This window comes from Martes martes, assembly GCF_963455335.1.
Source record: "Martes martes genome assembly, chromosome: 16".
Lineage (NCBI taxonomy): Eukaryota > Metazoa > Chordata > Mammalia > Carnivora > Mustelidae > Martes > Martes martes.
In genome coordinates, this window is record NC_137904.1 from 11,777,228 (window position 1) to 12,353,943 (window position 576,716).

The 576,716-nt window shown below is 45.8% G+C and overlaps 10 protein-coding genes, 1 long non-coding RNA gene and 2 pseudogenes across 41 annotated transcripts; 7 read left to right on the forward strand and 6 right to left on the reverse strand.

Annotated features, from left to right (window-relative positions):
- The first annotated feature begins 7,850 nt into the window (after nt 1-7,850).
- ADORA2B (adenosine A2b receptor) lies at nt 7,851-31,900 on the forward strand. Of its 2 annotated transcripts, XM_080826479.1 has the most exons (3): nt 7,851-8,297; nt 27,657-28,238; nt 30,828-31,900. In XM_080826479.1, exons 1-3 carry the CDS (start codon nt 7,963-7,965, stop codon nt 31,150-31,152), a joined length of 1,242 nt encoding a protein of 413 aa, XP_080682605.1. In that variant the 5' UTR covers nt 7,851-7,962; the 3' UTR covers nt 31,153-31,900. The 2 variants fall into 2 exon arrangements, with proteins under 2 accessions (XP_080682605.1, XP_080682606.1); XM_080826480.1 differs by lacking the exon at nt 30,828-31,900 and having other exon boundaries at nt 27,657-29,075.
- On the reverse strand, nt 29,062-44,133 carry ZSWIM7 (zinc finger SWIM-type containing 7). Its single transcript, XM_080826481.1, has 5 exons — nt 43,963-44,133; nt 41,412-41,433; nt 36,505-36,607; nt 32,231-32,335; nt 29,062-30,547 (listed from the first exon to the last, which is right to left on the reverse strand). The coding sequence occupies exons 1-5, from the start codon at nt 44,051-44,053 to the stop codon at nt 30,422-30,424; spliced, it is 447 nt and encodes a 148-aa protein (XP_080682607.1). The 5' UTR covers nt 44,054-44,133; the 3' UTR covers nt 29,062-30,421.
- Nucleotides 44,134-44,259: 126 nt separating this feature from the next.
- On the forward strand, nt 44,260-75,794 carry TTC19 (tetratricopeptide repeat domain 19). The gene is made up of 10 exons (XM_080827520.1): nt 44,260-44,491; nt 44,577-44,707; nt 46,565-46,675; nt 47,158-47,196; nt 48,135-48,191; nt 48,506-48,567; nt 50,774-50,868; nt 72,402-72,556; nt 73,976-74,138; nt 74,461-75,794. Exons 1-10 carry the CDS (start codon nt 44,308-44,310, stop codon nt 74,592-74,594), a joined length of 1,131 nt encoding a protein of 376 aa, XP_080683646.1. The 5' UTR covers nt 44,260-44,307; the 3' UTR covers nt 74,595-75,794.
- Nucleotides 75,795-78,490: 2,696 nt separating this feature from the next.
- Nucleotides 78,491-229,418, reverse strand: NCOR1 (nuclear receptor corepressor 1; the record flags this gene model as incomplete). 25 transcript variants are annotated; one of them, XM_080825869.1, is made up of 49 exons in its annotated part: nt 228,542-229,418; nt 207,438-207,615; nt 197,016-197,149; nt 186,962-187,154; nt 180,762-180,944; nt 174,111-174,224; nt 167,508-167,564; nt 166,877-166,929; nt 166,512-166,538; nt 164,370-164,436; nt 161,814-161,986; nt 160,581-160,671; nt 158,714-158,892; nt 157,915-157,969; nt 157,135-157,236; nt 147,941-148,068; nt 143,645-143,862; nt 139,717-139,779; nt 137,700-137,839; nt 131,365-131,491; nt 130,157-130,219; nt 128,295-128,847; nt 126,051-126,180; nt 123,571-123,766; nt 118,241-118,414; nt 117,340-117,500; nt 112,839-112,959; nt 112,640-112,741; nt 112,206-112,306; nt 109,651-109,819; nt 107,468-107,608; nt 106,156-106,239; nt 105,226-105,482; nt 104,512-104,872; nt 102,075-102,302; nt 99,475-99,684; nt 98,901-99,050; nt 98,226-98,336; nt 95,438-95,603; nt 94,742-95,235; nt 92,009-92,137; nt 91,177-91,334; nt 90,802-91,025; nt 89,671-89,811; nt 87,857-87,999; nt 83,899-83,952; nt 83,022-83,243; nt 80,594-80,773; nt 78,491-79,043 (listed from the first exon to the last, which is right to left on the reverse strand). In XM_080825869.1, exons 2-49 carry the CDS (start codon nt 207,543-207,545, stop codon nt 78,856-78,858), a joined length of 7,623 nt encoding a protein of 2,540 aa, XP_080681995.1. In that variant the 5' UTR covers nt 207,546-207,615; nt 228,542-229,418. The 25 variants fall into 25 exon arrangements, with proteins under 25 accessions (XP_080681995.1, XP_080682003.1, XP_080682007.1 ...); XM_080825877.1 differs by lacking the exon at nt 228,542-229,418 and adding an exon at nt 227,905-228,185 and having other exon boundaries at nt 147,941-148,065; XM_080825881.1 differs by lacking the exon at nt 228,542-229,418 and adding an exon at nt 227,905-228,185 and having other exon boundaries at nt 128,295-128,799.
- On the forward strand, nt 174,572-178,477 carry LOC308356527 (nucleophosmin-like; annotated as a pseudogene). Its single transcript has 2 exons — nt 174,572-174,578; nt 177,824-178,477. The product of its transcript is annotated as a nucleophosmin-like (transcript).
- PIGL (phosphatidylinositol glycan anchor biosynthesis class L) lies at nt 229,195-290,947 on the forward strand. 2 transcript variants are annotated; one of them, XM_080825883.1, is made up of 7 exons: nt 229,195-229,448; nt 234,559-234,658; nt 273,922-274,012; nt 279,134-279,201; nt 281,998-282,029; nt 283,523-283,656; nt 288,399-290,947. In XM_080825883.1, exons 1-7 carry the CDS (start codon nt 229,214-229,216, stop codon nt 288,495-288,497), a joined length of 759 nt encoding a protein of 252 aa, XP_080682009.1. In that variant the 5' UTR covers nt 229,195-229,213; the 3' UTR covers nt 288,498-290,947. The 2 variants fall into 2 exon arrangements, with proteins under 2 accessions (XP_080682009.1, XP_080682010.1); XM_080825884.1 differs by lacking the exon at nt 281,998-282,029 and having other exon boundaries at nt 229,203-229,448; nt 288,399-289,329.
- Nucleotides 290,948-306,895: 15,948 nt separating this feature from the next.
- Nucleotides 306,896-317,592, reverse strand: CENPV (centromere protein V). Its single transcript, XM_080826810.1, has 5 exons — nt 317,152-317,592; nt 314,604-314,702; nt 313,312-313,381; nt 308,829-308,943; nt 306,896-307,294 (listed from the first exon to the last, which is right to left on the reverse strand). Exons 1-5 carry the CDS (start codon nt 317,550-317,552, stop codon nt 307,170-307,172), a joined length of 810 nt encoding a protein of 269 aa, XP_080682936.1. The 5' UTR covers nt 317,553-317,592; the 3' UTR covers nt 306,896-307,169.
- Nucleotides 317,593-340,343: 22,751 nt separating this feature from the next.
- Nucleotides 340,344-340,602, reverse strand: LOC308357118 (dolichyl-diphosphooligosaccharide--protein glycosyltransferase subunit TMEM258-like; annotated as a pseudogene). Its single transcript has one exon. The product of its transcript is annotated as a dolichyl-diphosphooligosaccharide--protein glycosyltransferase subunit TMEM258-like (transcript).
- Nucleotides 340,603-350,797: 10,195 nt separating this feature from the next.
- UBB (ubiquitin B) lies at nt 350,798-353,195 on the forward strand. Its single transcript, XM_080825969.1, has 2 exons — nt 350,798-351,195; nt 352,106-353,195. Exon 2 carries the CDS (start codon nt 352,112-352,114, stop codon nt 353,027-353,029), a length of 918 nt encoding a protein of 305 aa, XP_080682095.1. The 5' UTR covers nt 350,798-351,195; nt 352,106-352,111; the 3' UTR covers nt 353,030-353,195.
- A 24,909-nt stretch (nt 353,196-378,104) lies between these two features.
- TRPV2 (transient receptor potential cation channel subfamily V member 2) lies at nt 378,105-395,222 on the forward strand. Its single transcript, XM_080827394.1, has 15 exons — nt 378,105-378,453; nt 379,964-380,270; nt 381,733-381,866; nt 383,452-383,745; nt 384,890-385,188; nt 386,874-387,047; nt 387,446-387,601; nt 388,218-388,313; nt 389,184-389,254; nt 389,613-389,778; nt 390,619-390,685; nt 390,793-391,133; nt 392,035-392,162; nt 393,303-393,382; nt 395,019-395,222. Exons 2-15 carry the CDS (start codon nt 380,071-380,073, stop codon nt 395,111-395,113), a joined length of 2,301 nt encoding a protein of 766 aa, XP_080683520.1. The 5' UTR covers nt 378,105-378,453; nt 379,964-380,070; the 3' UTR covers nt 395,114-395,222.
- A 1,193-nt stretch (nt 395,223-396,415) lies between these two features.
- On the forward strand, nt 396,416-399,184 carry LOC308357287. 2 transcript variants are annotated; one of them, XR_013968180.1, is made up of 6 exons: nt 396,416-396,744; nt 396,967-397,074; nt 397,283-397,334; nt 397,822-397,913; nt 398,404-398,507; nt 398,743-399,184. It is a non-coding gene; the product is annotated as an uncharacterized lncRNA (long non-coding RNA). The 2 variants fall into 2 exon arrangements; XR_013968181.1 differs by having other exon boundaries at nt 396,656-396,744; nt 397,283-397,913.
- A 2-nt stretch (nt 399,185-399,186) lies between these two features.
- Nucleotides 399,187-442,298, reverse strand: LRRC75A (leucine rich repeat containing 75A; the record flags this gene model as incomplete). 2 transcript variants are annotated; one of them, XM_080826780.1, is made up of 4 exons in its annotated part: nt 399,187-401,170; nt 403,747-403,862; nt 414,044-414,172; nt 442,047-442,298. In XM_080826780.1, the coding sequence occupies 4 exons, from the start codon at nt 442,296-442,298 to the stop codon at nt 400,630-400,632; spliced, it is 1,038 nt and encodes a 345-aa protein (XP_080682906.1). The 2 variants fall into 2 exon arrangements, with proteins under 2 accessions (XP_080682906.1, XP_080682907.1); XM_080826781.1 differs by lacking the exon at nt 403,747-403,862 and having other exon boundaries at nt 401,012-401,170.
- A 41,002-nt stretch (nt 442,299-483,300) lies between these two features.
- Nucleotides 483,301-498,612, reverse strand: ZNF287 (zinc finger protein 287). The gene is made up of 6 exons (XM_080827457.1): nt 498,359-498,612; nt 496,782-497,382; nt 496,043-496,140; nt 493,626-493,752; nt 493,050-493,136; nt 483,301-485,648 (listed from the first exon to the last, which is right to left on the reverse strand). The coding sequence occupies exons 2-6, from the start codon at nt 497,182-497,184 to the stop codon at nt 484,081-484,083; spliced, it is 2,283 nt and encodes a 760-aa protein (XP_080683583.1). The 5' UTR covers nt 497,185-497,382; nt 498,359-498,612; the 3' UTR covers nt 483,301-484,080.
- Nucleotides 498,613-576,716: the final 78,104 nt, after the last annotated feature.

Here is a 576,716-nt window from a genome sequence, read left to right on the forward strand (position 1 = left end):
GGGGTCAGTGTGGATGTTCAAAGAGGTGTTCGGGGACCCACGCTGTTTCATCCATCTTTCTCCCATCACCTTCATTGTGTTGGTTTTCACATCGTATCTGTTACCTCATGTTTGCAAGACAGCTGCCAAAGCTCAAGAAACACATTGGTGTCCAAAGCAGGAAGGGAAGGAGGCGGTGCAAAGGGCACGGCCTATTCCCCTTGCACCCTATTGGCTAGAGTTGGTCATGTGACCACTCCTTAGGCCAATCGCTGGCAGAAGGGAAAGGGATCGTCTGATTCGCTTAGACCGGTCACGGCTCATCCTCTGAGGCGTGGCTGATTCTGCCAGACTGGGGATCTGCCGGCGACCCACGAAGGGGGATTATCGGGGCGGAGTTACTGAGCAGCGCCACAGCCCGCTCTTAATTCTGGGTAGTGACGGTACTGAGCGCTTGGCTTGAGGTAATGCCCACCCTTCTCCTGGGAGCAGTGAAGTAACTAACGGTTATAAATGGAGAATGAATAGCTCAAATACGCGGCGAAGAGCCGATTAATGGATTCTAAAATTTCCTGAGCACTTTCAGCCTCCTCCCACCATGTGCTTCGCAAACCGCACTGGTGAAAAATGACATTTTCCACCTGAGGTCTCTGAAGTCGGCTACAGACACAAGTGCCTCATTTCAGATAAAGGAGCTGCAGAAATCCCCAGAGACGGGATACAGGCTTGCAGCTTAAGCATTCGGTGGAAAATAGAACAAGCTTCCCAGAAGAGAGATTGAAGAGGCAGGAGGCTCACAGGTGATAGGAGAGAGACGCGGTCAGCCTGCCTGGGGCCAGGATGGTGACTGTCAGCCTCATTCCTGGTCCTCCATCCACTGAAGGAAAGGTGATTAGGCTGGAAGGGTACCCAGTGCCCTGGTGCTGCACCCAGAGGAGAATGAGCAGAATCCTGCACAATTTGGGGGCCACGCAGGCAGGAAAGAAAAGACGAGGGAAGTAGGGTATCCAGATTCAATTTCCATGTTATCTCACCAGGCATCTTACCGCTGGAGCCCAGTGCTTCAACCGCCCAGCTTTCCTAAGGGCCTGAGCCAGAAGTCACCCCAGGGGCAGCGCTTCATCCTGTTCCAGAAGTCCTCCCCAGCACCCTTTCTGTGTAACCGGAGATCTGATCTCCTTAAAGTCCCCTGATACCAGAAAGAAACCACAGGTCTAAGAAAACCTTCAGCGGCCTTTTCCTTACTGAGGATCTGCAGGGAGATCGGTCTCTGCGTGGGGGAGATGTGGGCATTGCCAGGACGGCAGCCAGAACGCACACGGACCTGGTTTAAGAGACAGCTCTGCCACTCACCCGCTATGTGTGGTGGCTCTGGGCAAGGCACCGGGTCACTCAGCCTCAGCCACTCTCCTGTCTGCGTCGCAGCAAGTTACAAGCTATGGGACTTGTTTTTGTGTATCTTCTTTGGAGAAGTGTCCATTCAAATTCTTTGCCCGTTTTAAAAAATTGGATTATTTGTCATTCTGTCGTTGAGTCGGCAAAGTCCTAGACTCTTGCAAATCAGATACATGATTTGCAAATATTTTCTCCCAGTTTGAGGACTGTCTTTCCACTGTCTTCATGATGCCCTTTGATGTACAAAAGTTTTAAATTTTGATGAAGTCCTGTTTATCTATTTTTTATTTGGTTACTTGGGCTTTTGGTGTCATATCTAAGAAATTATTGCCTAATCCAAGGTCACCAGATAGATTTCTGTGTTTTCTTCTAAATATTTTTATAGGTTTTGCTCTTATGTTTAGCCTTTTGATCCATTCCTTTATGTAAGGTATGAAATAAGGGTCCAACTTCATTCTTTTGCATGTGGCTATCCAGTTGTCCCAGCACTATTTGTTAAAAAGGCCTTTCTTTCCCCCGTTTAATTGCCATGGGACCTTTGCTGAATATCAACTGACCATAAATGTAAGGGCTTATTTCTGGACTCTCAATTCTATTCCAGCAATCTATATGTCTGCCTTTGTGCCAGAACCACATAGTCTTGATTACTGTGGGTTTGCAGTAAGATCTGAAATCAGAAAATATCAGTTCTCCAACTTTGCCTTTTTTCCCCCCAAAGATTGTTTTGGCTATTCCAGGTCCCTTGCATTTCCATATAAATTTTAGGACTAGCCTGTCATTTTTTTGCAAGGAAATCAGCAAGTATTTTGAAAGAGATTGTATTGAACATATAGATCAATTTGAGTAGTATTGCCATCTTAATCAGATTTTTTAAGTCTTCAGATCCATGAACATGGGATGTCTTTCCATTTACTTAGGTGTTCATCAGTTTCTTTCAGTGATGTTTTATAGTTTTCATTGTATAAGTCTTACACTTCTTTAAATTTATTCCTATGAATTTTATTCTTTTTTATGCTATTATAAATGGAATTGTGTTCTTTTTCTTAAGATTTATCTATTTATTTTTAGAGAGAGAGAACAGGAGTAGGGGGTGGGTGACAGAGGGAGAGAATCTTTCAAGCAGACTCCCTGCTGAGTTGGGAGCCTGACTCAGGGCTTGATCCCACAACCCAGGAGATCATGACCTGAGCCAAATCTAAGAGTCAGACACTTAACCGACTGAACCACCTAGACACCCCAGTGGAATTGTGTTCTTAATTTCATTTTTGGAATTGTTCATTGCTATCAAATGAAAATACAGTTGGTTTTATATTTTGAACAAGATATCAACCTTGTATACTACAATGTTGCTAAACTCATTTATTAGTTCCAATAGTTTTTTGTTTGTTTGTTTGTTTGTTTTTGTGGATCCCTTATAGTTTCTATATTCAAGATAATGGCATTTGTGAATTGAGATATTTTTACTTCTTTCTTTTCAGTCTGGGTGCCTCTTATTTCTATTTATTTATTTTTTAAGTAAGTCACCCAAGTCACCCAAGATCAAGAGACATGATCTACTGACTGGGCCAGCTAGGTGCTCCCCCCTCCCTCATTACTCTTTTTTATTTTTCTTTTTGCTTCACTGTCCTGCCTAGAACCACCAATGCAATGCTGAATTGAAGTGGCAGGAATGAACATCCTGGTCTTGCTCCTGATCTTAGAGGGAAATCTTTCAATCTTTTACCATTAAATATGCTATTGGCTATGAGTTTTCCAGAGATGGCTTTTATTATTTTGTTTATTTATTTATTGAAAGAGAGGGCATGGGAGCGTGTGTGGAGAGTGGGGGCATAGGAGAGGGAGAGAGAGAATCTCAAGCATACTCCCTGCTGAGTACAGAGCCAACAGAGGGCTCAGTCTCACAACTCTGAGATAACAACCTGAGCCAATACCAAGAATTGGCCACTCAACTGACTGAGCCACTGGGCACCTCTAGATGGCTTTTGGTAGATGGAAGAAATTTCCTTCTATTTTTGTTTTTTCATTTTGTTGATTGTTTCTTATCATGAAAGGTGTTAGGGGGCACCTGGGTGGCTCAGTGGGTTGAGGCCTCTGCCTTCAGCTCAGGTCATGATCCCAGGGTCCTGGGATCGAGACCCGCATCGGGCTCTCTGCTCAGCAAGGAGCCTGCTTCCTTTCCTCTCTCTCTGCCTGCCTCTCTGCCTGCTTGTGATCTCTGCCTGTCAAATAAATGAATAAAATCTTAAAAAAAAAAGAAAGGTGTTAGATTTGCTTTTTCTGTATTTATCAATATGATCATGTGATTTTTGTCCTTTATTTTATTAGTAAGGTGTATTACACAGATTGATTTACTATGTTAAGCCAACCTTGCATTCCTTGGATAAATCCACTTGTTCATGATGTATAATCCTTGCTACGTTGCTGGATTCCACTGTGACCTGAGAATTTTTGTATCTATATCCATAAGGCCAATTGGTTTGTAGTTTTCTTGTTATCCCTTTCTCTGGGGTAGTATCATCTCATAGAATGAGATGGGGTGAATTTTGTGAAACTCCTTTATAAAAGTTTGTCAGGATTTGTATCACTCCTCTTTAAATGTTTCATAGCATTTGCTAATGAAGCCATCTGTGCCTGGACTTTTCTTTGTGGAAAGTTTTTTTCGTTACCAATTCAATCTCTTTACTTGTTATAGATTTAGTCATATTTTTAATTTCTTCTTGAGTTGATTTTGGTGGTTTGCATTTTTCTAGGGATTTGTCTATTTCATGTTGGTTATCTTTTTTTTTTTTAAGATTTTATTTATTTGTTTGACAGACAGAGATCACAAGTAGAGAGGCAGGCAGAGAGAGAGAGAAGGAAGCAGGCTCCCCGCTGAGCAGAAAGCCCGATGCGGGGCTCCATCCCAGGACTCTGGGATTGTGACCTGAGCCGAAGGCAGAGGCTCTAACCCACTGAGCCACCAAGGCGCCCCTCATGTAGGTTATCTTATTTGTTCATATACAATTGTTTACAGTATTACTGCATACTCCTCTTTATTTTTGTATAGTTGGTAGTAATGTCTTTTTTTCATTCCTAACATTAGCAAATTTATCTCTCCACACACCCCTCCATGGATTTCCTGTGCTCATGAGAGTTTTAGAGTAGTTTGTGATCCAAGACTTTGCCCCGTGATAAATGATAGGTCCCTTATGGTTTTCGGTGTCATTGTGTGAGCAAGCGATGCTTATAGTAGTGGCAGCCTTTTTGTGACCATGAGGCAATAAACCAAAGATGAAACATGGCAAAAGGTAGAGAGAGTCTGGGTCTTTGACAACATCTCTAGGTACTGCACCTACTCTGGGGCCTTCCAGATAGCACCTGATTCTCTTCTGGCATCTTGGGCAAGATGGAGTAGGAGTGGGAGATAAGAGAATGGCTGTCGACCTCAGTTCACATAGGGTCACTTGGTTCACAAAATGTACCCTTCCACTTTGACCAATTAAAGACATATTTGGGTATCTAGGACTCTACTCCTAATTTATCCAAATGCTCCCATCACTGAAGTAGTTTCCAAGGAGTCTAGAAGCTACAGGTGGTCACCTGGCAGATGGTTCCTCCTGCCCCCTTTATAGCCCAACCCCTGTGAGGTAGGTATTATTATCACATCTTACACCTTAGACACTGTGGCTTAGATTAATTAACTTGCCCAAGGTCAACCTCAGAGTTGGAAATCAAACCTGGGTTCTCTGCTGCTGAGACATGGGCTCTGTTCACCCTGGTTGCCTTAGAATTTAAACCTCGCAACTCCCTCAGACTCCACCTTTTCTCTTGTTTTCTCAACAATTGACTTTGCCATTACTGCAACCCTCAAGGACCAGTCCCCGAGTGAGTTCCAGACTGGGGTTAATGGAGTCAGGATAATTCAATACATTTCCTGTGAACTGGGTGAAGAGAAGGGGGTGGAGTGAAAGGCTCTGTACTGGGTGGGGGCTGGGTAGGGAGAAAACAGAGAAGAGGGAGGCTCCGCTGCCAGGTGTCTGTAGGTGGACACTAGTCACATGGAACGCAGCAGGTTGCAACGCAGGTGGGGCTGGGACACAGCCATGCACGGCGTGGGCACCCTTCCTGCTCGGGTGATTTGGGGAAAGTTTCCTGAAGGATGTTGGGCTCTAAAAAAGGGAACTGGGGATTCCAGGCACAGAAAATGCTGGAGCTGAGCCCGGGGCCTGGAGGCAGCGTGGACGGGAAGCACTCAGAGCGACTGGCTGGCGTCTGTCCTGCTGTCTCCTCTCCCTTTGCCAGCTCTCCAGCTACTGCGGCCAGATAACGTTCCGATCCATCATCCCTCTGCTCAGAGGCCGCCCCCCACTCCCAGCCGGGGGCTAGTGCCCCATACCTCCAGGAAAACAACCCAGCATTCCTTCCTCCCTGCTGAAGCTTTTCCTGCTCAGTTCGTCTTCCTTTCTCCACTCTCCTGAGAGTGGCTGTCCCCGAGCCAGCCCCTCACCCCCACCCCTGACTCCTTCACCCTCCCCCACCCCCACTTGGATAAATAAGTCCCTTGATCTCTCCAAGGTTCCGGTTCACCATCTATGCAGTAACAGTAGTTTGTGTCAAGTGCTACGGGAATGGGGGTGGTGGAGAAGGTGGTATCAGATTTCCTACAGCCAGGGTATGGCATTTGCGTGTTATGTAATATTTTAACATAAAGTCAATGTTTTTGTGCTTTTGTTTTTGTTTTGTTTTTTTTTTTCATTATAGAAGTAATAAAACCCCCTGGAAAACAGAGGGGGGAAAATCCCTTATAATAACCTCGCCCATCCAAGACATCTGCTGTGAATACTTTGGGGAAATGCGTTGCCCAATACAGAGACGGACAGCACTGGTCATGGCTGTTGGAGGCTGAAGGCGGCTGTTGGAGGCTGAAGGCCTTTGCTGTTGTTCCTATAGCTATGCTGAGATATAATTCATATGCCACACAGTCCACCCACTTAAAGTGCACAGCTCAATGGTTTTTCAGTATATTCACAGAGCTGTGCCGCCATCACCACATTTAGAATATTTTCATCACCCCCAAAAGAATTCCTCCTCCCTTTAGCAATCACCTCCATGAAGTGACTTATGGAGGTGACTTGCTTATAATTATTTTGCAAGTGTCTTTTCTGTTTCCTGACAATCTTTTTAAACTACCTTGTCTGGTGACTGCTGGCAAAGGGTTTGGGGTCAGGCAATGGCAAGGCCAGGTGTATTCTAGAATGATGGTGTTGGTGGGACCCGGGGCAGAGGTGAGGGAGGGATGATGGGAACCACCTGTGAGGAGAAACCAGCTGGAGACAGGGCTTTGGGGAGAGGAGAAGGAAAGCTCTCAAAGCAGAATTGGTAACACGACTGATTTGGATGCAGGGAAGGATGGAGGAGGGTGTGGGCACCCTTCCTAGAGTGGGTGAAGGTGGGTGGTGAGGACAATAACTGAGTCCCAGAGGCAGAGGGCACAGGTTTGGGGCAGAGAGGAAGAGGAGCTTGATTTTGGACTTGCTGGATTTGGGGAGTTCAATATTCTGCAGTGGGGTGCTCAGGCCTGGCACTCAGGTGGGACTTGGGGCCGGGGTAGGCTTGGGAGGTAAGGGTGTAAGGACCATGGGCGACACCTTGGGAGCCTGAGTTCAGCCACGGTGGGCGTGAAGGGCAAAGAGAGGGCCTGGGGAACCCTGGCATGGGGGTGGGGTGGACGAAGGACGCGGAGCATGCCGCAAGGTAGAAGGCAGAGCTGTCGCGGCCTGTATAGAGGCCGAGAGCGCAGAGGAACAGGTGAAGCTGGGGAGCCTGGCGGGTGCAGGGGAGGGGCGGCGCAGAGCTGCACTGGTCCAGAGCCATCCTTGCCGTCGGGGTTTCGCGACCCGAAGGGACGGGTCAGGTGGGAACGTCCGAGTTCAGGCTCCTCGTCCCGCCCCCCCCACCCCCCCCACCCCCCTCGCTGTGGCATGTAGTCCACTTTGCAAGGCGAGCTCTGCCTGACCGGTGGGGTGCCCAGGGTTCGGGAGCGGTATGCCCAAAAGCTTCAGGTCCTCAACTCGCCGAGCTGTTGGTGGAATGGCTGGGGCGTGGTTGGGGGGACTGGCGGGTGCCTGGGGCAGAGTCGGGTCCCAGTCTCCTGGGCGATCCGGGCTCCGCTGGCGCCGCGCCGGTTGGCAGACAGTGCAACTGTTGAGGACACACCCACGGAGTTGGAGCCCAAGGGAAAGTTGGGGAACTTGACTTTGCCGGAGAGCGCCACCACACGACGCTTTGGGGACCACGGCCCTCGCCCCCGCGGGCGCAGCCGAGCCCCGTGTGGCCCCGCGCGGGCGCAGAGGGGTCCACGGCCAGGGAGAAGGGGCGGTGCTCCGCCGAGGGGTCCGAGACGGGCGGGGGCGCCGGCCAATGGGCGTCGCCGCCTCCCCCGCGGTCCCGCCCCCGGAATCCCGGGTCCGGGCGCGCTAGCCTGGCAGGTCAGACGCGAGTGGCGGCCGCGTGGTGCGGGCGCTCCGGCCGTGCCCGGCGGGGCCCACGCGGCTGCCCCGCGCCCAGCGAGGCCCGGGTAGGCGACACTGGGGCTGGGTCGGCCCGGCCATGCCGCTGGAGGCGGAGGACGCGCTGTACGTGGCGCTGGAGCTGGCCATCGCCGCGCTGTCCGTGGCTGGCAACGTGCTGGTGTGCGCCGCGGTGGGCACGTCGAGCGCGCTGCAGACGCCCACCAACTACTTCCTGGTGTCGCTGGCCGCGGCCGACGTGGCCGTGGGGCTCTTCGCCATCCCCTTTGCCATCACCATCAGCCTGGGCTTCTGCACCGACTTCCACAGCTGCCTCTTCCTCGCCTGCTTCGTGCTCGTGCTCACGCAGAGTTCCATCTTCAGCCTCTTGGCCGTGGCCGTCGACAGGTACCTGGCCATCCGCGTCCCGCTCAGGTGAGGCGCGCGGCGTCCCCGACCCCGGGGCTCCGTCGAAGCCCCGCAGAGGAGCGCCAGCTCCAGGCCCAGGTTGCTGGGCGGTGCGCGCGGGGCGCTCCGAGCTCCGGTTCCCAGTGTGGAGGACGCCGGCCATTCCCAGAGACACGTGCGCCCGGGCTGCCCAGATCCTCTCGGTGCCCGGGGCCGGCTCCCCCGGACGCTCCCCCGGACGCGCACGTGTTTTTAAGGGGCTCTGCGTAGGGACGGCTCTAGGAGTTCTGCGGAGTGCGGTCTCCGGTCGCCGGCCCGCGGAGGAAACTTTGGGGAAAGCGCCACCCCCAGCGGGCGGGCGGGGGCCAGGGCGCAGGAGGTTCGGTGATGCTGTATCCTCTTCTGTGGCGAAAACGGTTTCCTCCCCGCCGCCGCCCGCGACCGAGGCTAGGATCCAGAGCAGCGGCGGAACGCGCTCCCTGAATGCTGGGGGTCGGGAGGCCGGGGAGGTCCCAGGACGCTGGGACTTCCCATTGTCACAATGGACACTACTCAAGACCCAACTTCAGAATGTACCTGCCACAAAACGAGGGACAGGCCGACCCGGGAGTAGGGTGGGGTAGGGAGGAGGACCCAGCTAACGCTAGGGAACGTTAGAAACATCCGTGCCTTCGTGCTGAAGGGTGACCCAAATCACCTCCGGATACTTTTTTTTTTTTTTTTTTAAGATTTTATTTATTTATTTGACAGACAGAGATCACAGGTAGGCAGAGAGGCAGGCAGAGAGAGGAAGGGAAACAGGCTCCCCGCTGAGCAGAGCGCCGGATGCGGGCGCGATCCCAGGACTCTGGGATCGTGACCTGAGCCGAAGGCAGAAGCTTTAACCCACTGAGCCACCCAGGCGCCCTTGGATACTCTTTTTTAAAGAGTCAGAGTGCTGCCGGGTTGGCCAGTACGCACAGCCTGCGAGCCCCATGCCCGTTGTGTACCCTTGTTTACCCTCCACCGCCCTGTCCCATCAGGCTGGGGAAGTGCCAGCAGGATTTCAGAAAACCTGAGGATTTATGGGTGGTCTCTTCCTCCCAGTGAGAAGATGTAGATTGGGGGGGGGAAGCCAGTCAGCGAGGGGTGGGGGTGTCGGAGGGGAGGGTGAGAAGCGCCCCCCCCCCCGCCCCGTTGTAGCTGATGTTGGAATTCAAAGTCAAGCGCTTGAGAGCAGGAGTATCCGGGAACTGATATTATTTACTGCCTACCCTGCGGGGCCCTTTTGGCATTTCTGAGTTGGGTGAGCTTTGGGTCTCTTTGGTTTTGGAGCTGGGAAGGGAAACTGAGTCACGGGAGCAGGACGGAAGGGAATGAATTTTTGGGTACCAACTGTGTGCGGTTTATATTATCTTTTTATTCTTTCATTCTTTAAAAAAATGTTCTTTTTTAAAGATTTTATTTTTGACAGAGAAAGGGAGTGAGAGACGGAACACAAGCAGGGGGAGTGGGAGAGGGAGAAGCAGGCTCCCTGCCAAGCAGGGAGCCTGATGTGGGGCTCGATCCCAGGACTCTGGGATCATGACCTGAGCCGAAGGCAGACACTTAATGACTGAACCACCCAGGCGCCTTTATCCTTTCGTTCATGCTGTAATTCAGAGGGTAGGTACTGGTACCTGCGTCTTATAGATAAGAGGGGTGGTGGCTCTGGGAGATTAGTCTTGCTCAGGGTGATGCGTCTGGAATGAGTGTCGGAGCCAGGACTGGCGTTCAGAGTTGGCACCACATTCCCGCTGTGCCATCAGGCTGTCTTACAGGGCTGTGTGTAGCATCCGTGTTTGGGATGCGGCTAGAAAGCACATTGCCATTTCCGGAAGCAGGATCTGTCTGCAGTCATTTGGTGGTTGTAAGGGAAATGTGTTTGAGGGCATTGGCCGCGAGAAGGCTTCTAGAAGCGGGCAGACATGTTGAACCTGGTAGTTGTGGGTTGTGTCCTGGGTCTCATTGGGAACAGGAACCTCCTGCTCAGCTGGACTGTGGGCCCGATCTGTGTTTCTGGGCCTTTCCATCTGCTGCTGCCCTTGGCATTGGGCTAGGAGGCCTCATGCATCCCATTAGATGACAAAACCCTGAGATTTCCAAGGCTTGGGGCAGCATGGCACAGCCTCTTAGGGGTCCCCTTTCTGCCTCTTGGTCTTCATGTTGGTGACTTGATGGCCTTTGGGCCTGTTTGTATCCCGCAGGCAGTCGGTCACGGGCTCCCAGCCCGAGCCGCCCGTTTAACAGAAGCCCCTTGGCTTTGCTCCAGGCTGAGGCCCAGAGAGACCCCAGCTCACCAGGAGCTACTGGTAGAATCCCTTGTGCCCCGCGGAGCAGGAAGTTCCATAAAAGTTGAAATCTGTTAGTTCTTGTCCTGGTTTGTGTTGGGCGGGGACCTGAAAAAAAAATGGGTGTGGGTGTGTTAAGGGGGAAGAAATATGAACCACAGGCCCCTAACTTCTCCTTTGCATTTGCCAAGGGCAGGAGGGGAGATGCAGGTGTAGGATGGAAGGAATGGTCAGTTGGGAGGAGAGCTCATCCCCTTCCTGCCCTCCTGGTAGGTCCACGAGAGATCAGAGGTCTGGAAGAAGTGTGTGCCAGCAGCCTCATCTCCCGCCCCGGGAAGGTTCTGGCATCTGACCTGTCCCTGGCACCAGCCCCCACCCTGGTGGGGTGGAGCGCATGCAGGTTCGCAGGGCTCCTCAGCTGTTAGCACTTCCTGCTTCTGGAGAATAAGGCCCCTGTGAGCAGGCCCAAAGGGATTACAGGGCCCTACTGGGCCCTACTGAGTCAGAATCTCTGGGGTGCGGTGTAGGGGGGCAGATTCCAGTGGCAGGATCTTTAACTGGGGAACTGGCAAGTCCTCGGACTTGCCCTTGGTTCCACCCAGGTCATGGGTGTGGCGGGCACCACCAGCATCCCTGCCCCAGGGCTCTGAGCCCGAGGCCTGAGCGGTGAGCCCTAAGCACAGCCCAGGGCCGCAGAGACCCCAGGTCCCACCTGCCACCCGGTTGCCAAGGTGTTGAGTGACATCGCGGAGATCACAGTGCAGAGGGAAAGGGCAGCCCCAAGATGATGCTGGGCACAAAGGTGACAACTTTGGTGGGACTTGAAAAGGAAGAGGTCTGCGCACACCAGGCACTGTTCCGGGCCCTCAGAGTGAAGGGTGTCCACATGCAGAAGAAAGGCCACTTCCTCTAGTTCAAGTTCACGCAGTTCTGAGGCTGGCCCCGGCAGAGCCAACCTGGTGCAGTCATGGGGGGCAGCACACAGCCGAGCTGGGAGTGCAGGCTCCCCTGCCCGGGTGTGGCGGGCCCTCAGCTGCTCCCCCCACCCCCACACTTCATCCTCTGGCCATTCCTGGCAGGAGCATTTCCTCCTCCCTCATCTAATCCTGTTCCCCTTGGGGCCACACCCCCTGCTGAGCTGTGGGGGTGGGGGAGGTGACTGTGATTCACCTCTGTCTGGGGGCCTTCCTGACCCTGCTCCAGCGGTGTTGAGTCTCGGCCAGTGGTTTTCCCAGTGGAACTGAAGGAGGGTGTTCTCCTGCGTGCTCAGGGAAGGGGGCGTGGTGTGTCTGTCTGTTCTGACCCTGGACCCTGACCCTGGGGTCAGCCTCTGTTCCCTTTGCCACCTGGAGGCCTTTTCTCGGTGCCACCCATGGCCGGTCTGGGAGGTAGCTGTTGAAGATGTCTTAGCAAGACTGTGCCTTGGGTGACAATGTGGCTGGCACTGAGCCTCCCTTAGCTGACCGAGCTGTAGGGTAGGGGCTGGCAGAGGATTCTGAGTGTTTTTGCAAAACTTTTTTTTTTTTTAATGGACCTACAAATCCCATGGGAGAAAATTCACCTTTAGTGTCGCTTTGAAATAAAGCTGGGGGAGAATTCCAGCTCTGGGTCGTACCCCTCCAGCCTTCCCAGGGACACTCCTCCGCCCGTCCTCCGTTCTTTCGCTTCTAGACCATTCCCATTGCCGTGGGTTGAGCGGTGGCCCCCTGAAAGGTGTCCCAGAACCCGTGAACGTTACCTGATGTGGGAAAGGAATGAATATTACTTTCCCCGGATCTTGAGAGGAAGACTTTGTCCTGGATTATCTCTCTGGTGGTCCCTAAACGCCGTCGCATCCTTAGAAGACCCGCAGACCTACGGAGAGGGAGGACGAGGCCGTGAATGTGGAGGCGGGGCCCGGAGGGACGCAGCCTCCGAGGAGGGATGCTGGGAGCAGCCAGCAGAAGCCGGAGAAGCCTGGGGTGGCTTGGAGCCCCTGGCGGGGAGGGAAGCCATCTGTAAGGGGCGGATGCCCTGAAATCCACTCTCTGCTCCCGTGTAGCCGTTCTCCAGAACGCTCCCAGACGGGGGAATTGGAGCCTTAAGTCGGATCGCCTCAGCCCCCTGCCTGATGCCCTGCCGTGGCGCCTCGGAGTAAGATGCCAGCGTGGCCCCCGGGCTTCAGGGCGCTGCATGATCTGGCTTCTGGCCACCCCGCTTGTCCCCTCCCCGCCTCGCCCACCACAGCCCCAAGGGGCCGGCTCGTTTCCCCGCCCAGCGTGAAGAGGCTTCTTGTGGCCACTGGCTGCGTTTATCACGGACTCTCAAGCCCTAAAGTAGGTCTTTACCCGGTCACGGGTGATGGTCTCTTTCTGCCCTGAGCATGAGCTCTTTGACTCCCAGGAGGGGCTTGTTCTTAAATTCCAGGCCACAGTACTGGGCCCGGTGCCCAGCCTGGGGGAGGGTCGCAGGCAGCAGATGCCGCTAGTGGGCAGAGCTGTCTGGTGAAATGATGTCAGAAAAAAGATGGTCCTATAAGTTTTAGTGGAGAAAAGGGGGGAAGCCATCCTCCGAAGGGCTCTCATGGGCCTGAGGGAGAACGGGAGGGGAGGCGCTCAGAAAGGCGGCAGGTGCCGTGGGCGAGGGCCCCTCCCGGGGCAGCAGCACGCATAGTCCTGTGACCAGCCTCTTACCTACAGAACGGAACACGGCTCTCAGGACTGGCAGACAAGTCACCCAGGACTGGGGCAGAAGGACTTGGGTGCTCCTCTGCCATTGTGAACCCTCCACTGCCCGTGTGTACCCCTCGGCCCCGAGCTGTGACTTTAAACCAGCAGCAGGTACAACATTTGTCCGAGTCTGAGCCCATGTCCCCAGTTTGGCTATTGTGGACGTTTGCTGCTATAAGCATTCGGGTGCACGTGTCCCTTCGGATCACTACATTTGTATCTTTGGGGTAAATACCCAGTAGTGCGATTGCTGGGTCGTAGGGTAGCTCTATTTTCAACTTTTTGAGGAACCTCCATACTGTTTTCCAGAGCGGCCGCACCAGCTTGAATTCCCATCAACAGTGTGGGAGGGTCCCCCTTTCTCCGCATCTTCACCAACTTCTGTCATTTCCTGACTTGTTAATTTTAGCCTTTCTGACTGGCGTGAGGTGGTATCTCACTGTGGTTTTGATTTGTATTTCCCTGAAGCCGAGTGATGTGGAGCACTTTTTCACGTGTCTGTTGGCCATCTGGATGTCTTCTTTGCAGAAATGTCTGTTCATGTCCTCTGCCCATTTCTTGATTGGATTATTTGTTCTTTGGGTGTTGAGTTTGGTAAGTTCTTTATAGGTTTTGGACACTAGTCTTTTATCTGATTTGTCCTTTGCAAGTATCTTCTCCCATTGTGCTGGTTGTTATTTGGTTTTTATCAACTGTTTCCTTTGCTGTGCAAAAGCTTTTGATCTGGATGAAGTCCCCAAAGTTCATTTTTGCCCTTGCTGCCCTTGCCATTGGAGACATGTCTAGCAAGAAGTTGCTGTGGCTGAGGTCACAGAGGTTGCTCCTGTGTTCTGCTCCAGGATTTGGATGGATTCCTGTCTCCCATTTAGGTCTTTCATCCACTTTGAGTCTATTTTTGTGTGTGGTGTAAGGAAATGGTCCAGTTTCATTCTTCTGCCTGTGGCTGTCCAGTTTTCCCAACACCATTTTATTGAAGAGACTTTTTTCCATTGGACATTCTTTCCTGCTTTGTGGAAGATTAGTTGACCGTAGAGTTGAGGGTCCATTTCTTGGCTCTGTATTCTGTTCCGTTGATCTCTGTGTCTCTTTTTGTGCCGGCAGCATACTGTCTTGATGCTTACAGCTTTGTCGTAGAGCTTGAAGTCTGGAGTTGTGATGCCCTCCCCTTTGGTTTTCTTTTTCAACATAGCTGTGGCTATCCAGGGTCTTTTCTGGTTCCATACAAATTGTAGGATTATTGGTTCCAGCTCTGTGAAAAAAGGTGATGGTATTTTGATAGGGATTTCACTGAATGTGTAGATTGCTCTAGGTAGTGTAGACATTTTCACAATATTTTTTTCTTCCAATCCATGAGCATGGAACGTTTTTCCTTTTCTTTGTGTCTTCCTCAATAAACCAACCAAAGAATCAGAGGATCTGTACTCAGTCTCTCTGTTCTTTCCTTCTGGGAGTTGTAACCCACGGCTTCTTCCCATTCCCCTGGACTTCCCCTCTTTGACTCATCTTTGTCTCTTAAAAATTCTCTTACGTATGAGTTTTCAACACTATAGCTTTTTATTCTCCTCTGCCAGAATTCCTTGACTTTCCCTCCCTAGTTTCCTATTTTTTTTTAAATTTAGCATTCATATTTTTACTTTTGATTTGAGGTTGACAATTTTTGAGTTGGCTTTGAAAAACCTTTTTTCAAAAGGTTTTGGAGTCACGTAGTTCAGACTCCTTCACGTGGCACAAAGTATATGTCGTCAGAACCTCCTCCCACCCCCCTCCTCTGTTGCGAGGTCTCATGCTGCAGCTTGGGGAGAGGGTGGAGGCCAAAGGGGGTCCTCACTCCATGGGGGATGTGGGGACAGTGACAGGAAGTGAGTGCAAGAGCCCCCAAAGCTGGTCCCCAGGCAGTTTTCCCCTTGATTTCCGTTCCTCTCGTAAATCCCACTCTGGTACCTGCAGGCTGCGGGATTGGAGCCTCTCTTCCTGGCCCTCCCTGTTTCTGATGTAGGGCCCTGCCCCATCCTGATGATCCTGCCTGCCTTCTGCTTTCCAGAAACTCCTTAAAATCTCTGGTTTGCGGATATCACCCTCCACTTCTACTTTCAGGATTGTTACGAATTAGTTTCCTTCTGTGTTTCCCTACTGTCTCGTAAATGGAATTTTCTGAGAAGTGAAAATTAAGTGGAGCCTGGAAGGCCAGTTTGATTATGGTCAGGTTTGCATCATAGAACAGGCTCTCTGGGGGACAGCGCGGGGGAAGGCTGGGGGGGCGACAGGATTGTGCAGGGTTGCCCTCTGTCCTGTAGGTGCGAAGGAAGAAGGCATGACCAGGGCGGAGGCCGTGGAGACGGAGGCAGAGTCTAGAGATATTTGAGATGTGTAAACGCTGACCTTCTGCACCGGGGAAGGTTGCCGAGAGGTCTGGCAGAGTTTGAGGCAGAGGGGTCACAGGTGAAGCCACATCACCAAGAGACCAGGACAGAAAAGAATCCTAAGAACCAGATATGGGCCCTGGGACCCTAGTCCGAGAACAAGGATCAGAGATGGGGAGGGTGGGGGCCGGGCGGGCTGGGACTCAGGGTCAGCCTGCAGGATTGCCGGTGGAGCTGTTGACCGCACACACTGAGATGCTTGGGGCGAGGAGACACGGTCTTGGGAAACAGGTTCCAGGGGTCTTGCTGTCTTGGTTGGATGTTGGGCATGAGGAGAAGGGAGGAGTCCGGGGTGACCCCGAGGTTCCTGGGCAGCTGGGTGGCCCTGTCCCCCCACACGCGAGGGCCTCGGAAAAGCGCACACGTTATGGTCGAGCGGTACAGGAGGCGGCTGAGCGTGGAGCCTGGGGAGTCTGGGCCGCGTGGCCCTTCCGCCTGGCTCTGGACCCGGCTCCTCCAGCTTTGTGTGGGGTTCCGCCCGGTGCGGTCCCCCAGCCTCTGGCGGGGCAGCTGCCTCTGCAGGCTCTCTCCCTCGTTAAACGAATTCACGCTCCTTGCCCCGCTGAACCTCACCTTCTCTGGTTTAGTAACTGTTTTGCTCCAGTCCTCGTCCTGCCACCCACAGACTTCCCGGAGCAGCTTTCTACAGATGACATCTCGATTCCCAGTGCTCATTTCAATACCGCTGTCAAATCTGCTCTTTTCTTCTAATTAAAAAATTGGGGGGAGGGACACCTGGGTGGCTCAGTCAGTTGGGCGACTGCCTTCGGCTTGGGTCATGATCCCGGAGTCCTGGGATCGAGCTCCGCATCGGGCTCCCTGCTCAGTGAAGAGTCTGCTTCTCTGTCCCTCCCCCCTGTTCATGCCCTCTCTCTCTCTCTCAGATAAATAAAATCTTTAGAAAAACTAAAGGAAAAGGTTTCCTATAAAATTTAAGTCAATTGGGGCACCTGAGTGGCTCAGTGGGTTAAGCCTCTGCCTTCGGCTCAGGTCATGATCCCGGGGTCCTGGGATTGAGCCCCGCATCGGGCTCTCTCTCAGCGGGGAGCCTGCTTCCCCTCCCCTCTCTGCCTGCCTCTCTGCCTACTTGTGATCTCTGTCTCTCAGATAAATAAATAAAAAAATCTTAAAAAAAATTTAAGTCAATAGTTTTTTTTTAAAGATTTTATTTATTTATTTGACAGACAGAGATTACAAGTAGGCAGAGAGGCAGGCAGAGAGAGAGGAGGAAGCAGGCTCCCCGCTGAGCAGAGAGCCTGATGCGGGGCTCGATTCCAGGACCTTGGAATCATGACCTGAGCCACCCAGGCACCCTAAGTCAATAAATTTTTACTCAAGGAATTTTATATGTGACTCTTCCACTGCCAATCACCTAAATTCCTCCAAAGTCAGAATCATGATCTTCAAAATAGCCCTTTTAGAAAGAACTTTTGGGGCACCTGAGTGGCTCAGTCGGTTACGTGTCCAACTTGATTTTGGCTCAGGCCATGATCTCGGGGTCGTGGGATTGAGCCCCATGTTGGGCTCTGTCCTGAGCGTGGAGCCTTCTTGAGGTTCTTTCTCTTTCCCTCTGTGCCTCCCCTGCTTGTGCATGCATGCTCGCTTGCTCTCATAAATGAATGAATGAATGAATGAATGAATGAATCTTTTGTTTAGTCCATGGTCGTCACATCAGCCCACACAATTCTTTCACTTGGGCTGCTTTGATCTCCACTTGGATGTGGACGTACTTCAGAAATTCCCCAGCTGTAACCTTTGGGACCCACTTTCTTGACTTCAGGGTCACGTTTAGGGTCAGAGTAGATGGCTCTGCCTGGTTCTCTACGTCAGACACCCCCTAGACTGTCACACCCTAGAACTGCACAGATTGTAGGGATCCGCCAGTGCCTGGGGTTTAAACAGTGTGACTGTTTGGTCTTTCATGGTTTTAGGCGATCGAAGTCCTGTAGTTCTTTCCCACAGATCTAACACGTAGTTCTGCGAATAGCGGAGACCACACGTATTCTGTACGAGGCCTTCCCAGCGATGCAGGTCTCGAGAGAAAGCCCCATCAGGATAGACATTAGCTGCTTGCTTTCTTTCTTTATTTGTTATTTAACATAAAGAACTTTAAAGCTTTATTGAAAGATGTTACGGAACAGGTCCTGTCAGTTGCATTTTGCAACCCCGCCCCCCACTTGGGTTTCTTAAATCCTTCCCCGGTCACTTCTCTTTGGTGCTATCAAGTCTACCATCTACTTTCCTGTCTGGTCTCTCTGCTTCCAGGCTTGCCCTCCTGGCCCTGCTAGGGGTCTTTCTAAAACGAAAACCTGACCGCCCCTCCTTCCTTTACCTAATTCTCCCAGTGCCTTACGATAAGTCCCAGTGCTCTCACCGGGCGAATACTGTCTACCTGATGTTATGTCCGTTTAGATCTGTCACGTGAGAAGGCGGGCCATCTCCATGTGTCCCACTGTTGGCGTGTCAGCTCTGATCACTTGGTTACAGCTGTGTCTGCCAGCGCTTGTCACTGTAAGCGTTATGTTTTCCCCAGCGATGACTCTTGCCGGAGTCCATTATTACCATGTAAAATGGCAGTTTTCTTTCTCTTCATGCCATCTGTATCGGTTGGCATTCTTCATTTAAAAAAAAAAAAAAGAGTTCTACCTTCTCTCTGCTCTCCTTAAAAACTATTTTTTAAAATATCAGAATGGACCTTTCTATTTTTTTTTATTTTTTTTTTTAAGATTTTATTTATTTATTTGACACACGGAGAGAGAGATCACAAGTAGGCAGAGGCAGAGACAGAGGGGGAAGCAGGCTCCCCGCTGAGCAGAGAGTCCGATGCGGGGCTCGATCCCAGGATCCTGAGATCGTGACCTGAGCCGAAGGCAGAGGCTTAACCCACTGAGCCACCCAGGTGCCCCCAGAGTGGACCTTTTTAATGGGATCTTATTTTCATTCACTGTGTTCTAATCCTTTTGTGTTTTTCATTTTGATATCCAAAATGAGCCAGTGGGAGCCCACTCAAGTTCACTTCTAGAAGTGTTCCCCTCAATTTTTTTGAGCACTTCCGTACTTTCTGTCACAGAAAGGTTTTTCAAGCTCACATTGTATTTTCTGGCTTTGGAATCAGGCATTTCTCCATGGAGCCCTGTTTCCTTTCAGTGGCGAATGGTATTTAGAAACCAAGATGTGGGTGGGTGTGCTCACTGCCACCAGAGCGTCCTTTTTTCTAGGACCTCACAGTGAAAGAAGTAGGAGATTTTCCCTTTTTTGAATAATGAGCTGGAAGAACTCTTGCTTACGGGAGAATGCCATCTAATTAATGAGTAGGAATGCTTGCGTTAAGCAAATCACTTGGCAGCTATCGTAGTAATAACTCGTTCAGGCAAGAATCATCGATAGCTGCTCAAACTCATTGGTGAAAGTCTGATGAGGAGCGAGATACGTAGTCTCGAAGTATCTGTTCCAAGATAGCTGCTAATTACAAAGGGACACATGGTTACAGTGGAGAAATCTGGCAGACGCCACTGTAACGAGGTGATCCAAGCTAAGATCACCAGTAATGGGACGCACCTACTTTACATGCCTCCTGATGTCCATATAGAGGCTGATGCTTTTGACAATTAATGTGGTATCTGTAGCAGTGTGTTTTAACCGTACCCATGGGAGGATACTTTAAGGGGGTCCTTTTTTAATTCTTTGGTTTGGTTTCAGGCAGGGACCCCTTCTCTTGGGGGGCTCTTATTTCATTTGAAAATCAGAGTCTGGAGCCCAGCAACCGTGGGCTGTCCCTGAGTCCTCCCTGATACGTGAAAACCAAAATGTGAGAGTCACTAAAAACACAGCCTCCAAGGTGACCTCTGGGAGACCCAGTCCTGGTCCCTATCTTTAATCTCAGTGGGTTTGAGTCACCGTCAGACCACGGTAGACTGTCTTCTGGCCATAGGAAGCTGGTGGGGAGTGCTGACAGCTCTCTTTTTGGCCACCTGCGTTCTTCCTCCATTGTTCTTGGGTGACTGCGAAGGACAGCTGGGGCTCTGTCCAGCCACCTGTACATTCGGCAGTGGGCATCTCCACCCCTGGGTTCAGACATGTCGGAACCTGTTAGAGTAGATGACAGAGCTGCTTCCCACCCCGCCCCCTGCCCCAAGAGCCAGAGTAGCTGAGGGTCCTGGCCTCCTCGGGAGGGAAGGCTCTGGGGACCACAGCTGTCACCTGGCGGGTGGCCAGGCACTGTCCTTACATCGGGCTGCCCCCCAGATTAGAGCTAGGACCGTCGCAGATGGTGGGGACAAGGCAGATAACCCTTCATACATTTACTGCAAATGGGCACCGAGGGACCTTCCTGCTCATAGACCCGAAGTTCACGTACACAGAACCAAATGGTGTCTACCCTTTTCGTGTAAGAATGGTTTTAGGTGTTTCTCAGATGTTTGATAGAATTCGTAGGTGGAGTCATCTGGGTTTTCAGTGTTCTCCGTGGGAAGCTTTAATGGCCATGGATTCTACTTCTTTAATAGAGACAGCGCCGTTCGAATTCTCTGGTTTTCTGTCCATGACTTTTCACAAACCCTTTTCGTGTGGTTCCGTGAGGAACCCGAAGCAGCCCTCGGCACGGAGATGGCCCTCTCTGCAGGTGGCCTCTCGTGAACCGGGGGCTGAAGCTGAAGCAGGGCACGTTCCTGTGCTCCCTGCCCTGTTTCGCTTAGGGCTACCACGTGGCTGTTAGACAGGTCTGCGTGAGCAAGACCAGAGTCCGGGTCTCTCCTCCAAGTTCAGGCTCCTGCTGAGCACTCGCGTGCCCAGCCCGCGGGGGGCGCTGTGGCTTCGGCCGTGCACGAGGCAGAGGTGCCCTTAAGGAGTGTGTGCTTTGGTGGAAGGAGACGCACATTACGGTGATGTGGGAGGTTTGGGGAAGGGGCGCCGTGGGGATCGTGGGGTCCCGGGGAGCACAGCGCTGTCCTGCAGGACAGACGGGTCTGCTTCCGTGTGAGCCTCCGTGATGGGAGCTGGTGCACATGTCATGGGTGAAGAGGGGGAGATGCTGGTCCACGTGCGGACGGCTTGGGTTCATCTGTGGTTTGGCCCTGGTGAAAGGGCTTGGGGTCATGGGATACCCTTACAATTTTCAGCAGGAAAGGAAAGCTGTGTCGTAGGAACCCAAAGGGGAACGAGGAGGAGGGAGAAAACCAGCAGCGTCTAGATCTGGGCCCGCTTCCTCCGAAAGCCGCCCCCCAGCATGTGGGGCCGGGCTGGGGCCCCCCTGCGCACCGCGCCCAGCTTTATAACAGCTCCGACCTGCTCTCCCAGCCTCGTTCTGGCACTTCGCGGCCTCGCTCTAATTCAGGTTTTGCCAGAATCTCTACTAGATTTATTGGGTGCGTTTTTAATATTCATTGTGGCGGCCTCCAGCCCCGCCAGGCTGCCTGCCCCGGCGCTCGCAGATGTTAGTGTTCTAGTTATATCTTGTAGGTTTTGAGCGGTCTGCCCTAACCCGACTTTGATACACGTCCTGTTACTATGCATGGGCACTTTTAGAGAATACGAAGTTTTCCTAATAACGTATATACGTATACATGCTTGAAGGCAGAAATGTCTCTATTACAGAGGAATACAATTTGCGAGCTGGACAGAATATAAAGAAAAAAGTCCCTAAACAAACAGTAAACAATTTTAAGAACCAATGACAACTGCACGCGCATCTCCCTAGAGCTGTGGGTCCATAAAGTGCTCTGAACACCTTCTCCCTGTGCTCAGAGCCCGGCAGCGTGGGGGATGGGTTCTGCGGTCACTTCTGTCCCCATTTCTCAGATGCCAGAGCGCAGACTCCGTACAGCCCTCAGCCAGTGCCCAGGGCAGTCGCTCGAGGGCATCGGCTGATCTCCTCCCCCCGGAGCCGGGAATCCTGATTTCCAAGGCCGAGAAGGCAGTGGCCTGGTCTGAGCCGAGGGCAGCCCAGCTCAGAGGGAGGAGACCCTGCCCCAGAAATAGGCCAGCCCTTGTTCTGCGGAACTTGGCCATTCTGCCTTGCATTATGTAACCTCAGTGGCCACACTGTTCCCTTTGTTGGGTCCCTCCGTGTGACCGATTTTCTGTCAATCTCCTTAGCTAATGAGCCCCTTCGAGCGAGAATGGGTGGGTCACGGCCCAGCCTCACTCCCAGCAGAGCAGCACAGCCGCTTTCCAGAGCGTGGCCTTTCCCAGAACACCCCTTTTGTGTGGGAGAGAATCGCTCCTGCTCGTTCGGAATAATAAAGCTGCTCGTGCTTCCTGCAGTTGTCGCTGCATTTTACTGACCCCTCCCACTTTGGGGGCCGATGTCCATCTTCCCTGGCCTTCCTCTTGTGCTCGGTGCCCCCCACAGCCGGGCAGAGACTGGCATAGGGGCAGATGGAGGCAAACACTTGACCCCTGCCTTTCGGGAATGTTTTGGGGACACACACACGCGTGCACGAGCACACGTTGGAGGATGTTGCGGGAGACCCTGGTGCAGAGGGAGGAAAGCATGGAATCCGCAGGCCGGAGGAGGGGCCAGGGAACAGGCAGACATTCTGGAAAATGACGGGGCCGCAACAGCTGACATAGGAGGTGAGAGGACAGGGGAGGAGATGCCAGGGAGCCCGGGGGTCATCCCTGGGAACATCCTGCTCAGGGCGGGGACACCTGTCGGCTCTCTCCAGCATCCACGACTGTCTCCCCCCGGGGCCTGCACCCAGGCATGGGTCTCGTGGATACCATGTGCCATGATGGGGCTGGAGCGCCTGTGCTAAACGTGCTTTTGTCTTCGGAGCCCGTGCTTCTCGTGGGTCTGGCTGTTCCTACGGCAGAGTGAAGGAAGTCTCCGTGCTGCCGTGGGCCTCTAGAGAGGCCCCCTGGAGCCATGCGGCAGCTCAGGCGAGAGCAGACGTGTCCAGGGAAGAAAGAGAAGCCACTGACCCGTGGCTGGCTGCCCCTGAGGTGAGCCTGGGGCTGAGTGACTGGCAGAGGCGGGAGCCGGGACTGGTGAGACGAGCCATCTGGTCCCGAACCGGAAAATGACTACTTTTGGCAAAACTGGAGTCAGGTGAGATAGAGTTTGTGTCCTGACTGCAGTTCAGGGCAGCAGGCCAGTAACAAACTCTCTGAGCCTCAGTTGCCACATTAGTAAACTGGAGAGAGCCCAGCTGTGACCTGAGAGCCACGGTCTGAGCGTGACGGGTAGGCTGCCTGGAGGAGGTGTCGGCAGCACAGGCTCGGTGTCACGGCTGAGGGAGCGGGTCTGCAGGTGGGGGGCTCCAGAACGTTGCGCATGGGGTTCGAAGGCCGCCAGAGAGGGAAATGATCTACCAGTTGGGGGAAATGAGGGAGGAAACCTTGTTTTAGATGAAGAAAGTTTTAAAGTTTTAAGTACTCGGGGCACCCAGGTGGCCCAGGCGGTGGGCATCGGGCCTCTGCTTGCAGCTCAGGTCATGATCCTAGGGTCCTGGGATCGAGCCCCGCATCGGGCTCCCTGCTCAGCGGGGAGCCTGCTTCTCCCTCTCCCTCTGCCGGTCCCCCTGCTTGTGCTCTATCAAGTAAATAAAAAATAAAATCTTCAGAAAAAAAATTTCAAGTACTCTTGGCATATTAAAGATGAAAACGGAGATGTGGCTGTACTCTCCGCTTTAGCCGAGTATTTTAGAGCCTCAGAATAATTCCGCAAATTCTCAGCCCCGCGGTGTTCTGTACATTCCCTGACTGACTGGACCCAGTCCCGCCTCGCCTTCCTAAGCTCTCCGTTCCCCGGGTCACCACCAGATCCCTGGGTCTTCTCTGACCTCTTCTCTGGACGTTCCCTCGGTCACCTGGCCTTGACCAAGGCGGCCCCCCAAGGACATGGTTTCCCTTATTTCTGCTTAGACCTGGGACCTTGGGTGGGGACTTGGGCTCGAGTGCTTTCTCTTGGGTCTCTCCACTGCCCTTTCCAGAAGAGCATCCTGTTCCCTCCTGCAAAAGACAGGAATCTTTGATGTTCCCCCTGTCCAGACACCCTGCCCCGCGCCCCTGCTGCCCAGCCCGGGAGTCTGCACCCTGGTCTACCTTCCTGTGCGTCTTGCTCACTCCCCCTCGGCCTCGCACTTGCACGGGTCAGCCTGCACCTCGTCCTCAACGGAGGCTGTTGCCCTGTCAAAACCACAGAGGCCGTCATCCCACCACACATTTCTAGCAAGCTCCTTTCTACTCGGTGAGACACCTCCAGGGCCCCAGCTCCCCGCCCCCGCAGGGGACAGCTTTTCTTCTGTGGCCGAGTAACCGCAGCTCTTAAAGGTCTTCTAGCCGCCCAGCTCTGCCCCTCCCACCCTGGCCCTGTTCTCCTTCCCTCTGCCACAGCGGCGTGTCCCTCCGCACGCGCCCTGGGCCACATCCTCCAACCTCCCCAGATTCTCAGCCGCTTTAATAGTTTTGCCTTTTTTCTACATCTTCTCTGTCTCTCGGGATCGTTGTCATCAGGATACTGACATCCACCATTGTCTTGCTCTTAATCCCCTTGATACTGTTCCAGTATAACGAATGCGTGCACGGGATGGGAAAAATCCTAGGAATCACCCTCAGTTCTTTGTCTTCCTACATCCAGTCCGTTTGCAGGACCAGCTGGTTCTCCCTCCAAGGGGCAGCTCTGTCGGCACCGTCTTTGCTGTCACCCTGGTCCACGTCACCATTTTCTCTCGAATGAACCACCAAGAGAGTTTCCTAACTGATCTGCGTTTCTTCTTGGTTCCCTAAAATTCAGTCTCCATACGGCGAGCTTTACAGAACCCAAGTCAGCACCATTCCGTGGCTTAAAATAAAACTTCTACAGTTTCCCGCTGCACTTGGAGTATCAGAATCTAGATTCCTTCCCATGGCCTATGAGCCGGCCTCTGCCTCGTCTTAGGGGCCTTCCTTTTCCTTCTTTAGGAAAGTAAAATCCTTCCCTGTCTGCAAGCGTCACCACGCTGCTCGGCCTAGAATGCTCTCGTCCCCACCCTTCAGATGTTTTCCTCCTTTTGCACCTCGTTCTGCCCAAGAGGCCTTCCCCAGCATCCTCTGTCCCAAGCCTTCCTGTTTTCCCTCTGATCTACTCCCTATTCATTTTGGTTTGGCCAAACTCCCCCTGATTTGTAATGACACGTTTGTGTGTCTACTTGTTGACTTTCTCTTTCGCTCGCTTTATAACCCGGGAGGGCTGTGATTATGTTTCCCGTGACTAGCGGAGCGCCCGGGCCGAAGGAGTGGGATGGTGAGCCAGGAGGGCAGAGAAGTTGTGTTTGGGGGCGCTCACAAAGGGGCGACCGGCTGCTCCCCAGATGGAATCATCTGCTTTATCTAAGTCCGTGGAGCATAAAAGTGGTTTTTCACATGTGCAGGATCCAGCGGTTCTGAGTTCAGATATAGGTGGATCCCAGCTGTTGTGCTGAACTCTGGTGGGAAGCCCGTCCCTGTCACCCCTCCATGTCCAGCGTCCAATGTTGCTTTAAAAAAAAAAAAAAAAGTTCACGTAAAATAAGCCTCAGCATAGTGTGGTGCAGGGAACACTGGTGTGGGACTCCCGACCCAGCTTGGGTCTCTGGGTCTTACATTGCTTTGGTTACACAAAGGCTTTGTATCTCTGTGTCCTCATTTGTAAAATAAGGGAGTTTTGATTAGAAGAGAGAAAAGTCCCTTCCAAGTTGTATGCTTTTGGCTCCGGGATGAACAGTGGCTTAAGCAATCAAGACATTTAATGATCTCTTGAACTTGAACGTGGAGCCATGATGGTTCTAGAGTTGGTGCAGGGTTCAGAAAGGTGGTCAACGACCCGGGCCCTTTCCTTCCTTCTGCTTGGCTGTTGCTTTGTCTCCAGGCCAGCCCCTCATGGTCACGAGATGGTTGCCGCAGCTCTGGGCATCCGGGCCTCCCACAGGAGCATCAAAAGCAGAAGGGGATGGGTTGGGAGAAGAGCCCTCCCCATGGGTTCTCTCTCATTTTATCAAGAAGGAAAATCTTTCCTGGAAGTACCCTAGCACGCTTCCTTTCGTCTCATTGGCCGGAACCACCACCTGTATCCACACCAGAGAACTTGCTTATGCCAAATATGGTTCGCCCGGCCCCGCACTGGCCGGTGTTCAAGTGCACACAATTAAATACAGCTGAATCCTGTGAATGACAGAAGAGAAAGGGCAGGCTGTTTAGGAAGTGGCCTCCTAGATTGGATTCCTGTGACTCTGAGTGCCTTAGGGAGGCTGCCTGGGCCTCCCGCGGGCACTGACGCGTTCTCCGACGGAGTGATGGGCGGCAGGAACTTTTTTTTTTTAAAGGAATGGCTGTGAGTTCCCGAATGAGGGGGGAAGCAGAAAGGATTTAGAAATAGATGGATTTAGCGGCCGAGGGAAATTTAGCGAGCAGTGGAGCCCGGCGGGCCGTTCGTAGTAAAGGCCCCACGACCGTGCTGCCCGTTGTGGAGAGCGGCCCGCACAGGGGGAGAAAGGACCAGGGGCGGCTGTCACGAGGCAAGATCTCTGTGAGCTTCTGCAGCAAACTGGGCCCGTTCTCCTGCCAGTCCAGGCCCGTGGCCTTAGGTGTTCCTATTAAGTACTCTTCTTTTAAAGCCGTTGGGTAACAAATCAGATAACAAATAAGGAATGCATTCATAATGGCCGTATCATTAAGAACCTACCAGATACGCGCCAGGTCCTGGGGTACCAGTGCCAAAGGGACAAAGTGCCCAGTCCTTGAGTTTGACATTCTAGCGGAGGGGAAACCACCGGCATAGATAAATAAGCTCTGTGCCAGGTGTGTGTCTGGGGCCAGAGAGAGGGAGTGGCCACCTCAGCCTCGGAGGTGATCCGGAAATGCGGTGACCCTTGAAACGAACAGGTGTTTATCCCGAGTGGAGAGCGGCGGGAGCCCACGGGGAGCCCCAGCAGGCCCTGGCAGGGTGGGGCTGGGGCCTCGGGGTGCTGTGGGCTGGGCCAAGTCCGGGCTTTCTACCTCAGGCTCGGGAAACTGGACACTGGAGAGGCAGGTGTTCAGGTAACATGTATCAAATTATTTCCCCGGTACATGACATTGAATACATATTATGATAGCTTTGCTATAAACCGTATATGGACTAGTTTATGGCAAAACGTCTAAAGTGTGTGTTGATTTCTCGCAATTTTAAAAAAGATTCCAAGTTTTAAAACTACTAGAGTTATTTAATATTTGCTACAGTATTTTCCCGTTTTTATCGGCTTCACTGCTAGCAGAGAGGGGGACGTTGCCTTGTTCTCCGGCAGTTTCCAGAGCTGACTGTTGGCACAGTCGGAGACAGACCTCTCTGTGTGCGTGGGAGGCCGGGATTCTTCCCCGGGGCGGCCCGGTAGTGCTGCTGGGCCCCTGGGGGCTCCGATGCTCACCTCCTCAGGCTTTTGTTCAAGTCTCACCAGATCGGTGAAACCTCCTTTGACTGACTCCTTGAAAATTCCAGCCCCTGCCAGTCCTGGTCTTCCTTACTCTGCTTTTTCTTTTTTCATTCTACCCCTCTCCTGCTAGCGCGCTGTATAATTTACTAGCAGGTTTGTTGTTTGGGATCACGGTCTCCCCCTACTAGAATGTAAGTGCTTTCTAAGCAGGGATCTTGTGTGTTCTGTTCGCTGGTGCTGCTCAGCACCTAGAACAGCGCCTTACAGAAGCCCTAGACCCACGGCTCTGGATGTGGGTCGTTAGAAAGCGCCCCCGAAGACTTCTCCCCTTGTTCTCACTGACCAGGATCCGTCACTCAGCAGAGCTGAGCTAGGAGGTCAAGGATGAAGCTCTGAGCTTGTTAGAGTGAGGTTGTTCATACCTATTTGCAGGTCTTCATGTTGGGGGCAAAACGCTGCTACCCTCTGAGGGCGGCCCTAAAGGTTGCTGGGATGAGGACCATGGAACAAAGCAGAGGTGGGGTCTCGGGCTCTGGCAACACTTTTGTACACGGACGATAACGGGTGCCGTTCTTTTGAGCAGATATAAGAGTCTGGTCACCGGGACTCGAGCAAGAAGAGTCATCGCTGTCCTCTGGGTCCTCGCCTTTGGCATCGGGCTGACCCCGTTCCTGGGGTGGAACAGCAAGGCCACCGCCGCCAACTGCACGGAGCCCTGGGACGGAGCCGCAAACGCAAGCTGTTGCCTCGTGAGGTGTCTGTTTGAGAATGTGGTCCCCATGAGCTACATGGTGTACTTCAACTTCTTCGGGTGCGTCCTGCCCCCGCTGCTCATTATGCTGGTCATCTACATCAGGATCTTCCTGGAGGCTTGCAGGCAGCTGCAGCGCACGGAGCTGATGGACCACTCCCGGACCGTCATCCAGCGGGAGATCCACGCCGCCAAGTCCCTGGCCATGATCGTTGGGATCTTCGCTCTCTGCTGGCTGCCAGTACATGCCATCAACTGTGTCACCTTCTTTCAGCCAGCCAAGTCTAAGGCTAAGCCCAAGTGGGTAATGAACACGGCCATTCTCCTGTCACATGCCAACTCGGTGGTCAATCCCGTTGTCTATGCCTATCGGAACCGAGACTTCCGCTACACGTTTCACAAAATCATCTCCAGGTACGTTCTCTGCCAGACGGATGTCCTCAAGAGCGGGAATGGGCAGGCAGGGGCACAGCCTGCCCTTGATGTGGGCCTATGACCTAGGGCCCGGCCTCTTCAAGAAGGCACACGTTCTCAATAAACAAAGGGATGGGACCTGACTGGCTGATTCCTGTTTTTAAAGACAGCGACACTGTGTATGTGCACGGGCCACCTCTCTTTCGAGTGACCACATACCTAGCTAATATGCACATGTTATTAGTTGGCTGCAAAGGTTCACAAATGTATTTCTGGTTCGTTCTGGCTGCTGTGTGGATGATGCCAATGGCCTGGATTGTAAAAGAATTTCATTTTTAAGAGTCTGCCTCTTTTCATGGTAGAACATGAAACTATTTTACTGTAAAACACTGTGAACTATTATAATACAAAATTTTTTTTTAATGTAGACGCAGTGAAAGAATAAGGGTTGAACATACTAAAAATAGATACTTGTTCCTAGGAGGGTGACCAGGAAAATTAAAAGTGTAATTCTTCAGTTAACAGACTTCTATATTTATTTGGGGAAATGCTACTCTTGTAAATTCGTAAGTGGACTGTCAGTCTTTGGGAACATTCTTCTCCAGGTACTGCAAACGACCCTGGAGGAAGAACTGGGGTCATGCGATCCCTCCCCTCCCAGACGGCACCTGCCCCTTCTGCCCTTAGGTAGTCACGCGTATCCCCACCAGGCTGCGGTCTGGCCACGTCCCTGGAGCCCAAGTGTGAAAATGTGAATAAGTAAAAATCATACATCCGTGTACACCTATTACGTGAGATAAAAATAAAACTTCACAACAAGCTTAGCGTGCTGCACCCACATCCTTTCCTTTATTGTGAAGACTGCTTAAAAGGAGAAGTTCATACCCAGCTCAAGTTTCCCAAGGAGTCGAGTCTTGACAGGTTTTATCTGCAGCAACAAAGGGCTCTGCCCCCCACCCCACGGTGCCACCAGCGCCTTTTTCCTGCCGTGTGCCCGCCGGGCGCCGCATGTCTCTGGGGCCGGGTGTTTCCCGGGCTGTAAGATGTTTCTTCTGTTTGTTCGCGGCTGCATTTCCTTCTGCAGTAAACCCGGGAGGAGGAGGACACTGCAGATTTATGAGCCCCCGCGGAGCCAGAGTGTTCGTGGCCCTCCAGGCTCCTACTCCGGCTGGGAACAGCTTTACTAAGTCTCCTGGCTGCACGCGGTCTCATTTTCACGGTCACCGTCACAGCTCCTTCACCCTGTCCGGGTCCGACCGAGTCCCATCTCTCTCCCTCCTAAAAACACGTCTCTTGGTAGCTCTCGGGCATTTTTCCTCTGGAGACTGGAAACCCCTAGTAGTTTCTGGGCTTCCTTCAGGGCGGGACGTTTAGCCCCTTTCTTCCTTCGGCCTGGCGCAGGGCTCTGCGGTGCGGGCAGAGCAAACCACTCCTTCCCTTGCCGACGGCACCGCTGTCTAACGCTACAGCCGGTGGGCGCTCCGGCCCCGGCTCTGCGGACTGGCTGCAGCTCGAGGAAACGAGCGCCGCCGAGGCTTCTGGTGCGGCTGCTCTTCTCCACGTGTCTGCTCTGCTCCACTCTGCTTTGCTGCAGACAAACTTCCGGGTCCCGGGAAAGGGAGGAACGCCCATCTAAACTCCATCCGACCACTGTCGTCTACTATTCTAGCCTCTTAAAAATTACTAATACTTCAGGGACTTAAGAATCTAACTGGGCGCCCGGGTTGCTCAGACGGTGAAGCGTCTGCCTTCAGCTCAGGTCATAATCCCGGGGTCCTGGGATCGAGTCCCGAGTTGGGCTGCCTGCTCAGTGGGGTGCCGGCTTCTCCCTCTGCCTGCACCCCCCAGCTTGTGCTGTCTCTTTCAAATAAATTTTTAAAAAAATCTTAAAACATCTAACTGCAGATAGGACATGGTATTCGGCTTTGTTTGGGTCAGAGGCTTGCTTCAGCTAGGAAACTGACCCACGAGGCTCAGATTTTTCAGGAGAAATTGTAGAGCTTCAAAGCACACGCACATCCTGGCTGGCACCTCATAGTCTCTTGGCCGTGAGGGAACAGAGGCAGTGACAAGAAGTCTGCAGATCTATTTCACCTCTCTTCCGTGCGAAGCTTGGTAGGTTAAATGTGTTTCTGGGTGGGACTCCTGTTTGAAAGATAAGCATGTCTACAAGATAACAGCATTTATACCTTCTGTGCTGCTTGTTTCTTCTTCACGAATAATATGTCAGTCAGTTGCTTGTCAGAGACCTTTAGCTGTCGACAGGTTCCCATCACCTGACTAAGGTAAACCGCCAGGAGATGCTTGCACTGGAACACAAGACACAAACCTGTTAGACACGGGCAGGGCTGACGCTGACCAGGACCGCTCGCCGCTCTTACTGGGGAGGGAGTGGGGCCCACACGTTACAGACTCACTGCCTAAAAAGTGCAGCTGAGGATGACACGGTGTGTTCCTTCTAGAAATCTGAGGGGATAAAGGAAGTCTTACTTTGCCCTTTGTTTTGGGACTGGCACAGGGTTTATAACCCACAGTGAGAACCAAGACAGGCCCCTCATTTTCATCTTCCGCCCTGCTGTCTTCTTCCAGCCTTCAGAACGCCCTTCACGGCGATGCCAAACATTCCCTGACCTGCTGCGTCGCTCAGTGCTTCTCGCAGACGAGCTCATTGAAATCTGTCCGCCAGCCCACGAGGACAGGCCTCAGCCCCGTTCTACCTGCGCGCCCAGTCTGTGGTCTGCTCCCTTCACTGCGTGCTGTCCTGCGGGGGACGTGCTGGTGGGTGGTGGAACCCTCCCCTGTAGCAGCCTGGACCTTCTGTCATAGAACACGCTCAGCTTTAGATACCGAAGGGGCCCGAAGTTTGATCCTGTCCCTTCACGGGCAGAGCACACCTGGGACACACCAGCTGTGAAGATGGTCTTTTAATCAGGAGATGCGCAACCAGCCGCCCCCGTTCCCAGGATGTTTACCAGCTTAACAGTGAGACAGAAAGGGGAAGCGTGGAGCAGGTACTGTAATTTTCCCTGGCAGGTCTTACAAAATAGCTACCTGCTCTCGGGTGGGTAGTGCTTTCTCCTCGGAAATAAGGAGTTACGGGAGTATGTCTTGCTCCTGCTTGATGTTCTGGGCGCCTGTGAAGTGGGCGAAAGTCTCCACGTGCTCTCCTGCCTCGCGTGCGAGGCCGGCGTGGCGAACCGCCAGGCCGTGCGACAAGCAGTGGGAAGGAACACCTCATAGCTGTAGCAGGGGACACGCAGACTCGCCAACGACCAGTTTAGCTCCTATTTTTATTGGGCTAATTCCCCAGAGCCAGCTTTTGAGATTACCTTGTTGCCCTCCCCAAAGCTTCATCTGTGACCTTTTAAATAAAAAATTGGGTAATGGATATAGATCTAAAAATGACCCTGCATTGGGGGGGGCGGTAATCCCAAAAGAGATGACTATCTGCAAGCAAGGACAGTCAACCATTTGTTTCGATACATGGTAAAAATTCCTGGGGTGCCTGGGTGGCTCAGTGGGTTGAGGCCTCTGCTTTCGGCTCGGGTCGTGATTCCGGAGTCCTGCGATCGGGCCCCGCATTGGGCTCTCTGCTCACCGGGGAGCCTGCTTCCTCCTCTCACTCTGCCTGTCTCTCTGCCTACTTGTGATCTTTGTCTGTCAAATAAATAAAAATAAAATCTTTAAAAAAAAAAAATTCCTGTTTGGGGGGTACCTGGGTGGCTCAGTGGGTTGAGCGTCTGCCTTCGGCTCAGGTCATGATCTTGGGGTCCTGGGATCGAGCCCCACATCGGGCTCTCTGCTCAGCGGGGAGCCTGCTTCCCCCTCTGCCCTTCAACCTGGCATGTGCGTGCGCACGCGCTCTCTCTCTCCAATAAGTAAATAAAATCTTAAATAAAAAAAATTCCTCTTTTGTACAACTCTTAAGCTACATGGTAAGGGCCAAGAATTTGCTTATCTGCCCAGAGAGGGAAGAGCCTTCCCCTCCTCACCAGCAGGCTGTCACTCTTCCGAAGCACTGAGAAGGCAAAGGCAGGACACGAGCAGTAATGACAAGAAGCCAGACACGTGTATGTTTTACCAGAGCTTCCAAGTACCTAGAAGGAAAAGGACAGATGAAATCAGACTCGGAGAGGTGTGCTGGGCAACGGCTCCCTTCCCTTAAGTGTATCCATCTGAGGACTCCGGGTTGCCCTGCAAATCGCGCTGGGAACTGCAGTAACGTCTGACTCAAAAGGGGAGACCCCACTTTCCTGTGTGCAGACTCGGGGCTCTGCTGTATGAAGATACAGCAAAACTGGAGTTTCAGACCAGCTAAACCTCCTGTACAAACGGCCTTAGTCCTCTCCCTAGCGGTTTAGAGAGCCCGCTCCATGGGCTGCCTGGAGAGAGGCGGAGGGACCGGTCCCCTCCGAACACTTTGCTGTTTCTTCACCTTTCGTATCTCACGGTAGGTGCGAGTGTTTCTAAAGCTTCCGCCACACACCCAAACCAAGTGTGAAAACCGGTAAGCAGTGCGGCAGGAAGACGGGTGTTCAGAAGGAAAGGGCTCTTACAAGACATTTGAGAGCAGGGAGAACAAAGCAAAGAAACTTGCAAAAGGGATGACTCAGCGGCCAGGGTGGAGGTCTCCAAACGAGGCAAGCCTGGAACTGCCTATTCACCCGGCAGGATGGCAGGAGGATGCAGATACTTGAGGGGCTGGTAAGAGGCCTAGTCCAGGAACAGACTACCTTGTTGGTAGTCGGGGGACAGAAGGCAGACAGGCATACAGGGAAATTATGATGTGTCTGTGGCATGAATGGACAAACCTTCTGGAGAAATCGCTCGTGGACATCTCTCCACCTCCAAGCAGCCCAAACCAAAAATGTCCGGGGCCTGAAGTGTAAAATCAGTATCCAAGGAAGTAGAAACATCCTGAGGAGTATTTTACCATGACCTGCCACTTAGGAATTTGCCCCACGGCTTTCGAATTAGTTTTAGGCTCTGAGATGGGGAGATTGAAATGAAAAGGCCAGGACTCCAAAAAAAAAAAAAAGCCAGCACTACTGAAAATCTCCCCTCTTCCTCCCCAGCAAAGAAAAAAAGCCGCTGGGAAGGCCACGAGAGAAGACCAGAGTTCCAGCGTTGTGTTTGTCAAAGTGACGACAGTCTGAAAGCGGACTGTTTTCCACTTCCTCCTGGGAAAAACCCAATATCCAGCAGTGATGTGAACAATTCTTGGGTCTCCGAACCATTACCAATGGATAAAATGTCAGATTCCTTCCTTTCCTCTACCTCTTCTCTCTAGGTGTAAATTTAAGCAGGCATAAGCCTCTGGAATTCTATAATGACTTGAATCGTTCTCTGGCTTCTTGCGGGTCTCCAATCCTTCAGAATACTCTGGACTGTGCCGAACCGATGCCAGGCGACTTAGGGAGGGGGAGAGAGTCTACAGACGCTCCCTTGCCTGATCCTGTCAGGGGCTGGCTAAGACTAAAAGTACAATGTTCAACTGCCTGAGGCAGTAAACACTGTCCAGAGATAGTAAACTGTGAATTTGCTTCTTCCTTATCTAGCCATCGGATGACTAACGAACCCAGTAATCAGCCAAAAATCTGAGTTAGAAATGATTACAACTGGAAATTGACCTCAGGGATCATCTAACTCGGTGTCTTCAGCCTTCAATGGAAAAATGACCTCCCCTCCCAGAACTGCCCCCACTTCTCCCACTCACAGTCTGCAAGGTTTATCCCCAGAAGGAGAAGGCTTTTAAAAAAGAAACATCTGGGTAATAGGAAACGGAGGCCGTGAGTAGACTCGTAGGAGCCTCCCTTGGGGGAAGTCGGCTGTGGTTCCGGCGGCTTCTAAGGAGTAAGACCCACCTGGACGGTCGTCCGCTCGCAAGCACGGTCTGTTTTACGGCTGCTGCCGGCCTCTCAGGAGCCGTCACAGTGCTCAGCTGTATGATCTGTTGCGCCCTGTGCTCGGTGCCTCTGAGAGATCATACATTGCTGCCCTATTAAATACCGGCTGGCTGTGTGACCCGCTTTAGCCAGGAAAATGGGCGTAGCCACGCGGAAACGACAGACTGGCACTGACCACATCCTCTTCCTCTCTGCTGTGAGACCCACAATACTCCCGAGAAGGGCTGCTGCACCGACGCAGATCCCTGAGTGAAGACGTTCTGGAGTGGATGACAGTCAACTCGGAACTGATGGGAAGCATGACTGAGACATACAGCTTTGTTTCTGGAAGCCTTTGGCATGTGGGAGTCATGGTTGCCCCCTCCTGACTTAGCCTCTCCTGACTGATGCATCCCTCTCTCTAGGTGACCCCAGAAAGTCTAGAGACAAGCAACTCAGGTGACAACAGCACAGTGACGACTTTGGAATAATTACTGCTGTATCTGGAAGACATAACAGTCCCATAGTGTGACCTATGGGAAGATGACCGGGGGGGAGTCAGACAGTGTCTGACTCAACTTTTATCATCTCAGAGAACCTCCTACTTAAGCCAAATTCGGACTATCTTAGTGTACGATGAGACCATTAAGATTAATTTGAGAGTGTACATAAGAGTTCTACAGCCTCATTTAATTCAAAGTCCAAGCTGAAAGTCACAGTACTAGGAAGTTTGCGTTTTAATGATGAAGAAAGCAATGTAATAGAATACAGGACGGGAATGATGGAAGTTAAACAAGTGGCGATCTTGGGAGCAACAAAAAGTCAACAAGAATTGAAATATTTCAAACAAAACCTTTTAAGATTTTAACTAATGACTAGATCTTAGAACCGGAGGGCAGTTAGAAGTCTGTTTGCACAGGTCAAATGTTATGCTAATACTGGAACGAAGACCAAAAAAATCTGAAACTAAAAGATGTGGGAAAAACTCAAGGGCCCTTCTTGTTTCGGGTATTTTAGCTCCCTAGAAACGCCAAATAAAAACACTAAGAAGTAAAACGGAAACACCTCGTCAGGTACAGTATCATTTAATAGCTTTGACTATTAATCTGTTGAGTTCGCCCTGACAAAATTCTAACAGGTAGCTTCTTTTACGTAAATGCAGTGTTAACTCCGGCACTCAACATTAACTACCCCATTTTCCTTAATGAAGAAACGGATGAAGATTTTGCCAGATGGGTTAAGTTACGCTACAGTGTGAAACAGCCAGCTAATTCACTAAGCAAAGGCACCTATTTGCCCAAGGAGGCTTTGCCCCCTCTCTAGGAATTAATGGACATGGTCTCAGCTCTGAGAAGTTCATCATAAATAAACCAGAATCCAAATGCTGAAAAACTTCCTACTTCCTCGTTTTCAGCAAGACCAAGATGACATACTAGAGCTGATGGCTTCTTTACTCCTTCCAAGCCAGATACACACATACACAATTTTTTTAATACTTTATTTTCAAGTAATCTCTATACCCAACGTGGGCCTTGAACCTACAACCCTGAGATCAAGAGTCATGCCCTCTACCCACTGAGCCAGCCAGGTGCCCCCAGACTCAAAATTTTGGGAGAACACTGCCCGTATTTTTATTTCATTCACAAGATTCCCCTCCCTCAATCCCACGACACTTACCCTTGTCTCATATAACTAGGCTGGGGTGTAGGGGAGTGGGAATGGGTTGGGGTGTGGCCCACTGTTTATAGATAGGCAGTGTGGGACAGCAGTTACAAACCCCAGAGGCCAGATGTGAGTTTACTTTTTTGCATCTGTTTCCTGCAAGATAAATACCTACTTGGGCTTGGAGGGTTGGGGGGGGTTATCAACAACACATGGAAATCTGAGTCTCTCAGAGTCTGATAAGAGGCTATTACTTTACAGATCTACGCATATTAAATTCTAGAGGACAAAACTAAAGTCTGGGTAGACAACCTGCCTTGAGCATAGTCTGAAAGAACACTTCTGGTAGATGGAATGTGAGCATGCAAAAGGACCTCGTGCATTCTGGCTTTTACTTGTAGGCAAGAGGTAAGGAACAAGGTGGAAGTGTCAACACAGTTTTTGGGAGAAAAGTGCCTGTTACCAAACACAAGGAAGCAAAAATCAACTCCCTGCTATTAGACTTGAGAAAACAGCTTCTCCACGTTATTGCCGGTTCCATACACTGCTACCAGGTAGGGTTAAGAGGTCTTAGTTAGCTTATCTTCGTTACTAATACACTGATTTTCTGAAGTTGGGTCATTTGCTTTTCAATAGCCAGGATATACTGGGATTCCTGAAAACATTTGGTTGTCAGGGGTGTTTCCTTGTTGACCTGATCCCCACTTCTAGATTTCTACCTGGTAAACACGCCTCCCACTGGGTGATGAGATTAAGGTGACGGACTGTCGGTCCACGAGGTCCAAGGCCTGGACTGCCGAGGAGCCGAAGATGAACTTCAGCCTGGGAAACAGAGAGGTTTTCACGTTAGACGCCCACTCTCACAGTCACCATAGGAACTTAACCCAAGAGATCACCTTTGGCATTTTTTTTAAAAAACTCATTTTAATTTGGGAAAAAAAGAATACAGCAAAAACCCATGTAATGTTGGGCGCCTGGGTGGCTCAGTGGGTTAAGCCTCTGTCTTCGGCTCAGGTCATGATCCCAGAGTCCTGGGATTGAGCCCCGAATCGGGCTCTCTGCTCAGCAGGGAGCCTGCTTCCTCCTCTCTCTCTGCCTGCCTCTCTGCCTACTTGTGATCTCTGTCTGTCAAATAAATAAATAGAATCTTTAAAAAAAAAACAAAACAAACCCATGTAATGTTAACCCCCCTAGAATGTTAACACGTTTATGGAAAAAGCCGTTTACACATCATACTGCTTCCTGTTCTTCCCAATTAACTTTCACCCAAGGCGACTGCATGCACTGGTTTCCTTCCTGTTAATGTTTTTCTATTGTATTTGACAAAGTACACTGAATATGTATACACTGCACTGGCACATACATGCACCTGCGTGTGATCTTGTTTCCTAAGTTTTAGAACACAAAAAGATATATTGTAGGCTTTTTTTGGCAACTTGGTTTTTCCTATTCAGTGTGCTTTTGAAAATGATGCATGTTGACATACGTATTTTTTAATTTAATTTCTGAATAACATTCCACTGTGTGTACATATATTTTATTTTTTAAGTACGCTGATAGGCATTCCGTTTCTGTTCTACATTATAAACAATATTCAGTTATCCCTGTACATGTCCCTAATGCAATTAGGTGGGACTTTTTCCTGCTTGTATTAGACTTGCAGAGCCCTAGGATGTGTGCATTTTTCATCTTTTTTTAAAAAATATTTTATTTATTTATTTGACAGAGATCACAAATAGGCAGAGAGACAGAGAGAGAGAGAGGAGGAAGCAGGCTCCCTGCTGAGCAGAGAGCCTGATGCAGGGCTCAAACCCAGGACCCTGGGATCATGACCTGAGCGGAAAGCAGAGGCTTTAACCCACTGAGCCAGCCAGGCGCCCCCATTTTTCAGCTTTCATAGGTGTTGCCAATAGCTTTCTACAGTGGGAACCGCAGTCCCACCAGCACTTCATGAGTTCGAATTTCCCCACATCCTAACCAATACAAGTATTATCAGACTTTCATGTTGAGCACCTGATGGGTAGTCATTTGTACTTTTTGTATTATAATAAAGGCTATCCACCTTTAAATGACAGATCAGAAAAAATCCCTCCAAAATGTGGGAAAATTGTTATGATAGGTGAGAAAGATTGGGTACAAAATTAGGTATTCAGAAACTCTCAATCGTGTTTAAAGAAATTTTCTTAAAGATTATTTATGTGACAGAGAGACAGACAGCAAGAGAGGGAGAAGCAGGCCTCCCGCTGAGCAGGGAGCCCCCCACGGGGCTCGATCCCAGGACCCTGAGATTACGACCTGAGCCGAAGGCAGACACTTAAGGACTGAGCCACCCAGGCGCCCCATGTTAAAAATTTTTTTAAGAAAATCCATGATCTCAAAATAAAACATTTTAAAAAAAAAGGCAAACACAAACTGTAACAATGATTATCACTGGGTGGTATGATTGTTGATGCTTTTCATGTTTTCTTTATCTTCCAAGAACATTTTTTTTTTTTTTAGTATTTTATTTGAGAGAAAAAGCATGAGTGAGAGGCAGAGGGAGAAGCAGGCTCCCTGCTGAGGAGGGAGCCTAATGCAGGACTCAATCCCAGGATCCTGAGATCCTGACCCAAGCCGAAGGCAGATTTTTAACCGACTGAGCCAGCAGGTGCCCCAACCAAGAACATTTTTTTTTTTATGAGCAGGAGTTATTTTTATAAACTGGAAAATAAAATGGATGAGTTGAACTAAAATAGAAGTTAATGGTTTAAACAACTCATGTGATCTGACACAAAACATGAAGATAGAGCTACTATCTTCAAGATTAAAATGTTCAAATTCTTCAGTTTCCAACAATCTAGTCTCTTGATACAACAAACTAGTAGAATGGGAAGAATTTTAAATTTTTTCATTAAAACATGAAGATTATCTATGGGCAAAGAAAAATAAAATTTGGTCCTAACTTTATCAATTAATCACAGTTAACTTTAAAAATGAATCTAGTGGGGTGCCTGGGTGGCTCAGTGGGTTAAAGCCTCTGCTTTTGGCTCAGGTCATGATCCCAGGGTCCTGGGATTGAGCCCTGCATCGGGCTCTCTGCTTAGCGGGGAGCCTGCTTCCCCCTCTCTCTCTGCCTGCCTCTCTGCCTACTTGTGATCTCTCTCTGTCAAATAAATAAAAAAAAAATCTTTAAAAAAAAATGAATCTAGTAAGAATTTTTATACCTGTCTTTCTAACTTTATAATTTATGGTGAACACCCTTCCTGTGTATTTTTTTATTCACTCTTAATGGTTACAAAGAGTTCCACTGTAGAGATGAATTATCTTGCTTTTCTCCAAACTCTATGTTTAGATAATTAGGGTTTCTTAAATCTAATGTGAATCACTAGACTGTTTCCAGGTGGGTCTGTTTTCGTTTTTGCTACCAGAAGCAATACTGGATGAATATGCTCACTGTAAAATCTCGATGAACATGCATGAGCACTTCCTTGGGATACACTCTTATAAATGGAATTTGTGAACTGAAGAACATGTGCATGTTTTAAAGCTCCTATGACCTGTGGCCAGATTAGTTTGCAGTTGACACTTCTACCAGGAGGGTATCAATTACCCTTTTCTCCATGTTCTTGGCAACATCTGGGACATTCTTTTTTTTAAAAAAGATTTTATTTATTTGAGAGAATGAGAGAGAGAGAGTGAGAGAGTGCATCCGCAGGAGGGAGGGGCAGAGGGAGAAGCAGGCTCCCTGCTCAGCAGAGAGCCCAATGTAGGACTCCATCCCAGGAGACTGGGATCATGACCTGAGCCAAAGACAGACGCTTAACCCACTGAGCCACCCAGGCACCCCCATCTGGGACATTCTTACCAACATCTTTTTTGTGGTAGCCAGTGTTAAAGATGGGGAGTTGTGTCATTATTTTAATTTGTATATTTATGGTCACTAGGAAGATTTACCCTTTTCCCCAAAGCTTTTGCTAATTTACATTTTTATTATTTGCCTATTTTGTTTTAAAAGCAATTTATTTTCTAATAATAATCGCTATAAAAAAATTTAGTAGAGAAATGTTAAAACCTTTTGTAAACCTAAATTCTACCTCTTTTCTTTCCTCTAAAATCATCACTGGCATAGTGATCACTGGTGTATATCTTTCTAAACTATTAAATATTAAGTGTACATATGCATATACAATTAAATTCATTCCTAGGTAGCTTTCACTTTGTTGTTGTAGCTATATTTTTGAAATTTGTGTATGAGGGAAAATAATTTTTAATCTCTGCAATAAAAAACCTTTATTCTCTTGGTTTTTCAACATTTCTATCATCTACAAATAATGGTAACTGTCTTTCCTTACAGATAGGCACGCTTCTAATTTCTTTTTCATGTGTCAGTATAATAACTACAACTACTAGGACAATGTTTTGTTGTTGTTGTTTTTGTTTTTTAAGATTTTATTTATTTATTTGACAGAGATCACAAGTAGGCAGAGAGGCAGGCAGAAAGAGAGGAGAAAGCAGGCTCCCCGCGGAGCAGAGAGCCCGATGTGGGGCTCGATCCCAGGACCCCGGGATCACGACCTGAGCTGAAGGCAGAGGCTTTAACCCACTGAGCCACCCAGGCGCCCCTTTTTGTTGTTTTTTAAAGACTTATTTATTTATGAGAGAGAGTGCTTGCAAGCAGACTCCCCACCAAGTGGGGAGCCCAATGTGGGGCTCAATCCCAGGATCCCAGGATCATGATCCAATCTAAAATCAAGAGTCAGATGCTGGGCCAGGCACCCCTACTTCAACAATGTTAAAAAAAAGGGGCAAATAGGACAACACAAAAATACCTTGTATTGTCAAGAATGGTATTGGCTTTGGACAGATTTTTAACAATGTCAAGAAAACATTGTTCTTGGTTAGTAAGAGTACTTTTAAAAATAAAGAGTTGGTAGGGCGCCTGGGTGGCTCAGTGGGTTGAGCCTCTGCCTCCGGTTCGGGTTGGGATCTCAGGGTCCTGGGATCGAGCCCCGCATCGGGCTCTCTGCTCAGCGGGGAGCCTGCTTCCCCTTCTCTCTGCCTGCCTCTCTATCTACTTGTGATCTCTGTCAAGTAAATAAATAAAATCTTTAAAAAAAAAAGATTCTTAAAAATAAAGAGTTGGTGTTGAAAGGATCTGGCTTTTAAAACACATTAATGGTGGGTGCCTGGGTGGCTCAGTTGGTTGGGCATCTGCCTTTGGCTCAGGTCATGATCCCAGGGTCCCGGGACAGAGTCTCTCATCAGGCTCCTTGCTCATCAAGGAGCCTGCTTGTCCCCGTGCCTGACTCTCCCCCAACTTGTGCATGATCTCTCTGATAAATAAATAAAATCTTAAGAACAAAATAAAACACATTAATGGTTGGGGCATCTGGGTGGCTCAGTCGGTTAAGCATTTGACTCCTGATTTTGGCTCAGGTCATGATCTCAGGGCGGTGGGAGCCAGCCCTGTGTCAGACTCTGTACCCAGTAAGGAGTCCGCTTGGGATTCTCTTTCTCTTTCTCTCTCTCTCTGCCCCTCCCCCAGCTTTCTAAATAAGTAAATAAATAAATAAAAATCTTTTAAAAAAATAAAAAGAACATGTTAATGGTTAAAAAAAAACCCAATTACAACAGGATATATACTTACGATAATAGATGCTCGTCAGGAACTGTAAAACATGAATGGGAAGAAAGTTAATCATGTTAAACCAGTAGCTATAGATACAAAAATCATTAAAAGTCTATAACCAAAAAGATTTTTGTGTAAGATGGTGAATTAAGTCTACACATCTAATTTTACTCCTTCCAAATACCCCACTAAACAATAATAAAAGGATTTTTTTTTTTTAAAGCATAAACTCCCCAGGATGAAAGCAGGCAGAAACAGCTAAGATACACTGGAAAATAATTTACAAGACCCGAGGAAACTGAATCCTAAGCTAGCAATGGAGAGAGCCAAACAACAATAAGCTCATTTATGCTCCAAAATCTATTACCTTCTTTCCCCTAAAACCCTCAGAAATTGGTGACACCAGATAGCTTTGGAGGTGGAAATGAAGCTGGGGGCTGGGGGGTGTGGCTAAAATAACACAAACTTTTAAAGTAAGTTTAAGGAGATAGAAGGTAGTGATATAATGCTTTCAGATGTCTGAAGAAATATTATTTCCAACATACAATCCAATAGCTAGTCAAGCTATCATTTAAGGGTGAGGTTGGAAAAAATGTTTTAGACATGTAAAGCTTCAAAAAGTATACCTCATGTACTCTTCTTCAGGAAGGTACTAGAGAATGTGCTCTATAAAATAAGACAGTAAACCCAGAAAAAGAAAACTGTAGGTATACTAAACATACCGCTCAACACAGGCAAAGGGAATTCCTAGGATAATAAGGGTGAAGGAAGATCACAGGAAATTAGCTAGGAAGGCAGTCAGTCCGTATTAGAACAAGTCTAGGTTCGAGGAGAGATTTCCACAGGAGAATGAAACTCATACAGAACATCTCAGTCATCTGAACATATGCAATAGAGATTTATCATTTTTTTTAAAAGATTTTATCTATTTATTTGACACAGATAGAGAGATCACAAGTAGGTGAGGGGGTGGGGGGAGCAGGCTCCCTGCGGAGCAGAGAGCCCGATGCGGGCCAATCCCAGGATCCCGAGATCACGACCCGAGCCGAAGGCAGAGGCTTAACCCACTGAGCCACCAAGGCACCCCTGCAGTAGAGATTTAGAATACGGGTAAAGAATTTGAGATTGAATTAGGGATACATACACAGACGACTAAAAAAACGGGGCAGGGGTTGGAAGGAGAGGCATAGGGTGGCTGGATGATGGACACTAGGGAGGGTATATGCTATAGTGAGTGCTGTGAATTGCATTAAGACTGATGATTCACAGTCCTGTACCCCTGAAGCAAATAATACATTATATGTATATTTAAAAAAAAAAAAAACTAAAACACATACACAACCACAACAGTTGTAATTCTTGGGAAAACAAAAAGTTAGGCAGGAAAGGAAAAGTTACCATAGCTTCCCACGTGGCCCAGCTGTGATTTGCTATCACATCATCATATAAGCCTAAACTCAGAATCTCAATCTAAAAATATCATCACCGAAGGATAGGGATCAGGAATGGTGTATCACTATGTACAACAAATATTTTAAAATAACAGGAGACGGTTCTGCTGGAAATAAACACGAATCAATGGCAGTGGTCCCTCTGCCTGAGCCATGAGCTAAGAGTGTCCCTCCCAGTGTATGGATTAACCCATCCAGACAGAGCCCACTTTTGTCAACCACTGTTTCAGCTAACAAGACTGTTTTCTTCCCCATCCTTTTTGGGGATCTGAACATATTTGAATACGTGGCTGGCCTAATCTTTTAAACATACATATACGATGCTTGTGTCAGTATGGATTACTTTTCCCAATCCTTTAAACACGGGAACTCAAGATAAACCCTTTCAAAGTGCAGTCCTTTTAAAACAAAAGCCATCCGAGTGAAAAAGCGGCAGTTTTGAGGTCTGCACTGCTATTAAGTGGCCGTTTTCTTACAGTGATTGAGTATTTCTAACTGGTCGATGCGTTTTGATTAGAATTATCATCTAAAATCACCTGGGTGATTTTCGTAAGCAACAGTCACAGAGCATCCTCTGCTGGTCAGAGAAAAAAAAAACAGGTACTCTCACGATATCCCTATTTACTCCAGTCTTTGCGTATGCGTTTGCGTTTCGTGCTTCTGAAATATTTATCTGGCGCACACGGTGTACGCGAGGATTAATGTTAAAAGATTTTGAGGGGGGGAGAAAAAGACCGCAGGCAAGCTTAAAAATTCAAAACTTCGCCTCCCCTCCCGTCCCTTGAGCCCTCCTGGTCCGAGGCACCTTCTCACGGGTCTCGCGGCAGCGCCCAGCCCTTCTCTCCCTGGGGCCCCGCCCGCCTTCTGGGACCACTGCCTGCTCCCTACACAAATCTGGCTTTCCTTTCCTTTTTTTTTTTTTTTTTTTTTTTACGAATTGGGGTTTGGGAATAGAGCCACAGGGGAAAAACGGTCGGAGAAGCCGGGACGAAGAGAGCGGGGTCAGCGCCCCCAACCCGGAGCCCTGCAGGCCCAGCGAACTCCGCCCCTCGCCTCCCCGCCGGGCCTAGCCAGGTCCACCGCCCACAGCGCAGCAACGCACGCCCTCCTCCCCGTACTTCGCGCTTTGCCCTGCACCGCCGCGGCCATTTCGCTCAGGAGCTCCTCGACGACAGCGGGCAACGTGGCTCCCTGCAAGGCGACGGCCATGGCGTCCCAGGTACTTAGCCTCCCGGGAATGCCCAGCAGGTGCGAGGCTCCGACGGCTCTGGGGAGAATTCCCGCCGTCGGCCGGGGGCGGGGCGAGGCGCAGGGACGTCGGCGCGCGTCATGCGCATGCGGGCAGGCACGACGCCGCCTCCTCCCATCCCGCGGCCCGACCAATCCGGCGGGCGCTCGGCGCTGGGGGCGGGCCGTCCTGGGACACTGCCGGGCCTGCAGTGCGCCGAGGACGCCGAGCGAGCATGTACCGGCTCCTGAGCCCGAGCCTGGGCCGAGGCCTCCTGCGGGCCGCGGGGCGGCGGTGCCGGACCTGCTCGGCGCGCCTGCTCCCGGGGCCCGCGAGGGGCCGGGCGCCCGAGGTGGCGGTGCCGGCATTCCGAGTCGCGCCGCGCGGCGGAGGCCCGGGCCTGCTGCCGCTGTTGGCAGGTGAGGGGCGCGGGCCGGGCGGGGCCGGCCGGGAGGGGACCGGGGCGCAGGCCGGACCCGGTGACCTCAGAGCCCCTTCCCGCAGCGCTCGCCTGGTTCTCGAGGCCCGCTGCGGCAGACGAGCAGGAGGAGCGGCAGGGAGCGGGCGGGGCCGCCGCCGAGGGCGCGGCGGACGAGACCGAGGCCGAGATCATCCAGCTGCTGAAGAGAGCCAAGGTGAGGCGGTCTTTGCGAGCGGGGCCCGTTCGTTGGCCCTGCGGGTACGCAGCGCTCGCTCCAGCTTCCCGAACGCTGGATGGGGGGCTCCGGGGGTAGAATTGCCCGGAATTCGATGGGTCATGGTTGGGGGTGGGGGGGCGGTGTTGGCATCCATCCAGGCTTGTCAGACTCCAGAGCCTGCAGTCAGACCGCTGCAGTCCCCAGTGCAGATGGAGGGGGCACCACGGGCATCGCTTTTTTATCCAAGCAAAATGAGCGGAAATGTAGTTGCTTTTGTCAGGGAGCCAGCCGGACCGAAGGGACTGGCGTCGAGAATTAGGCACGTATGTGGCGTCCAGAAAATGCACCTGAGTGTTGCTTGTGCACGGTTTGCTTCTGTTCTTTCTCTAAAGCCTTCCTCTTCTCCACGTTCTTTTCTATTTTGTCGTCCTCAGGTTATCTCCTGTCTGCCATCGGGCTCGCTACCGCCTCGGTGCTAACGACATCCAAATTTATATTCCCCTGCTGCAGGGTGCTACTGACATGCCCTCCCTAGTTCGAGGCCTCACCAGCCTCTCACACCTGACTGTTGATCTCAAAAGCCTCCCCAGCACGTTCCTTCACCATCTTCTCCTTGCTACCGTCTACCCAATTTTTTCCTCTGGAAACCTCCTACTCAGTCTTAAAACTTGCGGGTACCTTACCACTGCCTCTCAGTACCGTTCCAGCCCAGCAACAGTTCCTCTTGCCACCAAATCCAGAGTATTTCTGGAATCCATCTGCCCTTTTCTCTGTGTCCTCTGCTGTCATCCTGGCCACATTGCCACAGCCTGCCACCTGGTAGTCTTGCCTGCCCTGTTGCCCCACTCTCCATGCAGCAGCGAGAAACGTAAACTGGGGGCCTCCTGGGTGGCTCTGTCGGTTAAGCCTGGCACTCCTGGTTTCAGCTCAGGTCATGATCTCAGGATTGTGAGTTCGAACCCCATTTCCAGCTCCCTACTTCACGGGGAGTCTGCTTGAGGACCCCCCCCCAGCTACATGCACACTGTCTAAAAATAAATAAATCTTCAAAAAATTTTTAAGTTAGAAAAACAAAAATGTAAATTGGATCATATCACTTCTTCGCCTAAACACTTTTGAGTGGTTTCCCACTGTATTTATGATAAAATCCAAACTCCATACAGTGGCCTGCACGACCCTGCCTGACCTACCCTACCCCTGCATTGCCCACCCATTTAGCAATAATTCTCTGGCTCACCGGGTCTGCCCTTCACATGTGTTTCCCTTCATCTCTTGAATGGTTCTGGAAAATCATTCTCTTCAGCCTGCTGGGCCTTTGTTCATCCCCTGCTCTCTGGGTCATTTTCCCCCATAATTCTTGGTTGACTCTCATCCTTCCTGCCTCAGTGTAACTGTCACTTCCTCGGAGCGCTTCTCTGTCTCGCATTTAGAGGGGGCCCCTTATTGTTATTCCCATTGTTTTTCTTCGTAGTTTATATTATTAGTTATAATTAAGTTTATTTGTCCTGTAGGATTACCTTCAGTCTGTAGGAGGGGAAAAAAGATGCCAGACAAGCAACTTCCTTAGAAAATAGGCCGCAGTAAATCGCTCACATTCCTGTTGTCTGCATTTGTTGGCCAGAACCTTGTCGTGTGGCTGCAGATACATAGCTGCAAAGGAAGAGGACCTCCCTGTCACCGTTATAGACATAAAGCCTGGTGCACAGCTGGAATTCAGTACATATTTGACAAATGAGCGGATAGCTGTCTTCTGTGTGTTGGGATGTATGGCAGTACCCACTTCTGTCTGGTAGCACAGACATCTGCTTTCTTTACATTTCGTTTTCTATTCCTTTCTTTGTTTTCTCTTTTCAGTTGAGCATGATGAAAGATGAGCCAGAAGAGGCTGAGCTGATTTTACACGACGCTCTTCGTCTTGCCTATCAGAGTGATAACAAGAAGGCCATCACTTACACTTACGATTTGGTAACTCTTCTAACCAGTCTGAGCCACTGATGGTGAAGGGTGGATGTAAGAGAAGGGTTGTTCGCTCTCCTGATTTACCCTCCTGACCTTCAGGGTGTTGTGAAGCTCTTTGGTTTTTGTTTTTACTACGTTTTCTTTTGGTTTCGATTTTTATTATATGATCCTTGGGTACTAACATTTTATTACCCTTCACTTACATGAAATTTAAATCTCAGACCCAAAATAAATGTCATTAGCATTTGTTTTTTCCAGTGATGAATGGATCCAGATTTGGTTTATCATCTGCAAAGATTGTGCAGTTATTTACACTCACACTATTGCTGTACTTTGATTTTCACAAATGAGTTAAATACCTTTTTCTTTGAACTTTTTTTTTCTTTTGGTATTCAGAGGGTAAAAGCAAAAGGGAGTCATTAGCTTAAAAGTTTTGAAATAAGAATGCAGTGCTCTGAACTGAAAAACAATTTGTAATTTGCTTTCAGATGGCCAACTTAGCATTTATACGGGGTCAGCTTGAAAATGTAAGTAAATCACTTTGTGGTATTTTGAATTTGTGAAGGACTAGCTTCAAGGGAACTCTTATTAGGAAGGATATAAGCTCAGCCGCTGTAACAAGGAGACCCCAAAATAGAGTGACTCCAACAAGAGGGTGTATTTCTTTTAATGCATTATTCCAGAGGTAGCGGTGCACTGAAGAATGGTAGGTAGCTCTGTTCCATGAAGTGGTCCACAAGCTTGACTTCCTTTTAAGCTGTGTTCTTGTCCGCATAGATGAGCTGGCTCACCCCTAGCCTCAAGGAAGGGGCAGGCAGGCAGCTTCCTTATAAGATAGGATTTAAAAATCGTTCACGTTCCTTCTACCTGCACCCCTTGGCCAAGACTTCATCATATGACCGTACCAATTGCAAAGGAGGCTGACCTGGAAAAAAAAAAAAGGCTGAACAGATGTTGTAACTAAAAGGATGGGAGAGTGAATAATTAGGGGATAGCTTGCAGCTTCTGCCACAGTAGTTTTAGATGAAAAGTTAATTTCTTTCTTCCTTTTTTTTTTTTTAAAGATTTTATTTATTTATTTGACAGAGATCACAAGTAGGCAGAGAGGCAGGCAGAGAGGAAGAGGAGCAGGCTCCCTGCCGAGTAGAGAGCCTGATGTAGGGCTCGATCCCAGGACCCTGGGATCACGACCCAAGCCGAAGGCAGAGGCCTTAACCCACTGAGCCACCCAGGCGCCCCTAAATGAAAAGTTAATTTCTGCAGTTGGTTTCTACTTCTCACAGAGTAGTTTTTACGGTTCCCAGAGGAGGTGGAGTCGTGGTATTTTTTTTTGTCTGTTTTCTCATCATAAGGATATTTTTCTCTGCATATGAGCATGTATGTTCTACAAGGGGATGTGGCATCAGACTAGTACTTAGAATCCAGGGTCCCAAGTAAAAGAAAAATCTTTTCCTTATGCTTTTAGGCGGAAAAACTTTTTAAAGCAACAATGAGTTACCTGCTTGGAGGGGGCATGAAACAGGTAAGGACGTTGCCTAGGACTGGGCCCTAGCGGAAGAGGTTTTCAAAATAGTTTTGCTTCCTGAAAACTGCACTCAGCCCCCAACCTGTGCTTTGGTGAAAAAAGGTGGATTTTTCCCCCCTCTTGGCCCTGTATAAAACTACCAGTCTTTCATTCATGCAAAAACGCGGTTGCTGAGAAGTTCAGTAGCCTAATTCTTCCAGAAGGATAAAGACTAAAGCTATTAGGCTAAAGTCGGTCCAGACGCTGATCAGAAATTATCCATGTGGAAATTGAGCCTCTGTGAATTTTCTTCATTTCCTTTTTCCCAACAGGAAGACAATGCAATAATTGAAATTTCTCTAAAGCTGGCCAGTATCTATGCTGCTCAAAATAGGTAAGTAGAGTCAGAATCTAGGTGTGGCGGCCACCAGGGAGTTGGGCTATGGGCAGAGAACTTTCTAGGATATTGTATCATTTTCATTTAGCTTCCAATTATCTGGGTCTCAAAAAAACTGGGTGTCGCACTCAAAGTGTTCCCCCCACCCCATCCTTGAAGTCTTTAGTCTTCTAGTTTTGCCCTGCTGTTTCCAGTAGCCTGCTGAGTGGGGCAGACAGCCCTCACTCCTCTGGCCACACCGTGACAAAGCGAATCAACTTTTCTGTTCCTGCTTGAACTGGAAAGGGAGGTTATAGTTAGAACTAGTTTAGCTCTTCCTAGAGGAGGAGGGAGCAGTGTAAAAGCCGTTGGGGTAATGTACTTTGAAGGAACCATTTTTTGGATATAAGTATCAACAAACCAGGAGGGTAGATACATAGTTGGGTGATGAGGGACTTGGTGTGGGAGTGTCTCAGTGGCTAGTCCAGCAGGCAGTGTTTTTAAAGCATGTAAAGGCGATCAGGTGATGAGTTTTAAGAAGGGAAAATACCTCAGAGTAGAGGCGTGAGCTCTGGATATGTAAGACAGGAAATTGGTCTTAATTTAAAAGTATTAGATGAATCTAAATTCTTGTAAAGAAGAATCTTCTGCTACACGGAAAAACGCTTTAGAAAAGAATTTGGATGTGCTCATGGTCCCGGGAACACCGACGCATGAGGCCTGGTGCCTTTCATTCTCTTAAGGTGGAATTCAAAGAAGAAATACCTAGAGTGTAAGTGAAGAATTTCTAGAGAGTTATGTATCTTGGAGGGCATTTATGGGAGGACCTAAGAGTAGCTTTTAGGTTTTCAGTGCTGTGGTGGTTGTGTACCAGAGGTTTGGAATGATAATCAGAACTGATGCTGTAACAGGAGTGCTCGTTGAGGCCAGGGTTCCTGGCTGTGGTCCCTGCTGCCCTGGTCACCAGCTCCTTCTCTGTCAGCGGAACCTGCTTGTTGCCTGCATGTGCGTGGACACTAGATGGGCTAGGACTTCGGAGGGCCTTCGATTTCAAGTCTCTTGAGGAGCTTTGAGGTTGGCCCGTGCCGGGGAGCGTCGCAGCTGGGATCAGTCTCTCTTGGAGGAGTCCTAGAACTGGAGGTCGATGGGTTATGAACTGGAATAAAAAGAAGCCTGAAGCTAATCACAGTGGAGAGTAAGACGAATTCATGGTCTCAGACAAGTGGAAGTAGTGGCCCCTGATAATTAGTCTGTTGGTTACTCTGTACTCTTGTCGAAAATATTTTTTCATTTACAGACTGGAATATGTGTAACTCGACTTGGGGCTTAGGAAGGCTGATATTAGTAAAGGAATTATTTCAAGACATTTTGCTCTGACTAGAAACATCTAGTGGGCAGCCTCCCCTAGCTCTGAGTCCTGGCTGGATAGGGTCCCTCCTGCCGAAGTTTGGTCTTGAAGAAGCTTCTGTTCTAGGAACAGAGTACAGCAGTGGGGTCATCGGTTCTCCCTGGCAAAGCACTAGAGGAGAAGGGGTGAGCTTTGGAGTGCCCGTCTGTTAAGAAACCAGAGCCGCCACCGAAGATAAGAACCGGGGCTGAGTTTCTGGGTGCAGAAGGAATTTCTGTTGTGTCCGTGCATCTCTTTCTAGAAACCGGTGGCCGATGCTTGTTCTCTCCAGAGTCCATTTGCCTAATGTTTAGGTGTCCTCTCCATTTGATTGAGGGTCCCGGGTTGGATTCAGGCTCAGTGCCTTCTAGTGCCATAGTCAGGAATTCCATGTATATAAAAGAAGCTTCCAGTAAAGATCTAACAGGTTGGAAGCTGATACACAAAGCTAATAAACCTGTTCAGAACTTGCACGAGATCAGTAGTTAGCATCCTTAGGGCAGGTGGCCTGAGCCTCTGTTCATATTCGCATTGCTTTGAGTGGGTGTAAGGCCTTCCCAAATGGAGAGACAAACTCACGGTGGAAGCTACTGGTTCTGTCATTTATTAAGATGACAGCAGCGTTCTTAGCTTTTTAGGTCTTAAGCCAGGTTACATGGGTGACTAAAAACTTCTACAAAATGGCAGGCTCAGACTCCTTGGAAACTTCAAGCAGCATTCCCCTTCCCTATCTCACATTTCCTGTATTGCTAATGCCCACACCCAAGCCTGGAAAATGCGAATGAAAGAGGAGTTTGTGAGAAGGTGAACAGCCGACTGCTGATCTTTGCTTTACAGACAGGAATTTGCTCTTGCTGGCTATGAATTCTGCATTTCAACTCTAGAGGAAAAAATTGAAAGACAAAAGGAATTAGCGGAAGACGTTTTGTCAGGTAGGGAAACCTGACTGTTTTCTGGACATTGCTTTTTGCTTCGGAGCTTTAATGCTGTAATAGAGGGACGTGTACCTGCATCGGGGGAGGGCGAGTTACCCATTTGGGGAATTAAGTGGCTGTTTTTAAGATCTCAGCAGAAGGTTTGGAATGAGATGTTTTATTTAAATAACTTGACCACTGATTGCTTTTTTAACCCTTTGGTGACATGTTCATAATTTACTTGTTGACTCGTATATAAACTCTGGAAAATTGGGGAGCAGAAAGGGAACGTCTGTTTTCTTTTCTCTTGGTTCAGCTATCAGTCACAATGCTACTTAATTACGTTTTAGTCCTGGAAAGGTGAAGAGAAACTCAGGGGTTTGGGGTTTTTTGTGTTTTGTTTTGTTTTGTTTTTTTTGTGTTTTTTTTGGACACCTGAGTGGCTCAGTCAGTTAAGCGTCTGCTTTTGGCTTAGGTCCTGATCCCAGGGTCCTGGGGTCGAGTCCCACATCTGGCTTCTTGCTCAGTGGGGAGCCTACTTCTCCCTCTGCCTGCCGGTCCCTCTGCTTGTGCGTTTGTGCTCTCTTGCTCGCTCTCTGACAAATAAATAAAATCTTTGAAAAAAATCATTAAAAAAAAAAGATTTTATTTATTCATTTGAGAGACAGTGAGAGAGCGAGGTAGAGTACAAGCAGGGAGGAGCAGGAGAAGCAGACCCCTGCTGAGCGGGGAACCTGATTCGGGGCTCGATCCCGGGACCTTGGGACCATGACCCGAGCCAAAAGCAGACGTTTAACTAACTGAGCCACCTGGGTGCCCTGAGAAACTCAGGTTTTGTAGTTCATCCTCATGATGAAGGGAAGAGCCTACAGAATGATGTTAGGAACAGAATGGGATGGGCAGGATGCTATCAGGTTTCTTTCTTTCTTTTTTTTTTTAATATGACTTTATTTGTTTATTTGACAAAGATCACAAGTAGGTAGAGAGGCAGGCAGAGAGAGAGGAAAGGAAGCAGGCTTCCTGCTGAGCAGAGAGCCCGATGTGGGGCTTGATCCCAGGACCCTGGGATCATGACCTGAGCCAAAGGCAGAGGCTTAACCCACTGAGCCACCCAGGCACCCCTCTATCACGTTTCTTAATATGGTGTGAAATATTGGCAATTGTCAGATTCAAAGTTCTTTTGGTAATGCTTACTTCCCATGTACTCTGTTCCGAGAACTAGCGAGATGCTAGAGAAACAGTGGTCAGCCCTTGTCCCAAAAGCAATACATATGACTTGAAAGAGGTATCTGTACTCTCTTGTCTTCAGTTCTCTCTCTCTCCCTTTTTTTTTTTTAGGATTTTTTTTTCTTTTTTTTAATTTTAGAAAGAGCGCGCCAGAGTGGGGAGTAGAGGGAAAGGGAGAGAGAGTCTCAAGTAGCTCAAGTAGACTCCATGCTGAGCCCAGAGCCTGATGCTGGGCTCAATCTCCTGACCCTGAGATCATGACCTGAGCTGAAACCAAGGTTCAGATGCTTAACCACCTGTGCTGCCCAGGCTCCCCTTTTCCAATCCTCTCTTGAGCATAAACGGGCTTTCTCTTCCATCACTCTGCTTAGGCTGCCTTTATCAAGGTCACGAGTTCTCAGTCCTTATCTTACCTGCTCTGCTTACTAGCAGCTCTGACTTTGGTATTGGAAACACTTTATTCACTCGGCTTCTGGGACCTCTCACTAGGCACTCACCTTCCCCTTTGCTACCTCTAAAGTTAGCAGATCTTGAGACTCACACCCTAGGAGATAAATTTAGTCCTCTACCTTTATTTATTTTTATTTTCTTTTAAGGATTTTATTTATTTATCAGAGAGAGGACACAAGCAGGGGGAATAGCAGGCAGAGGCAGAGGGAGAAGCAGGCCCCCTGCTGAGCAATGAGCCCCGGACCCTGGGATCATGACCTAAGCTGAAGGCAGCTGCTTAATTGACTGAGCCACCCAGGAGTCTAGTCCCGTACCTTTAAGTATCAGTTACACGTCATCATCCCCAACTTACCCATGGACTACAGACGTGAACTGGGTAAAATTGTCTCCTCGACATCTTGACCCAAATGGCTTGTGGTCATTTCACAGTTAACATGTCTGAAATGGGTCTCTTGATTTTTTTTTTTTTGGAAGATTTTATTTATTTTGGAGAAAGAGAGAGAATGTAGGGGCAGGGGCCGAGAGAGAGAGAATCTCAAGCAGACTCCAAGCTGAGCATGGAGCCCAATGCGGGACTCGATCTCACGACCCTGACTGAGATTGTGACCTGAGCTGAAACCAAGAGTCAGACGCTGAACTGAGCCACCCGGCCCCCCGGGTCTCTTGATACCTGCCACTTACAAACTTGCTTCTCTGCTGGTTAGCCCTGGCAGTAAATGGCACCACCATTCACTCAGTTACTCTAGCCAAGAACCTACGAATCACCTATGATTCCTTCCTCATTCCTGATGGTGAGTCATCAAGTTCTGTTGGGTCATCCATCAAGGTGTATACATGTCAGACCACATCTTGTCCTCTCACCCTATGACTCTGGTCCAGGCCATGATTGTTTCTTGCCTGAACAGCTGTAAAGTCTCCCCAGAGGTTTTCTTGCCTCCTTGCATTCCCTCACACAGTCCGTTATCCATGTAGCACACAGTGATCTTTATTTTATTTTATTTTATTTATTTATTTGACAGAGATCACAAGTAGGCAGAGAGGCAGGCAGAGAGAGAGGGGGGGGGAAGCAGGCTCCCTGCTGAGCAGAGAGCCCGATGTGGGGCTCGATCCTGGGACCCCGGGATCATGACCTGAGCCGAAGGTAGAGGCTTTAAGCCACTGAGCCACCCAGCTGCCCCCACACAGTGATCTTTTAAACCCCAGTGCCTTTGAATCACCTTTGGGACTCCCTGTGGTCCTGTAGGGCCCTACATGGTCTGATCCCTACCTCCTTGTACATCATCTACTGCTCTCCCGCTTGCTTATTCCACTTTGCACTGGTCTTTTCCCGGCTGTTCTGTACAAGCTTGTACATCTCAGGACCTTTTCACTTGCTCCCTCTCCCTAGCTTGCTCTCCCATATCTTTGCACGGCCACCTCTCCTCATTCAGTTCGGGGCTCCCTCCTCGGGAGGCCTACTCTGACTAAAACAATGCTCTCTTCCCACCTATCCTTAAGTTTTCTTCCTCACACTTGGAAGGAGTGTATGTGTGGCTGTTGTGTGCTCATGTTTGTGCGGCCACTAAAAGTGTATTTTTGTTCCGAGTGTTTTTGTATTTGTCTTCCCTGGCAAATTTCATCTGTTTTGTTCACTGTTGAGCCTTTAGTACTAGAACAGTGCCTGGCACGCAGTGGAGGCTCAGTAATTGTTGACTGTAAGAACAGAAGACCAGATAGGCACCAAGGAGAGTTTCAGTGTGGTACGGAATTGCTTCAGGGAAACTCACGAAAGATGTAAAAACAGATTTAGCTATCAAATAAGTCACTTTTGAACTATGTACATCCTTGCTGTCTTTCATTTGCAGCATTAATTCTAGACCGTTTCTTAAAAGTGACTCCAGAAGTAATACCAGTGCAGTTAAGGAAATGTAAAAAAGCATTGGGAAGAAAATAATAAAAATGATCCATAATAGTCCTAAGAAAGAACTACTGTTGATTCTTTTATTGTGTGACTTTGCAGGCTTGTTTTCCCCTATGCTGTTTACATTTTAAGAAATAAATTAGGGATCATCCTGTATATGCTTTTATTTTAAATTAGTAATATATTGTGAAAACATTTTTTTCCAGGCAGAGGGACTCTTTTTGGAGAAAGCAAACTAATTTCAATTGTAAACATTGTTGTTACATTTTACTAGTTAGACGGTATAGAAAATGTGTTACATTATCTTTAATCTTATTTTTTCTAAAGAAATATATTCCCACTCAGTTTTATTTATTTAGTTTTTCAAGATTGGTTTATTTATTTGAGAGAGAGAGTATACACATGCACGTGAGCAGGGGCATGGGGCAGAGGGAGAGAATCTCAAGCAGACTCCAAGCTGAGTGTAGAGCCGGGCACGGGGCCTGATCCCATGACCCTGAGATCACCACCTGAGCTAAAACTAAGAGTCAGTCACTTAACCAACTGCACCATCCAGTGACTCCCCCCATTCTATTTTAACCAAGGTAAATCCATTATTGAATTCATATGCATTTTATTTTATTTTATTTTATTTTATTTATTTATTTGACAGAGATCACAAGTAGGCAGAGAGGCAGGCAGAGAGAGGAAGGGAAGCAGGTCCCTGCTGAGCAGAGAGCCTGATGTGGGGCTCAATCCCAGGACTCTGGGATCATGGCCTGAGCCGAAGGCAAAGGCTTTAACCCACTGAGCCACCCAGGCGCCCCGAATTCATATGCTTTTAGCTGACATGACTAACTCTATCCCAAAAGTGTTTAGTTCAGCTCGCATAAAAACTTGGTCTAGGGTACTCATTTTGTTCCTCATGTTGTAAATATATATGTAATTACTGAGGAAATGCCCACAAAAAATTAAATGAAAACAACAGATTACTAAACAGTATAATTAAGAGAAGCCTAATTTTCTCTTCTTTCTTTCTTTTTTTTTAAATATTTTACCCATTTATTTGACACAGAGAGAGAGAGAGCGCGAGAAGAGGGAACACAAGTGGGGGAGGGGGTAGGAGAGGGAGGAAGCAGGCTCCCCGCTGAGCAGGGAGCCCGATGTGGGGCTTGATCCCAGGATCCTGGGATCATGACCCAAGCTGAAGGCAGATGCCTAACGACTGAGCCACCCAGGCGCTCCAAGGAGCCTAATTTTCTAGAATATGTAGATTAAATATAGGTATAGAGCAGGGCTGCATGATACCAAAATGTAAACAGCTTGGTAGATGGATAGGGGATTTATATCTTACTTGTGTTTTTCTGAATATTCTGTATTTCTTGGAACAAATTATTTTTTAAACTACTTTCTTACATTACCTGTATAAGAAGTCAAGGAATGTTAGAAGGATTAATTAAAAAATATGATTTCCTTGCCACATGTCTTCCTGGCATCATTTTCAACTCTTAACCAATTTCTTCTGGTATTTTCCTTCGTATTTCTAAATAACATAAAATTAGTTGTTGACTTGTTAGGTTTTTAGAATCTGTTAACTTACAGAAGAGTGAAGAGTTTAGTGCGGTTTCGGTCGTGTCTTCATTTCGCGAATATATCAGTACTGTTAGTTGTTGAGCCAACTAATGTCACGTGATCGCATTTGCTGTTGTGTGTGACTTTGTTTCCTCCAGAAGTCCGCGGTGTTTTTGTTGCTTGTTTTTTTAATGTGTGTGACTGATTGTTCTGTTAACCGGAGTACTTGCACTTCTTCGTTCCTAAGCTGTTCTGGGGCTCTGGGCTGCCTGTCAGCTGTCTGCAGCGTTCGGTCACCTTCCTGTTGTGGGCTTTGTCACTCGCCGCCCTTTTTCCGCTGCTTGTCATCTCCCACAGCTTTGGAGCTTTGTCCTCTCCCTTGATTCTTCTCTCTCTTTTTTTTCCTTGTGACTTTATATCTTTTTCATCCTTTAACTTTGATTTAGCGATGTTTTGGGAGAGAGTAGAGACACACGTGTGTGTTCAGTCCAGAACGGTGTATCTGTGTGGAAGTGAAGGGTTCTGTGATGACATGGGTGGTGTCCAGGTCTGTTCCTTAGGATGACGTCTCAGCACTGAGATTCCCGGTCAAAAGCGGCACATTTTAAGGTTGTTGATGAATGTCGCAGAACTGCCCTCGAAAGGACTGTATTAATTTACGTTTTCTGATCTGTGAATTTATTTGCTTTGTGACTTCCGTCAAATTGAGTAATCCTTGTGTGCTTTTGATCTCAGAATGGGAATAAGAGTAATCCTCTTGTAGGACTGGTAGGAAGATTGAATGAGTTCATATCGACGAAGCGCTGAGAAAATGCCTGGTACAGAGTAGCTGCTTGAGGGTTAACTGGTGTTAGTTCACATTACTGTGGTAAGGCCGTGTGCCCCTTCTCCCCAAAACTCACTGATTTTTATAACCTTCCCCGGATTGGTGATGTGGCAGTGATGCATTAACTAGCATTTCTTGGATAAGCAATGAGGTTGATTATTTATCGGTGCTGTTTGATAAGAATATTAACTCTATCCTGTCAGGTTTTTTCTTTTCCCTTGCTCGTGTCTGTAGAGTTCAGAGTTTTGGGATTTTTTGTTTGTTTTAATTAAAAAGTGAAACTGACGTTCGTACAGGTGAGGGACTCATGAGAAGAACAGGCGGTGACCCAACACCAGCAATACTTTCGAGGCCTCTGTGTGTCTGACCCCAGTCCCATTCCCCTTCCCACCCGAGATACTGGTCTGCTGAAGCTTGGGTAGTTTGTGCAGGTCTCTTTTCAAAATTCATATAAATGGGGCCCCTGGGTGGCTCAGGTGGTTAAGCGTCTGACTCTTGGTTTCAGCTCAGGTCATGATCTTAGGGTCCTGGGGTCAGTCCCAGGGCGGGCTCCTGGCCCAGCCGGGAGTCTGCTGGAGGTTCTCTCTCCCTATCCCTCTGCCCATGCCCAGCCACGCACGCACGCTCACTCTCTAAAACCAGTCCGTCTTAAAAAAAAAAATTATATAAGTGAATCACACAGTATGACTTGCATTTGCCTTTGATCTTTTTGGAGTTAGATCTGAATTCATTTTTGTCTATTTTCTTTGCTTTTATTAATTTTAAATGACTACCTGGAGTTATTTACTTATTTTTTAAAAGATTTAATTTGTTTATTTGACAGAGAGAGTGCACAAGACGGGGATCAGTAGGCAGAGGGAGATGCAGGCTCCCCAGTGAGCAGGGAGCCCAACGCAGGACTCGATCCCAGGACCCCGGGATCACAACCTAAGTCAAAGGCAGTTGCTTAACCGACTGAGCCACCCAGGTGCCCCTGCCTACAGTTATTTAGAATAGCTAATCTAGGCAAGGTGTTCTAGAAGTCGAAGAGAGGCAAGTGAGGCAGAAGTCCTGCTCTTCTGGAGCTTAATGCTTAGAAAGATATTTTTCAGTGTTGAAATGAGAGAAATATTCAGCCATCTTTCCTTTTAGTTTTTTTTTTTTCTTTATTCCTAAACTGTGTTGACATAATATTGTAACACGTCCGCAGTTAATCTTGGTATGATGTTGGTAACTACTTTCTTAAAGATGGTGATCTGTCAGCGTTATGTTTATATTGTAAATTAGTATACGCTTGCGTTTCTTTTGGGGCTTTCCATTTGATTCATTCATCTGATGGTTCTTATAACAGTGTGCGATGTTTGAATTCTATGGTAGCATACGTTTGAGTTATATAGCAAACAGGTTTCACACATTTCCTCCCATTTTATTTTCGCTTAGTCTTTAGCTGAATTTTTTTTAGGTAAAAAATCCCTGAAGTGTTTTGGATTACTAGATTTTCATTATCTTGTTGTTGTTTTTAAAGACTTTATTTGACACAGAGAGAGAGCATAAGTAGGCAGAGAGGCAGACAGAGGGAGAGGGAGAGGGAAAAGCAGACTCCCTGCTGAGCAAAGAGCCCACATAGAGCTCTGTCCCAGGACCCTGGGATCATGACATGAGCCAAAGGCAGATGCTTCACTGACTGAACCACCCAGGCGCCCCCCCCAAGTTTGTTTTTTTTTTTTTTTTAATTTTATTTATTTATTTTTTACAGACAGAGATTACAAGGAGGCAGAGAGAGAGGAAGGGAAGCAGGCTCCCCACCAAGCAGAGAGCCCGATGCAGGGCTCGATCCCAGGACCCTGAGACCATGACCCGAGCCGAAGGCAGAGGACTCAACCCACTGAGCCACCCAGGCGCCCCCCCTAAGATTTTTTTTAAAGAAGTATTAATTTATTTGAGAGAGAATGAGAGTGTGTGTGTACGCATGTGGGGAGGGGCAGAGGAAGAGACTCTCAGGCAGACTCCAGACTGAGTGTGGAGCCTGACGAGGGGCTTGATCTCATGATCCCAAGATCACGACCTAAGTCAGGGGCAAGAGTCGGAGGCTTAACTGACTGAGCCACCCACGCATCCCTTGAGCTCCGCTTCTGCTTCTAGTTCTCTCGCTGTTCCCACCACATCTGCCGGTACTTCCTCTGCTGGAGTCCTAAACCCCTCAAGGTCATCCGTAGGTTGGAATCCACTTCTCCCTCTGATGTCTTCCCGTGAATGACGAGTGTTCTTAACGGCATCTAGAATGGTGAATCCTTTTCAGAAGGTCTTCAGTTTACTTTGCACAGACCCGTCAGAGGAATCACTGTCTGTGCAGCTGGGGCCTTCTGAAGTCTGCTTCTTAAATAAAAAGACTTGAAAGTTGAAATGAGCCCTTGCTGCCCAGGCCGCAGAGCAGGTGCTGTGTTAGCAGACCTGAACAGAGCGGAAGTCTCACCATCCATCGCCATCAGAGCTCTTGGGTGACCCGGTGCCTTGTCAAGAAGCAGTAATATTTTTTTTTAAAGATTTTATTTATTTATGTGAGAGAGAGAAAGAGACAGCATGAGAGGGGAGAGGGTCAGAGGGAAAAGCGGACTCCCTGCTGAACAGAGAGCCTGATGTGGGAGGATCCTGGGACTCCAGGATCATGACCTGAGCTGAAGGCAGTCGTTCAACCCACTGAGCCACCCAGGCGCCCAAGAAGCAGTAATATTTTGAAAGGAATCTTTTTTTCTGAGCAGTAGGTCTCAACAGTGGACATAAAATATCCAATAAATTGGGGAACCTGGGTGGCTCAGTGGGTTAAGCCTCTGCCTTCAGCACAGGTCATGATTTCAGGGTCCTCGGATCCAGCCCCGCATCGGGCTCTCTGCTCAGCGGGGAGCATGCTTCCTCCTCTCTCTCTCTGCCTGCCTCTCTGCCTACTTGTGATCTCTATCAAATAAATAAATAAGATCTTTTTAAAAAATTTTAAAATCCAATAAATTGTGTTGTAAACAGACGTGCTGTCATCCAGGCTTTGTTCCCTTTCTAGAGCGCGGGCAGAGTAGACTCAGCGTAACTCTTAAGGGTGGTGGGGCTCTGGGAATGGCCAGCAGCGTCGGCTTCACTTGAAGTCACCCGCTGCATCAGCCCCGGGCAGGAGAGTCCGCCTGACCTCTGACGCTCGGAAGCCGGGCGTTGGCTGCTTTCCAGCCGTGACAGTCCTGGGTGGCGTCTCCACCGACAGAAAGTGGTTTCGTCTATATTCAGAGTCTGTTACTTAGTGTGGTTGTTTAGTGTAGCGTATTAGCTTAATGAAGCTCTAGAATCTTCTGGAGAACTTGCCGCAGCCTCTCCGTCAGCGCGTGCTGCTTCAGCCTGCCCATCTGTGTTACGCAGACGATGCCTGTTCCTCAGTCCTCCTGAACCAGCCTCCGCCAGCTTCAGCCTCTCCCGCCGCTTCCTCACCTCCCAGCCTTCCCCGAGCTGAAGGGAGTCACAGCCTTGCTCTGGGTTAGGCTCGGGCTGAAGAGGGTGTCGGGACTGGGTTGGCCTTGTCTCTAGGCCACATCAGAGCCCGCTTTGTTATCATCCGTCTGTTCCCTGTAAGGCCCTTCTCATGTCCTTCTAGAACTTTCCCTCTGTGTTCACGGCTTGGCTCAGGTGCAGGAGGCCTAGCGGTCAGCCTGTCTCAGCTTCTGAGATGCTCAGTCATGTATACCTTCTTATTTAAAATGAGGCATGTGACTCTTCCTTTCACTTGAACACGTAGGGACTGTGGTAGGATTATTAATCAGTCTGATTTCAATATTGTTGTGTCTCAGGGAAGAGGGAGGCCCAAGGAGAGGGAGAGATGGAAAAACCATATGGGCCAGATCTCTTTTAGAGATGATTCTCTGGCAACTTTTTTTCTTTTTTTCTTGATCATTACTCATACATTTAAATTTCTTCTATTTTTCTTGACTTGATTTCAGTATGTCGGACAGTATCAAGAACACTGCATTAATACATATATGTTTATTTATTTATTTAACAGAGAGAGGGAGAAAGAGAGAGAGACATTGAGAGTGGGAATACAAGCAGGGGGAGCGGCAGGCAGAGGCAGAGGGAGAAGCACGCTCCCCACTGAGCAGGGAGCCTGATGCGGGGCTCGATCTTAGGACCCCAGGATCATGACCTGAGCTGAAGGCAGACATTCAACGACTGAGCCACCCAGGCACCCACCATTAATAAATAGCTTGAATAGGGGTATCTGGCTGGCTCAGTCGAGAGGGCATGCGACTCTTGATCTTGGGGTCGAGTTCAAGCCCCGTGTTGGGTGTGGAGCCTACTTTAAAAAAATAAACAAATAGGGGCGCCTGGGTGGCTCAGTGGGTTAAAGGCTCTGCCTTCGGCTCAGGTCATGATCCCAGGGTCCTGGGATCAAGCCCCGCATCGGGCTCTCTGCTCAGCAGGGAGCCTGCTTCCTCCTCTCTCTCTGCCTGCCTCTCTGCCTACTTGTGATCTCTCTCTGTCAAATAAATAAAATATTTTAAAAAAAAAATAAACAAATATCCTGAATAAGTGAATGTGTGGGTGACAAATGTTTGGAGATCTATATTTTATTTTAAGAAACTTTATGGAATTATGTTTTTAAAGCATAACTGACAGCCGTCTGTTAGGAAATCATACTTCTTTCCCAATTCCTGATTTCATGGATTTATTTTATCTCTTCAAGAGATTTTTTTTTATTAGCATATAATGTATTATTAGCCCCAGGGGTACAGGTCTGTGAATCACCAGGTTTGCACACTTCACAGCACTCACCATAGCACATACCCTCCCCAGTGTCCATAACCCCACCAGCCTCTCCCTACTCCCCTCCCCCTGGCAACCCTCAGTTTGTTTTGTGAGATTAAGAGTCTCTTATGGTTTGTCTCCCTCCTGATCCCATCTTGTGTCATTTTTTCTTTCCTACCCCCAAACCCCCAACGTTGCATCTCCACTTCCTCATATCAGGGAGATCATATCAGGGAGATCACACGTCTTTCTCTGATTGACTTATTTCGCTAAGCACGATACCCTCTAGTTCCATCCACGTCGTCACAAATGGCAAGATTTTATTTCTTTTGATGGCTGCATAGTATTCCATTGTATATATATACGCCACATCTTCTTTATCCATTCATCTGTTGATGGACATCTAGGTTCTTTCCACACTTTGGCTATTGTGGACATTGCTGCTATAAACATTCGGGTGCACGTGTCCCTTTGGATCACTACATTTGTATCTTTAGGGTAAATACCCAGTAGTGCAATTGCTGGGTCATAGGGTAGCTCTATTTTCAACTTTTTGAGGAACCTCCATGCTGTTTTCCAGAGTGGTTGCACCAGCTTGCATTCCCAGAGATTTTTTTTCTTTTCACTGACTCCTTTCTCCTCCTTTCCTTGAGCTGAAAGTTTCATTCATTTTCATATCTTAAATAATCAAAACACCTCTGGAAAGTGGAACTATTTTTGGTCTATATATACTTGGCGTCACGAATGCTTGAAGTCTGGAGCCCGAGTTTGAATTCTGGATTTTCCGTTTCTTCACAGTTTGACTGCAGACAAGTTACATAACTTCTGTCTTCTTGGTTTCCTCATCCACAGAGCAGATTTAAGAGCAGAACCTATGTCGGTCTTGTAGAGTTGTCAGGGGAGTTCAGTGCCGCAGGACAGCGGCCGGCACTCATTGAGTACTCTGTGTACTTGGCTGGAATGTGGTGCCTTCATTAGTTATCGTATGCCTTGGCTTTTCATGTGTGTTTACCTCTCTCAATTCATATAGGACCTTCCTGACTGTTTGGTTTTCCCTTGGTTTCTTTCTCCTGCTTGGTTTGGGTTTGTTTTTGCTCCTTTTCTAGTTTCTTAGGTGGAAGATCTGGTTGTTGGTTCAAATCTTTCTTTTCTGATAACGGGCATTTACAGCTATAAATTTCCCTCCACTGCTTTAGCTGCATCCTCTAAATTTTGGTATGTTGTGTTTTCGTTTTCATTTATCTCAGTGTATTTTCTAATTTTTCATGTGATTTCTTCTTTGATTCTTAGGATATTTTGGAGTGTGTTGGTTAATTTTCACATATTTATGAATTACCAATATTCCCTAACCCTAAGTTCATGCCATTGTGATCCGAAAGCATGGTTTATATGATTTCAATCCTTTTTATTTATTTTTTTAAGATTTGAAAATTTATTTGAAAGAGAGTTCATGAGTGGGGGCGAGGGGAAGGTGGGCCGAGGGAGAGGAGGAAGCAGGCTCCCAACTGATCAGGAACCCGGATGCAGGGCGTATCCCAGGGTCCTAGGATCATGACCTGAGCCGAAGGCAGACACCCAACTGACTGAGCCACCCAGGTGCCCTGATTTCAGTCCCTTTAAAATTTACTGGGACTTGTTTTATGGTATAGTGTATGCAGACTGTTGCATGGGCGTTAGAGAGAAAGGTGTATTCCTTTGTTGTTGGGTGGAATGTTCTATATATGTCAGATAGATGTATTTGGCTTACAGTATTGTTCAAGTCCTAGATCCTTGCTGATTTTGTCTAGTTCTAGACAAGATAATTTGGTTTTGTGAATTTTTTTCTTCCTAAATGTTTTTATGCTGTTTAAATAGTCCTAGATATGTATCTTCATTGTGAGTTATCCCTTCATTAGAAAAATGATTTTAAGTCATTTTGTTCTCAGCGTGTCTTTTGTAGAAGTCTGTGTTGGGATTTTTAAAAACCTAGTCTGAATATCATTGTCTTGTTACACAAAATCTCAAAGCCTATTTAAAATTAGTATTGAGAGGGATATTTGTCTATTTTTTTGCACTGAAAATAATGCTTTCCAGGAGCGCCTGGGTGGCTGAGTTGGTTAAGCGTCTGCCTTTGGCTCAGGTCATGATCCCAGGGTCCTGGAATCAAGCCCCATGTGGGGCTCCCTGCTCAGTGGGGACTCTGCTTCTCCCTCTGCCTGCTTCTCCCTACTTGTGTTCTCTCTCAAAAAAAAAAAAAAAAAGCTTTCCGTTTTTGTTACTTTTTTTGTTCTTAGTTCCGTCTTTTTTTTTTTTTAAGATTTTATTTATTTATTTGACAGCGAGAGAGAAACACAAGCAGGAAGAAGCAGGCAGAGGAAGAGGGAGAGGCACACTCCCCACTGAGCAGGAAGCCCCACATGGGGCTTGATTCCAGGACCCAGAGATCATGGCCTGAGCCGAAGGCAGATGCTTAACTGAGCCACCAGGCACCCCTCTCAGTTCCCTCCTAAAGGGACTTTTTCGTCACTAAACTTCCACTTAACAACTTGGAGGGAAGGCATACATAGTGCTTTCCGTTGCTTCTGTAAGATGAGATGAGGACAATGAAGCATTCTGGTGCCTTTCCCTGCTTGGTTTTTCTCTCCGATCTGGAACTCTGGGCTCCCTTGGGTTTATTGGAGAGAACCTTGCAGCGGGTCATTTGCTTTCTTCTGGAGACAGCTGCTTTCTCGCGCCGGGTTGCTTTGTAGAGTTGGAGGCTTTGTTTCCATGAGGATAGGGGGCTTAGTCTCTTCTAAGATCCAGTTCAGTGCGCTTCCGCATACATGTTTGTGAGCCGGGGGTGCTCTTTTATTCGGCCGCGTCCGTCACTGGAACAGCCTCCTCTCCTCTCTGACCCTCGTGCTCATCCTCTCCCTCTGTTTTTGGGGCTGTATTTTGGGAATTTCTCCAGTGTATAATCATTCTACTGTCTCACCTTCAGAAAAGTTAGTTCTGTGCCTTCTGATTTTTTTTTTTTTTTTTTTTTTTTTTTACGATTTCAAGCAAAACTGAAGTGTAGCGACTCGCAGTTACTTGTGTACCTTCCCCTCGGCTTTGTCAAGTCTAAGTGTACCGTCTGTGCTTCGGAGCTCTTTTTTCTAGCCGTAAACCCTGGTGTACTCCCACTCAGTGTAAATACTGTGCTGAATTTGGTGTGTGTTTGTTTTTGTTTTTGATCTTTATCATTCTTAGGCCTGTTTATTATGCTTGTATATATCAGTAAACAGCATGCAGTGGGGTAGTATGTTTTTAAGCTTTTTTAAAAATACATTTTATTTACTTATTTGAGAGAGAGCGAGCAAGCATGCATGAGTATGGCAGGCGGCAGAGGGAGAGGGAGAAGCGGACTCCCTGCTGAGCAGGGAGCGCGACGTGGGGCTCGATCCCAGGACCCTAAGATCATGACCTGAGCCGAAGGCAGATACTTCACCCAGTGAGCCACCCAGGTGCCCCAGTGTGTTGTTAAACTTTATGCAAATGGTATCATATTATGCACTTGTTTCTCCAGTTTCTCACACGACATTATTTTGTTGAGATTTAACCATGGTGACACTTGAAGCGTCAATTTTCCTTCACAAGAGCCTGTTTCCTTGCCCAACCACGTCTGCTGGGTTGCGTCTGTCTAGAAGGGTGACTCCCTCTAACTGGTCCACTGAGCTGGGGGTGAGGGGTAAGGAGTGATACAGGCTCCTGGTGGCCCTGGTGGCTCCATTCCCTGCAGCTGTGGTCTGGGATCCCACCGGATGCATGTCCTGTGGATCTCCTGTAGACAGACATGAAGGTTCTTCCCATGTTACTCTGGAAAATAATAGCTCCTGGAACCTTCTCAGCCCCGTATCTCTGTGCAGACATGTGAGCTCCTCCCTAGGGAATGTACCTGAGCGGGCGCTTGCCGGCGTGCATACACTAGGTATTTCCAAGTTGCTTCTCCATGTGGTTTTACCCGGTAACATTTTTACTAGCGGTGGGTTCGTGTTGTTGCTCTGGGTCTTTGTTGTTGTCAGACTTTATTTTTTGATGATCTGGTGGGTGTGACGTGGAATTTCATTGGGGTTTCAGTGTTTTTTGGTTTTTTGTGTGTTTTTTTTTCATTTATTTGTTTGACAGAGAGAGAGATCACAAGTAGGCAGAGCAGCAAGCTCCCCGCTGAGCAGAGAGCCCTATGCGGGGCTCGATCCCAGGACCCTGAAATCATGACCTGAGCCGAAGGCAGAGGCTTAACCCTCTGAGCCCCCCAGGCGCCCCTTCAGTGTTTTTTCTGATTGCTAGTGAGATACAGAACATCTGTTCGTACATTTATTGACCGCGCAGATCTCCTGCTCTGAAAATTGTTTTATATCCTTCACGTATTTTCTTTTGAAGGGTTGTCTTTTTCTTAATGTATTTGAACAAAATATAGACACTTCTATTTTGTAGGTTATGTATCTCTTTGTGTCCTTGTCTTTTCGCTTGAGGTCAGTTCATATACAGAGATTAAACTTTGAATGTTAATAGAATCTTTTAATATTTTCCTTTGTATTATAGTTTGTGCTTTTTGTGTCTTGTTGAATAAAATACATCTTTCTCTTAGGTTATAAAGATAGTCTCTTCTAAATATTGGGCTTTTGTACACTTGGTCTTTTTTTTTTTAAGATTTTATTTATTTACTTGACAGAGAGAGACAGATCACAAGTCAGATCACAAGTAGGCTGAGAGGCAGGCAGAGGGAGAAGAAGCAGGCTCCCTGCCGAGCAGAGAGCCTGATGTGGGGCTCGATCCCAGGACCCTGAGACCATGACCTGAGCTGAAAGCAGAGGCTTAACCCACTGAGCCACCCAGGCGCCCCTGCACTTAGTCTTTTTTTTTTTTTTTTAAAGATTTTATTTATTTATTTGACAGACAGATCACAAGTAGGCAGAGAGGCAGGCAGAGAGAGAAGGGAGGAAGCAGGCTCCCTGCTGAGCAGAGAGCCCGATGCGGGGCTCGATCCCAGGACGCTGGGATCATGACCTGAGCCGAAGGCAGCAGCTTTAACCCACTGAGCCACCCAGGCGCCCCTACACTTAGTCTTTATGTAGAATTTTTATTAACGTGTAATGTATTATTTGTCCCAGGGGTACAGGTCTGTGAATCAGCAGTCTCACTCAATTCACAGCGCTCACCACAGCACATCCTCCCCAGTGTCCATCCCCAGCACCCCCATCCCTCCCTCCCCCCTCTACTCCAGCAACCCTCAGTTTGTTTCCTTAGATTAAGAGTCTGTTATAGTCTGTCTTTACCTGGAGTTTTTAATATGATGTGAAGTGGTAAGAGGATCCTTCATGGACAGGGTTATAGCTCAGGACTGTCTTATCAGTCATCCTCTTCTCACGGCTCTGGGATGACATCTGTGTGTTTTCATAGATTCATGGAGGGCCAGTGTTGTTGAATTCTATAGTTAAAGTTAAGTTTTGGTTTTTATTTTTTCTTTTTAATTTTTTTAAGATTTTATTTTATTTTATTTGACAGAGAGAGAGATCACAAGTAGGCAGAGAGGCAGGCAGAGAGGGGGGGGAAACAGGCTCCCCGTTGAGCAGAGAGCCCGATGCAGGGCTCTATCCCAGGACCCTGAGATCATGACCTGAGCCGAAGGCAGAGGCTTTAGCCCACTGAGCCACCCAGGCGCCCCAATTTTTTCTTTTCTATCTTTAGTTCAGTACCTTTATGTTTTTAATTTCCTTTTGATTTGTTCGTCCATTCATCCATCCAAAAATAAGTATTTGTAAGTGCCTGAGACGTGCTGTCCATGTTCCTGGCCTTGGTGAGACAGCTGTAAGTGAAAGGAAGTCGCTGCCTCACGGAGCTGAGTTTCTGGTGCAGGAGAAACGTACCGTAAACTCTCCTGCAAGCCTTAGCCTGTCCAAAGTGCGTGCCACGGAGACAGCATGTGTGTGTGGGGACGTGTGTGCAGGGAGCTTGTAGGGCCGCACGCTGTTGTCTGGTGGGCTCAGCCAAGGCCTTGGTGGTGAGAGACATGAAGGATGGGAGGGCATCAGCCAAGTGGCGGTCTCTACAGGAAGAAAATTCTAGACAAAGGAGGAACACATGCGGGGCTCCGCGGCGGATCATACTGGCCATGTAAGTAATTACTGAAAACCTACTTCGTTTACCTTCTCGGATTAGTCGATTATTTACAATTCTTGAGGGTGAGGCTCCTCTTTTATCGCCTGCTGGTTCTCATTTGTTGTAACTTTGCACGCTTACCACGTTTGGATGATAAATTCATCTGCGGCGGGTTTTAGCTGGAAGGTGAGACTCTCGAATGGTTTTGTTTATTCCAGGCTCACAGGTCTGAGCCGAAATGGACGCTTGGAGGTAGACATCAAGCTCCGTGTGGCTCAGGCCTGTGACTAGAGATTTCCATGGTTGTGCTTTTCCCTCGAGATCCCAGGCTGGCCCCGGGCAAGTTCCTTGTGGTCCCCGGCGGGACGGGGTGGGGCAGGGTGTGGGGAGGGCGCACGATGCCTGATGCCTACGTCGGTCATGACGATCATTCTGGTTTTATGCAAGGGGCTTCAGATCTGATTCTCTGGTCGAAGTTGAAGATCTCAGTTCTGGATGACAGAGATGCTCAGGCCACCCCCACAAAACCGGCGCCGATGGGGCTTTTGTGGTGTCAAGGCCTCGCACTTCCTACTCTGGGTTTTAGTTTACTCCTAGTCTTTGGCCCTTGGGAATTCCTTCTCTTGGGAGCTGAGCTGTGCGTGTAAAAGGATAGAATCGATCGTGCTTTTGAAGCAGAACGGTTTTCAGATCATCAGTCGTTATTACCGGAACAAAAAGCCTCTGTTCGGAACCAGTATCTTAGCTTATTCCTTTTTGGTCTGTGTTTATATAAGTCTGTATTTGATATATTGATAAATTAAAAACACTGATCGAGTCTCATATTCCTGGAGTAAGTGCTGCTCGGTCATTTCCTTTGTGCATGTGACAATGGCAGTTGCTAATATTTTGAGTAAAAATTTCTGTGCTGAATATTGTTTGTTTCATGGACAGGTTTGAGGTAGCTTCTCTTTTTTTCTCTGGTTAGAAATAATTTGGGGAAAAGAATTACTTATATAAGTTTGAGGAAATAAATACGACTGCCCTCTCAGATTCAGGTAATCTTTGGGGGAGGCTCTGTCTGAACATCCCCAGTGTCCTTCTCAGCTGTTACTATCTGATTTGTTCTTGACTAATTCTAGCAGTTTTTATAGTAGTAGTTCAAGAAACTGTATTTTAAATGTTACTGTTTAGAAAAAGAACTTTTTATTTTTTTTTTATTAAAGCTGGGAAGTTTTCTCTTAATTTGGCAGCATGCTAAAGGTTTTCTGTGGAGCCTTTTTATTTCTTCCTTGTTTTTAGAGAAGTAGATTCTCCAAAAATTGTTTTCATTTTTCATATTATAGTGTGATATGAATTTGAAATGCATTTTTCTTAACAATGAAAAAATACTACAGCTAAAATCTGACCTCATTAATTATTTCTAAAAATCTACTATCTTTTTTCCATTCTGGTTAATTTCCATTGCTGATAACAGTAGTGATGATTTTCCACTGGAATTACCTGTCACTTTATCATGCTTTTTTTTTTAAAGATTTTATCCATTTATTAAACAGAGAGAGAAAGATCACAAGTAGGCAGAGAGGCAGGCAGAGAGAGAGGGGGAAGCAGGTTCCCCACTGAGCAGAGATCCTGATGCGGGGCTCGATCCCAGGACCCTGAGATCATGACCTGAGCTGAAGGCAGAGGCTTAACCCACTGAGCCACCCAGGCGCCCCTATCATACTTTCTAATTACAAAATACAAACAGGACTTTCAAAAAATATTGAAATATTGAAAGAGAATTAATAGAAATCCCAGAAAAGGAGTTGGCAGTCATTTTTGAAGCCTAGAATTTCCAGAATTGGAATAATTATACATTGTTTTGTGATATTTTGGGGGTATGGCAAAAGGTTTGTCTTTAAATGTTCTCGAAGAACGTGTGTTTCTGTTCTGAGTCTTCTGTTACAGATTACTTGCTTCTTGGACCTTTGTACTTGAAGGGAACACAGAGATTTGTCTCATTCCTCTCATTTTCAGCCGCCTTCTTTTGTTAGATTATTTTGCAGTATTGTTAATGTTAAACTGCCCCTTGATTATATAAGCTTTTGCTCAGCATTTTTGCTCATAGTTAGATCTTGGTTTCAGTGTTCCTCCTGGTGGAGAAATATGGGATCTTTCCACACGGTAGCTGGTGCCATCTTCTGTCTGCTTTTCTGTATTTATCCATACATTTGTGTGTACTTCTGATATTTACGCAATTATCTTTTCTCTTTTTTGCACGTTTATTTGTAAGGCAATCTATTTAAAACTATCCCTAGTTTGATTTTAAGAAGATGAATTAAGGGGCACTTGGGTGGCTCAGTGGCTTAATGCCTCTGCCTTCAGCTCAGGTCATGATCCCAGGGTGCTGGGATCGAGCCCCGCATTGGGCTCTCTGCTCAGCAGGGAGCCTGCTTCCCTTCCTCTCTCTCTGCCTGCCTCTCTGCCTACTTGTGATTTCTGCCTGTCAAACAAATAAATAAAATCTTTAAAAAAAAAAAAAAGAATATATTCCTTTCGTACATAATTAAGTCAGAGCAAGTAACTTCAGATTTCTGCTCTGTGTTGTTTCTTAACTTTTACCCTGTGACAACGTGTCAGCAGCTGTCTTCATCCACCCCAGTGAAACCAGCCTATTTAAACTCTCTCTGAAATCACTGGCCATCCTGTTAGACCTGGTTCCCTGCTCATCTTTAAATTCTGTCTCCCTTTTGCACGTTTTCTGAAGCTTTGGGCCGGGGGGTGGGGGGAAACGGGGTTGCATGTGAATTTGCTGGGAAGTGAAGCCGGCTGACCATCATTAGTTGGGTGTGTCACAGCTTCCAGAGTTTATCTGCAGGGACCCTTTCTGTGGCGTTTCCCTGCCGTCCAGGTGATCACATGTCCACGTCCGCCAGCTCTCCTGGGTCTTCACTTGTGCGCCTTGTCGCGGCCGGAGTCTGTGCTCAAGGTCTGTCGGGCTCCGTTCGTGCGGCTTAGGCGTTTGACACTTGTTGCCTGTAAGACGTTGTGTTGTCAATTCTGTAATTTTCCAGAGCCGCCGTCTGATTGCCGTCTTTCTTCTTCAAAAGATGGATTCACTGTTCTTTTGGTTGCCTTGTGACTTTCTAGTTCAGGATTCTGAGTGTTTTCCGGTCTCTTACCAAGCATTGCCTTTTTCGCACCTGAAAACGCTTTCATTTGCCCTATACTTTCTTTGTTGTTCACTAAGTCTTGGGATTTATCTTTACCTGTTTCTACTAAATACAGTTTTGACCTAAAAATAATGTTCTGTACCTTGTCTTACTTAAAATGCGGGGGTGCGGGGGGGGCCTGACCGGCTCCATCACAGGAGCGCGGTTCCTGATCTGGGGCTTGTGAGCTCGTGGTGGGTGTAGTGGTTACCTTAAAAAAAAAAAAAAATCTTTAAAAGAAAAATGTGAGGAAAAATTTGTCAGTTAATTGGATATTGCAGTATTGTGATTTGATAACGGTCATTCAGATGACCAAATCTATTTCCCTTTTTCTTTTTTTTTTTTAGATTTTATTTATTTATTTGACAGACGGAGATCACAAGTAGGCAGAGAGGCAGGCAGAGAGAGAGGGGGAAGCAGGCTCCCTGCAGGGAGCCTGATGCAGGGCTTGATCCCAGGACCCTGGGATCATGACCTGAGCCGAAGGCAGAGGCTTTAACCCACTGAGCCATCCAGGCACCCCAAACCAAATCTATTTCTTACCTATACTTGGTCTTTGTCTGCAGTTCTTGGCTCAGAGCTCCCCAGACCCCTGGAATTTCTGGGGCTGAGAGTGATTAAGGCGTCTTTTGTTATGTTAACGAGGAGACTTTGGGCCATCTCCGAAGGACAGCTGTCAAGAGATCGGGTCCTGTAAATTAGAGGGTTGCTGGTCAGTCCCACCCTGGCCTGGGCGGAGGGGGATGGGGAGGGTCGGAGCTGTAGTCAGTCACGGATGGCTAGTCACTGAATCAGTCACGCCCACATAATGGAGCCTCGAAAACCCAGACACTCAGAGATCCTGGGACCGTTGGTGCTCTTGGAGAGGGCATAGAAGCTTCGTGCCCCTTCCCACACACCTTGTGCTGCGCGTCCCTTCCATCTGGCTGTTGCGAGTTACATCCTTTTATAATAAACAGTAACCCAGGAAACAGAATGTTCTGAGTTCTGTGAGCTGATCTAGCAAATGAACGTAACCGAAGGAGGGAGGCCCGGGCAGCTCTGCCATTCGGTCCGTCGGCCGGGACCAGGACTCACAGTTGGCATCCTGGTTCGGAGGGGTTGTACCGGAAGCTCCACTGTGTGGGCGGCTGCTGGCAGAAGCACGGGGCTTGTGATTGGTGTCTGATGGGGGAAGGGGGGCCATCCGGTGGGACTGAACCCTCCGCCTGTGGCATCCGATGCGATCTGGGTAACACTGTCCCCAATCGGTGAATTCTTACACTCCGTGCTGTGTCGGAAAGTGTCGGAAAGTGGCTTCTCCGTGTGGGGACGCCCCGCCCCCCACCACACACACTGAAATTGGTTCCGGGAACCTGTTCAGATGTTCATCCCCCTGTGTAACAAAGGGGAAGGTCAGAGGTACTTCTTAAATGACAGGACACATTCCATGGGTCCTGTACCGTGAAAATACTCGTGGGCCTCGGTAGCAAGCAGGCGGCGGAAGCAGCTCGGCCGCGCGTCTGCCTCCCTTTCTCTGTCGTGCTCGTGTCATATGCCGGCACTGCTCTTCTCCCCTCCTCAGTGGAAGAGAAGGCCAGCACCCACCTCCTCCTCGGCATGTGCTTGGACACCTATGCGCGCTACCTTCTGTTCTCCAAGCAGCCGTCACAGGCACAGAGGATGTATGAAAAGGCTTTGCAGATTTCCGAAGAAATGCTAGGAGAAAGACACCCACAGGTAAGGGAGGAGAGCGGGGAGAGGAGCATAGAACAGAGCTGTCAGAGCGTCCTGGTGTGAGATGCCACGGTGGGGACGGATCCTCACTGGGTGGTCCTGGCGGTTTCCCGTGCACGTGCCCCGGGCCCTCCCTCTTCCCACCCCCCGCTGCCTGCTTCAGGAGGACCCGAGGGCTGCCGACAGGCTCAGTGGAGCGTGCACCTGACTCTTGATCTTGAGGTAGAGTTTGAGTCCCAGGTTGGACGCACAGACGACTTTCAAAAAAAAAAAACAAAAAACCCCAAAAATTAAAAAGAGAAAGCATCTGAGACCTTGCATCATCTACTGGGTCTGTCCAGAGCCTTCTGTGTGTGTATCCGTTTACGCAGCAGAGCAGCCTGTCCCCACAGTAGGTTAACCAGGCACCCCGGGCTTCCAGGCCCTCAGGGCACCCAGCATCTCAGTGGGAATCTTAGCAGCAGGTTGACACATGGAGGTTCTTGCCTCCCTCACCCCACAGGTAAGCTGCCAGGGGACGTGGGGGGAGAAGGGGGAGGCGGACCGCATTAAAACGTCAAAGCCACTGACACAGACTATAGCCACACCATGCAGAGCTCTCGGTTAGAACCGAGACCTCGCTGAACTGAAATGTGTGTTTCTCCTCCATCAGACTGAGCTCTTAGAAGTGAGAACTGCATCGCTTATCTGAGATGCTCGGTAGCCCCCGGAAGCACACACATTTTAACCCACCTGAACGTGTCCCAGGCTGGGGGCGGCAGGCGAGTCAAGGTATTGGGCTCTGACTTGTGCTCAGGAAGGGGACTTAGGTGACAGGGTGCCCTTCATGGAACAGCACCGCGGAGGAAGAAGACAGATCCGGAATTCAGATCGCAAGTGCTAGAACTGAGGCTTAAAGCACGGCTTCAGGGGCTGAGGTGGGTCTGCGGCTCCTACCGTCAGAATTCGTAAATGTTGGCTGAAGAGTTTTAAGATTCAAAACCCTTAAAGGAGATCTTCCTAAAACCCATAATCTGTGTATTTCTTCTTCTCGATGAGTCTCAGAATCACCCGCAGGAATGACATTGTAAGACGGCGCCGGAGGCTGGCTTCTCAGGACAGCGGAACCTTATATGAGATTGTTTATAGCTGCTGCTTGCGGTTTTAGTTTTGTGTGTGTGCTTCTAATTTGGACATCAGATTAATAAGTAATATTCGTCCTGTTCCCAAGTTTCTAGACTTCCGTCATTTTCCGGAGTAGAACGGATGCTGTGTGCCGTACGGTGTGAACAGTGAGCGGACGCGGCTTGTTCAAGGCCGATGCCCTTCACCTGCGGGACGCTAGGAACACGGAATCTTAAGCGTAGATTGTTTACCAAACTCCAGATTGTTCAATCTGTGTAGCTGCTTGTTTTAACTGGCCCCGTTTTGTGTTGCGCACAGACCATCGTACTGTTGAGTGACCTGGCGACCACCCTGGACGCGCAGGGCCGCTTCGACGAGGCCTGCGCGTACGTGCAGAGGGCGTCCGACCTGGCCCGGCAGATCGAGCACCCTGAGCTGCACATGCTGCTCAGTAACCTGGCCGCCATCCTCATGCACCGAGGTAGGGCGCCCGGCGTGAGGGCAGGGGGGTCCCCGGAGGTAGGACTCTGCGAGAGGGCTTCAGGGAGGACAGGGGCGGTCCGGAAGCTCCGGAACGAGGGGGCTGGCCGGAGGTCCCAGGGAGGACGTGTTTGCTTCCAGTGGCGCCGTGTGCGGCCGCCTGCACTCCCGGCGAGCGGCGGGAGGGGGGCCCCAGCAGGAGAGGAGGCCGTGCCCACCCGGGGCTCCATGTGTGGCCACTGGTGCCCACCCTGCGGAGCCTCGCAGAATCACTCTGAAAACCTGCATCTCTCTCTCTCCTCCCTTCTCTCTGGGTCATTTAGAGCGATATGCACAAGCAAGAGAGATCTACCAGGAGGCGCTGAAGCAGGCGGAGCTGAAGAGAGACGAGGTTTCTATACAGCACATCAGGGAAGAGCTGGCCGAGCTGTCGAGAAAAAGTAGACCTTTAACTTAATTTTACGAAGCGCGAGATCCCTTTTTGTTGTAGGGAATTTTCAGTAACAGCGATTATTCCGGTCTCAGTGATACCCAAATCAGTGGCTTAGATCCTTTCTCCTTGATATTCAAGTTTTGTCAGTGTGGCTGTGGTGAAGGACAAGTTGTATACGCCGCCACTTTGTGTTTTTAAAGGAAAAACAACTCTCACCCCTGGCTGGTTTTGCCTCTAAGGACAGATGTCAAGTGATGCTTTCAGTCGCGACCTCGGAGAGGGGCCGGGCGCGCAGGGGCCGGGCCGCCGTCGGCTGGGCGTGCGGGGGGTCAGCCGGGTGCCCGCGTCCTGGGATTCTGACCCATTGATTCCCTCCCCTCTCTTTCGTTTCATCGCTGTCGGGCAGATCAGAGCGACCTGTCTCGTGGCGAAGGGGGATTGTGGTGAGTTATTTTCCTTCTCTCTTTCATGAAGCCCAGTGTGGGGTGTAACGTGTAGTGGAGCAAAAGTCTCGTCTTGGTTTGCACCGGCGTCCAGCATGACGTTTGGAAGTAGGAGTTTTAGGCCCTTGAAAGTATACCCATTTAATGATAAATAAAAGTGAACTGTGTGTTTTTATATCTGGTTACGTACGACCGTGAGGAAGGGGAACAAGGAATGACGCGGACTCTTCTTGATGCTGGTGGAGCACTCCACTGCCTGTGCAGCCTCGGGCCCTGCGCACGGTCCTCTGCACCTGCCCAGGCTGCAGCCCCCAGCCTTCGGCCTCAGGGTAGGGCCTTACACGTGTGACCTGTAAACCCCACCCCGCGATTCCGACAGGCACTGCTGGTGCGGTAGCAGGATCACTGACCTGGTCCTGGCCTTTGGTATCCGCGTCTGTAAAGCAGGGGACCGAGGAGATTCTCCTGTGGCCGTGGGAGAACATACCTGGTCAGAGGACCATAGGTGGACAGACTACTGTGTGGAAAGAGCCTTACCCCGCTGCCACAGAGCGCGCACAGTCGAAACCCGTGGGCTAGGGAGCCGGGTGTGCTCACCGCCGAAGGCTCGCAGGGAGCCCTTTGCCCAGGGGAAAGGCGATTTTTGTAGGTGCCGTGAAGGAGCACTGTTGTTGGTAAGCCTCTGCGGGTGGGGGTGTGAGTGGGAATGATAAACAGATATTTTTGTTTCCTGTGTACATATTGGAAGAATCCTTTCATAATAAACTAGAGACTCTACAACAACGCTCTATGTATTCCGTAATCTTTGAATTTCTCACAAGAACGAACTTACTAGAGTCAGGAAAACAGAAACTAGAAACCTTGAGGTCCAAATCCTCGGGGATTAGACTAGAACTAGAATTTTACATTTTTTTTATATTTATAGTTTTATTATATTTGCTGATGTCAATTTCTTCCTGCTTTCTGTTAAGCTCATCTCTTACCACCCAGCTAGCTCCTTTATTCAGGTCTAATGAGAAACAGAATATAAATCAGATTGTCAGTGCAACCCAGTCTTAATTTATTGGTTGGTTGAGTTTTGAAAAATTAGTATCACCTACTCACTGTCTGCACTGAGAATGTTTTTTACCTTTTCACAATTGCAGGGGGTTACTGAAAGTTAGGTTTGTCATTCCAGGTTTTATTTAATAATTTTTGATCCTCCACAAGGAGTCAGCTCATGGTCCCGTCCCAGTACCGGAAAGACTGTAGGTGTCCCCCAGACAGTCTCGTCATGTGGGTATTTCCAAGGAAGTTCATTTGCACTGTTGTAAAACAGGGTAGCGAAGCAGGAGGACTGACCCCTTGGCCGACGGGTCTGCATTCAAAAGTGAGTTGTTAAAAATAGTGTAGTTTAAGCGTCTGAACTATGTCGCCGGAGTTTTCAGGGCATAAATATTTTAAAATGGAACCAGCGTACCAAAATTAAAGCACTGCAAACCTCCCGGTCACACGCGTGCGCTGGAAGCGCGGCCGTCGGGACACGGACACCGCTCTGCACGGCACCCGGAAGACCTCCGTGGCTGCGGGGCGCTGCCTGCTCACGCGGAAGGAGGCAGCTTCGGACCACTGAGCTCCCAGCCCGCAGAGTGTCCTGCCTGGGTTCACAGCTGACATCCGCCAGTCCTTGGTCCCTCTCGGGGCCGTCCCGGTCCTGCCGCGGTGGACGGCCACCCTCCCAGAGGGTTTGCTCCGTAGGTAAGCCGCGTGCGAGTTCTGTCCTTTCCGCGTTCTGCCCTAAGAAATGGTCCCTCCTCCGCGCCGTGGCCGCTGGAGTGGTAACACGCGTGCACTGAGCAGGGGGGCGTGAGGGGTCCTCGAATGCGACTGCGGAAGTAAAAAGTCAGGCTCTCGGGCATCATGTTCGCAAAAGCCATTCTGATTTGGAGTAGCTCAGGACCTTCAGGGTCCTGGAAAAATATTCATCACCATCATGTCTTTCGGGTGTGCCGGCACTATAAATGAACGATACCTAAAATAGGAACTGGTACGGAGAACGTTTACTGTTTTCCATTCACATGAACATTACGTGTTTGTGTAACAGAGCAGTACCAACTTTCCAAGTGGAAGGAGCAGGATCACTGACCCTGCTCTCAAGTTTAGCGTGAGACCCGAAGTCTCCGGGAGTAGAACAGCAACAGGAGTGAAGGCTGGAACTTCAGACACACATGGACTCGTGGCCTCTGTTGCTTAATTAACCGTGTGGGCAAGGTCCTGAGCCAGTGCCCGCGTTACCCAATTAGGGACCAGACCCCAGTGCTAAGGGCCCTGCGAGAGTCTCGGGCAGGCCGGGAGGCACTCCGTCAGTGGTTATCGTACACCTGCTTTTTCTAGAGTCTCGAGTACTTCTGTTAAAAAGTTTAGATCTATTTAGTCCATAAAGTGCTAATCTGTATCCTCTGCAGATACCTCAGTCTCCCCTTTCATCTTCAGTGGCGTCCCTCCAGAACGGTCCCTTCCCTCCTGCTCCAGAAGGATGCCTCAATGCTCTGCTTAAGTTGGATGGAGAAAAAAATCTCACAATTCAATAAGCAATTATTAAGGATGGAACTGACCCTCTAGTACCATAATTAGTTTAAAATTCACTCTTTTTAAAGTATTCACTCCTTGAGATTCAGTGAAATGAAAAGATTCAACAATAAACTCTTGCCCACGAGGACTCAAAGGGAGCACTGGCACGTGGCAAATGGGAAGGGACCAAACCGCACGTTCACCGTGAGGCCTTGGGACCAGAACACAGTGCACCTAACAGACGAACATTCGACACGGGTCGTTACCTTCCGACTCAGCCGATACCGAGCAACCTAAAGACAAGATACTAGTTTTTCCTTTGAAACCTGAGACATCAAGAGCCTTAAATCACACATGATCTGTGTAGCTATGGACAGGGTAGTCAGATTTATTTCAAAACAAAAGCTCTGTTGGGCTGCATCAGATGCAGAAGGAAAAGGATACTTAGGGGTGTGGCTACGTCACCAGTGTGCATAACAGTGAAGGATGCCTCAAATAAGCCTTTTTTTTTTTTAAACTTTAAAAACTGAACTATAACATACCCATGCAGTAATATTTTTTCAGTGCTACTAATTAAAAAAAAATTAAAGCCTGCACTGGAAATTTACAGTATGGCAGAATTTTGTTTCTCTTACCTTTGACCCTAATAACGTAATGTACAGATTCATGACAGGGTCTGTGTTAAAAATCTAAACATTTCCACAAGCTCTGAAACATCACCGGAAATCTGAATTTGGAGGAAACAAAATTGGATAAAAGTACAATGCCCGTGACAGCCAACGTTATGTAACTGGGCTGTATGAGGTCGTTTAGAAGGCAAGGGTTAAAAAGATAGGTGCGGAGTCTTGTTTTTTAAAATCCCCCCCCCCACCCCAAAGTTGATGCGCTGATTGGAACATAAGTACACCAGATACTACAGCAAGGGGAAACACTGCAAAAAAGGTCATCTATTTACAGAAGAGTGATTTAAAGACATTATGGTTTTCTTTACAAACAGATGTAGGAACAGGAATTGTCCACTTCTTAAAAACTCTACATCTCAGCCCTCCACTATTCGAATCCACCGAAGCGCCTGTATCCAAGGCAGCCCCCCGCCCCTCCCCCGTCTGACTCTCCACACACATTTCCATCATTTCTTCATCGTCCGTGGTCCAGGCTCTCCTGAAAAGTCTCTGGGCACGAGTCAGAGGAGGACAGGTTTGTGACCCGCCATTAAAAACAAAACCAGCCCAACGAGAGCCCCCCGCCCCACCCCCCGCCCCGGCGCCACCGAGCCCGCCGTCCCCGCGCGCTCAGTCGTCGCTGTCGGACAGCGTCTCGTACTGCGCGGACAGCAGCGGCGCCGGCTCCCGCTCCCAGAGCCGGTTCTGCGGGTGCGGGGCCGCCTGGGCCGCCGACGCGGGGGCGCACGCGATGGGCGTGGGCGGGGTGCTGCTGAGCATCCGCATGGTCAGGGGGTTGTACGGGAACTGAGTTGAGCCTGACGAGAGAGAGAGAGAGAGAGAGACGGAGTTTTCAGTGTCATGAGCACAGCCGCTGTCCCACACCGCGTCACAGGCTGGAGGAGACACAACCATCCTACCGAAAGGGTCTCGTGACACCGAGCGCACTGGAACGACGTGGAAGGGCCGGGGTTCCGCGGCACAGAGCGTAGCCCGTGACGAGGCCCCCTCAGGGAGAATCTAGAAAGGACACGTGGCCCGAGGCCCAGCAGCAGCTCAGCACTGTGGAGCCCAGGCACGGAAGCCCAGGCCGGAGTTCTGAGGGAAGTCTCGGTTCGGGGCGTTTCTGTGGAGAATCCCCAGTAGAACTACCGCATTTTAAGGCTCAGCGTCTCCACGGAGAACGTGCAGACTCTTAGAGGTAAAGGCAGGAGTGCAGTGCTCTGAGGACGAAGGTCCCGGGGCGGCCGGCAGGTGCCACCTGCTGGCGCTCACTGGGCGGATTTAGCAGGTCCGAGACCTGGAAGAGGGGCATGTGGGCCCAGCAAGAGCACTGCTGCCTTCTGCCACCACCTAGATTGTTCCACTGTCCCCGGAAAGCCTTTTACAACAGCTTAAGAAGCTGTAGAAATGGAAAACCTACCATTTTTTTATCAAGTCATTAGTTTCATGACTTAATTCCTTCTCTGAGAGAGATGGGACACCGATCACTGGTTTAGCGGAGACGTTTTCAAACCAGTACACACTCTGCGTGCGATGTGAGAAGTTCATCAAGCAAAGGCCTTTAATTATGTGGCTATAGTATCCACATGAAATTTATATACTAATAAATTAAGGGGGAGCACATTTCAGATTTTTTTCCCCATAGGTATGTATTTAACATCTAAAAAAAGATGGGTTAAATCTACACCAAATACCCCAGTTTTGCCTGTTCCCTTTCAGGACTACCATTACTGTGGTTATCAGGTTTGGGAAAAAAAGCTTCAAGCAAGCAAGTACAAAATGGAAAACAGTAAATATCCTAGATGATTGTTTTTCATCAGTCTGTATAAACATGTGAGCCTACGAGAGAGAGGATGGCTTTTTCCATTATTCCCCTTTCTTAATTTTGGTTTCTCAGTGTTTCCCTAAGACCCTGCCCTAAGAATGTCTACACAGAGGCTCCAGGTGACGAGTGGGAGCGGCCCGTCGCGCTCAGGTTGGTTCCGGGAGGAACTGAAATCCCAGACGTCCCCAACCCGCCCAGAGCAGCTGCCGGCTGTGACATGCGACATGCTGAGGTGTGCGACATGCTGAGGTGTGCGACGTGCGACGTGCGACGTGCGACGTGCGACAGCCACGGCATGCGGCATGTCATGCGACAGCCACGAGGGGAACTGGCTAGTCCTCACAGCTCTTCCTTGTTTCTGGTAATCAGACCTTGCATTCTTTCAATTCTTAAGATTCTATGCGTTCAGTTTCTGTTCTGGAAAGTGGAACCTACTCGTAAGGTAACAAGGTTACCGAAGTTTCTGATTTTACAAGAGGTACTAGCTAAGGCTCGGATAAGGTCACCTGAGGCCGCCTTTGCCAGCAGCGAGTTCCTCACCTGTTGAAGAGGGCCTGTCTTCCCAGGCCCACCCTGGCGTCTGCCTGTGGTAATCCCCTTCTGAGTGTACAGATGAGACGGAGGAGGGCCTCTCAGTTCCTAAGTAGCCTTGCCCAGGGATGGGAGACTTAGATTTCCTGCTGTTTGACTTGCTGATCAGCTTTGGTTTGCAAACTCCTCCTAAAAGTGAAATAAATTAACTATTGACACAGAGTAATTATGTTCTCAACTTCAAAACATACGAAAATGCTGATGGTTACATAATGCTAAGAGAAAGAAGCAAGATGGTAGGTAGAACGAAGAATCTCGATCCTAGGACCCCGTGAAGTTAAAAACTGATTATTTAAAAGCCAGCATTTACCTTGTAGCAACTAAGGCAAAAGGGGTATGTCCTTGTGCCATCAACTTAAAAACATGTAGCCAAGGAAACAAAATTCCCGGGATGTCATTTCTTTCCTGGCCTTGGAGCACAGAAACAGGAAATTAGAGCAGCCGACAAAAACCTGAAATCCTCACAGCCTCGCTGCCTACCAATTTAGAGAGAAGCAGAGGAGTTCATGCAAAACCAAGGAAATCTTGCGCCAAGAGAAAAAAAGTCAAACAGAAGCCCCTTCGTGGCACTGTTGGACCCCAGCAGCAGCTTGCCGGCCCCTCCTGTCCCAGGCTGTTTCTAGAAGTTCACAGGAGTAGGACGGCCTCTCTAGAACAAGACGTTAAAAAGCTCTCTGAAGAGATTGGAGTCCAGGTAATGACCCGGCAGAACGACTTCACCCCGCACCCTGCAGCGCACAGGAAAAGGTGGGCAGAACGCCCTCCAGAACTATCTGCAGAGAGGACGCGCAGGTCCGCCCGGTAAGGAAGAGAACATCCCAGGACGAGGGGAAAAGGTGCTGCGGACACGGGAGAGACACTGCAGCCTGTGTGGAGCCAGTTTCCGAACGGAGCTCAGCGCATCTGCAGGAACCCAAAAGGGTGAGGTGAAAAGCTCAGGCGACAACACACAGCGAGGACGAGAACAGACACGACGCAGAGGGTCACCGTACAAAGGGAAAGCGAAACACGGTAAAGCAACAGAAGGAGATCGAGATGATGAAAAGTCATTAGAAGGTACCAGACGGGACGAAGACGAGCCGGCAAACATGTTAGCTGTTTTTGAACTGCGAAGCCCAAAAAGAGAAAACAGCAGAACGTTCCCGTGAGCAGAGAACTCAGCCCGCAGCCGCAGACAGCCTCGCTGTGCGCAGGAAAACCTGACCCAGAACGACCGCTAACACATCGGTTAACATCGGGACTGAGGAAGAGAGGATTCTTCGGGCAGATAAACCATCACCGGCTCCAAAGGAGGGCACCCGAACCTTCCTTCTCACACAACTGACGCCAGGAGAGAAAAAGGTCGTCATGTCCACGGATGGTCTGAGGAACGTGCGGTGCTGCTATTTCAAATGCAGCGGCAGCAAGAAGGCGTGTTTGAGTGGGAGCAGCCTGGGAGCGCGGCCCCCTCTGTGAGGAAGAGGGGTGCGACAGCCATACGACACGCCACCAAGGAGGATCACACAACCACAATCACAACGTCACAACCTTCAAGTACACGCGCACATCAGTCAGTACAAATCCGCAGCTAAGACCAGAAGGACCACGCTCCTCTTTCAGAGCAGGAAACGAGTCCACGACGTCCCCAAATTAATATATGTAGGTTAAACAAACAAACAAACAAAAACCTCTGATCTCTTTGATCTTCTTAACCTTAGTGAGAGCTTTCACTTGATGTAACAAGAAAAAAACCTCTAAACTAAACTGGAAATACCTGCAGGTAAATTTTTAAGCACAGGAGAAATCAGTTCTCAGTTGAGAAAAAGGGGTTTAAAGGAAGGTCACAATCAGGTTTTCTGTGTGCGCGCTTCTACCAGGATGTGTGAATGATCTCATTCTAATGTCTGTCTGTCCTTTTATTATGTGTCTATACAGAGACACTTCTAGAATGATGCTTCTCAGAAAAGAACACTAGCATTTTCTGGGTGATGTGATCTGAAGTTTTTTTTTTTTTCCTTTTTTCTTACTCTTTATTCTGTGGCTTAAAATTCTTTTATGCTGAACCTATCACTGTTTTTTTTTTTAATTCAAAAGCAAAATATGAAACTGCATTTGTATCATAATTAAAATGTGTCGATCCGGATAAGAATTAGATGCAAACAAAAATAATACCCAACACTGAATGGTGACGTTTTGCGTAAAAATTTCCATCCTTTGAAAGTTTCTGTACGTTACTAAAATGAGCGGATAAACAAACCTTTCTGTAAGGAACTAAAACCCTGAGAGGTGACTCGGAAAGCACATAAAACGACGTCTCTTGGTGAAGCATTACAACCTGGAAATCAATGGGCTTTTTCTTGGGAAAGGCAGCAGAAGAGCCCAAGAGTGAAAACTTTACCTGAATGAGGTGACGGGTCCCCTTCCTCTCTCCGCGTCTCACCGCTGGTCACCACGGAGGTGTTGGCCCCGCCAGGCACCACACCCACGGGCTGGGACAGGACAACCCCGTGCTCCTCCGCCTTGTCGTCAAAGCTTCCCATGAGCGCCTTCCTGATAATGTCTTCCAGGCCCAGATTACTGGCAGGATCAGCGAAAGAGTGACCTCTAGAGCTAACGGAGCCTGGAGAGAGACAAGCACAACATTCCTGCTGGGTTCTGACCGGCGGAGCAAGAAGCGAAGGCCTCCGGAGGGGACACAGCGCGTGGCCTGCAGCTCCACTGAGGGCCACGCGCAGGCTTGTCCACCCCCCGTAGAAGGGCCCCGGGGAATTTATTTCTCTGAGCTGAACGCATCAGTCACTCGCTTTCATCACTCCACCGTTTTCTCTTTTCAGCTCTCTAGTTTCTACGCTCTTCTTTAATGGTTTTGGTTCTCTTTGTCCATTTCTCTTTCCAGCAAGTGTCTACTGAATCTCAATCCCTTTTTTTTTTTTTAAAGATTTTATTTATTTATTTGACAGACAGAGATCACAAGGAGGCAGAGAGAGAGAGGAGGAAGCAGGCCCCCTGCCGAGCAGAGAGCCCAATGTGGGGCTCGATCCCAGGACCCTGGGATCATGACCTGAGCCGAAGGCAGAGGCTTAACCCACTGAGCCACCCAGGCATTCCTCAATCCCTTTTTATTGCTACTATCTCTGTCTCCTCCCTGACTAAATGACACGATTTCATTCACTCTTGTATCCTGGAGTGCCCCCCCCCCCCGCCCCCGTGTGCAGTCGGTTGGCGACATGGTCTGCCGAGGCCCGCCCGGGCGGCAACCCCGCCGCGCCGCTTACCTGACGAGGTGACCGCCGGCAGGTTGAAGATCTCTGTCCCCGGCTGGGCGGCCGCTGTATGTGAACAAACGTTTGAGTTAGTGGAGGCGCAGCGACCGTACGCGCCGAGAGAGTGAGTCTCACACCCTCTGATAAAATTCACCTTTTTATTCTCCACGATCTCAACCTTATTTTTCACCAATTAAGTGAAAATGAAGGGAAAGAAATAATTTTTTTTTTTTTTAAAGAAACTCTGGTAAAAAAAAAACTGGAGGAGGCAGGGAGATGGCAAGAGGAGCAGCAGATCCAGAGGCAGAAAGAGACGCTGCGCTGCTGCGGAAACACGAGGCGAGGAGGCCAGCATGCTGGGAGGACACCTGGACCTGAGGTGACCCCAGCCAAGGCCAGCCGGTCTGAGGCGGCCTGACCTCAGACCCCGCGGGGAAGAGCGCGGAAGTGACTGTGGGTTTCCCAACGGTGGGTCACCACGCACTACTGTCACGTTCCCGGGATGAGCCCGTGATCTGTCGCTGGCGCAGTCTGACAACAGGCAGGCGGCCTGGGAACGACACAGAAAGCAGAGACACAGGAGGAATCTGGGAACACAAATGGTGTTTTCATCCCAACCTCTGACTTGATGCTGAGAACTGGGGGGAGAGAGAAGCCTGCGGGGAGCAGGTGGGTGCCCAAGCAAGCGGTCCCAGGGAAGGATGTGGCGTTGGGGACACGTCTGCAGCAGGGCGGATCCTGCCCTGGAGAGGAGACCGGGCTCTGGAGACGGGGGTATGTGTGCCTCGAGACTAACTTTCTTAGTCAACTTTAAACTTTAACTTTAAACTGGCAATGGGAGGAGGAGAGAAATCTCCAGGAAGAGCTTACAAAATCAGGACCGTCTCCCTACTATGGGTCAGGTGACACTTAGGCGAAGAAAACGAACCTGAAAAAATACAAAGTGACAGACACAGCCTCACAGTCCTCACGGAAGTTTGTGAAATAGGGCTTGTTCATTCGTCGGACAGGTATTTAGTGAACAATTATCTGGTTGAATCATAATAAAATCACCTTCTTACTGATCAAAATGGTCAGATAAAGACAATTTCACATTTTCAGCCAATGAGGATACAAAGATCCTGTGCTTAAAATGCTAAAATCCTTGACCTCTGGAGCTCACGGTTCAGTGTGGTTCCCCTGAGGCCATCACAACAGAATCCCCTTGGTGCCTCAGTAACGATGCTAGGGTCCTGGGGCCTGCAGTCCAGGGGCCTGTGAGAGTATCAAAGTGTGGGGACCCCTGTTTAAAGAGATGGGCGAGCTCGTGAGGGAATAGGACACCTCAGAAATGAGCAAGGGAGAGTGGCATGTGTGAGCTGTTTGGGAGGCAGACTCGACGAGGTACGGGGGGACGATGCCCAGAGAGCGACAGTGGAGCCACCGCAGGGGGGCGGGGCGACAGACTTCTCCACGTGGAGAGGTGGACTGTTACAGTGCCAGACGTTTCAGAAGCCAGATACTCGGGACGACATGAAGTCTGCAAAGGTACGTAAGTAAAACTCAGTAGAAAATGCCGAAGTCCAGATACAAGTTCGGAGTTCTCAGCACACGGTTGAAACTCCCAGAGTGATGACATAGTTCAGGGATTTTATCGCGTGAGCAGAACGCTGGGAAGCCAGCATCCGAGGGCCAGGCAAAGCAAGACTGAGCGGCTGAAGAGACGTAACACATGGCCAGAGAAGTAGAGAAAAAAAACACGGGACAACGCAGTATCTGAAAGGCAAGAGAAGAGAATATTTCCGGAAGAGGAAAGGGGTCAAGCGTAGGGTTTTTGAAGAATAAAGTCACCAGGCACACTGAACTGAGACAGACTTGAAACAAAGTGGTCCCGGCTGCTGAGAGCTTGGATCTCTCCGTTCTGTTTCCCCAGGACGACTGAATGTGCCCTGGGGACCCATCGGCCCACTGGACCCTACATACAATTCCTTAACTGTCCCGTTCCATGCTGGAAAACATTTCTGGCAGGCAAAACAGTAATTCTGTTCCTACTTGCTTTAAGACACTCATACGTTTATCGCGTGTTAAAATGAGGTACTGGTTTCATTACACATTTCCAGGGTAGAGACCTTCTGTCATTCTGCACGCGCCCGGCATAGGACCCGGCTCGGTGACCGACTGCCGGATGACCCAGCGGGAGAGCTACTGCCTGAGGACATGGGAAACAGGTGACAGAAGTATAAAGGAGGCTGCTTCAAGTCATGTGGCATCTTCCTGTCAAGAATCTTTTTCCCACTAAAATGGCCAGGCCCGGACTAGGGAGGCGGAGTGCAGGCCGCGAGGCGGAAACAGTTCGAAACTGTGCTCGGGCAGGCTCCTGGGATCCGACGGCGAGCATGCCACGTGTTTGTTGGTGACATCTGAGCCACTGTAAGTAACAGATGAAACCAGTGATGAGATGGGAAAATGCTGTAATGATTTGTTTTAAAAGGAAAGGACACCAGCAAGCCCGACAGCAACGCCGGCCGGTATTTGAAAATGTTTTCTTTGAGACAGTTTGCTGCCCCTTCAAGAGAGAACGTTCACAAACAACAGCCGACACTGGGCTCGTCCTTTCTTCTCTTGGATCCACCTTTATTGATCACAAAGGGTCAGATCCAGACGCACAGCCACCCGGCAGTTTGGGGCCCCCAGCCCACACTGTCCTGTGACGGGGGCAGGAGGCGAGCCGGCGCAGAGCACAGAAACAGAGCAGACGGGGGACGACCCAGATCCAGCAACTGTCGCTGCCATCCCTGATGCGCTTAAAAAAATGGAGAAGCGGGCCCGAGCGAGCGAGTGCCGAGGAACAGGGCGCGGATTAGCGTCCGGGGCACGTGTGATGCTGCCCCAGAGGGAAGGTCTGCGTGCGACAGAGCTGCGTCCTACTGAGGAGTGCCCAGCACGCGGGCGGTGACGCCGTGAGCAGAGAGCCGTGAGCACAGAGCCGCCGGCACGCCGCCGGCACGCCTGGAGCGGGGCCACAGCCCGAGACTCACTCGCCAGGCGACCTGCCCCGCTTCCTAGACACCTACGTTTCCTCATCTGCGCACCGGGCACCACTACACTGCAGGGTGTAGGGCTGTTGTGAGGACAAAAGGAGCTTATGCGTGCTTACAAGTCCCTAGCGCGCGCGCTCTCTCTAGGACTCGAGCTGTTTGCCACCGTTATGACCGTTACTCTGTCCCTGCGTGGACTGATCACGGCTGCAGATGAGGGCCGGATGACTCAACCGAGATCCAGAAAGGCTGTGCCAGGGCAGCAAAGGTGACTGCACAGCACAAGCACAGACTGCCTCGGCCTGTACGTGGGCTGGGAACGACAAAGGTACAGCAAGGGAACGGTCTGGCTCAAGGGCAGCAGATTAGAAGAGACCTTGATATTTATTCTGGTACTAAGCACACCGTAGCCTGTGTACTGGCTACCAGAACCCCTCATACAGTCTTAGAGTCCCTTAATACTAAGGGATACACTTGGGGGAGATCACACCACCCTACGCACAATCTGCTGAAAGGCGGAGCTAAATCAGGTGGTTTTCTGTGGAGAGCACGAGATGGGGACAAGCACGGGATGAACCGCGGACGAAACGGGATGTTTCCAGAGAGAAGACGTGAAGGACATGACTTGTCTTCAAACGGCGGAGGAGAGGTTATGTAGAGGAGGCCCGAATGGATAAAACTAAGACCAGTGGTAAAAAAAAAAGTAACTGTGGAGAGCTGATCCGCCCCCCAGAAAAGTTTCCCAGGCCCCACACATGTTCAGAGAGAAAATGGACAGCTTCAGCAAGAGCGCGTTCCTGCTGTCTAGCAGACAATCCACGAATGGGCGATCGAAGAAATTAAGATCAAATGTGGCAGGAGCCTGCAAACTCAAGGATGCACGAGAGGCAACACCGGAGAAAGCATTATCAATGCAGGTTTTATTTGGGACTCATGAAAGAAATCCCACTTACCCATATCAGAGTCACCTCCACCAGAGGAGTTCAACTTACGAAAAATCTCCTGCTTCTTTGATTTAACCATGGGAGACGTGTTTTCAAGCTTGGTGAAGAAGGAAGGCAAGTAGCTTATACTCCCTGGTGAGCGGGAATCGTTCCTGTGGGGACACAGTCGTGTCTATCGTTAGATCTGTTTTGTCATGTGCCCCTAACCCTGGGGACTTCCACAGTGTTTGGGAAAACGACCACTTCCCCATCTCGTGTGTGTGGTGACAGCCCCACATCGTATTTCAGGACACAAACACACACATGAGCACTTGCATAAAAACGGGACAGGAATGGAGATAATGTAGGACAGAGATTCTTACCAAAGGCGGAATAAGCAGCAAATGATGTTAAAAGGAAAACTTAGAAACAGCCCACCCGCCGCCATCTGCCTAACAGCATGGACACTGGCCTATAGGCAAGCGCCACTGGCCTATAGAACGGCGAGCCCGTACCTAAGTAATCAAAACTTGTGGATGTGGACAGAAGAGCTACAACACTGAAATAAAACCGCCTCCATTACAATCACTTCAAGCCTCCCACCAGAGGAGCCGTTTCATGTAGAAGATTTCACAATCCATTCGCGACTTCCTACACTAAGACATTTTAAGCAAGCTTTTCCTTTAACAGCTCGAGACCACCAGTGGCCTAGCTAGAGCCGGAGATGACAGCCGAGAATAGGCAGAAGGCTGCTGATGACCTAATCTGGTCCTGGGGATTCATTCAAATTCAGGGATTCCTACTGCACATCAGGAGAGACAAATAGGCGACAGAAAAATAAGGAAGATGTGGCCCTGTCCTCAAAAAACTCACAGACTTCAGGAAAAACATGTAAACGTATAATTAAATGTAACATCATATTAAACATATAATTAAATGAAAACACATCCAATAATGTGTTTTCTTCATTTCATCGAGAGGTACCAACATCTATCTGCCTGCCCGTGAATACATACACTGCGGAAACAGCCCAGAACCCACGGGAAGAAATGCACCAACTGCGCAGTGAGACCCTCCCTCTTTATCTGACCACAGGCAAATCCTGTATTGACCTCTCCGAACATCGCGGGTGCCAGACGCCAAGGAAACCATATACACGGGACTGAAAGGCATTACAGGGACAGCAAGCAGCTGGTGGTAGACAGAGAGAGACTAGTACGGGTGAAATGGCAGAAACGAGGCGTGGCAAGAAGCTGCTCCCAGAGGAACTCAGATGCCAATGACCTGGAGCTTGAGTCCACGAGTTTTGGATAAAGTGCTCTAGGGGAAGTGGACCAGGTCAGGGCAAGTCAAAGGCTGCTAATCCAGAGAGGAATAAAAATCGAAGAATTCACAGGGGTCAGGTTAGGAACAGGTAAGAAAAAATATGGGAAGCAGTTACTTCCTTTCCACGTACAGTCCACAAGTCTTGGTACATGCCAAGCACTCGGACTGTGGTTGGACCACATGGACAAAAAAGGTTTTTTTAAAAAAACAGATCTACAAAGGCTTAAATTTCAAGAAGAATAATGACCAATTTTTTCCCCACAACCTATTTAAATATCAGTTTTTCATTAAAATCCAGTAGCATCAGATTACCAGGAAAACAGAGACTAGAGGATCCTTCAGTAACTCCTATCCTGACACACAAGCGTAAGGGAGAAGAGGCACTGACTTAAGGAAAACCAAATGCACATAACACGCGTGTGCGCGCGCACGTGCACGCGCGCACACACACACACACACACACACACACACACACACACGAGCTGTGCTTCCAGCCGGAAGCACAGCGGGCCTCTCACCTCTGTTCCGCGGGCTCGGCTCCTCTCTGAGACAGTAGCAGCATGCTGTCCTGTTTCTCATGCACAACTGGAACCTGGGGCGGGGAGATGGGCTCGTAGGACTCGGAAGGGACGTGACTCCTCTCCGGGGATTTTCCAGGCCTAATATTGTACCACAGAAAGTATTAGATTGTGCTCCTACGGCCCATCTACGAATTACCCGAAACAGAAACGAATTCACTCATTATTTCATTCAGGAGAAGGAATAAAAGTTGCTACTTTATATCAGAAAAAAGTTGCCTGAGGTTTTCACTATATACGCCCAGTTACCAGAAAGTCTGCTGCCTCCGCTTTACCGCCAAACCAGGCCAGCCAGTGCTCCGCCGGGAGGTCAGGACCACTGCGTGGCTTTGGCACCACACCCTGCCATCCCGCCCTTGGCCGCTACTCCGGTGAGCCCTCCAGCCTTTCACTTCTCACCGGGTCTTTCCCCCATTAAGGGAGAAAGGACTGGAGTACCAGATTGAACCCTGAATGCTTGTCAGGGGGTCCAGACAGGCTCGAGTTATCCCCTTGTAGGGCTGAGCGGCTCTTTGCAGGTTAATGGTCTTCCTCTGGCTACCATGTTGGTAAGAACAATGTGAGAGAGACGCAGTATTCAGACCAAAAAAGGTTTTGGCTCAGTGATTATACACTTAAGAGGCACCCGTGACCTCTGAATATAATCATATATGGGTACATGCCCTGCCAACTCCTTTCCCGATCAACCCCATCCAGTTTTTACAGGTGCCCATTTCTGACCATTTTTCTTCAAGTTCTTTGGTGGTGACCTCTAAAATTCTAAAAAATCTCATACTTTTCTTGATTTACCAAACTTCAAATTGTATTTATCACCTCCCTCCATGGAAAGATGAAGAACTTGACTTCTGTTGAATGGACATTAAAACGATATAATATCAATTGCCCAGACAGTGAACATTCCAAGAATATACAGAGGGAAAACCCTCATTTGTATTTCCCAAGGAATGAAGGTACATCAATCTTAGGTGTGAGTAATGAATCCCTTATCTTATAGGGGATCTACAGAGAGTAACAGTTAAACATTGTTTTACTCTTGGGAAATATACATAAAGTTTGAAATAAAAACCATACCTTCCCCTGGCTTTGTCCACAAGATTTTCTGGAGAGACCCTTGACCCTGGTCTTTGATGGTGGACAGACTGAGACTGGGATTCTGGGCTATAACGGTTTGATGTTTTAGTCCGCACAGGTGTGGAGACCAGAGCAGATGGCGAATTTTGGAATGTAGAAGTGGGAGGCTGCTGGGGAGGCTGTGAGGAAACTTGATTTCTAGCAAAATCTTGTGTGATAATTTGCTGTGAATGAAAAAAGAAGGAGTTGGTTAAATCCGTTGAGGACGTGCCAAATCATGTAGCATAAAAAAACCTGGACATCTTTTTTATGATTCCCTCTGTGAAATGTGCCTTCTGCATTGACCAAAAAAGGAAAAATTAACGAACAACTTACACAGATGTGATCAGCAAGTGTGATCAGGCGGTGGGTCCTGGGCACCTGGCCCACCCCGTCGGCCTGTGAGGAGGCGGGCAGCTGCTGTTGTGGGGACAGCGGTTCCTGCTGGGGGCGATAGTGATGTAATGGTCCTTCGTACTGTCTGGTGGCTTCACCTAACGGAGGACAGACAGATGTCTTACTCGGGGATGCCCCGGCCTTTCACTCATCAAAGACGGAACATGACTCAGAGGAGCACATGCGAGGGGTGTGATACCCATCTCTACCCAGAATTCCTGATCGTAATCTCAAAAGGAAAACCACGGACTGACTGACAGAGATCAGAACTAGTACAGAATGCCCTGTGAACGTGTTAAGAGGGGAAACAAAATATCAACTATTTCCTGTATCATTAGATGTAAACAAAGGAGTAATCAGTCAAAGCTTAAAACCAACTTTCCAGGGGCGCCTGGGTGGCTCAGTGGTGTAAAGCCTCTGCCTTCGGCTCAGGTCATGATCCCGGAGTCCTGGGATCAAGCCCCCCATCGGGCTCTCTGCTCAGCAGGGAGCCTGCTTCCTCCTCTCTCTCTGCCTGCCTCTCTGCCTACTTGTGATCTCTATCTGTCAAATAGATAAATAAAATCTTTAAAAAATAAACAATAATTAAAAAATAAAACCAACTTTCCATTAGTGCAGTTTTGCACAGCTCTAAAGCAGACTCCTATAACGATTACTCTAAACCAAAACAAACAAAACCACGTCTTCGGTCACATGGTCCAGACAGATCATCAGAAGCAAACACCAGGTGCAGATACGAAAACAGATCAGCCGGTGGCTAAAAACTACAGACCTTCCGCTTGATTTGCCTTGGCCACATCTGGCTGATAGGCCTGCAGCTTTTCCTGGGGCGGCGCCGGGGAGCTAGCAGGGCTGATCACCTCAATAGCATCGCCGGCGGCTTCATACCGATGAGAAGATACTTTAAGAAAAGTAAAGAATCTCATTTTAAAATGAATCCTGTGAAAAGCTGCAAAAATCCAAACTCTTCAAACCTATTCACGTATTTTTGGTTTTTGTTCTCCGAAACGTTCAGCGGTAAAAACCAAGCACCGCTCAAAGGCACTGGTATCAGCGGTCTGCGAGTCTTCCTCAGGCTCCTAGTCTCTGTAGGGAACAGGGTTTTCTGGAACTGTGTGGCCTCTAGGACCTTGAGGTGAGGCAGGCTGGGGAACAGGCCTGCAGCATTCTCCGGGGAGCTGGAGAGCACTGCCACCAGGACACTCCTCAGAGGAGGCTGAATGAATCAGAGTGGATCTCCACAGCTCACCGTTTCCAATGACTAAAATTCTGGGGGACACTCAGCTGTCAGAAAAACTGTCAGGGCAACCCGGCTGCTTCATTATGATGATTTTAAAGCTAGAGATGAAGTAACATTATATAATAATTTTCAGAGATCACCGGATTACTGCAGACAAAAAGAATTACTCCAGATGATTTCTCAGCACTGTTACACTGTGGAAAAACACAGAAATGGCAGGGCATGTCCGAAAAGAAGTAAATTCACTCCCCTGGCAGAAAGGATGCCCACGTCGGGGAAGGCTCCTCTAAGCAGAAGTTCCCAGGAAAACCGACCGCAGGCCGATGCAGCGGAGAGCAGGCCCATGCAACCTCCTGACTTTAGAGTATACTCGGCTTCTACAGGCTGCGGAGTCTAGGGAGACCGCCAGCGGCCCAAAGGGTCCCTGTACGACTGGCCGGATCAGCAAGTGTCATCGATCAGTGGATCCTGCATGCAGTTCTAGAAGCCTGGAATGAGCTCTGTGACCAGGCTCCCACCCAGATCCTCCAGGACCCAAATGAACAGCCCTGTCTTCCCACCCTTTCAGCAGGCCATGCAAGTTGTAATTCGCTGGGGTCTAGGATACTCAGGAGGACAGGAACCCAGTGACTGGGACAGAAATGATCTCTCGGGAACTAAAATAAATATTTTCAAAGTAATTTAGACCACTTCCGACTGTGGTATCCACTGGCATTCATCACCATTTATGTCCCCAGCACCCTAAACCTCAGCACAACCAACATACAGTCACTAGGAAGTCTGAGGCTAACCTGTGTTCACCTTCAGGGGGAGGGAGGCCCTAAAGGCAAAAACTGGAAACCACACTGAGTAACGGTGAACAGCTGTGGACTTCGTGCATGTCACTTAGCCAGTGGTAAAAACGATAGCCCCAGTCAGAACAGACGACAAAAATATTTTCAGACCTTCAGACTCCTAGAGTTGGTCCGGTCTGCGATGCCAGCTGAAAGTGGCCGCTAGTCAGACTATAGCCGTGTGCCCCGGCATCCAGTAGCCACAGGCTGGGTGGGTCACCAGGTGTGCTGGTGACCTCCCTTCAGGCCTGCTCCCGCAACGAGATCCTCCCCAGCTAGCACAGTCTGCACCTGTAGTATCTGTTTTGCAGATGTTCACGCTCCCAGACGAACAGAAGTTTACTGTCTATACAGCAGACTACCCATCTGCACCCTTCTTTCCCAAAAACACAGCCATGGGGTAGATATTTACCCAAATAAGTTACAAGTAGGTATGGGGGTAAAAAGAATTACACGTTGCATGCTAATGCGTAAGAAATCTCCAACTTTCCTCAATTTCATTAATAAACACAACAGAGAGATGCCCACATACGGTTAAATCACTTCAAGGATTAGCAGATACTTGCTTAAATACCCGATTCTTCCTTCAGGAATTCCACACAGAATTTAGGCAGTTGTTAATTCTGAAGGGACTCTTCCAGCGTTTTACTGTAGATTTGTGAACTCTTACGGACTCAAAGGGCAGACGTCAAAATGACTAACCAACTTGCAATGGTAGAGGGCAAACTGGTGGTCACCAGAGGGGAACTGGGGGAAATCGGGGACGGAGTGGAGGGTACACTTATGACAATGTGTACCAAGTCACGTACCGAAGTGCCTAATGACTACATTACACACCTGAAGCTAATACAACACTCTATGTTAACTATACTGGAATTAAAATAAAATTTTAAAACAGTTAAAAAAAAAAAAGAAATGCATGAAAACAGTTTTAGAAAGAGCACAGAATAGGACATATGCATAAAGAAGGAATAAAAAGGACCGATACATGTACGGAAAAAAAATTTTTAAAGATCCAACTTGCAGAAAAGGTGTACCGTAAATACCAGTGACCAGTAATACAGTGGTCTTGCTTTTTAAAAAATCTGTGTCTTAGAAAATGCTTAAGAGGCCTTGGTAGCCTCTCTGACCTTCCAGATGCCCAAAATTGACCACAAGCTCTGCCCTGTCTACTTTGCAATTTTACCTCCATAAAGGACACAGAGTGTTCACGGGAAATACTTCGACAGGCATACTTAAGAAACTCTGAAGTTTAAACAGTCGCGACAAAGAGCAGAAGAGACATTTTTGCACTACGAATCCACAAAACCTTTCCATTACATTTACCCGCAGATCAGGATTTTCTTTACGTCATATTGTTCTGCTTTACCTACGGAATAAAGTGATTCTTTACTCAGACAGCACATTGCAAAACTCCGATGGAGATACATACAGCTACTAGAAGAGTCTGAACTTTGAGAGCCACGTTCCCTCGCATCCTTGTCCGAGGCAATCTGCCGGGTGATGATCACGTCTATGAAGTTAGCTGCGGTAATGGTAGTCTTCCCTCGGGTCCTTAGCTCTTCCTCATATCTGGACTTTGGAGGCGGCCCTTTCTCGTTCCCAGCCTCAGAGTAAACTACTGAGGAATGGGGCTGGGGCTTGCCACTTGGAAAGGCTGCAGGAGTGTACAGACACTGAACGGGTCTCTTCTCCGCCTCCAGGGTTTTCTGCTCTAGCTGCTGCTGCTCACTAACTGCTGCTGACCTGCTCCTCAAATTTTCTTCTAACCTGGAAGCTTCATGCTTACTCTCTTTAGTTTTGGAAACCTCCATCTGGGGGGCAGAGGCTGCGGCGTCCACAAGGGCAGCCAGGGCATCTGCAGCGGTGCTGTAGCGGGAGGCCGGCAGGCCTTGGCTTATTGACGGGCCCCCGGCGGGCAGCGGCCTGCAAACAGAAGCAAACCACACACAAGTCCGTGGAGGGCAGGCTCTATGGGGGCGCGCCGGGGCAGCGGAAGGACCAGCTGCAATGACAGAACGCGTCGGGCGGGCAGTGGGTGACCAAACCGTCGCGGTCACGCACTTACGGGTGTGCGGCAGATGCCGGAGACCGCTCTCCTCAGCCAAAACGCGCACGGGGCACTTACATGATTCGGAGCTGAGCGCTTGGATCCAAAGGCGTGATGACACTGGTTCCATTGGTTCCCTGGAACACGCTGGGTCTTTGCTGCAACATGGTCTCCTGGGCTCTCACCGAAGGGGACGGGGAGCGGACATATCCATGACTGCCGGGTCGGCCCGGCTGTTCTGAGCCTGTGAAGGCCCAAGAAAGAATAAGAAGGAGAAGAGAAAGAAGAAAAGACAAGCCATAAGGAAGAAGCTAGAGACAGCGACGTCCAGGGGCTATTCATTTCCTAATATTCCTAAACAGGAAAATGGTAAGAAACCTGATACGCTTTTTGGTCTTTCGACAAATATGTTCCCTAAGAGTTTCTTAATGAAGATGTAATAAAACCATACCCTTAACTCGAAACAGAAACACCAACTATCATTTACTGTCACTTCCATTTCTGTGACAAGCGTCCACCTTGAATCCTGAAACAAAGTAACGCCAGCACCCAGCAGCCACACAGAGCGGCTCCTCCCACAGCAGGGGGCAGGGGCGGGGCTGAGTGCAGGCTCCGCCCACACGTGGACGTCTGTTTTGAAAACCAGAGCGCAGTACAGTCCACGGATTTCCCTGACCCTTTTCTCCTCTCTCGCGCCCTTTACTGGAACAACGCAGCACACAACACACAGAACGCAGGAAACCCGGATCAGCGCTTCCCATTCCCGGTAAGGCTTCCAGTCAACAGGGGGCTGTCAGCAGTTACTTTCTGGTCGGATGTTCCAGCGGGGGGAATGGGGGCAGGTCAGCACCCCGAACCCCTGAGCTGTGCAAGGGTCAGCTGCCCTCACGCCAATCAGACAAACTCGACTCTCAGATTCTTCCTTAGACCTGGGTGTGCTGATCATTTCCAGAATCCCAATCGGTGCAGCCATCTGAGCAGCTGCATCCCACTGCACCTCTCCCTGCTCCGCTCTGCCTCTGCCCTGCCCCGAGAAGGGTCTCTCTCCGCAAGCGGTGGAGGCTCAGCTCTGCTCAGCTCTGCGAGCTACACTCGCCAACAGCTGACACGGTTTTGTCCACTGGCCTCAGCTGCCCCACAGCAAAGCCACAGCTCGGACTTGGTCAGCACTGCTCACTGGGAAGATCTCACACTCCTTCTCTGCCCCCTCTGTCCCGTGTCCTCAGAAGAGCTGGCCGCTTGTGCACTCGCCCCTACTCCCCCAGCCCGGACCACCTACCGCAAGCTTCTCAGCCATTTTCTCCCTCCCAAGCACACAACCGCTGATAGAAACATTTCTGTGTTTCTAGAAGAGGAGATGCTATCTACGTTTCGTACCTTCGCAACGACTGTCCCTACTTACACTGCCACTGACGACGCTGAGAGCCGTGTTTCTTCAGACACAGCAACATAGAATGTTTGTCAACTTTTTTAAAATGTCTGATGGAGAAAACGGTATCTTATCATCTGGAATCTGCGTGTTTCATTAGTGGGATCACGAGCATTTTCAAAATACAGTTCCTACCAAAGTTAGGCTTTCTTTAATTACATCAGTGTCCGTGTTTTTACACGCTAACATATAAGCATTAAGACGCCCCCTCACAATTCACTGAAGCCTTTCCTGTGGTCACTTAGCAGTATTTCTAACTATACACAGACACTACGTTACAGCTCAGTGTCTCCAGGCTTTGCAACCACTGATTTATTTAACATAAATCCTCGGGAATGACGTTTCTGGGTCAAACACGAAGACCAGCTCTGGGCCCCTGCTCTGTACTGCCACCACTTTGATGTTAAGGTTTGTCCTCCGTGAGTGTGAGCGTGAGCGTGACAGCCTGCTGCCCCGTGGCCTTCAGTTCCACACGCACCTCTCTGGCCGAGTCTCTGGTCCCCTGCCTGCCCCTCTGGCGCCCCTGCAGTACCGCCCACAGACTGACCCACCCTCTCCCACTCTTTGTAGGCTGCGGCCTACAAATCTCAGCCAAGCCAGAGCCGCGACCCTTGCAGGGGACTCCTAGGTCACCGTGTCCGGCCTGTCTTTCCTCCTAAGGGCCAGATCTGTCTGTCCGGCAACAGACACAGCAAGTGCTCTGCTTTCACTGAAGGAACAGAATGCAAAAGACAAATCTACCACATATCAGAACAAATGTTCCAGAGGCACGTCCAAGTATGTCCCACAGGGAAACTCCTTCCCTAATGTGCAGACCCGGCTTGCGTCTCGGCCCATCCGACCCCCTCAACCTCGAGCTACCGCATTACCATCACTTCCCTCCAGCCCTGCCCAGCAGCAAACATCTCCACCAGCAACTGCAAACATGGCCTCCCTTTCCCCCTGGTGCCAGTCCACGCCCCTCCAGGGCTCCAACCCACCTCCAGCCCCTCTTGTGTAAATGCCCCTCGGCACGGCACCAGCCTCCTTGCCAAGTGGCAGCACGTGTAATTCCCAGTGTCACCCGACCTTCTCTCTGTACAGCATCTTCCTCAGACTCTAGCCCCACAACACATCGTGTGTTTGTGGCTGGGAGCCCCTGCTCAGGCTGCTTTCAGCTTTACTGAGCTCTGCGCCCGGTATCTTCAGGCCCAATTGTAACCAACGGCCGAGGCCAAATCAAAACACCGCCTCCCTCAGGAAAACCTCAGTTTCCTGTTCAAAATTCACGTGCTGCACTTTCACCTGTACGTCTCTTAAGGTGTGAGATTACTTTCTATCTCCCGATTCCTGCGTCTAGGATCAGCTCGCCGCCCCGCCCCGCAACAGGAAGCCCGACACCGGGTCCCACCGATGACCAAGGGGTGTCTGCAGCACGAGCAATGGCACGCCGCTCACCTGACCGAAGGTAGAGGTCCGAGGACGCGGCCGCGGCGATCCGCTCCCGCTCCTTCTCCCGCTCCCGCTCCCGCTCAGCACTCGCAGCTGCTGCGAGGTGCGTCGAGTGTCCTGTAAAACACAGAAATCTTCGACTTAAAGACAAGAACACTGACCTGTCAGGTACAAACAGCTATTAGACTTTTAGCGTCTGGAGACGTTTCAAAATGCTCCAAACTTGAGACGGAGCTTGAGACGTTTGTTAAAGAGTCTCGGATGGCAACTGACACCTAACACAAGCTTTTGGGATATTTCTGGTGTATCTGGTGAGGGTTGGCATGTGAGAACTACACGAAACATTAAGTGGAAAACAGCAGAGCAGGGGCGCCTGGGTGGCTCAGTCGGCCACTCCTGATTTCAGCTCAGGTCGTGATCTCAGGACGGTGGGCTCGAGCCCCGTGTCAGGCTCTAACCTGAAGCCAAGTGTGCTGGAGGTCCTCTTTCTCCCTCTGCTCCTCCCCCCGTGCACTCTCTCACGCTCGCTCTAAAATAAATGAATCTTAAAAACAAAAGACAACAACAACAAAAAAAACCTCAGCAGACCAAATGGGGGGAAAGTGCCCCAAACTTCAAGACAATGCTGTCAGCACTCAGGGACACTGGTCATACCAGAGAGGGCCGTGACCAGTCTGTTACCTGGAGACATAGACGCAGAGTTGTACGGCCTGGGCGGGAAGGTAATCTGTGTTCCAGGAATATAAGTGATTCTGTCCATGGGAGGAGTGCTTGTTCCCCCTGGATGAGGCACTAAAATCGCTGGAGGCATGTTGGTCAGGTCGATGATTCCTGCTCAGGAGACGAACCCAATAAAAGATGTTAAATGTCAGTTTCCCTCAAGACACAGAACTATACATGGCTTTTTAAAATTGTTTCTCTACAACCCAGTGATACTCTGTGTACAGTGTAAATAAAAATGGTTAAGATGATCATAACTTTGTAAGACCTTCTTTAACTACAGAAGGCTATGACACCCTACGAGTCACCTAAAAGCACAGATTACTAAGAGAGACAGCAAACGGCGGACAGTTTGGTTATGTCAGTGCTCACCAAAATGCCCTGCCTTGACGTACTGCTTTGCCTCCAGGGGCTAAGAGCTACAGAGGCAAGGATATGGCTGCCTTTCCTTTTGTTCCATCATTCACTCAGCAAATACTCACTGATACTCGGCAGACCTAACACCATCTAAGAAGCCCGACCGCAAAGAACGCACCCCTTGTTGCCGGGTACGGGAGGCCCAGCTGCTGCTCCCGTGGGGAGAGGCCTCTGGCCACATCCGGGCGCAGGTTCACTTGCATCTGCTGTGAGGTAATGTAGTCGTTGAGGATTGTCTGTCTGGTGTTCTCCATTGCATAAAGCTGGTACTGACTGGGGTAAGCTGGGGTTGGGGAGAGCTGTCTCTGAAACAGGTAAGCAGCGGCTGCTGGTGGAGAGAACGAAAGGCATTTAGTTCGGTCCAGGGGAAAGTCATTCGCTAAGTATCACCCGCAGAAAAAGCTGGGGCCCCCGCTGCCAGGCTAATATGCAGGTATAGCTTTAGCGTGGGTGGGGGTTACAGGGAGTGAGGGCGACTCATGTCAGACCCTGACACATCAGGTATGAGTACAGGCGCTCTAACGTCAGACTTAACAGCAAAGGGGAGAGAAACCAGATACTGTACGAATGTGAACATCTTCACTGGTAGGAGAGGAGCTAAGGAACTTTTCAAGCAGCTGCACTTTCGGTCTTTGCCACATAACTTAATTATCATTTCACCTATGTCTCCAAAAGCGGCCTCTGAAAATCACATTATTTGTGCAGTACTGATCATTAAACACAACCAAATGGAAATACATGTGAACATACTTTGTGACAAATAATGGCTTCCCTGGGAGCTGAAAATGATTAGTCTATAAGCACTTCATCAATGCATGTTTTTAGAGCAGAGATTAGCAAACTTATTCCGTAAAAGGCCAGATAGTAAATATCTTACGCTTTGTGGACGATATGGTCGCTTCGCCTACTCAACTCTGCCACTGTAGCATGAAAGCCGCCACAGACAAAACCCCCACAAACATGTGCCTGTGTTCTAACAAAACTTTATTTACACAAATAGGCAGCAGCAGGATTTGGCCCCCTGGCCATAGTTTGACAACCTGGGTGAGAGCATGACACGAGCTTCTAGGAAGGGGTAGGTATGTCTGTTAAAAAGGAGAAGTTAATGTCTCTCTGCTCAAAACATTAAAATTCACCTCAAGCTCAAAAATAACAATAAAGCTGCTATAAAATGAAGGACTAGAATAAGCACTATGTTAAAATCACATATTCAAACTCAGATGAAAAAATATATATATTCATTCCCCTAGAAAAACAAGTTTTCGAGAATGTTTGCTTCCCCTTTCTTCATCCAGAACTCCCAGCAGAGTAAGTCTGTCAGTGGACTCTGTGGGAACTTCTGCCTCAGTTTTGGGAGACAGTCCCTGAAAAACTACATGCAGACCCCTCTGAAACCTAACGTGCTCAAGCGACAGACAATTTGATGCCATTGATATAACCTCCAACAGATTAAAGGTTTTCCACAGGTCCTCGCTTCTATAAACTGCGAACAACTCTTCGAAATCTGGGCATACTGCTAATGAAAACCTCCTCCCTGAGGACCAAGGTAAAACACGGGTGTTCTGTGTCCCAATTTCAAGTTGGAGGATGTAACAAACAAGCAGGTTAGGACAGGGAAGAGGTACGAGCAGAAAACACGCGTCTGAGTAGGGCTCAGCGGGCAAGAGGAACAGGGACGAAGACGGGAGGACAGGGACAGCTGGCACACAGCTGGGTCAAGTCGGCCAGCAACGTGCAGACGGGGCTCCTTTCTCTGTGTGGAGCCCGCCGCCCCATGCCCAGCAGACTGCTCTCGAGAAAACCTACAGACTCCTGCACCTCCAACAAGCACGTCTACCTACAGTCGGAGGGGTGTGTCTACCCAAAAGTTCCTTCCAGCTCTACCTGCTACCGTGATTACATAACTTAACGAAGTAATCTGGAGGTTGTTGAGAAAAGAATGAAAAGAATGGTTTCTCTGGAAACTAAATCGACTGCTTTGGAAAGACAGTATGTAGCTCAATCAGGTATGGATGAGACGGTTTTGAAAAGACAGAAAAAAAAAATCTGCAGGGATTCTGTATTTAAACTACTTTGAAGTGGCTTTAAAGTCTAGCTTCACAGGGTGCCTGGGTAGCTCAGTCATTGTCTGCTTTCTGCTAGGTCATGAACCCAGGGTCCTGGGATCGAGTCCCACATCCGGCTCCCTGCTCGGTGGGGAGCCTGCTTCTCCCTCTTCCATCCCCCTGCTTGTGTTTCCTCTCTCGCTGTCTCTGTCAAATAAATAAATAAAATCATAAAAAAAAAAATTCTAGCTTCACTTAAAAAAAGGAAACCTGAAAGGAAATGGATCACTTATATAACAAAGACAAGGAGAGATTTCCTCAGTAGACCCTGACCTTACATCAGAACACTGGGAAATCAATATCTACATGGCAAATTTAATGTTTAAGATATGTCTGTGTTATTTAAAAATAATTCTCCACACTGACCCACTTTTGCAATCAGCTTAACCGAATGCCACACTTACTTTTTTTCTCAGTTCTCTAATGGGTGCTAGTAATATTCTGTTTCTTGATTTGGACCTGGTAGCATGGGGGCGTGTAGTGTGTGACACAGTTCAGTGGGCTGCACAGTAATGATATATGTAACAGTCTGCATGTTATACTTTAATAAACAGAGTCTGAAACACAGGAACATTCCTTCTTTCCCATGATCATCACCCCATCCTGTGCTTACCAGGATCCAGAGCCCTGTGAAACGGCATGGCGGGATCCAAGTGTGTGGGCAGATGGCTCCGATAAACCTCGCCTGTGGCGCTGCCCCTGTGATGGGGATCAAACGGGCTGTGGCTGACGACGGGGTCCACGCCAGGTACCGGAGACTTCGCTGGTATACTTTCCCTCTGGGTGGGGGTCAGGGTCGATTTTCTTTCATGATTGGTAGTCTTGCTAGAGGAAATCGTAACTGGAAAAAAAAAAAAAAGCCAACACCACAACTTCTTAAGAAACTTGGGAAGGAAGATTTTACAGCTGACCCTTGAACAGCGCAGGGGTCAGGGGCATCGACTCTCCACACAGTCAAAAACTCCACGCGTTATCTTTCACTCACCCGAAACAGCCTACTATTGGCCGGGAAGACTTCCCAAGAACAGAAACAGTCAATTAGCACCTGTTTTATATGTTATATATATTATATCCTCTATTCTTATAATAAAGTAAGCCAGAGGAAAGAAAATGTTACAAAAACCACAAGAGAGGGGTGCCTGGGTGTCTCAGCAGGTTGGGCATCCGACTTTTGGTTTTAGATCAGGTCATGATCTTAGAGTTGTGAGATCAAGCCCAGCATTGGGCTCTGCTTTTCTCTCTCTCTCTCTCTCTCTCTCTCTCTCTCCCCTGCTCTGTCCCTTCCCCTGCTCATGTGTGCTCTAAAAATAAATAAATAAATCTTTAAAAAAAAAAAAAGAAAAAAAAATTGTAAGAGAAAACGACATCTACAGCATGGTACTATATTTATAAAATACAGCAACAACAAAAATTCACCTCAAGTGGACCTGTGTAGTTCCAACAAGTGTTGGTCAAGGGTCCACTGTATTCATCCACTTCTCACCCAACCAAGTACAGACTGTATTTATACATCAAACATTTAATGCTCAATCTTGTAAAACACGCAACTGGGAAGAACTAGCAGAAACTTCTGAGACTTAAAGATTACCACCTTGCGATCACAGTACCAACATCTTATCACCTAACGTTAAGATTAAAAATGAAGTTCAACACTCCTCTTTAAATCCCGTTATAAAAGATTCTGTTTTCTGTAGGACTTGAACATTCCAAATTCTTCCTCACCCCCATGTACCAAGTCACAGTTCCCTCTCTGTGCCTGTGCTGCCCCCTCCCTGCCGCTCGCCAGTCACCATGTGATGCTGGGTTTCCTTGCCCAGGACTTCCATAAAGCCTATCTCGTGAGCTCACCAGTTATCAACCACCTCCCTACCTCAGCCTCTTTTTAAACGTTGTGGTTCGGAAGTTATCAGATCACCCCCCAGAGAACAGCATATCCCCACATGTACTGGCCATCCTCCTCCACGGCCATAACAACTGCAGTACAACACACAGAACATCAGCGTTACCATTTTAAAGGGCACGGCTCGGGGGCATTAACGTACTCAGGGCGGTGCAGTCACCACCAGCACTCGTTATTGATATTTGGGTGACATCAGCTTGGCCACGATTACACACATCTGCTGGACAAAACCAAGCAATCATGCGGGTCTACGACACCCCCTTCCGAGGCCCAGGGTGCTCAAACACGGGGGCCTCCTCTCTCGGCAGGGCAATTCTCCTTCAGAACCTGAGTCCGGGCCTCTGCGTTCACCACTCCACCTCCCGGCCGACACTTCGCTTTGCTCGTCCCCCTGCCTGCTGTCACGGCGTCCAGCCAGGACCCTGCCGTGAGCCCGCAATCAGTACAGACTGCTGTAACACTGGAGAGGAGGAGTGGGGACGCTGTCAAGGGCCGCGGGCGGCTTTGGGGACCACCTGGTAAAACTCAACGCCTCTTCCCTGACTCCCGGACCTGCCAGCAGCAGGAAGGCCGGGGCCGCAGGGCGCGACAGTGACAACAGCAACAGCAGTAATGACAGTTCACGTGTACGGTGCCAGGCACCACCCATACCCTCCGAGTCCTTCAAACACCTGACCTCATGTGACCGTCCCAATGGTCCGGTGAGGTAAGCCTTCATACTGCGTTCCCATTTTACAGATGAGCAAACTAAGGCCTAGGACAGTGAAGTAATTCGTCCAAGGTCCTGCAGCAGAAGAACCTTAACACGAGTCCGTGGCCTACGCTTCCAACCGCCACAGCAGACTGAGGCCACACAACGGTCAACGCCGGCTTCCAGAACGGCCTGTAGGGTTAGCTGAAAGGGCACTCTCAGCATGCACTTACTCTAGAGCATTTCTGGATGCCAGCACCTCGGCACTTGTCAAAACAGCGGGTATTTTACCTATAGTCCTCCCTGCTTTCCGTGCAGCAGCCTGCCCTGCAGGCCTCATCTCAAGCACAGCCTACAGACCTCGCGGCAAACCAAAGCAAACAATCTGACACCGACTTTTTGCCAGAGCTGGGGAAGTGCAATGAGAATGAGCAAAGGAGGACAGAAGAGTTACCGTACCATCAGACGTTCTGCTCATCATAGGCGAGCCTCTGGACATGGTGTTCTGGTAACTCACGGGGGTCCGCCGGGCGCTGCTGTCCTCGTAAAGCCCCGGGCTCAGCTGTGCCTTGGGAGCCTCATGAAGCGCTGACCGGAGGACGGAGGGGCCAGAGCTCACCACCGACGTGTGTCGGGAACGCACCGGCTCGCCTGCTTTCACGTCCTCGTATTTTCCCCGCTCTACCACCTTTATGTTCTCCGGCACGATTTCCAGAGGTGGCATTCCACGGGGGAGTTTGTTGGGCCCCGTGATCAAGGATTTGACATTGTGTTTGATGGCAGATTGCCCTGAGTTGCTGTCGAACTTTATCGGTGTACCCTAGAAAAAAAGAAACAAACATGATCGGGAGCTCGAGGCATCTGCGGAGTCTGCCATCTCTGGTCCGCTCGGCCCACGGCAGTGATAATTTGCTTCCGTAATCTCTACTCTCTGCGTGATGTCTCAGCCACATGCTCACAAATCCAGAGCTGCGCACTTTCTCACAATACACATTCCATGATATGGACGCAAGAAAACGAGTCATGAACCACACATACAACCTTCACAATCACTTCCAAAAGCTCTGACATCATAAGAACTTATAATTATCAAGTCATGCTTTTTCTAAAATGCTCCATGAGTATCACAGTCTGAGGGGGAATGGCTGACGAAAAGCAGCCTGACACGGTTACCTGGGAGATGGAACCCTCGATTATTGGCCTTGTGCTCTGGACCACTTCTGGAGTTTTTCGGCTTTCCTGAGTTAAAATATCTTGCCTTGGAATCTCATGAATGGAACGCCCCATTTCTTTGATGGTGGTAATGCCGTCATATGGTTTTCCTTTGGTAATGGCGCCTTCGAATGCTCGTATGGGAGGACTCTCCCTTTTAATCTGTTTGGGATATTTAAGACCGTCTTCAAAGCTGTCCGTTGTCGCTCTTGGTGTGCCTTCAAGAAAGAATTCAAGAAACATGCTTATTAAAACAATGCCAATGGTTGCATAACAATGTGACTGAGCTGTACACGTGGAAATTGTTAAAAGAGGGGCGCCTGGGTGGCTCAGTGGGTTAAGCCTCTGCCTTCCACTCAGGTCATGATCTCAAGGTCCCGGGATCGAGCCCCGCATCAGGCTCTCTGCTCAGCAGGGAGCCTGCTTCCCCCTCTCTCTCTGCCTACTTGTGATCTCTTTCTCTGTGTCAAATAAATAAATAAAATCTTTAAAAAAATCGTTAAAACAGTAAATGCTGATATATATTTTTCCTCTATTTAAAAAAATTAATACCTTCTCATCTTGCAGTTTCTAATTAATTTTCTGTTTACAACACATCCTTAAATATTCATAAGTCGTCATTTTTTTCAGGTGGTTCAAGATTTGATACACTGTTCATCACAATCAGAGAATGGTTCTTACATAATGAAGATGTCTCTATATTCAAAGATTAGGCAACCATCATCTTCAAATTATATAGCTCAGAAACAGAAGAGTTAAAATCAAGATTTAAATATCTAATATTTCAAAATCGAAAATACTTGAAAAGCAGGTTTCATACTGCAAATTAATGTCAAACTACTCGGCAATGAGGCAGTCATGAAAAAAAGCCAAAACAAGCAAAAAGTTTACCCTGCATTATGGAACCAGACAGCACAGTCCTTTCTTTGAGGTCAGAATGAGGGCTCCCCCTGGGTAATGCTCGGCATATCAGCCCTTTCAAGACAAGAAAGCAATTTAAATATTAAACACAATGTCAATGTCAATTCACATGTACTTTATACTGACCTTAGAGTATATACTTTTTGATAAAAGCTCTATGGAGAAAGAAATATCATCTTAAATTTGTGAACTATTCAGAAGAATATCATGGAAAAAATAAAAGTTGGAAGTACCCAATATGACATAATTGTTCCTTTTTAAACATTTTCCTAAAGAGAAAATAGCCACAGAAGATATCTATTATAAATCAATCAGGAAAGACACTTAAAACTACATCTAAAATCCAATGCTTCTTTCTCAAGGTAAGAGGACACATAGAAGGGTTGAGAATCACTGTCGGGCTCTGAAACTGACCTCTGAGAAAGGGAAAACACAAAGGATGGGTACCTCAAAAACAGGTAAAATACATAAATGAAAATATGCAAGTCATACGCAATTACCCTAAAGTAAAGGGAAGTGGGTTTTTTGTTTTTTTTTAACTGGAGAAAATCCAGCTCTTAGAAAATTACGTAGGACTTCTGAGACTGAAGAACCCTTACCCTGTTTTTAGTATTTCACCTAGATTGACATTAAACAGTTGAAGTAGGTTAAGATTTAAAGAAAGTGAGTCATTAACAAAATAAAACTATGGGTATGATGTAGTGAATGCTTATCACGCGGTCAGCACAAGTTGGGACACCTGTCTCTCGAGTCCTCACACCATAACTATGGTCCCTGCATTTACACTTGCCCAGTGAACTTCACCAGGAAACAGTGCGGCCAGAGTTCAAATACAGGTCTTTGTTCTGTTACACCGCTTTGACTGCTTCACAACAAAAGCAAAGTTCTCAGAATGACTTTTACATTTTTGAACTCACTTAACCCTAGCAGAATAGTCTACAAAGTATACGAGCATTCTATTAGCTACCTACAATATGACCAATGATGTTTAAATTTTTACTTCCTACCACTGTCATGTACTTGCTTTATATGTAGATACGAATATAAACATAATAAGCTCATATTACTACAGTGTTAAAAATATATTTCATCATATTATATATTATTAATATAATGATATATTGATACAGGTTTCATTTATATAGTAATATGAATACAAATTTGTAATACTAATATGAATACAAATTTCATGACAGAGATTGAATACAACCTAACCCAACCATGCAAATTTGCTGTACAAAATTAAAGGTATCTAAATAAAGCACTGGAAACAACACTTTACCTTCCAGCGGGGCTGACACAGGAGACTCCCTCATTGACAACCCTTGCTTTATATTTCCTTCCACTGATTCATAGCTTCTTTTTAAACTGATTTCATGAGCTGTTCTTGGACTCCTTGTGCCTTCTCGGGCATTCTTAATATCTGCAGAACATAGAAATAAGAATTACTCAGACAAAACCCAAAGCCCACTCCACAATAAATCAGTTATCTCAGTTTCATAGTCTCCTCTTATAAAAAACAATATAAAAGCCAGCCAACCTACAACATAGTACTGTACAGATGATATTTATGGAGTTTTTTTTCATTAATTAAAATGTAACTGAGTGCCAGGAGTAAGTAAGCTAGGCTTGCAGATAAGGTTAACAAATTAAGTCCCTTCCTTCATGAAACTTACCCAGTCGCAATGGATACCAATAAAGTACTAGGGAACCGATGTATAGCATAGTCAGTACTATGAAAAGAGAGGTACGATGTGCTATGAGAACGCTAGAAGGGGAACCTAACACTTAGAGGCCCCGATAAGGGGCCTTTTAAACAGTTCAGTAAACAGAACTGAAGGGTAAGGCGGAGATACTTAAGTCAGAGGTAAGGGAGGAAGAGGGGGTACGGGCACACAGACGCCAAGGTGAGACAAAGTGTGGGACATTCAAAGAACTTGGGCTCGGTGCCTGGTCAGCGTGTAGAGTGGCGCTGGAGGCAGACTGCATGGGAAGGCAGTGCCAGGGGCCGAGGGAAAGGTGGGAAGGGGAACACTCGGGGAGAGGAGCGGGTAGCAGATCACGGATGGGGGATCAAGCCAAGGCAAGGGGCTTACACTGATCTTAAAGCAATGAAGGGTCAAGCAGGAAGTGACAAGATACAATTCTGAATACGGGTTATGACCAAAGGTGGGGAGATCAGGGGGAGCTGCCCAGTTATCCAGATGAAGGATGATGGGAGCAGTGGGGAATACAGAGAAATGGATGGATGGCAGAGAACTCAGAAAAGAGAACAGGAACAGCTTAGTGACTGACTAGATGTGGAAAGAGAACGAAGTGTCGACGATGACATCTACATTTCTGGCTTCTGCAATGTACGTTACTTTCTTCCTCCAGAAGCAAAATGTAAATCAGCATATGCCAGAAATGTTAAAACAAGAAAGGAGGAAGGAAATAAGAAAGTTACCATGTGTTTTGCATCAGGCACTCTGTGCTCACATACCTTACGTCTTTGTATTCAAAGAAAAAGATAAACCATGACTAATGACTCCGCAGATCACAAAAACAGTTGCAAACAGGAACTCAAATCCAGTCCCTCACTTGGCTTTTTTTTTTTTTTTAACCATAACTGAGTCATTCTTGTAACATCAGTGAGAAAATATAACCTAAGAATATATCTAAAGAAAATGCTCACACACACAGACATTAAAATAATTTAAATTAAAAATTTAAATTCGGGGCGCCTGGGTGGCTCAGTTGTTAAGCATCTGCCTTCGGCTCCCGTCGTGATCCCAGGGTCCTGGGATCGAGCCCCGCATCAGGCTCCTTGCTCAGCGGGAAGCCTGCTTCTCCCTCTTCCACTCCCGTTCTCCCTCTCCCACTCCCCCTACTTGTGTTCCCTCTCTTGCTGTGTCTCTGCCAAATAAATAAATAGAATCTTAAAAGAAAAAAAAAGAATTTAAATTCAATACTCTTTCCAGGATTATTAGATTATTATCTACTTCCTAATTCTTGGGGAGGCCTGGGTGGCTCAGTGGTTAAGCATCTGCCTTTGGCTCAGGTCATGATCCCAGGGTCCTGGGATCGAGCCCCGCATCGGGCTCCCTGCTCAGAGAGGAGCCTGCTTCTCTTTCTGCCTTTGCCTCTCCCTGACTCATGCTTGCTCTCTTGCACGCCCTCTCTCTCACAAATAATAAATAAAATCTTAAAAATAAAGAAAGAAAAGAAAAGTGATTCTACTGAAGTTAAAGATTCTTTTCTTAGGCTAAATCCACTGGCCACAGTTGATGTTAGCTATCACTCACAGAACCATGTACTACGGGCTCTGCACTGTTTATCATTTTCACTGACCATCTCAGTTAAATTTTCACAAAATTTCCACAAGAAGGGAGAATGAACTTCCCCAAACAAGTATGCGGGGAACCAGAGCCCATGTTTCCAATCCCTAACACAGTACTGGCTTCCGAGTACAGACATCATACTTACTGTCGTAGGATAAGATGTGTCCACTTTTGCCTTCATAAATAACATGACCTTTTGATGCGGCCTCCTCTCTGCCTTTCTCCGGACTGCTCTCCTCAATGGGCATTCTAGAAATGGATCCCTTCACCAACGTCTCAGTTGGTATGCCAGCCTGCGACAGCGCTGGGGTACCCTGCCATCAAATCAAACACAAACATTCAGGTTTAGAGACACGAGATGCTCAGAAAACTTAACCTACCGCACTGAGAGTCATATCCACCCATATCTTCAAAGAAGAAAGGACAAAGACATGAGAAGAACCCGGACATTAAGGTTTTACAAACATAAAAAGAAATATTGTAACTTCATCCTTGAGCCCTGCCCCACAAAACTTAAAATGGGGACAGGTGTAGGAGTCAAACGAACTTTCTTCCCCACCTTGAAGTCAAGCCTCTTAGCTCTCAGGAAAAAAAAAAAAAAATCTTGTCTTAAAAGGCCGAGAATCATTTAAGTGTAATATGTTTTTTCAAAACGTCTAATAAAAATAAGACAATAAATTAACTTCTAAATTTAGAATACTGCAACCTTCTCTCCCATTGTGATAAGAGGAAAAAAGAACTTGCAGTTCCTAAACTGTCTACTGGGTTTGACCTCTGGTGATCCGGGGCGGGGAAGGGGAAGTACGAAGGACAAAACTCAAGACTCCCCCACCCTGTGCTATGGATTCAGTTTAGATCACATCGTCAGAATCTTCACCACCACTGATCAGTCCTCTTTTGGGTTACCTACGGGCACAGTTCTTTCCGAGCCCTCCTTTAAGCAGTAAACCCTTCCTTCCACAGAAATCATTCATGGAACCTACTGGGCGCGAACTTTGTACAAGTGAGCTGCTGGGGTTGGGATGGGAGTGGCAGGCCCAGACACAGCCCACTCACACAACTGGTGTCTCCAAAACTCTCGTGAGGACAATCTGAAACCACACGCTCAGTGCAGGAAGCATGACAAGAACAGAACATTTACTTGTCCAGCCATTCAGTGGGCTCGGCAGTAAATATCTGGAAATCTTTAACACCCACTGCAGAAGGGCTCACTTGGTGTGGACAGACTGGACTGGAAATGAACAGAGGAAAGCCTAGCCTCCCTCCATTCACTTCATTCTGCCTTCCTGCCCACAGCCTGGTTACTAGAGTGAAAACGAACGAGAAAAGGGAATATGCATAAAGCATTTATTTCCCCTCTGCCTCTACTATTAAAGTGTTTGCTTGTTTTGAAAACTAGTTTCAGGATGTATACTTTGGTGAAATGTAGAAGGAGAGATGTGTAGAGTTCACATTAACTTCCGAGGTCACTAGGCCATATACTCCGTAAACCAGGTCTTGTTAAAATGGAGACCCTGATTCATAGGTCGGAAGTGGGAACTAAAATTTCTGCATTAACCTAACAAGCTCCCAAGCAACGCTGATCTCTAGGATACAGACTACACTTGACCAGCAAGGCTCCAGGGCACAGTTCTCAGATGTGCCCACAGCAGAACCACTAGAGGGTGGGAAACACAGTCTGCCCCCCCAGATTGAGACTTCAGGAAGTCTGGGCTGGGGCCTGACCATTTACAGGCCTAACGGTGCTGGCCCGGGAGCCACAACTTTAGCCACTGGCCTAGGGAACAAGGTTCAACATGCAAAAACCACAGGATTCTGTTTACAATGACTTCCCAAAAGAGAATTTTCCTTTCCCAGATCTACAGTAATAAGGAGGCTATGGACTGTTACACTTCCAACTGAAATTAACGTCAAACGGAGGACAAGGAGGAACTTTTCTTAATCAAAAGTGGCAATTTATTGAGCTTGAAACTGGAAGAAGATATCTGACTTTCGGTGCTTCTATCAATGTCGCCCGTATCTTCGAGTTTAGCATGAGACCCTAGCCAGGTGGCTTACACGCTGGGACCGCAGACCTTCTTTTTCACAAGAGGCAAAAGCGAGCAAGTAATTTATAATGATTTTTTTTTTCCATTTCTATTTGAGCTGCACACATGGTAAAAGCTTTTGCAGGGGGTGGGGGAGGGTGTGTGTGTGTGTCTGGGTGGCTCAGTCATTAAGCATCTGCCTTTGGCTCAGGTCATGATCTTGGGGTCCTGGGATGGAGCCTGGCATTAGGTCCCCGGCTTGGCAGGGAGCCTGCTTCTCCCTCTCCCACTCCTCCTGCTTGTGTTCCCTGTCATGCTCTCTCTCTCTCTGTCAAATAAATAAATAAAATCTTTAAAAAAAAAAAAAAAAAGCCTTGCCAGGAAGACAGAGCTGCATCAACTTGTTTCTTCTGCCAATTTGCAAATCACTGACCCTTTCAAATGACCCACAGAACAGATAATATAGCTGGTGGTCAAAATGATCACATTAATGCCCTTCTGCAGACAATTTACGGATCTGGGTTTATTACCACTGAGACCCAATTCTGCAATCCAGAACAAGGAGCAACTTAACCACAGAGCCATACTGCTGGAACAGCCAGAGCTCTTGAGACCCGACTTCTAGTTTTCTCATTAGCTACTGTCTAGCGCATCAGGAATGATCACAACTAACCTGAGTGATGGAGCCCCGCAGGGACGGGATGCCTTCCATGGAAATTTTGCTGGTTGGCGTTCCCCGAGTTATACTTCCTTCCTGAATGGCTCCCGTGGTACCTGAATGAAAGCAAAATGATGGGTAAGTTACACCTTCTACCACTGCAAACAAACAAAACTCACCCCCTACTTGGAAGAGGGGTAAGAGAAGGAAACAGCTGTATAAGAAGAATAGCTGTGTTTTACTGAAATGCACTTTCAAAATATTACAATTATTAAAAAGGATTGCTAAAACGCGGAATTTCAAAATCTTGAATTATTTTCATACAGAAGGAATAAATTTAGAACGCAAAGGCTCTAATTTAAGAACCCAACATTATAAAACGTATTAATGACTTTAATACATTTATTGGAAACAAAAGTTTAATATTTCTGCCAAACAGCGTATTTTACCTCTGACCACTCCTTCGTGTTGTGCCCTGACCAAGAGACCTTCAGGCTGCGAGTTTTGGCTTCGGGGAGAAAATTCTTCCTGCTTGATGTAGGGCACGGTAGCTATGGACCAAAGCGAGAGAAAAAGTGGAGATCAAGTGTTGAGTTACCGCCCGTGATGCCGCAAGTGCAGGAACCTTTCGAGTATTTACCCACTGACCTGATTTGGCAGATTCCTGCTGCCGCGGCAGTCCAAGAGAGATAGAGCCCACTGAGGGCTTAGCTGCTTCTGGAGTGTAGGAAGTCTGATTATGAGACGTCAAATAAGTGCCAGGTGTGCCCTAAAAATAATTTTAGAAGACTAAAATAACACTGTCTGTTCACAAGGTCAACAATAAACATATGTTCATGTTTCTGTTTATAAGAATTTATACCCCCATTGCCCAAAATTAAGGACAAGTATTGGAAAAGCAAGAAAATCCTAATAGATTGATTAAAAATATTTTTAAAGCAAGAGGTCTTCTGAAATAGCCATAAATTTCACATAACTAATATTAGGTAACAGATTACATAAACAAAGCACTTAACAGTACACTCAAAATGTAAGCTACTATTCTTAACAATATTTATTCTTCAAAAAACTGCTATAGGACAGTGACAGTAAAAACAGCAGAGTAGGGACTTCTGAAAACTCTCCTCAATAAAAGCAACCAGAAAACCAGCAAAAATGGTAAGAATCAACCTTTTAATTTGGAAATTAACTGAAGGCTTATGGAAATCTGTGTGCGTTTGTTCAAGAAGACTAACAAAATCTAGGTTAAGAAGAGTGAGTTTTGTGGCATCTGAACTTGTTCTATCTCCTCTCCCATATGCTCCCACCAAGCTCACTGGTAGCCCTGAAAATCAACAGTCCTCAATTATGCTGAAAACCATCAGCCTGGCAGCCACCAGAGGGCAAAGAAGAGGGTTTGGAGCTCCTTAAAAGCATCACTCCCAAGTAACTGTCATTATTTGACTTGTCTGATGGTTCCCTGGAAGACCCATCTGCAAGGCTGTCCTTTTCGGACCTGTGGGGAAGAAGGTGCATGCTTGTCAAAAACAATCAGCGTCAAATGCTTTAACTTCTTCACTGCCTGAGGCAACACTGAGGCAACAAGGTAAGCAAAAACCTTAAAAGGAAAAGCTAAGAAATGAGATGTTCAAAGAGGTCTGAACATGTTCCTAGCAATCCGAAGGCCACGGGAATATGCGAGGCTGTACAGATGCCTAGGAGAGACCAGAGAAGGCCTGAAGTGCTCAACTCTGGTGGGCCGTAAAGCTCTGTGAAAGCAGGAAGTGAAGACTAAGACAGAGTTGCCAGCTGCCTGGCTGAAGGCTGAAGGTGTGCCCCAACACACACAGAGAGCCACTCGGCAAAGACCGGGACACGTAAGCATTCCAGCCACGAAGTCTGTCAAGCCTTAGCTGGCCAGCAGGTAGAGACAGCAACGACTGCACATGTCACAGAACACAGACTTCACAGTTAGTTCAGAAAAGCCAGAAAGCAAGCATCGACAAAACAAAAGCAACAACAGCAGACCCTCCGGAGAGAGGAGAATCTGATTGCCTCAGCTGCCACCTTATGCAGAATGTCCAGTTTTTAACCAAAAATTGAAACAAAGAAGAAAGCATGACCCACACATGGGGGGAAAATGCACTGAATAAAAACTGTCCCTGGGCTTTAGACTTGCCAGAAAAAGACCATTATATCATTAATCAGCTATCATAAATATGTTCAAACTACAGGGAATCATGTCTAAAGCATTAAATGAAAGTATGAAAATGATGTTTCCCTATACAAAGAATATCAACAAAAAGAAATCATAAAAAAAAGAACCATGCAGAAATTCTGAAGTTAAAAAAAAAACACAAAAAAACTCTCAGCAAAAAAAGAAAATAAGGAAGCTTCTTCGATCTGATGGAAAGCACCTATGAAAAGTCTACAGTTAACATACCTACCAGGAAGATACTGAATGCCTCCCTCCTAAAACGGGCAACAAGGAAAGCATATCCTCTTTCCCACTTCTTTTGAAGATTGTACTATGGGGCACCTGGGTGGCTCAGTTGGTTAAACATCTGACTCTTGATTTCAGCTCAGGTCATGATTTCAGGGTTGTGGGATCAAGCCCCACACTGGGCTGATGGAGCCCCACATCAGGCTCCTAGCTCTTTGCTTGGCCAGGAGCCTACTTAAGATTTGCTCTCTCCCTCTCCCCCCTCCCTCCCTGTTCTCTCTCTCAAATAAATATCTTTATCTCAAATAAATCTTTAAAAAGAAAATAAACACAGTACTAAAAGTTCTACCTTAGCCAGTTCAATAAAGAAAGAGGTAAAACTATCTTGATTTGCAGATGACATGCTCACATAGAAAATCCTAAGAAATCTATTCTCCTTCCAAAAAAAACAAAAACAAAACAAGAAGCAAAGAAGTAAACACTGCAGGAGAAAAAGTGAAGATTAAAAGAGTCAACTTTTTTTTATATACCTGTAAGAACTGGAAAATGAAATTTTAAAAAATAATATTTATAAAAACATAAAATACATCTAACAAAACATCTACGGTGAAAACTATGAGATATTGTTGAGACAAATTAAAGACCTAAATTAATGGAAATATAAACATGTTCATGGATTACAGAAGACTCAATATTCTTAAGATCATTTCTAGGATGCCTGGGTGGCTCAGTTGGTTAAGCAACTGCTTTCGGCTCAGGTCACGGTCCCAGAGTCTCAGGACAGAGTCCCGAATCGGGCTCCCAGCTCCAGGGGGGGGCCGGAGGGGTACTTCCCCCGCACCCGACCTTCTCCCCTCTCATGCTCTCTCTCAAATAAATAAATAAAAAAAGACCTTCCTTTCTAACCCAAAATAATCTATAGATTTAATGCAATCTTTTACCATAATCCCAGCAGAATTTTTGTTAGAAGCTGACATTTATAATTTATATGGAAACGCCAAAGTCATAGAAGAGCCAAACTGATCTTAAAATATAAAAGCCCTTACAGGACTCCTACCACATGATTTCAAGACTTACCATAAAGCTACAATAATCACAATTGTGGTGCTGACAAAACTATGGGCAAGTAGATCAACTGAACAGAACAGATAGTCCAGAGAGAGACCAAACACAGAGCCAAATCATTTTTGACGATGGCACCGAACTGATCAAATGGAGAAAGAAAAGACTTTTTAACTGGTGTTACTGGAACTGCAAACCCAAAAGGATAAATGAACGCTGATCCTCACCTCAGGCTGCACACAAAACTTAATTTCACGTGACCACCAAACTACACGTAAAAGCCCAAACTATAAACCTTTCAGAAGAAAACACAAGAATATCCCCACAACCATGAAGCAAAGGTTTCTTAGAGAATAAGAGAAAAAATTTACATAAACATTTCATCAAAATTTAAAATTTCTGTTCATCAAAACACACCAGTAACGAAACACACAAGCCACAGAAAAGAGAAAATATTTTAATATCTGAGCCCTTTCATCCACAATATGTAAAGAACTTCTGCAATCTAATAACCAAAAAAAAAAAACCAATAAAAGCAGATAATGACAGTCACTTCACCATCAGACATATAAATGACCAATAAGCATACAAAACAGTGTTCAACCTCATTTGCTGCCAGGGAAATGCAAACTAAATGCCACATTGAAATATGACGAAAATAAAAAAGACTGCCAAGAGCAAATGAAGCAACATGAAGGCTTACTTTTCGGGCAGCAGTGGACCCACTGTGGGAAATCAAGAAGTAAAACACACATATTATCGAGCAAGTGCTCTCTCCGGGGGTTGATTACGCAAGAGAAATCAAATCAAATGTCTATAAGGAGCCAGTACAAGAACGTTCGTGTCTGCTTTGTTCACTACAGCCAAGAGCCAGAAACAGCTCTGGCTTCCACTAATGAGAACTCGGGTTAACAAACCGGCATGTGTCCCCACAGCGCAGCAGTATTCAGCAATAAAAAAGAAGAAACTACTGATTACACAAAACCTGTATGAATCCCTACAGCCATTACATTAAGTTCAAGAGGACGGACACGGAAGAGTACACACTGTTGGAGATCATCTATATGAAAGGCAAAACTGATCTGTGCCAACAGGAAGCGAACCAGTGGCTGCTTCGGGCAGAAGGCGCTAAGAGAAGCTTCGGAAGTGATGTGATGGTTCATTACCCGACAGGAGAGCGCTCCCTGCTGGTCGCATGCATCAGTCAAAACTTCTCAACCATTAAGATAAGGCCGTATTTAGATATATGTTATGGATGTAGACAGCAATGCACCAGAGGGGAAAAAAGAAAGCTATAACGGCCAAAGTCAGAACCAACTGGGGCTTATCAGTCAACCACAATTTAATATTTAGAGCCTTTCAACAGTCAACACATACTCTAGGACTTGAAAAAACTCCTCTTCCATCTAGGCTAACTGAACCTCAGGGCACAGAAGTGCCAGTCAAGCCAGATGGTGTGCCGCGGGCACTCACTTTGGGCACCCAACTCACACAAACTTCCTGTGTGCGGCACGGAAGATGATGACTGCCATATTTTCTGGTCATCATCTTTTCACACACAGATGGATTTTTATTTACTAATTCTGACACATTAGTGACCAAAAGGGAGAACTTTTACCAAAGCAAAACTCAACAGAAATTTCCTGGGCAGGGAAGGCATTTTACCTGTGAGATGGAGCCTCCCAGGATAAAAGATGGTTTCTCTGAAGCCACTGTGGTTTTGGATGATGGGATGAGAGGCGGAGGTGGCCTGGTGGGTCTAGTTGTGGGAAGCCGAACCGCTTCAGGGAGGTTCGTTATCACTTGATGTGGAGCAGGCTGCAGGACTTTTAAGGGGAGGGGAAAAAAATGATTTAAAATCGTCAGTTTCGTAGTTTGCAACACTCTATCTCAGTCATTCCTGAATTTTTATATCACACATTGAATTTTAAGTTGCAAGATGAGGCTGAGGAGGAACACTTCTATTTTGAATTTTTCTTTCAACTTGAATTAAACCCATATACATATTCAGGTCACACATGGTATTTGTGAGGTTGAAATATTCAACTCCCTGTCAAACCAGAGCTTGCAAGCTGATGTTCATTTCAAACGATCTCTGCTGAGCACAGGCAAGTGACTGTCTTTCATAGTCTCTCTCTCGCTGTCCCTCGCTGGACCTGCTTCTTAGGGGCAGCTCAAAGTACCACTGGGGAGAACGCGCACACACGGCCGACCGCCAGCTGCACGCCTCTCTACATCGTGCATACTTAGAGAGACATTTACGACTCTGGCTCTCAAAGATCGGAATTTCTTGTGTCAGGGAGGGGAATCTAAAGATTTTCTCGAAGTATATGGACTCTTGAAAGCCAGTCAGTGTCACAGTATGCATGTGGGAACAAAATTCCCCAGGGGCCCAGTGAATCTCAACTGAATAGAACGGACGATGGGATGCAGAGAAACAAGAAAATAATTCTGAAACAGGAAGGACGTGTCCGGGAAAGGCAGTTCATTCACGAGATCACACCCCCCATGTCTCGCATCTGCAGGGAGATGGCCAGCAGCCACTGCGCAGAGGAACGATATTTACCTGGAGGGACACTAGAGCGGGCTGCACTCATACCAGGCTGCGGAGCGGCTTTACTGGCTTCTCTCGGAGAGAGCCTACACGGTGAGGCTGACCTTGCTGCGGTATTGTGCATCTGTGCTTCCTGCTCTAGGGCACGTCTGACCTCAGCATAAGGCATATAGGCGACTGATTTTCCTATGAAAGTTAAAGTTATCAAAGTAAGGGAAGAACCCCAAATTAAAATAGTAAGTGTGAAAGGACCAAGCCCACACCATCCAGGGGCAGATCCGACTATATACTAATATTAAAATCTAAAATTCCTTGGCGGGGGAGGGGGGGAACCCACCCACAGAGAGGTTTAAAAACCCTATACATCTAAATCTTCTGTGTACGCACCATCACTATGACCTAATAAAACCCTCAAATATTCAATTACGATTTTTCCCTTTAAAGGACAAAGAACTTCTCTTTCTTCTTCTTAGGAAAACCAGGTGTTTTCACATCCAATAAAGGTCACAACAGGTAAACATCAGATTATCCAGCCATTTGGTGAATTCAAGTCTTTCTTGAATCAGTCATAGCTCTGAGATTTTCAGCTCTTCAATTTAGCCTGCTGAAACCCACCACTTAATATTCAGAGAAATTAAAATTAAATTTAATTAAAATTAAAATTTAGTTAAAATTAAATTTTTGACACAGATCAAACTAATCCAAAAAATCTACACAAGCTTATAAACTGGGAATTTTACTACCATAATGCTAATAAAAATTACTTCATATAATTTACCTCCACATAAAGCATAAAACAACTTTGAGCATTTAAAGAGTTTATCAAATATGCAGTCACATTAAGACTTAAAAATACATACAATTACATACATTATATAATTTTTTTCCTTTTTAAAATGAAATTGACATTGTAATTTTGGAAAATCAGAAAAGCACAAAGGAAAATGAAAATCATCCATAACCCAAACCACTTAGATGTGGGCTATTTTAATGTCCGCCGAAACAAATTCCCACTCATTTTATTATTCTTTTGCTTACCTAGTCTTACATTTATTCTTCCAGATAAATCGAAATTTAAAATCATTCTCCCAACAAAATGTCACTGGAATTTTCATTAGACTTGCATTAAATTTATGAATACAGGAGACCTGATGCTCTATTCATAATGAGCTTTCTGGGGAATCTAGTCTTTTTCATATAGGTCTTATTTACACATTCCCTGCTAAAAATTATTTGTAGGTACTTTACATTTTCTTGCTAGGAAAGCCATCTTTTTCAATGCATGAGTTTACTTGTACAAATGATTACTGCAGAGCTACAGGAAAGAAAGATGTGGATTTCTGTAGACCATTTTTTCCTGAGAAACTTAATGAGCCTTCCTTTTTGTTCTACTCACTTTTCAGTTGATTCTTATAGGCTTTCTAGGTAGATTATCTAATCCTGTGAACAATGATTTGTCTTCTCCCTTCAAATAGCTACTTCTATCTTTGTTTCTTTTTTTCTTTACTGCACTACAGTAAGTAGTAGTTGGAGAGTTTCTATCCCAAGAGAAGATCTCTAGCATTTCCCTATTAAGTGGAAGATGGCATAAAGAGTTCTCCAGCTCACTGAGGTATTTTTTAAAACCAGAAACAAAAAAATTAAATTAAATTAAAAATTTAAAATTAAAAAAATAAAAACCAGAAACAATTCTAGTAATACTAGCTAACACTGTACTCTGTGCAGAGCACTGTGAATTACATGAATTATCTCACTGAGCCCTCATGACCAATGAGATTATTAACACCATTTCACAGATGAGGAAACTGACCCTTAAAAGAATCACAGTCTTGCCTCCAAGGTATGCTATCAGCAGCGTAAGCCTGACTCTGATCTCAAAACCACACGGCAAAATAAAACAAAACAAAACAAAAAACAAACCCCCCCCAAAAAAGTAAATAGAAAAAAAATTTTTTAAACCCCACATGGCAATAATGTCTCCCTGAAGCACTGAGGGTTGAATTTCAGATGCTTGTGGGGTATCCATCAAGATGATGGTACTCCACGGGGTGCCTGGGTGGCTCAGTGGGTTAAGCATCTGCCTTTGGCTCAGGTTATGATCTCAGGGTCCTGTGACTGAGCCCCACATTGGGCTCTCTGCTCAGCAGGGAGTCTGCTCCTGCCCCCACCCCTGCTCTCTCTGCATGCCTCTCTGCATGCTTGTGATCTCTATCAAATAAATAAATAAAATCTTTAGCAAAGAAAAAAAGAAAAGATGATGGTACTCTTCCCTTCTTAGACATTAATATATTGAATTAGATTAAGTGTTCCAATGCTGTGCAGATTTATAAAAGAAACCAACTTAAAAAAGAAAATGTCTTCCTTTCTAGATAATTTAACATGGTAAAATTATTATTATAAATTCTGTGTTTTACCATTTCCAGTAAGTTTCTAATAATGTAGAAACTATCTTGTCAAGGTAGTATTAAAGAAAAAGCAGAAAAAAAAAAAGAAAAAGCAGAAATTTAGATGGTTCTAAATACAGGTATTTAAATCATCATGTACTCAGGCTGAAAAAAACAAACAAGAAAATAAACAGATTAAATTAGGTGCAGAGAAGAATTAACTCCTAATTGGACTGAACTGATTCTGTTAAACCTGAACTGGAATTTCAATTCTAACTCTCTCTATGTGTGTACATTTGAGTTCCCTCACTCCAGGGAAAAGGCTTCACGCTGAAGTAGGGGTTACCTTGTGTAAATGCTCCTGGAAAGTGAAAACAACTGTTCTCTCAGGTTTTTCCTAGATGTTTCTACAGATGGAAAGGCTTATGCCACTTAGAAAGGGTACACCTACAGTAACTGTGCCACTCGCTAGCATTACGATGCAATCAAACAGATGCTGCCTGTTACTTTCTAAATGAGACCATGAAGGGAAAAGTCAAAACCATGTCCTAATTCAAGTGAACTATGCCAGTCTGGCGATGGTTTACAGGTAAATAAACATTCCCACTGTATTTAACATTCTATAAACTGTTCTATGATGTTGCATTGGAAACATCTGTATCAAACATTATGCATACAAGCAATATAAGTAAAAATATATACTTATACAAGGGAGATGTGTAAGTATAAGGGAAATAATCCTTTCCACTGAACTATGGATAGCTATAAATTCAGGAGAGTCTTTGGGCACTTGGTTAAGTAACTACACAAACATACTACATGAGCTAAAACAAAACTTAACCTTGAGATAAAATGTAAACCACCCTAGTTTCTACAGTCACCTTGAACCAAACTGATGTCATATTAATAAACATCTCAGTATGACTGTAACGAAAAATATAATTACAGTATTACACTGCATTATGATTAAAAATTAGGATACCACTCTGATCTCAACCACATGGATTAATGCGACTGACCACAGAGAAATGCAGTTCATTGTTTAGAGTCCCAGAATTTGGGATTTAGCCTGATTTAGTCTCTCCAGCTTCCAAATACAACCCAACTCGTAAAGCAGATTAAGAAAAGATACTGAGGTCTTAAAATAACCATATGATATGCATATTATAGAATGGTCCAGATATTATTAACTAAATAATGTTCAGCTTTAGCATGACTCTGACAAATACCATTTGAATGTCACTTTTTTCTAGGTTTTAGTTCTTCTCCCAACACTTATGCTAAATCATTTATGTAAGGAATGCATCAATAGACTTTTAAATTACTCTATAATTTATCATTCTCATCATGACAGATTTTCTCATAATTGGACTGCTCAAAAGACAAACACTTCTGCTAAGTCCATTTATACTCCATTTAATTTATTCCTTCAACATGTAATTACTGAGTACACACTGCGTCAATTACCGAGTTAGCAACTGAGAATTCTCCACGTGCAATATACTAAAAGCTCCCAAACCATCAGTGTTTTTACCTTCATTCAGGAAATATTCATTTGGCACCTATGATACACCCAGCCTTGCTGGGTATTACTACTCTGGTTCACGTTTTTACTAGCACAAGATTTATACTTAAAACACCAGCAATTTTATATTTAAAACTCTAACATAAGAGGTTCAGGGTGCCATATAACTCATAACTCATTACTGTGAAACGGGGTTGGGGGTTTGAGAAGGTCGTGGTGGTCAAGATCCGTTAAGTACCACAGTTCTGATTTTATATTAAATAGCCCTTGAAATGCATGACATTCTACAGCTAATTGTTCTTACTTATCTGTGTAAGGTACTGCAAAGAGTCTTTTGAATCATTACCAAAAAACCTAAACCATAGTAACGAAGACCTTAATAGTCTTATATTCTAGGCATATTATAGCATAAGTCAACTATCAACCAGAACACGTGTTCCATTTCTTAACCATGCCAGAAGAATGTATTACAATTGAGAAATCATCCCCCGCCCCACAACCTTTTTAAAGAAACTGAGCTTATCATGCACAACTAGAAAGAAAATGCATATGGGTGCCTGGCTGGCTCAGCGGGTGGAGCACGGGAATCTTGACCTCAGGGCTGTGGGTTCAAGGCCCATGTTGGGTATAGAGATTACTTAAAAACAAAAAAAGCTTTAAAAAAAAAAAAAAGCATGCACAACTCGAATCTGTCACTTGAAATAACAACAGTGACATAACAATGATAACTGTACCTTTGTGTTATCTATTATACTATGTATGCACTGTACACTATTATTATAAATTGCATATGTATTACATATACTATTATGTAAAGAATAATGCTGAGCCATGTGTTACAAAACAATACTGAATGCTGATTCTTTCTTATGGGTCGTAATCTCAGTAAGATGGAAAAACAGAGACAGATAAATAGATCTGTAACTTACACTCTACAGGTGAGAGAACTAAAAGTCAGAAAGTTTCGGGACTTGTCCTTGGCCACACAAGTGGTGAAGGCCAGGGTGAGGGGTGAGTCAGGGTACAACCGGCACGACATACAAAGTTGTCTCCCATCACATCAATGAGAATGAGTATTACCCTGTTGTTACATGTGATTTACTGGGAGGACAGGATAACAATTCTCACTTACTCTGAAAACTCAGATGAATGGAGCACAAACCATGGCTTTTACTGTCTTTCAGCAGAGAAATAAATACCAGAAAACTTGTATCAACAAAAACCATTACAATGTTGCTGCTGCCTGTGAGTAGTCAATAATACTAACATTCCTCGAAAGTTTAACCGAGGTCAGTTTAAAGGAGTTCTGTGCTGGGGACAAGAGGAATTAATCAACTGACATGCAGATAAACTACAAAGCACAAAGGACACTACTTTGGAGTATAGCTTTGTTTCCCTTCAGAGAAATGCTTTGCGGGGATAGTTCTACCCACCTTCCCACTCTCTGTTTGGACTCTTGGCGGCGCCACAGGGACTGGTGGAACTCCTGCATTCCAGATCTATCTGCTCTTGCCTCTGCCGCTGTTCTTCCAGGAGTGCGGATTCGTGCATTGCTTTAATGTGTCGCTGGTAGAGGGCATAGCCGCTCACTGGGGTTCCAATCGGTATGTTACATGGGGTACAGGAAACCTACAGGAAGAAAAAAAAATCTAAATACGCCAATGACAGACATAACATTGAAACCCTCTGTTGCAAATAACGCTTATTTCTGCAACATACTGGTTGATGGGATTTTGCCATTTTTTGGTCAAACTAATCTTCAAGTATGAAATACTTCAAGTGCTGAACATTTACTTTCAGAACACAATATAAATCACAGAAGTTGTGATAAGAGATCTAAATCAGAAATTGAAACACGGTGGTCTGCTTTTAACTTCCGATGGTTTAACCCCTGGTAGCAGGGCCCTGACGCCTAGGCCTCCCCTCTAGGTTCTCTAGGTATGCACACCACTTCTGCGCACTGAAATGTCATCTATATGTTAATGGCTCATCAATTTCTATTTGTAAGACCTTTGCTCCAAGTCCCATACTCACAGCACGGCTACCTAACACCTCCAGGCGGGTATCTGAAAGCATCTCTTAACAGAACTGTTCATTTCCTACATTCAATGCTTCTTCCGTTACCTCCGTCTTAGGAAACGGAACTTCAACAGCTGAGACCAGAAACCCGGCAGACAACCTTGACTGATTCGCCTCACCTCCCACAACCAACTCACTAACACAACAGGACGGGTGTTGAATGTTACCTCTTCGGACAGGCCATCCCTAACCGTCCCTCCCCGTTCTCCTCCTTACGGCAGCCCTGTTTCTTTCTTTCAGGGAACACAGACAGCGCTTACAATAGCACAATTCACAATAATATGGCTGTTTTGTTTATTTTCTGTCTCTCTCATTTCAGGAAGGAAAGAACCCAACCTGTTTGGTTCAATACTAAATAAACAGCCTCTAACACAGTCCATTACTTCATGAATACAAAAAATTCTGGGGAAGAGTAGAGATCTGAGTTTTTCAGAACCTATTATCTAAATAAAGACTTCCACAGTGTTTTTCACACTCTAAGTAGAATTTTTCACTGAGCCCAAAACATACACAGAATTTTCTTGCCTTTGTGCTTTGGCTTGTATGTAAACATGGCTCTTCCTCCTTTTTCTATAAAGCCAAATGAATTGTTTTGGTCCAACCAAAATATTATTTCTTATGCAGAGTCTTCTTTAGTTGTCTCATTAAGAAGGAAGCTCTCCTTCCTCTGAAATGACCATACTACATTTTTAAACTTAACAGAGCATCACATTTTGATAATCCATTTTAAGTTTTATTATAATATTTTTCTATGTCTATCAAGAGCAATCTCTATGTTTTTTGAAGTTAGAGATTACAACATATAAATATTCCATACAGCATTAACAATGTTGTCTTGAACTGGGCAGACACTTAATAAAAGTCCATTCGAGTAAATCAATGAATGAACAAATGTTTAATGATTTTTTTTTGGAGTCTATCATAAGCACACACTTAACTTTTATCAATTATCATGTGAGACAGAACAAATTTTTATCCCCTCTAGTGAAGCAAGAGCGAAAACATTACTAAGTAAAGGAGCAACACCCTAGTTTGGAATTCAGTGTCAAAAGAGAGTCAAACTTGTAGAGATTACTAAAGTAAAATGTAAATAAAACTAAATTTGGAATTGTATACTGAAGTTAGCTGTAATCTCTAGAATTCATTCTAAAGGTTCAAAATTTATTTATGTATTTATTCTGCTACTGTCTTATAGGAAAACAAAACAAAAACAAAGCTTACAGATATTTATGGCTAAAGGATTATATACTTCTTTGATGGTTTTTTTTTCCCCTGAAATGGAAATCAACACTTCAGTCAACCATCACAATGAACCCATTTGAAAAAGCAAACAACTGAATGGCTGAATGGCTAAACAAAATGTGGCATATACATACAATGGGATGTTCTCAGTCCTCGAAAGGAAAGGAAGGAGATTATGACGTGTGCTACCACCTGGATGAACCCTGAGGACTTTATGCTGAAACAAGCCAGTCACAAAAGACAAATACCCTGTGATTCCACTTATATGAGGTATCTAGCCAAATTCACAGAGACAGAAAGTAGAATGGTGGTTGTCCGGAGCTGGGGAGAGGGGAAAGAGAGCCTTGTGCTTTAATGGGAAGAGAGTTTCACTTCTGGAAGATGAGAAAGTTCTGGAGATCTATTTCACAACAACATGAATATACTTAGCACTACTGAACCATATTAAAAATAGGTAAGATGATAAATTTTATGCTGTGTGTTTTGCACCATAATTTTTTAAAGAAATCAAGTACTGATTAAAGAGGAGAAGAAACGTCTCTGAAGGTCTTTGTTTCTCATCTTTACTTCTCTACTCACTTTGAAAACTTACCATTGGCGGGATAACGGCAGCTCTGTGCTGAAGCTGCGGCAGGTCCAGTGGATTTGGTTTTATTGGGGATGAGACCAACAGAGATCCAGGGGGGTTCAACAATGAAGGCTTTGAGTCCATAGGAAACATTCTGCAATTGGCAATAAAAAAAGATAAAGTATTCATACTTAAGACTTTAAATGTAAAATCATAATTCCCCCCCCTTTTTTTTAAGATTTATTTATTTTAGAGAATGAGAGAGGAAAAAAGGAAGGGGAATGGAAGGGGCAGAGGAAGAGAAAATCTCAAGCTGACTCTGCACTAGGCACAGAGCCCGATGCAGGGCTCGCTCACACAACCCTGAGGTCACATCATGAGCCCAAATGGAGTCCATCACTTAATAGACTGCACCACCCAGGCACCCCTAATCATAATTCCTTCTAAGTTAATATGTATGTGCACACACAACACATCAACCTTAGAAGGTATCTGAACAGTAAGGAAAAGGGGAATCTATAATGCTAATTTCCCCGGTAAAGATTATATTGATTTATAGTTTGAAATTTATCTGCATCTAACCATCCAGTCTGAATAAATTCCATTATACAATACCAGGTCCTAATCTACCACTAACATGGATTACGAACTAATTACCTGATACAGGATGTTTTGCCAGGATCATAGACTATTTTTTCAAACATCTGCCCACCACCATTCTAAAATTGAGAATTTCACCCCAAATTCCAGACTCCTGGTTTCTCACCAAGAATGGAAAGAAATGGCCACACAGAAGCGGCATGGCCACGCGGCATCCGCATGCTGAACGTGCAGCAGCTGCCCTTTCCAACGGCACGTGCTGCTCTGTCCCCCGGAGCCCCCACCATCCTACACTCCGCCTGCTTCACTCAGTTTCAGCACCTCCACTAGAGTTTGTGACACCCAGTATGTGAACTGGGGGGATTATGCGCTAATGCCATACCTTTCAGGCTGGATCAGACTTTCCAATGTTATTGGGGGAAGATGAACATTTTAAAAAATACAACTGATAAGAAAATTAGAATGTATAAAAGAATACAACATTTAACGTGAAGAATAAAGACGGTATTAAAGATGTAGAAAAGTGAAAGTGTTATTTTAACAGTTTGGATGTGATGTAGACACACAGCATTACTCAAAGACCACCATGTATTTATAAGGAATTTCTAAATTTTAGGACTACTATCATGTTCAGCTCTTAGGATGTTCCTCCTTGAAGATTACCATCATCCTAATTTTTCCTTCATTTATAAATAGAGTTACTAAAACCAATAGTGGAAAACACAGACAATCCTCATCTTAGATGAAGAGAATCTGGCTCTCCGCTGAGTGGCTTATTTGCCTCTTTCTTATTAAAAAGTGGGCGGTCAGGGTTCGGGGGGGAGAAAAAAAGAGTTGAACTGAGTTTCTGATTAAATGGTATTTTAGTCAAATTCATTTCTAGAAAGTGTGCCAATCAAATGTTCTACTGTGATCCTAGGTGATTCTATTTCTTTCATGGAGAAGGAAATCCCAAGGCAAGTACATATATTAAATAAAGCAGTATCTCTTCCTATAATTTTATTGTCATTGTTACTGTAATTTTTATAAAAACCATAAAGGTAGGACAGATTTTTATATTATGAATTTAATGACTGAAAGTAGTTCCATATTAATCTGTATTATATATATTTTAAATTAGTAATCTAAAATTTTAACTGCTATACAAACTGATCATATGATTACCACAATCTTGTATTTAAATTATACTTCCTAAAATATTTTCAGAACACATAAGATGTTTCTCCTGTCAACATTTTCTATCATCTAATACACAGGTACAGCAGGCCTGGCTCTGAGGCCGTATGGTCTTGACGCAAACAAGCCAAGGCCTCTTGCCTCTGCCTTCACCACCACATCCTACCACTTCTGACACCAGGAATGGCAGTCATCCAGGGCTCAGATCACAAACTTTGTTAGATGAAATCCCCTTCTTCGCTACATATGAAATGCATGTAACAACCGATGTAGAAAAGCATCCTTATCTTTTTCATTGGAAACAAACGATCGCACAATTGTTCTCGGTTACTGAAACAGACGAACGGCTTCATGACCCAGTATGAAAAGCATGGGGACCACCTCTAAGCGGCTGCTATTCATACGGGAATAACCCCCGCAGCCAGCACCCTGTGACTCGGTCAGCCTCCGCCAGAGCAAAGCACAGGGTAATCGCAGAGGAGCGAGTCTCACCTCTGCCTCTCGGGCTCTCCATCCACATCTTCGTCCGCACTGCAGGTGGCGCTAGAGTCATTGTCCGACTGGGGCTCCGGCCTCTGGGCGCCTATCTGCTGGGCCACCACCAAGTCCTCATCTCTAGGTTCCGTCTTCTCGCTGGCTCTCTCTAGGTCTCTTTCTTTGGTATCACCTTCGACTTTAGATGGGTTGTTTTCCGGCGCCCTCATCTCGACGTCTCCAGAGTCTGATTTGGTCGTCGTGGGGAGATCGAGAACGGAAGGCACTTCAGCGCTGTGCTCCTGACGCTCAACGTCCATCGGCTCTGCTGCCTCCGCGGGGATGCTGTCGCTCGCCTGCGTCTCCACACTTTCACTTTCCACGGGTTTTGCACTCTGAACTGCGGAGGAGGGAGATGCACTGGGTGCAGGTTCCGTGGTGGACTCGAGCTCGGCCCCAGGTTCGGTGTTTCCTCGAGAAGTCGCATTGTCAGTGCTATCCTCGCTGGGCTTGACAGCTTCAACTGGTGAAGGAGAAGGAGCACTTTCTGTATCAGAACTATTTTCAGCACCTTAAAGATAATGATACAGCATAAAAATCTGATAATGAACATGTTTCAGGTGGTGACAGAAGCCATGCTTGAAAGTAGTTGTTTGGGACGAATGATACTCCTTAGATGGCCTCAGTGAAGTCTTAAGGCCATTGGGAAGCTAGAGTGTTTGTTCACAGAGCATGAAAGGGAGAGGTCAAATGGTGCTCACCTTCTGAAACTGAAAGCATAAGAGCTTTTAATATCTAAAAATAATTTATATGAGGGGCACCTGGCTGGCTCCATCACTGGCACGTACAACTCTTGATCTCAGGGTCGTGAGTTCAAGCCTCACGCTGGGTGTAGAGATTACTTGAATAAATAAGAACTCTTAAAAATATTTTTTAAGTAAATAAATATAAATGAATGAATGAATGAATGAATGAATGAAATTTATATTACTTTATATTAAAATTGAAAAATGAAGACAGATGCAAAACCAAAACTAAATAAGAAGCCATTCCCATAAAATGGTATTTGGTTTATTTCTACCAGCCTGTGGCTGTGCTTTTCCTTTGACCCAAGAGGTCTGACAGTCTAAAACAGCACCATCCAACAGGAACATAATATGAGCTACATCTGCCTAAAATTTTCATTTTTCCAGTGGCCACATTAAAAAAATAAAAAGAGATAAATTAGGTTTAACAACGTATTTTATTTCACCCAATAGGACTGAAATACTATCTTTTTAACATGTAATCATGTAGAAATATAGTAATATAGAAAACTAGTAATAACATTTTTATTTTTGGTACTACATCTCCAAAATCTGATTACATTTTACATTTTCAGCCCATCTCAATTTGGACTGGCCACATTTCAAGAGCTCAATAGCCACATATGTCTAGTGGGTACTGCACTAGACAGGAAAATTCCAGAGTAACATTACATGGACTTTTAACTTAACATTGTAACCCTGACCTTTCCCCACATCCTTGGTTTCACTTGATATAAAATACAGTTTTAATCTTTGACATCTTTACTCAGGTATTTCAAAGGAATCACAAATTCGGTATTTCCTACACTAGACTAAGTCCGTGGACTTTTCTGTTTTTTACTAATTAAACCAGAAACCTCTAAGGGATAATCTTTTACTTCTCCTCTCTTTAATCCCCATATCCTATGCAGACAAGCATCACAGATTTTCTCTCTAGAAACATCCCCTGAGTCCAACCACTTGTGTTCAACTGCTCGACTGCCCCTGTAGTCCAGAAGCAACTCTCCCTATCTTCCACCTCAGACCAGTCTCTACAACGACGCCAGAGGGAGCTTTTTAAAAGCCAAATCTTACCAAAACTCTGCTGCTCCAGTATTGTCTTCATTCCTGCCACACGGGCCTCATTTTCCACAAAACCTCACAGAAAAAAAGCTACTTAATGTTCAAAGCCAAAACCCATTCAAAACAAAATTTAAGTTTCAAAAGCCAACAACAACTTGCAGAAAAAAATAAAACGAAATCTACTGTTTCTGAAACTCCTGGAAGGTACAGAACTTCCTCAGCTTAAAATAGAAGTGTCTTCAAAGGAACATATTTAAGCAGCTCTAATTACATACGAAATTTAAACTCTGGTAATTTAAAATAAAACAAAAAGCGAATGAGATGGAGAAAATATTTGTGTATACAAAGTATGAACATGTGTAAGATATTATATATAAAGAGCTACTAAAATCACTGAAAATTCCCACTTCGAAGCACTCAATTCACAAAAGAAATCTACAGAAACTTTAACAGTAATGCAAATTGAAATGAATTAGGAACTTTTAATTAGCAAAAACTCAAGAAAATATTTACTTTTTCGGGAAGTGGTCATTAACTTGTTCAAGCGACAAAAAGTATTTTATTTCTGTCTTATGTTTCTTGGGTTGACATTCTTTTCTACCGGGGCTTCTAGCAACATTAATTCTTTTTACACAAAAGCATAAATATGACATATGTGAGTCAAACTCATTGCAATAAAGAGAAATGGAATCAATGATACTAACCAGACACATACAGGTGGCAGTGACATTGATGCACAGACAGTGTACTGATGCCGGGCTGCCATTTTATTTTATTTTTAAAATTTTATTTTTATTTATCTATTTTTTATTTGTTTTTTTGAGAGAGAGCGAGCGTGAATGGGGGGGAGGGGCAGAGGGAGAGAGAGAATCTCAAGCAGGCTCCATGCTCAGTTCAGAGCTCGTTGTGGGGCTCAATCTCACAACTCTGAGACCACCACCTGAGGCAAAATCAAGAGCCAGCCGCTTAACTGACTGAGCCACCCAGGCACCCCGGAACTGCCATTTTAAAGATCTTCTGCTTGTAGCAACAGGACCATCACAGGTGCTACATACATATTTGTTGACTGAATGAATAAATACATTGTGCTCAAGCATAAGGTCTCTATGAAAACACTGAATATACCCTTTCCTTAATGAAGCAATTCTTAAATGACTAAGCTAATAATTAGATAATTTGAACTAGTAGAAGTCGCAACTAAATTTAAGATTTTAAGATACCTTCACTGTCTTCTGGATTTTCTTCTTCATTAGAAGCTTCGATATCTTCATCCTCCTGAGCAGAAACAGTGGAAGCTACACTTTCGCACTGGGACACGTCTCGTTCTTCCCGGGGCTTTCGTGAAGTCTGAAGGAGCAAAAGAGCGTTGAATTATTTATGATTTAAATAGCTGAAAGGAAACAAAAGAAAACTCTCACATCTGAAGTAACACAGAACACAGATACACACACACTGAACGAGAAGGCTGCCTGTCTGACAACTGTTCTGGTGGATATTCGGTTGCCTCTACGGAACCACTAACTGGCCTTCTGTGTGGACAGATCGGTCTCATCAAACTGACCAAAAGTTACATTTGAACCTTTTTCCAAACTACTTGCCACCATACATGTACCAAGAGCCAAAATTCACAAAATTCTTGCTATTTTTCCCTCTCCAAATAATGTATTTTTCTAATAAAAATAACATGCACTTGTTTTCTACTAAAAATAAGATATTCATTGGAATGTGGAGGACACAGAAAATTGTTAAGAAAAATAAAACAGGGACGCCTGCGTGGCTCAGTGGGTTAAAGCCTCTGCCTTCGGCTCAGGTCATGATCTCAGGGTCCTGGGATGGAGCCCCGCATTGGGCTCTCTGCTCAGCAGGGAGACTGCTTCCTCCTCTCTCTCTGCCTGCCTCTCTGCCTACTTGTGATCCCCCTCTGTCAAATAAATAAATAAAATCTTCAAAAAAAAAAAAAAAGAAAGAAAAACAAAACAATAATGGCTCATAATTGCACCAGCCAGAGATTCTGACTATACTGATACACTTCCTTTCAGTCTTTTATCTGCGTGTATGCATATATGTTTATGTATAGTACATGTAAATAAAACTAGGATTGCCCAATGTAGTTACCTATCCCACTCATTATAAATTCTTCAAAAATGTTATATTTATTGATGATTCCATAAAAACACTCTGTACCAACAGATATTTAAAATTCTCCTATATTAAGGTATTTAGGCAATTGTAAAGTTTTGCGCTATTAATAATGCTGCAATAACCATCCTTCTCTAACAGGAAGAATTATGTGCTCTCATAAGCAACAATGGATCATCAGTGTCACCAATCATCACTGATGTTACTGAACTGCCTTTGCTATTATGAGGACAAATTCCCTTTTTCTTTAACAGGATCTTCCCTTCTGCAAACAATGTGTGTACATAGAATTGCTCATTCTTCTACTGGGATCACAGATCTGTAAGAGCATACGTGTACGTATTTAAGTGTAAGACATCAGCTATTTATTATATTTTTAATCTCATGTTGCTAACTATGAAACTTAAGGTCTCCTGTCTTTGCAGACCTGAGGATCCCAGCCCTGACACTGCTCTGTTCTCTGCCTCTTACTGAGCCTATACTATACTCACCGGACTTTAGCTACAGGCCCCCCGCCCCAGAGACACTACTCACAGAGGAAAATAAATTATTGCTAAACCAATTGTTAAAATTCTATGCTAGGATCCAACCTAAAAGCAGTAACTAAGTCAAGAGAAAAAAAGCACATCCCAGTGTCCACCGTAGAACTAGATCTAATTCTGAGGCTAAAAAAAAATAATCACTACGTTCCTCACAAGAACGCAAGGAGAGGGGCGCCTGGGTGGCTCAATGGGTTAGAGCCTCTGCCTTCAGCTCAGGTCATGATCTGAGGGTCCTGGAATCGAGCCCCACGTCGGGCTCTCGGCTCAGCAGGGAGCCTGCTTCCCTTCCTCTCTCTCTGCCTGCTTGAGATCTCTGTCGGTCAAATGAATAAATAAAATCTTAAAAAAAAAAAAAAAAAGAACGCAAGGGGCAAATCCTCTGGCCATGCTCTTTAAAAACCTTTAGAAAGACTACGAAGACTGCAATACTTTTAGGCATTAGATAGTCGCTCTTACAGGGATTTTTCCAGTGTCAAAGCTATACCCCTTCTTTGCCAATATCTACCCATGCTGTTTGGCATTTCCACTGATGAATATAGAAGAGACAGTGTTTCACCACCACCATGTGACATTCCTCTGTTCACATGCAATCATCTTCTATTTCTCCAAGTATTTCCTTCACTATATGATAGTACTCACTAATTTTTATTTTTTTTAAAGATTTTATTTATTTGTTTGACAGAGATCACAAGTAGGCAGAGAGGCAGGCAGAGAGAGAGAGAAGGGGAAGCAGGCTCCCTGCTGAGCAGAGAGCCCGATGCGGGCTCGATCCCAGGACCCTGGGATCATGACCTGAGCCGAAGGCAGAGGCTTAACCCTCTGAGCCACCCAGGTGCCCTAGTACTCACTAATTTTTAATGTAATAATTCAAACCTATGGAAATGTAACACCTATATATCTTGCACTGCATTTTAATAGATATTAGACATTTTGTCATGTTTTCTTGAAACCTTTTTGAAAATGACATAACACTCTAGGGGCACCTGGGAGGATCAGTCATTAAGCGTCTGCCTTCAGCTCAGGTAATGATCCCAGGATCCTGGGATCGAGCCTGGCATGGGGCTCCCTGCTTGGCAGGAAGCCTGCTTCTCCTTCCCCCACTCCCCCTGCTTCTGTTCCCTCTCTCGCTGTGTCTCTCTCTGCCAAATAAAATTTAAAAAAAGAAAAGAAAGCAAATGATAAAACACTCTAAAAAAAAATGGAAGCCTACCATCCCTGTTATTTCCATTGTAATTAAAATGATTAGAACAAGAAGTTTTAAAGACATTTGTGATGGGTAATTTTACGTGTCAACTTGGCTGGGCTACAGCACTCAGACATTTGGCCAAACATTATCTGGGTATTTCTGTGCAGGTGTTTTTTAGATGAGATGAACAAGCAGATGACCCTCCAGAATGTTGGGGGGGGGGGTGCTTCACCTAATCAACTGATGGCTTTAATAGAACTAAGACTCATGGCTCCCTGCTCTCCCTCCTCCATCCCCACCCCCAGCAAGAAGATAACCTGTCAGCAGATCACCTCTGGACTTCAGGTGCAACTCTTTCCTGAGTCTCCAGCCTGCCACCCTTCACCATCGGATCCAAGCACTCACAATCACAGGAGCCAATTTCTTTTTTTTTTTTTTTAAAGATTTTATTTATTTATTTGACAGACAGAGTTCACAAGTAGGCAGAGAAGCAGGCAGAGAGGAGGAAGCAGGCTCCCCGCCGAGCAGAGAGTCCGATGTGGGGGTCGATCCCAGGACCCTGGGACCATGACCCAGCCAAAGGCAGAGGCTTTAACCCACAGACCCACCCAGGCACCCCAGGAGCCAATTTCTTAAAATAAATAAATAAATAAATAAATAAATAAATAAATAAATAAGGGGAATTGATGAATAAATAAATAAATAAATAATAAAATAAATAATGAATGAATAAATAAATTAAATTAAATTAAATTAAATTAAATTAATTTTCTCTCTCTCTCTCCACACACACACACTGTTGGTTTTGTTTCTCCGGAGAACCCTGACTAAAAACATGTCTGATTTATTCTTTACTTGATTTTCTCCCCAAACATCTTAAATAGTATTTGATAAAGTCAAGTCTCTTGTCAGCAGACCTTTTGTTATGTTTGTTTTCTTCCCTTTTAATTGCTACAACACATTTTTAACCTTTACTTCATTTTTTTTTTAAGATTTTATTAATTTATTTGACAGAGACACAGCGAGAGAGGGAACACAAGCAGGGGGAGTGGGAGAGGGGGAAGCAGGTTTCCCGCCGAGCAGGGAGCCTGATGTGGGGATCAATCCCAGGACCCTGGGATCATGATCTGAGCAGAAGACAGACGCTTAACAACTGAGCCACCCAGGTGCCCCTACATCTTCATTTTTAATGTTAAAAGGTCTTTTGTATATAACTTTTTAAATCAATGTCAAACTTCATACACTCTTATTTACTAAAAGTGCAAACCCTAACAAATTTAAATATCTACCCTTTTATTACCCATTCTATCCTTCTTCAGTGAGTCTCAAAATGTTCTGGTCTAAGGATATAGCACTCTTAAAAAGCATTCAAGACCCTAAGCAGGTTCTATTCATGAGACAGATATAATGATACTTATCATATTTGAATTAAAGCAAAAACATTTAAAATATAAAAATAACAATACACCTGTTACATGTCGACATAAAAAGATTAATACAAAATAACTATATTCCAAAACAAAAGTTTGATAATTTAGTGAAAAGTAGCTTTTTCAATGTTTGTAGAAATTTCTTTTAAAGTTTATCTTCACAGAAAACAGCACAATTTTCAAATGTGCTTCTACATATAATCTAATCTGCAGACACAGTATTATTTTGGCTGAAGTATACATATTAAAAAAAAAGTCTGGGGGGCCCCTGGCTGGCTCAGTCGGTAGGGCATGTGACTCTTGATCTCAGGGTTGTGAGTTCAAGCCCCACCCATGTTAGGTGTGGAACCTACTACCAAAAAAAAAGTCTGGCCTCACAGAGATATGTAGTTGAAAAGGGAAGCATATTTTAACAATCTTTTCAAATGACCATGGTTATTATTCTTTGGTATTGTACCAAAATTCAGCAAGTAGTCATCTCTTAAAGGGTAACTGCAATATGAAATCTGAAACCATATCAATAAATGTTTTGTACTCTATTAAAATCCATTTATCTATCTTAAACTTTGATGTATTAAAAAGTATTTTGTACATCCTCTATCCATACATAACATCCATTGTGACATCACAAATTGGTCATCTGGAAATTATGGAGTTACACGGATTTTTCAAATCTGCATATAATTTTACTGTTTTCAAAATATCATATTAGGGGGCGCCTGGGTGGCTTAGTGGGTTAAGCCTCTGCCTTCAGCTCATGTCATGATCTCAGGGTCCTGGGATCAAGCCCCGCATCGGGCTCTCTGCTCAGCAGGGAACCTGCTTCCCCCTACCCACTGCCTGCCTCTCTGCCTACTTGTGATATCTATCTGTCAAATAAATAAATAAAATCTTAAAAATAAATATCATATTAGTTATTATTACCACTGATCTCATCAAAAAAGTCTTTGGGTGTGAGGAAGATGTTAAGCTCACAGTGAGGAAGACAAATTTTCCAAAATTCTAATTTTTGCTTAAAAGCTTGAAGTTTAAAAGTGGCAACAATACTTCTGCTTGCTTTCTTTGAAAGACAGTCTCACTCATTTTCAAGAAAATGTCTGCCAAGAATCCAAGTCTGAAAAACCATAATTTTTCTGTCATTTTTCCAATTAAAACTGAAACTCCATAAAAAAGGGAATCTAGTTCAGCTTGAAACTCAAACAACTGCAAAAGTACTTTCCCTCGACAGAACCAGCATATTCTGGTACGGAACAGAAGAGCTTTATGCACACTTCTCATTTCATCACACACAGGTACTCAAGGGTCAAGATTTAATAAAGCTAATTTGTACTGCTTTGCCAAGGACAAGTGAAATTGGCATATTTGTTTTTAAACTGCAAATGCCCAAGATGATGAATACACTGAGTATTTAGCACAGCGGTGCCCTGCCATGACTCATGCTAAGGCACCAGCATTTTCTCTCATAACTCCTTTGACACCATCCATGCAAATCTAACACAGTGCAAAAAGTTAAGTAACATCTTAATATTTTTACAAAAACAGTTTTGGCCTCATGGAATCCTCAAAGAGCTCTGTAGACTCTGAGAGCACTAGAACTTCCTCGTTAAAGAATTTTCAATAAATTTATACTTTCTGAGGGGCGCCTGGGTGGCTCAGTGGGTTAAAGCCTCTGCCTTCGGCTCGGGTCATGATCCCAGGGTCCTGGGATCGAGCCCCACATCGGGTTCTCTACTCAGTGGGAGCCTGCTTCCTCCTGTCTCTCTCTGCCTGCCTCTCTGCCTACTTGTGATCTCTATCTGTCAAATAAATAAATAAAATCTTTAAAAAAAAATTTATACTTTCTGGTTTTATTATTTATCTCAGGATCTTTTTCTGAGAAAATGGTTTTAATACGCCCTATCAATTCATTCAACAAGGTTCACAGAACTCCAACTAAAGTTTTCAATTCAAACCCCCAAATATTTGTATTTTTCAAATCCCATCTATGGTAATTCAAAAGTACTGAACTGCCATTACTAGTAACATGATTTTTGTTCCTTGGGCAGTAATCAGAGAAAAAGGCAACTTGTGCCAAGAAACTAGCACATCCTTCACAGGTAAATATAATAAATAAAAATACAAGATACAAAGAACTCTCCCTCAAAACCAGTATTTGAAGCTCAAAAACACAGTGAAACAAAGTAACTATCAGTTAAAAACTAAATCAGTTAAAAAATAATAATAATAAATAAATGATTCACTACCTCCGATATACTCACTTTCTGTTTATGCTGCTGCAAAAGGTTGTCAAGATTGTGTCGCCTTTTATAGTTAAAATAGAAGTTTTTGCACTGCGCTTCACTTTTAGTTCCCACCATTTTGGCAATTGCTGCCCAGTTACGACCATGTTCTACAAGACCTGTATTTGATAAACGACCAAAGATTAATGAACAATCACCTGATAAAGCAAACAAGAATAAAAATCAACTTAATTACAGTATTCAAAATCATTAACACTAAAAATGTGTTTTCGATTATTTATCTATTTTAATACTTATTTAAATATGTATTGACATGAAATTCACTGACAGCTCTATTTTGCCACTCAAATTTAAAACATGCTCATTAACCGAAGGACTCAACTTTATCCCTGTTCTGTATCTCCCAGAGAGCTAGGACAACATCGGACACACAGTAAGAACTCAAACACTTGTAAACTGAGTGATTAGACACTTCTAAGTCTTTGTAAACAGTATATCAATAAAAAATTAATAAGGTACTCTTATAAAATAAGATATAACACAAAATAAATATACGGCTACATTTATAATCAGCATGTCTTCAATCCACTCACAATCAAGAAATGCCCTCAAAAAAATAAACTAGTTTTAAAAACAGCAACATCAACAAACCTGTGGTAAGACAACTCATCACAGGAAACTATGCAACCTGATACTTTTTAACCAAATAATATATATACATACGCATACCCATTTGCAAGGAATATGGGTATATAAAAACACGTACAACAGAGCTATACAGACAGCTATATACTTTAGATACAGGTGTATCCAAGCATGAATTTACAGTACAAATTTAACAATTTATAGAAAACAGTTTTCCAAGGCTGATGAAGGTAGCTTCCTTAATGACAACTGGAAGATCATTTCCAAATCCTTCTGACACATGAACAGAACTGAGAAGAGCAGAGACTAAAAACAGTCCTATGGACGTATATCTACCTGAAAAAAATCACTCTATGATGTAGCTACTATCGACTTACTCCACTATAACATTCTGATAATCAGATGAGAATAAATGTGAATCTTTTTTCTTAATGTGACTCTTTTAAAAAGTTATACCTGTAACCATGACAAGTCACATATTTCCTAATCATGGCAAATAAACATCAAATAAAAATATTTTGAACACAGAACACATTAAACTGCTGTATTTTTGGTAACCTTGGTTTATACAACTCTTAAATGTATCATTCATTATCTATTAAATAGAAAATAAATCGGAAATGTGTCATTAGGAGGTCAACTTATTTACAATAATTTCTCTTTAGAATTATAAGGTAAATACTTAACTCCAAAAAGAGTTGGCTAATCTTTCTCAAAATTATTTTATTTAAAGCACAAACTACTGTTTATTTATAAACCAACTACTTATCCTACCAGAAGTTTTACTTCAATTTCAAATCTATCTATGTTAACAAGCAACAACAGAAAAAGATTTGTAATGTTCCAGAATAAGATCAGAGCCACACAGCCATGAGTAGGAAAGACAAAATTCAAACCCTTTTCTGGCTCCAAAGTTCATGCCTTCTCCTCTGAATTGCAGTGCAATTCTTACTAATTTATAACCAAATGCCTTATAAAATACAAACTGAGGAGATAGGAACCATGCTATCAAATCCAACTTTTAAATAATAGAAAATATAGACTCTCTATATTTAAATACCCTATAAAACACTGAATCACAGCTATTCTGGAAGAGTGAAAATAGTTGACTTGCTCTCTAACAAAATGACATTCAAAATAAAACCGTGCAGAGAATCTTAAATTCCTCAAAAGTGGGCCTTTTAGCAAGGCACAGCATGATTACCTGAGAGGGCACCACCCCATCATAAAGAACTCAATTCTACCTCTAAATTCTGTTGACTACCGCAGAAGAACTTTCTTCTTTTTCCAATTAAAAAATACTCACTCCATCTGACTTATTACTAATAACCCTGAAAAGCCCATCCCAACCCAACCAAAACCCTGAAGAACCTGAAGAAGTCTAACTTACCTTTTTTAGCGACTTCCATTTCTTCTTCCGTCCATCGAGAGGTTTCTACGGGCTCTGTGGAAACTGAAATAAAGAGAGAGAACCCAGTAAGGCAGAGAAAACATTTTTCTTTTTTTTTTTTTTTAAGATTTTATTAATTTATTTGTCAGAGAGAGAGAGAGAGCACAGGCAGGCAAAGGCAAAGGAAGAAGCAGGCTCCCTGCCGAGCAAGGAGTCTGATGCGGGACTCGATCCCAGGACGTTGGGATCATGACCCGAGCCAAGGCAGCCAGTTAACCGACTGAGCCACCCAGGCATCCCAGGCAGAGAAAACTTAAGTTCATTCACAGCTTAGACAGCACCGACCTGTTCGTCGGACATAAAGCCTGTCTGAAGCATTAGGTAAAAGAAACTATGGACACAGGACGGTGGCAGGCTCTCCCCACCAACTGAAGAGAAATATTCAAGGCTTTCAAGTAAGGCTTTTTCTCAATGTTCTCTGAAGCTCCAACCACATCTACATGTTTGACCATCACTTGCTTATTTTCTGTGAAGTCCCACCTCACCATACTCAAGCTCCACCCTCCTCTCCTAAAGTGTCAAAGGAAGAAACAACAGCCCCCCTCCCTGTCCAGGCACAGTTCTCTCCTGCTCTCTGAGTCCCCCATCTCATCCTCACTCCCGGGGGCCCTATGACACAGGGGACTGGAAACACAGATGGATCACAAACTGCACACACTCTCTCTTCTACATTAGAAAGGAAATTGAGACCATCAGGCATGAAATGAGCTCCTGCTGTATTCCCCTTCTCAATTAATAGTACCACCATCCGCCCAGTCATCTGAATTATTAATAGCCTCCTCAGACCAATTTTTTAATCCTTCCTCCCATTTGCTCCCACAGCCAATGATGTGTGTCAGTTCTAATCTCCCAAACCCATCCTCTTCTTGCCTGGGCCACTGCTTGCATAGTGACACTCTTCTGGCTGGTCCCTCCGCCTCCAGCCTTCACTCTCTCCAACCTGACCTCCAACTGTCACCACTTCACCTTCTACAACACCAGTCTATTCACAGCACTCCTCTGTTTAAAAACCTCTGTGAGCTCCCACTCTGTAAGCAAAGCAGGACATCGCTCAAACAAGGCCCATCAGGATCTACCCCCATGTGCTTATCTAGTTATTTTCCTTGTATCCTCCTTGCCACCCCCAGAACCTGGTTTCTTTATGCTTCATGTTACGGTAAAATTGGTACCACTGAACCAATGATGGTAAACATCATTAACATGATCCCTTTATAAACTAATGAGACAATACTTAGTAGAAGAGAGAAAAATGCTTGGACCCAAGAATTCATTCTTATAAAAAATAATTTAACAAAAAGAAAATGTTATGTTAATCAGGATGCTTTTTCCTTACACTACTATCTATATTAGTTTAAAGAGGAGGGGGCAGGGGACAGCCTAATCATTCAGCAACAGGGAATGATTCAAGAAATGGGACCTCAGAGAACAGGAGGCCAACATGTCACAGTCATTAAAAAGCAAAAATGAAGATCACTTAGAAACTATATAATATTTATAATATACACCAATGTAAAATATCAGAAAAAATAGCATACACACTAAAATTACAACTAAGTAAAAAGAAAAACAGCTGTATTAAGATAGCAAGATTGGGGAAGATCTTTTTCAAAAGACACCGACATTAAAGTTTAAAAAATGTAAAGGCCATGGAGAAGTAAAACTTTTACTACTTGAAGATGACATGATAGTACATACAGAAAACCTAAAAAGACTGCTAGAACTGATAAACTAAATCAATGTAAGGAAATCTGCTGCATCTCTATGCACCAATAACGAAGCAGCAGAAAGAGAAAGTAAGAATACAATCTCATTTACAATTGCACCAGAAATAATAAAATACCTAGGAATAAACCTACCCAAAGAAGTGAAAGACCTGTACTCTGAAAACTATAAAACAGTCATAAAAGAAATTCAAGACAACACAAAGAAATGGAGAAACATTCCATGCTCATGGATTGGAAAAACAAATGTTGTTAAAATGGCTACACCACCCGAAGCAACCCACCCATTCAATGCAATCCCTATCAAAATACCAGCAGCAGTTTTCATAGAAGTAGAACAAATAATCCTAAAATTTATATGGAATCATAAAAGACCCCAAATTGCCAAAGCAATCTTGAAAAGGAAAAGCAAAGCTGGAGGCATCACAATTCCGGACTTCAAGTTATATTACAAAGCTGTGGTCATCAAAACATGGTACTGGCAGAAATACAGACACATAGATCAATGGACCAGAACAGAAAACTTCAGAGACAAACCCATAATTGTATGATCAACTACTCGTTCAACAAAGCAGGGAAGAATACCCAACGGGAGAAAGTCTCTTCCACAAATGGTGTTGGGAAAACCAGACAGCAACATACAAAAGAATTAAACTTGACCACTTTCTTACACCATACACAAAAATAAATTCAAAAATGGATTAAAGACCTAAATGTGAGACCTGAAACCATAGAAATCCTAGAAAAGAGCACAGGCAGTAATTTCTCTGACACTGGCCATAGCAAGATTTTTCTAGCTAGGTCCCCTGAGGCAAGGGAAACAAAAGCAAAGATAAACTATTGGGACTACATCAAAATAAAAGGCTTCCGGGGCACCTGTGTGGCTCAGTCAGTTAAGTGTCCGACTCTTGATTTTGGCTCACTCATGATCTCAGGGTTGTGAGATAGAGACCCGTGTCAGGTTCTGTGCTGGGTGTGGAGCCTGCTTGGGATTCTTTTTCTTTCCCTCCATCCCTCTTGAAAAAAGTAAATTAAATAAAATTTAAAAATAAAAAAATACCAAAAAAAGCTTCTGCACAGCAAAGGAAACAACAAAACTAAAAGGCAACCTACAAATGGGAGAGAATATTTCCAAATGACGTATCTGATAAAAGGTTAGTATCCAAACTATATAAAGAACTTATAAAACTCTCAACACCCACAGAACAAATAATCCAATTAACAAAAGGGCAGAAGACATGAACAGACCTTTCTCCAAAGACATTCAGATGGCCAAAAGACCCATGAAAAGATGCTCAGCATCATTCATCATCACCTCACACCTGTCACAATAGCTAACATCAACAATACAAGAAACAACAGGTGCTGGCGAGGATGTGGAGAAAAGGGAACCCTCTTGCGCTGCCGGTGGGAATGCAAACTGATGTAGCCACTGTGGAAAACAGTGTGGAGCTTCCTCAAAATTAAAAATACAACTCTGTATGTATGATCCAGCTACTGCATATTTACCCACAGAATACAGAAACACTAATTCAAAGTGACACATGCATCCCTATGTTTATAGGAGCATTAGTCACAACAGCCAAGGTGTGGAAGCAGCCCAACTATCAAGCGATGAATGGATAAAGACGACGTAGTACATATACATCTCTATAACACACACACACACACACACACACACACACACACACATACACACCATGGAGTATTATTCAGCCATTAAAGAAGAAGGAAATCTTGCCCTTTGCAATGACATGGACAGAGCTAGAAATCATAATACTAAGAACAGTCAGACAAAGACAAATACTGTATGATCTCACTCGCATGTGGAATTTCACAAACAAAGCAAATAAGCAAAGGGGGAAAGACAAACAATGCAAGAAACAGACTCTGAACTATAGAGAACGAACTGGAGGTCACCAGAGGGGAGGGATATGAGTGAAAAAGGTGATGGGGATTAAGGAGTGTACTTGTCATGATGAACACTAGGTGATTAAAATAAAACCTTTAAAAAAAATTTTTTAAAGGCCAGACTTTCAGATTATTTCTAGGTCATCCGTATCCGAGGACCTTCCTGCTCTACCCTGGCAGTGCAAGAAAATCCTGCACAAAATCACGGCCTGTTCACTCCCATCTCGCGCACTCACCGGGTTCTGGTGGCGGTGGCAGAGGTGGTGGGGGCTCCTCGGTGGCTGCGGCGGCCGCAGCACTGGCCGCCGCCGCTTCGTTGGTCATGGACCTGGTGATGCGGCCCTTTCTGCGGCCCTGACTGTTGGCGGTCTTTCGTCCCCGGGGGGTGGCCTGCTCTCTCTCCTCCGTTTCTTCTGCTGTACCTTCCGTCTTGTCCTTTTCCTTAGTATTTTCTCTGGAAACAGAAGCCAATGAAAAGCTTGTGTGATTTAGAAGGATACATGCATCTAAGAAGGTTGTGGCTTGGAATTTTTGTAATATAAATTAAATAAGACTATCCAGTCTCTCAGTTACTAAAAACAAAATTTATGAAAGATGCTGTCATGCCCCAATTTTGAAGGGTTCTGACTGGCTCAAATTAAGATATTTCACAAAGGTCTGTTTTATTCATTAATGGACTCAAATTTTAAACACATTCAAGTCACCTTATTATGTATGACAACACCCTGTGAGGAAGTAATGGATGGCAGCGGGACAGCCCCTAGACCCGCAACCCCAGGCAGTGGGGTATACCAAAAAAGCAGGAGTCCTGGAGTTCTTGCTTTGGCTTTAAGGTAAGTTTTCTTCCCTGTGAAACGAAGAGGCTGAGACAGACACCTTTTCTGCAGGAACAGTCTACAGTACTGCTTCATTAAACCAGCCTCAGTATTCTCAACCATCTCCCAACACTAATTATGTGCAAACAGGCCAGTGTGGCCCAGGGGTTGTAACGGAGAACGGTCTGGAGCCAGGCTGCCCAGGTTGGTACCAGAGCTGTGTGATCTACCAGCCATGTGACCTTGGACAAGCGACCTCCCCTCCACAGGCCTTTTTCTCATCTTTAAGTGAGGATGACAACCATACGTTTCATAGAGCTATTGCAACGATTAAAGGAGTTCATTTATATAAACTGCTCAGTTTTATACAAAATGCTCAGAACTGCGCCTAGAACACAGTAAGCACCATATGTGTCTACTGGTATTTGGGCTGAACCTCCCTCAGCCACTTAGGAGAAACTCGATCAATAAATAAAGGGTTCTCACTATTAGCAGCAGCAGCACCACACGTGACACTGTACTACGTATGTACCTCCCAGGGGTTGTAAGATTTAAAAACAAGGTCCCTAGCATACATTTCGGCAAATGAATGGATAGGTGGCAATACTCAGAGGCTCAACGGCTCTTGCTTAATGGGAGGTGTTGATTTTTTTTTCAAATTTTATGTACTTCAAAGATCTGTTGTAGCTTACCGAGCTTACCCCAATAAAAAAAATTCTTCCAGAATTTTCCCCCTTCGTCCTGAACTGCCCTCGAAGTTACCCTGCAACCCTCCTTCTCCACTTCTTTATTCCCTTAGCAATCTGGCTACTACTACAGACTCATCTTAGAGACATTTTGTCAAGAGTCACCAGTGACTTACTAACTGCAAATTCAGATGACCTTTTCTCATTTCTTGTTGCACTGATATTCCTGCTGCAACTGACCCTAAGGACAATTCTTCTTACAGCCTTCCCAGCTTAACTTTTAGGACTTCATGCCTCCTGATATCCCTACTGCTATTCTGGCTCTCCCTCTACGGGCTGCCTTCTTCCTCTCTCCTTTCACATTCGCATTTCCCAAGGCTCACCTTGGCCTTAAAACTCTGTGAAGTTACCCCATTCGCATCCATTCCACTGGGATGACTCCCCATCTGTATCTTTAGACTCACACCTCAAGTCTACTAAATCTCCTAAGATCCAGACTTGTCTTCCCAAATACCTGCTGGGAATCCCTATCAATATACCTGGATTCCCCATCAATACAAACTCAACATGCCCAAAAACATGCTTGTCACCGCTCTGCCTCTTGCTGCCCCCCATGCTCTAATCACTCATTGTTCACAGTACCACTGTGATCACATTCATTCACGGTTACAGATCTGGCATCATCTTCAGCTTCTTCTCTTTTTCTTTGCCTCCTATATGCGATCTCATGTCAAGGTTTGGTTATTTCATCTCAGTAACAGTGCTCCCACTAATTCCACCATCTTGATTTCTACTATCACTGTTTTTTTTTTTTTTTTAAGATTTTATTTATTTATTTGACCGAGAGAGATCACAAGTAGACAGAAAGGCAGACAGAGGGGGAGCGGGGAGCAGGCTCCCTGCCGAGCAGAGAGCCCGATGCGGGGCTCGATCCCAGGACCCTGGGATCATGACCTGAGCCGAAGGCAGAGGCTTAACCCACTGAGCCGCCCAGGCGCCCCTGCTATCATTGTTCTTTTTCAGTGCCTTGATACTCCACTCCCTGACTTACATCTCCAGTCCATCCATTTTCTGCTACTTGTGGTCAGTATTCTCCCAGAAACCATTCCATCCAAGGGCGCGTGGGTGGTTCAGTCGGTTAAGCCTCTGACTCTTGATTTCAGCTCAGGTCATGATCTCGGGGTTCTGACATCAAGCCCCACACATCAGGCTCCGTGCTCAGCACAGTCTGCTTGAGATTCTCACCCTCTCTCTGCCCCTCCCCCTACTCACGCATGCTTGCGCAGGCTCTCTAAAAATCAATCAATCAATCTTGAAAGAAAGAGAAAGAAACCATTCCGTCCATTCAAACAACGCACAGCACGGACTATTTTAGCTTCATTGAGGTTTTACTTAATCTAACCCAATCCACCTTCCATTGTTCTTCCTCGGCCACCCTCTGTCCCAGTCTAGTAAGACCACTATCTGCCATTTCTCATGGCAGCACATCTCTTCATGCTGCTCCTTTTATTCTCTCCACATTAACCACTAGCTCCCGCATAAAGTCCTCTAAACCATTCAGACAGAAGTAACCCTGAACCTCTTTTCAGTCTACCAACATCCTGTCCTGGTTCTGCTCATGTCTTCTAGGCTTTCTTCTGTATTGTGAATAGTATTTGTGTCTTGCCTAGCTTTCCTCTGCTAGACGATAAACTACCTGGGAACAGTACATATCATGTATGTCCTTTTGCAACCTCCGTAAGAGCTGGCTCACGTCACTAATAAATGAATGCTTGTTAATAGAGATTTTAAGGAAAAAGTGAAAACCAAGATAGGGCAGTTCCATATGAGCAGATCCAATGACCATGCGGGAATATAAATGTTTTCCCTAAAAAACTTTTTTAAAAAATTGTTTTCAACAGTTCTCTCCCTAAAGCGTAAGATTAGAATGGCAATGGTAGGGTATCCAAGTCTTTAACAACCATACCAAGTGATTCAGGCTATAGTTGCCACAAAACCAAATAAACCTTCAGTATTTCCAAGGGGATTCCAGAAATAACACTATAAATATTAAAAAGAATGAACTACCGATACATGCGACAACTTGCATGGATGTCAACATCATTACGCTAAGTGCAAGGAGCCACGCACAGACTACATACCGCAGAAATCCATTTATGCGAAATTCTAGAAAAGGCAAAACAGATGAGCAGTCTCCAGACGGGGACAGGGATGGCAGGGGAGTTGGTGGGGGGGGGGGGGGGGAAGCTATCGCAAAGGAGCATGTGGGAACTTTCTGGAGTGATGGAAACACTATGTCACAACTGTGTCAAGAGTCACAGCAGTGCATATATTTGTCCAAATACACTCAATACACACCTAAAATTGGTGAATTTTACTCTGGGTAAATAATGCCTCAAAAGCACCGATCTTTGGCAAAAAAACCACCAACTGAGCCACTAAGCCCTCCACGCCACTGTACCCAAATATGTGCACAAAGGCATCAACAAGAGCTGTCTCTGAGCGGCAGAATCCCAGGCTGATTTTGTTAAGTATTTTGCTGTCTTTTCCTTATTTTCTATAGTAAATAAGAATTACTTTTATAACCAGGCAAACAACAAAAGAACCACAAACAAACCAGGAACCCCACTTTATACAATAAATAAAACCCGTGAAACTGTAATATAAGGTATTATAGAAAAGAAAACCACTTATCAGCATTTTCACATGAGTGTTAAGTATCAAAGGTGAAAAAAAAAAGATCCTGAGGTACCTTCCAAGTCAAAAATTAAATTATATTCAATATATCTCAGTGATGAGTGTACATTACTATAGCTCATCCCTTCTGAAAAGTATGTCTCATGTCTGGCAAATAAGTCCATTAAGCCAAAAGTTGTGTTTACCAGAATATCCTGTTCTTTAATTACATCAAAGCACATTAGATGATCAAAGCGCACATCTAATTCATTTGTTTATCTAAAATTTTTACCTTCAAGATAGTCAATAGGTCCATGATTTTAAAATAAAACTAATATCTAATCATTTAACTCACTTGGAGTCCTCCTTTTCATCTTTTTCTTCTTCATCTTTCTTTTCCTCTTCTTTTTTTTCTGTTTTTTCTGCTTTATCTTCTTCTTTTTCCTCTACTTTTTCTTCTTGTGAGGGTCGGGCAATTTGCTGCTAGAATGAATCATCATTTGTCAAATTCAACATTAAAAGAAACAACTCAAATTGTGATGACAAATTACAATAAATATCTTTGTACAAAAATTTATAAGCAATTAATTTACTGATCACTTACAATGTAATTAGGAGTAACATATTAAACATCAGTCTAACACTCTTTAATATATTCCATAGGTACTGCTTAAAAGTACATACACACACACACACACACACACACACACACACACACACAGATGTTCCTAGTGTCTGGACCCATCAGAGAGGCGAGAGTGTTAAGATTCCACTTAGAAACCTGAAGTCTGAGGTTGGTTCTCTCTGTTTCTGTAAACTCCCACATCTAATCTGTCACTCAAGCATTTCAATTCTACCTTAAAATTTGATAACCTATAATTTACCAAACCATTCCCCGAGTATTAGACACCTAATTTACTTCCAATCTTTTCATCACTGTAGATGATACTGCAAGAACACCTTTATGCTTTTAGTCTTCTGCGCATTCACTTGACGGAATAGTAGAATGGCTACGGTCATCATCAAGACTAAAGTAATTTGCAAAAACAGTAAGGAGATAACAGAGTGAGAAGAAGTGAAACACTCAAATATTTCTAAGCTAGAATTACAACTCTATAATTAAAAATATGAACAAAGACAAGAAGAGAATACGATTATGGGACCCTTATTATCTTTGCTAAAATTGGGATTCTATAGGAAAACAAGTGAAATCAAGTCTGTGCCAGTATCATGTTTATTCAACGCAGAAATCAAGACCATCTAAGCCCCCCATCCGTGTGTACGTCTTCCAAACCCCCACCTTTCCCACACTGGTTGCTGCTCTGGACTCACCTACACACACCCAGCATTTCACGTCTTTGCCTGGAACACTCTTTCCACCCCTCCTTGCCTAGTAAACTCCTACACAGCCTCTGAAATTCAGTTCAAAAGGCTTCATCCTGTGAGGCATTTCTTGATTTCCACAGAGAAGCTCCAGGCCCTATCTCCCTACCTTGCCACCTGCATGGCCCACACCTGCCTGCGGCACTTACACAGGGTGGTGCGTCCCTGGGTTACCAGGGTCTGTCTGGCTCCCCGAGTTACGATCTCCTGAAGGACAAGGACCCAGTCTTCCTCCTCTAAGTATCCCAAGTTCCTAGGAGACAACTGGACCACAGATGCCTCTGCGTGTGCTGGATACAGCCAGAACCAAGTTCCTTTATCCCGCTTCTCTGAAAAGTTTTGCCCCCCCCCCATCTCAATCTTTCATTCTGACCCAACCAATGTCAATCTTGCCTCCTAATAAATGCCTGTCCTCTTACCTGTTCTGTCACCAGACAACACAAAAGTACTCATTAATTCGAGGTAAAATTTCCCTTAATTCTTAATACCATCTCAAAGTCCTTCACCTACTGGCTAAATCTGGGTTTTTTCTTAAGATAAGAAAGACCTTAAACTGGCCTCTCCAAGAGGTCCCGTATCATGCCTTCTTCATATCCACAAGGATATAAATAAGAATCTGTATCCTTCTTGCTCCCAACTGCCACTTCCAGAACATTGTTGAACTACAGTATTTTTAAAAATACCTCCTTTTTAAAAATTTCACAGAATCTACCTATGATGACTCTTTTTCCCGTTTTGGTATTATGGATTGACTTCTCAGATACTCCTAAGAACACACAGATGATTTTATCACGTGGCTCATTATGCCTTGCCATTATTCTTCCAACTTCATTTTTTTAAAAGATTTTTTATTTATTCATTTGACAGAGATCATAAGCAGGCAGAGAGGCAGGCAGAGAGAGACAAAGAGAGAGAGAGAGGAGGAAGCAGGACCCCCGCCAAGCAGAGAGCCCGATGTGGGACTCAATCCCAGGACCCTGGGATCATGACCTGAGCCGAAGGCAGAGGCTTTAACCCACTGAGCCACCCAGGCGCCCCTATTCTTCCAACTTTAAAATGTACCTCAATGCTTTTTCTAGCAATGTAATATCCTACAACTGAAATACTCTTGAGGTCATGCTCATTAAACTCTCCTAAGGTGAAGTCACAATTGCCATCACTGGTGGGCACTGCTCTACCTCCAAGATCTGGAAATCAGAAAATCTCTACAACAACCACTCATGCCCCACCTACCCCACATTTTCATTGTTGCTGATCTTGCTATTTGTCCCCATCATGACCCCTGGTCCCTTTATTCTATGAAATTTCACAGTCCATGAGGAAGAACTCTATCTTCCCCTCTGACCCCTCACTAAACTGTCTCAATACCATGGTTCCCTCACTTGCTTGATATGACTTCCCCAATTTCTCACTCTGGTAATTGCCAGTTCCCTTTTCCTTTGAGTATTTGCTATTATTAGACAAAATTTTAAAAATCAGGAAAACTTTCAAACATATACTTTCCAACCATGACTAGGTCTGCTTTACAAATGGGACTGTTTTTCTCACCTTTGACTGACTCCCTAGGACACAATAGTGGTCACAAGGCTAGTTTCAAATGCTAATAATCCCCAACCACTCACCTGCTACAAAAGTAGCATCCATTAGTCATTCTGAGCAAACTAGATGGCACACTAGCGATAAACTCTGCCCTTTGCCTGGCGAGTAGGCTCTTAACCCAGAAAGTGGTTTATAGCCCTCAGAAATGACAGGAAGGTATCAACTCAGCAGAAGAGGAGTAAAGAGCTTCACTGTTCTCTTAGACTTGGATGATACATATAACTTGCTTCCTTAATACGTTTCTATTTCTAATGCCAACCAGGGTTCTGAAGAAACTAAGCGATCCCACACGTTCCCTGCTGTCTGAAATGCAGCCAGTAGCTGACTTTACTCCCCCTTCCCTAGTGTTAGGAACTGAGAAGCAAGGTAGCACCTGTTTCAACCAAGCAATGGGAAGATGGGGGCAGGATGTTTTCTGAAGCACAACCCCCAATTCTGCAGAAGGTGTGGACACGATCCCAAGAAACCGGCGGAGTTGCTGGATAGTCTCTGCAAGTGTGTGACAGCTGCAGAGCACAACCCCCGTCAAAGCAGAATCCATCCACACTGACTAGGCAGCAGTAGGTGGAGAGGGAGAGCCAGGCGGGCCGGAGTGTGCAACCGGCATCTGACTCCCTTCGGCTGACGGGCACTGAGAGCCACTGCCATGCCTGCTCCGGGCGGTGAAGAGCCCAAGGAGTAACCTCCGATGTTCACAGGAAGTGATCGCGACTACTTCTGTTTCATGCAAATCTGTAAAGGGAAGTGCCAAACCCTATGCTCTGGGATAGAGGTTACAAGACACAGCCCTCACGCCCTTTAGTAGGGGGTCTGGAGGACAAGTCCACAGTGTCAAAAGCTAAGTCATCCGAAGGGCCCCTGACAGACAGAGGCATCCCAACAGCTTCCTGTCCAGGTTTCTCCCTCGTTAAGCCTAGTACTTTTTGGTCAATTAAAAAAGGTTTTATTTTGTTAGGGAGGATCCCGCAACACCAAACCTGTCTGCCACACAACAAACTGTGCGCTGTAAATGTGAGAGGACATTAGAAAACAAAATCAAAATCCAAATGAAAAAAAAAACTAAACAAAAAGTTTTATGTATTTTTTTAAAGAAATCTTTTTAAAAATCTTTTAAGAAATCTTTTCATTTATTTATTTGACAGAGAGAATGCACAAGCAAGGGGAGAGGGAGAAGCAGACTCCCAGCTAAGCAAGAAGCCGGAGGCTCCATCCAGACTCCATCCCAGGGCCCTGGGATCATGACCCCAGCTGAAGGCAGATGCCCAACTGACTTAGCTACCCAGGTGCCCTGTTTTATGTACTTTATAACGATAAATGAAGAACAAGGAAATTTCAACAGACTCCTCTACAGCAAGATCAAGAGACAGTTTATGCTGAGATTTATTCTACTATATCTGACTGAATACCTAACACTGATATATACCCTATGTGTGTTTATTAACATGCCCGAGTCTTCAGAAAACAGATAAACGAATTCCCACTCAGTAGATGATGAAGTTGCCAAGAAATGAAATAACTAAATTTAAGAGCAAGCATCGAGAGAACATTCAAGAGACAGAAAGAATGAGGTCCTCCTTTAGCCACTTAAGTCTTTTTCTTAACATTTTATTTATTTATCTGACAGAGACAGACAGAGAGCGAGCACGAGCAAGGTAAACAGAGGGAGAGGGAGAAGTAGGCTTCCCGCCGAGCAGAGAGCCCGATGCGGGGCTCAATCCCAGGACCCTGGGATCACAACCTGAGCCGAAGACAGACACTTAACTGACTGAGCCACCCACGGGCCCCTAACCATTGAGTTTTTTAAGTGTCTCAGTCAGTAAACAGAAAATATCTTAACAAAATATACTTAAGGGCGCCTGGGTGGCTCAGTGGGTTAAGCCTCTGCCTTTGGCTCAGGTCATGATCTCAGGGTCCTGGGATCGAGACTGGCATCGGGCTCTCTGCTCGGAAGGGAGCCTGCTTCCTCCTCTCTCTCTCTGCCTACTTGTGATCTCTCTCTCTGTCAAATAAATAAACAAAATCTAAAAAAAAAGCTATATATATATATATATATATAAAATATATATATATATAAAAATATATATATATATATATTTTTAAACTAATGCCTTTAAACCAACCGAATTTGAAACTAGTTTCCTGAAGAGTAAAAGCTGTCAATCACAACGCACCATCGTGAAGGCAACAAAGGCTACAGTCGCTGCCATTTATTGGGAACTCCCGTTGTCCCCGATAGCACACTCTAGGGACGTCACACCCACAACTAGTTCTTATGTGAACCCTGCAAGGTAAGTATTACTGCTTCCGTGCTCACAGATGTGGAAGCCAAGGCTCAAAAAGTGAAGGGACACATCTAGGGTTACATGGATACAGAGAGGCAAGGCTTTTTTCGGTCTAAAGCTCTTTCTCTTAATCCAACTTTTTCAACCTGCCTAAAACAGTCTAACTATTGTCTAACAATTCAGTCAGAAACTTTCCTAACTTCAAACATTACTACATTTACATAAGTATATGCTTTCTCAATGTCTTTGGGGAATAAAAACCTGCTGACATATTTAAAGAGGAAGATGTTGTCAGAATGAAGGAACAGTACAAATTCTTGTGAAAGGTAATCAAGTATTTGGAAACGAAGAATGTGGCTTCTAAACAATGACTTGCTTTGCTGCAGGTCACCAGCAGGTACCACAGTAATTCTAGCTACACAGTGACAGACTTATTAGATGGGAGTTTCTGCTGGAAGGTAAGAAGAAATTCTTACCTCCAACAAAAATGTTACGCACAGAATCAAATTACTACTTGGCATGTTACTTATAATTCTAGATCCCACAGAGTAACACTGAGGACTGGCTTCTGGCTTCTGATCTTTGATATATATTCACAGCTTCAACTAAAACTTAATAAAGAACCACACTCACTCCCATCATGGCATGCTAGTAAGTTGAACTGTGAAATGGTTTCAACAGTACCTAACAGAATTCTGAGTTAAAACTTTTGCCAACAATAATGTCTGAACACAAGTCTAACAAAAATATGATAATCTGTCTTGTTCCCCTATGACTCTCAGATTAAACTCCTTTTCAGAGGAAATAATATGCAAGGTTCCCTATAGCAATACCAGGTTAAAAATCCAACCTCTCAAGCTTGGAATCTCTCTGGGCAAACAGCACACAACACATTTATGTGCTGAGTAACAATGATTTCCTATGGGTAAGAGGTCAGGAGGGGAGGACGGGTGAAGCAATCAAATAAACACAGAAAGGATAAACTTCAGCAGAACTCTACAGAGTCTTAAAATAAATTTGCCCTAATCGTTCTGGGATTACCTAAGGTAATTCCTACTGATTCAAACTTGATTGGATAATAGAGCAGTAAAGTGACTTTCAAATTAGTTGAATCTCTATTATATACCAGGGTAAAATGAAGACACACCAATTTAAAAGTTCTTAACTTGTAACTAGATTCTTTAAAAAAAAAAAAAAAAGATATCTTTTTAAACTTTTTTCTATACAGCAAATTCTACATTCCCAACCCAGATCTGTTTCCTGAACTCCAGACTTCTACTTCCAACTGCCCCCTTTACATCCCCACTTGGACATATGTATCTAAAATTCAGCATGTCCCAACTTTGCCCCCCAAATCTGCCACCCCTTCAGTCATGCCTACACAGTAAATGGCAACCCCACAAGCCAAAACTCAGGTTATCTTGGATAATTGTCCTTGAATCCCCCACCATCAAACCATCAGCAAAAAACCTCTTTACCTTACGTCCAAATATACATCAAAAATGGACAGGTTCTCCACACCTCCCCCCTCTAGAGTCCAGTCCAAGCCACTGGGAGGATAAACGTAACCTCCTAACTGGTCTCCCTTACAATCTAGTCTCAACAGAGCAGGCAGAATGACCCTGTCACAACTACAATCTGATATTATTCTGCTCTAAAGTCCAGTGGCTCCTCCTCTCATATGGTATCAGCTCTAATGTCATTCAGCCATATATTAGCAAGCCCTTAAACTAATACCACCTAATTTCAGAAAACCTGTCCACCTATTTTGACACAAACAGAATGAACTACACAAGCAACTAAGAAACAGGTAAGATTATTCCAGTCTAAGACTGTGCTGTATTTCCATCATTCAATCCCTTCCTCTCCCAAATTCCCAGTGAAACAATCAAAGAAATATACAACTAGAGAAACAATGTTCACGGTAATAACGTAAAAGTTAATGTGGGAAGGACTAGACTGATGGAAAGGCTGACCAACCCCAACCTGAGCCAACTTGGGGGTGGACATACTAAGGTTCAGGTCAAGATGAGAGCACATATGGACAATCTCAGTTCTGTTAAATGCACTCTGGGATGTGACACAGATGTGAGCACACAGAACCAGAATGTGCAGAAGAAAACTCTAATATGGCTGGAACTTAACAAGAACGAGTGTGCCCAGGGCACCTGGGTGGCTCAGTGGGTTAAGCCTCTGCCTTTGGCTCGGGTCATGATCCCAGGGTCCTGGGACTGAGCCCCACATCCGGCTCTCTGCTCTCCGGGGAGTCTGCTTTCTCTTCTTTCTCTGCCTGCCTCTCTGCCTACTTGTGATCTCTGCCTGTCAAATAAATAAATAAAATCTTTAAAAAAAAAAAAAAAAAAAAGGAACGAGTGTGCCCCAGAGAACAGCGAGATGGTGTCCCAGGTAACTTTAGGAGAGAAAACCAATGTTTCAGAGTAACAGAGGCATTTTCCCACACACAGAATTTCCTGATACAGTTTTCTCCTCTATCATCACAAGCAACAGACTGCTAATCCTGCAAATGTAAGATATAGTATCAAATTATTCCCTTCCATTATCGGGGACTGAAAAAATTTAAGCAATTTATAAATACAAAATACGTAACTTCTAAAAACTAAGTTCAATTAAAGTTATAAATACTAGCTGGTAATAAGGAACAAAGCTGTTGTTAAAAATCTGTAGCTGAAACTTGTTTAAAACACAGATGAGGGGCGCCTGGGTGGCTCAGTGGGTTAAAGCCTCTGCCTTCGGCTCAGGTCATGATCCCAGGGTCCTGGGATTGAGCCCCGCATCGGGCTCTCTGCTCAGCAGGGAGCCTACTTCCCCCCCCCCCCCCGCCTGCCTCTCTGCCTACTTGTGATCTCGGTCTGTCAAATAAATAAAATCTTTTTAAATAAATAAATAAATAAAACACAGATGGGCTCTGGCATCTCTAGCTAGAAGAGCCTGGTTCCACCTTCTCTGTGGGAAGTCCCAGCACCTTTGACGGAACAGTGTTTCCCGCCCCACCGACAACATTTGATTTGCACCCCACTGGGCAGGAACGCTTCACGGAGCTTCACAAGCATCCACAACATCAGTCCCATCAGCATCCAGGCACGCTCTTTTCCTCCCTCCCCATCCCCGTCAGCCCCCCCGCCCATCTCTCTATTCCCCTTTGTAAGCAAATCTTACAGACAAGGGCACACCTGTACTACTACCACTCGCTCGCCTTCCACACCCCCTTCCGCTCACTGCAGTCTTATTTCTGGACCCCTCACCAATCCACTGAAAATGCACACCCAGGGCACCTCAGCTTACTCAACCTCTAGCAGCACTTCACGTAGCTGACTCATGAAACGCTCCCTGCACTTTGACCAGAAATACCATTTCCAAAGAATATGTAATCACATCCTGTGAGGTAGCAGTATCCTGCAGGAAACAATGACCCTGGAAACACAAACAGGTCATGGCTACCAATAATGAGAGCACTGGGTCAGCCTGTATCTGGTGAGCGGGGTGGCTAAGCAAAGAAAGGGTGGCTGTGCAGGGAAACCAGGAGGATTTACAAAGGTGGGTCAGCAGTCAGCAGCGGTGCAAGTTCACGCGCACAATTCCAAGTACCAAGATGAACCTGGACAGGGAGAGCAGTGGCCATCATGTCACCCCAGCAGCCGCACCGGTAGAGCATGCGGGAGCTGTGACAGCTGCTGATCAGTTATTTGGGGGGAAACAGTTTTTAAAGTACTGAACTGCAACTGTGAAAATGTACGCTGCACTGCATTAAACACGGTCTTTTAGGATCAAGTGTTTTTCCAGAGTAGAAACTTTCTAAACTCCAGAAATGAAATTACTCTGAAACAAAATGAGGCCCCCAGTATTTGGGTAAACTAGCCTCTACACTCGTTACCACACTACATTTCTCTGTCCTTCTCACGGGTTCTACCTGCCCCCCTCCTCGGACAAAAGGACTGGTAAAGACGGCGTATAAAATGCAGTGTCATGGGTCCCATTCTTACATTATTGCTACTCACGGTGACAGGCACAATTTAGATAACATGGAAGTACAGAACGTCTCTCATTGGTTTTGTCATACTAGAAACTTACAGCACATTCACAATAGATGATGTCACACATTAAATATATATTAATTTCAAAATAATAACATGTTCATAACATCCGCATTATTTAATGAAATGTCAATCCCTAAAATACACATGATTAAATACAAGGCCCTGGTTATACCATTTTTGTTCTCCCTGTCTCCGCCCTGAAACACCTTCCACACAGTAATGAAACCCACCTGGTTTCTTCCTCTGCGTTTTCCGTAATTCCTTCTTACTAGGGCTTTATAATTCTCATTTTTCTTGGTTAAGTAGTAATATAAAACACAATCAGGAACACTCTATAAGGAAAATAAATTATTTCTGAGGAGCCAAAGAAGTAACATTTTTTTTTTAAATCAAGCAACACTTTCAAGGGAAACCTCTGGTATTCTCAAGGTCTAAATTAAAGAGCAACACATGGCCAGCATTTTAAGGGATATCTAGGCTCTAAAAAAATATATATAAAATCTATTATTTTAATGGACAATTTCAGTGGTCTTAATCCAAATTATGTAAAAGATACCAGGAACTATCAGAGACATTCAAGCACCTCCTTATTAGGCAGTAACTAAATTCTCTTTCTTGTTGCATATATGCAAATATTCAAAATGTCTCTTTTTTAAGTATGTTGCTCAGAAACACTACATCCAATCCACTGTGGAAAAAAATCAGGGAAAATCAGGGCTCTGATATTTTAATCAGAAATTCAATGAAAGTTCAAAGGGCATTGTAATCTATGTGTTTTTAGGGAACTACAGTATCAAGTAGTTTTTTGTTAACCGTGAAAATTGGACTGTGCTTATGATTTGTTACGTAATTATAAATATCACTATATTAGACACCTGAGCATCTTTTCTGTATCAAGCCCTCTATAAAAATCAGTTCTCTGTAACTACGTCTGTGTATTAGAGCACAAAAAGTTTAAAGAAGCGAACATCACAAACCTATAAACATTCTCAATGTAAACCACTTCTTACCTTCCTTTCCAAGTACGATGCAATTAGTCCAAAGTTTTTTGGATGCTGGATAAACCTGAGTTTAAAAAAAGGAAAAAACAACAACAACAACAACACATACACACAAACATTTTAACAACTTAAAAAGGGGTGGGCGTTGCTCAGGAACAGAACTTAAGTACAGACCACTTCCCAAAGACCCCTAACTGCCAGCCTGAGGAGCACCAGCAGAATCACTGGAGTCTTTCAAGGGCACAGATTCCTGGGCACGATCCACCAGGAACCAAGAAGACTGGTCTGTAGTAGAGCACAGAAATCTGTACTTTTAAAATGCACCCCCAGGTGACTGAGACACAACCCAAATTTGGATACCACGCTTAACATGACTCCATAACCCCAGTTCTCATCTGTGACTGATGCTCCCATGTATAAACTTATGGGAAGGTCACAGCAAATCTATTTTCTTCTACCTTCCACAGTATCCATTCAGATGCCAAAAAGGGGCCAAAGTTTTGGGGAAATGGTTCAATTTACTAGTGAATGCCAGGGTGCCTGGGTGACTCAGTGGATTAAAGCCTCTGCCTTCGGATCAGGTCATGATCCCAGGGTCCTGGGATCAAGCCCCGCATCGCGCTTCTCTGCTCGGCAGGGAGCCTGCTTCCCCCTCTCTCTCTGCCTGCCTCTCTGTCTACTTGTGATCTCTGTCTGTCAAGTAAAAAATTAAAAAATCTTAAAAAAAAAAATTTGCTAGTCAATGCCAAATAAATTCTCAAGAATTTATGTAAACTTGTATTAGAAAACGATTTAAAGTTTAAATTACTTGTCCTTAAAGATCTCCTTCTCGTGGTCAGTCCAAACATTCATAAACTGCCTATCTTTATAAACTTTCATAGGGTCTTCCATGAGGCCATTCATGTTAATGAACTTGACCCGTCTCTGTTCTGCATCAAACATCATGGGCGGGATCACAGAGAGCTGCCGCATTTGTTTCTCATTATTCTGTGAAAGAAAGTAAACATAATTTACAAAGAATAAAATTTAAAGAGGGCTACAGCTATCCTAATATACACCAGAAAAACCACATGTGTAGTTCCATGTGTCAACAGCAGCGTGTACCGTAACATCTAACGTGCTAATTACTCACATATCTAATAAATACTCATTAAATGAATCATACAGGCAGAGGATATACATGTTATGTTTTTATATCCCACTACTACAATTTGAGAAGAGTTCTTTACTTAAAAGAAGTAGATACTTCAGACAGTAACATTTTAGACCTAAAGGACACAAAGAAATGCCAAGTTCACTGAAGTAAGGATCTTATGAAACATTTAATTACATTAACACAGTGTCATTTTTAAAAGTCTAACATCATTTCAGAGAATAAATCTTAATGTCATTTTGGAGACCAATGAATAGAAAAAAAAATAAGCAGGCGCCCAAATCTTAAGGACAGTGATTTTAAATTAAACTCAACATGTTAAATACCTCTTGCTAATCTTACGTAATCTTTTCACTGAAAATTGAAGACTATTATCCTTAAAATTTCAACTAAAGCTTTGTTACATCTCTATAGTCAGTTTTTCCCGGAAGTGTAATTTAATAAGTTCACAAGCACACATTCCTATGAAAAAACTCACCAAAAATACAGGTATTGACCTCAATACAAAGCAAGGTTTTTTCCTAAAACTTTTCCTCACAGAAGTGGATACTGCCTTACAGTCAAGTCCTTACGAAGTGTCAAATTTAAGGGGTACTCTCAGTCAGTCTGAACACCAAAGCATGATTTGGGGCAGACACCTGAGCCTGAGTCACCTCAACTTGTCCTAGTTTTGGGTGCTTACAGATCTGCCCTAATGGAACCAGTGAAAAAGCAAACAAAAAAATTTAACACAGATTTAGTCATCACTGCAGGGATTATGACCCCAAGTTTTTTGTTTTTTGTTTGTCTGTTTGTTTATGACCACAAGTTTTAAAATATACGGCAATTTAATAATTGTCTTTGATCAGTACTTAAGGAGACCACCACATTCAAATAAGCAAGACCTTCCGAATTCAGAGATGAGGTTTTCTGGGGTCGTGTTATCTATTTTTTTTTTTTTTTAACTGAAGTATAGTTGACACCAGAGATGAGGCTTTTAAAAAACCAGTATATAAAATCAAAACCAGAACAACTAATTAAACAGGAGGTGGCTTTTGGACCAACCTTAAGAGACTGTTTGAACACAGCTCAAAAGACTCATGGCAGGGACTGAAATTTATCCTTACTCAGCACGGATTTATCAATGCCTTATCATCTCTGTCTCCCAGGCTTCTGTGGCTGGAGGGCACACTTTGGGGAACCCAGCAGCACCTCATGTCCACTTCAGATGAATCTCTCTGGGCAGTCTGCTCCTACACATCCCTGCCACTGACACCTGATCCAGGTCTTCTTTTCATGTTAACAGTCCCCTCACCTCTCCTCCAGGCCTCCCTGCTGCCAAAGCCATCTATGTAAGATGCCAATCTGATCACAGGACTGCCTGGTGTAAAACTTTCAGTGGTTGGCCGGTCTCTGGAACAGTCCAAACTCTTATAAATGTTCCCTCATTTACGTACAAATAAGCCCTTAGTTCCTGGGGTCTGAGGCTAAAATGCCTGAATAATCAATGAGTTAAAAAAACTAAGTCAATTAATTTCCTTACCTCCTGCTCAGAGAGCCCGTCAATAATTTCAGAAATCTCATGCTCACTCCTAGCAATGGTGGCTGAAAGACCAGCTCCCCTCTGCCCAACTCTAAATATAAGAAAGAAATTAAAAATACATTTAAAGGCCATTTATAAAGAAGACACCAATTAAGTTACTTTTATACGCATTACTCCTCTGAATGGGACTTTTTTAACCAACTAGAAGTCAGACAACTAATGCCACTGAGACACCACTTTTAAGTAATATGCCTGAAGTTAGGATTCTATAGAAGAATGATTAAAATATTGAGATTAAGGGGAGCCTGGGTGGCTCAGTGGGTTAAAGCCTCTGCCTTCGGCTCAGGTCATGATCCCAGGGTCCTGGGATTGAGCCCTGCGCATCAGGCTCTCTGCTCAGCAGGGAGCCTGCTTCCTCCCACCCCTGCCTGCCTTTCTGCCTGCTTGTGATCTCTGTCAGTCAAATAAATAAATAAAAATCTTTTAAAAAAATATTGAGATTAAAATTTAAAGGTTACATGTCCAAGTTCAAATGGTAGAACAACTTATGGGAAACTTCCGGAAAACCACAGGTATTGGTGACATTTCCATTTCAAATAGCAGTCTTTGCCTTCCAGAGTAGAGGAGCAGACTTAGAAAAATACATCAAGTATTTTTTACAGGGGGGGAAAAGAAAACTACCATCATCCCTCATAAAAACTTAATCGTGATTCAAGAATTAAAGCTTATATATACTCTTACAAGAAATAGCGGAGAAGAAATCTAAAGCTTTTAGTTTTACAAAATACTTGCTCTCTAAAGTAGAAACAAATCAGAAACTATCAACCAATATCAAAGAATTTCTTAATTAGCCATCTACATAATGCTCTTCGGTCATGTTGGCAGGTAATGAAGAACTAAGAAATATTCAAGTCTATTCTTTTTAACTGTCATTTCGAAAGGAATAGGTATTTTCAAGAACAGAAGAATTACTTTCAAAATATTCACTTAAATTTAGATTGAACAGCATTATTAAGAATAAAAAACTAATATTAAATTCACCAAGATGTAATCTTTGCTAGCTGATAATGAAATTTTATATTCAAAATGAGAGGTTCTTTATGAACTTTCTTAAGATCAGATTCAGGTAACCATTAACACCGTGAGAGAGCAGGAATGGGACTCCGTCGGCGAGGAAAGAGCATAGCCATTAGCCAGGAGAAGAGCACAGCCATTAAACACCAAACTACTTACCGCTGGAATCTTTCTTGTTGTTCTCTCTGTTTTCGAATTTCTGGAAACTGCTTTTCATAGTACTCCCTTGTTTTGCTTTCTTTAGCTTTCCTCCGGGGGTTATTTTCTATTCTGTCCACTTTTTTCTCCCATGCCTCCATGAGCTGATCATAACGCTGGCAGATTTTTTGTTCCTATTAAATACCCGTAGCAAATTAATAATTAAACTAAACTCTGTCATTCTGACAAACCTAATACTTTACAGTAAATCCTACTTCTTAAGGCTAAGTCAGAAGTACATTTGATCTAGGACTCAACTGTGAATGAAACATCCTTGATCTGAAAGACGAGAGAGAAAAGAGCCCTGTTTCCTACAAAGATCAGCATACAGAGCATATTTTGGCTAGATTTTTTTAAGTTAATGTTAAGACTAACATAAATTATTTAATTAATAAGCCACTACTAGTAGCTGCCCAGCTACTTTTATTATTTTCCTGATAACAATATATGTCTTCATTGTCAAAAAAATGCAAAATAAGTGATAGAAACATGTGAATAGTTCATAATCCCAAACACCCAACGGCAATCATATTAACCTTGTTGTGTTTTCCTTCCCATGTGTCAGAGAAAACACTCATGCTTTAACCGTTCCTCTACTGCTGGAGACTTGGATTACTTGAAGGTTTTTGCTATTATAAATAATGTTATCTAATAAACATTTCTGACACTCTGGAAAAAGCAGAAATTGGTTGTGCTTTATGATAAAAAGAAATGCAGTGAACTACATGAAACCAAGAGTTAATCCTTTGAGAGAAATGAGTCATGTATGATCTTGTCTTTTTCAATGGAGAGGCGAGAAGCCTCCTGTATGAGCACAGAACTGTGAACGTGTCAACAACACATGGAGAGAAAAAGGTGTAGGACTCATGAAAAACCTTTAACATCGGTCCCCTCCAGAGAGTGGCTCTTGAGAGGAGAGTATTATCCTCCTCACGATCCGTGCCACCCCCAGACACTTGCCAATCATTCTTCTCAACTCCCAGGTATCTTCTCTGTGTCCTTCACTTTCTCCGTCTCTAGCTAGCCCCTCAGTCCAGGCCAACACCATCCCTTACCTACATCAAAGTAAGAACCTCCAAACTGGCTGCCAGGCCGCCATTTTTCTCTCCCGGGCCTTCTTAATGGTAGAGCCAGAAGCAAACTCTTAAAATACAAACCTGCACGTTTCACTTCTCAGTTCAAACACTTAAAAGATGCCCTCGGGATCTAACCCGAAGTCTGGTAGGTGGACCTCCTGCGGGCGAACCAGCCCTCTTCCCCCAGCAACCTGCCACACTCCGTCCACCTCCCAAACTTTCACTTCAGCGGCTCCCTGTGCCTGCGCAGATTTCCAGAGTTTCTCGTTGTCCTGCAAACTTCCCTCTACGATTCATACATGGAGCATTAGCTGTCCCTCCTGTATGCTCCCACAGCCATCCGTATGTCCCTTCCCACAGTGTGGGTACGATACTGTAACTGCCTATGACTCGTCTGCCCCCAGTCACACTGTATGCTTTAAGAGTTAAAACCACATGGCTATCTTGCTCACCTTTGCAGAACAATACAGGGACAGAGTAAACAGCCAATAAATATTTATTAAACAAATCAGTAAACACATAAACGTTGTAACTAAAGACTCTGTGAAGCATGAAAACAAAGTCTATGCTCCTATGTTTGCATCACCAGACAGTAAATTACCGCAATTATAACAAAATTACTGGATAGGGGAAAAAATGCTTTAGTAGTTTCTTTTTTAATTTTTGTATGTTTCTTGCAAAAACAAAAACACACTAATTTAAGGACAGTATCTGAAGGACCAGATTGGCAGATTACATTAGAAGTTATGTGTCAAGTAAAAGCCGCTGACTCTTGAGCTTTACAATTCATTAGACTGTCACGTCATTAACTATAAGGCACACGGCTCATTTTCCATGTGAATTAAGGAACATTATTTATTTGGTAAGCAACTGAATTTAAACGAATTAGCAGTCTGTCTCAACTTAGCAGAAACATATTGTGAAAAGAAACATACTGGCATTATATTTTCTGTAACTTCATTTCCATGAACATTAGAACCACAAAACTTCTGGACTACAAGTCATATAATAAATGTGGAAAAGTATCTGAAGTTCAAAAAGGTGAACTTTAGCTGACCCAGGTCCTAATAAGAAAAAACAGTAATGTCCACTCAGCATGACTGTAACTTACCCACATTGGTCTGAGGGTTTAAGAGACTAAATGTTGATCATCCTACTTCTCTTTCATGTTCCCTTTTAACTACTCACCATTTTCTTTATTTTGGCTAGATGAAAATGTTATACACAGATGACCAAAGAAATTAATTGGATAATGATATTAAATGTCAATTGCTGCTAGAATTAGATTTATATTTAAGTCATCTCTATAGTTACTTCCTAAATCGGCAACCTTTTCTCAAACAGAATCAAGAACCATTCTCACTAACAAAGGGAAAGCGAATGCCTAAATGAGCATGAATGGGAAAGTTGTACAAATTTCAGTTAAAGGATAGGACCTCACCCTTTGTTTTCTTGCATGATTTCTTCTTTTAAAAAATAAAATGAGTTTTTTCCTCATCACCTGGTTTCTAGAAGAGAAAAATATGGTTGTATGACATTAAGAAAAAGCATAATTTAATAATGCATTCACTTTTTTTTTTTTTCAGAGACACTGAAAAACAAGCAAAGATCACTTAGGAATATCTGATGTGATCAAAGTTAATCTTATTTTTTTCACCCTGCAAAATAAGACTTTTGCAATAATTAGGACTAAGATTCCTCTCACTCTACAGCAAGATTTTATACAAATAGTTCACTTTCAATTATTACATCCAAGTATAAGGCAAATATTTTCAAGTTATAATTACAGTCAATGATTCTTCTTAAGAACTCTGGTGATATAAACATCTCTGTGCACTCTTGGAGGAGAGGAGGTAGACAAGAAGGAAAGGCTTTTAAAGTTACCTCCCCACCTCAGGTAAGGTGCTGCCCTCCCTTCTATAAGAAGGTGCACCCACAAAGAAGAGAGTGGACTTCTGTTTTTACACAGATTTCCTTCCATCACAGAAATGACACAAACCACTCTAAGAAGTCATGGAGAGCAATGTGACAAGACAGGAAGACTTCTCTTATATCTTAATGAAACAGTTACACTTTTTAAATTTGAAGCACTGTGACCTTCAAAAACAATGACATGCAGGTTCAAATATAAATATTTATACCCCACCTACTTCCAGAAAGGATTTCAAGCTGATTATTCAAATATAAATACAAAGCCAAGGCAAGTAGAAGTAATTTTTTGGATTATCTGCCACTCAGGACTAACAGTGACACTGGTTCCACTCAAATTAGCGTGGACAGTCAGGAGCTGGCTATATGGAAAAGTAGCCAAGACATGAAAAGAATTATTAAAAGGTATATTTGCTATTTCATACAAAGCAAATGACGGTGATGAGAAAAGAGCTACTACACGATTCATACGGATGCATGCAGCTGAGTAAATGGTTATTTCACAAGGTGACGTACAGTGGAAGCATTACCACATATTCGGTTTGCTCTAGCTTTAATTACGTGCTACTCAAAAGCAAATGATAATCAATAAATATCATTTAAAACGTTTCCTAGGATTTAAGAAGTCAGCCAGTCAGTAGTAACCCATCCCAGGACAGTGTGCTAAGCACCGTAGTCGGGCAGTGTAGACAGCATGAAATAAATCAGACAGAGCTGCTCTCCGGCTAATATTAGGGGGAAAAGACAGAACACAAACATAACTGAAGCTTTGTGGGGGGAAAAAATCATTAAAAGTAGCCAACTAGATTTTATCTGCTATTCTCCCTTTAAAAAATGCTAAAACAGCTAAACAGTTCCAGAACAAGGTATATTTTTTATGAATTTTGCCTAAGCCTACTTCTAAGGGTTTTCAAGACCACAGTAGCATCTCACAGAAAAATTCTAAGTATATATGACTTTTATCATAAACCACTTATTTAACAAAAGTTAAACTTATTCCAATTTCAATTTTGTTCATGCATACTACCATGCAAATTATATTTGCCACCAGTTCTGCAAAGTAGTCAACTATTGCACATACTCTCAGTAAGAAATTTTTTCAAAGAAAAAAAAATATGATATATAAATAGCAATCTGCTCATTAGTAACTATACTAGTCAATAATTTAAATGTGCTGATTATTCTTAATAAAACATAAAGTAGAAATATCACATTTTTGTTACAAACTAAGAATAATTCACCTAAATTCTCTCCAAGTATGATAATTAAAAAAAAAAAAAAGATACCTATCTAGCTTCCTCTCTTACTTCAATCAGATCAAGAAATTAGATTTTCTTTTCACTTATTTTCTTATTCCAAACTCTGCATCCATAAAGGCCTGGTATCTAGGATGAGTAAGGCTAAGCGAACTACATTCTGAACAGTCTCCTCACCCATGTGAGGTGACCGAGCGCTTCCAAGGCACCAGGACATTAAATGGCAGAAGGGTCTACAAATACCGTCATTAGCAAGAGTCATGGAAGGGATTTCCCTAGAATAGGATTTTGAATAATGATAAAATGATCCGTGGCACTTCTACTTTGCAATGGCAGATGTGGCTTGGTGGGGGACGGTGTCATCACTAGTCTTAAATGAAAAAGCTTCATTATCTTACTTCATCATGCGCCTTGCAGGTACTCCACTGAAAAAAAGACAAAACAGGAGGCAAAAAATTCAAGCCTCAAGGTAAGCCATTTCAATGTTAAGTATTCACCTTTTTTACTAGCAGATCATAAAACCAGCTAGTTTTATGCAATAATTTATTTCATTTTTTTTTTTTTTGGCCTCGGAAAATCAAAGCTGTTACCCCAACCCCCAAGAAGCCAGAGGAAGATAACATATAGTAAAACGACAGCAAATTACACAAATCTAAAACACACCTATACTATATTATAAAAATGTCAGCAGATAACATAAAACAATCTCTTTATAGAATATATGGTCTTTAACTGAAGAACTCCAAAGATGATAAATACTTACGTCTTGATGTTCTCATGATACACCTTGGTATCCGATGGCTGGTTATAGAGTGGCTATAAAATAAATCAAATATTTAAGTATACCACATTGTACACATGTCTATGAAAATACAAAGAAACAGTTCATATTTTCATGTAAACCTAGTACTCCTAGATCATCACAATACCTGCCCTCCCAAAATCTCCAGACTTCCAGGTTCCCTGAATAATTCTCCTTACCCCATCTCCTATTAATGGCACTCTCATAAAAATGTTTATAAATCCACAGTATCCCATAAGAAATACATTTATTCAGGTTTTTAATTGCAAAAGCAAAGGAAGAACATATGGTCCAAAGAGCTATTTCTGTCTTACTTGTCCTGCTTCTACCTCGTATGATTAAATGGCCCGCTCAGGCAAAAACACACTCAGGACAATACTTCTGCAAAGGTAGCCAAGTTTGTGCAACACTATTTTAAAGTTTAGCACAAACGTACTGCCCAAATCTCATTCCAAAGTAGACAGGTTGTATTCCATCTTATCCAAAGAAAAAGGACTAAAAAAACAAAAACTAAAACAAAAAAAAAACAAAAAACAACAACAACAACAAAAAAACGCACCACTAGACATGAAAAAAGAAATTTCTTACTTACCAGTTCAACTTTTGGGCCAAGACCTTCAAATATTTTATGAGCCTCTTCTGCTTTTTTCTACAGATAAAGACAGTTTTATATTGTGTAATTAAAAATTGTATTACCTAAGTGTAAAACCACTACCAATTTAATAACATTTACCTAAAAACCACTCTATAGTTGAACTTCCCTTATTTCCAAATACTCTTCATATGATAAGTTGAAATACTCAGTCTTCTGTTTTCATAGCTTCCTTACCAAATTAAGTCAAAACTTCGCATATGTACTGAAAGTAGTAACGGGGGCGCCTGGGTGGCTCAGTTGGTTAAGCGACTACCTTTGGCTCAGGGCATGATCCCGGAGTCCTGGGACCAAGCCCCGCCTCATGCTCCCTGCTCAGCAGGGAGTCTGCTTCTGCCTTTGCCCCTCACCATAATCTTGTGCTCTCTCACTCTTGCTCTCAAAGAAGCAAATAAAATCTTTAAAGAAAAAAAGTAATAACTAAAAAGTTCTGAAGTTCTTAACAGCAAATAGATGTCAAGATTCTAGGGAGAGGAAACACAGATTCACTATTAAAAATGAATCCCTCAATACTTCAAGTCAAGTCTTTAATAAAAATTTAAGGGGCGCCTGGGCAGCTCAGCCGTTAAACATCTGCCTTCTGCTCAGGTCATGATCTTAGGGTCCTGGGATCGAGCCCCGCATCAGGCTCCCTGCTCAGCAGTGAACCTGCTTTTCCCTCTCCCACTTCCCCTGCTTGTGTTCCCTCTCTCACTGTGTCTCTCTCTGTCAATAAATAAAATTAAAAAAAAAATTTTTAAACATTAAACACTATAAAGTTGCCAGTCTTTACCGTTGTAAGCCAAACTGATCTCTTGGAAAAAAAGCTTATAATGAGCTCATATTCTAGTTACAAGAAAACTTGGGTAATAACTGATTAAAGGAAACAACTAGTTTGAATTTCTCCAGTGTTCAATAGTAAATAAATGCTGAATTTAATATTTTTTACTGTCCATTTTCAAAAGTAAATTAATCTAAACCAATATGCTAACAGAAACCGTCCTTTCATAGACAAAATATAACAAATCAGAAGTTAAAGATGTTTAAACTGGAATTACAGGACTACCAAATTTGTCAGTGGTTCTTTTTTTTTTTTTAAGATTTTATTTATTTATTTGACAGAGAGAAATCACAAGTAGGCAAAGAGGCAGGCAGAGACAGAGAGGAGGAAGCAGGCTCCCTGCCAAGCAAAGAGCCCGATGCAGGACTCAACCCCAGGACCCTGAGATCATGACCTGAGCCGGAGGCAGAGGCTTAACCCACTGAGCCACCCAGGCGCCCCTGTGTCAGTGGTTCTTACGTTCCTCTTCCTCCCAACGTATTCCCGTTAGTAACAATGGCTTCCTATCTGCCGTGCAGACGAGCATCTCAATGCACTTGCTGCTGGGAAACTCTCCAGGGCTTCTGATGTGACACACAATTGGGAATGGATATTAATCAGTATTCCCCAAGTGTAAAGAAAGATGTTCCCTTAAAATAAATAGTCTCCTTTTCATCTCATTTATCAACCAAAATCAATCCATCCAATATTTACTTAGTATATACTGTGTGGAAAGAACTAGGAAGCGTTAAAGAAGCACAAAATACTGTAAAGCACTTTCCAAACTCCAAGAAACTAAAAAGGTTATTAAGATGAGAAATAAATATAGCAAAAAAGTCAAATATAAAACTAAAAATCCATTAAGTTTGCAGAGCAGATCCTATTTCTATAGATCATTTAAAGGCAGGATTTGTCAACCCCGGCACTATTACCATTTTGGGCCTGATACGTGTTCTAGGGGCTGTCCCATGCACTGGGGGATATTTAGCTGTATCCCACTAGATGCCAGTAGCACTCCACCTCTCCTCCAAGTTACAACAATCAAAGAAAGTCTCCAGTTGAGAACAACGAACTCAAAAAGTCAAAACGGAATGATCATAAAATTCAAATTGATTAGCTACAGACATATATTAAATAACACATAAATAACATCATCATACCTAATAAATTTGGGAATATCTAGCACCTACAATTAACTTCCTCCAGACCCAACATGTACCAGTTTTTACGTTTGTTTTCCACTTTTTTTTAGTTTGTTTCTTTTTAGTGATCTCCACATACAACCCCGCGATCAAGACCCACACGCTCCACAGACTGAGCCGCCGAGCACCCCTTAAATTTGCTTTCTCAAGGCACTCTGTATTAGCATCTATACCAAGTACAGGCAGGCTAAGCGGAACTGCCCACAAATAACACTGAGAGACAAGGGAGTAAAATTATATTATGTCAAATACTTACGAATATCCTAATACGTAAAGGCACTTGTCTTTTCAGGGCTAATTTTAAAGGCTGGCTTTTAAGATGCTTGCAGACCCCAAGATTTTGGTTATGCAAACTTTTATTAAACATCTGACTTCGTGTTGGCTTAACTGCTAAGAACACTATTAACCTATCAAGTTTGGCAGGCAAAAAATTTTAATTTAAAACCCTCATATTTCCATATTAAAATTTTTATCTTAAGTCTATAGACAGAAGTACTTGATTCCTCAAACATGTCAGTATGTTCTATGTGCCAGGCACTGACTAGACACTAAGAAAACAATGATAAGTAGGAGGAAGAGGGGTCTTGAAAAGCTTCATAGGGAAAATGACACGTGAGCAGGGTTGAAGTATGAGTGCACTCGTAAGACAGGACACGACAAGACACTGGAATACCTGAAGGCCGGGGGAACATCTAGGGGTAAAGGTACGAGCAGCTTCAGGGGAACATTCAAACCTAGCCTGGTAGGATAGCCTTCAAAAGGAGTACTGGGCCAATGGAGAAAAAGTTTAGGCTATTCTGCAGAAAGTAGAAAACAATCAAAACAATCAAAAGGTGTCTCGTTTGTTTTTTTTTTAAGATTTTATTTATTTATTTGATAGAGATCACAAGTAGGCAGAGAGGCAGGCAGAGAGAGAGAGAGAGGAGGAAGCAGGCTCCCCACTGAGCAGAGAGCCTGATGCGGGGCTCGATCCCAGGACCCTGAGATCATGACCTGAGCCGAAGGCAGAGGCTTTAACCCACTGAGCCACCCAAGCGCCCCAACAATCAAAAGGTTTTATTTGGAGAATGACATAAGGGGGCTCAAACATGAAGGGCTGGTTAGAAAGAAAGAAGAAGGAAGGACACTCACTATTTATGTGAGCAATGAGGGCTCACATCAGCTACTGCCAAAAGAGGAAGAGGGAAGCCACTGACCAGACCACTACTTCGGAGGAAGGACTGATGCTCTTCACTGATGAACTAACTCTACAGTGTGGCGGAGAGGGAAACAGAGACCGCCCGGGACACTGGCCTAGGTGACCAGCGCTTGATCACAAAGCATACTTTCTACCATAAATCCCTTTCCTTCTTCTGTTGTCGCTTTAACTTGCAAATCATGCGATCAAAAAATAAACGAGATATCTTTGAAAACCACACTCCATGCACACCCTTTTCTATATGTATTAGAATTCTGAAATTAGAGCATTTATAAATATTTCTGGAACCGACAACGGGGAAGGGTAACAGCAAACTGAACTGTTAAAAATAGTCCGGGAGAAGAGTCTGTTTAGAGACGAAGTGAATCTCAGTGTAAGGTTTAAATATGATGCAAGACAATTTTTCTCTCAGGAAGCCAACTTTAAAATTAACAGTCACTTCTGAGTAGCTTTCCTCCTCCCACTAACTTTCTAAAGAAACGAACGATGCCTAATACAAGATAACGGCCCCTATCTCCCAAGCCACATCTGGCTTCATCCCAACGTGTAGACGGCTGCCAAACAGGGAACGAGAGAAACGTCCTCTTGCCCTCACCCATCTCTCCTTTCCTCTGGTGTTGAAGCAGATAAGGTCATTTGTTAAAGAAAGCTAAGAAGGCCGTGAAGCCCTGACAGAAGGCAGCGCGATGAGGCCGTAGTGAGACAGCCCAGGCCCCAGGCCCAGCTCCGCTCCCTTGGCCTCCCCACCAGGAGCCTCTGTGCAGCTCTTCAGAGCAGCAGACTCAGAGCACAGCAAAGAAGAGGAGGAGATGTGCAAAAAGATTTCTACGGCTACTCCCAGTTAAAAAGTCTTCACTATAAGAATAATACTATGAGAGGGGCTCCTGGGTGGCTCAGTGGGTTAAAGCCTCTGCCTTCGGCTCGGGTCATGATCTCAGGGTCCTGGGATTGAGCCCCACATCGGGCTCTCTGCTCAGCAGGGAGCCTGCTTCCTCCTCTCTCTCTCTCTGCCTGCCTCTCTGCCTCCTTGTGATCTCTCTCTCTCTCTCTCTGTCAAATAAATAAATCTTTAAAAAAAAAAAAAAAGAAGAAGAAGAATACTAAGAGAGATTTCAAGTTCATGGGGCGCCTGGATGGCTCAGTGGGTTAAAGCCTCTACCTTCAGCTCAGGTCATGATCCCAGGGTCCTGGGATTGAGCCCCGCATCGGGCTCTCTGTTCAGCGGGGAGCCTGCTTCCCCGCCCCCTCTCTGCCTACTTGCAATCTCTGTCTGTCAAATAAATAAAGTCTTTAAAAAAAAAAAAAAGGAAGAGAGATTTCAAGTTCAGATGCTGTTCTATTCTTCACAGAACACAACACAAAACGGAACACACATACACACACTCACACACTAAAGTGGAAAGAAGAGGTCTGAGAGAACTGCTTTGTTTTGTTGCTGGGCCCCAAGAATTGTTTACTACACTAATTAATGAAAACATAGATATACAAAAGTTGAACACAAATTAATCTCTCCATCAGATCTTGTTCAATAGTTTTTAGTCCTCACATCTTAGTCGATCACAATTTCACAACAAATGACAAGACTAATTAAGAAATTCAATCAATTAATAAATATCGCTAAATTCAATTTCTTTAAAAACTGACTCACACTAAGAAGTCAAAATTTTACTCTATACAATTCTTTTCCACTATTAGCTCTAATCCCTGCTTATTTTATCTCTGAGGTCCTAAACTGGCCATGAAACCCATCAGTCCACAAAAGGATTTTATTGCTCTAAAGAGTATATTTTTTTAAGATTTTATTTATTTATTTGACACAGAGAGAGAGAGAGAGATCACAGGTAGGGAGAGCAGCAGGCGGGGGGGAGGGGTGCGGTTTGAGCAGGCTCCCAGCTGAACAGAGAGCCCGATGCAGGGCTCGATCCCAGGACCTTGAGATCATGACCTGAGTCGAAGGCAGACGCTTAACCCACTGAGCCACCCAGGCCCCCAAGAGTACTTTTTTAAAAGCAGGAGATTCAACATAAAATGCCATGCTCCTGGCTTTCCTGAAACAGGGAGCAGCTGTCAACCTTGGAACCTTGGGCCACATTCCTGCTTGACCAGAGTCACTGACCCTCCAGGAAAGCCACAAGGCTATCCCTGTCACTTGCTTTATGTACAGTTCATTCTCACTGGATACATCTTCAAACAGATCTTCAAGGAGATTGCTCTGTCCATTCAATAAATTGGACTAATTTTGAACCCAGCCAAAAATAACATTAATTGCCCATATTTTTACCTGCCTCTGACAAGTAAAATATCTTATTATCTCCTATTATATATCTGATGACTTTCAGTTACCTATCTATATACATACACATATATCTGGTCTAAGATCATTCCTATAAATGTGTATGTAATAATTAATTGACAGTTGCCTTTCTTAAGGTCAATTTCCTTTGGGAACTGGGCTATTGTAAAGTTATAGGTTGCCTGTGTAAGATGTACTGATTCTGATGACTCCACTCACTACAAAGAAAACCAGTTAAAGCAACAATCTCAACCTCTACCTTATGACCATCTTTAGCTAAGAGACCTATTCTCTCCCATAGTACTTAAAGCATATTCTTTTTTAGACTGGGAACTTCTAGAAGCCAAATGTTAAGGAACTCTGTGGGAAAGTTTTCTTTATATTAAGATGAAATCCATTTCCCTTTAACTGCTAGTTCCTGGTCTGGATTCCAGCCAAAAACTAACTTGACATCACAAAATTATTCACAGAACTGAGGTCTGGCTTTCCTAAATCGATGAGTACTTTTAATTACAAGTACGAAAGAAGAAATTGTCTTAACAAAACAAAAAAGCAAAGTCTACCTAAAGGTCAATGGCCTCACATTTTATAACTAAAATTCAAACTACAGCCCAGCTATCAATTCTAAAGCTAACAACGCAAGTCATTTCCACATCCGATGACCCATCTCTCATAGGAAGACATCAGTATTTGGCATCAAATGTCCTTTATAAAGTGAAAAACTACAGAATGGCTTGTTTTGTATTATGTGCTACAAACTTACTTGCCAATTTTGTATGACAGGAGAGAGATTCAGCTGATAAAATTATATTCTCATTAAATAATATTTATGAAATATACTATATAAAATATTAATTTAAGATACACCTATCAACTTTTCTTCAATCTCTAAGAAAAAAAAAAACAAGCTTTAAAGTTTAAGAACATTAAAAAGTATGACAGAAAACAGGTCTTAATACAACTAACATTTCCACAAGACATACTGATAACTAAAAAAGGCACAGCCAAGTGCTTTTACAGGCCTGTGCTGTAAGAAATGGCGTGAGCTTACCCGATTCTCATCATAAATAATTTGGACGATACTGCGGTGTTTCTGCTCCACGGGAGGAGGGGACACAGGCTTCTCAGGCTCAGGAGGTTTAGCTGCTTCTTCTTCCAGCTGTTGCTAAGAGACCCAGAAAGAAAGAATCAGGCATCTGATGCAGTCACCCCTCCCCGTAATTAATCGCCAGAGATAACACATGCTGCTGAGCAATTCTATGGGGTGATCTTCTAATCTGCTAGGGTCTAAAGAACCCAAGGTTTCTAACAAATTCAATCCGATTTATTTTGACTAAGAACTAAATAACATAATTATTAGAGAAATCCTTTTGTATTTTAATTCGATCCATTTAAAAGCAAAATCATAAGAGAAGCTAAAACATACGAAACTACCCCATAGACCTCCATCACAATGACCTTTCTGTAGCACAAGAAAACACTTTTCTATGTTACAGATAAGAGTATGCGCTAATGTCTGGTAGGAAGAGCCCCGTGGCGCGTTTACAGACTCATCCTTAACTCGGAACAGCACCATGTGCAGCTCCCCCAGCCAACCTTTATATTTTGCAATCAAGAGGCACTGGCAAAACTACAACTTTGTGTACAGCTGCAAAACAAAAAGTGATCAGCTTTACTCTGCCTGGGGTTGAGCCTCAGGGTCACCCCTTTGAAGTGGTAACATCCTGGGATCCTTTTTAAGTCTTACTACAATCCTGAACAAGTATATAAACCAATCATGTAAGGCAGGAATATGAATTAATCCTTTCTACCACAAAGATTTCTGAGAAGATTAAATAACTCGATATGTATCAAGCACATTACAACTATAAAAGTTCGGTAAATATTACCTAAAATTATTACTGAACCAAGAAGGGTCTTTGCTTGGTTCACTGCTTTTTATTTTTCAGCACTTAAGCCAGGGCCTGATACCTAGTAAATGCTCAACACAGAGCCTTCTGAGTTTACTGCCTAAGATGACAGCAAAGACACTGGATAAAGATGTTACATCTACTAAAACCTAGAGGAAAATTTATCTGCACTATTCAGCTGATAGTCAAGACTCCTAGTCACGTTAAGTCGGACCACAGCCAACCTAAGGATAAAATGCCTCCAAGAGACAAGCTTCAAGGACCACCTTGGAATTTAAAGTACTTTTGAAGGCTGCTATCTAAGTAAGCAAAAGACAGGTATTTGGAGCTACGAAGTCTTTTTTATGGAATTGAGTTCTTCAACCATTCGCTTCCTTTTCTTTGCTCAGAGGGCCTTCTTTTAGGATCCCTGTTAAACAGGTATGGAGAAAGGAATAAACAAGCTTCCAGAAATCACACTTTGTTCTTAGTCTGGACAAAACTATTGTAACAGAAAGACTAAAAACAAGAACAAAACAAAAAACAAACTTTCCTCACTTATTTGTTCTTTTACATGACCTTTACAATAATTTTGCAAATCTAAAAATACTAAGAATTTTTACCAAAATTGTATAAAACATATACAATTATGTAAATTAATGATGTTCACATTCTTTCAATTATTAATACTGTGTTTCTATGCATTTGTGGTATATTTCTTTGTTTACTCAAGTTGCCCTTTATATTCCTCAATAAAATTTGTAGCCCATAAATATACATGTATATATCATAAAGGTCATACAACATATTTCATTATTTTTAATTATTATAGTGGGTTACACTTACTGAGCATTTACTATATGCCACATATCATACAACCATCACATCATTTTGAAGGTATTGTTAGCAGTATTACTACTATTTCACAAATGGAGAAACTAATGACCAACTCAGAAGAATCAGGCCCACTGATACTTAAAAGAACTGTCAGGCATATTAATATAAATTTATTAACAAGACTCAAATAAGAGATGCCTGAACATTTTTTTAAAGCAAGGTAATATTTTTTTACATGATGAGATTTTAAAAATTAGCCTAAGAGAAATTAAAGCAATAAAAACATAACTGAAATTGAAGATGTGTTGCACAGATTAGATGTAACTGAAAAGAGAAATGCAAATGGAAAAACAGAAACGAAGAAACTGCCCATAATGAGCCCCAAGAAGCAACAAGTGGGAAAGAAAAAACAACAAAGGAACACAGAAGACAAGAGTGTAAGATGTTACACCTAACAGGAATTTCAGGAGATAACAATGAAACCATAGAAAAAGATTTTCTGGAGAAAAAAAAAGATAAACAGCTTAGAATTTTCCAGAACTGATTAAAAACTCCAAACACATTCAAGAAGCCCTATATGTTGTAATGAGCACTGGGTATTACGTAAGGCTAATGAATCACATACCTATATACCCCTGAAACAAATAATGCATTATATGTTAATTAACGGAATTTAAATTTTTTTTAAAAAGCAGCAGATCAATGAATCTTAAGCTGGACAGATTTAAAAACAAAAACCCATCCCTAATACATCAGACTATCCACAAAACAATACAAATTAGAATAAGGGTTGGTGTCTTAAGAGTGGAAGCCAGAAGACAGTGTGCTGGGACAAAAGTAACACCAAACGAGTAAAAATATCTTTCAAAAAACACGCATAAATGAAAGACATTTAAGTCACAACAACCGAATACTTAATCTGCCAATGAACGGAATCTCACTAAAGGAAATTCTGAAGGATATTCTTCAAGCAGAAGCATGTACCCCCAAACAGGAGATCTGTGCTGTGAGAAGGAACGATGAGCAAATATGAATGACAAACACATGGGTAAAGCTAAATGAGCACTGACTGTATAAAATAAAGTCTTTGGTGGTTGAAATAAAACAAGGAAGAACTAAATATATGACGAAAGTAGCACAAAAGCTAGGAGAAAAGAGAAAGAAATCAAGAAGTTCTATGCCCTCAATACTTCTCAAGAAGAGAGTTAAGGTACTAATTAGTTTTAGGCTTCAAGTTAAACTGGCAGGGGTGGGGAGGAGCCACAATAAACAAACAAACAAAAAAAAATAGTGGATAAAATCCAAAGCAGTGGGGTAGAAAAATATGTAGTGAAACAAATAATCAATCCAAGAGAAGGATTAGAAAAAACAAACAAGAATACCGAATTCAAGCATAAAAAAGGACAAATAGTATAAAACAGTTAAAAATAATTGAGGTATTACCAATTGCCATAGTCAGGTTAAAAGACCTAAATCATCCTGTGGAAAGACAGGTTGTCAAACCAGGTAAAAAAACAAAATCCAGCTATTTACCTATATAAGAGATATACCTTAAATATAAAAGCACAGAAAATAAAGCCCCCCCCTTTTTTTTTTAAAGATCCACTATGAAGCTTTTAAAAGGACAATATAGTTAACTGATCCCAGGGTAGTCTTACATAAGATCTAAACAAATTCTGTTCACCAAAACACACAATTAGGCTCAAAGACCTAAATCTAAGAGTTGAAACAATAAAATTTACAGTTGAAAAAAATAAAATTTACAGAAAACACAGGAATCAATCCTTGCGGCTTTTAGATTATCCAACGGTTTCCTGGATAGGAGACCAAAATCTCAAGTAATGAAAGAAAAAATAAACGGGGCTTCAACACAAGTAAAAACTTTTGGCCCTGGTGTGATTCAGTCCTACACGGCTGTTCCCTGTAACGGGAGTCTTTATTTCCAGCTGCCCTCTCTCCCATACAAGATTCCCACTCCAAAGGAGATTCAGTAGACAAAGACATGAGCCCCCGTGTGGCCCCAGAAATATCTTCTCAGTTGTGAGGCCAACGAGGGCCAAAGAATATCATTTTAAAGTGGATATTGATGAAAATGAGCACGAGTTACCTTTAAGAATGGTCGGTTTGGGGGCTGATACAAAAGTTGAATTGCACACTGTTAAAGCAGAGGCAATGAATTATGAAGGCAGTCCAACTAAAGAACACTGGCAACTTTGAGAACATCTGTACAGCCAATGGTTTCCCCTGGGGGCTCTGAAATAACACCACCTGTGATCTAAATGTGGTCCAGGGCCTGTACGTGTGGACAGCACCTAGCAGCTGTGGAGGAAGACGAAGAGTCAGAAGATGAAGGTGTGAAACTCCACAGCGTATCTGGAAAGTGATCTGCCCCTGTAACTGACAGCAAGTTTCCAAAGAAAAAAAAGTGAAACTGACTGATGAGAATGAGGAAGATGAGGAAAAAGCTCCAGTGAAGAAATCTATACTTGATTCTCCAGTCAAAAAGGCATTTAAAAAAAAAAAAAAAAAACAAGCCAGAATGGAAAAGACTCAAAACCATTAACTCCAAGATCAAAAGGTCACAAATCCTTTAAAAAAGGAGGAAGAAAAACGTCCTAAAACAGCGAAAGGATCTATTTCTGTAGAAGACATTAAAGCAAAAATGCAAGCAAGTCTAGAAAAAGCACGCTGAACGGTCCTGGTAAATTAAGCCCAAAGGATGGGGAGAGGAAAAAGAGAGACAAATATAGTCCATACTGAAAATCAACAATCTAGACGAAAGTCTTCTATTTTAATTTCAATCCCTGTTCCTGGTTTGCCACCCACCCACACCCCCTTCCAGGCTGGAAGCAATCTCCCTCCTGACTTCCCAAAGCACTTTCATCTGACTGCTCTGATCCAAGGAACCTTATACTTTGCTCTCTGTTACTTGTGCATTTGACTCACCTCTTGGACCATGTTTTATCACCTTTGTATCTCCCTAGCTGCTCAATGAATACTTACATGAGTCAAGTAAGAGGGGGGAAAAAAAACCCTTTTGTACACCAATGGATACTATCAGGAAAGTGAAAAGACAACTCACAGAATGAGAGAAAATATCCGCAAATCACATGTCTGAGTGTCCAGAATATATAAAGAACTCTTACAACTCAACCATAAAAAGACAAATAACCCAACGAAAAAATGGGACCAGAATCTGGATAGTTCGCTAAAAAAAATATACAAAAGGCCAACAAGCACATGAAAAGCCATTCATCTTTAATCATGAAGGAAATTAAAATCAGAACCACAATGAGATTCCACTTCACACTGAGCAGGATAGCTATCAAACAAACAAACACACACGTTGACAAAGAAGTAGAGAAAATTGAGCCCTCCCTCATACACTGCTGGTGGGAGCGTAAAATGGTGCAGTCACTGTGGTAAACATTCTCAGGGTTCCTCAAAAATTGAAACACAGATTTACCATATGACCCAGCAATTTCACTCCTAGATATACATCCAAGAGAACTGAAAAAAATAATGGTCACACAAAAACTAGTACATGAATGTCATAACAGCATGATTCGTAACTGCAAAAAACATCCAAAAAGTGAACACAGGGGTGCCTGGGTGGCTCAGTGGGCTAAGCCTCTGCCTTCAGCTCAGGTCATGATCTCAGGGTCCTGCGATCGAGCCCCACATCGGGCTCTCCGCTCGGCGGGGAGCCTGCTTCGCCCCCTCTCTCTGCCTGCTTCTCTGCCTACTTGTGATCTCTGTTAAATAAATAAATAAAATCTTTAAAAAAAATTAAAATTAAAAAAAGTGAACACAACCCAAATGTCTATCACCTGCTGAATGAAAGAACAATACACTGCATATCCATGAAGTGTGATTTTATTCAGCCATAAAAAGGAATGATGAAATACTGATACAAAATATAACATGGGTGAATCCTGAAAACATGCTAAATGAACGAACATACAAAAAGTCACATATTATATGATTCTATGAACCTGAAATGTCCATATAAAAATCTATATAGACACAACAGATTAGTGGTTGCCAGGGGCCAGGGGGAGGGAGAGTAGAGAGTAACTGCTAACAGATATATGGTTTCTCTTTTTTATTTTTTGGTTTCTTTTTGAAGTGATAAAAATGTTCTAGAATTACATAGTGGTGATAGTGGCACAACTTTATGAATACGTTAAAAGTCACTAAAATTGTATACTTTAAAAGGATTAACATTATGGTATATGAATTTATTTCAATTAAAAAAAAAAAACCTTCCTCATCCCATCCCCAGAAAAAGCAAAATGACAAGCCACAAATGAGGAGATAGCTGCCATACACGTAAGTGACAAGAGACTTTGGGAAATACTAAAATTAAGAAAATGACAAAATAACAATCCACATAAGGAACACCAATAACTCATAAACACAAAAATAAGCTCTCATTCCTAAAATGGAAAGGTAACGTAAAACCTCAGTGAGAGCTATTTCACATCCAGCTGAAACAAATGACCAGGTGAAAACAAGCATATGTGCAAATGAACTTGTAAGGCTGTGGTGGGAATGCAGAATCGAGCTGCCATTTTAGCAAGTTTGGTATCATCTAATACATTCAAAGATGCACGTACACTCGAGCCAAGCAATGCCATTCTTGTGCCAGTGCCCTAGAAAATTGCTTTAAACGTGAACCAAAAACACAGCACCACTGTATCAAATAGCAGCAAACCAGGAACAACCCCTCCAGTAAGATCAAAAACAGAACGGACAAGATTTGCTCTCTGTAATCAGAAAACACAGCAGGGAAAACGAGTGGATACCACTAAGGAAACTAATAGCAAAAAAAAAAAAAGTAAGTCACAATACACGAGACATGATTCCATGTACATAAAGTTGAAAGCTATGTAAAACTCAACAGCAGCTTCTTTAGAAAGACAAACATACATCCTTAGAATATCAATAAAAGACCAGTAAAATCAAACACTTACTTGTTTCTTTTTCAGTTTAAGGATCTGTTGTTCTACTTTTGCAATTTCTCGATCTACACGATCCATACTCTGTATTAACTCTTCCTTTGAAAGTTTTGAAGGTGAAGCATTTTGATCATCTCCACAGGGTTGCCCAGAGATTGGAGAGGATGGAGCTTCATGTTTGCCTCCAAATGCTGGATCCTTTAGAGGAGAAAATCGATAATTAATTCCTCGCTAATAGCCAGTATCAGTGTGAAGATTCGCTTAACTGAGAAAGTCCATTTAAAAACACAGCAGAGCCGTGTATGCTAGTACACGGCTGGTGTCCGGAAGGAGCAATTTCCACACACGCACACGGGCAACACACCCTACTGACATCTATACCACTTTCATAGTGTAGATGTATCATTCACTATTCTGAATATCTTAAAAGCTACATAGATTGAGGTGGCTAAGAGGCCAAACAGCCTTTAGTTAACAACAGTGAGATTATAGAGAATATCTGGGGAAATAATAATGCAAATGTAACAAAGGAAGATACCAATTTCTTAATCATTTCCTTACAATGGTTCTTCAAAAGGTCTGAACTTATAGGCTAGGAAAACTACAAACGCCATGTGAAATCTTGTGCCCACCCAACTTAGAAGCTATGATATGGCCAAGAGTTCCTAACAAAAAGTTTTCAGACTTTCCAGTGGCCAAGAATCAGATACAGAAATGACCTAGGAACTTCTGTTGCTACTAACCCCTAGACCCACCCTCATAAAGGGCAACCAAGCCTGCCCACGCTACAGCACACATAAGATCTCTTAACCCAAATATGTCAGCCATTCTACCTCCAAATCAGGAGAGAATTATAGCACAAGGAAAACCCCTCCACCCAAAACCTACCACCCTGTCCACACACACACACAAAAACACACAGAGTTTATTAATTTCCAGTCTAGGGTGAAGATATAAGCAATACTATAAAGCAGATGAATTTTAGATTAAGGTACTAGTTTTCTCCAAGCTAGAAGCAGCCTAGGATGAGCATAGTTCATAGGACTATGGAGCCCTAAATGTATTAAATAATGATTAAGTGACTGGGAAATCAGCAGTTCTAACCAAGAATGCACATAACTATACTGGGATGGTTGTTCAAAAAAACCCTGGAACAGAGATTTCAGCTAAAATATGTGTGTTCCTGAAAAATCTCATATTCTGCAATAATAATATGCTAAATCTAAGATTTCTGGGGGAAACGGAATTATGGCTATTATTTAAAACCCGTACAACTTTGTCAGCAGAGCACTAACAAAAGTATAAGCAATTCTGATAGAGGTAATAATACAACTGAGCTCCAGAATCAGCTGCGATCAGCCTACAGTCAATCTTTGCTAGCTTTACACCGAGTGGTCCGTGCTTCTGTTGTAAAGATGTAAATCCTTGAGGTCATTTGCTTCCAACAGAAAACAGTATGTTTCATCAAAATAAAAAATCCAATTCAGGGTATCTTTATCAACCTTTATCAACCTTTAAAAACAAAAAATACAGGAGATAATATCGTTATGGTTTTTTTTCAACACCTGAATCTGCACTAGGTTAGCTTAAAGTGAAACCCAGAGCAGTTCTTGAATGCACTAATTTTCAAATCTTCTTAAGGTCTTCAGACATCATGAAGGCTACTTCTTATAATTATGAGACAGCTTGATCCTGAGAGCTTTGAAACATTAACGTGCAGAAAAAAAACCATTCAGGAACCACCAAGGCTTCATGTTATATTACAACATTCTCCTATCACATGCATATGAGTTCATTTGTGTTACAAAACACGTATATAGCATAGCAGATTATATTTCAATTCTGCACATTTTCGAAATGTTCCTCAGGTGATCTGATACATGCCCTAAGAACTATTACAAAGCAGTATTATCCACTGATTTTCGTTCTATTAAATATCTAACCCAAAAAACAATTCCTTGAGTGCCTACTATATTATATGATAGGCACTAGGTAGAAGGGTGAACAAAACAGACACGAGGCTCACCCTCACGGAGTTTATAATCTTGTGCTGGAACATACTGCTAGCTATTTTGGGAAAGGAGTTAGACTCCTACCTCACATCTTGTATCACAATAAAAGCCAAATAGTAGCAAACATTTAATGAAATTTATTCGCAAATTTCAGGGAGCCCCAAACAAACAAAAAAGGGTATTCATGTTATCTTGGGTTTAGAAAAGCCAACAGCAAAAGATATATAAAAAAAGAGAGACTGATGGATTAAATAAACACGATCTTCTATTTACCAAGATAGTAATAACACATTTAAAAACCAAATGAGAAAAATCAATTCCAAAATGTGAACTCTACAGCTCAATATAAAATCAAAACAATACTGCCAGAAAAATGAACAGATATGAAAAAACTCATAAATCAGGAAAAATGAATAACCAATAAACAAATGAAAAACATAAATTTTACTAAAAAGCAAATAAATACAGTTAAAAATTTATCAATGATTTTTTTTTAAAGCAACAACTATGTGGCATCAACAAGGCTCCACAAGAATTGGGCACCATGGGGCGCCTGGGTGGCTCCGTTGGTTAAATCACTGCCTTCAGCTCAGGTCATGATCCTGGAGTCCTGGGATGGAGTCCCATATTGGGCTTCCCCTACTTTGCAAGGAACCTGCTTCTCCTCTCCCTCTGCCTCTCCCCCTGCTTGTACACGCACTCTCTCTCTCTTATCAAATAAATAAATAAAATCTTAAAAAAAAAGAAAAGAGTTGGGCAACCTATGCTCTGCTGTCAGGAATACAAATTGGTCCCACTCTTTGGCAGGGCAATCTAGAAATAACCATGAAAGCCTGAAAAATATGTTGACTCTGATCCGAAATCGATCCTACTAATACGAATTTACCTTGAGGGAAGAAGTAAGAATAAACACCAAAAACTCAGCCTGAAGTACATATATCATTGCTCTAATGAACAAACAGGTAACCTGCATTTATGACAAATTACTTTATATCCATATATGGAATACTAAGTAACCCCTCAAAATATAGCTACAAACTTAACTGACACAAAAAGCTCATGACATACTTAAGCAAAAATAAAATTACATACAATGTACAAAGTGAGCACATTAAGGTACCCACCAAAAGACAGAAGAAAGGACCAGAAAGTTAACAACTACCTCTAACTGGTAAGGCTGTAAATTATTTTCTCCTTCAGGCTTATCTAATTCTTCTATAAAAGATACACCTGGGCTTAACAACATTTAAAAAAAACCTAAACAAAAGCTAATTCTTTCAAAATCCCTACTTCTTAATAAAAAAAAAACCTAAACTAACAAAAGCTAATTCTTTCAAAATCCCTACTTCTTAATAAAATAAAAAGTCTAAATAAATAAAATCTTTAAAAAAGGCGGGGTGGGGGGGTACCTGGGTGGCTCAGTAGATTAAGTCTCTGCCTTTGGCTCAGGTCATGATCTCAAGGTCCTGGGATCGAGCCCCACATCGGGCTCTCTGCTCAGTAGGGAGCCTGCTTCCCCCTCTCTTGTCTCTGCCTGCCTCTCTGCCTACTTGTGATCTCTGTCTGTCAAATAAATAAATAAAATCTTAAAAAATAAATAAATAAATAAAATAGAATAGAATAAAAAGTCACAGTTTACAACTCAGCGGAGGGGAAAAGTAGGACCACGAGGCAGGGATCATGGGTTTTCATTCCAACTCAGGAGGCATCACCTATGGCACTTACTTTTTCTCAACATATGTTTTCTCTACTATCAAATGGAAAACAGAATATACTATGATCCAACATGTCACATTTTAATGAATGAGACTTTAAGATCCCTTTCTGCTAAAACATTCAACAGCTATAAATAACATCCGTAGTAATTTATTCAGCCATGGAAGAAGACTTTTATTCACTGTATCTTTTTTTAATGCTATAAAACATTTCTTATAAACCCACAGACTATAATACATACATTTCACACGGTGACGCAAGCCTCAAAAATCCCAGAAGTTGAGCTCATTTCTAGCTTATCACAAGAGCTTTTCCCCTACCTAACCTATTATTTTGCAAATTTTCAAATTTATGTAAAACTTGAAAGAATAGTAGAATGGATAAGCATCTATCCTTTATCCTTCACTGGTTAACCTTTTGCTATTTTTGCATTCTCTCTATATGCACATACCTACCTTCTCTTTTTGGGGGGCAGAACTATTTGAAAATAAAGACATTATTCACTATCTTTTTTTTATTTTTTAAGGTAGGCTCCATGTCCAGTGTAGAGCCCAACGTGAAGCATGAACTCCCACCCTGAGATCAAGACCTGAGCTAAGATTAAGAGTCCGACACTTAACTGACTGAGCCATCCAAGCACCCCCTTACTGACTGACTGACTGACTGATTGAGAGAGGGAGGGAGGCAGAGAAGGGAGAAAGAGAATCTTAAGCAGGCTCCACACTCAGTGTGGAGCCCAACTTGGGGCTGGATCTCACAACCCTGAGATCATGGCCTGAGCCAAAATCAGGAGTTGGATGCTCAACTAACTGAGTTACTCAGGTGCCCCCATATTCACTATCTTTTAAATCACTTTTCACTGCATAAAAACTCAACAAAAATGTGTGGGTACTTATTTATCTGATCTCAAGTTGAAAAGGGCCATTAGCCATGAAGGTAAATAAACATTATGGGAGAAAGATCTGCTAACAAAAAGGGGGGGGGGGCAGGGACAGCAAAAGGGTTAACACTACACTGTTAAAAGAGTATCAAAGAATTAGCTGATGATTTCTAAAACAAATACTTATTTAGTACCTACTAAGTGCCAGGTACTTCCTAATCTGAAGACTTAATGATAAGCAAAATACACAGTTAAAAAAAAGATAAACTCAGCAACAAAATAAGGGCACAATGCACAAACATGCATTTCACAAAAGGCAAGTAACAATAAACACAAGAAAAGGTTTGATCTTAATCTTCTCATAAATTCACAATATATACTGTGTGAAATATCACAAAATACAGTTACATAATAAAAGTAGTTCTCTCCAACATTATAAAATTACAGGTCAAACTATGGAGAGAAACCAAATGTCCATCAACTGATGAATTAATAAAGAAGTAGCACAGCGTGCCTCGGTGGCTTAGTCAGTTAAGCACTGCATTCGGCTCAGGTCATGATCCTGGGGTCCTGGAATCAAGCCCTGAGTCAGGGTCCCTGCTCAGTGGGGAGTCTGCTCCTCCCATTCCCTCTAACCCTCCCACCTGCTCTGCTCTGGCTGATGCTCTCTCTCTAATGAATAAATTTAAAAAAAAAAAAAAAAAACCAGGTGTGGCATGTATACACAATGGAATATTACTCAACCATCAAAAATGAAATCTTGCCATTTTCGACCACGTGGATGAAGCTAGCTGGTATTATGCTGAATGAGTAAGTACAAAAAAAGACAAATAACAGATGATCTCACTCATATGTGGAATTTAAGAACAAAACCAGATGAACATATGGGAAGGGGGGAAAGGAAAAAAGGAGAGAGGGAAACAAATCATAAGTGACTCTTAAGGACAGAGAACAAACTGAGGGTTGATGCAGGGAGGTGGGTGGGGGATGGGCTAGGTGGATGAGGGGGTTAAGGAGGGCACTTGTGATAAGCACCAGGTGTTATATATAAGTGATGAATCAGTGAATTCTGCAGAAACCAATATTATACCTTATGTTAACTAAAATTTAAATTTAAAAAAAAAAGTGCAGGTAATGTTTTTCCTCTGTATTTTCAAGTTTTCCAATGAAACTATTTTTTACATAAATTAGAAAAATAATTTATTTTCTTTACAAAAATTACAAGCATGGCAATTGCAACTGAATTTAAGGGGATTATTTTAAATTTAATTTAAATTTAACAAAACTGTGGTCATCTTGAGAACCACTGACCACACTTTACAGCCCAACGAGCCGGTACAAAGTGCCTGAGATTCATTCAATAGCAATTTTTCTTTACAGCAGTCCTCAGATTGTTTTCATTTACCAAAAGTCAAAAGTACTGACTTTAAAAGTCTGGAGCACTAAGTGTGTGGTTTTCAGTTTTGTTTAACAAAATTTTTACTTTCCCATAGCACTAACCTTTAGAGACTGGCATAATCAGACTTTCTTTCGGGTGCTGCGCCTGGCTATGGCTAAATCAACATTACAGACCGACAACTCCACAGGGGAAGAGAACAAATATTTACCTTCTTAGCATCCGCAGAAGACCTCAACCCTTCTGGCAGCGTGTGCACTACAGGTAAGACCGCAGCGCTGACGCGCTGGAAATGGGGATCGGAAACCTGCTCCAGACGTGGTCGCTTGGATTCCAGTGAATCATGATCCACGGGGGACGGCCCCGGGTGAAACTGTTCATAGCCAGTTCTCCTTTCTTGAGGCCTAACACATAAAAACGAAAGAAATGCTTGAAAATTGTAAAATTGTAAAACGATGCACAACTTCCTGATAACATCCCTGGCTGGACTTTGAAATAAATGAGAAAACTATGCTTTCTTTTAAAGTGAACCCCTGCCCCCTCTTCCCCCAACCCAGAAGAAGAATATACATAAAGTGCTATTAAATTTCTAACTCTAATAGAAAGAAGATTCTTCAGGGGAGATGGGAGTGGCAGCAGGAAAGTGAAAGACCTAACAAAAGATTTCAATTTGCAGAAAATTTAGAGTTGCTGAGGAATAACCCTAAAATATTTTTTAAAACCTATGCCATAATAATTGAATTTAGTACGATTTTAACTAGAATAGCCACCATTTTGAACCAATGATAAAAACAAGCAGGAAAAAACAAATCTCCCAGCAACTGTACGTGGAAACATAAATGACTTGAGTTGTGATACTAGGACTTAAAGATGAGTCTCTTGAGTGGAAATGTAACATTGCTTTGAAATCCTGACCCCCAAAATATGTATTCTGTCTAGCTTCTGCAAGCATGTAAGTGTCTTGAGAAAGTCAGGAATCTGTCTCTGATCCTTTACATGAAGTACTGTACCGGGTACCATGTGTGGGTGTTCATTAATTTCACTTTCCCTTTCCTACCGAAGTATTTACAGAAGCAACATTTTACTTTGTGGCCAAGCTTTAAACAATGTCTCACAAAACATTTCTCAATGAAAAGGATTATCACTGCGTTTCCTTTTTATTTTTTTAAACTTCTTTCTTTTTTTTTTTAAAGATTTTATTTATTTATTTGACAGACAGAGATCACAATTAGGCAGAGAGGCAGGCAGAGAGAGAGGAAGGGAAGTAGGCTCTCTACTGAGCAGAGAGGCCGATGCGGGGCTCGATCCCAGGACCCTGGGATTATGACCTGAGATGAAGGCAGAGGCTTTAACCCACTGAGCCACCCAGGAGCCCCAAGTTATTTCTTTTTTTAAGAGAGGAGGTGGGGGGGGTGCAGAGAGAGAGGGAGAGAGAATCCCAAGCAGGCTCCACACCCAGCACAGAGTCCAACCCAAGACCGTGACCTGGGAAGAAATCGATAGTCGGCTGCCCAGCCACCCAGCCACCCCATCACTGGGTTTCCTTTTTAGAAGAGATGATGAAATGAACCCTGATGTCTATAAAATTATATTTCAAAATCTGGGGGCGCCAGTTTGGCTCAGTTGGTTAAGTGTCTGCCTTCAGCTCAGGTCATGATCTCAGGGTCCTGGGATCAAGCCCCACATCAGGCTCCCTGCTCAGCATGCAGTCTGCTTCCCCGTCTCCCTCTGCCCCCTTCCCTGCTTGAGTGTGTGCGCGCGTGCGCTCGCTCTCAGTCTCTCAAAAAAGTATTTAAAAATCTGAAATTTCGTTTAAGACATAAATCCCATTATCTTCTTAAAATCCACAATGATGTCGCAAAATATAGTGCAGTAGAAAGCCTCAAGAAGACAAGGATGGCTGCTTTTGCCATTTGTCTTCAATATAGTACTGGGTGTTCTTGTCAGAACATTTCAGCTAGAAAAAGAAATAAAAGGCCTCCAAATCTGAAAGGAAGACATAAAGTATTTCTATTCAGATGACATAGTCTCATATGTAGAAAAATATCAAGAATCCACCCAAAGTTAGAGCTCATAAATAAATAAAAGCAAAACTACAGGATACAAATTCAACATGCAAAAATTAGTTGTATTTCTATATAACAGCAATGAACAATGTGAAAATGAAATTAAGAAAATAATTCCGGGGTGGCTCAGTCAATTAAACGTCTGCCTTTGGCTCAGGTCATGATCCCAGGGTCCTGGGACCGAGCCCCACATTGGGGTCCATCCTTGCTCCATGGGGAGCCTGCTTCTCCTTCTGCCTGCCACTCCCCCTGCTTGTGCTCACACACTCTCTTTCCCCTGTCAAATAAGTAAATAAAATTAAAAAAAAAAAGATTTTATTTATTTATTTGAGAGAGAGAGCGCACACACAAGCAGGGGGGAACAGAAGGAGAGGAAGGGGCAGACTCCCTACTGAGCAGGGAGCTCACTCAACTCGGGGCTCGATCCCAGAATCCTGGAATCATGATGTGACCTGAAGGCCGACACTTAACCAACTGAGCCACCCAGGCGCCCCAGAAAAGCTTTTAATATCCAGAATATATACGGGGCACCTGGGTGGCTCAGTGGGTTAAAGCCTCTGCTTTCAGCTCAGGTCATGATCTCAGGGTCCTGGGATCAAGCCCCGTATCGGGCTCTCTGCTCAGCAGGGAGCCTGCTTCCTCCTCTCTTTCTGCCTGCCTCTCTGCCTGCTTGTGATCTCTCTCTGTCAAATAAATAAATAAAATATTTAAAAAAAAAAAATATCCAGAATATATAGAAATCCTTCCCACAAATGAAGAATAAAAAGACATCCCCCTCCAAAAAAAAAAAAAAAAAAAGGGAAGGAAGAAAGAAAGAAAAAAAAAAAGAAAAATGGGCAAAGTATTTGACAGACATTTCTCCAAAGATATACAAACGGCCAACTAACACATGAAAAGATGGTCAACATCATTCATCATTATGGGAACACAAATCAAAACCACAATGAGGTACCATTTAATACCCAGTAGAGTGGCTTAACTTGTTTTTAAAAAGGGAGGGGAGATAATAAGTGTTTATGAAGATGTGCAAAAATTGGAACCTGGTGCAGTACCGCTGGGCATGTAAAACTATATAGCCACTGTGGGAAAATTCTGCAGTTCTTCAAAAAACTGAACACAGAATTACCATATGACACAGCCATCCCACCTGGTGTATGAGGTATATATCCAAAAGGACTGAAAACAGGGACTCTGACACAACGATACTAAAAATGGACTCAAACAGACACTTGTACACCAGAGTTCAAGCATCCTTCACAACAGCCAAAAGAAAACAACCCTTTTCCACTGACAGAGAAACGGGTAAACAAAATGTGGTATACGCTGCACCCAGTGGACTATTCTGCCACAAAAAGGAATAAAGGTCTGACACATGCCACAACATGGGTGAACCTTAAAAACATTATGCTAAGTGAAACAAGCCAGACACAAAAGGACAATTATTATAAGACTCCACTGATATGGCAAATTCATTGAGAAAGAAAGTGGATTAGAGGTTACCAGGGACTGGGAGAGGGGGAGGGGGAGTTATTGCCTAATGGGAACAGAGTTTCTCTCTGGGGTAATGAAAACGTTCTGGAAATAGTGGTGATGGTTGCACAACATGGATGTTTTTAATGCCACTAAACTGGAACATTTAAAAATGGTTAAAATGGTAAATTTATGTTACATACATTTTACCACAATAAAAAAGTTCACACACAAATTAATCCTTAGAATCATGATTAATAAAGACCCACCTAAGAACTAAAGAGAGATCTGAAAGGCTACCACAAAAATTTTATATTAGAAGGTTGCTACTACTTGAAAGGATGATTTACACTCTCTTTCACCAGTCAGTCTTTTCCATTCACTCAATTCAGTGGACTCTAACTTAATCCCCCATCATTTCATCGTATTACAAGAGGTCACCACTCACTAAAAGTCAGCAACGACCTCCTGATACTGAAAGCAAGGGATTATTTTTAGACATATGCTGACCCGTCTGCTACGTCTTATCCTTTACTCACTCCCTCCTTCCTGAAACTCTTCCACCTCTCGGTTTCCAGGACACTGTCTGCCCTGCTTGTCATGGTCTAACATAACAATCTTCTGTTGGCACACACAGCGGTTCTCCACGGGGAAGCACAGATCATTTTAAAACAGTCAATTTCCAGATATTCCGAGCTTCCTGATCCACTCTTTACCTACACTGACCTGCTGCATAACAGACCTGAAGCTCTCCCCCTCTCTGCTTCTCCCACAACTGCCCTTCTCTCGCGTGCACACCCAAAAAGCTTCCGGCTCAGCCTTCTTGGACCTGTCACTGGAGCACTGACCCCCAAGTGTAAATACCACCAGGGCTGCAAAGAAACAAATCCTTTCTGCAAGCCAACAGTTCCCAAATGTGTGCTTTCAACGAACTTGAAGAAGTTGAGGTGCTAACGAACATTTTTGCCTTAGATAAATATGTAATTTAGGGTATACCCTTCACAAGAAATTGTTTTTATGAATAAGGTTTCGTGGTACCTTCATAAGAATAAAACAGAAGAACAGAGTTCATTCTGCCTTTATTCTATCAATAAGTAACATTTTGAAAACAGCCCCATCTATCTCATTAATGCATGGATGCATTTCCACGAAATTTTACTTATATTTGATAAATTTCTCATTTTCTTTTTCTTTAAGATCTTATTTATTTGTCAGAGAGAGAGACAGAGAGAGCGAGAGCGCACAAGCAGGGAGAGCAGGAGGCAGAGGGAGAAGCAGGCTCCCTGCTGAGCAGGGAGCCCGATGCAGGACTCAATCCCAGGACCCGGAGATCAAGACCCAAGCCAAAGGCAGATGCTTAACCGACTGAGCCACCCAGGCATCCCATGTTTCTCCTTTTCTTAAATGATTGCTGTTCTGATCAATCTTGTAATAATAACTATATCTCAATCCAGAAGTTTTTTATCTTCTTTTAGAAACAGATCCTTCTACATTTTTTTTTTTTTTTTTTTTTTTTTTTGGTAAAACAGGAGACAGGCTGATCAATAAATGACTCTCAACAATCAAAATGAATCACATTAGGATACATTTTGTGAAGAAAAAAAAAATCAACAAATGAGTTCCAAGGAAAAAAGGAACAATATAAGAAGTTCTGCCAGGGATAAGTTTGTTCATATATAGTATCACTTTAAGCAGATGAGGCCATCAAATCACTACGGTAGTTAGATTCCATCAGATAAGCTTAAAATGTACTGCAGCAGTTTTGCTTTAAAACATCAATATACTTTCCATTATGACAAATTATATTCACCTTTTCATTTGTATGAAAAACTTCTGATGTCGACTTAAAAATGTGTAATATATCTTTTGAGAAATATGCAAATAGCCAGTTTGAAGACCACTATTTCAAAATCATCCTCCCTTCTTTCTTTCTCCTTCAGAGGTTTCTGCCTCATCGTATCTTTAGATGTTGGGGACCCTCTGGGTTCATCTTTAAACTCTGGCTCTTCTCATTTTCTGCCCTCCCTGGATCACACGTACCAATCTGGGTCCTCCCCTGAGCATGATGGATACATCTCCACCTGGAAGTTTCACAGGAACCTCAAACTTAACTCTTACCAAACTCAAGCTGTCTTTCCCCAGTCTCTAGCCCAGTGTCACGGCAATGGAACCAACAGCCATCCAACAAGCCAGAAACCTAACATTCATCCAGGTCTCCTCCGCTGCCTTTGCCAATGGCCAGGACTTGGCGGCCTCACCTCCTGACTCCAGCCTGTCTTGTCTCAAACTCCATTTCACCCCCATACCTTATGCCCGCACTCGTTCTCTTTCGGGTCTCTCATACGTTCTCTCTGCTTCTAGTCTATCCACCTCAAATTCATCCCCCACAGAGCAGCCAGAGGTCATCTATCAGAAACAAGGATCCAGCATTAGACTAAAGCCCCAGCCCAGCCCCTCAACACAGCACTCAGAATCAGGACCACTGGTGGCCTGCAAGAAAACTGTGTGTGAAATGTCTATAAGCAAATGCAATCCTCTGGTACATAGGGCCTGGCCAACTGCCCAAGAGGGATTTCAGCCCTCAGTTGTCCCCTCAACCTACAAAAGTTAACTTCCAAGTATCACATTTCACCTCTAGTGAATCTGCCCATTAGATTTACCCAAGCCAGAAGGTAGAATACACCCAGTGCGGAAGAACATAAGGCTAAAACAACACGGGACAATTAAGACAAACACTGAGTACAGAAAAGTTCTCTTTCCATCAAGAAATCAGGCTAGGGACGCCTGGGTGGCTCAGTCAGTTAAGTTATGTCTTCGGCTCAGGTCATGGTCTTGAGGTCCTGGGATCGAGCCCCACGTTAGGCTCCCCACTCAGCAGGGAGTCCGCCTGTCCCTCTCCCTCTGCCCTATCCCTCACTAGTGCTCGTTCTCTCTCTCTCTCTCTCTCAAATAAATAAAATCTTTAAAAAAGAAAAAAGAAATCAGGCTATTTCCCATTTCAGCTTGCCCATCCTTTTTAGAAGAACAAAACTACTCATGGATAAATAAATGTATAATTTAACATTTAAAATCTCAAAAACAAATGCAATTTTATATTGGAATCCTGGGGGAGTTAAGCATGAAATCTGCATTTTAAATGAACATACTGCCTTTTAAAAACTAACACCAGTGGAAAGGTACTGCCACTTTGGAAAACAGTCTAGTCATTTCTCAAATGGCAAACAGAGAACTATCATATGATAAAGCAATTCTACTCCTAGGCATATTCCCAAGAGAAGGAAAATCCATGGCCACATAAAAATGTGCACATGAATGTTCCTACCAGCATTATTCTTAACAGTCAAAAAATGAAAACTCAAATATCCATCAACTGATGAATTGATAAATGAGGTATAAAAACATCAGATTTTCGTACCAAAAAATCTCTGTAGACTTTAAACTTCAAAGTTCTTATATTTTACTGACATCCATGACCTTTTAATACAACCTTTAAATATCTTTAAAATGAATTAAAGTTATTAGTTGGGTTTTTTACTTTAATATACCTATTCCTTATCATTTTAATTTTAAAGAAGAGATAACCCTCATTTAGGGGGACTATGTGATAAGGTTCACAGCTATTCAAAAACAGTGGTCCACAAACAGCATCTACAATTACATCAACCGGTTTTATTTATGCCTAGCTATGGAAGGCTAGTGTCTGAAACTAAATTTAATTCACCTAAATTTTCAAATTTACAAGCATGATTTGGCTTCTCTTGTTGCTCAAAGGAAAACCAATTATCTGAGTATTTCAGTGAGTTGTTTATAGTATCTGAAACGACCTCAACTATTCTGCATCTTTTCTTTTCTTTTTTTTTTTTTTTTAAGATTTTTATTTATTTGACACAGAGAGAGACAGCAAAAGAGGGAACACAAGCAGGGGAAGTGGAAGAGGGAGAAGATGTGGGGCTCGATCCCAGGACCCTGGGATCATGACCCAAGCCAAAGGCAGACACCTAACAACTGATCCACCCACGTACCCCAAATAAATAAATAAAATCTTAAAAAAAAAAAAGATGCGAATTTTTTTATTAACCTAACAATTCAAGTCACCCCTGAAGCAAAAAATACATTGTGTGTTAATAAAATACAAAAATAAAATAAAACAAAAGGCAAAAAAAAAAAAAAGTAGTAGTATCAAGTCACTCCAGGCGCACTCTTCAAGTGCATATCTTTAAACGGTCTCCCAGTATCTACATTACCTCTAGGTCCTGTAGTTTTATCATTTTTCACTATCAAGGTTTGCTACTGACGTTCAGTGATGAAACCATAATTCATCTAGGTGCCTCACATAGACTTTTCACCTAAGGAGGTATGTGGCTTTACTAGTCTTTTCACCATGGCTTCCATTTATTGGAGGAATTCCATCACCTAGAAATTCTTCAAGAAGTTTTAGATGATCAATGCTTTCATGTCTAAAACTATGTGCCTGTTGCTTCTGTTCTTAAAATTAAGTGGCATATAATATTCTTAAGATCTCAATGTCTTTTTCTAGCTACTGCTCTACTATCTTCTATCACTGTAGTAGCTTGAAGCCAGACTCTTTTTCCTCCCTGTCAAGGATTTTTTTTTTTGCTTCCTGGATTTCTGATTCTTTCACTTACCCTTGAACTTTAACAACTGAACCAGGATCTGTCTTAGTGTCGATAATTCTGTGTAAGTGATCCCTGGAGCAAGATAAGCCCCATTAGTCTACAGAGCTCTTCCTTCACTTTGCCCAAAAAAAAAAAAAAAAAAGCTTTCTTCTTAAATTATGAATATTATTTCCTTTCCTTTACAGGTTCTCCACCTCAGAAACACATGGTCTTATGATATGTTGGATGATTTTAACTTACCCTCCATATTTACCAACTTCTTTCTAATGGCATTCATTTTTATGCTTCTGCACCACTCTGATTATCTCCAGACTTTCTTGCAAGACAAAAGTCTAAATTTTAGCCACGCCTGTTTCATTCCTTTATTTTATTTTATATATTCAATTTATGGTGGTGAGCTTGGGAGCACTGGAATGTCCAATCTTTCATTTTATCTAACTGGGTTGCCTTGTACCTTTTAAAGACCCTATTATTAATTTTACTTCTCCTGTAGCACGTAGCACTGAGGGGGGCAAGTTCTTCAGTTTTCATCTTCTTACCCAATGGGGTCTTTGTTTTTGACACTCTGTATCGCTTTCTTTAATTTTCTTTTCCAGGCCTGTCTTTGCCCCATTCCTGGCATCGTTACTGTACTGCTCGGGTACACCATGTGCAGCCCTACTCAGATTTTCTCTTTGGTGTAGAATGGGGGGTTTTCCTTTGTGGGGCATTTGTCTATAGAGAGAGGACTGGGTTTGGCTTTCTATATTTTTCTATACCCTGAGGGAACAGGGATATGGGGCAAAGGAGAGGGAAACTTGGCTGGGGCTATGATAGCCTTTGTTGAGGATCCTGGTTTCCTCTACAAGCTAGACACGTAACCAGTCATGAGGGCTCTGGCTCATCACTTTGGAAAAAAGCACACCACGTCCGCCCTTCCTGCAGGATGGCACAACAAGATTCCCAAGCAAACAACTCATCACCACTATACCCTCACAATGTATGTTTTTCTCAAATCCAGGAGTATTTATGAGAATCCCTAGGATTTTAATGACCCTCTTTCTTCCTTCAATACTACTTCTTTGAGAGCAGAATTAGAAACTAGGAGGCCAAGTCATGCAAGATTCTTCTAAGTCCTTTCTTGAGTGCCACTTTTCCAAGTTTATAGCAGTGTGGCTGTATGCCTTTCCTTCTCTATACAGGATGATTTTTGGTCATTTTTTGAAGAGTTATTTTTGTATGTTTGCTAGATATTATGGAGAAGAGTGATCTCAATTTTCTCCACAACATTCACCAAAAAAATGTATTTTATAATAATTTTAAACACAGCCAAATAATTTCAATCCTTTTATCATCTTCAAACCTGAAGAGTAAACGTATTTTTAAAATAGAAAATCAGATTCTTTATAAAAGTGCTAAAACAAGAAACCCAAAAAGGCCATTTAATAAAAGGAGCTATCATATTTCAAAATACTTTAAGAGCAAGGATGGGGTAAGAGAGAGCAGAGATGTAAGGACACTGGCGAAAATGAATGTCTACCATGAACAGGGCCAACAAATCCTCTCCTTCGAGGACACTGCCATTACTATTCTCAAAAGTACAAGTGAGAAAACTAAGGTTTGAAGAGTCTGCATCAGTAATTTGCAACCCTAGCTGCCAATGAGAATGACCTGGGAAACTCCAGACAGACAGCGGACGCCTGGGCCCAATCCCAGGAACTGATTTAATTCTTCTGAGATGGGGTTTGGGCATCAAGTTTAAAAACCAAGGTGGTTCTATCATGCAGCCTAAATTAAGAGTGCATTTATACACACGACCAAGATTACAAACTGACCAGGATCGCAACCTAGGTCTACTGACTTCGCACTACACAGCAGAACTATGAACTCTGGAAACAAGTTCTAAGAGTTTTTTTTTTAACTATTATGGTAACTACTCCAAAAGAGCAACAAACATAAAAGAGCTCAAAATGTAAACGATAAATGACCCGTCATGGCTTGGTTATACAATTTTAAAAAATAAAAACCACGTTAAATCCAATGGCACACCTATGAAGTACACACACACTTGAGAAGTTCCCTCCCAGACGGAAACACAAAAGAGCGCCATTACCTGTCAGATCCCGGGTGAAATTCTGAGAGCAGGGAGGGTCGTCTGCGAAGCTGCTGCTGCTGCTGCTGCTGCAGGAGCTGTGATGCCTGGCTGACTTCAAGATGAGAAGAACGATAGTCAGGGACTGCAAATTCCTAGTATTAAAACAATCATAAATTACTTATTAGCCAAAAAGTGAAAAGCGTCATGAAATTAAACCACGTGTAAATGCATAGAGGCAGTTATGGGCCACTAAGTATGGAAGGAAACACCAATGATGATTTCCACCTTTCACTGGTCTGATTCTTCCCCATCAACCTAAAACAATCAACATTTTAACTGAGTATCGTTCAAAAGAATTCGAAATGAAATTTGGTGTTCAGTCTGTAGTTGACTCATTCTCCTAAGAAACATGCATTACAGTAACTTCCAATCTATGTTATTCAAGCAGTAAGATCTCAAACTCATGTGTTCAATATGAAATCCTAAAAAGCGCTCCAACCTTAAATTCAAAATGGGTTAGCAGGAAGGGCCACAGAAGCCACTGAGTTAAATCCATGTATATCGGGGGCGCCTGGGTGGCTCAGTGGGTTAAGCCTCTCTGCCTTCAGCTCAGGTCATGATCTCAGCGTCCTGGGATCAGGCCCCGCATAGGACTCTCTGTTCGGCAGGGGGCCTGCTTCCCCCTCTCTGTGCCTGCCTCTCTGCCTACTTGTGATCTCTGTCTGTCAAATAAATAAATAAAATCTTAAAAAAAAAAAAAAAAAACCATGTATATCTACAAATGAAGAGAAAGAAGTCCAGAGACTCAACCTGCTAGTTCAATGTAATAGTTTCTCCACCATTCCAGGTGGGCATTTTTAATGTTTGTTCTCCTACTTTTGACTTTCTGTTGAAAAGACAAAAGCTTCTTTTCAAAAGAAACCTATTAACGTTAACAATCATAAACAGATACTTATACCTAGAACCGCCAAATAACCCAGGAATTCTCCTACGTACACACACGAGGTAATTAAAAGCATATGTTCACACACAAAACTTGGGATACAAATTTTCAAAGCAGTGTTTGTTATTCACAATAGCCGAAAAGTAGGAAGAATCCAAATGCCCAGTGACTCACAATGGATAAACAAAATGTAGTATATCTATACAGTGGGATGTTAGTCAATCCTAACAAGGAATGAAGTATGGGAGAACCCAGATGAACCTAGAAAACATAATGCTAACTAAGTAGAGAAATAAAAGACCACATATCTTTTGATTCCAGTTATACACCATGTCTATAAGAAACAAATCGACAGAGACAGAAAGTAGATTAGCGTTTGCCAGGGAATGGAGGGAAGATGGGAATTGGGATTAACTAGTATGAGGTATGGGTTTTATTTTGGATAATAGAAAAATTCTGGAAGGGGTGCCTGGGTGGCTCAGTCAATAAAGTGTCTGCCTTCGGCTCAGGTCATAATCCCAGGGTCCTGGGACTAAGCCCCGGCGTCAGGCTCCCTGCTCAGCAGGGGAGTGTGCTTCTCCCTCACCCTGTGCCCCTCCCTCTCCATATGCGCTCCTCTCACTCACTCACTCAATAAAATCCTTAAAAAAAAAAAAAAGTTTTGGAATTAGATAATGGTAATGGATGCCCAACACCGTGAATATACTAGAAGCTATTATATTATGTACTTTAAAATGGTGAGGGATTTTTTTTTTTAAGGATTTTATTTATTCATTTGACAGAGGGACAGACAGCAAGAAAAGAAACATAAGCAGGGGGAAAGAGAGGGGAAACAGGCTTCCCGCCAAGCAGGGAGCCAGTTGTGGGGCTCAATCCCAGGACCCTGGGATCATGACCTAAGCTGAAGGCAGATGCTTAATCAAATGAGCCACCCAGCCGCCCCAAAATGGTGAGTTTTATATGAACAGTATGTCAACAAAAAAATTTTTTAATCATAAACAGGATAAAACTGAGCAATACAGACTGAAACAAGGAACAGATTAAGAGGTAGAGAGCCCAGATAACAGTAAAACATAATTTTACATAGTCTAAGAAAAAATATCAGATACAAAGTTGGAAACATAATCAAGAAACACTAAACACTAAAGAAAACTCAGAACCACTTTTTTAAAAAATATTTTATTTATTTGAGAGAGAGAGCACGAGCACCAGGAAGGGCAGAGGGATAAGTAGACTGCCCCCTAAGCAGGGAACCCGACAAGGGGCTCAATCCCAGGGCCCCAAGATGACATGAGCTGAAGGCAGACGCTTAACCGACTGAGCGGCCCAGATGCCCCAAATCAGAACCACTTTTTAAAAAGCACCATAGGGGCGCCTGGGTGGCTCAGTGGGTTAAGACTCTGCCTTCGGCTCAGGTCGTGATCCCAGGGTCCTGGGATTGAGCCCCACATCGGGCTGTCTGCTCGCCAGGGAGCCTGCTTCCTCCCTTCTCTCTCTGCCTGCCTCTCTGCCTACTTGTGATCTCTGTCAAATAAATAAATAAAGATTTAAAAAAATAAAAATAAAAAATAAAAAAGCACCATAACTCACTCAAAAAAGAATTCACATCCAAAGAAATAGATAAAAGACTAAGTAAAAAAGACACAAGTATAAATTATATTCCCCAAAAAGGGACCAAATAACATTCTAAGAAATAAAAAGTTGATCGATAAAATTAAGCAACAGTAGAACAGAACAGGTGAAGAGCAAGTGAAAACAAAGATGGAACAGAGGCCTTCTCTTGTAACACAGCGAAGCAGAGAGCAACAGAAATTAGAGAAGAAACGTTAAAAATGGGGCTAGATTAAAACGTTCCGACCTCCCATACCCACAGGTGAGAGATAATATTCTAAGAAATAACAGAACAGCATTTCTCAGAAGTTAGAAAAGACAAAGTCCTTGCATTTAAAAGGGCATAACAGAAAAGACGGGGATAATTTAAAAATTAATTCATCACACTGGATGGACACAACAAAAATTTCAGACAAGCAGGATAAAGAGAAAATTTGACTAGGTGTCATAAGAAATAAGAAACAGGTTGCCTACAAAGTACCAAGGATCATAATAAACAGTCTTTTCACCCACAACATTATATAGAAGGAAACAGACTGGAGAAAAACAACTTCAGAGAGACACAACTTTGAACCCACAAATTCAATAACCAAACCATCTCAAATTTTAGGACTACAAACTTTTCAGAATTCAAGGCCTCCGAAAATGTACCAACCACAGACTCTTTGAAAGAATCTCTAAATGAAGGACTATCCGGAAAGACAGATTGAGAGTAAGCAGTGAAATGAAACAAACACCAGGGCATGCAGGTTCCAGCTGTGAGTATGTAACTGTCCAGAATGACATTCCCACAGCCAAAAAAGTGGACAAAATGTAGTTAACTATCTTCAGACACTGGAAAACAGGCTGCACAGGTCTCAGTCTCTGAGAAAAATCACACAAACAGGGGTGAGTCCTGCTACACTGCAAGCTTTCTGCCTGGAGGCAATTTACACACTGCATCCCTGGGAAGGGAATCCGAACAGCGCCCTGTACTCTTGTTTGCTCAAGAAGCAACCACAGTAGTTTGATAAAGCCACATGGAGAGCATTTCTGGAGACCTTCTGAGAAGAGGGAATCACATACAGAAAGATCTCCGGAAATGTGAACTGGGGCTCTCCTAGGTCATTGGCTGAATTCCAATCTGCAATTGCATAGGAGAGAACGGCTCAGTCCTAAACATCTCTAGTTGTTCTTAGAAAAGAACACTTTGGAAGAACTATAAAACAATTCCCAGAGCTTACACAGGGCCAGAACTCATTCACATTTCCTCCAGCCAGCAGGAAGAAACCTCAGTGAATACGTAAGATAATCACTAAATACCCCGGAAGAGAAAAGTTTAGATGTGGAGGACAAATAAGACTTAGAATAAAGACTTCTCTAGACTGGCCCTAAAGTTTAAAGCTAAACCTCAAAAGTTAACTGCCTACCAGAAGGAATCCAACTTTCTTTAAAGGAATACAACAAAACGCAGTACCCAAATGTATAAAATTCACAATATTCCTATTCCATTCAAAAAGTTTAAAAATCCAATGTCTGTAATAAAAATTTCCCTAGATAAAATTAAAAACAGGTTGGAAACTGCAGAAGAAAAAAAAAAAAAACGGAAAAAATAAAATGAATAGAGGTCCGGTGACCTGTAGGATTAATATTAAATAGCAGTCACTGGTGTTTCAGGGGGGGGAAAAAAACCCCTAGTGGGAGAGGAGACAGAAAAACATATCTAAAGAAATAAAGGCTGAAAATTGCCCAAATTTTATGAAAATTCTAAATCTACAGAAGCATGAAGTTCAGTAAATGTCAAAGACAATAACATATACATTCAAAAGGTACAACAGGGGCGCCTGGGTGGCTCAGTGGGTTAAAGCCTCTGCCTTCGGCTCAGATCATGATCCCAGGGTCCTGGGATCAAGCCCCACATCGGGCTCTCTGCTCAGCGGGGAGCCTGCCCCCCCCCCGCCCCCACCTGCCTCTCTGCCTACTTGTGATCTCTGGCTGTCAAATTAAAAAAAAAAAAAAAAATCTTAAAAAAAAAAAAAGGCACAACAAAGGCACATCATAATCAGATTGCTGAAAACAAGTGATAAAGAGAAAATCTTAAAAGTAACCAAAGAGGGGAAAAGATACTTACATATAAATAAAGATAAAAATGACCAAAGACTACTGGTTAGAAACCATACACGCCAGAATACAACAAATGGAATCTTTTACGGTGCTGAGCCATAACTTAGAATTCTGTATCAAGTAAAAATATTCTTTAAAAATCAAGCTGAAGGGGCACCTGGGTGGCTCAGTGGGTTAAAGCCTCTGCCTTCAGCTCAGGTCATGGTCGCAGGGTCCTGGGATCGAGCCCCGCATCGGGCTCTCTGCTCAGCAGGGAGCCTGCTTCCCTCTCTCTCTCTGCCTACTTGTGATCTGTCAAAAAAAAAAAAAAAGATTCTCTCTCTCTCCCTCTTCATCTGCCCCAACCCCCGCTGCTCCTGCACACGTCTCTCTCACTCTCTCAAAAAAAAAAAAGGGGGGGGATCAAGCTGAAAAAATAAAATTAAATTAAAAAACAAGCTGAGGGTGTGTAAACCTGGCAATTCACAGACCTGTACCCCTGGGGCTAATAATACACTATATGTTTATTAAAAAAATTTAAAAATTATTAAAAAAAAAAAACAAAACAAAACAAGCTGAGGGGCCTCTGGGTGGCTGCTGGTTAAGCACCTGCCTTCAGCTCAGGTCGTGATCCCCTCCGTCCTGGGATCGACCCCCACCATCAGGTCCCTTGCTCAGCAGGGAGTCGTCTTCTCCCTCTGCCCCTCCCCCTGCTTGTGTGCTCTCTCTCTCTCTCAAATAAATAAATAAAATCTTTAAAAAAAAAATCAAGCTGAAAGGGCACCTGGATGGCTCAGTTGGTTAAGCCTCTGGCTCAGGTGGTGATCCTGGAGTCATCGGGTCCCTGCCCAGCGGTGAGTCTGCTTCTTCCTCTGGCCCTTCCCCCTCTCATGCTCTCTCTCTCATTCTCTCTCAAATAGATAAATAAAATCTTTAAGAAAAAAATCAAGCTGAAATAAACTATTTCAGATAAATAAAACATGACAGTACACTGCCAAAAGACCTGCACTAAGAGAAATGATGTTTTTCAGGCAAAAAGAAAGTAGTATCAAAAGGAAATTTGAATAGGGCACCTAGGTGGCTCAATGGGTTAAACCGCTGCCTTCGGCTCAGGTCATGATCTCAGGGTCCTGGGATCGACTCCCACATCGGGCTCTCTGCCCAGGGAGCCTGCTTCCCTCTCTCTCTCTGCCTGCCTCTCTGCCTACTTGTGATCTCTGTCTGTCAAATAAATAAATCTTTTTTTTTTTTTAAATAAATAAATAAATAAATAATTTAAGAAAAATAAAAGGAAACTTGAATATACACACAGTAGTGAAAGATTCCAGAAATGTTATATATGTGGGCACTTACAGAAGAACAAATAATACAGAGCAGAAATCAATAAAATAGAAAAGAAATGGTGAAAATGGGTGAAACCAAAGTTATTCTCAGAATAGAATCAATTAAACTGATGAACCCCTAGGCTAGACTAGTAAGGAAAAAAAGGAAGGGAAAAACACTATCAACCTTAGGAATGGTATCACAACAGATCTCAAAGACACTTACAAGATAAAGGGAATAGTATGACAACTTACATAATTTAATATATTGAACAAAACTTCCCCAAACTGACTCAAGAAAAAAAATAATCTGAATTATAGCTATTAAAGAAACTGAATTCATAATTTAAATTCTTCACACAAAGAAAATTCTAGGCCCTGATGACTTCACTGAAAAATTTTATCAAACTTCTAAGGAAGAAAAAATACTAATCCTACACAAACTCTTTAAGAAAATATAGGAGGAAGAAACACTTCCCAAGCTAACAACATTCTTTTTTTTTACTGAAGCATAATCAGCATACAATGTTGTATTAGTTTCAGATGTACAACATATTGATTTGACAATTCTAGACATTACTCAATGCTTCCCATGACAAGTGTGGTCATCGGCTGCTAACATTCCTAATGGTCAAAGACTGCCTTCCTCTTAAGATGAGAAATAAGTCAAGAATGTCAACTCTCACCTCTTCAACACTTTTACTAGCAATGAAAGCGAGTACAATAAGGAAGAAAAGAGAAAAGACATCCAGTTTGGAAAGGTACAGGCAAAACTCTTTATTCTCAGATTAGAGGATCATCTACATAGAAAATCTTATGAAGGGGCACCTGGGTGGCTCAGTGGGTTAAGCCTCTGACTTAACGGCCTCTGCTCAGGTCATGACCCCAAGGTCCTAGGATCAAGCCCCACCCACACTGGGCTCTCTGCTAGGCAGAGAGCCTACTTCCCGCTCCCCTCTCTCTGCCTGCCTCTCTGCCTACTTGTGATCTCTGTCAGATAAATAAAATCTTAAAAAAAAAAAAAAATCTCAGGGCACCTGGGTGGCTCAGTGTTGGTTAAGCCTCTGCCTTCGGCTCAGGTCATGATCCCGGGGTCCTGGGATCGAGCCCTCCATCGGGCTCTCTGCTGGGCAGGGAACCTGCTTCCCCCTCTCTCTCTGCCTGCCTCTCTGCCTACTTGTGATCTCTTTCTCTCTGTCAAACAAATTAAAAAATTAAAAAAAAAAAAAATCTTATGGAATCTATAAAAAAGCAACTAAAAGTAACAAGTAACAAGTAAGGTTGCAGGACACAAGATGAACAGATATAGTAGCAATGAAATGCAAATTAAAATTCCAAAATCAATACATTTATAATACATTTTTGCATCAAAAATATGAAATATTGGGACACCTGTGTGGCTCAGTCAGTTAAGCATCTGCCTTCGGCTCAGGTCATGATCTTGGGGTCCTGGGATGGAGCCCAACATCAGGCTCCCTGCTCAGGAGGAAGTCTGCTTCTCTTACTCCCTCTTCCTTTGCCCCTCCCCCCTCTTGCTCTCAAATAAAATCTTTTAAAAAAATATGAAACATTTAGGAACAAATCCAACAAAAGATGTACATGACCTGCACACTAAAAACTACAAAACATTATTGAGAAAAATTAATGAAGACCAAAATAAATGCACTTATACCACTTACCTGGACCAGAAAAATTAAAGTTGTTATGCTGTCAATTCTCTCCCCAATTTATCTCTAGACTCAATACAAAGCCAATCAAAATCCCAGCAAGGGGCACCTGGGTGGCACAGTCAGTTAAGCATCGACTCCTGCTTTGAGCTCAAGTTGTGATCTCAGGGTCAGGAGCAGAGTCTGCTTCTGACTCTCTGTCTCCCTCTGCCCCCCTCCCCAAAACAAACAGATCTTTAAAAAAAAATAAAATAAGCCTTTTTGTAGAAACTGACAAGCTGATTCTAAAGTGTAGAGAGAAATGTTAAGAACTCAAATGTTCAAAACAGCAATTCAGAAAAGAATCACACTACTCAATTTCAATTTATTCTAAAGCTATAATAAACAAGACAGCGTGAAGTGCTTTATTAAAGGACTACAGGGGCACCTGGGTGGCTCAGTGGGCTAAAACCTCTGCCTTCAGCTCAGTCATGATCCCAGGGTCCTGGGATCGAGCCCCACATCAGGCTCTCTGCTCAGCGGGGAGCTTGCTTTCCCTCCCCACCCCTCTCTGCCTGCCTCTCTGCCTACTTGTTATCTCTGTCAAATAAATAAATAAATCCTTTTTTTAAAAAAATAAAAATAAATAAAGGACTACATGTTTGTTTACATGGAAAATCACACAGATGAGGTAAAGATACACAAATTACATCAACAGTATAGAGGAAAATGTATAAAGAAACAGACTTGCACATATATGGTCAACTGATTTTCAGTAAAAATCCGCAAAAAGGAGTTCAGTGAGGAAAGAAGAATCTTTTTAGGGGCGCCTGGGTTGATAAGCATCTGCCTTCAGCTCAGGTCATGATCCCAGGGTCCTGGGATCAAGCCCCACATGGGGTTCCCTGCTCAGCGGGAAGCCTGCTTCTCCTTCTCCCACTTCCCCTGCTTGTGTTCCCTGTCTTGACGGGTCTCTCTCTCTGTGTCAAATAAATAAATAAAATCTTTAAAAGAAAAAAAAGAAGAAGAAGAAAAATCTTTTTAACAAATGGTTTCTAGAACTATTGGAAAGCTGTATGCAAAACAATAACCTCAATTATCCCATCACATCATGAACAAAATTTAATTCAAAATAGGTGATAGATGTAAATAAATGTAAGACCTAGAATTATAAAACTTAGACAAGAAAACACAGGAGAAAGTCTTAGGGACCTGGAGTTTAGCAAAAACTTCTTAAATATGCACGAAAAGCAAGAAACATAAAAGACAAAAATTAATAAAGCAGACTTCATAAAAATTAAAAATGCATGCTCTCCAATAATACAATTAAGAAAATACGGCAATACTTCTTTATATAATCAGATAAAACAGAGATACATGTTAATTAAATAATTTTATTTATAATAGCTGAAAACTGGAATAGGGAACTAGATAAGTTGTGGTATGTCCATATCCAGCAATAAAAATAAATTAATTACTAAGATACACCAGAACATGAATAAATCTCAAAGATAGGGGAAGCAAAAGAAGCCACAAATAAAAAGTTCATATAAAACTCAAAACAAAGGGGATGCCTGGGTGGCTCAGTGGGTTAAAGCCTCTGCCTTCGGCTCAGGTCATGATCCCAGGGTCCTGGGATCGAGCCCCACATCGGGCTCTCTGCTCAGCGGAAGAGGCTACTTCCCTTCCTCTCTCTCTGCCTGCCTCTCTGTCTACTTGTGACCTCTGTCTGTTAAATAAATAAATAAAATCTTTAAAAAAATAAAACTCAAAATAAGAATAATCTGGTATGACAAAAAGCAGAGCAGTTGGTTTCCTGAGAGCTGAGGTTTGTGCAAAGTAGAGGAGGAGGACTGACCTAGATGGAGTACAAGGGATGGGGTGACAGAAATACTCTACATCTTCATTTTGGTGCTGGTTTTATGGTGTATGAACTGTCAAAATGTACACATATAATAAAATTTTATTATATATAAACTAAAACAGTCAATTTTAAAAAGGCAAAAACGAAGAAGGAACAATGATCTAAGAAATTAGTATTCAGACAGAACAGGGGTGGACAGAGGACAACACAACCAAAATCCAACACCCAATCATGATAAAAATTCTCAATCCAGCAATAGAAAGCAACTTCTTTAAGCAGAAAAGGGCAGCTACAAAAATATGCAAACTAACATGCTTAACGTTGAAAAGTGAATTTTTCCCAAAATAGGAACAAGATAGCAATGTCCATTCTCACTCCATAATCATGACCACACTCATAGGAGTCTCTGAACAATATTTTATTGCTAAATTAGCTTTCTTTTTCTGAGATGACCATTTTATCTTCCCCTTCCCTTTTTTCTTCAAACCTCTCACACTCCTGTCCCTAGCCCACTCTGAGCTAATAATTTCACCTATTTTATTTTTCACAAGGTAAATTAGCATGAAAACTCTTCCATCTTCCTGCCATCGACCTCTCAAGAAGGTATAGGCCCTATCCTGGCCATCACTCAAGAGACACCAAGTTATCTGGCCAGCTTAATTCTCAACCAGAACTTGGAGCAATAAACGTAGGTCTTAACCTGGAAACCCGAGACAACTGCTATTTTTCTATCAACAACTACTACAAACAAAAACAGACACGTTCACCCCCTGAAATCTGGCATAAAACCATACAAGACAAAAGATAATTAATCCCTACCCTTTGGCTCCCAACCTTTGAGAACGGTTCTTGACATTTAAAATACATAGATGTACCAATTATATTTGGTTTCTGACCAACGAATGTATTAAACAGAAAAAGTATAACACACACAAACACAACTTACACAACTGCATAGTGTTTGCTCCTTACCTGCTGGTGACGCGTGCTGGGAAAGGTGTACTGAACAGAGTGGGGAGGATAACGACTTTGTTCTGTGCTGAATGCTCCTTGGTTGGGAGGATAACCTGAACTTGACATTATCAGTAAAGAAGTCCTCACCAGGCTGTGAGATCAAGTCCAACAAACAATCATGTTTCTAGGAAACCACCTAAACAGGATGGGAAAAAATAGAATTGATAAGAACTAAAGCACCAGGTGTACTTCTAATAAATTATAACTTTAGCTACATAAATAAAACCACAATTAGCAGTAAAAGCTTTCTCTCATGTATTTACTTAATACAAATTACTGGAGTTTGAAAAACATTAATGGGTCGTTCCTGGTAGACTTATAAAACATTCTTTAATATATCACAAACAACAACATCGGTAGTTATAGAAAGTAAAAAAGGTGTATAGACAATCTCAGCATGGTACCTGGCACATAGCAAATGCTCAACAAATATCCTTTTTGTGGATAAATGTCTGAGAATCAAATGTGATCTATTACAGAAACAAAAATCTACGGTTTTAAGTTTTGGGGTTGTAAAAAGTCAACTGTTAAAAAGATTCAAGAGTGGGGTGCCTGGCTGGCTCAGCTGATAAAGTATGTGACTCCTGAGTTTAGGTCATGAGTTCAAGCCCCACGCTGGGCATAAAGTCAACATTAAAATAAAAATTTAGGAAAAAAAAAAAAAAGATTCCAGAGTATCTATAAGGCAAGCATTTACGCAGAGGAAATATTATCTTCATTAAATAATTCCGCCCCCAAAATAATAGCCTAAGAAGACATTCGGGATAAGAAAGTGTTCAAGGAAGAACAAAGTGAGCTTATCACTTCAAGAAAAACAACTGCCAGTATTCGTGAAAATTAGAATTTTGGAAAAACTTTTATCTGCTTCCATGAGCTTGACAGCTTCCCCACATTTAAAGGCTTTTCTGGCAAGACTGATGGTGATACTAACAAGTGTGAGTTTTTGATATTACATGATGAAATATGTCAACATTTGAAATATCTGCATAATTCAATGAATAAGTATTTTCCAAATGACCAATACAGAATGTTATAAAATTATTCATGAATATAATATTTACTTAAAGTTCAATACATTTTACTACAAATAAAGTACAATACAACCCAATAAATGTTTAATGTGATGGAATATTAAAAGTTCACTGATACAGTTTCAGATCCTACACAACAATTAACCTTTAAAAATTGCCACTTGTCTGGGGTGCCTGGGTGGCTCACTGGCTTAAAGCCTCTGCCTTTGGCTCATGTCATGATCCCAGGGTCCTGGTATCGAGCCCTGCATCAGGCTCTCTGCTCGGCATGGAGCCTGCTTCCCACCCCCGCCCTTTCTCTCTGCCTGCCTCTCTGCCTACTTGTGATCTCTGTCAAATAAATAAATAAAATCTTTTTTTAAAAAAATTGCCACTTGTCCAGTTAGGGTGTGGTATCAAAGAATATCTACAATTATCTAAAAAGGCTATTAAAATATCCCTCTCTTTTCCAAATACATATCTGTATGAGATGATCATTTCTTCATAAACTTCAATCAAACAATATATTGTAAGACTGAATGCAGGAACAGATTTGAGAATAAAGCTATCTTTTTTTAAGCCAGATACCAAAGAGGTTTGTAAAAATGCAAAACAATGCCACTCTTCTCAAGTTTTGTTTTATTCCAGAAAACAGCTACTTAACATAAACAATGTTTTTTATAGTAGCATATGGTACATTCATATTATTTTTACATAAATTAATAATATCTTTAAAATGTCCACTGTAATATCTAATATGGTAAATATCAACATATAGAACCCACATAAGCAAACACTCTTTGGAGTCCTAAATAATTTTAAGAGTATAAAGGATTCTTTTTCTTTTTAAGTTTTTTTTTTTTGGAAGATTTTATTCATTTATTTGACAGAGAGAGATAACGAGAGAGCGAACACAAGCTGGGGGAGTGGAAGAGGGAGAAGCAGGCCTCCTGCCGAGCAGGGAGCCCGATGTGGGGCTCGATCCCAGGACCCTGGGATCATGACCTGAGCCAAATGGAGACACTTAACAACTGAGTCACCCAGGAGCCCCAAGAGTATAAAGGATTCTTGAGACCAAAAAGTTTGATGACCACTGGCCTAGAGAACTAAGTCATCTTCAGACTGACTAGCATTAGTGACCTAGAAAGGCCAGTCATACCAGGTCCATGCACACACTCCTTCTGGAGAATCTGCCCCTAGTTAAGGTGAAGCTCTGACACCATGTTTCTATCAAACGAACTCCCCTAGTGTACAAGGGATGTACCACTTAGGTCCCTCACCAGGAATGTGGAATTGAGAACCACAGCTACAGGGAACAGAGTTGCCAAGTTAGCTAGAGTAGGAGTCACAGTGAGGTTGCAGAGGGAGGGTTGCCAGAGAGGTTGCAGAGGCAGCAGAGAATGCCAGTCTAGACATAGACTAGAGCAGACATGCAGAGACAAAGGGAGCCAAGAGACCTTGCTGGCCCAGGAGACACAAAAGCAACTGCCTTGGCTCCTGAGTCTTTGCTCCAGGGTCAGTCCCATGAGAAGCTACTGAACTCCTTTCCTTGACCTTGGATACCTGTTAAACTACCTACACAGTCTTACAGTGAGTCCTCCTTCACCTAATAGAGATGGAGGCTTTTACTTCTTAGAATTGTCAGAGCTCAAGTTAAATCCTAAAATAACTACACAAACTTGGGAAAAAACCCAAACGTCATGTAATAAATAGATAAATAAAATCAGATATATCCACACAAGAGAACATTATCCCACCAAAAAAGAATGAAGTACTGATACACACTGTAACTTGGACAAACCCTGAAAATATTACGCAAAACTACAAGAAGCCAATCATAAAAGTCCACGCTTCGTGTGATTCCTTTCATCTGAAAGTACAGGAGATGCAAATCTACACGACAGAAAGTAGATTAATGGCTGCTTAGGAACCACAGGAGGGGAATGGAGGAACAGCAACTACTGTGGTAGAATATACATAAAATGTATCATTTTAGCCATTTTTAAGTGTATAATTGTGTAGCACCACATACCTCCGTGTTGTACAACTACCACCACCATCCATCTTCAGAACTTGTTCATCTCCCCCAACTAAAATTCTGTATCCATTGAACACTACCTCCCAGTCCCTCTCGCCTCAGTCCCTGCTAACCACCATTCTAGTTTCTGTCTCCATGAACCAGACTACCCCAAGGACCTCACAGAAGTGCAATCAAACGGTATGTTCTCTGACTGGATAACTGCACTTTGCACAGTATCTCCAAGACTTATCCATGTGGTAGCAGATATCAAATTACCTACCCTTTTAGGGCTGAATAATATTCCACTATATTGGAGCTTCTTTCTGAGGTGACAAAAAGGTTCTAAAATTGACTGTAGTCGGGCGCCTGGGTGACTCAGTCACTAAGCGTCTGCCTTCGGCTCAGGTCATGATCCCAGGGTCCTGAGATCAAGCCCTGTGTTGGGCTCTCTGCTCAATGGGTAGTCTGCTTCTAACATTTACAGTACTTTCAAAAAGCCTAAAAGAAATACACATATAGGGGCGCCTGGGTGACTCAGTCGGTTAAGCATCTACCTTCCCCTCAGTTCATGATCCCAGGGTCCTGAAACCGAGCCTGCTTCCAGCTCCTTGTTCGGTGGGGAGCCTGCTTCTTCCTCTGTGGGCCACTCCCCCTGCTTGTTCCCTCTCTATCTCTCTGATGAATAAATAAATAAAATCTTTAAAAGGAAAATAAAGGAAATACATATATAAACTAAGGAGAGGACATCCTCAGCACAACCCCAAAAACAGAAACAGTAAGACTCATATCTTAATCTTATCAAATAAATTATATATATATATATTATATATATAATATTATATAATATATATAGTTTCCGAACAGCAAAGACACCTCAAAACAGCAAACTACAAACTAGAAAAAGTAGGGGTGCCTGGGTGGCTAGTCGATACAGCATGCGACTCTTGATCTCAGGGTCATGAGTTCAAGCCCCACACTGGGTGCAGAGCTTACTTAAAAAAAAAAAAAAAATTCATTTAAGAAATAAAGAAAACTAGGAAAAAGTAAAATAGCGAAATTTTGATGTAACAAATGTATTTATTTCTTACAAATCAATAAGGAAAAAAAATGAGCATAACAGAAATTTAAGACATGACAGAAATACAGGATTAGCAAAGGAAATAAAATTAATGACACCAATTTCATCAATAATCACAATAAATAAATAAATAATTTTTCCCAAATTGGCAAAACATTAAAAATAATACCTAGTAATGGTGACAGTTTGGAGAAAAAAGCACTCCTTCACAGACTACTGATGTATATGTAAAATGGGTACTAATCACTCTCTAAATAAGAATGGCAATACACGCGGGCGCCTGGGTGGCTCAGTGGGTTGGGCCGCTGCCTTCGGCTCAGGTCATGATCTCAGGGTCCTGGGATCGAGTCCCGCATCGGGCTCTCTGCTCGGCAGGGAGCCTGCTTCCCTCTCTCTCCGCCTGCCTCTCTGTCTACTTGTGATCTCTGTCTGTCAAATAAATAAATAAAATCTTTAAAAAAAAAAAAAAAAAAAGAATGGCAATACACGCTGTGAGCCTTGAAAATACACATATCCTCTACCATAGCGATTTCACTTCTAGGAATTCATTTGATTATTCAATACAAAGATACCTAAAGATGAATGCCTGTGATGTTCCTCAAGGAACTGTCCTAAACATCCAATACATCAGCTCAGAAAATTGTTCCTTATTTTTTTTTAAGATTTTATTTATTTTAGAGAGAGGGGGAGAGCACCAAAGGAGTGAGAAAGGAAGAAGCAGACTCCTGCTGAGCAGAGAGCTCAACAGGGAACTCGATCCCAGGACCTGAGATCATGACCCGAGCCAAAGGCAGATGCTTAACTGACTGAGCCACCCAGGCGCCCCTAGAAATTGTTTTTTAAATGTTTGGGTAATGGGAAATTTTATGTAGAGTATGCCACAAAATGTCCACAAACGTGACATTTTGTTTCATAAAAGTATGATTTGTATATAACATTTCTATCTAATTTTTCAATACGTCTATCATATCTTCTCAAGATTTTAAGACCAAAGGCAGAAATGTCACATATCCAACAAGTATCTATTGAGGAGTATACTACTACATACCAACCTGGTTCTAAACACTGGCACAGAATGGCAACTGCGACATGCCCTCTTATTGTGAGGTGACACAGACAATAATCAAGACATAACATGACGAACTGAAGGGCTGTAAATAAAACAGGATGGAAGAGAAGGGATACGGGGGCCATTTCTGATGGGGTGATCACAGAAAGCCAATCTCAGCCAGGCTGACCCTTTGCCCTGATTTCCTGAAACAGACCCAATTTACAGCTATTGTCCCAGTGCAGTTATTAATTATGCTCCATTTCCTTCTCAAAACTGTCCCAGTTTGGATAACAAATTATATTCTAAGATGACTTTTGAGCCAAAGCTTGAAAGACGAGAACAAGAGACAAGTGCAATCCTTGGAGAGGAACCACAGCGGCCCTAAGGCAAAGCAAGGAGCCCTGAGGAGAACGAGGGGGTGGGAGGGGTAGAGGCCAGAGAAGAGGCAGAGGGAAATCAGCCTGTGGTTTTGCTGGTACATGTCTTGAAACCGAAATATCTCCCTCTGAATATTCTGAATATGAATCCCCTTTCTATCTTTATGTTACAAATATTTTCATCCAGAGTTCACGATTTCTTTCACATTTCTGAAGACCTTTTCTACTCCAAAGTAAAAAAATATTCTCTACCTTCCCCTCTGTGCTCCTTTAAGGTGGGCGTATGTGTGTATGTACGTGTGTGTGTGTACACACACATACAACTAGTCCATAATCACCTAATTTTTTTTTCCAAAAAATGGTAAGGTAGGGATCTAGTTGTATTTTCTTCACTAATGGACAGCTAATCATCCCAACAAAACCCTTACTGAACACATCTGTCTTTCCACGCTGATCTGAAATGCCATCCTTTTACAATCCAGCAATTTTGGTACACACGCTAAGGAGACACACACTGTACAAAAGGTCTTTACTGCAGCAGTGCAACCGGCCGCACACTCAAACTACACAACACTCCCCTCCTGTGCACCTGCATGTGCTCCAGGGGGAGGGGAAGAGCCAACACATGAGGTTCTTGGTGGGGTTGGCATTTGTTTTGTCTTGGGAAATAGGTATTGTTGTGTGTATGATTTTAGAGTTTGTAAAAGTACCCACAGAAGGCAAAAAGGAAAATCTTCTCACCCTGGTCGCCCAGCTCCATTGTCCTTCCAGAAGGCAACCACAGGTACTAGTTTCTAAAGTATCCTTTAGAAATATCCTACACACACACACGCACACACACACATGCGCGCACACACACACTTCCCTCCCTACATAAATGGCAGCATGGTAGATACATACTGTTCTACAGCCTGCTTTAATCACTGAATGTATCTTTTTCAATATAGCAATCATTGTCATGAGGCTACAAAGAGCTTCTTCATTCTTTCTATTGCTACAGAGTATTTCACAACGTGAGTGTTCAGAAATATTTCATAAATGTTTTCCATGTAATTGGGCTCTGCACCCCTAAGAAATGTCTCCATGATCTGGGGCGCCTGGCTGGCTCAGTCAGTGGAGCTTGGGACCCATCTGATCTCAGGATTCTAAGTCTGAGCCCCACACTGGATGTGGAGATTACTTAAAAATAAAATCTTAAGGAAAAGAAAAAAAAGAAATGCTTACATGATCTATCTCTGAGCTCTCCTCCCAACACAGACATCTTAAGTAAATAAAGCTATAAATGGAATGGAGAGGCAAAAGGAAAGATCTTAGCTCAAGGTCATCCAAATTTTTTCCAACAGTGGTCTACATGATGACACACCCACGTCATACTGGTGTCGTTTGTGTCTGTGTTCTCCTGGTTTTCAGCAATGATGAATCCGGAGTTCAACACCTGATCCAGTGTCACTCAAGTACAATTTGTCCATGTTTCCCTTTTGTCAGGAATCCTTCATGATATCCTAGTTTTGTGATGTGATTTTAGTGAAGTTTAACTTGAATTTCTCAAAAAATAAAACAGAGTCAGGTACTGTCAGCCCAACACAGCTGGCAAGAAAACATCAGCAAAATCAGAGATTAGCCCCTCTGGCACCCATGGGTCAAAGCAGGCCCTACTCGCGGCCCCAAGAGGGGCAGCCTGGAGACGACTATGTCTTCCCTCCTCAAAACTTACCCATAAGACACAAAGCAATAGTTGAGAGCAATAGTTGCTTTGGGGTTTTTTAAGATTTTATTTATTTGTCAGAGAGAGAGAAAGACAGCGCACAAGCAGGCAGAATGGCAGACAGAGGGACAGAGAGGCAGAGAGAGAAGCAGGCTCCCCGCTGAGCAAGGAGCCTGATGAGGGACTTGATTCCAGGACCCTCAGATCATGACCTGAGCCAAAGGCAGCCGCTTAACTGACTGAGCCATCCAGGCATCCCTTGTTTTTGTTTTTTAACCAGACTCTTTCCTTAAATATCTTACACGGGAGCCAAATGTATAAAACCCACGGAGGAGAAATACTCCCATTCAATGAAAATGGGGACCTTCACAAGCTACCTCTTTGGTCCCCCCAAACAAGTCCTGCCTTCTGCCCTCACTCCAGTCAGGGCTCACCAAGATACCTCTTTTACAAGAATTCAGTTTAACGTTAAGGCTGAAGGGGAAAAGGAGACCTTAAGTGGCAGTTTCAAATTTTAAGTTCAGTCCTTAGCACCAAAACTCATCACCTTGGGGTTAGTTACGTTCCTGATTGGTGAATTTTTACCAAAACTCATTACCTTGGGGTTAGTTACATTACTGAGTCGTGAATTTTTACCAAAACTCATTACCTTGGGGTTAGTTACATTCCTGAGTCATGAATTTTTACGAAACCTAGTCAAAGTTTTATGCACAATCCCCTCATAACATTAACTATATAATATTATAGGATGAGAATATACTAAAACTAGATGCATTGTAAGTGAGAAGAGCACATTCCATATCTGAATTTTTTTAAGGGGGGGAGACGAGGGGGACAGTGAATCTTAAACAGCCTCCATGTTCAGCTCAGGGTCTGACACAGGGGGGCTCAATTCCACGACCCAGAGATCATGACCTGAGCCAAAATCAAGAGTCATATGCTTAACCGACTAAGCCACCCAGGCACCCCATATTTCATCTGAATTTCATGAATAAACCCCAAACTAGTCTCGTTTGTTTTGTAAACAGGCAATAAAACATAGTAAAATGAAACTGGTCTACTTAAATTCCTTTCTTAATCTTCCCCTACAAAAGTAAAAAAGACAGACATCAATTTACTCAACAGGAAACTTCTCTCACATCAACAAAATTTCAAATATAATCCCTCCCCACCCCAAAAATAAAAGTCCAATTCCCTCTCACCAGGAACTCCTGGCTTTTGGCCTACAATCTTTGCATAACCAAAATGTACTTGGACAGGTTTTCAAGGTGGCCTAAGCTATCTCGGAAAAAATAGCTAAAAATATACTTCACTGTGGCGGGACTGCAAATGCCTCTCCAGATAAGCAAGAATGAATCCACCCAGGGTCACAACAGAGGAGAAGCCCATGTTTTACCAAAGCAAAAAAAAGGACCCTACAAAATACACAATTCAATTTTCTTTTAAATGACCAAAGAATAAAACCTTTTGATACAAAAGTATGGGATAGGAGAATGGCTTCTGTGATACCGCAGGTGACAAAATATTAGTTATTAACCTGAGACAAATCAGGTCACACTAATTCTCATAAAGCAGCCCAGCTCTAGTCCAAACCCAAAAGTATTTTAAGCAAGGAGAGGCTAAGGGTCACCCCCTGGGATAGCCCAGCTACCTAAGGCTCTCCAGACTGGCCATGACTTAAAGAAAGTGGGCCTCCTGGGGCACCTGGGTGGTTCTGTCAGTTAAACATCTGCCTTCAGCTCAGGTCATGATCCTGGGTCCTGGGATGGAGCCCCATATTGGGCTCCTGGCTCAATCGGGGAGCCTACTTCTCCCTCTCCCTTTGCCCCCCAACCCCCCCCCACACTCTTTCCCTTTCTCTCCCGCTCTCTGTCTCAATTAAATAAAATCTTTTTGAAAAAGAAAGCAGACCTCCTGAGCCCATTTCAGAGGCCAGTCTTGAGCAGAAACCCTAGAAATCAAGTGGATTCTGTAATTTGTATGAGGTTGGAGAGGTGCTGAATTCACGACTAAAATTTCTCCTGTAAAATAAACTAAGGCATTCGTCCCTCAAACAAACAAACAAAGGACCTACTCTGCGGGAAGGCCATTAACAAAGTATTTATTTTACTTGTAGGCTCTTTTGAACACCTCACTTAGAAGACAGATGAATGAGAGCTAAAGAAAAAAAGGCCTTTCGGGTTCAACTATCTGACCCCAATCAAGTATGATATTAAAAGAAACATTAGTAAGGGCATAATTATTTGATTACTCTAATACAGGCATTCAACAAATAACTCCTGAACTTGCTGCTTTCACCCTACATAAAGTGAGAAAAGAAAAATTTCCCAAAACAGCAGTAGTAGACAACAACGCAACTGAGAACTGTGTGGTACAGCTGCACTATACTGAACCAATTCTCTGAGCAACATTCACTCCCGCAACTATAAGAAATGAATATACTGGGGTGCCCACGTGGCTCAGTCATTAAGCGTCTGCCTTTGGCTCAGGTCATGATTCCAGGATCCTGGGATCAAGCCCCGAAATGGGTTCCCTGCTCAACTGGAAGCCTGCTTCTCCTTCTCCCACTCCCCCTGCTTGTTTCCCCTCTCTCGCTGTGTCTCTGTCAAATAAATAAATAAAATCTCTTAAAAAAAAAAAAAGGAAAGAAATGAATATACTGCAGAATTAATAGGCAAGATGATAACCACGAAGAATTTTTAAAGTTACCATTTACTGAGTCTTTGTTAGGTACTAGGCAGTATATTAAGAGCTTGGCCTGCAAGGAGCTCACCTAAAACACTAGTTCCATTATTATCCCTAATTACGGCTTTTGAGAGCCTGAGTAACTTCCCCAAGGTTGGTTGGTTGGTTGGTTGGTTTTTAACTCAGAAACAGATCTCTTAAAGATCCTATGGTGCTGTCTCCCCCTTGACCCACTAACAGAGACTGCTACAGGTTATGAAGCAAAATCAAACAAGGCTACTGAACAGACTATTTCTAAGGCATACACCACAATAACGTAGAAAAAAAAGCAACTGACTTAAAATTTATTGAAATTCTATACAAAAAACAAAGCTACCAGATGCATGTGAGGGCAGGGACCAACTCTGTTTTGCTCACATGGACTCCCCAGCATCTAACAGCACTTAGCTCTCAGTAACATCCATTCCAATAGCAAGCCCTGTTCTTCCTTCCATAGACCAACCCCAAGCCCCCCACACTTCTCCATCTCCACTACCCTCACCCTCACTACAAAAAAACCCCTAACTGGACTTCCCACGTTAATACTTCTCTCCACTCAAAAAGCTGTATGATCTCTTTAAAACATAAATCAGAACATGTCACTCTTCTGCTTAAGACTCTCCAGGGGGCCACCACACACTTTAAATAAAATCCCAACTTCTCACTCTGGCCCACAAGGCCCCACCTGATCTGGCCTGCTTCCTCTCCAGATTGCTCAGTAGGTCCCAGCAACATGAGCTTCCTTCCAGTCCCTTCATCCTGCGCCAGGACCTGACTTGCCTCAGGACTTTGTCCTTCTTTACTCTCTGCCTGGAATGCTCTTCCTGGCTCATTCAAGTGGCTGACTCCTTTTTTTTATCAAACTCAGCATTTCAGTTCCAATGTCATCTCCTCCAAAAGGCCTTTCCCAACCACTTATAAAGTGGGTTCCCATCAGGTATTCTCAACCACATAAGCCATTTTTTTCTCCTTTATAAATTAATCTCAACCTGAAATGGATTTGTCTGTTTTATTTCATTATACTCTGTCCTCCCCCACTAGAATATAAACTGTTTGATTCCCTACCATATTTTTTGAACAAAAGTAAGAGGGGCGTGCGGGTGGCTCAGCTGGTTAAGCGTCTGCCTTCACCTCAGGTCATGATCCCAGGGTCCTGGGACTGACCCCACATTAGGCTCCCTGCTCAATGGAGGGCCTGTTTTCCCTCTCCCTCTACTTATCCCCCTGCTTATGCGCTCGCACGTTCTCTCTCTCTGTTAAATAAATAAATAAAATCTTTAAAAAGAAGAAGAAGAAATGGATAGAACTTACTTGAAAAGTTTGAAAACCTACTGAAGAACATAAAAAAGTCTGTTTGAACAAAAGAAGAGGAAATACATAAAGTCAATCTTCCAAAATTAACCTATAAATTTTTGGTATTTCTAGTCAATATGCAGTATTCCCCATAAAAATCTCAGCAAGACGTCTTATTGAGCATCACAGAATTCGAAAGTTCATCTGGGAGAATACATGGACCAGAATTATCAAAGTTTAGGGGAAAAAACCAGAGTAATGAAGAGGAGACCTATCAGCTTTAAAATTATAAATCTGGGACACCTGGGTGGCGTAGTCAGTCAGTTAAGCAACCAACTCTTGGTTCCACCTCAGGTCATTGTGAGATAAAGCCCCACGATAGGCTCCACGTTCAGCAGGAACTCGGCTTGAAGTTCTCTCTCCCTCTTCCTCTGCCCACTCCCCCACTCCCCAAATGCACCCTCCACACTCTCTCTCTTACTGAAATAACTTTTTAAAAAGTAAGTAAATAAATAATAAAATTATAAAACAGCAATTTAAAGGATATGAGATCAAGAACATAATAAATTAGAAACAGTTCCGAACATATTTAGTAAACGACGAAAGTTGTGAATCTAATCAGTGGGCCAAAGGCTGACTAAACAGTGCTCACACAACTGGCTAACTATCTGGAGGAGCAAACATACACACATATATTCCCCAAATATCTCTACCTCATTTCCTACCCTAGAAAGAAATTCCAGATGGATCAAAAAAATAAGAAGTGAAAAAATAGGAAAGAAAAAAAAATGAAAGTTCAATTAAAATCTGGGGACTTCTTTGTCTGAAAAATACAAAAAGGCATATGGTCAAAAGTCTTCCTCTCGTCTACATGCTTCAGTCACTCAGTTCTTAAAACAACCAACATTACCAGTTTCTTGGGTTTCATTTCAGAAATACCCTCTAACATACAAGTAAATATGTATACATTATTTTTCCTCTTTAAAACAATCAGTAGCATACTGTGCAATAATATTCTTGACGTTACTTTTTTAGTTTGATAGATGGGTGAATATTTTAAATTTTAGTGTAAGGATGTCTTTCTAAATAGAGCATGAAACCCAGAAGCCATATATGGACTACTAATGAACACAGCTAACATTTATTATTTACTTACTATGTGTCAGCCTCTGTGCTAAATGTTATCTTACATTATCTCCAATCTAAAAATAAACAAACTAGGAGCGCCTGGGTGGCTCAGTCAGTTAAGGGTCTGCCTTCTGCCCAGGTCATGATCCCAGGGTCCTGGGATTGAGTTCCACATGGGGCTCTTTGCTCAGCGGGGAGCCTGGTTCTCCCTCTGCCTGTCACTCCCCCTGCTTGGGCTCTCTCTGACCAAAAATAAAAAAAAAAAAAAAAACCTTTAAAAAATAATAATAACTTAAAAAATAAGGAAACTAAGGCTTAGAGAGGTTAGGTAATGTGCCCAAGGTCACACAGTCAGCAAAGAGTAGGACTGGGTATATCAGACTACATAATAACACAAAATACATAATAACACTAAAGGAGGGGCACCTGGGTGGCTCAGTCTGTTGAGTGTCCTGACTCTTGATTTTGGCTAGGGCATGGAGCCTGCTTCAGATTCTCTGTCCCTCTGCCCCTCCCCCTGCCTCTCTGTCTCTTTCCCTCTCTTTCAAAAACAAACACACAAAAGAATAGCTGGGGAGGGATGGGGGAGAGACTGTGCACATGTCTGAAAGAAGTGAATGCCTTAATACATAAAGAGCTCTTCAGATCAATCTGAAAAGGACCAAACTCTCCACCAAAAAATAACCAAAAGCAGGCAATTTATAAAAGAAATACAACTCCCCTCATAAAAAAATTCCAACCTCAGTAGTAATTGATAAAAAACCAATTATAATCATTCCCCCCCACACACACTTTAAATTTTCAAAATGTTTTCATTGTAACATCCACTACTGGCCAGGGTTTGGGGCACACCCGTACACTTGTATCAGTATCTTTCCAAACCTATACTATGGAGGTAACTGCAACTCTACTTGCAGAATCTATCCTACAAAGTTGCTTGCACCAGTACACAAAATAAATACACACAAATAATTCACCTCCGCTTTGTTTTTCTGAAAAACAAAACAGAACAAAACAAAACAACACCAGTAGCCATAAATAGATTAAACAAATCATGGTATTTTCATGAACAATACTATGCAGCCATTAACGACAGCAGTAGCTCTAAATATTCCAACACTTAACAGGAATACATGAAAGAACAATATATTATGATCCTGTAACACAGGAAATTACACACACCAAAAAAAAAAAAAATCTGAAAGAATATGCAACACTTAAAAGATTATATCTAGGAAGTGGTACTTTCAACTTCTTTATATACTTCTGTATCATACTTCTGTAAAACAACATATTACTCATAATAGATGAAACACAAAGATTCTAAAATAACACAACCTCCTTCACTCATTAAAATGGCTCTATGTGAATATACAGCAACTTCTTCCACCCTTCCCCTCCTGCTCTGTTTCGTTCCCTCCTTCCCTCTTCTTCCCTCTCCCTCCCTCTTCCCCCAACACATACACACCCACACACACAGAGTTAATGGACTATATACTCCCTACATCTGGTATATTTACACTGTGTATATTTTAGGCTGTAACTCCTAGAAAGCACAAGTTTTGGTTTCATTCCAAATACATAAAAGTTATTGTAATTCAAAACTGAATTAAAAGGACCTAATCAAAAGTAATACAGTTCAAAGACATGATGGTTGCAATTTAAAACAAATATTTCAAAGTTATACAAATCTGCACGCTATGCCAAAAGAAATGAACTGCCTAAAACAAATACTCTGACTTTGAACGGTCCGTGACAACAAAAATGTCAAGTAGAGTCTGTCAGTTAAATAGAAAGAGGCAAACTGTAACCAGAACGGTGACCCTCACAGCAAAACTAAGTGTCAAATTTTCCTAGAAAAATGTAACCTCAACTTATTCTGGTTTGATATCAGGTTATTCATATATAACCAAACAAAAACAAAAATGAAAACAAAAAGCCCAGCCCAAATTTTATTCCTCAAGTAGACGGTGGGGTGAGTCAAAATAACTTGGTCATCTTGACTTTTCCTCTGCTCTTGACTAGTCTACTTAAAGATTTAAATTTTTTTTAAGATTTTATTTATTTGACAGAGATCACAAGTAGGCAGAGAGGCAGACAGAGAGAGAGGGAGGGAAGCAGGCTCTCTGTTGAGCAGAGAGCCCAATGCGGGGCTCGATCCCAAGACCCTGGGACCATGACCTGAGCCGAAGACAGAGGCTTAACCCACTGAGCCACCCAGGTGCCCCTAAAGATTTAATTTTTGATATAAAACTAATCAGCACTATTCTTTCAAAGGGAACCCTCCAAAGGTATTCTTCAATAACGCTACTTCACTAATTCACAATTTTTTCCAACCACTGAAACTACTCCAAAATTCCCTGTGTGTGTGTGTGTGTGTGTGTGTGTGTGTATATATATATATAAAAACATATGCTTGTTCTAACATTATCTGCAAATACAGTCAGATGAACCAATCCCATCCTTTCTCTTTCTCCCCAAAATCCCAGTAAACTGACAAAAATATTTTTTAAATGATTTGATAATTCACAGATTATACTTTTTTTTTTTCTCTCGCTGATGCTGGTAAATTTCTATCTGTTTTTAAGTTTACATAAACTGGGAAGCCTGAGTGGCTCAGTTGGTTAAGTGGCTGCCTTGGGCTCAGGTCATGATTCCAGGATCAAGTCTGGAATCAGGGAGCCTGCTTCTCCCTCTCACTCTGCCTGCTGTAAATTTTTTTAAAAACTTTAAATTTACATGAACTATTCACCAAGTTCCCACATGTGTATCAGTCAGCTTCTTCAACAACCTAGCACTTAGGTTTTTTATGCATTTAACAAATTTCTATTACACACTTCCTGGGTACAATGTTATTCTGGAAGCTGGGCTAGACATGAGCTACAGACATGCCCACAACGGGCTTATGGTCTAGCAGGGACTAAATGGACATGTACCTAAATAACTACGATATTATAATAGAGGCATAAGTAAAGCACTAAGAACTTCCAAAAAGAGAAATACACATCTTTGGAGAAGAGGGAGTAGGAGGGAGACTTCCTGGCTAAAGTAATATGTGATTAAACCCTCAAAAAATAGGCAGAATTTAAAAAAAAAAAAAAAAAGGCAGAATTTAGATGTGGTAGATTTCAGAAGTAAAGCACATTAGGCTAAACAGGCGTATTATCTAACAGCCCGAATGGAATATATATGACATGCTTCAGTACTCGTGTGAGGATATCAGTTGAAAAAGAACAATATGCTTCTTCCTTTAAATTTTGCAGCCTAAGTACCTATAGAAAACTAATACTACACGTGCTCTTTTCAACACAGTATTAAGAATACACTTCATGGGGCGCCTGGGTGGCTCGGTGGGTTAAGCCTCTGCCTTTGGCTCAGGTCATGATCTCAGGGTCCTGGGATCAAGCCCCGAATCAGGCTCTCTGCTCAGCAGGGAGCCTGCTTCCCCCTCTCTCTCTGCCTGCCTGTCTGCCTACTTGTGATCTCTGTCTGTCAAATAAATAAGAAATTTAAAAAAAAAGAATACACTTCATATTCATGCTATTTATCAAAGCTTTTATTTAACAACTGAAGTCCCTCTTATAAAAAAAAAAAAAAAAAAAGTCCAGAAGTTTGAAAGTAATGAAGCAAGGGAGTGTCTAGGTGGCTCAATTGGTTAAGTGTCTACCTTCAGCTCAGGTCATGATCTCTGGGTTCTGGGTTCCAGCCCCTGCATCGGGCTCCCTGCTGGGTGGGGAGCCTGCTTCTCCCTCTCCCTCTGCCCCTCCGCCCTCCTGCTTGTGCTCTCTTCTCTCTATCCCAAATAAATAAAATCTTAAAAAAAAAAAAAAAAAAGTAAAAGAAGCAACAGCTAATTTATAAAGTAATTTAACCTGTTTGGGTCTCAGAAGTTCCTAACCACCGACCTAATACAATTTCTATTACTGTAAAACTTAAATTCCATGAAATATCACTAGGTCCAGATAACCTCAGACATTTTTGTTTAGGAAGATATTCATCATAGATTAAAAATTAAGTAAACCAAATAATTCCCGGTGATCATATTACTGATGTAGATCAATACTAATTTTTTTCAAACTATATTTTCATTGAGGACATTTAAAGTTAAGATAAACTCAATGGGGGCGCCTGGGTGGCTCAGTGGGTTAAAGCCTCTGCCTTCGGCTCAGGTCATGATCCCAGGGTCCTGGGATCAAGTCCCGCATCGGGCTCTCTGCTCAGTGGGGAGCCTGCTTCCTCCTCTCTCTCTCTCTGCCTGCCTCTCTGCCTGCTTGTGATCTCTGTCTGTCAAATAAATACATAAAATCTTAAAAAAAAAAAATACTCCTTTAAAAAAAAAAAAGATAAACTCATTGCCTAAGCTGAGTAAGTTATCTCCCATTCCCCATTCACTCTGATTTTTGTTCTAATTATCAATCATAACATTGAATCATCCTATGCATGAGATGGTGGAATGGATGAGTCCTACACTGGATGTCAAAAGACTGGATCCTACCACTGGCCAATTGCAACATTTTAGGCAAAACACTTCGGGGTCTTCAGTTTATCCACAAGTAAAATAAGACTAGATTATCTAGTCTATTATTACCTAGTCTTACTATCTATTATTGTCATCTAAATCCTACAATTCTATAAATTATTAGCATTTAATTTTAACCAATGTAGGTGGGGTTTGGGGGGGTGGGGTCTTGTGGGTTTGGGGGGGTCTGCGATCACTTTTAAGTAAAAGTAACAGCACACACAGTGGGGAGTCCAACTGAAGAACTCCACAAGAACATTAACATGGCTTTGTATGGTCTCACTCTCAAATGCAAAGAGAACAAACGAACGAAAACAGAAAAAAAGAAGTATGTTGGATCTGAAGACTATCCAACTAATATTTTGACCACACAAGCTTCTGGGGTAGAAAAAATGGTAGAAGAACAGTAAAAATGTTCAAGGGAAACCACCATCACAAGAATACTAAATAAAAAACAGATGCCCTACATACACTTATTGCTACATGACAGAAGCTTTTCATGGCTTTTCAATACTCCTAAATCCCGACAGGAGAAAAAAAAAAAATGTTTTCTTAACCATCAATCTAAATGTACTTCTTGCCTCCCCAAACCTGAAAAAGGCAAAATATCAGGCAATCCTGACTTATTTGTGCACATAACTGATCTGCTCAACTTTATACCTTTACAGCATTTAGTAATGTACCCTGAACATAAAAGGCACGTCACACCAGTTGAACAAGTGAATGAACTACATATGAATCTCTAACCCACAAATGTATCCATAGAAAATAAATCTGGTCAAGCTTTACTACTTCTTTGGAAGGTATTCTAGTAAAACGCAACATCTGAAGAGGAGAAACAGAAGTAACTAAATACACCAGATTTCCACAGTTCCAGGCATCAGTAAGAATTTAAACTTGCAATTAAGACATCACGAAATACAATTAAAACTGAATAACAAAAGGCACTCAAAAAAACAAAAACAAAACCTGAGTAACAAATAGCCTGAAATTTACCTACATCAATGCCTGCCCTATTCAAAAGCCTTTGCTTCCTACTGCAGTAATGGCAAGAAAATCTTTCCACTCTACAAATTTAAAAAAAAAAGCTTACAAAAACTTGACTACATTTACCTAGCTTTGGAACCAACTTTTACTGAGTTAAATTCAAAGAAACATAAGTTATTTTCAAGCAATTTCTTCCAAAAAAAAAAATATGTGAGCACACGGAATACTGAAGTTTTACTGTCTGATTAAATCCAACAAGACATTCAGTTTAAAACAGATCTTCCTAAAAGGCCATGGAGGGAGGGGCGCCTGGGTGGCTCAGTGGGTTAAAGCCTCTGCCTTCGGCTCAGGTCATGATCTCAGGGTCCTGGGATCAAGCCCCACATCGGGCTCTCTGCTCAGCAGGGAGCCTGCTTCCTCCTCTCTCTCTGCCTGCCTCTCTGCCTACTTGTGATCTTTCTGTGTCAAATAAATAAATAAAATTTATTTATTTAAAAAAAAAAAAAAGGCCATGGAGGGAATCACAGCTATACAGATATTTCATAGTAGGTAACAGGCCTATTTAGGTTAAGGTGTAATGTGAACACATTTTTCTAATTAGAATACAATGTTTGTTTATTCATTCAACAAACATTTGCAGTGCCAATATCCTACGGAGAAAATAAAATCCTACATAGTGCCTCAAACAAAGATAAAATCGGAGGAGGGCCTATCCTGATCTCAAGAGGAGATAAAACTGGTTCGGAAATACCTAAATACAAGGTAGAAAGTGTGAACGCCATGGGAGATGTGCAGATAAGCATTTCAGAGGAGTGCAAAGGAAGTTGTTACTACCTCACAGAAACATAACCCTTTCTGTTTAAAGCAATTTCATAACTATTAACTCTCTTAAGATCACAGCAGCCAACCCTAGGAGAGTGGATGCTTTCCTACTATCATAGACCAAGAAATGGAAGCAAAGAAAGGTTGATCGTGTTCCAAAATGTCAAATAGTAAAAGGAAGAATCAGGACTCTTTGTATTGTATTTTCACTGGGGGAGTAGTTCAACATATGGCAAGGCTTTTGCAAAAGGAAAGAGTATTTTGGTATTGCAAGTAATCCCACCCTTATGTATGTATGTAAGCATGTGCATATTATTTATATATACACGTGTTAACCTTGATTTCCACTGACAGGTGTGCTTAAAGCAAGGCAAGGCCACTGTGTACTATAAATCTTAAATAAATAAGCTTCCACCGGATCTAACAGAATAAGCGAATACAAACACTGTTTCTTCCTCCAACAACTTGTGTTTATTTCTTCGGTAATTTTTACCCATTTCTAAATAAGATAATAAAATTGTTCTATCTGCTCCTGAGCCCAGGCCACTTGGTTCATCCAATTAGTGTCTTTATGAAAGGGTATGTTAAGACATTTTTTTAAAACTATTAAAAATTAAAAATGCCAACGGACCTTCAGTTATGGAAAAGGACAATCCCATGGGATCTACCGGCAAGAGCTATGGATCAAGACATGTTGAACGAAAGAGAATGAGTGTTTGTAGGCATTTTTAAATCCAAGGCCTGTTGCTCTTGGCTCAGGGTTCCGTCTCTCTTCATTGCCTCACCAAAATGCACACAAGGAACGCAAATTTCAATGTTAATTAGGACAAGACCAGGGAAGCAAATCTAATACAGGTGAGTACACTAATCCCAAAGATTAGAACTACCTATACCACTGCTCTCCAAGGTTAACTCTGCTGAAGTGGCGCCATAGCATGCAACATCAGTAAAAGAAAACTGACGCTTCCCGAGCAAACACTTTTCATAAACATCACTTATTCGCACGTCCACCTCTAATAACGACTACACCTAACCCAGTCCAATCGAAGAATTCAGTCCGCTCTCCCAGAAGACCGGTTTCTCAATTAGTTTCTCAAATCCCTCTTCCTCTATAAATGAGAATTCACCGACTTCACCCAGTAAAACACCAATAATAAAAGGCAGAAGGCAGAGGGTTCCGATCTTTGCCATCTCCACCACTACCCACCCTTCGCCATTACACCCCGAAGGGGTTTGCTTAGAAGGTGAACTACTTTGCTCTCCACGCACTTGTCCATCGCTGTCACCCTCCCGAAGCCCTTCCACACTCCCGAGACGGCCACCAACTCCGCCTCGGAGCGAGCCCAGGCCCGCCACCTGTGCCGGCCCCACCTGGGCTCCCCCGGCCCTCCCCGGCTCCCTCGGCCCGGCCCGCAGGACTCCGCACGCCCCCTCCCCACAGGACACCCGGCCGGCCGCAGCCCATTCTTCCTCCAAACTCCATAAGCCTCTTCCACTCGCCCAGCCCCAGCTCCCCGCCGCGCCCGACTCGCCCCGGGCAGCCGAGGGGAAGAGCCCGGGCGTCCGCGGCGGGACCCGACCTACCGGGCCCGCGACGCCCCTCGCTGGACCGAGAAGCCGCTCCCGCGGCCGGCGCCCTGGGAGCCCTCGGAAGCCCCGGAGCGAGCTGGGGGCCCGGAGGCCGGGGCTGCGGGCGCCGGGGCCTACTCACCAGGAGCTGGCGGAGCGTGGTAGCCGGCGCGCCCCCGGGCCTGAGGAGCAGGACGCGGCCCCGGCGCGCGTCCCTACCCCGGGACCTCGCTTGGCGCGGCGAGCTGGGAGCTCACTCCAGCCGCCGCCGCCGCCGCCGCTGCTGCTTCGCCACCTTGGCCGCCATCTTGACTCAACCCCTCTCCCTCCCCCCTGGCTCCGGCGGCCGCCGCTGAGGCGGCTCCGGCGCCGGCTCCTCCTCCTTCCGGAGGGCTGGGAGACCGACTCCCTCCGCTGGCCGAGCGCGGCTCCTACCTCGGCCGAGCTTCCTGGGCCGCCCCGCGCCCGGTCCCCTCGGCTCTGCCCTCGGCCTGGCGGCGGCGGTCCCCTCGAGCGAAGACGGGGCCGGGGCCGCGGCGTGCCCGGCCGGACCCAGCGCGCTGCCATCTCGCCCTCGGGCCGGGGCGCTCGCCGCGAGCCGGCCGGCTGCCGCGCGCTCGGGGCCTCCCTCGGGCCGTGGGAAAAGGAAGGATCCGAGGCCATGCCTCGGGCCCTGCGAGCCCTCCGCGGCGCAGCGGCCGCCGCCTCCTCGGCCCCGGCTGCGGGGAGGAAAGTCAGGTCCTCAGGGCTGGGAGCCGGAGGGCTGCACAGCGACCTACCCAAGGGTCTGCGGCTGTAATTCGCAGCGGGACTTCACAGCACGTCAGGCGATGCTGATTTGTCCGTGATGTCGTTCCTTAATCTAAAGTCACCCGTCGGAGGAGCCCGTGGCTCTCGGCGACCGCGAAGTGCGCTCTCTCGGTCTTACTCTTCTAGGGAAACCACTGGACGGTTCCTCGTCACCGCGTGCGTTTCTCTCCGAGGAGCCACGGCTCCCCATGCCAAAATGAAGAAGGAAAAACTAAGTCGGTTCATCCGGAGAAGGGGCCGACCAAATAATTAGGGGGAAGTCAAGGGTTTTAATAAATGAGTCACAAAAGGGTGAATTGAGAGGAGGGAATTCAAGAGAGGGAGGGCGGGTGTTTTCAAACAATTCTTTTTAAACCCAGGGCACTGTAAGGACAGGGGCGAAAAGCCGGACGGCAAGGGGCTCGTCTCCGAAACCCAGAAGGCAAAAACGTCGTAGATGCTCCATAAAGTAGAGAGAACTAGATAAAGAACAGTTGGGAGGTGTCCTTGCAAAAGCCACAACAGGAGCCCAGCGTTGAAAGGCGCTGGCCGGCGAAACGGAGTTAAACTCGGAACGCAATTTCCGCGGGTGCAGTTTTCCCGCCGGAGGCTCGGTGTGCTGCAGCCTTCCTCCCGCGCAGGCGCAGTGCCACCCAGAGAGGATGGAAGCCGTGGGTTTTCAGTGTTTGGCCGCTGCGGTCGTAGCGTGGGGCTTCCTCTGGGTTTGGGACTCCTGGGAAAGAATGAAAAGTCAGGAGCCGGCTGGCGTCCCGGGTGCTGGAAGCAGGACCCTCCTGGTGATCGCGCACCCCGACGATGAAGCCATGTTCTTTGCTCCCACTTTGCTAGGCGTGGCCCGCCTGAGGCACCGGCTGTCTTTGCTCTGCTTCTCTGCAGGTAGGAGGCTGTAGGCGGGTCGCTGGGAGCGGGGCCTATGATGCGTATTCAGGTGCCAACCTATCTCAGTGGGTTTCTCCCCGAAGGGAAGCTAAGTTGAGGGAGCTAAGTGAGGACAACGAATCTCCCTTCTCTGGGCACTTCACGGAGGAGGGTGGTCCCAGCCTGTGGACTGCAGCGGCCAACTTCCCAGGTGGGTTGGGGGACGTCCCCAGTTGAGGTACTTACCTGCCAGCAGGATTGAGGAGCACAAGACAACTGCTCACATCTCTTGCATCTAATACCTACGTTTCCGCTGGGAACTGCGACTCTCTACTCGTTATTCTGTGGAACTTCTTTATATGCTAAAGGACCGAGAATAATAATCTTCCTGTGGGACACCAAACAATCTAGGCTGTAGCGTGCCTGCTCGACCCTTGCCATTTTACTCCGAAAGGTAGCACAGGACCTTCCTGCGGCTTTTAAAATCCACTTTGTGCTAGAGCGTTGCATATGTCAGATTGAAGGGAGAGATTCAGATCATTAGACTAGAAAATAATTTTATAGTAATTTTAAAGTTCATTTCCACCAACTTCGAGCAGTGAGGCGTCTCCAAGAGTAAGTCCTGCTTTATCATACAGAAAAGATGGACTGAGATAACAAAAACTGACCATGATACTGGTGATATTTGCCCAACTGTATAAATGACATTGAACTGTACATAGACAGTGGGTATGTGAAATTAAACCTCAATAAAGTTATTTTTAACAAATACCCATGACCTCTTTTCCCACTTAGTTGTGTGTCATTACAGTTCTGTTTCTTTACACTGTTTTTTTACAGATATTCCATTTTATATAATTTGATATTTTTCACTGAACATTAGTTTTCGCTTATTTACCAAATATTTATTTTTTTACTGTTTTTTAAGAGATTTTATTTATTCGAGAGAGAGAGAGCACAGTGGGGATGAACAGAGGGCAAGAGAGAAGCAGACTCCCCACTAAGCAGAGAGCCCTACTGGGGGCTCGATCCTAGGACCCCAAGATCATGACCCCAGCAGAAGGCAGCCTCTTACAGATTGAGCCATCCAGGTGCCCCTACCAAATATTTATTAAAAATGTATATGCATATGTTAATTAATTGGATTTAAATAAATTAAAAAGAAATTATAGGTTAAAAAAAGCCATTTTTAAAAGAAAAAAAAATCTGTGCACTGCACACTATTAGAAGGTCAAAGCCACAGCATTGACAACACCAAATGCGTAGGATGTGAAGAAACAAGAACTCTTACTCGTTGGTAGTGGGAATGCAAAATGCTTCACCCACTTTGGGAGACTTAGTTTGGCAGTTTCTTATAAAAACTAAACATGCTCTTACCAAACCTTCCAGCAGTCACCCTCCCTGGTGTTTATCCAAAGGAGTTGAAAATATGTCCACGCAAAAACCTTCCCACAGATGTTTATCGCAACTTTATTCATAATTGCCAGAACTTGAGCGCAACCAAAACACCCTTCGGTTAGGCAATAGACAAGTAAGTTGGGACATCCAGGCGATAGAATATTATTCAATGCTAAAAAGAAATGAGCTATGAATCCCTGAAAAAACATGGAGGAACCTTAACGGCATATCACTAAGTGAAGGAAGCCACTCTGAAAAGGCTACATACTGTATGATTCCAACCATATGACATTCTGGAGAAGGCAAAACGATAAAGACAGTAAAAAGATCAGTGGTTGCCCGGGGTTGGGGCGAAAGGTGGGTGAATTGGAGAAGCACAGAGGATTCTTCTTCGGCAGTGAAAATACTGTATGATGTTATAATAAGGGATACATGTCTTTGTACATTTTTGTCCAAACCCTCATCCTGTACACCACCAAGAGGGAACCCTAATGTAAACTATTGACTTTGGGTGATTATGATGTATCAATGTAGGTTCACCCATTGTAACATATCGCACTGTCATAGGGGATGTTGATAATGAGAAAGGCTATGCATGTGTAGGGACGAGGGTTAAAATGAAATCTCCATACCTTCCCCTCAATTTTTCTGTGAACCTAGAACTGCTCTAAAAAGCATAGTTTTAATTAAAAAAAAAAAAAAGAAAACAACTTTGTACTTAAAAGAAATTATATACTAGTCCTTATTCTATACCCTAGGAATAAAACAGTGAAAACAAGCTAGATTAGGATCACATCCTTGTGAAACATAATATAAACATTTACCCATGTTAATAAGAACTAGATAATAATAGCCTTTGTTTCAAGTTTTTATTTAAATTCTAGTTAATGAACATATAGTGTAACATTGGTTTCAGGGTAATAGCCTTTTAAATAGTTTCATAGAGATAAACCTTAATAGAGTCATCCCTTTACTATATGTATATTTAGAGGGATTTTTTTTCCCAGTTTATCACTATTAACAGAAAACAGTGAACATCTTTATGTGTTTCTTATTATTTCATTAGGACTGATTTCTGAATTTGGCTGTTTTTAAGGCTTTGCATGCAAATCAGATTCTCCAAAACATACCAATATATATCCTCACCGACAGGTAGTGACAGTATCTGCCTAAATATTTATAGCACCCTCTCTAGCACTGACTAATATGTTTTTATATTACTTCTTGGCATAACACTTTTTCCCCTCAAATCTTTTGTTGCCGGTGAGTTTAACCCATTTTTCATGTATTGAGAATACGGGTCTAAGCACTTTCCTACTCAGTTTGTGCTATTAAGGATATTAACTGTAAACAGATACAGGTAATGGCCTCATTGTTTGCTTTTAATGGTATTTGTGTTTTACATTACAGCTGTGGGAGTCAAATTATAACATATTTGGTTCAAGATCTAGGAGAGAAACCTGGATATTATTTACCAAGTATTATAGGTGCAGTGACTTCTGTAAATTTCTCCTTGTTTTTCAGGAGGTTGAAACCAGAAATTAAAACTTTTTCAAATGAAAAAATATATAGCATCCCCTTGGTAAATATTAAGCACACAGTAGCTTTGTCTTGCAAGTGTTTCCTCTGACTTGAACTTGGCATTTAAATTGCTCTCTTTTAATTAAAAAAAAAAAAAACTCTGTAATGTTACATTTCTACTTATAGTTTAAGAATTTTATTTCCCACACAACTTTTTGTAAAGTGTCCTGCTCCTGTTTTAAATCTTTCGAAACATGCTAAATATTCTTTCCTAATTATTTTATCAATTATATTGCCTCTTTTTTTATAGCTTCAATTAAATAAATAAATAAATAAATTGCTCTCTTTTGGGGCACCTGGGTGGCTCAGTCGTTAAGCGTCTGACTTCGACTCAGGTCATGATCCCAGGGTCCTGGGATCAAGCCTGGAATTGGGCTCCCTGCTCAGCAGGAAGTCTGCTTCTCCCTCTCCCACTTCCATTCCTTGTATTCCCTCTCTTGATGTCTGTGTCTCTGTCAAATAAATAAATAAAATCTTTAAAATAAATAAATAAATAGTTCTCTCTTGTAATGTTTTTAGAAAGATTAATTTATTTATAAGAGAGAGCATGGGGGTGGGGGGTACAGTGAGAGGAGGAGAGAGAATCTTAAGCAGGCACCACGCCCAGCATGGAGCCCATGGCTCGGGGCTCCATCTCAAGAGCCTGAGATCCTGGCCTGAGCCGAAATCAAGAATTGGATGCTCAACCGACCGAGCCACCCAGCCACCCCTCTTAGAAATTTTTAATTACTTCTATTTTTTTAATTACTTTTAAAATCCCCAACTCACTCAGAAAGGTACAGATTAAACATTACCCTAATTTATTTTTTTTTAAAAGTAACTAAAATACAGTGATGAGGACATACAAAACTAAGTTATCATCTGGAGTCTTAGGGTTAGTCCCTACGTTGGATACCGTGTAATGACTGTCTCCTTTCTGAGTGCAAACAGTTCACAAGTAGCACTAAAGTAACTCCGGCCAAAGTCGAAAGGTCTGGTGGGGCTGTTTTCCTCCGGGTTATCTGGCCAGTAAAGGAAGCCCCTCTTGGTTCAGTGCTTCCTGAGAGCCTGAAGTGTTCTGGACACCAGGATGACACAAAGTTGAATGAGACTGTGACATTTAAGGTCAATGACATTTAGGAATTAATAATCTGATCATGGAGAAAAGTTCATATGTCTGAGCAGAATACTGGAAATTATTCCTTGGGGGGGGGGAGGGGAATGGGAGACTTACCAGAGGGGATGTCATTTGGTCAGAATGATGAAAATGGATTGTCATTTAGGAAGAAATGAAACGGGGTGGGGGGGGGGCGTGGAGTGTAAAGCTAAAGAAGTTGAGGAAGGAGAAAACACTGCATACTGAACTGGGTGGCTATATATTGTCTCATGGAATTCTCAGGAAAGCCGTAGGAGATGGTCATCTCCACTTCATAGGTGGAGACCCTGCGCCTCAGGAAAGTTAAGTAACTAGCACACATTACACATGCGATTATCTGCTGGACAGTTGAATTAAGGGGTGCATTAGCTAGACAATTGCTCGTAAGTGCAGTTTAAGTGGTACTAAACCTTCACTGTATATTATTGTAAGGATACAGAGAAGCCGTACTTAGCAGAACGATTCATAGGAAACAATATATGTGTTGGGAAAAGAAAGGATATATAAGCTATTTGGGGCACCGATGTGGTCAAGATCCCCCAGGGACACGTTTTCCTGTAATACTCAGGAATAAGAGCCTCTTCTTTAAATAAATGTTCAGGAGATATTTAAGGACTATCAATTTAAAGGTTCCCAAATTAATAGCATGCCCAGGTACCTGACTTACTCTGGGCAGTTAGGGAAGAGGCAGTTTTAAATCTGCTGAACTCCAAAGCCAGTGGTTTTGGCAATGTGCAGTACTGCCTGTAGCATGCAGCTGAGATGCAGGCAGACAGACAGAGGGACAGACAGGTAGATCCAGAGATGGGGAAGGATTAAATGGTGATGATTCTAAATACTGGGCTGCTGTCAGTCATCTCACAGGAGTGAATAGTATTTCCTTCAGCTTTTTATCATAACCACAAATTTTTCAGGTGGCTTACGTCCCCTAGGGAACAAGATGAGATAAGAATGAATAAACTGATAGATTTCCACTATCAAAGAAATCTGCCACTGTATATTTGTTATCTTCAGGAAATTACTACAATCAAGGGGAGATTCGTAAGAAAGAACTTTTGCAGAGCTGTGATGTTTTGGGGATTCCACGTTCCAGTATAAGGATTATTGACAACAGGTAATCTATCCTTCAAAAATGTAGAAATTCATTGGCCATAAATAGGGAGCGGTACGCTCAAAAGACACAAAAAAACTAATGTGGGTGGGTAAGAACATCTTATTTGAGAAGTCTACTTAAAATAGTTTCACATTTGTTTTTAAATGACAGCGTAATGCAAATAAATGTTTTCAACTTCTGTTCAGATTCTGTCTCTAAAAATAGCTACTTCTCTTTTAATCTTTAAAAAATATTGTTAAAAAATTTTCAAAAATACGCAGAAGGCTAAAGAACCGTGTCATGAACCACCATATGTCTATTACTGAAGCCCAGTAATTATCAAGCCTTTTTTATACTTGCTTCGTCTACCCCCATTTCACATCTGTTGTGTGTGCAAAGCCTTTCTAAAGAAAATCTAGCCGTCAGGTTGTTTCACCCGTGCATAGTTAAATATACATCTCTTAAGAAGATAGTGAGATATACATCTTTTGAGAAGATAGACATTCTTTCCTATGGTCACAATGCCATTATCATCACATCCAACAAAGTTAATAATTAATGTTGTATGTCCTCCCAGTACCCAGTCCATACTGACATTTCTCCAAGGAGCTCAAAGTGTTTTCGGTTGCGTTTGTTCAAGTCAGGGCCTAAACGAGTCCACACGGGATATAGTTGGTTGATACTCTCCAATTCATTGTCCTTTCCTCCCTCCCCCACCTTGTCTTTGTTGAAAACACTTAGTTGTCATATAGAATGTCTGCCTTCTGGATTTGTCTGCCTGTCTTCTCAGGGTGTTAAGTTGTTCTTCTATCATTCATATTTCTTGCAAACTAGAACTTAGCTATAACTTTCAGGAGCGAGAATACTGCTCTAAACTACTGTGTACGTCACATTGAATCATTTCAGGAGACCGCGTGCTATCCGATCATCTCGCTTATGATTCTACCACTGATCAGTGAATTCACGTGGCAACGGCTGCTCCTTTCATTTCAAAGACCCACACCCACCTTTCATGTAATGCTTTCATGATTGCCTGAATCATTGGTTAACTAGAAATAGCCAAATGCTGAGTGTCTGAATGTCTTCTGCATTCTAAATGTATTAGCTGTAATTCTTCGGCAAAGCAAAACTTTATCAGCTGGGCCTATGTAGTTACCCTAGTATATAATTTGATCTGAAAAGACAGGGTAAAGCTTAATTCTAATTCTTTTTCTTTTTAATTTTATTTATTTATTTGAGAGAGAGAGGGAGAGGGAGCAGGAGCAGGGAGAGTGGCAGAGGGAGAAGCAGACTCCCCGCTGCTGAGCAGGGAGCCCTACTGAGAGCTCGATCCCAGGTCCCAGGATCGTTACCTGAGCCAAAGATAGACGCTTAACTGACTGAGCCACCTTGGCACCCCTAAATGCTTAATTCTTTAATTGCCATTTTCAGAATAAGGAGTCGATGCCTTGTGTACCTCCAGTGGTAACCCATTGTTTTGTGGCTTGGATGGGGGAGGGCACTTTTTTATTTCATCAGGTACCTATGTGTTTTTATGTATTCAGGGTTTCTGTTTTGGTTGTGTTCTTTGTTTCTCCAGTTGTCTCATCTTTGGCTCTTGATCCTCTTAATGTTAGCTCCTGTGTCCTTTGTCATGGTCTCTTTAGTTTTGTAGGATTTGCTTGCTGTCAGGAAGGATGAGATTTCCCAGCACCTTCTTATATGTGTTCCTGCCCAGTCCTGGCATCAGCCCTCCCTCCAAGGAGCTTTGGTTTCTCTTGGGAGGGTGTGGTGTTTAGAGACCATAACCAGAGTTACTAGGAGTGTTTACTGCTATAGTGTTACGGTGGACAGAACTGGTAAATATGTATTTTTTTTTAAGGAAAAAGAAATCAGAAATACTAATGTTTACAATGTAGAGTTAATATTTCAGGGGTTTTGTTTAATACCTTTGATTTTTACATTGAATCTCTTTTCTCTCACAGTATAAGTCTTGCTTTCTAACAACATGAACATAATTATTCTCCTTTTAAATCTTGTTTAAGGATTTTATAAAACATGAATGAAAAAAAATACTTGAAAAGCAGATATTAAAAACCAAGGCTAAATATAATATGACTGACCATAATGTTTGCAATTTACTTTAGAATAATGCAGAAAAAAAAAAAGCATACCTATATAGATTAAGCCAAAATAGTAAAATATTAACAGTTTGAACCCTGGTGAAAGATACACGAGAGTAGATTATACTAACCTTTTAACTTTTTTGTTTGCTCGTAAATTTTTATAATAGAAAAAATTCCGAGTACCATACCACGTGCCTTTTCTCTGATTATTTTCTGGCATGTATAAATATATGTTAATGTATTGTTATTGACCTGCCTCTTCAATTAAAAAAATTCAGGGGCACCAGGGTGCCTCAGTCAGTTAAGCATTTGCCTTCAGCTCAGGTCATGATCCTAGGGTTCTGGAATCAAGCCCCCCATAGGGAATCCCTGCTCAGCAGGGAGCCTTCTTCTCCCTCTTCTGATCCCCCAGCTTGTACTCTCTCTCTGTCTGTCAAATAAGTAAATAAAAATGTTTTTAAAAAGACCACTTTGTTGAGAAAAATCTGATGCATTGCTAGGCTTTGATTGTCCCCATGCATTGTCCATGAGCTGAGTCACTCTCCCTGGGTTTCCTTTTTCATTTCAGCACCTGCTTTAATTAGCTGCTTCCTCCCACAGTGGAAGAGGTTGGTGGTGGGGGATGGAGTTTAGATGAGCGTCAAATAAATTAGTCCTGGCAGACATGTATCTCTTACTCTTTGAACCTTCATGACATCACAATAGAAACAGAAACAGTCGTGGAGACCAATGATTAGTTGTTTGCTTTAGAATGATCACTCCGGGGGTGCCTGGGTAGCTCAGTCGGTTGACCAAGGGACGCCTTTTTTTTAAGATTTTATTTGTTTATTTGACAGAGTGAATGAGAGAGACAGAGAGCAAGCACGGGGAATGGCAGGCAGGGGAGAAGTAGGCTCCCTGCTGAGCAAGGAGCCTGATGTGGAGCTCGATCCCAGGACCTTGGGATCATGACCTGAGCCAAAGGCAGATGTTTAACAACTGAGCCACCCAGGAGCCCCACCAAGGGACTCTTGATTTCAGCCCAGGTCGTGATCCTCAGGGTCGTGAGATCAAGCCCAGGTTGGGCTCCGCACTGAGCATGGAGCCTGCTTAGGATTCACTCTCCCTTCCTCTGCCCCTCTACCCCCTCCCACTTGTGATCTCTCTCTTAATTAATTAACTAATTAACTGAAGTTTTAGAATGATCACTCTGATGATATAGAATGGCTTGAAAAGCTTAGGACCACAGACTAATCAGTCTCATGCGTGTGTCCTGGCAAAAGGAGAAGGTGTCAATTTAGAGTCCAGCAGGTAAGATGGAGATGAGGGGATGATCTGAGACTTATTGAAGATGGTTCAAGAACAGAAGAAATCTGGGATAATGGAAATTGCAGGCATAGAGAGCTAGGTGGATAAAGATCAGCTCTCATAGTTTACGGGTGAGAATTGGGTTATGGGAAAGAACAGATTAGACCTCCTTAGCATATGGAAGAATCAAAACCATTGGAGTGGCTGCAGTCCCCCTTGCTTGGATCGGTGGGGTGATAAGAGAGTATGGAGATCAGGCAAGGCAAGAAGAGAAAACCACAAATGAGGAGGAGGAGAATTACACATTTGGTATCATGTAACCCAAGGAGTGGGCATGGGGATGGTTCAGGAAATTGTGAAGCAAATAAGAATTCCCTGCTCAGAGAAAAACCCCAATATTAAGCAAAATTAGCATCAGATGCTATAAAAAATTCTGTATCCTCCCTTTTTTCATGAGAGAGCATTTTTAGCATTTCCCCAAGTCACTAAATAGTCCTTAGAATGGTCTTAAAGATTTCATCACAAGGATGTATTATGACCTGATTAATGTTCTCCTACTATTGAATATTCAAATTTTCCCAATATTAAAGTATTTTAAAATCTGATAATAAATCTTTGAAGTTCTGACCCTTTCCTTGGGTAGATTCCTAGATGATGAATTACCAAGACAAAGGACAGGACTTCTAGTTTCTTTCATCTGGGTACCAAAAACATTCTTACTAAGGTTATTGTGGCTTATCTTACTTTTTGATGTTGTTATGAATAAGACTTCTTCTGATATACTATTTTTAAGACTTCACTGCTGGTATGGAGAATATTTACTGACTTTTATGTGTATTTCTTTTATATCCATCCACTTACAAAACGTCTTTAAAGAACCTAACAACATTTCACTTGATTTTCTTAGCGTTATGGGTTATCCCTGCAAATAATGCTAATACAGTCTTTCATTTTCCTATTTACGTCTCTTACTTGTGTTCTACTTCTTATTATAACTTTGGGTGGAATTTCTTAAACTATGTTCAGCAATTGTGGTAAGAGCAGGTAACTTGATCTACATTGATGAATTGACTGAGAACACATCTAGTGTTTTACCATTAACTGTGTTGGCTGCCGATTACGAAGGATATTCTTGGGATGCCTGGGTGGCTCAGTCGGTTAAGCGCCAGGCTCTTGGTTTCAGCTCAGGTCATGATCTCAGGGTGGTGAGATCAAGCCCTGCATAGAGTTCCTCACTCAGCACAGTCTGGTTGAGATTCTCACCCTCTCTCTTTCTTCCCTTTCTGCCCCTCCCCCATTCTTGCTCTTTCTCTCTCTCAAATAAGTAAATAAATTAAAATCTTTTTTAAAAAGATATTCTTCGTTGTGTTAGGCATTTTTGTTGGGAACTGACCTTCATTGTGCTGGATTTGGGGGCTCCTGTCATTTCAATGCCCTACAAAGAGAGAAGAAAAAACTCTCAAGGGTGCCTGGCTGGCTCAGTCAGGAGAGCATGCGATTCTTGATCTTGGGTCTGTGAGTTCAAGCCCGACATTGGGTGTAGAGATAGAGATTACTGATGTAATAAATAAACATTAAAAAAAAGAAAGAAAAAAAAAAAGAAAAAAAGAAAAAAGTTTAATTTATTCTCCATTTTCCTTGGCTCGGGGAAAACTGAGGTCATCATGGGGATTTTTTTCTCTATCTGTGCTAATAGGTTCTGTCATGCTTTCTAGAGCCAGACTTCCCCAACTGCCCCAGCTTTATCGAGTTATTAACTGTCACCTTATTAAGTTACTTAATCTCTGTTCCTAAACTTCCTCCTCTGTAAGCCTTGAAAGATAATACAGTTTTAAGTGAATCTGTGAAAGAAATCGCTTGCTTGTTTGTTTTTCAAAGTGACATACTTCCCTTTTACTCTGTCAGGGTACTTGTGATTTCTTTTCTCACTATTAAGATCAGTAATAATACGAATGGGCTTGTGCCCCGGCACCCTGTTTGCACACACAGACATCCCCCTGTGTGGTGTCTGCTTTGCCCAGCAATGCAGGATATTTAAAGATTTTTTATTTATTTATTTGTCAGAGAGAGTGAGCACAGGCAGACAGAGAGGCAGGCAGAGGCAGAGGGAGAAGCAGGCTCCCTGCTGAGCAAGGAGCCCGATGTGGGACTCAATCCCAGGACGCCGGGACCATGACCTGAGCCGAAGGCAGCCGCCCAACCAACTGAGCCACCCAGGCATCCCGATGCAGGATATTTAATTCAGAGCCAGATCTGTGTGAAAACTGCCCTCAAACCAGAGATCTTAGCTTGGTTATCAAGGTCATCATTCTCACCGTCTGTCTCGATTTATTAATTTTTGTATGTATTCTGAAGATCATGCAGCTTCAGCAACATCCCCTGCTTGTGAAATGCTACAGTAGAGAGGTAGTCAACTTGCCCAAAGTAAACACTTCGAGAAGCCAGTTTGAAGAAGTCAAGGAAGCCATGTGTCTCAGCTCGGGCTGCCATGACCAAATACCGCAGCCAGCACGCCTTAACCAACAGAAATTCATTATCTCCCAGTTCTGGAGGCCGGAAGTTTCTGGAGAGGGTGTGCATCTTGGCTTGCAGATGGCTGATTTCTTCTGTATGCTCACACAGAGAGGAGACAAAGAAATTTCTCATTCTGTACTTACAAGGCCTCCAGTCTTACAGGATTAGGGCTCCACAATTATGACCTCACTTAACCTTAATTACTCCCTAAAAACCCCATCTCCAAATACAGTCACATAGGAGGATAAAGCTTCGACACATGAATTTGGGGAGGATACAATTCAGTCCCTAGCAACATTCCATCTTTATTCATTCTTTCAGCCTCACATTTCATAATCCAGAAAAAGCAGAGCTTTGGAATCTTACTTTAGGTTATTCAGAGGAGCCAAAGGAAAGAATTTGGGGGAGGAAGAAAAAAGGAAAGTTTTATGGAAGACTTACGCTCATAGTGATAATGGTAAATGTGTATTCAGCCATTATTGTCACTGCCAAAAACCATACTAAAGACATGATCTCACTTACTCCTCAAAATAATCCAATTATTTTTCCCATGTTGTGGATAAGAAGCTGTGGTTTGGTGAGAGGCTGAATAATTTGCCTGAGGTCATCCAGCTAGTAAGTGCTAGAGCTGACATTTGAACTGAGACAGTCTGGGTCCAGAGCCTCTGCCTTCACTACTCTGTCTCATATCTGCCCCGTGCCCGACACATACGTTCTCAAAGGCCATCTTGTTTGAGTCTTTGACTGACTGTACAGGTTAGGTTTTATCATCCTTTCTTTATTTCACACAAGGAAGCTGAAGCTCAGAGAGATTAAGAGAATTCTCCGAGGTCATTTAATAAATGGCAGTGGTAGGAACCAAAACGAGCAAGGAAGACAGAATTGATTCCTGCCTTTCTGCAGGAAAGTAGGTCACCCATTTGCGACCAGCGTGTATTGAAGAGTACATCTGGTTGGCGTTGTGTGTGGTCAGTTCTTTCTTCCATTGTTCTAAGCCTCCTTGCTTGATTTCAGAAAAACATGTGGCCAGAGGAGCTCACCCCAGTAAACCACTCACTTACAGAGGCAAGACTATTCAGTTGTCAAGAAAAGAAGGCATAGTCTCCATCATTAGACAACTAGATGGATACTTTTGGTGACTTTACCTGGTTCTTAATGCCTCCATAGGTATTCTGCTAATTTGAGTCATAGGATAGTAAATTATTGTTAACAGATACATACTAAATGCCTGGAATGGGCAGCATACCGTGCTAGATGTGGAAGAAAGAGAAGTTCAAGGTTCGGAGCTTACTAGTAGGTGCTGGCATTAACAGTCATTGCTGCTGTATTTGTGCAGAGCTCTCTCACTGTGCATATGCTGAAGTTCAGGTCGTGCTGTCAGGGTCCTGAGATCCGCGCCCTTCTAGCTCCCTTCTCAGCATGGAGTCTGATTGAGATTCTCTCCCTCTCCCTCTTCCCCTGCCTCTCACGCGCTCTCTCTCTCTCTAAAATAAATGAATAAATCCTTAAAATGAAAAAAAGATATGTACCAGACTTGTTAATAGTACCTGCTACTTAATTGGGGCAGGGAAGAGGGATACTTTCACTTTTTAATTCTACAGAATTCCGTACAGTTTGATTTTTTTTTAGAAAAAAAATATGTAATTTCTAAATTTTATATATATATATTTTTTAAAAGGCTACCCCACATATCTAATAAAATATTCTCCCTTCTCTACTCAGCTTCCATCCATACAAGTGAATGCTGAATTAGAAATAATTCTGTGTACGTTGTGATAAGATTTGATTTGATAAATTCAAAGCATAGAGCAGAGGTCCTTGAAAATATAATGATGCTTTTAAGCCTTTTTGTAAACACTGTGGTCTTCTCATGGGCCTCATTCTGGAGGGTGAGTGGGAAAAAGGTCAGCTACGTGGCTCCAAAGTGCTCTGACTGGAAAAGGTGGGGATTCAAGAGAGGCCTGATCATGATGAAATAAAACAAAGCAGATCCCCCCAATTATAACCCATGCCCATTAAAGTGCTTTGGGGCCCAAGGACCTCTTGTTCAACAAGACTTGCAAGGTCTCAAAGCTTTCCGTGGTCTGATCACTATCTCCCCACTCGGCCACATCGGCCGGCACCTGCTCATAACCACATCACATCTATTCCCACGACAAAAGTAGGTAGGACTGCCCAGTACCCCCATCTAGGTCCAGTGCCGTATTTAGGCAGGGCCTCAAGTGTACCATGCCTTTCTCGTGCATCCACGCCTCTGCATGTGCCAGCCCCTCCTCTGGCAGGCTTCTCCCCTAACCCCTCGCCGGTCCTATTCCGCCTTCAAACCTCAACTCAAGGGTTACCTTAGATGCCGTGACACCATCCCTGATTTGCCTAGATTTTCCTGGGCACTTTTGTTACAGTTTCATTGTCCTGTTATATCCTAGAGTACACCCCAATTTTTTACTCTATACCAAAAGCCCCTCTTGTTTCTGTATCCCCAACGTCCATCATAACCTTCGATACATAGTAGTTGCTCAGTACCTGTTTGTCGAATAAATGAATGACTCCACTCACACCATAAGCTTTCTTCCTGTGGCCAGCATGTAAATGCGTGCTCTCAAAGAACCCGAGTGACCCCTGGGCATCCCGACCCCCTGTCTTCACTTTCTCTTCATTAACCCAGCAATGGGGACTCTGAGACTTCACTGAAACTATTTTCACTTCCTTTAAATAAAACAGTCTAGATCCCTGACCTGTGTAGTTATTTTTAACTTTCTAGAAAGTTCTAAATGAGTCCTTTGGTTTGGGAGGGTTTTTCTACAGCTCCTGATTTTGCCATCCTGTAGATGTGCCTCCATTTTTCCTAAGGTTGCGGCACAATAAAAATCCCATCTCTCCCAGTACTTGTCTTCACATCGGTTTGGCATTAACAAGCCCAAGACTTTTACAGACTAATTTTAGCTGAGCAGGGAGATAGAATCCAGTACCTACTAGGAAACATAAATGAGTCTGACTTGCTAGCAGTTCCTGGAAGTCTTTGTGTTTTCCAATAAATCCATACAAATCGTACAGTGAAAGAGAAACCACAGAGCAAAGTCTGGGACTGTTGGGGTCATGTTGGTAATTAAACCCCCTCTCCTCTTGAGACCCAGTAAGAGCCTTTCCCCTACAAAAAACAAAAGCAAAAAAAGGCCGTACGCTTGGCTGCCAAAGTAGATGTGACCAAGCATCCTCTCGCTGTAAGAGATTAAAATAAAGCCTCCTGTAGTCCTTTTCTCCAGATACACAAAGAAGTGACCGGGCTGAGGCTCAAGGGCACAGTTCCAGGCCCAGTTGGCAAGAGCAAGCCAGGGCTCCCATCCTCCCAGAAGGCGCAAAGGACAACAGTGTTCCCTAGAAAAGAAACCAGGAATGGAGACTGAAGTAGGCCTAGCCGATATGGAGCTATTATTTTCGAAAACCGAAAGCTGTTTCAGTACTGCTTCAAAGGGAGATTATTCTAGGAACCGAAGGGAGGCTGAGCCTTCAAGTCATGGGACTAGGGGAAGCGGTGCGGCAGAAGTAAAGTGGGACCAGGGAGGGGCGGCCTTCCCAAAGCCTGCATTAGTGTCTGGTACTGCTCCTTGGAAGAGGTTACAATATACCATAGAAGTAGGACTCAAGGGGCGCCTGGGTGGCTCAGTTGATTAAGTATCTGTCTTTGGCTCAGGTCATGATCCCAGGGTCCTGGGAGGGAGGCCCGCGTTGGGCTCCCTGCTCACCTGGGAGTCTGCTTCTCCCTCTCCCTCTGCCCCTACCCTCACCCTCCACTCATTCCCATTCTCTCTCTCTCTCTCTCTTTCTCTCTCAGATAAATAAATAAAATCTTTAAGAAATATAGGATTCAAAGTGGGATGTTTGGCCGGCTCATTTGGAGGACCATGAGGTCATGAGTTCAAGCCCCACGTTGGGTATAGAGATTACTTAGTAAATAAGTAAACTTTTTAGAAAATAGGATTCAAGGTTAATCTGTATTGTGATTTTTTTTTTAAGATTTTATTTATTTTTTTGACAGAGATCACAAGTAGGCAGAGAGGCAGGCAGAGAGGGAGGGGGAAGCAGGCTCCCTGCTGAGCAGAGAGCCCAATTCGTGGCTCGATCCCAGGACTCTGGGATCATGACCTGAGCTGAAGACAGAGGCTTTAACCCACTGAGCCACCCAGGTGCCCCGGTATTGTGATATGTATTACAACAGTATTTATAATAGCAATAAATTGGTAGCAACTGGATTGCCTGGGCGGCTTAGTGGGTTAAGCATTTGCCTTCAGCTCAGGTCATGATCGCAGGGTCCTGGGATCAAGCCCCACATCAGGCTCTCTGCTCAGAGAGTAGACTGCTTCTCCCTCTACCTGCCAGTCCCTCTGCTTGTGCACACGCTCTCGCTCGCTCACTCTGACAGATAAATAAATTTTTTTTAAAAAGCAGTGTATACTTTGTTTACACTTTCCTGTATTTTTCCATAGTTTTGATAATGAGCATACATTAGTTATAAACCAAAAATTTCATTAGATTTATTTCAAAATATATAATTTCCAAGTGTATCTTTTTCAGCCTTTATATTTAAAAAAAAAACTTTTTTTAAGATTTTATTTTTGTAGAACAGTTTTGGGCTCACAACAGTACTGGGCAGAAGGTACAAAAATTTCCCACCTTCTCCCTGACCCCACACATACACGGCCTCCCTCATTATCAATGTAATCACTCACCAGAGTGATACATTTGTTACAATTGGGTGAACCTTCACTGACACAGTCCATAGTTTACACTAGGGTTCACTGGCAGTGTTTACGCTTCATATGTTTGGACAAATGTATGACGACATGTACCTATCATCATAATACGGAGTATTTTCACTGCCCTGAAAACCCTCTGTGTCCTACCTATTCATCCTTACCACCCAACCTCTGACAACCACTGATCTTTTTACTGTCTCCATAGTTTTTTTGCCTTTTCCAGAGTGTTACGTAGTTGGAATCATACAGTATGTAACCTTTTCAGACTGGCTTCTTTAACTTAGTCATATGCATGTAAGGTTCTTCCCTATCTTTTCATGGCTTGATAGCTCATTTCTTTTTAGTGCTTAGTAATATTCTATTGTCTAAATGTACCACAATTTATCTATCCACCTCCTGAGGGACATCTTGGTTTCTTCCAAGTTTTGGCAATTACGAATGAAACTATCATAAACAGAGGCACCTGGCTGGCTCAGTTGGTAGAACACATGACTCTTGATCTCAGGGTTGTGGGTTCAAGCCCCACCTTGGGCATAGAGATTGCTTAAAAAGAAAATCTTTAAGGGGTGCCAGGGTGGTACAGTCAGTTAAGCATCCGACTTGGTTTTGGCTGAAGTCATGATCTCCGGGTTCTGGGGTCAATCCCCACAATGGGTTCCATGATCAGCACGGAGTCTGCCTGGTATTCTCTCTCCCTTTCCCTCTGTGTCTCCTTACTCCACCCCTGCTTGCTTGTGTGCTCTCTCTCTCTCTCTTTCTAGGATAGATAAATAAATCTTTAGAAACTGAAAATTAGTAGCACCTGGGTGGCTCAGTCAGTTAAGCATCTGCCTCGGCTCAGGTCATGATCGCAGGGTCTTGGGTTGGAGCCCCGCACTGGACTCCCTGCTCAGTGGGGAGCCTGATTCTCCCTCTCCCTCTGTCCCTCCTCTGGCCCCCCACACCCCGCTCATCCTCTCTCTCAAATAAATAAATAAAATCTTAAAATAAAATTAAAATTAAATATTTTTTAAAAGAGACATTGAACAAAGGAGTAAGATGGTCAGATGTGTGTCCATATGTATTTTTAATGAAGAACTTTTAATAATGCATACTTGTAAAAAATAAAAAGAAAGTAAAAATCAACCAGATGCTCTTAACTTGGAAATAGCCATTGTCAATATACTCAGTGCTAGCCTTCTTTATGTGCATATTTCCTGACAGAAAGATAGATGAATACATATTATAATTTTAGAAAAATGGAAATAATTCCATGGATACCATGAATTTGAATGTTACTTGAAATAAAATAGAAGTAAAATTGAGGAACTTTAACTCGAGGTGAACTTGAGATAAATGTTTCATCTAATCGAATTACAGTGGATTAATTCCTAAAAATATCTGTTCAAAATTAAGAAGAAAAGGTAGTGAAATATTGTGAAGTTTTATCAGTGGTGGTGGTGATGGTGGTGGTGTTTCTAACCCACATTTCAAAGTGTCTACTTCTTCTACTAACCGCCTGGAGGAAGTGAACGTATTTGACTTTTCCCCAGAAACCCTTCTCCCCAAATTCCCATTATATTATTACTTTCACCTTGTCAAGGTTTATGACACATTCTTTTCAAAAACCACTATTTCCATAGTTGTTTCATCTTAATCCTGTGTCAGTCCAATCCATTTGGTTTACCGTGGTTTGTCTGACATGACAGGGGCTCGTCCCCCCCCCAAGTGTTTTACAAGAACACGGCATAGATGCTGTATTTCTGTATGTTTAAGACCATCTGTTTGTTGCCTTTGTACATAAAGGGCCCCTTGGGGGGCTACGGAATTATCAGGTTGTACTTCCTCTTGCTCTGTAGATACCGTTTCACTGTTTTCAGGCAGTGAGTATCTCGGAGATGTCTACTACCAACCTGATTTTTTTTCCCCCATAGACCATTTTCTTCTACCTGAATACCAAGGGATATCAAGGGATTTTCTTTATCCTTGAAGTTCTAGAACTTCACCATGTTATGTTTTCTTAATTTTTTTTTAAAGATTTTATTTATTTGACAGACAGAGAGATCACAAGTAGGCAGAGAGGCAGGCAGAGAGAGGAGGAAGCAGGCGCCCTGCTGAGCAGGGAGCCCAATGCAGGGCTTGATCCCAGGACCCTGAGATCATGACCTGAGCCAAAACCAAGAGTCAGATGCTTAATCAACTGAGCCAGTCAGGTGCCCCACACCATGTTATCTTTTGGTATTGATGGTTCTAAATTAAATTTTCCTAGGCTATGGAAGGACTTTCAATCTGCAGATTTCCATTTTCTCCGTCTGTTCCATTTGCTTTGTCTTTTTCTTCAGAAACACTAATTACGCGTATGTTGGATCTTCTTTGTTCTCCATAACTATCATCCCTGTGATCAGTATGTCAGTATCCCTTCCAATTTTGAGATCTCCTCAACATTCCCATCATGTCTCTCACTTTATTTTGAATAGCTGTATATTTATTTTTTCCTTCTTTCCCAAGCTACACTAACTTCCATTTCTGTTATGTAGAAACCTCTTCTGGAAACCCTTAAATCTCTTCTTTAAGCCTCTCTTCCTCCCCCTCCTCCACTCACCAGTAGCATGCTGCTGGTAATTCTTTGAGACCCTGGAAGATATTTTGGAATTATATAGGTTTTTCAGCTGCTTTTTTGCTTACATTCTTTTCTCCTTCTTTCCTTCTATTGTTTTTAAAGTTGCCATGCATAAAAGATATCCCCCATTGGTTGTTTTGGGGTTTTTTCCTGGGTTTGAACAGGGCCAATACCTACAGAATAGTTTTGGAGAGGCAGAGCAGGATTCAGGCATCAAGGTGGGGCCATCTGAAGCTTCTGCTGCCTCTTACTGTCCACAGTAACTCTTCCAACCTTGTCTTTCTTTACTATGGAGGCACCTTGGTTTTTTTTTGGGGGGGGGGTTGTTTATTTTTTGTTTTTTTGTTTTTTTAATGTATTCTCTTATTAACCTCTTGGTATTCTTCTAGGGCAAACAGGTTCTATGTAAGCACTGGAAACAATTTATCAACATGATTCTCCTTCCAAGTCTGTTTCTCCATGACCATTACTGGTTCAAAGATACTGTCTTCTCACTGGGTCCTCTCACGTCAGAAGGGGCAAAGGAGCTCTTTGGGGTCTCTTTTATAAGGGCACCGATCCCATTCATGAGGGCTGTATCTTCATGACCTGATCACCTCCCAGAGGCCCCATCTCCAAACACCATCATATTGGGCGAATTGGTTTCAATAGAGAGATTTTGGGGGAACCCAAATATTCAGTCTATAGTCTCTACAAAACTGGTCCTAGGAGCCAAAAATTTTGAATATGAGGCAATTAATTCTCTAAGATGAAAGTCTCATAGACAAATAATGTTAATGAACAGAAGAAATGTTATTAGGTCAGACTTCCAGATTATTTCCTCATAGCACCAAGTTCCAAAAAATAATAGTCATTTGTGGGATGTTCTGGAGAGCCCTAGGGAAAGGAAAATTTGCAGCTGCCTATATCTGTTTCAATCTAAGATGATGTGTGCTACATCTTCCAGTTTGGTAAAACTCATAGCTAGTTAGACTTAGTTCCTCAGGCTGAGATACGGATTAACTGGCCATTTCTGTAGTTAAAGAATTTATGGACGTCACTCTTTTCAAATTGTCCTTTTTTCTTTCTTTTTTTTTTTTAATTTTTTATTTTTTTTATTTTTTTTTAAAGATTTTATTTATTTATTTGTCAGAGAGAGAGAGAGAGAGAGAGCACAGGCAGACAGAGTGGCAGAGGGAGAAGCAGGCTCCCTGCAGAGCAAGGAGCCTGATATGGGACTCGATCCCAGCACGCTGGGATCATGACCTGAGCCGAAGGCAGCCGCTTAACCAACTGAGCCACCCAGGCGTCCCTCCTTTTTTCTTTCTTGCTTGCTTGCTTGCTTGCTTTCCAGGAGAGAGAGAGAGAGCATGACCTAGGGTAGGGGGAAGGGGATAGAGGCCAAGGGAGAGGGAGAAGCAGACTCCCCACTGAGCAGGAAGCCCTACATGGGGCTTGATCCCAGGACCCCAGGATCATGACCCAAGCCAAAGGCAGACACTGAACCCATTGAGCCACCCAGGCACCCCCTTTCTTTCTTTCTTTCTTTTTTTTTTTTTTTAAGATTTTATTTATTTATTTGACAGATAGAGATCGCAAGTAGGCAGAGAGAGAGAGAGGAGGAAGCAGGCTCCCCGCTGGGCAGAGAGCCCGATGCGGGGCTCGATCCCAGGACCCTGAGATCATGACCTGAGCCAAAGGCAGAGGCTTTAACCCACTGAGCCACCCAGGCACCCCCCCTTTCTTTCTTTTAATAATATATGCTGCCTTCACATATATAGTCAATTGATTTTTCAACAGTAGAGTCAAGACAATTAAACAGGGAAAGAATACTCCTTTTAACAAATGGTGCTGGGACAACTGGGCATCCACATGCTAAAAAACAAAGTTGGATTCCTTCCTCATACCCCGCACAAAAATTATCTCAAAAAGACATAAGAGGGAGGGATGCCTGGTTGGCTGAGTTGGCTAAGCATCTGCCTTTGGCTCAGGTCATGATTCCAGGGTCCTGGGACTAAGCCCTGCATTGGGCTCCCTGCTCAGCGGCAAGCCTGCTTCTCCTTCTGCCTGTCACTCCCCTTGCTTATGCTCTCTTTCTGTGTCAAATAAATAAATAAATAAAATCTTTAAAATATGTATGTAAGAGTAAATCTTCATGAGCTTTGGTTAGGCACAGCTGTCTTTGATATAACACCGAAAGCACAAGCAGCAAAAGAAAAAATAGACAAATTGAGCTCATCAAAATTAAAACCTTTTGTGCAATAGAGAACACTATCAAGGGGCACCTGGCTGGCTTTTTTGGAAGAACATGTGACTCTCGATCTCAGGATTTTGAGTTCAAGCCCCATGTTGGGTATAGAAATTACTTATAAATAAATAAATAGATTGATATATAAATAAATAAATCACTATCAACAGAGTGAAAAGACAACTTACAGACTGGGAAAAAAAACATTTGTAAATCATATATCTGGTGGAATTAATATCCACATATAGATATGTACACAGGTATAGATATATGATTTATGTCAATACTATATAATGTATAACATATATATAATATATAATACATAATATATATAGAACTCCTACAACTCAACAACAAAAAATAAACAGCCCAATTTAAAAATGGGCAAAAGATTTTTGCTGTTGTTTCAGTTGGAAGAGCATTTGACAATCTCAGGGTTGTGAGTTCAAGCCCCATGTTGGGCATGGAACCTACTTTAAAAAATAAATTAATTCAATTTAATTAAATTACAATGGGCTAAAGACTTACTAGGCAATTCTTTGAAGATATGCAAATGGCCAACAAGCATGGGAAGAGACGTTCAACATCATTAGTCATTATGGGGATGGAGATCAAAACCACTGTGAGATACCACTTCATACCCACTGGATTGACCATAATTTTTTTTTTAAATAAAATAAAAAGAGAAATACCAGTCGTTGACAAGGATGAAGAGAAATTGGAATCCTCATACATGGCTGGTGGGAAAGTGAAATGGTGTAACCACTGTCAAAAACAGTTAGGCAGTTCCTCAGAAAATTAAGCATAGAATTACCATTACTCAGCAATTCTACTCCTACAAAAATGCCTAAAAGAACTGAAAACAGATATTCAAGCAAAAACTTACCATAGAGAAAAGTATACATGAATGTTCATAGCAGCACAATTCACAATAGCCCAAAGGTAGAAACAGCCCAATGTCCATCCACTGGTGAGTGAATAAACAAAATGTGGTGAGTCATACGATGGAATATTATTTAGCCACAAAAAAGGATGAAGTCTTTATTCATGCTATAGCCTAAATGAAACTAGAAAACATGCTTAGTGGGGGGGAAAAGCCAGATAGAAAAAGCCACATAATTGTATGGTTCCATTTATTTTTAATGTCTAGAATTGGCAAATCCACAGAGACAGAAGGCAGATCAGTGGTTGCCAGAGGGCCTGGAAGGAGAAGGAAATGGGGAGCAACTCATAATGGGGTTTATTTTTGAGCTGATGAAAATGTTCATTTCTGTAATGGCAGCACAACTCAGAATATACTAAAAAAAAAAGGAGTTGTATGCAGTGCTAACATAGGAGTAACACTTAGGGAGTACTACTGTGTGGTAAGGTGGCTATGGGTTATCTTAGGGGTGCTCCTTGGGTCATATTCATAAATGGGCTGAGTGATGCAAAAGAACGTGTATCGAACAAATCCTGATCCCGAGGTGGTTGGGACAGATGACCTAGGGCTGGATGTTCCCTCAGATGTCAGCAAGATGACTTGCAGATGCTCTAGACTGCCCACGGTGGTCGTCTGGTCCCTATAAGCTAAATAAGATCAAAAATAAAGAAAGTAGGGGCGCTGGGTGGCTCAGCCAGTTAAGTATCTGCCTTCGGCTCAGGTCATGATCCCAGGGTCCTGGGATTGAGCCCTGCATTGGGCTCCCTGCTCTGTGGGGGGGCCTTCTTCTCCCTCTCCCACTGGTCCTGCTTCTGTTCCCTTCTCTCGCTGTCTCTCTCTGTCAAATAAAGTAAAATCTTTAAAGAAAGAAAGAAAAAGAATCAATTAATTCTTGAGGTGCCTGGCTGTCTCTGTCGGAGCAATGTGCAATTCTTGATCTTGTCATGAGCTCAAGCCCCACTTTGGGTATAGAGATTACTTAAATAAAAACTTAGGAAAAAAAAAAAAAAAGGAACGTATTCTTAGAAACAGCTGGGCTTAATAAGCCCAGCAAGTAAAGATTTTCTGGGCTTGGGCCCCCAAGATTTTGCCCCAGGCCATGAAGAACATCACAGACCATGTACTTCAGGACGAGTAAAATTCCTGACTGTCCTGTTGGGGATCATCCCTACCCTGAACACCGTCTCCTTGGTACTCCCCCTGAGGCATGGGAATGGGATTCCCTTCATATCCTGAAGAAAAGGGATTAGGCATATGTGGAAAATACACCAAGATGAAGAGAGCCCCGATGGTTTAGTTAGAGCCTGGCTGAACATCTCTTTCTAGAAAAAGTCTCACGGCTGTCCTCTGTGACGCTGTTCATCTCCAGGATAAGACCCGAGATCTTCCATTACTTCATTTGTCCTGCCAGGTGCTATTGGACAACTGACAGAAATCATGGCTTTGTAGCTACAAATCGTGGTGGTACTCACCTCACTGGCCTCTTGTGTTGGCGAAACTGGGAACCTGAAGGGCCTAGTGTGGAGACTGGCAAGTGGTTTTTGTTTTGTCTTATTTGAGAGAGAGAGAGCACAAGCAGGGGGAGCAGCAGAAGGCCAGGGAGAAGCAGGCTCCCTGCTCAGGGGCTCCATGAGGGACTGGATCCCAAGACCCCAGGATCATGACCTGAGCCGAAGGCAGACACCTAACCGACTGAGCCACTCAGGCGCTCTTGGCAAGTGTGTTTTTAAGGGGGTGGTAGAAACCAAGTTCATGAATCTTTTTGATCTTTGAATTATTTTTGGAACTAGTCCTATTACAGGAGTTCTTTGGCTTAGGTCTTGGGTCTTAGGAATGAAATTTGTGGTTTCCAGTTTGGCTGTTAGCCTTTCTTTGACCACAGCTCCAGGGGTGCAACTGGGGGCACTAGAAGGCTTGTGTAAGAGCAGCTATGATGAAGAGAATGTCCCGGTCTCTCCCGGTGGAGACAGGTGCTTCTCGACACCAGGCCTGTGCAGAGAGCAGGGGCGTGCCTGGTGGGCACAACAGACTCAGCCCTCACATTCCCAGGCTAGTGAGGAGGTAAGGACATAAATTTTCATCACACTACAGTAAGAGCAGAGATAGAGCATGATGGGGGAGGGCACAGGAAGAGCTCAACAGAGACCCTTGGCCTCACCTGATGCCATCCCCTCCTCCTTCTCACCCTCCAGCCCAATGTCTTCCTTCACTTTGGAAATCACTCTTTTTCAGAGGAAAGGCTTGCATCTATAAGTTAAGGCATAAGTCCTGGCTGAGCTTTTATTGGTACTGGTTGAGCTGAAGAAGATTCAAAATGTCTCTCTCAACTCCTGTTAAGCCCGCTTGAAGAAGCATGTACTGTAGGGAGCACGAACAACGTGACAACGTGGGCATTTTTTTTTTTAAAGATTGTATTTATTTATTTAACAGAGAGAGACAGAGAGAGAGATCACAAGGAGGCAGAGAGGCAGACAGAGAGAGGGAGAAGCAGGCTCCCCGCTGAGCAGAGAGCCCGATGCAGGGCTCGATCCCAGGACCCTGAGATCATGACCTGAGCTGAAGGCAGAGGCTTAATCCACTGAATCACCCAGGCGCCCTGACGTGGGCATTTTTAATTCCTCAGCCTCCAGGTGGGGCTGGAAGGGCATTCCTTAGGAGCAAAAGCCAGGGCAGGGACTATTGGGTGCCAGCGCCAGAGACACCGACCCAGAAACACGCAGGAATCCAAGCTCCCAGTGCTCCAAGGAGTCAGGAAGAGATCAGAGGGGAGGAACCAGGAGATAAGATCTCGGAGTTGATTTCAGGTCACAGTGCAAGCAAGGGAGGGGGTGTTCTGAGTAGGGCCGAAGCTCTTAGTTTGCTCTTCCAGGCCCTCAAGCTATCTTGGTTAGACGGGGTCAAACAAGGATTTGTTTCAAAGCATGAGTCACTGTATCTCTCAAGGATTCAACCAAGATTATCTTCATAATCCTGCATTTCATCAGCCTTGACAAAATTACAGAGCTGAGTCCATGTCCTAATAGAGTTTTCCTCAGTGCTAATCTGTACTCTTAAGATTATAATCGTATGTGTCAAGTATACCTCAATAAAAAAAATATGCAAAAAATAAAGGTAGAAGTATATGGGGAAAAGGATTATGATCAGATGCCAGCCCTGCCATCAGTCTCCATCTTCCCCATCCAGCATTTTTTTTTGTGGTTGGTTTTTTTTTTTTCACTTTTATTTTTTTAACTAGGCTCCACCCCAGCCTGGAGCCCAACGCCAGGCTTGAACTCATGACCCTGAGATCAAGACCTGAGCTGAGCTCAAGAGTTAGACGCTCAAACGACTGAGGCACCCAGACACTGCCCACCCGCCATGCAGCGTATTGAATTCCTACACTAGTTGTCATCATCGTGCCCGTGTTCTTATTTTGCACGTGGTTTCTTGGACTAATCCTCTGTGATCCCACAATTAGTTTCTAATTTAGCTAGATTAGCTAGAACCTGAGATGAATTTCTGTGGCATTTTTTGGCATTGGATGATTGTATCAGTCACCTACCTAAAAAAAAAGCTAGCTTGTACTCTTGAAAACTTAAACGGACATAACCTCTCCCTTGGACTCACGTCCAGTGTAAACTATTATTTCTCAACCTTTTTGTAACTGGGTTATGTTATTCGTGATTGCTCAGTGTCACAAGGCACCTTTTCCCTCAATAGCTCCTAAAGTCATAGAATAGATATCATATTCCTTCTTTTAAATAAAGTGTATATATTTTTAAAGATTTTTTTAAATTTATTTATTTGACAGAGATCACAAGTAGGCAGAGAGACAGGCAGAGAGAGAGAAAGAGAGGGAAGCAGGCTCCCCGCTGAGCAGAGAGCCCGATGTGGGGCTCGTGACCTGAGCGGGAGGCAGAGGCCCAACCCACTGAGCCACCCAGGCGCCCCTAAATAAAGTATATTAAAATTAATTGGATTATAAGGTACCATAGAGAATTTCATGAAGTCTCCTGGAGCTAGACTCAGAAAGAGAATTGGGAATTTCTTTTCTGTGACAGCCCCAGGGGACCGTATGATGTGGCCCCCGGCTCTACCTCCTGACTAGCAAGGTGACAGTGGGCAAGCATATCCATGCTCTGATCCTTGTTCTTCTCTTACTAAAATACAGATGTTGGATTACATTATCTCTCTTTTTCCACAACCAACATTATGTGATTCGGTAAACAGAATAATCGCCCTGCAAAAAGGAACGGACCCTAAACAGGGTGCCAGACGTGGTACAGGAGGCCCAGTGAAATGTGAATTGTAGAAAAACTGTAATGTCTTCATGTAGGCACATCCCACATATCACATGGTACATAATTACATCACAAGATCATTCCTTGTTTGTCTGAAGTTCAAATCCGAGCCGGCGTCTGGTGTTGACCACCAAGCGCCATTCCCTTCCATCCGTGTGTGAAGGCGATTTCACTGCGGCCCTCCTGGGAGCCGACTTGTCTCCTCCTGTCTCTAGCCCTTAGCCTGAAACAAATTCTGAGTATCAAATTGCTGTTTACTCCATTGCCTCACCTGTGAAATCAATTCCCAGAATTTGGAAAGGACAGTTACCAACGATCCATTTCCTAGACCTGGCTGCCAGGATCCTACATGGGCATCTGCTGTGTACCATCCCATGACTGACATTTCACCAGTAATCCTGACCTCTGCCACATGGGTCACTACACCCATAGCACGCTTTAAGGAAAATTTTCTTCTGCCTCTTACTTGTTCTTACTTCATTGTCTTGGGTCAAGATTTCTCTAGGCATCATTCAAACAAACAAACCAAAACACCTCCACGTAGCTCTCCGCTGTCCCATTACCCCTGCCCTACTTCTCTCTCTTTCTTCATAATGCATATTATCTACACTCATCATCATCTCTTACTCATTTCCCAGTGCAGGACAATATGGTTCACCAACCCCCGTCCTGCCTCTGCCATCAAAACTGGTCTTGCAGGGCGCCTGGGTGGCTCAGTGGGTTAAAGCCTCTGCCTTCAACTCAGGTCATGATCCCAGGGTCCTGGGATCGAGCCCCGCATCAGGCTCTCTGCTTAGCAGGGAGCCTGCTTCCTCCTCTCGCTCTCTCTGCCTGCCTCTCTGCCTACTTGTGATCTCTGTCTGTCAAATAAATAAATAAAATCATTAAAAAAAAAAAACTGCTCTTGCTCTGGGTCCCTGGTAACTGCCTAATTGTGACGCCGATGGGATCCTTTTCAGTCCTAACCTAACTGGACCATCAACTCCAGTCAACGCTGATGCCCTCCCCACGTCTGGAAACTGCTTCTGGCTTCTCTAACAGCACTGGTTCCTAACTGTCCTCCTACCTCCTTACTTCCTTGGCCACTTTGTATCAGTCATCCCCAGCCACTGTGTTTCACCTGCCCAGTCCCTAAATGCCAGAGGTCCCATGTTTTCTACGCTCTCCCAAAGCCTACATTCTTGGTGTTTGATACACATTCGGCACTTTCGAGGGAGGTTCTGTACAGAACACCAGTGCCCCATGGAGCTGGCTTCGCATGAAAGTCAGGACGGAACAGGTTTTGAGAGCTCATGAGATGCACCCGGCTTTCGGTTTGCTTGTTTCTTGGTTGATCTTTGGAATGTGTTTATTTAACTGGTTCATTTAGGAATCCTTTTTATTGAGCATAAGGTATTTCTCAAATGCTAGGTCTTAGGAATTCAAAATGAACCGCCAAGTCCTCGCCCCCAGGCAGTTTACAGGCGCCTAGAGAAGGCAGACGGACTTACTAATAACATGAGGGCAGCCGTGGACTCCAAAGCAGGAGTCAGGAAAGATGCCTATGACCGGTTACCTATGATCCGAATCTTGAAGGGATGGGGCTCTCAGCCGCCTGGACTCCATACAGGGTGTGGTCGTCCCCATAGCGGGCTTACACTGTGCCTGGGAGTGAGATGCAAATTGAAGGGACAGCTGGGCAGATGCAGATCACAGAGATCTCGAATTCCGTCAAGATTAAGGAATTTCAGCGATGAAAACTACAAGGACCTTCGAAACATACTAAACTGGGCAATGACTTGATTTGATTTGCACTTGATTTTTTTCTAAAGGTTTTATTTATTTATTTGAGAGAGAAAGAGGGAGAGAGAGAGCATGAATGGTGTCAGGGGCAGAGGGAGAAAGAGAAGCAGACTCTCTGCTGAGTGGGGAGCCTGACTTGGGGCTCCATCTCAGGACCCCAGAACTCCAGGATCATGACCTGAGCCAAAGGCAGATGCTTAACCAACCCAACCACCCCAGGCAACCCTGATTTGCATTTTTAAAAAAAGATTTTTAAGATTTTATTTATTTATTTATTTAGATTTTATCTATTTATTTGACAGAGACACAGCCAGAGAAGGAACACAAGCCGGGGGTGTGGGAGATAGAGAAGCAGGCTTCCCAGTGAGCAGGGAGCCCGATACTGGGCTCAATCCCAGGACTCTGGGATTATGACCTGAGCCAAAGTCATTAGCATAATGACTGAGCCATCCAGGTGCCCCTAAAGATTTTATTTTTAAGTAATCCCTACACCCAACTCAACGTGGGGCTCAAACCCACAACCCCGAGATCAAGAGTCATAGCTCTACCAATGGAGCCACCCAGGCGCCCCTGATTTGCATTTTAGAAAACTCTGGCGACATTTCAGAGATGGCTTGGGGTCGGGAGAGTCCAGACTTGGCGCAGTGGGACCAGTTAGCATAATTGGGTGAAAAACATGAGTCAGAAATAAAGCATCAGCAGAGGAGACAGAGAGGAGAAGACGGTTTCTAGGGCTGCTGTAGAGGTAGCATTTCTAGAACTTGGAAACCAGTTGGCTGCAAAGAATAAGGGGAGACAGGAGGCCAGAGGGGCTCCCAGATGTGTGGACTTAGGTGACTGAGTACATGAATCACCTTCGCTAAATGACTCATCTTTCTACCAGCCCCATTAGAGTGGACCCCAAAAATGTCCCTCTACCTGAAAGGGGGAAGGAATATTTTTTGAAGGCCTGAATTTTCCCTTTGTCCGGCCACAAAATGGAGCCATGGGGGCAGGCATGTCAGAGCTGTGACCAGGGCTCCTAGGTGAGTTGGGAACCAGGGTTCTTGCCAGAAAAACAGTGTCAGGTGTCAGGTCTGAAAGTAAGGACAAGACCAGAAATAGGAAATCAGGAGCAAGGCCAGAAGAGCAGAGGTTGGAACATGGTGTAAGAAATGGGTCAGGACAAGCAGTTCAGACATGGGGCCAAGAAAGGAGGAGGGTGAGAGTTCTCTTCTCTTGCAAGCCTCAGCTGGAGAACCTGACTGTGGGACAGCTGTTCGTAGAAACCCATGTTTAGAAGCTACATTTTGTCACATTTTACATGCCAGTTCTGCTGGTGTTTAGGACCCCTCTGTAAGACATTGCTGGCATCAAAGGACTAGATTTATGCCTGTATGATAAAGAGATCTTTGGCCCAAGAGACCCATGAGACCCACTTAGGGAAGTCCTGGGCCCAGAATCCTCTAACACGTTGATATAGGTCCCTAAGCTTTAAATTTTCAATCGTAAATTCTGCTTTATTTTACTACGCTTCCCAATAAAGGATTTTCTATACATTTTGTTAACTTATTCCTCTTCTGCCTAAATTCGGTCCCCATTCTGCCTCTCTCCCCCTGCAGATTGTCAGGTCTGACAGATCTGTCTACCGCAGGCTTCAATAGCACAGGCCAGTGGGCCGGTTATGAGATTGTAGTAGCTGGAGGTAGGGGGAATGCAGGCATGAACCAGACTAGTGTCTATTTCCAAGGAGACCCAGTTGAGTGGGTAAGACACCGCAGCAAGAGTTTCTAGCTAACAGGGGTGCTCAAAGTCAGGCCAGTGGCCTGGGGGTGATTCTGAGTCGACCTTCTTATTTGGAGCTAGATCATAGACAACATCTGGGACAGGAGGCTGGGGCAAGACGCTAGGCTTTCGCATGTGCTCTCACCAGACCCTCATGGGGTCCTGACCAAGAGGGCTGACTCCACTCTCAGTAGAGAAATATTCAGGCACATGAAGGCAGAGCCCAGCACGTGGACCTCATTGAGGGAAAGACTGGTGCTTGGTGTGCACACAGATGCTTAAGATTCACCTCGGATACTGCGTCTAAAATACGCCTTGATCGGGGTGCCTGGGTGGCTCAGTGGGTTAAAGCCTCTGCCTTCAGCTCAGGTCCTGGGATCGAGCCCCGAATCGGGCTCTTCCCACATCAGGCTCTCTGCTCAGTGGGAAGCCTGCTTCCCTTCCTCTCTCTGCCTGCCTCTCTGCCTAATTGTGATCTCTGTCTGTCAAATAAATAAATAAAATATTTTTTAAAAATAAATAAAATACGCCTTAATGTCGGTGATTCTAGTGCCTACTTTCTCCTGGAATTGGTCCTACCGAGTGATGCACCTGGGTCCCCTGTTAATGCCGCACGTGAGAGGGACCAAGGGTCCTTTAAGGCCAGGAAGAGAGAGGGTTGATTCAGATAGATTATCCATGATTACCCAGAGAACACGGGCTGGTTTTCAACCCCCAATACTTTGGAGCAGGTGTTTGTTAACCTTTGAGTGATGTATGGGTCTTTTTTGGTTTTTTAAGATTTTATTTATTTATTTGACAGAGACACACAGAGAGAGGTAACACAAGCAAGGGGGTGGGAGAGTCACCCATGCGCCCCAAGATTTATTTATTTTAGAGAGAGAGAGCACACAAGCAGGAGGGGCAGAAGGAGAAGGAGAGAGAAACCCAAGCAGATCCCATGCTGAGTGCAGAGCCGGATGCAGGGCTCAATCCCACGACCCCAAGATCACAGCTCGAGCTGAAACCAAGAGTCAGATGCCTAACTGACTGAACCACCCAGGTGCCCCTTGAGTCCTCTTCAAAAGAAAAAAAAAGCTTTAAGAATTCTCACAAATGGAAAAAAAAAAAAAAAAAGAATTGTCACAAGTGTAGGGGTGCCTGGGTGGCTCAGTGGGTTAAAGCCTCTGCCTTCCGCTCAGGTCATGATCTCAGGGTCCTGGGATCGAGCCCCACATCAGGCTCTCTGCCCAGCAGGGAGCCTGCTTCCTCCTTTCTCTCTGCCTGCCTCTCTGCCTGCCTGTGATCTCTCTCTCTCTCAAATAAATTAATAGTATCTTTAAGAAAAAAAAAAAAAAGAATTCTAACACATGTAAGCACATGTGCTAAAATCCTATGAACACCTCTGCTTTGTTGTCAATGGCATAAACACAAAAATTGTTCAGATTATTATCTAAGCAAAAATATACATTTTTTGTAAGAACCCATGGACCCCTGAGAATTTAGCCTCAGACTCCCAAGGATTTATGGACCTCAGCTGGAAAACACTGCGGTAGAACCACGGTTATTTTGAACTCACTTTACAAGCTAAATTTTGACATATTGTAGGTGCTAATTCTAGGAGCATTCCACCTTGCACAAGAAATGTCAGTATTTTTTAATTGCTCTGAAAACATATCAGCTGCATTTATGTTGCCGAGACTGGGTACCGGTGGTTATTAATACATGAATGCCCTCCATCCCTGAGAATGTATATTTCTATCTACCAAGCCAAATAGAATATTTGTAAGAAGACTATCCAAGTGTGTCCTTATATATACTTCCAAGTTACAACAGCAAATAGAATCAACCCAAATGGGAATAATCTTGAAGTGACTTGGATTCTTTCTTGCATGCTTTCCTTATAAATCCTCAGCCTAGTAGCTGTGTATATTTTCTACTGCAGTGTTTAATGTTTAGTTCTTTGCCCAGTGGCTGAGAAATGCTAGCTCTAGAAAGATTTAGATGCTGATATTGCCGAATTTTTGTAAGATTGGCCAAAGGAGAAGGGAGAAGGAAAAGGGAATCCATGATAGAATTTTCAATGGCAAGAGGGAGATAAAGCCTAGGTCAAGTTCAGAAGAAACAGCTGGTGCTTGGGTACACCAATGGTGATGCCCATTGTTACATCTTCTGTGTGATAAGTGAGCAAACCACAGGTGAACCAGAGCCATGAAAACCTTTAGATACTCATTCTCGGAAATGCTGACACTGACCGGAGACTGGAAGAAGGAAGGAACAGGTGTCCACAGGAGCACCCCTAAGATGGGGTGGACCAGTAGGCCGAGACTGTATGGAACTCACTATAAGGATGGGCTGCCCTGATCTGGACACCACCGCTTTTCCAAGAGAATTTGCCCTTGAGAAGCCCTCTGACCACCAGCCGATCAGGTCTTCCTGGGAAATGGCACATACCTCCTATTCCCCTAAGTCTTGCCTGCCCACAGTCCCCGGAAAAGCCTCCTTCATTCTGTGTGTGAGGGGAACTGTAGCGGGTCCCTTGGCTTAGATTCCTCTGAGCCCCCAATCACCAGGCTCCCAAAGAGAGCAGAAAAGAGATAGAATCCATATTATTGTTCTCTACGACTCTAGAAAAGCCCAGGTTTAGGAAGGAGTTGGCAGAGTAGAATGCTGAATTAGAGAAGATAATTGGCCTGGGTTTTATTTCACCAGACAGCTGAAACTATTATGGAAAATACCTATTTCTATGTAGCCTAAATACTCTGACCTAGACAGCTTGAAAACAGAACCATTTTACCTCCCAAACATACTGAATTCGTGTTGGTTTTTTTTAAAAAAGGCCCTAGACTGGCTCCTTTTTAAAAAAATTTTTTTTATTTATTTATTTTAAAGAGAGAGAGAGCACGAGCAGGAGAGGCAGAGGGGGAGAGAGAATCTCACGCAGATTCCACACTGAGCGTGGAGCCCAACTCAGTGTTCGATCTTACAACCCTGGGATCATGACCTAAGCCGAAACCAACTGAACCACCCAGGTGCCCCTAGACTGACTCCTTCTAAGGCTCACAGGACTGCTCATGGGGCTGTTCAGGTCCCTAATTCTTGTGTTCTCTGGTTAATGGATCAACAATACCATTTGGAAGGAAGGTACTCGTCCTCAAATTACCACTCTTACTAAGACCAATCTTAAGGAATCCAGAGTGCTCATTTAGTCGGTGAAAGGGTCAAAGCAAATTGCAGCTTCTGCAGATATCCTGATGTTCGCCCTTAGCAGGAAGCTGAGCGAGTTGCCCACACTGGTCCTGGGACCCAGCGCCATGATGGACCCACCAACGACAGATAGTACAGAATGCCAACCTCCGAAACTATGTGTGAGGAGCAAAATCTCTCTTTCAAGACTTACCATTCTTAGAAGAGATACTACTACTCTATATTAAGTGATTGAATAAGGAGATTTCATAAAAATTATCAACTACCACTGATGCAGAAGATCTTGGGGAACCATTACGAAGGCAGCGATTATTGTTAATACTGTTGAGTTAGAGTAGGAATCTACATGTGTGCCGTCAGAACCCACTGAGGAAGCTTCACGCCTTATGTCACAGGTCACCTCCTGGGCTGTCAGGTGGGCCTCAGGACACCCCCTCAGGTCAGTCACAGCTGTGGAGCCCTTACTTCAGAGACCCTCCACAGTTCAGTTGCTCTCAGTCAGCCATTTAACTCAGCACGGGCTGTATACTGTGCTCCTCAAAAGTGCTAGAATTCCCCACAGAGAGAGGAAAAACACCCTTTATGTGCCTCATCATGAGCCTGGATGGCCACCAGGACATTCCTCATGAAAGGTGCTTTTATGAACTGTCAAGCCCCGTGCTCAGTCACCAACGCCTAGCCTTGTCCTTGGCATGCTGGTGACACTTGGTTCATGTTGATGCACTATGCAGGGCAAGTCAGACAGGCAACCCCTGTCACCTCCTTCTCCATCTCCTCTGCTGGCTCCTGCCCTTTCTGGGTCCTTCTTTATGGATCTTCTTCAGAGTTCTCTCATCTGTGTTGCTGGCACCACCAGCCTCCGCGGAGAAGTCACCATGGTGGGTGCCTGGGGCCCTCTTAGCTGTCCTCCCTCCACCTTTTAGTCATGTAGCCCCCAACTCTGCCTCTCGTCTCATGTTTCTCTCCGTCTTTTTATGCCTACTATCTCAGTTCAGGCCCTCGTCATCTCCTGTCTGGACTTCTGTAGTGACTCTTCCCTCATTTAGCCTGACCCAGAGTATGCCTTCCTAAAACATAGTTTGAATCCCCCCAAAAGCTTTAAAGACCCCTGCTGTGTCTACCAAGAGCCTGATTACTTTGCAGAGGATTCAAGACCCACTGCGGCCTGCTCTGCTCTCATTCCTGTTCTGTGATCTAATTACACAGAGCTGTCTTCTCTTGACAGATCCCTTCTTCATGATGTCTCCTACTCCAGTGCTCATCTCATTCCTCCACACTGAATTATCTTCTAGTCAAGAATCAGCTCAGGCGCTCCTAGCTGGCTCAGTTGGAAAAGCATGAAACTCTTAATCTTGGGCTTGGGGGTTCGAGCCCCACACTGGGTGCAGAGATTGCTAAAAATGAATAAACAAACTTAAAAAAAAATCAGCTGAATCACAAATACTCACTGAACACTTACCGTGTGCCAAAAGCTATTCCAAGTGGTTTTCAAATATTATCTCATTTAATCCTCACAAGCACCTGATAAGGTGTGAACAGCCTAACCCAGTTAAAACCCATAACTTTTGCTCCCCGTTTGATCACTCCCTCTTCTGCAGCCATAAACTGCCCTGTTCTCTTACTCATACCTCCTCTCGTCCTTTCTGTCATTTTGCCCTTCTACCAGCCCTGGTGATTTCTTTGCCTCCATCTTCAAATATCCTCGAGATCGTAAGACACCCTTCCCCAGACTGCCATTCCCCTAGGCTTCCTTTCTCCTGCTCACTGTCTTATCACTCTCAGACTTAATTTAAGAAGTTTCTGGTGCTACTTTCTCACCACCCTCTGTCTTCCCCTTGTAGTTTAGCTTCTCCCCCCCTTCCCCCGGCATCACTAGCCGTGCTTTCAAAGACTCACTAATGAGTTCTCAAGGGATAAAATCCAATGGCCTCTTCTTCAGACTCACCTTCCTCCAGATCTTGGCAGCTTTGGTGCTGTTGGCTGCTCTGCTCCCACACCACCTCTCTCTCCCAACTTCTCTTTTACTCAACTGTCTTCCTTGTCTTCCACCCTGTCCTTCCCACCCCATCCCTCAAGAGTTTTTCAAGCAAGGCCTCTCGCAAATCCCAGGATAGCCCTGGCCGCAACTTTTTAGGAGAATTTTCTTTTTTAATGTGCCCTTCGAATCTTGATGATCTTAAAATAAACCAAACAAGTAAGCATCCCTTGGATGAATCGTTTATAACCGAGTCCCACCAATCTCAAACCCCATCCGGGCACTTTGGATGGTTACCCCAGGTGATCACTAAATGAAGTGACAGCATTTGACTGTAATGCAGTGTTCTGAAAACTGGAGTCCCTCATGTTTGAAACGAGAGTCATCTCTGATGTGACTTTCTTCCTCGTTCGTACCATCTAATTAGCTGCTAAATCGGGCGAAGTCTTCTTTGGTAAAAAGCCGTTCGCTCTTTGCTCTTTTTCATTCCCATGACCACTTCCTAGGGCCTGGACCGAGACTGTAGCCACCTCGCCATCCTCTGCTCCCCCAAGTCATTCCTCAGACTGAATTTCCTAACGCATACCAGATCTGGCCACTTGCTAAGGAAACTTTTCCATAACTCCTTGCTCTATGCCAGTCTTCTATAAGGTGACAGGAACCCGCTAAATGGAACTTCCTAGTCTCGAATCCCAGCCCTGCATTTACCCTACACACCTCAGCTCACATGCTTGTTCTCTATCTGGGATTTGGCTCCATCCCAGGACCCTGAGATCATGACCTGAGCTGAAACCAAGAGTCAGCCGCTCAACGGACTGAGCCACGCAGGTGCCCCTTCGTGAAACTATTCTTTTTTTTTTTTAAGATTTTATTTATTTATTTGTCAGACAGAGATCACAAGTAGGCAGAGAGACAGACAGAGAGAGAGGAGGAAGCAGGCTCCCGGCTGAGCAGAGAGCCCGAGGCGGGGCTTGATCCCAGGACCCTGAGATCATGACCGGAGCGGAAGGCAGAGGCTTAACCCACTGAGCCACCCGGGCGCCCCCATGAAGCTATTCTTGATCCTTACCATAGAGCCTTTTATTTTCCCTCTCGGAGCCCCCACAGCAATTTGTTTGACTTTTCTTATAGCGCTTTTTTGTCTTGGGTTTCATTATTTGAATGCTTATCTGAGCCTTCTGCCTACTTGCCTCCCTTCTGTTATGCTCTGGGTACCGTGCCTGAGGGCTCAGGGTCACCTAAATGGTACTGTGCCATTTCTGCCCTCACAGCTTCCCCAGGGCTCCCCACTTGCCCTCTTTGGGGTTCCAGTGGGTGCCAGCAAGGCCCTGGGCGGCCCAGAGGGGTTCAAGGCTCTGCCTTCTGGCTTTCTGTCTTGTCTTGTTTCCTGGCATATGACAGTATTCGAGAAGCTGGCCAGAATCATGTATGAACCCTTTCTCTGAGGTGACTCTAATTTTGATTCTTTGAAAAACAGCAGTGAGGCAGAAACTTCAGGCGCCAGAAGACTTAACAGGCCAGTCAAAGGTTATGCTACTTCCTCTTTCTTCTCTATTCAAAAACATACCACACAGCCTCTGCTTAGGCAGAGTCCTCCGCCCATACATCCAGGAAGACTTACAGACCCATCCCCACCACCACTCTCCTCCCCGTCGGGGGTTGGGGAAGAGGAAAGGAGGGGTTGGGATACTGGTTTCTGCCTCTTTTTTTTTTTTAGAAGAATTTTTTTTTTTAAGATTTTTACTTATTTATTTGACAGACAGACATCACGAGTAGGCAGAGAGGCAGGCAGAGAAAGAGGAGGAAAGCAGGCTCCCGGCTGAGCAGAGAGCCCAATGCTGGGCACAATCCCAGGACCCTGGGATCATGACATGTGAGCCGAACACAGAGGCTTTAACCCACTGAGCCACCCAGGCGCCCCTGGTATCTGCCTCTTAAACCACTTTGGGGGCGGGAAGGGGCAAGCCGACGTCTGTGACCCCTTTGAAGCGAGTTCAGTGAACAGGTTCGTCTTGGGTTTTCCGTAGCCACATTAGACAACAAATTGGCAATTTCTCGACAGAGATTTCTCCCACGAGCTTGACAAGGTTTGCATACCTTATTTGTGGCGGTAATATGAGGGACATGTGAGCCCAGCGGTGGTCTACCTGCCTTCAGTACAATACCTAACGGTCATGATCTGGGAATCACTCTGTGTCCTCTGAGAAAGAAAAACCCCATGTTGTGGTTTGGATTGGGGCTTTAAGCCTTTTGTGGACAAAGGTCTTTGGGGACATTTGGTCTTTGTCTGGGCTCCAGCCACTTGAGGATGGGGGCCCTTGTCAGCACACACTTAAGAAAAATGGACTGATTTTTTTTTTTTTAACCCCCTTTTCAGTCTCCTTTCTTTTTCTGAGACTTTTTTACTTTCTCCCTGGTCTCATTTCCCCCAGTGTTTTTTTTTCTCTCTGTTTATCTCATTGGTGATCCCGAGACACCCCAGAAGCTGCCTGGCCCAGCTTTTAGAATGTCACCCCTCCAACCGCCCTTCGGCATAGATGCAATTCCTTTGCCCTCCCACTTGGCCTCTCCTGCCTCCAGCAGCCCCGCTCCAGCTTGGCCTCACGACAGGAGACCTCCCCGAATGGCCCATTGGGGGCGGTATTTGCAGCCCGAGGCTTCCCGGGTCCGCGCGACGAGCCCCAGGTAAACTTCCAGGCTCTCCACCCGCCTCGGGACGAGCACTGAACTTGAATGACCTTTGCTCGCTTTGCATGACAAAGGAAGTAATCGCGTTTAGAAAAGTGCCGGAGGTGGGGGGAGGGGAGGGCTGAACCTTCCAGCTCCCGGCCCGTACCAGCCGCAAGACCAAATAAGGGCGTGTGAGGCACCTCCGTCCCCGTTCAAGTTCAGAGTGCAGTGTGCAAACGCGGGGCTCGGTTTTCAGAGAGATAAGCTATTACCCAACCCTGGTGGCGTTCCAGCAGCAGGGCCTCTGGGTAGCGAGACTGAGTCTGGGGGGGAGGAGGAAAGACCTGGGCCGTCGGGTTTTCCCAGCCTGGACCGAGGAGCGAAGGCGGAGGCTGTCCTTGCTAGAGTCTTCTGCCTGCGTGAACTGACAGCCCACAGATTTTCAGAGCCTTTCCGTGACTCTCTTGACAGGGTGAGTCATTAGAATGTGTAGGAAAGGTCGGAGTTTGAGGCTGTTCAGCCAGGAGGAAAACAAACATTATTTTTATGAACCCACCCAGGCCGAGAGGCCGGCTTGTTTACCGAACACTGAGGTCTAGGGCAGCACTAAGTTTGGGGCATTTTCCAGCAGTTGTAATGCCTGTTTGCTAAACACGGAGAGCTGGCTTCGCTGTTGGCACTTCTCCGGGGCCATCCGAGCCCCACAAAGGGCCCTCATCTCCGTGTGGTGCCTCGTGTGCTGCAGCAACCCCTGGCTGACGGCGGCCGGGGCCTGAGCAAGCCACTCCTGCCCTGGCCCTTCCCTCGCCTTCCCCCTGCAAATCCCTTCTCATCCCGCAGCAGCGCAAATTCACCCCTGCTAGGCTCAGCCCTGAAGTGCTGGAGAGTTAGCGCCTTTGGAGAGAAATACTTCTGCCCTTTTTCCTGCTGGATGGACAGTGCAAGGTGCTTTTCCGACGACTTTGCAGACAGCCCTGCGGGATCACACAGCCGAGGTCCATCTGTAAGGCCATCCTTGCGTTGGCTGTGCCTCTGTCACTGCCTCCCTCCCTCTGTCACTCGCTCCTACTCCCTGGGGATCACACTCCCCAGCCAAGTCCCTACTTAGGCCTTCCTCGTAGGCTCTGCTTCCTGGGGACCTAGGCTGGATATCCGGAGGCCCGAACACTTTCAGAGAACACGTACTACAGAGTTTCCCACCGAAACGTTGTCTTTTCAAAATTCAGTTCCTCTAAATACATCTCTATTCCTCTTTCGTAGGAGCCTCATTCTTTGGCCAAAATTAAAGAAACAGAATTTAAGTTTAATAACTTGACGGGTTTTCTTTTCCCCCGTTTTGCGCTAACATTCCGTTCCTTGGGTGTATCTACACTTTCTCTGCTTTTGCTTTGAACCTGCCCCAAAACTGGGTTATCTTTAGCATTTCTTGTGCGCAGGGCACTTCAGGAAGTTGGAGAAACTGCTCCCTGGCGGCGGAACCCCAGAACTGCAGGCTCCATCCCCTGTAATTGCAGTGAAAGTGATCTTTTATGCTTCTTTAATTATTTCCTTAGAAGAATCTCTAGAAAGATAAGGTCGAAGGGCAGAGGTAATCACGTATGGCCCAACTGCCTTCTCATTGAAATGCAGCGACTGAAACTCTTGCCAACAGGGTCGAACAGGACAGAACCGCGTCCCAGTACAGTGTCTGTTCTCCCCCACCCAGACAGCCTGCTTTCATTTCGCATTTCTTGGATTTTTTTTTCTGAAAAAGCAGAAGAATATATGTTGGCAGCTTACATGTCTGGCTTTGTCAAGTGCCTGTTTTCTTCCACCAACCAGAGCGTTTTCCTGTTTCATGCAGTCCTCAGACTTCTCTGTGAATGACCTTGGAAGTTCCATCTTTATTCCCAGATCCCCATTGCTGGCTTCTTAGTGGGGAAACACCACCTGACTGGTGTGGGATGTAGATGGAAAGAGCCGTGCCTAAATTAGAAAGTCTAGGGACAAGGTGTGACTTGTGGGCCACTTCGGTGCCTCAGCTTTACCACTCCTGAGCTGAGAGAGGGCTCGACAGACTGCAGATCTCCCAAAGAGGGGGGGAGAGAGGCACCCCAAAGAAGGGCAGTCCCTGGTTTTCCTCCTCCTCTGTTCTTCGGACTTGTCATCTCAGCTCTACTGGGGCGAACCTTGGCCAGAAACTTGGTTTCAGTTCACCGCATCCCTCTGTTTCTGCCAGAGTCGCTCAGCTTCCCATTCTCTGGAGACTTACCCAAGCGGACCAGCCTCTGAGAGATTTCCAGACTCATTAGGATCTCAGGAAAAACCCCAAAGGACTTCGCTGATAATTAAAGGATGTTCCTGGGAATTCTAAGCTCCATAACTTTATTACCATTCCTGGTGGGCCTGGACAGGTTTGGATTCGGGGGGAAGGAGGCAGCAGAGGAACTACTATTTGGAATAGTGTTTTGGGTACTTGAGTGGCTCAGTCGGTTAATTGTCTGCCTTTGGCTCAGGTCATGATCCCAGAGTCCTGCATCGAGCAGGGAGCCTGCTTCTCCCTCTGCCTGCTGCTTCCTTTCTCTCTCTCTCTGACAAGTAAATAAATAAAATCTTTGGAAAAAAAAAAAGAGAGAGAGAGAGAGAGAGAATACCCGTGTTTTGCCGAAGCGAATCTATCACAGGTTCCCATTCGCGGCCGACTAGGAGAGCATTCCCCAGTGTTCCTTAAGGGTAAAGACTGACTCTTGTTGGAGGCTTGATTTCTTCTGTTTTCATATTGGCCTGGAATTACATAACAGGATTTCCAAGGAGACAGGTTTTTTTTTTTAAGATTTTATTTATTTGCCAGAGAGAGAGAGAGAGAGAGAGAGAGAGAACACACAAGCAGGCAGAGAGGCAGGCAGAGAAGCAGGCTCCCTGCCGAGCAAGGAACCCGATGCGGGACTCGATCCCAGGATGCTGGGATCATGACCTAAGCCGAAGGCAGCGGCTTAACCAACTGAGCCACCCAGGCGTCCCAGGAGACAGGTTGTTAACAAGATGAAACCAGTCTTGATACAGACGTATTCTGTGACATTCCCGGTCAGCCAGTCCCCTGAGCACCTGTGTGTCTGCCTGTGGAACTCAATGGTTCGCTCCTGACCAGCTCTTTCCAGCTGTAAAAGGAAGTAAATGAACCCAAGTTTTGGGGGGCTCACAGGGATAAGAAAGTAGGTATAAAAGCACCTGAAAAAAAGAGAAAGCACTGGAGATTTTTAGGAAGAGTGGAGTTCTTGCTATGAGTTATAGGTATGAGTCTTTAACTTCTGCCTATAAAATGCACAAATCCCTCTGCTTTTTTTTTAAGATTTTATTTATTTATTTGACAGACAGAGATCACAAGTAGACAGAGAGGCAGGCAGAGAGAGAGGGAGAAGCAGGCTCCCCGCTGAGCAGAGAGCCTGATGCGGGGCTTGATCCCAGGACCCTGAGATCATGACCCAGGCGCCCCAATCTCTCCGCTTTGTTTTTTTTTTTTTTTAAGATTTTATTTATTTATTTGACAGAGAGAGGTCACAAGTAGGCAGAGGCAGGCAGAGAGAGGAGGAAGAAGGCTCCCCACTGAGCAGAGAGCCCGATGCGGGGCTCGATCCCACGACCCTGAGACCATGACCTGAGCCGAAGGCAGAGGCTTAACCCACTGAGCCACCCAGGCGCCCCATCTCTCTCCTTTTTAAAAACACTCCCTTGGGGCACCTGGCTGGCTCAGTCGGTGGAGCAGACTGAGACTCTTGATTTCAGAGCTCGAGTCCCCTGCTGGCTGTAGAGATGGCCTAAAAAAAACAAAACAAAATACTCCCTTAATGCTGATTTCTTGTGAGTCAACACACTTTCCACATAGGCTTCATAACAAGGTTCTTAAGAGATCTATACGTGTTCTCTGCACCTTTGACTCAGTAATTACATTTCTTTTTCTTTTTTTAAGATTTTATTTATTTATTTATTTATTTGAGAGAGAGAGAGAGAGAGCGCGCGCACGAGTAGGCAGAGCCGCAGGCAGAGCCGCAGGCAGAGGGAGAGGGAGAGGGAGAAGCGGGCTGTCTGCCAAGCAGGGAGCCCCATGCGGGGCTCAATCCCAGGACCCTGGGATCGTCATGACCTGAGCTGAAGGCAGAGGCTTACCCTACTGAGCCACCCAGGTGCCCCAGTAATTACATTTCTATAATTTTATTTGAAGGGGATATTGAGAGAAGCATACAAAAAGTTATGTATAGGCACACCTGGCTGGTTCAGTCAGTAGAGCGTGAGACTCTTGATCTCGGAGCCATGAGTTCAAGCCCCATGTTGGGTGTGGACCCTACTTAAAAAAAAAAAAAGTTACTTCTGAGGATTATTATCATAATAATAACAATTGGAAACAACCTAAATAATCAGTAAAGTCCAGGCTTTACATATTTTGGCATATCTGAATCAGAATTTGGTTATGTATGCAGCAAATAATAGAAAGTCTACAATAACTGTGACCCAAGGAGTTGTGCCATCTAGGGCTGGTGGGGTGCCTTCGTTCCAAAACTCCTCCAGGTCAGGCCTTCTCCTTTTTGGTTACTCTACTGTGTCTGGCTTTTATACCCAAGATTGCTTCACAGGCCAAGATGGCTCCCAACTCCAGCCCGCCGCAAAGAGGGACGGGACAGAAAGAAATGGGGCAAAGGTCATTCACCAACTGTCTCTTCAAGGAAGGGCCCAACGGTTGACTGACTTCTGTTTACATTCAGCGTGTTTATCTAAGGCGAATTGTTCATCTGTCAGAGAAGAAAGGAACTGCCAATGTTATTACTTGAACTCAAGCCCTGAGTTGATGAGGGTTGAATTTGGGACAAAGAACCACTCCAGTAGTTGGTCTGAAAGAGTCATTTTTGTATCCGTTCGAAGGTTCCCAGAGTCAAATTTTCTATGTCCCTATCTGGAGGGGAGGTGATCCCACCAGGATGCCTCGTTCCCGTACACAGTTCATACTTTGTTGGTGCCTGGCCTGTTTTATAACGTTGCTGTCTTCTAAACGTCTTACTCGTGTGTTCCAACCCCAAAGGCTGGTTGGTATAGCTCCTTCGGCTCAGCCAGAGGCTACTTCCGTCGATCTGCTGGTGCTTATTAAGCCCCTAGACACAGTTCCTTGCCCGTGGCCGAAGCTCATTTACTCATTGTTTATTTAAATAAATTGTTCTTTGACTTGGATTGTACCCAGTTCCACATGAGAAATAGAAGAGCGAGACACAGGTCTGTTCTCATATTTTGGCGTGAGGCTAGGGAGACACACAAAGCAATAGAAAATAAGAGAAATGCTGTAACTAATCAGATGCGAAGAGGGGTGGTCCAGACCACAGCTGATAGAAATGTTCACTACGGGGCGCCGGGGTGGCTCAGTGGTTTAAATCCTCTGCCTTCGGCTCAGGTCATGATCCCGGGGTGCTGGGATCGAGACCCACATCAGGCTCTCTGCTTAGCAGGGAGCCTGCTTCCTCCTCTCTCTCTCTCTGCCTGCCTCTCTGCCTACTTGTGATCTCTGTCTGTCAAATAAATAAATAAAATCTTAAAAAAAAAAAAGAAAGAAATGTTCACTACGATTCCTAAATGTAAGGAAGGTTGATAGTAAAGAATTTGGCTTTGCCCAAAGAGAGATCTGGCCTTTGGCCGGGGCTTTAGGGCCGTGCAGGGTCAGCCCACATGTGGCTGAGGTCGACCACGTGGACCATCAATCGGTCATGCCCAAGTCACGGAACCCCAATAAAAACTCTGAACACCAAAGCAGCAGTGAGCTTCCCTGGTTGGCAGTCCTCCCTGTGTGTTGTCACACATCACTGCCGGCAGAATCACGCGTCCCCCAGGGAGAGGACAACAGATCGTTCACATTCAGAACCCTCTCAGATTCTACACCCTGTGTTCTCTTCCTTCGGCTGATTTAATCTGCATCCTTTCCCTGTTAGTGGCTCAGTCAGTTAAGATCTGCCTTTGGCTCAGCTCATGATAGGGTCCTCAGATCGAGTCCCACATAGGTGGGGGATGGGGGGCGGTTCCTGCTCAGAAAGGAGTCTGCTTCTCCGTCTGCCCCTCACCCTGCCTGTGCTCTCCCTCTCTCTGTCAAATAAAGAAATAAAATATTTTAAAAAGGAAAGAGAGAGGGAGAGGTGGATATCTATTTGTAAGACTACGAATAGGGGCACTTGGCTGGCTCAGTCTGGGGAGTGTGCAGTGGAGCAGGGTCATGTGTTCAAGCCCCACTTTAGGGGCAGAGATACATTTTAAAAATTCAATAAAAAGGGGCACCTGGGTGGCTTAGTGGGTTAAGCCTCTGCCGTCAGCTCAGGTCATCATCTCAGGGTCCTGGGATCAAGCCCCGCATCCGGGCTCTCTGCTCAGCAGGGAGCCTGCTTCCTCCTCTCTCTCTGCCTGCCTGTCTGCCTACTTGTGATCTCTGTCTGTCAAATAAATTAAAAATAAGAAAATTATAAAAAAATAATTCAATTAAAAAATGAACAAATAAAAAGACTACCCAGTATATCCCCAAACTGAGGTCAAATTGAGACCTTGACCTCGTGTTAGATGATGCCATAGATGGATGCACAAAAAAGAGACAGAGGAGGGGGTAGGCTTGTGGCACGGCCGAATGGAAACTCACAGAAGGTGCAGACCTCTGCCCCGGAGACCAGCCCCACTGGGGTGCAGCCCCGTTGGACGGAGTATGCTGCTGGCTCCATAGGGCTAGAACATCTCGGCTCTGCAGTCAGAAAGCCAGGTCCAAATCCACCTCCAACAACCTTGCAAGCGGGCTCCCTCACTTCGTCCGTAAAGGCTCCTTCTCTAGATGTTCATGAGGTTAAATGAAGAAACATAGCTTTGTGCTTTTTCTTAAAGCACTGTTGCTTTTACTCTTGCAAAGATACATATCATTCTGTGGTGTGGCCACATTTGTTCCTAACCCGTACGTCTCCCGAACTTTAGATCAAAGCCTTGTCTCTTCAATGTCTGTCTCCTCCCCTCAGCAGCGAGCACAGGGCTCCAAAAGTGTGTTGTGTGGAGGTGTACGCTGATCTCTAGTTGCATCACGTTTCCAAATCTTACCTCTTTCGCTGAAATCTGGATCCTTAAGGGTGCCCCCCCATCCTCGCCCCATACAGTTCTTATCACAGGACTGGCACATGCCTACCAGAGCTTAAGGAGGAGTTCACACCTGATTAGAAAAGGTGTTTCTTCTTCCCAGGGACTTCCCAGATGACCCAGGTGTGCAGTGGGACACAGAGCGTGTGGCTGGCACCCTCCTCCAGCACATAGAAGCAAACGGCATCAACCTGGTAAGCGGACACCCTCCCTGAATGCAAAGCCATGGGATCCCGGTCACACCTTTACCTGTGGCTGCCCTCCTCTAGAGCTCTCTTTTAAATCTGCAGAGGGGAGCGCCTGGGTGGCTCAGTTGGCTAAGCGTCTGCTTTCAGCTCAGGTCACGGTCCCAGGATCCTGGGTTTGAGCCCCGCATAGGGCTCCCTGGTCAGCGGGGAGCCTGCTTCCTCCTCTCTCTCTCTCTGCCTCTCTGCCTACTTGTGATCTCTCTCTGTGTCAAATAAATAAATAAAATCTTTAAAAAAATAAAATAAAAGGCAAATGTTACCATAGTTTTCATTTGACATTGAGGAAACTCAGGCTTCCAGAAGCTGAGAAGCTTGCCCGAGGTCAGCAAGGGATGAAGCTGGGATTTTTAGCCTCAATTTCTCACTCCAGAACACACAAGGGTACATTCACGCGCACTGCCGGAGAACATTTTAGTCAGAGGTAGAGCAACAGTGCAGATTCACATTTACTGGTCAACAAAGGCGGAAGCCCCCAATCTCAGCTCTGCCGGGGTCCTCTGGACCGGGCCTTGCCAGTGGTCGATGTTATGGCCACTGAGGAGGCTTACTGTCCACCTCTAAAATGACAATGACAGTCCCTCATGGGCTAATGCCTAAAATTTACCACTTAAAGCCCTAAACACCCAGGCAGCCCTTAAGGACTGCACACTGGTGAACAGGATCGGTGCTTGCCAGGGGGCCGGGTTTCTGTTTTAGACCATGTTGCATTTGACCACAGCTCTGAGCATCCAGGGAGGGGTCTTGGGGCACAGACAGCTCTCCGTGCCGTTTTTGCTTTCAGATTTCCCAAGTTTGTGTCCCAGAAAAGTGATTTGTGGTCCAGGCCCCATCTCAAGACCTCCTTCTCCAAGCAGCCTTCTGTGACTTCTTCGGCCCACTTTGGGAATCCTACAGTATTTGGCGTGTGTCCTGCGAGTTGCTGTTAATTCTTTAAAGTACAGACCGTGTCTTACGAACTAGACTGGAGGGTCCGTGAAGGCAAGGACCGCCATGACATTTTTATATCCCCAAGAACGAGAACAGGCCCTAGACCGTGCTTGTCCCCAGACTGCCCAGACGGTTAACTGCCACCTGGCTCTCTTTCCTGTTGTGTGAGGTGCTCGTGTTCATTCCAGTGCATGAGGGCCCTTAATAGTCAGGACAATCCTGAACTGATTTAATTTCCCTACTTAAGGAAACCATTTTATTTTTTTTTAAAGATTTTATTTATTCATTTGAGAGACAGAGATCACAAGCAGGCAGAGAGGCAGGCAGAGAGGCAGGCAGGTGGGGCGGGGGGGGGGGGGAGCAGCAGGCTCTCTGCCGAGCAGAGAGCCCAATGCGGGGCTCGATCCCAGGATCCTGGGATCATGACCCCAGCCAAAGGCAGAGGCTTTAACCCACTGAGCCACCCAGGCGCCCCAAGGAAACCATTTTAAAACAGCTCTTTAACTCACCTTGCTGTTAATAAGGAAACTCCCAAGCTGTCACGGTGCAGTAAGGAATAATTTCCCCGGCCTGCACTTCGTACAACAGTAGGCGTGTAAGACCACGCTAACACCATTGCCAGTGAGGACATAAGTGGCCATAATCGCGCTCAGCCCCCACGAGGCAGTGAAATATGCTTTCCCACAGTCCCCGTAGGCCCTGGTGGGCCAGAGGCGAGGGCTTAGTAGTAGACAGGGGAGAAGTCACTCAGTGGCGGGGTCAGGGGCCCAGGTGCCCCCTCCAGACCAGAAGTATTGGCCGCACGATGAGAGAAGATTAACGGGGAAGCAGAGACAGAATCGAGGAGCACCGAGCTAAGACATGAGAAGACAGATTCCCACCTGGGCTGAGCTGGGATGATCCTAAAAGCTCTCCTCCGCCCCAGCTGAAAGCTGGCTCTGCAGGGGTTAACCCCGGGAGATGGAAGGAAACCAGGTGCCATCTGGTCCCAGCCCCACCATGTTTGCTGAGCTGCCAGGACCTGGCTTTGAAAAGGTTTATGATGCTGCCCTCTACAGAGAGCAGCCAAGGGGTTCAGTAGTGTCTCCGTGGCAAACAAGGCTAGGTCCGGGGTCCGGCCCCTATATGGACCTTTCATTCAACAAATATTTATTGAGCGCCTCATCTGTGATATTCCCTATTTGCTGTGAACTGGCTATATAGAAGTGAAACCAAACACCCAGTCCCTGCTCCCTTAGGGATCCGTGACATGTGGGTCCCCATCATTGTTTGCTGTGGGGGACAGTGCTTACCAGCATCCTGGGCTTTTCCCCACTGACCGCCCCCCTTTCTGCCCCGTGGCAACACCCCTCAGTCATCACAGCAAATCTATCTTCAGACATGGCCAGAGGTGCCTGGGGCGACATAGCCCCCAGCTGAGAACCACCATCTTAGAGAAACCAGAGCAGCCCCTCCATTACCACAGGGGTCTGGGTAAGATTTCATTTGAACAAAGATTTCCCCAGCTTTTGGGGGAGGGAGTGGGTGAGGTGGATGGAGTTCTAGAAAGAGCTACAGGGGTCACCGTTGTCACATTAAATATCTGCAAAAGTCCAGGGAGCTGGATACAATTCCGCTCAGCCCTCCTTGCGACGGAAAAAAAGAGGGAGACTATAGGAAGAAACGGAGACCTAGGAGAATTTCAGAAGCGATTGAGCCAAGCTCCACTGGGCCCCCAGTACCCCCTAACCTAGGAAATGCTCTCCAGCCCACCCAGGGTAATGACTAGCCCCACTGTCACACTCTCCTGATAAAAGCAGGCTTGGAGTTGAGACGCTCTAGCCTGTCCTGTTGTACGTACACATTCCAGAACATTTCCATGTCCGGCTGTTGTGTCTTCACCTCAACCCCGCCAGGAAGGCAGAGCAGGTATTACTTTTCTTACCTGGCAAATGAGACGACCAACAACACATTGAACCTTGAAATAACTTCCAGCGGTCAAGTTCTGTGACCTGCCCAATGGCAGGGGTTAAGTAGGGTCCGAGGTAAGAGTAGACTTGAGTCAACACTGTGTTGGATGGAACACTGGGATCAGAACAGGGTACTTGAGTTAGTTAACATGGTTTTACGTTTTGTTTTCATTTTGTGGGGTTTTTTTTCTTTTTTAAAGTAGGCTCCATCCCCAATGTGGGGCTTGAACTCACGACCCTGAGATTAAGAGTCATATACTCTACCGACAGCCCCAGCCAGGCGCCCCACGGAGTATGTGTTTTAATAGACTGTATTCTTTAGAGCAGTTTTAGGTTCATAGCAAAGTCGAGCGGAAGGTACACAAAAACTCCCCGTCCCCATGATTTTTTACAATCAGCAAACCAACACTGACACATTAGCACCCCCCAGTCCACAGTTTACATGAGGGCCCACTTTTGGTGCTATACATTCCATGGGCTTTGACAAATGTATAATGACACATGTCCACAATTCGCTTTTTATAAGCCTTTAACTCTTTTTGTTCTGTTTTTAAATTTTCCAGAAGGGAGAATTTCAAGCCTGCAACTGTAGAGAGAAGTTTAATGAACTTCCATGTTCCTGTCACTCGGCTCCTGTAATCATTAACTCACAGTCAATATTAGCTTCATTTAAACAGCTGTTCACCTCCCCACCTCCTGTATATTTTCTTTCTTTTTTTTTTTTTAAAGATTTTATTTATTTGACAGAAAGAGATGCAGCGAGAGAGGGAACGCAAGCAGGGGGAGTGGGAGAGGGAGAAGCAGGCTTCCCGCCGAGCAGGGAGCCCAAAGTGGGACTCGATCCCAGAACCCTGGGATCATAACCTGAGCCAAAGGCAGAAGCTTTAACCCACTGAGCCACCCAGGCGCCCCTGACAACAACTCCTTTATTAACATAACTATAATGCCATTGTCACCCCTAAACATTCACAATTCCTTGATACCAGTGTTTTATATTTCCAATAGTCTCATGTCATAAATATGTTTTCATTTTGTGCTTATTTTTACGGCTTGTTTGAATCAGGATACGTTGACAGGACTTTAAATTTTCTTTTCATCTGCAGTCCCCAGCCCCCACCCTGTGCCCAGTAGAGGTTTGCTGCTCTCACTGTAACACAGAGTTCTCTATACCTGAAGTCAGCATTTTATGATTTAAAATAGAAACACCAGTAGGAAAGCCCTTCTCAGCCTATACCAGTCCCCGTCCTGGTCCCTTTAGTCCATGTGGCATGCCGTGCACTTTCCTTGGGGACAGCTTACCTCTTTCCACTTCCCCTAACCAACCACTCCTGTTCCTTTTTCTGAATCCCTGTTCTCTTTCTTAAATTTCTTTTATTATTCAAGGTAACACGATTATTATTCAGACTTACTTGGTCTTTTTCTTAATCCATCTGTACAGAAATGAAATGTTGGAACCCAGCCTAGCTTATCCTTAATAAGTAGAAGATACAGAGGCAGTCCACGAGTGAATAGACTTCTGTGATCTTAACCCCGGGGCATGGTGGGCACCGTCCCTCAAAGCCTTTGTGCCCTCAGTAAGCACAAGGAAGGGGGCCACATAAACATAAATCAGCTAGCATCTACAAGAACAAAGTTCACCCCACAGCCAGCCATGAGAACGAAGCGTGCTAATAAATGGCCAGGCAGATAAGAAACAAAGATCCTCTAAACCAGGTTTGTATCGTAGCCGAATTCCACTCTGCTTCACTGGCCCAGAACAAGAGTAAACAGTAAAACCCCCACAGACCGTCTCCACACAACTGGCCAACGCAATGGGTTTACCCCACCGATCCGCTCCAAAGTGAGTTCGGTTGTACCCAGAATTGGGTACAGAGTTCTGTGTGCTCCTTTTCTGGCCAGGGGAACAGGGACAGCTGCCTTGAAACTGAGGCAGAGAAAGTATTCAATCATGAGTGACCACCCTGGGGCGCCTGGGTGGCTCAGTGGGTTGGGCCTCTGCCTTCAGCTCGGGTCATGATCTTGGGGTCCTGGGATCGAGCCCCGCATCAGGCTCTCTGCTCAGTGGGGAGTCTGCTTCCCCCCTTCTCTCTGCCTGCCTCTCTGCCTACTTGTGATCTCTCTCTGTCAAATAAATAAATAAAATCTTAAAAACAAAAAAACAAAAATGAGTGACCACCCTGTTTCTCTACAGGTGGTGACGTTCGATGCAGGGGGAGTCAGTGGTCACCCCAATCACGTTGCTCTGTATGCAGCTGTGAGGTATGACTCTGCGTGTTGCAGCGGGGAGAGGGTCTGTTCATTTGTTCAGGGCGGATGGCTTCTAAAGGGCTTCCCCCCTCAGTGTGTGAGCCCCGTGGAACTGGCCGCTGAGGTACAGAGAGCCAGCGTTGGCCGCATTGTTCACCGCAGCTCACCACGCCGTCTGTGTGAGAAATCTCTCCGAAGTCATCTTATCATTGTTTTGCCTCCTCAGCTCATGAGGGTTTTTTCCGCACGGAAAAATGGGGTGACCTTTTATTTCTTTCTTTGCTTTGGCCACAGAGAGGTTTTGGGCCAAACTTGCAACCCCATGTAGCACATGTGGGAGATTTGAAGTGCTGAGTTCTGTAAATCAGTGTGCCTCGTGGCTTCATCTTCTTTTTCCTCCTTTTTTATTTTTTTTAATTTTTTTTTTAAAGATTTTATTTATCCATTTGACAGACAGAGATCACAAGTAGGCAGACAGGCAGGCAGACAGAGAGAGGGGGAAGCAGGCTCCCCGCTGAGCAGAGAGCCCGACGCGGGACTCGATCCCAGGACCCTGAGATCATGACCTGAGCCGAAGGCAGAGGCTTAACCCACTGAGCCACCCAGGTGCCCTCCTCCTTTTTTAAAAAAGATTTCATTTATTTCTTTGTCAGAGAGAGAAAGAGAGAGCAAGAGTGAGCACAAGCAGGAGGAGTGACAGGCTGAAGGAGAAGCAGGCTCCCCAGTGAGCGAGGAGCCCAATGGGGGACTTGATCCCAGGACCCTGGGGTCATGACCTGAGCTGAAGGCAGATGCTTAACCAACTGAGCCACCCGGGTGCCCCTTTCCTCCTTTCATTCTAATTTCTTTTGTACGTTTTTTTAAAAAGATTTTATTTATTTATTTGACAGGCAGCGAGAAAGGGAACACAAGCAGGGGGAGTGGGAAACACTGAGCAGGGACTCCAATGCGGGGCTCAATCCCAGGACTCTGGGATCATGACCTGAGCTGAAGGCAGACACTTAATGACTAAGCCACCCAGGCGCCCCTCTTTTGTACATTTTGTACACTGTATCAAATCTTTCTTTGGAGAAGGAAGATATACATACATAATAGGAAAACTTTTGTCCTTCAAAGCCACCCTATTTTACCGATAGGCATCTGTATTTTACTGGTAAAAAACAAACCCAAAAAATGCACCTCAGAGATATTGAGGGACTTATTCAGGGTCATATACACATAAACTGTGTTTCCCACCCTCTAGAGAAGTACTTCTCCCCAGCGCCATGAGTGGGGGAGTGGTGGACCCGGCCTAGGGAAAGGGAAGGGACAACTTGAAGTAAAGGACTTACTTTAGAACTTTCTTCTAAACATGCCCAGCATTCTCAGTCCAGACCAGAGAAATATGTAAAGTTGGAAATGGTTCCCCTATCATTAAGTCCAACCACCTCATTTAACTGAGGAAGTGAAGTGGTTTTCCCAGCACTGCCAGGCTGAACAATGGCAGAAGTAGTAGAACTGAAATCCATTTCGTATGAGTATGTTGTCTGTGTGTTGGTGCTGGAGTTGGACCACTTAGCCCATCTTTCTCTCTCTCTTTGGTTCCAAATAAAAGCAGACAAGAGATCTGGAGTTCATTGCTGCTGGATTGCCTAATGCTGTTGGGAGTGTAGAATGGCCTTCTCTGTGAGAAGGTGGGAGCAGGGGAGGTTGAAAAGGAGAAAGAACTCTTAGGGAAGAAATATCAATTAATATTTTCAAATAGCCTCCTGGCACACTCAAATTCAATTTCAAAAGAGAGAAACTTTGAAAAGTCCATCATAGTTACCTTCGTCTCTTATGGGCAAAGCTTGGACCAAGGCACTTCATAACTATTAGTCGTCCCCCAGATTGGCTAATCTTGGGGACGGTGCCCACACTTGTCCTTTCAGCTATAGCCAGAGGTATGGAATCCCAGAAACCTATATGGTGATTGATGCAAAAAAAAAAAAAAAAAAAAACTACCTAAAAACCTATGGGAGGGGGCACCTGGGTGGCTCAGTGGGTTAAGCTTCTGCCTTCGGCTGATCTGAGGATCCTGGGATCGAGCCCCGCATTAGGCTCTCTGCTCAGCAGGGAGCCTGCTTCCCCCTCTCTCTCTGCCTGCCTCTCTGCCTACTTGTGATCTCTCTCTCTCTGTCAAATAAATAAATAAAATCTTTAAAAATCTTTAAAAACCTTAAAAATCTTAAAATCTTAAAAAAAAAAAAAAACAAACAACCTATGGGGGGATCATAGGGTGTAGCAGGCCTTACCGCTGTTGGGGAGGAGGAAATTTTCTTCTGTCCAAGATTCTTCTAGCTGGACTAAGAATTAAATTTCCACAAGAAATTATTAACAGGAGAAAGTCAAATTTAATTTTGTCCTACAAAATCCATACAAACATGAATCCAAACATGAAATTTCAGAGACTGTCAGGCAACATGAGACTTATATGTCATCCTGAGCTCAGGAGCAGAATGGGAGTCTGGGATACAAGGAGAGGAAGACCATTAGCAGGAAGGTTGAAATGTTTGGAAAACAAAGGTGGCCCTTTTATCCCGATAAGTTTCTTAGATAAAAAGGAATCTCTACGGCTAGTTCTCTTTCTGGTACAGGCCCGTTTCCAGTGTAAGTTCAGGTGGTTGGGGGGCAGGTGCAAAGTGGTTTTCCTGAACTTGATGGGTTTTGATTGCTTTTAATTCAAGGTAACCTACATGCCATTGTAGCCCATACTGGAGAGGCCTGCCCTTGACCCCTGTACTCTGAAGGCTTTTCCTGTTAATTCACTCCTGTCCTTTCCTCCTCCAGGACCCTACACTCAGAAGGGAAGTTACCTAAAGGTAAGTGGTCTGTTTTGCTAAAGTCTAATAATTATTATCCCTCTTAGAAACTTATTGGGTGAAATTTGTAAATATATGGAGAACTGCCCTAGGTCAAGCCAAGGTGGGGCTGGGGAGGCTGGGCCACACTCTTCCTGACCTAGCTCACTGTGTCTGTCCATGTGGGTCCTCAGGCCTTAAAACCAGGTTGTATCCACTGGGAAGTCCTCTACTAGCCAGGCAGCCTCTGGGTGTGAGGGGAGGCCAGAGGTGTTAGGAGCACAAAACCAATAGGAGATACATGTAGAAAAGAGACTTATTGTAAAACTTGACTCATCCAAGTACAGAAGCTGAGAAGTCTCCCAGTCTGCCTCCTGTGAACTGGGGACCCAGGAAAGCTGGTGGTGTCAGTCAGTCTGGGTCCAAAGGCCTAAGAAGTAGGAGAGCCAGTGGTGTAAATCCCAGTCCAAGGGCAGGAGATCACCAGTGTCTCATCTCAAGAGTGAAGCAGAAAAGAACAAATTCTCCCTTCTTCTGCTTATTCTTCTATTCGGGCCCTCAGTCGATGGGACCATACCCACCCACACTGGGGAGGGCTATCTGCTTTCCTGGGTCCACCGATTTAAATGTTAGTCTCATCCAAAATACCCTCCCAGGCACACCCAGAAGTAATCAGCCAAATATCTGGGTAGCCTGTGACCCAGTTGAGTTGACACATGAAATTGACCATGACCCCAGGCCTTGCCCGCTCATCTGTCAAGCTTTCTTCCCAGGTGGGTCTTTTCTCACCTCCAATGTTCTTCCAGTCTGTCCATCTAAACTCCCATCCCAGCCCCCATCACTCAGCCAGGGTGCAAACATGGGTTTTTGATGGGTGTTTGAGGGGTTCACCTGCTTGAAAGGTGTTTGACCCCACTTGGCCATTTACTGTGTGACACTGAGGCTTAACCTCTCTAGGCCAGTTTCTGGTCTGTCGGTGGGAATAGGAGACATCCCTCAGGAGCGACAAGAAGATGACGCAAGTGAGAACACAGCGGGGTGTGCTCTTTGTGAGTGGGCTGATACCAACCCTGTGAGACAGGCTTCCACACTGTCAGTACCACTTTACAGATGAGAAAACTGAGTCTCAGAGAGCGGAAGGCACTTTCCCAAGTCTGTCAGGTCTTGAGCATCAGAGCAGGAGCTATGTCTCTTGCCTCCCAATCCCGAAATTCTGGTCTTCATCGCCTTTCCCTTGGCCTTGAAGGAGCCAGTTTCCAACCTCTAGCAACCAACTTTATCTTGCTGGGGCTTGAGTAGAGGGCAGCCGGCCAGGTGTTCTGTGGTCCTTTCACTCTTCCTGTCTGTGAGAACGTTGGGCAAAGAGCACCTTTGGTGCTACCAAGACATCTGGCAACACCATGGCCATGGTTTTGCCCTGCCCTGAGCCCCAAAGGAGGGCTAGGGTGCTCAGGGGAAATCTGCCTAGAAGCAACAAGACTCTTCACTTCTCCCCTCTCCGCTTAACCTACCAGGGTGCTCGGTGCTCACGCTTCAGTCAGTGAATGTGTTGCGCAAGTACATCTCCCTTCTGGACCTGCCCTTTTCCCTGCTTCATACCCGGGATGTCCTCTTCGTGCTCACCAGCAAAGAAGTGGCACAGGCCAAGGTGAGGATTGTGAATTCCCGAACACCCTCCCTCCAGATCTCTGTCCCAGACCCCCTGGCCGCCCACGACCCCTAAGCGAAGACGTTCCGTAGTGGCTTAGCATCTGAGTGTCAGGACTATCCAGCTAGACCTTGGCAGTCATAGCTTATCAAGGACTTTTGCCCTTTTTTCTGATCATAAACGTTAACACATGCTTTCTTAAAAGTAAAAATACAATGCTCATTGTAGAACATCTAGAAATACTTTATTTAAAAGCATCAAGAAGAAAATAACCAATAAAAATTACCCTGAATGCTACCACTCAGAGATAATCATTGTTAACATAAATTTCTTTTTAATGGGATTACACATTGCCTACTGTTTAAAACCTGTCCTAACAACATTATGACAATTTTCTTCTATGTCATTATACATTAGAATTGTAATGGGTGCCTGCATTCCACTGTAAGGATGTACAGAGAGGAACTCAGACCTGCCAGGAGCCTCTGTAAAGAGCCAATAGGATAGACCACCAGAGGCTTGTTTGCCTGCTGAGGAAATGTCAGGCCCAGTGAAGCCCTCATAGTGAAAACTTTTAGCTGTCCAAGGGGCGGGTGATTCTGAAAACCATGGAGTTAGGGAGTTAAGGAGAATTGCCCCAATCTGCCTCCAGATGTGACTAGAGTACATATATTATATATATAATGTATTATATGTATATATATGTATGTATTATATTGTGTATATGTTATATTATATGTATATGTATAATGTATTATATGTATATATAATGTATTATATGTATATAAATATAATGCATATATAATATATATAAATAAAATATAATATAAAATATAAAATATAATATAATATAAATATAATACATATAATACATTATATGTATCATATATGTATTATTATATATGTATTATTATATATGTATACATATAATGTATTATATGTATATAAATATGTACATATAATACATTATATGTATACATATAACATATTATTACATATAATACAATATATACATATAATACATTATTATTATATGTATATATTGTATATATACTAAAATAGTATTATATGTATATATTGTATATATACTAAAATAGTATATATAGGGGCACCTGAGTGGCTCAGTGGGTTAAAGCCTCTGCTTTCAGCTCAGGTCATGATCCCAGGGTCCTGGGATTGAGCCCCGCATCAGGCTCTCTGCTCAGCGGGAAGCCTGCTTCCCTTCCTCTCTCTCTGCCTGCCTCTCTGCCTACTTGTGATCTCTCTCTGTCAAATAAATAAATAAAAATTTTTAAAAAATAGTAAATATACATATACAATTATATATTTTTATGTATTATATATTATAAATAATATATTATTTATTATTATATTATAATAATATATATAATATAATATATAATATTATATATTATATTTTATATTATATATAATAATATAATATAATAATAAAATATAATAATATAATATAATAATATTATATATTATTATAATATATTATATAATATATTATATAATATATTATATATTATAAATATATATTATATATAATATATTATAAATAATATATAATATATTATATATAACACAATATATACATTATATATAATATAGTATGACTATATAATATTTATATAATATATATTATATATAATATTTATATAATATATATAATTATAGTTAAAGTTTTATTTTTATTATTATTATTATTATTTTGCTTAGCTTTATTTTTTGAACTGTCCGTGATACACATTTATACCTACTACAAGGCATTTTGCTAGATACTGAGAATGCAACACTGACCAGAAACATGAATTCTCCTGTGTTTTATTTGATAGTTCATTACTTTCTCTTCTTTATTTTTGTCCTTCTACTTTATTCAGATTTTACACTATTGGTTTTTTTTTTTAATTTCTTGGACTGAAAAAGTTAGCTTTTTTTCCCCATTTTAATCTTTTTTAAAAAATACACTTTAATAGTATTAATTTCCCTTGAAGTATTTCTTTAGCTGTACCCAACAAGTTTTGATACATACTTCTACTGTCACCCAGTTATAAGTAACTTACAGTTTCCATTGTGAGTTCCTCTTTAATACATGAGGCTTTTAAGGGTGTATTTTCGAGTTTACGAATGCGTGCGTGTGCGTGTGTGTACCATCAATCCTCATTATCCACAGGTTCCATCTTTACAAATGCGCCTACGTGCCAAAATTTACTTGTAACCCCAAAATTAGTGTGGGTTTTGTGGTCACTTGTGGACATGCGTATCTGCAGGGCAGTGAGATTTTAAGTTGCCATGGACACACACACCCAGGTTCCCTGCTGAGGTTGAACGAGGTGACCCTCTGCCTTCCTGTTTTAGCTCTGCAAACAAGTATCCTCTCTTCAGTATATTTGGTGACATATTGTTCTCATTTTTGTGCTTTTTGTTGGTGATTTTACTGTTTTAAATATCTCCTGAGTAAGCCCTTCAAGTGCTGTGTGATGATTCTAAGGTCGGGAAAGCTGTGATACCTCTTATAGAGAAAGGAGGTGAGTTAGATAAGCTTCATTCATGCATGAGTTACAGCCCTGTTGGCTGTGAATTCGGTGAATGAATTAATAACATAATATTAAATAAGGCATCTTTAAACAGAAACCCACATAAAACAAGGCTATGTGGGGCACCTGGGTGGCTCAGTGGGTTGAGGCCTCTGCCTTCTGCTCAAGTCATGGTCCCAGGGTCCTGGGATCGGGCTCTCTGCTCAGCAGGGAACCTGCTTCCTCCTCTCTCTCTCTGACTGCTTCTCTGTCTACTTGTGATCTCTGTCTGTCAAATAAATAAATAAAATCTTTAAAAAAAAAAAACAAGGCTATGTACTTATCAGTTGATGAAAATGTTGAGACCAGAGGCTCTCAGGAACCAAAACCGTTATTTCCCCTAGGAACAATGATACTGTACTAATTCAAGTGTTTGCAGTAACTTTATAGAAGTTAGGGGCCAGAACACGAATTATCCTGTAGCCTTTTTATTGTTGATTTAGATTTGAATTGCTTCCTGGTCACTACATGTGGCTTGTGTAATACTGGTTTTTAAAAACTTATTGAGAATTCCTTAGTGAATGACCTACTTTATGATCAGTTTTTGTAAATGTTAACGTGTTATCTAAAAAGAATGTGTGTGCTCTGTGGTTTTTGTTTCAGATTCTAGATATAACCACCAGAGCTTAGTACATATATCAGTCACAACTTGTGTATTCTAACCGCTTTTTAACTTTTTTTTAACTATTTTTTTAAGATTTTATTTATTTAATAAAGAAAGAGACTGAGAGAGAGCATGAGCAGTGGGAGGGGCAGAGGGAGAAGCAAGCTCCCCACTGAGCAGGGAGCCTGATGCAGGACTTGATCCCAGGACCTGGAGATCATGACCTAAGACGCTTAACTGACTGAGCCACCCAGGGGTGTTCAGAAATTTATGAGCAAGAATGTTCATTCGTATAATTTATGATAGTCAAAAAGGGAACTAATATTCAGCAGATGAATTGATGGTAGTACTGGATAACCTGCAAAATCGTATCTTTGAAGGAAATGTAGTGGAAATGCTCCAAAATGGAGGGGAGGTATAGAAAAAAATGGATATTTTGTATTCCCTTGGAAAAGTGATAGAAAAACAGTTTGTAAGAAAACAAATGGACAGTAAGTGCCTATTGTATTGAATGGGTACCGAAAAGCCGTTGAAAGGTTAGGGGACCCAAAAATTAGACCACTGGGGGCAGGAGGATATGGGAGACTCATGTGACTTGGCAGCTGCTAAAAGCACACAAGTCAAGTGTGTCTGGGCTACAAAGTTCATCCCTTCTCTCAATGTTTTTCTGAAATAAACATTTTGGGGGACACCTGGGTGGTTCGGTTGGTTGGACATTTGCCTTCGGCTTGGGTGGTGATCCCGGGGTCCTGGGATCAAGTCCCACTTCGGGCTCCCTGCTCGGTGGGGAGCCTGCTTCTCCCTCTCCCTCTGCCACTCCCCATGCTTATGTTCTCTCTCTGACAAATAAATAAATAAAATAATAAAAAATAAAATCAAATGAGTTCTTTACATAAAGGTCTTCAATGATAATAGCTCAGAGAGGCAGTTGACTTTTGGTACTTAGAGAAAAGCAGGCAGGAAATATTTATATATGTTATATCTAGTTTCATCAGTTGCTATGATCTGTGGTTTAAAACTGAGCTACGCTAGGTCTGAATAACAAGATAATACACATTTTGGCAAGGAGGACCCCACACCCATGGGTACGCTTTGGTGTGAATGTGTCTCTGTGCCTTCTAGTTTCTTCTCTTCCTCTTCCTCCCAACTTCCGTAATTCAGAGGAGCGTGAGCACAATAATGTAGCTCGCTTCCCATAAAACCTCCTTGTACATTTGATCCATACGACGTAGGGGAGCAAAGAAATTAAGAATGTGGGCTTCAGGGTCATTCACGTGGCTCTGGCTTCAGACGCCAGCCGTGTTGTCTAAACTGAGGTGATGCATGGAGACCGCCCGCGTGCTGTGGCCGCCATTACCATCCTGTGAGTTTATCACCTGGTTGTCGTAGGAGACGGGACAGGGGAGGCAGCGATGGGAGGCCCATCCGGAGAGCTTCGCTCGTCCCAGGGAGAAGCCGGAATAGGCTACAGCACCAGGTGTGCTTGTGGGAAGAAGCAGTTCAGGTGAGGAAAGAGGGAGTGAAACAGTTCCATGACCGGGCCTCTCTGCTTCTCCTAGAAAGCCATGTCCTGCCACCGAAGCCAGCTGCTCTGGTTCCGCCGCCTCTACGTGCTCTTCTCCAGGTACATGAGGATCAACTCCCTGCACTTCCTCTGAAGCCTGGAGGGGTCTCCTGGGCTAAGGAACACAGGGAGAAGCAAAGACCAGAACGCCTGGGCCCGGGCCCTGAGCCGGCGGATCAGCCTGAACTGAAGGAGAGCCCCATGGGGGGGCCTTCCAGAGCTCTGCAGGTCCGCGCTGAGAAGCTCTAACTCGAGGGGGGCAGTGCAGGCCAATGGGTGGTCCCAACGTCAGCTTCTTCCTCTGAGGGGAAAGCCCCACAGCGGCCCAAACGGAACCAACCCCAGGATACCAATAGCTACCCTGATGGCTTCTCAAGTTCTACTGGAAAACATGCTCCATAATGGCACCATGTCGGTCAGGCACCTACCATAGAGCCTGCTGTGATGATAAATGCTCCAAAAAGGTGCTCCCAGATCACTTCTCAGAGGCCATGAGGCGGAATTTTTATGTTGTTTCCAAAGCAGCCTCACCAAGCACACACACGAGCAGCCCCTATAGAGAGTGAGTTCAGCCATTATTACTTGGATTCACGTCGTGGCCTCTGTATCAAGTTTGAGTCCCGAGGAAGCTTCTCTACTTAACCTCACAGTCGTTAAACCGACTGGGGCTCCCGAAGGCCAAAGGCCAACCATGACGCCCAGCATTTGCTGCTGAGACTATTACGATGTGGGCCTGCCCAGAAGGAGTGTCCAGTAAAATAACTCAGCTCCCAGTATTTTGAGGGAAGGACGAACAGGAAGACAAATTAGGAACTCTTGTGTGTTGTTGGGTTTTTTGGGGTTTTTTTTGGGGGGGGGAGAGGCTTAACCCTCAACCAAAACTAAACAAAACAAAAAAGCTGATGTCATAAAATTGTGCTACAGACAAAAGCAGTCTGAGGGGTCTGGCTTGGAAACTACTCCCACGGCCCAGCCAACGGTCGAGGCTGGGAAGCTTAGGGGTCAAGGGCACAGGCTCCGCGTACTGGTGTGAGGCCAGATTTACCAACAGCGTAATCACGGACAAGGTGTTTAACCTTTGTCTGACTCCGTTGTCTCGTGTGCAAAAGGGAGCGTGGTCATGGTACCAACCTCACAGGAGACAAAGCCTGGTGGGCGCCCAGGAAAGGGTCTGGCGCGCAGTCAGGGCCCAGGAAAGGTGAGCCGCTGGTGTTCGGAGATGCATAAGCAGCCCTAACGCAGAGGGACTCGCAGGAGTTGAAGTCCGAACACAAAAAGGACCTTGGTGCACATTGTCCAGGGGTATCCTTTCTGGCCCTTGGCGGAAGGCCTGCACTGCTGTCTCCATAGCAACAGGTTACAGACCTGCTCTCTTGATGCCTCCTACGGGCCAAATGGGACTGAGCCAGAGAACAGGCCCTAAAACAGGAGTCTGAAATGCAAATCTGGTTATGTTATCTGTCTACTTAAAATCTGTCAGTGGCTCCTAATAGCCTCCTTAAAAACTGTGAGAAGAAATCAGCCACTGATGCTAGATGGTGGGGGGGTGGAGGGCACGGGACAAGCTGCCTCCTGTCCTGCTTCTGATAAGACAGGCCCTGGGCCAGCCTCTCCAGACTGCAAGTCTCAGTATGTATTAAGAGCTTATAAAATACCCAAACCCTGGGGTGCCTGGTGGCTCAGTGGGTTAAGGCCTCTGCCTTCAGCTCAGGTCATGATCTCAGGGTCCTGGGATCGAGTCCCGCCTCAGGGAGCCTCCTTCCCCCTCTCTCTCTGCCTGCCTCTTTGCCTACTTGTGATCTCTGTCTGTCAAATAAATAAACCAAACCCTGTGACCTAAGGAAATACTTAAAAAATTAAAATTATATATATAGACATCATCACAGTATTATTTATAATACAATTTGAAAAATCCAGTGATGCAACCATATTTAGTAAGAAACAGAGTGTTTATGATAAATTTTTGAAAGCAGGTTAGGAATGGTACAATCTCATTTTAGTTAAACATACATGCACAAATATGTGTGTATGTATACACCCACATAAAAGTGTATATACATATATAGAGAGAGATATATATCCAAAAGGTAATTACTGGGGTGCCTGGCTGGCTCGGTTGGTAGAGCATGGGACTCTTGACCTTGGGGTGTCTTGAATTTAAGCCCCATGTTGGATGTAGAGCTTGCTTTTTTTAAAAAAAGGTAATTGCTAATTAGTAAAGTCATCTTTCTAAAGTGAACATTTATAATTTTAAAGGATTTTATTGTTCATTAATAGTTTTGATGTGATTATACACTTCTGATATAATGTAAAGCTAAAAAAAACATGTGTATAGCAAGGGGTGCCTGGGTGACTTAGTCAGTTAAGCATCTGACTTCAGCTCAGGTCATGATCTCAGGGTCTTGGGATCGAGTCGCACATGGAGTCCCACATCAGGCTCGCACTGCTCTGGGCTCCCCCTGCTCTGCAGGGAGCCTGCTTCTCCCTCTCCCTCTGCCACTCCCCTGCTTGTGCTCTCTCTCTCTGTCAAATAAATAAAATCTTAAAAAAAAAAAAAAAGGAAATGCAACCCTTTGTGGGGAAAAATACGTACATATCCACACATCCAATTGAGTGTAAATAAATGGGATATTTCTGGTAACAGTGCTTCTCTGGAAAAGGAAATTGAGTGGGAGGAGGGGAAAGGAGACCTTTTTTTGGTTCCTTTTGAATTTTATACCATGCACGTATATTCTGTATTCAAAAATACTCTCAAATATTAGAGGTTAGAAAGCTCTGTAGAATCATTAACAGTGACTGCTTCTGAGTGGTGGGACTAGAGTTATTTTCGGCTTTTGTTTTACTGCCCAGGCCGGGTATTTCTTTGTAAATAAATTGAGGAAAAGTTTAGGTGGAAATGAAAACAAACTAACATCATTATTTCCTGGTGTCTGGGGCTTGATTCTGGTCTCCGTTGTTGGACTGCAAGCTCCCCTTCCCTGGCTCCCTCCATCCTAACACCCTCCCCTTGGGGTTCCCAATGGGAACAGAGCTAGGTTCTCTGTGGTGCCTGGAGAGAGCACCGCACAGCTGAGGGAAGGATGCCCCTCAAAGCCACCCTGGAGTAGGGTCTGCGCTCAGGTTAGGAAAAGGTGCTCTCTGTGGGCAGCGTAGCCCTGGGGACACCTGGCAAGTATGCCTCTGTGCCAGTTGTCAGAAAGCAGCCGTTCATAGGCCCTCACCAGAGCATAACTTGGTGAGAGCAGCAGGGAGTACCAGCTCCGCCCCCTGAGCTGCGTACTTGTATAGTTAACAACCTGCGAAACTGTACAACAGACCCAAAGCCTAGAGTGAAGATCAGATGTGGTTTCTTCAAGGATGGAGACAAGAAAAGAAGGAAGGAAGCGGGGGGGGGGGGAGGAAGAGAGGGAGGCAGAGGAGGAGGGAACGAAGGGGCCAAACACACACACACACACACACACTCTCTTGACTAAAAATTCACCAGGAAGCCGGCTGTCTCTACTTGTCCAGAGTCCTGGGAGGTGACTGGTTCAGAGAGGCCTGGTGGTTTGCTAGTTCTCAGCCTGGGCCCAGAAGAACAGAAACCGCCTGGCCTCCCACCGCTCCTTGCTTTGCCGCAGTTCGAGACCAAAGGTGAGTAGACCCAGTCCCAAAGGGCAACCCTCTTCCAAAGGGGCTCCCAGGGAAAGGAAGTCCCACCTGCCATGGGCAGCTCTCTCCGAAGGAACAGTTAATGGGAGACTTCATCAAAAACAACAATGAGGGGTGCCTGGGTGGCTCAGTGGGTTAAGCCTCTGCCTTGGGCTCAGGTCATGAGCTCAGGGTCCTGGGATGGAGCCCCACATTGGGCTCTCTGCTCAGCGGGGAGCCTGCTTCCTCCTCTCTCTCTGCCTGACTCTCTGCCTACTTGTGATCTCTGTCTGTTAAATTAATAAAAATCTTAAAAAAAAAAACCAACAATGAACGCCCAGGTCCTGGTCCAGACAAAAAAGAATGTTTCTCAGGAGAGGCCAAATCAGAATCTGGACTATCAAGTAGAAGACATATCTCAGGACCCAGAGGGCATTTCGCTCGGAAATGGAAATCGTGATGGAAAAAGGACTTGAAAAATACATCAAAGGAAAAAAAAAAAAAAAAAAGTCCAGGAGATCTAACATGTGAGTAATGCGAGTTCCAGAGGCAGAAATGGTTACAGATGAGAGATAATACAGGGGAATTTACATCATCTGAAAGAGACTAGAGTCAGTGCATCAGAAGGGCTCACCATATTCTAGCCCACTGTGATTTTTTTAAAAAGATACACACGGGGGCGCCTGGGTGGCTCAGTCTGTTGAACTCGGGGTCCTGGACTGGATTCCCTGCCAGAATCCCTGCTCAGCGGGGGGTGGGGGGGGCTCTGCTTCGCCCTCTGCCCCTCCCCCACCCCCGCTGGTGCTCTCTCTCTCTTTCTGTCAAACAAGTAAAATCTTTAAACAATAATAAAATAAAAAGATGCACACGTGTGCTGCAAAATCCTAAATTTCAAGTGGGGGAGAGGATAAAAATACTGCAAAGATTTCTGGGTCCAATGGGACGCTCTGGAGGAGAAGCATCTCGAAGACATAGACAAGTCCAGGGCTCCTGCGGGACAGCAAAGGTCACCACCTGCAGCCCTGAACAGTACAGAATCCCAATTAACGAAGGAGAAAAGAGGAAATGAAGAGAAACTTAAAAGCCTGCGAAACTATTAAAAAAAAAAAAAGGGAAGACAGGAAACAAAGCATAAAATGCAACAAATACAATGAATCAAATCAGGTATCAGTTACTTCAAAAAAAATTTTTTTTTGAATGGGCTAATTTCCGTACCAAAACGGAGTTAGAAAACAAAATCTAGCAGCTAGAAGTGACAAAGAGGCTAAAAATAAAAGGTGAGTCATCTACCAAATACCAGGCAGAGGCACACAAAAACAGTGACAACACACAGCCAAGCATCTAAAAGCGTTAAACCTTGAACAATGGGGGATATTTTAGACCCAGTACCAGATTCACTCCAGGAGAGGATAGGCAGTAAATATCACAGCAGCCAGATACTTGCAACAATCTCCCTCAAAAATCCAAGTTCTTGGGGCGCCTGGGTGGCTCAGTGGGTTAAAGCCTCTGCCTTCGGCTCGGGTCATGATCTCAGGGTCCTGGGATCGAGCCCCACATCGGGCTCTCTGCTTCGCAGGGAGCCTGCTTCCCTTCCTCTCTCTCTGCCTGCCTCTCTGCCTACTTGTGCTCTCTGTCTGTCAAATAAATAAATAAAAAAAATCTTTAAAAAAAAAAAATCCAAGTTCTTTGCTTGATTTTTTAAAAAAAGATTTTATTTAGGGCGCCTGGGTGGCTCAGTCCATTAAGCGTCTGCCTTCCGCTCAGGTCATGATCCCAGGGACCTGGGATGGAGCCCCGCCTCAGGCTCCTTGCTCAGTGGGGAGCCTGCTTCTCCCTCTGCCTGCTGTTCCCCTGCTAGTGCTTGCTCTCTCTGTTAAATAAATAAAATCTTTTAAAAAACAAAAATAAAGATTTTATTTATTTATTTGAGAGAGAGAACACAAGTGCGGGGGGGGAGCAGAGGGAGAGGAAGAAGCAGGCTCCTCACCCAGCAAGAAGCTGGACGTGGGGCTGGATCCCAGGACCCTGCGATCATGACCTGAGCCAAAGGCAGACGCTTAATAACTGAGCCACCCAGGCGCCCCCCACCCCAAGTTCTTTATTTAAAAACAAAACACAGTAATAATGGAAGGTTCATGTTCTCTTGCTTGCGCTCTCTGTCAAATAAACGAATTAAATCTTTAAAAAAAAAACACAAATAGCTTTCAATAAGTTTATAAAATGACCCAAAAAACTCTACTTAGAAACCAAAAACCAAAAAACAACAACAAAAAAGAAACCAAAAAACATCCTCCAAAATAACCTTCAGATCAAAGAGAAAATTACAAATTATCTAGAAGGTAATAAAAATTACACTTTGGGGGCGCCTGGGTGGCTCAGCAGGTTAAAGCCTCTGCCTTCAGCTCAGGTTATGATCTCAGGGTCCTGGGATCAAGCCCCACATTGGGCTCTCTGCTCAGCGGGGAGCCTGCTTCCTCCTCTCTCTCTGCCTGCCTCTCTGCCTGCTGGTGATCTCTGTCTGTCAAATAAATAAAATCTTTTAAAAAAAAAATTACACTTTGTATGGGACATATGTACTCTTGTTTTTAAGAATATTGAAATTAGTGAACTACGAGATTCAATTTAAGGAAATAAACAAGATAAACCAAGCAAAAGTAGCAAGAGGAATTTAATATGGATGAAAGAGAAAAACAAATAAAAAGCTAGTGGAAAGGTAAATAAGTTTTCTTTGAAAAACCAAACAAGCCAACCTCTGCCAAAGCCAATTCAGAAAAAAAAGGAAAATGCAAAAGTGCTATTATTAGGAACAGAATAGATACTGTAGCCACAAAAATGGAAAAGACGGAAAAAATGATAGGAGATGTTAATTCAGGTCCATGGCAACAGAACTGGAAAATCTGCAGGAAATGGATGACTTCCTCGTAAATTTTGGACTACCGCTGAACTCTACCATAATGTCATAAATAGGGTCCAAGCATTTCAATTCCATAAAATGCAGGGTTGCCTCACTGCAAGATTAACGAAAAACAGTACTTTTTAGTCTTTCCAGGACTCCGGATCAGGCCACTCAGCACTACATCATCCGGTTCCTAGGCGGAAGGGAAGGGCACCAGCCTAGCGCCGTAATTGCAAGGCAGGGGTGGGAGGGAGGGGAGATGAGCCAGGCTCTGTGCAGGGTTTGGACTCCAGGACAGACTGATGGTGGCTGTTTCCTTCCACTGGAAAGTCTCACGCTGTCACGCTGTCCCTCGCAGAGTAAAAAAAAAATGCTGTCCGGCTGAGCAAGTCCCTAAGAGGTGGTCACGTCCAAATCTCCTTCCCCGCTCACACTGCAGTACACCTTGGTCGCCCCACAGCTGAGAACAGGGACTAGGCTGGGGACACCAACTGGATCATATCCGGTGACAGGACCCCTTATTCATGGAATGGGATAGGACTAAAATGTACTTAAAAAATAAAAGAGAGGGGGTGCCTGGGTGGCTCAGTGATTTAAAGCCTCTACCTTGGGCTCAGATCATGATCTCAGGGTCCTGGGACAGAGCCCTGCATTGGGTTCTCTGCTCAGCAGGGAGCCTGCTTCCCCCTGGCCCCCACCTGCCTCTCTGCCTACTTGTGCTCTCTCTGTCAAATAAATAAATAAAATCTTTAAAAATAAACAAATAAATAAGTAAAGAGATTTATTTATTTATTTGACAGAGAGTTGGGGGAGGGGTGGAAGGAAAGAAACCTCAAGCCGACTTGGTGTTGAGCATGGAGACTTCCACGGGCCTTGATCCCACAACCCTGAGATCATGACCTGAGCTGAAACCAAGAGTCAGACGCTTAACCAACTGAATCACCCTGGTAACATGATAATAGATTTTTTTTTACAAGATTTCGTTACTGTGGTATTTGTTATGGTGATCTGGAATCAGTGATCTTTGATGTTACCACTGTAATTATTTGGGGACAACCATAAACCGGGCCTGTATAAGATGGTGAACTTAACTGGTCCATGTTGGGTATGTTCTGACTGCTCATTGCCTGGCCATACCTCCATCTCTCACCCTCCCTTTGGCCCTGACACACGGCAATATTATAATGAGGCCAATTAATAATCCTACCACAGCCCCTAAGGGTTCAAGAGAAAGGAAGAGTCGCATGTCTCTCACTTGAAATCAAAAGCTAGAAATGACTGAGCATCTCAGAAGCTGAGACGGGCGGACGGCTAGTCCTCTTGCACCAGTGAGCCAAGCTATGAACTCAAAAGGAAGGTTCTAGAAGGACATGAGAAGGGCCTTACAGGGAACAGACGGATGATAATAAAGCAGGCTCTGATGTGGTCTGGAGACAAGGCCAACCCAGCCCCGACACCCTCTTCAGCCCAAGCCTAACCCAGAGCAAGGCCATGACTCCCTTCAGCTCGGGGAAGGCTGGGAGGTGAGGAAGCAGCGAGAGAGGCTGAAGCTGGCGGAGGCTGGTTCAGGAGGACTGAGGAACGGGCGTCGTCTGCGTAACACAGACGGGCAGGCTGAAGCAGCACACGCTGACGGAGAGGCTGCGGCAAGTTCTCCAGAAGATTCCAGACCCTCATTAAGCTAATACGCTACACTAAACAACCACACTAAGTAACAGACTCTGAACATAGACGAAACCGGTTTCTGTCCATGGAGACGCCACCCAGGACTGTCACGGCTGGAAAGCAGCCAACGCCCGGCTTCAGAGCGTCGGAGGTCAGGCGGACTCTCCCGCCCGGGGCTGACGCAGCGGGTGACTTCAAGTGAAGCCGACGCTGCTGGCCATTCCCAGAGCCCCACCACCCTTAAGAGTTACGCTGAGTCTACTCTGCCCGCGCTCTAGAAAAGGAACAAGGCCTGGATGACAGCACGTCTGTTTACAATTTATTGGATTTTTTATGACCACTGTTGAGACCTGCTGCTCAGAAAAAAGATTCCTTTCAAAATATTACCGCTTCTTGGGCGCCTGGGTGGCTCAGTGGGTTAAGCGACTGCCTTCAGCTCAGGTCATGATCTCGGAGTCCCGGGATCGAGTCCCGCATCAGGCTCCCAGCTCTATGAGGAGTCCGCTTCTCCCTCTGACCTTCTCCCCTCTCACGCTCTCTCTGTCTTTCTCACATAAATAAATAAAATCTTTTAAAAAGATATTACTGCTGCTTGACAAGGCACCGGGTCACCCAAGAGCTCCGATGGCGACGGACGGTGAGACTCCCGCTGTGTTCAGGTCTGCTAACACAGCACCTGCTCTGCGGCCTGTGCAGCAAGGGCTCATTTCAACTTTCAAGTCTTTTTCTTTAAGAAATAGACTTCAGGGCACCTGGGTGGCTCAGTGGGTTAAAGCCTCTGCCTTTGGCTCAGGTCATGATCTCAGGGTCGTGGGGTCGAATCCCGCATCAGGCTCTCTGCTTGGCGGGGAGCCTGATCCCTTCCCCGCCCCCGCTCTCTGCCTACTTGTGATCTCCGTCAAATAAGTAAATATCTTAAAAAAAAAAAAAAAAAAAAAAAACAAAGACTCCGGAAGGCCCTAACTGCCACAGACAGTGATTCCCCTGATAGATCTGTGCAAAGTAAATAGAAGACCTTCTGGAAAGGACTCATCATTCCAGATGCCATTAGGAATATTTGTGATTCGCGGGAAGAGGGCAAAATAGCAACGTGAAACGGAGTTTGGAAGAAGTGGTTTCCAACCCTACGGATGACTGGGAGGGGCTCGAGACTTCAGTGGGGGCAGACACTGCAGATGTGGTGGCAATAGCAAGAGAAGCGGAGCCTGAAGATGGGCTGAGTGGCTGTGAGCCCAGAAAACTTTAACGGATCAGGGGCTGCTGCTTTTTTTTTTTTTTTTAAGGTTTTATTTATTTATTTGGCAGAGAGAGATCACAAGTAGGCAGAGAGGCAGGCAGAGAGAGAAGGGGAAGCAGGCTCCCCGCTGCGGGGCTTGATCCCAGGACCCTGGGATCATGACCTGAGCCGAAGGCAGAGGCTTTAACCCACTGAGCCACCCAGGAGCCCCCAGGGGCTGCTTCTTATGGATGAGCCAAGATCGTGGTTTCTTGATGGGATCTACTCCTAGTGAAGATGCTGTGAAGACTGTTAAAACAACAGTAAAGCATTTAGAATATTGCATAAACTGGGGCACCCGGGTGGCTCCGTCAGCTAAGCCTCCTACTCTTGATTTCGGCTCATGTTGTGATCTCAGGGTCATGGAGTCGAACCCTGCGTCAGGGTGTGGAACCTGCTTAAGATTCTCTCTCCCTCTGTCCCTTGCCCCCTCTAAAAAAAAAAAAGAGAGAGAGAGAGAGACAAGAGAATATTTCATAAATTGAGTTAATAAAGTGGCAGCAGAGTTTGAGAGGACCGATTCTGACTTTGAAAGAAGTTCTGCTGTGGGTAAAATGCCATCCAGAAGCATCGAATGCTATAGAGAAATTGTTCGTGAAAGGTAGAGTCAGCCTACTGATGCGGCAAATTTCACTGTTATCTTAAGAAATTGCCACGGCCACCCCAACCTCCAAAGCCACCAGCGGGATTAGTCAGCAGCCATCAACGTCAAGTTAAGACCCTTCACCAACAAAAAGATGGCAACTCACTGAAAGCTCAGATGATGGTTAGCCTTTTTTAGCAATAAAGAGTTTTTTGAAAGATTTTATTTATTTATTTGAGACAAAACATATGAGAGGGGGGAGGGTCAGAGGGAGAAGCAGACTCCCCGCTGAGCAGGAAGCCCGAGGCCGGACTCGATCCTGGGACTCCCGGATCATGACCTGAACCGAAGGCAGACACCATCCAACTGAGACACCCAAGCTCCTGCAATAAAATATTTTTAATTAAGGTGTGTGCTTCTTTTCAGACATAATGTTACTATATACAATATAGTGTAAACATAATTTTATACACACTAGGAAACCAAAAAATTCATTTGACTTGTTTTATTGTAGTATTCACTTTATTGTGGCCGTCTGGAAACCAGCCACCAGTATCTCTGGGGTATGCCTTTACAGACACAAAAATGTAAAAGAAACTACTGGCCCATTGAATCCAGCAGGACATCAAAAGGAATACTGTTCCATGACGGAGCAGGATATTATTCTAAAATGTCACAATGGTCTCACTTGGGGAAATGCATCAACATAATTCATTACACCAACAAATTAAGAAGAAAAGCCATATTCTTTTATTTATAGGTGCTGTGAGATTAATAAAATTCAGTCACTGTTTCTGTAACAGTTTTTAAGAAAAACAGGAGAAAAGAATGCAACTTAAATAAAGATGATGTACCAAGACCCAGCAGTCTGAAACTAAGTGGACTTCGGGGGAATGAGGCTATCATCATCATCATCACCTAAGTTGTTTTTCATTTTTGTTTTGTTTTGAAAGATTTTATTTCTTTATTTGACAGACAGAGATCACAAGTAGGCAGAGAGGCAGGCAGAGAGAGAGGAGGAAGCAGGCTCCCCACCGAGCAGAGAGCCCGATGCGGGGCTCGATCCCAGGACCCTGAGATCATGACCCGGGCTGAAGGCAGAGACCTAACCCACTGAGCCACCCAGGCGCCCCCATTTTTTTTTTAAGATTTTATTTATTTATTAGAGAGAGTGAGAGAGGGCACGAGAGGGGAGAAGGCCGGAGGGAGAAGAAGACACCCCATGGAGCTGGGAGCCCGATGAGGGACTCCATCTCGGGACTCCGAGATCATGACCTGAGCCAAATGTAGTCACTTAGCAGAGTCACCAGGCACCCTACTTAAGTTGCTTTGAAGGGAGAAGCCGACGAAGTAGAACAGAACACTAAAATAAATAGTGTAAGTGTTAGAAGAGATGGCTCTGTTTAGAAATCCGAGAGATGTCAACAAAATCTACCAAAATAAACAAGGAAATTTGTACGGCAACTGGGCATCTTTGCAAAAATCAAAGGATTTACTTTAATTGGCAAGAATGCAACAGATGTGAAAATAAAAAAAGTCCCAGGGGTGCCTGGCTGGCTCGGTTGGAGGAGTGTTACTCTTGATCTCAGGGTCATGAGTTCAAGCCCCAGGTTGGGTGTAGAAATGACTTAAAATAAGTTAAAAAATAAATTAAAATAAAAAAATAAAAAAAAATTCCATTCTCATCAACATCAGGAACTGCAAAAATGCCTCAAAATGAGTTTAACAAAAAGATATGAGGTCTATCTAAATTTTACAATCACTATTAAAATTCCAGCCATCTCTTTTTGGGCAGAAATTGACAAGTTCATCCTAAAATTCATATGGAATTGCAAGAGACTCGGAAGCCAAAAACAATCTTAGAGCAAAGTTGGAAGACTCACACATCCTGATTTCAAAAATTACTACAAAAAGACCTAAATGTAAGAGTCAAAGCTATTCGACTCTTGGAAGGAAACACAGATGTAAATCTTTGAACTTGAATTATACAAGTTTCTTTTTTTTTTCCTTAAGACTTTATTTATTTATTTATTTGAGAGAGAGAGGGAGTGAGCAGCAGGGAGAGGGAAAGAGAATCTGAAGCAGATTCTAGGCTGAGTGCAGAGCCCCACGCGGGGCCGGATATCACAACCACAAGATCGCCCCCCCAGCAGAAACCAAGAGGGCGATACTTAACCGACTGAGCTACCCAGGCGCCCTGACCACAGTTTCTTAAATATGACAGCAAACGTACAAGCAGAAGAAAAAATAGAAAACTTGTGCTTCAAAGGACACCATCAAGAAAATGAAATGGAAGTTACCCGGGTGGCGTAGTCAGTTAAGCACCAGCCTTCCACTCGGGTCATGATCCAGGGGTTCTGGGATCGAGCCCTGCATTGGCCTCCTTGCTCAGTCGAGAGCCTGCGTCTCCCTCTCCATCTGCCTGCCACTCCCTCTGCTTGTTCTCTCTCTCTCTGTCAAATAAATAAATAAAATCTTAAAAAAAAAAAAGAAAGAAAATTAAATGGGAGAATGTATTTGCAAATCGTTTATTTGATTAGGATCTAGTATCCAAAATATATAAAGAACCCTTACAATTCAACAAAAAGACAACCTAATGAAAAAATAGGCAAAAGATGTGAATATACAGTTCTTCCAGAAGATATACAAATAACAATCACGAGAGCATCATTAGTCTTGAAGGAAATGCAAATAAAAACACAATGAGAGGGATGCCTGTGTGGCTCAGTCGTTAGGTGTCTGCCTTCAGCTCAGGTCATGATCCCACGGTCCTGGGGTCGAGCCCCCCTTTGGGCTCTCTGCTCGGTGGGAAGACTGCTTCCCTCTCTCACACTCCCCCTGCTTGTGTTCCCTCTCTCACTGCCTCTCTATATGTCAAATAAATAAATAAAATATTAAACACACACACACACACACACACTATAAGATACTACTTGGCACCCACTAGGATGGCTATGATTAAAACAAACAGACTAACAAACACTGAATAACAAGACTTGCTGAGCATATGGAGCGATGAGAGCCCTCATGTATTTCTGGTGAGAATGTAAAATGGTGTAGCTACTGTGGAAAACAATTTCACAGTTCCTTAGTAACTTCAAGATTTCCTATAGGACCCAGCAATTGCACTTCTAGGTTTATACCCAAGAGAACTGAAAACATATGTTCATACAAAGACTTGTAAACGAGTGTTCAGAGCAGCCTCATTCATAAAACCCAAATGTCCATCCACTGATGAAAGATAAACAAAATATGGCATTTTGTTTATTACTCCACCATAAAAAGAAATGAAGTCCCAACACACGCTACAATGAGGATGAACTTTGGAAACGTGATGCTGAATGAACACCAGACACAAAGGCCACATATGGTAGATTCCATTTATATGAAATGTCCAGAATAGGCAAATCCATAGAGACAGAAAGAGATCAGTGGTTTCCAGGGCTTGGGGGTTGAGGAAAGGAGTGCCTGCCAATGAACACGAGGAGATGAAAATGTGCTGAAGGTTGGACAACCTTGTGAATAGACGAAAACCCAGACCTCTTGGACTGAAAAGGGTGAATTATGGTATGTGAATTATATCTCAATTCAAGAAATAGTGTGAACATAAGATTACATTGAAATGTTCTAGTTCCCTCTACGATACACTTGGCATCACTCTCGGAAACTGGTGATACTCGTCTGACATGCTAGCTTTGTAAATGCAAAGTAAACACGACAGACTACGAATCTTGTTTGTATTTTATTTTATTTTATTTATTTATTTTTAAAGATTTTAGTTATTTATGTGACAGAGAGAGAGACACAGTGAGAGAGGAAACACAAGCAGGGGCAGTGGGAGAGGGAAAGCAGGCTTCCCGCTGAGCGGGGAGTCCAATGTGGGGCTCGATCCCAGGACTGTGGGATCATGACCTGAGCTGAAGGCAGATGCTTAACCAACTGAGCCACCCAGGCACCCCTGGTTTTTTTTTTTTTTAATTTTTAAAAAAGATTTTATTTATTTATTTGACAGAGAGACAGAGATCACAAGTAGGCAGAGAGACAGGCGGAGAGTGGGGGGGGAAGCCGGCTCCCCGCTGAGCAGAGAGCCCGATGCGGGGCTCGATCCCAGGACCCTGAGATCATGACCTGAGCCAAAGGCAGAGGCTTAACCCACCGAGCCACCCAGGTGCCCCTCTAAACAGTTATTTATGATAAAATAACAGCTTTTAAAAAAATTTTTTTTCTTAAAGATTTTTATTTATTTATTTGACAGACAGAGATCACAAGTAGGTGGGGGGCAGGGGCAGGAAGGTTCCCTGCTGAGCAGAGAGTCCCATGTGGGGTTTGATCCCAGGACTCTGCGATCATGACTGAACCAAAGGTAGAGGCTTAACCCACTAAGCCACCCAGGCGCCCCTCAAAGCAGTTATTTATTTATTTATATAAAGATTTATTTATTTATTTATTTATTTATTTATGTATTTGAGAGAGAGCATGAGAGCTGAGAAGTTCAGAGGGAGAAGCAGACTCCCCATAGAGCTGGGAGCCCGATGCGGGACTCGATCCCGGCACTCCGAGATCATGACCTGAGCTGAAGACAGTCACTTAGCCAACTGAGCCACCCAGGCGCCCAAAAACAGTTATTTAAAAAGAAAAAAAAAAAGATATAAACACAGGAGTAAACCCATGTTGAACAGAAGAGAAGATCTGGGCACAAATCCAAATTATTGAAGAACTACTTTATGATAAAGGTGATACTTTATTTTTTATTTTGTTTTGTTTTGAAAGTAGGCTCCATACCCAGCATGGGACCCAACACGGGGCTTGAACTCACAACCCTGAAATCAAGACTTGAGCTGAGGTCAAGAGTCAGATGCTTAGGGGCACCTGGGTGGCGCAGTCGGTTGCGCCCTCCACTCTTGGTTTATGCTCAGGTCATGATGTCAGGGTTGTGGAACCGAGTCCTGCCTCGGGCTCTGTGTCCAGGCGGAGTCCTCTTGAGTTTCTCTGTCCCTCCCTCCCATGCTCTCTCTCTCTCTCTCTAAAATAAATAAATAAATCTAAAAAACCAAAAAAGAATCAGATGCTTAACTGACTGAGCCAACCAGGCACCCCAATAAAGGTGTCATTTTAATTCAATGAGAAAGCATTTTGTTGTTGTTGTTTTTTGTCAGTTTATTTTATTTTTATTTTCTTTTTTTTCCTTTTTTTATTATGTTCAATTAGTAAGAAAGTATTTAATGAAGGTGTGTGGTTGGTCAGGCATTTGGAAGAAAAAACTCCCTACCTTATACCAAATACAAAAATACATTCTAGAAGAATTATAGATTTTCATGTAGAAATCAAAATATTAAAAATAACACTTAGGAAATTCTGGGGACTAAATGCATATGTACCTTGACGTGGGGCAGACCTTCCCAGCCAGGCTGGAAGCCTATAAGATGTAAAGTAAAAGACAGGTATTTCACAACAAAAATTTTTAAAATGTTATAACACTCAAATCCAAATGCTCAACAATAAACATGAAAAACTCTTCAGCCTAAGTAGTAGCCAGAGCTAGCAAAGGAAAGCAAAAATGAAAATCCATTTTTCAGGGGCTCCTGGCTGTCTCAGTCGGTAGAGCACGGGACTCTGAATATCGGGGCTGTGGGTTTGGGCCCCATGCAGGGTGTAGAATTACTTAAAAATAAAAATTAAAAAAGAAAGACAGAAAATCCATTTTTCACTGAAGGTGGCGATTGGACTAGGGTGGGAGAGGTTTCTAGTAAGGAAATTGAAGACTGCAGAGGACATGAATAGGTATTTCTCTCTCTCACATGCACACACACCATAAATGGGGAAAAGTAAATCACACTACTAACAAAAGAAACACAAAAGAAAATGCCATTTTTCATTTTTCTAATGTGTAAAGATTTCTATAAATAATAATGCCCAGTGTTCTGTGGCTGAGGGTATGGACACATGTATGCTGCTGGAGGAAACACAAGATGGTAGAACCTTCTGGAAATCAGTATATCAAAAAGAATTCAAGATGTATGTATCCCTTGACTCTGCAATTCCACATGCATGCATTTATTCTCAAGAAATAGAAACTAGGGGCGCCTGGGTGGCCCAGTTGTTCAAGTGTCTGCCTTTGGCTCAGGTCACGATCCCGGAGTCTTGGGATTGAGTCCTGCATGGGGCTCCCTGCTCAGCGGGGAGCCTGCTTCTCCTCATGCCCCTTCCCCCGCTCATGCTCTCTTCTCTCTCCCAAAGATAAATAAGTAGTCTTTTTAAAAAAAGGAATAAGGGGCGCCTGGGTGGCTCAAGTGGGTTAAAGCCTCTGCCTTCGGCTCCGGTCGTGATCCCAGGATCCTGGGATCGAGCCCCGCATCGGGCTCTCTGCTCAACGGGGTGCCTGCTTCCTCCTCTTTCTCTGCCTGCCTCTCTGTCTACTTGTGATCTCTGTCTGTCAAATAAAATCTTAAAAAAAAAAAAAAAAGGCAGTCTGCAGAAAAGGTCCAGGATGACGTCACTAAGGTTTCTGAAAGGTCCGCAAAAGTATGTGTTTTCTTTCTTTTTTTTTTTTTTTTAATTTATTTATTTGACAGAGATTGCAAGTACGCAGAGAGAGAGGTGGGGGAAGCAGGCTCCGCTGAGCAGAGAGCCCGATTTGGGGCTCGATCCCAAGACCCTGGGATCATGACCTGAGCCGAAGGCAGAGGCTTAACCCACTGAGCCACCCAGGTGCCCAAAAAGTATGTGTTTTCATGCAATCTTGCAATAGGAAATGTAGATCAGGTACTCGTGTTTTCCCTGTATAATTTCCAACCAGCTCTTTACAGCCTTAAAGTGCCACCAGCTGACTTGGAAGCCGTGGTGACCACACAGAACCCAGTCCCTCTGTTCTTTCCTCTCCCTGTTCCGTCTCCTTGGCTAGTCTACTTTGCAAAGTTGATGCATGATTCATCAGTCTCCCTAAACAAAGAGCAAGTGTTTATTAAGCACGTGCCATTATGTACACACTCAGTGTTTGGGAGCGAAAGGAATGCTCTGGGAAAGTTGACTTAATTATAATAAGCACCAATGGGGAGCAGGGTTTAGGGGGGGCGGCACAGGGGAACCATTCAAAAGACTCCATAACGGGCCAGGTGTTCCTCGTCCTGTTCAAAGCCATTTGGGGCCTCCCCAAAACCTATAAAATAAAGGACAAATTCCTGAGCTTAATATCCAAGACTGTCCACAGTCTGGCTTCCAGCATATTTTTCTGATCTCTTCTACTGCTTCCTCCCATCGGAAGGCTCCTGTCCAGTCTGGCTTTACTCTGGGCCCTGACCTCTGTTCACACAGTTATTTTTCCATTCGACTTTCCCCAATCTTGCCTCATTCGAAAATAGACTCCAGGTTGTTGTTTAATGGGTGTAGAGATTTAGTTCTGGAAGACGGAGAGTTCTGGAAGTTGTCTGCACAAGTGTGAATGTAGTCAACACCGTTCAACTGGACAGTTACAGGTGGTTACGGTGGGGGGTGCCTGGGCAGCTCGGTCCATTGGGCGTCTGCCTTCAGCTCAGGTCCCAGGATCGAGACCCACATTGGGCTCTCTGCTCAGCAGGGAGTCTTCTTCTCCCTTCCGCCCTCCCCCAGCTTGTGTTCACTCACTCTGTCAAATAAATAAGTAAAAATCTTAAAAAAAAAAAAAAAAAAAAAAGACGGTTAAGATGGTCAATTTCATGTTATGGGTATTTGACCCCAATTAAAAAAGAAAAATCAGAAGCCAATTTACCTTAAAAAAAAAGGAAAAAAGAAAAGGCGCCTGGGTGGCTCGGTCATTAAGTATCTGCCTTTGGCTCAGGTCATGATCTCAGGGTCCTGGGATAGAGCCCTGCATCAGGCTCCCTGCTCAGTGGGGAGCCTGCTTCCCCCTCTCCCACTCCCTCTGCTTGTGTTCCCTCTCTCGCTGTATCTCTCTCTGTCAAATAAATAAATAAAATCGTAAAGAAAAAAAAACAAAACACTCCAGTGGTAGTCCCCCAGCTCTTCTTTACCCAGCCCTCTCTCTGCTCTTAACTCCTAGAGCTCTCATCTTTACAACTCTCGTGGCTTTCGACCATGCACAATCTTACAGGTGTTTCGTAACTATTCGTCTTCTCATCTCTCCCCGCCAGTTTGGTCACACACATTTTTTTTAAGGATTTTTTTTTTAATTTATTTATTTGACAGAGAGAGATCACAAGTAGGCAGAGAGACAAACAGAGAGAGGAGGAAGCAAGCTCCCCGCTGAGCAGAGAGCCCGATGCGGGGCTCGATCCCAGCACCCTGGGATCATGACCTGAGCCAAAGGCAGAGGCTTTAACCCACTGAGAGCCACCCAGGCGCCCCTGGTCGCACACACTTTAACAGCGGTCGATAAACATCCAAGACAAAATGCCTGGCCTCAGAATGAAAATCAAAGCAGCAGAGAAAATGACAAACCACAGTGACTGCTTTCATGTTAAAAATATTTATTTTTCTAAAAGATCACACAAAAGTTGAGAAGAGAAAGGATGACTAGCCTACATCAAAATCTGGGCTGGAAGGACGAAGAGCTGCCTAAAGAAGCTGGTGGCTGAGCAAACTGTGGAGATCAGGGTGGCCGCGGCCCGTCGGGATCCGCGACCTGGGTCAGCCACACTCACGGGCACCACCGGCGCGCGGCGGGGCCAGCACGGCCGCTGGCTCCCACGGTTCCTCCTGTTCGGGAAGGGAGAAGCAGAGCTCACTCCTTAGACATGTTCTTGATGGTCTTATGCTCCTTCATGGCCTTTTCCCAATCGGTCCCGTTGAACTCCTCGATGACCACACTCCGCACGGTGCCCTCATCCAGGCAATGGGGAGCGATTCCTGGGGGAGCGGACACAAAGATCCCGGGTGTGAACGAGAGCGGGTACTGGGCTGGCTCGCAGACAAACCCACACCTGCGAGCACCAGTGGCGATCACTGTTAAAGCTTAGGACCCCGCGACGGCAGCCTCCCGGCTCCCTTTCGTTCCTGGCTCGTGGGGGTCAGACTCCCTCAGCCGGGGATGCCAGGGCTGGAGAGCACTCGGTACCACGCTGAGAGCACACAGGACCAAAATCCAAGCCTAGAACAACCTCAGACTGGCAGTGTGAAGAATTCACGGGTCCCGTCCAGGGTTTCGGTAAAACTTTCTAAGTATTACACACCTGCCCGGCTTGAGAGGATTTTCTACTTTGCAAAAGCCTTTCTTGAGTCTTAAGGCAGGCAGGAAGGCCTCTCCACGTGGCGGATGAGGAACCCAGAGGAGCTGCTAAAGAAGTGGGGTGGCTGGGGTGCCTGGGTGGCTCAGTGGGTTAAAGCCTCTGCTTTCGGCTCAGGTCAAGGTCCCAGGGTCCTGGGATCGAGCCCCGCATTGGGCTCTCTGCTCAGCAGGGAGCCTGCTTCCCTCTCTCTCTGCCTGCCTCTCTGCCTACTTGTGATCTCTGTCTGTCAAATAAATAAATAAAATCTTTAATAAAAAAAAAAAAAAAAAAAAGAAGTGGGGTGGGAGGGGGCACTTGGCTGGCTCAGTCCACAGAGCACGCAACTCTTGATCTCAGGGTCGTGAGTTCAAGTCCCATGTTGGTTGTAGAGATTGCTTTAAAAAAATTTATTTTTAGGGACGCCTGGGTGGCTCAGTGGGTTACACATCTGCCTTCAGCTCAGGTCATGATCCCGGGGTCCTGGGATCGAGTCTGGCATCAGGCTCCCTATTCAGCGGGGAGTCTGCTTCTCCCTCTGCCTGCCGCTACCCATGCTTGTGCTCACCTGTGCTCTCTGACAATAAATAAATAAAATCTTAAAAAAAAAGAAAAAAGAAAAAGGAAGCAAGATTTCTTGACTGTCACTTTCCACACCGCAACTGGTGTCATTCTGAACAACCATCTGAGGGTTGTTTACCGGACTCAGATCCAAGTCGGACCTGAGGAGGAGGGGCTTAGGGATTCTCACTGTTTACATTTTAAACAAACTGAAAAAAAAATTTTTTTTTAAATGAAATCTTTTTTAACACCATTATCAGTACTCCTCACTCTCTGAACCATCCTCAGGGTGAAAATCCCCTCCCCTACCACCCCGCCCCTCCCCCCCAACCGGGCCCCTCCCCTCTCCTCCGTCTACCCCTCCGTGTCACCCCCAGTGACCAGCAAATGAAGGCAGGGTCTGGATGGGTGACCAGAGACAATCTTCTAACCCATCCCTGGAAAAGAGCGTTGCTGAACAGCCCTGAGCTTCTGAGACCCCCAGTCCACGGGCCCGGCCAAGCAAGAGGCAAGCGGGATAGGCCAGAGCCCAACCTAGCAACTGGCAAATGAACCCAGGGCAGCCGCAGGTGTCCCCGTGTCCCCCACGGCACGGGCAGCCGGCTTCCTTCACTCACCAAAGCCTCCGGGGTTGGAGCGCGGAGTGTAGAAACTCTGGACGCCGCACCTCTTACAGAAGGTGTGCTGAGCTTTGTGCGTGTTGAACGTGTAAGTGGTTATGCTCTCGGCTCCCTGCGGGGGAACGGGCGAAAGAGATGTTCCCTTTTGCAAAAAGATTCTTTTTCTTTTTTTTTGGTCATAAAAAAATCCAATCTTTTAAAAGGCTCCACGGGGAGGGGACGCCCTTCTGTAGGGCTCTCCGGGTTATGAGGACACGTCCAGTCTCCCACAGAGACAGAGGCATCGCAAGGACAGGGACCCGCCCACGCTGCCCAGAGCCACCTCAGGCCGGAGCACAGAGGCCCGTGGTTTCTCTTAGTCAAGTGCACACAGGACGACTCAGCCTCCAGCTGTCCCAGCTCCGCGGCCAGGCAGTGCGACCTGTGCACGCCAGGGAGTGAAAACTGAAAATGCCTGCCTCCTAGGCCTCAAAGGGGAGACAGGCGACCCTAGCGATGGGCTCTTCATGTCCCCGAACAGCTCTGCCCAGGATCTGAAGACAACTATTGACGATACTTGAATTCACGTACAAAGGACAAACACAGAAAAGAATATTTGCCAGAGGGGCGCCTGGGTGGCTCAGGTCATGATCCCAGGGTCCTGGGATCGGGCCCTGCATCAGGCTCCCTGCTCAGCGGGAAGCCTGCTTCTCCCTCTCCCACCTCCCCTGCTTCTGTTCCCTCTCCCGCTCTCTCTGTCAAACGAATAAATAAAATCTTAAAAAAAAAAAAAAAAAGAATATTTGCCAGACATCACGGTCACAAGGCTCATTTCCTTAATGGAGAAGATAAATGGGAAACTGGGCAAAATGACAGAGAAGGGAAAGAAATCACTCTTTCACCTATGAAATGATAGGCACACTCAGAAACGGCAATGAGGTGGGTTTTTTTTCCACTGTCAGGGGGACACAAATAAAAAACAGTTGGACAAACAGTACACTCTCCAATACTGTAGGAACATAAACTGGTAGAATTTGGCAACATCTACAAACATCTGAAAATGTGCACATCCTTTAACAGGGCAATTCCACTTCTAGGAGTTAATCCTACGATCAAACCTCATATGTGTCCAGTGACATGTATATAGACATTCCAGCACTGTTTAGAACAAGGCTAAAGATTGGAAAAACTGGAAACAGCCGTCAATGGAAGACTGGTCAACACAATGATGGGCACTCACGAAACTGGGACACTCGGAAACTTTTAAAAAGATTGACACAGTTCGGGGCGCCTGGTGGCTGAGTCCGTTGAGCGCCCAACTCTTGGTTTCAGCTCAGGTCATGACTCAGGGTCGTGAGATCAAGCCCCATGTCGGGCTCCACGCTCAGTGCCGAGTCTGCTTGACATTCTCTCTCGCTCTCCTCCCCCGCCCAACTTGCTCTCTCTAAAAATAAATAAATAAAATATTTTCTTTTTCTCAAAGTCCCCCTCCCAGACCTAGAGAATCCAAGCGGGGCCCCTAACACGCGGTCCATGTGATCATGCACTCACTGAAGGTCTAGAGCCACTTCTCTGAAATAAATCTCAAGTATCTATTTTCTTTCCATCTCCACCGTGTCCACCACCCGAGCCCATGTTCCCATCGCCTCTCCCCTGGCCACCCCAGCAACCTCCTAGCCGCCTACCTGTCTCCGTGGCTACCTCCCCACACTGCAGCCAAGCCAGCTTTTAAAACGCTAAAGCAGGGGCCCCTGGGTGGCTCAGTGGGTTAAAGCCTCTGCCTTCGGCTCAGGTCATGATCCCCGGGGGATTGAGTCCCACATCGGGCTCTCTGCTCAGCGGGGAGTCTGCTTCCTCCTCTCTCTCTGCCTGCCTCTCTGCCTACTTGTGATCTCTCTCTGTCAAATAAATAAATAAAATCTTAAAAAATAAATAAATAAAATGGTGAAGCGGGCCTTGTCACCACCCTGCTCGAAACCCTCCAGGGGCTTCGAGAATAAAAGAATAATAAAAAGCTGTTTCGGGGCTCCTGGGTGGCTCAGTCAAGTTAAGCCTCCTGCTCAGGTCATATCCCTGGGTTGTGGGATTGAGTCCAGCATTGGGATCCCTGCTCAGTGGGGCATCAGAGGGAGCCTGCTTCTCCCTCTCCCCCCTGCCCTTACCCCCATGCTCTGTTTTTCACTCTGCTTTCCCTCTAATATATAAACAAAATTTTTTTAAAAAAGTTAAAAAAACAAAAACACATAAAAACACCCCTTCAACAGGCTGGGGCCACGGACGGTGCTGTAGGGCACCAGGAGAATGCACTGATGACAGGCCCAAGGAGGGAAAAATGAGAAAAAAGTACCAATTCCGAGACCAAAGAGCTTTAAGGCTGTACTTGGTGGCACCTTCAGGAACCATCTGTCATGGGCGCTCGGGGCAAAGCTGAACGGGGGCACAGCCTCTGGCACGCTCCTGAGCAGAACACACCGGCATTCTCTGGGTTTATGGGGAATATGGGGAGCAGTGTGCGGCCCAAGGGTCCCCCTCGTCCGCCAGGCACCCACACAAAGGATCAACGGGCAGACAAAGAAAAGGAGACGAGGTGGCCCCAAGTGTCCAGGATTAAATCTCAGTCACTAGGAGAGACTAGGACTTACGCATTCCTTCACTCACTTAGGGGCTGACCTATTCAACGCCAAGCCTGCGAGGCCAGGGGCTGGTCAGACGCGACAGAAGATGGCACTCGGAGACCCCAGTGATTTCACAGAGGAGACAGATATGGAAACACACCATTACAGCAAGGGCATAGCGAAGGGTGTCCCGCCACCGTGGGGGCAAGGGGAACCCAGGATAGAGTGAAAGTCCCAGCCCACCCCATATTAGCGACAGTGTACCAATAGCGTTTTCTTTTTCTTTTTTTGATTTTATTCATTTGTCAGAGACAGCGAGAGCACAAGCAGGGCGAGCAGCAGAGGGAGAAGCAGGCTCCCCGCTGAGTAGGGAGCAGGATGCGTGGCTGGATCCCAGGACCCCAGGATCACAATTCAAGCCAAGGGAAGACGCTTCACCGACTGAGCCACCCAGGTGCCCCAAAAGCTTGTATTCTTTGACCAGCAATTTTATTTCTAAAAAAATTGATCCGAAAGAAATAACTTCTAAATTATCAGAGATTTATGCGCAGGGAGGGTCACCAAAGTGTTGTCTATAATTGGGGAAAAAATGGCACCCGACCTAGAAGTTCAAACATAGCAAACTGCTTCTGGTACATTCATATAAGAAAATATGTTAAAAAAAGAAAAATGCTGCAAGTACAGGAATAAGAGCATAAATAAATTAGGAAATGATTGGGGGGGAGGAAGAGATCTGGGGACTGAGGGAGAATGGAGGGAAGATTTGCTTTTGCACCTTTCAAAATCTGTACCAAGCACAAGAAAACTCTTTGAAATAATAAAGTTACAATTTTTTAAGTCAGCAAGACCCATCAGTATGCTGCCTATGAGAGACTCCCTTCAGACCTAAAGACAGATGCAGATGGAAAGTAAAGGGATGGAAAAACACTGACCGTGCAAATGGAGGCAAAAGGAAAGCGGGGATAGCAATGCTGACATCAGACCAAACAGACCTGAAAACAAATACCATTAAGGAGAGACGAAGGACGCTACGTAACGACAAAGGGCACAATCTGACAAGAGAATGTAACGGGGGCGCCTGGGTGGCTCAGCAGGTTAAGCCTCTGCCTTTGGCTCGGGTCACGATCTCAGGGTCCTGGGATCGAGCCCCGCATCGGGCTCTCTGCTCAGCAGGGAGCCTGCTTCCTCCTCTCTCTCTGCCTGCCTCTCTGCCTACTTGTGATCTCTGTCAAATAAATAAATAAAATCTAAAAAAAAAAAAAAGTCCTCATCAGAAGGAAAAAATTATTTTGTAATTAATTGCATTTGGTGTCAAATGTTAACTAGACTTAACTGTGCTGATCATTTTGTAATATATACAAATATTGAATCATTCTGAAGTACCCCTAAGACTAATACATGTCAGCTGCACCTCAAAAAATGTTGAATTCACCATTTAAAAAATTTTGTCTAAGTCATATATTCGTCATTGGGAAATAATAAAAGTCGGTCATAGAACAGAACGAAAGACAAAATCCTACTTTGATAACGACATACACAATGTCATCATCATTATTATTTAGCTGCATTTACCAGGTAGAGAATAATGCACAAGGATATATACCCAAATAAATCAGTGGTTACTTTTGGTTGATAGGATTTGAGTGATCATATTATTTTTTGATTGTCTTTTAATGTTTCCACAGTACTATCAAATATGCATCGAAAATATAAAGGGGGAAAAATAACACGACCTTGCAGAAATACGCATGAAACCCGGGAGGACAAGGACAATCGAGGAAGAGGTCCTGCTCTGTTCCCTGCCGCCTGCCCGTGCCCCTCCCCCCCCAGCCCCCCCCCCACCTGCCGGAAGCCGGGGGCTCCTCACACCTGCTCTCAGCACTAACCTTCAGGAGCTTGAAGCGAGAAGCCGGGACAATGAAGTGTCTATTCTGTTTCTTCTTGCAAATGCTGCAGCTACAGAAAGATAGAGGAATTCCAAGGCTGTGAACAAGCATCACAAGTTCCAATGGGGCCCCACCCAGCATGTCCGGACACCTGGCCCACTCCGGAGGGGAAGCCCCTTTTGGCGCCATTTGGGGAAGGGGGAGCCCAGGTGGATGGACAGGCCTCTGTTGGGCAGTCAAAGCCACACACCCCTGGGAAAACCAGACCCATCGCAACCACATCCCTACTACCCCCCCCCCACCAAGTTTATTACAGTGAAGGGAACTGTTGGATTCTAGATGATGCTCACAAAACAAGTCTCAGGGGAAACAAAACAAAAAAAACAAAAAACCAAGTCTCAGGCATAGCTACAGTTTGAGACCTCTGGGATACCCACACCAAAACGCACAAGGAAGCTTCCGTTTCCCACTTCCCACCTCTGTAATCACAGAAAGCCTAGCTCTGAGTCACATGGCCCCTCCAAATTATCACCTTTGGGATGAAATCTAAACCCCGTTCTCAGGCCGCCTTGACAAAAATTCCTGATTTCATACAGAATTCTCTAACAGGACTGGATCCTGGCGAACAATGAGTCATATGCTAACTATTGGTTCAGAAGTCACTGTCCTTGTTCTATCACAACGCCTGGGAAGGCGCTCAAAGGCAACCCTCCACAGATCCTGGCAGAACCATCTGCCTCATCGAGAACAGAGCCAGAGGGCCTGGAACACGGTAAGCTTCCCGGGATGCACACACTCTGCTCATTTCCCCTTCACCTGCGCCCAACTCTGGACCCCCTACGAAGACTGTGCCCACCCAAGGCTTCCCGTTCAGTATCCAGACTGACCTATGTCTAGCGACCACCACTCCCCGTCAACCCACCAACGGTATGGTCTGGGGTGACACTGAGTGGCAGGAGCTGGGGGACCCTACTCTGTGTCCCCGGGGGGCTCTGCTGTAGAAATGCTCTCTTACATACACACACACACACACACACACACACACACAGCAGGCCAAGTTATTTTTAGCCCCCCCCCATGTTTTAAAAAATCTTATTACTGAAAACATCTAGCACATACAAAAGGAGAAAAAAAAAAAGAACAATGAACCCTTATGTCCCTGTCACCTGACGCCAATGACAATCAGCTCCCTGATGCTGTTTCATGGGTACCCTGACTCCCCAGATGCTGCTTGAGGCGACCCGTTTTAACTAAGAAGTCCTTCCCAGCAACGTGGGGAGAGAAACACTCACTTGCAGTCGAAGATGTGCAAGTCGGCCGAGGCCCAAACTTCGAAGCGAACAGCTCCACAGTGGCAACCTCCTGTGTGCTTCACCAGGCCCTGGTACTCACTAAATGAAACCCCAGGAAAAAAAAAAAAGTCAGAAAGATAAGGATTTCTGAACATTCGGGCAGGACTTTGGCGCCCGGCTCCTGCTTCGTCTCTCCCTCCTTGTTAGAAGAAGGAAGCAAGATAGGACAAAAGTCTTCTCTACACGACGGCCCCTTCCATGTATTTCTGCTTTAGAAGCTGGACTGGCTGGACCTCTCTTTTCCCTATTTCTCATATTCCGTTAAGTGGCGAGAAACAAAACATTCCAAATATATGGGAAACGGGAGTTGGAGGAAGGACCTAATCCTACCACTTAAACATTGTTGTTTGCATGTCAAAAACCTACCAAGAGTTTTTCGGAGCTAGGCACGGGAGAGAGAGAGCAGTAAACAGGGTACAGCAGACCTCCCTTCCGGCCTTACCAACCTCATGCAGTCATCAAACAAATTACCCAAGCAATCTTTAAGGGACTGTGATAAAGGCAGCACAGGCTGTTATGAAAAAGTAAGACAAGGGGCCCTGAGTCTGGTGGTTTGCAAAAGCCTTCTGAGAAAGGCTCTTGGAATTTTGCTATATTCCCCTCCAGGATTTTGCATAAACAGGGCTCTTTACTATACACACACAGTACACATTATTTTAATCCTCTTAAAACATATAAGCCAGACCCTTAGTGGAACATTATTAATTTTGAAAAATGTCAAACTGACCTCCAAAATGAGAGAACATTTCACCGCACCTGCTCAAGCAATGATTACCAGAAAAATAGCTTGCAGCAGTTTTAATTTGCATTTTTTTGATTATTAAGACTGAATGTTTTTCCCCCGTTTCCTTCCAAGTTGAATCGGTTTCCTTGATGTATTTAAAATCTTTTCTGCATACACAAATAATGTTCGTTGTAAAAAAAAAAATTAGAACATTACAATATTTGATGATGTTAAAAAGGAAAGTCTCTGATAATCTTAACACCCAGAGGGATCCACAGTTAACTACTAGCTATATAATCCTCCAGACTTCTTTCTATACAATAATAACAACAAAAACAGTGCAGAGTTATACATTCTTTTTGCATATAAGTTGAGTGAGTGAGCTCTGGTTGGTTATTTAAGTAAATGTATGCACTCACACCAATCTGATAGGTTAAAAAAAGAAATCTTGTCTTTTATCATGTAAAATGTGTTTTATCATGTAAAAATCTTTTTCTTGACCATTTATCAAGTTTGTTTTAAAGTAAAAATTTACTTCAAATTTGAGTTTTACATTTCTGAGAATCTTTATACCACCTACATTTAGCAACTGGTGGCTCATCACAGGGGCTCAAACATATTTAACGATGAATATAAAGAAATGTTCAGCCCCTAACCCAAGATAAATCAGAAAGTGAAGCACACAGGAAACCAAGTATTTTATCTCCGAGAAGACTCATCCTAACTAAGAGAACTTCTTCCGGATTAAGGACAAAGGAACGTTTTTGTTCAATAAGAGGAGTTACCCTCAGGTTGTTATGCAAGTGTTGGGTTATCCTTGTTTTGTTTTTTTTTCCTGTGGTTTTGATCGCTCTTTGGAATTCACAAAATAATGGGCGCAGAGATAGATTATTGGGGCACTAAAATATTTCTCTGTAGCACAACTGCTCTACAGGGCAGGGATCTAGATGCTATCACATTTGGAGAAAAGAGGGCGGCCCTTGCCAGAGTTAATAGCTCATTTCGAACATCCCAGACACTCTGAAATCCTCCCCTGGCCATCTAAGGACCTGGATGGAGGGTCTTCTCCTGCAGGAGCAAAGCTGGGGGCGAAGGAAAGCGAGCCACCCGGGAGCATCACTCGGCGGAGAACCAAGGCCTCCCCCTCCCCCTTCCCCTGGGTACCGCGCCGCTGCTCAGAATACCGAGCATCTCTTTGCGCGCGCTTCTCCCCGGGATCAATGCCCCCTCCCCCGCACTCCCGCTCCCTCCGAGGGAGCGCCGGGAACAATAACGGGATCTCGCCTCCCGGTGGGTTCAAAACTATTCAAGCTTTTCTCCCCCTCTCGCCACCTCGCCCTCCCACCCACTCTCCAAAAAAACACGTGCGCAAATATAAAAAGCGAGTCAGGTAGGCGCAAAGTCGTGGGGTTTATCTTCCTCTCACTGGGAAAGGCCTCCGCGCTTCGGCGCGCCAAGAGGAGAGACAGCGTCCCAAGCACGATGGCTGTCCCCGGGACAGACCCTTTGTGTCCCAGGACGCGGCGCGGCTCTCCACACGCTCCAGGGGCGCAGCGCCCTGTCCGGTCCAGGGCCGCACGGCCGCACCAAGCCAAGGCACGCGGCCGTGCGAATGAGGGACGCGCCCGGGGCTAACGCGGGGCCACGCGTCGGTCCTGGTGTGGGAAAGAAGCCCAGAGGAAAAGCCGGCCCGGCCCGCGCGACAGCCGCTCCCGCACCGAGGGGGCCCGCGTGGCGCCGGCTCCCGTGCCCGGCCGCACTCACAAGGTGTCCAGCAGCAGCTTGGCGGCGCCCTCGAAGGTGAGCCTCTGTCGCTTCTGGAACGTCTCCCAGCGCTCCCGCTGGTCGCCCAGGTCGGGCAGAGTGGCAGCCGGGGTGGCGGGGGTCGGCGGCGGCGGCGGCGGCGGCGGGAGCGGCGGCAGCTCCGGTGGCGGCTGCCCGGGGCCCGCCTCCTGGGCCCGCGGCGACGACTGTCTCGGCCGCCGCTTCGCCGACGGCTGCCTCGCCGCCGCCCGGCTGTCGCCCCCGGCCTGACCCGTGGAGCGCCGGGCGCGGCTGGCGCTGGGGGCCGAGGGGGCGGCCGCGGGGGCCCCGGAAGCCCCGGAGGCCCCGGGCCGCTTCTGCCCGCGTGGCTTGGCGGCCGCGCTGCTCCTCGCCCGCCGCATGGCTCCCGCAGCCGGGCGCGCAGGCCTCAGCGCCCGCGCGTCCCCGCCGCCCGTCGCGCGCCCCCGAGCCGCCCCGCGCGCGCCCCCGCCCGCCAGCCAACCGGCCCGCCCAGGGGGCGCTGCACCCGCGCCCGCCACCCGGCCCGCTGCACCTGGCTGCCGCCGGGCTGCAAATTACAGACCCAGTTCGCCCCCGCGCGCGCGCGCGTCTCGGGGCCTGCACCTGCCCGCTCCATCCCGCAGGCCTAACGGGACCGCGCCTCCGGCCTCCGCTCCAGACACCCAGAGCCCATGGGCACCTGCGGAGGCGCCTCCGTCGCCTCTGAATCCAGAGCGCTTCTTCCTACCTTCCTGGTCTGCGGAGTCCAGGGTCAGCCCTGATTTCACAGCCGCAACCCGAGCGGCCAGGCTGGGTCAACTTCGTCTCCAAGATGAGGGCAGTACCTACCTTAGGGGAGCCGTCGTGCCCCTGAAGTGTACTAACGTGCGTAAATGGCCAGGCACCTGCTCTCTGCCACGCACATAGCAGCTGAAATCTGCTGCACCTCTTGGTCTCTCTTACCAGATCATAAAACCGTGGCTCGAGGATTTCGATGTCCAGCAGATTCTTTAACATGTAATAAATGAACGAACCGCACCAAGTTCCATTGCTATGGGAACGCAGCACCGAAGTTTCGAGACAAAAATCACAAGAACCGCTGATGGAACCCAGGTATTTTCAAAACCTGTTCGTTGCTCTATGTTATTCTTACCTTCAAAGAAATAACATTTTCTTTTACTTACTTTTCTACTGTTTCATTTTATACTTCCTTACTTCCAACTTTCCTCTATTTAAACGCTATTTTTGCTTATCTTATTGGTTTAATAGTTTATTGGATTAAGTACACTTTCTTTATTTTTAGTTTTTTTTGGTAATCACAGGATTAATGAGTATAGATCTTCCTCTGAGTATGGCTAAAGCTGTGCCCATTAGTGTTTCATATGAATTGCTTTTTTTTCTTAAAAATTTCCAGACGATCTGTAGTTTGTTTTTCCCGTTTTCTTTATTGAAGGTGTAGACAGTTTACATAAAGCAAAACGCACGTTTTTAAAAAAATTTTATTTATTTATTTGACACAGACACAGTGAGAGAGGAGAAACCAGCAGGGGGAGTGGGAGAGGGAGAAGCAGGGTTGCCCCTGAGCGGGGAGCCAGATGTGGGGCTTGATCTCGGGGTCCTGGGATCAGGACCTGAGCTGAAGGCAGACACTTAACGACTGAGCCACCCAGGTGCCCCGAAATGCACATTTTAAAAAATTTGAGAGCGAATGAGAAAGAGCATACGATCAGGGGGGAGGGGCAGCAGGAGAAGCAGACGCCCTGCTGAGCAGAGAGCCCAACTCAGGGCTCTATCCCAGACCCAGAGATCAGGACCGGAGCCCCCCAAACGACCCAAAACACGCATGTTTTGAAAGCAAAGCCTATGTAACCACCACCAGTTCAAACCTAGAACGTTTCCAGGGCTCCAGAGAAAACAGGGGATCACTATCCTGACTTCTATCCTATAGGTTAATTTTACCTATTTTTGAACGTCATTTAAAAACAGCTTGTTGGGCGCCTGGGTGGCTCAGTGGATTAAAGCCTCTGCCTTCCGCTGGGGTCATGATCCCAGGGTTCTGGGATCAAGGCCGCATCTGGCTCTCTGCTCAGCGGAGAGCCTGCTTCCCCCTCTCTCTCTGCCTGCCTCTCAGCCTACTTGTGATCTCTGTCTGTCAAATAAATAAATAAAATCTTTTAAAAAACAAAAATAAAAATTAAAAAAGCTTGTTTGGGTGTGCCTGGGTGACTCAGTTAAGTGGCTGCCTTTGGCTCAGGTCATGATCCCAGGGTTTTGGGATCTCTCTCTTGACTCTCTCAACTTTCTGCTGGGGGGTGGGGAGCCTGCTTCTCCCTCTGCCTCTGTCTCTCATGAATAAATAAAAATAAAATCCTTAAAAAAAAAAAAAAGCTCGTTTCACATCTTTCGCTCGGCATAATGTTCTTGAGACATCCCTGTTGTTCTGTGTGCTGATTGTTTCTTAGTCACTATGTAATATTTGATTTATAAATACAAACAGTTTATTCTCCTGTTGATGGACATTTGGGTTGTTTCCAACTTGGGGACAACTATGAATAAAGCTGCTGTTTACTTTCGTGTAAAAGTCTTTTTGTGAACTCATTCCAGTATACACTCGGGAGTGGAGCTGCTGGGTCACGGATTATATTTGTATAAGGATCGCCAAACAGTTTTGCACAGTGCCTGTACCATTTTATACTCCGCTAGCAATGGGTGTGTGAGTGGCGGTTGCTCCACACCCTTGCAAGACTGGGCATCGTCAGTCTTTTTAAGATGTTACTTATTTATTTTTTTATTTGTGGGAGAGCAAGCAGAAGCAGGAGGAGCGGCAGGCAGAGGGAGAAGCGGCGGGCAGAGGGAGAAGCGGCAGGCAGAGGGAGAAGCGGCGGGCAGAGGGAGAAGCGGCAGGCAGAGGGAGAAGCGGCGGGCAGAGGGAGAAGCGGCAGGCAGAGGGAGAAGCGGCAGGCAGAGGGAGAAGCAGGCTCTCCTCACTAAGCAGGGATCCCGATGTGAGACTCTATTCCAGGATCATGACCGGAGCCAAAGGCAGACACTTAACCAACTGAGCCACCCGTGCACCCCTTGTCAGTCTTTTTAAGTGTAGCCTTTCTGCTATGTGTCTAGTGATATCTCCTTGCAGTATTCTCTGCGTGCCCTTGACCTGTAGAGACGTGAAGCTCCTTATCATGTGCTTTTTGACCATTGGGATAGCTTCTTTTGTAAAGTGCCTATTGACAGACACTCCTCTAAGAATTAGCCCATTTTATAACCTGGGTTGTTTGATATATAGGAATTTATCATGTCTGGATAAGAGTTCTTTGTCATATGTATATATTTAGAACATACACTCCCAGTTGTGGCTTTCCTTTTCCCTTTAAAATCTTTTGATGAGTGGAGATGTTTTTATTTTATGGAGTGTTTTTCGTGTCACATTAAAAGAAAAAATCTCCTACCCCAAAGGTCGTGAAGAATTTCTCTTTTCTTCTAGAAGCTTTTGTACTTAAGTGTATGATCTATCTCAAATTAATTTTTGTACATAGTGTGAGGCAGAGGCCAGATTCATCTTATTTTCATATAGATATCCAGTAGATACCTATTTACCTTTACCTACACTGACCACTCTGTCTTATTTAGCTCACTTAGTCTTGAAATCCCAGTACGCCCTCCAGATTTGTTCTTCTTTGAGATTGTCTTAGATTTTCTAAGTCCTGTGCATTTTCTTTTTTGTTTTTTCCAAACCTTAAGCTTTTTTTTTTTTTTTGAAGATTTTATTTATTTGTTTGTCAGAGAGAGAGCACAAGAGCCCAAGCAGGGAGAGCAGCAGGGAGAGACAAAGGGAGAAACAGACTCCCCGCTAAGGAGGGAGCCCGATGCAGAACTTGATCCTAGAATCCTGGGATCATGACCTGAGCCCAAGGCAGACGCTTAACCAACTGAGCCGCTCAGGCACCCACCACAGTCCCAGTCCTGTGCATTCCCATATAAAGTACAGAACCAGCTGTGAGGGGTGCCTGGGTGGCTCAGCTGAAAGCAGTTGAGCATCTGCCTTCAGCTCAGGTCATGATCCTGGAGTCTGGGGATCGGGGATCGAGCCTCGCATCCAGCTCCCTGCTCAGTGGGGAGTCTGCTTCTCCCTCTGCCACTCACCCAGTCTCATGCGCTCTCTCTCTCTCTCTCTCTCAAATAAATAAATAAAATCTTTAAAAAAAAGAATCAGCTGTTAATTTCTAGGAAAAAAAAATCTGCTTGATACTCTGCTATCAACCATACTCCTATGAAAATCACTCCATTCTTTAAATATTCCTAACTTTGTTCCTTTAACTTTTATTCTCTCACTACTACCCATCTGGAGGGAGACCAACTACCTTTCCTGTTATTTTAATCACTCCTTGATTGAATCAAGTCAACTTCATGCCTAGAGTCAGACTGTTCCAGGCACACATCTTAAAAAAAAAAAAAAAAAAAGATTTTTTTACTTATTTGAGAGAGAGAGAGAGCACGAGGAGGGCCAAAGGGAGAGGGAGAAGCCGACTCCCTGCTGAGCAGGCAGCCTGACGCAGGGCTCAATCCCAGGACCCTAAGACCACGACCTGAGCCTAAACCAAGAGTCTGATGCTCAACCAACTGAGTTACCCAGGCACCCCCAGATATATATCTGCTTATTTTTTTTTAAGGATTTTATGTATTTATTTGAGAGAGAGAACATGAGGTGGACAGCGCAGAGGGAGAGAGAGAAGCAGACTCCCCGCTAAGCAGGGAGTGGGTCATGGGGCTCAATCCCGGGAGATCATGACCTGAGCCAAAGGCAGAGGCTTTAACCCTCTGAGCCACCCAGGTGCCCCTATATATTTTAATATCAAAAAAAGAAAAGGGTCACCTGGGTGGAGGTTAAGACAGTTAAGCGTCTGCCTTTGACTCAGGTCATGATCTCAGCATCCTGGGTTCTAGCCCCCTGTCGGCCTCGCTGCTCATGAGGGAGTCTGCTCCTCCCTCTCCGTCTCCCTCTGCCTGCCACTCCCCTTGCTTGTGCTCTCTCCCTGTCAAAGGGATAAGTAAGGGCACCTGGGTGGCTCAGTTGGTTAAGCATCTGCCTTGGGCTCAGGTCATGATCCTGGGATCGAGCCCTGCATCAGGCTCCCTGCTCAGCAAGGAGTCGGCTTCTCCCTCTCCCTCTGTCCATCCTCCCACTCTTTCAAATAAATAAGAATCTTCTTAAAAAAGAGATAAATAGGGGCACCTGGGTGGCTCAGTGGGTTAAGCCTCTGCCTTCAGCTCAGGTCATGATCTCAGGGTCTTGGGATCGAGCCCCACGTTGGGCTCTCTCCTCAGCAGGGAGCCTGCTTCCCCCCCACCTCTCTCTCTGCCTACTTGTGATATCTCTCTGTCAAATAAATAAATAAAATCTTTTAAAAAAAGAGAGAGATAAATAAAATAAAATCTTACAAAAGAAAAAGTAAGGAAAAAGCCTGCTAGGATTCAGGATTGAAATTGCATTGAATCTACAGACCAACATGGAAAGAACTGACTTCTTAACAACACTGTCTTCCAATCCATAAGTGTATGTCTCCATTTATGAGAGTAAAGATAATTAATTTCTGTCAACAATGTTTTGTAGTAAATTTAATACATCTCTTGCTAAATGTGTTCATAAATATTTTGATACTATTACAAATGGTCTTTGAAATTTTCATTCTCCAATAGTTTGTTGCTAATATATAGAAAACAGTTGGGTTTTGGTATACTGACCTTGCATCCACTGACTTTGCTAAATTCACGTATTTTTCCTAATAATTTTGATTATCTCTTAGATCTGAGAAATTGTTTCTTAATTCCCAAGCAAAATTTTAGAAAACCATTCTGTGGTTAATTTCTGTTTATATTGGGCTATAATTAAAGTTTCTGAGTTACAGAATCTCCTGGGATTTTAAAATTTGTCATCATATTCTTTTTTTTTTAAGATTTTATTTATTTATTTGACAGAGAGAGATCACAAGTAGGCAGAGAGGCAGGCAGAGAGAGAGGGGGAAGCAGGCTCCCCGCCAAGCGGATAGCCCGATGTGGGCCTCGATCACAGGACCGTGAGATCATGACCTGAGCCCGAAGGCAGAGACCCAACCCACTGAGCCACCCAGGTGCCCCTAAAATTTGTCATCATGTTCTTTATGGCCAGGTACATAATTGATTTCTATGGAAATAAAGAGTGTATATTCTTTGTAGATTAGAAAGTGTTCTTGCTTTTAAATCAAGCTTATGAACTGTATTATACGATTCCTCGATGATTAGCTTTTTTGCCAAATTAAATGAAATTCAGTTAAATTGTGAAAATGAATATTATTTATTCATTTATCCGTGTTTGGTACATAAACATCTATGATTCAGGTTGTCATTACAGATTATGGATCATTATTAATTTTACTTACAAGTATGGAAAATATATTATGTTACGTTATACATACATGTACAGTATATCTGTTCTTATTAAATATAGCCTTTTTGAACTTTCTCATGTATCTGGTCTTAATTTCAATTTTATCTGATGATAATATCTCTTTCCTGCTTTCTTTTTGTTTGTATTTTTTTAAAAAGCTTTTATTTATTTGTTTGAGAGAAAGAGCACAGAGGGACAAGCAGACTCCCCACTGAGTACAGAGAGCCTGAGGCAGGGCTCGATCCCAGGACCCGGAGATCAGGACGTGAGCTAAAGTCAGATGCTTAACCAACTGAGCCACCCAGGTACCTCTTCTCACTTGTATTTTTATGATCTATATTTGTCCATGACTTTGTTTTCAAAGAGAGGGAGAACAAGCAGGGGAAGCAGCAGAGGGAGAGAGAGAAGCAGGCTCTCCCCACCCCCAAGCAGGAAGCCCCATGCAGGGCTCAATCCCGGGACCTGGGATCATGATCTGAGCCAAAGGCAGCCGTGTAATTGACTGAGCCATCCAGGCGCCCCCTTTTTAACACTTTTAAATGCAAATCATTAACAGGTGGGTTTGTAACCACTCAATCTGTTGTCTTTGGTTTTCTAAATAGGAGAGTTGGGCTTATTTACACTTACTAACCTGGAATCATTGTGCTTTATTCTATCCATCAATTTGCATTCGTTTTAAACCTTAGCTTTAAACCTTGCATTTGCTTTAAACCTTCAGCTCCCGTGAGTCCATGCTCAGCAGGGAGCCTCCTTTTTCTCTGCCTGACTTTCCCCTTGCTTGTGCTTGTGCTCTCTCTCAATCTAACAACAACCAAAAAAAAACCTTAAAAAAATGAATTATTCACAAGTACTGTACTCATCATCTGCCCAATATTGAGATCTCTTTTCTAATATAATTATCAATTGGCTAGAGAACTTTGAATATTTTCCTTAGCTAGCATCCACGGGCAATATATTGAGCCCTTGAGTATCTAAGATTGTCTTTCTTGAGTCCCAAAAGATGAATGACATTTTGTCCAGGAATAGGACTTTGGGCTCTGAGTTGCAGTTTCCCTTCTGTTTGTAGATATTACTTTCCATTTCCAGTGCAGCAAATGAGACTTCTCATGCTAGTTTCATTTGCTTTCCTTTTTTTTTTTTTTAGACAGAGAGAGAGTGGAGTGGGGAGGGGCAGAGGGAGAGGGAGAAGCAGACTCCCAGCTGAGTGGGGAGACCAATGCGGGGATCCCAGGCTCCAGGACCCTGGGATCATGACCTGAGCTGAAGTCAGGCAGACACTCAACTGAATGAACCAACCAGGCACCCTGGGAGACAGAGAATCCTAAGCAGGCTCCACACCTAGCTTGGAGCCCCACCTGGGACTCTATCTCAGGACCCTGAGATCACCACCCTGAGATCATGATCTGAGCTCAAATCAAGAGTCTGGTGCTCACCAAACTGAGCCACCTAGGCAACCCTGCTTTCCTATTTAAAAATAGCCTCTTCTTTCCGTGTGAAAACTTGTACACTGCTCCTGTCACCCACGAAGTTCAGGAATTTTGCCAGGATGTGTGAACATGTGTATCTTTATTATTATTATTACCGTCTGGGGGGGTGTCAGTAAGATAAACACAATCAAGGCTTATCAAGCCTGATATAGAAAAAAAAAGAAGCAAAGTACACATTTATACATTAGAAATGAAGTACAACTACAGAATCGATTAGCTCAAAGACTTGTCACAGGATCTTATATGCTCTCTTAAGCTCTTTCTTTCTTTCTTTTTTAAAGTAAGTTCAAGGCCCAATGCAGGGTTTGAACTCATGTCCTGGAAATCAAGTCCCATGGTCTACCCACTAAGCCAGACAGGCACCCATCTTAGGCTCTTAATTGGAAAGTATTTTCATCATCTCTGGGAACTGAACCCTTCAGTAGCATCCATCAGGTTGTATAGGCTTTGTTAAGATTTGCTAAATTGAAAAAAAAAGAAGATTTGCTAAATCATAACTTTTATTTAATATTGGTCATCTCCTGAACTAAAGTGTCACATGTGGACAGTGGGAACCCTATCCACTCCTATAGCCAATCTAACATGAGCAACTTTCCCTACCAGAAATGACACTAGGGAGCCTGGCTGGCTCAGTTGGTAGAGCACGTGTGACTCTTGATCTCAGGGTCAAGAGTTCAAGTCCCACGTTGGGCGTAGAGCTTACTTAAAGTAAGAACAGAGCAGAAATGACCTTAAACTTCTTCCTGGATTCAAATTCATAGGAATAGAAAGTAGAATAGAGGTTACCAGGAGCTGGCGGGTGTTGGGGTGGAAGATGGGGACTTATTATTTAATGGAGACAGAATGTCGCCCTCTAGATGATGGAAAACTTCTGGTAATGGACAGTGGACAAAGTTGCGTACTTCTGCCACTGAATTAGGTAAAGAGTTGAAATGCGGACACCTGAGTGCCTCAGTCCGTTAAGTGTCTGCCTTCGGTTCAATCCAAATCCAGGAGTCCTGGAATCAAGCCCCCATCTGGCTCCCTGCTCAGCAGGGAGGCTGCTTCTCTCTCTGTCCCTCCCTCCCCAAGCCTCACTCATGCTCTCTTTCTTGCAAAAGTAAATAAATAAAATATATATTTTTTTAAAGTTAAAATGGGGGTCGCCTGGGTGGCTCAGTGGGTTAAGCCTCTGCCTTCAGCTTGGGTCATGAGCCCAGAGTCCTGGGATCGAGCCCCGCATCGGGCTCTCTGCTCAGCAGGGAGCCTGCTTCCCTCTCTCTGCCTGCTGCTCTGCCTACTTGTCATCTCTCTCCCTCTGTCAAATAAATAAATAAAATCTTTTTTAAAAAGTTAAAATGGTAAGTCTTATGTATATTTTACTGCAATTTTTAAAAAAATCCTTCCTAGATTTTTAAAACACAAGCAAAAAATATAAAGTGAAGAACTCGGAATTTTCCCATGGCGGATATATAATATGACAGCAGATTCACAATACAAAAGCACATCTGCGAAACTCAGAAGTGGGCATTTTTGTGCCTAGAGTAGCCCAATTCACAGAGTCAGAAAGCAGAATAGTGGTTGCTAGGAAATGAGGAGTTTAGTGAGGACAGAGTTTCTTTCTTTAAAAAAAAAAAAAAGATTGTATTTATTTATTTATTTATTTTAGAGAGAGACAATGAGAGAGAGCATGAGAGGGGGGAAGGTCAGAGGGAGAAGCAGACTCCCCATGGAGCATGAAGCCCGATGCGGGACTCGACCCCTGAACTCCTGGCAGCATGACCTGAGCCGAAGGCAGTTGCTCAACCAACTGAGCCGCCCAGGTGCCCAAGGACAGCATTCCGACCGGGGAAGATGGAAGGCGTCCCAGAAGCGGATGACGGTGATGGTGTCACAACAGTGTCAATGTACCTAATGCCACTGAACACTGACACTCAAAAATGGTGACAATGGGGACGCCTGGGTGGCTCAGTGGGTTAAAGCCTCTGCCTTCGGCTCAAGTCATGATCTCAGGGTTCTGGGATCGAGCCCTGCATCGGGCTCTCTGCTCAGCGGGGAGCCTGCTTCCCCCTCTCTCTCTGCCTGCCTCTCTGCCTACTTGTGATCTCTGTCAAATAAATAAATAAAATCTTTTTTAAAAAATGGTGACAATGATAAAAATTTATGTTCTGTACATTTTACCATAACCTTTAAAAGTTGTGTTAAATGGGCATTTGGGGTTCTAGCTTTGACCCTCTAAAACAAACACCATGAAGTCTCCGGTGACTCAGGATGTGGAGAAAGAGATGCGGTACATTTAGGTGCTCATGGAAGGGGGACACACACAACACTCAGCTCCAAGGGGAAAACACAAATAACCAGGGCAAATTTGTATAGAATTAAAAAAAAAAAAAAATCTGGAGGGGCGCCTGGGTGGCTCAGTCAGTTAAGCGCCTGCCTTCAGCTCAGGTCATGATCCCGGGGTCCTGGGATCGAGCCCCGTGTCAGGCTTCCTGCTCAGTGGCAAGTCTGCTTCTCCCTCTCCCTCTGCTCCTACCTCCTGCTAATAAATAAATATAAAAAATAAAAATAAATACATCAACGGAATCTGAAAATGGTATTGTGTGTTTGATTTGCTTTTTTTCTGAAGGGAAATTTCCCATGATTTGGGACAGAATTGCTAGAAGTCTATGGAGGCAGAAGAGAGTAAATAATGGTGCCCTCGTGTGCAAACGTGCTTTTCAGGTATGATCTGTCTGTGACCAGTCCCTGGCCCTGCTCCCCAGCCCAGGGAATTAGGGATCCTTTAGCTCCTGGGAGTGTGCAGAATCCCCTGTCGCCACCAGGGAGCAGGAGACCCTGTGTGGTAGCGATCAGGTAGGAGCTGCCGCAGGGAGTGAATGCTCTTGGGGGCATCATTTTGTACCCTGCAGACTTTCCAGCTCCCCTGAAGCAGGAAAAGCCAGAAATTCGGGTGCACTGCCCATTCTGTCCTCTCAACCCCCAGGAGGAGCACCCAAATTTCTCAGCTCCTATGACAGACCTGATTTCTTTCCCTGGTGATTTTTTTTTTTAAAGATTTTATTTATTTATTTGACAGACAGAGATCACAAGTAGGCAGAGAAGCAGGCAGAGAGAGGAGGAAGCAGGCTCCCTGCCGAGCAGAGAGTCCGATGCGGGGCTCGATCCCAGGACCCTGGGATCATGACCTGAGCCGAAGGCAGAGGCTTTAACCCACTGAGCCACCCAGGCAGCCCTCTTTCCCTGGTGATTTTTATCTCAGTACCGAGATCCCTCCTGCTCAGGTGCCCGTGGTAAATTCTGTTTCCTGAGCATTGTCAGGGGGGACCGCTAGCTTTTGTGCCAGCTAGAAAAAGAAGTCTCTTCTGGGGAGACAGGGCTGGCAGGCAAAGCATTTGGCGAGCCGACTGATGGTTCTCAGTGAGTTCGAAAATCGAAAAACATCCCCTTGGGGCGCCTGGGTGGTGGCTCAGTGGGTTAAGCCTCTGCCTTCAGCTCAGGTCATGATCCCAGGGTCCTGGGATCGAGCCCCACATGGGCTCCCTGCTCAGCTGGGAGCTGGTTTCTCTCTCTCCCTCTGCCGCTCCCCCCTGCTTGTGTTTTGATATCTTGCTGTCAGATAAATAAATAAAACCTTAAAAAAAGAAAGAAAAAAAGAAAAAGATCCGCTCTTCCTGAGCAGCCCTCGGCGGGGGTCCTGAGTGCTTACTGAGTACCAGACACTGCGTACCAGACACTGTGCCGGCGGAGGGTTTCAGCTGCCTCCATTTGGACCTCAGACTTGCTGGTTGGGTGCTCCTTTCCAGCTGGGCTCTTGGCTCGGGTGGAAGACCCCCAGGGCAGATCATCCCCCCATCCCACCTCCCTGCCGTGGGAACCGAAAACTACCCCCTCCAGCAATAAGGACTGTCCTGAGCCAGCAAGACCCCGGCCACGACTGACCCCAAGACAGTGATCCAGAATTTGACTTTCACTTCCTACCCGCACCCCCCATTTTCCTATATGAACCCAGAGGTATTTTCACCACTTTGCAGAGACTGTCTTCGAGGGGCTAGTCTGCTGCCTTTGCGGTGTTGACCTCACTGAAATATATCCTTCTTTCGAATCACCACCACTGGACTCTTTCTTTGCCTTTGGATTTTGTCAGCCTCAAGGGACAGAGCCTGGTCTGTTTGGAACCCCCGGGGTCTTTGCACACACACCTTGTCTAGTCTTGTGTGATAATCCTCACAACAAGGCAGGCACTACTACCGTCCACGTTTTTCTGATAAGAACCTGGGTGTGAGTGCAAGCAGCACACGGCTAGCAGGTAGAGCTCACGCCGAAGGGAGGAGCAATGACCTTGGTTGCCCTAAACTTCTTCCCCCACCCATTGCATTAGGGGGAGTCCCAGCTGTTGCAAAAGCCTGTCACAGGAACTCTCTGCTTCCCCCTCCTCCCCGTCTACCCCCCCAACTATAGTAAGAGTGATTTTTAAAACTCTTTACTGTCATGCTAATGAATGTAATAATGTATATGTAGTGTTTGGGTTATAGTAATAAAAAGGATGTCCAACTAGGCTAAGGAATGAAGCTTTATCAATTTCTCTGCTGTTCCCTCACATCACCCTCCTGGCCCCCTAAGGGGTAACTACCATCCCAACTTTTGCACTGATTTTTTTTTTTTTTTAATCTCTACACCCAACGTGGGGCTCAAACCCACTAATCTTTATCACACGTTCCTGTATATCTAAATAATAAGATATTTAATCTTGGGGTGCCTGAGTGGCTCAGTTAAGTGTCGGGCTCTTGATTTCGACTCAGGTCATGATCTCAGGGTTGTGAGATTGAGCCCCGTGTCAGGCCAGCGGGGACCCTGCTTGATCCCCTCTCCCTCTGCCCCTCTCCCTGCTCACATGCTTTCTCTCTCTAAAAAGAAAAAAATTAAAATTTAAAAATGTATATGATATTTAGTCTTGTCTCATTTTGAACTCTATAGAAATGAAAGGACACAGTATGCATTCTTCCGAGACTATCTTTTCGTGATTTGTCCCCACTGATGTGTATAGTTAGAATTGATGTGTTCATTGTTGCATAGTATTCCATTGTATGAACATCCCACAATGTCCTTTCCTTTTTAAGATTTTATTTATTAATTTATTTGAGAGAGAGCAGAGCGAGCAAGGCAGAAGGAGAGGGACAAGCGGACTCCGGGCTCAGCAGGGAGCCCGATGCGGGGCTCGATCCCACGACCCTGGGATCATGACTTAAGCTGAAGGCAAATGTTTAACCCACTGATCCACCCAAGTCCATTTCCTTGTTGGTAGATATATATGTTTAGTTTTGGCTACCGTAAACAATGCTGATATAAACATTCTTGTTCTTATCTCCTTATAGACGTGCGCAAAGGCTTCTCTAGGATACAAAGCATTTACAAATCTCTTCGGACCATTAAATTATGAGCATGCCCCAAGGTTTTATTATAGTCTTACTGTAACAAGAAAGGCTTCTGACAGAGCAGGTCAAAGATTTCTCTTTTGGTAGAAACACCTAAAGGGAGAAAAATGACTAGGTAATTTAAAGGGAAAAAAAACTTTTCTGTATTTCTTTGTTACTCTCAATATTTGAGTACTTCTGACACCAGGTGGGGAGGGAGGATCCCATACCAAGTAATTCTCTGACTGGGGGTCCTACCGTTCAGCTCAATTCTGACGCCATCTACCTGAGGTTACCCCACAGGTTAAGAGCTCAGCCCACAGCGCGGCACCCCGGGGTGGCTCAGTCCTTAAGCGTCTGCCTGTGGCTCAGGTCATGATTCCAGGGCCCTGGGATGGAACCCTGCAGTGGGCTTCCTGCTCCATGGGGGGCGGAGGGCCGGCTTTTCCCTCTCCCTCTTTCTGCCACTGCCCCTGCTTGCGTTCTCTGTCAAATAAATAAAATCTCAAAGCAAACAAAAAAAAAGAGCTCAGCCCACAAGATAGTCCCCCCTCCATCCCCATGTCAGATGCCAACAGCAGGTCCCAACTGTCACCTGTACTGATCTGCTGGCTATAATCAGAAGTTCCAGGCGCCTGGGTGGCTCAGTGGGTTAAGCCTCTGCCTTCAGCTCAGGTCATGATCTCAGGGTCCCGGGATCGAGTCCCGCACCGGACTCTCTGCTCAGCAGGGAGCCTGCTTCCTCCTCTCTCTCTGCCTGCCTCTCTGCCTACTTGTGATCTCTGTCTGTCAAATAAAATCTTTAAAAAAAAAAAAAAGAAGTTCCCACTAGTGGTTCGATGAACTTCTTAGATAGGCTCTCAGAACTCACAAAAACAGTAGACTTCAAACAAACAAAATAAACGGTATACTTACTAGATTACCAGTTTATTACAAAGGACCTAAGTCAGGAACAGCCAAACGGGAGAGACGCATTGGGCAAGGCAGGTGAAGGTGCAGAGCTTCCATGGTCCCTCTGGGCACACCACTCTCCCACCTCCGTCTGTCCACCAACCAGAAGGTCTGCAAACCCATGACTTTTGGGATTTTTATAGAGGCTTCATTCCATAGGCATGATCGATGAAATCATTGGCCATTGATGATTAATTCAATCTCTAGTCCCTCTCCCCTTCCCCAAGGATGGGGAAGTAGGGCAAACATTTGGAACCTCCCAACATGGTCGGTTTCCATGCAATCAGTGTTTTCCAAAAAATTCACCTTGATGTGGGAAGCAAAGGCAGAAGAAAAATTATTAAATTCCCTTACTACCTAGTGCCCACTGACAGGTCCTTGAAATAGGTAGAGTGACATTCTTCTAGGGACTCAACTGCCTCGATGTCAATACTTTGCTAAGGGCAAAAAGCAATCCTAGTCTGACGCCCCTCCCCCCCCCCCGCCAAGATCCTGTAGTCTACTTTATTTTTTATTTATTTATTCTTTTCTTATTTTTTCTTAAGATTTTTATTTATTTATTTGACAGACAGAGATCACAGGTAGGCAGAGAGGCAGGCAGAGAGAGAGGAGGAAGCAGGCTCCCCACTGAGCAGAGAGCCCGATGCGGGACTTGATCCCAGGACCCTGAGATCATGACCTGAGCCGAAGGCAGATGCTTAACCCACTGAACCACCCAGGCACCCTATTTTTTATTTTTTACTTTATTTTATTTTTTTCTGTAGTCTACTTTAGCATATAAAACTTCCTTTTAGAAATTTCCTTTATCGGGGCGCCTGGGTGGCTCAGTGGGTTGGGGCCTCTGCCTTCGGCTCGGGTCATGATCCCGGGGCCCTGGGATCGAGCCCCGCATCGGGCTCTCTGCTCGGCGGGGAGCCTGCCTCCCCCCCTTCTCTCTGCCTACTTGTGGTCTCTATCATAAATAAATAAAATCTTAAAAAAAAAAAAAGAAATTTCCTTTATCTCTAGGGCGCCTGGGTGGCTCAGTGGGTTAAAGCCACTGCCTTTGGCTCAGGTCATGTTCCCAGTGTCCTGGGATCGAGGCCCGCATCAGGCTCTCTGCCCAGCAGGGAGCCTGCTTCCTCCCTTCTCTCTCTGCCTGCCTCTCTGCCTACTTGTGATCTGTCTGTCAAATAAATAAATAAAATCTTTAAAAAAAAAAAAAAAGAAATTTCCTTTATCTCTAAACCCTCCCCCCCCAAGATACATGTTGGCAATCATCCACCGAGCATTTGGCCCACCGATATACACCCGACGGGTCTCATGACTAAGGTTTTATTAGACGGTAATAAATGACCTTTTTCCAATAATAGCTAGCCCCCTCAAGGTCCTGGAAACCTTGCTTCCAAAATTCCTTGGAGACATATGTTATCCTTAACCTTCTCCAGACTTGAAAGTATATCATGGGCCACTCCTCATGACCCTGGTATCTATGGGTCCTGTCCCCGAGCTTTAATTTTGCACCAGAGGCGTCTCAAGAATTCTTTCTTAGCCATAGGTCTTGAGCCCTAACATTCTTTCCCACAACAACCTCATTAACATAAACTCTGGGGTTGGTTGAAAGGAGCTTGTTACGAATAACAAAAGACATCTTTACCACACTGACACTTAGGAAATTCCAAGGGTTTTAGGAGTTCTGTGATAGGAACTGGGACTAAGATGAATTTTTTTTTAAAGATTTTATTTATTTATTTGACAGACAGAGATCACAAGTAGGCAGAGAGGCAGGCAGAGACGGAGAGAGGGGGAAGCAGGCTCCCTGCTGAGCGGAGAGCCCGATGTGGGGCTTGATCCCAGGACCCTGGGATCATGACCTGAGCCGAAGGCAGAGGCTTTAACCCACTGAGCCACCCAGGCACCCCCTAAGACGAATTTCTTAAGATAAATCACATCGTAGTAATCATCATTAGATTGTATACAAAAGAAATGTCTCATTAAAGATCTTTTGACTCTTGGGGTTGCCTGGCTGGCTCAGGCATAGAACATGTGACTCTTGATCTCAGGGTTGTGAGTTCAAGTCCCACGTTGGGCATGGATCCTACTTTTAAATCAATCAGTCAAGAATCTTTAGACTCTTGACTGATAGCTGGCAGTCAACGTTAGCAGATGGGTATTTAGTTTCTCAGAAGAAATCTTAAAGAAATCTTAATTTCATTATAATCCTCCATAAAATTGCTTAAATATTTTATCAGCAATGCTACTGGCTTCCCAGAGGGGGCTGTGAATTAGCATCACCCTACCTGCCATGTTTAAGACAATTTCTCTTCTCTAATAATTTAAGTGTTAAATAACGAAAATTCGACCCCTTAGATTTGAAAGATCTAATTGGCTTTATTAATCGATTCCTGAATCCGGCAGCATTCCATCTAGTAAGTGGAGAACTCCCAGGAGCTGTATGAAATGGAAGAGACCATTGGCCAAAGAAAAGAAAGGATTATTTCATATGTCTTGCCTTAGGCAGGAAGGCAGGGGTCTTATTAGGTGGGTTACCTTCATCTTCCTTTGTTGGGGTGGGTGGAAAGATTGACATGTGACAAGATTTCCTCATTGGTGCTGACCGGAAAATACCTGACTTCTAGTTAAGACTACATTCTGGGGGGCACCTCAGTGGCTCGGTCGTTAGGTGTTTGCCTCTCGCTCAGGCCTCTTGCTCAGCAGGAAGCCTGCTTCTCCCTTTCCCATGCCCCCTGCTTGTGTTCCCTCTCTCGTTGTGTCTCTGTTGAATAAATAAATAAAATCTTAAAAAAAAAAAAAAAGAAGACTACTTATCTAGTTACTTAACTGCTTACTGTAACTTACAGATACAGTTGAGACTGTATCTGGGTTGGGTATTAAGACCCAAGTTTGGTAATATGGCCTAGCATGAGTGAACCCGTTTGGGATCTTGGTTTTCTTTTTAATAGAAGTGGAGTTGCTGGATCTAGGAAATACACGGCGTTCAATTCTTTTTTTTTTTAAGATTTTATTTATTTGACAGACAGAGATCACAAGTAGGCAGAGAGGCAGGCAGAGAGAGAGGGGGAAGCAGGCTCCCCGCTGAGCGGAGAGTCCAATGCAGGGCTCGATCCCAGAACCCCGGGACCATGACCTGAGCCGAAAGCAGAGGCCCCAACCCACTGAGCCACCCAGGCGCCCCTCGTCATGGTTTTAATTTGCGTATTCCTGATTACCAATCTGATTGAGCGACTGTTTATTCTGTCCTATTTCTTCTTTTCTGTCCTTTATGACTAGATCTGGGCTATCCATTAAGGAAGCCGCTAGTCACAGTGTTACAGGATTTCTTTTCCTTTAGTGCACGTGGTTCTTGATCACACCTCTTTGAAGAATGTAGAGCTAGACCAGATGAAGAGTGGTGGCCAACAAAGCAAAGTTTATGCAATGATAGTACAAAGTTCCTGAAGAGGGAGGGGCCCCATAGGGCTGCCGCAGGAGTTTCTGATCTATGGGTTTTTATCGGATCGTTGGGTGGTTTTAAAATGATTAATACTCCTTGGGCCTATCATCCAATCAGGTTGTCACGTGGGAAAGGGTGGAGGGTTCCTTCCTAGGTGGTGTAAAATCCTTTTAAGGGTGGTTTCCCCTTAGGGCGGGGGACAGCTTTGTCCCTGCCTGCCTTTCTTCCAACTATCCTTCACCAATATGTGATTATAATTAAAACTAAATAGGGGCACCCAGCAGGCTCAATAGGTTAACAGTCTGCGTTTGGCTCAGGTCATGTTCGCGGGGTCCTGGGATGGAGCCCCAAGTCTGGCTCCCTGCTCAGTGGATTCCGCTTCTCCCTCTCTCTCTCTGTCCCTCCCCTGCTCGTGCTCTCTCTCGAGCTCTCTCTCTGACAAGTAAATGGATGAAAAATCTTTTAAAAGCATCTTTCAGACGTGATTTAGAAATAAATCAGTAGGGCGCCTGAGTGGCTCAGTTGGTTGAACGACTGCCTTCAGCTCAGATCATGATCCTGGAGCCCTGGGATCGAGTCCCACATTGGGCTCCCTGCTCGGTGGGGAGTCTGCTTCTCCTGCTGACCTCTCCCCTCTCATGCTCTCTCTCTCTCTCATTCTCTATTTCTCAAATAAATAAATGCATTCTTTTTTTTTAAAATAAATTCTTTTAAGAAAATGAGTGGGGTGGCTGGGTGGCTCAGTGGTTAAAGCCTGTGCCTTCAGCTCAGGTCATGATCCCAGGGTCCTGGGATCGAGCTCCGCATCGGGCTGTCTGCTCAGCAGGGAGCCTGCTTCCCTCTCTCTGCCTGCTTCTCTGCCTGCTTGTGATCTCTGTCAAAAAAAAAAAAAATGAGTAATAAGAGACTCTTAACTATACACAACAAACTGAGGGTTGTTGGCAGGGAGTTGGGTGGGGGGATGGACTAAATGGGTGATGGGTATTAAAGAGGGCGCTTGTTGGGAAGACCACTGCATGTTATATTTAAGTGATGGATCACTAAAATCTACTCCTGAAACCACTGTATGTTAACTAACTTGAATTTAAATAAAATTTTTTTAAAAAGGGGCACCTGTGGCTCAGTGGGTGGCTCAGTGGGATAAGCGTCTGCCTTCAACTCAAGTCATGATCCCAGCGTCCTGGGATCGAGCACCATATGGGCTCCCTGCTTAATGTCTGCTTCTCCCTCTCCAGCTTCCCCTGCTGTGTTCTTTCTCTTGCTATCTCTGTCATAAGTAAATAAAATCTTTAAAATTTTTTAATTAAATTAAAATGATGGGGTGCCTGAGTGGCTCAGTTGGGTAAGTGTCTGACTCTTGGTTTCCACTGGTGTCATGGTCTCAGGGTTCTCAGATCAAGCCCCCTGTAGGGCTCTGAGTTTAGAGCAAAGTCTGATTAAGATTCTCTCTTTCCAGGGCACCTGGGTGGCTCAGTGCATTAAAGACTCTGCCTTCGGCTCAGGTCATGATCCCAGGGTCCTGGGATCGAGTCCCCCATCGGGCTCTCTGCTCGGCAGGGAGCCTGCTTCCCACCCCCCCCACCTCTGTCTGTCTCTCTGCCTACTCGTGATTTCTCTCTCTCTGTCAGATAAAGAAATAAAATCTTTAAAAAAAAAAAAAAAAAGATTCTCTCTTTCCAGGGCACCTGGGTGGCTCAGTGCGTTAAAGACTCTGCCTTCGGCTCAGGTCATGATCCCAGGGTCCTGGGATCAAGCCCCACATCGGGCTCTCTGCTCAGCGGGGAGCCTGCTTCTCCCTCTCTCTTTGCCTGCCTCTCTGCCTACTTGTGTTCCCTCTCTTGACATCTCTCTCTGTCAAATAAATAAATAAAATCTTTAAAAAAAAAAAAAGATTCTCTCTTTCCCTCTGCCTCCTTCCCCACCAATCCTCCCCCAACACACATTCTTTAAATAAATAAATAAGATACATTTTTAAAAATCTTTAATTAAAGAAAAAGAAAGAAAACAGAGGCACCCGGGTGGCTCAGTCTGTTAAGCGTCTGCCTTCAGCTCAGCTCATGACCTGCTTTTAGCTCAGGTCATGATCTCAGGGTCCTAGGATCAAGCCCTGTGTCGGGCTACGTGCTCAGCAGGGTTTGCTTCTCCTCCTGCCTCTGCCCCATCTTGTGCTCCCTCTCAAAATCTTTTTTTTTTTTAAGATTTTATTTATTTATTTGACAGAGAGAGATGTCAAGAGAGGGAACACAAGCAGGAGGAGTGGGAGAGGGAGAAGCAGGCTTCCTGCTGAGCGGGGAGCTCAATGCTGGGCTTGATCCCAGAACCCTAGGATCATGACCAAAGCCAAAGGCAGAAACCCAAATGACTGAGCCACCCAGGCACCCCTCAAGTAAATAAAAACTTAAAACAAAAAAATAAATGAATAAGTGTTAGAAATATTTGGCTAGTGCTTATCCATTTTAATAAAAACTCTATCCAAGTTGTACCAGTCCCTAAAGATTTCCCAAAAATATTTAAGCACCAAATGATTTTTATTTTTTTTATTTTTCCTCTTTCTTTTTTAAAATTTTTATGTTACTTTATTTATTTGAGAGAGCGTGAGTTGGGGGTGGCAGAGGGAAGAGAAGCAGACTCCTTGCTGAGCTAGGAGCCTGATGTGGGGCTCTATCCCAGGACCTTGATATCGTGACCTGAGCTGAAAGCAGCTGCTTAGCCAAATGAGGCGCTCAGGTGCCCCACCCAATGGTTTTAAAGTCTTATTTGCAAATATGTTATCCAAATTTGGATGGGCAGATTGATTTAATTAATTCTGATTCATCAATATCTCATGCATTACATTTGTGGTATTATAAGAAATTTACCTAACCCAGGGTGACAAAAGCTTTTTACTTTCTTCCAGAAGATTTCAAGCTCTCTTTACATTTAGGTCTACGATCTGTCTTGATTTCTGGTGCGAGGCCAAGGTCTGTTTGCTCTCTTATGGATATCTAGTTGCTCCAACACTATTCCTTCAAAATAATCCTTTCTTTAAAAAAACGAAAAGATTTATGGGATGCCTGGGTGGCTCAGTCACTTAAGTGTCTGCCTTTGGCTCAGGTAATGATCTCAGGGTTCTGGGATTGAGCCCCACATCTGGCTCCTTGCTCAGCAGGGAGCCTGCCTCTCCCTCTGCCTGCAGCTCCCCCTGCTTGTGCACTTGCTCTCTCTAATAAGTAAATAATAAAATCTATACAATAAGTAAAGGACATTTATTTATTTGAGAGAGAGCATGAGCTAGGGGAAGGGCAGAGGAACAAGCCAAATCCCTACCGAGTGGGGAGCCCGATGTGGGGCTTGACACAGGGTTCAACCTGAACCGAAGTCAGAGGCATAACCCCCTGAGGCACCCGGGGAGCCCAACAATCCTTTCTGTAGAGTCTGCTTTTAGGCAACAGTCTTGAGCAATGCGAAACGAGGTAGAAGGGCCCACAGGGACTGCCAAGTTGAATGCAAACAGGTTCATTAAGTCATAGGCCCTAACCGACCCGTGGGCTACTTACGACCAGGCCCAGTTACCAATAAAGGGAAAATTCCAGATGATCCCGTATTCCCTCACTCTGCCCTATAACTGGGGCCCCTCGTGACCGCCTCGTGGCAGACAGTCTCTCCTTTGCTGTCCCGTCCAGTGCAGATTATTCAATAAACTTCTATGTCCTTTGTTTGCCCTGAGTGAACTCTTTCAGGGCTCATACCACCAACCTTTGCCAGATCAGGATGCCTCACACTTTCTTCATTAAATTTCCTCGGAGCCTATGGTGAAAATCATTGTTAATAAATGCAAAGATCTGGGGTGCCTGGCCGGCTCAGGACGAAGAGCTTACACTCTTGATCTTGCGGTCGTGAGTTCAAGCCCCATCTTGGGTATAAAGGATTATTGAAAAAAGTACTAAACTATTTTTTTTAATGGAAAGATCTATCTCTGGACTTCATTCTGTTACCTTAATCTATTATTTCTGTCCTTATGCCAACAACACAGTCTTGATTAACTGAGTGTTTATAGTAAGCGTCCAGTCAGGTAAGGACTCCAACTCTGTTCATTTTTGGCTATTCTAGGTCCTTTCAGTTTCCATATAAACTTTATGATCAGCTCACCAATTCCTAACTTTTAAAAGCCTGCTGGGGTCGGGGCCCCTGGGTGGCTCAGTCGGTTAAGCCTTTGCCCTCGGCTCGGGTCATGATCTCGGGGTCCTGGGATTGTGCCCGCATTGGGCTCCCTGCTGAGCAGGAAGTCTGCTTCTCCATCTCGCTCCTGCTTATGCTCCCTTCTCTCTCTCAAATAAATAAATAAAATCTTTTAAAAAAAGGGGGGGGGCACCTGAGTGGCTCAGTGAGTTAAAGCCTCTCCCTTCAGCTCAAGTCATGATCCCAGGGTCCTGGGATCGAGCCCCGCATTGGGCTCTCTGCTCGGCGGGGAGACTGCTTCCTCCTCTCTCTCTGCCTGCCTCTCTGCCTACTTGTGATCTCTGTCTGTCAAATGAATAAATAAAATCTTTAAAAAAAAAATAAAAAAGGTCAGTTTCCTTTTCCTCTGGAATCATTTTCTTGTTTTTTAGTCCTGTGGTTTCTTGGGAGCATCATAGGGCCTGAACCCCTACTGGTCCCCTTAATGACTGGCCTTTTTTATATTCCTTGAGGCTTCCCTCAGAGCCCTAGGGACTCCATATTAATTCATTCAACCAAGGATTTTTATGTCCACAGTACCGTGGACGAATGCTGTGGGCTAAGGGCAGGCCACTCCCAAGATGGGCCACAATGACATGTCCATTGTTTTCAGTTGAAAACAATCAAGGTCCAAAAGACTCAGGAAGAAACTTTGACTTACACCCCCCACCCCCCCACCCCCCACACCCATGAACAGATGCCTAAAAAGAATTTAGATAAAGGGCCTGTACCAGGGAAAGGTATTAAACAGATTTTTTTTTTAAATTTTTCAGAGAGAGAGTACAAGCAGGGGAAGTGGCAGGCAGAGGGAGAAGCAGGCTCCCAGCTGAGCAGGGAGCCTGATGCAGAACTCGATCCCAGGACCCCAGGACCACGACCTGAGCTGAAGGCAGACACCCAACCGACTGAGCCACCCAGGAGCCCCTGAACTGATCTAAGAGACTTATCTGCTTCGGGCAAACTTTCTTTTCCAAGCTTTTCCTTTCACCTTCCTGCTAATGGCCTTCTTCTCCTTTGTACTCCCAGATTCCCACCTCCCTCCTGAGCTCAGGGTGACGGATGGAGATGCCTCATTTTGCCTGATGGTCTTGCCAATTTCATGTCCGTGTGGATTCCCCGTGTGCAAAACTAAATTTTATTTTCTCCTGTTAATCTGTCTTGGTTAAATTTATTTATTTTTATTTTTTGGATGGTCACCCATCTGCCTTTATTGGCAGCAGCGGGTGGGACACTTCCAGTAACAGTAAAAAAACTAATTTATAAAAGCAGGAGTTCAGTGAAGCCGCCTGGTTGGAATCCTTGGGAGCTCATACATAGATGCCAACTTAGAGCAGCAGGAAGAGGACTCCAAGCCCATGAAGACCGAGGCCACCAAGGAGATGAGGAGCTCTTTATAGACTCCCCAGTGTACTTGGTGGAGGTGACCTCATAAAGGAAGAACCAGGCGGTAAAGAACATGCCAATTGCCAACAGCACCAAGGTCAGATGGGGGATGACAGCAGGGTTCCCTGGGCCGGTGTATCTGCTGGTGGCCTCGAGCTCCCTTTTTGCCAGGCACGGGGTCATCCACCGCTCTGCCACCGGAATCTGGATAAATTTAATTCTTAGTCCAGCTGGAGCCTTGGATAGAGGAAAATGTCTTCCTCCCCAGGGAGGTGAGAAAAAGGGAAGGAATAGCACATGCCCTACAATGAGCATGAACTTGGCTGGTCCGCCAGATGGAAGGAAGGTTGTCATGGCAGGATTAATGGGACTGCAGGGGATGTGGAGGCGGTTGAAGTGGAGGGGGTGGTATGTATGCCTTGACCGTGCTGGGCCTGTAGGCCATGGTAAGGAATCTGGAGTGGGTGTCATAGGAAGCAGAGGTGTGACCGGCCGTGAGTGATGTAATTGGAATCCCTGGATTCTCCAACAAAGGACCATGCCCACTCTGATTGTACTGTCCTTGACTTGGGGCTGGGAGGCCTGAATGCAGAAGAGGCATCAGAAAAACCATCTCCCGAGTGGCTCAGTGGGTTGGGCCTCTGCCTTCGGCTCGGGTCAGGATCTCGGGGTCCTGGGATCGAGTCCCGCATTGGGCTCTCGGCTTGGCAGGGAGCCTGCTTCCTTCTCTTTCTCTGCCTGCCTCTCTGCCTAGCTGTGATCTCTGTCTGTCAAATAAATAAAACCTTAAAAAAAATAAATTAAAAAAAAAAAAAAGAAAAACCATCTCCAATATGGCTAGGGAGTCCAATAACGGTGAGATCGTAGACGCCTCCCAATAAACAATGAGACCTCAAAGCCTGTGGCTACCTATATGGGTATCAGCCTGCACTGGGGCTGTGTGTCTGATCTAAGAGGTTTGAACTTGACCTTGACATCCTGGTGAATCCAATTCAAGGGTCTGCCCAAGGAAAACTTTCCCACTCCTACCAGCTGTGGCTGGTATGTCCTTTATGTCACCCCCGTTTCTTATAAGCTCCTCTACTACAGTGTTTCTCATATGGTGTTGGAGTCATTTACAGCTACTTGAGGAAAGACACCAAGTTGTTTAACTGTGCTGTATGCTGGGGTCACAGATGACTGGTTGGGTGAATATCTGTGGGGTTATGATCAAAGACAATCTTAAGTATGAGGAAATTTGGATTGTTTCTGGAGCAATTCTTTGCAGTCCCATCCTTACAAAGACTGCTTTTGACAAAGCATTGACAGTGGATCGAACACAGGGCATATATGGTCCAACTCCATCCGAATATAATTTCCAAGCCACACCATCCGCGATCTTGGACCAACTGGGTTGGACCCTCACAGATCAGCGAGACTCGAGTCTCTCCATCAGGGACCAGCACAGGTAATCACTGTAGTAAAATTCTTTTTTTCTTTCCAGCTGTGATATAATCGACAAATAACATTGCATTAGCTTAAGGCATACAATGTGATGACTTAACAATGATCAAGATGATTTCAGATTTACTCTCATCAACTTTTAAGTGTACAATAGAGTATTGTTAACTTTAGTCAACATGCTCCACATTAGACAGAACCCCAGAACTTCTCCGTCTTAGGGCAGCAGAATTCTGGATTCTCTCCCCCGGAGGGATGCAACAGAGAGCATTATCCATTCGCCACAGATTACACTCTTTGTAGGAACCTATATTAGACATTTGTCTAAGAACATGTTCTGTTTCTCTTGAACAAATCAATCTGTCTGTATTTTAGGGACAGTGTGACATATGCCTAATCATGTTTTCCTCTTTGCTTTGGCCACGTAGGAAGCTTAGCACTGAATCTGTAGCCTTTATCTAGTAACCATAAAGGACCCCCGGAGACCATCAGCACAGAGATTCAGAGGGTTCTAGACTCTGGCAAACCTGGGCTGAAATCTCACTTCTGCCACTCCTAGCCATGTGACTAGAGGCCACTAAACAGTTTTTTTTTCCCCAGGAGTATGTAAAAACAGGCACAATCATCGTATTTACTTTGGGAAGTTATTTTGTTGGTAAGATTAGGACATACAATGATAAGCATAGGGCCTGGCACAACTATCAACAAAATCGTAATCCTTTCACTTGACGGTAACCAGTGGTGTGTGCTCTGAGATGAAGCAACACACATACATTTTCCGCCTCAGAAATGTGTAAATTACTTTGATTTTGATTAGCCATTTAAAAAAATCTGCTATCTATGCCCTTTTCTAGAGGTATAGATAAGAGGCTCGAGAAAACACCATAGTGATAATTAAACCTGCATATGGACAGTTCTCCCTCTCAAGACACACACAGCATAGCAAGGGAGTGTACCTTACACATCTCACAGGATTAAGAAAACATGTGGGGCGCCTGGGTGGCTCAGTGGGTTGGGCCTCTGCCTTCGGCTCCGGTCATGGTCTCAGGGTCCCGGGATCGAACCCTGCATCGGGCTCTCTGCTCAGCGGGGAACCTACTTCCCCCTCTCTCTCTGCCTGCCTCTCTGCCTACTTGTGATCTCTGTCTGTCAAATAAATAAATAAAATCTTTAAATTAAAAAAAGGAAAAAAAAAAAAAGGAAACATGGAAAGGGGCACATCCTGATCAGGCATTCTTTACTTAGGGTGACCCTTGGTCATTTGGTCATCGTAGGCTTGTTACTATTCATGTCTTCTGATATGTCCTCTGACAACAGACCTGTTTGGATTCAAAGGGCAGTTCTTAACTCCACAGTAATTAAGGAACCTGTTCTTTACCTTCCTTTTGGGGTCAAATAAATTCAAAGAGAGAAGATCCATTAGGGTGACACTAATGTCTGAAACATTAACATAGTAAGTCTCAAACCGGGTAAATACATCTTTGTATTTTATAAAAGGAGACTGTAACATTTATCTTTTTTTTTTTTTTAAGATTTTATTTATTTGACAGAGAGAGACACAGTGAGAGAGGGAACACAAGCAGGAGGAGTGGGAGAGGGAGAAGCAGGCTTCCCACCCAGCAGGGAGCCAAACTCAGGCTCCATCCCAGAACCCTGGGATAAGGACCTGAGCCAAAGGCAGATGCTTAACGACTGAGCCACCCAGGCGCCCCTGTAACATTTATCTTTTAAGAACAATTTTTAATCTTTTTTTTATTGCTGGAATCGGTCTCCTTTCACTTCCTGAGACATCTTTGTGCTCTTCAAGGATTTACCTGAGCTATCTCAGGGATTTGCTTTGCCAGATGTTTGCTTAATTTAACTTTTTTTTAAAGATTTTATTTATTTATTTGATAGACAGAGATTACAAGTAGTCAGAGAGGCAGGCAGGGAGAGAGGAGGAAGCAGGCTCCCTGATGAGCAGAGAGCCTGATGCGGGGCTCGATCCCAGGACCCTGAGACCATGACCTGAGCTGAAGGCAGAGGCTTTAACCCACTGAGGCACCCAGGTGCCCCTTAATTTAACTTTTTTATAGCTTTACTGAGGTATAGATGATGCACGATAAATTGCACATATTTAAACTATATAAATTGGTAAGTTTGGATATATGCTTATACCCATGAGACAAGCACCAAAATCAAGATAGTAAACATTTCCCTCACCCTCCCAGAGTTTCTCCTGCCTTTCATAACCCATCCCACCTCACTGCTTCTTCCTGCCTCCATCCCAAAGTGACCACTGATCTGCTTTTCCTCTTGATAGATTAGTTTGCATTTTCCAGAATTATCTTGAGATTCATCCATGTTCTTATGTGTCTACATGGTTCATTTCTTTTTATTTCTGAGTAGAAGTCCATTGTATGGCTATACTATAGTTTTTCTAATCGGATGAATTTACGTAATTGTCTCTATCCATACTGTCTTGGGGGGGAAAACTGTCTGGAAAAACAACTACAGCAAAACACTAAACCTGTGGCCCACCTCTAGCAAAAGGACAGACTTTAATGCCAGCATGTTCTATACTCATCTCACTAATTTAATTTTCTCTTCTTTCTTCTTTTGTTGTAAGTTCCCACATTTTCTTATCTTTTAGTTTTGTCACGTACATTTAAGTCAGTCATCTCGGTTCTTTTCTAAAATAAGGATCAAGTACAACTAAACAATGTCCAGTTTCTTATTTGATTTTATCACTTCCTTCTTCCTGTTTTCTTTAGGGATGCTGGACTTTGTTGACTTGGTCTACTTACTTACAGATGTTCATGATTTCCTGCTTAGACAGCTGCCTGGTCTCTGAGCTCAGCTCCCTTCTGTTCACCTGCTATGATGTCACCAGGCTATCATTCTACAGCAGAAATCTGATCATGTCATTCCCACACAAAACACCTACCCAAAGGATCTAAAGTCCTTGGCATGATAAGGCAACTCATTAGTCACTCATTCTTTCAAAAAATACTTACTGAGCACTGATTATGTATCAGGCTCTATGCTAGCTGGCTACGTTTGGAGGCATGGTGACAAACTGGAGAGATGTGGCCTGTACCCTCATGGAATTTATATTTTAGCAGGGAGACAGAGATTTTTTTAAAAATGTGCGCAATATGATTATAAACTGGGGAAACATGAAATTGTTATTAAGTAACCAGGGTGCTGTGACTGAGTTCTGAGAGCAGGGGTGGATGGCAGAAGTGGCCCCTTTGAGGAGGTGACATTTATAGTGCTTGAATTATGACAAAGAGATGGCCATGGGAAAGGCTCTTGGCCAGGGAAACATCAAGTACAAAGGTCCAGAAGTGGGAAAAGGCTTGGATGGCCAGTATGGCGGAAGGGACAGAGGTTGCTGGACAGTTGAGCCCTGCCTGCTTCTCCAGCCTCATTTCTCAAACCACAGACCCACATGTAGGCACCCTAAATCCCAGACATGCACAGCTACCCCACTCTTTCTTCAACGTGCCATGCCGTCTCATTTTTCACCTGCTCCCTCCTGATGGCCAATCAGGCCCATTGAGGACCAATCACTCCTGGTGATTGGGTTTCTAAATAATACCTCCAACAAAAGCTTTGGGTTCCTCTCCTACCCTCCTCCAGGCACCAGACTGCTCCTTCCTCCTCTGGGCCTTCGTAGAAGTCTGTATGTACTCCCCGTTTTTTTATATAGCTAGCATTTCCTGAGTACTTTCTGTACAGCAGGCACTATTCCAAGCACTTTACCTGTATACTCCACTTTATGAAGCAGGTCCATTTATAATCCTCAAAACATCGATGAGCAAGAAATTATTACTGACTCTACGATACAGATGCAGAAACAGAGGCCCAGAGAAGTTACATCATTCATCCCCAGTTACACAATAAGAAAACAGCAGTCAGGATTCCAATCCAGACAGTCTAGTTTGTATTTTAACCACGAAGGCCTTTTGCCTTTCAAGATTGAGGACAGTAGCTAATGCTCACGAAGCTCTCCTTATGTGCCAGGCTTTCTTCTCAACTCTTGACGTGCATGAACTCATTATACCCTGCAACTCTCTGAGGTAGACACTCTAAGTCCTGGTAACAACCCCCTTACTGGCACTGAGACCAGAACTTTCTTGGGTGGAGCCCAGGTCCTGTCCCAGTCAGCAATCCCAATGTCTCCTACACCCAGAAATTGCTGAACAAATGTCTGTTGGATGGATGAATAAACTAGCAGACCCAGTGTTTTTGTCTTGGCTCACGATTCAAGAGCGTACAGTGCCCAGAAATAGTTGCTTGGAGAAAATTATTATAATGGAATATCAATCTGTTGTAGTAAATATATACCAATGAGAACTGACTAATATACAGGCTAACTTCACATGCATATCTGCTGCATTTTCAAATATGTGGTAGGGTAATTCCTTTTTATTTCAGAGATTATATTATATATTAGAAGAGGTACTAACCGACCAAAATGGGGCAAAGGGCTTCTTCCAAGACAGCTCCCACAATAAATCTAATGTATGTTGAAGTGTTCTCACAGCTCACAAAAACAACACATCAACTTATAAAACCATCTCCATCTTTTGTCTAGCTATTGTTCTTTGACTTGACAGCAAATCGACACAATAAAGAAAAGTTTAAAATGTCATTGAGGGGGGTGCCTGGGTGGCTCAGTGGATAAAGCCTCTGCCTTCGGCTCAGGTCACGATCCTGGGATCGAGCCCCGAATCGGGCTCTCTGCTCCGCAGAGAGCCTGTTTCCTCCTCTCTCTCTGCCTGCCTCTCTGCCTACTTGTGATGTCTGTTTGTCAAATAAATAAATAAAATCTTAAAAAAAATAAAAATAAAAATAAATAAAATGTCATTGAGGGGCGCCTGGGTGGCTCAGTTGTTAAGCATCTGCCTTCAGCTCAGGTCATGATCTTGGGGTCCTGGGATTGAGCCCCACGTGGGCTCCCTGCTCAGCGGGGCATCTGCTTCTCTTCTCTCTCTTACCGCCCCCCCACTCTCGTGCTCTCTCTCAAATAAATAAAATATTTTTAAAAAATAAAAATAATAAATCATTAGGGAAATGCAGGGCGCCTGGGTGGCTCAGTGGGTTGGGCCGCTGCCTTCAGCTCAGGTCATGGTCTCAAGGTCCTGGGATCGAGTCCCGCATCGGCCTTTCTGCTCAGCAGGGAGCCTGCTTCCCTCTCTCTCTCTCTGCCTGCCTCTCTGCCTACCTGTGATCTCTCTCTGTCAGATAAATAAATAAAATCTTAAAAAAATAAAAAATAGGGGCGCCTGGGTGGCTCAGTGGGTTAAAGCCTCTGCTTTCAGGTCAGGTCATGATCCCGGGGTCCTGGAATCGAGCCCCGCATCGGGCTCTCTGCTCAGCCGGAAGCCTGCTTTCCTTCCTCACTCTCTGCCTGCTTCTCTGCCTACTTGTGACCTCTGTCTTTCAAATAAATAAATAAAATCTTAAAAAAAAATAAAAAATTAAAAAATAAAATAAAAAATAAAAAATGAAAAATAAAAATAATAAATCATTAGGGAAATGCAAATCAAAACCACAGTAAGATATCACCTCACACCCATTAGTAACAAGTATTGGTAGGATGTGGAGAAATGGGAACTCTTGTACATGGCTTGTGGTTATGTAAAATGGTGCAACCATTATGGAAAACTTAAAAACAGAATTGCCATAAAAAATTAAAAACAGAATTACCATCTACTCCAGCAATCCCGCTTCTGAGTATATATCCAGAAGAATTGAAAGCAGGATCTCAGAGAGATATTTGCACACCCATATTCATTGCAACATTTTTCACAATAGCCAAGAGGTGGAAGAGACCCAAATATCCACAGATAGATAAGTAGACGCACACAATGTGGCATATACATACAATGGACTATTAGCCTTAAAAAACAAAGAAATTTGTCACATGTATGGGTGAACCCTGAAAACATTATACCAAATGAAATAAGCCAGTTGCCAAGTAAAAACAAACACTATATGAATCCACTTTTATAAGGTATCTAAAGTGGTCAGAATCATTGAAACAGAAGGTAGAAGAGTGGTTACCAGGGCCTGAGGGTGGGGAGAAATGGGGAGTAGTTGTTAAGTGGGTACAGGGTTTCAGCTTCGCAAGATGAAAAAATTCTAGGGGCCCCTGGGTGGCTCAGTCAGTTGAGCGTCTACTTTTTGCTCAGGTCCCGATCCCAGGGATCATGCCTCGCATTGGGTTCCCTGCTTAACAGAAGAGCCTGCTTCTCCCTCTCTCTCTGCTGCTTCCCCTGCTTGTGCTCTCTGTCAATGAATAAAATATTTTTTTAAAAGTTGAAGAAATTCTAGAAATCTACAAGTCACAATAATGTGAAATATAATTAATACTACTTAACTGTACACTTAAAACTGGAAAGAGGATAAGTTTTATAGTATGCTGGTTTTTTTGCCGGGGGGGAAAAAAAAAGCTGAAGCAAATAACAAAATGTTCGGATTTAATAAACTTGGGTGCTGGTTATGTGGTTGGTTATATATATTATCTCCAACTTCCATTTATGTAATATTCCATAGTAAACATTTTTAAAAATATTTTTAATTATTTATTATTTGACAGAGATCACAAGTAGCAGAGAGGCAGACCGAGAGGAGGAAGCAGGCCGGGCTCAATCCCAGGACCCTGAGCCCATGACCTGAGCCAAAGGCAGAGGCTTTAACCCACTGAGCCACCCAGACGCCCCATAGTAAACATTTTAAAGTAGCTATGTTTTATTGGACAGATTTCATAATTTTAAGGCCCAAATGTAAAGACAATACAGACTTTCTCCCTGTGTTCATTTGGACATTCAATATCAAAGTTTCTAACTTGCTGGTAATGAATCAGGAGTTTCATAATTCTATTGAAATAAACAGCCAAACGAGGAAATGACAAACCACTTATTAACTCTGTATTTTAAATATCAGATGATAATGTCAAGAAAACAACTGTGAATTTATCATTGGAAGCACAGTTTTCGCACAGATTTTTATTAAAAGACATCTAGCCAAGTGAAATTACTTAGAATCTTTGTTTTTTTCCAAAGGAACTGCCTACGCAAAAAACATTTTGTCTATGGAAAATTAACTCTGATTTTTTGCTTTGTATTTTGGTGCCTGAGGTTGTCACTAAATTGGGGTGTTTCCCCCCCAGTTGAACAAAGGTAAAACTGCATAACATTCACTGAACATGTATTGAACACAATGCCAAGTATTGTGCTAAATTATCAAATTCCTGGTCTTTGGGATTTTGTCATTCTATTCTCTAATTCGTTTACAAATCATCTTTTACAATTTACTGCCGGAAATGACATTATGACTAAAATGTTCACTTATAAACAGACCATAAAAAAATTCACCTTGTTTTACAAGGACAGCACTTGTCTTCCTCCCGTAAACATTTTTCTTTGTTGAGGTTACCAAATGCCCCACTTTGGGAAAACATTAAACCAGGAAGCTGTATGACTAACTTGGTTCTGGCAATTGCTAGAACCTCCAAATTAAGTCATCCTATCCGTCAGGAGCTCTCCATTCTAGATTATTCTACCACCCAAACTCCATGACTCAGGAGAAGCTGCCAGTTCGTGACACGAACTCAGACTCATTCTAAGTTTAACAAAAAACAAATAAAAAATTTTAAAAATCACACTTTGTGACAAAGAAGCCTTTCATCATTGACCTCCAAGTCCAAAATTAAAGAAACTTATTTTTATCTGTTATTCTAGTAAACAGACCTTACCCAGTTTTAGTTCATTTAGCTTAAGCTGTTGTTAAACTCATCATTTACCTGTCTATACTGTTAACTCACGGACACCGTTTTGGAAATGGACGCTTAGAAACGCTGTATTTCAATGACTGACGACCTTTTCTAGGGGAATGTCGCCGATTTGCATTAACGTGCTCATCTGCAGACTACTCCTCACTTAGAGAGGTTGGTTATTGCGCCACAAACAGCCCTCTGCTTGTTTATTTCCACCCCCGGCTCCATGACTCAGACTCTGGGCCACGTGTCACCCAGAGCCCAACGCCCCTGCCTTAGTGGCGTTCCTCGGATTATCTCCTTGCGGGACATGGGGCCACACCCATGGCATAAGGAGACCAGTTTGAGGGGTCGTAGCTGGGGGACGCCACCTTAGACGGTCACACGTTTAGAGGAGAAACACTGTTTTCTTGTACACGAATTCCTCGTCTCCCGAAGCGGGTTTTCGGCTTCCCGATCCGCAGCTCTCTTTTTCCCCCCAACCAGAGTTCGGGGAAACAGCAAGGAGGTGAAAGAGACTGCAGGTTTCAGCCCACCGTTGTGGTCACCGGGAGCCCGAGCCGAGCCTCTCTGGGCCTCCTTGGTGGGAGGGGGGAGGTGAGGGGGGCGGAGGCCGGCCCCCTACCCCACGTGTCCCGACCCCAGAGTCTAGCGTACGGATTCTCCTCGGGAATTGAGAAGGACAAAAGCATTCTGACTCTTAAAAAAAAACGTCATTAAAGCTCCTTCATCCTGCTATAACCAAGGGCGAAAATGAAAGCAGCCCGTACGGGCTCGCGTTAAGATGGGGGTGGGGAGGTGTGCTGCCACTGCAGACACTGACAAAACACAGCGGCGGGCAACGCCGCTCCTGAGCGCCTCCGAACCCGAACCGGGGTGGCCCTCCCGGGAAAGTCGCTGCGAAAGACCCTTTTCCCCCACCTAACGCCGAAAAAACCTAAGACTTAGCGGGGTTTGGGACTTCGGAGGCGGGAGCAAACTATCCCTCCTCCCCCACCGGCCGGAAGTACCCCTCTCTCTCAATGGCGCGCCTCTGTGGCGCACGCGCACTGAGTTACTTAGCAACGTCGGCGCTAACCCACCCCAGCTTGGAGCCCAGCAACAGCCGAGGCGCCGCGTGTCCCACCAATCAGCGCGGGCCTCGCCTTCACACGCTTCACCAATCAGTGCCGGCGCTGCAAGGAAGTTTCGAGAGCTTTCGAGGAAGGTCCCCTTAACTCAAATCCATCCGCCAGATAATTTTCCTACTTTTTCCTAAGGGAGGAGAAGGATCGCCTGGAAGAGAGGGGAGCTGATTTTTCAGGGTTTTTTCTTCGGCTCTGAGGAACTTGGGGCTCATTGGAACGGCCTAACCGGGCCGCGGGAGGTGGGGCCGCGCGAACTACTTTCAGCAGCGTACGGACACGGCGGCTACGTAGGCAGTGATAAGTGACGCAACAGACGCTGCATAAATTTCAGCCCCGCGGAGCGGCGAGCGTTCAGGAGCGGCTGGCATTGTCGGGTGTGGGTGTCTTGGCGTCTGAGTGACTCGACGTGATTGCGTTCAGTGTCCTTCCACTCGCTAGCAGGTACTGGCCGGGAGCTTTCGAGACCTAGGAGGCGTGGAGAGGGGTTCCAAGTGAGACCAGGCTGACGGATTGGGAGGTGGGGGGGCGCTTCAGGGAAAGGGGTTGGGGGGAGGGGAGGGAGAGGTGACGCGGCGCTGCGGCGCCGGGCCTCTCCGGAAGAGTGGGCCTTGTTTACGTGGAGGGAGCGGGAGCGGGGGCGGTTGGCGCGCGCGCGCCCACAGAGACCAACCGACACTTAACCAATGGAGATTCTATCGCGTCTGTTTCGGAGGGGGAAAGAGGAAAAAAGGTAGTGTAATGGGATTTCTAGAAGTGCCTGAATTTTGAATCCCAGCGCGGCGAAAGGGTCCCACCTCACTTCTTTCTTCAGACGGCAATTTTTATTTACCGAAATTCGTGGGTTTTTGTTTTTTTTTGTTTTCTTTTAAATTCTACGTATTCTCAGGGTTTGGGGAAATTCGGAGGGTGCGGGGAAAGACGATTTAGCGAAGACTTAGAATAATTAGGGTTCTGAATATTAATCTTTGGGGTTTTTTGTTTTTGCTTTTCCATTTAAGTTGAAGCCTTGATTAAATTTTGTTTTCAGCGGCTGATTGAGGAATACTAAAGAGGGGGAGTTGTGAGCGATGTTAACGTGGTTAAAGCACTTTGGAAGATGGAAGTTTATTCGCTTTAGAGAATTGGTTATAGGTGTGGGTAATATAAAGATTTTTAAGATTTACTTAACTTTAGAGGCGGTTGGGTCTCCATGTTTAGCGCAGATCCTGACTCTTAGGGGCTCTCTCCCACGACTCTAATGACCTAAGCGGAAGTCTTGAGTGAAGCACTTAACCCACTGAGTCACCCAGGCACCCTGCTAATATAAAGATCTTGAGAGGGTACAGCTGACGTTATTCTTTTTAAAATCTAGGTCAAAATGCAGATCTTCGTGAAGACCCTGACCGGCAAGACCATCACCTTGGAGGTGGAGCCCAGTGACACCATCGAAAATGTGAAGGCCAAGATCCAAGACAAAGAGGGCATCCCCCCCGACCAGCAGAGGCTTATCTTTGCTGGCAAGCAGCTGGAAGATGGCCGCACTCTTTCTGATTACAACATCCAGAAAGAGTCCACTCTGCACCTGGTCCTGCGCCTGAGAGGTGGCATGCAGATCTTCGTGAAGACCCTGACCGGCAAGACCATCACCCTGGAGGTGGAGCCCAGTGACACCATCGAAAATGTGAAGGCCAAGATCCAAGACAAGGAGGGCATCCCCCCCGACCAGCAGAGGCTTATCTTTGCTGGCAAGCAGCTGGAAGATGGCCGCACTCTTTCTGATTACAACATCCAGAAGGAGTCCACCCTGCATCTGGTCCTGCGCCTGAGGGGTGGCATGCAGATCTTCGTGAAGACCCTGACCGGCAAGACCATCACCCTGGAGGTGGAGCCCAGTGACACCATCGAAAATGTGAAGGCCAAGATCCAAGACAAAGAAGGCATCCCCCCTGACCAGCAGAGGCTTATCTTTGCTGGCAAGCAGCTGGAAGATGGCCGCACTCTTTCTGATTACAACATCCAGAAGGAGTCCACTCTGCACCTGGTCCTGCGCCTGAGGGGTGGCATGCAGATCTTCGTGAAGACCCTGACCGGCAAGACCATCACCCTGGAGGTGGAGCCCAGTGACACCATCGAAAATGTGAAGGCCAAGATCCAAGACAAGGAGGGCATCCCCCCTGACCAGCAGAGGCTTATCTTTGCTGGCAAGCAGCTAGAAGATGGCCGCACTCTTTCTGATTACAACATTCAGAAAGAGTCAACTCTCCACCTGGTTCTCCGTCTGAGGGGTGGCTGTTAATTCTTCAGTTTTGAATTCATAGTGCCCAATGATGGCATTGCTCTGCACTATAGCCATTTTGCCCCAATTTAAGTTTAGAAATTACCAGTTTCAGTAATAACTGAGTCACTGGTTTTCTCAATAGCTGTTCAAAATGTTAATAAAAGTTTTGTTGCATGGTAGCATATCTGGTGTCTGTTGTGAAATTATGTAGTGGTGTGGGGACTATTACCTGATTAAAACCATGTTCAAAGAAGGGACTTAGCGTTCAAAAAGTAAATTTCATCAGCACTAAGTCATTTTGGTTGAGAAAAGGGTGTGTTATGGGGAATTTGTCCTTCATTCAAGGTCTGTCTTAATGATCTTGATGGAAGGGGGAACCATTTCATAAGTATTGCACAATTAAAAGTTACTGAATATGGAGGCTTGCTGAGGGGAAGCAAACTTGTTTACTACCTTCCTCAAATAGTGGTAAACAAAGTTAATGAAGCATTATAGAAATGAAATTTTGGTTGAGGCTGCTAAGTTGTGCCATGGAGTATTTTGATTACTGGTTGACTGCTCTTGGTGCTGTCATTTCCATTGAGGTTCTGACCATAGCTTATGAGACCCTAATTCGCCGCAGTACATGAGCTTCAAACCAAGAATCAAGTGGAGTCCTCGTCAACAGATTTGGAAGAATTCAGGTTTGAGGAATGATCTGATCCAAGGCAACTTGCTGACTTTGGTGTCTTAGGCAGGAAATGAAGGTGGTTCCTAAAAGTAAGCTCTGCCTAATGTGGGGCTTGAATTCTCAAAGCTGTTGATCAAATGGCATGTTCAACCAACTGCTAGGTGCCTCACTGGTCCCTTAATGATAGCTTCACATTTTTGTAAGAACAAGTAAAATAGCAAATGAGCCGAGACTTGACAAAAACCTTCACTTTGGGGTGAGCCAGATGCAAGCAGTTCTTACACATTTGTATCAATAAGCACATAATATTTCCAATAAAACTGAAGGAATAAGAATCTTACTTGGATGGGAGGGGTACCCCTTATTGTTAAGGATACCTTAAGTTCTCTCTATTCATTCACAATACCCTATCGTGGAACTTGAGTAAATAGTGAAAGCGGTTTTCAACTTGGGACAAAATTGGGAGTTGAAGGGAGTGCAATGTAAGGGGGAGAAGTTGGAAGCTCTCTTAGGTTTTCCCAAATAGACACTAGTAGGAAAAAAACTTCTGGTGCAAAAATGTGATTTCAAGTGTGCTGTTTGGAGTAAGAACAAAAACTTTTTTAAAGATAGATCACCATAGCAGGGATGAATGCAGAAGCAGCAGAATGAGAAGTAGGCTTCCTGCTGAGGAGGAGTCCTGTCATGGGACTCAATCCCAGTGCTCTGGCACCATGACCCAAGCCAAAGACACGCCTGACTGAAACACCCAGGCACCCACGGGGGTAAGAACATCTTAAACCACCCAGAGGGGTGTGACAAAAAAGCTGTACATTATGCTGAGAGACAGGCCTCAGTCTGCAGGTATACCTGACAGTGGCTGGCTTGCTGCATAATTTTGGGAACTCTGTTTTAGCTGTAGTTTCTTAATTTCTGTCCTAGAAATTTACTTAAATTTGAGTATGAAATACTAAGTTGGAGTACTGAACCAAGGTTTTCGTTCTAAACTGGACTGTGGAAATACTGTTCAGTGGGCTGTTTTCAGTAAGTATTTCAACACCGTGGAATGGTAATGCTTGAGTTAGAAAGGGCAAAACAGCTACGTTAAACCTTTGGAGGTGGTGATGGAAAATTCCTTTTTAGATTTAAGGAAACAACTCACTTTCAGATGGAAAGGATTTCGATATTGGAAGGTGACATCCTCTCCAACCCCAACATTTTTTTAAAATATTTTTATTTATTTATTTGGCAGACAGAGATCACAAGTAGGCAGAGAGGCAGGCAGAGAGAGAAGGAGGTGAAGCAGGCTCCTTGCTGAGCAGAGAGCCCGATGCGGGGCTCGATCCCAGGACTCTGGGATCATGACCTGAGCCGAAGGCAGAGGCTTAACCCACTGAGCCACCCAGGTGCCCCCAACCCCAACATTTTATGGTTGACTTGCTCAATGCCTATTTTTAGTTCAAGCCAAGAACTCAAATCCAAGTGTCCTGTCAACTAGGAGTTAGATACTTCAAAATTGACAATGTTTTAGGCATATATCCTCAAACTAGTGTTTTTAAGGTGGCGTTCTGCTGAATATTCAGCAGAGTAAGAACAGGCCTTTTTCTAGTGAAGCTGGGTGTCAAAGGTAAGTCTTGATTCTTTGCCAGACTTTCCTTTACACGTAATAAAACCCTTGATTAGAAGACCTGGAGAATAAAAGTATTTCACCGAATAAAAACCTAGTGGTAGGGGCGCCTGGGTGGCTCAGTGGGTTAAAGCCTCAGCCTTCGGCTCAGGTCATGATCCCAGGGTCCTGGGATCGAGCCCCACATCGGGCTCTCTGCTCAGCCGGGAGCCTGCTTCCTCCTCTCTCTGCCTGCCTCTCTGCCTACTTGTGATCTCTGTCTGTCAAATAAATAAATAAAATCTTAAAACAACAACAACAAAACAACCTAGTGGTGGTTTGGGCATTAGGTCTTGAACAGTTGTATCATTTCTCCCAAATCTTCACTGTCTTGACAGTTGGCTGCTCTACATAGTCCTGTTGATCTGGAGAATGAAAGATACCAGCTTACACAGTTGAATTTTCTCAGAGTCTCTTCTGTAGGGGTTCCCTACGAATTCATGGTTTAGCAAATCCTCTCTGCACACCACTTGAAATGTGACCGAGAGAAATGCTCTCCGTGTGTTGGTCTTCAACAACCTGTGCTCTCAGTTGAGTTTGGGAAATGAGTTTATCACTCGTGGCCTCAAAACTTGCTCTACATTGAACAAAATTGAGGCCAGTTGTAGTGTGTGGTTCCTGTTCTTTTCTCTTGACCACTGGTAAGGCACCAGCAATGCCAGGGGGGAAATGTGACTGGGAGTGGGGTTTTGCTTTGGGCATGTTCTAGAAAGGGATGGGAGGGGTGATAAAGATGTGTTCATGTATCTGAATCCAAGATAAGTCATTTTTATCACGTAGTCAACTTAATGGTCTTTGTCCACCTCGAGTTAGTTCCTCATCTAGCTGCGAGAGATACAGCTCTCGATTGCACTGTTAGTCTAGATGCCAAAGAGCCCGTGGGAAGAAAGAGACCTGTATTCTGCTGCGGCCTGTGGTGAAAGTACCACACTGGCCCCTTAAGAAAATGTTTGCCCTCTACTTCGAATCCAGTAAAAGCAGGGTTTCTTTTAATACATTTCTTCCGAAAGAGTGCTCATACCTGTGTGCAAAGATGTGCTAAAAGAGGGGCCCCTGGCTCGTTCAGTCAGTAGAGCATGCAACTCTTGATCTTGGGATTTGGGAGGTGGAGCCTCATGTTGGAGGTAGAGATTACTTAAAAGATTAAAAAAAAAATGGGGTGCCTGGGTGGCTCAGTGGGTTAAAGCCTCTGCCTTCAGTTCAGTTCATGATCTCAGGGTCCTGGGATTGAGCCCTGCATCGGGCCCTGCATCGGGCCCTGCATCGGGCTCTCTGCTCAGCGGGGAGCCTGCTTCCCCTCTCTCTCTGCCTGCCTCTCTGCCTACTTGTGATCTCTGTCTCTCAGATAAATAAATAAAATCTTTAAAAATAAATAATAAAAAAAATTTTTAAGATTTTATTTTATTTGACAGACTGAGATCACAAGTAGGCAGAGATGCAGGCAGAGATAGAGAGAGGGGGAAGCAGGCTCCTTGCTGAGCAGAGAGCCCAATGCGGGGCTCGATCCCAGGACCCTGGAATCATGACCTGAGCCGAAGGCAGAGGCTTTAACCCACTGAGCCACCCAGGCACCCCAATAAAAAATTGTTTAAAAAGTGCTGAATTCTTCCTTGGTATACTGAAGGCAGTTGGTCCCAGGTACTAGTCTATGCTGATTCCACTCCAAGATAGTCTGCCAGTTCTCAGTGAAATGAAAAAACATCAGCACAGTAAATTTCACATAATTTTAAAAGATTATATGCCCTTGGTGTGTAAAAATGTTGCAGTGGGCTGATTCAGAGTATGGCTCTGGAGACAAGACTACTTGAGTTCAAATCGCTCTACCACCTACTGGCTTGTAACCTTGGGCAACTAATTTATCCTGTCAGTACATCAGGTTCCTCATCTATAAAAATAGTATTAATTGGGGCGCCTGGGTGTCTAGTGGATTAAAGCCTCTGCCTTCAGCTCAGGGTCCTGAGATCGAGCCCCGCATTGGGCTCTCTGCTCAGCAGGGATCCTGCTTCCTTCTCTCTCTCTGCCTGCCTCTCTGCCTACCTCTCTGCCTACTTGTGATCTCTGTCTGTCAAATAAATAAATAATTTTTTTAAATCTTTAAAAAAATAATATTAATTACACCTATCTTAGAATAGTTAGGATTACATGTTAAAGTGCTTCAAATAATGCAAAACCTTGCCTAGTGCTTATAATGCTATTTAACGCAATAACAAAATTGAAAATGACCTAATTGCCCATGAAAGGAGAGTGGTTACATCATAATAACGCAATAAAAAATGCAGGAGGTAGGAACTGACATGGAAAAACATTCAAGTAAGTGAAAAATGCTCTAGAGAATAACGTGTATGCGGGCATAAGCATGCGGATAGGTGCACCCCTGATTAACATTGGCTGCTTCAAGAGTGTAAAGGGGGATGTATTTTAATTCCTTCCTAGGTATTTTTAATTCTGCCACCTGTCAGCTTCCAGGAAGACTGAAGTCATTTACAAACACAACAGCGTTGTTCACACACAGCCCCTGTTGAAGAACCAGCGATGTAATTCTGAGGTCAAACTGTGCTCCCGAATGGGATAGAGTAAATTTCTTGCACAAGTCTCTTTCATTCTCTTTGGATCCACCAGGACCTCTAGAAACTACATCTCATGGGACTAACTGAACCTCAACACGTTTCATTTTCGTTCTACTCTGCTCATTCCTCAATGAAACTGTAGGGACAAGCCATGACTCCCCTTTAATCAGGCCCAGCCTACTCTGAATGGAAGCTTTAGACCAATGGGAACTTTTGGGAAAGGATCTTGCACTTAGTGCAACAATATTAACAGAAAAATAAGTGTGGGTTTTGCTTCTTTTTTCATACTTTCTAGATCCCATCACTATCCTTATCCTCCTGTTTTCGGGGGTGGGGGGCATCCTGAGAAGTTGAATGGGAAAGTACACTCTCCAGCCAGTAGGTCTCACCCAACCTCCATAATTTATTCTAGTATCTACTCCTCTGTTCATCCAACACCTATCAGGACTCCTCTTAAGGAATATTTTTACCTTCAGAAAATTCTGGCTTTAGTGTTTCCCAAACTTTGTCCTCCAAACCACTGTGAAAAAGATGCTGTGGTCACAAGAGCTCCGGAGGTCATTGTCTCCCTCCTGGACACTTACAATGTGCCCTAGCATGTTAAAGGTTCCAGGAAGTTTAGCTTTGAAGAACTGGTTTGATGTTTAACACAGGGTTTTTCTATTTCCAGTTTCCCTCGTGCCCTCTCCCCTTCCTCCCTAACCACTGCTGATGGTGCTGGGTCCAGTATTAATGTTGTTTAAGATGTTTATTTATTTATTTGAAATAGAGAAAGAGCGAGAAAGCAGCAGAGGGAGAGGGAGAAGCAGACTCCCCACTGAGCAAGGAGCCCGATGCGGGGCTCGATGCCAGGACCCTAGGATCATGACCCGAACCAAAGGCAGACGCTTAACCAGCTGAGCCACCCAGGCACCCCTAATTTTTCACTATTAAAACAATGCTGCAGTGAACATCCTCGTTAATGCCTTTTATGGCACATGTGCAAATATTTCTTCAGGCTATACCTAGTGGAAGTAGTGGAAATGGAATTGTTGTATCAAAGAATATGGCATTTTAAAGCCCATGATTACTACAAAAGTGCCCTTTAGAAAGGTTATGCCACATGCAACGGAATATTATTCAGTCTTAAAAAGGGAGGAAATTCTGACATGTTACAACATGGATAAAAGTTGGAGACGTTATGCTAGGGGAAATGAGTTGTTCACAAAAGGGCAACTACTGTGTGATTCCCCACATATACAAAGTACCTAGAGTCACCAAATTCATAGATGCAGAGTGGTTGGTGGAATGGTGGTTGCCAGGGGCTTGAGGGGAGGGAAAGAAGAACTAGTTTTTAGTGCATAGGAAGTTTCAGTTTGGGGAGAGGAAAAAGTTCTGCAGATGAGCGTAGTGGCAGTCGCACAACAGTGTGAATGTACGTGATGTCACTGACGCATGCATTTAAAAAGAATTAAAATGGTACATTTTATGTTATTTCTTTATTTTTTATTATCTTTATTTTTTTTAAAGATTTTATTTATTTATTTGACGGAGAGAGATCACAAGTAGTCAGAAAGGCCGGCAGAGAGAGAGGGGGGAAGCAGGCTCCCTCCCGAGCAGAGAGCCCAATGCGGGACGTGATCCCAGGAGCCCAGGATCATGACCTGAGCTAAAGGCAGAGGCTTTTTAAAAGTCATTTTTTTTAAAAGATTTTATTTATTTATTTGACAGACAGAGATCACAAGTAGCCAGAGAGGCAGGCAGAGAGAGAGGGGGAAGCAGGCTCCCCGCTGAGCAGAGAGCCCGATGTGGGGCTCGATCCCAGGACCCTGAGATCATGACCTGAGCTGAAGGCAGAGGCTTAACCCACTGAGCCACCCAGGCGCCCCTTATGTTATTTTTTCTACCACAATAAAAAAAAAAAAAACATACCAATATACATAAGACTACCTTGTCCTCCATCCCCTCATTAATATGCATTATGAATCATTCCAAGTTTGGATACCTTGAAGGGCAAAAGGGGCACTTCATTGTTTTAATTTGCATGTCCTTGATTAAATTTGTGGGACTACAGTAATCCCCTCCCTTATCTGGGGTTTTGCTTTCCCTTGATATCCGTTACCTATGGTCAACCTTAGTCTGGAAGCAGATGATCCTCCTTCTGATGTGTAGACGGAAGATAAGTAGTAGCCTAATTCTCCATCAAAATACCTACCTCTTGACCTCACTTCATCGCATCACACACACATTCTACCTCCTCCCGTCCTCACAAGAAGGCTGGGTACAGTACCATACCACGTTGAAAGAGGGAGAGACCACATTCACATAATTTTTTAAAAAGATTTTATTATTTGACAGAGAGAGAGAGCACAAGTAGGGGGAACAGGAGGCAGAGGGAGTGGGAGAAGCAGCTTCCTCGCTGAGTGGGGAGCCCAGCGCAGGGCTCCATCCCAGAATCATGACCTGAGTCGAAGGCGGACACTTAACCGACTGAGCCACACAGGCTCCCCTCATTCACCTAATTTTTATTACAGGATATTGTTATAATTTTCCTATTTTATTATTATTGCTAAGCACTTACTGTGCTTAGGTATATGCATTTATTATGATATTATTTATCATAGGTATATGCATTTAAGAAAAAACGCAGTTGGGGCGCCTGGGTGGCTCAGTGGGTTAGGCCTCTGCCTTCGGCTCAGGTCATGATCTCTGGGTCCTGGGATCGAGCCCCACATCGGGCTCTCTGCTCAGCAGGGATCCTGCTTCCCCCTCTCTCTCTGCCTGCCTCTCTGCCTACTTGTGATCTCCATCTGTCAAATAAATAAATAAAATCTTAAAAAAAAAGAAACTCCATTATTAAAAAAAAAAGAAAGAAAAAACACAGTGTATGCAGGGTTCATTATTAACTGCATTTCATTATTAACTGCATTTCGGAAATCCATTTGGGGGTCTTGGGATGTATTCCCCACAGATAAGGGGAAGACTTCTCTTAGACACCTTTTACATGTTTTTTTTTACATTATTTTTACTGTGAATTACCTGTCCACATCTTTGTCTGGGCTTACTATTAATGTGTAGGACCTCTTTATATAATCTAAAAAGTAATAATCCAACTATTATAATTGTGGTAAACAGGGTCTTTCAGACTGTTATTTTACCCATTGCTTATGGTGTCTTATAAAAACAGAAGTTTTGAATTTTTTTAAGCTTTTTTTTTTTTATTAAATTTTACTCAGTTAACATATAGCGCAATATTGGTTTCTGGAGTAGAATTCACTGATACATCACTTACATACAACACCCAGTGCTCATCACAAAAAGTGCCTGCTTAAAACCCTTCACCCATCTATCCACACATCCCCTCACTTTTTTTTTTTTTTTAATAGATATCTCTAGGGGCGCCTGGGTGGCTCAGTGGGTTAAAGCTTCTGCCTTTGGCTCAGGTCATGATCCCAGGGTCCTGGGATCGAGCCCTCAATAGGGCTGTCTGCTCAGCAGGGAGCCTGCTTCCCTTCCTCTCTCTCTGCCTGCCTCTCTGTCTACTCGTGATCTCTGTCTGTCAAAAAAAAAAAAAAATCTTAAAAAAAAACATATATCTCTACATGCAATGTGGGGTTTGAACTCACAACCCTGAGATCAAGAGTCCCATGTTCCACCGAGCCCGAGCCCACCAGGTACCCCAGGAAGTTTTGAATTCGAAAAAGAATCTGGTGGGACCCCTGGGTCGTTCAGTTGGTTGAGCAAGCCACTCGTGATTTTGGGTCAGATCATGATCTCACGGTCATGGGACGGAGCCCTCGTGCTCAGTGGGGGTGGGGGGGTGGGGGTGTGTGTCTGCTCCAGATTCTCTTCCTTTGCCCCTCCCCCCGTGTTCTCTAACATAATAAAGAAATCTTAAAAAAAAAAAAAAGAAAAGAAATTGGGCAATCTTTTTCTTTATGACTTCTGGGCCAGAAAAATAACTGAATATGTAAGGCTTTTAATAACTATTTATAACACACATTTTTTAAAAAAGGAGATTACATAATGCTTCTCACTATTCTGGGACAGGAGTGTTTCAGGAAGAGAAAACTACCAAACTCAGGATTTCCAGATCATAATAACATTTTGGCCCCCAAGGATCAACAAATGAGTGACAGACTCTTTGGAGCCATTAAGTATCTACTGATTAATAGCTCCAATGTCAATAGTGACTTTGACATACACTTTATTTTTTTATCTTTATTTTTTAAGATCTTATTTATTTATTTGACAGAGAGTGAGAGATCCCAAGCAGGCAGGCAGAGAGAGAGGCAGAAGCAGGCTCCCCACTGAGCAAAGAGCCCGATGTGGGACTCAATCCCAGGACCCTGAGATCATGACCTGAGCCGAAGGCAGAGGCTTAACCCTCTGAGCCACCCAGGCACCCCAACATACACTTTCTTTTTTTAAAGATCTTATTTATGTTTGTATGTATTTATTCAAGAGCGAGAGCAGAGGGAAGAGCGAAGGGAGAAAGATGGTAGACTCCACACTGAGCACAGAGCCCAGCACCGGGCTCAATCCCACAATCCTGAGATCATGATCTGAGCCAAAATCAGGAGTCAGTGGCTTAACCCACTGAGCTACCCAGGCATTCCTGACATGTGCTTTTTATATTACATAACTATACCTTGCCAAGTATACTGAACACTATTGTAATTGTTTCCTATCGCTCCTGTGATAGCCCCATGCTTCTTTATAGGTTAAAATAAGTATGTTTCAAAAAAGCACAACTTTGGGGTGCCTGGGTGCCTCAGTCAGTTAAGCGTCTGCCTTCAGCTCAGGTCATGATCCCGGGGTCCTGGGATCGAGTCCCGCATGGGGCTCCCTGCCCAGTGGGGAGTCTGCTTCTCCTTATCCCTCTGCCCCTCCTTCCTCCTTGTGTTCTCTCTCTCAAGTAAATAACATAAAATCTTTTTTTTAAATGGCATGACTTTGCTATCTTGTCCTTACTGATGTTTTGGGCTTGAGTTTTTACTTTTTTTTTTTTAATGGAAACAGCCTGATTCATATTTGTTATCTTATCAAGGGACCAACACAACACATATTCATCATTAAAAAAAAACAAACAGAGGGCGCCTGGGTGGCTCAGTGGGTTAAGCTGCTGCCTTCAGCTCAGGTCATGATCTCAGGGTCCTGGGATTGCGCCCCGCATAGGGCTCTCTGCTCAGCAGGGAGCCTGCTTCCTCCTCTCTCTCTCTCTGCCTGCCTCTCTGCCTACTTGTGATCTCTGTCAAATAAATAAATAAAATCTTTAAAATAAAAATAAAAATAAAAGAATTAGATAATCTAGAATGGCAAAAAGAAGAAAACAAAAAGATTTTAATTACCTGAATTCCCACCAACTAGAAGTAGCTATTCATAACAGATTCTTTTATTTTTTTATTTTTATTTTTTTTAAGATTTTATTTATTTATTTATTTGACAGAGATCACAAATAGGCACCCAGTCACCCTCATAACAGATGTTTTTATTTTTATTTTTATTTTTATTTATTTATTTTTTAGTGCTCGCTTCGGCAGCACATATACTAAAATTTATTTATTTTTTAAAGATTTTATTTATTTATTTGACAGAGATCACAAATAGGCAGAGAGGCAGGCAGAGAGGAGGAAGCAGGCTCCCCGCTGAGCAGAGAGCCCGATGCGGGGCTCGATCCCAGGACCCTGGGATCATGACCTGAGCCGAAGGCAGAGGCTTTAACCCACTGAGCCACCCAGGCACCCCATAACAGATTTTTTTCAAGAGACACTGAGCTCTAGCAGTGTGGGGAGGGGCAAAAAAAGAGGGAGAGAAAGGATCTCAGGGGGTCTCCAGCTGAGTGTGGAGCCCAAGGCAGGGCTTAGTCTCACCACCCTGAGATCATGACCTGAGCCCAGAAATCAAGAGTCCCATGCTTAACTGACTGAGCCCCCCAGATGCCCCTAGCTACGAACATTTCAAAAGCACATAACGCTTTACATGCAATTCTACTTCTAGGGATCTGATACTATTACAAATGTAGACAAAGAAACATGAACACAGATGGTCCCTGCTGTATTGTTAATAATAGCAATAAAAACAAAGTAATAATAGCATTAAAAACAAACTACATGTGAATAGAAGTGAGTAAATGTGTTCCCACTTACACGAACAAGGGGATATTTATACTTTAATGATTTTGCTTACACATAATATAATTCTAGAAGGATACATAAGAAATTGCTGATGGTGGTTGGTTCCAAGAAGGGAAGTGGGAAGGGATACATCCCTTCCACTATGTAATATCTTTTAAACTGCTTACATTTTCACCATGGGTAGATATTATCTATTCAAGTAAATAAATACTTAAAAATTCACATTTATTTGATGAGTGAGATTTAGCACCCTTTGTTTTTCCTTCCGTGAACCCTCTGTTCATATCCTCAATTTTTAAAAAAGATATATTTATTTATTCTAGAGAAAGAGAGAGAGAGCTGGTAGGGTAGGTGGGGTGGGGAAGGGTCAAAGGGAGAGAGAGAGAGAGAATCTTTGGCAGACTTCCAGGTGATCGAGGAGCCTGATGCAGGGATTGATCCCACGACCCTGAGATTGCGACCTGAGCTGAAATCAAGAGTCGGATGCTCAACTGACTGAGCCCACCCAGGTACCCCTCATAGACTCAATTTTTAAAAATTTTGTTCTGCTGTCTTATTGGTTTGTAAGAACTCATTGTAGGTTAAAGATATTTACTCTTGGGGGCCTGGGTGGCTCAGTTGGTTGAGCGACTGCCTTCAGCTCAGGTTATGATCCTGGAGTCCAGGATGGAGTCCCACATTGGGCTCCCAGCTCAGCGGGGAGTCTGCTTCAACCTCTGACTCTTCCCCCCTCTCCTGCAATCCGTCTCATTCTCTCTCTCAAATAAATAAATAAAATCTTGAAAAAATATATTTACTCTTTGCTGCAAGTATTGCAATTTTGTTTAGTGGTTGCATTTTAGAATTTCAGGAGTTTCCCCATAATTATAAGGCATTTAAGGCCATTTGCCAGGATCCTAAAGATACCATGTCACCTTTTCACGTGATTTTCCATCCACACCAATGGGTATTTGTATTACTAGGTGTTATTTACCAGGTCCTTGAGTGGTCCCAGAGCTGCACTCTTCCCCCTGCTCTTGGCATTGGGGCAAGGGTCTAGGCTCCATGTCAACAGGTGGCATCCAAAGGATCCTGAAAAAAGGCAAGCTTGGCAGAACCAGGCATCCTTCAGCTGCTGTACGGATGGACGTGAACTTCCTGTTGGAAGACGGTGGGTGCGGGTGAGCGCTGGGACCAAGGCGCTGTGCTGGGAACAGCAGGCAGAGCACGGAGACCCACCCTTCAGAGCCCTCCAATATGTGGCCCAGACCTTCTTGCTCTTTCCCCCGGAATCTGAGTGGGAGAAACCGGAGCATTCAGCAGAGAGAATGTGCAAATCCCTGGGGACGAGAAGGGCCTTTCAGTCTTCTCCGAGGAAGTCTTTACGGCCACAGGAGAACACCGTCTCCCCACCGTACCTAGCAGACCAAGGTCACCACCTCTCAATTTGCAGATTGGCTGGCAGCCTCCAACACCCCCCTGGTTCCCCTTGATCTCCTGGGAAGCAGCCCCTGAGCCTTTCCCACGCCTGTGAAAGTGGTTCTTCCCAGCATCAGACCTGAACGTAATTTCCTTTAAAAGCTGAGGCAGCCTGCTCTCTTCAGCAGCCAAAGCTTTGATTCAGAAGCTCTCCTGGCCTTTTAGGTAAACTTACCCCCTCTCCCTCCTCCCCTGAGCTTTTTCCTGGAAGCAGCTTGGCAAGGTTTACTGGAACAATATGGCTCCAGTCCCCGCACCAGTCATGACCTTGAGAAGGGAGTGGGCATGGAGCCATCCCAGGGCATGACTAGAGGAGCTTGGGAAAAACAGAGACCTCCAGAGATAAGAAGACTGAGGTTGAAGGGGTACCAGTGGGGGGCTGGAAGATTCTGCAGAGTGTGCACATGGTGTGCTGGGCTTGGGCCTTTCCGGAGCTGCTGACACGTCTACCGTCTACTCTTTTCTGCAAGAACATGAACTTGAGGCTGCTCTGGCTTCCGGTAATGTGCTGGTGATTTCCTCTAAGCGGCCGCTGGCCTGCAGAGTGACTGCAGCTGCCAAAAATGACTCATTGGCTTTGCTTCCATCTCTGTCCTCCCAAACTTGTATTTCAGGCCTAAGCAGCCCAGTGAGACTCCAAGCTCCATCCTGGTTCGGACAAGCATGGCCTCTTACAAAGAAAAAAAATTTTTTTTAACATAGAAAACTTTAATGAAATTAAGGGCTTGTGCCTAAAAAAGCATACCACAAAGTAAATAGGACATCTGGCTGGGCTCTCTCGGGTGACCCCAAACCACAGAATGTAAGAGGAGGAGGTAGAGACACAAACCTTCTGTGGGGCTTGGTTTAGGTATGCCCGGAAGCAGATAACTATCATCCCTTGCGTTCTAAAAAGGTGGGGCCAAAGCTCTGTGTGAATCTGGGCCCAGAAACATCTGAGGAAATGAGACTGTTGTTCTAAGACTTACTCTAAAGCCTCATATTTATAGAAATGGGGACCCCCTGGGTGGCTCAGTTGGTTAAGCGATGACCTTCAGCTCAGGTCATGATCTTAGGGTCCTGGGTTCGAGTCCCACCTTGGGCTCCTTGCTTGGTGGGGAGTCTGTTCCTCCCTTTCCTTCTTCCTCTTTCTCTCTGTCTTTCAAATAAATAAATACAGTCTTAAAAAAAGAAAGACAGACTGGGGCACCTGGGTGGCTCAGTGGGTTGGGGCCTCTGCCTTCAGCTCAGGTCATGATCCCGGGGTCCTGGGATCGAGCCCCGCATCCGGCTCTCTGCTCAGCAGGGAGCCTGCCTCCCCCTCTCTCTCTGTCTGCCTCTCTGCCTACTTGTGATCTCTGTCTGTCAAATAAATAAATAAAATCTTTAAAAAAAAAAAAAGGAAGACAGACAGAAAGAAAATTGGTCTTTCTTACCATGTGCAAAGTGCCAGGGCTCCCCAGACAAATCTGCTGTAAGTAAATAGAAACTTGTGACTGGGGATGCCGAATATGGTGTGGGTCCGGGTCAAACTCAGCTGCCGGCTCCTCCCCAGGAGAGGGGAGGAAAAAGTGTGAAAAATCTCTTGGGGTCCTGGGGAGGGATGAGGTGTTCTGGAATGGGTAACCCACAAGGAAGGGTGGAGTTCCGCTCTTGCTCCTTCCCCACCATGGCCTTGGGACCCACAGTCCCTGCCTCCCCCTCCTCCGGGACCCAGATCTCTGCTCCAGGTGTGCCCGGAGTCAAATCAGGGCCGCTCAGGCCGCAGTGTTTGGGAGACGCCAAGAAAACAGGTGCGGACTGACCGACTTCCGGTAGCTGCCTACTCATCCCCCCACTTTACCCATGCAGGGAAAGACATTTTAGGGGTGAGTCCTCATGCTGCTTCTCCCCGGAGAGCAAAGTGTGGAAACGTGTCCTGAAAGTTGTTTTGTGCGGCGAGAAGCGGCTGGCTGTACTTTTCTGGTGACTTCTTCCGGGGATTATCTACTAATACGGAGTATTCCCAGGGACTATAGAAGGGGGGTGGGGACCTTCTCTACTCTCAGTCCTTCACTCCTGTTGCTTCTGGTCACCCAATATCCAGGTTTTTCTTCCCGCACCCCCCAATTCAGAAACACCAGCCTGGTGTCCTACAATTTAAGTCAACTCTGATGCTATCTGACTGGAGTTAGCATCAGGTCCCACAGGCGAAGGGCATCACCACTTTGAGGAGGAAAAACTAGAAACTGTTTTTCTCTTCAGAATAAGACTCTTAGACCAGGGACGCCTGGGTGGCTCAGTCGTTAGGCGTCTGCCTTCAGCTCAGGTCATGATCTCACGGTCCTGGGATCCAGTCCGCATCGGGCTCCCTGCTTGGTAGGGAGCCTGCCTCTCCCTCTGCCCTTCCCCCTGCTTGTGTGCATTCTGTCTGTCTCTCATAAATAAATAAATAAAATCTTAAAAAAAAAAAAAGAATCTTGGACCAATAAACGGTGCAAAGATATAAGGAAAATATTCGAGCTGTAATACAAGAACACAAAAACATCAAAAAGAACCAATCAGAAATACTAGGTTGAACATATAGTCGTTGACTAAAGAACAGTATTCAAATATTCTGTTGAATAAACAGCAGAATGAGGACAGGTGGGGCACCTGGGTGGCTCAGTTGGTTAAGTGTCTGCCTTCAGCTCAGGTCATGATCCTGGAGTCCCAGGATCAAGCCCCACGTAGGGCTCCCTGCTCAGCAGGGGGTCTGCTTCTCCCTCTGTCCCTCACCTTGCTCATGCTTTCTCTTTCTCTCTCACTCTCTCTCTCAAATAAATAAATAAAATCTTCAAAAAATAATAATACTCTGGCAAGGTCAACTCTTTCAGTTCAAGGTAAATGACCTCTACTTCCGCCTTTGGAAATCACCTTTTATCTTTTCCCTTCTCTGAGATTTTTCTGCATTTCTCAGGCTTAGGGAGTTCTGTGCACCAGCTGTCAAGTGGTACCTGGGACGGGTTGGGGGCGGATTTAAAGTAGAGGTTGGGAACTGCACTAACCTTGGGGTATACAGGACCCTGGGAGCTGCTGATCGTCGCTCGCATCTGAAATGGTACCTCTGTGTGGGCAGGGAAGAGATGGTCTGAATCCTCAGTACAGTCCCTCCCTGGGAAATACACTTTCTCCTCTTTCCTGGTCACCTAGAAAAACCCCAGCATGGGTGAATCCCACACTGCCTTCTTCCTGCCTGGACTCAACTGTGGGTATTAAAAAAAAACAAAACAACAACAAAAAAAACACCACACAACAAAGCTGACTGGTTTCATTTTAAATTCATAATCATGAAACCCAAAAACATAAAGCACTGCCCTACAGCTCTATTCCATTTCTCTGAGAGGTGATCGACTCTTTTTTCTTTACACAAAGCCTGCCCCCACCTTGACCCCACATCTCCTTCTTGTTAGTGTCCCACCTCCCTGCTTCCCTAAATAATGAACGGCCTCCAAAGGGTAGACTGCACTTTGGCTCAACTTCAACTTTTTCACTCTTCGGGGGTACGGGAGGAAGATTCCAGAACGTCTTAAAAAAGGAAATAAAATGTCACAGCTATGGTTGGGCTTCCAGTTTAAAAATGCTTTCCTGCACAAACCCCTCTAAAAGGGTCGCAAAGGGGACGCCTGGGTGGCTCAGTCACCTTCAGCTCAGGTCATGATCCCAGGGTCCTGGAATCGAGTCCTGCATTGGGCTCCTTGCTCAGCAGGGAGCCTGCTTGCCTTCCACTCCCTGCCTGCCTCTCTGCCTGCTTGTGCTCTTTCTCTGACAAATAAATAAAATCTCTTAAAAAAAATAAAATAAAATAAAAGGATCACAAAGAAATCAAAACGGTGTGAGCCCACAAGGACAAAGAGGGTGAAAGGAGACCAAGCAGAGACACCATGAACCACTGATACTGACTCAGAACTCCGCAGAGAAGCTGAGACCTTGGTGCCCTGGGGACCCATGCACATATGAGAGCCTGCCTCCCGGGAGGAATGAAGGGGACATCGGCATAGGACACTTGGGGAACCACAACCCCACCCTTGGGGGAAGCTCGGTGAACCCCCAGCCATGCATCTGGCTTTTTGGTAGCTCACATTTGAGGAGAGCTTCTACTGTGAAAGGCAGAAACCTACAAAAACAAACAGGGACAGGGGCACCTGGGTGGCTCAGTGGGTTAGAGCCTCTGCCTTTGGGTCAGGTCATGATTCCAGGGTCCTGGGATTGAGCCCCACATCGGGCTCTCTGCTCAGTGGGGAGCCTGCTTCCTCCTCTCTCTCTGCCTGCCTCTCAGCCTACTTATGATCTCTATGTGTCAAATAAATAAATAAAATATTTTTAAAAACACAGGGACAAAAGGAGACAACACAAAGAAAACAAATGAAACTCTGAGGACTGTTTACCCATCCGCTAACTCTCTGGACCCCAAGTGCTAGTATCCGGCAATGTGTGTCTTTTTCTCCTCACCTAGGCTTTCATAGGGGCACCTGCGTGGCTCAGGAGGTTAAGCATCAGACTCTTGATATCGGCTCTGGTCATGATCTCGGCGTTGTGAGCTTGAGCCCCGCGTTGGGCTCTGTGCTGGGCATGGAGGCTGTTTGGGATTCTCTTTCTGCCCTTCCCTCCCACTCTAAAAGAAAAAAAAAAAAGGAGATTGGGTTTTGCAACAATGGGGCAGCCCTTGGGGTCTCTAGGGCTCTGAGGGAGGGTCTAACACTCAAATCATAACCTCTTGTTCTGAATTCTTGCCCCTGATTCTTTAGTCAACCTCTTATTCCCTTTGCTATGATCAGAACGTTTGTGTCCCCCCCCAACCCCGCAAAATTCCCAACGTCCAATGTGATGGGATTAGGAGGCGGGGTCCTTAGAAGGTGCTTAAATCACAAGGGTGGAGTCCTCATGAGTGACGTTGGTGCCCTTTTTAATAAAAGAGACCCAGAGGAATCTCTTGCCTCTTCAATCAGGTGAGGACGGAGGGAGAAGGTGTTGGATATGAACCAGGACAAGGGCCGTGAGCAGGAGGCAACCATGCTGGGGCCTTGACCTGGACTTTCCATATCCCACAACTAGGATAAGTAAATTTCTGTTGGTAATAAACCAGCCAGCCTGTGGTATTTTGTTACAACAGCTGGAAGGCACTAACACACCTTCAAAAGCCCATTCTGCCTTTTCTAGGTCTGCACCAGCCCCAGGAAGCTGCAGCAAACTTCCCTCAAAGTCTAGGGTTCTGAAAGGGGGCCCGTCACTGCCAAGGGAACCGAAGCAGGAAAAGGAAGCCAGGATATGTACGGTGCAATTCCATTCACCTCACATTCTGGAAATGCTAGAGCTACAGGAACAAAAAAAATCAAATCAGTGCTTATCCGAGCATGGCGGTGGGGGAAGGGAGGACAAAAGGGAGACCAGAACCCATTTTGGAGTGATGAAAATACTCTTGATATCTTGATACCTGTGGTTATCATAAGATTACACACTTTTGTCAACATTCTTTAAACTGTCCACTTAAAAAGGATGTAAATTTTTTAAATTATGAAGTAAAAGTGTTTTGTTTTTTTTTTTAAGATTTTATTTATTTATTTGACAGAGATCACAAGTAGGCAGAGAGGCAGGCAGAGAGAGAGGAGGAAGCAGGCTCTCCAAGGAGCGGAGAGCCCGGCGCGGGGCTCGATCCCAGGACCCCAGGACCATGACCTGAGCCGAAGGCAGAGGCCTCAACCCACTGAGCCACCCAGGCACCCCAGTAAATTAAAAGTTTTAAATTTTTTTTTTTTTTAGATTTTATTTATTTATTTGACAGACAGAGGTCACAAGTAGGCAGAGAGGCAGGCAGAGAGAGAGAGAGAGGGGGAAAGCAGGCCCCCCGCCGAGCAGAGAGCCCGATGCGGGGCTCGATCCCAGGATTCTGGGATCATGACCCGGGCCGAAGGCAGAGGCTCAACCCACTGAGCCACCCAGGTGCCCCTTTTTTTTTTTTTAATTTTTTTTTTTTTAGATTTTATTTATTTATTTAAATTAAAAGTTTTAATGCGTGTAAATTATACCACAACAAAGCTGTTTTTTTTTAAGATTTTATTTATTTATCTGACAGAGATCACAAGTAGGCAGAGAGGCAGGCAGAGAGAAAGGAGGAAGCAGGCTCCCCGCTGAGCAGAGAGCCCGATGCGATGCGGGGCTCGATCCTAGGACCCTGAGATCATGACCTGAGCCGAAGACAGAGGCTTTAACCCACTGAGCCACCCAGACGCCCCCAAAGCTGATTTTTTAAAAAAAGATTTGTTTACTTGACAGAGATTGAAATATCGAGACAGGGAACGCAAGCATGGGGAGTGGGAGAGGGAGAAGCAAGTTTCCAGCGCAGCAGGGACCCCTATGTGGGTCTCGATCCCCAGACGCCGGGATCATGACCTGAGCCGAAGGCAGAGGCTTAACCCACTGAGCCACCCAGGCGTTCATCCAAAAGATGACTTTTTAAAAGAAAAAAAGAGAAGAGATGGGAGGGCAAAGGGTGATCAGACGGTGCAGGTTCAAATCCCACCTGTCACTTGCGAACTGTGCCGGTCTTGAGCAAGCGAGTTACTTCATCTCGGACTCTGTTTCCCCATCTCTCAAATGGAACTATCAACAGATCTGTCTTCCAGGGTGGAGAGAGAAGGATTATGAAAGAAGATCCCCAGGGGCGCCTGGCTGGCTCAGTCTGTGCACTGTCGGACTCCTGACCTCGGGCTGGTGAGTTCCAGCCCCATACTGGGTGTAGATTACTTAAAAATAAAATCTTAGGAAAGGAAAAAAAAAAAAACAAGCACCACCCTTAAAGCGCCTGGTTCACGGCGCAAGCGCAGCCTTCCAGCTTTGAGGCAGCGCCCTCCAAGCTTACTCGCGTTCCCATCTCTAGGGTGCGTCCCTTTAGGACCAGCCCAATTCCTCACGGAGGCAGACGCCACAAGCCCTGACCCCTCACCGTCCCGCTCTGACCCTTGCGGAAAGGAGCGGGGCAGGAGGCGCGCGCCGCCCGTACGCAAGGGGGAAGCTCCGCAGCGCCCCCACGTGGTTATGGGAGACTTAGCTCCGACTGCGGGACCGGGGCTCCGCAGGAGGGGCGTGGCCGGGGCGGGGGCGCGTGCTCTCTTAGGGAAAGGGGGCGGGGCTGCACCTGGGGCCGTCCCCGGAACTGTCGCGGGGACGAGGCTGAGGCGGTGGTGGAGGGGCGGTGCGGGGGCGGAGTCTCCCCTCTGCGTTCCAGGCTCGGTATTCCGACCCGCATCCACCCCTCCGCGACGGACAGCTGAGTTCTAGACTCGGCCTCCCACGCAGCCCGGGTCAGCCTTGATCTCAGTCAGCCTCCCTGATGCATTCTCGGTTCTCGGCCCAGACCGACCCTGCCTGCGTCTGCCCTTTCGCCTCGTCTCTGTCGCGGGTTCTGGCCTGTCCTGCCTCAGGCTGTGTCTCTCTTCTCTGTCCTGTCTCTAAGACCCGCGCTTCCTCTCTCTGCCCCATCTTTATCTTGACTCAGGCTCCACACCCTTATCCCCCCTTTCTCACTTCTGGCCTCTCGGATGACATCCCTTTCTCCTGATCTTTTCATTAGTAAAATCAAAAATCCATTAGCCAGTAGCAGGGCCTTTTGAGAACAGGGCCCAGCTCCAGCCCAAGGTTGGGGAAATTCCCTAGAGCTGACGGGACCTGGGACTGGGCTCCCAGATTTAGCCCCGGGCCTGGATGTGGCTGTTCTGGATCCTGGGGGGAAAGGTCCCACATAGGGGTCTGGCCAAGCAGTGGCCTCTGGGGCTCAGAGGCAGTGTGGGAAGGGGCAGCTCACTTTCCATGAGAGGGAGAATTCTCCCAGGCCAGCAGGCTGTACTCACACTCGCAGGACTTTAGTCCCCTTCTCCGGGAGGAGCTCTTGGCCTTGGTGGCCCTCTAAGGGTCCCTGTCTCGCTGAGGACCAGGGTCACCTCACCCAGCATTTTTTTCTCCCCCTGTTAGCTTGCTAAACTCGTCTCTGTCTGCTTTGTACCAGGAAGCCTGTCCAGGTTCCTAAACGGGCTTATTTCTATGCCTTTTCTGTCAGTTCCAGACACAGAGATGCTCAGGGAGGCTGCATTTATCTGTCCTGTAAACATCGCCCAGCCCAGGTTCTGGACCAAGTTTTGGGGTTGGCATAAGGAGAAGCAAAAGCTTTAGGCATGGCTCCTGGCTTGTTCACCTGGCTCCCCCCAAGTCCCTCTAAGGCCAGAACAATTCCCACCTTCCAGACTCTGAACCCCTCTCACCCACCTCTCTTTTTAGAATTTACATTAATTATGCACAGAGTTTGGCCATATCTTGCATATGTGAATTGGATGGCTTTAACTCAAAAAGAGATTCCTTTTTTTTTTTTTTTTTAAAGAGAAAGACACAGCGAGAGCGGGAACACAAGCAAGAGAAGTGGAAGAGGGAGAAACGGGCTCTGCACTGAGCAGGGAGCCCAACGCAGGACTTGATCCCAGGACCCAGGGATCATTACCCAAGCCGAAGGCAGATGCTTAAAGACTAAGCCACCCAGGTGCCCCGGAGATTCCATATTTTTTTAAAAGTCAATGGAAAAAAAATCAAATAGTATAAAGGATACACATTGAAAAGGAAGTTGCTTTCCCATTCTTGTTCCTTTTTTTTTTTTACGTAAGCTTTACACCCAAACTGGGGCTTGAACTCAGGATCCTGAGTTTACTGACCGAGCCAGCCAGGTGTCCCCCATCCTTGATTCTTAACTCCCTCCTCCAAAAGATACCTTTGTTACACATTTTTGTGACCTTTTTCTTGTTTTTGTTAAAATTGATTATGAAAATAAATTCAAATAAAAGAAACATGCCTTTATAAAAAGTACCTAAGTGTGAAATGAAACACAGAAGTGTAAAGGCTTCTTAGAGGAGATTTTTCCTTACATGGAGACTGGATTGAGGAAGTTTCTTGAAATAGAAGTCCAATAACCTTGGAATTGAGGAAGACTTGCTTCTCTGCCTGATTCATTTTCCGCTAAAAACACAGGCATTCTTTCCTGCTCAGAGGCCTTCTTCTTCTTCTTTTTTTTTAAAAAAAGGTAGAATTCGTGTACAGTTCACCGATTTAAAGTGTACAATTCAATGGTCTTTGGTATATTTACAGGATGTGCCACTGTCATCACAGTCAAGTTGAGGACATTTTCATTTCCTCCAAAAGAAGCCCTGTACATTTTATTTCTATTTTTTATTTTTTTTTAAATTTTATTTAGCAGAGAGAGATCACAGTAGACAGAGAGGCAGGCAGAGAGAGAGAGAGGGAAGCAGGCTCCCCGCTGAGCAGAGAGCCCAATGCGGGACTCGATCCCAGGACCCCGAGATCATGACCTGAGCCGAAGGCAGCGGCTTAACCCACTGAGCCACCCAGGCGCCCCTTATTTCTATTTTTTAAAGATTTTATTTATTTATTTGACAGAGACACAACAAGAGAGGGAACATAAGCAGGGGGAGTGGGAGAGGGAGAAGCAGGATTCCCACTAAGCAGGGATCCCAACTTGGGGCTTGATCCCAGGACCCTGGGATCATGACCTGAGCCAAAGGCAGACGCTTAATGACTGAACCACCCAGGAGCCCCAGCCCTGTACATTTCAGCTCACCATATCCCCCAAGCCCTGTTGCCCTCATCAACCACTAATCTATCTCCTGTCTCCATAGATTTCCCTATTCTAGACGTTTCATATAAATGGAATCAAGCAATATGAGATTTTTTGTGACTGACATCTTTCACTTAGCCTAATTTTTTCAAGGTGTATCCATGTTGTAGCATGTGAAACTCCTTCATTCCTTTTCATGGCTGAATAATATTCCATTGTATGCACAGACCACATGTTATTTACCTATTCATCAGTTGATGGATGTTTGGGTTGTTTCCACTTGGCCATTATGAATAACACTGCTGTAAACATTTGTCTACGAGTGTTTGTGTGGACATATATTTACATTCCTCTGGAAATGAGTGGAATAACTGGGTTGTTTGGTAACTAGAAGTTTATTTATTTCTTTATTCATAATCTCTACACCTAACGTGGGGCTCGAACTCAGGACCCGGAGATCAAGAGTCTCATGCTCTTCTAACTGAGCCATCCAGGTGCCCTATGTGTTTAATTTTTTGCGGCACAGCTAGGCTGTTTTCCAAAGTGGCTGCACCATTTTATGGTCCATCAACAGTGTGTGAGCTTTCCAGTTTCTCCATGTGCTTACCAACACTTGCTATTATCTGTTTTTTGGTGATAGCCATCCCAGTGGGTGTGAAGTGGTATCTATCTCATTGTGGGTTTTTTTTTTTAAGATTTTATTTATTTATTTGACAGAGAGAGAGATCACAAGTAGGTGGAGAGGCAGGCAGAGAGAGAGAGGGGGAAGCAGGCTCCCCGCTGAGCAGAGAGCCCGATGAGGGGCTTGATCCCAGGACCCTGGGATCATGACCTGAGCCGAAGGCAGAGGCTTTAACCCACTGAACCACCCAGGCACCCCTCATTGTGGTTTTTATTTGCCTTTCCCTGATGGCTGATGATCTGAGAACTTTTTATAAACTACATTTGCAACCAGGGTTTTCAACCCAGTTGTCAGGGTCACCTGATCTGGTGATGCCTCCGAAGAACGTGAGTGTACCCACTCACTCCTCAGTTTTCCCCCAACAACACAGTAATGTCCTCTGCATTATGATTAGCCACCCAATCATTCAAAGCCTTCTTGGGGGGGGGGGGAAGGCTTCTTGAGCACAAACAGGCTCCCGGGTCCTGAGGATATGGAGACAAAAAAAAAAAAGGCAAAACCTTGCCCCTTGTAGAGCTTGGTGCATAAGCGTGTGGCCCTGGATTTCAAACCTTGCTTTGTCTTACCCCAGCCCTCTGGCTTTGGACAAGGTGCCTAACCCTGCCCAGCCTCAGTTTGCCAGTCTGTGAAATAAGGTTGCTCTGAGAGTTGCACGTAAAGCACTAGGCACAGTGTCTGGCCCATGCTGAGTGCTTAGTAGGCATCTGTTATTGTTAAAGGTGAAACCAGACAGATGTTAACAATAATGGATAGTGAATTATGATCAGAGAAGTACTAAGTGTCATGAGAGCACATAATGGGGCCCCCCAACCTGGTCCAGGGTCTAGGAAAGGCTACTCAGAGGAACTGATGTTTAAATGGAGAGACAACAGATGAGTAGGAGTTGGCTAGAACAAGGGCAGTGTTTGGGGGGGGGGGAATGGGCAGGGAGGGTTGTTCCTGGCAGGTGCACCAACTTGTGCAAGGCTTGGAGGCAACAGAAGGGGGCATGTCATACTGAAGAGGCTGAAATGCGTTCCAATGTCTAGAGCCACGTGTCCAATGGAATTCTCTGCAATGATGGAGAAGTTCTATGTCTGTGCCATCCAATATGGTAGCCAGTAACCACATGTGACTATTGAGCATTCAAAATGTGGCTGCCGGGGCGCCTGGGTGGCTCAGTGGGTTAGAGCCTCTGCCTTCAGCTCGGGTCATGATCCCAGGATCCTGGGATTGAGCCCCGCATCTCTGCTCAGCGGGGAGCCTGCTTCCTCCTCTCTCTCTGCCTGCTTCTCTGCCTGCTTGTGATCTCTGTCAAATAAATAAATAAAATCTTTTAAAAAAAAATGTGGCTGCCATGACTGAAGAAATAAATGTTTAATTTTGTTTCATTATAATTGATTTACATTTAAGTAGCCCCTGTGGTTAGTGACTACCCAATTGGACAGCGCAGGTCTAGCGTATAACCTGCAAGACAGGGTTGCGATGAGAGGTGATGGTGGAGAAAACATCTAGACTGCACAGGATTATGGTGTAGAGTTTACATTTTATTTGAAGCCCAGGGGAAGCGATGGGTTGGGGGTGGGAGGTGGGATTAAGCAGGGGAGTGGGGGTGATCAAGTCTTCCAAAGATCCTTCCAGTTGCTGTAGGGAGAATGGAGTAGGAGGGTAGGGTTGGTGTGAAGCAGAGAGACCAGTTGGGGGATGGCTGCAGAGTTCCGGGATAGAGATGATAGTTGTTTCGGTCAGACGGAGAAAGAGACAATTTGGTAGGTTTGGGGAGGGGACTGGATTTTAGGGAGCTGGGAAGAGGAAAGTGTCCTAGGTCTCCTTGGAGGATGACTGAGTCCCTAAACCCTAATGTGGAATTCCTCCCTACCAGGGCGTGGCCCGGAGTTATGATTTCGGCATTACCTGGAGGCTTCCCTGTCGCCCCCTGCTGGTTGGTGCTGGAAGCGCCTTTCACGAAAGGAAGTGTGCCACTGACAGGCCCCCACCCCCCACCCCGGCAGGGGGGCTGGGGGAAAGCCCCGGCAGGTGGGAAAATCCCCTCAAACTGCTAGCTGGTTGGGTGGCGTGCATTCCCAGGGTCGTGTGCTGGGCTGCGCCTCTCCTGTCCCCGGGGCCCGTCCGCATTCGTTCTATCCGCCCAGTGATGGGTTCCACCAGTTCCCAGGCTGAGCCACATGGCCCCTGGAAGCCCTGTGGTGGGGCACGGAAGGAGGTAGACGTCAGCACCGTGGGGCAAGAACCCCCCACTCCATGCCGGCTCCCACCTGAGGCAAGGCCCCAGCACCCAAGGGTTGCCTCTGGTTGCCCCACCCCCACCGGGGCCCTCCTTGGCTCGACAGTGGGGGTGGGGAGGCGGGGCGTGTCTCCCGAGAGCAGGGTGTGGCCAGTGGTCCAGATGGTCACTCACTGATGGCCCTCCTGTCCCGACCCGGGAGAGAGGCCCCTACCCCACACCATGCCGGCGGGCCGGGTGGGCTGAGGGTGCGGAGACCCCGAGACCCTGAGACCGCAGCCCGCTGGCGGAGCTCAGAGCAGGCTTGGGGAGGTGCTGCGGCTCCGGGCTGTCAGCGCCCGCCGCCCTCCCGGCTTCACTTCCTCCAGCAGCCCCTGCAGCCCCGGAGGCCCGGGATCCCAGCGGTCCGCGGCCCCGGACGCCGCGCCCTAGCCTCGGCCGCCGCGCCCTAGCCTCGGCCGCCCTGCGGGGTAAGTCGGCGGACGATCCCGGCACATCTGGGGAAGGGGCGGCCTTGACCCGACAGTGACTGATCAGGGCGGCGAAGCCCGAGGGCTCCCTGCTTCTTCAGCCCCGAGCCAGGGTCTTCGAGGGGCTCCGGCTTCCACCTGGACTGCCGGACCCCTTCCTCCCGCCCGGTGAGGGTCAAGCCCCCAGGACGGGGGCGGGGGCTGGACAGGTAGCTGTTGCTGCTGACGCTTGGCAATGGTGGGCTGGGGGGCCTCCGGGGAGGCAGACTGGGGGGCGGGGGAGATGGTTAGGGACACACGCCGGGCTAAAAGGTGTGTGGCTTGGGGAGGATGCCCCAGATTGGACAGAAAGATGGTGGCTCACGTTGAAGTAAAAAACCAAAACCAAACTAATTAACAACAACAACAAAAACCCTGCATGTGGAGGCAGTCAGCCAGATCCCGGCCTCCCCAGCTTCTGTGGGAAAATGCCTCCCCCACCCCCACCTCCAGGTCCCTGAGGGCTGTGGGAGCCTGAAGCTGGACGGGACACAGCCCAAGCCCTGCCACCATCCACCCTCTCTCTACTTCTGGCCCTTCTTTTTCTTTCCCATGCTCTTCTCTGCTCCCTGCCCCCTCCTCCCACCCAGCTGTCCCCCCACCCACGGCTCGGTCTTCTTCCTTCTTCCTGCTCCTACCCACTGGCGGGCACTTAGCCTTCCCCCTAACCACTCCCCGCCACTGGGGCCCCACACCTCGCCATGCGATGGGGGCTATGATTTCCATTCTCCTGTGAAGAGATGTCAGAGCCCCGAGCCCCATCTAGGACCTGAGGTGGGCTTGTCTGTCAGGGGGAGCTTGGGCCTCCAGCGAGGGGTCTCCCTCCCCACTCTGAAGCCCCCACAGACCCAAAAGCACAGAGAGAGGTGGCATTTGATGCCTTCAGAGATGAGTCAGACTGAAAACGGGGATGGGCCCCGAGAGATACCGAGAACTGAAAAAGACCGTCATGGTAGCGTGCTGTCTGTGGTTTTAGACCAGGGTCTGCCAACAGCTGACCACCTTGGGAAAGTCACTTCCCCTTTCCGGGCCTTAGTCGTCCTGGTAGCAAAATAAGAGATTCAGTAGACTGGTTTTCCAACCGTTTCTGTGGCAAGAGGTTGAATGACCCGCCTCTAGCCTACAACGGCACTCTTATCTGCTGTGAGAATTGGCCACTGGACAAGATGTGATGTAGAGAAAGGTTCATGCTGCGAACTCGCAAGTTTGTTTTCCTGGATTAGCGGCTGTGGTCTCTCAGATCCCAGGAAGTCCCGGAGGGACAGTCAGGGACAATCTCAACCCTTCCTGTGGGAGAGCGTCCACAGGCAGCGCCGTTGGGTCCCTGTCCTTCCCATGTTCCAAGCTCACACCAGGGGCCTCCTTCTCTCTCCCCACCCTCTGCCTCCCTCACGGCTCACTCCCTCTCCCTTTGGGCTGACTCGGTAGGTGGGTCTACTTGGACTGAGTTTCTAAACTTCTCTTTTTGCAGGCCTCAGCTGGACCTCCTATCCGCTACCCAGGCTGGGAAGAAGAAGGAGCTTCTGACAGCTCTGTCGCCGGGGTCTGAGCCGGACAGAGCAGCCCCCTCGCCCTAGGATGGCCTTACCCTCCAGCCCTCCACCGTTCAGGCTCCAGACATGGGATGGAGACCAAGAAGATGGCGGTGAGGCGGACAGAGGAAAGCCCGGCCACGGGGATGGGCCACCCCCCATGGAGTCGCCGTTCCAGGGGGAGGACCGAAAGTCCTCCCCTCAGATCAAAGTGAACCTCAAGTACCGCAAACAAGCGGGTGTCAGGTGAGGCAGCAAATGGGGGTGAGACTTGGGGCGGGGGACGCTCCCCTCCAGTGGAAGACCCTGAGTCAGACTTGGTGGCCTGGCCCAGCCCCAGTGCCCCTTCGGTTATGTGTGTGGTTCGCCCGGTCTCCCCCCTCAGTGTGAAGTCCGATGCACGAGGCTGGCAAGGCAGGACTCCGTCAGGAAAGCCCCTTCCTCCATCCTTGTGCCTGAGATGGGGCACCAGCCCTTGGCTGCCCAGCCCGGAGACCCCCCCCTCCCCCGCCGTATCACTGGTGTTGGAAGGCCATGGTCAGATTCAGACCAGGCCAGGAGAGGATGTGCGTGAGGCTTCTGGGAGCCGGGGAGCCTCCCTGACAGGCCCCTCACTGCCCAGTCTGTGCTCTCGCTGGGCTGCCCTACCCCAAGACGGTGATGCCACCCTGTGACAGGAAGTGTTTTGTCCAAATGGCCAATTCCCCCAGCCGGACTGCCCATAGGGCTCCCTAGTCACCCGCACGGCCCTCTCGGTCATGGTGTGGCCACGTGGCCTGCTGGGGAGATGAGGGTGTGTCTGGCCAGGCCAGGCGGACACCCAACTTCCTGCCGTGGAGGAGACAGGGCCTGGCTCTCTCAGTCACACAGCTATAGCTTTAACACATGACTGAGCCCAACAATCCCCCATTCATCAGAATCACCAAAGCCTTCCTTGGTGAAGCCAGGACCTGAGACTCTCCAGGGAATCAAAGAGCCCCCCCCCCCACCTTTGTTTGTCCCTTCATAACTGCTGACCATGGTTCCAGGAGCCCCCAGCGCGAGGGGCATCCCCAGAAGGGGTCCCCCTGCTCCTTCCCCTTCCCTGTCACCAGAAACTTCTAAATGCTAAAGAGTTATAGGGTTTCCCCAAAATGTGGCTTCTCAGTCAAACTCCGGCGAGCATCTGATAGGTTTCAGCGCTGGGCCCCCGTGTCTCTGAGAAACCTCTGTCTGCCTAGCCTAGACTCTGCCTGGAGGTGAGCAGTCAGGGTCTGGAGTTAGTTAGACACCCCTCCCCCGCCATGTGAGCCCCAGTTCTGCACACGTGGTCCCATCCCGACCCGGATTCCAGGTCAAGGGCATGACACGTTCCCGTGCTGAAATCCTCCCCCTGGGATCAGGAGCCTGTTGTGAAATCATCAAGTCAACCAGCAAATGATAAGCACCTGATACTGAGACCAGACTCCATCTGCTCTGCCTGGAGTCATGGGGGTGCAGGGGGCTAGTGCCCCGGACAGACGGACAGGCCCGTGTTTCCCTTTCTCGGGTCTCTCAGCGAGTCCTCGGTCTGCCCTGAGAGGAAGAGGTCCTCCCAGGGGACCTCCCCCGGGGCTCATGAGCCTGCAAGGTGCACACAGGACTCCATGAAAGGGGTCCCCAGGATGGGGGCTTCCCGAGGGGGCCGTGGTTCTTGCACAGCATCAGACACAAGTCACATCCCCCACAGCCAGCCGGACCCAAACCGCTTTGACCGTGATCGGCTCTTCAGCGCGGTTGCCCGCGGTGTCCCCAAGGATCTGGCTGGGTTACCAGAGTACCTGTCCCGGACCAGCAAGTACCTCACCGACCCAGAGTACACAGGTAGGTCTGCCCTGCGGGCCAGAGGCCCTGCGCCCTGACCGCTGTGCTGAGACTTGGCAGACGGGTTGGCCTTGACCTTGGTCAAGAGCCAAGGGGCCGTTCTCAGCAACCCTCCAGCCTGAATGCCTCGTTTTGGTCATGGCTGTGCCTCCCACGTCCACCCACCCCATGGGCTCCTGGCCTACCTCTGCCGTCCTCAGCCCATTTCATTGGCCAAATGGATACTCACAGGCTTCCTTGGTGCATTGTTTTCTTTTTCTTTTCTTTTTGTATAACAGCGTTGTTGAGATGTAATACACATACCATACACTTGACCCATCTCAGAACATTTTTTGCCCCAGATTGAAGTATCTTGATCGTTCGGTCTAGTTAGAAAAACAAGATTTGTGTATTCTAGAAGATTCAGGTAGTAATGGCATGTATAAAGCTGAGGATAAAACAAAAGGACATCCCGGATCCCCGTTAATGATTTGGCGTCTGTCTTTTCAAAGCGTTTAAATATATTAGGTACCTACTTACGTGATGGGTGGTGCCATATGCTACAGCTCCTACTTTCCACTTCAGTACACAGACCTCTAAGTCAGTCACTTTGTCAACCACAGAGGTTTCTGTTGTGTACATTTACCACAGTTCAGTTAATGAATTCCTTAATGATGGCCATTTAAGGTTGTGTGTCGTTTTTGGCCTCCACATACTCTGTGCCAGGCCCTCTGGGTGCTAAAAATTCTGTATATAATTCCATTGGGCCCTTAGAACAACCCTGGAATAGTCCCATTTTACAGTCAGGAAAACTGAGGTTAAGAAAGGCCGTGTGAGGGGCGCCTGGGTGGCTCAGTGGTTTAAGCCGCTGCCTTCGGCTCAGGTCATGGTCTCGGGGTCCTGGAATCGAGTCCCGCGTCGGGCTCTCTGCTCGGCAGGGAGCCTGCTTCCCTCTCACTCTCTCTGCCTGCCTCTCTGCCTACTTGTGATCTCTCTCTGTCAAATAAATAAATAAAATCTTTAAAAAAAAAAAAAAAAAGAAAGGCCATGTGACCTGCCCAAGGAGACAGAGCCATTAAGGGGTAGAGCCACCTAACGTTGCTCTGAATGGTCTTGTGTAGACCGTGTTGCACGTACAACAAATTATGTCTTAGAAACTTATCTTTGAGACAGAAATTACAGTCATATCTGTCGGTATTTTATTTATTTATTTATTTTTAAAGATTTTATTTATTTATTTGACAGACAGAGAAAGACAGTGAGAGAGGGAGCACAAGCGGGGGGGGTGGGAGAGGGAGAGGGAGAAGCAGGTTTCCTGCTGAGCAGGGAGCCCCATGTGGGGCTCCATCCCACCACCTTGGCTAGGATCGTGACCTGAGCAAAAGGCAGACGCTTAACGACTGAGCCACCCAGGCGCCCCCTGTTGGTATTTTAATACCTGATGGCTCAAGACTTACTAACCCTGCAGCATGACTCTGGTTCCACCAGTCATGTGTGACAATCTTTTTTTATCCCTCTGCGTGGGCTCGCTGTGCAGGCTCGTGGGCAGTCCAGCCACTCCCCACCTGAGCACCCTGGTGCCCCTTCCCCTCCCCTTCTCCCACAGAGGGCTCCACGGGCAAGACGTGCCTGATGAAGGCCGTGTTGAACCTTCGGGATGGGGCCAACGCCTGCATCCTGCCGTTGCTCCAGATCGACCGGGACTCTGGCAATCCCCAGCCCCTGGTCAACGCCCAATGCACGGATGAGTACTACCGAGGCCACAGCGCCCTGCACATTGCCATCGAGAAGAGGAGCCTGCAGTGCGTGCAGCTCTTGGTGGAGAATGGGGCCAATGTGCATGCCCGGGCCTGCGGCCACTTCTTCCAGAAAAAGAGCCAGGGGACTTGCTTCTACTTTGGTGAGGAGCCTTTCTTGGATAAATTGAGGGGCAGAGGGGATTAAGGCCGTGTCCAAGGTCACATGGGTATTGGGTGGCAGAGCTGTCTGACCCCAAGGGCTCATGCTTCTAAGCACTGGGCTGCCTGCAAAAGCAGTTTGTCTTAGGAGATGTTTTAGCTTTGTCTGGGCAAGGAAGCTCCCCACACATCCATACCCAGACCGGTGGGAGGGGAAGGGGCTGGCAGAACTGGTGTGTGGGAAACCTAACCAGATAGGGTTATTTTATTTTATTTTTAAAGATTTTATTTATTTTTATTTGAGAGAGACAGTGAGAGAGAGCATGAGAGAGTAGAAGGTAAGAGGGAGAAGCAGACTCCCCACGGAGCTGGGAGCCCCATGGGGGACTCGATCCCGGGACTCCGGGATCATGACCTGAGCAGAAGGCAGCCGCCCAAAAACTGAGCCACCCAGGCGGGCGACCTGTATTTTAATTTCTTTTTTTTTTAAGATTTTATCTATTTATTTGACACAGAGAGAGAGAGATCACACATAGGCAGAGAGGCAGCCAGAGAGAGGAGGGAAGCAGGCTCCCCACTGAGCAGAGAGCCCGATGTGGGGCTCGATCCCAGGACCCTGAGACCAGACCTGGGCTGAAGGCAGAGGCTTAACCCACTGAGCCACCCAGGTGCCCCTGTATTTTATTTTTTTAAGATTTATTCATTTTAGAGAGAGAGAGCAAGCGAGCATGGCAGGGAGCAAAAGGAGAGGGAGAGAGAGTCTTCAGCACACTCTGCACTGAATGTGGATCCCAGCCCGAGGCTCGATCTTACGACCCTGAGATCACCACCTGAGCCAAAAGCTCAGCCAACTGCACCACCTAGGCGCTCCATGTTCTGCTCCTTTAGATGGTGAAGAGCTTTGGTCACCACTCCCTTGGGTCAAGAGGTGGACAGGGCCACCTTCACCAGTGGAAAAGGCACAGCTGCCCTCCACGGTGCCTGGGACCGTCTTCCCTCATAGTATAGAACTGGGAGGGCCCGGGATCCCAAGGCGCATTCCCTCCTCTCCTGAAGGAGGTCTGGCCTTCTGTCCTAGGAGCATGAGGAGCAGGCAGGTGGTAGCTGGGAGGCCTGAGGCTCAAGCTGCCCCCCCTTGGCCCCCAGGCGAGCTGCCACTCTCTCTGGCCGCGTGCACCAACCAGTGGGAAGTGGTGACCTACCTGCTGAATAACGAGCATCAGCCCGCCAGCCTGCAGGCGGCCGACTCCCTCGGCAACACGGTGCTGCATGCCTTGGTGATGATCGCAGACAACTCAGCCGAGAACAGCGCCCTGGTGATCGACATGTATGACAGGCTTCTCCGCGAGGGGGCCCACCTCTGCCCCACAGTGCAGCTCGAGGACATCCCCAACCTGCAAGGACTCACGCCCCTGAAGCTGGCCGCCAAGGAGGGCAAAATCGAGGTGAGTACCTAGCTAGTCCCCATCCCCGCCCCACCTTTCCAGGAAGCAACAGGACTTACTCTGATTTTTCTGCAGAAAGAGCCTGGAGTGGTCTTCTACGTAGATCACCGGTCTCCCCACTTTTTTTTTTTTTTTAAAGATTTGATTGATTGATTTGAGAGAGGGAGACAATGCACACAAGCAGGGGGAGGAGCAGAGGGAGAGGGAGAAGCCGACTCCCTGCTAAGCAGGGAACCCCACACAGGGCTCGATCCCGGGACCCTGAGATCATGACCTGAGCTGAAACCAAAAGCCGGCCGCTTAACCAACTGAGCCACCCAGGGCCCCCATAAAAGCATTTCTTATGGGATTTTTGCCCTGTAGAATTTTTACATTTTCCTATATATACACAACTCTAATTATCTTTTCCTTTAGAATTCCTTGGTTTTGGTACTGTTTAATACCTTCTATAAGGCTGTGTGTGTGTGTGTGTATATATATATATATATAAGAGTTTGTGTGTGTCCGTATACATATATATTCTGTATCCATATTTTCCTCCAGACTTTGCAGTTTTATTTTTAATGCCTAAAACTGATTTGTCTGGAAGTTATTTTGGTACAAAAAGGAAGCATGACTCAGCTCTACTTTTTTCCAAATGACAACCAGTAGGTTGTCTGAGCCTAATTATCAGTGGGTCTTCACAGTGTGCAACCTGTTCATTTTACACAGGGCCCCGTGCTTTGAACACAGGCCTTTTAAAGGGCTAAGATAAAAATAAACACATAAATGGAAGTTTTTCTATTTTATTCCCCAAGTTTCCTGGGGAACCTGGGTTCCAAAGGGAACCTCCCTTTGTTGTCCAGAGGCATGGCTGGGTGGCCTTTCCTTTCCCCATTCCTCATTTGTAAAACCAAATTGCTTTTGTATCTCTTTTTTTTTTTTTAAAGATTTTTATTTATTTATTTGAGAAAGAGAGAATGAGCAAGGGGGAGGGGCAGAGGGAAAGGGAGAAGCAGACTCCTCGTTGAACAGGGAGCCTGATGCGGGACTCAATCCCAGGACCCTGAGATCATCACTTGAGCCAAAGGCAGACGTCCAGCTGACTGAGCCATCGAGGTGCCCGGCTTCTTCTTTTTTGAGTAATCTCTACACCCAACATGGGGCCTTAACTCACGACCCAACGTGGGGCCTTAACTCACGACCCTGAGATCAAAAGCCACATGCTTCACCAACTGAGTCAACCAGGCACACCAAAACCAAATTGCCTCTTAACCTGTTCGACTTAGGGATGCTTTTTAGTATGTTGGAAGCTCTGAGCTCTGACCACAGAAGTGTACACATCTGTGTAGCTCAAATCTCAGGGGGCCTCCATGAGCCCTGGGCTGGTGGTCCCTCGGCCAGTAGGGTGTCCAGGAAAGAGGCCTCGGGACAGGAGTGGGGAAGGAAGAGCCAGGTTCCCTGAGACCTGGACATATGTGAGTGGACGGGAGTGTTTATATCGTGGCTGAGCATGTGGGATGTGTGAGCATTCACATGCACAAGGACCCGTGTGTCCGGGTGTGTGCGTGTGTCTGCGTGCAGCTCTGCAGGTGGTGGGCAGCTCTGCGGGGTGCTGTTTCCCAGCCATCCCTTCTCCCCACCCAAGGTCAGTGCTAGGAGGTAGCCATGCAGGCCAAGCTCATGTGCCCCCACCCTCACTGCAGATTTTCAGGCACATCTTGCAGCGGGAGTTCCCAGAGCCATGCCAGTCACTTTCCCGCAAGTTTACGGAGTGGTGCTACGGGCCAGTCCGGGTGTCGTTGTATGACCTGGCCTCTGTGGACAGCTGGGAGGAGAACTCAGTGCTAGAGATCATCGCCTTTCATTGCAGAAGCCCGGTGAGCCCAGGGTGCAGGGCTGTGCGTAAGGGGACCTGGCCCAGCTCCCTGCAAGGTCCACCCTTCAGGGCTGCCCGCGGGACCAAAGCTGCCCTGGGACTGTGCCAGTGGGGATGTGGCCCCCCCGGGGCCCATGCTCGTTCCACACACCAGTCCCACCTGACCTGGGGAGCAGGCTGGGGGCCTGGGGGCAACCACGGGCGGCCTATTGACTGGCCCCTGCTTGGGGCTGGAGGATGAGGCGCTCTGTCAACCCATAGCCATGAGGGTGGGGTGGAGGTCAGTGGGGAGGGCTCATTTGGGGGTCCCCCCCCGCCTCCATTTCCCTCAGCCCTTGCATTGAGCCTGACCTGAGCCTGACCTGAGCCTGACCCTCGCTCTCACATTCCCATCCCCAGGACCGACACCGAATGGTGATTTTAGAGCCACTGAACAAGCTGCTGCAGGCAAAATGGGATCTGCTAATCCCCAAATTCTTCTTCAACTTCCTGTGTTACTTGATCTATACGATCCTCTTCACCTTGGTTGCCTACCACCAGCCGGCCCTGGAGAAGGCAAGGCCCAGGAGGGGCGCATTCTGGGGGAGGCCTCTTGGGAGCAACGCTGGAGGATGATGGTGGAGGGGGGTGGCCAGCCCCGTTGCAGATCCTCACACCGAGGCTGTGACCGCTTGAGTGATAAGCCCGAGCTCGGCCTCAGCTGGTGAGGGTAGGGAAGCCCACGCCGTGGGGAAAGCAAGGAGACTGGCCCAGTGCTCGCCATACGGGAGACGGTATTCTAAGGAAGTGACTTGCGTTAACTGACTTAATCATTGCTCACAACAACCCTCTGAGGTGACAGCTGTTACCATCTCCAGTTTACAGTTGAGGGAAGGGACGCACAGAGAGGTGAAGTAACTTACCCATGGTCACACAGGCTGTAAGTGCGGAGGTTGGGATTTGAACCTGGGCAGTCTGGCGCCAGACCCCACCCTCAAAACCAAGACAGTGTGTCTCTGTGACAGGCTAGAATCCGGGGTGGGGGTGGAGGCCCTGCCGCTGAGCCCATGCTCCTTGTGCTGCTCTGCGTGGTCTCTCCACAGCTCATGCTCAGATCCAGCCCTCGGCCGAGAGTCTCCCTGTTGGCAGGGGACTCCAGGCCCCAGGTCCTACCAGACTGTCTCCTCCACAGGCCTTCTTCCCCCGGGAAGTGACTGCTGGAGACTCCCTGCTGCTGCTCGGCCACATCCTGATTCTGCTTGGGGGCGTCTACATCCTCGTGGGCCAGGTGAGGGCTCTTCCCATCCCCCCCTCCCCTTGCCCCCTCCCCATGACTCCGCAACTCTATGGGCTCCCAGACCACCCAGAAGCAAATGTAGAATCCCGCCAGGAGGGGCCTTCTAGCGAGTTAACCACAATCCCTTCATTTCCTGGAAAACCACAGAAACAGAATCCTCTACCCAGTCCCGCCTCTACCAGCCTCAGGGCAGCTGAGGGCCTCGGGTTCTGGGGCTGGCACCTCTCTGCTGCGCTTTCTGGGGTGCCTGTGGGGTAGCACGTGGCCTCTGTCATTCCTCGGCCCTGCTGACTCTGCTCCCCAAGGAACGGAGCTGGAAGACCCCACCCCAGGTCCCTTGGCTGGGCCGTTCCTCACGTGGGGACCACAGACAGGATGGGGCAGGCAGGCTCAGGTCGACTCCCCCGGCTGGGCCTTTTGAGGAGAAACTGAGCCTCAGAGTGGGCAGAACTTGGGGACCAGATCCAAGTGGGCTGGTGTCCAGGGGGGTCCTTGCAAGACGGGGGGAGGGGAGGAGAGGGAGCTCTTCCCCTCACCAGGAGTACCAGGAGTAGTGAGCGAGTTCTTCATCAGGATCCACGGGGAGCTCGGAGGCCCCTGGCATTGTCTGGGAGTCTGTGGGGGGCTACAAGTTCTGGAAACAGTCTTCAAAGCTCTCTCAGCTGTCAGCAGGATTCATGAGTTCCATACCCACCAGAGTCCAAGAGGCTGCTTGAGCCCCTGAGGTCACAGAGCCAGGCCCGCAGGCAGGGGGCACAGTGGGAAGCCCAGGCTAAGGCCCCACAGTGGGGCAGCAGGGCTGCTCGGTGCTCGGTGGCCTGGGGAGCAAACTTCACACCCCCTGTGCCCCTTCTCCCACAGCTGTGGTATTTCTGGAGGCGCCGTCTCTTCATCTGGATCTCCTTCGTGGACAGCTACTTTGAGCTGCTGTTGTACGTGGGCCCTCCCTCCCCTCCCCTGTCTCAGGCCGCGGAGAGGCTGGTGTGGCAGAAGGCTCCAGGCTGGCTTGAGAGGAGGGGACCCGGCATCAGGCAGTGCCAGGGGCCCGGGACCAAAGCGCAGGTTGTCTGGCCTGGGGCTCCAGTACCCTCCCGCTCCCGTCCCCGAGAGTTCCCCGTACTGAGTGCTCGCTCTGTACCTGATGGGGTCCGGTCCCAGACAGATGGAGACCTTCCCATTCATCAGGCAGTGGCGGGAGAGGCAGCGGTGGTCAGCGCTGGCCAGTAGGGGTCAGGGGGAGCCTTGCCAGGGGTCAGCCTACAAACTGACCCAGATTCTGTCCCTGCACAGCCTGGTCCAGGCCCTGCTCACGGTGCTGTCCCAGGTGCTGTGCTTCCTGGCCGTGGAGTGGTACCTGCCTCTGCTTGTGTCCTCGCTGGTGCTGGGCTGGCTCAACCTGCTTTACTATACACGTGGCTTGCAACACACGGGCATCTACAGTGTCATGATCCAGAAGGTGAGAGACGGGGGTGGCCCCGGAGTAGCCTGACCAAGCAAAGCTGGGCACCACCCTCCAGCAGGGCTCCTCTGGGCCTCAGCGGACAGGCGCCCTCCTCCACGGCTCACCTGGCCAGGCGCTCTCGGAGTGCAGGCCGGAGCATGGGCGTGCAGGCACCTGCCCTCAGGGGACAGTGCTCTGCACGGGTAAGCAGACACGTGATCCCCGGGGAGGACGTGCATCTTTGCGCAGCCCAGGGGCAGACACGGTGCACAGGAGCTCGTCTGCACGCCTGTGCCCTAGGACATCTGGGCCCGTGGACTTTTCTGCATCCATTTACATTTTCAACAAAAGTTTGGTGTGTGTCCTGTGGGCCAGGCCCTGTTCTAAGCATTGGAATATGCTCCTTTGGTCGCTAACAAAATGGGCAACTCGTCAGCCCTGCTGCAGAGGACATTGTGGTAGGGGAAGTGAAAACACTCAGAGAGACAGATGAGAAGATTACACACTGTTCTATGGGTTTTTGGGTTTTTTGTTTTTTTTTTTTTTTTTGAGAGAGACACTGAGTGGGAGGGGGCAGAGGGAGAGAGAGACTGGGGGCTTGATCTCGTGATCTGAGATCATGATCTGAGATCATGACCTGAGCTGAAATCCAGAGTCAGACACCTAACTGATGGAGCCACCCAGGCACCCCTGATTAGATTTCTTTAAAGACTGGTCCACTCCATGTGGCTCCATGAGACCTCATGTATGCACGCCTTTGTGCGTGTGGGTGGTGAGGGCTGCGGCAGGGGTTGGGGGTCAAGCCCCACGGCCCAGCCACCCGCCCCGGCTCCTGGATGCACATCTGTGTTCTAGGTCATCCTGCGGGACCTGCTCCGCTTCCTGCTCGTCTATTTAGTCTTCCTTTTCGGCTTCGCTGTAGGTAAAGGCGCCCCTCTAGCCCCTGCCCAGCCCTTGCCCAGTCCGTATGCCCTGGCGGCCGCCCCCGGCCTCCACAGGCTGAGGATCCCCCCTTCCTCCCTCCTGCAGCCCTGGTGAGCCTGAGCCGGGAAGCCCAGGACCCCAGGGTCCCCACGGGCCCCAATGTCACGGAGGCAGCATCACAGCCTGGGGCAGGAGGGACGGAGGAGGAGGGCAGCTCCACCCCATACGGCGGCATCCTGGATGCTTCCCTGGAGCTGTTCAAGTTCACCATCGGCATGGGTGAGCTGGCCTTCCAGGACCAGCTGCGCTTCCGCGGGGTCGTGCTCCTGCTGCTGCTGGCCTACGTGCTGCTCACCTACATCCTGCTGCTCAACATGCTCATCGCCCTCATGAGCGAGACCGTCAACAGTGTCGCCTCCGACAGCTGGAGCATCTGGAAGCTGCAGGTGTGCGGGCGGCTCCCCTCCCCCACCGCCTGCGGTCTGGGTCCCCCTCACCCACGCTTTCCTTCCGAGGGCTGTTGTGAGGATGGAGGAAGCTCACAGATCTAGAGCCCTTGGGACGGTGCCTGGCACCTAGTAGGGGCTCCGTGTGTTAATCAGGATCGTGATCTTGATCATGATCGAGGACTTCTCGAGAGCCTACCGTGAGGCGAGGCTCGGTTCTAGGTGCGAACCACATGGCAGAGAACGAGATCGAATCCTTGCCCTCATGCAGCTCACCTTCTGTGTTTCTCATAAGGTCGATGGGGTCGACTTGGTGCGTGAGGCAGGACGTACAGTCCTGCCACGGGCCAGTCTGCGGGAGTCGGGGCGCAGAGGCCCCTGTAGCTGGGGGCTGATGTGACACCCGCCTACCTTGAAAGCAGTAGCTGCTTCTTCACCAGAGAAGGGTGGGGGTGGGGGTGGGCAGTTGGTGCTCCGGGAGCCTTGCTGGGAAGCTGGACTCTTACCGATTCACCGTTGACCTTGGGCAAGCCCCTTAATTCTCTGAGCCAGTGTCCTCACCAGCAAGTTCCGTGCCCCACCTAATTCGCTCCTGTGCCAGGGGACAGACTCCATGTGGGCAGAGCAGATAAGCTCCTGCACCTCGTGGTGTGGAATTCTGGAATCTGTAACTCTCCGAGTCATTGTTGAGCACGCATTATGGGCTGACTTCCCAACACCTGTCCACCTGCAAGTGGGGAAACTGAGATTGGGGGAGGGGGTGCTGAGGGGGCTTCCATCCCTCAGGTAATCAAATGTTTGAGCTGGACTCATATCCACCTGTGTAGCAGACCCTGGGTTATACTGTCAAGTGCTGTGAGGTATCCTCCTGGCTACTGTCTCATGTGTCCTTTGTCTACAGAAAGCCATCTCCGTCCTGGAAATGGAGAATGGCTACTGGTGGTGCAGGAGGAAGAAGCAGCGGGCCGGTGTGAAGCTGACCGTTGGCACCAGGCCGGATGGCAGCCCCGACGAGCGCTGGTGCTTCAGGTGAGGGAGGGAGGCAGGCCTGGGGCCTCGCTGACCCCATGATCCCCGGAGGCTGCTGTGGGGCAGGCCAGCCTCACTCTTTTTTTTTTTTTTTTTTTTTTTTGACAGACACAGATCACAAGTAGGCAGAGAGGCAGGCAGAGAGAGAGGGGGAAGCAGGCTTCCCGTTGAGCAGGGAGCCTGATGCGGGGCTCGATCCCAGGACCCTGAGATCATGACCTGAGCTGAAGGCAGAGGCTTAACCCTCTGAGCCACCCAGGCACCCCCAGCCTTACTCTTTTTTTTTTTTTTTAAATTTATTTATTTGTTAGAGAGAGAGAAAGAGCAAGCACAGGCAGACAGAGTGGTAGGCAGAGGCAGAGGGAGAAGCAGGCTCCCCACCGAGCAAGGAGCCTGATGTGGGACTCGATCCCAGAACGCTGGGATCATGACCTGAGCCGAAGGCAGCCGTTTAACCAACTGAGCCACCCAGGCGTCCCCAGCCTTACTCTTTTTTAAAGATTTTTATTTAGTAATCTCTGTACCCAATATGGGGCTCGAACTCATGACCTGGAGATCAAGAGTCACATGCTCTTCTGACTGGCGCCGCCAGCCTTACTCTCTCTTTTATTTTTCTTCAGCCGTACCCTCTTAAAAGCCAGGGGACAGCTGCCAGGAGTCAGTTCTGGTGGGAGAGGCAGGGCCTAGGAACCCCAGGCACTCTGCCCCAGGCAGGCGAGGTCAGGGATGCTGGATCTCACAGGCCCAGGCCTGTCACTTACCGCCTGTCCCGTCTCTGGCTGTTCCTGACCTACTCCGTGGCCTGAAATGGGGAACAGTTAGGAGGCCAGGAAGCCAGAGGGACCCTCAGGTTACAGCACACTAGCCTTGCCCCGGCTGGTCTGCTCTGCCGACTCCCCCAACTTTACCACAGAGGCGACAACCCTCCCACGGAAAACAAAGTCTTCCACGGGAGAGAGAGCCTGGTGGCAAATGCACAGCGGGATGGTGGGTGGCTCAGTGTCGGGAGAAGGGGTGGCCAAAGCCCATCCTCCTCCCAGTTCCCGTGTCTACCCTGTGTCTCCGCGCGCCCCTCTCCTGGGGCGGAGCGTGTGGCACAGGTGGCTTCCCGGAGCCTCAGAGCTGCTCTGTGGCCCTCAGGGTGGAGGAGGTGAACTGGGCCGCGTGGGAGCAGACACTGCCGTCCCTTTGTGAGGAGCCGTCGGGGCCAGCCGTCCCTGGTGAGTAGCTGCGGTGGCCGGAGTCCTGCCCTGGAGAGAGAGAGAGACGGAGAGAGTCTGCTCGGCCACCCAGCCATGGAGCGTCTAGGCCAGGACCTCTTCCGTGTCCAAGGCTTGCCCACTAAGAAGCACTTCCCACATTTCCTCTCCACTCCCACCTCCTTACTGGCCTGTTTCAGGGAGACACTCTGAAGCTGTTGGTGCTTCCCTCCTCCAGCCCCAAACCTGCCCTCACCTCCTGCCTCTGGGCCTATTCAGCGGGTCCCTCCAGCGCCAGGCCTGGGCTGAGCCTGGGGACCCAGCCGGGGAGCAGGTTAGAGAGGGCCCCCTACCTATCTCGCAGCTTCGGGGGCATCTCCCTGAGCCCCCAATGATAGGCCAGGCTTGTTGATCCCCAGCTTTCCCTGGCTACAGGTGCCCCCAACCCCCACAGCCCTGAGAAGTCACTTCCAATGCTTTTCCCCGCTGTGGTGGGCTGCGTCCTGTCCATTCTAGTGTGGGGACAGCCCCTCCTGTCTCTACCCTGCTGCCTTCCACCGAGATGGGTCTTGGCTCCTTCCTCCCACCGAGAGGCCTGTTCTGAGGCTTAACTTTTTCCACAGCATGACCTTTCTGGAACCTTCAGTAGCTCTCGCTTCAATCCCTCCCCACGACAGCACATGCATCACCTGTGACCCCTGTGTAGGGAGGCTCCTCCAGACTCTGGCTCCAAAGCCTGCTGGTCTCCCAGGCTCCTGGGTCCCTGGTGACCAGGTGACCATGGCCCTCACAAACCCATAGGTTTTCTGCCTGCCCTCTTTTGTCTCCCTTCCCCTGAGTCCTGCCACTCTGTCACTTTAATGCTGAGACTCTGAAAGTCAACCTTGGCCCTCATCTTGCCCCAAGGATTCCACACCCCAATCCCACACCCACTGCCTGCTGGGGCTTCCAACTGGAAATTCCCGATAGGAATGGCCGTGGGGTTACCCTACCAGGTAGTGTGTGTGCAATCCCACACCTCCTCACCCAGGCAGGAGGCCTTGAAGATCTCTGCTCAATGACCCCCTCCCAGGCAGCCACACCCCTCTGCTCCCACCCCTCATTTCTTCCCCTTCTGCACCACTGCTGGGCTCAGGCTGCACCCTCTCCTTTAGACAAGTCTTTCTGCTCCAGGCTTCTGGAACAGAAAGAGGTGAAGATCCGGTGCTATAGTCCCGCCCATTTCTGACACCTCTCTCCATGCGACAGCCGGTCCCTCCAGGGTGCCCCCCGTTCTTTGCTTTCCCTGGCTCTCTGTGGAAGTGTCATTCCCACGCCTCTGGGTGTCCAAATCTGCTGTCTTCCTTACAGCTTGGGTTCCCTCAGAGCTCCCTGAACACCTACTTCTTACTTCCCTCCAGCTCTTCAGCAAGTCTCAGGTGTCCTGGTTTCTACCACAAGGGATGTTGAACTCCTGGGAAGAAGCCCCCGACTGGCACCAAGCCGGGGTTCAGGAAATGCTTATGGAAGGGGGAGGTAGAGAGAGGGATTGCTTGGGACTTAGGGATTACCTGCTGTACACAAAGAATGTGCTTTCATGGCTGTGGCCGCCTCCTGTTTGTTCTCCTGGGGACACAGCGCAAGGGCCAAGCCACAGTACTCTTCATGCTATTTACAGGCACCTTGAAGAATCCTGCCCCATCCTCCCAAGTAGAGGAGGACACTGCCTCGGAGGAAGATCAGCTGCCCCTCCAGCTCTTAAAGTCCCAGTAATGGCCCAGATTCAGGACAGAGTCAGGGGACCTTCCCAGCCCTACCTGGTGGCTCTGGGCCTCCAGGGAACTTCGGTGGCAAATGTAAATAAATATTTTCTCATCACTAACTCTCCTGGAAACATTATTTAAGTGAAGTTCATGGGCTCTTGGGCTGGTTGACAATCTGCACGTCTCCGTGAGCATTTCTCTGTTTGGGGCTGACTCTTGGCCTCACTCAGGCACAGGGGACCCTTCCCTACTGGCCCCCAGCCTCGGGGTGGTCCTTTTCCTGGGTGCTGTGCCCGCTGTCATGACAGATATGCGGCGGTAGACACAGGAAACACAGCCACCACTCCTTCCTCTCCCCATAGCTTCCGGACATCCCTTAAAGCCACCTCCAAGATCTCTCTTAAAGCTTTTGAGCTATATGGCTTCCCTTAGGCCCTGGATTATTAGCTTCTTTCTCTTCTGGGCTGCCTGGTCAGTTCCTACCCCTCCAAGCTGTTCTGCACGGCAGGCAGAGGGGCCTTCCTAAGACAGAAGAAGAGAAACATCTTAGGATGTTTCTGTGCCCTGAAGGCTTAAGAGGCTCCCTCAGTGCTCACAAGACGCCCTAGCTGGCCTCCCCAAGTCCTCCACGGTTTTGACCCCGAATTTCCAGACACCTCTTCCCCGATACCCCTGCTGCCTCCCACGCTCTCCTTAGCACTTTTACCAAATTCTTCAGGCAGACCGAGGAACCCGTTTATTTAACCCCGTGACTTGGCTTTTCCTGGAAGCCCCCGCCCCACCATAAAATCCTTAAAATTCTAAGACCAGAAAGGTGTCTCGCGATAGCCTTTCCAGTTTTCCCATCCAGGCGAATTGCTTTTCCTCGGAGTAATGAGCGTTTATAAAATGGGTATGCACTGAATGGCTTTTAAGTGGCAGAGGCCGGAGCATGTGCAAAGGCTGAAAGGAAAGCATTCGCGGAGTGGGAGAGGTTTCCATCGCCGGTGGGCTGGGGAACGGATGCGGGAGTCCTAAGGAATGAGGAGAGAAGGGGCGGAGAGGATGGAAGCGGTTTCAGCGAAGACACGTCTGCTCGCTCCTTAGAGGTCGTTTCAAGGGGAGGGATGCGAGCTGTCAGCGCGCAGGCGCTCGGAAAGGCTCCGCGGATATTCGGCAATGGCCGTGGGGAGAGAGCAGACAGGCAGCCCGAAGAATGAGAGGCAGCTACTATTTTATGACTGCTTGCTGCCTGCCAAGGCTCCGCAGGGTTTCAAGCGTGGTATGTCATGTGATCCTCAGAACAACCTCTGCGGTGCCGACAGCTTCATTTACCACACGAGCCATCGGAAGCTCACACGGGCTGAGAAACCAACTCCAAACCACGGAGCTAAGGAGCGACGCTCCAACCCCCGCGCGTGCGCCCTGAACACCCCGGGCGCCGCGGGACCCAGAATTCCCGGGGCCGTGGAAGAGACCACAGGCTCTAATGGAGGGGGGTGTCCCCGGGTGGTGAGGCGGAGTCTGCGTCGTGAAATGGGCTGGAGGTTCCCGTGAGTCTCTGCCAGTATTACCCTCCCTTCTGTGAAGAATGGAATATTCCGACTCCTTAAAGGCCCAGGCCGCAAAAGAGACGACCTTTTCCGTACCGTGAAAATGAGGGTGAGCGGCGTGTGTGGTTGGGCCTAGTAGCTGGCGGCGAGGGCGAAGGAGCTAAATCTTCTTAATTCCTGGGAAGAAGTTTTCGGGAGGTTTCTGTGGGGGGCGCAGGGCGGCTCTCTATGGCGCGTCTCCGGGTTTCGGGGCGGGTGTGGCGGTGGGGGAGAGTCAGGCAGGGCTGCCGGGGACCGAGGCTCAAGGCCCGCGCGCGTGTCTCTCGGGCAGGGTCGCCGCCTCCGTCGACTCCGGAACCCGAGGTTCCCGAAGGCCGGTTCCCTGCTCTCCGGACCCGGCGTGATGCACCCCGGAGGTGCGTCAACCCGGGAGGACTGGGTAAGCGCGGCCCGGGGGAGCGTGGGCCTGGGACGTAGAGGAGGGCTTGCCCGACGGTGCTGATGATCCTGGGGTTAGGAAGTGCCGTCAGAAGCGATAACTGACGACTCTGATGCCTGTCTGACCGCGGTCACGGAAGCCTCAGCGGTCGGGTTGAACATCACTGCCACTACGTGCCCTTAACGCTTGTCCCCCTCCCGTGTTCCAGGTGGCACATCCCTTGCAGCGCCTTAAAGCCGGGAGCGGTCTCCCACCCGGAGGTAGGACCCAGTGTGGGCAGGACCTACAACCCCTCACTTCGCTTTTCCGTGTTCGTTAGCGCAAACGCACCGGCATTGGCTGCCCCTTCACGGTTGATGCATTGGGCAGTCATTGTGCCGCGCTGCACTGCACACGTAGCCTGGCGCTTGGAGTGGCAATGACGGGGGGTGGCTGCTGACCCAGAGCTATATCTACCGCAGCTGTCGCCAGAGGTGAACTCCGTTAAAATGCCTGGTTGAAAGCGACCAGTGCCTCAGTGGTTCCTCAAGCCCTGGTTGGGCTCAATTTCAGGTTTCGGGAGCGGTACTGGGGAGCAGGGAAGTGTTGACTGCTCTGATGAAATCACCTATAGGAAGTGCCGTCAGAAGCGATAACTGACGATAACGTTCCTGGCTGACTGCAGTCGACAAGTCCTCCCTGGCTGCTGCCACCCTGGAGTTGGCTGGTCTGGTTTGGACAGTGTCCTTTCCTCGTCTGTTCACCCAGGTTGCACATGAGTGCTGCGGGGTCACCAGTGTGTGATCAGATGGAGACCAGCGGCTGAGTGTTCGAGGGAGGAGCACTGGCCTGCGGTTGAGGTAAGCTTCAGTCTGGGACAGTTTGCGTGGCGGTTAGATGATGTGACCTTCCAGTTAGGTCAGGTAGTGGCACTTTTATCTGGGCAACCTAATAACCTTGTATTACTGTAGCCCTTGACTTTAATCGAGCGTATCCTGGAGATACTGATACGGTTCATGGTGGCAGTGGAGCAGAGGGCAGAGGAAACTCGGGAGTTCCTATTAGCTCACTGCTCTAAAATGCTGTCCCAGTTGCCTATCTGCTGAGATGTAGCTTTCCTCGTCCCTGGAGATGACCGCTTAGGTGTGTGGGGTTAAAATGATGGGATGAAATGAGGTTGTAACACCCAGAAAAGCCAGTTAGGGCTTACAGACCTCACATGGCTTCATGTACCGAAAAACACCTCCAGTAGGTTCTTAAAGGCTGCCGTTAGGATGGGCTGGAATGTGTAGTTGAGGCTCTCATGAGCAAAACTCTTTTCTCTGCCTTTGTTACCTGCTCCCTGTCTAGGGGTGCCTCAGTTCATTCCCCTCCGGGTTTTGTGTGCTGAAGAACGGTGATCGGCGGTGTGCAGTTTGAAAGCTGGTGGCGGCTGCAGCTCAGCCAAAGGAGAGGTAAGCTTCCGTGGACAAGGACCCCTCCCCCGTGGTAGAATGAATAAACGGCTAGTGTTGTTAAAATAGATAACCCAGAAAAAGGATATCAAATGATGAAATCACCCAAAATAGCTGGAATTACCGGCAGATGGTGTAGTGGTGAACTGTATGGTTTCTGAAGATAACCTTTTTTGTACACTGAATAACTGTTGGTTGGAGCAGGAAGTGAGACTGATACTTAGTTTCTTTGCAGGCTGTCTTTGCAGAGAATGGTCAGCCATGCTGCAGCAGGGTCAGGGTCCTGTGGGCACCATCAGTTCGGACCGAAAACCCGGGCTTCAACAGTCGGTGTGGAAACCGTGCTTACCTTGTGCTGAGATGCAGACGCTGTTCTCTTACAAGTGAACCAGCTCTTGTTGGCTCTTAATCTTAAAAGCAGAGCCAACAAGTGTGTTTGGCAAACTGTAGGGTAGGCACTGTCGGTGTCATTGAGTTCTTGAGTTTTCTACTAATGTACTGTAAATATTATATTTTTACCTCTCCTACCCAAAGAGAGCTTCTATACTTCTGAATTTTGTATGAATTTGTTCTGTTGGGTGAGGGTCTGAGTTCTTTAAGATGCAAACATATTTCGTCCCGAAACTGATACCTTCTGTGCAATTACCACAAACTGCAATAAAGGATGGTCTTTAGTACTGGTTTTTAAAAACGTGTATTTGAAGAAAAAAAATGTGGTCACTGCTATTACATTAGCAGTCAGGGTATTAGCACTTGTCACCTTCTCCAAGGTCAGCCTTTTTCCCCTCTAACAACTTCAGACTTGAGGGTAAAAGTTCCAAAGCACGTAAGGCCTCCACATCTTTGAGTAATGTCTGCCTTTGGGCTGCGTCCTTTGCATAGCTGCCTACCTCCTGAAGCTCTGCACTGTGCTTCACCCAAACACCCGGGCAGTGGCAGGCAGGGTCCCCATAGTGTGGCTCTACACCTAGCCCATCTTGGTGCCTTCCTGAGTTGGGATCTCACCTACCTGTCACTGGGCTAGAAGGCCTGACAGGCCATGCTTCTCAACTGTCTGCCATTTGCCTGTGTTCTGGTCACCACCATGGGCATCTGTAAATTTTCTTAGGTTAAAAAAAAGGTTGTCTCCAGTCTCCCTGGACTTCAAGTCTTTTCCTTTGTTTTGGAATGAGCCTAGAAGGGATTTTTAGCTGGTAGTATTAAGGGGGAGATGTGAAAACCATTCAAGGAACCCCCAGTTTATCCCCATCTCCTGGCTGGCTTGCTGGGAGGCACTAGATCTGTCGAGTTGTTAAGTCTGACCTCATTTTCATGGTCTTGGGTTTTTTTATTAGAAGGTTTTTGGGAGTGAGCCTAGTAACCCTGATGACTTTCGGGGGGACTCCACAAGCAACAGGAGAAGGTTTTTAAAATCCTTTTCAAGGGAAGTACTCTGACTTGGAACACTGAAACCTTAGTGAAGGTCTGGTAGTCTGGATTGGGGGGGTTTTGGGTGTATGCCATGTATGTAGGCATCCTGGGATGATCTGTTGGGAGGGTACACAGGGGCTGGTCCCAGGGGGAGGCGTGGGCTTAAGTGGAGGCTGAGACTGAGAAGTGGTTCCTCCGAGAGTTCCCAGGGCTTCACAGGGAGGAGAAAAGCCACCACCTGAGATGGGGACTAGGTTCTTGGAGTCTCTGGGGAGCTGATCAGTGCCCCTACTCCAGACTCCTGACCAGGTGTTAGGGCAGAGAAAAAAGTTTCCGTCAGGAAATACTGGGTTAGATGTAGGGCCGGAATCACACTCCCTGCCTGGGGATACAAGTTCTGGCCCACAGTAGCTCAAGCGTTCACCTCCAAACAAAACCACCCACAAATCTGGGGACTTGAGGGCTGCTCGCTCTCAAGCCATACGTGACTTTTCAGGAGCCAAAAGGCAGAGGAGGTTGACAAGAGAGGGAAGTGAGAGGACTGGAGCAGTATTACACAGCCCCCTTCCCAGATGCTACAGTCTGGCTCTGGTGAGTGGGGTTGCCCAGGCTAGTTTTGGGTGATTGCCTGAGGCTGCTGGTGGGGGGCCCCCTAGCCTGCCTCAGTCCTCCTACCCCACTAGGACTCCTGGTGAGGACCCCCACTTCTGTGTCATGTCTGAACTGTACCTACAGTCTCCCTGCCCTCGTGGTCTTTGGCAGGATCCAGAGGGCCTCCCCCAGGGTCCTCCTGGTCTACTGTCCCATCCCGGGCCTCCTCCCCACTGCAGGGGCCCTCGCCCAGCTCCAGGATGGTGGGGAGGTGGCCCTGCTTCGGGGAGCGCTTGCGCAGGCTGAGCAGGAAGGGCTGGGGCAATGAAAAGATGTCCACGTTGTTGCCCAGGTCGATCCACGTGACGTTGGGGAACTTGCTGGGGTCCTTGAGGGTGTCGGTGAGGTCACGCAGCAGGGCCCGGGTCAGCCGGTTGCCGTTGAGCGCCAGCGTGGTGAGGCGGGGCAGCGTGCTAAGCGCAGGCAGCAGCTGCAGGACCATGTCATCGGTGAGGCCCGTGAAGCCCAGCTCCACGCTGTCCACCTGCTCCCCACAGCGCTGCAGGTAGCTGGTCACCCGCTCCAGGTCCCGGGAGGTCAGCGGGATGCCTGACAGGTCCACGGTGTTGTCTGGAGGGTTCCCAGCCAGGACAGCCTTGAGGCTGCAGGGGAGAAGGGACAAGCCAGGTTCAACCAAGTGGGGCCCAGCGCTGCAGCTCCAGGGATGGGAGAAACCAAAGACCTCTGGTGCCCTGGCGCTACCTCACATCTCAGCCTGGCTGGGCCCAGCTGCCCAGAGCTTGAGGGACCCCAGGGGAAAGGCCTTTCTGCAGTGACTAAGGGTGCATTCTGGGGCCATAATGCCTAGGTTTGCATCTTAACTCTTCCTGCTTGCATGAGCTCTAGTCCCTTAACTTCTCTGTGCCTCAGTCAGGTACCTGAACAACGGAGCCGAGTACCACAGAATTGTTAAGATGCCGAGCATTTAGAACAGTGCTCGAATACGGGAGATAGGAATGAATATTTGCTGCAGTCATTATGAATCACTTAGACTGCGCTTCCTGCTTCCCCAAGAGCAGCGCTTTGAAGACAGTCCCGCCCACCAGGTGGGGAATCCTTAGGGAGAGCCCCCTAGGGCAGCAGGCAGGGGAGGGCGCAGGTTCTCTGAGCCTGGGGGTGGGGGTAGTGCTGACTCCTGGAGGCTCAGGCCTCTGTACCCGCTTCCACTCCTGCCGTCTGCTACTCCTTGCTCTCCTTTCTTCCTGCGCCTTGCTCTGCGGCCAGAGCTCCCCCATTTCCAGGGACCCCAGGCAAGCCCTGGGACCCCAACAGTGGGAAAGAGAGAAAGGTGGGGCGTGCTCACAGCTTGTTTCAAGAGCATATGTCGGGGCTGCCAGGGTGGCTCAGTGGGTTAGGCCTCTGCCTTCGGCTCAGGTCGTGATCTTGGGGTCCTGGGATTGAGCCCTGTGTTGGGCTCTCTGCTCAGCGGGGAGCCTGCTTCCCCCCACCCCCTGCCTGCCTCTCTGCCTACTTGTAATCTCTCTATCTCTCTCTCTCAAATAAATAAAATCTTAAAAAAAAAAAAAAGAGCATATGTCGATATGAGCAGCCCGAGGATCGCGGCTTGGACTTCCTGGCAAAACAGTGTCATATCCTTGAGATCTGAAGCTGGAAGGCGGCTCATCTTGCCTCTCAGGGTGTGACCTCTAAGTGCTTGAAACATTGCCTGCCGTGTTCTGGGTAAAATAGAGCACAGACCCATTATACCTAGGAGATCGGGAGCATGTGGTTAACCTGGGCCTGGGGTTTGGATCCAGCCCTGCCACTTAGCTCGGTGATTGTGGCCAAACGGCGACAGTAATATCCCCTACCCCATTCATTCCTTCAGCAAGTGTTTTGAGCTCCCATTATGTGCCAGTCACTGTCCTAGGCACTGAGGTCCTAGTCGTGGACAAGACAGACACGATCCGTTTTCACTCTACCAGGGACGGGGGAGACAGACAACAAACAAGACTGAAGTGGCTACTCAGGGAAGGCTTCTCCGAGGATGTAATTCAAGCTGACATTTGAAGAAAAAGTGGGCCCTCAGAAGGGTCTGGTAAAAGTTCCAGCAGAGGGAGGGCATGGGCAAAGGCCCTGAGGCATTTGTGAGCCAGCAGGAAGGCCAGCATGGTTGCAGCGAGGGGAAGTGGGAGGCAAGAGACCAGAGAGGGGCCGAGCGCCCATCACAGAGGACCCTGTTTGGATTTCATTCAAGTATGACTTGAAGCCACCCAAGGGGAGTGAGGCTTTTGAAATGAAAGAACAAAGCAAGCGGCTGTGCTGGGGAGACAGAAGAGGAGGCTCCTGGATTCCAGGTCACATTTCGAGCCTTTCAAGCCTAAAGAACTAGGTCACAGACTCCTCATGGCTTCCAGGTCCCACGGGTCCTCCTGCTCTGCTCTGTCCCCATGTACAGCCTCTGACTTCAGCCCAGCTGGAGCCCCCTCCTTGACTCTCTCTTCCTTCACCTGGGAAGGTATTCCAGGATCTGGCTTTGGAGTCCAGAAGAGAAAGAGTCCAGAAGAGAAAGAGGAACCAGACCTCTTGGTCAGTGAGGGAGGGCAGTCCTGGCCCTGCCCAGTCTAGGGGAAGGACACAAGCCACTCTGCCCCATGATCATTGCAAGAAAGGCAGGGGTGCTCCCTCCAGAAAACCTAACTTCCCGGTTCTCCTTTACTTGCTTCCAATGGTGCTAGCTATCTTGCCCAGGGGTTCTGTGTCCATGTGCCCCAAGCCCCCAATCTTCAGGGGGCCATAAAACCCTTGAGGCTTCTCACTGCTACATGGCCCAGGGGCATGGCCAGAGCCTGGGTCCCCGCAGGAGACATCCAGAAGTGGGGGATCCAGTGGGAGTGCCCACGTTCAGCACAGCAGGAATTAGAAACTCCTCATGTCTTCCTCCCCACCCACCCCTTCTGAATGGTGGTGTGCCGGCTCCCATCCCACAGAGCAGGGAGGGCCCTACCGGCAGCTCCTCTCATACCTCATGCCCACCTGGAGTGCCCTCCTGGCCGTTCTCCCCCCGCAACCCTGACTTCTCCTTCAGGCGCCTTCCAGAGCAACCCCTCTGGTTCTAGCCACCCCTCACCCCAAGGAGTACGGTGGAGCCCAGCCTGGCGTGGGTTCGCTCTGGGCTGCCCTTGTGGAAGGAGGCCTGGAGGGGGGGGCAGGTCTGCCCCAGGGGATTGAGACTCACCAGGCCTGCGGCTTCCTCTTCACCAGCCCCCGGTGCCGCCTCCACTGGGAGTGGGGGCTCAGGTGGTAGGTCAGCTGCCGGCATAGCTTCTCCATGGCACCCAGCGCATCGCCTTCCTGCAGAGACAACCACAGGCAGGAGGCCCTGAGTCGCAGGCACAGGCTGAAAAGACCAGGCCCTCCCCTCCGGCTTCCCATCTCCAAGGGATGAGCTGGGGGAGGCTTCCTCCCACTTGGCCTCCAAGCAGAAAGCAGTTGGTTGCCAACTGACCTGCACAATGGGTCTCTCTAGTTGCTGTGAATTAGTTGCTATCCTGGCAAAATGGTGATTTGCATAAAACTACATTCACAATCTGACAATTGACCGGAGCTGAGTGCTTAAGCCAATATTCATCATGGTCCCTGCCTCTCCCCAGTGACCAGGGCCGTTCTGCTCACTCATTTGCTCAACAAAGGTTTACTGAGCACCTACTAGGTGCCAGACAATTGTTCTAGGCAAAAAGAAGAAAGGGAAATATTTTTATGATGGTGCACATGGGAGAATGTCAAAAGTAGGAAAATAAACAAGGAGTGTCCAAGTCCTTTCCAGCCCAATTCATTTGTCTACTGTAATCCGTCTGGCCCATCAGCACTTTTTTTTAAAAAACTAAGTTCTACACCCAATGTGGGGCTTGAACTCACGCCCCTGAGAACAAGAGTCCCATGTTCTACAGACTGATTGAGATGCTGCAGGCCCATCAGCATTTGAGTTTGAAACCTTGGGTATTATTTTCTTTTTCAAGATTTTATTTATTTATTTGACAGACAGAGATCACAAGTAGGCAGAGAGGCAGGCAGAGAGAGAGGGGGAAGCAGGCTTCCCGCTGAGCAGAGAGCTCGATGTGGGGCTCGATCCCAGGACCCTGGGATCATGACCTGAGCTGAAGGCAGAGGCTTATCCCACTGAGCCACCCAGGCGCCCCCAGAAACCCTGGGTATTATGTTCTGAATTGTGTCCCACCAAAGTTCTTAAATTTAAGTCCTAAACCCAGGTATCTCAGACTACAACTGTATGTGGAAATAGGGCCTCACAGAGCAATTCAGTTAAAATGAGGTCATTTGGGGTGGGCCCTAATCCAATGTGACTGTGTCCTCGTGAAAAGGGATTAGGTCACAGACATGCACAGAGGAAAGACCACCTGAGGACCCTGGAGAAGCCGGTCATCTTCAAGCCAAAGAGAGGAATCAGAAGAAACCAACCTTGCCAACACCTTGATCTTGGACTTGTAGCCTTCACAGCTATGAGGAAATAAATTTCTGTTGTTTAAATAGTATTTTGTTATGGCGGCCCTGACAAACTTACATTGGGTTTAGAGAGATGCTAGAGAGACTCTACCTCTGTCCCAAGGGAAGTCAGCTCAATAGACAGCCCTGGGGGAGGGGTGCCAAGGGTGAGTGAGGTTCAACCTTGAGCCCACGTACAGTGCCTGGCACACAGCGGGCACTCAATAAAGGCCAGCGGATGGTTGTTACCATCAACATTCTGCTAATGGAAACGCAGCATATTAAGTACTTAAGAGCATGGACTCAGAGCCAAACCGCGTGGAGGTGAACCCTTGCTTTGCCACCTCCTCTGTGACCTTGGGCAAGTCACTTGACCTTCAGTCCTCCTCTGTGAAGGGATAATAGAACCCAACGCACGGGACATTTTGTGAGGATGAAATGAGTCCCCATTTGCACAGGGCTGTGACTATAGCTCAGGACACAGCTAGCTCTCCAGTTATGCTCACTGTGTCAATAATGTCCCAAATGAGGGGCACCTGGGTGGCTCCGTGGGTTAAGGGTCTGCCTTCGGCTCAGGTCGTGATCTCAGGGTCCTGGGATTGAGCCCCGCATTGGGCTCTCTGCCTGCCTCTCTGCCTACTTGTAATCTGTCAAATAAATAAATAAAATCTTAAAAAAAAAATAATGTCCCAAATGAGAAGAGCAATGTAGACAGGCAGCACCCAGGCAGGGTAGAGGAAGATGAGTCCTCCCCAGGCTCAGACGTGCATTGGGGTTTTCAGGGCGGATGGGTTCGTGATTTTTGCATGGAGAGAGGAAACGAGGCATCCCTGGGTGAGGAGGAAATGTGTGCAAAGGTTTGCGGTTGGGGGGTGTTACAGGCACGGGAGCAGGTGACAATCTAGGGTCTGGTCACATCTCACCACCTCCACGGCTACCACGTTGGTCCAAGCCACTATCATCTGTCACCCGGTTTGCTGCACACGGACCTTACGCTAGGACTTCATGGAATTCCCACGACACCCCAGAGCGGAACTGCTTTCATTAGCCTCATTTTACAGAGGAGGAAACTGAGGCATAGAGAGCAGGGCTGGAGCTGTTGGAAAGGCAAGAAAAGAAGACCCTGAAGGCAAGAGACGAGACAGAAGAGGCAGGAAAGGGGGATGTTGAGTATCCAAAGAGGTAAAGCATCTGAGCAGGGATCCAGGAGACAGAGGCTCAAGACGGAAGAGAATCGGTGTAGACAGCACCTCCGGTCTCTGGTTCTCCAAGAACCTCACTTCCTCCTGCCCCAGCCTGCCTGTCTGACAAACGTCACCTGTCGCTTCAGGCGATTACACTCGCAACGCCTGGGTTGCCGTGTTCTGATTCCAGACTTTGTTTCTTGCTAAGCCTCCTCATTCGGGTGTGTGTGATGGGAAGCAGGAGCGGCAGGCAGCGGCTCGATCAGCGGCTCGATCGGCGGGGAACAGCAGGATCGTGTTTGCATTTTGGGACTGTCCCTCTGACACACAGTGGCTTGGGGCCAGGTCCATCTGCTTTGTGCAGCTTGGGGCCCCCCTGACGGGCCTGCAGAAAGCCCTGAAAGTGATGGAGACTGAACAGTGCCCAGGATGGAGAGGGTGTGGGCAGGGCGGGCATGAGGAAGGATCCAGGTTTTGGGCTTAGGACCTGGGTAGAAGGCAAGGGGCTCCGGGAGAGAAGGGGATGAGAAAGCAAGACGGGGGGAATGAGCGCTCATTCGGCGCCACGTGGAGTCTGAGGGGGTCTGTGGGTCCCTCCTGGGAGATGTAACTGGATTTATGAGACTGGGGCTCCAGACACATTCCTCAGCCTCTGATTTACCCTCCAGCCGTGGAATGAGGTGAAGGGGAAAGCAAGGGGCAGGGGGAGGACACACCAGACTGGAAGGGATGGAGAAGGCACAGTGTAGACATGGGCACCAAGGAGAAGGGTTGGCAGGACTCCGATAAGGAGACCTTGGCCAGAAAAGGCTCACGGAGGGGCAGTCATGGTGGGGGCCCTGGTGAAGGCCAACTCTGGAGGCCAAACGGAGGATGGGAGGCGACAGCAGAGACAGTGCATTGAGAGCGGTGGTTCTTCCCTTGGGGTCCTTGCATCCTGGAATCACCAAGGGGCTTTAAAAAAAACCCTGCCTGGGGGCACCTGAGTGGCTCAGTGGGTTAAAGCCACTGCCTTCGGCTCAGGTCATGATCCCAGGGTCTTGGGACCGAGTCCCGCATCGGGCTCTCTGCTCAGCAGGGACCCTGCTTCCTCCTCTCTCTCTCTCTGCCTGCCTCTCTGCTTGCTTGTGATCTCTGTCTGTCAAATAAATAAATAAATAAAATCTTTAAAAATAAAATAAAATAAAATAAAACCCTGCCTGGCGCGCCTGGGTGGCTCAGTGGGTTAAGCTGCTGCCTTTGGCTCAGGTCATGATCTCAGGGTCCTAGGATCGAGCCCCGCATCGGGCTCTCTGCTCAGCGGGGAGCCTGCTTCCCTTTCTCTCTCTCTGCCTGCCTCTCTGCCTACGTGTGATCTCTTTGCCAAATAAATAAATAAAATCTTTAAAAATATATATATATATATGTGTATCTTAAAAAATAAAAATAAAAAACCCCTGCCTGGGCCACCCCCAGCAGGAGTGGGCAGCTTGCACGCAGAGATTTTTTTTTTTAAAGCTTTATAGATGATTCCTGTGTCGCCAGGGTGGAGAAGCACCGGGGCAACATCTTCAGAGGGGCGGGACTGGGGTGGACTGGGTGGTCGGTCTGGCATCGCTCCTGGGACCACCCCGCTGCCAGAACATTGCCACTCTCTCACGGCACCTGCTCCACAGACGAGCACCGAGTTCCAAAGCTTCGGCTGCTCCTTCAAACACTTCCGTGGGGGGCGGAGGGGTGTCAGCCTCTGGGCCTGAGCCGCTGGGCCGAGAAAGGAAGAAACAAAGAGGAAAAGGCGGCAAAGCAGCCGCCGCAGTGCTCCGGCACTGCCACAAGGGGGCAGCTGTGTGCAAGGCGCCGCAATGGGCTGACCGCGCGTCGCCGTTCCCCGCCCGGGAGACTGAGCAAGCCTGTTTCCTCACCAACAAGGACAACAGATACGGTCACCTCACAGGCGATTTGAGACTCAGCGTGGGCTGGTGTCCTCATAGAAGGGAGAGCTCGCTTCCGTCTGCCTGGGCTACGTAAACAGCAGCTAACATTTACCGCGCGTCTACTAGGTTAGGCGTCGCCTCTGCGCACTGCGCGCACGAGCTCACGACGGTCCTGTAACTCACAAGGATCCTATGAAACAGGCGCTACTATCACCCCCACTTTACAAAGGAGGGAACTGAGGCATAAAGAAGCTGACTAGACAGGCAAGCCCCACAACGTGTAAGATGGAATGAGGACGCAAAGCCTGGCTCCGGGGTTGGCATCCTTCCCAACCTGCCTTCCCGCCCTGCGCTGCCCTCCTGGGGATAAATCATTTGCTTAGGTGGGTTCAAGGTGTTTCTATCATTTGCACCCGCAAAAGCCTTAAGCAAGCCCATCTAGACCCCCCCCCCACCCCCAACTCCAGGTCTCCCTCCCGCGGAGAAGAGGACAAAGCAGGACGGACTCAGAGCTGGAGAAGGAAAGGGTGGGGAAGGCAGGGGCTGGAAGGGGAGGGAGGAGGCAGAGGAGGAGAAAGTGTCGTTCCTGCGTGGTTTCCAGCAACAGCAGCCACGCGCCCCTTGTGCAACCTTGGCCGAGGAGTGTGACCACCGGCCCCACAAGTTACCCGGTCCGTGCGCCCCGCACCCGGCGCTCCGCGGTCGGCAGGCCCCTCTCTGCTCCTTAAAGTGGTGAGGCCCAGCAGCCCCTTTGTGCAACCAGACCCCATCCCAAGCTGCAGCTGATTGGTCCAGAAGCGGGCACTGGCGGAGCTCAGCCAATCAGCTCTTTCCTGGCGACGAGACACACACCCCCGGTCTGCTCCCAGGGCTGGACACCGACCCGCAGATTCGGAGCCCCCGGGAATGGAGAGTGAGGCCCGGGGGAGCCCAGAGGAGGGGTGGAGAGATGTCTGCACTGCGTGTCGTCTGTACTTCTAGCCCCTCTTCCCAAGCTTGGCTGTCTTTGGGCCCCACGAGAGCCCTCGGTATCAGGACAAATTATTCTCCTAGCTTGAGGCGCCAAAAAGCCCTCACCCACACCGGGGGCTCAAAGGCAGTTTGTGGAATTAATTCTGCAGCTCTTCCTGCCACCCACGGAAGGAAGGAGAGGGGCAAGATGCAAGTTGGGCTTCGCAGGGTGGAGCGAGGGTCCCGAAGCACTGGGGCCCCCTATTGCCTCTGACCGGGCTGGGGGGAGGGGCTGGAGAGGACCCTGAGGGACTCTGGCTGACTTGTCAGGAAGGATGCTCAAGGCAGACCGCAGTCCCCTCCAGGAGGGGCCACAGCACGCTACGCTGCTCCACCTGTCACCTGTCTGATGGGGACTCCCATCTGCCATCTTGGCTTCCCCAGGCCCCCAAACAAGCGCAGCCCTCCACTAATGTCTGCCACGGCTTCCCTCACTCATTCATAAACTCATTCTTCAGATATTGACCGTCCTTCCTCCCACAAGCTGGATCCTGCTCCGGATATGGGGAGACTTGCTAGGCTTTGCCTTTACTCTGTCCCCTGAGTCCTTTCTCTGCTCTTCTCAGTGCCTGGAAGGCTGAGCGCTATAGACAGCACTGCAGGGCCTCCTGCCCCGATTTCCAGTTGGTTCAGCTAATGAGAGCGATTGGAGTGAGACCAGAGAGCAGGAGGAAGGATCCTTCCTATTTTCATTCCCTCCCAGCTTCAGCAAGGTAGGCAGCCAGACACCAAGAGCGCCCCACGGACCCTGGCCTCCTGTCTCCACCCCCTCCCGTCGTCTCCTGCTCCGCATCAGGGTTGATCTGGGTGATTGATGCATAGAATGTGGCAAGGTCATAAAAGATACTGTGGTGTCTGCCCTGTTCTTTTCTCGGATCACCTGCTCTGGGCTAAGCCAGCTGCCGTTGAGAGAAAACTCAAGCGGTCCTATGGAAAGACCCACGTGGCAAGAAACTGAAGCCTCCTGCCAGCAGCCAAAGAGTGGGCCAGCCTGGAAGGGGGGCCTGCCTGTCGATGGTTGGAGCCCTGGCCACTGTCTGGAGGGACCCTAAGCTAGAATTACCTAGTCACACAGGAGAGACTGCCCAGGGATAAATGCCGACCGCTTAAAGCACGGAGTTCTGGGGTCGTTTGTTACACAGCAATAGAAAACACGGCACCGTTCTGGGAAAGGAGCTCTCGTGGCTCCGGTCACAGCTTGTACTAAGCCCTGCCTGATGCAAGATGTCACTGCGAACAAGACAGATGCCATCTCCTCCCCCTTCGGCAATACCACTGTTCTCACGGGGGACGGCCAACCGTGTGTCAGGAGACAAAGAGATCAGCCAGATAACTTGGGAGACCAGTGAGAGAAATGAAGCCCTAGACAGGGCACCGGGTGACCGGGGGTGCCATGTCAATGACGGGGCTGGTCACAGAAGGTTCTGGAAAGGCTGAGTCTGAAAGGAGGGGCTGGGGAGCCCAGGCAGAGGTGGAGGCAGGAGAGATCTGGATGCTCCAGGAACCAAGAGGAGGCCCAGGTGGCCCGAGCCGCCGAGTGAGGGGAGTGGAGAGGGTGAGACAGGAGATTCGGGCGGGGGGCCATGGACAGGGTTTGGGTTTTAGTGAAAGTAGGACACCAGCCCACGTGGGAGGTTTCTCAGCAAGGTTCTTGGGGGATCCACATTGCTGTGACCTTGCACATTGCTCCCTGGCTGCTCCCAGAGCACAGAGGGCTGGGAGGCATGACGGGATGTGCGGGGCTGGCACTGGGGCCCAGGGGAGGAAGGGGTCTCTGAACTTGCCTTTGACATGATCTGTGCTGGTGGTGTGATGTTTTGGGTGGGGGAGGGGTGACTCAGGGACACCCAGGCAGAAATGTCCAAGAGGTGGGTGACTTTTGAGCTGGAAACTGGGCTGTGGATAGATCGACACACAGTCATGGGCGAGATGGGGTTTTGCCTGTCCCCTCCCTCTCGGGGCACACACAGACCCACCCCCATCTAGGGCCTAGGCCCATGTCCAGGTGGGACAACAGAGGGGGCTTTGGGTAGGTTGGGACTCATTCGAGGGGGGTCATCTTTGTCATGGGGTTAGTGGTCTGTTAGTTAGTCACCGAGACTGGACAAGGAAGGGCTATTTCCTTTGTCCCACGTCACTGCTGAGGGAGACGGCCCCTTGTGGCTGATGGCCTTGACATCTCTGATCTGAAGTTCTCAGATGAAAGATCTAAGAACCAGAAGTCTTGGCCAGCCCCGAGCCAGCTCACGTTTTGGGGTGAGTGCAATCAGAGGCTGCCCTTATCACCAGCTTCAGGGCCCCAGAGTCAGGACCTTCAGCCCTGGCCTCGACCACAACCAGGAGAGCCCTTCCAAAGGGCCTCTCCGGCCACATGGCTTTGGGTATGGCTAGGGGAACCAGCCAGGCCCCGGAGCCTCCGACCGGGCTGACACCCCTGACTTGCTCTGGAAATCAGGAAATCCCAGGCTGTCCCTTTGTTCTCCAAGACTCTGAGCCCACTCCCTGCCTCAGTGTCCCACCACAGACCTGCTGGGTCCGAGCACCCTGCTTGGCCCGTGATGGGTGCTCACTGACTAGGGACAGCTTAGCTTCTGGGTAGAGGTGCTCAGTCCTGCCAGGCACACTCTGGAGAGAATCAGTTCACTGAACCCCGCCCCCCAGCTACGGCTCTACATGGCCGGTATTGTTATGCGCCTTTGGAATTGAGGAAAACACAGGTCAGCTAAAGAAGTGGCCTGAGAAAGCTACCCCATGCTGGGGAGGGGTGGGAGATGGGGGGGGGGTGGGCGGCAATGTTTGTGTCCCCCACCCCCCAACTCATAGGTTGAACCCCATCCCCGGGTGATGGTGTCTGGAAGTAGGACCTTTAGGAGGGGAAGTGGGATTAGATGAGGTCATGAGGGTTGGAAGAAGAAAACAGCTAGCTGGCTTGCTTTCTGCCAACATGAAGCCACAACAAGAAGGTGGCCGTCTGCAAACCGGGAAGAGGGCTCTCGCCAGAACCGGACCGTGCTGGCATTCTGATCTTGGACTTTCGGCTTCCAGAACTGTGAGCAATACCTTTCTGTTCATTCTAAGCCACCCAGTCAGGGGTAATGTGTTGTAGTAGCCTGAGCTCAGAGCCCCCCAGGTAGCCCCTGTACTCCCCACCCAGACGGAGGGGACAGGTCTCAGCCCAGAACCCCTTGGGGCACCTCCTGTGTCCTATGGTTTGCATGGGCAATTACCCACCCGCAAGCCCTCTTCCTCCGGACCAGATGTAGCCCCACAAGTACCCCCCCCGGCCCCACCCTGAGCACTGGGAGCACTGGGAGCACAGGGGTCCGGTGCCTGAGCACCAGCCTGCTCCCCGCCCGGAACTGCATCCAATCACACCTGCGACATCCCCTGTAGCAGACTTTGGTCTTCCTCAACTCCAAAACGGGCATAAAAATAACATCCCTCCTATTGAGCTATTCCAAGTGCCCTGTGATATGTCACCCCGTCACCCGGGGGCATCTGAATTCACGTTCCAGAAAAGGCAGAGAGGTCTGGCACCTGCGAGGCCTCGGACAGACCCTGCTCGCAGCTTCTCAGGGCCGAGCCAGATAGAATGGGAATGAGAAGGGAAGGTGATTCCAGGCCCAGCTGGTTCCCCTGCGGCTCCAGGTGCCAGCCCCTCTCCCCCAGGCCCCGAGGCTCCCAGCCTGCCAGCCCGCCTTATCCGCTTTTTCTTACGTCCCCTGTTTGAGCCCCGTATCCTTGCCTTCTGCTGCATCCCACCACCAGCACCAACACCCCTCCTCCCCCAACGCCTGCCCCCACCCTTCAGAGCTCCCTCCTCACCTCAGAACCTTGGCCCCAGACAGCCCCAGGAGCCAGAGAAAAGGCCGCAGACAGAGGTCTGGATGGAGGCCCAGCTCCAGAACCATGTTGCCCGTGCTCAAGTCTGCGCTCAGGCCAAGGGAGGGTGGGTTTGACCAGCACGCCCTCCCTCTTCTCCTCAGTCCTACTCTGGAAGCAAAAGCTACCCTCAGGCACTCCTGGGTCCTGCTCTAGGCTTCCTGGCCCTGTCACAGAGGAAGTCCTTCTTTTGGAAGCTGCTGGAAAATGAGGGATGGGAGAGCAGCGCTCCAGAGTGGAGCTGCCCCCACACTGGCCCTCCCCTTCCCTGCCGGGGTCATGCTGGGTAAGCTGGCCCGGCACCCTGTGAGGAGGGGGCAGGCGCTCCCATCCGGAAGTTGGCTAAGCATCACCCGCCCTCGGAGCTCTCCCTTCCCAGCTCAGGAAGCCAGGCAGACGTGGGCATGAGCAAAGTGGGGGGATGTGTGTAAAATGACATTCAGCCTCCGAGAGGAAGGCCATTGGGAGTGCTGGGGACTGAGGCCCTGGAAAGCACCAAGCGGGGTCACTGCTAGATTTACGTGGCGCCTTTGTGCAAACAGGGTGAGGTCCACCACTAGACGGACGCAGGCTTGAGCCAGTGCCTGTGACTTGGTGGCAGAGAGAGGGCTGGAACCGAACTGCCTCCTGCCACCTTGGCGTGTGCCTGTCTTTGTGCAAGATACAACGCACACAACTGTCCGTGGCGGTCCTTGCCCACATCACTGGGGTGGCTACTCAGCTCCAGTCCCATAAAATGAGGGCCCCCTGCTGCTGGAGCGTCCCATTATTCAAGGGCAGCTGAATAGGGAGGAATGTGTGAAATAGTCTGAATTCTAAATGTCGGCGATGAGTCCGGATTTAATACCCCCAGGCGTCAAACAAAACCTGGGCTCGTGGATGCTGGGCCTTTGGACAGGGTGGGCACCCCAGGCCCCGCTGGCTTGTTCTCCTTGGGCCCCGGGCAGTAGTGACCAGCCCTCCCTGGACCTTTATCTGCTCTGGCCAGAAAGGCACCTGCCTCCCACCCCCAAGAGGTGGCCGGCTCAGACCATGGCTGCCCTACCGGCTTGGGGCAGTGGATGTAGCGGGCCAGGCTGATGATGAGGTCGTGTGTGATGGGGTCCACCAGGTTCCTGAAGCTGGCGTAGCGGTACAGAACGTCGTCTAGAGAGGTCGACTCCATGCCCAGGTCCTGCAAGAGGATAGGATGCCCAGAGGTCAGGGGCGGCCCAGTCTTACCCTTGAGTCCCACCCAACACACCCAGAACAGCCCCCTGGAGGTGGCTTAGCGCCCAACCCCCCCACCACACACCCTGGCCAGGGAGGAGACCCCGCCCCCAACCTTCAAGAAGCTTTCCTAGTTGCAAGGAAGCATCTTAGAACCTCCCCCAGAGGGACAGGAAATCTGGAGATGCTCTTCCCCATGCACGCAAGTCTCCCCAGCCCTCCAACCTCGGACGAAGACCACTCCCCCAGCCCGCCCAACTCAGGAGGAAGCCAAAGGTGGGCTGGCCCTGGTACGAGAGGCTGCTTTTCTACATAGGGCAAATCTTGGAAAGGGCATGTGTTGTAAATCCCCCTGCTCTGTAATAGAGTCCCATTTACTGATAATGATTTTTTTTTTTCATGCTTCTGTGGTCATCTTTACTACTCCTTCTCCTTTGCCTTGGGGTTGGGAAGGGCAAGTTTCTGGATTGCGGGATTGCAAGGAAAAGCTGCCGGGGACCCAGAAGGAAACCCCATCAGGGCTCCTTTTGAAAGGATATAAAGTACGAGGGAGGAGAGGGAGCGTGGGGGAAAGGGGCCCTGAGCGGGCTGGGGGCAGAGGTTTTCCAAGCCTGAGGAGGGACAAGGGTTTGGGGGGCACCACACTCTGAGAGCCCCAGCTGGGAGCCCCTTGGAGACACCCCTGCCCACCAGCACGGGAGCCCGCGAACTTGGCCAAGAACAGTCACCAGTGTGGAGTAGGACCCAGGAGCCTCCTCCAGATGTTCTGGCCTAAGACCCCCCAAGATTCTTGCCCCACCACAGGGAAAAAGCAGGCTCCCCAAACACGACTAATGCTTGAATTCCCCACCAGTCAAGTTGAAAGAGCCTTAATCGCTTTAGAGAAGCCGAGAAACATGGTTTTCTACCATAGAGGGCTAGAATAAATTTTATGCCCTGTACGCATGAAAGGACATGGGTAAACACCGTGACTTTCTCAACACCTGTCCCTGGTTTCTGTTGTTGTCAGGTGGGACTGTGGTTTCTGTCCTCAGCTTGGTGCCTTGCCCAGACCAGGCCATGACAGGAATGATGACATTCCTGCCCACAGCCCACCCTGAGGACTAAGGGGACCACTGAGGGTGGGCAGGGAAAGCAAGGATGACCCATTTGTGCTGCCTTCACCCTCTGGGCCCCTAGGCACCCCCACAAGCCACTCATGGAGCTGCCCCAGCACAGCCCGGAGGAGGAAGGCTCCTGGGCTGGGTGGCCAGGATCCAGCACCCTGGGGACATGAAATGTCACCTGATGGGTGAGTCCCAGCAGGGATTTGCTCCCTGTCATGTCAGTGGGGATCCTGAACTTTTCCAAACACCTTCCCCATGTGATTCTTAGAAATCCCAGTAAGGCAAGCAGGTTGGGCATCATGATTCCCAATTTACAGATGGAGAAACTAAGGCCCAGGGTTTCAGGAATGGGATGAACGACATGACGGTTCTAGTTAGCACTGAAGTGCAGATTTGAAACATGTGAAGAGCGTACACATCCTAAAAGTTCTCGTTGGAAAGAAAAAACACGTTTTTTCTCCCCCTTCCCCAAAATGACACGAGGTGAGGATGTTAACTTACTGTGGCCATCGTTTCAGCGTATGTAAGTCAACCATCATTCTGCGCAACTTAAACTTACACGATGCTCTAACGCAGTTATATCCCAATAACAAAGAGAGGGGAAAAAATCACATATAGTAAAGATGCTTTTATTTTTATTTTATTTTTATATTTTTAAGACTTACTTTATTCATTTGACAGAGAGAGAGAACACAAGTGGGGCGACCGAGTGGCAGAGGGAGAGGGGGAAGCAGGCTCCTCGCTGAGCGGGGAGCCTGGGATCACGACCTGAGCCGAAGGCAGATGCAGGTGCCCCTATAAAGATTTTTTAAACAATAATTTCAGGAGTGGTGGGGGTGGGCCTACGCCTCAGCCGGGGACTGCTCTGCCTTATCTTCCACGGGAGTGAGCTGGGCAGGAGGTGGGCTGGAGGGTAGAGATGCCGCCCTGAGGTTTGGTGACTGACATTTCTAAGGGCAAAGAAAGAAATGGTCTTTGCCGGGGGCATCTGGAGGGGCCTGGGCACCATGCCCTCCGCCCTGCTGGGGAAACTTGCTGAACCTGCCCTCTGGCTGGGTCTTACCTGCCACGGAAGAGACACTTTGCTCCCTTCTCCTCGTTAGAAAGGAATGGACACCAAGGGCCAGGCTTGAGGGTCTTGTCTTCCATTCAGCAGGACTGACTCTCGGAGGCTAGGAACCCTCCGTCAGGTTCTCTGGCTGCCGAAATAATTTCCTGGGGACCTAGATGCGGGGCTCGAGGGCTGGTGCGGATGCTGGCAAAGGGAGGCTTTGCCCAGTCCCAGAGCTGAAGGCCTTCATGGAACTAAATAAAACACCATCCTAGGCCTCTGTCCCTACCCTGTCTTGTACCATCCCTCGGCCAGGGCTGTGTCCTGAGCAAGCTACCTCACGTCACTGAGTCTCAGTTTCCTCATCTGTAAAATGGAGCCAGTGACCACCTCCGTCACAGGTAAGTGAAAGGAATAAAACCAGGTAGCACGTAAAGCCTCTAGCAGGGAAGAATATCACCGACACAGCTCTCCCCACCCCACAATCCTTCCCTCCACCCCCGCCCCTCTGCAAGAACCCTCCTCTCCTCACGCAGGGATTTGTGACCTCTTTTTGGACCACAGACCCACTTGAGAAAGTGACAGAAGTCACGACCTCTCTCTCCAGAAAACCTGGGAGTTAGGCCTCATGGTCAGCAGGGCCCGGATCCATGGGATCGCGGAACACAAACTCCTTCTTAGGAATGTGCAGAAGCGCAGCCCACCCTCCCTGCGGCAGGAGGAGGCTGGGAATGTAGGAAATTTGGGGGGGGGGCGTCAAATGGCCTCTGTTCTAGGGTCTTGGAAGGCCCCTGTGTCATAGGGCCAAGGCTTCCCTTTCCTGGGGCAGGGACCCATGGGTGGAAACAGAGGGGTGGTGACTGTCACAGTCAGAGGCTGGATTTGTGGTCACAGGAGGACAGAAGATAGATTTACCTTTCCTTTCCTGCCTGTCCTGCAGGCTGGGCTGCCCCTCTGTGAGTTGTTGCCTGAACACAGCCTCTGCCTCCCCCACCTTGCCCCCATGTACCCCTCTGCTCAGCGTGCACCCCGTCTCATGCTGGTCTCTGCTCCCTGTCCCTGAGGGCCCCTGCAGAAAGCACCACATTCCAGGTCTACCCAGTCCTGACCCACTGACAGTCCTGACCGTCGGTGGGCCGGAGACGTCTTCCCTCTTGGGCTCTGTTGGCCCATCTGTGAAATGGGCTGATGAACCACACTCGTAGTTACCAAACCGTATTTTCAAGATCTTGGGGCTGACTGATGGCAAACACGAGAGAGGCCAGAAGGGTCCTCAAGGCTTGGGACCCATTTCTCGACAGAGCAGCTCTGCTGGCCTCCCTTTGGTTAAAAACAAAACAAAAGAAAAACCTAACAAAACAAAACAACCCCCCAGAGTAGTTCCGTGGCCAAAGCGAAGTTTGAAAACCCTGGCCTGGCTGACTGCTTGGACTCTTGCCCTCCTACCAGCCCTGCCCCGTCTTCCCCTTCCCCTCCTCTCTAAGCCAGTAAAGGCCTTCCATCTGGGGAGGACCAAGAAAAGCCTCCTTGTGAACCCTGGAGGCTGAGGCAGGTCTGGGCAGAATGTTCTTCCCAGAGCCCCCATTCTGTGTCTTTATGCCCTTGTGGTCACTCTGGGCTTCCGACCCGCTGACAATGGTCCCAGCTCCCCGGGCTGCTGTTGTTGGGGTCATTCAGCTGTTGCTTGGGGGGTGGGGGTAGGTGGGGAGCAGGCAGGAGGGGGGTGGGGAGGAGTGTCTGGGTCTCTGCAGGAGGCAGACTTTGCTTGGAGAGTGTCACCTGCAGGGGACCAAGGGGGCCAATGGCCAGCCCATGCCACCTCGCCTAAGTGGGGTCCCCATGTCACTTGAGTGAGAAGAATCAGGTTTAAGGACTTGTTCCAGTGGGAAGAGAGATGATGGGCCTGAGGTTGGGGTACTGGCCTTCTACAAAGCGAGCAGAGACCCACATAGATCACCATTAGAGCAGCATTTCTCAAAGTGTGGTCTCTAGTCCCTTTCAGGGGGCCCTGTGATGTCCTCTTCTCCGATGACCTATCAGCACGACCTAGATTTTCTTTGCAGACTTCAGCCAAAACAACCCACCGCCAGAGACCCAGTGCAGAAGCGGCAGGTGTGAGTGTCCAGCTGTCTTCTTTAAAGCCACACATTAAAGAGATCCACAAAAGTGTGAAACAGTGTCACACTCCTCAGTAAAAGGCTTTTCTTACGGGGAAAAAAGTTTTTCTTTTGGAAAATATAGTTATTTTTGTAAAAGTTCATTTCACATGCAAGATTATTAATTTTAAAAGAATGAATAAATAAATCTTTTTTTTTTTTTAAAGTAAGCTCCATGCCCAATGTGGGGCTTGAACTCATGACCCCGAGATCAAGACTCGCATGCTCTACCGACTGAGCCAGACAGGCACCCCCAAAATGAATACAGACACCTGTAAAATACCTTTGTTTCAATTTCTAATCTAGTGCCTGGCATCCATCCACTAGATTTAACCCACATAAAGAAAATCTCTTTTTGAGGTCCTCCGTGATTTTCAAGGGCACAAAGTTTCCTCAAAACACTAAAAATCAAATAAATAAATAAAATAAAAACACTAAAAATAGAACTACCATGCAATCCAGCAATCCCACTTCTGGATATATATCTAAAGGAAATGGAAAGAGGCCACTGGAGAGCTACATGCACGGCCATGTTCACCACAGCATTATTCCTAATATCCAAGAGACGGAAGCAACCTAAGTGTCTATCCATGGCGGAAGGGACAAGGAAGCTGTGGTATATAAATATATACAGACGACAGAATACTATTCCGCTGTGAGAAAAAAGGAAGTCCTGTCATTTGCAACAACATGGATGGACCTTGACAGCAAGATGCTAAGTGAGATCAGTCAGACAGAGAAAGACAAATACTAGATGATCTCACTTACTTTTTTTTTTTTTAAAGATTTTATTTATATATTTATTTGACAGAGAGAGATCACAAGTAGGCAGAGAGGCAGGCAGAGAGAGAGGAGGAAGCAGGCTCCCCGCTGAGCAGAGAGCCCGATGCGGGGCTCGATCCCAGGACCCTGAGATCATGACCTGAGCCGAAGGCAGAGGCTTTAACCCACTGAGCCACCCAGGCGCCCCTCACTTACTTTTTTGAAAAAGATTTTATTTACTTATTTTGAGAGCTAGAGAACAAGCGAGAACACAAACAGGAGGGGGCAGACGGAGAAGGAGAAGCAGACTCCTCGTGGAGCGGGGAACCTCACAAGGGGCTGGATCCCAGGACCCTGAGATCATGACCTGAACTGAATGCAGAGGCTTAACCCATTGAGCCACCCAGGCGCCCTCCAAAGAGACTAGATCTTAACTGTTCCCACCACTAAAAGAAATGACAACTATGTGATGCCCAGACGTGTTTGCTAACCCAATGGCATATGGCAACATCGGTGTATCAAAGCAAAGCTGTACACCTGAAACATACAATTATTATATAATATTATTGAAATGACATCTCAATTTCATATATTGTATTTCAATGATAAACACAGTAATTATATATTAAATAATACAATATCAATTATATCTCCTTTTTTTTTTTAAGGTTTATTTAATCTCCACACCCAACATGGGGCTCAAACTCATGACCTAGAGATCATGAGTCGCTTGCTTTTCTGACTGAGCCAACCAGGCACCCCTCAGTTTTAAAAAGAGATTAAACAGAGTATGAAGAAATCCTGATACCAAAAGAAATTTGAGAACTTCAGGGTTACAATAATGGGGTGCTCTGGGAGAAAGGGGCTAACCTGAGGGTTGGGGAGCTGGGTTAGGAGCTGGAAGCCTCTGAGAAGGGTTTATCTGCTCCAAGCCTTCCCTTTGGGTCCCAGGGAAAACTCCTACTCTATACGTAGCAAGCTTTCCTTCTTTCTCGAGTTACCCTGACCCCTTGAGTGCTGATCTGAGGGGTCCGGGAGAGGGAAGTTCCCCACACACGCATGGATGGTGTCTGGGAGAAGGAGCGACATCAGTCCAAGAGACTGACTCCAGACTTTCAACTTAGTGACGAATGGCTCTGGAGAACTGGCACCCTGGGGACCAAGTCCATAGGACCTGGACAGGGGCTGGGAGGGAGGGTCACTGGGAATTTCCATGCTTATCAGCCCACCAGCTCTATCCCCTGGTTGGTCTTTGGGGCTACCACTGGAGATCCAATTTCTGCTCTTACTTTTTTTTTTTTTTTTTTTTAATGTTAAAACTACTCTGTTGACAATACGATTTAGCATTCTGCATTCAGGTTTGGACACGGATTTGGGGATTGAGCTGGCGTATTTGCTACCTGTCCTCAGTACTTTCCCACGACTGGACGCATACCTGTCCTTTGCGTTCTCACATGGCTGGAGGAGTTTTCCTCTCTGAAGGAATGCATAGGGGGGTTTGCTTTCTGAGCTCTACCCTATCCAAAAAAATTTTAAAAAATATTTTGCTTATTTATCAGAGAGAGAGAGTGCAAGCAGGGGGTAGGGGGAGAGGGAGAAGGAGACGCCCCACTGAGCAAGAAGCCTGATGGGGGGCTCCATCCCAGGACCCTGGGATCATGACCTGAGCTGAAGGCAGACGCTTAACCAACTGAGCCACCCAGGTGTCCCCAAAACTATTTTGGAATGAAATCACACCTGCAGATGATCTGGCTAGATAATGCCCCAGTCGCTACTCATCACTTGGCTGCCCTTGGCATGGCCGCCCCAGATGACTCTGAGGCCAGCTGAGGCTTGTCTTTAGCTGCTTTTTTCTGCCCCAGGTCCACAGGATGGTTTTGCCACCAACCTCTAGCTGCCTCTCCTGGATAGCCCCAGCACACTGTCCCGTTCCTGGAAACACCAGTTCAGCAAATAGGGGGACCTAAAAACCCATTTCTGTCTTTATAGCAATCTCTCAAAGTCACCAAAGGGGCATCCCTACAGGATAACCCTCAAAACTCCAAAAATCCCTGCCCAGAATCTCTCCCCTGACCCCCAAATGCCCTTCAGCGTCACCTCTCCATGCTGCCAACCCTCTCAGCACCCAGCCTTTCCCTTCCGGATACAAACCAACTTAACATCTCTGGCTGATCCGGATCTTAGATCAACCCCCTCCCCACCTGGAAAATACCAAGTGTTAGTAAAGACGGGAGGAAATTGGACCGCTCCCGCTTGCTGATGAGAATGTAAAAGGATGCAGTCACTGCGCAAAACAGTCTGGCACTTCCTCAAAAAATTAAAAACAGAATTACCATACACTCCCCCAAAGAACCGAGAGCAGGGACTCCAGCCAGTATCTGCACACCTGTGTTCATCGCAGCACTATTCACAGCAGTTGAAAGGTGGAAAGAACCCAGCCGCAGAGGAATGGAGAAATGAATTGTGGTTGACACATACAATGGAATCTTAATCGGTCACAAAAGGGAATTGAAATCCCACAGAAGCCACACCCTGGATGAACCTTGAGACATCATGCTAAGTAAAATAAGTCCCTCGCAATAAGTGGGACTTTTATGAGGTTCCAAGAGCCACCAAATTCACAGAGGCAGAAAGTAGGACGGTGGCTCCCAGGGGCTCGGGGGATAGGGAATGGGGAGTTTGTGTTGACCGGGTACGGAGTTTCAGCTTCGCAACATGACAAAAGTTCTGGAGGTGGATTGTAGAACAATGTGAACACACCCAACATTGACCTGTAAAAATGGTTAAGATGGTACAGTTTTGCGTATTTTGTAACAATTTAAGAAGAGACCCAGGAAGGCAAACCTAGACACCTTCTGGAAGTAAGAGGCAGCATCTGGAGAGGGGGGCATGCGCACCTGGCCAATTTTTTTTTTCTATCACACTCGGTTATTAAAAGTTTTTGCCGCTGTTTGCCCGTCTTCCCATCTCCAAACGCAAAACTTTTTCACAGCCTGTCTTTTCATCAGGAAAACCAACATTGGCTCCCGGAGTCTTCTGATTTTATCATTTATTCTTTTATTTTATTTATTTATTTTAGATTTTATTTATTTATTTGACAGAGATCACAAGTAGACAGAGAGGCAGGCAGAGAGAGAGGAAGGGATAGCAGGCTCCTCGCTGGCAGAGAGCCCGATGCGGGGCTCGATCCCAGGACCCTGGGATCATGACCTGAGCCGAGGTCAGAGGCTTAAACCCACTGAGCCACCCAGGCGTCCCTATTCTTTTATTTTATTTTTAAAAAGATTTTATTTATTTATTTGACAGAGAGATAGAGAGAGAGAGCACAAGTAGTCAGAGCGGCAGGCAGAGGGAGAGGGAGAAGCAGGCTCTCTGCTGAACAGGGAGCCTGATGCGGGCCTCGAACCCAGGACCCTGCCGAAAGCAGCTGTTCAACCAACTGAGCCACCCAGGTGCCCCCGTTTATTTATTTGTTTTAAGGATTCTGTTTCTAAGTAATCTCCACACCCAGCGTGGGGCTTGAACCCACAACCCTGAGATCGAGAGTCGCACGTTCTCCTTCCTTGTCCCTGTTCCGCAGCACGAGGCTCGGCTCCCACTGCCTCCAGTAAGGACCACAAGTGGACCAGCATTTCACTCCCCTGCAATGCGTATTTTTCTCATTAATCTCGCTTTCCATTTCACCCTCTTGTTTTTTCCCATCTCAGCTTGGCCCCTCCTGGTGGCATTTTGTTCTTTTCTCACCAAGTTCACTTCTTCCGGATCCTGCTATAGATCATTGGCAGAGGTCAGGGTTCAGCGTCCATAGAATCCATTTACCCTACACCCAGGGTTCCCGTCCCCCTCACTTGCTCACCCTTGAAGGAGGCTCAGTCTAGCAAGATCCACGTCTATCATCTGCCTCGTGGGAGACACTGTGATTTATAATAAGAAATACATATTTGTCCTTTGTCCCCATTTCTGGCACAGAGAGCTCTTTAAAACCCCTGAAATTTCATAAGTGATGAAAGTGACAGAAGTGTCTTGTCATGTTAATGAGGTGGCTTTTGGAAACCCCCTGGATCACCTAGTGAAGGGGGCTGGTTGCTGCCATTAGAGGGCTGGAAATGTCAGTGCCCCCCCAACCATCCCCTGCCCTATGAGTCCCTTCCACGTAGCCGTTCCTGAGTTACATCCTCTGTAATACATGGTCATCTAGTAAGGAAACTGTCTCCCCGAGTTCTATGAGCGGCGCTAGCAAGTTAATCGAACCCCAGGAGAGGATCGGGGGAACCTCCAACCTACAGCCTGTGGGTCAGAAGCAAAGGCGACAATCTGGACTTTCAGTTGGCATCTGAAGTGGGGGTGGCGGGGGCTGTCTTGTAGGACCCGAGCCCTCACCTTGTGGGATCTGGGGATTCTCTCTCCAGGCGGACAGTGTCAGAATGGGGCTGAGTTACACGGCACCCGGCTCGTGCCGGGTGGTGGTGCCTGTTGGTGGAAAACCGCACACCCGTGCACTGGAGTCGGTAACCGGACTCTTGACCTTGTCCCAGGGCTGCTTCCTGGGTAAGAGTCCACTCCACCTCTTCAGGCTCTGGCTTGCTGAGAAAGCCAGCTCAGAGCCCAGCCTTGGACACTGAGCCAACATGACTCTGACCTTGGGAAGGGATATCTCCCCACCCCCACCTCCACCTCCCCTCCCCCGCCTCCTCCCTGCTCCCTGATGGCTCCTGGACGCAGGGGAGGGCCGAGCCAAGGGAAGGCTGTAAGCCCCACTCTTTCTACCCCCAAATCACCACTTGAGCGGGAAAGGAACATTTGCCTGACTTCCTGATTAATGAAGTCTTCAGACGGAGGAAGAAAGAGGTTTCCCTCCTTCCTTCGGGAGGCCTCAGATCCATCACAGGAAGCCGGGGGCCAGCTCTGTCTGTCTGACACGGAAAGGAGGTTCCTCCCAGACTGTCCACCTGTCTCTGTTTTCAGCATTTTTCATCTTTTTTTTTTTTTTGGCAGGTCTTCTTAGGTATTTTAGGGGAAGGCTGGGGGAAGCCACAGAGGAGGCTGCCAGGCGCTCGCTATTTTAAACCACGGCCACCCCCTTCCCTTTTAAATTGAGGTTCTAAACCCATTCCCAGAAGGAAGGCCCCACGGGAAATTAGCTCGCCTCGGTCTCTCCCCTCCAGGCATGATTCCACAGCGTCTGCAGCAACAGAGCCGGCAAGCAGGAAGGTTGCAAGCGCTGAATATTAACCAGCCAAGGTAGACAGCTTCAATATGGAAACCACCAGAGCCTGCATGTGCAAAGCTGCTTAATGAGGTTGTAATCAAACACAGTCCACCAGAAGGAGATTAATAAGAGTCCAGAGGGCAAGCAGGAAGCAGAACCGGCTCCTCTTCTCCCCACCTCCCACCTGGGCTCCCTAGAACATCAGAGGCGGGTTCTCCTGAGGGAGGGGATGGGCACGGTCATGGGAATACTGGCCTCCTGGGCTGAACCAAACTTGTGTCCCCGCCCCCATGACATTCTGGCTGGCCTTCCAGGGGATTCCCAGGGGAGGGAAGGGAACTATCAGGTGCCCTCCGGGAAAAGCAGCCCCAGGAAGTCTCCAGGAAAAGGAGCCAGAACGTCTCCCCCAGCCAGAGCTGGAGCGAGGGATGGGGGCCTGGTGCAGACTCCAGGCACCTGCTGGCTCAGGGAAGACAAGAGTCAACGAGGAAGCAGGAAGGGGTCTTAAAAGCACCCCCAGGGGGTGGAGGGGGCCCCTGGGGTGGGTGTCCACACCGAGTGTGAGAAAGAGATGGAGGATGGACCAGCGGTGGGTCCCTGAAGACACATTCACATTCCTGGTCCCTGCTGCCCGTGGATGCTCGCTCGGTTGGAAAAAGGGCCTTTGCCGACGAGGTTAAAGTCACGGGTCTCAAGATGAGATCAGCCTGGGTTATCCAGGGTGGCCCCAAATCCAACGACAGGTGTCCTTCTAAGAGTCACAGAGAAGAAGGTGACAGGAAGGCAGAGGCAGAGACGGAGCGAAGCATTCCTAACCGCTCGGGGTTCGAAGAGGCAAACCATGAAATCACGTCTACAGCCTCTGGGGGGAGCCCGGCCCTGCCAACGCCTTGACCAACGTTGGACTTCTGTCTGCCCTTCAGAACTATGAGAGAATCAATCTCTGTTGTTCTAAGCCACCAAGTCGGTGATCCTTTGTTACGGCAGCCCCGGGAAACTAATACACACCCAATCAAAACAGAGGAGGCATTTTTTCCCCAGTAGATGCACCAAGGAGGGCAAGTGAGCTGAGACCCCTCCCCTCATCCAGCCCTGCAGCTGTGCGCAACCCAGGACCACTGTCCTCAGAAATCTACTTCCTGTTTCTACCAGGCCTGGGTCCTCTCTGGGTGCGTGTATCCCCGACACACTCTCCTTCGCCATCTGCTCCCCAAGGTGGGACTGGCTGGTCAGAGATGCTCCCTGTAGGACCACCTAGAGTGGGATGATTCCCTGCTCCATGTGAGAAAGAACTTTTAAAAATAGTGATTTTTTAATTTTTTAAAAAGGATTTTATTTATTTATTTGACAGACAGAGATCACAAGCAGGCAGGGAGAGAGGAGAAAGCAGGCTCCCCGTCGAGCAGAACGCCCGATGTGGGGCTCGATCCCAGGACCTGGGAATCGAGCCAAAAGCAGAGGCTTTAACCCACTGAGCCACCCAGGCGCCCCCAAATAGTGGTTTTTTAAAAGACTTTATTTCTAAGTCATCTCTACATCCAACATGGGGCTCAAACCCACCACCCCAAGGTCAAGAGTTGTATGTTCCACCGACTGAGCGAGCCAGGCACCCTGAAAATGGTGAATTTTACGTTATGTATACTTTACCACAATAATTTTTTTAAAACACAGGTGGTGAGCTCACAGTCACTGGAGGTATGTAAGCAGCAGAGAGATCATCACTCAGCGCTGCTGTAGCAGGATTTCCATGCTAGTAGGGAAGGTAGCCGCTAAGGAATCTTCCCTCTGGCTCCTTGTGATTCTCATCATTAGCGTGACCCGCCCTGGGCGTGAGATCCAGGAGTCACGGAGCCCAGGGTGTGACAGTGTGTCCCATTCCAGAAGATGCCCAGAAGAGCTGCAAGAGGTAGGGCTCCGAGGACAGGAAGAATGGGGGAAAAACTCGGAATCCGAAGCAACAGATAGGATCTACAAAGACAGAATGTGTGAAACAACAGGTAGAATCCAAGAGAGAGGAGAAGGCGGGGTTTGGGGCTGGGCAGTGCTAGGACGCTGGAGAGAGAGGGAAAGGTGTGTGGGGGGGAGGGTCAGACCACCCCCTGCAAGTGGCACTTGAGGCACTTGAGGTGTCTCAGCCCCAGCAAGCAGACCCTGGGCTCCTGGGCTCCCAAGAGGAAAACGGTTCTGCAGCAACAAAGCGTACTTAACCCCGGAAGGGCTGGATTAATCCGGGGGATAGGGAAGCAAGTCAAGTGCAGATAAACTCAGGGACGTACACATCTGGTACACATCTGGAACATTTGTAATGTTCAGGAGGCTTAGACACATTACAGTCCCTAACAGATGAGCCTGGCAATTCCCATTTAGGATGGGTTACTGAGTAATGGACTCTAGGCTTACGATTTCGGAGAGGACCTAAAGGAGTTTGGGACAGTTTCGAAACGTTGATGGGCGCCTCGCTGGCTCAGTCAGGAGAGCATGTGACTCTTGATCTCAGGGTTCCAAGAGTACCGAGTTCAAGCCCCACTTTGGGTCCACAGCCTACTCAAAAAACAAAAACAACCCAAACACAGAAACTCCACCTGTGGGGCACCTGGATGCTCAGTCGGTGGAATGTGTGAGTCTTGATCTCAGGATTGTGAGTTCCAGCCCCACGTTGGGTGAGAAGCCTACTTAAAACAGAATGTTCAAGAGAATTTAATATTCACCCTCTTCATAGGCTTAATCTGTTAAATTTTTTTTTAAAGATTTTATTTATTTATTTGACAGAGATCACAAGTAGGCCGAGAGGCAGGCAGAGAGAGAGGAGGCAGAGAGAGAGGAGGAAGCAGGCTCCCTGCTGAGCAGAGAGCCCGATGCAGGGCTCGATCCCAGGACCCTGAGATCATAACCTGAGCCGAAGGCAGAGGCTTTAACCCACTGAGCCACCCAGGCACCCCTAATCTGTTAAATTTTAAGAACTGTTTAGGAACTTGGGGAAAGTCCTGCTTTTTAGGAAGCCTGTTCATAAACTTAAGAAAGCTGGATGTGTTAAATCAGTAACATCACTAAGATATATCTACATAGATTTAGTTACTAAAGTTCTAAGCCCCCCACCCTTAAATGCAATGGTTTAAATCTGCTAGATTTATCAGCAGAATAATGGTGTTTGTTTGTTTTTTATTTTTAAAAAGATTTTATTTATTTGACAGAGATCACAAGTAGGCAGAGAGTCAGGCAGAGAGAGAGAGAGGGAAGCAGGCTCCCTGCTGAGCAGAGAACCCAATGTGGGGCTCGATCCCAGGACCCTGGGATCATGACCTGAGCCAAAGGCAGCCGCTTAACCAACTGAGCCACCCAGGTGCCCCAGAATAATGGTATTTGTAAGTTAAACATAAAATTGTAGTGAAACGGTAGGCTTTAAGATTACCACTTCAACATATTAAGTAATAGGGGCGCCTGGGTGGCTCAGTGGGTTAAAGCCTCTGCCTTCGGCCCTGGTCATGATCCCAGAGTCCTGGGATTGAGCCCCACATCAGGCTCTCTGCTCAGCGGGGAGGCTGCTTCCCCCCACCCCTCTGCCTGACTCTCTGCTACTTGTGATCTCTGTCAAATAAATAAATAAAATCATATATATATATATATATATATATATATATATGTGGTAGTAATCGAGAAATCCAAGCACCCACAAGTAGTCCGTGTGTGTTTGTATATATGCGTATATGTGTAGATGTACATGCATGTAGAATGTGTGTATACGTTTATAGATGTATGTGTGTCTGTGTGTGCATACATGTGTGTATATGTGGTGTGTACGTGGTGTGTGTGTGTGTGTCAGCATGCACCCTCCTTGCCCAATGTGCCTGCCTAGCTGAGGGGCAAGGGGCACAGAACCCAGGAGTGGGGTTCTCTGGTCTCTCCAGGGGTGGCTGGTGACTTTCCTATTCCTCCTGGGCAGGCCACTTGGCCCCTGCAGGGTTTTGCAGTCCCGCATCCTGACCAGCTGGCCCTCCTCAACCTTGACCGGCACCTCCACTAGGGTGCACGGGCTGGGCGGTCCCTTCGCCTGGCGAGGGGCTTCGCGGTTGTGTGTTGTTTGTATTTGAACTTCGAAGTCTTTCAGAATGACACTCTTTGCATGAAACAGGGCCCTGGAAACAGATGCCCGGCTGTGGCCAAGTGTAATTTAATTAAAATCCAAGAAACAGCAGTAGCAACACATAAATACCAAAAGGATACTTTTTCTGGGGGCTCCTGGGGGGGGGTCCGTGGGTCAAGCATCTGACTCTTGGTTTCAGCTCAGGTCATGATCTTGGGGTCGTGAGATCAAACTCAGTGCTCAGCGGGGAGTCGGCTACCCTCTCTCTCTGTCCCTCTGTCTGTCCCCCAGCTCACATACTCTCTCTAAATAAATATGATCTCCCCCCCAAAAAAGATAATTTTTCTTTAGAAAAATATAGTCAGCTGGGAGGTGTAGCAGGCCTGAGGAGGGTTTGGTCACGTCGGTCACATTGGTCACATCGCCATCTAGATTCTTCTCAGGGTGGGAAAGGAGACACCCCAGATCCCTGTCCTGGGTTAGACCCTAAGTCACTGTGGTTCCAGGCAACTCATCCCCTCCCCCCAGGTAGCAAGTTCACCTGCAAATGAGGATCTCACCAGCTCATTCTTTCTGAAGAGTGAGCAGAAAATAGGAGAGAGTGGAAGGGGGCCTTGGCCCCCAGAGGTTTGGAACACCAGGAATTCAACAAATAACCATTTCCTTTCTCCTGTCCTAGGACGCGTGTGCTACTGTGCTTTATGACTCTCTGAAAGGGGGGCGGCTGTATTTGCACTAATTCCCAAACTTAGTTTCCGAGCCCCTCCCCACTTCCCCACATCTTGTGGGGCTGGGATTCTGCAGGAAGCCTGGGGCCAGAGGGTCCCCGAGGGCCCCTGTCTTTTCTACATTCCAGAATTCTCAGCACTTTCTCATCAGTCCCAGCGGCCTCCTGATCTCTCTGCTTGGGAAACAGTCTGTATGAGTTGTTTATGCTCTCTGGTGAATGCGTTTGTCCCTCTCTGTGGTAAATTTCGTCTGTTTTAGATGAAGGTTCTGGTCCACTGTCAAAGGAACTGTAGGTAATGACAAAGAGGTGGATGGAGGAATGACTCAGACCCTCCTTCTGGCTCCTACCATCCTGCTTTCCAAGTAGGACATACCTCACAGAAACAGCCCATTTCTCGGACTGAGAAGTTGAGGACTGGACAGTTGTCTCATAGTGAGCGAGTAGCAGGGACGGGAGGGCCCTAGAGTCCCCTTCTAACACCTTCTCTTTAGCCACCAACCCGTAGAGGACAAGGGTATTAGTCAGGATTTTCCAGAGAAACAGAACCTGTAGGGGGTGTGTGTGTACGTATGTGAGAGAGAGATAAGGAAAGAGAGATAAGGAATTGCTTCAGGTGATTGTGGGTTCTGGCAAATCTGAAGTCTGTAGGGTAGGCTGGCCCACTGAGGACCCAGAAAACAGCTGGTGTCGGCTGTCTTGAGTCTGAAGGCAATCTGGAGGCAGAATTCCTTCCCGCCTTGTCTTTCAAGGTCTTCAACTGATTGGACAAGGCCCACCCACATTGCGGAGGGCCACCTGCCTTACTCAAAGTCTACTGATTTCAATGTTAATCTCATCTAAAAATCCGTTAGCAGTGACATCCAGACTGGTGTTTGACTAATACTGGGTACCATGGCCCAGCCACGCTGACAGAAAAGCAACCATCACAACCAACTGACGGTCTTTACCACTTTAAATCTCTAGGTCAGAGCCAAGGCCCAGGCAAAGCCTCCAAGAATCCGGGTGAGCAGAGATGAGTCACACTGGAGAAGGGATCCAGCCTGAATCCAGCTCATTCTCAACTCTGAGCAGGAAGTGGTGTAGAGAGAGGAGGAGGAGGAGATCCCCCAGGGCCCAGGGCCCAGTGTGAGGCCTGGTCTGCACCTCCACGATCAGCCAGTTCCCCCGAGAACCTTCCATGCAGAATCAGTGACTTCGATGACCTGTCACTAGGGAGCCTCATGTCATTCTCCCGGCAGAGGGGAGGGCAGATGCTGACCTGGGAAGGGAGTCACAGCTGTGCTCTATAAGGGCCCCCCAGGAGGGACCCCAGCCTGCTAGAATCTTCCCCATTCTCAGGCCCTGCTCCTCAAGGCCTCGTTCTCCCCGTGGATGCAAGGAACAGGGCCACAACCAGCAGCAGCAAGAAGGAATCTGAGGGACTCAGAGGCTGCAAAGGAAGGGGGGGCCTTGGCCTGGTTTCTGGGAGGTCACTGAGTCTGTCCACAGCTTCCTGGGACCGTGAGAGGGAGGGGTGGAGGTAGGGGTGGGAGGGCCAGAGCCGCAGGCCCAGCAAAGGCTTGGAGCTCTCCAGCAAGGAGGGACCGGGCCTCTCTTTCCATCCCGGCATCCCTGCATTCGGCCCACAGGATTTCCCTTGGTGGCCCTCCTCCCTCCAGAGCGTGGCCCATGCAGGACTCCTGGGAGCACTGTGCCCAACCCACCACCCTTGCTCCTCGGGGCATCCTAGCCAGCCTCTTGTTTTTTATTTTATTTCACTTTGTAAAAGATTTTATTTATTTGAGAGAGAGACAAAGAGCATGAGCAGGCAGGAGAGGGAGAAGCAGACTCCCCACATGAGCAGGGAGCTCATGCGGAATCAATCCCAGGACCCTGGGATCACGAACCGAGCAGAAGGCAGATGCTTAACTGACTGAGCCACCCAGGCAACCGCCGCCAGTCCTTGCTAGTTTCTGGAACAGTTTCTCATTTCCATCCCAAGACCCCTCCCCTTTTTGGGCATGGCCCTCTCCTCCTCCTCCCCTTCAGAGTGCCTGCTTCTGGGTCCCTGCTCAGGCACCAGCCTCTCTTTGAGATGCGTCATATACCAAAAACATGTCTGTTCTTCTCGCTCAGCGTGATGAATTCTCTACCAGCAGGTGAATTCTGGAGACATGGGAATTCTTGGAATAGGGACCTTGGAACCATTTTTTTTTTTTTAAAGATTTTATTTATTTATTTGTCAGAGAGAGCATGAGCAGGGGGAAGGGCAGAGGGAAGCAGGGACCCTGATGCAGGTGATCCCAGGATCTCAGGACCCCAGGACAGTGACCTAGCCCAAGGCGGACGCTTAACCGACGGAGCCACTCAGGTGTCCCATAACCTCTTTTGTGTCCAGTTTCTATATCCCAGAACCGCAGCCCTCCACACTCCTGAGGGTCTCTGGGCCACCAGCAGTCTGGAAAACCCCAAGGCAAGGATCTTGCCTCAAAGTGTTTCCACCACAAAACTCCACAACTCCAGAAGGAAGTGGAAAATACAAGTCTGCAGCTGAGAATAATAAAAAGTTCCAAACACTGGCACATCCTAGGAAAACTACATCGGATGGAATTATTTCATGGGGAGATGTGGAGGGTATTTACAGGGGATGGGAAGCATCCAGACCTTATTTCCCCTAGAACTAGTGGAGGCGGGAATGGAAACAGTCTGGGAAACTGGAGGGGAATTCCTGGATTCCGGGGACACAGGAGGGGCCGCAGCCCATGGGAGCCCAGCCAGGAAGGACACCACGGTTCTCCTGCTTCTCCATTGGTGCTCCTGACTGGATCTGGCTCCAGACCCGCTCAGGATGCTTTTGATTCTGTCTGACCCCGTTTGAGAGGCAGGAGTGCTGAGCCAGAACCTTACAGAAGATGCCCAACTGCTCTAACTCTCCAATTTAGGAAGAAGAGACCAAGCATCTGGCTCAGAGTCAGAAATCACGTGGTGGCTGACACATTACCACTCCTTGCCTTAGGTGATTTGGGAAGGCTGTTTTGAGGAGATGAGTGGGCAAGGGATGAGGATCCTGATGGGCCTCAGCTGATAAAGACTGAAATTTTGTGCCCTTTTGCCAAGGCTGCCAAGTACAGCTGTGCAGGGCGTGCACTGCACAAAGGTGTCCGTGTGGAACTGAACTCACCAAGATCTGACTCTGGCTCTGTCGACCAGAGGGTGTCCTCTATCTCTTACAAAGGAACTGTATGGGCAAGGAGATGCCCTACATCTCACTGAAAGAAGCCAAGATGATGAGGCATCCTTGAGTCACCTGGATTCACTGAATGACCTCCACACCAACAAAGTCCTTGGTTTCCCAAGGCTGCCAGGGAACAGAGGAACCCCAGGAACCCCTTTCTCTCTGCCCAGTTCCTCTGGGGAGGAACCAAGGGACAGATCCAATTCCTTTGGTTCCCTAAGGACATTCAACCCTTCCTGTTCTCTGGTGGCTGGGACCCAGGATCACAGCCAGGAGTGAGCCAATGGGACCACAATAGGCAAGACAGTCAAGGTGGCCCATCAGAAGGCCAGGGTGAAGCACCCGTTGCCAGGTGGGCCTAGAGCACCTCCCACACTTCTTCCTCTTTCTTCTTCTGCTTTCTCTTACTCTCTTACCTACCGGGGGAGAAAGTGACAGTCCCACAGGAAGGCCATCAGGAGCCCTAAGTAAGAGATTATAAACGAATCTCAGCAAACACACCAGAGTACTCTAGGGTACTGGAGTTTGAATCTTCAACACCTGGGTCCTGGCAGGTACAAAGGACAGCTCCCAGGGGGGCAGGCCTGAGCAGGGTCTGAGGGTGGGGAGGGGAGCAGAGTTAGGTGGTTAGTGGGTGGTGACACTGTCAGGAAGGACTGGACCGGGCTGGGCGGGGCGAGGCAGTCTGGCGTTCAGCAGAGGGATGCGGGCCCTGGTCCTGTACCTGAGCTACGGGTGCAGGCCTCCAGGACAGTGGGGTGGACAGTTCCAGTCCGACCATTTACCAGGAGTGAAAATCAGAAAGACACGTTCTTTCTCTGGGGCCACCTAGCTGACCACAGACCACTCTCCCCATGGTGCGCACGGCGGAGGAGGGGGTGGCCCTGCCAGGCGTGCCGGGCCCGGCTGGCTGCGGTATGGTGTGTGCTGCCCGACATCCAGGGTGACGTCCAGGGTGGGGTCTCCCTGTCTGAGATTTTCTGGGTCTCTGTCGGTCCCCAGTGCCGTGGGAGGGAATCCTGCCTGACTCCTGCCTCTCTGCGGGGCCTGAGCCGGAAGCGCCAGGAGGCGGTGACAGCATGGACGGTGACAGCATGGACGGAACTCGGAACTCGGAGCAGCAGGGCGATGAAGGAAGGGGGAGGGGGTTGCTCACAGACAGCTGTTTTCCCAGGCTCTGCATCCGGGCTCCCTGCAGGTGGATGGTAGGCCTGCATGGGGAGGGCTTCCCAGGAGGTCCTACCCCTTGCCTGGTGGCCCTCAGTGGGACGGCCTCCCTGGGGAGGTGGGGTGTCTGGAGGGGTGCAGAGAGACCCGGAGACCCGGGAGACCTGGAGACCCGGAGCTCCCTGGTGTGCTCTTGGGGAACCTAGGCTGAGGGCATGGGGGGGCCAGACCTGAGCACCAGGGCTGCTGGGAGGGTTCGCTCAGGGCAGGTGAAGCAAAGCCCCAGCTGGGAAATGGGCAGACGGGGAGGGTGGGCTCTCTGCCACCTCCAGGCTCGGTGCTGGCGTCCACTTAGGAGCCCTGTGGGAGACACGGGCTTTGCACAGCGGCCATCGCGTGCTGTGTGCCTGCCCCTCTGGGTGCCCCCACTGCCATCTCCTGCAGCCACTCCTTGGCTCTCTGCCCAGCCCAGCCTCCCTCCATCTGTGGCCAGAGTCAACGGCAGAGTGAGCCTCTGACCGGCTACGGCCGGCTCTACTCTCACTTGCCACCATCCACGGGACCAATGCTCCTCTGATCCCTCTAAAAAACGAGCACCGTGGCCAACCCAACTTTTCCCACTTCGTCCAGGGGCCATGCACCCCGTCGATGCTGAGGAGGAGGGTCTGCTGGGTGAGACCAACTAGTGGGCCCAGGATGCGGAAGGTGCTGGGCGGGGGTCCTGCCCCGAGGACAAGGCCCCCCAGCTCTGCCTGGGCTGGGAGTCTGGGTCTCAGGGGGCAGCAGAGAGGCACCAAGGAAGGGGCCTACGGGAGGGAGGGAGGAGAGGCCAATGTGAGGGGGGCCCAGGCAGCCTCCTGGGGCAGAGGAGGTGGCGGGGGAGGGGAAGCCTGAATGAGTCTCACAGGCAGCAGGTCCCAGCAGGGCGTGGCCAGGCCTGGGGACGGGCCTTGTTCTCCTTTGTGACACCCTGGGCTCACAGCCCAACACAGGACAACGCAGGCCCCTGTCAACACTGGTCTTCGCTCACACACTGCTGCCTGGCTACGTGAAGGTCTGCAGGTCCCCCCTTCTGGCCTCTGCCCCACCCATGCTGTGTGACTACTCTCTTCTGTCAAAGGAGGGCTGGGTCAGCTACGACTGTCGCGTGCATGACAGGCCAGCCTGTGCAGTAGTCAGGGTGGCAGGGTGGGGGTGGGGGGTGGGGGTGTCGGGTTGACCCCAGAGCCCCAGGGGTCTGTTTCCCTCCAGAAGCCCCTCCCTGTGTCCCAGCTCTCTCCCACGGGTTGGGGACAAGGGAGTGACCCCAGGGCGTGAATGTTCACCTGGCTCTGGGCCTGGAAGAAATAAAGCGACCACAGACGGGGATGAATGGGTCTTTCGGAAACCACGGGTTCCACTGGCTGGAACCTGAGTGGTGGCAGACAGACTTCCCCAAACACCCCTTCCTTCTGTAGATGGGGGTGTTCAGTCCAAAGAAAGGAAGGAGCTGGGCAGGTAAGGTCTGAGCTGGCACCAGAAACACGGGCTCCTGGTTGGCAGGGAAAGCGTCCCCCCACCCCCCACAGAGCCCTTCCTCTGGGCCATGCTAAAGTGACTGCCCTAGGGTCTGCCTCTTGGGTCCTCACTACCCCTCCAAGGGCTGTGGGGAAACATCATGCCTGCGGTTTGGTTGTCTGCTGCCTCTCCCGTGCCTAGAACAGGGTCCGGAGGCACAGGCAAGCGATTGTAGAAGAGATGAATTAATTCTCGCGGTCTTTTTTTTTGCTCATCTGCCTTTTCATCTTTTGCTACAATGATTATTCAGTGCTTTCATAATATTAAAAAAAAAAAGGCCTTTTTTTTCCCCTTACTGTAAGCAATATCCTTCCAACCTGCCAAGACTATTCAAGGAGCAAAATAAACATGGGGAAAATGCTTTATGGACTAGAAAGTGACACACACATAGGCGGGGCATCTCCAACTGCCTGACCTCTGGCTCAAGGGACCGGAGCACCCAGTGGATGACTGGAATGAGCAGGTCCCCTTTCCCGACCTCCACCAGCCCCTTCTGGCCTCCCGCCTTGGAGGCTGGGGGGTTGCGGCAGAAGGAAGCCGACCAGGGCGGGCCCACAAACAAGAGGCAAAGAGCCTGCTTCTCCGTCCTGAGGACACGGAGAGAAACGCGGGAGCACAAAGAGAAACCAAAGCGAGGGACGGACGGCGAGGTCTGAGCAGGGGCAGGGGACAGCCTGGAGGTGACCCCAGACCCCAAGCGAGGCCACCTCTGCAGGCTCCGTGCTCTGACACACCCCCTTACCCTCCCAGCGGGACTCTTGCGTCTACGCTGCTTAAGATAAAGTTAGAAACATCAAAATGCCACATCGCTTTGAGCAGCAGCCGTCAGCAGAACTCCATATGGCTACAGCAGCCAGGAGTTGGAACTAATAAAAGTTAAAAAAAAAAAAAAAAGAAAGAAAGAAAAAAAAAAAAAAGCTGGGAAATGCTCCCGGAGAGCCACGTGGGCACTGCTCAGGGCCGGTGGGCGGGGTGGGGAGGAGAACAGGCATGGTAAGGAGGGGCGCCCCCCCAACCCCTGCGCCCTGTGCCAAGGTCACCGTTCTCATCAGGACAGCCAGCTCTTCTAGTGACAGTGAGCCCAAGACACCGTGACTGAGTCTATTTTGGACAGCTGGGCTCCTCTCCCACCCCTCCAGTTTCTCCTAATGAATGAGGCTCTGGTACAGCCAGCCAGGGCGGGGGCATGGAGCGCGCGGCTGTGTGTGTCATTTTTCTCACGGGTCCCCCACAGCGCTGCTCTTGGAGGGAAAGAGGGGGCAGATGGCTGGCAGAGAGCCCCACTTGAAGGAGGGGATCTCCTCAGCCGATGACCCCACCTCTTGCGTATCCTGGTGGGGAAGCCAGAGAAAGACCCTCATCACCCTGGTGACTCTTTTGCAAGGTGGCCCTCACCTGCAGGAGGAGTGCGCGGCGGGGGTGGGGGGGGGAGGGGGTACAGAGGAGCTGCTGGCAGCTTGGGAATGGGAGGGGGGGCAGTGGCGCTGGCAGCTCTGTGGGCTGCTGGAAGGATAACCTGGCCCCATGCTTGGAGTGGAAACACTCCAGAAGTCTGAGCCAGACCGTGCTGGCTCCCGAGAGAGAGATCCAGGGGCAGCGGTCTGGAGGGGAGTGTGCCTGAAAAGAAGTTTAAAATCCATTCCATGAGGATTTCTTGAAACCCCACCATGCCCAGTAAGGGATCGATGGGATCTGCTCCAGGAAACAGCGCAGGGAGATGAAATGGCATTGGGGAAGGGGCGGGGGGCACCGCGCCCCAAGGAGGGGAGTCCGTGGATGGACCCCAGGGTATTTTGGGAGCCCTGAAGACAAACAGCAAACCAGAGGCTGGTTATCTCTGAGGAGAAGGGCACTTGTTCCAGAAAGAAGGAGCTTTCTTGCCCAGCTCCTCGCCGTGCCGTGGTGGCTGGCCAGACCGAGGCTGCCGCGTCTCTGGGCTGGTAAACCAGCAGCGCCCGCCCCGGATTCCTTCTGCATCTTTATAAACTAGAAATGCCTGCGCCCGGCCCAGTCGGAGAGCAGCGGATTTTAAAAAGGAAGGTTTCTCTTTTGTGGACAAACGGAACATGATTCAGCACAAGCAGCTGATCAGGAACGGGGAGGCCGGGCTCTCCCTGCCGGCTCGGCTGCGTTCCCACAAAACCTCAGCAGAGGCTCCGGACTGCACCTGTAGGACGGGATCCCTGCGGCGCCCACGGAGGCCTGGGCACCGGGCCGCTCCTCTCTCCAAGAACACCACCACCTGGCAGGCTGTCAGGAACAGCCAGGCCCCGAGGACACTGCCCCCAGACATCCAGCCACACGGAAGGCAAACGTGTGGGATCTCAATGACCATACGGATGTGCCTGGTGGATAAGCCCGCAGATGTCCAGCTGTGGCTGGGGATTCGAGAGCTTTTCCAGAACACACGGTGACGGGGGGAGGGGATGGCGATGCATAGCTTCACGCTGCACAGACTGATTAAAGAATGTCACAGGCCTGCGGGTGTTCAATACCATGCCAGGGACAACGGTGATGGCGGGGTCTCCACACTCGGGAAGGATGTGACTTGGTCTGACCAACAAAATCTATGTCAGGTGAAAAACTCTATGCAGATTAACTGCTCCCCAGTGTCGTGGGATCTAAAGGGCGAGTGACTCTCAGAGCCCAGGGCTGACACGGAAGCTGCCCCGGAAAGGCAAGGGGCATTCACTGCAAACGGGGAAAGGCATTCCAGGTCGGGGAAGAGTCAGATCAAGGCCAAGGGTAGGGGGGCCTCCCTGTTTGGTGTCTGGGGGCCTTCCAAGCTGCTCACTGAAAGAGACTTCCTTAGGTGGGGTATCAGAGGAAAAGGGGGACCTTCAAGGCCGTTCTGTTCATCTTTCTGACTCCAGGTAAGAAACACCCATCCAGTGTCCAGGTCCCTAGGGAGCCTCTAAGTGCTTGTCCACTATTCAGCACCCCTGGGAAGCAAGTCATCCTAGGCCCTGGTGGGGGGGGGGGGGTTCTTTTTTTTTTTTTTTTTTTTTTTTGCAGTAGCTGATGTGGCTCATTCCCCCAGGTATAGAGTGAAGCCAGCAGACTGAACCAGGGGTCCAGGCCCAAGCCACATCACTGGGCGGACCTGGACAGACCAACCCCGGAAGAGCTCTGCCCAACAGGGCTGTGCCATACTGAATGGCAATAAACTGACCTAATCAGACCCTCCTTCTGGGAAGCAGGGAGGCAGGTGCACATGAGGAGGTGGGCCATTTCAGCCTGGTATATTCTGGGGAGACTGACCCCTTATTCTAGCGTCCCACGAAGCTAGCCAACAACCTAGTCTGCAATCTATGTGCCTCAGAGAGGCTCATTTTGCCCTCTCTCCATGCCTGAAGGCACTTCTTTCCCGGGGCTCCTTAAAGATGGCAGGCCTGAGCCCAAGGCTTAGGGAGAAGCATCTGGGGGAAGGGTCAGGCCCGCAGGAATGGAGCCCAGGGATGGGGAGAGGAATGGCTTCCTCTACCCACAGCTGGCTTCTTTTGTCTCCATGCGTTCCCCGCGACAGAATATTTCTGAACGTGCCCTGAGCTTTTGATCCAGATGGAGCCCCGGCCAGGTCGACTAGATCCAGAAACTCTCTGGGCCTGGCCGGAGAGAGGGTGCCAAGACCCTGCCCGTAGCCTGGCCGGCCCCAAAGAGGGGCGGGGTCTCTTGTTTCTTATCACTGCCATGAGAATGCATCTGGATTTGCAGAACTAACTCCACTTCACATTCTTGGTACCATCTGCTCTGCTCAGTCCCCCAGCGATTCTTTGGGAAATCAGGAAACAGAACTCAGGAGGTTATCTGCTGGGTCCAAGGTCAAAGCTGACTAAGGACTGGAAGACAAGCCGCCTTGTGCCCCAGCTCTTCTCACGGTTACACAGCTCCTGCAGAAGGAGGGATCGCTCTACTCGTGCAGGGCAGCTTCCTGGCATTCTGCCTGAACCCCTGGGCTCAGGTCAGTTAGCACTAGGTAAAGCCTCCTAATACCTTTCCAGCAAGTGACGAGCCCAGACTGACCCGAGAGTCTCCAAGCAGGGAAACCACCCTCCAGACCTCAGAGGCGAAGGTGGGGGGCATTCAGAAGCGAGTGACGCCAGCGGCCACCACAAACTGCCACACAAGGTCCTGAGGTCCCTGCTTCCATTCCCGAGCCTGTAGCAAGTCACATAGAGGGAGAAACGTGGTACCAGACCAGAGCACATCTTGAACTTGGGGTCTTCGAGCCCTTTGCAATTCTTGCAAGATTGTGCACACATGTTGGTGCACTGGTCTGGGAAGAATGTCCATAGCTCATTCAGGGCTCCAAATGCTAAGGACTTAAAGCTGAGAAGCACAGGGGTCTACGATCCCAAGTCTCCTCCAGCCCTAGAGCTATGGCCTTCCCAAACCCAGCAGCCAAACACACACTTTCAAACACAGGAGAAAGCACTGTGCAAAAAAGCAATGCAGGGCTGTGACCGTCCTGGCTGCTGTTGGGTCCCTACCTGTTCCCGTTCACCTATACTTGCCCTGAGGGGCTGAGCCAAACCCTGGTGACGCCCGGGGTGTCTTTCTGTCTCTCAGTGGCTGCTCATTCCCTTTCTGAACATCACCACCTCCAGACTAGAGGAGCAAACTGGAAAGGAAACACAATTTGGGAGAAAAAGCCACTTCTTTGCACAGATCCAGCGCGACATTCCTCTGTAGAGCCTCAGGGTCCTAGAACGCGGCCTGTGTGTGCCTCTCATAGCCATCTGGACCCCTAGGCTCCCCTCTCACACTGCTCAGGGGCCATGACCATCTCTGGGAGGAGCCCTGATCTGTATGTTCCTGGCAGTAGGGTAGCTCTCCATGCCCCTCGGGGAGGCCCATCACTGATTCCGGAAAGACCCCAGACCTCACCCACAAGCTAGAGGCCAAGGGAGCCCGACACAGGAGCAGGAAGGCAAGTTATTCTGCGCCTTTCACAGAAAAGGGGCAAGTCTGATTAACCCCATCTTGTCCCCCATCAGCCCTCCCAGTCCTGCCACTAAGAAGGGTTGTCAGGCCACAGACAAGACCAACAATTCCCAGGAAATGTTCCCTGTCTCAAGGACCCCGTAAGGCCACAGGAACTCACCTACTCTCCAAAAACCAGGGAGAGGTTCAGCCTCTGGATGTGGAATCACACTCAGTTTCAGAGGGACTGGAGGAGCCCACGGTGTCTGCCAATGCCTGCGGGCCCTATGTGAATGGCCCTGGGGAACGATGGCTTGACTTTGTTCTTTTACCCTTGAACGGGGTTTGTCTTGACCCCCACCTGTCAGCCCTCTCTGCTCCTCTGTACCCCCTGAAGCACGCACCCCAGTGCTGGGGGAAAAGCACATGATCGGTAGTAGAACCTTCTGACTGTCTGTGCTCCATGGGACAGGACGGTCTGGAAAATCCATCATTCTGTCTGAAAGCAACAGAGTTTCCGGAGAAGCCATCCGCTGGTTTCCCATTTTCAAAAGACAGAGAAAAACACGCCTGCTGAAGTTATGTCCTGCATAATGTCATCTTTCTTTAATGATTCAATTCAGGGAAGAAACCTAGGGATCCAGAGGCATCTCAGGCACCACGCTGGATGCTGTTTGGAAAAGCGAAGGCTAGAGTAGCCGCCCCATGTCTTCCCAAGTCCCCAAGCCCCTGCTTCCTTCTCCCTACGCAGCACACACCTTGGGAACACACTCCACGGTAACAGTGCACCAGATACAAAAGGTGTGTGTCTGTGGAGCAGGGGGAGGGGGAAGGGTGCTACAAAACCCCAGAGGGATGTGTGTCTGATTAGATTTTGGAAGCGCCTACAAGGAAGGCAGCTCTCCTGCAGCCTCTTTCATTAGTGATAGAGAAACTTCAGAAAGGCCACCTGAGGTTCCCCCTCCCGGGTCTGCAGTGGACTCCACCATTGTTGGGGTGAAGCGAGGAGGAATATGGGGGCTGGACTCGGCCACCCCCCAAAAGCTGGGCCAAGACAACTTGTTTGGTGATGCAGGAGATGCACCCTCCTGCCTCTCAACAAAATCCATGGACCAGGGGGCCCCCTCCCTCAAAAGAAAGTGAAGGAGGAAAACAAGCCAGGGATGGGGAAGACAGCATCTGCCCAGGGCAGCCCCGCAGCAAAGGGGACTGCCCAGATCGGCCGTCAGTCCGGGACAGGAACAGGCTGAAGGCGGAGTGCCTCAGGTTCCTGCAGCCCGGTACTCACAAAGGAAACCAAGCCAGCTCCCCCCTCCCTTCTCTCCCCAGTTCGGCAGAGGCTCCTGGCTGAGCACCTGTCAAAGTAAGCCAGGGGAGATAAAAGCTGTCTCCCACCTCGACGGCTATGCAGGATGCCTCCCCGGTTGGGCAAATGACCTCGGGACTGGCACTTCACCAGTCCCAGAGCTGTGCCCTTGGACTCCCCCTGGGGAAACTGACGACTGCGCATTCCTTGAGGACCCTTGGTGACTGTCAGCGGATAGAGAGGAAGAAAAGCGCCCTGGCATCCAGACTAGGCATCCCTCCCCGCAACTGCTCCCTCCGACCATCCCTGGGACCTGCCTCCCTCTCTGCCTGTGGAGGAGAGAAGGGGGGACATTATTCCAACAGGTCCCCTTCAGCCGGGCCTCACCGGGCCAGCCTTCCTCCGCCCCGCCCCGAGGCCTCAAATTCAGCGGGAGCGCCGAGGCACCTGCTGCCAGACCCGCTGCATCCCCGCGAGAGGGGGCCCTGGGCGGTGCCCTCGGCGCTCCCGGCCTGCTCGGCAAGGGGCGGGGCGCTCCCAGGCCGGCGCGCCCCCCGCGCCCCGTCCCCGCGCTCACCTGGCGCAGGTGCTGCAGCAGCGTCCCCGCCTCCTCCCGCCGGCCCTGGCGCACCATCCGCAGCAGCTCCTGGACCATGCCGACGCGCCGGTGGTAAGGGGGCAGCCCCGCGCCGGCGCCCGCGCGCCCCGCCTTGTCCCCGGCGCGCAGCAGCAGCGACGCCCAGAAGTCGGGCCGTTCGCGGCGGGGGCCGGTCGCCGCGCCGGGGCTGGCTCTCTCGGCCAGGCTGCCCTTGGTCTGCCGGGTGCCCATGCCGCCGCGGCCCGCCGGCCCTGCCCGCGCCCGGCCGCGACGCCGCGTCCACCGCCCGCTGCCCGCCCCTCGGCCGCCCGGGCGCGCCCGCCTCCCGCGCGGCAACTTTGGGGGAACTGTTGCGCGCGGGCGGCGCGGGGGCGGGGGCGAGCGGCTGCCCGCGCTCCCCTCGCTCCTCCCTCCGCGCTCCCCGGGCGCGCTCCCCGGGCGCTCGCCGCCCGCCCGCCCGCCGGCCCCGCCCCGGCCCGCCCCGGCCCGCCCCGCCCCCGGCTCAGGCTCCAGCTCCCGCCTCCGCCCCTGCGCCGGCGCCCGCGCCCGGCTCCGCGCCGCCGCGCGCCGCCCGCCTCCGTCCCCCTCCCCTGCACTCCCCGCCCCTCTCCCTCCCGCCGCTCGGCTCCGGGCTGGGGCCTCCGGGCCCCCCTCCGGCGTCGTCCGCGGCAGCGCGCCCCCTGCCGGCCGCCGCGCTGCGCCTCCCTGGGGCCGTGGTGCGCTGGCGACGGGAGCGAGCAGGCCCCGGGGGCCCTCGCTCTGGGTCCCCGGCAGGTTTCCCCGATGCTTCCACTACCGCGCGCGAGGGTGAGGCCTGCGGGGGGGAGGGGAGGGGAGGCTGCCGGTGCGCCCGACGAGATGGGGAAACTTTGGAGCTTGGGGGTTGGGTCTCAGCCCCAGAGTCGGGTTTCTCAAAGTGGGGTCCGCTGCGCACCGGCGCGCAAGTCATCTGAGGTGCTGGTTAAAAACGTAGGCTCCTGGGCCTGGCCCCAGACCCCCTAAATGAGAACCTCTGAGGCGGAGCCTGGGAATCTGCATTTTTAACCAGCCTCTGGGCTGATTATGCTGTGCGCTCCTTTGATACCTCGCCTGCCCTGGAGGTCAGGAGGAGGGCCGGGTGCTGGCGGCCGTGGTTGGAGGTGTTCAAAGCCCAAGCTACATGCAAGGTTGTGTGTTACGTGCGTGCTCTTTCATGGAGAGAGTCCGTCTGGTGCTTCCAGCAGTCTCTTAAAGGGTCTGGACCATCAGGGTGTCAGGAACTGCTCTCTCCTCTTGTTCTTCCTCTCACACCTCTGCAGAAAGTTCTTGGTGGTCATCCTGTGCATAAAAGAAGAGGCGTGCCCGTAGGAAGTCCCCACTGCACAGTTCTGCTGGCCCCCTGCCTGTGCCAGGCCTGACCCAGAAGGGATCAGACCCCCTGAGGTCTGATGGTGCTTGGGAAGCCAGCCAGCGCCCTGCCAGAGAGAAAGCTAAGGCACTCGAGGACTTTCCCTGGCACAGAGCACAGAGCATGCTGGGAGGCGGTGGTCGCTGCCCTGGTGTCATCTGGGGTGGGGGGGTGCAGGAGGGCTAGCAGTGGTGCGCGCTTGGCCCTGACCCAGGCGCTGGAGGCTGCTATCGTGGAGAGGGCGGTGTGAGCCACAAGGACGGAAGTCATAGGGAGCTGGAGCCCACACACACTGCGAACAGAGCATCGCGCAAGCCCTCAGCTCCTTCCTCTGCCCTGTCGAGGTGAGAAGGCTATATCAAGAATGGGGAGAGTACAATGAGGGGGTGCAGAAACTCCAAAGAGAGTGCAGGTGTGCTGCAAAAGACAGTTCCTTTCCCTCTGTGAGCATCCCTGGGGCTTCCTGTCGGTGTTGCCTGCGCCAACCCCCAGTACCTGGAAGATGAGTCGCCCTATCTCCAAGAGCAGGCTTCTCTTTCCTTCTGATGCCCCGCTCCCAAATGCCCGTCCTGCCGGCCCAGAGCACTCAATCTTCCCGGAAGCCGGCATCACAGGCCTGGGAGCAGCACCTTCCCAGCTTGCCCGGACCTTTTGTGTGTAGAAGACAGCTGGGGCATCTCCAAAGAGCCCAGGCTGGGAAACCCGTGCATGCGTGCTGGAGTGCCAGGCAAAGGGGGCACCAGGGACGCTTGCTGACCAGGCCCCTCCTTAGGGACCCTGGAGGGTCCACTCACCTGGAGGCAGACCACCGCCTGAGCTGGTAGGTTGGCCTGCTTGAGGGTGTGTGGTTGGGGCAAATGCCATGTCAGCGAAGGAGGGTCCTGGCCAATCCCTCACCTGGGGTCCTCTTTTTCTGAGACCTGGTTCCATCTTTCTTCTCCTTGCTATTAATTAAAAAAAATTTTAAAGGATTGTATTCATTTGAGAGAGAGAGAGCACGAGCAGGGCGAAGGTGTAGAGGGAGAGGGGGAAGCAGGCTCCCCGCTGAGCAGGGAACCCGAATGCGGGGCTTGATCCAGGACCCTGGGATCATGACCTGGGCCGAAGGCAGATGCTTAATGGGCTGAGCCACCCAGGTGCCCCTTGCTCTTAATTTTTTACTCAATTTTTCGCTTTTTCCTGGTTTGTTCTCTTTAGTGTATAGTCTGCTCAAATCTCTTCCATCTGTTTACAGAGAAAACTTTCGTCTGCCCTCCCCCCGTCCCCTTGAGTCACCAATGCCCCACCTTTCTCTTTCCCTTTCAGCTAAGCTTTTCGGAAACATATTTATTTAAGATGTTTACCTAATTTACTCTTCGCCCACTCTGGCCACAGTATGTCACTGAAATCTCTCTGCCAGTGACCTTGTTGCTAAGTTCAGTGGGCACTTTATTTGAGAGAGAGAGAGGGAGAGAGAGCATGAGTGGGGGAAAGGGGCAGAGGGAGGGAGAGAATCTTTTTTTTTTTTTTTTGTAAGATTCTATTCCTTTATTTGAGAGAGAGAAGGAGAACAGGTTGGGGGAGGGGCAGAGGAAATGGTAGAAGCGGACTCCCCGCTGAGCAGAGAGACCGACTGGGGATCATGACCCAAGCTGAAGGCAGATGCCCAACCAACTGAGCCACCCAGGCAGCTGGACGAGAGAATCTTAAAGCAGGCTCCTTGCCTAGCTTGGAGCCCATCGCAGGGCTTGATCCCATGACCCCGAGATCATGACCTGAGCCAATATTAAGAGTCAGATGCTTAACCAACTGAGCCACCCTGGAGCCCCCAGTCTTCATCTTATTTGACTTTTAAGCAGCATCTCTTCCTTTGCCTACTTTGAAACTACACTCCCTTGGCTTATAAGGCATTACTTCCCTCTAAGTTTCTTTCTTAAGGTCCTCTGGGAGTTCCTTTTCTTACCCTCATCCTTTCCCTTTTGCTGTCGCCTAGGGTGTGACCCTGACCCCTTCCCAGGCCATGTTGTTTCTGCTCGTAGCTTTACCTGCCATGCACACACCCCTGGCTCCAGGTTTCTCTTTCCAGCTCAGAAGCTAGTAAGCTCGCCTGTCACTGATTCCCTGATGCTGGCGGAAGACAGGAGACTCTGGGATCAGAGACACAGGACCTTATTACTCAGGCACACACAGCACATGACATGAGCTGCGGCATATTTCCAATGATCCCCTTTGCCTCTGAGTCCCACGGGGGCAGCATGATGGGCCCAGATGGATGCTCTACAAGCATTGCGTTCGCATCACCGGGGGGGGGGGATCACCAAGCCTGGGAACCCATCGCTCCCATAGAGAGGAGTAAGCAAGCCTAGAGGGAGACACCACCTCATCTCTCAAGGGTGCTTGCTACAAAGACAACACTGAGAAGTGGCCCGGGTCCAAAGTGGTCAGGGTCCTGCTGCCTCGGCGCACACAGCAAGATGTGGAGTACAAAAGATGACTGGAGGACTAGCTCTTTCAACTGTGGGGACTTCATACTCAACAAAAAAGGACATCCTCTCCCAGGCCTCCTTCCCCACCTGCCTACTCCGCTCTCTGCTTTCTATTAGTGTGGCCAACCAGAGACGCTGGAGTCACTGTGGTCTCTGGTCTCTCTCAGGATCTGCATCGGGTCAACCGTGTGCAGTTAATGATGCCAAGGACGATGGCTCTCATTTATGCACATTCACTGGGTGCTTGTGTCTATCATATTATGTCACCCTTTCGACAACGGCGAGGTCTGTTTTATTGTCGTCCTGATTTCCCAGGTGAGGCAGCGGAATCTCGGAGAGTTATGGCTTGCTCACAGATAGTGAGGGGCAGGACCGGGATCCACACTTAGGTCTGTCTGACTTGGAAGCCTGTGTTGTTAATATTGCTCTATATCCTTGATCCAGCTGTTTAACTGCCTTGTTGAGGATCTGTCATTCGTCACCCCAGTCAGTGGATCGCAGTAGTCTTCTTTCTAATTTGTCTCCGCACCTCCAGTGTTGCTCTTTCTAACGTGTCTTCCATGCGGCAGTTGGAGCCGTCACTGTAAAAGGAAACTAACTCTGTCTCTCGCTCATCCTCCCTCTCTCCCCTCCTCCGTAATTCCTATCACTTTCAGTCCAAACTGCTAACCATGGCATTCATGTCCCCCAGGTGCTACATTGTCCTCATGCCCGACGCTTCATGAAGCCGTCATCCCATATTACTCACCCCTCTCCCAGCATGGCATATGCTTTGCACCTTGCACATACAGCACAGTCTTCCTGGGACGTCTTCACCTCCTTAACAGATGCCTAGTCATCCCTGAAGATCCAGTTTGAATGCATCTCATGTCCTCCTCTGTATGGGTCTAATTCCTTGAGTACCATAGCCTACCTTGTACCATGTTTCTACTGTTCATTGGCTGGTGCTGTTCTGCCTGGAACATCCTTCTTCATCCCCTCGTTGGTCTTTCCTTTAGACTAAACTTAGATGTCACTTCCTCAGGGATAGCTTCTGAGTTTCTCTTGCCTCCCATCACCTACACTCAGGTGTCCATCTTTCGTGTTCTTCAAGTCCCACTGCCTGAGCCCGATGTCGCTGTAATGACCTAAAAGCACCCTAAGCACAGGTTGTCCACCAGCCTACAGAGCTCAGTGCCTGGCACATTAGAGGAGCTCAGAAAATACTCGTTGAATGAAAAAAAGGCACACGTGGCCGCCTCCAGTGTGTTAGCCTAGCGTCAGGAAGTCTGTACATGGCAGGCTAGCAAGAAAATGATTGAATGAACCACAAAGCGCACTAAAATGCAGGTGGGATTTGATGACACGGAAGCTACTGATGAGCCTCAGGAAATCAGTTTGCAGGGAATCGAGGAGCTTGTTCTTTCAAGAAACTTGTGAATGGCACTGTTATTTGTTGTTGTTTTTTAAGGGAGATAGATCACTTTATTAGGAGAAGATCATGGAATTTATCTTTTTGATCATTCTCTTTTATTTTATTTTTTTTAAAAGATTTTATTTATTTGTTTGAGAGAGACAGAGCACAAGCAGAGGGAGCTGCAGGCAGAGGGAGAAGCAGGCTCCCTGCTGAGCAAGGAGTCCGATGTGGGACTCGATCCCAGGACCCCAGGATCATGACCAGAGCCAAAGGCAGACTCTTAACCAACTGAGCCACCTAGGCGCCCCTTGGTCATTCTCTTTTAAGAAAGTACTTTTTGTTTCTTATTTTTATGTATGTTTATATTTATTTTTAGAGAGAGAGAGTGAGCACATGCACATGGGGGTGGGTGTGGGTGTGGGAGGGAGGGGCACAGGGAGAGCATCTCAACCAGGCTTCATGTCCAGCCTGGAGCCTAACTTGGGGCTGAATGTCACGACCCTGAGATCATGACCTGAGTGGAAATCAAGAGTCAGACCTTTAACCCACTGAGCCACCCAGACGCCCAATGAGCAAGTAATTTTTTTTTTTAACAAAGGAAGCACTGGCCTTTTCTCATCTTCAAACCTGGAATTAAGGAATTCACATCATGATTTCCCTTTGAACATTCATTTCAGTTTCTGCTCGTGTTATAAGAACTTGAAGTAGAAGATGCCCGTGGAATCTGAAAATCATTCGAGTAATATAAATGTTGAAATCAAAATATCTAACACATGGACCGAACAGTAAATACTTTTTTAAAAAAGATTTTATTTATTTATTTGACAGAGAGAGAGAGATCACAAGTAGGCAGAGAGGCAGGCAGAGAGAGAGGGGGGGAAGCAGGCTCCCTGCTGAGCAGAGAGCCCGATGCGGGGCTCGATCCCAGGACCCTGAGACCATGACCTGAGCCAAAGGCAGAGGCTTAACCTACTGAGCCACCCAGGCGCCCCATGATACCCTTATTTATTTATTTATTTATTTATTTATTTATGTAGTTTTGATTTGCATTTTTTTTTCATTTTTTTAAATTAACATATAATGTATTATTAGCCCCAGGGGTACAGGTCTGTGAATCGTCAGGCTTACACATGTCACAGCACTCACCATAGCACATACCTTCCCCAATGTCCATAACCCAACCACCGTCTCCTTACCCCCTCCCCCTGGCAACCCTCAGTTTGTTTTGTGAGATTAAGAGTCTCTTATAGTTTGTCTCCCTCCCGATCCCATCTTGTTTCATTTTTTCCTTCCCTACCCCCCAAACCCTCCACCTTGCCTCTCAAATTCTTCATATCAGGGAGATCCTATGATAATTGTCTTTCTCTGATTTATTTCGCTCAGCATAATACCCTCCAGTTCCATCCACATCGTTGCAAATGGCAAGATTTCGTTTCTTTTGATGGCTGCATAGTATTCCATTGTGTGTGTGTGTATGTGTATATATATATATATCCCATCTTCTTTATCCATTCATCTGTTTGTTTTCTTTTTTTAAAGATTTTGTTTATTTGACAGACAGATCACAGAGAGGCAGGCAGAGAGAGAGGGGGAAGCAGGCTCCGCACTGCCCAGAGAGCCCGATGCGGGGCTTGATCCCAGGACCCCAGGATCATGACCTGAGCTGAAGGCAGAGGCTTTAACCCACTGAACCACCCAGGTGTTCCTATCCATTCATCTGTTGATGGACATCTAGGTTCTTTCCATAGTCTGGCTATTGTGGACGTTTGCTGCTGTCAACATTCGGGTGCACGTGCCCCTTCGGACCAATACATTTGTATCTTTAGGGTAAATACCCAGTAGTGCGATTGCTGGGTCATAGGGTAGCTCTGTTTTCAACTTTCTGAGGAACCTCCATGCTGTTTTCCAGAGCGGCTGCACCAGCTTGCATTCCCACCAACAGCGTAGGAGGGTTCCCCTTTCTCCCCATCCTCGCCAGCATCTGTCGTTTCCTGCCTTGTTAATTTTAGCCATTCTCACTGGCGTGAGGTGGCGTGATACCCCTTTTTAAAAAGAAGGTGAAGTTTAGGAAAAATTAAGAATTTGGCGAGCCTGTCCTTGATAGTAACTGAAGATCCACAATTCAAGCAGATGATGCCGGGAGGCTAGGGATGGGATAAATCAACCATTGATTCTCAACCTTGAGGCTCCATGCGAGAGCCCTGGGGGGCTTGTTAAAAAACAGATCCCCAAGCGCCGCCCTCAGAGTCTCTGATTCAGTAAATCAGGGCCAGTGGCATTTTAAATGAGTTCTCAGGGATACGGATGCTGCCCGTCAGTGTGTGTCTGGGGACCACACTTTGAGAAGAGCTGGAAGAGCTGGAGCATGGGCAGGAAGGAAGTAAAATTTTCTCTCCTGAGGTCTCATTAAGGTTGCAAAGGGGACCTAACCATTTCTGGACTCTGAGGAATTCAGGGCGTCCCTGAAAGGACCCGGGTTGTGTGAACCCGGAAGCGTGCATGCAAGGACGCATGCGCACACTCACGCACGCATGCACGCATGCATGCAGTAACGCGCATGCGCCAAAGGAGGTCGGCCTCTCAGTTCGCTTTCTTTCGAAGGAAGACCCTCGTTCTTCCCAGGGTGCTTCTCTCTCAGCAGCTCTCCAGACACCTGGTGCCTTCTTTCGGCGATCAGGTAAATGCATCAGGGTCCCCGATGATGACATGGGCCGGGGAGGAATGTGAACCCCTACGTGTTAGTCTGAAAGTCCGCCGGTACAAGCGGACCGCTTCTGTGAGAACCCAGACATCCCACCAGCTCTTCTCAGGAGCCTCGAAGCCCTGGGACACCTTGCCCAGGCCTTTTCCAGAAAGGATGCTCTGGGCTGCTCAGGAACGCAGGTGAGAGAAAGGGCCTCTGACGAGGAGGAGGGCGAGGGGCCCGGTCTCCGTGAGTTCCAGGTGCCGCCGTGCAAACAGGACACCAGAGGGACGCATCCGCCAAGGGCCGCTGGACGCCGTGTACAAAGCTGACCTCACGCGTTTCCCCCTCTACGTCTTTAATTATTTCTCCATTGCTGCATGCACGGTTTGCTTTAATCTAGCTTTTTAGTTAGTTACGTGATCAGTGCCCGGGAACCCAAAACAGAGCGAAGCCAAGCCAACCATTCCGTCCTAGGGTTTTCTTCCAGCCCTTCTCCCAACTCCTGATTCCCCGTTCATCATTCCCTGCTTTCCTCTTTATATTAGTTTAAACTTCCTTTGTATAATGGCCCATGTCAGACATACAAAAATGAGGGCGACTAGTGTCATGAACCCAAATGTCTCTATTGTCCGGATTCCCACTTTTTCAGATCATACCCAGTCTTGTTTCGCTCCTGCCTTCTATTCCCGCATCCTGTGGGGAGTTGTACTGCATTTACAGGTGTTCCTAGAGGGCTGTTTCTCATTTCTCTTGTCTTTAATGTTATCAAACGGGATGTTGCCCTGTGTAATTTTTTTCAGAGCTACTATTTTCACTTAATGTTACATTGGTAAGTGTCACCCCTGTTGCGGCCCATCACTGTCTGTCATCCGTTCTGATGGTGTCCATTCATGAGCACACCTCGGTTATTTCTCCACTGTGCTACTACTGATGGCCTTTCTCTTGTCGTACACCTTGTGTAAGTCTGTGAGTGCAACTGCTTAGCTTTAGGATTAATGCTGGATTGTTTCCCACCAAAGTGCTGCCCTGCCCCAGGCACCATAGGAGAGATCCCTTCCCTGATCTGTATCTTCTCTCCCACGCTGGTTATTCATAGGCATATTCATTTTTTTTGCAATTACCTTGCCAATTAAAATGGAATCTCACTGGGGCCTTAGTTTTCATCTCCTTATTAACTGGTATCCTAGTCTGCTTAGGCTGACATCACAAAATACTATAGGTTTTGGACTCGCTTAGGACCTGTCACCCCATCCCTTTTTCCTCTTTCCCCTTTTTGGAATGGGGATGTCTGTTCTGAGCCACCCAGCCCATGGCAACTTGTTATGTCAGCGCGAGGCAGGATATGTTGTTGACTATCTCTTCCTTGGTTTGCCGGCCCATGCCTTTCCTTTTCTGTTAGATGCCTGTTCGTGTGTTTGTGCATTTTATGTTGGTTTGTATTCATTTCCTGTTGTTGCTATAACAAATCACCACAAACTTGGTGGCCTAAAAGAACATAATTTTACTAAATTCCATTTCTGGAGATCAGACGTCTGACGTGGGTCTTCCTGGGCAAAAATCAAGGTGTTGGCAGAGCTGCATTCCTTCGGGAGGCTCACGAAGAGCATCTGTGTCGTTTCCCAGCTTCTAGAGGCTGCCCACATTCCCTCGATCATGCCCCTCCTCCAACAATCACAGCACTTGGACGTCTGTTTCAGTCCTCACAGCGTCTCTCTCTGACCTTCCTACTTCCTTCTTATAATGACCCTCGTGATTACATCGGTCCCACTCACATATTCCAGGATAATCTCCCCATATCAAGATCCTTATCTTAATCCTATCTACAGGGTCTCCAGTCCTGGGAGGACATTCAGCCGTTCAGGGAAACAGGGCGTGGATATCTTTGGAAGACCACGGTTCTGCCTGTGCTCGATCTTTGTTTTTTAGAAGTTTCCTTGCCCTCTCTGTGGGGCACCTGTGGGTGTTTGAGGAGACAAAACAGAAGCAAGCCTCCACCATCCCAGACCCTCTGTGAGCCACGAGCGTGGAGCCAGTCCCAAGTTCTGAGGTGCCGGGAGATACAGGCATGCTCTGTGCACCAGTCTTAAAAATCCAAACAAAAAGCACTTCCCCATCCATAAAGTGTCTTGACTCTCAGTGCTGTCAGAGTCCAAGGGCAGTGGCATGACTGCTCTGGAAACTCCCCAGCTGGTTGGAGACTAGCAGATCCTAGGCTCTTAACCCCCAACCTGGAATTCTTCCCAGCAGCTTGGGGCTGTAGGGAGAGACCCCTGTGACTTGTCACGGAGCCCTGTCCCAGCCTTTCTTCTTAACCTGCAGAGTGGTACAGATGGTGAGGGCTCCAGGGTTACGAGCCGGGGCTTGAATCACGCAGGCCTGGTTGTAGCTTCCTGCTCAACCACTTCCCAGCTGTGTGACCTCCAGTAGGTGGTTTAACCTCTCTGGGCTTTGGTACCTGCCTGACAAGTCCTCAGGTGATGCTGATGCTGTTGGTCTTCGAACCACTTTGAGAATTACGCTCTGTGTAAGTCACGGGTCCTCTCTGAGTCTTTTTCTTCATCTGTAAAATTGCCCTTCTCTCCTGGTTGATGGGATCCTCAGATGAGATCCCGTATGGGAAAGCCCTTTGTAAAAATTTAAAAAGACACAGAGGGAATTATCGACTTAATGATGTTTAATAATCGCAGCTTAGATGTGTGTTTCCTTCACAATTTACAAAGAACGTGCTCAATATAATGCTGGTGGCTGACTGCTTAGGAGTCAGGGCGATTTAATTTCATGGACTCCAGGTCCTTCTGACTCTGACCACGTGAGCGTTTGATAACCACTTACGCTGGAAGGCTGGGTACTGCCTTGCCCTGCCTGGGAGAGACCTTGAGATCCGCCCTGTTGTTCATCCCACAGACAGAGGCTTGATGATGCTTCAAGTGTTTGTGGTTATTTTTGTCAACCGTCATCTCCTCCCACTCCTCCCCAAGAAAGCTCTCCAGTGAGTCATCCGGGAGGCCCAGGAGGCAGTTGACGTTGCTGGGCTGGTATCTGGCCATTGAGGGAAGGAGAAGTGATGTCTCCTTGGGCTCGCTTTGCAGAAAAATTCCATGGGTTCGTAGCCTCCCGGAAAGTTGATCTCTAGAATTTGTGTCTATGATATACATTTGGTGTGTACATTTTTATTTGTATTCCCTCAGAGGTTCAACAAATATCTGTTGAATAACTTATGTAGCAGGCATTGTTTTAGGCTCTGAGGATATAGCAGTGTACCAAACGACAAGGTGCCCCTTTCATGGAGCTCGTGTGTGTATAATATTCTTGGGACATATATTGAGAGCCTATTATGTGTCATGGAATTTATTTTATTTTTTTTAAGATTTTATTTTATTTATTTGAGAGAGCGAGCATGAATGGGGGAGAGGCAGAGAGAGAAACAAATTCCCCACTGAGCAGGGAGCCTGACGTGGGGCTCAATCCCAGCGCCCCAAGATCATGTCCAGAGCAGAAGGCAGCCATTTAACTGACTAAGCCACCCACACACCCCTGTGTCTTGGAATTTATAGTCTGGCAAGGTGGACAGACTTGTGATTAAATACATGAAGTAAACTGTTATAGGGCCTCTGATGGAGGTAAACACAGGGTGGGGTGCAGTGAGTCACAAATCAGGAAGAGGGGCCTGAATGTGTGTTCCAATGAACTGGTTTTTATTTTTAATTTAATTTAATAATTTATTTTTATTTTATTTATTTATTTATTTATTTATTTATTTAAAGATGTTTTTATTTACTTAACAGAGATCACAAGTAGGCAGAGCGGCAGGCAGTGGGGGAGGGGAAGCAGGCTCCCCGCTGAGCAGAGAGCCAGATGCGAGTCTTGTTCCCAGGACCCTGAGATCATGACCTGAGCCGAAGGCAGAGGCTTAACCCACTGAGCCACCGAGGTGCCCCAGTTTAATTTAATTTTTTAGAAGATTTTATTTGAGAGAGAGAGCAGGAGCAGCAGGGGGGAAGGGCAGAGGGAAAGGGAGAAGCAGACTCCCTGCTGGGCAGGCACCCCCCCAAAGTGGGGTTTGATCCCAGGACCCTGAGATCCTGACCTGGACTGAAGGCAGATACTTAACCAACTGAGCTGCCCAGGCGCCCCCCCCCACCCCCCACCTCCAGACACACAGTAAACTGCTTTTTAAAGATGGGTAACAGGCGCCTGGCTGGCTCAGTCCGTGGAGCGTGCAACTCTTCATCTCCGGGTTGTGAGTTCAAGCCCCAGGTTGGGGGCAGAGATTACTTAAAAAGTAAAACTTTAGAGATAGGTGGAATTTTCCAGGTTGGCTAAGGGGAGCATTCTGCAACGAGGAAGCTGCATGGCGTAGCTTGGCACTTTAGTCAACCTGCAGTGGTCCCATAGAGTTGCAATATGGGTGGCAAAGGATGGAAGGGAGGTTGGAGAGGTGGGCAGGGGCCTGGCCATGAAAGGCCCGAGGTGACAGGGATTTAGCGCTTAATCCTGCCCTCAAGGTATTGAAGTGTTGCAAAGTTCAAGCCAGAGAGTGAAATGACAGTGCCGCACCTGTTGAGTTTGGGGTGCATCTTGCAGAAGTGCAGGACCCTGATCTAACTGGACGTGTGCAGCTGAGAACAAACCCATTTAGCAGTAACTGAACACACAGGTAAGTGGATGGGGTGACCTGAGGTGAGAAAAATGGACAAGGACAGGTCAGTGGGACATTGTGTCATTTCACGTGCTGGAAGAGAAAGGGGAAGCTTTGAAGAGAATCTGAAGACGACGTCAAAGAGGAAAACAGCGAAACTGTTAGAGGAGGCAGTTAGTTAGGGTCTAATAGGCTACCAGGAGGCCAACAACAAAGAAATCATGGCTTGCTCTCGGGAAGGTCAGAGGCCTGTAGGGGTAGCACTCCACAAGAAGCCAGATCAAACCAGACAGGCCCAAGATGGCGGCTGCCCTGACAGGAACCCCCGACCAAATAAAGAAGAAAAGGCATGAAACCCTGCATCTACCCCCTAAGTAATGAATATTCTGCCCCCTAGGTAACAACTGTCAATAAAAGATAGAAACCCAATCCCCAGGGTAAATAGCTGACACACTCTCTCTCTTACCTCTCTCTTTCCTCTCTTCCCTCATTCGTCTTAACATCTCAAAAGTGTACTTTTTGCTTTTGTAAACTTTCCCACTTGTGTCACTTGTCTGCCGTGTTGTGCGTCTCTCTCCTTGAATTCTTTCTCATGACTAGACCAAGAACCTTTGGTGACACCTTTGGGATGGGCTGGGTTGAGGCCCCAGGACCCCAGGGTCTCCCCAGTCCACCTGCAACAAATTAGGAAGAAGCAGGGATTAAAACGATTGCTCTGTGGAAGCCAATGATGGAGAAAGTTCCAGATGGGAAAGAGTAGTCACTGGGGGGCAGATGCTGCTGAGACAGGTCAAGATGAGGCCTTGGAACTTTGGGTTTCAGAGAGTGACTTGAGCCCCTTCCCGTAAATAGATATTTATAGAATGTGTGGGAGAAATTTCGGAGGTGAGACTATGAACACCATCTCTGAGAGTGGCCACTGTCCATTAGTTTATGTCTCTCTACTCTTGACTCCTCTGGTTTATCAAGAATCTCCTTCTCCCCATTTATCACTGAAATGATGAAAAGCAGTGGGAAATCACACTGAAATCTGGAGAAAGCTGCTGTTGGTCCCAGAGACTTCAAGGAGCTTCTGCAAGGGTTGATGCAAGCAAGAGTGAATTCAGGGAAGTTTCCACAGAGGCTCAGGTCACCACACGTGGAGAAAAAGTGGAGTGGACCCTCAGTGAAATGCAGCACGCGCCAAGCTTTGGCAAAAGGCACTCTTCTGCACGCACGTTGCAAGCAGGGCTCACACCAGGCACCGTGCTGAATGTGGGGGACAAGGTGGGGACCAAGACAGACAAGATCCCGGCCCTCAGGGAGCTTATATTCTAGTAGGAGAGATGGACGAGAAACAAGTGCGATAAATGACATGAACAAAATAAATTAGGATGAGCCGGTAGAAACTGGAGAGGAATTAATTGAGATACATGGTAGTCGGTTTATCCTCCTGAAAAATTCCCAACTTCAGCACACAGCAGATTTCAGGAACCATCACGTTTAATGATTGATCACATCTTGCAGAGGATTTTCTCCCCTCACGTTTTGGACAACTCTTGCCGCCAATGGTAGGAGTGGTGGGGGAGGGGCTGGGGGAATAGAATTCTGTGAACTGCTCACACCCTGAGGCTACACCCTGATTCCGTGGCTCAGAGGCCCTGGGATCCGAGGCAAGATGGGTCACTGGGAAGATTTCAGTTTAATAGAGTGTGCATATGGCTATGGTTTCCATCAGAGCAACGCCCATTCCTCACTTCTGGTAACGTTCTGCTCCAGCCACGGCAAGAATGCCCACCCAAATCCCTCCCGGCAGGTTTTCCAAGGTAACCAAGGTCACACAGAGCTGGGACCATAATATACAGAGCTGGGATCCTAACACAGTTTATTCCCAGAGTCCGTGCTGCACTGAGCAAAGCAAGGGCACCTCAGCCGTGGGCTTTGACACATGCAGCCCTGCCAGGTAGAAGAGGAGGAACCCCAAGCTAACTCCAGGGGTAGAGATCCCCAGCATGTTTGCCCCATTCAGAGGGCTCAGCTCCCCAAGCATCTAGGGCCAACGTGGTTTTGGGAAATAGCTGTTTATTAGATAGGCCGAGCGAAGCAACCATGACAAAAAGACCCAAAGATACATATTGGGTCAAACATAAGAAACGTTTATTTCTCATTCATATAACAAACTGCAGCATGTGCTCTTAGTTGATGGGTGGGCCTTTCCCGTGTGGCGACTCAGGGACCCAGGATCCAGTATGTGGTTCTAACATAGCCTAGTGGTCTTCTGTGCTTTGCCAACAGAAGGGGAAAGACAATTCTTGGGAGCCTTTAGCTTGGGGTCTCTGCGGGTCACATTCTATTGGTGAGAACTAGTCACATGGTCAAATCGAACTACAAAGGAGGCTGGGAAGTGTAGTCTAACCTTGCACTTTGTTATAAACCCCGCCCCTCCATGACTAGAAAAGAGAAGGATTTTGGTGGGCAGAAAAGTTTGACATTCTGAGAGGACTAAATGCTAGGCACTCCAGTGTTCGATTTCTAATTCTAGACCAAAATTTCCTAATTCTGACGCTTTTAGACTGGATAATTCTTTGGGGGTGGGAGGGAGGCTGCCCTGTGCATTGTAGGATGATTAGCAGCATCTCTGGCCTCTCCCCACCTGATGCCCATAGCACCCCTTCCCCCACTCCTCCCAGCCCTGTCATGATGTCAGAAATGTCTCCAGACATTGCCGAATGCCTCTGGGGCACAAAATCACCCCCAGTTGAGAACCATTCTAGACAACGAGAACAAGTCAGAATCTTCTGTCCAGGGACGAAATGCAACGGAAGAACCTGCCCACACTTTGTCACTTGGAAAACTCATGGAGTTGCTGCTAGTTTTTGCTCACAAAATTGACAGACAGCTTTGCTGAGGTGCTGACTTGAAGTTGCAGGAAAAGCGGGTGATAGAAACGCCAGCCCTCAGACTCTCCAGGCCCCAGATGCGAATCCAGCAAGTGCTTGTCACAGCAGAGCAGCACATACATTAAGTCTTTTCACTTAGTACAAATCTCCAAAACCATACCAGCTTGCGCAAGAACACGCTTTCTGGGTTATTTGGTGCAGAGTTTCTGAAATTTCTGTGAGCAATAAAGATTGTTTATGTTTTTGTTTTTGTTTCGATATCTTGCCTATTATGAGACAATGTGTGTAAGCATCTGGCAAGTTCTTGCTCTGTATGGACGTGGAAACGAGGGAGATGCCTAAGAAGGATATTTGTTTTTAGGAAATGGATTGTCCTGGAAAATTGGTGAGAATTCCTTGAAAACTGGTAAAAACAGGAAGTGCTACCATCCAGCAAAGGATTAAGGATGCCAGTAGTTTGCTTTATCTTCTAGAAACCCAGCAGTGATGTTCTGACTTCTTGGGAAACAGCTTTTTTGGCTACAGCGGATGGGTATTCCTTCTCATTCCATAGGGATCTTTGGGAAGAGCTTCAGGGTTTGGGCAGTAGTCCTGGACAATGAATTGTAGGTTTGTGTTTAGCTGGGAATATGAAGTATTCATTTCCTGGTTCACTGGCAGTGTGCTACGTGCTCGAACCCAAAGTGAAGGTGGTTACGTCTTTCTAATTTTAAAGCTACTTAATTTTAAGATGAGATCAAGTGGGGGCACCTGGGTAGCTCAGTGGGTTAAAGCCTCTGCCTTCGGCTCAGGTCATGATCTCAGGGTCCTGGGATCGAGCCCCGCATTGGGCTCTCTGCTCGGCGGGGAGCCTGCTTCCCCCCTCTATCTGCCTACTTGTGATCTCTGTCTGTCAAATAAATAAATAAAATCTTTAAAAAAAAAGATGAGATACAAGGTCATAATCAATAAAGCTCAATTTGAAACACGGTGAGAAAAGGGAATAGAGAAATGTTCTGTGGTGTTGGCAGGGCACAGAGTAACACATTTCTGTGAGACAGATTTGTGTGCAAATAGCTAAGTACTGCTTCCGATTATGAGCAATTTGGGTCTGAATAAGCATTTGAAGAGTCACAGACCCATGTGTATCATTCTTTCTGGGCAGGCCTGAAAACACTAGACTTTTGGCTATTTACCAGTTACTAGGTAGTCTGGAAACGGCAGTGAACCAATAGCATCACTGATCTCCTGTTGCTGCATAATCGTTCTTATTCCAGTGTGATGGAGCCAGTCCCCTGCTCAGCACCTCTCAGTCACTTCCCATGGCCTGCAAGTGAGAGTCCAAACACCTCGCCAGGCCCAGAAGCCCTCTGTGGCTCCTTTCTGAGCCCTCTCCGGCTCCTTTCTGAGCCCTCTCCGGCTGCTGATGCAGACCTCCTCCGTGCCACCTAGGACCAGCAGAGCCCAGTGCGAGGCCATGAATGCACCAGGACATGTCAGGCCCCCAGCATCGCTCAGACATCTCGTTCCTGAACCCCCAAAGCTTGATGGCTGCCTTTTCGGGGTTTCAGGATTCAGGTCACATGTTACACTTTCTAGAAAGCCTTCCCGACTTTTACTGTGGCCACCCAAGAAGAACTGGCCACTCCCTCCCCTGTGCTCCTCACGTCATCGATAGGCCTTTGTCACTCAGAATCTGTTTGCACTTTATGTCACATATTGTTTAGATGTCTGACTCGCCCCTCTGAGGGCAGGGCCAGTGTCCAACTAGCTGTTTTGGGGAGCAGTAGTGCCTGACGAAGGATGTGGAGAATGTTCAGTGTTCAATACGAATGTTCAGTAGAATGTTCAATACGAATTTATTGAACAGAGAAAAAACGGAAATTTCTGGGGCACCTGGGTGGCTCAGTGGGGTGGGCCTCTGCTTTCAGCTCAGGTCGTAGTCTCAGGGTCCTGGGATCGAGCCCCGCATCAGGCTCTCTGCTCAGCAGGGAGCCTGTCCCCCCTCTCTCTGCCTGCCTCTCTGCCTACTTGTGATCTCTCTCTCTGTGCCAAATTAAAAAAAAAAATCTTAACAGAAATTTCTGTCATGTGGCTTTTCTTTCTTTTTTTTTTTTTTTTAATTGTGGTGAAATACACATAACGTAAAATTCACCATCTTGGTCACCAACCACCTCCAGGACTCTTTTTATCTTATAAAACCCAAGCTCTGTACCTGTTACACACTTCCTCCCCATTCCTCTCCCCTCTCAGCCTCTGACAGCCACCTTTCTACTGCTTTTGTCTCTCTGAATCTGACAGGTCCGTATTCTAGGTACCTCATATAAGTGGGATCCTGTCCTACTGTCTCTTTGTGCTTGGCTTCTTTCACTGAGCATAATGTCACCAAGGCTCATCTGTGTTGTAGCATGTGTCAGAATTTCCTTCCTTTTGAGTGAAGCCTGAATGATACTGCATTGTGTGTGTATACCACATTTTGGTTATCCATTCATACATCGAGGGACACCGGGATTGCTTCCAGCTTTTAGCTATTACGAACATAAGTATACAAATACCCGTTCAAGTCTCCGCTTTTGGTTTTTTGGGGGATAGACCTAGGTGTGGAGTTGCTGGATCCTACGGTAAATCTGTGTTTATTAATTTATTGCCCACAGGCTTTCGCTGAATGCTCATGGTAATTCGAGGAGGGAGAACAATTACCATTCCTTTATAAAGAGATGAGAAAAGTGAAAGCAATTGCCCTGTTTCATAAAGCCAACCGGTGGCCAAGTTGGGATTGTGACTCAGACACTTAGATCCCCAGCCAGGCTTTTGAGTCCTGTCCCCTGGCTGCTTTTCTCCAGGAGGGTGGTCGGCTCCCTCGCTCTGGTGGTTGAAAGCCCTGACTTGGGTTGGGGAAAAGGAACGTCCTAAAGAAGAGACATCCCATTTGTAGGTGGTCATCAAGGCTAGCGATTTGTGACTGGCTTTACCCCAGTCCTTCAGAGGCTTGGATTTTCTGCAGTGAGGCTGTAACATGCGTCTCGATGTTCCGTACCCTAGGACAAGATGACCTAATAAACGCATAATCGAGTTTGGTGATTACAAGATCACTCAAAAACAACTTGGTTGCTGTGCATTCCTCTGAAGTAAGGACTTAATATGGGAGATCATTTATATCTAGTTGAGATGGGGCGCCTGAGTGGCTCAGTGGGCTAAGCCTCTGCCTTCAGCTCAGGTCATGATCTCAGGGTCCTGGGATCGAGCCCCGCATTGGGCTCCCTGCTCAGCAGGTAATCTGCTTCCCCCTCTCTCTCTCTGCCTGCCTCTCTGCCTACTTGTGATCTCTCTCTCTGTCAAATAAATAAATAAATAAAATCTTTGGGTGCCTGGGTGGCCCAGTGGGTTGGACCTCTGCCTTCAGCTCAGATCGTGGTCCTGGGGTCCTGGGATCGAGTCCCTGCTCAGCAGGGAGCCTGCTTCCCCCACTCTCTCCCTCTCTGCCTGCCTCTCTGCCTACTTGAGATCTCTCTCTCTCTGTCAAATAAACAAATAAAATCTTTAAAAATAAATAAATAAAAATCTGGTTGAGATTGTTCCAGTTGTGTTATCCGAGATCTCTTGGTGGTTCCAGGCATGAAGGAGAGAGTCGGTTCGTAAATCTAATAAGTCATTCAGAAATAATCTACCTGTGAGAAGCCATACCTGTCTATCTCGTCAAAGATCCGGCAGCTCATTAAACCACCTGGTAATTGGTGGGTTATCAGCTTACACCTGGATATACCACTGCATCCACAGGACCCAAAGGAGGAGCCCAAACCGCCCCTCCCTGCACAGTCGCCACTAGACGTGAAAACCCAGAGCAGAAAAGCAAGGGAAGGGAGAAGACAGAGACCTGCGCTTTGAGGCACTTTCTCGGCCCCAGACATACAGCAGTGACACATAAACTGTTGAAACAGAAAACCCCAAATACCCAGATAAACCCAGAGACAGCCTGAATGCTTGAGGATGGAAAAGATCAAGCAGGAGAGAGACGAAATACTCCCAAGAGCGGAAATGTAAAGCTGAGAGCAAACGGCAGCCCCGGGTTTGTTGTGTCCCGGTCAGAAGTCAGTGGGGATGACTGGGGGTTTGAATCCTGTGGGATGAAGAGAACTAAAAGTGTTCCACACAGGGCTCACGGCTGGAAGTGAGGGGCAGAGTATGTCATGAAAGGAAGCTGGGAAGAAAGAACTATGGCTGACGGCCACCTGGGGAGGTGGCATTTCCTAAGCTGTGAGACCGGGGATGTAGGACGTGGGAGACAAGCTTCCCAGCCAAGTCGCCCGTTGGCATGTTCCCTGATTGTGCATGACTCTTAAGACCGTGATGTCATGGTAAGACGATGGCTTGGCCAGGGGGCAGATGGAAGCTACTGCAAGACCACTGGGTGCGTGGAGACGGGAGCGCAGAATAAGAGAGAGAGGATGAGAGAGAGAAATAAAAACAAAAACTTCCCAAGAAAATAAAAAGTTGGAATGTGAATCCACTGCAAATCACGTTCTGGAACAGACTGATAAATACTTCCAAATAAATATATGTGGCGTGCTCAGAGAGATACAAAAAGGAATAACTTCCAGGGGCGCCTGGGTGGCTCAGTGGGTTAAGCCTCTGCCTTCAGCTCAGGTCATGATCCCAGGGTCCTGGGATCGAGCCCCACATCGGGCTCTCTGCTCAGCGGGGAGCCTGCTTCCCCCTCTCTCTCTGCCTGCCTCTCTGCCTACTTGTGATCTCTGTCAAATAAATAAATAAAATCTTTAAAAAAAAAAAAAAAAAAAAAAAAAAAAAAAAAAAGGAATAACTTCTGTTTTAAAAAAGAGCAAGAAATTATTTAAAAAGCAATCGGGGGTGCCTGGCTGGCTCAGTCAGTGAAGCTTGTGACTCTTGATCTCGGAGTTGTGGATTCAAGCCCCCAGGTTGGATGTAGAGATTACTTAGAAATAAAATCTTAAAAAAAAAAAGAAGTCTTTAAAAACAAGTAATCAGAAAGGAAGTGGGAACAGGTGATGGTAAAAAGAAACACATTGAAGTCTTCAAATCGTGGAAAGAAAAATAGTCATTGAAATTTTAGAAATTTATGTATGGGGTAAACTTGACACTTGGCAGACAAAGAAGAGTGGTGAATTGAAAAAAAAAATGGACAAGGAGATTAATTGCTTGTATCTTTTGGGAAAAATCAACATGCTCTCATTATCTGGATGTTTACAATCCCTGTCGAGGACTCCCTCTTCCGATCACTATTTATCCCTTGGTTGGGCCATTGCAAGTTCAGGGTCAGCAGCCCTGCTCATTTCTTCATGGGAGTTTCTCAGGGCTTAGGACCCTGTCAGAGCTTAGGATCACCAGCCTTTCTACAGAACAATTTCCCTTGGATTCGTGCCAGTTTCCTGGACAAGTCAAGACCTGCAGGGAGACCTCACGAAACGCAGATACACAATGATGAATGCACTTGGGAGATCTCTGACATCTTTGATCAGATTCATCTCTTTCTCTCTTTTTTTTTTAAGATTTTATTTATTTGACAGAGATCACAAGTAGGCAGAGAGGCAGGCAGAGAGAGAGGAGGAAGCAGGCTCCCCGCTGAGCAGAGAGCCTGATGTGGGGCTCGATCCCAGGACCCTGGGATCACGATCCGAACTGAAGGCAGAGGCTTTAACCCACTGAGCCACCCAGGCGCCCCCATCTCTTTTTTTATTTTAAGACTTATTTATTTATTTTAAGAGTGTGAGCAGAGGGAGGGGCAGAGAGAGATGGGAAGAGAAAATCTCAAGCAGATTCCATGCCCAGTGAGGAGCCTGACGGCATGACTCGATCTCACAACCCTGAGATCATGACCTGAGCCGAAACCAAGAGTCAGACGCTTAACGGACAAGCCACCCAGGCGCCTCCATCAGATTCATCTTCTGTGTGGGTCTGAACACGCTGCTTAACCGCCACTTTTCCCCCCCTTTTTACATCTACACATTATCAAGCTTTGTTGGTCTTTCCCTAAATTTGTTGCTTCAACAGTATATCTAGAGTAACCTACGAAATTTCTGAAATTCATCTCAGTGAGAGAAAACCCTCCAAATATATGTGTGGAAAAATAAGGTTAACTTCCAGGTCCTTCGTGTTTTGGGGCTCTCCCTCTTGTACCCGGAAGGAGGAGCATTGTGCATGTTCTAGATTCCTCCTGAGAGGCAAAGGCTAGAAGCGGGTGTGAGTGCATGAATGTATCATGTAATAGAACCTATATATAATACATATTGAAAACAACTCAGAAGTTATTTTTACTAACAGAAATGTCTGCTCAAAGAAATCATAAGACCACTTCTCTAAACACTGGACTCATGCTGGCAGTGCATTTGCTGGCCGTGTATGAATCATTGCATTCAGTTGGAAGATGCCCTCTTATCCGGGTCTTCTTTGGTTTCTCTTCCTCTAGCGCAGTGTGCAGTGCAAGACTCCGGACAATGAATTCTATTTCCGGGAACAAGTGGAAGCTGCAGGGGGCTTGGGACAGTCATGAGCTACACTTTCAGGTCGTTTGTTCTCCTGTGATGGGCATGTGCAAATCCTATTGTGAAAATATGTCTCTAAGACAGAATAAAGCCTTTAGCTTTATGATGTCATAGAAGTTTAATTCTATCCCCCTTTTTATTTTTTTTTAAGATTTTATTTATTTATTTGACAGACAGAGATCACAAGTAGGCAGAGAGGCAGGCAGAGAGAGGAGGAAGCAGGCTCCCCGCTGAGCAGAGAGCCCGATGCGGGGCTCGATCCCAGGACCCTGGGATCATGACCTGAGCTGAAGGCAGAGGCTTTAACCCACTGAGTCACCCAGGCGCCCCCATGCCCCTTTTTTAAAAAAAGGTTTCATTTATTTATTTGACAAAGAGAGAGAGAACACAAGTAAGCAGAGCAGCAGGCAGAGGGAGAGAGAGAAGCAGGCTCTGTGCTGAGCAGAGAGCCTGATGCCGGGCTGGACCCCAGGACCCTGGAATCATGACCCGAGCAGAAGGCAGCTGCTTAACCCACTGAGCCGCCCAGGCGCCCCTCTATTCACGTTTTTGCCTGCATTCCAACCTCACAAAAGGTTGAATCCAGAGGGCTAAGTTTCTTTAAAATCCCACCCGCTTTATCAGCGCCATCTGTTAACAGCAGAGTTTTGCTGTAACGTTGACGTGAGTTCCCTAAACATCGCGTGGTAGGATGCCTTGGGAGACTTCACTCTGAAACTTGGTTGGTGACATACAGGAGGGCTCAGAATCCAATAACAACAGTAGTGGCACCGTGTTACACATGTTCAGTGGTTAGGAAACACGTAAATATTAATAATTGGTTTATTAATAACACGTACTTAATAAATGGTGCTCTTTACCTTACAGAAGTTTGCTTGTGGAAGTGGGCATCCAAGGGTGCACGCAGCTTTTGATTTTTGGTGAAGTAGTGGAAAGAGGGTGATCTGAACTTGGATGGACAGTTGTCCCATCAAGCATGGGTGAGCAGGCAGTGTTCGAGATGCGTGCACGTGCTTTGCTGGTTTCCCCAACATGGCGTGGTTGTGTGGGGTGAGGTTTTCTGCATTCATCCCTTTTTTTTTTATGGATGAAATCACACACAATCAAAGTTAGTCCTATGTTCAAATTGTTTCTCTTTATAGCAACCGTGTTGGAACAAATTTGTGCTTTCAAAACAAGCATTATAGAAGAACTGACTGTATTTAAAATATTGAAATGTTACCCAATTCCAGAATTTTCCACTAATCTCCCCGCCTCTTCCTCCTCCTCTTTTTTTTCTTTTTCTTACAAGGATGTCATACATCCTGCTTTTCTTTTAAGATTTTATTTACGTGTTTATTTGTCAGAGAGAGAGCGAGCACACAAGCAGGCAGAGTGGCAGGCAGAGGCAGAGAGAGAAGCAGGCTCCCCCCAGCAAGGAGCCTGACATGGGACTCGATTCCAGGACCCTGGGATCATGACCTGAGCCGAAGGCAGAGGCTTTAACCCACTGACCCACCCAGGTCCCCTGTAAATTAATCTCTTATTTAATGTTTTCATTGAATGCACCCAAAAAGATGGTTTCATGAATAATGTATATGATATAATTTGGAGGTTCAGACACTAGAATAAAAAAGTGATTATAGACTTTTAATGGATACCAAAAAAAGAAGTTCTGCATGGGGATCTAGTAATTCTTTATAAACTTGACCCTTATTGGGCATAGAGATTACTTTAAAAAATTATGATTAATTTGATGTTGGAGACAAAGAGGAAATTGGTAAGAATTTAGACTACCATATTTTGGGCCAAACACAACTTCAGAATTTACCATGAAATTAAAAGCTATTTCTTTTTCTTTTCTTTTTTTAAGGTTTTATTTATTAATTTGACAGAGAGCACAAGCACAAGCTGCAGGCAGAGGGAGAAGCAGGTTTCCCGCTGAGCAGGGAGCCCTACGTGGGGCTCGATCCCACGACCCTGAGATCATGACCTGAGCCAAAGGCACTGCTTAACCCAGTGAGCCAGCCAGGTGTCCCTATTTTATTTTATTTAACTATTTTATTTATTTTATTTTTTTTAAAGATTTATTTATTTATTTGAGCGAGTGTGAGCTGGGGAAGGAGCAGAGAGAATCTCAAGCAGACTCCCCACTGAGTGTGGAGCCCCACTCTGGGCTCCATCCCTCAACCCTGAGATCTTGACCTGAGCAGAAATAAAGAGTTGGATGCTTAACCACTTAACCAACTGAACCCCCAGGCACCCCTAAAGATTTTATTTTTAGGTAATCTGTACACCTGGGTGGCTCAGCCAGTTAAGCATCTGCCTTTGGCTCAGGTCATGATCTCAGGGTCCTGGGATCGAGCCCCACGTAGGGCTCCCTGCTCAGCGGGAAACCTGCTTCTCCCTCTGCCTGCAGCTCCTCCCTGCTTGTGCTCTCTGTCAAGTAAATAAATAAAATCTTAAAAAAAAAAAAAACTAAAAATGAAAGTAATCTCTACCCCCAATGTGGGGCTCAAAGTCAGAGCCCTGAGATCAAGCATTGCATGGTCCACTGACTCAGCCAGCCAGGTCCCCTCAATGCCATTTTAAAAGTTCCTTCCACCATATATTATACGATGATAAACCATGGATATCAGTCTTAAGATATGTGGTGATATATGAATCTTGGCTGAAGACTTTTTTTTTTTAAAGATTTTTATTTATTCATTTGACACAGAGAGAGCACAAGTAGGGGGAGTGGCAGAGGGAGAGGAGGAAGCAGGCTCCACGCTGAGGAGGGAGCCAGACCAGGGGCTTGATCCCAGGACCCTGAGATCATGACCAGAGCCGAAGACAGACGCTTAGCCGGCTGAGCCACCCAGGCGCCCCCGGAGATTTATTTTCTTTCTTTACCTGAGAAATTGCTCTGTCTTACCACAAGCAGAATTTCCAAATTATTATTTACCTCTCATCACCTTCAGTTTCTTATCAATTAACTAAAAGCAAAAATCCTTGAAATCATATGAGTAGGTTAGAAAAGGAAGAGTAGGGGGGGAAAATTCCTAAAAATAAATCCTCCTCCTCATCGACTGGGAAGCATAAATATCTCTTGTGAATGGAAACGCTGAAACCAAACAGTTTTCTCCGCAGCGTTTCAAGTCTCTGGAAGCTTCCACGATCAGCAAGAGCACAATTTTATTCCGAGATCAGTTGTAGCCCATTTATTTGATGAAATAATTGGCAGTAACATGAAAATCACATATTCCGGTTCTTTTCTTCAAAAGATTGTGTTTACTTGAGTGTTTGTTGAGTTGGCGGTTACAAGATGCCTGGTGTCTCTGAGTTAGAAACAGACCAGCTGCTCAGGAGGACAGCTTTTCCTGGCTTGAGCTTACCAGAAATGTCTCTCTGGGGAGTCCTAAAGAAGACACCCGTAAACAACACACAGAAAAACATCGTTTCAGTAAAAAACGACAGTCGTTGCCTACGATCGCGGCTTCTTGCCCGCCTGGATGCTTACAGAGGGGACGATGCCAAATGCAGTTCAGGGAAAGCGACCCCACAAGGGGGTCATAGCAATTTGGTCATAGCACGTCCGGGTCAGATACACTGTCAAATATTAGTAAAAATCGGAGAAATGGATGGAATGCCTCTCCTCTTGGCGCTGCTCTCCAAATATTATTTCTGGAGACAAAAATCTATGGTAAGCGTTGGGCAGCTGAGAAGGACGAGGGAGGCAGCTATCAACAGAGTGGAGCGTGTGGGTGGAGCTCACGGCTGGTGTGCGGTCCCGGCTGTGGGTTCTGCTGTCGTTTTGCTGGAGGTGCTGGAGAGGGTGGCAGCTGGGAGTGGGAGGGGGAAAAAAAACCCGAAAGATTTTTCTTTACTATGAATTTCTGATTGTTTAGGAAGGTGTGTACTTTGGTCAAAAGATTTCCCGCGGGGGCGCCTCGGTGACTCAGTGGGTTAAAGCCTCTGCCTTCGGCTCAGGTCATGATCTCAGGGTCCTGGGATGGAGCCCTGTATCGGGCTCTCTGCTCAACGGGAAGCCTGCTTCCCCCTCTCTCTGCTGGCCTCTCTGCCTACTTGTGATCTCTATCAAATAAATAAATAAAATCTTTAAAAAAAAAAAAAAAAGAGTAAGGCTTGGGGTGCCTGGGTGGCTCAGTGGGTTAAGCCTTTGCCTTTGGCTCAGGTCTTGATCTCAGGTCTTGGGATCAAGCCCCACATTGGGTTCTCTGCTCAGCAGGGGACCTGCTTCCCCCTCCCCCTCTGCCTGTTTCTCTGCCTACTTGTGATCTCTTGTTTTCTGTCAAATAAATAAAATCTTAAAAAAAAAAAGATTTCCTGCCAGTTTTGATGTTGGTGAGTTCTTTTTCTAGTGTGATTCTTTGATGGAATGTTACTTTAGTTTCAGGTGTAGGACACAGTGATTGGACTGTCGCCGCCGGTGCTATTACAACACCGTTAAGTCCGCTCCCTATGCTGTGCTTTTCATCCCCATGACTTACTCTTTTTTTTTTTTTTTAAGATTTTATTTATTTGACAGAGAAAGCACAAGCAGGGGGAGCAGCAGACAGAGAGGGAGAAGCAGGCTCCTCGCTGAGCAGGGAGCCCTACGTGGGGCTCGATCCCAGCACCCCAAGATCATTACCTGAGCCAAAGGCAAACGCTTGAAGCCTGGACCACCCAGGCATCCCCATTCCTCTGCTTTTTAGAAAGATTTTATCCTTTCTTTGTTTGAGAGAGAGAGACCGCATGTTTGCAAGTGGGGTCAGGGTGGGGGAGGGGCAGAGGGAGGGAGAGAGAATCTCAAGCAGCTCCGTGCTGAGCAAGGGGTCCAATTCAGGGCTGGATCCCTGAGATCACGACCTGAGCTGAACTCGGGAATCAGATGCTTAGCCAGCTGAGCCACCCAGGGGCCTGTACCCACTCCTCCATGGGCGGACACTCGGGCGGCTTCCCTATCTTGGCTGTTGTAAATAATGCTACAAGACACGTAGGGGTGTGTATAGCTCTTCAGTATTTTCATTTTCGTTCATAAACCCCCAGAAGTGCAATTCCCAGGTCATACGGTATTTCTATTTTTAATTTCTGGTGGACTCCATACTGTTTCTGCAGTGGCTCGATGATCTCCGATCTGGTCTTTAATGAGATGTCTGCTTTGACAACTGTCCTACATTCAGGACGTCTGCGGGCTTGTCCTCCCGTAACAGGACTCCTCTGATGGCAGTAAGGGAAGAGCTATGATTAGGGCTTTTCACAGTTACAACATGTATAAGGTGTCTCTCGGGCATGGGCACTCGAACATAGAATAAATTCAGTGTTCTACGTGAAGGTTGTTTCCCATGTAATGCTTTCAGAAGGTTTCCCCCCTGGTAAATTTCCTAATGTTCAAATGGGATTTTGTAAACATGGAGGGATGTCCTACATTCATGATATTCAGAGCTCTCCCCTAGTTTGGATTCTCTGATGGAAAGTAAGAGATTATCTTTTCTTTTTCTTTTAAATGAACATATAATGCATTATTTGTTCCAGGGGTACAGGTCTGTGATTCGTCAGTCTTACACAATTCATAGCGCTCACCACAGCACATACCCTCCCTGATGTCCATCCCTCAGCGACCTCATCCCTCCCTCCCCCCAACCCCTCCAGCAACCCTCAGTTTGTTTCCTGAGATTAAGAGTCTCTTACGGTTTGTCTCCCTCTCTGGTTTCGTCTTGTTTCATTTTTTCCCTCCATTCCCTTATGATCCTCTGTGTTGTTTCTCAAATTCCTCATATGAGTGAGATCATATGATAATTGTCTTTCTCTGATTGACTTATTTTGCTTAGCACATATACCCTCTAGTTCCCTCCACGTCGTTGCAAGATTTTTTGATGGCTGCATAATATTCCATTGTAGATATACATGCCACACCTTCTTTATCCATTCAAGAGATGATCTTGTAGACCATCCCTCATATTTAGCACACAGATAGCCTCTCTCCATATAAATTCTCCGTGTAAGGGACGACTTAGGGCTGAGGCATTCCCTCGATTCTTTTTTTTTTTTTTTTTAAGATTTTATTTATTTATTTGACACAGGAAGGCAGAGAGGCAGGCAGAGAAAGAGGAGGAAACAGGCTCCCTGCTGAGCAGAGAGCCCAATGCGGGGCTCAATCCCAGGACCCTGGGATCATGACCCGAGCCGAAGGCAGGGGCTTTAACCCACTGAGCCACCCAGGCGCCCCCATTGCCACAATTCTTACACTTGTTTTAGGATCATACATCCCAGTATGATTTGTCTGATAACGCATGAGAGATGAGCTTTGGCTGAAAGCATTCTCTCATCCTTTATACTCAGAAGGATCCTTGCTTGTTTGAATCTTGTGACGCTGAATAAGGTGTGTATTTTGCTTGAAAGATTTCTGCGTATTTTGCACTGAAAAGATTTTTCTGCAGAGCAGATTTTCTGATGTTGAATAAAATAGGAAGACAAGTATTTTCCACATTTATTACAATCATAGGATTTGATAATTTGCTAGAACAGCTCACAGACACTCAGGGAAACCTTTACTTATGTTTACTGGTTTATTTCATTTTTTATTTTTTAAGATTTTATTTATTTGGGGGCACCTGGGTTAGATGATGGGGCAAGGTATGGAGATGGGGTGCAGAGCTTCCGTGCCCTCTCCGGGCGTGCCGCCCTCCCAGCACCTCATTGTTGAGGATCTCTGAACCCCTGTTGTTCAGGGTTTTTATGGAGGCGTCACGGGATTGACTGAGTCATCGGCCATTGGTGATTAAGTCACCTCCCAGTCCCCATCTCCTCCCCAGAGGTCTGGGGGTGAAGCTGAAAATTCCAACCCTCTCATCGCATGACTGGTTCTTCTGGCGACCAGCAGCCCCCTTCCTTAGGGGCTTTCCAAAAATCACGTCATTAACATAAACCCTGGGGTTATTATGAATAACAAAAGACCCTCTTTTCACCTTTATAACTCATAGAATGCAAATATTGTAAACAAAGGATGTGACTATGGCTCTTAACTCTTAGGAAATTACAAGGATTTTAGGAGCTCCAGCCAGGAGCTGGGAGTGAAGCCCAAATATTTCTAATTATCTCCCAGTATACCACAGACCCCATTTGTATTCAACTTCGTATTGTTGCCTCTGGCCAAGAGGCCATCCAGAGCAATGACACTGGACAGACCTGTCACTGGGGCGCTGAGGGCAGGGGAGGGCAGGCCACCATAAGAAGTGTGCAGGTGGGAACCTGGGTGGCTCAGTGGGTTAAAGCCACTGCCTTCGGCTCAGGTCATGATCCCAGGACCCTGGGATCGAGCCCCGCATCGGGCTCTCTGCTCACCGGGGAGCCTGCTTCCCCCCCCCCCCCCACCTGCCTGTCTGCCTACTTGTGATCTCTGTCTGTCAAAAAAAAAAAGAAGTGTGCAGGTGCTCCATTCTGGGGCCGGACCTGTCCAGGGGAAGTGGTAGGCACAAACCTTGGAAATGAGGCTAAATCCAGTTTCCAAATCAACAATCAAATTAACCGTATTCCCTGTTTTCCTTTACAATTTGCCAGCAGCCATCCTTCGAGCCTTCAACTCTCACCCCCTCAGCGTCAGAGACTTGAACATAGCCACTCCTTTTCGGCGCTGCTGGTTTTTATGGCTTTGACTTTTTTTTTTTTTTTTTAAAGATTTTTATTTATTTATTTGACAGAGATCACAAGTAGGCAGAGAGGCAGGCAGAGAGAGAGAGGAGGAAGCAGGCTCCCTGCTGAGCAGAGAACCCAATGCGGGGCTCGATCCCAGGACCCCGGGATCACGACCTGAGCCGAAGGCAGAGGCTTTAACCCTCTGAGCCACCCAGGCGCCCCTTTATGGCTTTGACTTTTTAAAGTTATCAGAGACATTTTCCCAGAATGTTCTGTACTTGGTAAAAAAAAATTTTTTTTACAGACTTTAAGCTACGCTTTCTCTCTTAGGTGAGGAATGATTGGTTAAAAGTGTTTCCACGCCGGGGCACTTGGGTAGCTCGGTAGGTTAAGTGTCAGACTCTTGGTTTGAGCTCAGGTCATGATTTCAGGGTCGTAAGATCGAGCCCCACATAGGGCTCCACACTCTTAAAAAAAAAAAAAAAAAGCAAGAGAGAACATAACTTTTAAAATGTTGGGGAGGAGCGCCTGGGGGGATTAGTTGGTTAAGGGTCAGACTTTGGTTTCCGCTCAGGTCATGATCTCAGGGTCCTGAGACTGAGCCCTGCCTGGGGTTCTGCACTCAGTGGGGAGAATCTGCTTGAGATTCCTTCCCTCTCCCTCTCCCTTCCTCTCTCCCCCAACCCCTGCGTAAGTGCATGCTCTCTCTCAGATAAGTAGATAAATAAATAAAAAAAATTTTAAAATGCTGGGGGATGAGGCACCTGGCTGGCTCAGGTGGTAGAGCCTGTGACTCTTACGGTTCAAGCACCATGTTGGGTGTAGAGATGACTTAAAGATTTTTTTTTTTTTAAATATTGGGGGAAGAAAACGGTAGGTTTTCTCTCTCAGATGAGAACAGTAAAAGCTGGGGGAGCTGAACAGGAGTGAGAAGTTGTGAGATGGGGGGAGGATACTGAATTCCTTATTTCACTGAAAGGAGCTTTAAAAGTTAACGATTTGGGGGGCACCTGGGTGGCTCAGTTGTTAAGCGTCTGCCTTAGGCTCGGGTCATGATCCCAGGGTCCTTGGATCAAGCCCTGCATCAGGCTCTCTGATCAGCGGGGAGCCTGCTTCCCCCTTTCCCTCTGCCTGCCTCTCTGCCTACTTGTGATCTCTTTCTGTCAAATAAATGAGATTTTTTTAAAAAATATTTTTATTTATTTATTTGACAGAGAGAGGTCACAAGTAGGCAGAGAGGCAGGCAGAGAGAGAGGGGGAAGCAGGCTCTCCACTGAGCAGAGAGCCCGATGCGGGGCCCGATCCCAGGACTCTGGGATCATGACCTGAGCCGAAGGCAGAGGCTTAACCCGCTGAGCCACCCAGGCGCCCCTAAATGAGATCTTAAAAAAAAAAAAAAAAGTTAATGATTTTGTACTTTTAAAAAAATATTTTATTTATTTATTTGACAGAGATCACAGGTAGGCAGAGAGGCAGGCAGAGAGAGAGAGAGAGGAGGAAGCAGGCTCCCCACCGAGCAGAGAGCCTGAAGCCGGACTTGATCCCGGAACCCTGGGATCATGACCTGAGCCGAAGGCAGAGGCTTTAACCCACTGAACCACCCAGGCGCCCCTGATTTTGTACTTTTGATAATAGAATAATTTACATGTGTTTGTTCAAAGCTTTTGTTTTTATAAAAGAAATACATTTCTATGGAAAAATCAAACAGCTTACAAGTGTTTAAATGAAACTGCAAATTATACAGTTGTAGGAGTAATATAATCATATTCTTAAATTGCCTATATTATTAGTGATTTTTTATCTGCTTATTTTACTAGCTCCTTAGAGGCATATGTTATGACACATTATGATTGAGAATTTGTTTCTCTTTTGAGTTTTAAGTTTTTGCTTTATGTATCTTGAGGTTATGTTAACCTCATTTCAAATTCAAAACTTTTGTATCTTTCTGGTAAATTAACCCTTATGTTAGTAAGAAATATCACTCTTCATTTCTAGTAGTACTTCCTGCCTTAAAATCTCTTTTGTCTGATATTAATACAGTGACATCAACTTTCTTTTGATTAGTGTTTGCATGGTATATCTTTTTCTGTACTTTTATTTTCAACTTTTTTGTGTCTGTATTTTTTATTTTATTTAATTTATTTTTTATGAAGTGAACTCTGCCCAGTGTGGGGCTTGAACTCAAGACCCCCCACCAAGATCAAGAGTTTCATGCTCTACCAACTGAGCCAGCTAGGCACCCCTGTGCCCTTATTTTAAGTGTTTCTCTTAAAAAAAAAAAAAAGTGTGTCTCTTGAAAATGGAATAATTAAAAAAAATTCCAACCTGATAATCTTTGACTTTAACTTGAAGTAGTTATTCTGTTTATATATATATATATATATTTTTTTAAATATTTTATTTATTTATTTATTTGACAGACAGAGATCACAAGTAGGCAGAGAGGCAGGCAGAGAGAGAGAGAGGGGAAGAAGCAGGCTCCCCGATGAGCGGAGAGCCCAGTGCGGGGCTCGATCCCAGAACCCTGGGATCACGACCTGAGCTGAAGGCAGAGGCTTTAAGCCACTGAGCCACCCAGGCGCCCCATTCTGTTTATATATTGATGTAATTATAGATGTGTTTGGGTTTCAATCTACCTTCTTGGTATTTGTTTTCTACTTGTCTCATCAGATTTGTTTCTTTTTCTCTCCCTGCCCCCTTTTAGAAACAAACCAAATGTCTATCATTAAAGGACTAGTTGAATGCATTATAGTACCTCCAAATGATGGAGTATATGCAAGTGTAGATAGAAGGAAGAACTACCTCTGTGATCACGAGGGGATATCTGTCTGTCTGTCTGTCTATCTGTCTCAGTTGGACACGTAACCGAATGAGCCACCCAGGTGCCCCAGGATATATTTTTATGTGGAAGAAGTGGTGAGACGTGTATATATAGTATCTTACAGTTTGTTGGGAAAAGGGTGGGGGGAATATAAATATATATGCACACATTTCCTTATATTAAAAAGTGGAAGAGTAAATCAAAAACTTTTTAAATGGTTAGCTTTTTGGGAGGAGTTGACACTCCCTAGTACCCACATTGTGTTTTCTAAAAACCAGCTCCCACTAAAAGGAAGCAGGGCTTCTTGAAAAATGGTTAAATCCGGGGCGCCTGGGTGGCTCAGTGGGTTTAAAGCCTTTGCCTTCGGCTCAGGTCATGATCCCAGGGTCCTGGGATCAAGTCCCACATTGGGCTCTGCTCAGCGGGGAGCCTGCTTCCCTTCCTCTCTCTCTACCTGCCTCTCTGCCTGCTTGTGATCTCTGTCCGTCAAATAAATAAATAAAATCTTTAAAAAAATGGTTAAATCCAGGTTTGGGACAGGACGTGTGCAAGATGAACCTGGTATCATTTCAGAAAACAAACAAGTATCAAAGGTAACCAGTTATGTTAAAGCGTTCAGGAACCCAGCTATAAAGACTTCACAGGAACAACCTATAAAGGTCCAAGGTGGGACAATTTGAACATCAACGACCACACTCACTGTAATAAATTTGAAAAACATTAAACAGTTTAAATGCGTGAACTCAATGACACTTAGCAAGCAAACAACTAAATAATCAAAAACCTCATTGGTCACCTTGGGAGTATCCTAGGGAATGAACCACCCCCCAGGGCAGCCCATAGTTGATGGGAAGTTTCTTTTTATAGGGATAATCCAATGTATACATGAAGGAATTACAGATTATAGAATATTACTGTTGTGCAACTCCTAATGAATTAACGGGTCTGGGTAATGACCAATCGGTGCTTACATCATAAGAAAAAAATCCAGACATCTGTGCTTTCTGATAGAACACAAACCCTCTGTGAAGTATTTTTGTGGAAAAAAAAAAATTGAACTTGAATGGGATCAAGCCTCCTGTGTTAGCATTTTTTTTTTGGAAATACATGAAAGCAGAACATTAAAATATCTCCCCAGTTAACAAGCAAAATCAGGATTGTAGGCAACTTTACAGGACAGAAGACCTGGTTTCTCAGAGAAATATATTGAAAGAAATAGAAGAGAAACGTCAGGGGGATTTATAGATTGAAAAAGCGACTTAACTGACATACCAATTAAGTTCAAAGTGTAGAACTTACTTGGGTCCTGACTCAAGCTGTGAAAAAACGCAAAGGAATTTACATCGGGGGGGGGGGGGGAAATCTCAACAATTCACTCGATAATATTAGAACTTTCTATTTGTAGTAGGCTCTAGGACCAAGGTGGGGTTTGGACTTAGGGCCAGATCAAGAGTCCTATTCTCTACCTCTGAGCCAGCCAGGCGCCCCAGGACTTACTTAAAAAAAAAAAAAAAAAAAAGATTTTATTTATTTATTTGACAGACAGAGATCACAAGTAGGCAGAGAGAGAGAGAGAGAAGGGAGCAGGCTCCCTGCTGAGCAGAGATCCCGATGCGGGACTGGATCCCAGGACCCTGGGATCATGACCTGAGCCGAAGGCAGAGGCTTAACCCACTGAGCCAGGTGCCCAGGACTTACTTTTTTTTTTTTTTTTAAGGCAGTACAGATCCGTCGCTGTGTTTAAAAAGAGCCCTCTTTAGAAATGCAAAGTGAAGTGTTCATAGATCGATAATATGATGCTGAGAGGTGCTTCCACGTGATGGGGGTGACTGTGTCGGCGGTGGACATGTGCAGGGTATAGCTCGGAAGGGATAGGGTGACAGCGGAAACTGGTGGACAAGAACGAGGGTTCATGGGGAGACCAGTGAGAAGGCAGCGGCATTCTTGGAGATGATGGTAGCTGCTCTAACGGCAGCCAACGCAGATACTTGAAGAAACCGCGTCAGCAAGTCCCTCTGTCCCTGAAAGCTGAGCTTCCTAAAGCAGCTCACTTGGAGGCGGCCTCGTGTGCCCTTGAAGGGGCTAGCGGACACCTTCCCAGCACGCAGCTCTCCAGGAGAGGGCGCTCAGGTGCGCTCAGCTAGGCAGGAGCGGAGCCACTATGACGGGGAGGTGCGCATGCGCCGCGGAAGCTGCGGACCACATTTCCCAGGAACGCTGGCGTGTCTAGCCCCGCCCAGTGTCCCCAGAGTCCCTTTCAAGCCGGGCCGCGGACTTGTTTCCTGGACCTCCTCTGGGCTCCCGTGGCTTAGCTCAGGGAAAGGGAGCGCTTGCGCCGAAGCCGTTTGGAGCCGTTTGGAGCGAGTTTTCGGTCCGAGCCCCTCCTGGAAGAGGGGAGCTTGGTCCTTTGACTGTCACTTCTCCCTCGGACGGCGGGCCGTCCCTTGGGGCGGGCGAGGAGGACCCTCCCCGCCGCACGGGTGGACTTGCAGCCCCTTGAGGCCCGTTGAGGAAGCTGGACGCCGGGGAGGAATACGGAGTTTCAAAGAAGACTCACTTTCGAGAAGCGACGCTCCCCGCGGTCTTGTTTAATTGAGTGCTCGAGCGCGGTTCGAGGAAGGGATGCCCGAGTTCCGCGGTGGTTGGGAACCAAGCGCGAGCTTGAACTCACGTTCCCTTAAACAAGACTGGAGAAGGGGTACACGAGCACTGGCGACTCCGGAAAGGGAAGACCCCCCCTCTTGGACCCGCATAGGTAAACCTCTCAACTCCCACTCCCCGCCTGCGGGACGCCTGCACGGATTTAGGACGGCGGGGCACAGGCGCACCGGCGTGGCGTGGCCGGCAGGGGGCACCATTGCTCGCCCAGCGCTCTCCCCGCTGGCTGCTTGCTGCTTCTCAACTGGGGTGTTGCCCTTCGTATCCCGGACCCCTGGCGTTGTGCCTCCGTTGCCCTCTCCTTTCACGCTTCGGAGCTCTCCCTAACTGACCGTTGCTTCCCGACACTCCCCTCCCCCACGCCCAGTGAGCGTTGCTCCTCTTATTACTTTGCCTCGTGTTGGGCTTAGCCAGAGGACCGAACCCCCCGCCCCACTGTGTAGATACGTCGTTGGCTACCTCATTCTATAAAGGGGCAGTAAATATTTTAGGCTTTGCGGTGTCTGTAACTTTGCGGTTGTAGCAGGAAAGCCGCCAAAGGGAATACTTAAGTGAATATGGCTGTGTTCTAATAAAACTTCATTAACACTGAAATTTGAATTTCGTGTATTAGAAAATCTTATTTCCCCCAATCATTTAAATATATTGTACTCCAATGAGTGAGAATAGTGTCCCAGGTGTAGTTTTTAATCCGTGTACAGTGGAGTGAGATGATTAGTTTTCAACTCTGGGTATAGGCCTGATTTGTAATGACCCAAGATTTTTTGTTTTCAGGGAAAGATCTACTCTGTAAGCTTGGGATGGGCAACTTCATTTGGGTTTCTGTCTTCTCTACATAGAAGCTGTAAAGACCCCCAAATTCTTGGGAGATTTCCAGTCTTCTACACTGGAAAGGACAATTGGGAGAAGCGATAGGCCAGGGGCTCTGAGCATCCCTACATATTCCTGCTGGGTATGCGGAGAATACAAGGTCTTAGTTGTTACTCACCTGGGCCATTTCTTAGCCCAAACATGCAAGGTGGCGGGTGGTGGGGCGAGACAAAGAGCGCCTTTGCTTACAACTCACTAGAAAAGTAGCGATTCTCCCAGGCTCAGTGTTGCTTTCCTCTAATGCTGCCCACTGTTGGTGCTGGAATTCATCTAGGCCCACGTGGGGTCACCCTCTTGCAACTTGGGGTGGGGGTGCGAGTCGAGTGAGTGGCTCAGGCGTGAAGTCTGGCTGCTTTTGCCATGAGTAATAAAGCTGTGACCCAGGACTCTCCTGTCTTCTCCATCTATGACATAGCGAGAGCCTAGCTTATCATCGTGTAAAAACCCCAGACCCTTGACAGCTCTGGACAAGCAAAACATGTTTTTCTTTCTGAGAACAGAATCTTGATTATTGTGCAAAAGTTCCCACAGGGTTGCCCTAATCAAACTGTGTGCCAGGTGCTGTGTTTGGGAGAGGAGATACGCAAGTGAGTATAATACAGTCTATCCCTTGTTAGGAGCATGTTCTTTAGTAGGAAAGATGGTCACTCTTCTGGTCTTTTTTCAATGTTTATTTTTTTAAAGTAACCTCTTTCCCCAACGTGGGGTTCAAACTCAACTCTGCAATCGAGAGCTGCCCGCTCTACCAGGTGAGCCAGCCTCGTGCCCCTGTTCGTCCCAATCCAGATCCTTAGCGAGCCCTAGAGACTCACCTTCAAAATAGATCGTGTTCGGTCACATCTCATCACCTCTGCTGCCACAACCACCGTTCGTCCTCTGAATCTCGGTGATAGCTTCCCGCTTCTGCTCTTGCTGCACTTTAGGACGCTGGAGTCACCTGGGGCACTGAAACGCTGACGGCCAGTCTCCATCCCACGTAAGGAAATCAGTATCCCTTGAGGTGGTAATTTTAAAAGCTCCCAGGTCATTCCAGTTGCAGCTAAGCGTGAGACCCACTGCTGGTTGACAGTGAGAGGATACTGTAGGGCTTCAAGCCTACTTTACCTGTAGTGCCGTGTGGTGGCCTTAAATGTTTTCACGTGACGTCAGCAAGTGTGGAAGATGCACGGAGAGGGGTGAGATCGGGGTTCGGGTGAACACTTACCTGGTTATGAAATAATCTGAGTAAGAGCGGATCAAAAGCCTGAAATGAGGTCGGGCGGTGCGGATCTAGACGAGATGGAACATTTCTAGAATACTAGGAAAGTAAAACCAGTAGGGCTGTAACTACAGGTGAAGACCAGAGTGGCCTCCAGCCTCCCTGCCAGAGTTACTGTGAGTTGGAAAAAGGGCTTGGGGGTTAAAGTTCTGTTTTACATTAAAGCCCTGAAGGTACTTTTGAGATAGGTGATAGCACGGACTATATGGCTCTGAAAACTGGGAAAGATCTTGGTGGGAGACCCCAGCTGAAGTGGGGGGTAGACGCGGGTGCATTCTTTGTTGGGCTGTTCTCATCTCAAAATTTGAATGTAGGAAGCTATATAGGAAGGGAGACAAAACAAACTTTCAGTGCTCTAATCTCATCAAAATACATAATTTTATAAAGTCATAAAGTACATACTGTTTGTGCTCTGAATTTCCATTAGCGTTGATCTTACAGGAAGAATTCCACTAAGTGCTGGAGCCATGGTTCCAACCCTTACTCTGTCGCTGTAGGACTATAGGACTTCAGGCAAGACACATCAACCTCATGGGCATCACTTTTCCCGGCCACATAGAGGGCTGCCGACTCAGTGCTGCTTGCAAGCTCACACACACATTTATACGTATCACTAGAGCACACATGCTTGCCATTTTTAATGCCTGTAGTGCTCTAAGGGCCTAATAATTGTAGTGAAATAGAGCCATGGTGAGAACAGAAATGAGGACTAGGTACATCTGCAGGCACATGCAAGTGAACTGACACCAGAAGATACGGTTGAAGGATGAAACCCAACACTCTTCAAGCTCTGAAGACCAAGTTTGGCAACAAAAACGAGCACTTAGGTTTGCACCAAACAGACCCTCAGGATTCAAATTTAGATCAGAAACCTGCTTTAAAGAATGTGATGGGGAAGATGGGATTAGCTTATAAATATGTAAATTACCAAGGCATGAAACAGTTACAACATACTAGGTATCCTATATTAAGTTGCTGTCTTACCTGATCTCTAATGAACCCACCTGCCAGATGAACTGACAAGCTCCCTTAAAATCTGCCGGCTTTGGCCCAAGACCTCCTGTAGTTACACTTGCCTTCTAGTGTACATTAACACTTCCATCCTCCCCGGTTTAGCTGTATGCTTACCAAGGCTTAAGTTGTGCTCCCCAGTTTGCCCCAGTACGTAATTACATCTCCCACAGAACTGTGTAACGGATGAAACGAGTGCAAAAGGCTGCCTTTATGAGAACTTCGGTTGAGTGGTTAGAAGACTCAAAGGCTACTCATGAGTGACCCCTCAGCAGCAACAGACGTGCCTTGTGCCCGGATCTTGGTTTCTAAATAGTTGCCTCTTTAGCCGAAGATTCCTGGAGAAATGGCTCATTCTGGAGCTGGAGCACTGACCCTGAGATATGTCAGAAGGAAATAAAGTCCTGAAAGACTAGACAAGAAGGAATGTCCAAGGATGTAAGAGTGACTTGAAGGGTTCCAAGTGGCCAAGTCTGGGACCATGTGAGCAACAGAAACAATGGCCATAACTGATTTTTAATACATGGAATCACCTGTCATCACTGCCAATCACTTACTCTGAAAACTCTTAAGTAAAGGAAAAGAATTTAAGTATGACCTTGCCTCTAGCGCATTCCCAGTTGATGACAGAAAGCTCTGCCTCACGTAAGTATTCAGCAGTCAACGCAGAAAGAAAATGGCCTTTTTGCAAATCTTAATCGTCACTGGATACTAAACCTATCAGGTGAAAGGCTGTTGGCAAACAGGTCTTCACACTGGGAAGATAGGCTGGTTTCCTTGTCAACCGAGCCATCAGGTGTTACCTCGCCAGTAGTCAACCAAATGTTAATAAGACTTTGGATGTGAGGCAACACAAAATACATCTGTTAAACATGTTGAACCTGAAGCCAATCGGGGCTTTCGCCCTAAATGCTAGTCTGCAGAAACCACAGGGGACACTGGAACAAGAGAAACCACATATAAACCAACAGTTAAATCCTGAATTTGAGACATTCTACAGCTGACCTGCTATATTGGGGGGAAAAAAAAAAAAAAGGTCCTGGAGAAAGTCTGAGGTGGGAGAGAGGTTGATAAATGAAACAGATGTAACAAGTAAACATAATGCGTGGAACCTGACAGCATCAACGGAGAATTTAAACTTGGATGAAGCATTAGATATTTGAACATTACTATTCTTTTTTCAAGGTATGTAATGGTATGTGGCCATCTGAAAAGTTGTCATTTTTATGAGAGGCATGCTGAAATATTTCAGGTGAAATGTCATGTCTAACTTTACAATTGTTCAGTAAAAGGTTAAATTTTTAAAGCTAGGCAGTAGGTAAAGACGCTTTATTAACTTTTCTGTATATTTCAACACCTTTGTAAAAAAAAAGTTGTGGAAAATAAGTCTACTAAATCCAAGTGGCTCAGACAACTGTAAAAGTGGGAAAAATACACAAAGATTGATGATTCGCTTCTAATCTGTTTTTTTATAAGGGCATCGGTTGCCTCAGTGTATCAATGGAAGACTTTAGGAATGCGTTATTTACATAAAACTCACAAAGGCAGGAAATACAAATTAAAGCAAAGAAAGGCGCTAGGGACTGGGATATTCCACACATCCATGCCAGGAAGGGGGAGAAGTGTTGTGTAAGGTGTGAAGTGGCATCATAAATAAAAATTGCATCTTAAATACAGCAGTTATTGTCTAACACGGTAACTATGGCATAAGTGTAACTTGACTATGCAACCCGAAGACAGTCTACGCTTCGTGAAGGGAGGATTCCGTGACATCGGGGTTAACTGATGTGAGGACAAGGGAAAGCAGTAACTTCTTGAAGAAAACACTCAACAAGAAAGCCTGGAAGATGCTAGAACCCCAGGTCTTGGCTTCGGCACCTGTTTGCAGGATGTTTCTATCAACAGTAACATCCAAATGGAACCGCGTGCTCTGTATACTGATATTTATGGCACCAGAATGCTGACTTTTCATCCAGCTCAGGAAAACTTCCTGTGCAAAGATGTCCCGCAATTTCTTTAAGAATATTCCCCACATTAAGATGTGGAATTCTGACTCTTCAATTTTCAAGTAGTTCCTAGTACCCAATAAATAACCACTCTTTGTTAGTGGTGGTGGTGTACATTTTGCACACATACAAAAAAGAATTTTAAATTCAACTTTACTCTCAGTCTGTGAATTCTACCTTATTACTCACCTCTAACTTACCTACGTATTCTTTAATTCAACAAACATATACTGACCACTTCCCACGCGCAAGGCACTGAAGAAATGAATTAAGAGCAGGACGCAACCTCAGCTCTCAGAATATGGTCTTACATTCTGACAGCAGAATGCTGTGGAGATTGAATGTAATAGTAATTGTACCTACTTCTGTTTGCATTTCTGCCAGTTTTCCTTTTAGGTTTAGGACCCCACAAACTTAGTTATTACTGTTCAATGATGACTGCCACCAATGATAGTTTCTGCATCAATGCGTTTTCCAATGTTTTCTGACATTTTAAGCGTAATCCCCATTTTTACTTACGAGAAAGTATCGATTCCAATTAGTACTCTAACATCAGTCACTTCATTTTTAGTTCCTTACCAACAGGCTAAATTTTGTCTCATCCAATTAGCCACTCTTACTCAGGCAAACCAAGTCTAACAACAGTTCATGTGCTAAGTCACCTGTGTGTCCTTTCTTCACGGCTAAGTCTTCACCCTTGATTTCTGCCCTGACCCACTTTCTGTAGTGAACTTTACATCTGTTTTCTATCACTGATCTTTTCCTCACACTCTGCAAATACCTGTTTTCACTCCTTGTTTGTCTTGGAATGTGGAGGGGGGGCCATACTTGGCAACCCAGCTTAGTAGGCTTCTTATGCTCATTCTGTGACATGTCCCTTGTCGTCTTTCACTACTTTAGGAAGCTTTCTGTTGCTTAAATTAGCTGTGGTTTTTAGCACAATAAGAAGCCCTGAAAGGATCCAGTTAGGAAGTCTGGGCCTTGAGCACAGTGTCTCAACAGAAACGGGCTTTCTGTGGTAAAAGAGCCACAGGGAACCTTACGTCATGAATTCAGGAGTCAGGTGAAAAAGTGGGACTTTTATTCTTATTTTTTCCTTCAGGCGGACAGATGTCAAAACCTAGTGAAACTAAGGCTGATGTTTCAAAGATGAATTTAGGGTTGGGTGTTTAATTTTTGCCCGTTTAACTAAATTTGTACAAATGCCTAAGGGCTATATATACATTAGTTTATCCTAACAGGTCGTCTTTCCTTAAGCTCTCTTCCTTGAATATTTCCATACTTAAAGAAAAATGTAATTAAATAGTTGTCACATAAAAATTAAGATACTTTCCACTATATGTATTTTGCAAACCTACTGGCTCCACATGGCAGTTATGGCATAACAGGAAAAGGGAAGGGAACCCTTTACATATTTAAGGCTTCAAAGCTGGGAAGCAATAAAGGCCTGAAAGCAGCTTTTTCAGTTATCCCAAGATGACTCACTAGTGTGAAATCCCTACTCGATGGAAGCTTTCCCCAGTTACATTCATAAAGTCTCATTAAGAAGTACTTGAAATACACGAAGAGTCAATGAGTTACAGGTTTTTGAGTACTCTTACTTTTACAGGGTTTCTTTCTGGCATGAATTAAACTGATTTCAAGTAAGGGTGAAGAAGTGAATAAAGTTTTCTTTTTAAATTTCACATTCGATGTAAATAGCTTATATCCACATTACTAATTCTGATACTTCTGCTGAGCCACATCTAACATATATTGCACTTCTTTTGAATAATGTTTTAACAAAGTACAAAATAAAATTTGAATGAACTGTAAGACCTAACTGAAGTCTCCCGTATCCGTTAATTATGGTGTCTGGCACCTGTATGAACACGCTGGTGCTGAATGAGATTTGTACTCTGCGTGAAGGTTTTACCACATATACGGCATGCGTAGGGCTTCTCTCCTGTGTGAATTCTCTGGTGTTGAATAAGGCATGTTCTCTGGCTAAAATCTTTATCACATTCATTGCATTTATAGGGCCTTTCTCCAGTATGAGTTCTCTGATGTTGATTGAGTGAGGAGGAGTAAATAAAGGCTTTCCCACATTCATTACACTTGTACGGCTTCTCTCCGGTGTGGATCCTTTGATGCTGAGTGAGGTTGGCGCCCTGTCTGTATGCTTTCCCGCATATATTGCATTTGAAGGGTTTCTCTCCATTGTGGATCCTTTGATGCTGAGTAAGGTGGACGCTCTGGCTGAACGCTTTCCCACACACGCTGCATTTGTACGGCTTCTCCCCGGTATGAGTCCTGTGGTGTTGAGTAAGGTTCGCGCTCTGGCTGAAGGCTTTTCCACATATTTTACATATATAGGACTTCTCTCCCGTGTGCGTGGTCTGATGTTGAATAAGAGTTGAGGAATGAGCAAAGGCTTTTCCACATTCGTTACATTTGTAACACTTCTCTCCGGAATGAATTCTCTGATGGCGAATGAGGTAAGTACTCTGACTAAACACTTTCCAACACTCATTGCATTTATATGGTTTCTTTCCAGTATGTATTTTTTGATGTTGAAGAAGGTGTGTACTCTGACTGAAAGTCTTCCCACATTCGTTGCATATATAAGGTTTCTCACCAGTATGAACTCTCTGGTGATTAATCAGCGATGAACTGTGGCTGAAAGTTTTACCACATTCCAAGCATCTATATGGTTTCTCTCCAGTATGTGTCCTTTGATGTATAGTGAGGTGTGCGCGCTGACTGAAGTCTTTGCCACAGTCATCACACTTATAGGGCTTCTCTCCAGTGTGAATTCTCTGATGTATGGTAAGGTGAGCACGCTGGCTGAAGGCTTTACCACACTGGTGGCATTCGTATGGTTTTTCTCCAGTGTGCATTCTCTGATGTGCAATAAGGGACGAGATGTGCCTAAACTCTTTCCCACATTCTTCACATTCATGAGATTTTTCTTTGGTATGGGTACTTTGGTGTTTCACAAAGGACGGGTTCTTCCTAAACTTTTTCCCACACACGTTACATTTATAAGGCTTCTCTCCAGGATATATCTTTCTGTGTACAATACCATATGAAACATGATTGAAGGTTGCCCTGCCTTCATCATACATAGTTTTATTATCTGACTGGGTACCAAACTGAATAATTAGGTTTGAATGCTTTTCAAAATTATTTCGATAGATATCATATTTACTGAGACACTCTTCCATAGGGTCATCTTCTTTTGAGAGGACTGACTTCAAAGTAAAATTTCTTTCATTCATGGGAATTTTCCTATAGGTATCTGATGCGTGCCTCTCGAATCTCTCATCGTAGTCATATGGTTCTTCCAATTTGACAGTCTGAGTCCCAGTCTTTACGAGTGTAGAAGTATTTGTAACTGGAGTACACTCTTGGGCTTCTGTTTTCCATTCTGGGATAAAAAGAATATAGAACATAAAAAGTTTTCCCCTATTTGGAGAAGGAAACTGCCAAAACAGAAACAAAATACTGAACATGAATAAAATGCCTTAAAAGACTATGACTCTGACAACCTTTGACATGGTCCTTAAAGCTTGGGAAAAGAGGGGCAGCCTGGGTGGCTCAGTTGGTTAAGCGTCTGCCTTTCAGCTTGGGTCATGATCCAAGTGTCCTGGGATCAAGCCCCACATTGGGCTCCCTGCTCAGCAGGGAGTCTGCTTTTCCCTCTCCCTCTACCCTTCCGCCTCTAATCAAGCTCTGTCTCTCCCTTTCTCTCTCTCAAATAAATAAAATCTTTACCAAAAAAAAAAAAAAAAAAAAAGAAAAGAAAGAAAGAAAAAAAGAAAAAAGCTTGAGAAAAGAGAATATGGGGGAGAAAACCAGAAGACCTAACTGCTGAAAAAGGACAGGCTCCTCACTACTCAACATGGACATAGATTAATAAAACAGGTTAAGTCAGGTGACTGGACTAAGAGATTTGAAAACCAGATTGTGGGATAACATGGGATGACTTCATGGATTGATTTGTATCAAGCAGACACTAACTCTCATTGACTCCTTCCAGCCTACTCTGCACAATCCACATAATACTCCAAAAGCAATTTCAAGGAGTGCTTTCCATGCTTAACTATCTCTAGTAAATCTCTCATAATAATAGTTCTTAAAATATTGTCCCCAGATGAGTGCCATAAACATCACTATCACCTGGGAATGTGTTAAATTATTGGTCCTCATCCAGACAAGCTGAATCGGGAACTTTGGGGGCTATGGAACCAGAAAAGATCCCAAATAGCCAAAGCATGTTGAAAAAGAAAACCAAAGCTGGTGGCATCACGATTCTGGATTTAAGCTCTATAATAAAGCTATAATCACCAAGACAGTATGGTAATGGCACAAAAAAACAGACACACAGGTCAATGGAATAGAACAGAGAACCCAGATACGGACCCTCAACCATGGTTGACTCTACGGTCAACTAATCTTCGACAAAGCAGGAAAGAATATCCAATGGGAAAAAACCAGTCTTTTCAACAAATGGTGCTGGGAAAATTGTTGGACAGCCACATCCAGAATGAAACTGGACCATTTTCTTGTACCACACGCAAAGTCAAAATGGATAAAAGACCTAAGCATGAGACAGGAATCCATCAAAATCCTCTGTGACCTCGGCTGCAGCAACTTCTTGCTAGACATGTCTCCAAAGGCAAGGGAAACAAAAACAAAAATGAACTACTGAAGCTTCATCAAGATAAAAAGCTTTTGCACAGCTAAGAAAACAGTCTACTAAAATCAAGACAACCTACAGAATAGGAAAAGATATTTGGAAATGTCTCATCAGATAAAGGGCGAGTCTTCAAGATCTATAGAAAACATATCAAACTCAACTCCCACAAAACAAATAAACCAATCAAGAAGTGAGCGGAAGACTTGAAAAGACATTTCTCCAAAGACTTATATAAATGCCCAAAAGACACATGAAAAAATGCTCAACATCACTCGGCATCAGGGAAATGCAAATCAAAACCACAGTGAGATACCACCTCACACCAGTCAGAAAGGCTAAAATTAACCAGTCGGGAAAAAAGACCGGTGTTGGCGAGGATGCGGAGAAAGGGGAACCCTCCTACACTGTTGGTGGGAATGCAAACTGGTGTAGCCACTCTGGGAAACAGTATGGAAGTTCCTCAAAAAGTTAAAAATAGAGCTACCCTACCACCCAGTAAATTGCACTACTGGGTATTTTCCCAAAGGATACAAACGCAGTGATCTGAAAGGAGACAGCACTACAATGTTTATAGCAGCAATGTCCACAATAGCCAAACTATGATGGAAAAAACCCAGATGTCCATTGACAGATGAATGGATAAAAAAGATATGTATATTTATAAAGAAGACATATATTTATATATATACACGCAAACATACACAGACAATGGAGTATTACTCAGCCATCAAAAAAGGGAACTCTTACCACTTGCAATGATGTGCAAGGAACTAGAGGGTATTATGCTAAGCAAAATGAGTCAATCAGAGAAAGACAATTACATGGTTTCACTCACATGTGGAATTTAAGAAACAAAACAGAGAATCATAGGGGAAGGGAGGGAAAAATAAAGTAAGGTGAAATCAGAGAGGGAGACAAACCATAAGAGACTCTTAGCTATAGGAAACAAACTGAGGGTTACTGGGATGGGGTAATTGGCTGATGGCCATTAAGGAGGGCACATGATGTAATGAGCACTGGGGGTTACATGCAAGTGATGAATCACTGAACTCTGCCTTTGAAACTTGTAATACACTATATGTTAATTAACTGAATTTAAATAAAATAAAGAAGAAACTTTGGGGGCACCTAGGTGGCTCAGTCAGTTAAGCTTTGGCTCAGGTCATGATCCCAATGTCGGGTTCCCTGCTCAGCAGGGAATCTGCTTCTCCCTCTCCCTCTGGACCCCTATGCCCTGCTCATGCTTGTGCTGTCTCTTAAATAAATAAAATCTTAAAAAAAAAAAAAAAGAAAGAAAAGGAAACTTTGGAGATAGGGCTAAAGCAATCTGTTTTACAAAGCCCTCCAGGTGGTTTTGATGTTCACTGACGTGTGAGCCCCAATGGCTTAAAAGAGAAAAGTTTAAAAAGTTCAGAATATCTCCACTTGACGTATTCAGTACCCAAACAATCCAGCTTTTCCTATTCTACTATATCTTCTGCCAAACTTCATATTCAGCTTAAAAATGTAAAGTTACCCATATAACTTCAAGCTACTCCCTCATAGCCTTCTAGAGGTGCCATACAAATTCCAGGCTTAGGGATTCTCTTTTACAGAGAGAGAGTGTGAGCAGGGAGAGGGAGAAGCAGACTCCCTGCTGAGCTCAGAGGCAGACCTGGGGCTCGATCCAAGGTCACTGAGCCAAAACCAAGAGTTGAATGCTCAAATGACTGAGCCACCCAGGCACCCCCAGATTTAGGCATTCTCTTAAGATAACTTCTCTATCTATTGAAAAAAAAGTGTATAGCCCAGCTCCTGTTTTTCTCTCTTTCTTAGAATCCTCAAGTACAGAGTAGGCTGAATCACATGACCTTGGCTTTGTGTAGTCAATATGGCTGAAGTATCAGCAGTCTCATGTGATTCAACCTAATGTAAAGTTGGGGCCAGGGCAGTACTTGGCCTTATACTATTACTTCACAACTTTGTGTGTTTCTTGTATTTCCAACTTAGATGCAAACTCTGAGAACAGCCTGTGCCTCTTTTACATTTCCTTCAGAAAATGGCCCAAGACTCTGGATATGGTGGCCACTCAAGTGAACTGGTAAAATAAATGACAATAATTTGTTGTAAAGAGGTGAACCAAATGAAAGTACACACATACACATTAAAGCAAAGCAAACAATAAAAAATCCCTGACCTCAAATCTGACTGCAAAGCAATCAAATATGTATTTATTCATGCCTATTCTATTTCCAGTATGATGGTTTAAAACAAATTTAAGGGGCGCCTGGGTGGCTCAGTGGGTTAAAGCCTCTGCCTTCGGCTCAGGTCATGATCCCAGGGTCCTGGGATCGAGCCCCGCATCGGGCTCTCTGCTCTGAGGGGAGCCTGATTCCTCCTCTCTCTCTGCCTGCCTCTCTGCCTAGTTGTGATTTCTGTCTGTCAAATAAATAAAATATTTAAAAATAAATAAATAAAAAATAAAACAAATTTAAATTAGAATATCTTTCTCTCTTGAAATCCGGTTGAAAACCTAGGACTTTCGCATATTATGATTATGTAATGAAATACCAAATATAGAGTTTATAATATAGCAAAAATGGTACCGGATAGTTCAGAAATTTTCTAAGATGCAGATCCAAATATAAATCTTTTTAAATATATCCATTCCACACAATCATATGCAGTGTTTTAAAGTGACAGCTGCCATTCATCAATAAAGTACTAGAGTAAGGGATAATGGAACACTAATAACTGGTAACAATAACTAGGTAGGTTTCTGTATATTGACTTACTATGATTCAGATATAAAATCAGAGCTGACATTAGAAAATGTTTGGGACCAATGTTAAATGAAAAAAGTAATCCCACAGCTAACATGGAAATGCACTGGAACTACACAAATAATATCAAAGAGCTAAGATGATGATAGGTTTTTGTTTTTTTTAAGATTTTATTTATTCACTTGACAAAGACAGCACAAACAGGGAGAACTGTGGTAGAGGGAGAAGCAGGCTCCCCGCCGAGCAGGGAACCCGACTGGGGCTCAATCCTAAGACTCTGAGATCATGACCTGAGCCGAAGGCAGCCGCTTAACCGACTGAGCCACCCAGGTGCCCTGATTATAGGTTTTTAAAAAATTCTTTTTTTCCCTTTCTTATTTACTTATTTATTTGACAGAGAGAGAGAGATCACAAGTAGGCAGAGCAGCAGGCATTGAGAGAGGGGGAAGCAGGCTCCTCGCTGAGCAGGGAGCCCGATGTGGGGCTCGATCCCAGGACCCTGAGATCATGACCTAAGCCGAAGGCAGATGCCCAACCGACTAAGCTACCCACCTGCCCCAAGAATTAGCTTTGCGAGTAGCATTACCCAAGTCTGGGACAACAGAGCATGAAAAACAATCACCAAAACAAACCTGGATTGGTGGACTAATGACACACTGGATTTCGAAAAATCCCAAATGTCCACAGTGACATGTTCACATAAAAAATGAGGTGGGAGGAGGAAGAACTATTCTTTTTTTTTTTTTTAAGAGATTTTATTTATTTAGGAAGAACTATTCTTTTTTTTTTTTTTAAGGTATTATTTATTTATTTGACAGAGAGAGAGAGAGATGTCACAAGTAGGCAGAGAGGCAGGCAGGGAGAGAAGGGGAAGCAGGCTCCCTGCTGAGCAGAGAGCCTGATGTGGGGCTTGATCCCAGGACCCTGGGATCACGACCTGAGCCGAAGGCAGAGGCTTTAACCCACTGAGTCACCCAGGCGCCCCAGGAAGAACTATTCTTTACAGGAGAATGCTATTAATCCTTTAGAAGAGATGACTGATTTAGAGAATCACTCAGCGATATAATAAAGCAAGACTCAAGAATGGATGCTACGAATCCTTAAATAAAATAGTGCCAGGGAGTGGAATAGGCATGTGGCCTTTAAGTATTACTCACGGATTACTTACTGACTATAAAGAAAAAAATGCACCTTTAAAATGGAGAGATCTGGTCAACAGCACCTTAACTAACATGAGTATCACCAGTGAGACAAATGGCAAAGGACAGCACACACTGATGGTGTCTTCTCGGTAAACATACTTCATCTGAATGTAAACATAAGGAAATCATCGGGTGAATCTAGATTGTGGGTCATTCTAAAACACCTGGCCTGGATCCTTCAGAAAATGTCAGAAGGGAAGTGGAAGAGAACAGAAGGGAAGGGAAAAGAAAAACAAAGAGTGTGTGTGTGTGTGTGTGTGTGTGCATGCATGCGCACACGTGCGTGCATACATGTGCGTATAAAGAGATAAGCAAAGGGGCAACTGGGTGGCTCAATCGGTTATGCATCTGACTCCGGATGTCAGCTCTGGCCATCATCTCAGGATCGAGCCCCGTGTCAGGCTCCGCCCTCAGCGGGGAATCTGCTTCAGATTCTCTCTCCCTCTGCCTCTGCCCCCACCCCCTCCTAAAAGGATATAAAGCAAAAGTGGCTAAATGGTGGTAGCTTGTGGTTCCAGGTAAAAATTACACAGGTGTTCAATGTATTGATTCTGCAACTTTTTTATAGGTTTGAAGTTCTTATGGAGGAAGGAAGAAAAGGAAAGGGAACAACCAAAAAGCCCATCGATAAGGAACAGGTTCAATAAATTATGAGACATACAATAAAATGTGATGCAGATCTTAAAAAAAGGGGAACAAGGAAGCTCTTTATATCCTCATTTGGAACACTTCTCAGGATACGCTCTTACATAAACAAAAGCAAAGTAGAAAACTATGTGTATCGTTTGCTACCATTTCTGTTAGGAAATGGAGGAAAACGGGCGCCTGACTGGCTCAAGTCAGTAGAGCGTGTGACTCCTGATCTCAGGGTTAGGAGTTCGAGCCACACAGTGTGGGTAGAGATTACTTGAAAATATAAATAAAAAGTTTGCTAAAAAGGAGGAAAATCATTTTTTCCCCAAATGATATAAAGAAAGCATCCCAAATATAGGATTTTTTTAAAGAAAAAAATTTATATATTTGTATATTAAATGTTTCATTTATTTATTTGAGAGAGTAAGAGAGACCGTAAGCAAGGGGAAGGAGCAGAGGGAGAAGCAGACTCCCTGCCGAACAGGGAGCCGGACACATGGCCCCTGGGATCATGACCTGAGCCAAAGGCAGACACCTAACTGACTGAGCCAAAGTGCTCCCCAAACATTTTTTTTTTTAAAGATTTTATTTATTTATTTGTAAGAGAGAGAAAGCACGAGAGGAGAGAGGTCAGTGGGAGAAGCAGACTCCCTGGTGAGTAGGGAGCCTGATGTGGGACTCAATCCCAGGACTCCAGGATCATGACCTGAGCCAAAGGCAGTCGATTAACCAACTGAGCCACCCAGGCGCCTCCCCCAGATATTTTTATATTGACTTTATATGCAAACAAAACCAAACAAAATACCTGAACAGAAACTACTAGGGGGCGCCTGGGTGGCTCAGTGGGTTAAGGCCTCTGCCTTAGGCTCAGGTCATGGTCTCCGGGTCCTGGGATCAAGCCCCACATCAGGCTCTCTGCTCAGCGGGGAGCCTGCTTCCTCCTCTCTCCCTGCCTGCCTCTCTGACTACTTGTGATCTGTCTGTCAAATAAATAAATAAAATCTTAAAAAAAAAAAAAAAAAAAGAAATAACTAGAAACAAGCTGAGAGATGCAGGAACTGGGTGAATGTACTATACAGTAAGAGAACGTTTTTGAGTGTTTTGAAGATTTTTTTTCAAAATTAGGAAAGAAAATGAGTTAGGGAGGTGGAGGTTGGAAGCTACAGGGATTTGTTGGTAACAGAATAAAAGAAACTTACAAAGAAGAAGGTCTGAAACTTAAAATTTTAGGGACATTCACGCATGCTTATAAAAGAGGGAGGGGACAACAGCACAGTGAAAGAGCCAGACAAAGCTGGGAAAGGGACCCAGGGGTCACAGGGAACGATAAAAGGAGACACCGGGGAAAGGTGGAACAATGATGTTTGGAACTCTGTTCCTGGTGGCCTCTGTAAGGAGGCAATGCCAAACAGTTCAGTGTTCCCGACAGGCCGGGATGTCTGCGGAGCGTGACCTGGCCATATTTAAATACATGTATCTCACTGCGCTTACGCTATTCAATGCAAACAATCTCATGACAGTTATTCTCTCACCTGGACTAGGGCCTTCTAAGATCTCTTTTATCACCATCCATGGTTCTTCCAGTAAGGGAATCACAGTTGGTCGGTACACTGTAAGTCCTGTTTCGGAGGAATATAAGGAGTTTTATGCTGGAGATAAACAGTTGTTCGAATTTTACTGCCTAACTTCTACTTATCTGTGAGGACAGACGTCCATAGGAAAACAATGGTTTCATGTACATGATCTAGTAGGAGAATTAGGTCACTGTGCTTAGCAGTGCTACAATAAAAATGTCCTGCTGCTCAGGAGGGTATGTGCACAGAGCCCTTGGTGGGAGGAGATCACAGGAAAAGCAGGGAGTGGGCAAGGTGCAGTGTTGTGTGGAAGCCCTGGGAAGCCGCGCGTCATAGTTCTCAATGCTCCTTCACTTAGAAACTTTTTATTTGGCAAAAGGGAGAACACAGCGGTATCTATGCCCGAATGGAATGAGCAAACTCAGCTCTAAGCCCAATTCTCAGCAAAGTGCTTCAGAGGCCAACCCATTTTTAACAACAGAGGAAAGAAAGATGGTGGATATGCTGGCAGCAGTGGGCACGGCGGATGCTTACCCAGAGAAACCATGTTCCAGTAGTTCTGTAATGTCACAGTCTTGTACAATTCCTTCTGTACGGGACGCATTATCTCCCAGTCCTCCTGGGTGATGTCCACAGCCACATCTTTGAATGTCATTGATTCCTGAAACATCGAATATAACTTGGCTCAAGAACTGGCAGGAGGAGGATAGTGGTAACACCAGGGACATGAGTGGTGGGGGAATCAGAGAATGTTGACCTTTAGTAAGAGCCTAAAGGTTATCTAGTTAAGTTACAGATAAGCATACGTGAATGGTCCTACAGGGAAGTCTGAAAACATGGAATTTATAATTACTTTTTCAGCTGGCACAAGTGTATGTATGGATGGCTCCGTCTTAAAGGAGGGTTTTACACAGATGACAGCTAAATGGCTCTGCTTTTCAAATTCTGCCTTAAGAATTCGGACTGTCATAATTTGAAATTTTAAGATATATTTGTATGCTTTAGGATGAAATGCAGAGCCCCTCCTTCCTTTTTAAAATAAAATTGGGACCAAAACCCATACTGATGAACTGTTACACTTTTTTTTTTTTTTTTGGAACTGTTACACTTTTAATATATCTCACAATCTGGTAAGGTAAGTATCCCCCTTTGTTCTTTTTCTTCCTTTTGTTAAAAAAAATTGATTCCTTTTATATGTTTTTCAAATAAACTTTCTAAGTTCCTTATAAAAATTGTATTGACTAAAAATAAATAAATAAATAAAAATCTAAAGGGGCGCTTAGGTGTCTCAGTGGGTTAAAGCCTCTGCCTTCGGGGGACGCCTGGGTGGCTCAGTCAGTTAAGCAGCTGCCTTCGACTCAGGTCATGATCCCAGCCTCCTGGGACTCTTGGCGGGGAGGCTGCTTCTCCCTCTGCCTCTGCCTGCCACTCCGTCTGCCTGTGCTCACTCTCTCTGACAAATAAATAAATAAAATCTTAAAAAAAAAAAAAAAAAAGCCTCTGCCTTCGGCTCAGGTCACGATCCCAGGGTCCTGGGATCCAGCCCTGCATCGGGCTCTCCGCTGGGCGGGGAGCCTGATTCCCCCTCTCTCTCTGCCTGCTGCTCTGCCTACTTGTGATCTCTCTCTGTCAAATAAATAAATTAAAAAATAAAAATCTAAAAAAAAATTGTATTGACAATTACACTACTTATAATTTAGGGAGAACAGACAATTTAACAACACTCAAAGCTGCTTTCATGTCTTATGGTATGATACAGGACATGGACGTACTACAAAATTTATGCTACGTTTAGTCCTAGATATTTTAAACTTGGGGGGTGGGGAAAACTGTGCAGGGAACCTTTTATTTCATTTTTATCATCTGTCTGGTTTTAGTGTGTATGTAAGAAAGTTATTAATTTTCTTTGTTTTGTAAAGTAAGCTCTATGTCCCACATGAGGCTCCAACTCATGACCCTGAGATCGAGAGCTGCAAGCTCTACCAAGTGAGCCAGCCACCCCTAAAAGTGATTCATTTTCATATGCCAGTTTCTGTAGTAATCACCTTACTCAAATTTTCTCCTATTGTTTCCCAGTTCTTCCCTTCACTTTCCTAGGGTTTTCAGGTAAAAAATCGTACTACCTATGAATAATAATTTTACTCTACTAATTTCAGATGTGTATATATATATAAATATTTTAAAAGATTTTTAAATTTATTTTATTTGACAGACAGAGATCACAAGTAGGCGGAGAGGCAGGCAGAGAGAGAGAGGAGGAAGCAGGCTCCCTGCTGAGCAGAAAGCCCAACGTGGGGGTTGATCCTAGGACCCTGGGATCATGACCCGAGCCGAAGGCAGAGGCTTTAACCCACTGAGCCACCCAGGCACCCCTCAGATGTATATTTTTACAGCAAAAGTTTCTCTTAAGGTGGCCTGATAGAGCACAGACTCACGATCAATAGTAACACCAGAAAATACATCGCCTTTAATTACTTGTTAATGAGAAAAATAATTTTAGCAACTATTGCTTACCGATGGTTTACTGTAATCCAGGTTAACTACAAGTCTCATACTGTTTAACCTCACAATCTAAGAGCTAAGTTCTATTTATTAGAGTTTAATCACTCTGGCTAAGTGTGGTCAAGTATCTTGCCCCAAATCATAGGTTCTGATTCATCCGGCTGTGGAGGTCAATCCCTTAACCTCTATGCAATATTGCTGCCTTAAAATCAAACCAGTGAGGAAAGGGGTATCAGGGGAAGGCAACAGGAGCTTATTTCTTATAAAGGGCAGTCACTTATCTTAACAGGCCAAGCTGGATTTTTAAAGAGAGGAACAGATGCTTAAGTCCTAGACTGGGCTTTTGGCGGGGGGAGGTGGACAGAAGTTACAGGGCCAGGACATAAAACGTCCTCACACAAACACCTGCAAGAAGCCACTTTAAAATCACAGAAAAAACTAACACTTACTTTGGTCACCAAGTCACTTAACCACCCTGCCTGGAAAGCAGGTCTTCCTTTGGAGTCTTCTGGGGTCTCTTGGGGAAGGGCAGAGTTCTGCGGAACAGCTAGGGAAGGGAGACCATGACGGAGATTAGTCCTGTTTGAACAGTCTGGGAAACTTAACCAAATAGATGCATACTTCCCTAAAGTGAGAAATGAGAAAGAAACAAAAAACAGCACCCCGACTTTAAAGAAACAGAGGGAAGGACCAGTGAGACTTGTCCTAAGACATCAATGCAGGTTTCAAAAACAAGTCTGTTCTGGGACTGCTAAGGATATACACCAAATTCCCAATTTTCTACTAAATCTTCATGCGATGTAAATTGTGTGTGCTGTCTCTTAATAAGGAAATATTCTCTGGACCCTTTCCTACTTTTTTGGAAGCATGTTATTATAAAATCCAATTCACAAAGCAAATGGCTTACTGACAGAATGGTTCAAACCTCTGCAGGTAAAATTACCGACGGCTCACACTGGGGTAAATGAGTTGCATCTGGTCATTGTTTTTAGGACACTAGGTAACATGTGTTTGGTCCCAAGCAGTCTGGAAGGGACACACCATGCAGGATGGGGTTCCATGTTAAAGCCCGTTCTCGACTCACTGCCCTGTGCTCTCCCAAACTTCTTTAAAGGGCTGTTCTGTGATACAATGGTTGACTTCTCTAACCACCCAGGATTCCTCTCCTTTCTGCCTTATGATTCTCACCTTCGTCTTCTAGAATCTGAGTCAAATCCTCCACCAGAGTCACCACCTCTTCACTGCTCTCTGGGTACTGGGACTTCACCCAAGTCCTAACCTCCCCAGGAAGGATGGTCAGGAACTGCTCCAGCACGAGCAGATCCAAGATTTGTTCCTTTGAGTGAATCTCAGGTCTCAGCCATTTAAGGCAGAGCTCTCGGAGTTGATTCAATGCCTTTCGAGGACCAGCTAGGTCTGGATATGGAAAATTCCTAAAATTCTGTCGACAGGTCTCAGTGTCACGCAAGATTCTTGAAGCAAGGGTTTCCTTCGCAATGTTGTGGGGTCCACTCTGAGCCTTGTCTGGCTTCCACATGAGAAGGACTTGGGAGCGTGAAGAACTGGTCATCCTCTTGCACGAGGCCAACATCGCTACAGGTGGGAGAGTCAATCTGGCAATATTCTTTATATCTCCAGTAGTGAGCCAAATGCTTGAAGTCTCATGCTAGAGCCACAAAGACATTATATCAAGGGCTGCTGCAGCCAAGGGCAGAACAGGGTCAAAGTAGAGTTAGCAGCCTTAGTTACAAATTCTGAGCCCAGAACTTGCAGGGATGGTTAAGAGACCCTGAAACACAAGAACAGACCATGAAGTCAAGAATTCTGGTGCTCTCTGCTATCCACATACGCGAACAGAAACAGTCTACTCAAGTGTTCACAGGTAAACACACATAGACTTTACCTGGGTCTTCCTTCCCTACCTCCTCAGACTTGTGAGATTAAATGCAATCTGTTGGGGACAGGGGTCGGGACGGCTATCAAAAAGGGTCACAGAAGCAAAGCCCCGAAGCATGAGCAAAATAACAGATCAAACTTCTAACTTGTTGAAACAGAAATTAAACTTTTCTGGGGGGCGTGGGGGGGAAGCTTCAGTATTTTTCCGATGTCACAGAAGCTGTAAAGGACCGCACTGGCTCTCAACAACAGAGCTTACCTGTAGGTCCTTGGAACAACCTGGGAGGAGAATCCTTCCCAGGTTCCCAAGGAAACTGTCAAGGAAAAAAAGGGCGGACGTGTACTTGCTTTTGATGTTAATGCCAGCACATTCTAGCTTCTCACTATCAGAGGGCTGGAGAGACAAGCCGGTTGGACTGGGAAAAAGTAGAGGAGGCTGGTGTGCCTTGAAGCCCTTTGAAACGCTTCTACAGGAGACAATTCCTCACGAGTAAATTTGAAACCAGGATTCCCGAAGAAAACCTCAGAACAGGCCTGACCCGGCGACCTGACACCACCTGTCCTCGGGCTCCAGCTCTGAGCCCTCCTCAGGCTCAGTCGTGTAACCGAAGCCAACTGTTTACAGGCTCTGCAGAGGATATGCGCCAGCCCCGCCCGCCGCCTCCCCTGCCCGGTCGGGTCTCCCCAACTCCCCTTCAGCCGTACGGTCGCGGGCAGCGGCGGAGCGGGGACCCGGCCCGCCACCGCAGCCAACACCCCGTGCTCGCCTTTCCCGCAGGCCGCGAGCGCGGACGCCGCGCGGGAACCGGCTGGGGCTCCGGCCTGACCGCGCGGACACTGGCCCCCGACGGCGCCCTCGACATCATTACCTGTCGCGGGGGCCGGGCGGACGTGCAGCCGGAGCGGCCGGAGAGGCCCGGGGCAACAATGGCGGCGGGGGCGCGGGCGCCTGCGTGGCGAGCTCAGCCCCGCGCCGCAGAGGGGTCTCTGGCTCCGCCACTTCCCTAACCGGGAAAGCACGACGTGTCTCGGCCAGGAGCCGCACCTTCCAGCCGGGTCCTGAGGAGCCTGGCCCTGCACGAACCGCGCCTCAGCTCCACCGCGACCTCGCCTCAGTCCCACTGCGCATGTGCGCACGGGGAACGCTGCGCGCCCGCTGAGCCAATCGGAAGGCGCGTCCCGGCCCTCCCTCCCGCCCCAGCCTCATTCCTTGGACCTGTCTCCATGGTAACCTCCTCCACCCATCACTGCGACTTGCTTGTTAGCCCGCAAGGTTCTAATGGAACTTTAAAGTTTCCCTGGCCAGAAGCAGGTCTGGAAGATGACTGGGAGGTCGAGGAGCTACTAGCATCTGGGCGAGAGGGATGCGGATGGGCGGCGGTTAAAGCTCCACCCTAATTAATCAGAGAAAACCTGGTGCCATGGGGTGCCTGGGTGGCTCGATCCTTAAGGGTCTGCTTAAGCGTCTGCCTTCCCCTCAGGTCATGATCCCAGGATGATGGGATCGAGCCCCACATCTGGCTTCCGGGAAGCCTGCTTCTCCCTCTCCCACTCCCCCTGCTTGTGTTACTTCTCTTGCTGTGTCTGTCAAATAAAAATATAAAATCTTAAAAAAAAATAGAAAAGAAAAGAAAAGCTGGTGCCAGAGTTCTAGAGGAAGGAGGGGCATGGAAGACGTGGGTCCAAAGGCAGAACAACCCAAAGTGCATTTTTGAGCCTTACTGTGCATACACATCCACTATGAAAGGTTCTGAGTCCCTCCTAGGAATTGGATTCTGACTTGGAAAATGGATAACATCCAACAGCATGCTGTTTACAGAGACACAGCAAACCCACATAAAACGCTTGAAAATAAAAGGATGGAATACATTCTAGGCGTCCCTGTTATTTACTGCCGTGTTGGCAAACCACCCAAGACTTAATAGGTCTTAAAAAACAATCACTGTATTATGCTCATGGATTTTTCGCGTCAGGAATTTGGAAGGGGAACAGCAGGCATGGCTCTTCCCAGCTCCACTGTGCCCAGGGGGCCCAGTTGAGATGACTTAATGGCAGGGAGGGTCCATTTCCAAGATGGCCTCCTCACTCACATGTCTTAATGGGTGAGCTCAGACGGCTCAAGGATGAGTTAAGCTTGGATTTATTCAGAGTGACCTTTTCCACATGAAGGATTCAGGCTGGCTGGACTTCTTACATGGCATCTCTGGGCTCAAGAGCAGATATTCTAGTGAATAAGAAAGAAGCTTCATGGCTGATGGCGACATAGCTTTGGAAGTCAAATAGCATCACAGCATCACACATGATCAAAGAAGTCACAAGTCTGCGCAGAATCAAGTAGAGGCGAAAGTAGACTCCATCGCTTGATAGGAAGAGTGTCAGAGGGACTTAATACTACTACAATAGGCAAATTTGAGCAAAAAGAAGTTGGGCAGCGTGATGGGTTTTGATGTGGCACTTAGCGTGGCTACAGTCTCCTGCCATTCAGTGAAATATGAATTTAGGTATTTTGTAGATGTCATTAACGTGAGCAAACTCAGGGGCGCCGGGTGGCTCAGTGGGTTAAGCCTCTGCCTTCGGCTCAGGTCATGATCTCAGGGCCCTGGGATCAAGCCCCGCATTGGGCTCTCTCCTCATCGGGGAGCCTGCTTCCCCCTCTCTCTCTGCCTGCCTCTGCCTACTTGTGATCTTTCTGTCAAATAAATAAATGAAATCTTAAAAAAAAAAAGGTGAACAAAGTCAGTTGAATTAAGTTGGGAAGATTATCCTAGACAACGATGGGTGGGCTGATTCGATCAGTTGAGAGTCCTGAAAAGCAGAACCAAGGCTCCTCTGATGAAGAAACTCCGTGAACAATGCTTCCCGTTTGCCATTCCTGACAGATTGCCCTATGGATTTGGATCTTGCCCAATCAGCCCCCACAATTAGCCAATTCCTTGTAGAAATCCAGTACCTATGTTCTGCTTCTCTGCCTGCACCCTGACTGATGCAGGTAATAATCCTAATAACTGACAAAAGGGAACTTTAAGCAATCCCGAGGGAATAAATAAGTATGGTAGCCACTTATAAAAAGAAAAATTGACAAAGACTATATATCCACCATCACCCTATGTCCCTAACAATAAGGCCTCCAGGGATACTAAGCAGCAATTGATAACTGCAGGAAGTAAAACATAAACTAACAACGGAAGCTGGAAACTTTAACACATCCCCCAAAGCACTGGAGTGCTGGGCTGCCGGGATCCTCCTTTCAGGGCTGGGGCACCTGTTCCCTCGGGGGCTAGTGTATTTCAAGGCCGACAGCTCGTGACTAACTGTGTCTCTGGGAACTGCGCTGGCTGAAGGGAGCCGCCTCTCACAGATGTCTTCTCTGCAGAGCAGTCCATAGCCAAGGGCGCCACTACAGCGAGTCAAAGACCTTGGATGTCTTGCTTCAACTTGCAACTTCTCTAAAGGGCTGTTCTGGCTTGAGTTCCCTACTGGATCAGATGAGGCCACTACTGCAATCGTGTAGCATTTCAGCTTCCTCCTGGGGCCCTATTTTCCTTACGTCACTCCTCTGCAGGTATTTTTGTAGAGAACACTACCTAACAATACCGCTGTAGCACCCCGAGACTCGGGATGGGACATCTGGATTGATACAGGCAAACGCCTTGAAACACTCACCCTCTGAGTTCTCTGAGTCTGCAAAAGTGGCCCACTCTTTGCAGTCTTGATTGAAGAAGATGCCTTTAGAATTTTCTCCCTTGCAATAAAACCCGTGCCTCTCTGAGGAACTAGCCTTTCCTTCCCTCCTGACCATTAGATCAATTATAGGGTCAAGTCACCACAAAATCCAACAGGAGAAATGCTGGTCCTGATAGGGTAGGATAAGGAATATTCCCTGCATTTGCTGCAGGCCCTCGCCCACCTGTATCTGCAGGAACAGGAGTGCATGGGTCTGGATCCTAAAGATGCTGGACCAAGGAGGACAGAACATACAGCGAGTACTGGAGAACTGCAGGTCTGGTCAATTAATTATCAACAAAAGAGGCAAGAATGTACACTGGAGACAGAACAGTCTCTTAAATAATTGGTGTTGGGACGACGGAATAGCCACATGCAAAAGAATAGAAGTAGACCACTGTCCTACACCATACGCAAAAAACTAACTCAACATGGATTAAAGATATGAACATAAGACCTGAAACCACAAAACTCCTAGGAGAAAACAAAGACGCTTAAATCCTTTGACAGTGGTCTTGGCAATGATTTTTTTTTTTTGATTTGATACCAAAATAAAGGCAAAAAAAGGAAAAACAGACAAATAAAACGACATCAACCTCAGAAGCTTTTTCTGCACTAGCAAAGGAAACCATCGGCAAAATGGAAAGTCAATGTAGTGAATGGAAGAAAACACTGGCAAATCATAGATCCGATAAAGGATTGATATCCAGGGGCACCTGGGTGGCTCAGTTGTTAAGCATCTGCCTTTGGCTCAGGTCATGATCCCGGGGTACCAGGATCGAGCCCCGCATGGGGCTCCCTGCTCGGCAGGAAGCCTGTTTCTTCCTCTCCCACTCCCCTTGCTTGTTTCCCTCTCTCGCTGTGTCTCTGTCAAATAAACAAATAAAGTCTTAAAAAGAAAAAAAATTATTTATTTATTTGAGAGAAAGAGAGCACACAGAGGGGTTGGGAGGGGCAGAAGGAGAGAGAATCTTAAGCAGATGCATCTCAATTAAAAAAAATAAAATGCTGCTTTGTTATTAAAAAAAAGAAAAGAAAAAGAAAAAGCACACTCCTGTGGAACAGGGCTTAAATGCCTTGCACGGATGCAAGGAGATGGCTGGTGTTCACACGTTGCTGGAAGGACTCTTGGAGAGCAGGAGAAGGAGACGGCCCCACACTGAGCAGAAATGCCGGAATCGCTCTGGCAGAAGCGGAGAGAAGGGTTTACGAGAGGCGGGAACATGTACCACTGACTGCTGCACTGGACTGGATGGCCTGGAAGGTCCTCTCTGTTGAGACCAAGACTGTGCCGGTGGAGCGGGGGCAGCTGTTATCACTGAGAAGCTCAGTGGTGGCTGTCTGCGCAGGCTAAGGCCACCACAGGGGATCTGTTACAGAACTGGGCTTCCTGAGGGCAGCACTTGACCTTCAGAAACACGGTGAGCTCAATGACATAATAAGCAGTAACGGCAAAGCGATGGAGGCGGGCGGGGGGGGTGCGGAGAGAGGAGGGTGTGCAATAAGTTATCTTCTGAGAGCTGTGGACACATCAGATGCGGTGTCTCTCCAAGCGAGTAACATATGGGCAGACAAGACGGGCAGGGGCTCAATCCATTCAATCACATGAAGACAAAGGGTGGGTGATCAAGAGGCTTAGCAATGACACTTCCGGCCCTCCTCCCAAAAGGACCAATGGCTCTTTACTCAGGGGCACTGGGAAAAGGGGAGTTCCCACAGATTTCAAGGCTAGATTTAGGGACCCGGGGCATCAGGAGGCGCTCTGTGTCAGAATGGAGGAAACGGAGTCAGCTAAGAGACGGCTCCCCTGCCCCATAGCAGGTCCCCAGGACTCACTGTCCTGTCCAGCAGCAGTTTCTTGAAGCGCTGAGTATGTAACTGGAGTAAATGTACTCTTAGTCGGCAAGTCGACTCAACTCCCTGGCTTGTAGCGTAAGAGCTCTACAAATTGGGAAGACCACGGGGAATGCTCTGAAACGTGCCTCCCTACCCCATCCCTGGCTAAGACAGAAATCAGAAAGAGCATCACTGCCCAGAAGGAATGGCAGAGATCCGTGCCTCTCTTAACCACCTAAAGGGTAGACAGTGAGGTCCTCATCCTGTTCCCATTTAATCCAATAGGCAGCCCCCTCCAAAAGCCGGACGGATCTGAGGATGACCATGGATGATCATATCTTTTATAAATGTATAATGGACATTTATGTAGTAAAAAAGTCCCTCCGATTGCTTTGCTAGAACGGACTAAGACAGCATCAAGTATACGACGCTCAGCCATGGTTCTGGCAAATGTGTTCTTCTGCTAGACGAGCAAGAAGGGACAGGCACGTTGGAGGCCTCGGTGACACCAACACCACAGAGGGTGGAGATGAGTCCTACAAAGTTTCAGGGGACTGCCACAGAGGTAAAATTTTGGGGGGTCAAATTGGGTCAAATTGGGGGTTTGGGACATGTCAGGAATTCCCTCCGATAGGACAGATTAGGGCGCCTGGGTGGCTCAGTGAGTTAAGCATCTGCCTTCGGCTCAGGTCATGATCTCAGGTCCTGGAGTCGAGCCCCACATCGGGCTCTCTGCTCAGCGGGGAGCCTGCTTCCCCCTCTCTCTCTACCTGCCTCTCTGCCTAGTTGTGATCTCTCTCTGTCAAATAAATAAATAAAATCTTAAAAAAAAAAAGGAGGAAAGATTATTTTATCTCACACTCTCATCTCTTAAGAGGGAAACACAATACCTAGAGGACTTTCAGGCATCTGAAAGCAGACTGTCCCCACTGTCCCCACTGGGCAAGCTGTTCCAACCCATCTACTACATGGAACAGAAGGCTGTCAACTCTGAGTAGAGCACAGGGCAGGGGAAAAGGTTAAGCGGCAGCAGACTGGACGGTCTGACCCGCTAGACTTGACAGCATTGGGAGTGGCTGGTCTGGAAGCCACCATCGCAGTGGACAAATCAGGCAATATCTTTACTATGATGCTGGCAAAATGCTGGTTTTCCAACTCCAGCACAGGGGGGTCTGGTAAGCAACATATTTACTTTTCACAGTTCTGAAGGCTGGAATTCCAAGATCAAGGCACCCGCAGATTTGGTGCCCATTGAGGAAGAACCTACTTCCTGGTTCTCGGATGGCTGTTCTGTTTGTGCGTTTCCCCACAGTTACAGGGAGGCAAACAGTGATTATGTATCCTAGAAATCAATCAAATCTCGATGGGTTGATCAAAATCGACATCCAGTGGGGGATCGACGGCTCGTCTGTGCCTCCAAATATGAAACCCTGAACAGGATATGATTATCTGGTATTTCAGCTGAGAGAGTGTAACTTGAATCTATGGGTGAGAAAATGATAGATTACTGCAGAATGTTCTTTCACATAATGAGGAGTGTGGGGAATTCTAGCAAAATGCCAGTATCATAAACCACAGAGAAAGGCACAAAAACCTTCCAGATTAAAGGAAGGTAAAGGTGGGGCGCCTGGGTGGCTCAGTGGGTTAAAGTCTCTGCCTTAGGCTCAGGTTATGATCCCAGGGTCCTGGGGTCGAGCCCCATGTCGGGCTCGCTGCTCAGTGGGGAGCCTGCTACCTCCTCTCTATCTCTGCTTGCCTCTCTGCCTGCTTGTAATCTCTGTCTGTCAAGTAAATAAATAAAATCTTAAAAAAAAAAAAAAAGGAATGTAAAGGTGGGGCGCCTGGGTGGCTCAGTGGGTTAAGGCCTCTGTCTACGGCTCAGGTCATGATCTCAGGGTGCTGGGATCGATCCCCGAGTCGGGCTCTCTGCTCGGCGGGGAGCCTGCTTCCCCCTCTCTCTCTGCCTGCCTCTCTGCCTACTTGTGATCTCTGTCAAATAAATAAATAAAATCTTTAAAAAAAAAAAAAAGGAAGGTAAAGGTCACTTCGTAATTACTGGCTTAATTGATTACAGACTAGATCATGTAACTGAGAGGCAAAAGGACTTTCATGTCATTCGACAAATTACAAAAGAGACAGCAGAACAGATGAAACTAGTGTATGGAGACTACAGTTGCAGAACTTAATGTGAGAGAGTATCTCAACAGTTGGGAAAATCTCTCCCAAGTATTTAGAGGTTAAAGTCAGAACATACATAACGTCACCTCAAATAATTCAAGGGACAATATGGTGAGTGTGGGTGTCTGTATCTACATCCTGAAGGAGAAATTAAACAGATACAAATAACAAAGAAAATGGAAAAAAAATAGGGGCATCTGAGTGGCTCAGTCAGTTGTGTCCAACTCTTGGTCTGGGCTCAGGTCTTGATCTCAGGTCGTGAGTTCAAGTCCCGCACTGGGCTCTGCTTGTTGTTGTTGTTGTTTTTTAAAGGACAAAAATATTACAAATGAATGGATCTGGGTAAAGCTTATAATAGTATTCCTTGTACTATCCTTATTCTTGCAAACTTTACACTGCATAATATCTTGCTAATGCATTCCTAGATACTTAGGTATTTTTTTTTTCTCATTCTCTTTTCCTAGGAAAGAATTTCAACCCTTATATCCAAAGAGAAAGTGAAAAAACGAAAACAAAAATAGGAACCTAGGAACACATGAATAAAACACTGTTTGGGCAAACACTTGATCGAGAAAATTGGCCAAGGATTTTTAAAAGCATTAAAGATTATTTAAATAGGGGAGCCTGGGTGGCTTCTTCGGTGAAGCGTCTGCCTTCAGCTCAGGTCATGATCCCAGGGTTCTGGGATGGAGCCTCGCATCCGGCTCCCTCCCTCTGCCTCCCACCTCGTTTTCTCTCTTGCTATCTCTGTCTCTCTCTCAAGTAAATAATATCTTTTTTTAAAAAAAGGGATTATTTAAATAATGGAGAGCAAAGCCTGTATGGCATTTTAATGAGCCCTTTGGTTCATCAGCACAAGACAGAGAAATTATAACCCAAACCTTCCCACCCTCAAACAAAGGCTATGAACTGGGAAGTTTTACGGTAGCCTTACCGGAGTCACGTTCCTGTGACCAACGACAGAAACGAAGCTGGACCCCCCAAAATCAAAGGCACAGGCAAGACCTCATCGGGGCTAAGCTCAAAGCTGCAGGAAACACGCAACACAGTAAAGCCGCACCCAGCACACACCTAAGTCTGCTTATATGGCGAAAGTTCCCGTCCAGGTTCCCGCGAGGGGTCCCATATGCTAATAAGGGAAAGGGGGGGGGAATGCCTCATCCTGATTGGCTGGAGGGGCCTCGTTCTGATTGGTCAGAAGGGTCTCGCCCTGATTGGGTGAGATTGCCAGGCCGCTCAGGCAGCTCATTGGTGGTTTTTGGAGCCGGGTCCTGCGTTTTAGGGTTGGCTTGTGCGGGAGGCTTGTCCGCAAGCCGCTTCTGTTCTGGAAGGTGGGGCTTAGCTGGAGCATCCCGTGGGAAGCACCCCGGGTCCCTGATGTTTGCCGCTTAGGGCTCGTTCCCCTGAGCCCTAACTGTCTCGTAGGACGGCAGTGTTTCCCCAATAGGAAGTCTAAAGCCCCTCTGCTCTGTAGTGTTTGTCTTCAGGGATTATGTGCACGCACGTCAGCAGAGACTTCCTAGGGTGTGATTGCATGGAGGTCCGGTAGGAATGGGACGCAGCCTTAGCCCATCTCCCAGGAGCCCCAGGGCCCAAGGCCACCTCCCAGAGGGGAAGCGAGAGACCAGGGAGGGGAGGCTACATGGACACAAACCGTCTCCCCTCCTCTGCGGAGGTGTGAGGTCTGCACAGTAAGGGGACTGATTCAGTCCATGCATTTTCTTCCAAGCTGTCGGCTGAGGACATTGTCCCATTTACAGATGAGGAAAGGGACACTGAGAGAGATGATGTGACTTCACCAAGGCCTCCAGTGGTTAGGGGCAGAGCCCAGCCTTGAACCCTGCAGTACTACCTCCGACCATAGCCCTGTTCTGTTTTTACTTATACTATACAAACGGGGTGGCCTTGGAATCTTCACACCTGGTCATCATGTCTTCAGTTGGAAGGGGAGGTAAATTACTTGCACTGATTAAAAGAAGGGTCAGAGGGGCGCCTGGGTGGCTCAGTGGGTTAAGCCTCTGCCTTCAGCTCAGGTCATGATCTCAGGGTCCTGGGATCGAGCCCCGCGTCGGGCTCTCTGCTTAGCGGGGAGCCTGCTTCCTCCTCTCTCTCTGCCTGCCTCTGTGCCTACTTAAAAAAAAAAAAATTAAAAAAAAAATAAAAGAAGGGTCAGAGAGCGCCTGGGTGGCTCAGCTGGTTATGCAACTGTCTTCGGCTCAGGTCATGATCCTGGAGTCCTGGAATCGAGTCCTGCATCAGGATCCCTGTTCACTGGGGAGTCTGCTTCTCCCTCTGCCCCTCCCCCTCTCATGCTCTCTCTAACACGCTCTCTCTCTCTCATTCTCTGTCTTTCAAATAAATAAAGTTTTAAAAAATACGTACAAAAGAAGGGTCAGAGCAGTTGCTAAAATACTAAGGCCACAAATTTTTTAAAACCCAGGGGGCTCTGGAAAATTCCCAACTGTAATGATGGAAAATGGAAATATTCCAACCCTGAAAGTGGGTGAACCAGTGAGGCTTCTCCAGCCATGCTCCTCTCCTAGGACTCTGAGGCTTGGCCTCCTGCCCTCCACTGCAGGAGAGATCCCTTTTTTATAGCTTCAGTTTCTCTGCCCCTGTCAATGGAAACTGAGAAACAAAACTGTGTTTTAATATACTGGGTTATCAGCATCAACCTGGGCGCAGTGCAGAGACTTTAACTGGGCTCGATGAGGTGGTAGCATTTGTGCCTCTGCCAAATCCTCACTCATGGTTTGTTTGTTTGTTTGTTTGTTTTCCTATTCTGACATCAACGCTGCAATGTAGGTGGAATGACCCCCATTTTACACAGGAGGCCCAGAGAGGTTGAGAACTTTCCCATGGCCACACAGCAACAGTGGCAAGGTCAGCATCCAGGCTGGGGTGTTGGACCCATCATCCCTCTCCAGTTGGGTACAGCCATGGGGAGGGGGGTATGTGTTCCTGGATAATCAAGATCCAGGGCCTAACAGACTCAGCCTGAAACAGGAAAGGGAAAGAATTAAGATATCCTTAGTGCTCACAGCCCCTGTCTGTGCAGTGACCCCAGCAGTCATGGTGTTGAAATTTGTTTTTCTAGGAAAGACTGCATTATGCTGTTTTACAAACACTGAGTTCTAAAGTCAGCTCAAATAGCAACACTCCGTTTACAGAAAATCCCTCCAAGTGCCCACAAATGTGGGAAAGGAAGTGCCTGTGGGAAGTTCAGGCCCCCCTGGGGGGGGAGGGCTCAGCAATTTCCCCCACAACTTAGGGGAGGGCACCCGGGGGTCTGATATTATTAAATATTGAGTTAAAAAACTATAAATTTTTTCTCTTTCTTCATCTTGTTTTTTGTTTGAGAACAATTATTTGACTTATCCTTTATATAAGCATCTTTGTAGTCCCTTTCTGTCCCCGTGTCTCCCCTCTTTCCCAAGCGACCACTTATCTTCCATCACTCTTGATTAATTTGCATTTACTAGAATTTTAAAAGTGGCTCTGTATCGCTTCTTGGCCTTTTTGTTAAGATCAAGTGTAAAAAACGTAGATATAACAAAAAAAAAAGTAGATATAACCGTATAGTATGTACTATTTTCTGTTTCGCCTCTTTCATGCAACAAAACATTTTGAGATGTATCTGTTTGTTCCGATGTCAGTGATTCGGCCTAGATGGCATTGGATGTTACCGTTTGTTCACGCGTTCATCTCCTGACGCACGTCTGAGTTGTTCACAGTTGTTGTGTGTTTGAAATAAAATTGCTATGGACATGCCCGGGAAAGTCACTGTGTGGGCACACACTTTCATTTCTCTTGGTTAATACCTAGGTCTGGAATGCCAGATCATAGACTGAGTGTATGTTCAACTCTTTAAGACACTGTCAAACCGTTTCCCAAGGGGGTTGTATTATTTTGCATTCTCACCAAAAGCGTGGGAGATATCCAGCTCCCCCTGGCAAGGGTTCTTAATTCCTGGTTTGTCTTTTCAGCATTTTCTTCTTCTTCTTCCTCTTCTTCTTTCTTTCTTTCTTTCTTTCTTCCTTTCTTTTGCAAAATCACAATGAGTAAAGGCTGTTTTCATGGTGATAATTTAAATTTAAATTAAATTTAAATTTAAAAAAATATGTATTTGAGAGAGAGACAGAGAGAGCACAGGCAGGGGCAGCAGCACAGGGAGAGGGAGAAGCAGGCTCCAGGAGCCCAACCTGGGGCTCCATCCCAGGACCCTAGGGTCATGACCTGAGCTGAAGGCAGACACAACCAACTGAGCCACCCAGGTGCCCCTAAATTTGGTGATAATTTTAAAAGTGAAATAAAGGGGCTCCTGGCTGGCTCAGTCCATAGAGCAAGTGACTCTTGATTTGTGGGTTGTGAGTTCAAGTGCCACATAGAGCCTACTTCCAAAAAAATTGAAATAAAAAGTAGAAATCACCAATAGTCATGCCATTCTAATTATTTTTATGTATTTTCCTTTAGAATTTTTCAGGTGTATGCACAAGCAAAGACACCTTATTGAGGAGGTAAATAAGCATAAATACCTAAATAAGTAATTACCTCACTGCTAAATATTTGTGTTATTTCTATTTGTGTTCTTTTATTTCACACCCAGTTGTAAAAAAAAAAAATAGAGAGATCCTGTGCAGCTTTTTTTTCTTTAAATATTTTACTTATTTATTTGACAGAGAGAGAGAGAGATCACAAGTAGGCAGAGAGGCAGGCAGAGATGGGTAAGCAGGCTCCCCGCGGAGCAGAGAGCATGATGCGGGGCTTGATCCCAGGACCCTGGGATCATGACCTGAGCCAAAGGCAGAGGCTTAACCCACTGAACCATCCAGGTGCCCCACATCTTTTTAATTTTTTTAAGAAATATTTTAGAGAGCAGGAGAGGGAGAAGCAGACTCTCCACTGAGCAGGAGGCCGGATGCAGGACTTCATCCCAGGACCCTGGGATCATGACCTAAGCCAAAGGCATTTGCTTAACCGACTGAGTCACCCAGCCCTCAAGTCAACGTGCTAATTTACATGTTAAGGAATTAGAAAAATAACAAACCCAAAATTAGAAGAAAGAAGGAAATAATAAAGACTAAAGGGGAGATCAATGAAATAGAGAAGAGGAAAACAGTAGATAAAATCCACAAAATCAAACGTTTGAAAAGATCAACAAAATGGATAAATTTTACCTTGACAGACCAAAGAAAAAAGAGAAAAGACACAAAGGAGTAAAATCTGAATTGAAAGTGGAAACACTGCTACCTGCTTTACAAAAAGAAAAGGGATTATAAGAGAATAGTGCGAGCAAAGCACGCCCGCAAATGAGGTAATCCAGGGGAAATGCAAAATTCGATTCCAGTGATTCAGCAGACGGCCAGCAGGGGGCACACGCCAACGCTGCAAAACTCCATGCGCTGCGCCTAATGGCCACAAGAGGGCGCGCGAACCCGCCCTTTCTGATCTATGTGGCGTCTGCGTGTTGAGTCAGGGTCCGGACTTGGAGCCCCGGTGGCGGGGAGGAAAGCGCTGGGTATCCCCAGCCCCCCGGGACCCATCAGGGGGCTTTGTCCGCAGCGTCTCCAGGGACCTTTCTCTTAAATAGCGAATGCAGGAGATTTTATTGTCTGGAGTGTCCCCATGTGTCCTATAATTTACTTCCCACATAATTTTAACTTCAGCATATACCAAAAGAAAGTGGATTATGAATGGGCCCTCCTGGCTTTAATGGAATCACACTCATCAATTCATAACTTTCTTTCTTTCTTTTTTTAAATTTTATTTATTTATTTGACAGACAGAGATCACAAGTAGGCAGCGAGAGAGGAGAAAGCAGGCTCCCTGCCCAGCAGAGAACCCGATGTGGGGCTCGATCCTAGGATCCTGGGATCATGACCTGAGCTGACGGCAGAGGCTTTAACCCACTGAGCCACTCAGGCGCCCCAATTCATAACTTTCAAAACAGGTTTCCTACCTGATCTCGTTCTCACCTGAGATGATGGACATGTTTGATGATGGCTCATGACCCAGTGACCGTCTTAGATGCTTGTTAGTTCGTTTCAGCTTTCTCTCTGGCCCCATGGCACCAGGTGGTGGGTAGAGGTTACACCCACCAAAATTACTCTTGGACTTGAAACCAAGAGGAAAAGTCACTTTTATCTGCAGAGAAAGTTTGAGGGTTTCGGTTTGAGATACATTTCCTTTTAACTTCCTGTAGCGCATGTAAGTCGAGGTAATACTGCAAGAACGAGGGGCGCCTGGGTGGCTCAGTGGGTTAAGCCTCTGCCTTCAGCTCAGGTCTTGATCCCAGGGTCCTGGGATCGAGCCACGCATCGGGCTCTCTCCTCCGCGGGGAGCCTGCCTCCCTTCCTCTCTCTCTCTCTCTGCCTACCTGTGATCTCTCTCTCTGTCAAATAAATAAATAAAATCTTTTAAAAAAATACTGCAGGAATGAAATGTGATGTGAGTTTGTAGACACTGTCCCCGCAGAACTCGCAATGGAAAACTCAAGCCACTGAAGAAATAAATGCTCGAGATTTCCAAGACCCTGTAAAGTCAGAGGAGAGCACAGGGCTGGGGCAATGTCTGAAGGGTTGGACTTGTCCTTTTGAGGGAGATCTTGCAGATCTTGCAGAAGACACTGGCAAGAAGTATTTAGGGTAACCTGCAGACAGGAACCTGAGATGTCCCCGGGAAATAGAACGATCTCAAAAGGAGATCAGGGAGAGGTGCCTGGGGGCCTCGGTCTGTTAAGCATCCGCTATCCGCTTAGGCTCAGGTCTTGATCCCAGGGTCCTCGGATCGAGTCCTGCCTCAGTCTCCCTGTTCGAGGAGAGCCTGTTTCTCCCTCTCCCTCTGCTGCTCCCCCTTCTTGTTCTCTCTCTCCCTCTCTCTGTCACTTATAAGTAAATGAAACCTTAAAAAAAAAATAAGGAGGAAAATTGGGGGGCGCCTTCGTGAGAAGTGGATTCAATGCCCTGGGAGTTCCCACATGGTCAGAGAACCTGTGATTGTGGGAATAAACTGGAAGGAGGTTATGGAAAGAGGGAGGGATCTCAGATGATGGAGGGGAGAAGTGAAAACCCAGCATAACCTGGGTCAGATGTACACTGTGAAGGCGCCTGTGTTTAGGAATTTGAGCTCCAGAAAAGGGCAGAGAGATCCTAATTCTAGCCACCTCATAATTTACCCATGTAGTTCTGTTCCTAAACTTCTCTGAACTGTGTCCACCTCATTTGGAAATGGGCAGCTAATCCCCAAGTAGCAGGCTCACTTTGGGGATTAAATAAGCAAATGTGTATAAAATCTTCATGAACATAGTCTCAATCAATACTAATTGTTAGGGCTTTTTTCCCCTCCTCTTTGGTGCCCCTCAGCTTCAAAGGGCTGACTTAATCCTGCTTCTTACTGCGGTACACGGTCATCAACCAGTTCACCCGTGTGGTTTCTGTAAGCCTTTTTTTTGTTGTTTTGTTCTTTTAAGATTTTATTTATTTATTTTTGAGATATTAAGAGAGAGAGAGCATGAGCAGGGGGGAGGGGCAGAGGGAGAGGGAGAAGGGGACTCCCCAGGGAGCAGGGAGTCAAACTCAGGCTTCTCCCAAGACCCTGAGATCATGACCTGAGCCCAAGGCAGATGCTTAACCGTTGAACCCACTGAGCCACCCAGGCGCCCTGGTTTATATGATTCTTAATGTATTAGGGAAGGACTATGGTTTACAAAGACCTCACATATACAAACAATGAAATGCGGGGTGTTCCTGCAAAAGGGGCAGGATTTAACCTGTTACTTCACTAACGTATCAGGGGGTGCCAACTTAATGATGCCCCGAACCCGTTCTTCACCCCATGTTTTATGAACTTGCTGCCCTTTGGGGACTTTGGGAACACCCCAGTGGCACTATGACCTGGGTCTGCCTGCTGACTTCCTGTGCTAGGGATCCTAGACCTGGGCTTGCACTATGGGAGTCCCTGAATCCAGAGACTCTGATGAGTCCTTTTTTTTTTTTTTTTTAAAGATTTTATTTATTTGTCAGAGAGAGAGAGAGAGAGAGCGAGCGCGGAGCACAGGCAGACAGAGTGGTAGGCAGAGGCTGAGGGTGCAGGCTCCCCGCTGAGCAAGGAGCCCGATGTGGGACTCGATCCCAGGACGCCGGGATCATGACCTGAGCCGAAGGCAGCTGTTTAACCAACTGAGCCACCCAGGCGTCCCTCTGATGAGTCTTAAAAGAAATTCCGCCGTGACTTGGGCAGAAATCTGAATTCTTGGGGGCGGAGCTGGGGGTTAGAACTGAGACACTGACATTGTCTGATTCCTTCATGGGGGGCATCCAGGATGACTGGGGTCAGCTGAGCTCAAAGGGCCGGAGTGACACATGGTGGTGTGGGGGAGGGGTAGCGTAGGGGGGACTCCCAAGCATCTCGAAGGACATTAGAGAACCAGCGTTCATGCGCCAAACCAGGAACAGTTCAACCTGAGAAATGTGAGAATGATTTCTTGGTCTGTAGGCATCTAAATGCGAGGTGTGTCAGGGTCTCCTAGAATTTGGGGTCAAGGAGGGAATTGAATAATACTTCTGACAACAGAGAACCTGAAAGCAGGAAACTATTTTCATTTTCTTTTCTGTAAAATGGGGATATTAATGTGTCCTTTATGAGCAGCCGTAGCCAAAGCCTTCTGAATTGTGACCCTAAGGAGGGCAGTGTTCCCTCGGATGAGGCTTTGGGGGTTCCTGGTTGGCGTGTCTGGGAACTGTGGGCAAAGATCCTGGCTCGGCTTTGCCCACTTAGTGCTCAAACTGGCCCTGACTGAGAATCGAGAAAGGCAGGCGTGGGCTGAGTTTCGGACCGTGAGTCCGCAGGTGAGGAGAGGGACTTTTTCTTTCTCCTACAATGACATCTCTGCTGGGGACCACGAGCACACTGCTCTTGGCCTTCAGAGTGGCCCCTGGAGGTGCTCCAGCATTTGAGGTCCAGTCGGTTCCCCCAGGACTCTGGGCTACGTACTGGGTCACGCATTGATCAAAACCTAGTTTCCTTCCCAAAATGACTCCGCCTTGTTCCAAGCTCTAGGAAGGCTGTCTGGAACTGAGTTAGAGTGTTGCCTTTTTGCCCCCAAGGCCAGGTTTGGGGAGGGAAAGCTTCCTTAAGTAACTGCGTTGGTGGGTGTAATTGACTAGAGGCGTGGTGCTCGGGGACAGGTGAGGGAAGAGAGTGTCCCAGTCTAATGGGGAAGGCGATCTTTCAGAAGAAGTTGTTCATCAACCCAGCGTCAGGTGCTGGCGTAAGTCCTCTGTAGGGAGAGAGCATGAGGGGAGCACAAGGGAGGGGAGCACAAGGGAGGGCAGCGGTGAGACCCCAGGGTGGGACCCTGGCGTGAATTTGTGTTCAGAGACTTGACTATTACACAGCGTGGATGCTGCAATCACTGTAATCACAGTGACCCCCAGGTCATGGGAACCGTCCCTCCCTCTCTCCCCTCCCCCACTCCCTTTAGCTCCCTCCTCTATGAGGAGGATAACGTGCAAACAATAGGTATTTTAAGGAACGATAAGAAGCAAAGACAAGGGGCGCCTGGGTGGCTCAGTGGCTTAAGCTTCTGCCTTCGCCTCAGGTCATGATCCCAGGGTCCTGGGATCCAGCCGCATCCGGGCTCTCTGCTCAGCAGGGAGCCTGCTTCCCGCCCCCCACCCCTGTCTGTCTCTCTGCCTACTTGTGATCTTTCTCTGTCAAATAAATAAATAAAAATCTTAAAAAACAAAAACAAAAGCAAAGTCATTTGTGATTTCATCTCACACTTGTACTGGCTTAGAACGCCCTCCAAAGCAAACAGTGGGTTCCATTTGTTTCCAATCAAATTTTTGGAGATAAAAAGCAGTTGGCTCAGGTTCTGTCCAGAGAACATCTCTCCAGCGAGGGAAGCAGTTCCCGAGGCCCCAGCTGGCTGGAGCTAAGGAAAGCACCTCCACTGGGAGGGAAAACGGGGGCGACAAAATGTATCAAATGCGGTGTGCAAGGCTCTGCCATCTTTAATGTTTCCTTTCCTTTTTATTTTTTTTTAAAGGTTTTATTAATTTATTTGACAGGAGAGACTGAGCACAAGCAAGGGGAGCAACACACAGAGAGGGAGAAGCAGGCTCTTTAGTGAGCAGGGAGGGAGAAGCAGGCTCTTTAGTGAGCAGGGAGCTCAACATTGGGCTCGATCCCATGACCCTGAGATCACAACCGGAGCCAAAGGCAGACACTTAACCAGTTGAGCCACCCAGCACCCCACAAGTAGACCTTTTAAAATCCGGTTTATAAATATACAAAAGGAAACATTTTTAAATTCACATAAGAAACTTGAAGGACATTATTAAAAATTTAAAACTAATCAAGTTTGCCCAGAACAAATTCTCAGGCTGTAATACGTACACAATAGATTCTTTGAATGTCGGACTCTTGAAAGGTGGAAGGGATCTCCAAGTGTTTGTTCGGGATCACATCAAAATGTTAATGATAGGAGTTTTAAGTGCATAGAAAGGGTGTTTTCTATCCTAGCCGTGGAGGTAAGATCCATTTCAGAAGTTCAAATTGAAACTCACACTGAAATGTGGGATCGCTAGCGTTTAGTACCGGTTTCATGGTTGTTCTAAGGTTCACAACAACAAGGGAACCACATGGGAAAGGGGGAGAAAAACGTCACTGCTTCTAAACTCTGGAAATGGGGTTGAGAGCTATGCCCCCATCCTGTCCTCCAGCTAATCAGTCTGAGAAAGGATTTGTCCACCAGTGACTGGAGGGCAGGACCAAGCTGACTCACTGAGTCTAATTTCAGAGGAGGAAGACGTAAAATCAAGTTTCCTTTGCTTTCGATTTTGTTTTGTTTTCAATCCTGCAGAGCCAGGAAAAGAGAATCATTCCCGGCAGAACAAAAACATGCCACTGAAAATGATCAAAGGGTTCAGATTTTTTTTTTTCCTGCCGTGAAATGATAGGAGGCATTCTCCAAGATAGGGTCTCTTTGAAATGTGGAAAACTTTATGGAGCAAGTTGCTGAATTGAAAAGAGAGAATAATACAACAGGAACTCAAAATGACAGTGGTGGGATAATGACGCCCTCTACTTAAAGAATTTTAGTTACTTATTTGAGAGAGAGAATGAGCAAGAGGGTACAGGCCGGGCAGGCAGCAGAGGGAGAAGCTGACTCCCTGCTCAGCAGGGAGCCTGAAGCAGGGCTCGATCCCAGGACGCTGGGATCATGACTGTAGCCAAAGGCAGATGTTTAATCCACTGAGCCACCCAGGCACCCTACACTGCCCTCTATTTAAAGAGCAGGACTAAAAAAAAAAAAGCAGGACTGAAATTGTAGAAAATGGAATCCCAGTTGATGGGCAAAGATATCCCCCAATGCAGGGAAAATAGAAAAACACAGGAAACAATTTGAAAGATTATAGATGCAGAATACAGAGAAGCCTAATTATCCATCCACTTGGTGGTAATTACCCACCATATGGAAGGGTAAATGGCATTCCTGGAAAAAGTCTAGAACAAAAAGAACGGAAAAGTAAGACTCAAAAATACACCAGAAAACTTTTCTAAAATGGGCGAGTGAAAAACATTCTTTTAGAACTATAGGTTTCAAAAACAATTGACGTTTTATTTTCTTTGTCTGTTTTCTATTGTGTGGTTGGTCTTTTTTTTTTTTTTAAATTGCTCTTCTGGTGCTGAGTTTTGTGACGGGGGAGGCGGGGGTGGTTGCGGAGGGCGAGAGGTAGGGGGAGGTGGGCAGGGTCCCTTGTCGGGGAGTCCATCCCCCCAGGTGCTGCCCAGATCAGCGCCGCGGACCGGGAAAAGGTCACCTCCCGGCCCCTGAAGCTCGGATCTCTGGCTTCTTTGCTGCAGGGGAGTTAGCGGCACAAGGGCCCCTGGCGCCTTTGCAGGGACGAAATTACAAAACACCTAACCCTTCAGTTGCTTGCGTGGGAGAGAAAACGGGTGACCGTGACCCCGACGTGACTTGAACACGCAACCTTCTGATCTGGAGTCAGACGCGCTACCATTGCGCCACGAGGTCACTGGACCAGGATGACTTTTGATCTTTTAAGACTCTTCCAGCCTACACCTCCCCTCCCCCGTCCGTCGCGTCCCGACGTCGCTCCTGCGCTTGGGGAGGGAGCCGCGGGGGAGACGGAGCCGAGGCGCGGGCGCAGAGCTGCACCCCGTGAGGGCGGGGGCTCCCCGTCGCCACCTGCCCGTCCCGCCGCTCGCGGGGGGCAGTCGGGCTCCAGGCCCGGCGCGGCGGCCCCCGGGGGCCCCGGAGCCGGGCTGCTGTCTCCGGGGGCCACCAGCACTGGGGACCCGGCGGGGACCCGGCCCCCTGGACGCCGGCGGCCGGGAGGAAGCGGTGAGCGCCAGGAAGTGCGGGTTGGGAGGACGCTCGTCCCCACCGAGGAATAAAGGGGGAAACAAAACCCAACCCAAGTGACTTTGGAACTTAGCATAAAAACAGAATGATCGTAAGCCCCTCCCCCCGCCCTGCTCCCCCCCCCCCAGGTATAAAACTAAAAACTCATTTTTGAAAATGTGGATATTATAGAGTGTAATAACACTGGAAATCAGTGATTTCTTGGATTGCGTTTTGATGTATTTCCGCATTTCCTTCTTCCCAGGTAGTCACAAGTGTCCTGCTAGACCTTGGGGACGGTGAGGAACCGCACGGTTTCAGAAAACCGCGCGAAACTGAGGTGTTGCTTGATGAGTCATCACCGAGGGAACGCCCTGTGCCCCGCCCCGGGGTCGAGAAACAGGACCTGCCCACCACTCCCCCCCCCCGCAAAGCCTCCGGGGTCCACAGCCGCCCTCCGCCCCACCTTTATGATAACCACTGCTTTGCTTTGCTTTGCTTTGCTTTGCTCTTTCTCTCTCTCTTTCTTTCTTTTTCTTTCTTTCTTTCTTTCTTTCTTTCTTTCTTTCTTTCTTTCTTTCTTTTTCTTTCTTTTTCCCTCCCTCCCTTCCTTCCTTCCTTTCTTCCTTTCTTTCTTCCTTTCCCTTCCTTCCTTCCTTCCTTTCCCTTCCTTCCTTCCTTCCTTTCTTTCTTCCTTTCCCTTCCTTCCTTCCTTCCTTTCTTTTCTTTCTTTCTTTCTTTCTTTCTTTCTTTCTTTCTTTCTTTCTTTCTTTCTTTCTTTTTCCCTCCCTTCCTTCCTTCCTTCCTTTCTTCCTTTCTTTCTTCCTTTCCCTTCCTTCCTTCCTTCCTTTCTTTCTTCCTTTCCCTTCCTTCCTTCCTTTCTTTTCTTTCTTTCTTTTTCTTTCTTTCTTTCTTTCTTTCTTTCTTTCTTTCTTTCTTTCTTTCTTTCTTTCTTTCTTAGTAGCCTCCATCCATCGTGTAGCCCCACACGGGGGACTTGAACTCGGGCCTCTGAGATCATCCCCTGAGCTGAGATCAAGAGTGGCTCGGTCTGAGCCGCCCAGGCGCCCCCAGCTGCTTTCCTTTATAGTTTTATCACTCAAGCGTGCGTCCCTAAACCCTATAGTTCCCTTTTGTAAAAGTCACTTTTGACGTGCTGGTGGTTCCCTCTCCCTCCCTTTCTCCTGCACAGAGTCGCCCCCGCCCCAACGAAAGGATGCTGTGACCTTTCCAGTCCCGCACGCGAGGGGGTTCCTGCTGTCAGCGCGTCTTAGGGCCGGTGATGCTCACTTAGACCACTTAGTTAACATGGTTTCTGCTCTTTCTCCACTGTAATGCCTGTTTCCTGCTTTGTAAACGTTTTTATTTTATTTTTAACAAATATTTGGGGGTAAATGCTTTGAAACTGTGCAAATACCCTGTTTCCTCCTCAGACTTGCCCCTTCTAATCTTAGCATCCATCTTTGCATCCATCTTGCCTGCAACAAGGATTACCCTGGTGTTTGCCTCCTGGTGATTTTTCCATTTCCTTTTTCCTTCTACATTTGTCATCATAGTCCTTCTGTAAGAACAAGCTGCCTCTTCCTTCCCATTTATTTATATATTACATATTCAGTTATTTGCATCAATACAGACTCAGGTATTTTTAAATTCTATGGATTTAATCCATCGAATATAATTTCTTTCTTTTTAAAAAAGATTACTTATTTATGTTAGAGAGAGAGTGCAAGCATGGGGAGGGGTAGAGACAGAGTAAGAGAGAGAGTCTCAAGCAGATGCCATGCTGAGCTCAAGCCTGTTGCAGATCTGGATCCCACCACGCCTGAGATCATGACCTGAGCCGAAATCAAGAGTCTGATGCTTAACCGACTGAGCCATCCAGGCGCCCCTCTCCTGGGTATTTTTTAATTCTGTGCATTTAATCCATAGAATATCTTTTCTTATATTGTTTCCAAAATTGTTCCGGCTTTGGCCATTATGAGCTCCGTCAGGTTGGCACGTGAGGTTTTCAACATGCAACCATCCTCTTTCGAGCACTTCCTTAGTTTCCGACACAAGATGCCTTGTGTTGTTCCCATGCGGGTCCTGGAATCAACCAGTTCTCCAAGGAGCCCTAGTTCCTGTTGTTGGAGAGTGGTGTTTGAAATCAAGATCTGGGTGTTAGGTGTGTGCATTGCAATGCGGTGTCATTTCCCTTTTCCATATCTGTGACTTCTCTCTCTGACACCAAAACACCCAGCTCTCAATAGTTTTAATATATGCACTTGCTATAAATATATATGTACATGTTTGCATGTGTGTATATACATGTGGGTGCATGTGTGTTTCAGAATTACTAATCTATATATCTGTAAGAAAAGATTTATTAAGAGGATTACAAGATGTGTATACATTTCTTTTTGCCTTGGCTTTATAGTCAGAATACTGTTTTGCAAAAGTAATTTAGGTTAGACGTCTCCTTCGAGCCCTTCTCTCTTGTTTATGTTATTTATTTGTAATACAGTTAGGCTGTTACTTTTGTACTCCATTTCTGGTTCACACATGCATACACACCTCCATTGTTTTTCATTATTTAAACATTTTTTTGCATATGTAAATATTGCCATACTTCTAGTGTCAGAGCTATATAAAAGGCTATATGGGGGTGCTTCATGGCTCAGATGGTTAAGCATTTGCCTTCGGCTCAGGTCATGATCACAGGGTTCCTGGATCGAGCCCTGAGTCAGGCTCCCTGCTCACCAAGGAGTCTGCTTCTTCCTCTCTCTCTGCCTTACCCCTGGCTCATGCTCTCTCCCTCTGTCAAATAAATAAATACAAAATTAAAAAAAAAGATTTTATTTGTTTATTTGTCAGAGAGAGAGCAAGAACAAGCAGGGGGAGTGTCAGAGGCAGAGGGGGAAGCAGGCTTCCCACTGAGCGGAGAGCCCCATGCGGGACTTGATCCCAGGACGCTGGGATCATGACCTGAGCTGAAGGCAGAGGCTTTAACCCACTGAACCACCCAGGCACTCCAGATGCCTATTTTCTTATATCTCCTTACATAAAGGATGGCACACTATAATTATTTTGCAGTTTGTGTTGCTTTCTTTTTTTTTTTTTAAACTCACTAGTTTATCCTGGAAATCACTCCGTATCAGTCTTTTGAGATCTTCCTTAATTCTTTTCCCACAACTATATAGTACTTCATGCTGGGGATATGAGCCTACGTCCCTGCAGTTTTTATGTAATATTTCAAGGTCCATCCATGTAACAGTCTGTATCAATACTTCATTCCCTTTTGTTGCCAAATAATATTCCATTGTATAGATAAACCGTGTTTTGTTTTTTTAATCGATTTGGTACAATCAACCTCTACCAAAAAGTCAGATAGAGTTTTTTTCACATCAAGTGGAAACCAGATTCTCCCCCTTGACAGGGTTTGCTGGTGTTTTTTTTTTTGTTTTGTTTTGTTTTTTTTAAATTGTTGAAGGTTGTAGTAGTTGATTTGTTTAGTGACTTTTCCAAATTATTTTTGGCAAAGGCTGTATTCCTTGTTGTGTGTGCTTACTGAAGTGTCTGCTCTCTGGCTTGTATTTAGCTACTGTTTTGACAGAGATTTCCTTGAATTCCAGGTGCTTTATTTAAAAACAGCAATAGCAAGGGTGCCTGGGTGGCTCAGTCGGTTGGGTCTCTGCCTTCGGCTCAGTTCATGATCCCAGGGTCCTGGGATCGAGCCCTGCGTTGGGCTCTCTGCTTCTCCCTCTCGCTCTACCTACTTGTGCTTCTCGTCAGCTGTCAAATAAATAAAATTTTAAAAATCTAAAAAAAAAGACATTATTCATATCTCTTCTACCTTCCTTAGTTTCTAGTTGATAATATAAAGTGTCTTTGTATTTTTTTTTTAAGATTTTATTTGTTTATTTGACAGAGAGAGATCACAAGTAGACAGAGAAGCAGGCAGAAAGAGAGAGGGGGAAGCAGGCTCCCCACTGAGCAGAGAGCCTGACGCGGACTCAATCCCAGGACCCCAAGACCATGACCCGAGCCGAAGGCAGAGGCTTAACCCACTGAGCCACCCAGGCCCCCATGTCTTTCTACTTTTTATTTGCAGCAGACCATGATGAACCAACTATATTGATCTTTATATTTAACCATTTGGGGGAATGGCTGAGTTTGTTGAATTTGTGGGTTATCTTTCAACAAAGTTGATTTTTTTGCTTTTTCTTATTCCTCTCTGTTATTCAGTTTGGGCATTTTCTACTTACTTGTGTGTATGTTTTAAAAGACTTATTTCTTTATTTTAGAGAGCACAAGTGTATGCACATGTGTGTCTGAGCGGGGGAGGGGCAGAGGGAGAGAAGTCGTAGACTCCCTGCTGAGCACAGAGACCAACGGGATCCTGAGATCATGACTTGAGCCAGAATCAAGAGTCAGAGGCTTGGCTGTGCCCCACCTCCTTACTTGTTTTCACATTTAGTATGTACTGTTTTCTGCTATGCTAACTCTGGGGCTAATCTTATCCAATAAATTTCAAATATTGTACTTGATTCCACTTGACTTTTTGTGGACTTTGTTTTGAGATACTCTGTCCCACATTTTAAATAAATAGTCCTCTTTTTCTTCTATTTTTTAAAATATTTTATTTATTTATTTGACAGGCAGAGATCACAAATAGGCAGAGAGGCAGGCAGAGAGAGAGAGGAGGAAGCAGGTTCCCTGCCAAGCAGAGAGCCCGATGCGGGGCTCGATCTCAGGACCCCGGGATCATGACCTGAACTGAAGGCAGAGGCTTTAACCCACTGAGCCACCCAGGTGCCCCATTTTTCTTCTATTTTAAAAAAAACATATGAATCGTAACAATTTTGAGGCTCTTGAGTGCAAACTCCACTATGTGGATCATTTCTGGATTTATTGTTTTTCTCTTTCTTTATTATCACTCACCTATTTTTTCTCTTTTGTGCACTTTGCTTAATTATTTCTCTGGGTGATGTGGGTGATAAAGACGAATCGTAGAAGCTTTAAGTGTTATCTTCCTCTAACGACTTTCATTCTGGCAGAAAATTCAGTTACCAGCGGATCCTCAAATCTGGCCAAAGATTGGTTTTCGTTTTTATTAAGCTGTGTCTGTTTTAGTTGTGTCTTTATTGCTTGGGCATGACCCTTGTTCGAATAGCGTGGTCCTTACTCATCGGTTGTGGACTTTCTGGGGTCTCAGTGCCCAGGGTGTTCAGCAAAGTCTGTTCATTTTGATTGGGCCCAAATTACATCTTGTGGCCTCATGTGTGTCCTCCAGAATCACCCCCACTTCTCAGGCTTCCCAGCAACTACTCTCCACCAGGCCTCTGGGAGCCCAGTCTCTTACAGATGCAGTGTTGGGGATGCTGTGGACTCAAGGGCAATTTTCCATGCATATTTCCAACGTGGCCTCTCTCGAGTCCTCCCTTGTCTGACACTGGGCCTCTTAAATCCAAATCACAATTCCTAAACTTTGGTCTTTGCTTTCCCTCTCCAGGGAGATGCTGACCTCTTTTGGGCTTCAATTTTCTCCATGGGTTCAAGAAATGTTACCAGGTTGAAAGCCGGGAAACATGTGGGCTCAATTCCTATGCTTTCCTTTTACCAAGGCTCAGAGCCCAAAGTGGTTGTGGGGGATGGATGGGGGAAGAACTAGGAAGAGGGTAAAAGGATACAAACTTTCAGTTCTAAGATGGGTAAGATTGAGGAACTAATATATAACATGGTGACTATAGTTGATAACACTGTACTGTATAATTGAAATTTGCTAAGAGGCTAGATCTTAAATGTTCTCACCAAAAAAAAAAAAAAAAAAGTTAAATATGTGAAATGATGGATGTGTTCATTAACTTGAGGATCTTTTCATGATGTGTACACTGTACACTTTAAATATCTTACAATTAAAAAAAATAAATAAATATCTTACAATTTTAAGGATGTCTGGGTGGCTCAGTCGCTTAAGCCTCCAACTCTTGATTTCAGCTCAGGTCATGATCTAAGGGTTGTGAAACCGAGCACTGCATTGGGCTCTGTGCTGAGCATGGAACCTGTTTAGATTCTCTCTCTCCTTCTCCCTCTGCCCCTCCCCCCGCTCATGCATGCTCTCTCTCTAAAATATAAATGAACACATAAATAATCTTACAATTTTATTTGTCAAGTATACCTCAATAAAGGGAAAAAAAATCATAGCCCTGAATTAATTGTTGGCTGGTGTCTTATCATATTATATATATAATATGTAATATAACATATATAATAATTATATATATTATATATATTATATATATGTTATATATAATATATCTATATCTATATATAAAATATTATATATATATAATGGGTGTAGTTGATACCAGCTACTCCACTGTTGCTAAGACAAAAACCCATAGCTATCCTTTTTCGAACATCTCATTAGGAAAAATTTCCAACAGACATCCAAGTTGAAATATTAGCAGTAGACTCCTATATATGCAGCTAAATTCTACTATTAACATTTGGCTGTTTACTTACTTTATCACATATTTATTCATTTATCCATCCATCGGTCCATCTTAGTTTTTGATGGACTTCAATGTAAATTGCAGACATCAGTACACTTGCTCAGGATATACACTGTGAACATTAATAAACGGAAACCTCATTTAGAATGAAATGGGACCTGTGGGGGGCGGGGTGGGGAGAGCAGGAGGAAGGAAGATTTCTCCCTGCTCCACCTCTTGGCAACAGCCCAGCCAATGAGAGACAGCCACAGATCAGCCAATGAGAAGTCACTATACTTTGAATTCCCAGTTTACTCCAATGGGCTTTTAATTTATAACAGCCCTTCCCAGCTCCCCCCTTTCCTCTATAAAAGAGGGTCCTGGGTTGCAATTCTTATCTATTCCTAAATAAACCCATTTCTTGCTGGTAAAATAACTGGCAGTTTTATTTGTAAGGTTAGCAATACGTTACCTAGAGTTTAACATTTTAAACTTTTTTCCCCTTTTAGGTTAAATTTATAACATAAAATTCACAAATCTGAAGTGTATATTGGTTGAATTTTACCAAGTGTATATTCTTGAGCAACCCAAGCCCTATCAAGCTATGGAGCATTGATATTACTCTAGAAAGTTCCGTCATGGTTCTTTCCAGTCAATTCCCAAACCCAACTCCTAGGTAGAATGACCATTCTTATTTTTTCCCAGCATACATTAAAAAAAAAATTTATTTTAGAGAGAGTGCATGCACATGTATGCCAACAGGGGAGGGGCAGAGAGAGAGGGAGAGAAGCAGACTCCCTGCTGTGTGGGGTCCCGAGAACCCAAGATCATGACCTGAGCTGAAATCAAGAGTTGGATGCTTAAGACTGAGCTATCCAGGCAACCCCCCAACCATAAATTATTTTTGCCTGTTCTAGAATTTCAAACACATGAAATCATACATTCATTATGTGTCCTTTTTTTCTTTTTTCTTTTGTAAGGTTTCTTTTACACAGTGTTTTCACCCACATTAGTAGTTTCTTTTTCCTTTTTATTGCTGAGTAGTGTTTTATTGTACGGATATACTACAGGTTACCATTTCTCTTATCGTTGGAAACTTTGTAGACTCCAAACAATTAATACTGTCATAAGGATTGACAAATAGATCAATGGAACAGAATATGCCCATGGGACAGTAACACACCCCACTGATACGGTTATTTAATTTTCTTTTCTTAAAAAAGGATTTTAGGGGCACCTAGGTGACTCAGTCACCAAGTGTCTGCCTTCGACTCAGGTCATGATCCTGGGGTCCTGGGATTGAGTCCCACATTGGGCTCCCAGCTCAGTAGGGAGCCTGCGTCCCCCTCTGCCTGGGGCTCCCCCTGCTTGTGCTCACTTTTTTTTTTTTTTAACATTTTATTTATTTATTTCACACAGAGAGAGAGATCACAAGTAGGCAGAGAGAGAGGGGGAAGCAGGCTCCCCGCCACAGCAGAGAGCCCGATGCGGGGCTCGATCCCAGGACCCCGAGACCATGACCTGAGCCAAAGGCAGAGGCTTTAACCCACTGAGCCACCCAGGCGCCCCTGCTTGTGCTCACTCTTTCTCTCTCTCTCTCTGAAAATAAATAAGTCATATATTAAAAAACAAAAACAAACAAACAAAAAAAACAACTGTGTCTGAAATCCTGCCATTAGATTAGAATCCTTTGATTCATGAAGGTGTCTTTCTTCTCTGAAGAGCTTCTGTGGCTATGAAAGTCGTGATCTCACTGTCACCCTCCATTTCAGAGACAGAGCTCTGGTACAGTGGGAATTCCAGGAATGTTCTGGGGGGACCCCCCAGGAGCACCCTCCTATCAACTTGGACAGAGTGGTTAGAGATGGATCATTTTCTCGTTGCTTAACTGGCTTAGTGGGTCACTTACACTCACTGGAGAGAGAGCTCCCAGAGAATAAGAAAGGGATAAAGGACCCCAAGTCTGTGGTCTGGGTTCACTCTAACTTCCTTCCCTTCAACCTTGTAAAGCCATGAGCCTTGATCTTGCAGAAAAACCACTTTGGGGGAGATGACTTTTCCCTCAGAAAACATGAGTCCGGGGGTGCCTGGGTGGCTCAGTAGGTTAAACCTCTGCCTTCGGCTCAGGTCATGATCCCAGGGTCCTGGGATCGAGTCCCGCATTAGGCTCTCTGCTCAGCAGGGAGCCTGCTTCCTCCTCTCTCTCTCTCTCTGCCTGCCTCTCTGCCTACTTGTGATCTCTGTCAAAGAAATAAATAAAATCTTAAAAAAAAAAAAAAAGAAAAAGAAAACATGAGTCCGGGGTCCAGTTTCCCACCCGAGGAAAGGAAGAGTGATATTGTCACACCAATTCTATCAAATTTCTAGGTATATATGGGTTTTCTTGAGATACCTACTGCCCAGGGATATGGAGCCTCAGGATTTTCTCTGGCAATAATATCACTTAAAATGACCGTGTGGAGTTCTGCTTATATGAACAGAGTAGGAGAAACTCCTGGTGCAGATGGGATGGCAGGAGTTGAAAGTTCCCTCTCAAAAATTTGAAACCTGCTTACCTCAGTTATTTTGATATTCCCCCCAAACTTGTTTCCTTATGGAAAGAAGAAGGTTCCTTTCCCAGTTTCTATGGGATACAAAATCCCCGAAAATTGCCTTAAGGAAGGCAATGCTGAATTAGCAATTATTAGCAAGAATGACCTTGCCCTATGTTGGCAAACGTGTAGGCAGGAAGCACTCTCATTCACAACGGAGAGTCCAAAGCTTTTGGAAGCCATATGGCATAGGTATTAAAAGGCCCTTTCAGGGCTGCCTGGGTGGTCCAGTCGGTTGCATGTCTGCCTTCGGCTCGGGTTATGATCCTGGTGTCCAGGGATCAAATCCTGTGTTGGGCTCCCTGGTCAGCGGAAGCCTGCTTCTCCTTCTTGCACTCCCCCTACTTGTGCTTTCTCTGTAAAATAAATTTAAAAAAATTCTTTAAAAAGGGCCTTATCGGGGCGCCTGGGTGGCTCAGTGAGTTAAAGCCTCTGCCTTCGGCTCAGGTGGTGATCCCAGGGTCCTGGGATCGAGCCCCACATCGGACCCTATGCTCAGCATGGAGCCTGCTTCCTCCTCTCTCTGCCTGCCTCTCTGCCTACTTGTGATCTCTGTCTGTCAAATAAGAAAATAAAATCTTTAAAAAAAAAAAAGGGGCCTTATCAATACGTGTACTTTGCCCTAGAAAATTTGATTTTTATGACCCCAAGGAAACAAGGATGCTCAAAATTGATGTGTTTTCTTTTCTTTTCTTTTCTTTCTTTTTTTTTTTTTAAGATTTTATTTATTTATTTGACAGACAGAGATCACAAGTAGGCAGAGAGACAGGCACGGGGTGGGGGGGGGGGAAGCAGGCTCCCTGCTGAGCAGAGAGCCCGATGTGGGGCTCGATCCCAGGACCCTGAGATCATGACTGAAAGGTCCCCCACTAATGGGTCCATGATTAAAGGAGTGAGACTGATACAAAGTGAAGGTCAAGCAAAGCTTTATTCCGCGCCAAGCATCAAGAATCAAACCGACTGGCCGGGGCTGCACCTCTTACAGAGAGCGCGACCTCTCTCTGCCTTACAGACTAGCTTTTAAGGGCAAAGGCCATGTGGTTGGGCCTGGCCACACACAGGTGGCCAATGAGATTGTAACACAGAGAAAGCTGCACAGTCCTGCTAGGTCACACATAAGTGACCAATTGAATTATAATTTACCCTATAGTAGATATTTGAACTAGCCTATCACCTTGGTCAGAATTGGCACCCAAAAGGCGGGACCCACACTCCTTGGTAGCTAGGGAGACAGTATGTTCCCCCACTGATTGGATACCTCCACCTGGCCTGACCCACCCTTGTATTTGGGCTTTGTTACCTGGGACTGGTTTCCAGGGCTTGCTTTTAAGTAAGTCCCCTGGAGTGGGGGGGTCAGTTTAAATTTACTGCATAAACAACAAAATGACTGTTTAATCCAAGATTTAGCTCTGGCTAAATAGGCCCTTACATGACCTGAGCTGAAGGCAGAGGCTTTAACCCACCAAGCCACCTCGGTGCCCCAAAACTGATGTTTTCTGAGCAAATTGTTTTGCCTCATGGAACACGCCTCCCAAGCCTACCCAGGTTTGAGCAATTAAAACATATATTCCTCAACGGAGTCTCTGAGAGTTCTGGTAAGCAAAGTCTGTCCTGCTTCTACTTGGTGGTTCCCAGTGCATGTATTCTGTCTACGGAAACAAACCAGAAACAGTAATGGATTGAGAATATACACTGAATTCCGAAGAGAGTATCCCATCCCTGCGTCAGGCTCCCCCTTCGGATGTGTCTTCAATAGCCATCACTTGGTCAGCCTGGCAGCTTTTGGGGCATGTGCTATGTGGTAAGATCTGTGGATCCCATGGTGATACGCACATTACTTTACCTCCTCTGCTATGAAGTAGGTTCCTTGGTTTGATGTGTGGTTATAGGGGACTGTATGCCAGTGAATCAAGCATTCCATAAACCCCAAGATAGTCAGTGGTTTTGTTCTCCTGTTCTCCTTGCGAACAGGAGAGGCAAACATACGCCTACAGTATGGGTTGATTCAAGTCATAGGCATTGCTGCATATGCTATCTAGAATAGAAAGGGCCCAATATAGCTAACTTGCTACAGAGTGTCTGATTGGTTTCCTAGCAAAATGGTAGCCATATTGGAGATTTGGCCCTGGACACTCTTGTTGGAAAGTTGGATATTCAGCAGTAGCAGTAACTAAATAAATCTTGGAAAGAGGCCGCCAGTGATGTTGGGCATATGTATAGCTTCCGTATCTGCCGCCACAGAGAATCCATTCATGTTCCTATCATTGTCAGCGTTGGGTGACTAATGCCAGAAGCCGACCGACATCAACTAAGATCTTTGATAGAAACAAAGTGTAAAATGTGAGCTTCATGTCTCCCTGGCTCTCTCTCTATGAGCAATTTCTAGTTATAGGGCCCAGGCAGAAGATTACCCTTTTACTGTCAGAGTGTAGGGGTGTGTCACTGGAAGATGAGGCACAGTATACTATAGGAAATAGCCCAAAAACTTGCACACAATTTTCCTCAAATATTTAGTTGAGTCCTGAGCTGTACATGGTGAAAAGAAGAGAAACCCTATAAGAGAGTAGCACCTGAGAGGCCAAATGAGTGAACGTATTTTCAACATCTGTCCAACACTGGAAAGGTGGAGATTATTGTTCAAGATCAACCCCTAACTTTGGAGTTCCCATTGAGACTCTAGAAGAAGTGAGGTACTCTAGAAGGGGGAAAACAGAAATAGACAAATGTTGATAAAGCCTAGGGTCAATCATAAGTGGGGCCAGGGTGATCCATTAGTACTCTAGGTGTCTGCTACAATAAAACCTGAGCATCCCCCCTTTAGAAGAAGGTAAGTCAGAGATCTATAGACATTTTTTTAAATCTATAATGTCTGGCATCAAACGGAATATTAGAAGGCATGCTAAAGAAAGAAAGACAGAAATAAAGAAAAAAGGATCAGCTGACCATATAGCAAGAAAAACAACAGACATAGGGCCAGACCAGAAGGGATTCAATACTGCAGTTAACAGTCAGGGACTTTAAAGTAAGTATTTTTAATAGATTTAAGAAATTTGAGAAAAGATTGGAGAATTTCAGCAGATACCTAGAATCCATATAAAGACAGAAAAAAATTCCAGAAACAAAAACTCTCATTAAGAATTTAAGAGATGAGGGCACCTGGGTGGCTCAGTGGGTTAGGCCTCTGCCTTCGGCTCAGGTCATGATCTCAGGGTCCTGGGATCGAGCCCTGCATCGGGCTCTCTGCTCGGCAGGGAGCCTGCTTCCCCCTCTCTCTCCGCCTGCCTCTCTGCCTACTTGTGAGCTCTCTCTCTGTCAAATAAATAAATAAAATCTTTAAAAAAAAAAAAAAGAATTTAAGAGATGGTGGGGCGCCTGGGTGGCTCAGTGGGTTAAAGCCTCTGCCTTCGGCTCAGGTCATGATCCCAGGGTCCTGGGATCAAGCCCTGCATCGGGCTCTCTGCTCGGCAGGGAGTCTGCTTCCTCCCTTCTCTCTCTGCCTGCCTCTCTCCCTACTTGTGATCTCTCTGTCAAATAAATAAATAAATAAAATCTTAAAAAAAAAAGAATTTAAGAGATGGGTTTAATGGAAGATTAAAAGCAGCAGAATAATACAATGGAATATTGCTCAGTCATTGAAAAATTGAAATCTTACCATTTGCAATGATGTGGATGGAACTAGAGTGTATTATGCTAAACAAAGTAAGCCCATCCAAGAAAGACAATTACCATATGCTTTCACTCATATGTGGAATTTAAGAAACAAAACAGGAACATAGGGGAAGGGAGGAAAAATAAAGTAAGACGAAATCAGAGAGGGAGACAAACTGTAAGAGACTTTTAACTATAGCAAACAAACTGAGATTTGCTCTATCAGAGGTGGGTGGGGAGATGTGGTAACTGGATGGTGGACACATTAAAAAGGGCATGTGATGTAGTGGGCATCACTGACCTCTCTCTCTGAAACTAATGATACACTATATATTACTTAAATTTAAATAAGAAAAAAATAAAAACAAAATAAAAATAGCAAATGAGATATTAGTTAATGGAAAGGCAAGTCTGTGGAAAGTATCCAGATGGATGCACAGAGAGAAAAAAAGGTTAGGAAATACAGAAAACCTTAAAAGGTATCTGGAACATATGAAAGGTCTAATTTATATACAGTTGGAATCCTAGATGAGGGAGAGAGAAAATGGGGCAGAAACAATATTTAAGGAAACACTGGCTGAGAATTTCCTCATACTGCTGAAAGACGTCGTAGTACAGTCTCAAGAAGCTCTAAAAACTGTAAATAGGATGTAAACATAAACCAAAAAGACCTTCACACCTAGTACATCACTTCAAAACATAAAAATGGGGGCACCTAGCTGGCTCAGTCAGTAGAGCATGCAACTCTTGATCTTGGGGTCATGAGTTGGGTGTAGAGTTTACTTAAAATACACCCACGTTGGGTATCGAGTTTACTTAAAAAAAAAAAAAAAGTTCTTAAAAAAACCTACAAGAACCAAGGGCCAAGATAAAAATCTTAAAAGCAGCTATAGAAAGATAAAAACAAGAACAGAATGTATAGCTGACTTTTAGGACCATCGGGGTGGATCAGTCGTTAAGGGTCTGCCTTTGGCTCAGGTCATGATCCCAGGGTCCTGGGATGGAGCCCCGCATCGGGCTCTCTGCTCTGCAAGAAGCCTGCTTCTCCCTCTCCCACTCCCCCTGCTTTTGTTCCCTCTCTCGCTGTGTCTGCCCAATAAATAAATAAAATCTTTAAAAAAAAAGAACGTATAATTGAATTTTAATAAGAACTATGGAAGCCAATGCCAGCAATGTTGTTTTATTTTAGGTGATGAAAGAAAAAAAGAACAAAAAACCCAAAGCACTTCTAGCATCATTAGTGGCACTTTATGTGGGTCCCATTTGAGGTTTACAGTATTTCGCTAAACACGATGAAGAACACGTGTGAGAAACGACTTTTTACCACAATATACAATTTATCAGAGATGAACTGCTCAGTGACAGTGTCACGTAGCATTTTAAGTGGATCCAACACTTCAGCTTAAGGCATAAGAGCAGGTGGCTACAAAATTATTACAGAAGTGCAGGAGGTACTACAGTTAGTTTTATACAATTATCACTTATTGCTGCATCTTTGTGTTTACATTTGTCTCAAGTGCAAACGATGTCTTGTATGGCCTGTGTAAATTTTGATAAATTTTAACTTTGTATAATAGATTCATGTATATCTTATGGTACTGACAAAATAGACTATTTTCTACATATGTTTTGTGCATTCATATACACTTAGCTTAAATTTTCAGTATTTCTAGCCTATGTGGTTCATGTTTTTCAAATTGTTGCAAATCTTAAAAAAAAATTCCAATATATTTGTTGAAAAAAAAATCCGTGTATAAGTGGACCTGCACACTTCAAACGCGTGTTGCTCAAGGATATAAATTGGCAGGAATTGATATAAATTGGCAGGAATCTGTAAACTAAATTAGTAGCATTTATAACATCAAAACACTAACTACATAGGACCAAATAAAAATGTTCAAATTTTCTACACTGAAAAAATACAAAAATTGCGGATAAAAAGATGTACATAAATGAAAAGGTGTAACATGCCCATAGACTATAAGTCTCAATATCGTGAAAGTGTCCATTCTTCTGAAATTATATATTTGATGTAATGCCCATTAAAATCTCAACTTTTCAGTGTGAAACAGTTGGAAAAAAAATCATTCAAAGATGTATATGAAAATGCCAAGGACCTAGAAATGCAGTGACAATTTTGAACAAGAACAAAATTAGAAGACATATATCACCAGATGTCGAGACTGTTTACCCTGAGAACATTTGGTGTTCAGTGGACTAACAGAATAGATAATTTAGAAATAGACCCCCGTATATGATCATCTGATTTATCATAAGAATATCACTACAACACAAGGGGGAGGGGAGAAGGTGGCCTTTTCAATTAAATGATGTCGAATAAATTGCATATTTGTATGGAAAATATTAATTTGACCTCTACCCCGCACCACACATAGAAATGAATTTCAGATGGACTGTAGACGTAAAAGTGAAAAGTAAAACAGTAGACATGCAGAAGAGAATGAGGGAAAGCACCTTTAAGACGTTGGATCAGGAAAAAATTTCTTAAACTGGGCACAAAAAAACACTAATCATAAGAGATTGATTAGTTGTTCATTAAAACAAAAGTCTTCTATTCATCAAATGACATCAAGGCAAGCTGGAGATGAAGAGATGACGTTTGTAACACAAGTATCTAAAAAGTACCTTGCATCTAGAATATAGAAAGAAACCTACAAGTGAACAAAGAATTTCCAAATTTAAAAACATGGGCAAAAGTCTCAAAAAGGCACTTTTCAAAAGAGGGTATTATAAGAGCACCTAAATAAGCACCTAAAAGGAGATTCAACATCATTAGCCACAAAGGAAATATAAATTAAACCTATAATGAGATACTGCCATACACTAGAATCAGGCTTTGTCACCTTTCCTCTCCATTGCTCTAGTAAAGGTGGCCTGTGCCATCTCCATCCCCTAACTCTGTGGACACTCTTCAGTTGTCATTTGAACCCGCTGACCATGTTCCTCTTCTTGAAGTGCTTGGCTCTAAGGCAGGAAAGAGAGTTTTATGTGTGGTGACGGTTAGGAGGTAGAAAGGAGCAGCCAACAGAGTAGGCATCAAGTTATGTCAACCTTTTAACAGCACAGTCTTTTAAGGGTAGTATTTCAAGGTTTAACTCTCAAACTTTCAATCAGAAGCTGGTATATTACATCCGGAGGACGTATGTTTCTTGGCAACAGTTCTCAATTTTCACTATTAAAAGTCAATCAGAAATTGTCATTTTAAACAGGGTCAAATTATTCACTTGTAATGGGAGGGAACTTCTATCATTTTTCCAATACCCCCTTCCAAATAGGTACATGTTTTAACATTGTGGGAGGGGCACTGGATTCTCTTCTCTTCAGCCTCCGCCGAAGTTCGTCATACTTTTTTGGAAATCAGGTCCTGGTCTGTTAGGGTCTTCTGGTATCAGTGCTGCAGCCTCTAGGTTCTCATTTTTGTTCCAGGACTCTTAGTAATTCCAGACTAACAAGACTTCATTTATGGACCTGGGTACTGTTGGCGGTTTCTCCTTTCTATAATCCATCATACAACATTCCGTTGAAGCTGTAGGTGGAACTTTTCACCATTGTGACCTTTTCCTCAGTGCCATGTTGAAAACAGAACTTCTCTTGAGGCTTGCAGACTACTGGTCTATAGCCTGGACACAAGTTCCAGATACTGTTGGATGTATTTTCTGTCTGAAATTACCACCTCCTCCAAATGAAACCAAGAGAATGGGGGGAATGAGGTGCTGGGTAACTTCTTTGGAAACTAGGCAGCATCAGAACCGATTCCCATTCTCTTAGCTCCATGACTGCCCCTACCCTGCCAATGTATTGGGGTAATTCTTGGTATATAACAGATGTCCAGTAAATTACCTCCACAAGTAAAAGAGGTTGGAAAAACATAAACAGGAATGTTTATGTAAGTATTACATGCTCACTGGGAAGAAAACCCATGAAATACAGAAAAGTGCACAAGTCAAACAAAAAAAATACTGGATACTCCACCAACTCTAAAACAATCATTACCCTTTTGGAGACCATCCTTTCATTGATGGTCCTAAAAAGTTTCATCACATACACATATATACATAAATGGGTGTGATCATTAACAAAAATGAAATCCTGTACACATAAAGCTCTGTAATAAAGCAATTAGTTATTAAAATTGTGGAAATACCTTGAGATCAACTAGTGTACATATAACTAATTTTAAAACTCACTCTCATGCTCTTCCACAGAATGGTTATATCACCATTTATTCAACCATTCCCCCATTAATGGTCATTCACTTTGTCTCCAATTGGTTTTCTACTTTGCCTCTACAAACAATAGTTCAACAAAACTCCTTAATTGTATTTTTATGCATTGATGATGTTACTTCTGTGGGGGCAGATTCCCAACATGAGACTGCTAGGTCAAAGGATTTTTATTTTAAAAATTTATTTAAAAAGTTATATATTGCTGAATTGCTGGTGGAAATATAAGTTGATATATAACCTTTTTGTAAAAGTAGATGGTTTCCCCAAACCCACTAGCAAAAGATCTCTTAATTTTTGCCAACTTCACGAAGTCAAAGTGACAGCTCATTGTTTTTTTTTTTTTTAAGATTTTATTTATTTATTGGTTAGAGAGAGAGAGAGAGCGCGAGTGCACAGGCAGACAGAGTGGCAGGCAGAGGCAGAGGGAGAAACAGGCTCCCCGCCGAGCAGAGAGCCAGATGTGGGACTCGATCCCGGACGCTGGAATCATGACCTGAGCCGAAGGCAGTCGCTTAACCAACTGAGCCACCCAGGCGTCCCTCATTGGTTGTTTTAATTCACATTTCCCTGAGTACTTCTTAGATTCACTAACATTTTCAGAGATTAATCGCCATTTACTCTTCTATGACTAGCCATCTAGTCCAGATGGATTAAAGACTTTAATGTAAAAAATACTCAAAATCTTAGAAAACAAACTTAGGAGACTATTGTATAACCTAGGGATTAAGGAGACCTTTTTAACTTTTTAAAAGAGTAAAGTAACAATCTAAAAAGGAGAATATATAAATATCTGTGAAAAATTAAAATGTTAAGTTCTTTTACTATATAAAAAAGCACAATCACTAGATTAAAAAATTTGCAACACACATGACAAAGGATTAATATTTTAAACATATAAAGAGCACCTCCAGATTTATAAGAAAAACAAACCAATACAAAAATAGGCAAAAAATATATAGGCAATTCACTGAAGATGATTTGTTGAGTAAAGTATGAAATCTGGATGAATATTTTCATTTGCCCATTATTTTTCTCTATTGCGAATTTCCTTAGACCTTCTAAGATTTAATATGACGGTATGCTTTACCACATTCTTATGTTTCTAAAGTATCTCTCTCTTTTTAAGAGACTTTATTTATTTGAGAAAGAGCACGAGAGAGAGAGCAAGAGCAGGGGGAGGGGCAGAGGGAGAAGCAGACTCCCCGCTGAGCAGGGAGCCCAATGTGGGGCTCCATCCCCGGACCCTGGAATCATGACCTGAGTGAAGGTAGATGCTTAACCAACTGAGCCACCCAGCACCCCCTCTAAAGTATCTCTTAAGTGTGTATTTTCTCTGGTGAATTGTCCATAAAAGACACAGTTTGGTTCTTCTTGTGGTGTTGGCATCTGGATGAATGCCTTATTAATCTTTATATTAGCTGAGTTTCTCTTTGATGAATTCTTTGATGTACAGTAAGGCTGGAGCTACTCCTAAAGGCTTTCCCACACTCATTACATTTATAGGGTTTTTCTCCAGTATGCTTCCTCAGATGTACAGTAAGGTCTGAGTTGGTTCTGAAGGCTTTCCCACATTCATTACATTTATAGGGTTTTTCTCCAGTATGCACCCTCAGATGTACAGTAAGGTCTGAGTTGGTTCTGAAGGATTTCCCACATTCTTCACATTTATAGGGCCTTTCCCCAGTATGAATTCTCTGATGGCGAGTTAGACGCCATGGAGTGATACAACCTTTTCCACATTCCTTACATGTATAGGGTTTTTCTCCAGTATGTGTTCGCCTATGCACTGTAAGGTATGAACTACTCCTAAAGGCTTTTCCACAGACATCACATTTACAGGGTTTCTCTCCGCTATGGATTTTCTGATGTTCTGTGACATGTACCATCTGACTAAATGCTTTCCCACAGTCATTACACTTAAATGGTTTCTTTCCAGCATGTATTCTTTGATGGTTATTAAAGCCTGTCTTATTTCTGAAAACCTTCCCACACTCATTACATTTATAGGGTTTTTCTCCAGTATGCCTCCTCAGATGAACAGTAAGTTCTGAGTTGCTTCTGAAGGCTTTCCCACATTCTTCACATTTATAGGGCCTTTCCCCAGTATGAATTCTCTGATGGAGAGTTAGCAGCGATAGAGTGATACAACCTTTTCCACATTCCTTACAAATATAGGGTTTTTCTCCAGTATGCGTTCGCCTATGCACTGTAAGGTATGAACTACTCCTAAAGGCTTTTCCACAGACATCACATTTACAGGGTTTCTCTCCGCTATGGATTTTCTGATGTCCTGTGACATGTACCATCTGGCTAAATGCTTTCCCACAGTCATTACACTTAAATGGTTTCACTCCAGTATGTGTTCTTTGATGCTTATTAATGCCTGACTTATTTCTGAAAACCTTCCCACACTCATTACATCTATAGGGTTTTTCTCCAGTATGCACTCTCAGATGAACAGTAAGGTCTGAGTTGCTTCTGAAGGCTTTCCCACATTCTTCACATTTATAGGGCCTTTCCCCAGTATGAATTCTCTGATGGCGAGTTAGCAGTGATAGAGTGATACAACCTTTTCCACATTCCTTACATGTATAGGGTTTTTCTCCAGTATGTGTTCACCTATGCACTGTAAGGTGTGAACCTCTCCTAAAGGCTTTTCCACAGACCTCACATTTATAGGGTTTCTCTCTGCTATGGATTTTCTGATGTCCTGTGACATGTACCATGTGGCTAAATGCTTTCCCACAGTCATTACACTTAAATGGTTTCTCTCCAGTATGTGTTCTTTGATGGGTGTTAAAGCCTGAGTTCCTTCTGAAAATCTTCCCACACTCATTACATTTATAGGTTTTTTTTCCAGTGTGCCTTCTTCTTTGATGTACAGTAAGTTGTGATGTATTAGTGAAAGCTTTCTCACATTCAGAACACTTAAATGGTTTTTCTCCAGTATGGGTCCTTTTATGTACAATAAGGTATGACTTAGTCCTGAACGATTTTTCACAATCATAGCATTTATAAGGTTTCACTCCAGTATGAATTTTCTGATGCTCTTTGAGATTCACCATTTTGGCAAATGCCCTCTCACAGTCAGTGCATTTATATGGTTTCTCTCCAGTATGAATCCTCTGATGTATAATTAGGGATGGAAAACGCATGAAGGCCTTTCCACATTCATTACATTTATAAGGTTTCTCTCCTGTATGCATTCTGTGGTGTACAGTAAGGTATGAATACTTAATGAATGCTTTCCCACATTCGTTACATTTATAGGGTTTTTCTCCTGTGTGAATTTTTTTATGTTGACTGAGATAGGAAGGCTGGCTGAACATTTTCCCACATTCATTACATTCATAAGGTTTTTCTTTAGTGTGAGTTCTCTGATGTTGAATGAGTAATGACCTACAACGAAAGGACTTTTCACATGTACTACATTTATAGGGTTTTTCTTTATTATTGTATTTTTTCCCCAAGGTAAGTTCTGAAGTAGGCCTTATGGCTTTGCCGCCTTCTGTATCCTTGCAAAGTTTCTTCCCCAGATGGGGATCTGTAATCAAATCTAAATTCTCAGTGAAATTCTCATGTGTTTGGCATTTGCTGTGGGGTTCTTCTGTGATAATGCCTGCTTCAGGAAAAAGAAGAGATCCAAATCTAAACCTTCTTTGACCAGAGGGAATTTTCTTGTGAGTAACTATTTTTTGATTCAAATGATTTTCCTGACTATTTTGCAATCTTAATATCCTTTCATTCCGTTTCCATGATCCTCCCATTCTGGAGTTCCATAGACCATTCTCCATGAGTTTATCTATTGCGGTCTCCTGTGATACATCCTCAGAAACATCCTCTGTTGATACAGCATTCTTGGTTGCAGGTTTGGTCTCCAACTCTGGGGGAAGAAAAAGATAAATCAAATGACTCCTATTTCTGAAGTTAGGAAGATCTCAGTAAACAAGAAAATAAAATGGAAACCTCAGCTGATAATGAATATAAAGTTTTAACTGCTTGCAAATTGGACTTGTTTTTAAGAAGAAAGACATATGTTTGAAGGAGGCTAGTTGAGCCAAGAACCAAAGCAGCAAATTCACTTTTCCCCTACAAAAAAAATTCATTCATGGTAACCCTCCTAGAATCTAAGTATCTCAAATACTTCTCTTCTCATTCCCTTTATAATAAACTTTTTTTTCCAGACCATTTGTCATAGGTTGTGATTAATTTCTTGATTCCCATTTACTGTACAAACCAGACATTGCTCACATTCCTCCCAACTATACTTTCTATTTGTTCTTACTCGTTTGCTAGCTTTATAAATAAGGGCTTTCTCAAATTTCCATGTCAGAGTAGCTTATTCAAATCCTTTTGTGTAGTTTTTAATAACACATTAATGGAAAATAACACTTTGCTTTTTCAGAAAGTAGGCTGAACAGTAAATTAGTCAAAATTAATGTTTATAGTTATTAATATTTCAAACAGTGATAATAATTATCAAGGGTAGTTTTGCAACCTTCTTATGTCTTAAGATCATGCCTATGTCTGTCAAAAAAAAAAAAAACTGGATAAAAACTACTTACACACTGAATTTTAAAGCCATGAAGCATTCCACTATCTAAAAAAGGTTTTGATCTGATTTGTTTTTAAACATTTAGAAATAACTGCCTGAAAATTAATTAGAAATTTAAAAGAAGCATAAAAGTACAGAGCGCCGGAGTGGCTCAGTCAGTTGAGCCTCTGACTCTTGATCTCAGCTCGGGTTTTCTCAGGGTTGTGAGTTCAAGCCCCACGTTGCACTCCACGTGGAGACTACTTAAAAAAACAAAAAGTATAAAACTGTTCTAAAAGTAAACTATTGGGGAGCCTGGGTGGCACAGTCAGTTAAGTGGCCAGCTCTTAATTTCAGCTCAGGTTGTGATCTCAGACCTGTGAGATCGAGCCCCGGGTTGGGGTCTGTGCTGTGTGGAGTTTGCTTTAGATTCTCTCCCCCTCTCCCACTTCTAATTGTGTTCACTCTCAAATCTTTAAAAAAAAGTAAAATACTGGGGCACATGGGTGGGTCAGTTGGTGAGTGTCCAACTCTTGGTTTTGGCTCAGGTCATGATCTCATGGGTTGTGAGACTGGGCCTCGCACTGGGCTCCACACTCTGCAGAGGGTCTGCCTGAGGATTCTCTCCCTCTGTCCTGCCCCCCACGTGTGCATGCATGCATGTTCGGTCTCTCTCAGATAAATAAATCTTTTTCAAAAAGAGTAAAATTTTAAATTGTATATACAAGCAAGTTTTAAGACAACCATCCCACAGTGTAACCTCTTCTTAAAAGACCAAGATTTGAGGGGCGCCTGGCTGGCTCAGTTGGTAGACCATGCAACTCTTGATCTCAGGGTTGTAAGTTTGAGCCCCATGTTGGGTGCAGAGATTACTGAAAAATAAAACCTTAGAAAGAAAAAAATAGGTCAAAGATTTGAATTCAAAGGTACCAAAGAGGAGAACCCTAGAATCCAGCTCACTTAAATGTCTAATTCAACTAAGGTAACTGGGGATGTTTACAGCCTTTACCCTAGCAGCCCACCAAAGCAAACAATTCTGCATGGAAAAAGATTACACAATCCAGAAGCTCAAACTATCTTTACAGGTTCTCATATCAATGCTTGACGATGAAAAACAATAGGCATACAAGAAGATAAAAGTCTCATTAGAAATAAGTCAAGAGAGGGGCACCTGGGTGGTGCAGCTGGTGAGTGTCCAACTCCTGGTTTCGGCTTCGAGGGTTGTGAGATCAAGCCCTGCACTGGGCTCTTTGCTGAGCCAAAGAGAGCACTTAAGTTTCTTTCTCTCCCCTCCCTGTCCCTATTCTCTTTCTCTCTCATATGAATCTTAAAAAAAAAGAGAGAGAGAGAAAAAAAAAGAAAAAAGTCAAGAGAAAAAAACAGATAAAAGAAACAGATTTAAAAGGTATCCAGACAGTTGAGGTTTCAGACATAAACTTAAAATAATAATGATTAGTACATTTAAGAAAATAAGACAAGACCCATAACTTCACCAAATAATTGGAAAGTTTAAAATAAGAATCAACTGGCAATTCTAGAACTGGAAGATAAGAACTCAAAGACTAAAAGCACAGTAGATATGACACACGAGAGTGTTAACAAAATGGAAAATAGGTCCGTAGACAATGTGCATATTGAAGTACAGAATGATGAAAAACTTGAAAAAATTACTTAAAAAAAATTAGAGAAACATATAGGATAGAGTGAAAAGGTTGATCATAGATGTCCCAGAAGACTAGAAAGGTGAGTGAGACAGAATGAGATGAAATCAAATTCAAAGACATTAACACCAAAGCATTTTCCAAAACAGATTTAAAAAATATCAAGCCATAGATATTAGAAGCCAAATGAATCCCATGTAGGAGAAATACAAAGCAAGTATAATATATTATGACACATTAAAATTATATGAATTTCAAATTTCAGTGTCCATAAATAAGATTTTAGTGGAACATAAACACATTCTTTGGTTAACATTTTATCTTTGGATGCTTTTGTGCTTTCCGTTGCTAAATGGTGTAGTTGCAACAGAGCTAACACGTTCCCCAAATGCCTAGAATATCTACTGTCTTACCTTTTACAGAAAAGGTTTGCTGAGTCCTGAATTAAACAGATGGCTGATTTGTCAACAGGTATGATATCAGACAGAAAAAAAATGGAATGATACCTTCACAATGCTGAAAGAATTTAATACAAACCTACAAGTCTAAACTTACCAAAAATATTATCCAAAAATGAAGATTAAATGAAGATAAAAAGAAAAATGGAGGGAATATGATACTGGCAGGTGTGAATAAAATTAAATATTAGAGGGTATTCTTTAAGCAGAAGAAAAATCATCCCAGGCAGAAGCTTAGAAATAAAGAAAAATAAAAAGAGAAAGTATAGGCAAAAATACAGGTAAATCTAAATGAATATTGACTGCCTAGAACACAGTCTTATGAGATTTGACATATAAATAGGATTAAAATACATAATTTCAACAACATATAAATTAGGTTAAATAAGTTATTCTAAGATCCCTGTGTTATTTGCTATGAGAGGAAATCTAATCTAAGAGAGAAAAGCTAAGATGAATCAATGATGCATGCCTTAATCTCAAAGTTAACCACCACACAAATAATTCTAGAAATTTCTAATTACCAAATGATTAGAGGAGGAAACAGAAAAATAAAAGCTAATAAACCTTTAGGCATAAATGGGGAAAAAGAGATTATAGAACAGGAAAGACACTTTCACAGTCAGATGACAGATTTAAACACTATGTAATTGTATTATGTAAATATAAACTAAATACTCCAAAAGATATGGACTCTCCCTCAGGTTATTTAGAGCTAAGTTTGTACCATCTGCCTTACAAACAAAATCTGGTTAAAACAAAAATCTAACAATATGCTACTTATAAGAGAAACAAAATACAAGGATATACAAAAGATAACAGTCAAAGAATTAAAAAGAGGCACCATATACACAATAACCGAAAGAAAGATGCTACGGTGATGTGAGTATGAGGCAAAATAGACTTTAAGGCAAAACCATTATGGAGATAGAGAAGACACTTCAGAAGAATAAAAGGTCCAATTTAACTGAAAGACAGGACAGTTGTAACTTTGTATTTACCTAATAACACAGCCATAAAATACATAAACCCAAAATTAAAGTAACTAAAATAAGAAAGAGAGAAATCTACAGTCTTACTAGGAAACATTAAAAATCTCTCTCAGTGGGGCGCCTGGGTGGCTCAGTGGGTTAAGCCGCTGCCTTCGGCTCAGGTCATGGTCTCAGGGTCCTGGGATCGAGCCCCGCATCGGGCTCCTTGCTCAGAGGGGAGCCTGCTTCTCTCTCTGCCTCTGCCTGCCTTTCTGCCTGCTTGTGCTCTCTCTCTCTCTCTCTGTCAAATAAATAAATAAAATATTTAAAAAAAAAAAAAAATCTCTCTCAGTACCTGACAGAATGAGCTGACAATCCGTAAGTACATAGATTTTAGCAACATAAACAATTTGCTATCACTGGGGTGCCTGCGTGGCTCAGCCAAGCCTCTGACTCTCAGTGTCAGCTCAGGTCCTGTTCTCAGGGTCGTGAGACTGATTAGGAGCCACACTTGGCGCAGGGTCTGCGTGAGATTCTTCCCACCTTTTCCTGCCTCCGCCCTCTGCTTCTCCCCATTTGCATGCTCTCTCAAATAAACAAATGAATAAAATTTTAAAACAAAAAGTTGCATCTAAAACTGCACTCAATACCTATAGACTACACATTTTCCAAGTGCACACAAAATGTTCTCAAAATTGTCCATGTGGTGAAGAAAATTTTAATAAGTTTGTAAAGACTCAATTCACACACAGCATCTCTGACCACAGGAAAAATTAAGGTAGCAAGATTACTAGAAAATCCCCAGATGGCACAACATTCAGAAAAATACTTCTAAATAACTTGAAGGACTAAGACATCACAATGGAAATTATCAAATGTTTTGAATTCAGTAATTATGAAGTTGCTACTTTAAAAAAAGGTGTGATGGGGAACCTGGGTGGCTCAGTGGGTTAAAGCCTCTGCCTTCAGCTCAGGTCATGATCCCATGGTTCTGGGATCAAGCCCCGCATTGGGCTCTCTGCTCAGCGGGGAGCCTGCTTCTCCCTCTCTCTCTGCCTGCCTCTTTGTCTACTTGTGATCTCTGTCAAATAAATAAATAAAATCTTAAAAAAAAAAAGCCAAATAAGATTGATAAACCCTAGGCAAGACTGATTAAGATAAAAGAGAGAAAACAAACAAACAAAAAATCAATGTCAGGAATGAAAAGGAAGACATCACTTCAGATCCATACTGACATTTAAAAGAGAGGAGAGTATGCCAACAAATTTAAATTTTAGATAAAATGGATCCATTGCCAGATAAACATAACTTACTAAACTGACACAAAAAGAAACAAGACATATCAATATTCCTCTAACTACAGAAGGAACAGAAGCTATAAACACCTTCCATAATAAAAGCATCAGGCCAACATGGCTTTCCTAAGGAAATCAATGTATCTTAAAAATATCTATCATTTCCTCTCTCACAGCTCTTTCTGTTCTCCGCACCATAAGATGATGGTCTTGCTTCATATTTTTCTTCAATTCAGAATCGATTATACTAGAACGCCTTGATCTTCCTATCACGGGTTGACCTATCATCTGTACCTGCCTTCTCCAACCTTCCTAGGTTACAGCAGGAGAGGCGGCCTCTCTGCCTACCAGTGGTAAATCCCTCCTTTTCCTTTCTTGAGTTTATTTCCTTTAACCTTCTCACACACTTTCGTTTTCATTCTTCACTGAGTCCCATCTTGGTCTTGCAACATCAGTTTCTCCCTCTCCACTAGGCATTCTTCTAATCAGCACTCAAATGTGCCATATAAACTCCCATCTCAAATATAAGACAAAAGAGTTTTGTTCTTCATTCCGCACTTTCCTGTAGCTACTGCCCCATTTCTCTTTCCCTCTTCATGGTGGTGGTGGGGTATCTTCTCTAAAGAGTCATCTAAACTATCTAATGTCAATTTTCATGTACTCTTTTAAAAATACATATTCTCGGGGTGCCTGGGTGGCTCAGTGGGTTAATCCTCTGCCATCGGCTCAGGTCATGATCTCAGGGTCCTGGGATCGAGCCCCGCATCGGGCTCTCTGCTCAGCGGGGAGCCTGCTTCCTCCTCTCTCTCTGCCTGCTGCTCTGCCTACTTGTGATTTCTCTCTCTGTCAAAAAAATAAATAAAATCTTAAAAAAAATACATATTCTCTTCTTTTATTTTTATTTTTTTTAAGATTTTATTTAATTTTCAGAGAGAGGGGGAGAGAGTGCACAAGCAGAGGGAGAAGCAGCAGAGGGAGAAGCAGGCTTCCCGCTGAGCAAGGAGCCCGATGTAGGACTGGATCCCAAGATCCTGGGATCATGACCTGAGCCAAAGGCAGACGCTTAAAGAACATGTAATATTTCCAACACTCAATGTTAATGAAAAGGATTGAAGATGACACAAACAAATGGGAAAGTATTCCATGCTTACAGACTGGAAGAACCAGTACTGTTAAAATGTCTATACTACCCAAAGGAATATGCATATTCAATGTAATTCCTATCAAAATACCAACAACATATTTCATAAAATTAGAACAAATAATCCCAAAATTTGTATGGAACTAGAGAAGATCCCAAACAGCCAAAGCAATCTTTTTTTTTTTTTAAAGTTTTTATTTATTTATTTATTTATTTGATAGACAGAGATTGCAACTAGTCAGAGAGGAAGGCAGGGAGAGAGAGGAGGAAGCAGGCTCCCCGCTGAGCAGAGAGCCTGATGTGGGGCTCGATCCCAGAACCCTAGGATCATGACCTGAGCCGAAGGCAGAGGCTTTAACCCACTGTGCCACCCAGGTGCCCCTAGCCAAAGCAATCTTAAAAAAAGAGAACAAGGGCTCCTGGGTGGCTCATTTGGTTAAGCATCTGCCTCTTGATTTTGGCTCAGGTTATGATCACCAACCCCTTTCAAAAAAAAAAAAAAAAGAGAAAAGAACAAAGCTGGGGGTTTCAGTCTCAGATTTCATGATATGTTATAATGTGGCAGTAATCAAAACAGTATAATACTGGCACAAAAACAGACATAGATCAATGGAACAGGACAGAACAGAGAGACCAGAAATAAACCCATATTTATATGGTCGATTAACAAAGGACGCAAGAATATACAATGGGGAAAAGACCATGTCTTCAACAAACAGAGCTGGGAAAACTGGACAGCTACATGCAAAACAGTGACACTGGACCACTTTCTTACACCATGCAGAAAAATAAACTCAAAATGGATCAAACACCATGGTGTGAGAGCTCAAACCATAATATTCCTAGAAGAGAACATAGGCAGTGATTTCTCTGACACTGGGCACAGAAACATTTTTCTAGATATATCTCCTCAGGCAACGAAATCAGGAAAAATGAAACTACTGGGATCACACAAAGCTAAAAAACTTTATGCACAGTGAAGGAAATCACCAACAAAACAAGAAGACAACCTACTGAATGGGAGAAGGTAACTGTAAATGATATATCTCAGAAGGGCTTAATATCCAAAATAAAGAACTTAACTCAACACCCAAAAAAACAAATGATTCCATTGAAAATGGGGAGAAGGCAGGAAAAGACATTTTTCTGAAGAAATACAGAATGGCTGATGGAAACATGGTAAGAAGCTCAACATCACTACACATCAGGAAAATGCAAATTAAAACCACAACGAGATATCACCTCACACATGCCAGAAAGGCTGAAATAAAAACACAACAAATAAAAAACGTTGGTGAGGATGTGAAGAAAAAGGAACCCTCAAAAATAAATAAGTCAATAAATAAAGGAACACTCATTCACCACTGGTGAGAATGTAAATTGGTGCAGCCACTGTGGGAAACAGTAGGTAGGTTCCTCAAAAACTTTAAAACAATTATCATACGATCCAGTCATTCCACTACTGGGTACGAACCCAAATAAAACAGAAACACTAATTTGAAAAGATATATGTACCTCTATGATTCCTGCAGCATTTTTTACAATAGTCAAGCTATGGAAGCCACCCAAAGTGTCCACTGACAGACGAATGGATAAAGGAGATGCGGTGTGTACTTACAATGGAATATTACTTGGCCACGATAAAGAATGAAATCTTGCCATTTGCAACAACACAGATGGACCTAGAGGGTATTATGCTAAGTGAAATAAGTCGGTCAGAGTGTAATACAGGAAACAAAACAATGAACAATGAAAAAGAGAGGTTAAAGAAAACCCTAGACTCTTAAATACAGAGAACAAACTGGTGGTCACCAGAGGGGAGGCAGGTGGGGGATGGGTGAAATAGGTGAAGGAGATTAAGAGCCCATTTATCTTGATGAGCAATGAGTGATAAATAGAATTACTGAATCATTATATTGCACACCTGAAACTCATATAAAACTATGTTAATTATACTTGAATAAAAAAACTATAAGATTGATACATGAAAAGAATATGTATAACACCTACTGAGTTACCGATGGCATCATGATAAAATTCTCAAGTGAACTAGAATCCAATTCTTGGATTCCATCTCCACTATCAGCTCAACCCAAGATACAAACTCTGCCTAGACTATCGTAACAACCTCATTACCTGGTTTAATGTCCTCAAGCTCCATTTCTACACACAGAGTTATTTCCTAAAAATCCTTGATTAAAGTCTATCAATGCCTTCATGCTCGCTTTGATTAAAATCCAAATGGTTACCATCACCTACAAAGCTCTGAGTAGGCAGGCGGCTGTCTACCCAGTCTCCTGCTTACTTAGGCTTCACTCATAGCAGCCTCCTTTTCATTTTGAGAACACATTTCATTCTTTTTATTTTTTTTAAGATTTTATTTATTTGACAGAGAGAGACACAGCAAGAGGGGGAACACAAGCAGGAGGAGTGGGAGAGGCACAAGCAGGAGTCTTGCTGAGCAGGGAGCCTGACATGGGGCTCGATCCCAAGACCCTGGGATCATGACCTGAGCCGAAGGCAGAGGCCCAATGACTGAGCCACCCAGGCGCCCCTCATTCTTTTCTGTGTCCAGTCCTTTGCCTGGAATGCCTCTCTTTTCCTCTTCCCTTGGCTGGTTGCTTCTCAATCTGCAAGGCAGATGTCGCCCCTCAGAAGCCTTCCTTGACCATTTGGAGGAGGCACCCTCATCCCCATCCCAGTCACTCTTTTATATCCCCCAATTTATCTCGTAACTGAAGACTGTTACAACCATTATTGAGCTTCTTTTTATTTATATACTTGTTAATTTCCCAAAATTTAATCTTCATGATGGCAGGGACCTGGTCCATCTTACTCATTGCTCTAGAACTAGTACCTAACCCACTACGCAGAATACAGATGTCCAATAAATATTCATTAAGTCCATAAATAAATACTGTATTTTGACTTTCCACTGGTTCCTTGTTTGTATTTTCAATTAGCAAAGAACCTGGAGGAGAGGAGGAGCGTGCCCCCAGAACTGCAGCAGGCTTACAGGGGAAGAAAGTTAAATAATGAGTAAGTAGGTCTGGCTTAAACGGAACCAGTGGGGACCCTCGGGAAAGCGTTTTCAGGAAAATGAATGAAGGAAGAGATGTCAGAAAATGGTTAAAAGATGAGAAACATGTAAAGTTAAAGTAAACTTAAGAGGACAGAACTGAAAGGCGTGCTTCCTGCATGTCTGAATGAAGGACTAATTACGAAGATCGTGTCCTCGAGAAAGTAAAGTAGGACGGGACTCACAAGCAAAGAGGAGAAGCAACAGGACAGGGAAGAGGAGAGCGCGAGCAAGGGAGGGAGAGACTCTCTTCTGAGATCGTTCTGAGCAAGGATACTGCCCAAAATATTTCAGAGGTTCTGCTCCATCCATAACCTATGAACTTGAAAGAAATCCGGTCCTCCTGGGTCTTATGCACTCACCTGGGTAGGGGGTTCTTGCAATTTCTCTCACTACCACCCACGGTCCTTTTCCAGCCTCCAAATGAGATATCATGTCTGGTTTGGAAACTGCGAGCCCTGTTCAGAGAAAAATGAATAGGACTTGACTGTGTCTATGAGTAAGAACTACTGCCAAATGGAGTCTCAGCGCTTCATCTTCAGTGCAGAGTGGTTATTATGGAAAGTTCTAGAGATGCACTGCCCAGTACAGTTGTCACCAGCCACAGGTGGCTATTTAAATTTAAATTAGTTAAAACTATATAAAATTTAAAACTCAGTTATTCCATTGGAATAGGCAGATTTCAAGTTCTCAGCAGCCCCAAGTGGCTAGTGCCTGTCATACTGGACAGCAGAGACACAGAACATTCTATTGTATGGTGGTGTTACAGATGATCACAAAGGAGCCCAACACTATGATCCTAGGTTTTCTGGGATTATAGATCATGGCAATAATCTGAGTTTAGGAAGAAAACGAACACATCTGTTCCTTTCTTTCTGGAGGTACTGATAACTCCCATTTATAAAAACGATCAGAAAAAACTTCAGTCCTAAATCTGGGCAGCTGTCAACAATCTCCAAGATGCCAATGAAAGATGTATTTCTTACTCTACAATGCGTGGGCCACTTAATTAAGAGCAAGGGATCGCATGATCCCCCAAACATCCCCCTAATAGAAGATTTTAATGTCTAAACTCTTACCCCACGTCAGTTAAGTACTTTAGAGGCTCTGTATCTTCAGCACACCTGATCAAGTGGGTAGGTACGGGAACCAGAAGTTATTCTTACCCAGGAAGACAAGATTCCTATAATTCTCTAGCATCACATCCTTGTGTAGGTTCCTCTGTGAAGGGTCCATCAACCTCCACTCTTTTAACGTGAAGTCTATAGCCACATCTTTAAATGTCACGGGATCCTAAAATAAATACACTGTGATCACCCAGGGACTACACAATGACACCTGTTGGGTAGAATAATACATATACAACTGGAGGAATACTCCAGAAATTAGAATCACCAAACGGCCACTGAAGTCACCAGTTCAACCCTCAGAGGCTGAGGGAATCTCTCCAGCGATAAGAACTTAAAACCACAAGAGGAAGCGCATTCGATTTCCTGAGTTTTACTTGAAGCAGGATTTCCTTTTCAGACTAATTAAAATCTGGCTTTCTCTAATTTTGAAATATTGGTCTTACTATATTCTCTGGAGTCAAACAGCATGGTTTCCTCCTTCCCTAGAAAGTCCTAACATTTGATAACAGCTAGTAGTTTCTACCCAAATCATCCTTTCTCCCTCAAAACTCTGGCTTATCTATACTATCTGCTCTTCCTCAGTTCCAAATACAGAATATGACTTAATAAAACATACAGTTTATCATTCAGACTGTAGATATAGAATATCGTAAGCTCTGTCTCTGAGCAAGAAAAAATAAGAAATCATGGGCACTCTGGAGAACTTCATTGGTCAGGATATGAATTATATATGTGCTTGTATAAAAATTGCAAGAATAAGCCATAAAATTTTTTTAGTGGTTACCTAATAGAAGGAGAAGGGAACAGAGAGAGTGCAGAGGACTGGAATTAGAAGCTAGACTCTTTTGAATATTTCTTGTTCAGTAGACCATGTAAATGTATTATGAAAAAAATTAAAATTGTAAAGTCATCCCTAAAAATTAAAAGGAAAATGAAACCAGTTCGACGCACATTCATCAAAGATGAAATATTTTAAGCAACTTTAAAACAACAATTTTCTAAACAAAAAAACAAACAAACAAACAACAATTTTCTGTATATCCTTTGTGAAATATACCCCAAGAAGGAAAAGAATGGCAAAAAGCAAAAACTCTGTTTTTAATAAATAATCATACTGTTGGTGGTAGTGATGAAAATGCTATTTTGTAACTGCTGTGTGCATAGTGTTTGCTAAAGCAAATTAGGATACTGACGCCAATGAGAACCAATAAATTTGGCATGACAGAAAGAAGATATAATGTGACATTGGTGAGATGATGCAATAACACCATAGATCCAAATCTGAATTGGAAGTATCAGTATAAACTCATGAATTAGTTTAGTTTTAAGGAAGAAAGTAAAATATATTTCCTAGTTTCATCCATGGAAAAGGCCTAAAAATAAAAACAGTAACTAATAAGGTAACATTATACAAGCTAGAATGTGGCCTCTAAGTATTACTTATCACTAAAAGGAACAAAGGCCTGGAACATTCTGTGATACCAAAGGCAAGGTAGCTATCAAAGACTACTAAGATTATACCTAAGACGCAGGAGAAACTTGAAGAGGCTCCCACTACTTAATAATAATGGGATAATTTGAACATCAGTGAGGATAATAAATAGACTGGGTTTCAAAAACACACATTTAAATTGATGATTCCTGGAGCGCCTGGGTGGCTCGGTGGGTTAAGCCTCTGCCTTCGGCGCAGGTCGTGATCTCAGGGTCCTGGGATCAAGCCCTGCATTGGGCTCTCTGCTCAGTGGGGAGCCTGCTTCTCCCTCTCCCTCTGTCCCCCTTGCTTCTCCCTCTCCCTCTGTCCCCCTCTCATGCTCTCTCTCTCATGGTAAAAAAAAACAACTCACCACAAGAAGCTCAATGAACACTAAGTAGGATAAAATCAGAGACCCATGCCTACTTGTGTCATAGTCAAACTGATGAAAAGATAAGGAGAGAATCTTGAAAGAAGCAAAACAAAAGGGATGCCTCATATGCAAGGGATCTTCAGTAACGATGTCAGCTGATTTCTAAGCAGAAATCAGTTGAAAGTAGAAGCCTGTGTTATAACATTCAGAATGCTAGAAGAAAAAAAGTCAACAAAGAACTCTACAGCCAGCAAATTATCCTTAAAAAATAATATATAAAAAATGAGAGAATTCACTGCTAACACATCTGGCCTGCACTAAATTCATTTCAAGTAAAATGAAAGGACATTAGACAGTAACGGAAGTCCACATAAAGAAATAATAAACACCAGTAAACACCAGTAAACATAAACAAATAACAATATAAACACATTTTCATCTGTAAATTTTTCATTTCTTTTTTTTTTTTTAATCCTTTAAAGATTTATTTATTTGTGGGGCGCCTGGGTGGCTCAGTGCATTAAAGCCTCTGCCTTCAGCTCAGGTCATGATCTTCAGGTCCTCAGATCGGACCCCGCATCAGGCTCTCTGCTCGGCAGGGAGCCTGCTTCCCCCTCTTTCTTTGCCTGCCTCTCTGCCTACTTGTGATCTCTCTCTCTGTCAAGTAAATAAACAAAATCTTTTTAAAAATTGTTATTAGAGGGGCGCCTGGGTGGCTCGGTGGGTTAAGCCTCTGCCTTCGGCTGGGGTCATGATCTCAGGGTCCTGGGATCGAGCCCTGCATCAGACTCTCTGCTCAGCGGGGAGCCTGCTTCCTCCTCTCTCTCTGCCTGCCTCTCTGCCTACTTGTGATCTCTCTCTGTCAAATAAATAAATAAAATTAAAAAAAAATTGTTATTAGAAGCCAAGAAAGGTATTTTGTAATGATAAACTGGTTAATTTATTAGTAAGACATAAAAAATTTAAACATATAAAAAAAAATTGAAACATATATTCCCTTAAAGGAATCTCAAAAAACAAGAAACAAAATTCATAGAATTGAAGAAACAAAGACAGAATCCAACAACAGACTTCAATGCCCCATTTTCAATAACAGTACAAGAAAGCAGAAGATCAACAAGGAAACAGGACTCGAACAGACATCTGTAGAACACTGAGGCATCCAATTATAGCAGAACATACATTCTTCTCAAGTGTACGTGGAATATTCTCCAAGACAGACCATATGTTAGGACACAAAGCAACTCTCAAAATTTTGAAAGACAAAGTATCACTTCTGATTACAATGAAATGAAACTACCAATCAACAAGAAACAATCTAGAAAATTCAAAAACACATAAGAATTAAATAACTCTTAAAAAAACTGATGAGTCAAGAAATCACAAGGGAATTTAGAAAATACTTTGAGAAAAATGAAAATGAATTACCTTCTATCAAAACTTGTGGGAGTCAGTGAAAGAAGTGCATAATTGGAAATGTATAGCTGTGAATGCCTACATTAAAAAAAGAAAGATAGCAAATCAACACTCTAAACTCATACCTTCTGGAACTAGGTACTATGCAGACCCGTACTCTGAAAACTATAAAATGCTGATGAAGGAAACTGAAGACAACACAAAGAAATGGAAAGATATTCCATGTTCATGGATTGTAACAAACATTAACAAACATTTAACATGTAACAAACACTTAACAAACATTGTTAAAATGTCTATACTACCCAAAGCAATGTACAGATTAACTGCAACCCCTATCAAAATACCAACAGTATTTTTAACAGAACTAGAACAAACAATTCTAAAATTTGTATGGAACCACAAAAGACCCCAAATAGCCAAAGAAATCTTGAAAAAGAAAAGTGAAACAAGGTATCACAATTCCATACTTCAAGTTATGTTACAAAGCTGTAGTAACCAAAGCAGTAGAGGACTGGCACAAATACAGACACATAGATCAATGGAACAGAATAGAAAACCTAGATACAAAACCATAATTACATGGTCAATTAATCTTTGACAAAAGAAGAAAGAATATACAATGCAAAACAGACAGTGTCCTCAGCAAAGGGGGTTGGGAAAACTGGACGGCTACCTGCAAATGAATGAAACTCGATGACTTTCTTACACCATACAGAAAAAATAAACTCAAAATGTATTAAAGACCTAAATGTGAGACCTGAAACCATAAAAATCCTAGAAGACCACACAGGTGGTCATTTCTCTGACATCAGCCATAGCAAAATTTTTTTAAGATATGTCTCCTGAGGCAAGGGAAAGAAAAGCAAAAATAAACTACTGGGACTACATCAAAACAAAAAGCTTCTGCACAGAGAAGGAAAGAACCAACAATCCAAAAACAACGTATTGAATGGGAGAAGATACTTGCAAATGACATATCTGATAAAGCACTAGTATTCAAAATATATAAAGAACTGATACAACTCAACAAAAACACAAATAATCCAATTAAAAAATGGACAAAAAGACATTTCTCTAAAGAAGACATTTGGCCAACAGACACATGAAAAGATGCTCAACATCACTCATCATTAGGGAAATTCAAATCAAAACTACAATGAGATACCACCTCGCGCCTGTTAGAATGGCTAAAATCAAAAATCCAAAAAGAACTGCTGCTGAAGTTGTGAAGAAAAGGAACACTCATGCACTGTTGGTGGGAATGCATCCTGGTGCAACATGCATACTGGAAAACAGTATGGAACTTCCTCAAGAAGTTAAAAATAGGGGCGCCTGGGTGGCTCAGTGGGTTAAGCCTCTGCCTTCGGCCCAGGTCATGATCTCAGGGTCCTGGGATCGAGTCCCACATGGGGTTTTCTGCTCAGCAGGGAGGCTGCTTACCCCCCTCTCTCTGCCTGCCTCTCTGCCTCCCTATGATCTCTCTGTCTGTCAAATAAATAAAAATAAAAATCTTAAAAAAAAAAAGTTAAAAATAGAACTACCCTATGATCCAGGAATTGCATTTCTGATTATTTATCTAAAAATAGGAAAACACTAATTTGGAAAGATATATGCACCCCTATGATTGCTGCAGCATTATTTACGATAGGGAAATTATGGAAGCAACCCAAGTTGTCCATCAAGAGATGAATGGATAAAGAATGGATATACATGTGTGTATACATAATGGAATATTATTCATCCATCAAAAATGAAACCTTGCCACTTGCAACAACACAGAAGGATCAAGAGAGTATAATCCTAAGCAAAATAAGTCAGTCAGAGAAGGACAAATATCATATGATTTCACTCATGTGGAATTTACGAAACAAAACAAATGACTGAAGGAAAACAGAGAGAGAGAGAGACAAATCAAGAAACAGATTTTTAACTATAGAGAACAAACTGATGGTTACCAGGGGTGAGCTGGGTGTGGAGATGAAGGAAATCAGTGATGGGGATTAAGAGTACACTTATCACAATAAACACTACTGAGTAATGTACAGAATTGTTGAATTACTATATTATACACCTGAAACTAATACAACACTGTATGTAACTATACTGGAATTAAAATTAAAACTTAATACAAAATAAATTTATACCTTAAGGAACTAGAAAAGAAGAACTAGAAAAGGAACTAGAAAAGGAACTAAATTTTTTTTAAAGCAGAAGAAAATAATGAATATTAAAATGGAGATAAACAAGATAGAGAATTTTAAAAAAAAAGAGAGAGAAAACCAACAAATACAGAAGTTGGGTCTTTGAAAAGATTACAAACCCATAGCTAGACAAAGAGAGAAGACTCAAAGTGCTAAAATCAGGAATGAATAAGGAGACATTACTACTGACCTTACAGAAATAAAAAGGATTATACGAGAATACTAGGAACAACAGTATACCAACAAATTAGAAAACTTAGATAATATGGGCAGATTCCTAGAAAGACACAAACTACCAAAACTGACTCAAGATGACACAGAAAATACAAATAGGTCTATAATAATTAAACTTCCCACAATAAAAGCCCAAGTTCAAGTGGCTTCCTCGAATTCCAACAAACATTTCAAGAAAAATTAATACCAAGCTTTCACTAACTCTTCCAAAAAAATTAAAGGAAATAATTCTCAACTCATTCTATGAGGTCAGTGTTACTAAAACAAGACATGTAAAATTTAAGGAAGAACCAGGCACAATTAATTCAGCAAGAAAAACTAGAGAAGAAAAAGAAATAGAAGGTATCCAGACTCAAAAGGAAAAAGTAAATTTCCATTTGGAAATGACATAACCTCTACTTACAGATGATATTATCTTGCATACAGAAAACCCTAAGGAGTCCACACTTGTGCACACGCACATACAAACAAAACCCATTTACAATGAAATAAACTAGCTCAGCAAGGTTCAGGACACAAGATCAATATACATAAGTCAACTGTTTCTATACATTACCACTGAACATTCCAAACAAGAAATCAAGAAAAAAATCTATTTAAAAGAACAAAAAGAATAAAACACTAAGCATGAATTTAACAAAAGATGTGCAAGACTCATACATTAAAAATGACAAAATACCACTGAAAGACACTGAAGGACACTTAAGTAAATGAGAGGACATTCCATATTCTTCCTACTAGAAAACGTAGTATTAACACATGAATATTTCCCAAACTGATCAACAGTTTCAACACAAGCCCTAAGAAAAGTCTATCTGCCTTTTTTGTAGCTATAGAAATGTTAGAACGTATCGCTGAAGTACTGGTTCTACTCAAATTAAAATTAAAACTAGGGGCACCTGGGTGGCTCAGTCAGTTAAATCTTTGACTCTTGATCTCAGCTCAGGTCTTCATCTCAGGGTTCTGAGTTCAAGCCCTAAACTGGGCTCCAAAGTAGGCGTGGAGCCTACTTAAAAAAAATATTAAACAAAACTAAGCTCAGTACTTATAAACAGGATGCAGAATTTAAGAAAGGGCCAGGCAGAATTAACCTTCTCCCAAGAACTCCCCATCAGAACAAAAATAAACCACATGAATTATTCACCATGTCAAAAATAATGGTATTTTCCGACAGTTTCTCTCCACTCGGCGGGGAGCCTGCTTCCTCTTCTCTCTCTGTGCCTGCCTCTCTGCCTACTTGTGATCTCTATCTGTCAAATAAATAATAAATAAAATCTTAAAAAAAAAAAAAGGACAAATTTAAGAATGATTGGCCCAGTATTACATTTCAAAAAGACTATATAAAAATTATGTGGAAGAGTCTCAGAATGTATGTTGTCACAAAAGCAAAAAGAAAAGCCCAGTTACACATAAAATATTCTTGGAATAGGGGCACCTCAGTGGCTCAGCGGGTTGGGCCTCTGACTTCGGCTCAGGTCATGGTCCCAGCGTCCTGGGATCGAGCCCCGCATCGGATTCTCCGCTCAGCGGGGAGCCTGCTTCCTCCTCTCTCTCTGCCTGCCTCTGCCTACTTGTGATCTCTGCCAAATAAAAATTAAAAAAAAAAATTTCTTGGAATAAAACCAAATTCCAAAGTGTAATTTTAAAAACTTAAAAACATAATTCTGGAAAAAAAAAAAGGAGCTGAACTTCAACATACTCTTTTTTTTAAACCATAATTATCTACAAGACAGGAAGTAAGAATATAAATGGGGAAGACAGTCTCTTCAACAAACGGGTGTTGGGAAAGCTTGACAGCTACATGCAAAAGAATGAAACTGGACCACCTTCTTATACCCCACACAAAAATAAAGTAACAACGAGTTAAGGACCTAAATGTAAGACCTGAAACCACAAAACACCTAAAAGAAAACAAGGACAGAAAACTCTTGGACACTGGCCTTAGCAACAATTTTCTGGATCTGTCTCCTCAGGCAAGGGAAACAAAAGCAAAAGTAAACAACTGGGACCATATCAAACTTAAAAGCTTTTGCACAGAGGAAGAAACCACCAACACAAAAATGGGAGAAGGTATTTGCAAATGATATATCTGATAAGGGGTTAATATATAAAATACAAAAACTGCATACAACTCAACAAAACCCCCAAGTAACCCAATTAAAATTGGGCAGGGGACCTGAACAGGTATTTTTCCAAAGAGGACATACATACAGATGGCCAACAGACACATGAAAGGATGCTTAACATCATTAATTACCAAAGAAATGCAAATCAAAACTACAATGAGAAAATATAGCTGTCAGAATGGCTAAAATAAAAAAGACAAGAAATAACAAGAATTGGCAAGGGTGTGGAGAAAAGGGGCCACTTGGGCACTGTCGGCGGGGATGCAAGCAGGTGCAGCAGCTATGGAAAACAGCATGGAGGTTCCTCAAAAAAATTAAAAATAGGATGACCATATATGATCCAGTAATTCCACTGCTACTTATCCGAAGAAAATGAAAACACTAATTCAAAAAGACATATGCACCCTTATGATTATTGTAGCATTATTTCCAATAGCTAAGATACAGAAGCAATCCAAGTGTCTACCAAAAGATGAACAGACATGGACGTCTGGGTGGCTCAGTCGGTTAAGCAGCTGCCTTCGGCTCAGGTCATGATCCCAGGATCCTAGAATCGAGTCCCACATTGGGCTCCTTGCTCCGTCGGGAACCTGTTCTGCCTCTGCCCGCCACTCTGCCTGTCTGTACTCTCTCTGTCTCTCTGACAAATAAATAAATAAAATCTTAAAAAAAAAAAAAAGGATGAATGGATAAAGATGTGAGATATGTATACTATTCAGCCATAAAAAGGAAAAATGGACCTAGAGGGTATTATGCTAAGTGAAATAAATCAAGGACAGACACCATATGACTACAGTTACATGTGAAATCTAAAAAAACAAAACAAAATGAACAAATAAAAAACAGAAACAAGCTCCAAAATATAGAGACCAAACCGGTGGTTCCTAGGAGGGGAGGGTAATGAGTGAAAGAGGTAAAGGGGATTAGGAGGTACAAACTTCCAGTTATGAAATAAATAAGTCACAGAGAAGAAAAGTACAGTATAGAGAGTACAGTTAATAATACTGTAACAACTTTTTATGGTAACAGATGGTAACTATAGCTATTGTGGTGAGCACTGTGTAATGTATAGAGCTGTCCAATCGCCATGCTAGACACCTGAAACTAGTAAACTTTGTACATCAACTATACTTCAACAAAAAAATTTAAAGAAAAAAAATTTAAACCCCACAATTCTAAAAGCATCATCAACAGAAGCCCAAGAAACAGGTCACCTGGGTGGCTCAGTCAGTTAAGCGTCTGCCTTTGGCTTGGGTCATGATCCCAGCATCCTGGGATGGAGCCCCATGTGGGCTTCCTGCTCGGCAGGGAACCTGCTTCTCCCTCTCCAGCTCCCCTGTGCTTGTGTTCCCTCTCTCGCTATCTCTCTGTCATAAAAAACAAAATCTTTCCAAAAAAAAACCCAGAAGCCCATGATTTATGTAAGTCATTAATGAGACATCAGTGGCTTGACAAAGCTGGTTCAAAGTAGATACAAAAACAGGTATCTACTGATAGCAGAAAAAAGAATGCCAGAATAAGACATGTCTAATATGACACTGAAAGGGTATACATTTATTTTTTGCCTTATTTCTAAGTTTTAGGTAATTTTTCTTACATAATTCATAAATTTCTGACTTCGTTATTTTTTAGAAAAGTAGGTGGATTCTGTACTCACAAATAAGAAAGTAAGCTTAAATGATAATGAAATAAAAAATCTAAACTAGGGGCGCCTGGGTGGCTCAGTGGGTTAAGCCGCTGCCTTCGGCTCAGGTCATGATCCCAGGGTCCTGGGATCGAGTCCCGCATCGGGCTCTCTGCTCAGCAGGGAGCCTGCTTCTCCCTCCACTTCTCTCTGCCTGCCTCTCTGCCTACTTGTGATCTCTCTCTGTCAAATAAATAAATGGAATCTTTAAAAAAAAAAAAAAATCTAAACTAATTTAAATACATCTTAAGAATGTTTCCACTCACATTAATCCATTCTTGGTTTTTGTTTTTGTTTTTAATTTTTATTTATTTATTTGAGAGAGACAGAGTATGAGAGACAGCAGGGGAGAGGGGCAGAGGGAGAAGGGGAAACAGACTCCCAGCTGAGCGGGGAGCCAGATTCCAGGCTCGATCCCAACACCCTGGGATCTCGACCTGGGACAAAGGCAGACGCTTAACTCACCGATCCACCCAGGTGCCCATGCTTGGTATCGTTAATGATATTGAGTCTCACAACGCAAATCGAGAGTCAGAGAATGTCATGAAGGATACTTCATCAATTAGCAATGACAATGGGACCATCTGCCACCGTAGGGCTGCCACCACTGAGAGAAATGAAATCTGCCAAATGGATGGGACCGGCCCTGGGGTTACTACACCTATCAAGCAAGATGGTGTTCACTGTAAACGTGCAATGAACTAGGAACATTAAGAACCAGGGGCAGTAAAAGAGACCCTTCTCCGTCCCCTTACATACATGTTAAGTATTACCTTTACCAGCTCTGGCTCTTCTGGCTGCAGGTGAAGATCGTTATCTGCCTGGGAATTTTCAGGATTCTGAGGGGATACAGGATAAGATCGTTCAGTGACAGGCTGCCTAGACCTATAGCAGAGCCTCAACAAGCAACGTCCATCCACGGTGGATATGGCATACACAGGATAACCTCTTTTGTTGTTTTATTTAGGGCTGAAATGAATGTCCTGGAGTAACATCCAATTATAATTTTCTTTGGCCTTGTTTAAGACAAGGACAAACATAAGACTGAGACAGATACAGGGGTGCCTGGGGGGCTCAGTGGGTTAAGCCTCTGCCTTTGGCTCGGGTCATGATCTTGGGGTCCTGGGATCGAGCCCCACATCGAGCTTTCCGCTCCATGGGGAGCCTGCTTCCCCCTCTCTCTCTGCCTGCCTCTCTGCCTACTTGTGACCTCTGTCTGTCAAATAAATAAATAAAATCTTAAAACAAAAAAAAAAGACTGAGACAGATATAACCGCATAGTTTCTAAAGCAGGCTTCCAACAAAGAACCTATCACAACAAAAATAAATTTATAAAAAGAGGCCTTCAGATGCCACACAATTTTCCCTTTAGATGTAGGGTTGAAATGTATTTCTCAGAAACGATCTCTCTCACTCAGGAAAAGTACTCAAAACCTGCCAACACTATGTATTTTTCGCAGCTGAAAATCATTACAGTGTTGTGGGGGATCCCAGGGACCATCTCATTCAGGAAGTATTTCAGGGACTTCTCACTATATTGTTTTCTTCCAAACCTTATAAACTGCATCCCCATGAGGGCCTGATTTTATAGATAAAATGATCTTTTATTGTATCTTTCCATTAGCACTTAACAATTTTAGGTTTTATGTGTGCCATTTTAAAAACTATGGGTAATATAACTACCTAAAGTCCATGGCAAAAAAATGTTATCTTTCTCCTCTTCCAAGTTCTATCTAAAAAATATAAATATTTAGCTTCCCGAAAATGTGCACCTCAACATCTGGTAATTAGGGATGGGTCTGACCATGTCAATACTAGACAAATGCTTTGGATCTACTGATAAAATGCAATATTTTGGCTTTTATTTATCTTTTCTCTCTCTTTTTCAAAGGAAGGCTCCATGTGGAGGACCTGAACCCAAGACCCTAAGATCAAGATCTGAGCTGAGATCAAGAGTCAAACACTCAGGGCACCGGAGTGGCTCAGTTGGTTAAGTGTCTGCCTTCAGCTCAGGTCGTGATCCCAGGGTCCTGGGATCAAGGCCTGCATCTGGCTCCCTGCTCAGCTGGAAGCCTGCTTCCCCCTCTCCCTCTGACTGCTGCTCCCCCTGCCTGTGCTTTCTCCCTCTCTGTGTCAAATAAATAAATAAAATCTTAAAAAAAAAATCAGATGCTCAACCAACTGAAGCACCCAGGCGCCCCTCATTTCTCTTTCAAGGGTATGTTTTAAGGACTATTTTCACTGTACATCCCAACTACAAAGAATAAAAGATCACGACTGCAGGTTACTGAGGATTATTACTAGAACAAATTTTATTTGTTGGTATCATCTTTCTTTGGGATCTCCTATCTCAGAAAGTCACGCTAAAATATACCTTTTATCACATTAACACCTATCTCAAACACATTCACACACACATACATATGTACACTTAAATGTCTTCAGGGAAACATTAAAAGATTCAGATTTAATATCTCATTCCCAGGCTTCTTTTTCACAAGTTTCCCACTGGAATCACTAGCTCATGGCACTGTTCTCTGCCACAGAGCCTTGCCCTTGAACTCGCTTCTCACCTAAAGTACCTTCACAAACACTTTAACACAATTTAAATCATTGGATCATTGTCTGGGTACCACCTTAAGTCTCACTGCCCTCATGAGCTTTTTCATTGACCGATTATGCCCTTACTTATGTCCCATTTCTTTTCTTTCTTTCTTTTTTTTTCTTTTAAGACTTTATTTATTTATTTATCTGTCAGAGAGAGGGAGAGAGAGTGAGCGAGCGAGCACAAGCAGGCAGAGGGGGAGAGAGAAGCAGGCTCCTCGCTGAACAAAGAGCCCGATGCGGGACTCAATCCCAGCACCCTGGGATCACGACCCAAGCCAAAGGCACGGGCCTGACTGTGCCATCCAGGGGTCTCCATTTCTCTTCTTTCATAGCAATCATCTCTTTATCATATGGCTAAGCAACTACCATTCACCTAAATAAATTATGTAACTATTTCTTGTGTATGCCTTACTTAGTCTCATTAGACTGTAAGTTCCCTACAGCCAAGCACTATGTCTTAAACATTTTCTTGCTCTCCCTGTCATCTATTAAGCTCGATCACTTCTTCATGGGTAGAAAAGAGGAGATCACTGAGAGTGGGCACAAGGGGCATGGTCTAATGAAGAGGGTGTGTGGGTGTGTCTGTGTGTGTACATATTTTTCCAAAATTTCCTAAACAAAATTTCCAACTTAAAATATTCCATTCTTCTATCCCATAAATAAATGAAATTTCCTGGGAACTATACAAATTGAACATCAAAAGTAAATTTCCGGGAATCTGCATGGCTCAGTGGGTTAAAGCCTCTGCTTTCGGCTCAGGTCATGATCCCAGATCAAGTCCCGTGTCGGGCTCTCTGCTCAACAGGGAGCCTGCTTCGTCCTCTCTCTCTGCCTGCCTCTCTGCCTACTTGTGATCTCTGTCTGTCAAATAAATAAAATCTTTAAAAAAAAAAAAAAGTAAATTTCCTAGACTGTCTATCAAAACTAGCAAAAGTATTTTCTGAAAGCTCATGTGCCTTGATAATTGGTTCAATATGTATAATGAATCTTTTTATAGAGTCCACGCTTTACTATGATGAACCCAATTTCCATGGGTGAACAATCTGATTCAGTTACCAGAAGGGATGTGGGTGAGGTAGGGAAGTCACAGACTTCAGGAAAAACCGACATGCTCTCAACACACGAAGCAGGTCAGGACCCAAAGAAACCCGAACTTACCAGAGGTCCAACTGAAAAAACCACAGCAGCCATAACCTCTTCCTCTGTGTTCCCCTCTCTGGCAAGAGTGGAGTCCTGCAGAGGCATACCCGAGAAAGAGAAAAAAGCCATGAAAACCCATCCTGCCTTGGAAATCGTAGACTTACCCAGCTGGAATCCTGACATTACAAGAAAGCAATGACGTCCCCAAAGAACACAAGATTAACCCTCCAAAATCAGTGAGAAAAAAATGATCCCTGATCCCGGATATCTTGTCATTTTAATGCCATTAAAGGTAGTCATGGCTAGCAGGCCAGACATTGTACAAGGTTCTTTTAATTTGAACTTTCTATCAATCCAATGAGAATTATATTCCCATTCCACTGATCAGGAAAAGGAAGCTTAGAGAAATAATACTATTTATCCAAGGCAATGCATGACCCCAAATCAGTCTAATTCCAATGCTCACAACTTTTCCATTAAATCAACTTGCTACATGATGTGGAAGAAAATAATTTAATCTTTCTTTGCCACGATCACCTACTCATCTAAAAATGAAACATTCGAGGCGCCTGGGTGGCTCAATGGGTTAAGTCTCTGCCTTTGGCTCAGGTCATGATCTGGGGTCCTGGGGTCCAGCCCCGCATCAGGCTCTCTGCTCAGCAGGGAGCCTGCTTCTCTCTCTCTCTGCCTGCTTGTGATCTCTGTCTGTCAAATAAATAAATAAAATCTTTAGAAAATAAATAAATAAATAAAAATGAAACATTCTACGAATCTCTTCTTCCTATCTTTCATGTGATGATCAAGTTGCTAACATTTTCAGAGATTTCAGCCACAACTTCAAACTTAAAAGAAGCCCTGGTATGTTTCTTCTCAATCTCATATTCAAACAGATCTTTATCTAGTCATTCTGTATCAGGCAAACCCAAATAAGAAGGAAGCAGGGGGAAAAAAAAAAAAAGAATATGACCCAGCTAATGCTGAGTTTGGCTGCAAAACGAGAGTCTGCAAACTCTTACAAAAATGTTTGTAAATGTTTGTAAACATTCTCTTAATTAAAGGGCAAAGTTTCAGGATGATGCTGCAAGACATAGAAAAGGGCAGTGGTGTAATAAGAATTAAGCTTCCCAGATTTTGTGAAATTCTTTTTTGACAGTTTCCTAGGAAGTCTGATGCTCTCACCATGCAGTAGGGCTTGCGGGGCCCAAGGGAATCTATGCAGGATTATGCTGAGTCTGTCCCTGCTTTACATAGTCCATTTGCCTCCATTAAGAATTCATATCCAAGACCTTTGTATTCAAAAGCCTAGTCCAAAGAACAGCAGAATAAACATTACTGGGGAGCTTGTGAAAATGCAAACTTTGAGGTCCAACTCCAGAACCGATTGAATCAAGAATCAGCTTTTTAATAAGATCCCTAGTTGATTCATGTGCACACACCAAAGTTTAAGACAATATGGATCTAATAAAGATCATGCCAAGAAATGGACAACCTAGAAGAAATGAGTAATTCCTAAAACAAAACAATCTACCCAGACTGAATCATGAAGAAATAGAAAATCTGACAGACTGAACACTAGTAAGGAGATTGAATTAATAATAAGAAGTCTCTCAAAAAACAAAGTCCAGGACTAGGTGGTTTCCTTGGTGAATTCCACCAAACATTTAAGAAGAATTAGTACCAATCCTTCTCAAACTCTTCCAAAGAACATAGAGGAAGGAACACTTTCAAACTCATTTTACGAGGTCAGCATTATCGTGATACCAAAACAAGGCAAAGACACCACAAGAAAAGAAAATTAGATGTCACTAACCCTCTTGAATATGGATGCAAAAATCCTCAACAAAATACAAGCAAACTGAATTCAACAATACATCAAAAGGATCATACACAATGACCAAGTGGGATTTATTCCAGGGATCCAAGAATGGTTCAACATCTGCAAGCCAATCAATGTGATGTTCACCACATGAACAAAATTAAGAATAAAAATGGTATGATCATCTGAAGCGATGCAGAAAAAGCATTTGGCAAAAATCAGCATCCATTTACGATAAAAGCTCTCAATAAAGGCCATATATGACAAGACCACAGCTAACATACTCAGTGGTGAAATGATAGAGCTTCTCATCATTGCCCATTCTCATCATTTATATTCAGCATAATATTGGAAGTCCTAGCCACAGCAATTAGGCAAGAAAAAAGAAATCAAAACTATACAGATTGGAAAAGAACCATTACTATTCGCAGATGACATAATATTATATAGAGAAACCCTAAAGACTCTGCCAAAAAACTGTTAGGATAAACAAAAAATGGTTAGGATACAAATCAACTTACAAAAATCAGTTGTGTTTCTATACACTAATAATAAACTGTAAGAAAGAGAAATTAAACCAGAAGACATTAAATGGAAAGATATTCTGTGCTCAAGGATTAGAAGAACCAATATTGTTAAAATGTCCATACTACCCAAAGCAATTTATAGGTCTAATACAATCCCTATAAAGTACCAACAACATTTTTCACAAAACTAAAACAAAGGATACTAAAATTTCCTTAAGGTTTCCTTAAAAAATTAAAAATAGTACTACATTTTCCAGCAATTCCACTTCTGGGCATTTATCTGAGAGAAACAAAAATCCTACCTCAGAAAGATATCCACACTCAAATGTTCACTGTAGCATTAATTACAATAATCAAGAAATGGAAGTGTTTGTTGACAGATGAATAGATAATATAATACCCTCAGAGGAATATTATTCAGCCATAAAAAAGAGAAGGAAATCTTGCCATTTGTGAAAACGTGGATGGACCATGAGGGGATTTCACTAGGTGAAACAACTCAGACAGATGTAGACAACTATCACCTCGCTGCTATGTGGAATCTAAAACAACAAACCAAACAACCCCCTACCCCAAACTTGAACTCACAGATACAGAGAACAGATTACCAGAGACGATTGCCAGAGGCGGGGGTGAGCAGTGGACGAGATGGGCAAAGGTAGTCAAAACCCAGAAACTTCTAGTTATAAAATAAGGAAGTCCTGGAGATGTAATGTACAGAATGGTGACTATAGTTAATAATATTGTATTATATATTTTAAGTTAATAAGGGTAAATCCTAAAAATTCTCATCACAACAAAAAAACCTGTAACTATGTGTGATGATGGATATTAACTAGATTTGTAATGATCACTTTGTTATCTATATCTATAATGGTTATTTTTTATACCTGAAACTAAGTAATATTTATGTCAATTATATTTCAATTAAAAAATGAAGTACTAAGAATCTCTGTAGATGAAGAAAAGAAAGCAAGCTCTCATTATAAACACACATACATACACTAAAATGAATCATCATGCCAGGGGGTGGGGAGGTGGGGGGCACATGGGTGGCTCAGTTGGTTAAGTGTCCACCTCCTGATTTTGGCTCAGGTCATGATCTCAGGGTCATGGGATTGAGCCCCATGTGGGGCTCCATGCTCAGTGGGAAGTCTGCTTGAGCTTCTCTCTCTTCCTCTCCTTCTGTCCCTCTGCCCGCTCTCATATGCTCTCTCTCTAGAATAAAATAAATAAAACCTTAAAAAAAATGAATATATGGGGCACCTGGGTGGCTCAGTGGGTTAAAGCCTCTGCTTTCAGCTCAGGTCATGATCCCAGGGTCCTGGGATCAAGCCCCACATCAGGCTCTCTGCTCAGCGGGGAGCCTGCTTCCCTTCCTCTCTCTCTGCCTGCCTCTCTGCCTACTTGTGATCTCTGTCTGTCAAATAAATAAATAAAATCTTTAAAAAAAAAAAATGAATATATGACGTTCTCTATTTACAAATGTAAGTTTGGAGAGGGGGGAGAAAAACCCAATCACCAGGAAATTAAAATAGATCCTCCTGAGTACTTATTAAGTCAAAGAGAGAACTTTAATTGCCAGTGAAATAGAAAATGAGAGAATTATAGGTTAAAAACTCATGGGTTGCCAAAACTTTTACAAAGATAAAATTTATATCCCGAAATACATGCAACTGACATTTTTAAAAATAAAAATACTAAACATTCAACTATATAAGAGAAATAATTAACAAGCAAACCATAAAGAAAAAATAATAAAGAAACTAATAAGAAAACAAAACAGTTGACAAAGGCAGGAGCTGATTCTCTAAATAATGAAATACATATGCCACTGGCCAAAGAAGAAAAATTCCAGTAAATCAAAAATAGAGACAAGAAAGGGGCTATAACATATAAATCATCTTTTTTTTTTTTTTTTTAAAGATTTTATTTATTTATTTGAGAGAGAGAGAGAGATCACAAGTAGGCAGAGAGACAGGCAGAGAGAGAGGAGGTAGCAGGCTCCCCGCTGAGCAGAGAGCCCGATGCGGGGCTCGATCCCAGGACCCTGGGACCATGACCTGAGCCGAAGGCAGAGGCTTTAACCCGCTGAGCCACCCAGGCGCCCCACATATAAATCATCTTAAAACTGTATGCCAATAAAAATAAAATTTCCCAAAGAACAATTTTTGTTTAAAAATGTTCTAAGACTGACTCAAACGGTAGGAAACTTATGTGGGCCAAAGTAGCAAATACTGCTAATTGCATTCCAACGTCCAGTCTCCCCTTTTATACCGACAAAAGCTTGAAATCTCAGCTGGACACAAGGCCACCCAGGTAGAGACATTTCCCAGCCACCACATAGGCAGGTGTGCCCACGTGACTAAATGATAGCAAATGGGATTTAAACAAAGGAGCTGACATCATATCTTTAAAGTGAGTGCGTGGCCTCCAGTTCCTCATTTCCCCTTCCAAAGGCCTGGAATGCAACGGACTGAAAGTGAGCCAGCCTCTGCCATAGGTTAGACAACACACCCAGGAGGTGCCGAAGCGAAAAGTTGAAAGGAAACTGGGTTTCCAGATGACCTAATGGATGAGAGCTGCCTACCCCTATCACTTCGGGCCACCTAACAGCTCAGACTTCTGTATGAGAAAAAAACAGGCTTTCTTGTTCAAATCACATAGACTCTCTTAAAGCTGAAAAATGAATTTCCTAATTAGTAGAATGAGTGGCCCTGAAAGAAAAATGGCAAGTTCTCAGGTAAGCAGGGGAGAGTAGGGTTTTAGTTAAATCAAAAAAACATGTGAGGGGGGCGCCTGGGTGGCTCAGTGGGTTAAGCTTCTGCTCTGGGCTTAGGTCATGATCTCAGGGTCCTGGGATCGAGTCCCACATTGGGCTCTCTGCTCAGCGGGGAGCCTGCTTCCCCCCATCTCTCTGCCTGCCGCTCTGCCTACTTGTGCTCTCTGTCAAATAAATAAATAAAATCTTAAAAAAAAAAATGACCTGAATAGTGTGTGGGTGCTCAGTGGGTTGAGCATCTGCTTTCAGCTATGGTGGAGATCTCGGATCCTGGGATCAATCCCCGAACTGGGCTCCCTGCTTAGCCCAGAGACCGCTTCTTTCTCTCCTTCTGCCCCTCCCCATTTGTGCTCTCTCTCAAATAAAGAAAATAAAAAAAAAAAAAAAAAAAAAGAATGACATGAGTCATCATTGCTTTTCAAATTTGTACGGATTAACAAACTCCCCCTTGGCAATATGCCATATAGATAATGCTAGCTCAATATGTTTAATACCAAACTCTGCCATACACATCTTTTAAAGTTTTATCATCAGAATAACCAATGCTACCTAAAACTCAATAAATTGAGCCTGATCTTAGTTATGTAAAAATAATGCACAGAGACAAAGATAGCATGTGAGTAAGCCAAAACTCCACTGTGACCTGAGCGCTGGGCCTGAGGTGTTTACCTTTCCTTCTGCTTTTCTTCACTTTCCACGTAGACAATAAGGAGGAGTTTGGTGTAGGTTCTAACTTCGGTTTGGCTACTGCGGAGACACGTCCACAAGCAAACCACTTGAGCTCAAGGCAAATCATCTGAGCAGTTGCTCCTTTCACCTCTGACATTACACAGAAGATATCCAGGCCGATACTTCATTCACCAGTCATAATTTACTAGATATTTTTTCTGGATATTGCGACTTCACCCATGCCCTGCCTACCCAAGCACTGCGGAAGTATCAGGGACTTGGGAAATTTCTCTCACTGTGGCTCCCAAGCCAGCTTTGTTATTTGAAAATAACGAAGGGGACCATATTCTTCGTGAGAACTTCAGCGCCTTGGACCAGTGCAGCATTTCCCAACCAAAGCAATGATGTCATTACCACGTCAGGGAGAGACAAGGGACTTAAAAGTGATGACGTGAATGTAAGGACCTACTTCGCCAGAGCGACTCCGTCTCAGTTAAACAGCTGTTGTTTGTTGTTTGTGTAGTAAAATTTAAACTGACCCTGCCCCCCCTCCCCCCCAAGGAACTTACTTGGAAGCAAGTCTGGGAAACCAGTAAAATATGACCGACCAGTCCCTGATAACAGAGCCCAGAATGCAAGGAGGAGTCAGGGCAGGAGGCCAGGCGGAGACATCCAATCAGTAAAGCACAGATATTATCTCCCTAGCCACCAAAGAATGTAAACCCCGCCTTTTGGCCCCCAATTCTGACCAGAGTGATAGGAGAGTTCCAACAGCTACTATAGGGTAAATTGTAATTCACTTGACCACCTCTGTGTGACCTAACATGACTATGCAACTTTCTCTGTGTGTTACAATCTCATTGGCCAGGCTCAACCACAAGGCCTTTGCTCTATAAAAGGTAGTCTGTAAGGCTTGGGGTGGTCCCTCTCTCCATATGACACAGCCTTGGCGGGTCGGTTTGATTCTAGGTGCTGGCGCAAAATAAAGCTTTGCTTGACCTTCGCTTTGTATTAGTCTCACTCTTTTGATCACGGACCCCATCAGTGAAATGCCATAAAATGAGGCAGGGAAAAACTGCCCAGGTACAGAAAGACAGGAGTTCATCCGCCTGTAAGGTCACCAGGTGTGAAACCGGTCCGTCCCCGCCGCTTCAGAAGCCAGCAGGAAGCCTCTCCTTTCTTTCCCCTTTCCCTAAGAGCGCACCGGGCGTCCCCTCTTCCCTCCCTCAAAGGCACGGGACTGGGAAGAAGCGGCGCGCCCGGATGGCACCACGCAAGCCCAGCCCGCGCCCAGGACCCCGACGGCTCCCGAGCCAGGCCAGCGGGAGACCGAGGCGAAAGCCAGGCAGGAGGCCCAGCCCCAGTCCTCTCTCCGGTGGGCGTGTCGGCTCAGGGACCCGGACTCTGGAGGCACCGGCCACGCCCCGGACGCCGCCAGGAGCCAAGGGCCGAGGGAGGTGCAGCGGTGAACCGGCGCAACGAGTACCTGGCTGCCGAACTGACGACAACTGCGGGCATTCGCAGAGCTGGACAAGAACGCTTCCGGGAGTGGCGCCGGCGTGTCGGGGCCGGCGTCCAGGCAGCCAGTGCCACTGCCTGCGCAGCCGGGGCCCCGAACTACAGCGCCCAGAATCCTCAGCGCGGAGCGGTTTTTTCGGCGCCTCCTCTTTTTCTTCTTCTACTCTTTTGTCTGCGTTTAAGAGGGAAGGGAATTGGATGTGTTTTTTTTGTTTTTGTTTTTTTAAGATTTTATTTATTTATTTGACAGACAGATCACAAGTAGGCAGAGAGACAGGCAGAGAGAGAGGGGGAAGCCGACTCCCTGCGGAGCAGAGAGCCCGATGTGGGGCTTGATCCCAGGACCCTAGGATCATGACCCGAGCCGAAGGCAGAGGCTTAACCCACTGAGCCATCCAGGTGCCCCGGAATTGGATGTGTTTATCGACAGTTTGGGTGACCTAAAAAAATCTATTCAAATTGAACAAACTTGTATTGAGAAGCTATAACTATGTGTCAAGCATTATTAGCAAAGGAGGCGAAAAAGAATGACACCACCCCTTGACTCTGAACGTTTCAGGGTGACTAAAGAAATAAAGTCAATGATAGAAGATACAGGCCTTTTGTAAATTAGCTAAACTTCGGATGCCAGTAGAGTTGGTAAGTGCGTGTGCGCACTTTCGCTTGTCTTTCTTGAATGAAAAATCGATAATGCTTTCATTATAATTTCTGGGTTTTTGATCTAGAGCTTCCTTCCTCAGCTTATCCAAATTAAAAAATAATTAATATTTATATTAATTTGTAGTAATATTTTTATCTTATTATTCATTGATTTTTATTATATTATTATATATAATAAAACATGTTTTCCTTTGCCTCAGTTCCATGGTTTAATGCCCGAAGGCCATATTTTCCATAGTGAAACAGGCTCCATAAAGTCTCTAGGGCAGCTTCCCTCGATGAAACCATTTCCAACCTAACCCAGTCCTACTCTGTGTGCCTTGGATTGTATGCTGCTGTGATTATGTATGGGGCCCACACAGGATGAGCATATGGGGAGCGTATGACATATGGGGATCTGCAGGGAAATAGCTCAGTGAAGCTGAACGTTGTAGAACTGGGTTCTTGGGATCTCAAAAAGCCAGTGGATACCTTTGGAGAAAATATGACATGTGACACTTGAACTATGAAAGGAAAAAATTTAAGTGGGAAATCAAACTACTGGAGATAACAGGTATATCAGAAATGAAAAAAAGAAAAAAAAAACAGTAGAGTAAGTGCCAATTAGACACTGCAAAAGGAAAGAATCATGAGTTCAAAGGCACAGAAATAGAAACTGTCCAAAATGAAACACAGGGAAGAAAATAGAGCATCAGTGAGTTATGGAACAACCTGAAGTAGCCTAACTGTGTGTAATTAGAATGGCAGAAGGAGGGGAGAGAGTTAAGGAATAGAAAAATATTTGAAGGGCGCCTGGGTGGCTCAGTGGGTTAAGCCTCTGCCTTCAGCTCAGGTCATGATCTCAGGGTCCTGGGATCGAGCCCCACATCAGGATCCCTGCTCGGTGGGGAGCCTGCTTCTCCGTCTGCCTGCTGCTCCTTCTGCTTGTGCTCTTTCTCTGTCAAATCAATAAAATCTTAAAAAAAAAAAAAGAAAAATATTTGAAGAAATGACTAAATACTGTCAAAATTTGATGAAAATTATAAACCCACAGATCCAAGCAGCTCAGTAAAATTCAAAGAAAGCACATGAAGAAAACCACACCAAGGCACAGCATAATCAAATTGCTACAAACCAGTAATAAAGGAAAATCTTAGAAAAACAAAGGTATGTGTTTACTGGTTTCAAAGATAATTACTTTTCATCAAGGGGGAAAAAAAAGCAAAGCAAGCCAGAGGACAATGGAGTGCTTTTAAAGTACTACTTACAACCAGCTTCCTAAGAACTGAGGAAGGTATAAGCAATTAGTGCTCAAATGCATGACCACATGCGAGATTTCCAGAAAGATGAGAAGATTCCAGAAAGATGGGAAGATTGCTTAAGAACCCGTGGAGGGGAACCTGGGTGGCTCAGTCATTAAGCATCAGGCTTCGGCTCAGGTCATGTCCTGGGATCAAGTCCTGTGTCCAGGCTCCCCGCTGAGCAGGGAGTCTGTTTCTCCCTCTCCCACTCTCTGCTTCTGTTCCCTCTGTCGTTGCTCTGTCTCTGTTAAAAAAACAAACAAAACAAAACAAAACAAAAACAACCAAAACACAAAAAACAAACCCATGGAAGTTTTGAGTCACTTTTACACCTCTACAAAGCCCAAAAAGTACAAGACCAGGCTACAACAGCACCAGCCAAGGGCTTTTCTTAGCCCTCTTCCCTCTCCTAGCTCCAACTCTGGAGGACTGTAGGAGCTTTTATTGAGATAAGAGGAAGGAGTCGATTGTGCCCTCCTCCTGCACATAGCTATATGCAAACCCTGCACGAAACAAAGTGCAGAAGGGATGTTTAACGTTAAAATCAAGTTCACATTGAAGGGGCGTCTGAGTGGCGCAATGGGTGAAATATCAGACTCTTGGTTTTGGCTCAGGTCATGATCTCAGGGTGCTGGTCTCAGGGTCATGAGACGGAGCCCCCAAGACAGGCTTTGTGCTCCACACGGAGTCAGCTTAGGACCGTCTCTCCCTTGCCCCTCCCCCGTGCACGTTCTCTAAAATGAACAAATCTTTTAAAAACATCAAATTCACATTGATTCTTAATTATATGGAACCAGCCATTTTAATTTCCAAGTTGTGACTACATTTTACAAATACAATCACAAAATCTCTTTTTCCCCAAATGTTATGGGGCTCCTTTTCCCCAAATTGTGATGGACAGGATTCAGGATGACTCTATTGCCATCCCTCTCACATGTTTGGTTCATATTCATGTGATGTGATGCAGACTTTGCCTCAATTTTCAGCAAAAGGAAAAACCAGTCATCTATGAAATTTCAAGTGAAAGTGACACATAAAAATAAAGTTGCTCCCTCCTCCTTCTCATGATTTGTGTTTAACACCCTGGTTACACTTCACACAAAGAAGGGGAAATATATTTCTGATGTAATGTGAAAACATCTGCATAGCGAGATTTTTTAAGTTCATTTATTCTTTTTTAGTAACCATTACACCCAATGTGGGGCTCAAACTCATGACCCCAAGATCAAGAGTCACATGCTCTTCTGAGAGAGCCAGGCACCCCCTCATCTGTGTAATAAGATAAAAACTACAAAATATGTATATAAAAATAAAGAATAAAGAATAAACATGAATAAAAATAAAGAATAAACATGTTCTACTACTTATTTCTGGGTAGCAAGATTTAGATTGTTTACTTAACATTTTTCTCTATCTTTACCCTTATTACAATGTTATTTTTACAATAAAATACATGGCTATTTTATTTTTAGAAAAGACGTGAGGGGTGCCCGGGTGGCTCAGTTGTTAGGAGTCTTCCTTCAGCTCAGGTCATGATCCCAGGGTCCTGGGATCAAGCCCCACATGTGGCTCCCTCCTTGGAGGGGGGGCTGGTTCTCCCTCTTCCACTCCCCCTGCTTGTGCTCCCTCTCTTGCTGTCTCTCTCTGTCAAATACATAAATAAAATCTTAAAAAAAAAAAGACTTGAAATAAGCAAAAATTATGAAATGATTATTAAGATGGTTGGTATAGGGAATGTTTTCTTTTTTCTATATTTCCTTAGTATCTAGCAATATAATTACATAGGTTTTATAAGATAAAAATAATTTTCAAAATTTTGCATATCTTTCTGTGCTAGGTTATACATGTGTTACTGATTTTTCTACCAAAGTTTTTATTTTACTAATTAACATAATTCTTTAAGAGACTGATGAACTAGGGGCTTTTGTTTTCTCAATTGTGAAGTTGAATACTTACTTTCACAATTCACTCTCCTACATTTGTTGTGCTATACAATTGATTTCCAAGATGTTTTCCAAGGTATTTGGTGAAAACTGAAAGAATGATATTTGGAAAAAAAAATCCATGCCAATTATGGTTCATTTATTAACTCTAAATTTTCTGGTAAGTCACAAAACTTGGTATATAATTAATTTCCCATGTTTGTTATAGTTGTAAGTTTTCACTCTCCAGAATTTTTTTGATGAATATGAGCTGTAAATAATTGCTGAAGATCTTCCTTCCCATATTCATTAAACATATACAGTGTATTTCAGCATGCATTCTCTGACATTATATGGCTTCTTGTATTCCTTATAGGCATACTCTTTGCTGTGTTCTCTGATGTGCTCTAAGGCTCGAGCTACACCTGAAAGCTTGTCCACATTCACTTATGAAGTTTTTCTCTAGTATGTACTCTGTAATGTACGGTAAAGTCAGAATTACTCCTGTGTTCCCACATTCCTTCCATACATAGGGCTTCTCCCTGATATGAACTCACCAAAGAAAGGTAAGTTGTGATACATTGGTAAAACTTTCCAGACATGCCTTCTCTCTAGTATGTGTTCTCAGATGCACAGCAAGGTTAAGAACCTTTACTGAAGGCCTTTCTACATTGATCACATTTATGGGGTTTCTCCCCAGTTTGAATTCTCTGATGTTCTACACCATGTATCATCTGGCTGAATGCACTTTCCATAGTCATTACATGTCAGTGGTTTCTCTCCTATATGTATTCTTTTTTTTTTTTAAAGATTTTATTTATTTATTTATTTATTTATTTGACAGAGATCACAAGTAGGCAGAGAGGCAGGCAGAGAGAGAGGAAGGGAAGCAGGCTCCCTGCTGAGCAGAGAGCCTGATGCGGGCCTCAATCCCAGCACCCTGAGATCATGACCTGAGCCGAGAGCAGAAGCTTAACCCACTGAGCCACCCAGGCACCCCTCTGTATGTATTCTTTGATGGGCACTGAGGCCTGCATTACTGGGTGAAGACTTTTTCACACTGATTGCATTTGAAAGGTTTCTCACCACTAGGAATTTATGCAGACTGAGCTGTGACATGTTAGCAAAAAATTTCCTACATTCATTAATGTTTTTTCTTCATTATGGGTCTTTTGATGTACAATTACTCCTCAAAGATTTCCCACAATAGGTGCATTGAGATGGCTTGAATCCAATGCGAATTTTCTCACATTCCGTGAGACTTACCATTTGAGTGAATACTTTCTCACATTTAGCACATCGGTATGGTTTCTCCACAGTATGGATTCTGTGGTGAACAATTAGGTGTGATTTTCGCCTGAATGGTTCCTTGCAGTCATTACTCCCATAAGGTTTCTCATTTGTATGAATTCACTGACGAATAGGAAGAGATGAGGAACACGAGAAGGCCTTTCCACATTCACTGCACGTGTACAGTTTGTCTCTCATGCATTCTTTGACGTACAGAAGGCTTGATTTATTTCTAAAGGCTCTCCCACATTTGTTACATGTATACATGTACAAGCCACGTATATGGCTTCTTCCTTGCATGAATTCTCTTATGTGCCCTGAGGTTTTGTGTACAACTAAATGATTTTCCACATTCACTGCATTCATAGGGTTTCTCTCCAGTATGGATTCTCTGATGTATGGCAAAATCTGCGAAACTCCTGAATGCCTTCCCACAGTCACTGCATTTATATGGCCTTTCTTCAGAATGGGTCCTCATGTACAGTAAGGTATAAATTACTGCTAAAAGCTTTCCCACAATTGCCGCATCTGTAGGGCTTCTTTCCAGTGTGACTTCCTTGATGTTTGGCAAGTTTTGATGTCTGACTGGAGGCTTTACCCCATTCATGACATACATAAAGTTTCTTCCAGTATGAACTCTCAGTAGTTGGGTAAAGTGTGCACATTTCCCGAAGGCTTTTCCACAGACAGTGTGCTTATAAGGTTTGTCTTCAGCATGAATTTGCTGATAAGTGATTAAAGTTGAAGAAGCAGGGGTGCCTGGGTGGCTCAGTTGGTTATGTGTCTGTCTTTGGCTCAGGTCGTGATCACAGGGTCCTGGGATGGAGCCCCACATCGGGCTCTCTGCTCAGCAGGGAGCCTGCTTACCCCCTCCTCCCCCGCCTGCCTCTCTGCATACATGTGATCTCTATCTGTCAAATAAATAAATAGAAAATAAAATAAAATTGAAAAAAATATTTCTTTAGGATATTCCGAGATTAGAAACTGAGCAAATGCAAATCTGTGGAGGCCTCAGTTGTCCTGTTTCCTGGAGATGAAGATCAGCTAAATACCAGCCCATGATTTAAAAAATTATAGAACAAAAAAGGAAACAAGCCACTTTGAGTGAAAGGCAGAAACACTAACCTACAGAAAATATAAACCCCAAAACTTCAGACCTAGAGCTTATCTGATATAGAATTCAAAATGACATTGTTGAAAATGTTTAAAGTATAAAAGATGGAATGAAGGGCGCCTGGGTGGCTCAGTGGGTTAAAGCCTCTGCCTTCCGCTCATGATTTCAGGGTCCTGGGATCAAGTCCCGCATCGAGCTCTCTGCTAGGCAGGGAGCCTGCTTCCTCCTCTCTCTCTCTACCTACTTGCAATCTCTGTCAAATAAATAAATAAAATCTTAAAAAATAATAATAAAGGGGATTATCTGCACTGCCTCTGCATTCCAATGGGCTTACAAGAAAGGGACTCGGTCCCGCGAGAAGAATGCCCACCCAGTAGGTCGGACAGGTCCGGACACGTGACCCTCAGAAGGCAACCACTCACTCCGCCAGATGCACTTTTCAGAGGAGCCCGATGTTTCTCCTATCAGCTTCCTCCTCCTCCCCAGGACCAGCAGGGGACCAGCGGGCGAGGGTTCCATACAGTCAGGGGCTGGCACGTCAGGCCCTCGGGGAACAGGCTCCTGGTCCGGGACTCCAACACGGAGACACACGAAGTCGTCGGCCCCTGGATGCCCCCGACGAGAGTCCACATACTCCCCCAATACGCCTCAGGCCCTCTGGCATTTCAGGGGCCCGCCAACCGAAGGCAAGAGGCCAGCCCAGCGCCCCGCACCGGTCTGGGCCTGCGCCTGAGGTAGCGGGGAACGCCCAGTTCGTCACAATAGCGTCGGCGGGCGGGGGCGGGGCCACTCACTGCGCGTGCGCAGCTCGGCCCGGACTCCTGCTTGCGCGCAGGGCTTGGCTTTGCTTCCGGTTTGGGTGAACCTAGGCTGGTCCGCTTGACACCCTAACCCAGGGTGGTGCTGGGCGCTGCTGGGGGAGGCAAGCGCGAGGAAACCAACGTAGACTTCAAGAGCGATTGCAAAAGTATGACTGAGAAGCACACGGGAGACTGTGGCCCACGGGCAGGATAGGCGGACCTTTGTAACTTAGGTAAGGCCTTCGATTCTGGGCAGGGG

Bases quoted from the DNA above. Each gene is read 5' to 3' on its own strand.
- ADORA2B (XM_080826479.1), top strand. From the start codon at position 7,963: ATGCCGCTGGAGGCGGAGGACGCGCTGTACGTGGCGCTGGAGCTGGCC. The intron at 8,298-27,656 runs GTGAGGCGCGCG...TCTTTTGAGCAG, and splicing joins GCCATCCGCGTCCCGCTCAG to ATATAAGAGTCTGGTCACCG. The intron at 28,239-30,827 runs GTACGTTCTCTG...GTCTTCTTCCAG, and splicing joins TTTCACAAAATCATCTCCAG to CCTTCAGAACGCCCTTCACG.
- ZSWIM7 (XM_080826481.1), bottom strand. From the start codon at position 44,053: ATGGCCGTCGCCTTGCAGGGAGCCACGTTGCCCGCTGTCGTCGAGGAG. The intron at 41,434-43,962 runs GTACGGGGAGGA...CATGTTTTACAG, and splicing joins GGTGCAGGGCAAAGCGCGAA to TTCCTGACGAGCATCTATTA. The intron at 30,548-32,230 runs GTGAGGAGGGGA...CTTGTGTTCCAG, and splicing joins GGAAGAGTGACAGCCTGCTG to TGCAAGCATCTCCTGGCGGT.
- TTC19 (XM_080827520.1), top strand. From the start codon at position 44,308: ATGTACCGGCTCCTGAGCCCGAGCCTGGGCCGAGGCCTCCTGCGGGCC. The intron at 44,492-44,576 runs GTGAGGGGCGCG...CCCTTCCCGCAG, and splicing joins CCTGCTGCCGCTGTTGGCAG to CGCTCGCCTGGTTCTCGAGG. The intron at 47,197-48,134 runs GTAAGTAAATCA...TTATGCTTTTAG, and splicing joins TACGGGGTCAGCTTGAAAAT to GCGGAAAAACTTTTTAAAGC.
- PIGL (XM_080825884.1), top strand. From the start codon at position 229,214: ATGGAAGCCGTGGGTTTTCAGTGTTTGGCCGCTGCGGTCGTAGCGTGG. The intron at 229,449-234,558 runs GTAGGAGGCTGT...TGTTATCTTCAG, and splicing joins TTTGCTCTGCTTCTCTGCAG to GAAATTACTACAATCAAGGG. The intron at 279,202-283,522 runs GTATGACTCTGC...TTAACCTACCAG, and splicing joins GCTCTGTATGCAGCTGTGAG to GGTGCTCGGTGCTCACGCTT.
- CENPV (XM_080826810.1), bottom strand. From the start codon at position 317,552: ATGCGGCGGGCGAGGAGCAGCGCGGCCGCCAAGCCACGCGGGCAGAAG. The intron at 314,703-317,151 runs GTGAGTGCGGCC...GGTTTCATTTAG, and splicing joins AAGCTGCTGCTGGACACCTT to TGAGTACCAGGGCCTGGTGA. The intron at 313,382-314,603 runs GTGAGTGTTTCT...ATCTTTCTGTAG, and splicing joins TTGCACATCTTCGACTGCAA to CTGCAGCATTTGCAAGAAGA.
- UBB (XM_080825969.1), top strand. From the start codon at position 352,112: ATGCAGATCTTCGTGAAGACCCTGACCGGCAAGACCATCACCTTGGAG.
- TRPV2 (XM_080827394.1), top strand. From the start codon at position 380,071: ATGGCCTTACCCTCCAGCCCTCCACCGTTCAGGCTCCAGACATGGGAT. The intron at 391,134-392,034 runs GTGTGCGGGCGG...CTTTGTCTACAG, and splicing joins GGAGCATCTGGAAGCTGCAG to AAAGCCATCTCCGTCCTGGA. The intron at 392,163-393,302 runs GTGAGGGAGGGA...TGTGGCCCTCAG, and splicing joins GACGAGCGCTGGTGCTTCAG to GGTGGAGGAGGTGAACTGGG.
- ZNF287 (XM_080827457.1), bottom strand. From the start codon at position 497,184: ATGTTGGCCTCGTGCAAGAGGATGACCAGTTCTTCACGCTCCCAAGTC. The intron at 496,141-496,781 runs GTGAGAATCATA...TCCCTTCCCTAG, and splicing joins TCAGATTCTAGAAGACGAAG to CTGTTCCGCAGAACTCTGCC. The intron at 485,649-493,049 runs GTGAGAGAATAA...TTTTTATCCCAG, and splicing joins CTTAGAAGGCCCTAGTCCAG to AATGGAAAACAGAAGCCCAA.